We start from the raw sequence: 573,920 nt of genomic DNA, 5'->3' as shown, positions 1-573,920 counted from the left end.
CAGTAAATTTATCTAAACAATAACATTGATATTTATTAATCTGTTTCGAAATAGCGATTGAATAGTTATGAAAATGTTCTTATTTTAAAAGGGTTTTAATTTTTTACAGTTCTAAATGCAAGTTTTATTGAAATCATTTATTATTTTTTATTTAAATGTAATATTGTATTCATTTAAAAAAATCCTGTCGTATTTCTAAAGTAAATCTATAAATGGAAATTGATAATAATTAATAAATTTAGGTGAATTAGATATTGCTAAACTAGATTAATGTTTTTGTTTGAATAAATCTTTGAAATTGCAAATATTTCAAATACTTTATTTTCTGTATTTAACTTCTTAATATTATGAAATGTAATCCATGATTACTTAATTACAAATATTATTATTTTCTGAACTAATCAGACATTAATAATGCCATAATGCCATGTACCTAAGTAATGTTTTTATTATTATAGATTGTGTTTAATAAAATAATAAATGTATTTTCAAGGATTTATCAAACAGTCGCCTGCTGGTTACAGGTTGATAGCCGCTTAGAATGCACAAAAATTAATAAGTAAAATATCGCCCAAAATTGTGAGAGCGTTGTATAGTTAATGTTATGTCTATGTTATGTATATTTACAAGATTTCTTGTATAACTTAATATTGTGGTAGAATATAAGGTATATGTGAAGTTAATCCTAACGTAATACTGTAGATAGATTTGTACTCAGTAACTGCACTTAATATAAAGGAATAAATAGAAAATTTTTGAAAAAAAAAAGAAATTCAAAATAGAGCGATATTTTTCTACTGAGAATGATACAGAATGGTTACAAAGAAGGCATTTAAGTATTTTTTTCTTTTTATTTATCAAAATTGGTTTCTATCTAAAAATTTCGTGCTCTTATTGCAATGGGAAAAACACTTTGTTCGTAGTGTTCAAATTAACTTTCATTGTTGTCTATGTAATGCCATGCTCCACCGACAACGAGTAACCAGTGAAGCGAAAAAATTCGCTAAGCGATATTTTATTACAATGATAAACAAATGTATTTCCAAACATTTATAAGTTGGATAACGCAAATTATCCTAGTCCCTTAACAGTACATACAGGATACGAACGATATAATTAAATTTTATTAGTTCACTAGATTTCATATATAATTTGATTATAAATTATATTCCGTGAAAATACAAATAATGTTAGCATTTACTGAGCTGTCACCGAGTAAACATTCTATACAAGAACCCATAATAATAAAAATGAATGTAAGCATTATTATATTACGAACTATTTGTATGCGAAGTATGCCGTAGCTCAAACTTTATGATATTCCATACAAAACGTCTCCTCAGCTTTGTATTCGGTCTTTTAGTCTTGATTCTGCCTAAAGTATATCTTAATATTTGGCTAGCGTGGGCCAGATTTAATTATTTTCATTCTGCAGTACCTATTGAAAGGTATACAGTAATAGATTGATGATGTTTTCTATGCTGCTGTAGTTTGTATAGGATGATAACTGTAATTGGCCCGTCGCTTACTAGTTGACGGTGGAGCAAGTCAGTAAATTATCAAAGACATAGTCGAAGCTTGCAAGACTGATGCTCATAGATGCACGAAAAGTCCTTCAAAAGGAAACATTTTTGTGATAGAGTGAAATTGAATTTGAAATCGGCTATTTTTGTAAGCTTAAAGCTAACGTAATATGAGCATTTGAACAATTTACCTGCAAGTGCACTGATCAAAAGTTTAGACAGTTCTCTTTCTAAATTATCTAAAGATCTAGATCTAAATTCAGTAGGCATAAGCAGTTTCAGTATCATAACGTATTATTGACTATTGATTATGAGGCCGGTTTCGTTGTGTTCATTGTTATCTTTGGGCTAAGTTAGAACGTCTCGTAGAGCAAAAGCACAACAAGGGAATCTACAAGCCTTAACCTAAAACCACTCATTTAATTAGTCAGTTAGTCTCAAATCAACATATACTCTTGGATAAGTTAATATTACATTAGACAATCGAAAAGTTACTTTCAACTTGAACCCTTCAATATTTACGCGTGTTTTAATACCAGATTTTGTATAACTATATTCGATTCAATTTGTAACGCTGTAGAGCTGCGAAAATATCAAATCTCCTTAAAAACCTCAAGTAATCTTTGGCAATAAGAAAATGTAAACTTGCAATTGCATTGCAATTGCAATTTGTAAAGGTAAAATTAGTCTGTTGTTAGAAAGAGATAAAGTATTTCATATATAAAACTAAATATATTCCGTATTTTGTACTTACACCGAATATTTTATTGTCTCTTCCAAAAATATGCACTAGTTGGCGAAAATGGGAATCGTTCCCGGTTACTAAATATTCATGGACCACCGTCAGCACGTTGCACTGTCTGTGTGTTTATTGTTTACCTTATAAATATTAAATGAGGTACCTCGGTTTTTTAGATAAAACAATTTGTCTAAAATTTTACTTTATATTTAAGTACTTTTATTGTGTTTATTTTATACACACTTTATATTTAAGTAATTTGACGTTTGTATTCTACTTTCTTCTATTTCATTTAAATCCTTTAGTTCAGATTGCAAGGGAAAGGATACTTGATTGGAAAAAGATATACAAGTGTATAAGTATATGGAATATATTTGTATACTGATTGTTTCAAAAATGTTAAATATGCAGGCGTCGTTTTGTATTGAAAAACAAATTCTATATTTATACAGTATATTGGTAATTTATACTTCTAAATTTCAACATGTAAATAATCAAATATTAAATGTAGATAAATATTTAACGTAGTACAAGAATGTGGTGTTTTACATTAATTTATTTTTATTTTCGTAGAGGCATTCTGTATAATATAGCTGTTTTTATTTGCAGTGTTTGGTGTTGTGGTTTAGATGTTGAAAGAAATTATATTTAGGAACAAAAATGTTTAATATACATTTCAGATTTGTGTGGAAAGACATAAAGATATAATAATAAATATTATTAAAAATAAATTTAATAACCATGGCGGATTTTTAATCAAAAATATTATTGTATAATTGTACCCTGTTTGTATATTTTTGTAAGGCTTGGTTCACAGAATAAGAGTTTCTCGAATGATACAGGCTAGAAAACCAGGTGCGAATGTATGCAATAAAATCTATAACTATACTCGTTTAAATTATAGTTGATAATGTTCTTTGTATATAAGTGTAATGTTTATATTCGAGAAACTTTTTTTCTGTAGCCTCAGACCAGAACAGTGAGACAGGCTCTCGAATAAAATACCAAAGCATAAAATACTCTTATGTGATAGGCTTCACGTAGAACTCGTTTTATGTACAGTTGGTCACAGATGCAGCATCAGATTGACTTCAAGTACGTTTTCTACTACAATCATGCCGCTCTCAAATCTAATACATAGAAGAAATTCAGATGTGTTGTTGCATTATATTAAACTATTTGAAGTTGAAAGTGTAGTCAGTTATACTCCAATAAAATGCGAGACGTTGTCTTCCTCTTTTGGTCTGAATCTATAAGCCTGAGATTTGGTAATACGCCGTCTCGGACTAGAGAAATAGGAAAATAAGGCACTGTGGGATTTTACTCATTTAAGTAATTAATCGTCCAAGAACACAAATGTTACTATTAGGTATTTACTAAGTAAAATTATATTATGAATATGACCGTTTAATTGTGGTACGGTATTAATATACCAGACATAATTAATAATTATACATAATTGTCGAAATTGTATAACTACGTGATGTATAGTTTGACAGCTTTGTAGTACTTAGGTGATTCTTAGTATATCTTACAATGTATAGATGTACATTTATGTGTATAAAGTAGTTCGACTTTAAGACATGTTGAAGATTAATAGGGATTTGAATAAATTTTAGTGAGCTTTTTAGTGGTGCGTTTGACACAATTGTAGTAAAAATACACTATGATTACACATGCGTAGTTTGCTTTGAAATATTTAATATTTAGGCAATAAAATAAATAATATCTAATAAATATTAATTTTAATATATTCAGTATATACATACAGTATATCAATACTTTCTAAATGTTTTAGAACTTCTTACGTTTGACTGCAGTGGTACCATCGTTACACTATTGCCTTGAGTGAAAATAAGATATTGCCTAAGATATTGTAAGGCAAAAGTATGAACAAGACAGTCCACCTTAACCTTTTCAAGATTTCAATTAGAACAATATGAAATTATACTATCCTGTATGATATCCTAATATCCTATGAAATTAATTGTGGATAGTTGAAGGTTTCCACTTGTAGTCTTAACATTAAATATTTTTTTACTGGATAAAATCAGATTTTTTACATTTACATGAAGACAATTGAGTCAAACGCAAGATTGTTTATATTGTTGCAAATATTCTGAATCTTATCTACGAGAAAATAATAAACTATTATTATAATTATATTGATAACAAAAGCAATCGCAACATATTCAAAATGCTATCGCCATACAATATCCGACATATCAATATACTAACGAATCTTTTTGAAAAAATTTTCATACTACGAATACGAATTTTGTTTAAAATTCATTTTTGAAAATTTGTTCGAAAATTGAAAATGACACTGCCTTTTGTTGATGTTCGAATACAAATACACTATTTTATAATTATGTGGTGCGAATATGATTGTACAATGTACATAATTTATATAGATGCTTTGAATTACTTGAAAAGTGTTACATATGTTGCACTGTAGAATTTTAACACTTTGATGATTGTATTTAATTATTAACGAAGTAAAATTACGTTAATGAAATTTTGAATTTGTATGAATTTTTATATTAATTGATTATTATTAAGTCTTATTGGATAATGTATTTGATGAAATACATTATTAAATCATAACATTATTCGCGTCGTTCGAATATATTTTTTCATTTCACAAATATAATAAATTAATCTACGAGTTTCTTTTAAAGTTAAAAATATTATATTCTACTATCATAATATAATATAAAGTAATACGAGATTCACCAAAATTCCATAAACTTAACAAAAAATATAAGCGTAACTTACTATAAAAGTTGAAAATTACTATACAAGTTTTGAGTAGAGGATGGTATATTTGTAATCTAATCAGACCATCATGATTACAATATAATATACGGAAATAGATATTTTGTCCAAAATTTTGCATTGTCATTGAGAATTGTTGACTTATTCCATTTCTTTCAAGAAGTTGCTATCTGTCATTAAAATCAAATGTTATTTATTTTATTAGAATACAAATATATTTTTACGCACATGTCAAAATTAATTTTAGAATAATGTATTTTAGTACAAATGCGTTAATTTAAAAGTACTCAAGATAATGTTTCTAAGTAGACTCAATAAACCTTTAGGTAGACCTTATAAGACATGGGTATTTGTCACTTTTGAATGAGAATAGAATGATTGTTTTTTAAATATGATGGTTGCAATATTAACTTCATATAGAAATTCAAAAGTTGTTTTTAAGATATTAATGAATAAAATTGAAATACAAAATGTAATTTACATTATTTTATCGTAACAGCAATTTTAACGTCAACAAGAATTCAAGAAAGTTAAAAATTGGGGAAAATATATGTTTTTCATCCACCCATTCTAACAGAGTCGATGTGATCAGGCCAATTATAAAATATCTTGTAATTGAAATAAAATATAAAATCCTACACTGTTATAGAAACTATATTTATAACTAATGACAGTGACAAGCGGAGCGGAAAATGCAAAGAATTCTTTAATTATTTCAGTAATTCTATTAATTTTACAAGTTTTTGTACACGGAAAAATAATAATATTATACAGTGCAAAGGAACAGAGATGAGGTTCAAAGGATTATTCAAACTGAAATCTCTCCCAGCAGCCTTGAGATACGAAAGCAAATTCTAATTTATATTATGAGGCTTACATTATTTATTAGATTTAATAATGTACGCCTCATAACATAAACATGACTATTTCTGTAATCCATCTAAAATGAAAACTGATAATCATGTCACATAGAAATCTGTATACAGCTTGAAGAAAATAAACCGCTCATCGCTCCGCCTGCCGCTGTAGCTTATCACTAAATACAACGCCATAAGGGCTATTGTACCTACAACTATTTTAATAATTTGTGTGAACTAGATGACTCATAACAACAAACAGTTATTTCGTACAGCTTAGATATTGTAACACGATGCAAACACTGTACTGTATTTTAATAAACTAATTGGATGTAAATATGCTTGGCGTTTTATTTATACCCTCATTTACTTAGAATAAGTCCCTTAAGATATTTAAGAAAAATATATTAATAATAAGACACTAATTAATTAGAATTATCTACTAATCGTTTTTGTTCGACTCTATACTGGACTCGCAAGTAATCTACTCTAGACCTATTAATTCCTAGAGTCCTTAGATAAAATCAGCGATACCAAGTCGGCTTTGGGTAGAGCAAAAGGACCAATCACTCTTGGCGTCAAATGACAATGGGCGCCGAAACGTGCCGAAACTCAAACGCGAAAAATACCTCACTCTGAGATAGGACGCCAAATTAAAATTAAATTGAAATACAAATTACACGAAATAAAAATTAATAAAGAGCGTTTAAAGACAATTCATTTTTCCCTGAAGATTGGGCCCGCGCCTCAGTAATGCATTGGCAAATTTAACAACCCTTTGAAGGGGGTAGAATCTAACAATGGGTAAACTAAAACCTTTTGAAAGTGGTAGGGTCCCTTGTTGTTCGACTCCGGCTGCACCACCGCTACACTTATTTCTGCCTAATAATAACAGTGCCAAGCGCTGCTGCGTTCTGACTTGAAGGATGTGGTAAAGGCTGATCGAAGGCTTTCCAACTTAGTTCTCAGGGCAACACATCTGTTGACAACAAGTAGCAGTCTAATCTTATCGAAGGTTTATAGCAGACGTCCATGGGCGGCAATATCCACTTACCATTATATGGTGGTAGAACCCTTTGTGGTTCGACTCCGGCGGCACCACCGCCACACCTTTTTCTGCCTAATAACACCAGTGTTAGGCGCTGCTGTGTTCCGTTTTGAAGGGTATGGTAAGGGAGACATACCTTTCCGAGGCGTTCCAGCTTAGTCCTCAGAGGTAGCGGCGCATCTGTGGCCGACTTCAGGTACGAATATCTAATCCTATCTGGGGTTGATTACACATGTCCATGGGCGGCAGTAGCCACTTACCATCAGGTGGACTGCATGTTCGTTTGCTGCTTCAATATTATAAAAAATACCGCTTGTATCTACTTCTATCACGTGGCCTTCCTTATCACTAAGCATTCAGCTACGAATAAATAATAGACTCATAATGTAATTTGAACATCGGAATATTTAATTTTGTTCTTTAAAAATCTCACCACTAATCCGAAGCGATCTGGTTCGCTGGTCGTCGACCTCTCCCCGATAATTGCGTTTGAGTAGTGATTGGCACTCAATGCTTTATCGGAACTGTAAAATTAAACTGATAATTGGGAATGGAGATGAGAATTCGAATGGATTTCAGTTAGATTTGTGGTAATAACGACCGAGTTCAGGAAGTGATCGTTAATTGTTTAAATTGGAAGGTTCGGAAAAATGTGGGAAGTTTAAATTATTTGTTATGTTTTGAAAAATATTAAAACCATGACTTGCGTGGTGAAGCGGGACCATCTTAATGTTGAATTTAGACATCTGTTCTGGACCTAGTCGTTTGTGTATTCGTCTTTGTGTGCGTCCATGCCACCTATGACACAGGAATTTCTCTAGTGTGGGGCTGTGAGTGTAGAAAGCGACTTTCTAAGAAAAACCTGAAACGGGATATAATATCATTGTTATCACAAGGATGTATATTGACGTTATAGAGACATGGCACGTGTAGTCGTCTAATGCATTTTTTAAAATATGTATACCTATCGATAAGGTACGTGCTGGAAAGCTGCAGCACTCACCGTCGCCTAAGAATCTTTGCAATACCACATGAATCGTCAATGTTTATATTTATTGCTACCTACCTACAACATACTCCACCAAGCTGGTGCAATGCAGATTGATCCTAAGAGTACGTGTTAGTAATCGGCCGTGATGAATTTCCAACCACAGACCCTTTATTACCCTGTGAGTTAAGTTGGAGTTGGAACACCTCGGACTTACCACACTATGAAAACCAGAACGCAGCATTTAACATCACTTCTGTTAAACAGAAATAAGGCGATGGTGCTTCCAAAGCTCCGAGCCACGAAGAGATCCACCTTTCATTTGAATACTCATTTGCGTTTCCAAAATAAAAACTACATTTTCTATTTGAATTTGAAAAACTATCAAGCGCATAAACTGCATATCTATTTCCCTAATGAGTTGGACCGGGACCGTATCGGGCCGTGAACTTCCGATTTAGGTAAATGGGTCAATGGCGCGCCGCAGACTGCTGGGCTTGTTTATAGTATTTGTTTTGCAACTTGTTTTATTGTTTTTATAGCTTTTTTTAAAAGTCCCGCAAAGCGCATGCGCACTAAGGGTCCCGGGGTCGATCCCCGGCCAGACAAATATCTAAATGATGTATTTAGATTTCTGTTTATGGGTCTGGGTGTTTGTGTATTTGTCTATATGTGTGCCCATGGCACCCACGGCACAGGGACTCTTAGTATGGGGCTGTGAATGTAGAAAGAGTTTGTTTAAATGTTACTGTGTTTCTTATTTGTTTACGAGATACACCTAGCTTTTGCGTTCAGGAGAGACTTCCAACGCAAGGAAAATTATTTTACAAATAACGCTTTCTTTCGCTTTGTACACTCACAGCCCCACACTAGGATTCCCTGTATCGTAGGTGCTATGGACACACACAGAGACAAATACACAAACACCCAGACCCAGAATCAGAAATCTAAATTCATCATTTAGATATCTGTCTGGCCGGGGATCGAACCCGGGACCCTCTGCGCGTCAGACCGGCATGGTAACCGTTCCGCCACGCGGGTCGTCAAATATGTATTTCTAATATTTTTAACACATACCTATATCTTCTTTTAGTAAATTTCATATTAAACATGTATCTGTATCTGTATCTTAATGTTTACGCACATTTTAAAAAATTATCTGTAGATAAGTACAGCAAATTTTTAAAATGTAATTAAGATCACATGTAAAAAATATTTTAAGGTTTAGTATTTAATCAAAGTCAAACATGTAATATTATTGATAAGTATAAATAAATTAGAGGTATTATGTAATAAAAGTAGTAAATGGGCATACAGCTCAACCAATGTGTAATGGTTATAAACATTTGTGGACATAAGTAACCATAGGAATTGAACGAATCTCATAAGTAAAGCCGATAGATGCGTTGTCTCATAAAACCGAGTTGGAAAGCTTTGTATTCGTCTCTTCAAACCACAAACTTAAAACTAGAACGCAGGTTCATAACATAAGAAGACTATAAGGCAAACATAGATGTTACTGTACTGTCAGTTACTGTACGTTTAACCATTTACCACCTTCGTAAAACTTCACAAATATATCTGAAAATTTGGACGAAACGTCTTATATTCCAATTATAATTAAGTACTACTCAGTAATAAGTAACTAATTAAGTACGTAAGTTATTAGTTTAATACTTATAAACGTATTGATTACACCTCTTCCCATTTTTCTTACAATAGTAAGTTAAAGAGGCACAGCAGCAAGACTTCATGAACTCCATTAAGCGCCTGCACCGCCACAAATTCCAGCACCTACCCAGTTTAAAGCAACATGTTTCGATCTACGGAACAATCGCTAACATAACTCGAACGTGGTTAATGATTAGGAAACCCGGGATCGCCCGGTGTCCCTGAACTCCATATCTGGGTCACCGCACGGTACAAGGTCCGTGCGCTTGTCTTGTGCGAGTTTCTCTGAAAATTAATGCAACCTCACATGGAGTTGTCACTGCTGGACATATTATGTAATTGACGGTTAGTAGGATGGGAATAGATAAGTACTACGTGATGCCGATGACAGCTATAAAAAATATTGTCACAGAGAACTACTTATGATAAATAGAAACTTAAGAGAATGATGACCCTTTTTTAATTTAAACCTAATGATAAGGTAGACAGGTAAAAGAATGAATTATTGCAACATTAGAGAATATTTCAGTTCATCATCAACCTTAAAGAATTCTTAATTTTTCCGATTTTTCGAAGTCGAAGCGTTCCGGTCATAACTCGGCAACTTCATTTTTCAAAACAAAGAAAAACGTAGATAATATTTTCTTCCTGGTTCTGTTACGCCTAGTGATTTATAATTAAGAAGGTCATCCAGTAAAGAGTTCATCGACTAATACATTAAAAGGTTCTACTATTTTCAATGAGTTCCTGCCTTCAACTTTGAGTACACCATCACAATCTCTATTATATCATCCTAGAATAATGGGATACGCCCTAACTTATTCTTATACTACCCCAGGTGGGGACTTCAATCCTATTTGGGATTACAAATGACCATGAACGTCAGCGATTACTTAACTGCAGTTAAACTGCATTTCCTGTAAAAAAGTTCGCATCAACAAAAACTATAGTGAGGTAGACGGCCTTGAACCAAGCCGGGGCATAGCTCAGGCGGCCGGGCGTCCCGGCGCGCTCCCGGATACGGGGGCGCAGTACAATCAATATTACATTGTTACTGTTATATTGTTGTTGATTTTCGAGCAATATGACATAATGTTGTTAGGTAATAGAGAATATGATCGTCAAGGTTATAAAGATTTTTGGGTATCAAGTACATATTTTTAATAAGATAAAATTATAGTTAGTTATTAATTATGCTGTTAGTTAGTAAAATCTTGTAAGAATAAAAATATAGGTATTAAACTTTTAGATTTTAGATCTTTTCCGTTTTTTGTACACTAACTAATAAAACAATAATTGTCGTTTTTCTAGGCTTCACTTAAATCAGTTTATTCAATACAAGAAGTTACTAAAGAATGTCTCATATGTTAAAGCTATTTAGTTAGTATATAGCCTAATATTTCTGCTGTCGAATGACTCTTACACCATGTAAAGTTTAGGACATAGTTTGGCTCAACCTACCGGCTTGACCTAGCGTGGGCCGGACGTGTACCTATGTCAAAGCATTTTCTTACAAAAAACACATATTACAATGCTCAATTTAAAGATTAGTGTGGTTACACTTCACGCATGCGCTGTAAATAAACATTTACATTCCCTAAACACTTCACTGTTCAACTTTACACAATATATTCTTGCTCAAACGACGCGAATTTTCTTTTAAAAGTACAATAAAATACCCTAATAAAGCTTTATTAGGCTTCCGAGTACAGTAATCGGTTTAAAATTCATTTTATTGAAACGGCACACATTCCTGTGTGACCGTGTAGTGATGGGCTGAACACGGAAATGTTGCGAATACGAATAAAACCAAATAAAATCGGTAAAAAACATAATTGTAATAGATATTAATTACAAGGGCGTTCAATTGTCACCATAAGCTTTTTGTCGTAAATACATTTGTAATTAACTAATCCTTTACACCCGAAGATTTTTTTTCGCAATTTCCGATTCAAAACGTTTATTACGGCTATTTATATAGCTTAAGGGATCCAGAAAAAATACGAAAAAAAATCCAGAGTTTATACGTAATCCAGAAATGGACCCGCACGATCGTGAGTCTCCGGTGGGAACTGTCACACTCACGATCGTGAAAATTGCAAAAAAAATAGTTTTTTATCAAAAAATATTAGAAAATTAAAACAATTTGGAGATATTTAACATCACTGTCTTTATTTTCATTAGTCTTTATAAAAAATCTGTCTTGGCAATGAAACCTAAACTACGTAATTCTATGAAAGTCAACATTCTTCTTTCTTCCGTTATTGCCTCCGTCTTAAATCCAGGTCTCCAAGGCGTAGGTATTCTTGGCTAGGGAATACATCCAATGATAATGCAGACGGAGAAAACTTTAGCCATATCTATTGCAATTAAATTAAGTTTTCGACCGGTTCTTCTTAGATAATATAAATTTGTGCATCTGGTTACATATCAAGATCCCTCATAATTAAATCTGTTCCAAGATGTCAAATTATGGTATTGTCATTAAAATTACATACATGTACGAAGTTTTACTTCGAAATACAGTTCAAAGTAGGTAAAAATTGACTTAATAAATTGTAATACTTTTTTTGCTAGTTAATTACTAAATTGTTTTTTTACAAATGAAGAATGATATTTTTAAGTGTGTAACTAGGTAATAATGTGATTTAGTACTGCCTGACACGTTGTGAGTCGGTAGAAACCGTAATTTAAATAAAAACTCGATCATTACGTTTGAGTTGGTTTCAGTCCCTTTCATGCAAAAACGGCCTTAACTTTTTTTTTTCAACTTTAAATAGTAAGTGTGGTACCTTTTTAAAATCTCTATTAACTGGACATATTTTTTGGCGTAACGTACACTTATAGTCCAGTTTTCACCGCGACGAGTCAAAGTTGAGGGAAAAATAGTAAAAAAATTAAAATCTAAATATATCCCTATTTTTTTCATGGTTCCTTTAGATCTTTTAACCAATTTACTTTTCAATATTATAGACCAACTATCTGATAGTATTTAACAGAAAAAATAAACACTGCATCACCAAATTTGTACACGCAGTTAACGAAAGAACATGAAGAGGGCTGAATTTCTCAAAAAATCTAAAACAATTGATAGTGCAAAAACGGTGACACTTTTAGTAAGGTATTTTTTTTTTCCCAGAGAGGTCAGACCCTCACCTATGTTCTCTTCAAGTTTGTCGTGGTACTTACGGGACACCCTGTATAAAAATTTCTTAGTCAGCATTTATAATTGTTTATGGATTTTCCATATTAATGAACTCTCAGGTCTATAAATAATCCTCATTTCTTAGCGAAAAATTATTGAAATACCTTTAAATTCCTTGTCCACGGATACGTAACGGCACATCCCTACGACCCAGTTTCGTGCCAGTTCAAGGGCGCTGCACCGTGCCCGGACAAATCGATAACAGATATAAATTTAAATTTGATGGCTTTCAAATCGTTTTAAATTTATTTTTCAATCATTTTTCTGTGTCGGAAATGAGTTAAAAGTTTCCTGTAAATTTTCTTTACTTCTTAAATACTTTTATTATTCTTAAATATTATTTATTTTATATACTCATTTTATTCTTTTTAAATATGATTTACTTCAAATACCTACTCATTTCTTTTACTTTTATCTTCGGGTATTTTTTACATTTTCAAATGTCAATTAGAGATCATCACATCATCACTATCACTATGAAAGAAGCCGAGAGTTTAAGTAAGGGTCTGTAATGTAGAAACTTACAAATAAGTTTTAAATATTGTTGATATACCTTATAATACAAATGATTTCATACAAAATATTGCTTACATATCCTTAGTCGACTTGAAATAAATTGTTATTACGTAAATTATATTACAAAGGCCTATTGTATCATTTCAACTGAAAACTCTCCTTGAGTCACTCTGCGGAAAAAAATAATACGACACAGGTATAAGATAAAAGAGGTTTGTGTACACCCAAGGATCAAATAACGTATCTGTAACATTTGTTAGACCATTTGTCTAGAAGGTCTAAATATAGTTATTAGGGAAAAAGTGTACAGTCAATAAAACGATTGTTATTTTACTCATATTTGAATTTCAAAATACGAAATAAATGTTTCTTACAAATAAATAACTTCTTACAATAATGGTGATAATAATGCTAAAGAATTTTTACTTATTTACTGATATTATGTTATGCTATGAGGATACTACAATACCACATCAGAAAATGTGTACCAGTGATTTTAAATAAAATAAAAATTGTGAAATTGTTGAATGACAGTCAAACATTTTTTCACGTACTACTCGTATAAAATCAGGGATGTCATTCTTCAATCCTATTTCTTATGTCATATTTTTTACTGCCGAAGAAGCCGTGCAGAACGATACATAAATATAACTATGTATTTAACAATTTAAAAATATTTTTTCCTTAAATTACTATTATCTGTTACCTCCAAATATGGTCGTATGTACACTAAATGTATTAGCGAGCGCTACCGATGCAAATATTGGGGGTCAGTTGAACTTGACCCACTTCTGTGACCGATTTATGTGCAGCTCCAACTGAACCGATTTGAATTGATAGCATTTATTAAGGTGATATAATTCTTTGGCTCTTGTTCGTGTCATTCATTAGTTAGGGTATTTTGCTGAAGAGCTGCAGTAGATAAGGATTGCCGACTAAGGTAAAACTTCTCATCACAATAAAATTATTATAAGATTTTCAAGATTATATCTACATTGTGTTAAAAGTAGCTTTAAAATTTATAGGACCAAAATATATTTTGATACTCATACGTAAAAGTATGAAAATGTATGAATAATTATAGACGCATAGTATAAATTAATTAATTTTAGAAGAATACTGTCCAGGTAATTAGATTTTTTTGATCAGTTTCATATTTTTTCATCTTAAAATATGTTGAATAAATACCAAAATTGCTTTGCGCTTCAACTGCGGAAGTACTAACACAAAATTGTTGCATTATTGGATTAAAGAGCCCAACTCGCACCTGAGCGATTATTTTAATAATGTGACCTGTTGTTGATATTAAACTGTTTTAAGTGTTTTCATTACAATGGTTTTATAACGTCTACTTAGATTGTCTATTTAACCTACAGTACAAACAATTTATGGGAAATTTCATACAGGTGAAAACACACTTAGACCAGTAATTTTATATAACCTTTAGAATAAAAAGTAAGGTAGGCACTACCTATAAGTTAATATAGCATTGTTGTATTCATATCTATTGTTTTGTATGTGACCGAATTAAGGAGAGTTTCTTCTTACAACAGTCATGGAAGGAGAGTTGTATTTGTATTTATATAAGTATTTTTTAGAATAACACATATCTCACCTTTTTAATCCCATTAATTATCACAAAATCAACTTTTCATCAAGACTAATGGAACCAAATAATCTATAGATAAATTATTTTGAATAGTACGAATTTTCATCGAAGGATATGAAACACAAGAATCGTCAGTGTAGAGTGCAGCTGCAACAGGAAGTGCGCGGCAGGAGCTGCCCTCGCCCCGTATCTGGGTCAGCGGGTCGCGATCACCTTTTTTTATAACATAGGAGTAGCAGACGAGCATGCAGTCCACCTGATGGTAAGTGGCTACTGCCGCCCATGGACATCTGTAATGAACCCCCGATAGGATTAGATATTCCTACCTGAGGTCGGCCACTGGAACGCCTAGAAAAAGTATGTCTCTCTTACCACACCTTTCAAAACTGAACACAGCAGCGCCTAACACTGCTGTTATTAGGCAGAAATAGATGTGGCGGTGATGCCGCCGGAGTCGCACCACAAAGGCTTCTACCACCTTCAAAACTTGTTTTATCACACTGACACACTGCATCCTGTGTATTATGTTTACATAAAATAATATCATCCACGAAAGTCATCATCGAAGGATAAAGAACACAAGAATCGTCAGTGTACAGTGCAACTGCAACAGGAAGTGCGCGGCAGGAGCTGCCCTCGACCCCGTATCTGGGTCAGCGGGCCGCGACCACCTGCCACTTGTCGAGCTTAGCACATTGACACACTATGCATCCTGTGCATTAAATACAGAAAAAAAGGTATGTGTTTTTCTAAATTATTTTATACATATGTTTTTAAAGATGAAAGTAGTAAATATCGTGGCAAATTTATATATAATAAGAACGTAATTTAGATTAACATTAATGACTTATGTTTTTCAGTACATAACAATAATACTATTCTACCTCGGCAAGGGATTTAAAACAATATTAATAAATATAAATAAAGAATTCCTAGAAATGTTAGACTCAGGGTTCATATTAATATTTTAAATACTATTCTAATGTCTTATAACAAAAAGTTTAAATATAATGTTAATTAAATTAAAATGGCTTTAGAATAATAAATTTAAAACCAAAATCAAACTTAGTCGTGAAGCTTATTATAAAATTTCTGATTATATTGATGATAAAATAGCTTGGGACTGATCAATAACAAAATTATTAGTTAATTAAGAAAATGTCAAAGTGTAGCGTATCTTGCTGAACAACTTCTTTTTTAGATAAATGTAAAGCAAGATACTGGAACCTTATTAATAATATGTAAAAATTCATGGAATTTAAAAAAAGAGAATAATTATTATTAAAAAATGACAAACCCACTGAGTTTCTTACCGGACCTTCTCATTAGAGGCCGCGTTCCGATTCGGTAGTAGTTTAAGAAAAATATTGTATCTGACAATTTGTAAGTGCCGCCGTTGGCTTATAGAAAATAATTATATTTCATTTCATTTTATTTCATTTTATTTAAAAAAAATATATCCAGGAAGAAATGGCATAATTTAGTTCTTGAATGAGACACAAATACAAAAATAATATTTTTCCCCCCTAAATGTGCAAGCACCCTAACTACTACGCGATATATCGTATAGAAGTCAATAGTAATAAATCTAGATAACGGAGATGTTTTCTGCATTCTGTGCGATTTATTTCTAGTTTATTGACAATGCAAGAATATAGTAATGATCACCAATATACTACGGTTGGACATTGTGCCTTTAACTGGGATATTAAGGGAGGAACCACGAGTATGTCAAGAAATCTCGGCTATTTTCTTTCACTGTTGAAATAAGGTTATAAGTTAAATAAATTGATTAGAATGTACAAACAACTTCGAAAAATAAGTATATCGGTATCACTTTCTGCAATAATAGAAAGTGGTAACATTACGATTAATGGTAGCATACCGTGTGGAAATCACCGTCAACAAATGTAAAAAGTACATACAATATCCACATCCTAAACGAAAACTTAAATTTATAATTCAATATTCGCCTATCGGAGAAGAAAACCCGGAATTTTCTGCGTTTCAAACGTCACTACACTTCGAGAGTAGTTCGACAAGTGCAGCGGAAGTTTGAAGTCCATTCAATCTTGCAATTTTACTCTATTTGAAGTTGTTACAAATTTCGTATGTGCTAACTATGTATGTCGCAGCAGTCGTTAGTCACGCACAAGGCCACGAGATGGCGCGCAAAAACTGCCGTCACAGACAAGTATTCCGTTGCTACTACTATTGGTGTCTTTGGAAATGTGAGATCTTGTGACTTTTTTGTTAAACTGAAGCTCCAGTTTGAAGTGTGGTAAGGGAGATACACTTATCCGAGGCGTTCTAATTCAGTTCTTAGTCGTAGCAACGTATGAGTGACCAACCTCAGGTAAGACTCTAAACTTATAATTATAGGTTTGATTACAGATGTCAATGGGCAGCAATAGCTACTTAACACCAGGACTATATGTTCGTTTGAATAAAATTTATTTTACTAAAGAGTTCCTAAAAGTTTATTTCAATTATCTTTGTGTTTTTTACCCAATACTACAACTCAGACTCTAGCGAAAAGTTTTTCTAAAAGAAAATTCTTTACAAAAAGTATTCCACATTTTGTGGATAACCCAACTGAAAGTTGAAACGTATGATATAATTCTAATCACTAGAATGCCGTATGGTTTTAAGACGTTCATACCAATGGTAGTGTCTCTATCATTGTCGTCATTCGTCTAATTAATAGTGCTTTCAATGACACAGCTCGGCTCTAAGTGACTGCGACCTTCATATATTTGTGATGTGTCGATCTATGTCCTTGTTCCGTCATAAATGTCCTCCTTATGTGATGATATACAAAGAAATTTAAGACATTGAAGCCAAGACGTGTTGTAGATGATATAATTTTAACGCACATTTGATTCGGATCACCAGATTCTAGAAGTATATTATTTAGAAGTAGAAGTGCCCCAAGTACATATACATATAGGGTTCCTCAAAAGGGAGTTTAGGTATATTGATCGCCCTTGACTATATCTATGATTTACCGCACTTGAACGTGACAAAGACGCTGGTATTTTTTTGGATTTAATCTAATACTAAATTGCCTCTTATGACATCCATGGGAAGAAAGGAAGTGAAGCTATGCTGAGTAAATAGTATACAGCGTTCAGTTTATTAAACGCATTGAATGTCTAATATTTCGAGGAGGTTGAATATGGTTCCCACCATATATTCCAACCTCTACGAGTTAAATCGTAGCTGGAACACAACAGAAAATAAAATATAAACACCCGAGTACGAGTTATCTAGTTTACGATATAATTCGTAAATGGGAAACTTAACAAAAATTAAATAGGTGGGATACTTTGATAACCTTAAGACAGTTTACCAAGAATACAAAGTTAAAATCAATAAAAACTTGTAAACTGAAGCTCAATTTAAAATTATTTGAAGGACAGTCAAAGTAACCTTGAACACTTAATTATCTTGTTTGTTGAAAATCTAGATTAATAGGAGGTCTGTTTTGCTTAGAACAGGGCTTAGGGAAATTAGGCCAAGGGTTTGTTAAAAAAGTATTTAGGTTAAGTGAGTACCTACAGTAGCCTCGTGTATGCTGTAATTAACTTTCCTTTCATCTGTAATTAGATGACTGTTGTTTGGTTATAAACAAGATAGTACACGTGGCGATGAAATAATAGGTTTATCATGAAAATGTTTCGCCGGTAAAATTACGTGGTAGAGCTCTTTGTGGTTCGACTTCTGCAGCACCACCGCCACACCTATTTCTGCCAAACAAAAGCAGTGTTTAGCGCTGCTGTGTTTTGGTTTGAAGGGTGTGTTAACTGCCAACCATAAATATCTGTAAGCAAACTCTGATAAGTTTAGATTCCTACCTATGGTATACCACAGATGTTTTATTCTTAGTACTAAATTGGAACACCTTGGATAACTATGACTTCTTTTTTATATTTGAGCCTCACGATAAAGTAGACGCGCTAACTGATGGAAAGTTGTGAAAGTCAAAGAACATTTGCAACACCAGAGGAGGCGCCAATGCTTAGCCGGATTTGAAGGAGAGCTCCTTTTGCACCTTTTTTGAAAAGCCCCATGTCATAGCGCCCCGGGAATACCTCGAGAGGAAGTTCATTCCACATCTTGCACGTTTGGGACAAGAACATCCGGGCAAACCGAACCGTGGAAGACCGCCACGAGTCCAGTTGGTGTGGATGAAACTTCGGCAAGTAGCGCGATGGAGGAATGGTGACATAGGTATCAGGTCAAACAGTTTTCCTTTAATGCAGAATACAACAGCGCTTTAAACTGTTACTAGGCAGATATAGGCATGGCGGAAGTGTTACTGCAGTCGAACCACAAAGTTCTACCACCTTCGAATCCTTTGTGATTCGACTCCGAAACTACTCGTACAGTTTCCCTGTGCTATTACTACAAATTTCAAGCCCTACATAACAAGCCTATATGTAATTCCGCCTGACGCCATGTCACGGCGCACTGTTTGCAATTCCGACAGATAAGCTAAGAATCTAGGTTGCACGGCGGCCTAGACCCCAAGTTCCTTCCGAGTCACCGATGGAACTGTGACTGCCCCAAATACATGCCGAATAAACCTGCAATTAAATTCTCCAGATCATAACGCCCTGGTACATTGTTCTCTAAAACGGAGCTTAGAGTTGAGAATTAGTTGTAAATGTTAGATATAAGTAGGTTTTGTAAATTGTTTTTACGGCGGTACTGTCTCAATGTCTATTTCTGTTTTCATCTAGTAATAGTAGATTAACGGTTTTCTATACTGGTTTGAATGATTTGAAGGCATATTCACTTTTTCGAGGCTGTACCACACCCTTTAAAGCAGTATACCGAAGAGCTTTATACTGCTATTATTAGACATAAATAGGTATAGCAGTAGTGCCAGCGGAGACAAACCACAAAGGGTTGGTTTAAAATATATGTTCAAACATGTTTTATATCAATAAGGAATATAAACTGGCAACCTTCGAATATACTAGAACAGTCTAATTCAATCTCAAACACTCTCACAGTCGATAAAGTTGTCTAAACTTAGCTGGTTTGTTAATGTGAGGACGCGAGAAATCCCGAGGCGGCAGACTTGTTGCCCCGTGAGGCTGTACACAATTTTGTAATGAAAAACACGTGCTTTTATTTTAGGCATTTATGTAACGTTCGAAAATTAATAAAGATATTATACACCTGTTAATTTTATATATTTTCTAACATTACTTATGAATGGTAAATAAGGTGAAGGTGTTTTCCACATTTATTCCTACAGGTTACCCAGATAGAGATAATAGTTAGAACGTAAAGTAAGCCAGCCGTACAACGAAAACAATAATATATACCTGTCACCAAATAAAGTACATTAACTCAACTGATTACGATTTTTCACCGTCACCTGACTTCTTCTTCACAACAGCAGTTTTCTAGTTTGAACGATGTGCATTTCCCTTGCTTTAAATGTCTCTACGCCTAAGTACAAGAGTTATTTTTTTTATTTGTTATCTTATTTCCCATAGGCGGCAAAGATATCTCACCATCAATGAATCGTACGGTCGATTGCCACTACAACTACGTTTTAAAACGCAGTATACTTACGTATGTTTCCAATATTGCTGTCAACATCAACCCATTTCGGAGTATCCTTGAAATTAGTTCACAGGTGTTCAAGTTTAGGGAAATCGATAGATTGAGCCCCCTAACTTTATGTTTAAACTTTTAAACAGGGAATTATAATAGCATTACAGTGATACATGACCCAATTTCATGTTTGACCTACATTGCTGTTGGGGTATGTGTCTTCGACGCTTATTTGCAAGTCTGAGCCCTTGAAGGGCCTGTTTCGTAATAATGGCGCAAAAACTGTCAAAGTGTGTAAATAACATTATTATAAGTATGATAGATGTAACAAAAAAACTTTAAATTACAAATACAGTTGTTTTTTTGAAATTGCGGTATTAGGAGCATTTACTTATTTTTTAAAGCAATCGTACTCTGAATTTATTCCTTAGAAATCTAAGGAATTAAGTAAAAGAAACAATAAGTAAAGAAACTATCCTATCAATGATTGAAAATCACCAAAGTAATATCTATGTAGATCGTAATTAATTAGTGCCATAGTACTTTTAGTAGAGCTTTACGTCGTAGTACACCGCATGGTAAAGAGTGAATTGGTACACTTGACGCATCTTTAAGATTTTTTTTAAATAACTGTATGGTTCCTCACGATATTTTCCTTCATCATCATCAAATGAAAGATTTTTGATGTCTTATACCCACATAACTTTGTGAAATTAGAGGTGCATGGTATTTGAACCTTGACCCCTCCTGACCGAGATTCGGAGTTTCAACAACGAAATCACCGCTATATCAGCCTCAGACTATAATATCCGTAAACCAATAATTTAGCAATAGGTTCATTGTTTCGCCCAGTTTCAGTATTAGACCTTTCATCAATCTGACCTAACCTTAGGGATCATTGAACGGAAAAACTCAATTGATCACAGATTTAATTTTATAGATACGCCTACGTTATAATGAAATTAATTAATTCGGGTATTGACTAGCCTGTTGGTATATATTGCGATAGGTTCCAAGTTTCGAATCCCCGGTATGTATAAGGTACTGGTCAGTCGAAGTTATGTGTCAAAATCAACAAGGATACTTACGCGACCGAGAGTTACATACATTCTCAAAGATATGTGAAGTCCTATCAACATTCATAATTTAGCAAGACAGAACATCACTTCTGTTTTCAGACCTATTTCTGCCTAAAACAGCAGTGTTGAACGCTGCTGTATTCTGGTTTGAAGGATGTGGTAAGGGAGATATACTTATTCGAGGCATTCCAGCTTAGTCCTTAGACCTCAGGTAGTAATCTAATCTTATTTGGGGTTGATTACAAATGTCCATGGGCGGCAGTACCCACTTACAATCAGGTGGACAGCGTGCTCGTCTGATACTCCTATATTATAAAAAACTCTTACCATCTGCTGGACTGCATGCTCGTCTGCTATATTGCTAATTATTGCTGCTATATTGTAAGAAAAGCTCGGATACAAATGGTATATCAAGAAGCAGTAGTACTAGTCTCATTGAAAGGACATTTTAGCTCCGTAACGGGAAAAATCTGTAATGTTAATTGCACAATTCAAAATAATGATATGTTGTTTTAGACACATCTAGATTGAATCTATGCAATAAAAGATGTTTTCAAATACTATCGGAGACATCTTTGTCTGAAACTACAAAGTTTTAGAGCAATAAAAGAAACAACAGAGTAAATGGGTACAGATCCTGTAAATAGACTGGGAGGCAATTGTTTTGTTTCAACTTATGTCGATTCTTTCTTTGTACTTAAGATGGGTTCTTGTAAAACTTTCTATGGTCTGGTGGACCTTTTAGTTATTCTTGATTGTTTAAAATTGTTAAGTCTTTTCTTTTCTAAAAAAAGGAAGTTGTACAGCTCAAAACTTATCTTGGTCTGGAGGACTTTTGTGTCTCATATTTCTGATTTTTGAAATTATCGTACGTTTATTTATTTGAAAAAAACGAAACATTTATACGTACAGCTTCGCGTAAGTAATTAACCGAATCGGTCGTTGCAATACTGCGATATCGCCACCACTTCTTTTAATTTTCAGAATGGTTTTAGCTAATTTGTTTGGGCTTGACGGACAAAGGGATAGACGGTCCAATATCGGCCTCCAAGGTAGCAACACATCTGCCGATCAACCCCAGGAACGGTACCGAGTTTTTATAATTTCCATGATTTGTAGTCGATTACAAATTACAAATAATATACTCGGACGTTTGAAATTAAAAAAAAAACTGGTTTAATTCAAAAAAATAAAATAAAATAATAAATGAAAAGGAATTCAATCGACAAACTTACACCGTCTCCTAGACTAATCGGCTATGCTCTTTACATAGTTATCAGCACATTTGAACTACTAATGAGCGAATAAACTTATCAGGAAAGTTTCAACAGCAATTTGATCACAACTCCAGTTCTCATTCCATTAACAAGTTTATGGTCGTTTCAACTTCTGTTAACTTCGTAGTTGTGAAGATATAGGGAAATGATGACGTCGAACTATTTTACTAAATTAATGTTTTTCAGTATATTTTGTTCAGGATTGAAGGCTATCTTTATCTTTATATGTGTTATAGAGTTTTACCACATCGGTGGTAGATAGTGGAGATTCTATTTACTTTCAAAATTAACTATGTTCAAATTACATTCAATCAAAAATATTTTGATTTTTTATATTTTCATTTCAAGACATGAAGAATACCTCAAAGTGGTGTAGAAGGAGAGAGATAAACCTATTTTCATCCCAATTAGCTTTGCATTAAATTATTACCTGTCCATGTACCTAACAATCATATTTATATACTACGTGCATAAAGGAGTTTTTTATTGCCAACCTGCTATTTTGGATTAAGTCTAAAATTATCCGTATTTGTTTGCCCCTTGTATTTATTATTAGACGTCGGCTCCTATTAACGTATAACGTTCAGTCATGTGAGTTCAGTAGATGTATATGAGAGTAAATTTAACTCGTATCAAAATAGGGTATATTTACTTGGTGGTGAGTGGTCATTACCACCCATAATCATTTAATATTATAAATAAGTGTGAAAGTGATGTCAGTAAGTCGACTTCCGAAGGCCTGTACCATGTTAAAACCTGAAATTTAACAAAATTTTAAAGCATTTTTTAAAAATACAGACATGTAGGTTTCAACAACACACAAGTATTTTAGAGAGTTTTTTTGGGCGGGGGTTCGAACCTTGGAACCCCTGATGCTTATTACGCCAAGTTTAACCACTACGCTATCATTGATTTATACCTACTGTTACACAAGATAGACATTATATTATCAGTTTATCGAATCTGCTAACTACTCTACGAGCTGAACTTTACATCAAAGTTCGAACTATTGATCTCTATTTCCGATCTATTAGTTACTTCATAGTAAGTTTAACATCAATGGATAATTAAATTGCGAGGTATAATAACTAATTAATGATTTTATTTATTTATGAAGTTCAAGTAGATAAGAGTGTAGTTCGTGGAATAAGCACACACACACAAACACACACACACACAAACACACACACCCAAACACACATTTACACGCACAACACATAAAACACATATAGGCATACCGGACACATATAACAATTATAATTACTTTTAAGTTTCTCATTCTAAGTGATGTAAAAGTCTTATGAGAAATAAAGATTTTTAAACCTTGCCTAAACTTATATCATGCCTGGAGTTATACAACAACTTGTATCAATTCTATATAGCATTGGAGTCTACGGCCACAGACGCAATGTTAACCCTATACTTGACATTGTGCACTTAAATGCACATTAGAATCAGATTTTTTTTTTCGGATAATGCGACATCGAATCTTACTAATAATAACTGAAAGCGAATTAGCAAACGTTTCTTTATGTCAGAAAATGAAATCAATATCTGTCTCGTTCACACATTGTAAATGGTAAACAAAATAGCGAGCCGTCATTCAGCGCCTGCGCAACGCTCTCTAAGAATCTTATTTTATCGGAATGAAATTAAGTTATATGTACGAAATTTATATAATCTTACTTTCTGCAAGCTTTATGCAATGTTTTGGTGATATTTTTTTGAGATATAATGTTTTGAATATATAGTAATTCATGACTTTTGTTATGTGTGCATTAAAATGCACACTGCCAACGACATACAATATTACTGTTTGTCAATATTGTGTCTTTAAATGCACACTGCCAACTTTGCTACTATATACTAAGGTTCTGCACACAAGGTAGGGGGTTGGGTGAACAAAGTTCAGACAGAGTTTTTTTTTGTATAATTCATGACTGAAATTAATATTTCCCCGTTTCCACTAAATTCCCAGTCCTTAGCTTGCAATATTTTTTTCAGATGACTGGAGGCCGAAAAATTCTAGCTTTGGTGTCTAAATTGCGTAATTAAATCGGATGTAGAATCCAGCAAATCCCTAGAAAGATGAATTCCAGATGTCTAGGTCTCATAAAGACGTCCCTGAACTCAAGTCCTGTCCAATCAATAGCGTCTTCTGTCAAAAATGTAAACATCTCCAATAATGATGATTCCAGAACATCTGCAATATCAATCCCAGATAAGACCAAATTCCCACTTGAGGTCGGCTATAGATGCGCCACTAGCCCTGAAGACTAAGCTGGAATGCCTCAGAAAAGTATATCTTCTTACCACATCCTTCAAAAAAGTGGAATAAAGTCCAATCATATGCTCAAATTTAATACAACATTCTAACAGAAACATGGATGCAGGTCTAAACAGACAAGTCGCTTTATAGCGTACAAATGTGATAGGCCATTGTTAGTATTGTCCTCGCAGATCCTGGACATCTTCTTTTGTAATTCCTGGTTGCTGTTTCGTCATGGGAACAGCGGTAAACAAAAATTATTGCCACTCAAAAAGTTTCGAGTCGCTTTATGTGGGAACTGTGTTTTTTTGGGAGGAGGTCTTCTAATCTCTCAACTCAACTAAAATATCTCAAAACTTGTTGACATGTCATAACTTCCGAGACTTTTATCTTTAGTATTTTCAAAATGTATGATATTTTTTATATTTTTTTATTATTTCTTAGTTTAGTGAGTACTTGGCGGTGTGCATTTTAAGACACATATTTTTTTCTTGTGAACCTGGCAGTGTGCACTTAAAGACACATACTATATTCTGAAAACTGAAATACAGAGATTTTTTATTTTATTTTTCCTAATATCCTTATAGCCCAATTAACGCAGGGAAGTAGCAAAAGTATAATTTTTTTAGGATAAAATTCTCTGCCAAGTATAGGGTTAATACGTAGGACTAAGTTACTTCGCATTTAAGTGTCTTTCTTTTCTTTTCTTCAATCCAAAATGGAAAGAAGCTAGTTTTTAAGTTTAACATTGTTTTTATGCGGCAAAAATAAAGAATAAAGCTGCGCTTGACAATTATAAGATTAAGATAAGATAAATTTGGTTTGGTATTGGTGCCCCCTTTGAACTTCCAAGTTTTCTACTTTAAAGTGACTTTACTTATAATTGATACAAGTTTCACATAAATAGTTTTTGAATAAATATAATATGCAATTTTCTCTCAATACCTAATAAATAATTAACTTCTAATTTTATTAATGTCTTGGTTGTTAAGTATCATTGTTTCAAAGCCCATAAATCCTATTAGCTTCAGTTATTGGCAATTTCTATTTACGTTCCTTAATTAATTTACGGTTTATGTTTTAATAACCTAATAGCATCACGGAATAAGACGGTCATTGTCCTTATTATGGGGCGAATAATTAATTGATCTTTTAACAAATTCGTTATTTTGTTAGCGATTTGCGATTTAATGTTTTTTTGTTTCTTTTATTTGTTAAATTACTTTGAAACTGTCTAATTTGTTATTGATTGTTACTTATAAGCTAATTCAAAGTTTATTTGAAGTTCCTCTATTCGTCATATTTTTTTATTTCTTTTATGGGTAAAATAGGGGGTCAGACTTCACTTGTATTCATAAACAATTAACTTCACATAAAATTCCTATTATAACAATTATTGAAAATTAATTTGCGTTTCTCATGTTTAGATATTCAATATCAAAAAAAAAAAATGTTTCACATCTGAAATCTGTTGTACTTTAATATTGTTGTTACTTAATGAAAATATATGAATGCTTTATATACATAAGTTTTGCCCAACATTGGGATATAAATGTTTCACAACCAATCCCAAAATCGATTTTACTCATCACAACCAATCTCAAACAGTAAGTAATATAAACAAAACATAAACAATTTTCAAAATTAAAACATGATTACTCATATCAGTTACCCATCTTAAAGTTTTCCACTCAATATTTATTGCAGCTGATATTGTAGACATTGAATGCGTGTAGAGCAACGAACCACACACCAGTGAGACGTAATCTCATCATAAAATGCATAGCAATGTCACATGTTAATTGTTTATCTTCACTTAAGGCGCGTTTCACATGTGACGGGAAATCTACATACGACTAAATGTTACATTATAGATTGTGATTGGTGATTATTTCACTGTTTTTATTAACTAGTAAAAATTTACTACAATAATACAAAATCGGCCCCATATTTTTAAGTGTTAGGTTGATTTTCAGGCTATCGATATGAAAAAAGACTATTACATTTAATGAAAAAATATTTATAAACAAATATATTACTCATGAACAGAAACGTTTTATTAAAAAAAAATGCCTATCATGTAAAACAAATGTACGAATATAAATTGATTTATGTATACTTAAAAGCTTTTATTCGTATTATTATTAAAAGTAAAAAAAACATTATTTAACCTTTAACCTAGATAATAAATATCCAAGAAAACAACTACCAAATTATTTTTTGCACAAGCTAAAAAGTTTACAAAGTAGGGCGTAACTATCAAATTACTAACAAAATGTAGGTATTCTTCATAAACCTCACCTGAAAAACCGTACTTTCTAAGCAAAACTATCCTCTATTACAACTTGCGAGTTAAGCGTGCAAACCGCGACGTCCAAACCGCCTATCAGGAAAGGCCTTCCCAAAAGTCCATTGACCCAGAGCTTTCAGACGACAGATTCCGTCGTAGACCCACGTCAATATTTATGTTTTGTTTACGGACCGCACTCAGATTGACGGGTGCATTTTACTAAGAAAACACCAGTGGCCGTCCTCTTTACTGGTTATTGTGGGCGAAAGTTAATTTAATACAACCCGGCGACATTTAACCGCTTCATCTGAAAAGTAATGAAAAAGTTAAAGTTCAAGAAACTGAACAAAATATCTAATACACTAATGAAATATTTTGTAAAAAAAAGAATAACAATAATCAAAATTTATTTATTAGAAATATAAGTTATGGAACAATAAAATTATTAGCTTCCATTTTAATCTTCGGTTGTTTACGCACTAAATTTGCATATTTGAAATATGTACTTCGTAACTGTATTTAACTACCGGATACAACCATAACTTCACAAGTATTGATTCAAGTAAAACTTCACTACTACGAAGCAGAAATAGGTGTAGAAATAGTAGTCAAATTGCCATGGTAAACACACACCTTCCTATATGAACTTTTTGAATTTAATATTATTTCATAATTTAATAATTATAAATTAATTTTAATTTTATTAAATTTAGTGGTTTTGTAGAATTATTGTTGTGTACTTGCATTTGTGTATTCGTCTATGTATGTGTATACGTATGCGCATAAAGAAATCGCAGTTCAAGCAACCTGGAAAACTTTTTCAAAACACCAAACATGTAGACAAACGTAGACAGTACAGATTAAATCCGAACTCCGTAAACTCATATGAGATCCTATTAGCAGTGTTTGCAGGAAGTTCGCACAAGTCGTTCACTCGCGGCAGTGGGCTGACAGACGCTTATAATTACAGAGGTCATTGATACAGTGACCTAGGAACATCGGTTTAGAACTCCATGATTGTTATTCACAAATCGGAAAGTTCATTCTGTTGAAAGCGGCGGGAAACAAGGAAGGGACGGTTTAATTTTAAGACGAAAGTCTATGAACATTTTTGCGCGTGGGTTTTTGTTTAAAATTAAAAGAAATTTAGGATATTTACAGTTATTCATCATCAACCCTTTACTGTTCCACTGCTGGGCACGGGTCTCCTCTCAGAATGAGAAGGATTAGGCCTTAGTCCACCGCGCTGGCCAAGTGCGAATTGGTAGACTTTACATATCTTTGTAAACTTTTTTTTTATATTTACAGTAATTACAAAAATGTAACAAAAAATGAGAGAGCCTTAAGCTACAATTTTGTATAATAAAGTAGCAAAGAGACATCCATTTGATGGCTGTTTTTATAATAACATTTAAATAGCAATGTAACATGCAGCCTACGTAATGGTGAGTGGTTACTTCCGCCCTTAGATATCTGCAATCAACCCCAAATGGTATAAGATTCCTCTCTGATGCTGGCCACAGTAATTAGCACTTGTGCCATAAGGAAGAAATAGGTATGACTCTGGTGTCTTCAGAGTAAAACCACAAAGGCTTTAAAACTACTCTATATAATATATTTCTACATATATAGAATTCCTACTCTTTCCTGTGTACGGGCACTTAAAAATAATTATGGTGTTAGACATACTACGGTCTATATATCAATTTCAACCTTAACTGTTCAACAACTAGCTAATTGCCTCTCAAATTAGCAAAATGCAGATCTATCACAGAGGTCAACGACCGCAACGGCCTAGTATAACCCCAAAGTTTGATTAAGCACGAGTGTAGCTTTGATCTTCAAGTGTTCAACTTGATGGTGTTCTGAAATGGCGGAGTGAGATAAACTGTTTGGAGATTGAATACAATTGAGAATATTCGTAAAATAAAGTTATTAGTTTTGAAATAAAAAACCGCCTTATTTGTCCTAGCAACATCATCATACCTATTTGTATCAGTGCCACGTCTGCATTGATAAGTGCGACTACATGGGTAAGTGCCGCGACTACATGGGTAAGTGCCGCGAGTGCATCAATAAGTGACGGGTCTGCATCGGTTAATGTAGCGAAGGCATTAACTATTGTTAATTGATTGTAGTAAGGTATTGAAACTTAAATACATAAATTTGCTTTCTACACTCACAACCCCACACTACGATTTCCCTTATCATAAGTGCCATAGACACAGAGACGAATACACAAATACCCAGATCCTGCACAGAAATCTAAACTCATTTTTATAATATAGGAGTAGCAGATGAGCATGCAGTCCACCCGATGGTAAGTGGCTTCTGCAGCCCATGGACATCTGTAATCAACCCCAGATTGGTTTAGATTCCTACCTGAGGTCGGCCACAGATGCGCCGCTACACCTAAGGACTAAGTTGGACCGTCTCGGAAAAGTATGCGTCCAAAATGGCACCCTTTAAACCAGAACACAGCAGCGATTATTACTGCTGTTATGAGGCAGGAATAGGTGTGGTGCCGCCGGTGTCAAACCACAAAGGGTTCTAATACCATCAGAATTATCAGGACACGACTTATATTACTTATAGTACATGCCAACGTAAATGAAGTTCCCAAAACAAATTGCCAAAACAAAGAACCTAAGGAACTTTCCAGTTCCTTCAATCCTGCCAGTTATTGTCAACACATTACGTTCGACACATTAATATCTAACGAGACGACCAATAAATTTCGTCTTCTTTTATTATTCACGTCACTCAAGCGCCACAGAGTAAATCTGATTCTTAAAACTGAAAGATATACTTTACAGTATGCCGTACAATCTGTCTGAAATTTATTTACTTTACTTCACATCGGAAAGCCCATTTCCTATCTTTATGACTATGGTCCTTGTAAATTTTCCTCGGCAGTGTTTGAGAAAAATTGTATGTTATTTACATTATTTACTTTGAGTACAGAACTTAAATAAAATGGTTGATTATAGGTATTTATAGTTATAAATTAGAAACTTAAGACCTGAACAGGGATTAGCAGTGGTATATAATCTACACTCTAGGCTATGTTTTCTAACTATCCTTATCAGGAAATTATTTATCATGAATATTTTTATATTATAAAGTGATAGAACCCTTAGTGGTTCCACTCCGACACCAGCGCCACACCTATTTCTGCCTAATAACTAGCGCGTGTTTCAATTTGAATCACGTGATACCGGTATACCAACTTATTCAAGCATAAAGCGCATTTTTGCTGATCTCAGGTAGGAATGTAATCTTATCCGGTGTTGATTACATAATTTATATGCCTATTTACAATTTAATCCTCGGTTGAGATTTAATAACCTATTTGGGTATAAAATTATAAATATCCTAAGATACTAAAAACTAGCAATTTTTCGACCTGTTTTAAAGGATCAAGTTTTCCATTCAGCCTTTTATCCTTCAGGAATTTGAGCTTACTAAAACTGAAAGTCACTGTAACTTTTGAAACTTTGTATCAAAAGTTCATCGACTTATATTAGGGTTCCACTGACAAACAAAGATAATTTAAAAATATTCCGTCTTTACGTATTTTTTATATCATGTGATGGGTCATAGTAAAATTGGCTTATTAAAAAAATAACTTTTTTTAACAAGTTGATATATATCTGATAGAATAAATTATTAAGAAAGGACTGTCTTCAGAATCCATTGGCGATAGTATCCAATTACCATCAGGTGGACTGCATCCTCGTTTGCTACATCGACCTTATACAAGATATATGATACCCAGGCAACTGTATTCCATGCAACTACTTCCTATCCTAAATAAAGAAATCTTAAAACTAATGTTAAAACGTTCATAATGGATTTCAAAAACAATATATTCTTTCACAATCGCATCTTTATCCACTCGTTTATCACAATTCCCTTACAATACATGTAAAAATCAGAGGACACTTCATAACGCAAAGGAAGACTGAATATTTCAAAAATATTCCTAAAAGTGTTTAAATAAGTGGCATCGATTATTTATAACCATCATTTATGTGTTATATACATAAATCACTGTGGTGTGACTGTAACACAAGTTAGTATCCGTATAAAGAGAGAACAGTCTGTTTGAAAATGTACCTAGCTACTGAACCAAAGGCATTGGCTCACCCGACACTCAGATGACCAGTTTTTAAAGCCAACTCATCATATTCCAATAAAGTATAGAAATGGCGTTCAACTTTCATCTGAAAGCTTTTAACCCTTCTAATTACGAGGTTACTTCCCGAATTTGATTCATATTTTTATCTCAGTATGTTAACTTATTACTGATTGATTGATGTTATATGTTGATTGATCCTGATTGAAATGCTAATATAGTTAGGCAGTTTATTTTAATTCGAAAGAATAGCATAGTATCTATCACTTAGTTTTATATAAAAAAAATTCGAGAGTAACAGTATTGAATTAATGTGTTCTGATTTGAGGGGTGTAGTCAATTGATTTTTGGACGCATTCCATCACAGTTTTCAAACTAGCAGCTACGCATGTTATAACGTAATGAATATTAGGTAGGAGGTACTTCCTTCACTGACCACTTCGTATCAACACATCACATCAACAACCCATTACTGTCCCAATGCTGGGCACGGGTCTCATAATGAGAAGGATTAGGCGATAGTCCACCGCGCTGGCCAAGTGTGTAGGTATTGGTAGACTTCACGTACCTTTGAATTTTTTTTAAATATCTCAGGTATGCATGTTTCTTCCCGATGTTTTCCTTCACCGTTTAGCAAGTGATCATTAATTTCTAATACGCACATAACTTTGAAAATTCAGAGGTGCCTGGGATTTGAACCTCGGTTAACACTGCTCACTTTGTCCACACATACATCTATATGAATGTGGATGATTCATATGAAATACATAACTTAAAATCGTCTTCATATTACTAAATAGTTGTAAGGGTTACGTACTCTATAAAACCTAGATAACCTCAGTTCATTGCATTAGTACAAAATAGTGATATCCAAATACAAAACATTAACGGATCATAAACGAAACTGATGGAAACCACAATTAAATACTAAAATACAATAGCCTACAACATCCACTAACATTTACAATAGAAATCGTTATCAAAAAACCTGGGCTAATACAAAAAAGAATTAGAATCAGTTGTTAAATATCTTTTGGTGGTGGGAACCGCCCCAGGTGCAAGTGTCAATGACCTGGCCTATATTCCTTCGATAGGAAATAAGTATCTTCGATTACCGCGAAGGGTGCGTGACGTATCTATTTTTGGTTGATAGAAACGAATATAAATAACATTTTATTTAAGAGTTCTCTAACCTCATTTCTCAATATTTTTCTAATGCGTTTTTCATGATATCCAAAAAAACGATACGAACTATTGTTAGAAAGTACTTTTTGGTTTAGATAAGACTTTATCACAAAAATTGGGCCTTTTGGGAGTTATCATTAGCTACTTACCCCTATAATGCTTGGTATTTTTGCGTAAAATGTTATTACAGTGTGTGGGAAGCGCGTAGGATAATAAGTCGATGACCTGACGATACAGCCTCAAATTAAAGAATACAGTAAAGAAACTCATGTAAACAAGTAATTAATTTAAAAAATCAAAAACCCGACTGCACCAAAAAGGCTGAAGTAGAATTTCCAAAAGCAGTGAAATAGGCATTTCATTATTTTTATCCAGAAAGCCAAATACAAAGTTTCATAGTAGGTGTCAGCTTCAAAAACAAGAAATGTTCAAACAATATTATCCTATTTTATTTTATCCTCGTAGTGTTCATTTACGCTATATAAAGAACCTATGTGTAAAATTCCAGCACGCTTAAGTTCAGCGGTTTCCCTTTGCGTTGATCTCTGGCACATCAACTCTCTCATTTAGTCAGACAGTCATCTCGATGTGTATATACGAGTATATATGTACTAGCTGACCCAGCAAACGTTGTGTTGCCATATAAATAAAAAAAATGTGTCACCTTACTGTTTTATATATATACAAATATGTTTTTATAATCTCCGTTTAATTTCCTTTCATTTGATACCCTACTCGATAGGTTCGGTTAACTTTTTTTTTTAAATGTGTTACTATTTCGCGCCAAAAATCCGCCATTTTGATTTTTTTTTACTAACACCTATCTAAGGACACTCGGGTCATTGAGACAAACATAATGACACTTTAACTGTTGAAATTCATCCAGCCGTTTGTTAGATCGGAGCAAATAAAGAAAGACAAACATACAAGATACGCGCGAAAAACATAACCCTTCCTTGGCAGTCGGGTAAAAACTAAAAGGTCGGCCATAGGGAGAAAAGGTGTTATCCTCATTATATCTAATTAGTAATATATAATTTGTTCTGAAAAATGTGTGAAACATCAGTCAATCCGAGATTTTGTCAGTTGTCAGTGTGAAGTGGAGGCTTTTGTATTAAAATCTTTACAATTTCCGCTCAATTTGATCTTAGTATTTAATATCTAGAATAGGTAACTCCAATACACTAAAGAGGTAGATGCGCTTTACGCTTGTAGAAACAGTTATACTCCAGCTTCCCATAATGCTATCAGAATTAATACAGTGTCTATAAGTAAATTGCAAGAGGCATAAAAAGTGTCATATACGACCCAAGTTTATTCGTAACCGTTGACCCCGAAGGTAATACTAATGTCATAATAGTTGTCCATTACAATAAGTATGGCGAACTTATGACGTTATAAGAAAGTAGTATGTCGATAGTGCCTCCACAGTGAAATTAGGGAGATCATGGTAATGTTACTTACGACGATCAAATATGTATTAAAACGACGGTGAAGTAAGTTTGAAGACTTAATAATCCCAGATCTTGTGTCTCCATCATAGTGACTCCAAAAATGTACCCTTTTTATTTATAAATTCTTTACTATGTCACAGGTACATGTACTATACGAGCATGGATATATAAGATATATTTTCCGAATAAGAAGAGTTTAAGCCACAATCCTGACGCTAACCAAGTGCGTAGTACTACTTCAACCCTAAGGATATTAAAATAATGCACTGCCTTTAGACAGCTTACAATATTTCCATGAACAATTAATATCACAATTTTAACGCGAAACAATATCCCAGCCGTTCCCAACCGTTCTGATTAAAAACTGTTTACATTTCCTTCCAGAAGTTTGTGAATACTTCCAAATCGGTTTGCAACTTAGCCAATAGCGGGGTCGTTGGACGCGCCACAAACAAAACTCTCGATTGGAGACATCTTGTTACTTCCATTGTTTTTTAGATAAGTATAAAGGAACTTGTGCACTGACTTTCAGTACTTATAAAACTTAAAAAGACTGTTAGTCAAGTAGCATTTAACAATAAAACAGTTAATCAACGAAAAATTCATCACGGCCTTTATCTGTAATTAATATTAGACACGGTTTTGTTTATAAGAACTACATTGGAACGCCTCTTGCGCCTGTAAGTTAGAACTTATGTAACACGTTAAATACTCCTACAAAATGACAAAAGGGTAATTAAAAAAAAATAAACAACAAATATTTTTTTATAGACTTTTTATTATTTTTTGTAGCAATTTGACATTAAAGTAAAAAATCGCCAACATTAAACGTGTACCATTTCGTTGCACATTGAACACTGCATTACGGAAAACAGGAACGGATAGTGTATGCATGTCTTAAGATAGATGTAGCTGTATTATCAGTTTTCAATTTCAGTTTGTGCGGTTGCAACTAAAAGGGGGATTGGACACAAGGTATTTACAGTTTGTTTTGATAGTCGATGTTGAGTTTTAAAGATTGTTCACATTTTCTTGGAGATAGTGATATTTCGATTGTATCTTGTGCTGTCTGAAAACTACTCTGTACAATCAATGATTCGTAGGTATTCAGGGGAACTTTGATGTAAATAGATAAACAAATTTGTTTCCCCGATACGTTTGATATTTTGCTCTTTGACTGTTTGAGTTTAATATTAAAGTAATAATAATACTTAAGTTTAAAAAATCTTCAAAAGTTAAGGTATTACCAAATTTTTAAGTACTTACATAATAAATGATGAAATAAATTTAATATAAATTTGAATTTTTGTCACATATTTTTGTAAATAAATTGATAGAGTTTCTGAGGTGAAAAGTATAATATTCGTGATTTTAGAGATCAACAGTCTATGGTAAACCACATTATGGTACTTTGGCATCCATAAAGATAAAATATAACGCAATCCATACTATCATTTGGGGCTATAAACAAGATAATCGCAGATATATTCCGGAAAGCTCACGAATACTTACGAAAGCTCCTGAGATATGTTTTGTGATAACTTTATGTATCACGAAATATATCATACCATATTTGTTCTAACTTTGCATCACCGTAGTTGCCTAGACGATGAATTTCACCACTCACCTGAAGTTTCTTTAACTATAGTCCAGGTTCAGAATACGATTAAGTATTAGAAATTATCTCTATTACAAATTAATGATAACTTGAAATAATGCAGTGATAGCTTAGTCGTTGAATAGCGGCTTATCCGTCGAGCGGTCCAATATTCAAATCTTAGACACGAACCTCTGATTAAAAAGTAACGATCGTATCAGCTTTAACGTTGAAGGAAAATATCATAAAGAAACCTATATACTTGAGACAGAAAAAAATTACAAAGTTATGTTCCGCCCAGCAACGGAAATGGGCACGAGCCAGCAATGGTAAGTAATTAATTTAGGATTAAAAGTACTTCACACGAATCCGCTACCAATATGTATGATGGTATATATTTTAAATCATACAATATGCACCACCCACCCTCACAAAGGAGATTCAAGGAATAAAAATAAACACCACCATACTTAACACCACCAACGCGTGTTTCGCTCCAAAACGGAGCATCATCAGGGTAAATCAGGTTAATATCTTGGATTTCCTCAAAGTAACGCTTGACACAATTAACAAGGTAAGGAATTGATGATGATGATGATGATGAATAATATTTTAATTATATAAATGTAACAAATTTATTGTCACCAACCCGATTCAACATATTTTTGGTACTCGAATATTTCCGTAAATACCATAAAATCGCAGTAAACCTAAAAAAATGAGGCACAAATTAACGAGGGGGCGGTCTCATAACATTATCGTCCATTAATTTTTAACGTCCCTAAACTGTTTATGATCGGAGTTAATGGCGCGGCAACACCACTTTACTTTTCTAAAAGGGAACAAGCACTTGGTTATCTTTTTCTGGAGTTTGGGTTCCGGGAATAAGAAAATGTATAAATAGAAAAATATTGAAGGTTAGAGTATAAATTTTATTTCGTCCATTATTCAGTATTCCCCTCTTGGGTTCGAGCCTGGAATCTAGTATGATTTTCACTATGTCGTAAGGACCATCTATTGTCAATAAAATAAAACGAGTCGTTCGCCCAGTGGTCCAAATCCATACATTTTATAATTTTTTTATTGAACATTCTAACATGCAAAAGTGAAAAAGCTACTGTAGGTATTTACTGCCTTTGCCTGTTTATGTATACATTTGTATACATATATACATTTGTATATGTATATACATTTGTATATGTATATACATTTGTATATGTATATACATTTGTATACATATAACTACTACAACTATACTATACGCGTAATAACCACGATACGAAAAATTACGATATGCATTTTTCTTCCAACTGCTGAATCCTGGAAGGCTTAACTTCCAGGATTCCTCTTCTACTGCTAATTCATTGCAGTCTATATTCACGGATAGCAGTAACCACATATCATCACATGTATTGCATGCCCGTTTGTTAACTATTCATAAACAAACCTCTATTTTTTTGATATTTGAGCCTAACGATAAAGCAGACGTGCTACCTGATGGAAAGTAAGTAGTTTAACTTCGTCTATAAACATTTGTAACACCAGGAGAGTTGCTAATGCCGCCATCGCCGCTTGAAGGAGAGCTGTTTTAGCACCTTTTTTGAAAAAAAACCCTATGTAGCATAGCGCTCCGGGAATATCTCAGGAGAAAGTTCATTCCACATCTTGCACGTTCGTGGCAAGAAAATACGTGCAAACCGAATTATTAAAAATACAACGCTGCCGAATTATTAAAAATACTTAATTAAATAAGTCCAAAGTCTTGTTACGGAAACGAGGGTAAATATTACTTACCAAAACTGCCCACATTCAACAATTCGGCCACCATAAACCTTTTTATGCCTCCCATAACCATCACACTTCAAAGGACCTAGTTTTCGCATCTCATGGATTATGACTTATCCATATAACGGCAGTAAACTATTTCATGTCCAGTAAAAGTGATAGGATAAGTAGGAAAGTACTCTACTAACCCCAGTTAAGTTTTGTCAAAATCTAAGCGTATTTCAAAATAATGCGAGCTACATTTTTTTGAGATCTGGATATTGGAATACTTCTTTAGGCGCGTTATGAAAAAATGATGAGAGTGAAATTTTAAGATTCGTCATACGAAAGTTACAATATGAAGTTGCAGCGGTTGCAGTCTCAAAACAAAAGCTACCAACAAAATAGAAATAGAACCTCTATTAGTCGCCTCTGTTCACTGTTTTCATATTCATTGTATTTATCCACATGTTTCTAGTTTTTTATTATTATAATTAACGTCGTGGCTTTCGAGGGATGCAATCAATTATTACCTTTATGAATTTAATTTATACAATTCCTTTCCGCTTCTAATCAATAATTGGTGAAACAGTGACTTCTAAAGATGTTAACCTATACTATATTTTTTAAAGTAAGGGTAAAAAAATGAATAAAATAGAAAATATATCAATAAACATACTAAGTTATAGATAATATACAATACGCAACACGATCTGAATCAAATAGCAATTACTTTAAAAACAAACACTTGACTGCTTAAAATAAGCTTTTAGTCTTCTCCCACAATTTAGCCAAAAGGACACCTTACATATAAATCCATCAAGCCGTTTTGCTTCTAGAGCGATTCAAAGACCCTAACATACATACAAACATACGCTCGAAAAACATTACCCTCTGCATTCAAGTATTAACGATACTGCCTTGAACAATGTGTAAGTAAAACTCTATCCGCGGCCCCTCCGCCTTAATTTGAACCAAAACTTTAAGTATCTTAAATCCATTATCATATTCGAAAGTGTTATGGTGCTGATAACAGTTTTCTTTATTTAACAACGGTGCATTAGTTCAAGATTGCCTAGGACACTCTTTTAGTACACTTCCGGTGTTATTTTTACTTCACTTCCTTCTAGAGAGTAATGTTGGAAAATCATTTCGGTTACTCTTATCTTAACAGCAAAACTGGTTTGTATGACGCGATAACCACGAGTATAATTTTATTAGAAATTGTCTTTAGATTCATGATATATATGATATTATGCCAATATTTAAAAGCCTCGATATCAAATTAATATCTGATATTTAGACGTGTGTGTATTTGTCTCTATATATATCATTAGCACAGTCTTCGTGCAATTCTCTAAAAGAACATATAACTTTTTGTATATGTCGCGCTAAGAGCCCCGGATTCGATTTCTAAGGAACTCAATAAGACTCTGAAACTCGAATTATATTATATATTTGGTTATGATTTGTATTGTGTGAGCGTATCCCAACAAGCAACGTTGTAGTACAAGTCCATAAATCTAGAAAGGGTTCCGGTTCTACTCGTTTTATACTTGCCGCACTGTATGTAAATTCTATTGTATTTTTATACGAAACATGAGTATCCAATAAAAATTGTCACTTACTGAAAAATGAGGCAAGAAACTGAACACTTGTACATCATATGAAATAGGAGTGTCAAAACAAAGGTAGTAGCGATCCAGCGGGCGACGACCCTCGAGACTTGTGAATGAGCTGGGGACTCCATAACGGATGCTTTCCTAGGATAATATATTCTCTAGGATTGATAAATATACTATTTTTTAAAACAAGGTTGCATTTAGCAATATACTTACTGTGAGTAATAAAATAAATATGTGTTAAAACCAAAAATAGTGATTTTATTTGCTATTACTAAATTTGTAAACGAGCTTTATTTGTGTCAATCAATTATGATTTATCAGAACAATAGCTATTTTCTATATCATATTTCATCTAATTTTGGAGTTTCAACCTAACGTTTCCTGATTCAACATTCTTATCACAGCTGTATTGAGCATTAATATTCTGGTTCGACGTATTACAAGTCTTAGGCTACACGCCTTGTAGTACAAGATTTGCACTACAAGGTTTTCTAACTTAGTCTTCAGATCTTGCAAAGATCTGGGATTAATAATGTCTTGCGTATATTCCCATCCTATTAAGAGAGGATCTCGAGATCCCGATGGGCGTAAGTAACCAGTTAACAACCCTCTCTTTCTGATATAAATCACAAAGAAACACTGACATTTCAACTACCAAACAGTTTTTTTTAAATATATTAGTTACAACTTTAACGACATGGTTAACTCACAACCAATTTATGCGGGCGAGGAATTTGTAATTATTCCACGCGGCAATGATAGAAGATTTTCTTGTTCAAATACTCTAAATCTATTTCAGTAATTGCAAATAACATTACATTTTTGGCCGATAACAATAAAGAGCCCATCAAGTTTTTTTCTTTATAATATTAAAGTAATAATACCTAAATGAGCTAGCAGTCCACTTGGTGTTTAGTGGCAGCTGCTGCTCCTGGACATGTGTAATCAACCTAGATATTGTTAGGGTCGCCCACAGATGTGTCGATTCCCCTAAGGATTAAGTTGGAATGCCTCTGTGAGTATGTTACTCTTATCCCTCCCTTTAAACTGTAATACGGCACGCTTAATACTGCTATTATTATGCAGAAATAAGTGTGGGGGTGGTGCTTACGGAATGAATCCACTAAAGATCTTCTACCGTTAAAGTTCCTTACCTCTTCTGTTGAAAAAATAGTCAAACATTTAAAACAATACCTTTATCTGCTAATATAAAATACTTCCCAAATCGCAAGGTAAAAGCAAGACGAATAAATAACAAGATCTATCAAATTGCTAGAATTGCATAGTTAAATTGGCTGGATATTGAAGCTTCTATTCATTAAAGGAATAATTGAATGATATTCTATACGAGTCAATTTACTTAAGTTTCAAAACTTTACGTAGATAAATTTATTGCGATTGCATTGCAGCCCTGCTTTAAATGAAGATTTATTTCCGAAGTCAAATAACATTTAATATATTAAACGAGCATGTACCGGATGGTAAGTGGCTACTGCCGCCCAGATGCGCCGCTACCCCTAAGGACTAAGCTGGAACGCGTCGAAAAAGTCTGTCTCCCTTACCACACCCTTCAAACCGGAACACAGCAGCGCCTAACACTGCTGTTATTAGGTAGAAATAGGTGTCGAACCACAGAGCCAAGGAGTACTTCACTGGGGGGCAACTCCTTCTGCTTTATAAAGCACAAGTGAGGCCTCACATGGAGTACTGCTCGCATCTCTGGGCAGGGGCACCACAATACCAGCTTTACCCACTTGACTCCGTACAGAAACGCGCGGTGCGAATCGTCGATGACCCAGCGATCTCTGATCGGTTAGAACCCTTAAGCTTGCGGAGGGACATAGGTTCCCTCTGCGCGTTCTACCGGCTTTACAATGGTGAGTGTTCGGAGGAACTGTTTGATCTGGTGCCTACGTCGCCTTTCCTTCATCGCACCACTCGCCGAAGGATGAAGTTCCATCCACATCAACTGGACCCGTGGCGGTCCTCCACGGTTCGGTTTGAACATTCATTTTTGCCGCGTACGTGCAAAATGTGGAATGAACTTCCACCTGAGGTATTCCCACAGGACTATGACATGGGGCTCTTCAAGAGGGGTGTAACAAGAGCTCTCCTTCAAAGCCGGCGATACATTGGCGACTCCTCTGGTGTTGCAAATGTCCATAGGCGACGGTGACTGCTTTCCATCAGGTAGCCCGTCTGCCTTATCGTTAGGTTACATATAAAAAGAAAAAAAAGAAAAAAACGCAGATTTTGGTAAAAGCAAAAGGGTTCTACCACCTTCTATAACGAGCTCCATACAGAACAGTGGTATAAAACACAAACAATCAGGCAATCAAAACATTTTTAGTATTAATCTCTAGGAGAATTTCAATTCATATGTTTGCAGGATTTTTGACCCATTCTTATCAAAGAAAACGTCTTAGTGATCCCTATTTTTGTCTACATTTGTAATAAAAAATTACAAAATTTATGGTTACATGGTACTAAAAAAACAAGAATACTTACAGACTGGCCAAATTCGCGTGACGTTGTTCTTTATTTATACCCCGTTATAACTCAGTTCCTTCAATTTTTCATTACTTACAGAAGTATTCTTACAATTTTGTTTGTGATCGCCATCGGGCGAGGCGTAAATACAAATAACAATGACCGGACTTCGGATTTATTTTATTGTTTTGTTTTTTGTATAAAATAATCTTGACTTTAATTAAATATTTTAGATATTTTGTGACACTTGTTTGTGCATATAGCGTGAAGTATATTTTTATATTAAGCTCTCTAATAAAAATATATTAAAATATTTGCTCTATCTATCATATTATGTCTAACTTAGGTTTTTAGTACAATATTATGACTTATATTTTATTTCAATATTTAAATACTTTTACTTAGTTAACAAAATTAAGCGTTTATTGGGTGTTACCTAGTCTCAAAAGGTTCAATGCCTTGTTTCAATTAACTGGATATAAATATTTAACGACAACTCAACGGCTGTGATGATTCTTCGAAAATTTCTCATTTAGAAACAAAATTCTCAAAATATATCAGAAAAATAAACACCCGTTTGTCACATTCATTATATTCACAACAATTTTATATTAACATGTTCATTCGAATTACATTATGAGTATTTACAAAGGTACAAGTGTTAAAACTAGAAATAAATTTACATTATACATTATCGTACTTAAAGCCGTAAGAGCTAAGATATACAAATTAAGAAATCTCATTGTTATTATATGTCACCTAAGCTAATAATGTTATACAAAATATTGTTGCTTTGAAAATTGTGTAGGTCAAGCTTTATAATATTATATTATTTTATTTTTATTCATTTTACTTTTATTTTTGCAATCTTGCAAATGGCACGCTTAATGCAAAGTAGGTGATAACTTAAAGTTTAAATAAATAGATAGGAAAATATTTTACCGCCATGAAATTAAATACCTATAGAAGGACTGTCCCAAATGATTTCCATATTTAATGAGCATCCTACATTTAATATTAATTTTAAATGATATTTTTTTCTGCCTATCTTTACCTACATATATGTATATACAATATACATTGTACCTATCTATCCAATTTTAAAAATGTCTATAATATATAATTATTTACAAGTTTACAAATATACAATTTACATTACATTATACACTTAATACTACAAATTATTTTCAATTAATTTTATCACACAAAGGTTTAAAATATTGATTATACAGTACTAAAATAACTACAAAATTTAAGTATTAACTAAAGTACATATTTACAAAATGAACAAGATAACACTAATCATCGGTAGGATAACATTGATTTACAAAAAATGTAATTGAATTATGTATAAAGAAAATAGTCATATGCAAAGTTACTAATTTTGGATTCCAAAGTTTGTTAATCTTTTTTTTAGTCTTCTTAACTGCGACTCCTTAGTACTTTTCCTAGATTAATTCCCTTGGTATCTTCAGTGAATTTATTAAGAACAATCAAATTTTCTGAGTTTCAAACTCTTTCACACCCAACTGTTATCAGTCCATCACTTTTACTGCATGGGTCTTGCAAACATGAGCCGCTCACTGCCCTGCCGCCTCATGATCTCTGCAGCAGCGGGCGTCGCCACGAACACTGCAGCTTGACCCCCTATCTCCATAAAACTTCCCCTTTTTCTATTGTTCCCACTCGATCTCCTATTTAGTTTCACGTCAAACAAGTCTTCTGCTTCGCTATGATCGTAATCAATCATTGGCTCGTTTACAACTTCTTTTCTTCTATAATTCTTCTTTGAATTCAGGAAGTATGAAGGTGGTAGATTCACGTTTGGAGTGGATAGCTGTTTAGTTATTTTTCCACCAGACCCAATTCTTTCAAAGGGTGGGAAGTGACGTTGAAGGTTTTCTGAAAATGACTGTCTCCGGTGATTGTACCGTCGAGCGTCTAAGGGCTGGTGGGCGAACGAAGCTCTTCTAAGAAACCGTTGGTCAGAGTTTTGACAAGGTTTAGGTCTTTCTTGGTTGTGGTTTGATTTCAATGAGTCTTCATAGCTGCAACTGGAATAATGAAATAAAAACGGTCAAAGGGTATAAAAACTATATATAAGGAATCGTTAAAAACTATATTCAATACTTTCGTGTTTGTGAGTCCAAATTCCTTAGTATTGCCATACCGTATTTGTACATAGTATTGTCCCTTATCATACTTTGGATCATTATCACCGTGTGGATGTTTATTAAATTTACTATTATGACTCACATTCATGATTTATAATATCAATCAGAATTTTAGATTCAGTACACTATGCACAAAATGTAATAAACACCTGCGTGGGATGAGTAGATAAACGTATTCCATCTGTAAAGAAAGTTTTAAGATGACGTCGTAGGTAAAGATTAACCTTTACGCTATATCCGTCCATCATCCGTTAAGTTTGTTACAAAAGGTCATGTTGTTATTTTACTCTATAAATAAGCTTAAGGTCTCCAGACAGTCATGAGCGAATTGGATAATGTACTTATTTCTAATTTATTTACTTTAGGTAGTGATTTCTATCGTTTTTGAATTTAGTGATTCGTCCAGTAATTGCTTATTCAACATCAACTTCTATACTATCATGTATTATTTATGCATCGCTTGTTTCATATTTCTTTCTTGAAAATGTGATCATTAGTTTATCTTCGGTACAGGAATTGTATGAATGATGCCATGCTGGTCTACGATTTAGGGAATGATTAGTTTAATTCTCAGCCAAATAGAAATCTAAATGACGGATATTTTTTTTAAGTATTTTTCTTATCTTGAAATTATTACTTCTTGTGACAAATAATTTATCGCGCTATTATTTATGCATGTCTATACGTTTTAGGTGTCTATAGGTTTTTTTTATAAATTTAAATATCACTTTCTATACCAAGCAATGACCAATGACCACTTCAATCACATATCTAAAATTATATCAAAACAAGTAAAACATGGCCAATGTCCATGGGCGGCATTAGCCATTTACTACTATAGAAGAAAAACAAAACGCTGAAACAAATAAAGTACACACCCGCTGCTCTCCTCCGAGGTGTGCGCGCTGGAGTGTCCGCAGGCGCAGCGCGCCTCCGCGATGCCGGAGTCCTGCCCGCTGGAATGCACGGACGTTAGCGACGTGTGCTGCCCCTTTCTGTGTGTGTGCCGTGTGCGGATGGAACAGATTGCCGAATGTAGGGTATGTGGTAGGTGTACGATATTGATATTAGGTAACTTAGGTTTTGTATGTGTTAGTTGTAAATTGTGTGATATAATATATTAGTTGTATGCGAGCACGTATATTGAAACTTTATTGGAGAATATGACAATAGAGACACTTTAATGAAGTTGAGAATAATTGAAATATTTGAAATTTCACAATGGAATTTAATGTTATGTAGATACACGATTCCAAAGTTTTAAGCAAAGTCACGCAATGGTCGAATAAGTGTGGGATTTTCTTTTCATGCTTCATAAGAAAAAATATTGCAGTGGTTAACAATCTTAAAAGAATTTAACGTGCTTACATATTTTATATCTAATTTTGCTTAAATATTTTATATTTAATTTTAGAATTTCAATATAATTATGTTTAATGTTAATTTTATTTCTTTTTTATTGTCTGGCTATTGCATGAAGTAAATCAAATTTTAAAATTTAATATAATGATTCTGACAGTTTTGTCTTATGATACATAAACCTATTTATAAAATAAATGAATTACTTAAAATAAGTATGAGAAAGATATATCGATTATGTATGAATAGATAAAATAATAACAATTACCAATAATAATGTATTAGTGTTCTGTATAACATGCCTTGTATTAGTAACTATTGTCAGTAGTGAGTGGGAGTATTTTGTTTGTTAAAAGTTATTTGATTAAAGAACACAAAAGGAGCGACACTTCATCCCTGTAAGAATCCTGTAATCTTTCAATTTTGTGGTCTTACAGGCTTAGCTCGAGATAGGAACGTAGGCTATTTGATTGCAGCTTTTATTTATGCTGATGTTAAAAAGAAAAATCAACATAAAATTTTATTCACACTATCATGATACAAAATTCTTCAACGATTATTAAAATGAGTAACTTTAAAATCTTCTATTTAACAAAGTTAAGACTTGATAAAATTAGACTGTCAATCTTTTAACCAATTTACTCAATTAAAGATAGATTTTTTTGTAAAATTAATTCAACCACCATTATTATATTTTTTAGTATCATCAATCATCATGCCTTAAACTAAGGTATACCTTACCTCTTCTGAAGGGGTCTTTGATTAAACTTTATGCACATTCGCTCGTGTTTCTGATTGAACGCCTCAGACCCGTTAGCATCAAACTGATTCTTCACGCATTTCTGATGTGCCTTTCCAAATTCTTCCACGGTATTCCCATGAGGGCATGTTTTTTTCAAAGTACTTTGGTTGATTACGTCAATGTACGAGTCAGCTTCACTGTAAGATTGGTTGAGTTCCTGGCACTGATTGCCGCCCGATGGAAAGAGACCTCCGAACTTAGTTAAGTGCTCAGTTGAAAAAGCGTTAAGGCGTTGCTGGGAATATGGTTTGTGGCGTTTTCTGTTAAGGTAAAGATAGAAGAGAAGTCAGTCAACGGAAATATAGAGTTAATGTTCTTAAGTTAGAATAGACTTGAAAATAGTGACTGTTTGAAACTTGCGAAATGTTATCTTGTAGTATAATTTAGGTACGAGATTTCAATTGTGAATCCTGATAAAAGGCAAGGATTCGTTTCAAATATTGCTTTAATATGGAAAAATTATGCTTATTTATATTATTAAATGATGCTAAAATACCATTAAACCAAAATTTAAAACTTTAGTTTTAGTTTTATAATTTTTAGAGTTGGTCGTATACAGCCACCATTTTCACCAGTCATAAATCAAGATATTCTTAATAGTTAAGTAACAGTAAATGTACAGAAGTTCGAAGTGTACTATACAATATTATTGTGCATAAGAATTTAATAGACAAGGATAGAGAAATAATAAAACCAGTCAACATTACAAAATAATTTATTTATAGTAACAAAACTGTTGATAATAAATATATTGAAACTAATAAATTATTAAATAATCCTACAGAGCTATCACAAATGCAGGCATGCATGATAATAATGCAACTTGAAGCCTTTACATAAAATAATGAGGGACATGCTTTCTTTTGTGGTGATGATGGTGTCTGAAATTCAACGGTAGAAAATAAAACGTCGCTTACCTTTGAAGAAGTGAAGTAAACAGATTAAAAACTACTGATTAGTTCAATAAGAGACAATGTATTAAAACGATTTGGCTACAAAGTTTGTTTGAGAAGTAATAAAACCGTGCAAAGATTTTATAAGAAACTCTCTTGCGAACTTCGTTGATCAAGGAAATTCATTTATAAAGACATTTCTTTGTCTGCTTTTTAATTTTGTTTACTACTATTGTACTCGTACGCTATGACTCTCATGTATTAACGGTCAAAGGTTTAATTAAGGTAATTATAAACGTAATTGTAATTGGAAATTTATTATTAGAGAAAACCATAAATCGTGAACATTTTAATTTAACTTTATTTGATATACTTAAGTTTAACTGACTTCAAATTAGGTGTATTTTATTGTTGTCTGCGAATTTCAATAAATTAATCTCAATTTCTCGATTATTACTATTTCAAAAATCATTAAAAATATTTATTCTTACCTCCTGGTTCTCCTCACACATAGTATGCAAATCGCAGTGGTACAAGCTCCGATGAACACCAGACATCCCAATGCTACCACGCTTATTTCCATAGTGCTCAATAATTTAATAGTTCTTGCTTGAACCATCGCGGTATCTCCTACTTCGAGGACTTTAAATCCAACCAAATCGTGACGTAAGTCAACTTCTCTTTTAAGTAACGACCTGAAAATAATACTGTTTTTAAGTATAGAAAATGCACACATCTTTAAAGTAAAGATTTTAAATACTTTAAAATCAATCTAAGCAAATGACTGTGACAAAGTACAATAAATTCAATTTTCATCGTAAAGCAAAAAACCTCATGATTAAATAAATTAAACTAAAGAAACAACCCAATGCAATATACATACTTTTGCAAAATATCCGTGTCTATAATTGCATTTGACATTGGATCCACGGCGTAAATATACATATCAGTCCTGGAACAAATATAAACGAAGTATAGATCGATGTCTTATTTTGATCAAAGTTTTAATCCATATGACCAACAAGCATTGCCTTAAGCCTAATTTTAGTTGACGCAATATTTAACTCACGCATATCCATCCATCGTAGTTTTAGCGCTAGTTTCCAATCTCCTGACTCTTATATCGAATCCAGTCATGTTAGAAAGGTAACGAGTGATATTTTCCACTTCCTTTTCAACTTCCATTGGCTTAGCAGCTACAACAAGCACCAATTGTTTGCTTACGTCTAATACGTAAACCTGTAAATAATTTACATGATGAAGATTATCTTAGTCAGTTACTACGTACTCTCATTTAACTACTCAATAAGTGTTGCCTGAGTGTTCATAATCAATATCATCATAATGACCGCAACCTTAATTAAGATTGTCTAATTTTTAAGCATTACTTAGCCCAAAATAAAAATTTTGATGTTATGTTAATCTTTTAAAAAGCTAAAAGTTTTAAAAGGGTATGATTGGAAATATCAGGAATCATCGGGAATTGAATTGTCGTTATTGAGTACCCTGAAACCATATAAAATGTAAGTTCTATTAAGAAGTGTAGCAGTACTCGATCTCGGTCAAAAAATACAACCAGCTTTATGAATCCATACTAGAACTTCACAGGAAAAGATTTCTATTGATACGCTCTTTGAAGAAAATTGCAGTTTTGATTGTTATAAAATTAGTTCTTACGTTTGAACTAAATGTATAAATATTAAATTATTTATAAATATACTTATATAACAAAAACGAAAACTTTTGCCAGATAAATATAATTTCAATATTACGACAGCTATTTCAGATAACGGATAAACAAGATGATAAAGAAAATATTACTGAACCTATTATAATATATTTACTAAGATAGAAAAATCTAATTAAACCAACTCTATACATGCTATTATTTATGATAGAACGCAGTAGTTTTCTGTTCATGTGGTCTGGTGTAAAGTATTATTGTATAAAAGGTGTTCTAGTTTTATCCTCAGGAGCAACAACGTATTAGTATTCGCCCCTTTATTGTAATACATGTGTATTTTTATTTGATTTGTTTGATGAATCGCCATCTTCACTTCCGGTTTATTGAATTCCTTTTAGAAAATAATTAACAGAGTTCATACATTTGATTTGAAGATACTCTGAAATTCTTATACTTTAAAGTACCTGACAAATTGAGCCCTTTTTTGAAGTCGATTAAATAACAAAGCATCCTTTTAACCTGTTTCAGAAGACAAAAAGTTTTTTCTACGTCATTTAACTTGAAGGCTCTTCATTCTTTGTCAAAACTTTACGTAACAATGGAACTTGCACCCAAACTTGGGTCTTGTCCCATTAATGAGGTGGGATTACAAACGACTTGTGAAGTTTTAGGTTGATAAATTTGACCCAGTACATCAGTTGCGTACTTTTGTTCTTGTGTTTTTACAGCGGCTTTTCATGTTATATGCTACTTTATAACTTTTGAATAAAATAAAATTGAAATCAAAACAACAAAAAATCGAAAACATTAAAATATCGGATATATTGTGTGATATAACATACAAATTATTTGGTGAAGTGTGCGCGGATGGAAAAATTCGAAAGTATAAGAAATAGCAAAAATCCTAAAAGTGCGTACTTAATTACATTTTCCTAAATCTATTTCCCTAACCGGGAATCAAATGAGTTCATTTTAAACCAATAACACTAATACTTACGAAGACATTCGCTATCGCCGACCTTTCATCATTAGCACCTCGTCTATATGAAGTCTTCTCATCAAAGCCAGTAACATTAATACTCACAAAGACATTAGCAATCGCCGAGCGTCCATCATCAGCACCCCGTCTATCGGTAGCCTTGACGTCGAAGCCGATAACTCGTCCGGCGTCACGCGCGAAGCCGCCCGCAGCGCGAACCCGCCCAGACACTGCGTCCACCGCGAACCGCGCGCCCGCTGAGTTAATCACCTGGTAGCGGACGTCCGCGTTGATTCCTGTGTCTGCGTCAGTTGCCTGAGAAAATATAGAAATAATGGCATAAAAGAAAATTCCTTTTGAAGGTGGTATAATCACCGCAAGGTTGCTACATATTTTGTTTCTAACAGAAATAATTATTAGTTAGCTGCTGATACAATTGAAAATATACTAAATTGTGGTAAAATAAATATTTATACAAAGAATTTCAACTTAGTCCTCAAGGGCCATTATCAGATTTATGTCTTACACATGAAAAGGTGAATTACATGTTCATTTGCTACTTCTGTATTATAAAAAAAATGCTTTTAATTACGAAACAGCTGAACGGAGATGTCATTTTGTTATAAGACATAGTATTTATTCCATGAAAACATTATTTTCAAAGAAAATTTAATCCTAGAATACACGGAATATGTTCAAGTTTAATTTAGGATTGCACCTTTAAGCTGTACTTATATCCCACTGCTGGGCATGGGTCTCCTCTCAGAATGAGAAGGATTAGGCCATAGTCCACCGCGCTGGCCAAGTGCGTATTGGTAGACTTCACATACCTTTGAGATTTCTTTTTTTTTTTTATAAATCTCTCAGGTATGTAGGTTTCCTCACGATGTTTTCCTTCACCGTTTAAGCAAGTGATAATTAATTTCTAATACGCACATAATTTTGAAAAATCAGAGGTGCGTGCCTGGGATTTGAACCTCGGACCCCACGATCGAGAGACCGAGTTCTTAACCACTAGGCTATCACTAGGCTATAACCACTAGGCTAGACTATACTGTTATTCATTTAATTAATTAGTAAATTATTATTTACTTAAAATGTACTTGTACGTCATGCGCAAAAGCACTAACCTGCAATTGAATTACTTCATAACCAAATGCTGCTGTAGTTGGTATAGCAGTAACCATTGGTCGACCGCCGTTGACAAACCTCGGTGCATTATCATTTACATCTTTTATCCTTACGACTACTTTTACGTCAAACTTTGTCATTCCTTCTAAAACGTCATCAGACACTGGATATATCATGTGGGGTAGTTCTCTACTAATTTTCTGCCTTTCAGCCCTTATTATGATTTCATAAACGTCTCTAGTTTCTCGGTCTGGACTTCTAACTAAATATAGTGTACCATTGCGTGGGTCTATTACGAAAGTCTTCTTGATATCAGTATCATTTTCATTCAAAATAAAATATTTCATTTTGAAATTCTCGTAATACTCTGTAACATTTAAGGTTACTAATTCTACAGGAGTATGAACATTTTCTTCTATTTCCAACTCATAGTACCTAGAAATAAACACTGGTTTGTCGGAAACTTCTATGTCATCAGGTATATCTTTGACTGTTAGCATTACTATCGCAGTAGAACTCAAACTAGGAGATCCCAAATCAGAAGCTATGACAGTAATATTGTGAACAGCTAGACTTTCATAATCCAATCTACCAGTGGTCGTAATGATTCCTTCTTTCGAATCTATTGCAAAAATATTTAGAAGATTTTTTCGCTGTGGTAAGCTATATAAAATCAAACCATTTCCGTTGCCAATAAAATCAGAATCATTCGCATATACTCTCGTAACTATAGTACCAATTGGAGTATTTTCTTCCAATGATACCTTATAAACTGGTAACATCATAACGGATTCAAAGTTATGATTAGATAACTCGTCAGCTTCAGGATGTTTCCATTCTAATAATTCATCATATGCGAAAAATTTCGGTGCATTGTCATTCACATCCAATACTTGCACCTCAACACTGACAGAAGATGATAATTTCTTTTCATGACCATTATCCTGAGCCACAACTGTAATTATATATTTATCTTCTCTTTCTCTATCTAATTCGCCATTCACACTAAAGACTCCGCTTAGCGGTGAAATTTCAAAAGGAATATCTTTTCCTAATGGTTGAATATAATAAGTCAAATTTGCATTTTGACCAAAATCAGCATCAGTCGCATCCACTTTTCCTAACACTCTTCGACTATACTGTGCTTCTTCTACGTTAAAATTATACCAAGATTTTTTGAACATTGGAAAGTGGTCATTGATATCTTTAACAAATAATCTGACTGTGATATGATCGCTAAGTTCCCCTCCATCTAATGCTGAAACATTCAATCGAAATTCAGACTCCGGTGGTAAAGCTCTAGCGACAACAATATGTCCATGTCTCTCATTAATAACGAAGAACCTTTTGAGTTGAGCCGCATTAGATGGAATAGCATAAGGAGGCATAAAAACTTCTGAAATAAATTCATATCTTATCTGACCATTTGGACCGCTATCCATGTCTATTGCACTCAATTTTAATATAGTGGAACCAATAGCATTATTTTCTGGAATTATGAACATCGGACCTGAAGAATCAGACGCAGCTGCAAATTTATTCTTTGGTTTAGCTTCTATTTTTATAATCGTTCCATTGGAATCGTTTCTTTTTTCACGGTAAATCTTAACAGTAGTATTTTCGTCAACTTCTAGTAATTCTACATTTTCACCTAACGGGATTATTATTTGATCATACTTTGGTTGATTATCGTTTTCATCTAAAACTGTTATTGTTAACTTCGTTTCAGAATTTAGACCTCCTTTGTCTCTTGCAACAATTTTTAACAGGTAAATGCTTTTTTCTTCGCGGTCTAACTTATCTCCCACATATGAAACAATACCAGTTTCTTCATTTACGCTAAATATGTCACGGCCATCTCCAAAAAGAGTATAGGTAAATACTGCATTTTGGCCTATATCTGCGTCTTTAGCATGTATTTTGTGTGTCATTTTTACTTCTGTACCTTTTTTGGAATTCTCATTAATAAAACCTTCGTAGGCCAAGTACTCAAATATAGGTGGATTATCATTTTCATCGTCCACATATATTGTTACTTGATATAGACCTGCCCCAGATATAACGCCTTTGTTAAATTCTGCTATCACAGTCATTCTATATGTGTCTCTTTTTTCTCGATCTAATGGTTTTTGAGCAAAAATAGTTCCATCTTGTCCTGAAACCAAAGAATATAATGTTAACAAACACATCAAGCATGCATAGATATAATATTATTAAAGAAATTAAATCTTACCTATAGCAATATCGTCCGTAATATCCTGCTGATTGGCAATTAAAAATTGAATATTTCCAGTTGTATTCAAAGGTAAAGTACTTATGTTCACGTGGAAAATTTGTCCAATCGTTGCGCCTGCAACATTTTCCTTAACTCGAAACACCAGAGGTGATTGCGTTCCCCTACAATAAAAGAATACCGTTATTGAGAATCAACACATTAAAAGGAATATTATTAGGGGTAAATAATTACTTCAAAAAGACACCTCTCTCGTCATTCACATCGACAACGTGTACCGTAGCATTGGTTGATATTGATAAATTTCGCCTTTCCTGTATTGCCATTGCTTCAAAATCGTACAAAGGTCGATCAAATTTTGATAGTTCGTCGATAACAGTTATAACTCCTGAACGTTCTTCGACGGCAAAAGGTACTGGAAGAATAATTATTCAATAATTTTCACGTCGCAACAATGTATGTAGATAATAAGTAAAATATATAAAACTGAGTTAAACATACCACCCTCTTCATATCCATGTAATAAATCGTACGATACGTCAGATTTTTCCATTGCATCATTAACACGTATTTGGCCAACACTGGTTCCAATACCAACATTAGATCCAACCCAAAATTCATAAGGTGCACCTATAAAATCCGGTCGGTCTGGTTTAGGACCTGAAATAGAATTTACTTGATAAATAAGTACTATGCCATATTGTAGATGTTCTCTAAAATAATATTTTGTAACATAATTCAAATCGCAACTTCGAAATTATGGACATACAAATAAAAAATACCTTTTTGAGCTCTTGTAACATCAATTGTAACAACGGCTAAAGAATATCTTCTTTCACTAGGATTTGCTGGTTGATCCGACGCTTCTATAAATAGAGCATGTCTTCCTTCCAAAACCGGTGATTCTGCTAAGCTTATTACTCCTGCCTTAGGATCTACTTGAAAAGGCGATGTGATAGTTAGGTTACTGGTTCTTTGCAAATCATATAAAACCATACCATTTCTTCCTAAGTCCGGATCCACTGCTTTGACCTTTCCTATATAAGTGCCAATTTTTGCATTAGATTTTACTGTAAATTCATAGAGATTGCTAGGTACGAATACGGGATTGTTATCATTGGCATCAAGTAGTGTAACTTCTACAGTAACAAATGACATAAGTTGATTCATGTCTTCGAAGTACTCAACATTTTCGGTCTTTGTTCCAATTTTGTCCGGGAAAACGTACATGGTTTTATTTTTGGTGTTTGTTCTAGGTGTGGTTGGATTTCTACGCCACTTTGATAGTCTTTGCTTGTCAAGAAACGTGCCCACGATGCTTGGATTTTTTTCTTTGGCGTACACTTTCATTCGTAATGATGCATGTTGTTCTCTATCCAATACCGTCTGGAAAAGATCACATGACTCTAAACACAATATAAAAATCACGTTACATTAAACATTAATCATGTAATTTGTGACTACCATTGTCTTAAATTTGCGACCAAAGTTTTTTTCAAAAAATCTATTATGATTAACATGCGAACAAATTAGTTGGATTTTTGCAACATTAAAATGAATAGATTCCATTGTTACCTGGTTCCTGACAGTGAGCCAGCCGCTCCTGGGGTCGATAGCGAAGGCTCCCTCGGGATCATTTAGCTGGTACGTGAACTCCCCATTATCGCCCTGGTCCTTGTCCGTAGCCATTACTTGAAGCACACTGAAACCTGAAACGATAATGTTGAGTATACTAATTTCTCAAGTAGTGTTTTAGTCTTCTCACGAAGACGTCTCAATAGTTTTAACATTCAGTTTTAAATTTTGGGCTTTCAATTTTTTATTAAACAAATTATTGCATAAAGAATAAAAAGACAAAAACCGCTACGTAATTTAAAATATTTTTATTAAACACTAATAATATAATCAGATCATAGAGACGTCTTTGGTTGTAAATGCATAAGTAAATACTGTCCAGTATAATTCAAAACAAGTTTTGTCGTACGGATTCACTCTATAGATTTAATTAAATATATTCGAAATAAGTAAGATTTTTTCAATGAAAAATATAAAAAAATAAACGCGTTTTTAGCCTTGGCCTAGAATCAAAGTAATTTGTAAGAAGCTGCGACCAAAATATATGGAAATATAGTTTTAAACATCCAATATACACTGTCTACCCTCCCACGCAATGCAACTAAAAATACATTGTTCGGTAGGTATGGAATAATTAAGTTAATTTTGGAATCCGTCTTGTACAGATTTCGTGTAATTTTTTGTATGAATTTTAAATAATTGAATTTGCATCTTTGTCTTCATAACGGTAGCCTACAGAAAAAATATGAACTCCAGAGAAAATTTGCTTAATATAATAAATTATTTTTGAAGCAAAAACCGTCTTAATGTAACCTCGGAAAGAGCGTTGAACCTGAATAATTTCCAACAATGTACTTTGAGTACTCGAATAAAATAACATTTTTCACATCGAAGATACAATGATGATGAATCTTTGAACTATGGTCTAATTATATTACCGTTTCGTGATGAATCCTTTTAGCAACTCTGACATTCAAACTATAAAGATGAACCTAAAAACAACAAATAAAACAATTTCCGTTCCGTTGGTTCGTAAGTCGTCACTTAAAGTTATAAAGGTTTTCTAAAAATAGTATTTTATTCACTTTAATAAACTACAGAAGAAAATGAATAAGATTTACCTTTAACTGAAGATAATTTACTTCGTTTTGTAAAAAGGAATAACTTTATGAATAGATTCAATTTATTTTGGTTTAAGAATAATGTAGGTTTAAATAAACTTCATTGTTTAAAATAAGACTCAAGAAATATTTTCATTATTAAGGTTGATGTAAATTGGTACTGCACGAAATTTTACCCTTTAAGGAATATTATAGGACACCTAAAAAGGAGAGTAATATTTAATAGGTATTCTTTATTTCCGCCTGTTAACTAAGTAGTGTTACCAATTTTGAAATTTGAGACGTCATTAAATTTTCTGATTAAATAGTCACAGAGCCAATTTTACAGATTAGATTCACAAGAATTTTACTTTTAGATCTCTTAAGTTTCCAAATCCTAAATGCGACGTTTTCGTATTCAGTTATTTTGATGTGGATATTTTCCTTATTTTATTGGAAAGTATCAAAGAAACAAATTTATATGCTAAGTCTGTATACCATTCGGCAAGTTTTCCACGATGCTTATATTGTAGAAATCAACTTCGAAGTCGGGTAAGTTGTCGTTGAGGTCCAGTATCTCCACCTCAACCCTGGCGTGTGCCGTCTTCAGCGGGTTATCCACCTGCGACGCTTGCACTTGAAGGACATAGGTGTTGCCTGAAAGCAAAAAAGTATATGAGTAGAATTTTATTGCTTGCCAATTTCAAATTTTTTTAAATCCTGTTAGAAATTTCTTAATTTCTGTTTACTCTACATCTGTCTTTAATCTTTTGTTATTTATGTATTTCTTGCGTACCAATCCATTGTTCGTTTATTAAGAATTAAAACTGGATGAGGTAGGTGATTTTCTGTTAGATTACCGATTCTGTTCGACCTCTATTGCATATCTTTGTCTCTTAGTATGGTGTAACAAGTGTAAGTGTTCACCCCCTTCCACTCACTTACCCGGTAACGACGGCTCGTCATCCAGGTCGACCTCACGCTCCAGGAACAGGCTCCCATTGAGCGGACTGAGTGACAACAGCGTCCTCTCGCCTGCCACCAGCTCGTAGCGCACAGGCGCTGCGACGCCGGCGTCCTGGTCGAACGCGCGGATGGGGGGCGAAAATAGCAGCTCCTTGTGGATACGTTTGCCCTGGGACACCGACAAAGTAGTAATAAGTTAAATGAATATTATAAATGAATATTTCAAAGTCTAAAAATAAAGCATTTGTGAAAAAAAAAACAAGAAGTAAATAATTCAAAGTAAGCAACAAATATTAACAATCGGAAAAGAGAATGTAAGCATCACGTTTATCATACGCGTACAAAGGTCGATACTCAAATATATTACTTCAAAGACTAGAGTTACTTAATAACATACTACATAAAGTTTATGATACAAAATTGTTAGATTATTAACTATGTATTATTATTATGTCAAAGGAGAAAAGGTCTCTTACATCATTTCATACTTATGTAGAGATGTTAGTTTTGAATAATAATGTTGTAATTTTGTAAGTTTGAATAATGATGTCAGTGAACTGTTTATAAATATTGATTTCATCTACTTAAACAAAGGAAATCCTTAAAATGATTTCAAAGTAATTATATTTAATTATACAAATAAATGCTATTCAAATTCCCTATGATTTCATAAATTTGAAATATTAGAAGCTCATTTTAATTGTGCCATCCGAAATTTTCCTAATTAAGGCTTAATTTTTGACGTCTGCATAGATGTCTATAAAAACAAAATGTGATCAATCTTCTTATATGCTTATCATCTTATATGCTTTTAAGACTTGGAATCAAAGTCTTCGTGTATTGCTTTTATGGTTATGTTAAGACATTACGATCAAAGGATTCATAACGTTGAAAGAAAAAAGAAATTTCTTTACTCACGAGTAATGGGTAGAATTCAGGTATTTGTGTCCTGTAGACTTCCTGGGTGAACTTTGGCGGAAGATCGTCATTGTCCTGTACAATGACGTGGACAGTGGCGTTTGCGCTGCGCGGTGGAGAGCCACGATCCTGAAATATATTAAACAAATTGTTTTATAAGACGTTCCCTTGAAAGTGACTATCGATGTGAAATATTGAATGGACTAATACATGATGATAAAACACAAAAGCGCTTATTAAAGTTTAAGAAATGTCGAAAAGATATCAGCTACTAGTTGGTGAAATTTCCTTAATTGTTAATAATAATAAAATTATACATTTCATAATTAGACATTTAAATTTTTAAAGAAACTAACGCTGGACCATAGTAAGAAATTTATGTTTCGACAATTAAATTAAGGCTATTAACTCCTAATTCTAATAGAAATAGTTACTCTACAAAGTTATGAAAGTAACTTATGAAAGTAATAGTTCCTAATTCTTTATTATGTTTTAACGTATAAACAATAAAACGAATTTTTATGAAGGATATTAAGTATTAACAACAAAATTACTCACAGATGCAGTAATAGTGAGCATGAACTCCTTATCGCCAGTATCGAAGTCAAGCGGCTTATTCAAGATGAGAGCTGGTTTGTGGGAGCTCTCTAAAGCAAAGCGACCGTCTGCGTCTCCTGCCGTGATGCTGTACTGGACATCGGAGTTAGGAGTGTTCGGCTTGTCACGGTCGAAAGCACGAATCCCCTTGAAGATTGTTAGACCTGTAAAATATGTAATGTTTTTAATATTGACTCATTTAATAGCATCATATTTGTATAACGTAGTATTTATTCAATTAATTTTTTTTTTAACTTTTTAATAATTTTTAAGAACTTTGTTAATAAACGCTATTTCATCATTTAGCTCATTAAGATTCCCTGTATGATGGTTCAATTTTATAAGGATGTTAACATCAAGGCCTATATTACAAAATTAAGGACATTTGAATACTACTGGAAATTTAGTTTTCTGTTGTTATTATTTTAATACATTCCATACTGTAAATAAACAAAATAAACTATTAGGAAAGTAAAAGTTAGGCTGGCAAAGAAAATTAACATTACCAGTAGGTGTTAGTTCATCCACGGTGACCTGGTATGGTGTGTCTAAGAACTTCGGAGCGTTGTCGTTGATGTCCTCGATGTACACCGTGACTGAGAGGTATGCAGATATCTGAAATTTTAAAAACAATCACGTTTAAAAAAGATAAAAAGTGTTTGTCTATTCATAATCGTAATCAGCACCCAGCTTCTCTATCGACATTTACGATATCTGCCTTAATGCCTGCAGGTTTTTAATTTTTACTTAAGAACGCAGGTTTTTTTTTTGGAAAATATATTTTGGTAATATTTGTTATGATTTTTATATTTGTCGGGAAACTCTTTACAATTGCTTCATCCCTTTACTACTTAATGTTACAAACAGACAAAAATTAAAAAACTAATTTTCATGTTTCATTTCTATCGTACAAAATCCATACGACCTTAGAAAACAGTCATTTTATAACAGAAATATTCCTCAGACGTATTTTTAAACAGTTGTTTAAATACAGACACTGAAATAGTAAATTGTAAGAACTGACCTTTGATAGAAGCAGACGGTAAATAAAATACCATTCCTCTACTCGGGCACGTAGCTAAAATTAGTTTTCAAACTATGACAGATTTTTTTCTTGAAAATAACAGTCTTTATTATAAATGCGAAACAGAATCGAGAGTTGAGAATAATTCAAGTATATTTATAGATTCTATTTTTAGACGTGAAAAAAGTAAGGTTTTCAATATATCGATAAAGTGCTTCCGTTTACATGTCGGAAGTTCGTAGAATATAAGGCTATATTAAGCGAGGGGTAAATGTATCCTGGATAGGCTTGGGTGTAAGAGAAAGAGGAATGAAGATATTGTTATAGATTGTGTAGGAGTCGGTTATAATACTATATTTTTTTGGCCCAAAATAGTAAAACAGCTATACAAAAGTTACACAAAAGGTTTTTAACAGACAATTTGATAGTGGTAAAATTCTTTATGATTCTACTTCGGAGGCATAACCTTCACACCTCCACCTACTTTTGTCAAATAACAATAGTGGTGATTATTGTGTTCTGGAAGATTGTGGGTAGAGAGACACTCTTTACTAAAGGCGTGCCAACTAAGTCCTCATAGTATCTGTGACCGACCTCAGATAGGCCTCAATAGTAGTAGGGATTCACCGGTTCTGGGGCACCGATTTTCCCCCTCCCCTCTCTATTCACCGGTTGTGGGGCACCGACTTTCCCCCCTCGCTTCCCCGTCCCCCCGCTGCCCTGTTTGCCACGATCGAGGGGCGAGCCCGGCTAAAAAAAAAAAAAAAAAAAAAAAAAAAAAGTTTGGTGTCAAAATGGGGGTTTCCGACCACGCCCGATCGATTGCACGCATTTATTTTACGCTATCTCCTTTGCTTACGAAGTTAGCTTTTATGAATAACGACCTCTAATTCATTATCTAATCACCTCCTTATCTCATTAAGCTCGCTATGTCCATATAACAATACGGACCTTACTTATCTAATCACCACTCGCTGTCCTCACAACATAATAGGGTCATTATCACTGTGTCGTTAATGATGGGGGTATGCGCATGGTAATGCAATAAAAAAAACTTCGTATTGACATTGTTTATTATTTCCAAAACAACCTTTTGAACAATTGCGATACTACAATATCGTTTATCAATTTATCCTCACAAAACAGGCTTAAAAAATCTCTGAGTGTATTTCCATAATACATGTAATGCAAGTATGTAAGACTATATTCTCCACAAACTGAAGACCAATCAAGTTGTATTCTATATCTATTAAAATCCCAATGCTTTGCGTTCCTTCTGAAAAAGGCTTTGTGATGGCCTGTTGGTGGTCGGCCATATGAATCAAAATACCCACCGATGCCATTTCTGTCTATGTACATGCCTACCCAGTGAGAGCCTGGTTCACTGTCAGGGTCCAAATTACTTATCAAGTACATTGGAGTCTTAACGTATAGCGGTAATCGGTTTGCCGCATAGACATTGTTTTTCAAGCTACAATGAATTTTATTTAAATGCTTCTGAATCTCGATTGTATCCATTGTGCATGCCTACTTATCGATACCTCTGATAGGTACAATACACTATTTACAAATGCAGAGCAAAATTATCCAAACCTTATATTTAAAGGGATGCAATATGGTTTAACTCGAATGAAAGACTTCAAATAGGTATAATATATTACATTTATTAGGCTTTTACTTACATCTAAGTATATAAATTTATCTTAACTACTGTAGTCGACGGTTACATTTCGGTTCTTATCAATTTCAATAACGTTATCAAACTCTGCATACACTATACAATTAATAGTTTCGGTTAGAGTTGATTCAAACCGAACTTCTACCCTTACACTGCCATGCTTTATAAGATTCCAATGAGTCATGGAATTTGATGACAAATCAGGAGTTAGGTCAAACGCTAATAGGCAGTAACCTTTTGCATATTGCTCCCTAGATATTCCATTACCTTCATTTAGAAAATGTATACCAGTCCCCGAAAATAAAGTGTGATAGGCTGCAGTAAAAATATCATTCTCGAATGATGGTTGCAATGCTTTTGAAGGTATTTGTTGGCCATCAATATATAAACAAAATGTGTTCATAGCATAGTTTTCAAAATTGAATGGATTTTTAGTAAGACTTCCATTGAATGCTGTGTTGTTTACAAATCCAACTATACATCTTTTAGGTACTTGCCCCAGAAATTTTGCCATATTTTGCCTAATGGTATTGACACATTAGCTTGGGGTCATTACAAACTTAGATAACAACGGTGAAATATTGGTTTACTTGCAAATATGTTTAATGTAATTCTTTGAACTATATATTATCTTAATTGTGTTTATAAATGTGTATGTCTAGTTTATAATTGTTAGTTTGGTAATGTATTTCAATGTTTGTTCCTGTAAACCATTTCATGTATGTGTTCTAGTTTTAAGACAAATTATACTTGATTATTATAAATGTGTATTGTTCATTAAATTATGTTCATTGTTAAATAATACGTTGTGCAGTCAACTTGTTTTAAAAATGTTTCATTTCATTCATCCCTTTACTGCAATAGTTGCTGGTCCAAGTGGATGTGGAAAGTCACAATTCGTTACAAACTTCTTGAAATATGTAAAAGATATTTGTAGTACAAGTTTCGATCAAGTTACATGGTGTTTTGATGAAATGCAACCTTTATACAACTTGAAACTTGTTAATTACCATCAAGGTATGCCAGATCTTAGTATGTTTGATGGGAAAGGTCCCCAGCTTGTTATCATCGATGATCTTATGAGAGAATCGGATGGCCGCATCGTTGACATTTTTACAAAAGGAAGTCATCATAGAAATTTGAGTGTGTTTTATATAACTCAAAATTTGTTTCATCAAGGTAGAGGTCAGAGGGACATTTCCTTAAACTCGAGTTATATAATATATTTTAAAAATCCACGTGATAAAACACAGATTCGACACTTAGCGAGACAAGTATCACCTGAAAATACTAAATTCATGGAAGATTCTTATAAAGATGCAACGAAAGAACCTCATGGATATTTAATGATAGATTTAAAACAAAATACTAGTGATATATGTAGATTAAAAACAAAAATATTCCCTTCTGACTGTTACTGTACTGTATACTTACCTACAAAGGGGTTTAAATATGCAAAGCAACAAGAAATTTCCGTCATTTATTAATAATGTCTCGAACCTTGAAGACACATAAAAAGTTTTTAGAAGCTCTTCATATTCTTAAACCAAAATACCAAAAAGCACTCTTAAAATCCTGCAACGAACAAGAGATAAATTGTATTTGTGAATGTATCTATAACGTTTTACAAGGTAAAGTACAACTCCCAGAAAATGAGAAGAATAAATTAAAGAAATACAAACACTTACTTCGACAACTGGTGCGTAAAACTACAAACAAAGTCCGTAAAAATATTATAATTCAAAAAGGAGGATCATTTTTACCAATAATATTAGGTTCAGTTCTGAGTGCACTAGTAAATACCCTAACATGAACATGGAACACGCTAAGAAAATGTTACTTATAGATCCAGGTATAATAGAAAAAATTAATCAACAAACAATGTTAGACAGTCCCATGTCTAGACTGGATGCCGAAATGCAAAATATATTAAAAAGTAATATTGAAGATAGAGAAAAGTGTATTCTCTATTTACAAATTTTACAAAGGTACCTACACCATACTCAAGAAGACCGAAAACCTTATGAGTTACCTATTGTTACTTATTTTTCTGATGTTAATACTGGTGATACAGATAATATCAAAATGAAAATTGATAATAATAAACTGGAATTAGATACGAATAATAAATTTAATTTAAAGAAAGATTTTAGTGATATAAAACTACAGGAAGAAGCTAAGACTAATATAGTTGCTGAACAGACTCCAAAGCGAACAACAGTTGATATAAATGAACACGAAAAGGTTAACTCACCAACGTATACACCGAAACAAATATTGAGAGTGATACCTAAAACATATTTAAAGAAAGGTGAGCTGTTGCTAGGTCTCTTGTCTGATCACAAGGATAAAATTAATTGGGATGGCGAGGGTACTGTATTCATAGACAAAGTTAAAATTCCTGGAAGTAACATCATAGACTTGGTGAGTGATTTTATTAGACCAAGTAGAAAAATTGATCCAGTAGGATGGCAACAATTTGCAACTTTATTGAAAGATATCAATACACCAGTTACCTACCTTGGTAATACTAAAAGAACTGGCTTTATAACTCAGCTAATATTAGATGAGCATAAGAACTTTACACCTCGAAAAGATCCGAATTCAACACCAACTAGTACTGAAAGAGAAAAAGTAAAACCCAAGAAAAAATTAGTCTGGGAGAAATGGAGCCCTTATTAGAAATAAATAGTATTTATTATAACCCTTCTCATCCTGCTGCATTCGGTAGTATTAATAAATTAGCCAAAGCTATGAAAGGTAAAATGAAAAGAGAAGATGTAAAAGATTGGCTACGCTCACAAGAAACATACACATTACATAAACCTGTAACAAGAAGGTTTTCCCGTAACAAATACATACTGTCAAATTTCAATATTCTTTGGCAAGCGGATTTAAGTGATTTGAGAACATATTCTAAGTACAATGATGGATTTAACTTTATTCTTTGTGTAATTGATGTATTTAGCAAATATGCATTTGTAAGAGCTATGAAAAATAAAAATTCATTTAATATTAAAGAATGTTTTGAAAGTATTTTCATTGAAGCTAATGCAACACCCATACATATTCAGTCTGATAAGGGTACAGAATTTATTTCCAAAGATGTGCAAAGTTATTTAAAAAGTAAAAATATAAATTACTATACTACTAATAATCCCGATATTAAAGCAAGTATTGTTGAAAGATTTCAAAGAACCCTCAAAATGAAGATGTGGCGTTATTTTACACACAATAATACTTATAAATATATTGATGTTTTACAAGACTTGGTATATGCATATAATCATAGTTATCATTCAAGTATTAAAATGTGCCCCTGTGATGTTAACTCACATAATATTATGACTGTATGGAATAATTTATATGATAGAGATAAGAAACAAACAGAAGCAACAACACAATTACCTAACTTCCACATCGGTGACTATGTAAGAATAACCAAGTATAAGCATATATTTCAAAAAGGATATGAATCTAATTGGAGTGATGAAATATTTATTATATCCTCAATTATAGATCGGTCTCCATGGGTTGTATACACTTTGAAAGACTTACAAAATGAAACAATAAGTGGGACTTTCTATGAAAAGGAGTTACAAAAGGTATCTTATAATCCTACCTCAAGTTATAAAATAGATAAAATAATCAGTACGCGATATTCTGGTGTCAGAAAGCAAGTGTTGGTGAAGTGGAAAGGTTATCCAGATAAATTTAATAGCTGGGTGTTGGCCTCTGAATTAGAAAAAATATGATGAAAGAAAGTTTCTATTTAACATTGTTAAGTAACAGTTCTATGGAGTACTTTCCTGATAACAAAACAACGAAGTTTTCAACAAAATTACCAAAATCCTTAACGCTAGATGGGGAATGGTCAGTTGGAGTTGCCGAATTTCAATATCCATGTACCATGTTTACTGTACAAGAACATGAAAATATTATATATATTACAAAATCCATGACCATGCCAGGCGATCAAATACCATCCTTAGTATATTACAAGACTCATATTCCAGCGACGAATTATGACAACATAGATCATATTTTGGTAGCTTTAAATAATACAAAGGAAAATATAAAATTTCGCTATGATGAAGTATCAAAATTAGTTTGTGTTTCTGTTACCGATAAATCAATAAGATCAGTGAAGCTATCTCCTAAGCTGTCGTTTCAACTTGGGTTTGAACCTGACAGGAATCTCATTGAAAGAAACACAGGAAAGTGTCCTGCAAATTTACATTTAGGTCTACCATCACAATTATTTGTATATTGCGATATAGTTGAACCACAGATAGTAGGTGACGTCATGACTCCTTTACTAAGAATTATACCATTAGATCCAATGAAATATATTTATGGGGCGAATAAAATGCATGTTTTTTCACCTCCTCACTATTTACCAATCATGCGACGAGAATTTGACACTATTGAAATAGATATAAGGTCAACCACTGGTCAAAAGATACCATTTCAATTTGGAACTGTGTGTATCAAACTTCACTTTAAAAAACACAACAATGTTTTCTCATAATAATAATAATAATAATATGACTTGCCCCTACGAACATTATTATTCCCATCAAGCTGGTTCTGGTATTGGAGTAATATATAAAGGAGCCGCGTTTCAACGTGGTCATGGCATTGGCAGTTTTTTAGGAGGCTTGTTTAGATCAGTTTTACCTTTGCTTTCAAGGGGTGCTAGAGTTATAGGAAAAGAAGCACTAGGCGCTGGAGTTGGTATTTTGTCGGACTTAGTGAATGCACGACCCATGGAGGATTCAATAAAATCTCGTCTCAAGGACGCTAGTTCCAATTTAAAACGAAAAGTTGATGAAAAAATTGATAGAATAAACATGTCTGGATCGGGGTATATAACGAAGAGAAAGCGTCTTTCCTCACTCAGTGCACGCTCAGCTGCTAAAGTGAAAGCCATTAAAAAATTGGCAGTTTCTCGTGCCAACATAAAAGATATTTTTTCATAACTAATAAATTTAAGGAATTATGTCTTTCTTACATAGTCATTCTTGTGAATGTATAAAGTCTGAACTAGATTTATTTGCATTGCCATCAACACAAACAAGTATTGAAAATGGTATTTGGATTCATTACAAACCAATTTCGTCTCTTGCTGATGATGGACCAATAGAATTTCAAGTACCAGGATCTGGTGACGATTACCTAGATTTATCGCATACGTTAATACATATTAAAGCAAAGATAGTTAACCTAGATTCATCAAAAGTGAGCACACCCACAGTAATAGCACCAATAAATAACTGGTTACACTCACTATTCAGCCAGTTAGATGTATATTTAAATCAAAAACTTGTGTCACCACCTAATAATACATATGCTTACCGTGCTTATTTGGAAACTCTGCTGAACTACTCTCCTGCCGCAAAGAAATCTCATTTGACTTGTGGTCTTTGGTATGAAGATGCAGCTGGACAAATGAACTCAACAGACAACACAAATCCTGGATTTCTGAAACGACAAAAACTAGCATCTGAAAGTAAAGAAATAGAAATGATTGGACATCTACATGGTGATATATTTAACCAAGAAAAGTTTTTAATTAATGGGGTTCAAATGAGTGTCAAATTAATTCGCTCAAGAGAATCGTTTAATCTGATGGGTTCTTCTACTGATATAAAATGTAAAGTATGCATTACGGATGCAACTCTTATTGTTCGTAGAGCACGAATAAATCCAACTGTACTCCTCGCACATCAAAAAGTCTTAGCCTCTACTACAGCAAAATATCCTATTACTCGAGCTGAAGTCAAAGTTTTAACTATACCATCAGGGGTTCAGGGAAAGACTCTTGACAACATTTTTCTGGGGCAAGTACCTAAAAGATGTATAGTTGGATTTGTAAACAACACAGCATTCAATGGAAGTCTTACTAAAAATCCATTCAATTTTGAAAACTATGCTATGAACACATTTTGTTTATATATTGATGGCCAACAAATACCTTCAAAAGCATTGCAACCATCATTCGAGAATGATATTTTTACTGCAGCCTATCACACTTTATTTTCGGGGACTGGTATACATTTTCTAAATGAAGGTAATGGAATATCTAGGGAGCAATATGCAAAAGGTTACTGCCTATTAGCGTTTGACCTAACTCCTGATTTGTCATCAAATTCCATGACTCATTGGAATCTTATAAAGCATGGCAGTGTAAGGGTAGAAGTTCGGTTTGAATCAACTCTAACCGAAACTATTAATTGTATAGTGTATGCAGAGTTTGATAACGTTATTGAAATTGATAAGAACCGAAATGTAACCGTCGACTACAGTAGTTAAGATAAATTTATATACTTAGATGTAAGTAAAAGCCTAATAAATGTAATATATTATACCTATTTGAAGTCTTTCATTCGAGTTAAACCATATTGCATCCCTTTAAATATAAGGTTTGGATAATTTTGCTCTGCATTTGTAAATAGTGTATTGTACCTATCAGAGGTATCGATAAGTAGGCATGCACAATGGATACAATCGAGATTCAGAAGCATTTAAATAAAATTCATTGTAGCTTGAAAAACAATGTCTATGCGGCAAACCGATTACCGCTATACGTTAAGACTCCAATGTACTTGATAAGTAATTTGGACCCTGACAGTGAACCAGGCTCTCACTGGGTAGGCATGTACATAGACAGAAATGGCATCGGTGGGTATTTTGATTCATATGGCCGACCACCAACAGGCCATCACAAAGCCTTTTTCAGAAGGAACGCAAAGCATTGGGATTTTAATAGATATAGAATACAACTTGATTGGTCTTCAGTTTGTGGAGAATATAGTCTTACATACTTGCATTACATGTATTATGGAAATACACTCAGAGATTTTTTAAGCCTGTTTTGTGAGGATAAATTGATAAACGATATTGTAGTATCGCAATTGTTCAAAAGGTTGTTTTGGAAATAATAAACAATGTCAATATGAAGTTTTTTTTATTGCATTACCATGCGCATACCCCCATCATTAACGACACAGTGATAATGACCCTATTATGTTGTGAGGACAGCGAGTGGTGATTAGATAAGTAAGGTCCGTATTGTTATATGGACATAGCGAGCTTAATGAGATAAGGAGGTGATTAGATAATGAATTAGAGGTCGTTATTCATAAAAGCTAACTTCGTAAGCAAAGGAGATAGCGTAAAATAAATGCGTGCAATCGATCGGGCGTGGTCGGAAACCCCCATTTTGACACCAAACTTTTTTTTTTTTTTTTTTTTTTTTTTTTTTTTTTTTTTTTTTTTTAGCCGGGCTCGCCCCTCGATCGTGGCAAACAGGGCAGCGGGGGGACGGGGAAGCGAGGGGGGAAAGTCGGTGCCCCACAACCGGTGAATAGAGAGGGGAGGGGGAAAATCGGTGCCCCAGAACCGGTGAATCCCTACTACTCTCAATCTCACAATATACGACGTCGCGTCGTGTCATGTCATTCGTAAGTACGATAATTTGTCGTTTTGTAGGAAACCATATTGATCATTAGCAACTTATAACAAAAAAAACTTGTTAACTTCATAAATATAAAATTAAATACAACTGCTGTAAACGAAGACAACAATAACAAGATTAACCGATAGCAAAGATGCTTTTCATGCAAAATGCTAACGTTAAGTATATTTCAACTACGTGAATGTTTTGGTTGTTTCAAGCAATTATGCAAATAACCGGTAAACACTCAACTCCGCTGACATGAATGGAATCGGGAAGCTTAAGCCATTAAAATAATACGCTGAAAGCGTAAATTAAAATTGGACTGTTTCGTTTTTTCACAAATTTACCCATATTAATCTACCCGTTACTGCAATTCGCATGATTTTTTTAATTTGCCCGGACACCCCTTTATGATATCAAAAGTGTTATCAATTTGGTTTTACCATGTGTAGTATTGTTTTAAATAGCGATAGGTGGATATTTAACTGAAATTACATACAGATAGGTACTTCGATTTAATTTAATTTAATGATGTTTTAATTATTACTTTGTTCTTTGAGTCCATGTCTAAGTATAAACACAATAATATTTATATATTGGATCTTTAGATACTCAGCATTTTTTAAATTAAATACGAACGAAGAGAACTCCAGTATTCGAAGTAATGAACCAAAAAATGAGGGAACGAAATACTCACAATTTCGTACAACCTTTGTAATATTAATATTCCTGGTAATGTTCAAATGATGCCAATACAGGGTTTCCAATTAATTGTTCCCGAAACAGTATCCTTAGTATGAGTGTTTTCGTTTTTACAAAAATTACTGTTTTGGTATTCGTTTACGTATTTGCCCATAGATTTCCAATAGCGGCTTGTATCAGAACTGATTGGAATAGTATGGGAAATACGTAAACAAAAACAAAAAATACATTTTTGTAAAAACGTAAAAACTCATACTAAGGGTACAGTTCATTGACGTCTAAGACACATAATTTACACTTTATGACTGGGCCGTACAATTCTCGTAAAATCTTTCCGTATTGAGTTTACAGGAGCCAGGATTTTAGTGGAAATATGTAGGTTTGAGTGAAAGTTATACAGCTCATAAAAAAGGTAAGTATGAAAAAACTGTGTCAAAGTTGAGAACATATTTTTTACAAGAAAAATACTGAAAGCTTGCTTTGTTGCTGCTTTGTTTTTCAGTGTTCTATTAACATGTATATAATGTGTATATTATATCTATAAGGTTTGTTCCTTTTAGACTTTATTTTTTCAGTACGCTAATTATTAATTAAAACTATCACTTTCTTAATTTAATCTGCCGTTTTACAATAAAATATAAAAAATACAAACAAACATAATTACATAACAGATATAGGTATTATACAAGCCAATAAATATACCAAGAATTGCATATTGTTGGTGACAGTTTGACGAATGTTTTGCAATTACGCGAGGATTTATTGTCGTATTATTGCAAACTTGGCGATGTGGCTTTAGCTTCAACATTATCATATCTGCTAGACGCTAATTAACACTATAAAGGGAACGTCTTGAAGTCGTTCACCACGTTGCTTCATTAACTTACGGCTGTGGAAAGCATTTCCGGATCGGAATATCGCCGGTCAAATACACTGCTACCACAGTGCTCAATCTCAAATAGGTCTCAAATCCTGCAAGACGTCTGATTCGTAACACGTGCCTTGCTATTTTGAAGGTTAATTTAGGACGCCTTGTGTGTCTTCTCATCTATTACTTACCAGTCATCTCTAGTATCTTTTTTTTTACGAGGGGGAAACCTTCAAAAGGTACCCCATGCCATGGGAGCGACACAAGGGTATGTGGGATTCTTACTGCACTAAAACTCCCCGGTGGCCGTCCTTGGCGCTGCGTAAAGAACTCCGGGATCTCCAGAAGAACGCAACCGGAGTCCTCTAAGCGCGTTGCCCCGTACCTACACGACGGTATGCGACCACACATATCGCCGTCCTTCCAGGGGTTGCTGGCCGGGCGGTTTGAGTTTGTTTCTCTCTCTTGCCGCCCGCAACCCCGGAAGCCCCGTTTAGTCGCCTCATACGACAGACAGGGGATACCGAAGCCCTATTCTGGTCCCGGAACTACAGGGACAATTTATTACTTATCAAGTCATCTCTTATTACCATAGTTACCAGTATTATTACTGACTACGTCATCTCCAACAGCTCTTTATTAACTTACCAAGTCATCCCCAGTATCGAAGTCGCAGCCCAGGCGGAACTTGACGACGTTCTGCGGGGAGTCGCTGTCGACCAGCGCGTCCACGGACTGCGCCAGCACCACCGACACGTGCGTGCGGTTCACGTCGCGGTACGTGAACAGGTGCGCATCCTCCTCGCGGTCCACTGGCTGGAGGACCAGGTTCTTCCTGGAAAATATCGGGTTAGGTTATTAGTTATTACTATATACTTTCTTGGTAAAACAATCATCATTATCATTATCAACTGCTGCACTGAGTAACTGCTAGGCATAAGTCTCTACTCAGATGAGAAGGATTAGGTGATAGTTTATCGCCATGACTAATTGCGAATTTGTAGATGTTATATACAATAACTGAGAACTTTTTAAAAGTCAGACAGGAATCTAATCTTATCTGGGATTGATTACAGATGTAGAGGTCGCGTTCCGATCCGGTAGTAGTTTAAGAAAATATTATAACTGACAATTTGTAAGTGCCACCGTTGGCCTATACAAAATAAATATATTTCATTTCATGTCTATGGGCGGCAGTAGCCACTTACCATCCGAGTGGACTGGATGCTCGTCTGCTTCTCTTATATTATAAAAATCTCATGGAGATGTAGCTATTTAGGTTAAAATAAAAAAGAGTATTTCAAATTATCTTAAGTTATCATAATTTCATAATACGCACATAACTTTTAACATTCCTGAGATTCGAACTCCGGACCTTCAGAGTTAACGCCGAATTTTGTACTATCTACTAAACTAGGCTAACACTTTAGCCGTAAGCAGTAAGCAATTAAATTAGTTAAATTAAATTAGCAATTAATTATTTAATTAATTCAAACACACCGTTAAGTAGATAATACTATTTGTGGTGGGCTTAATAGGTATGTTATTATTATTTTTTCATGACTACTGTTATTATTATTTTTATATATTTCCATTAACATTAGTGTTATTGATACAGTGACATCTATTTAAGAATTCTATAACCTATTTGGCTTAAATTTACTCGTTAGTGGTAATAGAATCCAGTGCCATCTAGTGGCAATTGTTTATACTACAACGCTTCACAACACTGTAGCGTAGAACTCGTTGTTCTATACCTTCACTAGATGGCTCTCATAGTCAGTTTTATTCTACATGATAATAGTCGTAAACACTACAATTTTCATCGAGTGATCTTTACATAAAATTATACTTTAAATATGTATGCATTGTGCTAATTAACAATGAAAAACAAGTCAACGCATAATTAAATTGCACTGAAACCTATTATTAAACCTCTAGTTGTAAGGTTTAACTTGTAAATGTTTACCAACGTAATTTAAATATTGTATACAACTACTACATACTACATATTTACATATAATTATAAATTTCATTAGTACGAGTATAAAAAAATAAGTAGTTGTAAACGGTCTTTCTTACTCACGTAATTCCTATAAACCCACATACCTAATAATCTCACGTCGCTATAATTAACACGAATTACATTTATTATCACGATAAACATTGTAGCAGATTAAAAAGTATCACAATTACCGCAATTATATTAGAGAACATTTTCCCACGGAGTAAAACCGGAAGGAAGAGACGTGTGGGAGTCATTACATTTGTACGTGTCGCTCGATCTACTTTTAGACTGAATGTATGAATGTAACGAGATCTTTATTGTATCACCGTCTTAATTATCTTATCAAAGTTGTCATCGTTAATATAATACGTTCCCAATGTTGGGCACAGATCTCCCAGAGTCAAAGAGGTTTAAGTTATAGTTCACCGTGCAAGCTAGGTGCGCATTTGAAGACTACACATATTTTGGTACTTATGTGTTCTAATTTTTTTAAGGAACTCAGGAGTATAGGTTTGCTCGCAAAGTTCTCCTTCGCAGTAAGTGATAATTAACTTATAATAAGCACATAGTCTTGAAAAAAAAATGATCCGTGCTTGGGATTCGAACCTCCCACCTTCCGATTGAGAGACCGGATTAAACGACTACTTACCTGACTGCGGCCATCGTACTCTAAGACGGTAAGTACGTATTTCGACTGCCTGACTTTGTCGTCAAAATTCTTTCTGTCCTGTAATAAATATTATCGCTGCCTTGTGCTGATGGGTTAAGGCAGCGGGGTAACTGTTACGAGGTGTTCTATCTTTAGTTAGAGATATAGGTATTTAGGGTAAGATACACATATTTAACTGTAACAGTGACCTTTTCAAGTCAAGTGTTTGTTTGCTTATTCCATTACGTAAGTTCATCAATAGAAAATAAATTTTATCGTTTTACAATATCGTAGATATAAATATGTCGTCATATTGAAGATCATACACGCGTGCAAGTTTGGTAGAGCTCACAAAATCCCCGCGTTATCTAATTACATAAGATAACTTTTTTATTTATCATTACATAGCATTTGGTAGCGTTGCATAATTAATTTGTTTCAGTTATAACAATGAAGTGATAGTATCTTAATTGAATGCGTTCAAAATAAATTGCATAGTCACTCACGCCATTACTGAAAATGGGAAAGAGTAGATGAAAGCAGTATGTACCGAAATTTCAAATAACACAGTAGACAACTTTGTGGTCACCGATCTACCGTGCAATGAAATTAAATCTTATATATAAAATTCTCGTGTCACAATGTTAGTTACTGTACTCCTCCGAAACGGCTTTACCGATTTTCACCATATTTTATATGCATATTCAGTAGGTCTGGGAATCGGCTAGTATCTATTTTTCATATCCCTAAGTGATAAGGGTTATTCACCCTAAACTTTTTTTTATTTATATAGCAACACAACGTTTGCCGGGTCAGCTAGTGAATTATATTTATTTTGCATGGGCAATTATATTTATTATACGGTGGCACTTACAAATTGACAGTCATAATATTTTTTCTTAACCTACTACAGGATCGGAATGTGACCTCAAGGAAGCTCCAGGTTAAATCTCTGGGTGAAATTTAATTACGAATTAAAAAACACGGTTCTTGGTCAGTGATCGTGTATTTGCGTTGCTTTACTACCATCGTTAAAGTTAACACGGTCATAGTGATAAGATGTTTGTTAGCAACACGTCAAATGCTGACCTTATATTTAGAAATTATTTTATTTTTGTGAGAGGAATAAACTATTTTTATTTCATTTAAAAAAAAATCCAATCATATCTTGTGTACTTTATTTATAGTATAGTCGAATATTCTACAACTCTCTATAACTCTATATGGACTTCCCTAAATAAATAACTTCATGGATCATCGCACTTGGATTTTTCCTGTGTTATGGGGGCATGGATAGCTACAAAAACGCATATATAAACACCCAAAATAACCATTTAAATTCTATTTATATTATATTCTTAACGTTAACCGTCGTAGAGTCAACTTACCCTGATGATGCTCCGTTTTGGAGCGAAACACGTGTTGGTGGTGGTATGTATGGTGGTGTATATTTTTAATATTTTCCATCTGCACGCATCTTTTGAGGGAGGGAGGGTGGTACATACTGCATGGCTTGAAATATATACCATCATACATATTTGTAGCGGATTGTTGCGAAGTAGTTTTAATCGTTACTTAATTTAAATTCATTCATTCATTCATTCTGATGGATATTTGTCAACAACAAAAACATTATTTTATTTCTACCTCTTAACAGCAGTGTTAAGCGCTGCTGTGTTTTGGTTTGAAGGGTGTGCTACACCTATTTCTGCCTGATAATAGCAGTGTTCGTTGCTGTGTTCCGTTTTGAAGGGTGTGGTAAGGGAGACATACTTTTATAAGGTGTTCCAGCTTAGTCCTCAGGGGTAGCGGTGCATCAGCGGCCGAACTTAGGTAGGAATATCTGATCATATCTGGGGTTGATTACAGATGTCAATGGGCGGCAGTAGCCACTTACCATCCGGTGGACTGCATTCTCGTCTGCTACTCCTATATTATATTAAAAAAAAATTAAACGATCAAATTCACATGCAGACTTGGTCTTTGTTTCGTTATAACCCCCTAGTTGGCTACGGCATCCAACTAAAATGGCACTTTAAAACGATTTATATGTATAAGTAGTTTCTTTTACAACCCCTTTCAAATACCAACATATTCAGGATTGCCTGCAACAAGCGATTGAGATGAAATACCAGTAATAGCCAACTCGGTCATTGTAGTGTAATACAGCAATAATGAGATGTGAGACGTCAAGTTTTTATGTTATGTTTAAACTAGTGAGCGATAGACGGGCGGTTAAAACGCTGCAGTTAAAATATTGAATTATTGGGAAATTTCAAACTTAGACAAAATAATTAATAAAGGTGTGAATACATTGATTTATATTGCAATAAATTTTCTTATAGTTTTATTTTCATAATAGGCCAGCATGCAGCCCACCAGATGGTAAGTGGGCATCTGTAATCAACTCCTGTAATCAACTAAGGTGAAATTCCTCGGAAAAGTACGTCTCCCTTACCACGCCCTTGAAATCAGAACACAACAGCGCTTACCACTGTTGTTTTAATATTATATTAAAAGTGAAGTTCGCACATTTCGCACTTTGGCCCTAGCCCCTCGCTCTAATCAGTTCAGTTGAGGTTATTAAAACCAACCGTATCTACCAATAGTACACTACCAAGTGGCTTACGAGAAATCAATTATGAAATGAAATTTTGTATTTATTTACAGTCTGTTTAGCAATTAAATCCTCAATTTCAAACCGTCCGTGTATGCGTACAGTTCAAGTGCGTTGCATATACGAATACACTCACCAACACTTTTCCTCTCACATTGTGTAATCGCATTATGACCGCGCCGCTAATGCTTACTTTAAACTAAAATGAACTATTATGTAGGTATGTTACTAGTCTTTTACCTGCGGCTATGTCTGTTATTTATGTTATGACAGAACGAACAAGGCTGTCCGTGGTCTATAAGCTATCCTAAATAGGATGTTGTTGTCTGAAATATTATCTCCGTTTCTGTAAATCGGAGTCCAGTATAATCACTTCTATCACCTTCATAATTTGACAACAGGATCTAACTGCATATTCTATAAGCTACTTATGTATTAAATTATATTTGCATCTTATACAAATCTTATACACTAAGTTCTATTACTGTTTGCGAACTAACAAACTACAGTAAAACCCATTTAAGACGATTTCATAGGGACCCAACCAAAAATGCGTCTTAAGCGAGAAAGCGTATTAACCGGGATAAGGAAAATAAAACTTACTAGTAATAAATTATGCATTTATAAATTACCTTATGATTAATAAAATTAATTAATTATGATTCCCCCATTCAATCGGGTGTTATTTGCTTGTGGCATTTGGAGGTAAGTAAATAAGCTTGATATTCTTTAGTTCAATACCTTTCGGATGAGCGGGACAATTATCAATGAATAGAATTATGCGTCTACTTCTAATCTACAAGTGTTTATCTAAAGATTTTAACAAGTCGCTGAAACAAATGCTGGTCATCCAAGCTCGAGATTGTGCATCATATGTTACAGGGAGCGATCTTAGTAGTTATATCTTTCGACCAGTTACGAAATAGGCGTATTAAACGGGATGTCGAAGCGTATTAAGCGTTAAGAAATGTATGAAAACATGTCTCACATGTCTCAAAATGCAGGGACTGGCGTAAAATGGTGTATTATGCGAGAAATCGTATTAAACGTGATCGTATTAAGCGGGTTCTACTGTATTTACAACTTTGCTTGTCCATTTTAGTGATTTCTTTATAATAATGAATTAGCAATCGAGTATGCAATCCACCTGATGGTAAGTGGCTCCTGATTATCATCGGCATCTAATATGTTTATTTTTAACGCTTTATTAGCTTGGGTTGTATCTATGTATGTATGTATGTAACGGAATCTTTGAACTCTATTATCACCAATTTTCACAACTCTGATTAATTTGAAACTTTGCACACGTATCAAAGACCGATGACAATGCAATAATTTATTTGCAATTGCAACAATGTCTCATTATCCTTATTAACCTCCTGGGATCTTTCGTCATATATATATATATAACATAGAAAAGAAAAAAATTAACAGCTCCATCTGTCGATATTTGCGAGATCTTTTACGTTTATTCAATAGATAAAATGTTGGACCGCCATATTAAACTGTGATTGGCTGACAGGATGATACTATTTTATTGTATTGTGTATTTTAAGCGAACGATAACGTCACGGTCGGAAACACGTAGTAAGTAATTTTGAGATTTTTGTTCAAATATCGATGTTTTTATAAAAAATATGTATGTTTATTGTTTATAATAAATCATTTTTACTAAATATTATTCTACAATGCTTGTAGTTAACATTAAAAATTATGAAATATCGGGTGAAAGTTTTATGTCATACTGGTACCACATGAGTTCCCAATTACTACTGTGAATGGAAGAGTCCCGGTGTAATACTTATATGACATAAACAGTTTTTCTATCTCGGACTTCATATTTTAATGTTATTCTTGTTTGTTATTACGAGTTTACGCAATAACGAAATATCCGGTATGCTAGACAACTCGAAGCTAGACCTAACTGATGAATATGACGTAGAAAACATACCATTACAATGTCATGACGGCAACGATCACTCGTATTTTGGTCCTTCGAATTTTTCGGATATTGAAGTAGAAAGTTGTCCAGGTTTTGATATTTTTATCGGGTCCTCAATTATAATTACTGAAAGGGGCCATCCTAGAGCCTTAAGGATTTACTTTGGGTGAATCAGCAGTCCGCAAAATTTGCTAAATACTTACATCAGATCAACATTTTTATTGTGTTCATTATTTCACTAAAACAAAATTGGAAGACTTTTTTGAAAGGAGGTTTTCATATAACGATAACTACTCAACTAAAACAGAATTGCTAAGACCTGCTAATTTTGTAATGAAAAAAGCGTCTGAATCATTAGCTAGGAAAAATAGTTCTCACATCGTGGTTGGACAACAAACACACTGGACTCTGCCGTTACACTGAATCTGGCAGTAATTCGAGTTCAATTGGCAGTTCCAAGACCAAGACATTTTAATAGAAGGCTAAAATAAAACCCATGTCAACCGAAAGTTTCCGTTATCATAAAGAACATAATTTGGTCCATTACTCCAACGTTCCAAATAAATGCAGAAAACCAAAATACACAGCAACTACAGCAGCATATTGTATTCAATGCAATATATATTTCAAGGAAACATTTGTTTCTCATACAATTCAACAAACAATATTTTTCTTTAATCACCTACCTATTTATACTTTTTGTAACCATATTTTGTGTTCAGTTATCATTTGTGTCATAACAAGAAAGTACATAAAATTTATTAAATATTATTATTTGTACTTTAAAAAATATGTATAATCTCTGTACTCTGACTATATAACAGAACATATTTTAATTTTATTTGATGCCTGTGATATATGTTAGCAAAAATATATAAGACAACAGACAGTTAAGTTTACTGCCGAATGTGATTGTGAAAATCAATGTTTTTAAATTGAGTGTGACTGTTTAAAATTATAGATTAAGATACCATTGTGCACAACATATACGGTATTTTTTTTACAATATATGTCTTATATTACCGATTATTCACATAAAAATATAAGATTAATGGTCTATGTCATATATATATGACACAAATAGCAGTTGGAATTGGGAACTCACGTGTTATACATATGACATTGAGAAAAACTATATTTTCCGACTTACGTTTTTTATTATATTTTTTCTGTAATTCTATTACCTATTGTATTGGTCAGGGTAAAATTTAATTTAAATTCCTTACAACTTTTCTTCCTGGGTCCCAGGAGGTTAAATTAATTAATTTCTCCATCTTTGAGTTTTACACAGACTAAAAAATTAAAAATAATATATTTAGAGGCGATTCATTATGATTGACTGTTCAATCTTCTACTACTGTAATAGCACTCTTTGTCATTACAAAATATTTTCTAGTTTTTAGCTCGATTAGCAATAAAGGCTTGGTTTTAAAATTATTATTTATTTTTTTACACATGAACTCGTGAATCTAAGCCGCACTCGTCTACATGAAATATTCTCCTCTGCGATTGTTACCGTTGTGCAAAACGAATTAATTGTATCAGTTGCCCAACATGATTGATTTGTAGATATATTAATTAGTAACAACACTAATTATAAGTATCCGTTGTGGATGGAAAAACTGTGCGAAACAGGGCAAGGCGATTAAGAACAAGTTGAACCCGATTGGATTCATTATACAACTTTACAACGTTATAACGCTACAGTAAAACATTGGATAAATCTATTACTAGTTGCTATCAGCGACTTTGTAGATGAGACATTATCGTAATTCATATTCAGTGGTAATCATATATTATAAGTGGCAAGAACTTTGAAAATAATACAGAAAACAGTCCTTTACTTTAATATTACAGTAAAACCCATAAAATGTCTATGGTCTTAAAAGAAAACGCAAAAGTTATATTTTCAGTTCATAATCATACGTTACGTATTTGAAAACAGGTTTTTTTTTATTTACAGTGTAAAATTTGGAACCCTCTCTATGCGAGGTAACTCGTTTTGTTGGCCAGTTTTTTATCTATAATTACAAAAATACTTGTCCTGACTAACTAATTCATCATCGTAGTCTAAACTAGCGAAGACAGAAGCGTGAAATGTGTACAGAGTTCTGTTTATGATAAAAAAAAGATTTTCTTTTATATCCCACACCTAAAAGGACTATGAGGAGTTCAAAATTAGTTTAAAAATAGTCCAATTTTGAGCAAGCTCTATAAAACCTACTGTTGAACTTTTTAGTTAGAAATAATGAAACACTTTTTTCAGCGGTTTCAAAAAAGTCGTCGCTATTGTTTAGATATTGTATTAGGAAAACCAAAAAGTAATCAAAACTTCGCTGGCTGCGTTGCTGGCGAGAATACTTATTTATTAAAGAAAAAAACCTCAAGGCTAATAAACAGAAAATTATTGATATCATTAATTAGTGATTTTTTTAGTGATTTAAAACTAAAATAAAGTTGAATATAAAAGGGGGGTCTCCATACAACAAACCGGTATTTTTGGGCATTTTTCAATCTAACTGTTAGACCATACTAGGAAGGCGTCACACAATACAGTCTAAAAAATATTTGTCAAGTTTGCCCCTTGCAACCAGACTCAAAAATATCTACGTGATACGTCTATGTTAAGGCCAAAATGAATGAAATATAAATACGTAATTTTTTTTTCGGGAAAAACGTAAAAATAATCCTAAGGGTACAACAGATGCACGAGTGTCTTAACGAGGGTTCCGTCTTTTTGTTTTGACGTACGGTACCATAAAAAGATAAGAAACATCAGGTAAAAGCAAGGATGCAATTTCAAAGGAATCTTATTTAAACATTTGGTGTTTTTGCAAATATTTTCATTAACACAGTTTAATTACCCATAATTTAACCATTCTTATACAAGTAACAGCGACGGTTAAATAAGTACATTTCGAGGCAGTGGTTACCACAAGGCATTCATTATTACGTCCAAATTAGTCGATTAACTTTAAAAATATTTACATTAAAATATTCTAATTAGCGATCGTTATGATAATAAGATTTAGTATATACTTTTAATAAGTATCAGTGGCGACTAAATAATGTTATGATACAGTTGGTACCACGAGGCTTTCTTACATTTTACGGCTAAATAAGTTAATATATTTTTAAAATATTATATCTACAATGGATAAATATAAATACGAAGAAACTGTTCTACCGTTTTTGCCAGAGGATTTTAAAAAAGACGATGTCAAAGGTACCCGGAGGTATTTTTTACCGACAGGTAATTTTTGAATATTTAACCTTACTTGATAAAGTAATATAGCCCAGATAAGATTAGATTCCTACCGGTGGATAACCAAATGCGTTGCTACCCTTGAGTTGAATCTCTCGCCTCCGAAGTCGAACCACAATTAATTAATCAACAACCCATTACTGTCCCACTGCTGGGCACGGGTCTCCTCTCATAATGAGAAGGATTAGGCCATAGTCCATCGCGCTGGCCAAGTGCGTATTGGTAGACTTCACAAACCTTTGAGGTTTTTTTTATAAATCTCTCAGGTATGCAGGTTTCTTCGCGATGTTTTCCTTCACTGTTAAGCAAGTGATAATTAATTTCTAATACGCACATAAATTTGCAAAAAATTTTTTAGCGATTAGCGAAATTTTAATATTTTTTTCTGTTTCAGTTAATTGTAATCAGTGGAACCTGGGCGGTTTTCTTTACGTGTGGGTTGTGTACTGGATCACCCACAGTTTTTATACCTCAAATCAGACGGGAAGCTAATTCGTCTGAGGCCATCAATAAAGAAATGGCTTCGTGGTTGTGTAAGTTTTTATTAATATTAAATATTTACCATCAGTCAATTTCATGATGTCAAACTATTAATAAGTAAAAAATTATTATAAAAATAAACAACCCCTCTCTTTATTTTTTTTTTTATATTTGAGCCTAACGATAAAGCAGTTGTGCTACCTGATGGAAAGTAGTCAACGTCGACTATGAACATTTGCAACACCAGAGGAGTCGCCAATGCATCGCCGACTTTGAAGGAGAACTCTTTTTGCACCTTTTTTGAAGAGCCCCATGTCATAGCGCTCTGGGAATACCTCAGGAGGAAGTTTATTCCACATCTTGCACGTTCGTGGCAAGAACGTCCGTGCAAACCGAACCGTGGTGAATTAAAATAACTCATATCACTCAAACAATTAGGGCGAGTCAAACAAAATATTTTATACAAATCCTACAAGCCTTTGGGGTTGTTGGACGTACCAAAGATAACTTAAAATTAAATATCATGAATAACAGTTTTAAAACTAAGGGTTGTCCCAGATACAATGACTGATACCACACATGCTTTTTAAAGGATTGTATTTTGTCGCCCTTATATACTTACTTATTATAATATTACATAAGAGACAATATTAAACGAATCTTTCATTTCTATTTCAGCTTCCGCGCATGCATACAGTGGAGTATGCTTCGTACCTATGTTAGTGATATTGACGGATTCCATCGGTCGTAAACACACCAATTTATTTACAGGCACCATTTCTTTAATGGGCTTTATTGTATTTAGTTGTAGTACTAATGTCACACATTTGTTACTCAGTGAAATCATACAAGGATCAATATTAGCTGCCTGCTTCACTTTAAGCATTTTAATCGTCACGGAATACACGTCTCCTTGCTATAGAGGATTATTTTTAACCATAAAATCTGCTTCATTCTTATGGGGAATTTGGCTTGCGAACACAATTGGGACTTTTACACATTGGAAATATGTAGGAGTCCTGGGTGGAGTATGTGCTACATACGCGACGCTTGTGGCTCTGTATATGCCCGAATCGCCATATTGGTTAGCAAGTAAAAACCGATTCAAGGACTGCACGTCTTCACTTTTTTGGATTAGAGGATCAAATGATGAATCCAAAAAAGAACTTCTTAATCTTATTCAAGCTAAAAGCAATACAGAAACGAATTCCAAAAGTTTTCTATCAAAAACTGTAGAATTTAAAGATGTAATATTATCTAAGACGTTCTACAAGCCTCTTTTGTTGTCAATGTTAATTATAACACTCAGTAACATTTCAGGGAAGTATGGGTTTACTGTTTTTGCAATTGATATCATCAAGCAGATCACAAATAGCGAATCAGCAGCTTATTCTGGAATGCTCATTCTTGACGGCTTTACGGTCTTTAGTACGTACGTTGGTAGTGGTTTATCGAAAATTTTTAGACGTCGTCCTCAATTCATTGTTACAACTTTAGTAGCTGTTTTATTTCTGTTCACAATTTCTTCTTATTTATATCTAAATTCTATAGGAATTATTACAGAAAATATGTATGTATCAATCATATTGCTAATAGGATATTCAGTGGCTCTAGCTATTGGACCTTCCATCTTAGCGACGTCAATCACAGGCGAACTCATTCCTGTCACACATCGGATGTCTTTTACTCTTATAATGGGTTTATTCACAAATTTCATTTTTGCTACCCTTATAAAAGTTGCTCCATTATTATTTGGTTTCTTGGGAGCTCATGGGGCATTTTTGTTCTATGGAGTTTCAGTTATAATATGTCTTATTCCTATTTATGTATGTCTACCAGAAACAAAAGATAAAACGCTGCTGGAAATAGAAGAGTGTTTGAAAGGTACAAAAGCAGTAAAATGAAACGATATTTATAAATAAAATATGAAAATAAACATATACCTATATATAATACGAGTATATATATCCTTATAAATAAATCAATTAAAAATATGTTTTCTTTTAATTTAAAATATATCCGTGGTATAACTGTGTTTAAAATAACTCTGACTCTTTTTACTTTTTAAAATTTTGCACCCGTTCCATTAAATATAGTAGGTACCTTTGATAGTTTGCCTTATCGGTTTTACATGGATACAAGAGTATACTTTTGTATGTAATAATTTTAAGTTTAATAATAAATTTATTTCAAAGGTAGAGAAGATACCATTTGGGATATATGTCGATCTTTAGTGGAATGAATTAGTGTTTCTTTTATATGGCGCCATTTAGTCTCTGACCAGAGCATGTGATTCCCATAATTCGTGTTGCATCAATGATATCGAATGATATTTTTAACGTGCTATGCCCCGCGGTTTTACCGGCGTTCAAAAGTGTAAATACTCTGGAGATTTTAAGATTTTTAATGTTTTCAAAAAATGTAGCCTAATTTACTCCCTATAACATCAATTTCCTTTTTAACACGCTTTTATTAGCTAAAACACCCCACACTTTTTGAAAAAAGGAAAAAGTGTGGGGTGTACTCGTAATTCTGTTATTTCGTTAACAACAGGTCCGTTCATTTGATGTGCTATACTAGTTTAAAAAAATATTGCCTACTTTGCCTCTTATAAGTAGATTTTAAAGACAGATAGACAGGCGTACGAGTAATTTAACGAGGGTTTCATTTTTACGTATGGAAAAGATAAGAAATATCAGCAAAGCATAAGCGAGGACATGCAATGACAAAGAAATGATATTTAAACAGTTGGTGTTCTGTTACATTTGAATTAACACTCGATTTTAATTAATGATAATTTAACATGTTTGCTAAAAATGACATTGCGAGTTAAATAAATACATCCTGAGACAGACAGATATCTAGTGGTTCTCCATACGTATTACGGCTAAATTAGTTCATTTATTTAAATTATATTGCATTATTATCCACAATGGATAAATGTAAAAACACAGAAAGTGTTGTACCATTTTTGTCTGAGGATGTTAAAAATGACGATGACAAAGATTCCTGGAAGCATTTTTTACGACAGGTGATTTTTTACTTTTTTACCTCCCCTTCTTTGATGGTAAGTGCTCGCAGCCGCTCATGGAAATCTGCAACCAACTACATATAGAATAGATTCTATCTGAGGCCAATCGTATAAAACTATACACATTGTCTTGAGGCATATAGATATATAAGTCAGCCGTCATCCACACCATTTCGCCGAAATGCAGAAGTATAACTTCAATCGACATGTAAATGGCAGTATGACTTTTTGTAATATTGAAGTAACTAACGAGCATGCAGTACGTCCTCATGGTAAGTGACTCGAGAATATATTAGAGTTTATTTTTTTGGTATTAGGGGGAAATCTTCAAAAGATACGCAACCTTCTGACCATCTGAGTATGGTAGCGCTTAACACTGCTGATATAAGACAGAAATAGGAGTGGTGGTTTGTCCATCTGCAATGTATACGTCATTATGAATCATTTCTCAAGCAATTGTAAGAAGTGACTACGTTCCATAATATTCATTTACATTGGCAATTTTTTTTATAAGAATTATTTTCGTTTCAGTTAATAATAAGCAGTGGGATCTGGACGATGTTCTTTATGTGTGGACTGTGTACTGGATCACCCACAGTTTTTATACCTCAAATTAGGCGGGAGGCTAATTCGTCTGATGTTATCAGCAAGGAGATGATTTCCTGGTTATGTAAGTTTTTTTTATAATATAGAAGTAAAATACACTCATGCAGTTCATCTGCTCATATTTGGCTACTGCTGTCCATCGACATCAATCTTATCAATAAGCATATCTTACCACACTCTTCACACCGGAATACAGCAGCGACGAACGCTGCTGTTATTGGGCAGAAAAATGTATAACACTGGTGCCTCCCGAATCAAATCATAAAGGGTTCTACCATCTTTGTTGTTGTTGTTGTTGCTAATACAATTTAAATTAAATATTTTGAAAAACATCTTAAATCTAACTTTATGACGCAAAAACTACTCACAATCAGAATTTTAAATTTTAAATTTCTATTTCAGCTTGTGCACATACGTACAGTGGAGCATGCTTCGTGCCTATATTAGCAACATTGACGGGTTTAATCGGTCGTAAATACTCCAATTTGTTTATAGGCATCATTTCGTTGATTGGTTTCATTGTATTTAGCTGTAGTACAAATGCCACTCATTTGTTAATCAGTGAAATCATACAAGGATCAATAGTAGCCGCCTTGGTCACTTCAGCTATTTTAATCGTCACTGAGTATACTTCTCCTAGCTATAGAGGATTATTTTTAACCATAAAGTCTGCTTCTTTCTTTTGGGGGCTATGGGTTGCGAACACGATTGGGACTTTTACGCATTGGAAATATATTGGAATCCTCGGTGGATCCTGTGCAATATATACGACCCTTGTGTCTCTGTATATGCCTGAATCGCCATATTGGTTAGCAAATAAAGAGCGGTTCAACGACTGCACGTCTTCACTTTATTGGATTAGAGGATCAAATGATGAATCCAAAAGAGAACTTCTTAATCTACTTAAAGCGAGAAGCAATGCAGAGACTGATACCAGAAGTTTTCTATCAAAAATTGTAGAATTTAAACATGCAATATTATCTAAAACATTCTACAAGCCACTTTTGCTGTCAATGTTGATTATAACTCTTAATAACTTTTCCGGGAAATATGGATTTAGTGTTTTTGCAATTGATATCATCAAAAATATTACAAATAGCGAATCAGCAGCTTATTCCGGAATGCTTATTCTGGACGGCTTTACGGTGTTTAGTACGTACGTTGGTAGCGGTTTATCGAAAGTTATTAAACGGCGTACTTTATTCGTTGCTTCAACTTTGGTAGCTGTTTTATTTCTGTTTATAATTTCTATTTATTTGTACTTGAAATCTATAACAGTTATTGTAGAAAATAAGTATGTATCAATAATATTGTTAATAGGATATTCAGTGGCTTTAGCTGTGGGACCATTAATTTTATCGACGTCACTCACAGCCGAACTTATTCCAGTCACACATAGAACGTCTTTTACTTTATTAATGGGTATTTTCACAAATTTAGTTTTTGGTACCCTCATAAAAGTAGCTCCACTTTTATTTGGTTTATTGGGAGATCATGGGGCATTTTTGTTTTATGGAGTTTCAATGACAGTCTGCCTTATTCCTATTTACGCATATCTACCAGAAACAAAAGATAAAACACTCATGGAAATAGAAGAGTGTTTGAAAGGTACACTAGCATTAAATGAAACTAAATCTATGAATAAAATATAAAATAATTGCAAAGTAATTTAATTTAAAATAACTCATTTACGTGGGTATACTTATACTTAGATGATTCATACTTATGATTTGTAGCAATTTTCTCGTGTATCTCCCTTGCATCAGCAGGCCATCTCGTTTGGTGTATGTTTTTTATTTAACGCAATTGCTACTTGTAATCCTTTAAGAATGACTACATCTTATCAAGGAAAAATATTAGAAAGGAACGCAAAGAGCGTTTTTTTTAAACAATTATCGTTACACGGAACATAAAAATAATCTCCTTTATTGTAATTAAATTGTCAGCGTAAAACCTGAAATTCGATGAACATTATTAGTATATTCATGGTATTTCAATTTATTTAGGTAACAAAGATGTATCTTTATCTAATTTAATAGCAATGTGGTCCCGTAAGGTTATTATTTTGTAAGTAATTTTATTTTTTATCTACCTATACATTATTACGTTTATTGATACAAATTGCCCACCGTTACTGTGAAACAGCCTATCAATATTATGTTGTCTATATCCAGTTTATCACGAGTAGTCTCAGTCAATGACGGCGCTACGTATTCCATATTAGGGGCCTTTTCCTGTCACACAGATTTTACCCTGCGTGCAAACCTGCTCCTTATTCGGTACACTTGTATACATACCGCTCTATCATACGTCTTCTGGCATACATGCCATATGCATGCTGCTCGCAAAGAGATTTGAGCGATTTTTTAAACATATATGAGTGTAGGTTACATGGAGGTAATACACGAGTGACAGACCCCGACGAAGAGTGTCGGTAGTCGGCGCCGGTCGCCGACAGCGCGATACAACAATCTGCGGTCGTTGGCGATAGTCAACGGCTGTCCCCACCTGTGTCCAACAACTGTGGTCAGTTGTCAGTCGCTGACGCGGGCTTTTGCTCGTATATTAGCGCCCTTGGTCTCAGATTTAACAATTTTATTAAAAACAATGTACCTATTTATGAAAACAAATTAATAATACCTGAATAATATGAATTTAATTTCCGATCACGGAATCCAATAAAGATAATTTTCACGGCATATTGTCTTGATGTCGGCCTTGTTTGTTTAATACATGTTAATTTATTCAGTACCGATATTTCATGGTTAGACTGCAAAATAATTGTAAATGTTATAAAAATATATGTTAATAATAAAATAGTGTTAAGAATGTGAAAATGGAAAACTATCAATATACGACTGTTGCTATCAATACACCTGAAGAACAAATTGCTGATAATGGAGTATCGCGGAAGTTTCTTTTACGACAGGTAAGCATTTTAGTTTCCGTGACTAGCAATAAAGCATTGATAATCTAGTAAATGAAACTCGAGGGGTCCAAGGTTCGAATCCCAAGCCTCTATTATTTTTCAAAGTTATGTGAGTGTCATAAATTTAGAAATTAATTATCGCTTACAATTTAATACTTTGAAGGAAAACATCGTGAGGACATCTACACGCCGTAAATTTGTATTAAAAAGTTTTCAAAATTGTGTTAAGTCTACGGATTCTTAATTGGCCAGCTCTATGAACTATTGCCTTAAATCCGTCTTCTACTGGGAAGAGATACATTTTATTTAGTCAGTCAATCCTAAATTTAAACTTTCTAGTAATATGACAGTTTTATATATACAACGTATGATTACTTTCAGGTGTTTGTTTGTTCTGGAATCTGGGCAAGTTACTTCTCATTTGGCTTAAGCTATGGATCTCCCACAGTACTTATTGCCCAAATACGACGAGAAGCGAATTCGACAGACGCGGTCAGTCTTGAAATGGCATCTTGGTTATGTAAGTTTAACTTGGTTTCTCAAATTTCGATAAATCAGTCTCAAGACCAACTATATCTTAAAAGTCGGGCTCGGAAAGTAATTAATTACCTACTAAACTTTAACTTCTTCAATCATTCACCTTTCTACTTTGTAAGTTTTATTATCCATGATACACACCTAAGATTAATAATCGATTAATTATTTACAGCATCCACATACAACTACAGTGGATTAATAAGCACCATTGTCTTGGCCATACTTGCAAGACTCATCGGTCGAAAAAGGTCTTTCTTATTCATTTGCTTCACGTCTTTCATCGGTTACTTAGTTTTCTACTTCAGTACAACTACCACCCATATTCTAATTAGCGAAGTCATACATGGACCTCTCACAGCTTGTCATATAACAATATCTATTATGGTGCTTACGGAGTTCACTTCTCCCAGATATCGAGGTGTATTTCTGACCCTAAAATCAGCCTCATTCTTGTGGGGGATTTGGATAGCGAACACAATTGGAACCTTCTGTCACTGGAAAAATATTGGTATCCTCGGATTTGCATGTTCTATATATTCTTCACTAACTGCTCTGTTCTGGCCTGAATCTCCATACTGGCTGGCTTTTAAAACGAGATTCGAAGATTGTGCAAACGCACATCGGTGGTTGAAAGGATTGAGCATGGAATCAAACAGAGAATTAGAAGATTTGATTAAATCAAGAAAAGATTTCAAAACTTCATCAAATGCGCCAGGAAATCCTCTCAGGAAGATTTTAGAAGCATTGATGTCCAAAACATTTTACAAACCAATTGCCCTGTCGTTTTTAGTCATATCATTGTATAATTTATCTGGAAAAATTGCATGTGCAATGTATGCTTTAGATATTATCAAGCGAATCAGCAAGACAGAGTCAACTGCTTATACGGGAATGCTGATCATGGATGGAATTACTGTTCTCGGGATGTACGTTGGTTGCGGATTGTCAAAAATGCTGAAAAGAAGAACATTATTACTGATCTCGGCTACAATTGGCGTTGCATTTTTATATAGCATATCGATTTATGTGTATCTTATTAACCACGGTATTATTTCAGAAGATGCTATTATAACAATTTCGCTGTTAATGGGATATTCGTTAACAATTAGCGTGGGTTTGATGATAATGGCAACAACAATTCTAGGAGAACTAATTCCTCTAAAGTATAGAAGTACGTCTCTAATACTTTTAGGTTGTTATAGTAATCTACTAATGGGAACGTTAATAAAAATATATCCAGTTTTGTTAAAATCTTACGGGGTTCATGGTCTATTTTTATTTTTTGCGTTAAGCGCGTCAATATGTACTATATTAACTTACATATTGTTACCAGAGACCAAAGACAAAACGCTTCTAGAAATACAGGAGAGTCTCTTAAAAACGAATTAAAATATAAATATGTCAAAAATGTATTTGTACGTGAATAAATAAATCATGCACCAACTTTGGTATAGTTTTGTTTTAGTTTATTTGAAACCATGATGAGTCTTCTGTTTTAGATGAGACTTCGTGGTTTAATTGCGCTCACGTCACCGCTACACCTATTTATGATATAATTTAACAAATAAGATAGTTCTAACTTAGTTCCCAGTTAACGCATTTATAGCAAGTGACATGAATAAGTATTTCGTAAATAAATCAATGAGTAAACATCTAATGTATATTAATTAAAGTGACATCATCATTTATCACATGGACACGTATTTCCTCTGACTGGAAAGGATTTATTGCACCAGACGACTAGCCCAGTTTGGTTAGAAGACTTCTTACACTTCTGAGAACATTTTGAAATCTTAGACATGTAAGTTTTCTTGCCATTTTCTCTTTCACTGTGCGTTAGTTAAGTAATTTTAACGTAAGTACAACTGAAGGTTGATGATGATGGCACCATGATGAATCGTAGTTTCAAACTATCATCGGCATTTTCTTTAAAAGTATACAAGCTAATCTTAGAAACATTTTAACTGATTTGGATGGGATTTTCACAGAAAGGGAATTGTCAAGAAATGAAATAAGATAATATATTTTTATCTAAAATACATTTTATTAAGGTAAGCAGTAAAGTGAACATGATTTCGAAAAATAATGAAAATCTTCAACCGGTAAAACTTCTACAGGTAAAACCATTTTCTTTACGTGTGTAAACATGAGCTTACGATGTAGGCCAGTGTTGTAATTTATTGTTATTTCGTGACAGAGATGCGTCGTGTGTAAGGCAATACTCGTATATCTTGTCTTAGATCGGAGATATCATCTTGGTTACAGAGATGCGTGGTTAAGGTTAGAAGCAAACTTTCGAATTTCATTCTGAATTTACCCCTGTTAGACACCGTTTCTTAATTTATTTTTAACTTTTTTCGCAATTTTTCACTGCGATTAAATTTGTACAAAAAATAATCTTCATATAATTTCTTAATTAAACCAAGTCTTAACATGGTCACGTCGGCCCTTGTACTCCTATAACTAATACCATATGGAACAGAGATTATACTCGTGTAGCTAACCATAAAAATCCGTGGGAGTTTTATTGCATATGTGATAAGCAGTACTACTACTGTATTTGAAATTACATTTACATTAGTATAATATTCACAGTGCAAATTGGGTGCAAAATATAAGAGATAAAAATATTACGCGAATGATTAAAACATTCATTCATAGATGGAGTGCTTAGTGCCTTATAATTAGGGTTCCGTATCCAAAGGGTAAATACGGAACCCTATTACTAAGACTTCGCTGTCTGTCCGTCTGTCACAGAGCTATATCTCCGGAACCGTAAGAGAATAGTAGAGACACATGAAATTTTTACAGAGGATACATAATGGTAGCCGCTATAACGACAAATACTAAAAATAAAATAAAATTGAATAATAAAGGGGGGTCTCCATACAACAAACCGGTATATTTCACCTTTTTCCGATGTAATTGTTAAACCGTACTAGGAAGACGGTTGAAATTTTTACAGTCCGTTTACTACTAACTGGTATAATATAAGAATAATAAATAAGAAGATAACAAATAAGTACCATACAACATATTGTACTCGTAATACATGTGTTTACGTATCATTCATCATCACCCCAACGCCATCTATTGTTGTTTCATATAACTAAATATTGTTGAAAATAATAAAATGAATAAAAATAATGAACATTTGGTGGTACGGAAGCCTCCATGTGCGAGTTCGACACGTACTTGGCGATTTTTTTTTATAAAATTAATATTATTTAATTACATATTTCCTTCGCTGCTTTTGCATCAACTCATTTTATGTATACTCATACTATGTGTTTCCGTGCACGTGACCGAATAACTTATTAATAACATGGATTATTACTATTATTGGGGATAAAGTACACGTCAAGGGAAAATATACGTACCTGGGGTGTACTTCGACTTGCAGAACCTCATCTCCCACATTCAGATCTTCTGGTATCCTGACGAACTTGAGGTAGTCTCCGACGGGATAGAAGTTACAACCTGGAATAAATGATGACATATCAGCAAAGAACGTTTTAATATATTATGACACGCAATTGTTCATTAATTATCATATTTTCCATTTTTTAATTTCGTTGTTTGGCAAGATGTCGCCACTTATAATTGTACTGCCATATTATTCATATACTGCATATTATTCAATAATGTAACAAATGTATGTAAAAGTGAACAGTAAACTAGTGACTGTTATCAAATAAATCTATATATATAAAAGAAAGTCGTGTTAGTTACTCCACTTATAACTCAAGAACGGCTGAACCGATTTGGCTGAAAATTGGTGGAGAGGTAGCTTAGAACCAGGAGACGGACATAGGATACTTTTTATCCCGTTCGACCGCGTTTCCTTGAAGTCATTTTATAACTCAAGAACGGTTGAACCGATTTAGCTGAAAATTGGTAAAGAGGTAGATTAGAACCAGGAAACGGACATAGGATACTTTTTATCCCGTTCGACCGCGTTTCCTTGAAGTCATTTTATAACTCAAGAACGGCTGAACCAATTTGACTGAAAATTAATCGAGAGGTAGCTTAGAAGCAGGAAAAGGACATAGGATACTTTTTATCCCGTTCGACCGCGTTTTCGTGAAGCATTTTATAACTCAACAACGGCTGAACCAATTTGACTGAAAATTGGTGGAGAGGTAGCTTAGAACCAGGAGACGGACATAGGATACTTTTTATCCTGTTCGACCGCGTTTCCGTGAATAAATAAGAGTTGAAAGTTTGTATTAAAGTCCCCCAGTTTTGATGCAAATCTATATGAAAATTGGTATTTGATAGGATTACGATAGAAAGTAATTAAATATCTATTTTACGATATTTGCAAAATCAACCCTTAAGTTGGTTAAGTAGGGGTTGGAATTTTATATTAAAATCCGTTAATTTGGAAGCAAAAACTGTAAAAATTTGCATTTGGCTTTAGAAGACACTTCGTTTAGAAATCGGCAGATTTTGAAGCAAAGTCTATGAAAATTGGAATTTAGCTTTTTGATTCAAAATAATAGAACACATTTTTCACCGTTTTTGGAAAATCAACCTTTAGGGTCGTTTAATCGGGTATGGAACTTTAATTTAATATCCGTTAATTTGGAGCACTAAGAAAATTATCATAAGACATAATGAAGCATCTGAGTCACTGTTTGTTTTTTTAGATCAACCCTTAAGACTGTTATAAATCGCCTTTCTATTTACACACCTGTTTCAGCATTTTTAGCTATTCAACAACCCGATTAGAGTACTATAAGTAAATAAAATTTCTTTAAAAAAAACCGTTATTGAAGTTATAGGTACTTCTTTTCGCGTGTTTGTAAAAAAAATAACAAAAAATACAACCGACTTCTATGTCACTACAAAGTAAAAAATAATTCGAACGAAATATATTGAGCGCCGACTTCAGAAATATGTACTAAACCAACATTTATTTGAATTATTTTTTACTATGTAGTGACATAGAAGTCGGTTGTATTTTTTGTTAAAATTTTTTTTACCCTTTTTAGTGATGACATAATAACATTTATATTAATACAATATAAAATTGTATAAACGTGATCATGAATTAAGGTACGGTCTGAATTTACATTGATTGGAACCGCCCGCTCGCAGGGCGCTACCGCGCCCTGCCCGCTTAGTTTTATATTGTCTTATGTGTTCCAACCTAACCTAACTAAATAGTCAATGATTTGCAATTTCATTAGAACCTCCTACACCAAATATCTTCAAACACGACTCAATTATTCCCATCGGTTGAGGAGTTACATATTTTGTCTCCGAGCCACATTATCAGACCCTTAAATAGTCAATGACGAACTGACTTTGCAATTTCGTTAGAACTTACACCAAATATCTTCAAACACAACTCAAATATCCCCATCGGTTGAGGAGTTACATATTTTGTCTCCGAGCCACATTATCAGACCCTTAAATAGTCAATGATGAACTGACTTTGTAATTTCATTAGAACCTACAATAAAAAATATAACACAATAAAAAAATAATTATTAAAATCGGTTCACTAACGGCGGAGTAATTCGTGTACATACATAAAAAAAAGATACCGGCCGAATTGATAACCACCTCCTTTTTGAAGTCGGTAAAAATATAACAGAGTGCAGAGAGGTAGAGTGAATTTTATTTAATTGTATTTTTTATTTTCCTGTTCTCCTGTGGCCATTTCCTAATATTTACCAGTAGTTTATGGACATAATACATAAATTACACGAGTGAAACCACGAGGTACAGATAGTCACTCATAATTAGGTGGTACGAAGTTCACCGGGTCATCTAGTAAATGAATAAATAAAAGGTTTAAAAATAAGAGGTTGCATTCTGGTACTGCGAGTACCGTACAAGGTAAAAATGGAGATGTTGCAGATTACATCATGGAATCTACATTTCGAAAGACTAGTATAGTTATGGATATAGAAAGTAATATTTATTTAAATAAAATAAATCTCCTATTTAAAGATGTGCAAGTAATCTGAGCTCATATTTAATAATCGCTCAATGATGTGAATTTCAAGCTCCTATTTTGGAAGTTTGGTTTTCTATCTAAAGATAAACTCCTACATACATGCGCTTGCATATTAAAAATTATCATGGATAGAAAACGCCTATAAAATATTCACAATTTTCTCAATTATGTGTGACGTCGGCATTTACCAGCATAGGCGTATATTTCAAGAGGAAATCAACAAGTACACAGTACCAATGACACTAGCATAAACATTTGTTACAATACGATGCCAGCGCTCTACCAATAGAGGGCGTTATAAACATTTACATGGATCTTGAAGCTGTGATGACATGACTGAAAAATTGTGTGAAAATGACTGATTTATGGAATTGGAATTGTCTTACATATTCCTTACTGATCAAAGTGTGCCACACAACATAAATGGATCCGACATAAACGATCCAACAATACTTATAGACATTGCATCACTAACAAGAACGCTAGAAAACAATCGCTTGAATTCCCATCCAATACCACACTGTCCTGAGGCCGGTATTGCAATAACAATTGTTTCAGACCACATTCATATGCTATTCTCTTGTCAGATTGACGAGAAAAAATTGTCAGCATACTTACTAGCTATTGGTATGTGAGAAAATTATCTTAATAGCAAAGTTGTACCAAATAGTTTATTATGTTAGTCTATTGTTTAGTTACTTAATTACAATGATACTGTTTAGATTCTGATATGTATGTGACTTTAAGATAGAGGTTGAAGAAATTTAACATTTTACCTATTCATCAATCCATTATTGTCCCACTGTTGGGCACGGGTCTCCTCTTTCAGATTAAGAAGGATTAAGTCATAGTCCACTGGGCTGGCCAAGTGCGAATTTGTAGACTTCACATATGTTTGAAAACTTTTTTTTGTTTTTAAGATTTCTCACTTATGCAGGTTTCCTCACAAAGTATTCCTTCATCGTTTAATCAAGTGTTAAATAATTTATATTATAATACTCACATAACTTTGAAAAATCAGAGGTGTGTGCCTGGCATCTGAACTTTGGACCCTCGATCGGGAGGCCATGTTTCATAACCACTAGGCTATCATTGATCTTTACCTATCTAGATCTTTTATATGCTGTAAATGTGAGACCAATGAGCAATTAACACCCGCGTTTAACACTGCTGTTCTCAACAGAGTAAGTGTTGAACTGTGCTTCCGGACTCCTCCTTCGAGATGCTTATCTTTACTGTTGATTAGATACGATCTATATAAATTGCAGGGCAATGCACGCTTCATCATAATAATAGGCTAAGTTTAGGTCGAACTTATATATGGAAGGTTCTGTACCTGTATTAAATATTCAATAGTGTATATTTTTAAATAATTGTATTATAATAGGTATTTGTTATCATAACAATTATAGAAGTACATGTAATAATGTAAATGTGCCTTGAGAGAATACTTATTGAGGGCCAGTGGATAAACCGTTGTTAATTTAAATATTTTTTATTGTTGCTAGCGGATATCGGATACATTCTACAAAAAAATATTGTATTTTTATAAGAGTTCAAAAAATAGAGTGTAATAGACCTGTGACAGATGGGCAGACATCAGAGTTTTAATAAGACCATTTTTTATTAGATTCTTACGGAATCCTAAAATGTTTAATAAAAATAAAACAAAAACTTAAAGCGTAATCTCGTTATGAATAATTCATTAAATTTGAAGATAAAAAAGAGAAAAAAACAATTTTACTTAACGATGTTATTCAAGCGAAGTAAATAATGCCCATCGAAGCCTAAATTTCCTTATTGATTCTTTCCGCCGAGTATTCGTTTTACGGGGTCTAACCGCGGTGAATCTTTCGCAAGATACTTCGACGGCAAATTTTCCCATCAACTGACATCTTGATTTCACAATGGTTGAGTGCAAAATGATGGCTTCATGACGTATTTTGTCATCCACAAATTATTAGGTATTTTGCATTGTGCGTATTGAATAAAGACGACCGGTTGTGCAAAGATTGACATGACATGTGTTTTGTTGTAAAATGATTTGTATATGTAATCAATTTGAAATTAATATGGTAGCTGGTGTGCTATCTTCATGTTGCTCTAAGTTTGTGTGTGTATATTCGAAAGTGCCTAACGTTTACATACCCACGTACACAGTTACATTGTTTTATGGTTATTACTAAATATTAATTCTATGACAATAAGACTCCCTTTACCGGGATTATTGTAGTTTGTTTATTAAAATCTTATATCGATTTACCAACTAATAGCATTAAACGACACTACAGAAGAATTCGTAGTCGAATCCGTTGATTAGTTATTCTATCAGTTACATTAGAAAAATATCGATATAAAGTTTGAGTTTACGAAGACGATTGACGAACTTCAACTTAGAACCACCATGCCTCAAATAAATAACTTAATTAGAAGGAGTTAAGCGCAATAACTTGAAAGTTACATAAAAAATATATGAGCGGAACGCAATAGTTATAAATTTAATAATAGATTTCAAGCAGCGGCGATACGAAAGGAAAGAAATGATATATGTACATGAACCCGTCTAAGCTACTGCAATTAAAAACGATGATGATAAAAATGAAGTAATACGCGATTTATTAGCGCCCATGCAATATATTGTAGTAGATCCAACTACTCAAGATAAAGAAGGCAGACAAAAAATTACATTGCGAAGTAATGGAAGGGTACTGCGCGATGTGGCATGCGATAACTGATGTGCTTATAAAATGTCTATCTAATGTGAACTCATAGCAACCTGTTGAAAAATCCCAATAAAAAAGAAATAAGATTTGAATCTTATGACAGGTGTGTTGCTACCCTTGAATTATAAAAAGCCTTTGGAACATCTCAATTTTAAATTAAAATGCAATGTCATCTTTTTCATATAGAGCTACAAAGCTGCTATTAACTAATCTACTTTCAAATCCTTATCGAAGTAATACCTTCGATCTTTCTTAAGCAAGATAAGCAAGACCTTAGATCTTACTTAAGTTACATGTTAGATCTTCCAAATAACCCAGTATTTTCCCATTCCTAGCAATATTCATAGCGACGTGGTGCATGACTCAAATAGTCGCAAGCTGTATCGCTTGAACGATCATGAACGTACGATTAAAGTCCGTGTGATCGAGTGGCGATAATCCACAAGTTCTCAAGCATAATGGCTGGATGTTAGTGAATAGATAACATACCGTAACAGTGAAAAGCGATGAAAAGGCTTGTTAGTATACTAGCTGGCAATTGATATTGATGACAGAGAATTGTAGGTTTCTAACCATCTCTTGAAAACTCAACTAGTTCCCATTAACTTTAGTGATTTTCTAAGCTAGAAAATAAGTACATATTTTTTCAACGACAGACCGATGCCACTAATAAATGGCCATGTAGTTGTTCTGCTATTCTCGACAAATGGAGATGAACACTATAATACCTAACCCATCGAGGGAAGATAGAGAAAAGTGTGTCATATCGAATAGCGCAGTGCATAAAAGTAAAGTGATGTGATCATCATTGCAGAATTTTACATTTCACAACTATAGAATGATGTTTATAAATAAAAACATGGTAACATGTTCCGATTCAGTTAAAAAGCTAATGATCTAAACGCAAAAAAGAATCATGACCTATCCGTTCAGAGCGTTTTGCACGCGATTAAATTAATACATACATAATTAGTATTTCATTTTTTACAAAGAATGCCGGTGAACTGGTTCTAAGCCTGAAATATAATGCAAACTAGAATTAAATATATGTTTTTATTACATGCACGACCTAAACCGTTATTTTTATTTCGTTACAGTTATTTTCGTCATAAATATTCATTATTCAATTTTATTTATAGTAAGTGATATTCTTTGATGGTCTGTTATTGAAGATATATTTCTAAGAGTCTTAAATTTAATGCTATTTATAATCATTAACTTAAATATTGACGTATGCACAATTCCTTGAGCCAAATGGTAGACAAATTACTGATAAGATATTCAAAACGAGTTTAAGTAGGCTAGTCACCTTTAGCCTTTGTAAAAATAATAAGTTGACTACAATAGCAATCATAGTAATAAACGTTGCAATTGGCACTAACATCAGAAATAAACAACTTATCAGATTGAAGAGTTCTATTGAACAGATCACACTAACAATGCCCAGAAGGCTCCATGATCATAATAAAGATGTTCCTACCAGTCCATTCATAGCAATGCTTTTTCTCACAGCTCTCCGTTCAACTAGCAATATCGGCATCATCTGTTATCGTTACATCAACAAATTACATGGTTAGGTGCTCTTTAAATTGTTTATACGGATTTAAATTGCCGTTATTACACGTGTCCTCAAAACGAATCAATTTGTGTAACATAGTTCGATAGATTTCAAATATCACAACTTTAATTAACGCAATGTCATTTGTCTTATCTTATGCATATTGAATATTGATCTTCACCTATATTTTTGAAAAATAAAGTAACATAAAAGTAACTGCGCTAATCAGAACTATCGATGTCGTAGTTAGTCAAAATGTTCATTTAAGTAAAATGTATTGTGACTTATTAATTGTTCTCATGAAATAATGCCCATAAACATGTTTAGATGGTAAAACATAAAATTCAAAAGTGGATGCGAAAAATTTAATACAAAACAGCACTGGACCTTGCTTTGAACAATGGGGATACTTTGAAAACCAGGAGTGACTTGCAAGATAAAAACAATGGCAAGGAATAAATTCTTTGCTTATTGCAAACACTAGTAGTATCTAAGTGTCCATCCATACAAAATATTTTCTCACCGGTTGTACGATAACAGACATATTAGCTCCATCTAATATTAGTTTATCGGTTCCATCTAAAATTACATGTTTTAGTTCTTTAAATTTTATCTTTTATTGTATCTTATAATTGTAATGTAATTTGGCCGATAACGCTTTATGTATGTAATGTATAATAAAGAGGGTTACTTACTACAAGGTCAATCATTATACTTCACATAATTTTAGCATCATTTTGTTTGTTTGACAATTGTTTAAGAACAAAAAATATGAAATTAATCTGTTTCTATAATCATCATTGTAAGTTCATACATAATCTATATGTTGAACTTACAATTATTATATTTTTAAGATGATCTAAATTTGAAGAAATATATTTTCGTATCTAGTAAATTTATGGTATTGCACAAATCTGTTTGATGTGTACATATAGTTAACCAACAAGATTGCTGGTAACTTAACCTTCACATCCGTTGCATTACCGTAACTGTTATCATTGAATACAATGAGAATTCCTTCGCCTGTGGCGAGGAAACCGACTCCGCTTATCTACAATAAGCTACATCGAAACTTCACAGCTCAATAGCAAAGGTTCTATCGGGAAATTATAATGCCAAACCTTACTGTGCAATCTGAAACGATTACCTGCACTTTATTACATGCCTAGATCCAGGTCATAACTGTATCGCATTCTCAAGGGCTGGATGATGAATTATGTATTGATCTAGCTTATCATTAATAACTTGGTGCTTAATGAGCTGGGCAGGGTTTTTGTAAAGGATCATTAAGTTGAAGAATGTGTTCAATGAACCGTTTGTTTCGATGTTGTTGAACTTGAGCTTTTTATGTAATTTTGTATGTATCTGGAAGCTTAGAAGAAAGTATCTGCTGATTTTGACTTCATAAAATTTCGTGTCCGTCATTCATAAGTGAAGTTTTTCTGTCAGAAATTCTATGAGACGTCTTTTGTTTTATTTTTATAAAAAAGATGGAAGCTAGATTAACTGTAATTTAATTGTTGGTGCCGAAATGAAAACTTAGGTAATTGCTTTTTTCTTTGAATATAAAATGTTACATGTAAATCTTAATTACAAATGATTCATAGAGTACCGTAAATACTGGTGGTAATCATATTTATGATAACGAAACGTTTGCCGCGAACTAGAAAGAAAAAGGAGAAAATAAAATCACACGCAAGAAGTAATACGCGTAATTGTTAAATTCAATTAGCGCAAAAATATTTAACATTTTCTAAATTATTAAAACCACAATAAAACATAGTAGAATGAAAACTTTTTGTGATATCTGTAATAATAAATCTGCGTACGTATATAGCAATTTGCATAAACTATATGAAAATAATGACCATCGTCATAAATCATCAATTTCTTAATGACTTTTGTATAAAAACAACAGCCCTGTAGTCTAATGAATCGAAAGTGGGAAAGTTGAAAGTCTGCGCCAGCGCATCGAAATGAGCGAGTTGAAGTTGAAGGTTTCGCGGGGTCGGATTTGATTGGCATCGAGCAAAGATATTATCATAAAACGATTACTTTTTGTGTACAAGTAAATGAAAACGAAACGAAATCTCGTGTAGTCTTTGCAGCCCATTATTGTCTGTAAGAAACGAATTACATCGAAACAAATGCGATAGATCCTAGTCATGAATAGGATTTTACAATGTACATTGAATGTACCAAATGTATGTGTGCGTTTATGCGGTATGTGAAGTTTTCACAGAAAATAAATAACATAGTGATACTAAGAAATTTAAATTCCTTTTCGAATCCATAGTTTGCAAATTGTAGGCAGGCATATTAATGGGCGTTCAAACTTGTCTTCATCCGTGATGATGCTCAGGGTCCTCCCTGCCGTGTCGTGTTAGGAGTCCGTAACTAGTCTATGGATGACAGTCATCACTTAATATTAGGGAGACTGCACGGTAGTTTGTTTCAAATAAATAAAAATATATATTTTCTTGTCAGAAATATCAGAATGTTAGGAGAACATGATTTAAATCAATATTAGACGGAACGCGTCAAACGTTGTTCACAGCTCCTTCGCCTTATTTATCATATTTTTTTAGAAAGGCAATTAAATTGTCATACATCATTTGCGTTCTACCAGTTGCAAACGGTACAATAATAATAAACATTTACTTACGCACGACATAAACGTTATAACGTTTATAACGGCGACGGCGATCTACCATCAAGTATCATTTCGATTTCGATTTCTACCGAGAGTAATGACATCTGGTGGTGCAAGACTTTCCTGATTTTGTCCATCTGTATGTTGGGTGTAATTTATGTAATGCATATTGTTAGTATGAATGATATTGATACGGAGTTTTTTACACTCCTTAATAACGAAATACTGCGCAAAGAGGTAATACCTTTTTGACGTTCGAAAATGGTTCTGCGGGAGCTCATTTTCAATAAATGCCATTTAAGTATACCGGACTTAATATATTCCTTGTTATTATTAGTTTATGGGCCTTAAATCATTACTACAAATTTAAAATGAAAATGAGTCCAGAAAACATAGAGTATGGAGTGTGGAACAAGAGTTATATCACCTTTAATAGTAATCTTAATTGTATTACAAATGCCTGCTTCCATTACTATTAAAGGTACATATAACGTGTTTGTATAATATGTTAATTTACAGGCTGATCATAAATTTTAAAGTCTAAGAGGAGAAAATATCTATTTCATAATTTTACACAATATGCAATTTTTTGTACGCCAAATGATTATTTTTTCTTTAACATCCGCTTATTTTTCGAAATTCAAATAAATACCAAGATTTTTTGTTGCCCAAACTTAACATGCGCTCTGCGTATAGCCTCAAGCGGAAAGAATTTTTACAAGATGCCTATGATACATATATTAACGAAAGTAAAATTAAATATTATGTAAATTTTCAAAATATATTATTACAAATTACGAAGGACAAACTCTTGTTCATATCTCTTTTTTTTTCGTGCTACTAATCAAAGAGAAATATATTAGGCACATCATCATTCTATCAAATTAATTACGCAATTGATGTATTAGGACATAATGTTCAACCGCAAATTAACATTTATGTTACAAAATGAAACTAGCATTAAAGATTTTGTTAGTAAGAGGAAAGCAGTTCATAACATTTATCACCTTCCTTTCTTGCCATACAAAATTTACAATCTATATTTTTGTCTATAATATAAAATCTAATCGAATATTAAAATAAAACAGTTTTATTATTTGTTCCTCTGCTATCAGTAAAGATCAGATAAAAGTTAAGGAATTTAAGTTAAAAAATAACAAATAAATATATAAAAACACATAAATAGCATAACCACACCAACCGATCAATCGATCAAGACGGAAGCAACCGAGCAACATTCTTTTTGAAATTCCCCGCAAATTCTTTTCCACGGCGCAGTATTCACATGCTCCTGTTTCCCTGGTTTTTTCCGATGTCGTTCACCTTATGCTATTCACCGCTACGGGAACTGCGGTTGCCAGCTAGTCGGGCGATAGTGATTTGTAGTGATGGGCTCTTAAGGCACTGGCATGCGGTGTATCATAATTGCAAGGTATTTTAGTAATTAACTGGCTTGGAAACGCTTAGCAACTTAACATTTTTGACGTGACAACGTCTTAAATTAGGTTGCGGCTGGGAGTCACTTATGAAAAAGTGTAACGCCTGGTAACGTTACGATGAGTCACCGAACGAGAGAGAGGCCCGCCGAATGCCTTGCGTCTCTCTCCCACTCAACTATGATCGGTCTGCCGCGCGCGCAGCACTAGAGAATTAGGCGCATTGAATCGGCGCATGCTTGTGTCTCTGTCTTTGTCTTTCTCGAACGTTCTTGGCGTTGGAAAAACAAGAAAGCGTCACAATACAAGTTCACACGTGTGGTTAAAGTATCGTCAGCTGTGTCTGTAGTGAAAATATGGAGTGCTTAGATTCGTCATTTATCATTTACAACAACTACAACAATAAAGGTAAATAATTGTACACTGATATTTCATTATCGTAAACTATGATTGATTGATTAATTGTTAGATTGACACAAAAGTTGAGAAACTGAGTTTATAGGTTATGTCATACTATTGATAAATGTTGATAGTGTTAAGTAAATTATTAGTTTAAAATTAATTAATTAATTAATTATTTTCTTTTGAAAAATGCAACCGTGTCATCAGTATTTTCTTATGACGTTGTCACGTTCAACTATCGTTAGTAAACCGACTTTACAGACAACCGATTTTTTTTTTTCTTTTAAAATTAGCAATCGATGCAGTTTTAAAGGTAGGACCATCGTATTCGAGCAGGGTGACAGAATTTTTATACCCATTTTCAGAAACAATTTTTGCGTTTGAGTAAGTAGTAAGTTAAGGATGTTGTGTAATATACATAAGAGTCATCTTAATTTGAGCGGCTTCAGTTAAAACACATTTTCTATATAGAGATAATGTTTTAAACTTAATAGTCTTTAGAAGGCTGTAATTAAGTAGTAATAAGTATCTACTGTTGTACGCTAATAGCTGCGGATGCACATATTTCGTTTAATAGCTCGCTCACATGCAGTCTTCCCCTTAAGATGATAGTAACGACAGCTATATATTTAACTGCCAGTACTTGGAACTAAGTAAGTGTGTGTAACCGTCAAATTGCGCAAGAATGGCTATATCGCGAAACAGGATTGATTTTAATTTTTTTCTTTACAATTATGGATTTCCATTTTTCGTTACGAATGTTTGGATGTTCAGCAGTAGGTTTTTCAAGTCTGTAACGTATAGGTAGGAAAGACCTGTGTTCATGTTCATGTGAGTCATGTGAGCAATGAGACAATAATAGTAAAAGTCGTTATTTTTTATAATATAGTGGAAGAGGTAGTAAACGAGCATGCAGACAACTTCATGAGAAGTGGCTACTACCACCCATTAACATATGTAACCAACCCGAGAAATAGATTCCTACCTGTGGTCGGCCACAGATGCGCCGCTATCCTTGAGAACTTAACTGAAACGCCTCAGAAAAATATGTCTCCCTTGCTACACCCTACTACCCATAATACAGCAGCGCTTCCTGATTTTATTAGGTAGGTATATAAAGTGGTATTTCTACTCGTTTACAAACGCACTTATTTCTAACTTAGTGCTAACTTATTTTATGAGCACATGAGTTACCTAAGGTAGTAACTTTTGCTGAAATGAGCAGTGTAATTAAATTGAAACAACTTTAGTAAATGAGATGCGCTTTGGTAACCAAAAACTATAAGTTTTAAATGTCGAAGCAATAAGATAAACTGGTTATGGTTTTTGGTTAATGAATTGAGTTTTATTCCAATATCATGATTACTGTGTCATGTCATAGATTCTCATAACACCATACAAACACTCAATCTAAAATCAGAAATTCCACTTACAGACTTTTCCCATCACTGGGACAATCCATGATAATAATAGTTTTATACAAACATCATATTTATTTGCCTGCTACGAATTGCGTATTGAAATTATTACTTTCTCAAGCTTCTATCCACTGATTAGAAAGTGAGTTGAAGAACTTATTTTTCCAGCGGCCACAGTAAGAGTCAATTTTCTATTTTTCCATATAATAATCACAATACCATAGGGAAGTTTGAAGATCACATACAAATAATGAGAAATAAATCTCGATGATGCGTCCCACGGCACAGATTTCTACAAAAGTATTTAGCGTTTAAACTACTGTTATTGTAAGGGATTAAAGTTTACATTAACACATCTTAATTACAGTGCAAAGTGGTTTTATAGATAGGCTGTAACGTTACGCGATACAAAGAATTTTCGATTTTAATTTCGCGGTCATAGAGATTGTATGAACTTTTAGCGAGATGCAACAGTTATAGTAAAGGTTTATGGTAGAAAAGGTTACTGCGTTTACATTAAACGTTATAACAAGGTGCTAAAGTTTACTTTAGTATAATTTAAGTACAAAACAATTTTGTCTGTCAAGCTCTACTTTGAACGATGACAATAATCTTCTTGAGCTAATTAATTCTCCGGGGAAAACTATGGGAGTTGTTTGTTCTCGAGACTATGGCACTAAGGTCACGCTATTCGGTTATAAATGTCTCAGTTTTATCACTCATAGTTCACTATCACTTATTGTGTTGTCAATAGCTTGCTGATAAATGCGTGAAAAAATCTTTTGTTCTTTTTGGTTCAATTTCGATCGATTTTTTTTTCATTCAGTTATTATTTATGTGTACAACTAACACTACTTAATAGTTATAAATATTAATTTTTAATTTATCGTTAACATTTTATGTAAAGAATTAATTTATGGAATATACATAGATTTTATTTTGATGTTCCTATAAAAATAAGGAAAAATTAAAGACATTTTTTTGGTTTATTTACAGAAGTCAACTTATCTGTACCATATAATAATTTTGCAATATCAACATCAAGTAATACCTCCTACTTGGGACAGATTCCAAAAGCGTACGTTTAGAATAGATTAGCTTATTTCAAACTAAATAAAGTGTATTTAGTTTCAAAAAGCAAATATAATTTGGGACAGTTAAAATAAACAGTATAAGTAAAACTATGGGTTTACCATGTATTCATACATTAGGCATTTTAAATTATTCAAAACTTGATCTTAACCTATAGGCGTGCGGCGATATGACATTTTACAATAGCATTTAGGCGGAAAGAAAGTAGTAGGTTACTTTTTTGCTAGAAACCTATACAGTGTTCTATGGTAATGAAGATACTCTTATGTCACGATTTGTGTTTTCAAATGAGGCAAGAGTCTTGTTGATTGAGTGCATTACAAAGTGCTTCAAAGCCACGACTATCACTATAAAATTATAACCAACACGACAACACGGTTATAAACTTTATAAGCTTCAGGCAGGCCTCAATTTCTCGCGTAGGTACTAAAAGTATGAATAGTGAAAATAATAACAGTCGATTTCGTGTTAATAAATCCAACTTAATTGTAAAAAATATTTTTATGATGAATTCATGAAGAATTACAATATTTGTGTTTTATTTTCATTAATTGTACGGAGCGAACAAGAGCAATTTTTTAACATAACTGCTGAAGGTATGTTTTTGAGCGTATTCTTTGCTTCGCCCTACAGCCCAAAATTCTCGACGGATTTAAAAATATTAGGTAACAATGGTTTCTTCTAAATTCTGCGCATAGATTAGTAAAGAAGTAAAGATTACTCACCCCTAAAAAAAAAATGTACCCAGTTTTGAGAATTGAAATAGTTGCGTAAAAAAGTTTTGCCACGTCTCCGTGCTAAAATGTCCCTAAAATATTTGAAATAATTATTTATTTATTATGTAAATTACGCAGTATTAGTTATTTATTCGTAAATTTTCTCTAAAAATATATTTATTTGTCAAGAATTCAAAAAAGAACTTACTAATAAGCCGTTTGTGACTTCATTCAATTTCAAGGCGGCGAAGTATCTTTACTAATCTATGATTCTGCGAATAATGTAGGTATATTTTTGAGCAGTCGGGTTATTATTTTTTGGAATAATTCGTCTTGTTATAGCATTTTTATCAAAAAAAATTACACATTTCGTATTTTCCAAATAGATTATGAATATTGAATAAGACATACCAAAGATATGTAAAGCATTACAAATTTGTTATGATCAAAGCTGCAACCAAATGGTTTATCAAAACACGGTGTAGCTGTACTTTTGAAGTTAATGGTCGAGATGCACGCACTTTATTACGGTTTTTGGTTAACTTCACCGAAACAATAACAAGTTAACTGTGTACAATATTACTGACCCACTTTAGGATTTATGTTGTAGATGAGTCGGGGATTCCGTGCTTTGAAGGGCACGTTGAGTGGTCGGTTCTGGTTGTTATCATTGGATATCAACATTAAACGTTGTCGAGGCATTGAAAACATGACAATGTTGGCCACTAGAGCGTACATTCCTCCACAAATCGGCATCGGCACTGTAGAGGGGTGAGATCTGTACCCTTAGTATGAGTTTTTATAAAAATGACTGTTTTTGTTTACGTATTCCAAGCAGTTCTGATACAATCCGCTAGGGGCGCTGATTAGAAATGTATGGGCAAATACGTAAACAAATACCAAAAGTCATTTTGTCAAAACGTAAAAACTCATACTAAGGATAGGACTGTGCTCATCAATAGAACATTATTCATATTTAAAAGTTAAAAAAACAAGCTTTACAGTAACGTCGTTTTGTTTTTCGTATTCATCTCATATCAGAAAATCCTTACATTACGTCTTAACTTACACCTATGATATACGATCGAGGACATAGTAAATGTCCAACATATTGGACTTAGAATGAAGTCACGAATCTAATCATGCCTTGTCATCCAAACTCAATCGGTTGGGATTAAGAGGTTTAACATTCTGTTAAATGATCTACCTTCACATCTCAAATAGGGAAACATTTACAAATAATTGGCCGAGTGCGAGTTGAAGTCGCACACGAAGCCGTTCCGAAGTTCCGTGCCTAATCAAATTTTCATTATTTTTTTTATTTTTTGGATTCGTTGTCAGCAATCAAGGATCGACATATTACGGTTCAATAGATGAAGTGAAAATGTCGAAAAATAGCATAGCAGAGTGGTCATTTCTAATAATGTGACTTTAGTGATTTCACAGTCAAAGTTTATCCAAATTTTATACAGAGCTCCCTTTAATTTTTAATAATATCCCAAGCAAACAGTTACATGTAAGTAAGTGCACAATTCATGTCTCGTATTATGATTGATAAGATCTGTCGCGCTCTACATCGTACGGAACTGTGTCGTGATATGAGATAATTTGACTTACAACCAAGGTTTCATGGTGTGTCATGGGTAATTCAATTATTTTGTAAATATGCTTTGTTTTTAATTTGATTATTTTTTATGTAATTTATCTATTTTTTTTACCGCAGGTAGAGAATTAGCTACGTAAGGAGACAATGTCCCCAGCACTTTGGAGTCTTTCCCAGGGGAGTATTCGTTAATCGATTTTTATTAAATAGATTAACTTGTACAAATATGTTGTGTGGAATCCGTTGAATTGTTATTTGAATGCGTGCTACAAACTGGTATTATAAGACAAACATACAAATATATAAATATAAATACATCATTGATGTCAATTTATGAAGCTAGCTTCCAAAATTCTTTATTACCTAAATATAACAATAATGATAATTCCTTTCCATAAACTTGTAAATTAAAAAAATGTATTAATTGCTTTAATAAAAAGTGAGAAATGAGACGTCCAGCTTCAAATTAAAACTTTAAAATAATTTATTACTTATACGTATTATGAAGTGAATTTTAATATTTTCTCTTTTCACAATTGCGTAATTTTTTTGGACATTTTGTTATGCTGCTCATAATATCATTGTAAAAGACAAAACATTTTAATTAACGTAACATAATCTATCAAATTTAAGAACTATGTAAGTAAGTGGAATAGACTGGTATCTTTTATTTTACCCGACTGCGGATGATTTTCAAGTTTTTGTACCCATATGTCTCATTCTTTGACAGGCCTTGCAACCCAAGACTTAATGGATTTTAACATATATAATGAGATGTCATTGAACTTGTCTAAATTATAGAAGTGACACGGTCTATATTTTTAGATGTCACTTTTTATATACAATCATAACTATATTACATTTTGCATAATTCATTTCTATTATTTTCTTAAATAGTAATTAAAAATAAAATAATCACTCATAAACACATGCAAACACACGTTTCATAAGACCGTATTTATCGGTAAGTAATAATATATGGATACTTCACTTGTAAGGAGACAGGTATCAATTTGTGTAAACGTAGAGTCGTATCTCCCCATGATAGAGTGCTGTTTATGCTTGTTAAGAGTAGGAAATGTAGAGTTAGAAGTAATTGGTTTTCTGGATTGAAATATTTCGTTTTCTAGTATTATTAGAACAGGCAAGGAAGCAGATTGGCAGATATGTATTATCGCGCGTTATCAGTATTTAATCTATCCAATGTTTTGCCTACTAGAGGTTGAGTTTTGACAATTTCTTCATGGTTTCTTCATTTTGAATCTTTGGTACATTAATTATTAATAGAAGACCTAAACATTAACTTGTCTATCTGTATTTGAAAATACCATTGTCTATGTGACATGGAATTAACTTTATGAGACTAAAATTTGAAACCCATTTTTTAGCGTTTTTTTTTTAATAATTTATCAGACACATATATTTTAATATTTTTATTATCCTAAAGCAATCTTAATATCCATGATTATAATGTATAGATTTTTATAGTAATATTTGCTTTAACGTCGAAAAACACTTGCATCTAAGCTCTTGCGGTAAAATTATCTTATTTGTAGACGTCTAAAGGTTGCAGCTATCTCTTACTTTTAGGTTGACTGCAAGCTCGCTTACTGCTTGAAAAGATGACTATGGAATATATTTATTACTTAAAAATTATATAAGTTATTGTATTTCATAAATATATACGTTACGGAATCTAAGTTCTCCTTGTATAAGATAACGTGTTTACGATAATCCTAAAACATTATTTCTCAGAAAAATTGCAAAAAGTCGCGATTAAAATAAATAAATTAAATAATACTTTCGCTTAGCCACCAACCATGGACCGTGTTGTCGGACAGGCTCTATCTAATTTGCATCCGTACTCTATGCTCTACGGTAATTATAGAGCAATGTATACCATAATGTAGAGTTTTAACTCAACTTTCTTCAACTTCTCGAGTAATATCGCTCGTGTCATCGACCTTTCGCAGGTGTAAAAGCAATAAAGTTTTGTTTTTGCTTATCTATGGTTTAATTAAATATTTTATTATAAAATGTCTTGCTTAATATATGCCGTATGTTATAAAGATAAAGAAATATACATCTAACTTTCATTTTTTTATTATAATATTTCATCATATTATAATATTTCAGCTAAATTTTTTTTTATAATTTATTCGTAACTTTAAGCATTTTACTAAAAGATCTTTTATATGTTTCTTACACATATGTTTATATTATCTGTGAGATTGGTAACATATTTCAACCGTAAGCGAAATTTTGTTATGAAAACATTTCCGATTGCTACTAAAATAATATACCTTATGTGCAACAGCTTAACTTTCTTAAATAAGGAAATGAGTATGACTTCAGTATAAACGGAAAGAAATTAACTATTCTCGTACTTATAATCCCTGTTAACATATAAATTTAAAAAAATCAATTTGCCGGCTAATTGTGACTCTTTATGCAAATAATTACGTAATACTTGAGTGTATTATATGTTAGAAATTTGTATCAATAATAAATGAATTAGTACCTTAATATTCAAAGCGCCTATACTAGGAAGACCATAACAGCCCTCTCAAGAAAAAACCGACGAAAAAGATACTGCGACTAGCATACCATGTGAAAAGCAACAAAATACATAATACTATCTGTTTCCATAAATTAACTTTACAGTTATTGTTATACTTATTAAGTTCCGAAACAAACCGATAGTTCAAAGTACCGGTTACGAACTATTACCTCACGGTAAGCTGAGACAAAGGACGGTCACGTGACAAATTATTTTTCCCCGGATTAGTTCAGCGGGAGAAAGCCGAGAAAGTTACTGATCTCTGACTTCGCTCATTTTATCATAAACTCATTTTTAATTATATAAACAAGCCACCGCGTGCAGGTATGCGTCTGCGCAAATACCGTGTTTTGTTTTTTTTTTTTTTTGTAAACATGTTAGGCATAGGTTCTATAGGAATATGTGTCTTTAGTGCCTGTCAACTGTTTATATCTCCTCTTTACCTTCAAAGTCAGACATCTTCGATATTAGCCTATTAAAAAGACAAAAAATAATTGAATAAAGACTGAATTCTGCAAATAAGCGCATGAACATATTATATTATTATGTAACTGGCAATTCTTTGTATACCCCACCTTTCTTCCCATAAGTGGGATTGTGCTAAACCAGACACCTCCATGATACTGCAAATTGGTGGATTAATATGTGTATAAAGTTATTTAAATGTATACACAGACACTTTAATAAATTATATATTCATATAGATATATTACGGCGTGCAGATTACAAAACTGTGACCGAACGCTTTGGTCATTAAAATAAGTAAGTAATCCCAATTATGGTGAAGAATTTTAATGAACGTTTTTAAATTATAAATATTTCCTCAAGTTGCTCGGTAATAACGTTTAAAGTAGTGTTCAGCTAATATATTTAATGGTCCGCTCCAGATAATATATTTAATGGTTGTAATAAATTTATTTTACTGTGCCAAAATGGTAAAGATTAATTGTAATTGCAATATGAATATTTATTTATGTAATTAATCTTTAACGAGATTTACTGGTTCATTCACTGTACATACATTGTCTAGAACCGTGACGGTTCTAGTGAAACTAATTGTCCATTTATTTATTTACTTATTAGGTAATCCAACAGCGATACATAAAATTTTTCAACAATATAAACGGTTGTTGTTTGAGGAAAACGACAGTTTCAGTTTATTATTTTATAGTTAAACAAGGCAGACGGGCTATATCATGAAAAACAGTTACCGTCACGGGGTGTATAGATATTTGCGACACCAGGGAATTCGCCAATGCATCGCCGGCCTAAAAGAAGAGCTTTTTTGTACCATTATTAAAGTACCCCATATCTTATTCTTACGAGTATAATGATCTTTGTATATACATCTTAACCACAACAGTGTTTTATACTAAATAAAAAAGATAAAATAAATCAAAATATTAATCTGAATTATCTATATCTTTATGTAGCGTAGAATCCGACTGCGTGCAAATAACACGCGTGTCAAGAAAAGTTTATACTCGTATGAGACGAAAGTACGCATGTGGCACACGTATGATGGGAGAGAATATGCATGTAAGTCGCAGATATGCGTGACGAGAAAAATGTCATAACGTCTTAAGTTTGTACAGTCAGCTCTGGAAGTAAACAATGCCTATACACTCAAGCGTTTTGAAATAGCTGAACATCGTAAAGCGCCAAAATTAGATGAACACTAACGCATCAAAAGTACCTGAACAATTATATGTGCAAAAATAGCAACGTCACTAATATGATAGGTCACTGTTCAACTACTTTTGACACTGTAGTGTTCATCTAATTTTGAAACGTTCATGTAATTATGGCGCTAGTTGTGTTCAGCTACTTATAAAAGCTTGGGTGTATACGTACTTTGTTCATCTACTTTCGGAGCTGACTATACATAAGCTAAGCTATACCTGTTTCCTCTATGATATAATTATATTCAATCTTAATGAGGATATTTAGTTATTATTATAGCGTTGTTACGAACGAACGCACAATTCCGCGTGTAGTACACGCACATTTGGAATAATGATCTGCGCAACTAAGTCATGCATAATCATAAATATAATGGCCCCAGATATAACGGTTGTGTAATAATACTCGTTATGATGTTAACATTTCCGAGGCAATACGTGACTTATCTTTGATAAGGCAGTATTCTTTTTAATTTAATTGTAAAATGTATATTACAGATTAAAGATATTTCAGTATATTTAAAAGCATATTTATGTAACGTTAATAACAGCTAATATTTGAGTTAAGTGCTATATGATGTGTGTAGCCCGATTTGGTAAAGTATTATTTCTAGTGTGTTTCTAAAATATTATAGTTACATGTAATAATAAATATTCATTTATTTTAATCTGTTTGTGTGACTAAAATAACTTATTAAAATTGTGTTATGAAATAATTCAATTTCGTTAGAATTCATGACGATCATACTAAATATTTATTAAAAATTTGACCCTTCCCGACCCGCGAACTCGACCGAAATGTCAAATTTGCAACCGTTTTAAATTAGATTTCTATGAAATCTCACTCTGATTTGGAAAGAGTCGGTTTGCACAAGAATAATTTGTAGAACAAAGAAAAAACGCAAGCTATTAATTAAATAAGAGAATATTTCGTAGTTATGTAAATTCATATTTTAAAGAAAAATATAGCGAGGAAACGAAAGTTCTGCATAATGGTCTCAAATTAAAGTTTACGAATGCTAAGAATCTGCAGTTGGTCAGTGTAACAAAAAAAGGCAAATCATTCTGAGATGACATTCTGTTTCACTGTTTGTGTACGTTGATCTTGAAATTATTGAATCAATTTGAAGGTGAAGCTTTGTTCTAAGATGTACATGAAGTATATAACTGACGGTAGACAAATCCCTAAAATTGTTGTATAGCGACAAATTGTAAAAGTTTCACTAACCACAATAATGACTAGGTATGGGTCGCTCGTAATATGCATTGATGTCTAACAATAAGTACATAACAATAAGTACTATTATTTTCTATAGCAAAAACCAAGGAAGGGTTAACATGAAGGTTATAAAATACTTTAAGTTTTATATAGTGTGGTAAGAGAGACATACTTATAACATATGTAACAACGCAACTTCGGCTGACCTCAGGTATATAGGTTCTATCTATAAAATATATATAAAAAATAGAAAATACAAAGAGTTCAAATATGGTTGAAATGTCAAATTTAAAAGCTATTTATAGTATTTTCTTATGAATAAGGCTCCGTTTCGTTTTTTTCGTCCCCAAAATTCCCGAACTTAAGAAAATAGTCCTAGAAAATATTAAACTGAATATACATACTCGTCACATTCCGCACCAGACAGCACAGCACCAGCCACCACAGCATACACATTGTCACAACTGAGCTCAGTTCAGCTACTCAAACACATTCTCACTGGCACTCACTATGTTGTCCTGCGCGGGATCCGCGGCATGTTTGTGCGATGTTTATCTGGAAAAGAAAAGAAAATATTAGTAAAATAGCCGCTTAAAGATTAAAATATACTTATTAGATTATATCACTTCACTCACCACTAGGCTATCACGTGAGCAGTGATAGCCTAATGGTTGTAATTCGGCCGCTAAATCGAGAGATCCAATGGGAATTATTATCCCAGGCTTCTCTAATATTTCAATGATGTGCATATTGAACTTGTTTTATCGTGAGGAACTGTATATTTAAGAGAAAAAAAGATCGCAATCTTATATGAAGTTTATCAATTCGCATTTGGCCAGCGCGGTGGACTATGATCAAATCCTTTATATTCTGAGAGGAGACTCGTGAGTGCGCTATTACTTTAATAGGTTGATGAATGATGATGATGATACAAATTGACCAATGGAATCGAGTAGGCCTTATTGAAAGTCGAGTTCCTTTTGACCGATTTCTAGAATATTTTTTTAAATGTAACACCATAAACGAGACTATATCTATAATTTACTAACAGTTATAACTAAACTTGCAACTAAATGTTACTAACTGTGGCAGCGGTACGCGGATCGTAATTAAGCCCCAATGAACCGTGGCCGATAAACGCCGAACGCTAACGGTCCCCGTTACGGGAACGGGATCCCGCGGGCGAGATGTGCATTGTACATCCACTGCATCATGTATGTTTTATAACATAGTGATAAGATAACATTGTCGTATATGATGTGTTTTATGTTCTTATAACGTACTGACAAGATAAAATTGTCATCTATGTTATGCATTTTAAGTTCTTTTTATATATTGAAGGAGTAGCATACGAGCATGCAGTGCACCTGATGGTAAGTGGCTTTTGCCGCTCATAGACATCTGTAATCAACCTCAAACAGGATTACATATTACATATCCTACCTGAGGTCGGCCACAAATGCGCCACTACTCCTGAGGACTAAGCTGGAACGCCTCGGAAAAGTATGTCTCCCTTACCACACCCTTCAGATCAGAACACAGCAGCGCTTAACGCTGCTGTTATGAGTAAGAAATAGGTTTGGCGGTGGTGCCGCCGAAGTCAAACCAGAAATTCTACCACCTTCACATGACATAACATAACATTCATTCACCATAGTGATAAGATAAAATTGTCATCTATGTTGTGGGTTTTGTGTTTAGTCAACAGCGGAGGATAATGTTGTTCCAACATATGTATGTATTTATATATCATACCTTCGCAACATTTTACAAATGAACCATAGTTGGATTCGTCTAAATTGTATGTCCGACATGGACTTATTTATAATTTTAATTTTATTATAATTTAAAGTCGGTTTTTGCTTTTACAATAAATCTCTAGTCTCTCTTTTTTTCATTCATGTTATTGTAATCACGGCAAATATATAGTTTTGATAGGCAAGAACACTAAACAGTAATAACTGTTTATTTATGCTACAGTAGAGAGTATAGAGCTTGGGCAGTACAATAAGTATAAACTACACTACGCTGTGTACTGTCAATTAGGCCGTTGAAAAGACTTCAACGCAATCTAGACTTCGCTTTTATGTGGAGGCGATTTAATTTATACCCTGTGAGTATTTTTAACCGACTTCCCAAAGGAAGAGAGGTTATCTATTCTTTAGTATTCTAAATAAAAAATAATTCAAATAAAAGTTGGTTTAGTATATATTTCTGAAGTCGGCGCTCATATTGGACACGCTGTTAACGCCGTTATCCAATGAAATATTTTGAGCGCCGCCATCAGAACTATGTACTAAACCAAGTTTTATTTGATTTTTTTTTTACTTTGTAGTGATTTTTAATAATATTTTTGAAAATTCATTTCTCCCAGGAATTACGTAGAGAAATACATACACTTTTAGTAGCCATATAATACACTTATATGTTAATATAAAATATTAGTTACACCATTAATATAAACAATCTTTGTAAGACTAAAATTATTTATAAAATTGAAATATGTATATTACTTTTTTAACTATAATATAATTACTATAGAAATCATTTTTTCCAAGTACGTAATAAAATCTAAAACACTTTTTATTGTTCACCCAATGTATATAATAAATGTATTGTATCTAAATAAGTAAATATATTTAAAACAATTTTCACTTAAAAATTCTGCAATTAGGTATAAATATAAATACGACAACGGCTTTATTGTCTTCCTCTAATTTTTACACAACTTCAAAGCCTCATCAGTAACAGATCTTATACAATTAATATGTAAAATCAAAGAGCATTGTCCTTACAGCGCTGCAACCAGCAATCTTTTCCGCTCAGCGAATTACTCAAGAGCGTTAATTGTAAAGTATAATTGCGTTTTGCAAAACGAAGTTCCTACGGCGTGCGTGTTGTATCACTTATACGGTTTTTGTTTTATTACAGTTTATATAGAGTATTATGGTTTTTAGAATTTTCTGTAAGCACTAAATTAATGTTATGGAAAAGAGCTTATAATTGCAGTAAAGTTATTCACGAAACGTTTTTGTAAGTGTTATGTGAATAAGATTGATTATAAACAGTATATTTAATTTTATGAGTAGCTTAATTAAACTTAATTAAGTAATTATACTTTTTATAAGTGCGACATAATTGAAATCAAGAATTTACATTGCAAGACAGAATAAAAAGCATTATTGTAAGCAATTAATTATTTTTTTGGTTAAACGCTTAACATTTTTTGTTACACTTATTTGCCTTATAATACATAGTAGTATTAAGTTAGACTCATGAAAACGAAATTAATCATCATCAAGTGTACCTACTATATAATTATAATAATAATAATTATATAGTAACTATATACTACTCGTATGATATAGTAGGTACATTATGTAATAGGTATATTATATTATATTATATAGTACGTTTACAACATTCATTAAAAATTAAACAAAATTTTATACCGCTTTATTGCAATAAGGAAATAATCTTATTATAGTAACGTAAATAAATATTATGTAACTTACACCGCTAATAGTAAAAGTACATAAGTTATCTGATCTAACAAGGTTTACGCCCTTCGGAGAAAGTTTAATTAATATTTATAGCGCACAACTGATGTAAATCGAATAATTTGCATAGAAGGGAAATTACTGAAGGTTGCTATTTGCAACCAAATCATTGCCATTAGGTAACGGAGGCAGTGTTTGTGAGTCTGTCTGTAAGTTTAAAAATGGAGAAGCCGATTAAGCCAAAAATCTTTTGAAACAGTCGTCTACCAATTCATTAAAATTCAGACTAAATCAAAGGTTGTTTTTATTAATTTAAATGATTATTTTCCAATTCATTCCAAATCATTTTAAATTTATAAATTATTTTTTTTCATAGAAATAATATGATCGCAAACATACTTTCTTTTTAGTGAATGCCAGTTCTAAAAAAAATATTTTAACGACATTAAAATTTACAATTGATAAGTTATAAATTACGAAAGACTAACTTACAAATATCGCATTTTAATGTATTGAAGATAGCCAACGTTTTCGTGGTTTAACGGTACCAGCATTGTACCTATTCCTTAAAACAATAGTAAACGCTGATGAATTCTAAAGGCTGTGGTAAAGTTTGAAAAAAATAATAATCCTCCTTAAAATAGTAACAGTTAATTACACGGCAGCTTAGGTAACCGTTGTGAAATAACGCCATTGTTTTACGGTAAAATAATTGATTTGTAAATTTATGTAATGAGTACTGAGTTTTCGCATAACTTTTATAAAAATATACCTACTTAAAGCTTGCTCGATGTTTCATATATATTTGTTTACCAAATTACGTAAAATAACACGCATTATATTTTACAATCTTTCATCCGTTCATTCCGAGGGGTACGTAATTTCTCAGCAAAATCTAATTTATTTTGCGCATATTTAAATGTTTTGGTATGTAAAATAATACAACTCGTAGGTTTTTTATAAGAATAGAATAGCAATCCACCTTCCAGTTTCTCTGATGATAAATTCATGTCACAGACCCGCATGTATATCCGTGACCAACTCCATATACGACAGGGGTTCTATCTAAAGCTGATCACAGATGCGTTTGCGATATTCACCCCATATGTAAATGAGGTGCTAGAAATAGGTTTGGCGGTGATATGTCCACGGAACCGTGTTGATTCTAGCACCTTTCAAATGTATATTTAATTTTAGTTTTCAACATAAAATAAGCAATAAAGTCGCATCTCACAGATATATGTACTTAATCATCATTAATTGTTCATAAGAGCTACATCGATGTAGAGAATGCAGGTGGAAAACCTATTGTTTGGAACGACTCTACCTTTTTACACCATAAACCGGAAAACAACGTGAATATCGTCGCTGGCGGAAATAGGTATTATGTATGTATTGTATACAACTACTATAAAGCTATGAAAAATAAGAAAACACATAAATAGACATATATACATTGTAAACTATATAGAATGTTCATTATGATGAAATGTATATAAATAAGTACAATACATAATATTTTATATTTATGTCATAATATATAGAAGAAGAACTTGAGGAAGTTAATTGCTTAGAAGTCCCATATAAGTAATTACTGAGTAAATTCTAATGAAGTCGCTAGCATTTTATAGTGCAGTTCAATTAAAAGGTGTGACGGTGGTGCCAAATTGAACAAAGAAGAGGTCTTTCACCTTTGTAGATTCAAATAATATGCATTTAAAAAGCTGATACACTACTGATACTAATTTAAAATTCAATAAAATAGAAATGCAGACATTTAAATACTTTCAAGTTTGAGAACAGATATAAAATTATGTTAATTGTCGTAGCAACCATTTATGGATACATCATAACTTGATTTGAAATAGTTTTGTGCGATTTAAAATTACTGTATGATGTGAAATACATTTAATATAACCATTTCATGTTTTATTATTTTTCTGTTGGAGTTATTTTAATTTTATAAACCTCTGTTTGTGGTTTTTGTAACATTTATATTTTTCTTTGATATTTTGTAATGTATACGTCATTTAAAATTTAAAACAAAGCATAATTACCAATGCAACATTTATACGACATAAAATAAATTCTCATTTAGAAACCACACAAAATACAAAAAAAACATAATTTCTGAGTGCTACGTAACTTAATGGAAAACGATAAAATGATCACAAATAAGTTCGATGGTACGAGCAGTCGAGCTTTCTCGGCGTCATACGTGAATTAAGCTATAAAATCCATCTAAACATGTAATGATTCCGCCTACAACCGTATTAAAATTCATGGCAGCCATCGATACACTTCCCATGTTATATAATATTAACTAATCTTGAAAGAAAGTCGCACCGGAAAACCGGAAAAGTCGGAATCATTATTATGTATCGACGTATACGATTAAAAGCTGTTAACTACTGCTACTACTAAATATAGATACTAATTTCTGCTATGTTTACTTTTTAAAAAATCACGCAAATACAACACTACCAACCATTCCGTAATAATTTAGGTATTATTTCATAATAATTATTATCTACCTACTACATTTAGAAATAGAATCGTAATAACCAGGGTTTTTTATTCTATATGATATACTATTTGATATAAAATAATAATAATTATAAAAAACAGCAACCAACTACCAATCAACCGATATTCTTTAGTATTTTCATATTTTAAGTTTAAGTATAAATAAAACTTAAGATATATTTTATTTAATATATTTTTTGCAGACTTACCATAAAAATGCAAAATGGCATCCAATAAAAAACCACCACTTATCAACGCTCCACTAAATTTGACATGAGTTTCCGTGGCGGAAAGCGTCAAATCAAAGTTCAGACGGTTGAACGTAGCGACGTGAAGCTCGCACACCGCGCGAAATGTGACTGCTGTGCACTCCACGGTAGAGCTTGCACTTCGGTGGTAGAGACGGGGTTTGCTGTAGAGCTGTAATAGTTGATGAGTAGAGCTATTCGCAAAGCTTAAGTTTTGATTGTTATTGATTTTGAGTTTTATCGTCATCCTCCGACCCGTGTGCCACGATCTTTATCAACAACACATAGGTTTAGTAATTTTTCTTATTTGTCTTGTTATGAACAGTATTATGACAGAAGTAGCCAAAAGAACATAGATGCAAAAACCGCATCTACAATAATGGCATTTTGATAAGGAGGCAATCAGCAATGGGTAAAATAAAAGAGAAGACTAAGGCAATACAATTCGAGATAATTTATACTTTTCATAATACGTTATCCGAGACGTACTCGTAACAACGTCCTCAGGGATAGTCAAACATCTGTTTCAGACCTCATGCAGGAATCTACTTCATGGGCGGCAGCAGCCACTTACCATCAGGTGGACTGGACATTCCTTTGTTTTTTATATATTAAAAAAATACATATAAAATTTATCAGCTATTTTAATTTAATTAGTACAAACTTACTTCTCGCAGAAAAACTATAAATATGTGTCTTGTAATATTACACGATATGTAAATGACTTTAAAATTCAAATTCTTAAGGATTTATTACGAAGCACTAGAAATTTGCATGTTTAAAAATCTTGCGCATCCACATCATTAATTATTCTTAAAAAACTGTTATTCTCAAAAAAGTTGTTTGTTGCACCGTATAGGTATAAATATAAATATTTTAATGCAAGTTAAATGAGAAAGAAATATTCAGGATTCATTTTCTAAATTTAGTGTTTTTACTGTAGGTACTGTTGTTTGTTCATTTCTACATGGGAAGCTATATTTAGGGAAAGTGTTTCATCACCAGAAACCCATCACTGTCCCACTACTGGGCACGAATCTTCCCTCAGAACAACATAATCCACCACGCTGGTAATGTTGCTAATTACTAGATTCCAAAACTTTAAGGTTATTTGATCATGTGAGATTTTAATCCATTTCCATCGTTAATAAAGCACGTTATTTTTATTTAGTATATCCTCTCTTGATGGGAAGCGGCTATCGTCACCTGTAGACTTTTTTTCTTTTTCACGTGATAATTATTTTCAAAAACGAATGACATTTAAAATCACAGGTGGTTGAGATTGTCACGGCGATATAATTAAAACATTATGAATAATACGAGTATTCGGTAGTTTCCTCGTCTAAACTGTTAAAGAAATGTACACTTATACAATAGAAACGAAAGAAAGTATAAACATCATTTCCTGCAACGTGCAAATGACATCAAATTATAATCTGCGGTTGTAAGCGATGACAAACAATACAATGACACGGAAAACAAAACGAAAGGACTAAAGTATATACACCTAATCGTTAACGCAAAGTAATTGTTTAAAAAATAGTTTTTATGAAAAAAAAATTAACTTACAAAATCGCTTATCGGTAAATATGCATACAAAATTAGTGAAACTAAAAATCCCTTACTAAATAATAATGATACTATAACATAAAATACTTCTTAATATTCCGCACACCGATGTATCACATAATTTGTTTTTTATTTGTATATAGGTTGAAAATTCATTGATTATGATGATTATGAGCCGTGATAATTATGTTTTGAATCGTTTCATTTAAGTCCTCTCAAAAATCAACATACTAGTGATCAATTTCAAATTTTCTATTGAATTTACCATATGTCAGAGAAGTACACACAGCACAATGCTTAGCAGCAGCTGAGCAGCGTGACAATTTTCCACTTCTTTTTGATAAAAAAATCAATGAAAAGAAAAGGTTAGAAAGTAATACTTATCTTGGGCACCAAACTGCCCGTAATCGACAATGAAGACACCACGCTCTGTTTGCCGTTCAAACTTGGCGCTGGGATTACGTACCAACTAGTCGGACCTGAATGTCTTGATACTGTCAAACTTTGCACGAAAAACTCCCTCACAAATCACATGTGTTATAAAAAGTTATCTACCATAATGAAGTAAGTGTCAGTAAAATTAATTCGATTAATTATCAGTCGTATACCTTGCGTTACGTGTACTGTTATGAAATATCTTTAAATAAATTTCAGGTTTTGTTTTGGATTATAAATATATTATTTTTGTTTTTATTTCATCTACTTATTCCTCCTTATAATAATACGGTTCAATCTGACGATAAAATAGATTTGCATCCTTTTCATTCCATTAATCATGTCATTTTATGTAAAAATACTTTTAAGATCGGCTCATCTTATATATAAAATTCTCGTGTCACAATGTTAGTTACCGTACTCCTCCGAAACGGCTTTGCCGATTTACACCAAATTTTATATTCAGTAGGTCTGAGAATCGGCTACTATTTATTTTTCATACCCCTAAGTCATAAGGGTTGTTTACCCTTACTATTTTTTTATTTATATGGCAACACAACGTTTGCCCGGTCAGCTAGTAATCAAGCAAATTTATAAATAGCAAATTTATTTGAGTAATCCACCCGAACTATTAATATAATTGCGGTATTTTGGTAAGAAAACTTGGCAAATACATTTTTATCACATTCTTAGAAATTTCTTTCAATCCTGTTAAAATAATTAAGATCAGATCAACATGTATTATCCACACTATAACATCTAAAACAATTTTCATTTAATTAAAACAAGTGAATTCGCTAAATGACATAAATGATAATATAATAAATTGATTAAGTAAGTGGTATAATATGCAAGTTATTTTTTCTATGATAATTATTTTAAATTACACATTCGACATTGACAAGATCATAATCAATCAAGACGTGTTATTACACAATTAAAGTTTGAACATCCTTACTTTTCAAATCAAATGAAGCAATCAAAATAAAGTAGATGCGTTCCTTTGGTTTTATTGCCTACGAAATGGTGTTAAATAAATATCAAATGTTTTCTTAAATATCTTACAACATGTAAGTAGGTGATTTTTGGAATGAGTAGCTAGTAATGCAGTAATACTTTGAATTTATTTGTTATTTTCGGGACATACACTCAGCATTTCAGATGTTTTCTGTTTAATGAAAAAAAGAAAAATAAACGGTTTTGTATGTGCCAAAGTAATCCCGAACAAAGTTGAAGTGATAGTCTAATGGTCAGGGAATGCAAGGTTCGAATTCCAGGCACTTCTTAATTATCAAAGTTATGTGCGTATTTGAAATTAGCTGTGCCCCGCGGTTGAACCCACGTTATTAAAAAATAAATCTAATGCAGGTGAAACCGCAGGGCACAGCTAGTTATAAAATATAAGTAGCCTAAGTTACTCCTTATTACATCAGCTTATAAAGCAAAAATTAAAAAAATATATATTTTGGTGTATGTACCGTATGTATATTCATGTAGTAAAAATGTACATGCATGTAGTAAAAAGCGGTTATTTCAATATTAAAAACAGACACTCCAATTTTATTTATATGGATAGATTAAATATAACTTGCTATAAAGAAAAACATCGTAAGGAAATCTACATGCCTTCTTCTTGCCTTAAAAGTGTGTGTAGCCTACTATTTGCACTTAGCTAGCGGGATGGAATACCCTTACCCTCTCATTCTGAGAGAAATGCCGTGCCCAGCAGTGGGACAGTAATGGGTTGATGACGAACAACACACGACATTTCAGACATCAGTCAATCGATTAAAAAAAGGAAAAGGCAGACCGTTTCGTATGCGCCAAAGTAACTTCAAATACAGATATCCTTCTCTACATTCCTATGTTCAGTTTAAAAGTTAATCAGATTATGATCTTAGTCTTCAACCTTCAACGACCTATAGTAAAGCCCCACTCTAATCCCAAAGATTATTTTTATTTGCATTTCAATGCCGAGACGCTATCCAAATGACATTTCTATGGTTCCGGTTTTAACTCGTTACTCTTACTTTCGTCTCACATTTTACTGGTCAGAGGTTATGTCATGGGACGTTCCACTTAACGACCGACACGACCGCGGCATAGGAGTCTTATTATAAAACACTAATTATTAAGAAAGTATATGTTGTCCTCAGTGACAATACTTGTATCTATGAAAAGTATTTTTTGCAAAGTCATGCGTATTACACCGCAATTATATATTTAAATATTAAAGAAAACTTAATGTTATTATATGTGCATATCATGTGTAAAATATGTTAAAACAGTCTTTAAGTCTGTCTGTTAAAAGATGTGCCACTAAACAAAAAAAACTCGTTCCGTGACCTGCAGTCTCCTAAAAATAAAAATCCTAACGTCATTATTTGGATATATGTCTAGTCGGGAATCGAATCCGGAACCTTACATAACAGACAGTCATGGTGACAGCCCCGCCACGCAAATTGTGACATCTAAAGTGTTAATCAATTAACAGGAACAAATTAAAAGTGAGCAACAATATGACACCGTTTTCGAAAACTTTTCGTAATTTGGTCCGTTTTCAGATATTTATGCCTCGATCTGACCGGACCTGACCCTTGCAAAATCATTAAGAGTTCATGATTGTGTAACTTTTTTGCTAAGTTATCAACATAATTCGCAAAGGAATTGGTTTTGTTTCATAAACATTATGCACATACAGAAACTTATGGACAGAATTTAATTATTAATGTCATCACTTTATGTAAAATATACCCGTTTAGTAATAAAATCAGTATGCCTTATGGTTGTAATTCGGGCCCGCAAACGAGTTCGAAGTTCGAATCCCAGGCCAAAGCCTAAAGTTTAAAGTTAAATTAATAATCACTCATATAACGGTGAAGAAACATAACGAGGAAACCTATATTATATGGTCTATTTATAAAAAGGCTGAATAAAAAAATATATATTTATAAATTTTAGATCATTATTTGTTATCTTGATTTAATTAGTTAATCGAATAACATAACATTTAAAATTCGTTTGATAAACTAAAACAATATTTTCAAAGTAATATCCTCAAAATATTATATAACGCCTAGTTTAATACGATATTAAAAGTTTAAAAACTAACATAATCTTAAATTGAAACACATTTTCGAACTAGTAATACCATTAAATTTAACTCAACATACATGAATTTCACATAAAATTATCAGGTTAAGGTTACTCTACATTTGATGGGTCTCTGGCCTTGGGTATAGTTTTAATCTCTTCACACATTCAGGTAATTAATTAAAGGTTATTGCTTGTCGTTCTAGATTCAATTGGAATTTGCTTCATCAAACACCATAGAGTGAAAAGCAATCAGAAATGGTAAGAATATAATAAAAATAAACGAGTACTTTTACATAGATATATTTTTACTAGCTGACCCGGCAAACGTTGTGTTGCCATATAAAGAAAAAAAGGTTAAGGTTGAACAACCCTTATCACTTAGGGGTATGAAAAATACATAGTAGCCATTTCTCAGACCTACTGAATATGCATATAAAATTTGGTGAACATAGGTAAAGCTGTTTCGGAGGAGTGCGGTAACTAACACTGTGACACGAAAATTTTATATACATATAAGATGTCAAAATTTAATCACAAGAATGTTCAACGAAATTTAAGAAAAAAATGAAAAATGCAGGTCGTTTACTTTATATACGTTAAAATAATCTTACGTACTTAAAGTTAAATTAGTACTTACAAATTGTCAATTCAAATAGTTTTTATTGACGTAATGAATCGAAACATTTACTACGAAAATCCGGTTAGTATTTTTGCACCTATATAATAGTTTCAAAATAATTTGTACACCTGTGCTCATACAAGGTTATTTAAATAATATCAAAATAGACTAATATTTATTATGAATTTAGTCTTAGAACCGGCTGTATACATAGATTTTCTCGTGGCTGTACTACTTTTCAACTAAATATATAGCCTACAGGTTAAATAATATGTTACAATTTTTTGCATAAAAGTACGTGAATATAAAAAACCTGCGGTAAAGTGCGTTAATAAATAATGTCATTTCTATTTATGTTTGGTTCTTTATCTTTGATAGATCTTGAGGTTGGGTAACTGTAGAGCTAATTTGAAAGAATCATGCTCCATTTTGTTATTTTGCAATTTAATATGCAATCGATCGGAGATGAAAAAGAAATGACAGTATTATGCTATGTAAATAATATATTTTAGAACTTTTATGGTTTAAACTGATATGTAATATTATTAGCCGCTGTTATGCGAGCGCTTGAATTTGTTATAAAATTTTGAGATATATTTATTTTTCAAGTTTGGTACAAATTTTCTTGGCAAATACTTAAAAAAGCGCTTACTCTTTATTCTGTATACCACTAGCCACAGTACCGTTAAACCTAACCACTTGAACACCACAATCTACAGTTGGTCAATGTTTCGTAGCTGTATCTTGGTAGTCTGTGGCCTCTATTTATAAATATTAACTCGACGGGTTTTTCACAGGTCCACTTTCGATTTTGCTCGGCTACTATAACGAGTTTGTCTTAAATTGCCTAACTTGTTGACACCTGTTACAGATGTTACGATGGATGATTTTTGTGATCTTCACACATAATATTATGAAATAACGATAAAAATATAAGGTAACTACCACATCCAGAACTAGAACATCAATTTTAATATGATATTATATATTCACTTTTACAAACGAAAATTTATATTTTTTCCGTAATACAAAATAAATGCCATTCAAAAGATTTATTTGCACAGGATAAGTATACAATTGGAAGTTGCTGGATGATTTTGATGAAAATATTAAGATATAGGAATTTATATAAAAATACTCATTTTGTAAATCTTTTCCTTGTCGGGGATTGAACCCGAAACCATCTGCATGGACCAATGAACACTGCGTTTCGCCGTAAATAAAAATCTAGAAAAATAAAAATATTGCCATTCTTTAATTTCGCACTTTTCCAAAAACATCTCGCACAACAGCGAAATCTCGACGTATCATAAATTGATCAACAACACCGCTTGGTATTTTCGCAATAATTAGAATAATTAAATTATGGACTTGTGCAGAAATGGAAATTGAAACTTTCACGAACGTTATGTGATTTCTCAAGTATCTGCTGTGGTCATGAATAAAATCACGAAATAAATAAATAATGTTGTTTTTTTTGTTATTTAGAAGTATTTGTGCATTATAACAGGAGTGTAGTACCTACAGTGTTGAGCAGGGTATTGTTGAGGCGTTCTATCTTAGTCTTCGTGGGCAGCTACAGATTAGAATGGTTCTTTCTTATAAATCACATGAGTATGTCTGTATTTTTTATTCGTTTGAAGAAGCAACCGAGCATGCAGTCAACCTAATGGTAAGTGACCATAGCCGCCCATGGACATCTATAAGTTACTCCGTACAGAACAGGGCTCTACCAGAAGTCGATCTGAGGTCCGTTACTATTCCTGAGATTACTAGATGCAGCGGTAGTACCTCCGCGGTACGTGAATACTGGATTAAGTTGATCTACATAAATACTAATCTGTATAAATTAAGGCGAATAAACTACTACACATAAAATATTTACTAGATGCCCTCAAAATAAACAAACATCGAACATTAGTATAAAATATTCAACATTTATCACTGTCAAACTTAATGTCAACTGCTTATTTTAATTTATGACTATTTACGCGATGACCAGTTTTACGCAAGAAGAAACATAAATATATTATCGATATGTAACACGGAATAAATCTAACCAAACATTAATAACTGTAATATTTCCACAACTATAAGAATCTAATTAAAATGCTTCTCGCAAACTATTTCGCAATAATATATTTTGCATAAGAAAAGCTTACCGTAAGCTTATTCGATCCATTTAACGGTACTGAACAAAAAGTGATATTATCTTATACAAAAAGTAAGACCTTCACTGGACTGACTCATTAGGTTAAACCTTCGAGGAAGCGGCGCTAATGGTTACATCAGCAGGGTTGATAGATACATCACGTTCAGTTAGTGGAATATTTTTAAGACCAAATTAAATATCCAAATACTAAGTTTTACAACTTGTTTCTTAATTGGCAGATTTTCGGGCAAGTTTTTAACAAACTTTAAAAAAATCATTTCTTAGTGGGAACCCTCCATATAAAAGTTTTTCGAGTTAGTAAAGCAAATTTGTAATCGCCTTCGGGTAGTGGTTAATTTTGCAGCTCGTTGAAATTGTCCAATTTACAGCGGATACTACTTAATCAGGTGGATTTATACAGTTTTTTATTACTTCTTTATTTTTAAACTTATATACCTATATTTTGATTCCAAGTCAACGTGATACGGCCTATGTTTACAGCCGATAACCGCTGGACGTAGAGATTGTAGTACCTATGACTTGCCTAAGTGACGCCATTCAGACGGAAACCTACATCCAACAGTGGATCCTCAATAGCTAATAAATTTGTAGGTGCAATTGACAATACATTTTTTGTTCCATTTCCCTATATACCACGAGTATTTCGAAAAGTTTTCAAACAGTGAAACCAGCCCTGGAATAGGCAAATGCATCAGTGATTGCAATCATCCCATCAGATAAGTGGACGCACCTGCTCCTACTGTTCGCAGTCGTTTGATGGAACCGGCCATTTGATTTGTTTACTGCAATGCTATCTATGGATACTATCTGGAGTAGTTATTACCGCCTGCACTATATTTCATTCACGTAGTATAAAGTATGTATAATTGGATGTAATAAGTTTGATTTCTTTATATTATTGAAGTCGAAGTCGAAACGAGCTTGCATTCTACCTAATAGCATACAACCTTCGTCGCCTATGGTTTGATATAGGTTTGGTATAGGATTGAAGTTATAAAATAGATCACACATGGGTTATCTACTCTCGTGGATTAAGTTGAAATATCTCATGTAAGTGTGTGTCTCTTAACATTTCTTTTAATACTGTTCTGAAAAGCATAACTATCAGCGTCGCCTTTCTATAAAGCAAAAATAAGTGTGGCAGCGGTTCCAGCAGTACCGAACCACGAAGGTTTTACTACGACAAATGCCTAATTAACGCTTACCAATCAAAGTACGACTGACTTAATCCCTTACTTCTATATTTATGTAAACATAATACAAATGAATTGGACATAGTTATTTACTGTTATATTAATTGAATTTAATAAAATATACACCAGAATATAGTATCACACTCAAACAACTCTATAAGTTCCATTCCAGATAGGACAGAATAAAGATAGCAATGAATATGTTGTAACATGACATTACGTACAATGGACGGTGGTCCGTGAAATCACCTGCCATCTGCCACGTTTCCTATTGTCCAAGTTTCTTATGTATAGAGCGGTCTATTTGATTTATACTTTATGTATTGAGGTACTGATTCGAAGAAGTCCTTGAAATAGTAAATTATGTCGCCGAAAACAAATTTACTCGTACTACAAAATTACGTGAATAATGTAGTCTGTAAAAAAAAACTATAAGGAGCAGTAGCTCACATTAAGTGGACTATACAGTCCACTTAATGTGAGCTACTGCTCGTTTGCTATTTGATTATAATAATAAAAAAATACAGAGTTAAATACCTGTGTTCATGAGTAGCAGTGCCTTACCATGAGGTTATCTACACGCTATTTACCACTCCAATTTCATAGAAACGCGGAGATACTTTCATCCAGTCGATAATATAAGATAATGGTTAATTTTCCCACAAACGTCACGCCACATCAAAGACAATACGCTTACATCAGATCAAATAAGGCCTACTACGGAGATTGGTCAAACTTTCTACTCTAATACATTGAGGAGACTGAAGTGAGGCGAATCTGTGAAATGATAAGGAAGTATGTACTGGGAGACAATTTCAGTTTATGCAATGTGTAGCGACTGAATAGGAACGGGAGTCCTATTCTGCAAATGCGACTCGAATTCGAATCTCGATACATTATGAATCTAGATTAGATTAAATAATAGTTAGTTTCTCTCTATACTTAAGTCTTGCTTTTTACGTAAAATTTGAGTAGCAAAGGATGGCTCGTCCAACTTAGAACAAATAGAACAGAAATTTTTCCTCAAGTCGATCATAGATGTGTTGACATTCCTGAAGACTGTAAGTTGATTGCCTCTTATGTTATGTTGTAAACTTTAAAAAATAGCTAAGACAGCGGTACTTTCATGCTTGAACCGTACTAGGACTATCACCTTTCAATACCTTATTGGTTGGACAGAGAGTAATATCTGTACTAGGACTCTATTATTATAGTATTGTTGTTGCTATGGACACACACAAAGACAAATTCAGAAACAATCAGAACCAGAACAGACATCTTAATTCATCGTTTTGTCGTTTTTTCAAAACAAAACGCACAAAATGTAAAATACATACACGTAATATCAGACATTTTCACATAATTTGTTATCTTGAAAGCTGAATCCCCGACGAAATGTCAAACTGGTATATTTTAAATGTCAACAATGCCGGTGGCACCGCACTTTCGAATGTTTAGATGATAATATGTATGTAGCATTCTGTATAAGGATAAGTGACCCAAACTTCGAGTGTTATTGTTTCCGAAACACGAATTCTCATATATATTTTTTATAATATGGAAGTAGCTAACGAGCATGTAGTCCACCTGATTTTATGTGGCTATAATCAAATACCGGTCGATAGTCTTGCCGAATAGTACTGTAATCAACCCCAGATACTATTAGTCCTTACCTTATATCAACCATAGATGCGTTGCTTCCCGTAACGACCAACACAGGTTATTAATATTCAATCTGCTCAATGTCTTGCCAATTAAGAGTCAGGATTTGATTTTTTTTTCATACTAGACATTATTAAATTCCGATCTTTGGTAGGTAAATAAAGATTAATTGTGTTTTAATAACGGACGCAAGGTGGAACGCCTCAGGAAAGTACGTGTCCCTTAACACACAAACTCCTTTTAGAGCAATCGAGATTACGTTGTATCGATATTCGAGTTCAAGTTACTATTTTACAGAATAGCACTACTCAGATGTCACATAGTGATGTATTGGTTTACTTTGTTTTATTGTTGCCACTTTCACTCACTGTTTTGTAAAAGTAGAAGTAGTAGGTAGGTAAATAAATGACCACCAATTGTCATAAACTATATACTCTTCCTGACATTGCGAAAATTATTCGTCTTGCACACAATAAGTGTAGGGGGACGCGAGTTAGCATATTTATACCTGATTCAATACTTATCTCGTATGTTTATTGAGAGTAATCGGCATAATTAATGATTATGTATTACCTAATCCATACACCATACAATTTAAACCCGAAAACCAGATAGGCTTAAATTATTTGAAGTGGAAAATAAAAAACAGGTATCCTCAAAATCAGCAGCAATTATACCTGATACCCTATTTCTTGATCAGTAAATTACAACATTGTTTCATTTATCCCGCGATCTCGTATCAGCCCCAGGATATTACTAATATCTCCAACTGCCTATCGTTTCCTGCGCTATTACACCAATTCGAATCTTCCAATGCCTCGCCCGCTATCACACTTCCCGGAAACGGCCATTACGCGTACTATTTCAACATGGCCGCCCGATCGACGTCACTTCCGTTTTCCATGATACGGTTAATCTGGAAATTATGATCATAATAGTATTAAAAGCAATAATAGCCTGGTGGTTAAAACTTGGCCTCTCGATCGAGAAGTCTGAGGTTCAAATCCCAGACACCTGTGATTTTTCAGTTATGTGAGAATTAGAATTTAATTAACGCTTGCTCTAAAGGTGAAGAAAAACATCGTGAGAAAACCTGCATATATAAGATATTTGAATGAAAAGATCTCAATGTTATGTGAAGTCACCAATTCGCACTTGGCCACCCCTGTGTTGGCCTAGTCCTTCTCATTCTGAGAGGACAACCATGCCCAGCAATGGGACTGATTTAAAAATAAATTTATTCTATATTTATGTCATAAATTAAAATAACTTGTACTTCGTGATATTGTTAAACTTTTCATTGAAAGGTACATATTTTACAGATTAAAATTTAAGTAATTTATCGAACGACCACGGCGACTTTGGTTGTGTTATTTTTACAAATCTCTAGTCTTAATAGATTAAGGCCGGTCATTGTTTAGTAATAAAGCAAAACCTCTTATGATAATGAACGACAGACCATTACTCATAGTGTTAATACTTAAGATCTTACGCACATATAAAACCATCGTGTGTGTACGTTCGAAGTGACTATATCTATATAATATTTAAGATTATACGATTTTATAGTTATTTAAGTAGAGTAACAGAAAATATACCTAAGTATAATGCACCTTTTAATTTTAAATGACAGAATTTCTATTTTTAGTATAGTAAGACTCTATCATAAATCCAAATTATACGCTTTCAACACTCACAGCTCCACACTAGGGAACCCTCGTATCATGGGTGCTATGGACATATACAGAGACAAATACACAAACACCCAGACCCAGAAACAGAAACCTAAATTCATCATTTAGATGTCTGTCTGGCCGGGGATTGAATCCGGGACCACGTCACGGGGGCACATCAGACCGCACCGCCACGCGGATCGTCAAACATAAACATAAAAAGTAATTTGTAGTAGGTAACACGCATATCAAATACATATAGTAAGTTAAAAAAACTAATTAACGCAGACAACGCCGTGAGTAACTCACTAGTTTATAACATGGAAGCTTTTTTGAAAAGGCCTCAACATAATAGGTCGTCAGTACATTTTCGGCACAAATGACAAAGCAGTCGGATTCACCGCAATAAATAACTCGGCAAGTAGCGGTAAGTCACTTGCAATGCTAGCTCTACATGATCGTCCAATGTTACGACTGGTCACTGTTCCTATTCGCGGAAGGTAATGTTTTTGTGGGTATATGTATCATATTTACTTGTATCGTATGTATGTATTTAAGTCTTATTGGCATGCCCGACAGCTTAAATGGCTCTACGGGCTGTAACATACTATGTGTCGTTATGACAGTGAAGTAATTTGTATAATTTGTGGGAGCGACAAAGGGAACGTTACTTCCCTATTCATCTAATTATTTTAAAGAAACCGGATTTTTATAAGTGCCAGTCCATGTGATGATAAATGGTCACTACAAATAAAGCCGGGATTCCACCAGAAGCCTATCACAGGTGCGTTACTACTCCTAAGAATTACAATAGTCGCCTCATATGTAAGTCAACTGTCGTTCACAAATTGCCACATAAGCGCTGAACTGCATCTTTCTTGAAATAGACATTGCGGTGGCACCTCCCTGGTAGAAAAATACTTGTTCTAAGACCTCATCCAATGACGAATTGCAAGAGAACTGCAAGAAAAGAAGATGTTCTTTTTTTATAATACAACATTTTAAACAAAGAAAATATGATAAATTAAGTGAATTATCGGTTCGGGTAAGTGAATTATCGGTAAAGTGCACAGGCACAACGATAGTATAGAACCAGCATAAGTTATTTTGGCGAAGCGGTAACAGTTCAACCGGTTATTAAGTCACTCGTTCCACACGTGTCGAGACCTTCTTTTTACTTTCACTGCACTGTGGAGGAGCTACGAATGAAGTAGTACTAACTTCGGTTTTAGTAGAGAAATAATTTTTAAAACGACTTACCAAGATGAGATGGGCCAAGCGCAATGTACAATTCCTTGATCGAGTAACGCAAATTGTAGAGTAATACATCTTCTTAAAGATCTGCTAAATGAATAAATATTTCTGTATTAAAAGATGAATGAGTTGTAGGTCGTTGGTTCTAATCCGAATTATAATTTTGATCTTTGTGCGCTAGTGAAAATATGTGTAGATGAATAAAATATAGAAATACCGATGAGTGGTGCTCTGCTCCCTTTGGCGACCGGTCGTCCTTGATGCACAAATACTCACTCCCGATTCCCGAATAGATATCCAGGACCTCCATAATAAACTATATAGTTATATACGTCCCGTGACGAATTCCGAAATTTTGGGAGGATTCCTTATCTTAGAGCAATATGATTGCTACGTAAGAAGGATAGATGAGTCCTTTTTTACCATTAAGTGCTCGTTTGGGTAGTTTACTTTAAAACACTCTGTAATTAACAGACTACAGTAAAATAAAACTCTTGGTGCTAAAATACCGCATCCAATATATGAACTTTTGGACCGGCATAACAGTCGTACCGAAGCCCATTAAACTTTTAATCCATATCCACTTTACGTTATCACTTTCACCAGTACATTATTGACATAGCCTAGAAGGGATTACGAAATAATAAAAATTACGTCTTTTTTTGTAATTGGCTTAATATAAATGATAAAACCCTTTTTAATTCGATTATGGCGGCACTATAGTTCCTATATCAGATTTATAATTTTGTTGTTGTTTTAAAGTATACTATTCTAGTTTAAAGAATGTGTTAAGAGAGACATATTCTCTAGTCTAACTAAATACTAGTGGTGCCATAATATCTGTGGCCGGCGTCTGGTAAAATTTCAATCCCAATTGGAATTAGTTACAACTTCATTTATTTCTCCTTTTCATGTCGTGCCATCTACTGTCGATGTTATGAACTAACTCACGCAGTGCTTTGGTACTACACTACGTGACTTGATAGTTACAAGATGTATACATAGATGTCGCTGATGTATAATTTAGATGTATCATTTTAAATAAACTTATACTTGCTTTTTAAAGTATTAAATTAATATTATGTATAAGAAATACGTAACGCCTCATAATATCTCGCTGTAATGCTGCATGCATTTTGTTGGCATACATATAAAATATTTTACGCAGTAATCATTCAGGTGGACATGGAATTATAGTAGATGGGGGTATGTCAATAGATGTCGCTAGTCCAGATTGAGGTAAATAACTGAAACGCGCTAACGAGTGATATCTCTAGGAAATATAAGTAGACACATAATTACTACTGACTCATAGAAAGTGTAACAATAGTCATACGAATAAAATAAGCAATAGGCCTTGATCGCTAATAATTTTTGATTTTAACGTGTAAATCGTCATAATCGGACAGTCATGAGTCATCCTTCAAACAACAAGACTATGAAAGAGACGGGAAAGCTTATTGATGATAGTTGTAGGAGGTAAACGCTTAATTCATAAACTTTAAAAAGTTATTGAAATGGTCCTTAATCATTTACTTATTTTTTTTATAATTGCAACTTTTTTTTAGAATTCGTTCACATGAGAATCCACGATCAAAGGAAGGTAACTCTACTACACAAGATGTAAAAAATGTATACGAGAGGCAGGAAAATATTAATAATACAACGAATAAACTGACTTTTAAAAGTTTGGAGACATGGAAAAAGAAACAAAGTGACGAAGTGATTGATTTGTGTGAAAATTCTGACTGAGGTTTTCTTTTAATTAATTAATCTATTGACTACAATAAAAGCTTAGCAATTTCTTTATTTCATTTTAACTATAGACAAACGAAACTAAGGACAACTAGTAATTATTACAAAAAAAAACCGATTGCCTAAAATGTTGGACCTACACATAAATCTAAAAATAGAATTCTAGGCTTAAAAATAATAATAAGTTCTTCCATTGGTAAAGGCTAATTACAAAGCACTGGTTAGAAACTCGTCATCTCAATCAGTCTCAGGTTCAATTCCCAGACACACCTCATTTGTCAAAATTACGTGCCTATTACAAATTAATTATCACTTGCGCAAATGATAAATCAAATCATGCCGATTACAAAGAAAAAATGCGTGGTTGTGTCGTCGTACTTTTCGATCAAGGTTCTAATTTTCAAGAAAATCCAATTTCTTTTGCTAGAAATGTCATCCAAAGTACTATTTTAATACCCACAAAAATTTCACTAATTCCACAGTAGATATAAGGTTATTTTTGTACAAGGATGTGCCTAAAAGACAATATTTAATTTTGAGAGTGCTCCAAAACATCCCGCATTGGAGGCCGCGCTCAATTTGCCTAATTAATGGCCGTTACATTCGCTCCAATTAGGCATTTAGTGATGTAGATTTGTGTATTTACATTTTTAACTGACTAAAAATAACATCTGTTTCGGAGTACTGATTTGAAGGTAGGTAGGTAAAGGTTTTTAATTACAGATTTTATGTTTTGCTATGCGTTAAAATAAATATGTCAGTGCAAGATCGTTTTAATAATCGTTTGCTATCTTGTAAATAAAAATACTTAAAAAAACTTATAAACGCACTAGTTGCCCCTATGGTTTTTGAAAGTTCCCCTCGATTTCTCTGGTCTGCCATGATCAGACTCTTATTTCCTTATAATGGGACCACCTTTGAAATATCCAACAAAAAAACATCAAAATCCGTTCATAAACGATGAAGTTATCCGCAAACAAACATAAAAAAGAAAAAAACATATTTGCATTCAAATTGGGAAACCTCCTTCTTTTTTGAAGCCGGTTATAAAAGTCAGTGGTGGTGGAAATGAAAATCATGCCCAAAAGTGGAGTCTAAAAAATGTGGCATAAAAAGACGTTAATTTTAAAATATAAACGTGTATCTTGATTGTGGAAAACCCTTTGTCTTTCAACTCAGCAGGCACCACCACCACACCCATTTCTTGAAAACAACAGAAAAATCGCAGCTGGTTTTAAGGGTTTGGTAAGGGAGCCATATTTACCTGAGGCGTTCCAATTTAGTTCACACACATATTGTTTTAATATTAAATTTATTTTTAACCAATATTTTGTTGTTTACAACATAATATTTAACTCTAGTGAAATATATAAGGCTCATCCTTAATTGTCGATACATGAAGATAAACATTATTTTCTTCAAAAATGTGTGAAAAATGTTTGAACCTCTTAACCCAACAACAGAGTAATGCAATAAAGTCAATGTGTTGAAAGCAATACCTTGTCACAGCATACAATGGGAGAAAACGCAATTAAGACGACAAGTGCTCGCTATTTAGCTTTAGACTTTGGACACACTGTTTGAAAAAATCTGTTATTTTACTCAAAACTCACGGGTCTCCTCTTAGTGAGTAATATAAGTCTATAGTAGTATAGTGATGAGTATATAGTATAGTAAGTTAGAAGGTGGTAGAACCCTTTGTGGTTCGACTTCGGCGGCGGATCATCAAGTGGACTGCATGCTCGTCTGCTACTCCTATATTATAAAAAAAGTCCACCGCGCTGACCAAGTGCGAATTTGTAGAAGAAAGAAATCAGAGGCATGCAAGTTTCCTCGCAATGTTTTCCGTCACCGTTAAGTGGTAATTTGCAAAACTGCTTATTGTATCAGGAAACTAATAAATAATTTGTATCACATACTATAATTTATTTTACGTCCATTGATTCTGACTTTTTCATCCTAATAACTTTACGATATTTATGTCCTCAGGACAGTTGAAACTTTATTTTGGGGGTGAGAGGTTTTCTCAAGTATTTTTCTGAATAAATCAAAACAAAACTTAATAAACGTTCGTGGCATTTTTTCGGCACATCTGGACAGCCGGCACGCGAATTAGCATTTTTTCCTCTTCTGTTGTTCTCTCCACATTATTGGATTGGTGCGCCATAACTTTGTCCGATTTCGGAATTCCTGTTTTGTGTTCCTTTATTACATTTTCGATTGAACTAAACTCGTTTAAATAAGTGCCGCAAGTTAAGATAATTGCTTTATTTTGAAATTGTTGCTACGCTTTTGAAATTTCTAGTGATGCAGTTTATTAACTGTGTGAAATATTTACGTCTGAGTACCTTTTTTGTGAACCAATCAAATAATTAGATTCGGTTAAATTTCTTCTTAGATACCTATCTAGCTATACCATGTATCGTGATATTTATTTACCGCTAAATGTTATTATAATTTTCTGAGATTTTCTGATTCTATTAATTTCTAAAACTCGTGATTCGCAATTAGTATATTACGTATCTGTTCAACATCGCCTTTTCAAAATCATCAGTACAAGTGTATTTTATTATGTTTCACTAAGTTACGTGTGTACCCATTGATTTTTGAAAACCAAAAAATACCTACAGTTTAGCATCCTGAACCAAGCTTTACTAACAAACCCATGTGCATTGACCCATGTTATTGGCACACACGAGCTCACTCTGGACAATAGTTCAGCATCGGTCACTCAGCAACGTAAAGTGCTTTGAGGCAACTATGTTCACTGTCTCCGGATTTATTATTGTAAGTATTTTATATTCTCTTCCCAGATCATTTGAATAGTAATATCGATGTTAAATATCTGTTCTCTTTTATTAAAATAAAACTGATATTGCCCTTAATTCAATGAAGAGATATTTAAATTAAATTAAGGTTCAAGCCCAATATCTCTTTTGTAATCATTATCCTCGAATAATCTGTTGTATTTAAAATTGTCGCTATTCGCTAGAACTCCTATTATTATACTCATTAAATTATTTGTAGTAAGTAAACAATAAAATTTAGTGTCTAGTGTAAATATTGTAGTAACACTATTCCATATTTTAAATTTGTCATAAAAAATATAAAAATGCATATAACGAACAGAAATAAAGATATATTTTTCCGTACTAGGTATTTATTGTCGAAGCAAACTTATTGTGCGTAAGTCACGGAGAAGAAAATACAGACTACAATAATGGTTGGAGACCCATATCAAATGAGAGAGTCCTCGGCAACCTACGAAGAAATTTCATTAAAACACCAGAAATAGTACATTTTTCTGCCTCATGGCGTCCTATTGTACATTCCACAGAAAACGTTGGACATGAACAAATTACTAACGTAAAGCCTCAAGATATAAATATCGAGCTGATGGATGAAGGCAATTACTATGATGGCACTGAAATGGATGGAAATCAAAATCTACAGGACGTGAGAGGTAATTTCTAAAAATATTTTGATTATTTTCTTATTATCGTAATTATTGTTGTTCTTTGCAGCATATAAACAATACGTTTTATTATTTGTAAAAAGTTTTATAATAATAGTATTATATATATTCTTTTTGCAAGGGAAGAACTTTGAAATGTATAACTATATTCTCATTCGTTCTGAAGTAGCATCAAAAATAGGAGTAATGTTTTATCTTTACAGAAGTACTTTTAGTAGTTATTAAGTAAGAAGTGCCTTTATCATTACAGATCAATGGCTGAATCTTGGGAATAGTCAAGAATTCTTGACTAGTTCCGAAACGAGTAAAATATATAAACCTACATCTACACAGACACGAAAGGCTAAGAAAATTTTAGATAAAGGTTTAGACAACAATATACCTCATAAAAATGAAAATCAAAATGATGCTATCCGGGAAGTGAGGCTGATAAAAACTAATATCACAAACGATGAATCCAATACATACGAAGTGACTGAAGCCTCGGACGCATCTGAAGTTATAAACTTATTGGAGAATAATCTAAATAAAGATCAAAGATACTTTGAACCAACCCTCAGATCAACAACGGAAGCAAATCTTTCGAAAAAACTGTTTAGTATTCTCGGCAACTATAATATAAGGACGAATGATGATTTGCCAAATTATGCTGCATCTAGACACAAATACAATACAATGTCTCAAAAACAAAGTTACGCGTACCCTCCATCAAGGTACAACAGTCAAAATCATCTTCCCATAGATCCTTTGCTTGCAGTTTTTCTTTCAAACTACGGCCACTATTTACCGGGATTGTACGGTTTTCCCGGAAATTATTACAATATTTACGGTTACTTAGCTTCAAATAACATCCACAACAATAAACCCTTTGGTGCGTACAAAATCTACTCTGATACTGATTCATCTCATTAATATTTAGTGTTCAAAATTCTAATTTCATTTAGAGTGACAAATAATTTAATAATTATCAAAGTTTAAGATTAATATGAACATAATTAAAGTTAAGTTGTGTTTTGTTGCTGTTTAATTTAGATTATTTTTATAAACTGTTATATTTCATATAGGTAAAAAATACGATAAAATATTTTTTCTTCCTTACGTATTTCTTTTTTTAAAATAAATCTAAATTATTTAACGTTATCGACAAAATACTATAAATTCTACAATTGGTATAATTCTAAGATCCCAAAGAAGTGTAATATTAAATAATTATGTTCTTTACATTTTACTTTCTCGAATCTTATATCTACCACATAGCAAAATGTAATCTGCTGTAAAATGTATTTAACCAGTGCAATGCAACTTTTTACTGAAGTGAAGCTAAGCTGATTAGGAATAAGCCTTTCGAGCTAACTTAGTATCAAGATCGTATTACAATGGATTTCCTCTGAGAACATTTAGTGTAAGTATATATATATATATAAGTATATATTAAACTGGACTAAAGTAGGTCACCATTGGTATAAAGTAGAATTTCTTTTTAAAATGTAAGATGAAGGTGAGTAATATTTAAAACTAAAAAAATAAAACTGTTTAAGATTGATGATTTTCAACTGCTGTAAGTGTAAAATATAGTTAATTTAGTCTTTTTAACACATTTAACAGAATAAAGAAGTATTCGGTGGTGTGGTACCTCGAATCAGGTTTTCATAGGACTGTATTTTGTTTTAGATAAGTCGTAAGCTTTTAGTTTGGCACGTGTATCAAACCTGCGTTCCAATTCCGGGTGCCAAACGCACTACGCCGCGGGAACACTGGAACGGATAGGGCTTTATCATACTTGCGAATTATCTGAGTATACAAAAAGAGACTATTAAAATAGTAGAAAATAGCTTGTCGAACCATTAACGGTTCGACTTTCATGGTATTGTCAATTATACAATATTTGTAATAGAAGTTTTGCGAAAATGGTACAGCACAAAAACTGATATAACTTTGTCCTCAAGAGTAACAACGCACCTGTATCTGCCCTTAGTTTGACACTTATTCTATTAGATTTTGATTACAGATCACTGTGGTCAGAAGTAACCACGCTAACGTACGTAACGCACGCTCGGTTGTAGTATTAATTTATTAAAAATAAATAATAGTAACATCGGTAAATGCTCACACACCCTCTATGAAAGCATGAACTAGCACACTGTGTATAAGGACGTTTACAAGAATTCCTACAAAGTCTACATGCAGCAGATGGTAATGCGTTGATAAAAGAGTGAATGCTTATTTCCTACTGTAGAGCACGGATCTTTTTCCACGACTCGATCGATAGTAGACGGATCTCTTTGCTGAAAACACGCTTGTAAATCGCACCAGTGTAAACACCCTAACGCAGTTTGCTATGTGCACTTTTTGCGTCCACTTGCCACCGGCCAGTTGGAGGGTTGCCACGCAACGCGAATTGCCACTTTTATTGCACTCGAGTGTTCTAACCGATCTTTGTGATTGTGTACGATCTTGTTTTGTTTGTTTTTAAACGTAATTTGGAGAATACCCTGTGAAAATTTGGAGTTTATAATTTATTTGGGGATATTTTTTATTTTGTAAAATGTAAAGATGAGGTTTTTAAAATAAAGACTAATTTTAAAGTAACATCAAATTGCTTAAAAATTCCTGACAATTTAAGTATGATGCCGAAAAAAATAGACGGTAAAAATATCCACAAAATAAGAACCATAGATTATAATGGTTTAAATGTTAAAGATTTAGCTTTAACCTGACCATATAGAAATACAAACACAAATCCTTAGTTTTAGGAGTGCCATTACGTTATTTTGCTTAAATTTATACAAATAATTAATAGTACAAATTAATTTGGCAAAGATGTAGGTTTCGTTAAGCTACACTTCGCGAAACGAGACCAAGCGTTATGAAACTCATAAATAATTTCACGTTATAAATATTCAGAGGGCTTACTGTAAGTCGAAATTCGTATTTTTCCTGTCATTAGCCGACTTTATTATTTAGAGCCGGAAGTTTCGGAGCTCAAGCGGACTTGGGCGGGCGGCGGATGAATTTTCTTGTAAAATTCAAAATTTGCGGTAATTTCTTATTTAATTTCGCTACGTTATGCAATACGTATATAATGATTAAGTTTTTATATTTTTATTTATTTCTTTTTATTTTCTGTAAGTTTAATTATAATTGTAAATATTTTTCAGTTAGTAAAGAAATATAAAATTAAAAAAAAATGATTTAAGTATATCATTGAACTGACGAGGAGAAAAATGAAATAGGACGATAAAAATAATAAGAAACCAATTTATATACTGCCTCGAAGCGTTTCAACTTAGTCCTTAAGGATAGCAAATATGGATGGAAATCATACATATTACATAGTAGCGGATGCTTGCGAAGTAGTTTTGATCTTAACTTAATAGCATGAATTTCCGTAAATTATCGTCTGATAAAATTAACTATGGAAAATACGGAGTTGATAAGTGGCTGTCAATTTTCCATGAAGTAGCCTAGAAGTTCATTTGCTACAAAAAAAAAAATAAGGAAATGCATAAATATCCTCATATAGATGTCCTGCATAAAATACCGCCCGATTAAAAACAAAAGTCTCGAAATTCAATCAGGACACTGTAATGGCGGAGTAACAAATATCTAGGAGCAGAGCTCAACCGGGTAATCCGGTAAAAAAACGAGCATCCGGCTTAATCGGCATTACCCGGTCTGGTGGGCCCGTCGTGTCGCGTCTGCGTTTGGTGCGCGTTTTTGCGATTACTACGAATTTTCATTGTACCAAGCGTCAAGTGGGTGAACAATGAAGATTGTTTTTATGCGATTAAAGAACGAACGGGCATATACAGTGTCTCATGTTACGAGTAAATGATTACTAAAACTCGTAAATGTATCCATTTTTATGCATTTCTCTGCTAGACTATGTGAGCTTCCCTCAGGAAGGAGACGTTTTAGAGCAATCACCGTTCCTGGCTGTGTGAGGTGGTTTTTTATGATTTAGAATTAGCAAAGAAGCATGTAGTTTACTGGATGGTATGTGATCCTTGTCGAAGAGTTCCACCACCTTTAACACTGCAATAGACAACTAGTCAGTACTGTACATCTCCTGAATGGCTATACAAATAACACACCATATTTTTTTTATAATATAGGAATAGCAGACGCAGACGCAGTCCACCTAATGGTAATTGACTCCTGCCGCCCATGGATATCTGTAATCAACCCCAGATAGGATTAGATATTCCTCCCTAAGGTCGGCCACAGATACGCCGCTAACCTTGAGGACTAAGCTGGAACGCCTCGTAAAAGTATGTCTCACTTACCACACCCTTCAAAACAGAACACAGCAGCGCTTAACTTTGCTGTTATGTATAGTTCATGCAGTGATTCAAAAATGATTCATTATGATCCGCAATCACCGACCACAAACACGAGCAAATCAGTGTTTCGCGAATGAAATAACATTTAATATCAATTCACCGCTAATGGGGCGTGAAATCCGACGCCTATTGTTAATCTAGTGCAATTGTGATTAATTGCCATATTATGTTGTAGTGTTTCTAGGTTACCTATCAGTAAATACTATTTGTTTCGCACATGAGTAATGTATTCGTATGAATATGTATTGGAATAATTCCTTGATTTTATCTGGTAAGTCTTTCTCGTGTTAGGGAAAATTATGAGCTACCAGACAGCTTAATGTTTTCTTTACATACTTGGTTCGTATGGATTATTTGCAAAAGAAATTGTTATTGAAGTCAATGAACTTATAAATTGTTTTACATGATTGATATTTAAATTACAGAAATGTACCTTCGTCCATAAGAAAAACATACCTTTAATATTAGTAATATTACATTGTTATATAAGTTAAAACATATTAAACCCTAACTAACTTAACCTACTCAAATATTCTTAAGTAAATAATTATTTTTTTTAATTATTTCATTAAACATTTAGCTAAGTCTAAAACGCTAAAATTTATAAGCCAATTAATGATAAGAGACAATCAAAGGACGTTAAGGACTGAAGAAGGTGGCAACCGAAGAGGAATGAATTGAACATAATGGCATGTTCGAGCATGACGCTTTTATCGCAGCTCGATCGACTAATTACCGAGTAATTGCTTGGGCGACGGAAATTAGTCGTATAGTCGCTCCCGAAGCTTCAATTTGCTTGAGTGCTCGGATTACATTATCTGCTGATACAATTATTATATTCGCAACGAAATATTATTGGTACTGATCTTGTATCATAATTTAAAGTTGAGATATCCAATCAGTTTCGTTTATAAGATTTTCTTTAAAAAATGCGCCTGTTTAAAACGCATTTCTTTGTTTTGATTGTTTAAGCCTGTATGGGGATATCTTTTAATTAACATTAACTAGTTTTCTGATATGTAAAATATAAAATTAAATTGAGTGATATACAATGGTGATTAAATCATAATCTTACTTGAAAAAAAAATATTTTTAAATTAATAATTTACTATAAATAAATGATGATATGCCGCAAAACATATGAAATAAAAATATCTAGCAAAGATGTGGAAAAAAATGAATAAGGAATTAACGTGAAATTTGAATTTTATGAGAAAATTCATCCGCCGCTCGCCCAAGTCCGCTTGAGCTCCGAAACTTCCGGCTCTAAATAATAAAGTCGGCTAATGACAGGAAAAATACGAATTTCGACTTATAGTAAGCCCTCTGAATATTTATGGTGAGAATATTTTTATAATCTTCATAGCGAATATTTAATATTAAGATCTCTTTTGTATTGCGAAGACAGCTCATCGTTTTTATTAACTTAAGTTTGATCTTATGTCTAAGATAAATATGTTATTATACATTTAAAACCTTGCGAACCGTTTTGCTACTAAAATATACTATTTTAACTGAAATGTAATTAATATTTTTTAATAGTCAGAAGTATCAGTCAGAGTTAGAAGTAAAAGTAGCTGGCAGACATAATAGCAGAACAGGTATTTAAAATACCTAATGCAAAGGAGTCATCATCGGACAAGTCGTACCGCTAAATGATCACAGATGCAATTTTGATTCCAAAGTTTAAATTACATTGCCTAATATTTCTATAATATCGTCCTCTAAAATCTTGACCTTTTACCACCTAGAGATACTCGTATATTAAAGGCAATCTAGAGATATATTTTGGCAATAAGGATAAAATAACCCAGAATTCTAACTCATAAAAGGATATTCCAAAAATAAAAGTTACTTCACTATTACAGAGCTGGGTTAAAGTAGATAGAAGGGCAATAAAAGTGGCGCTATCGAGTGGCGTGGCACCACTCCAACAGGCCGGTGGTGAGTGCACAAAAAGTGCACGAAACTGCATTATCCGACCCGGTGCATCCGCGAGGTGCGTTTGGCACTCGCGCTGATTTGCATAGTGGGTTTGATTGTACGGGTGTAAGTGCTTATAGAGATCCTTATTCTTTTGTTAATCTAGTCGTAAAACCGTGCGATTTGTTTCATATAAAAACACATTATAACCTAAGTATTCAAAGATATAAAAATATTAAAAAAAAAATTGGTGCCTGTTTCATTTGTCCTTATAAATTTCTTACTAAGTAAGAAATACCAATTTCATAGAAATGCAAAAAATATAAACATTAAAATTACGTCGGTACAACATAATATAAGGTTTACAGTCAAAAGGAATGTACTTTTTAAAGCACGTAAAAGCTATAATAATGATAACATCCCGAGAAACAAAGTCAAACAAGCAGCTTTATACTTGAGACGTGACGTCATTGTATATTCAGACCCACAGCTATGGGTAATCATGGATGGATGGCTATGGATATCACCCTTATTGGTATGAAATAATGCTGAAAATAATATTTTATTAGAGAAAAATTGTGTACTTTATGAAAGACGTGATTGATGTCTTAATGTGTTCAATATATTTTTATTATAATTACAACTAGTTTATAATTATAACTTATAGATCTACATATTTATGATATTTTTTATTAGGTTTAAAGGTGGTAATCTTTCGTGGTTTGACTGTACGGAGGATATACAGCAACGACCGCCTTTTTTATTTCTGTCCTATATCAGCAGAGGTATTTACGAGTAAATACCCATTTATACTCTTTGTTTTTTTTAGTGTATACGTATTTTATTATAAAGTAAAGATTTTTTTCTTTTTAATACGATTAGATTGCGTTTGATTGTGTTTGTTGCTGACGCGAACCTATACATTTTTTTGTTTACCAAAAATAGTCTAACGGGCCTATAGAAGTTTTTACTTCAATAAATAACCATTAGCGAGCTTAATTAACAAGCGTGTCAAGGATTGTACTCTACTAAAATAATGCTTAAACTTTTCTTCTCTAAAGCATTTAAATTCCAAATTCCTTGAACAAACTGAGAAACAGACGCAAGCAAATAAAACACTAATAACATTCCCGCTTGTCCGACAAATCGGGCAGAATTACAATCCCAACCCCTACTCGTCTGTAACGAGGGTGAATTAAAATTCCATCCGTGTTTTATACTTATAAACGTAGGGTCACCCTTGTCAACGTACCTAAATACCTTTTCTATTTATTGCTACACTAACTTTGAAATGTTATTTGCAATACATCGCTGGCTTGCAAGCAGTAACGAATATGAAAATTGTTAAAGCAAGCAATGTAAGCTATAAAATTGATTTCGTTGTCACAGTATCGGATTCGTACTGTCACCATATAAGGTGTGTTCGTATTTTATCGGTTACCTGGGATGCCAAACAAGATTCTATTACACATTGTTTAGTTTTCAAACTGGATGGTTCGTTACAATTAAGCTCGGGTTAGTAAAGGATCTGCTTAACTAACCGCGGAAATAGTTTTAATTGTATCCTTGTAATTTAACTCATGTAAATATGCGATAAAATTGGTTTGTTTTTAGTAATTATTCTACATTAAATATTTTAAAAATATTGTTCATTTCGTTTTATTGCAACGTTTTTACAATTGCATGATAATATACAATTCTAACTGAAATTGTCGATAGCGAGCGTGGGGCAGTACCTTATATATTAAGTAAAATATTTTAGCTATAAAATATTCTAACTTCAAAAATATTTTTTTAAGTTATGATAAGTAGCCATTGAAACCTACAGAAGTTAGTGACTGCCTTGTCATACCCTAAATTAGAACAACACAACACATAAAATTGCTGTAATAACGTAGAATGGGTGTGCCATGTAAAGCAACTCATTACTATCAGTCCTTGTTTGAAAATAGAAAAATATATAATTTACAAAGTATAAACTAATTATAGGTACCATACAACAAACACATTTGCCTTTACCCAGTAAATAGTACCCTTGTAGTGCACCTGTCGATTTGTTCGCTGCGGTGTCGTGGCAGTTCCATTACAATCCGCTCTGACACAACACATGTCAGGGCACAGCACACACAACACAGCAGACGTGCTTCTTTTAGTATCAGTAATTTATGATTTAGCATAATGTACTCGTAGAAACTGACGCTTTACGACAATAATATAGTGGCTTAAACTGTGCTTTTGATTCTTCGGCCGAACGCAGATAGTCGCCGAAACGAGTTACAGTATCGATGCAATCGCCTAAACTCGAATCACCGATCCCTGCAGAAGCTAATCTGCTAGTGCCGTCAATACGCTACGACGCACGTCGCCGTAAAACGTGTTAAAGCATCAATACAATCGCTAAAACGCAAATCGCCAATCCTTAAAGTGGTTAATCTGCTGAGGACTTCAGTGCGCCACGACGCTCGTTTGCCGTAAAATCTGTTACAGTATCGATGCAATCGCCAAAACTTGAATCGCCGATCCTTAAAGTAGCTAGTCTGCTGTAGCCGTCAGTGCGCTCGACGCACGTTGCACTAAAACATGTTGCAGTGTCGATGCAATCGTCAAAACTCGACTCACTGAGTCTGCTAGTCAGTGCGCCATGACTTACGTTCCAATTAAATGTGTTGCAGCATTGATGCAATTGCTAAAACACAAATCGCCAATCCTTAAAGTAGCTAATCTACTGGGGACGTCAGTGCGCCACAACTTACGTGGCGATAAAATCTGTTTCAGCATCGATGAAATCGGCAAAAGGGAGTTGGTCTGCTAGGACTACCAGTGCAATACTCGGTAAAAATAGCTAGTTTGCTGGGGCCCTCATTGGCCCACCACACAGATCACGGTAAAATGTGTCGCATCATTATTACAATCGCCGATACTGATAGTAGCTAGTCTGCTGTAGCCGTCAGTGCGACGCACGTCGCGGTTCCGATGCGGAAATGAAATGTATTTCCGCCTGAAAACAATGACTTTTCTGGGAGTTTTTGATGTGTACGAGTATCTGTGATTCCACTAAAATATTTATCAGTGTCGTCTAAGTAACGTTAAAACTAACGTTTTGAAACTACTGGGTGGATAGGACTAAGTTATAATGTCAATGAAGGAATTAATTTGTGACATACTCAATAGGTACACAATAATCTGACACATTTAAATAACTGGAAAAATACAAACACTAAATATTTTAGTGTTTGATGTATTTCAAAAAGATTTTTATGGAACTCTTTTTTACGTAAATAAATTGCCACCATTTTATGTCTTGATGAAGGGGAAATTTTCAAAAGGCCATGGGAGCGACAGCGGTATGTGTTGCATTTTTACTCACTGTGAAGCCTTTAGTACCACATGATCTCCGGGATCTGCAATGACACGAGTCCTCTGAGTGCCATACCCCTATCGAATTCTTCCATAATACATTTACGCTCACTACACATTCGGGCGTGTACAACGATATGCAGAACCACATAAGGTACTCCTTCTTAACCCGCAGACTGGACGATTTAAACTCTAGTCACCCGCAACGCCAATAGCCTTTTTAACCGTCTTTTGCTATAGGCAGAGGATACCGTAGCTTTGGCTTTAAATCGCAGAAGTTATATTTGCATCTTATGAAGAAACAAGAGTTGTTTCAAAATAACTTCTAACATAACTGTTTATAAACCCTCCAATCAACCTTACTAACTAGTTAAAATTAAACATATAAATTGGAACATATCAAATACACACGTACGAGTATCATGAACGTATCAAGTTGTGACAGTTCCATTACAGTATACCTTTGGTATTGTTCGTTAAATATGTTGTCAGAGAGGCAATGGTGTGACGCAGGAAATAAGTTCCATTTCCGCGTCCGAATGTCACATTATGTCGAAACGTAGTACAGTTGGTACAGTTGGTTGCTACTTAGATATAATTTGAGTAGTTGATCAATCAGCCTAACATGTAAAAATATCTGGAAACGACTCCCCGCTACAAAGATATCAAAATTTGGAACTTAGATTTCTCTTCTGGGTATTTTTATCAGGCAAATATGTTTAAGATTTTAGAATATGGCAAATGTTTTAACCCCAGAAAAACATTTTAATTACATTACGACAAGTTTTGTACCTATTGTTCAGTACTTCGGACCGATTGAAATACTGATAATAAATAAAGAGTATTCAAAATTTGAAATGTTGATGTTTCTGTCATTACTCACAAAAAATACATACAGTCATAATTCGGAGTACGCCACGGGACGTTTTTATTATTATTACGTAGGTACCTGAAGGGTCCTATCGGAAGTCGCGAGTATATGTTGCATCAAGAACGACCGGTCGCCCAAGGGAGCAGCGCACCACTCTTCGGTATTTATACATTTTTTTCCCCTACACTTATTGTCACTAGCGCACAAGGATCACAATTATACTCGTATTTCGGATAAAACCAGCGACTTGAAATTCATACAACTATATTGGTGTAAATAAAGTGCATGGCCAAAATCCATCCTACTAATCAACGTTAGCATCTCAGAGGTATTCAATACCGAAAAATATCCACGGAGCGATTTATCAACGTCCCGGACACTTGGCGTAATCGCGCCAACAGAAATCCTAAGGACGTCGTCTAGATCGCAAAAAAGATTTATTTGTCTACGTAGGGGAAGATGAGAAATGCCGTGTCCCTGCAAAGGTGGGCTCGGAATGTGCGCTCAGTAGTGTGAGGGCCAAGCCAAGAAAATCTTACAACGAAGATAATGTACGACTTCAGTCAAATCAAACGTATCAGAGCAGCGGTAACTCGACTACTTTTTAAGTCCAAATACTGCAAGCAGGTCTCTCCTAACATTTGTGAGTGGATTTATTTGTGGTTGGCTACAGATTCGGAGTGAAGACTTCTGAGGACTAAGCTGTTATGTCTCGAAAAAGTATATGTGTCTGTGTTCTAGTTTGAAGGGTGTGGTAAGGGAGACATACTTTTCTGAGGCGTTCCGCGGCGCATCTGTGGCCGATTTTAGGTAGGAATATATAATCCTGTCTGGTTGATTACAGATGTCCATGGGCGGCAGTAGCCACTTACCACCAGGTGTACTGCATGCTCGTCTGCTTCTCCCGTTATATAAAAAATACACGCTTCAGCGCTTAATACAACAGTTATTAGGCGCGGTGATACCGACGGTGTCAAACCAGAGAGAATCCTACCTTTAACATTTAACTTTCTTTTATAACATTGAACTACCATGCAGTCCATGATGGTAAGAACAGGTTCTGTCTGAAGCCGATTACAGATGCGGTGTCACTCCTAAGGACTGAAATGTTCGCCTCATACCACCACTTCTTACCACTACCACTACTAATAATGTACTACGTAAGATTCTTTCGTAGATTTAGGTAAAGGTATATTTAGGTAAAGGTACCTAAAAGACAATGGTTACAGAACTTGGCTGTACTTTACAGAAGATTCTTGTCGGCATTTGCATTTTTATCTCAACCCTCCGACATTAGTAGAACAAGGGTCCTAAACACCAGTAACTGCTCATTCAGCGATCGGCGACGCATCAGTGTGCAATTTATATGCAAATATTTCTGAACTGCATTATCATGATAATGTCTGAGGGTGTTTTAATATATATTTGCTTTTGCTCCAGGCGTTTCTCGTATTTAGAAATACTTGTCGTTTTAATCTCGTCCACTTATTTATTAAAGGCTGAATATTTATTTTTGGTTTATGATTTTGTATTCAAATGGAAATAATTGTAACACATAGCATAATTTCTTCGTGTCTGCTTGCTTATCCGTCAGTTATTATTATGTACTAGAAAAATAAATGTCATAATAAAAAGTTGCTCTACATCCCTGTAACTCTCGGATGAATCATTCTGAAAATATTAAGTTTTTAATTTTCACTGTGGATGGTCTGAAACACACTTGCCGCTCTTTAGCAGGCATAGGTGCATTACCTGTAAAATTGTGCAGCCTGGGTTGTCTCTAAAATCTAAATATCTACATTTGAATAGATTATTTTAAATTAATATTCTTAAATGTTATTTGGAGTAATTAATTAGACTAGTCAATAAAATTCATATATTAAATGTTTTTGTTAACAAAAATCAGACTTGTAAATTAATCGAAAGGAAGGAATTCATTGGTATGAATACAATCTCTAACATCAAATTGACTGAACAATTGATCGATTCAAATGCTATAAAAAACTTGATAGAAGCAGTGATCGCAACAACCCGTCCATCAAAGTTCGGAAGGGTACTAATCGACGCAACTAGAAGGGCATTAGCGGTGGACAACCAGCTTCCTTTCCCGAGGGAGCGCTCGCTCCCAGTAACACTCCACGCACTGGCCTAATCAGACATCTCCAAAAATTGAGCCAATTCACACTATGGATCGCACTCGGATCGAATGAAGTGACAATGGCCAATGCTAAGGGAAATGCGTGTACGAATCTAAACAGTGTAGTGCAATGGTGCTGTTTTGTGTCCGTTTTGATAGCATGCGGGTACAGCCTCGTGAGGCAGAGGGCGCTGGAGACGAGGCTGGAGGTGCTGGAGAAGAAGCATTCGGAGTTAGAGACAATGGTGCTGCAGATGAAAGAGTCACCCCCAGTTGCAGAAGTGGAGGAGAAAGTACTGAAACGGGATACGAGAGATGCTGACTGCTTATGTCCTGCAGGTAAGTGGAGCATGATGAATTGTAGCTTATGATAAGTTTTGATTTTGAGCAATTTTCAGATTCCATGTGGTTTTTGTGTTATTTAATATTTACTTTTTTCTTTTGGAAAAAATCATACACAAATATTTTTGTTTTATATTACACGTATGTTATAGTTTTATTAGGCACTTATTTTTTTAATATTTTGCTTATGTTATAGTTTTTTTATATATTTTATTTTGAAAATGATTGTATTTTGATACTAATAATGAAACTTAAAAAAAAATCTGCAGGTGATTACATGTTTATACATTTTTTTTAAATTTAACAGTAAACATATTTAAAAGTAAAAGGTGCAAAAATAACATGATATTAAAATTTTTATCGTTAAACTTCAAATATGCCTAAGTACTTGTGAGTTATGTCATCAAATAAGTATCTAGGAGTAATATGGTAACAATATCTTATAACAGACCTACAAAATTGGCAAGCATCCTATCCATTATCATTATGCTGATGAGCTTAATACAGGTATTCCGTGTACCGGCTATCAGCTGTGTTGCTCGCTTCATCGTAGTCAATGTAGCAATTAATTAAATTAATTTCGGGTGTTTCCCAAACACAATATGCCGCCAGCCCGCCGCAGAGCCGCATCAATACCTACCGACACATTGTGTCGTAACTGCTACCACTTTACAATATCCGGTGATAAACTCAATTGGGACACCACCACAGACACTGGAACCAGTTTAAACTCTCACACCGCAAGAATAAGAGCCACATTGTCTTCCGCCACCGAAGATTCTTGTAAGCCATTCTCCTCCTATGATGTTCCAGACGAGACAAATTGTAATGCTCTATTGTCACAGCCATTAGACCTAATGGTTCAATAAGGAGTATTGAAAACGTTCTTTCAGATCGTGACCAGGCCTACAAATCAGCCTTTATTCAATTTAACACGGAGACTTAGCCTATAGGGCCGTGCGAAGGGAAGGATGTTGACCTCTGGCGGATATTAAAAATGGCCCCTAAATTGGTTCACAGATTTGTTATCGACGCCATATTGCGTGTTTCCGTCGAACTTCCAATTGGAAGCCGGCTCAATAAGTCTTCAAACGTCCCGTTCTGATGTTAATAGGTTTTTTGGAGGGTCATCCTCTGAATCGGGATTGATGAAAATTTCATCAGTGACAAAGGGATGGGAATGAAGTTTTCTTTTTCGAATTTAGATGGCAGGCTGCTAATTACTTCTTATTGTTCTGGTGCCAAATAAAGACGTAATTGTTTAAGTTCGGGCCAAGTTACTTCGGTTGCGCCGCTGTGAGCTCTATCAAGTTAAATTAAAGAAGCCGTTCCTATGTATCTAGTGATGTACATCAAAGAGTGGGTACTGAAATAAAATTTTGAAACATTTGTGTTTCGAATTTTTAGAAGCTTTTGTTTTAATTTCTGAGTAATCGTAAACGGGTGTGTGGAACATTCGATATTTACTTTAATTCCTTGTTATCCGTATAATCCAATAATAATCTTTAACGAAGCAAAATATCTTTAAAGATTAAGGTGGACAGCTCGCATAAGATTACCAGTTATTTTTTATTGCAAAGATATTTTAATAAACTTCTACAGATATTTTTAAAATTATTCCGTTTTTAGCAGGCACCACGTATAATATTCTGCTCGTGTCAAATGCACTCCAAGCACTTAGCCTACAATTGAGAGCGTATTTCCACTATCTATTACATCCCACTGTGCAATAAATAATATTTTATCATGTTGAATTATTTTGTATATTATACGAACATACATGTATATTTTTATCTTTTACATTTTAATTCTGAATTATCAGTGGAAGTAAATTATTTCAAACTAGAAAGTAATATGTGGGCTTTGAGGGGCTTATCTTCACAAAGCTTTGTTAATTTAAATATAGTAACCGAACGGTACCAAAAATCTTTTTGCAGCAAACAGTACCTAAAGTTAGTAAGTATGCTTTTTCGCGATATATGTACATATAAAGATATAATATAAATTAATATAATATTACATTAAAACAGAATGCAATCTTAAACATCGATGTCAATGTCATTTTACTATATAATGTATGATGATATACAATATATAAGGATATCATTATATAATATATAACGATATATAATTATCTTGAAAGTACTAACATTTACTGGATCTTAGCATTTTTGTATAATATACCTACTACCTGTACATAATTCTTACAACAAAGAAAAAAGTAATGGAAAATTTGCCTTGCAAACAGGAAATTTCCTATCTAATTCCGTTTGAATTTTTAATGAATATTATCTTTTAACCACGTTTGAAAACATAATTAGGTGCGAGGCGAGGAAGATTAAAAATGCAAATGAGTTAAATGAAACAAAGAAATATACCGTTAGTGTAAAAAATTCCATCGTAAATCTTCCTCGGTGGAGAATAACTGCTTTCATATTTTACAAGCCTCTTCGTGTGGTTTTGTTTAGGGATATTTATAATCTTCGCGATTTTCAAGCCAATTTTGTATATGCAAATAGGCTGCAAGTACGGAATTTTAAATATAGTTTTTTAATCGCTCGCGTAACTAGTACTACATTATAACAAATCATAATTAATTAATCTTATATATAAAATTCTCGTGTCACAGTGTTAGTTACCGTACTCCTCCGAAACGGCTTTACCGATTTTCACCAAATTTTAAATGCATGTTCAGTAAGTCTGAGAATCGGCTACTATCTATTTTTCGTACCCCTAAGTGATAAGGGTTGTTCACCCTTAACATTTTTTTATTTATATGGCAACACAACGTATGCCGGGTCAGCTAGAGTAAATATAATATTTGTGAATAGATAAATGATAGATACTCTAGTGGTTCGAAACGCAGCGTCTCAATCGGGGGCTCCGAGGTCAAATACCAGGCACACAGTTCTTAGTTATGTGCGAATAAGAGATTAAAAAACTTAGTGAAGAAACCTGCACGCCTGAGTGTTCACAAAAAATGGGTGGTGTGCAGTCTACCAATCCACACTGTACCAGCGCGGAGTACTATTTTTAATTTGAGAGGACATCTGTGTTTTGATCACAGATCTCCTCGGGACAGTTATGTATTGACTATCATGATGATGACGGGGCAGTAATGGATTCACTATCATAATGATTATTAAACGGTTTAATAAAATCAACGCATTGGATTTTCCCCATGAGGTAATTTTTGATTACTTCCCGCATTATTATAAATCTAGTAAACATCGGTTCGAGTTTAAAACAGTTCATATCAAAATGAAGAACAATCTTGGCGTTGATTCAATGCGATTTGAATATTCTGATAGATTTACGAGAGTAGGTAACGCGTGACAAATGGGAACGCCAGATACAGGAGCCAGATGTAAAACAGTTTCTTCTCTACCGGCGAATAACGATGAAATATGAATCAACGGAAAACAGTGAATGAAATGTTTCTCATCATTGTATCTTCGAAGGAGTAAGATTGTTCAATCCTTGACAAATTGCAGGAGGATAAATGTTAAAAAAATACCAAATTTGCCTGTTAATGTCACTTTTTGCGCCCAGTTATCGTTTTGCGATGAGATCATAAAGACGTCCTGTATATTTCCTCTCGTTCCTGATGGCCACGTGGACTAATAGTACCTACTACCGCGTGTGCCTTGCTAAGTGTATAGAAACGAATCTTTGGGACTACGCCGTATATACTTCTCTGAGCCCTGTGACAGCGGCGTGCACATCATCCTGTCGCAATTTGAGTCTGCCGATTGGTTAGGAAGGCAAGGTTGGTGGTTTTATCTACTCATCTGCTGCGACCACGATTGTGTCGTATCACCTACAGTCCATTATATTATTAGGGAGGCTTGCGAAGCCTGGGTGTACGACACAGAGATCGTCCACTATTTTATAGACGGAAAATAATTAAGAAGATAAATTTTAGAGTTGAATATTCTTAGAGTTATCGTATTATATTACAACCATAAATTGGTATTGGTATATTTGAAGGTGGTAGAATCCTTCGTGGTTCGACTCCGGCGGTACCACCGCCTCACCTATTTCTGCCTGATAATAGCAGTTTTCGCTGCTGTGTTCCGTTTTGAAGGGTGTGGTAAGGGAGACATACTTTTATGAGGCGTTCCAGCTTAGTCCTCAGGGGTAGCGGCGCATCTGTGGCTAATCTCAGGTAGGAATATCTAATCCTATCCGGGGTTGATTACTGATGTTCATGGGCGGCAGTAGCCACTTACCATCAGGTGGACTGTATGCTCGCTCCTATCTTTATATATATATATATATTATATATATTTCTTGTGTGTGTGTGTATGTCACTGAACTCCTCCTAAACGACTAGACTGATTTTGATGAAATTTGTTGTGTGTGTTCAAAGGGACTTAAGAATGGTTTAGATTCTCAATTTAGTCCGTGGGAAAAGGTTTTTTTAATTAATTTTAAATTCGTAAGTGGTTATAGAATCGGAAACTATGCATTTGATCAAGTGATGATCTTTAGCAAAGTTGTTGTCCTAGAGCCCACGAGGGTTTGGGAGTTGGTAAGACCAATTTTCGACAGATGGCACCACTGTCATTCCAATGCAGGTACAAATTTTCCGTTTTATGTATGTCATATTATTTCTTTAAAATGCGGGCGAAGCTGCGGGCACCACTAGTATAATATAAAAATAAATCTATAATTTATAATAAACATAATTAATGATCATAAATAATCTTCAGGTACTATACAGGTACTTAAAACAACTTGTACAACAACTTAATTGTGAGAAAGTTGATCGCTTCTCTCTTTTTCGTTTATGATATGACTTACAAGATCTCTTATAAATTCATCTGTCGGCTAAGAAATAATGAGACATTGCAGTGATTAGTCGTCGACGTCGTACATATCATGGATTCTTTCAAGAATGATCTCATTTGTGAATTTTGTAAACTGTCTCATATATTTGTGAAGGGCTCGTGCCACCTCATTGACTACAAAAATACCATATAACTGAAACTGTTTATATTTTTTTAGTTATAGCTGTTTGATTTAACAGAATGTGAAAGTTGATTGCGTCTACAAGAAGGAGATTATTGTTACTAACATACATTGCTTGTATTCGTTTAATCGTCTTTTCTTATCGTTATGAAGGTATAATAAAAAGATAATCTTAAGTATAGGTAATACGAGTATAGGTATGCATTTGTGAACAAAGACACCCGTTCAGCAGTGGGACATCAAGAAAGCCCCAGCCAATATACCTTTTTGCCATCACAAACATATTTATAGCACAAAAAATCCCGGCGACATATTTAGACAGAGACAAATACTTTCTGTTGAATCCATGATAAATACTGTTGAATCCGTGCCTCGGTGTTAGGTCTCGCTGTAAAATGAGGAAGGCGATGATAAACCGCCGCGTTACTCCGTCGGAGATTTATCTCTAGATCTAAGACGATAATAAGCTTCCTACAATGTTATTTACGCTGTTGCTCGCTGAGTTTTTATACGGATTTTTATGTACAGCAAAGGGTCGATCATAAAAAAACATAAGGACTACGTTGGAACGTCTCATATATTATTATCATGCGTGCCATAAGAGGTATATTAATCATAATTGCAATAAATCAGGATAAACCAGGCAATAATTTGATCATTGTATATCCCATTACTAGACAATTGTATAGAAGCGGTAAAGAAACATATAGAAACCATACATCCTTCAGATCTGAAGCCTGATTCACCTCACTGCTCCGAAACAGACCAGTGCACAGTAGAATCGTAACAAGTTACAGTTTTAAAACCATCCATAATGCGTATAAGGTTTAACGATAACCTTGAAATACCCACCAGCGGTCACCCATCACTTAAAAGCCCGCAAAATCCACAAAAAATCCGGTTCTACACCATCCTGAAACATCTTAAACGCGTATCACCCATTAAAACCGAGGACTAGAACGCTGTAAGATTTTTCTTTCCGCTTATCAGATTTCCTTCCACTTTTTCCTTGTCCGAGAGCCATTTCCGTGAAGTGGTACATAACTCCAAACCTCTTTGTCCTTATGCAAATGTTAAACTTGTAGAAAAGCAATCCAATTTGACTCAAAATCCCCAGAGATATAAGTGCACACCACAATTTTAAATTAAATCCATTAGAACACACGAAAATCCTCCTTCGCACCATGTGCTACAGTTCATTTTATCTCCAGTGTATTATCAAGTTCAGTTTAACGCTACTACGGGTTCCGTAAAGCTGGTGATACATGGACGTAATATAAATATGGTTTTAAGGTTTAAGTATGTCTTTTCGTTATTTCATGCTTAGAGATTTCTTCTTAAAAGACATGTCGGGGAAGAACACCGCATTAAGAAGAAATTTTAAGATTCCCTTGAAATTCGGTTTAGTTTTTAAAATAATTTTAGTTACAGATTTTATTTCATTTTATTTAAGTGTTAGTTAACTTTAACACTTCTACTAGCAACAAAACTTAGAACTGTAATGTCTTTAATCGCATAATAAAAATTTATTTCATGAAGAGTGTTTTAATTTTCAATTTAAAAACCACTTCGCCAAAAATGATCATTATACCTAATTTCTAATGTAAGGTATTTCCATTTGTTTTTTTAAATGACTTTCAAGTATGTTTTATTTGCCTTTGCAAAATGTCACTATTATAAATGTCTGTAACCACTTTAAATTAATAATGACCTCCCCGAAATTGGTTATCTATTTGTTAGCGATGAAGCCACAGATAGACAAACAACTTTAACCAAAATGTAGGATTTATAAGCAAAAATATTTCCGCCGGTGTATATTACTACCTTTATTGTTAAGTCATACAAGGAATTCGGGAATCGAATAACCAAAGCAACGCAAATGCACTTCTAGAGTAAGGCGATAGCACACATACATACATATCTACGTATATAAAGACACACACATGAGCTCCGCATGCTAATCGAGCTGCATAACTTGCTACCACGATTTGAATTTTGGTACCGGAAAATTAGCTTAGAATTTCCTTAGGTAAGATTTCTAGACGGGTCATATATGGTAGCTGAAATACTGAGGACGAGGATATTTTTAGGGAATTACAAGTAGCTGGGGAATTGTGTTTATTTATAATATACTCGTAGAGGTCATGTATTTCTGATGGTCACTGCTCTTACACATCTGTAACCCCAGATAATGTAAACTTGTCTTTAGATTTTAGTCGGAATGCCTCACTCCAGAATACAGCGGTGTTCCAGCTTAGTCCTCAGGGGTAGTGGCGCATCTATGGCGGACCTCTGGGAGGAATATCTAACCTATCTGGGGTTGATTACAGATGCTCATCTGCTACTCCTATTTTACAAAAAAAAAAACGACTTCCAGTGGTGCCTCCGGAACGACAAGCAACAACCAATCTTAGGTAGGCCTTTAATTGTATGTTTCACTGGTTACAGATGATAATAGTCATTTACAACTAACCATTACTTGTATTAGGTTAGGTTAGGTTAGGTTACGAATGCGTGTAAAAACACCACAAAAAGCATAGATTAAGGTGCAAAGTAACAAATCTGTAAATTCCAACATTTAAGCTTCGCACACACGAAGCCGGCTTAACCTAACAGAGATATTGTAACGGTCTCGTAAAATGTTAGCAGTAAGGGTGTATTCACATAGGTTGCCTGTATCTTGTGTAATATTATAAAAACAAAAGTTACTGAGCACAAAGTACTGTGTGCGAATAGCTTTATTTTTACCATGTTTGGCTAATCCCAATTAGCTAAAATTAAATAGATTACATAAACTCCTTCTAATTTAAAATTAACTGACAATTTGTAAGCTCATAAGCATACAATTACTTGAGCTATAGGTACTTGAAAATAAATTAAAAACAGATTTTAGAGAACATTGTAAAAGTTTGTTTATTTTTACTCCCTTCAAATGAGAACATACGAGTAGTTTCAAGCTGTTTTATTAAGCAGAAACTCATTCGTTTCTTGAGTATAACTACATTAGTGGTGATACAACTATCAAATGATATCGTAGTCAAATGATAAGAACCTCTATCCTTTTTTTACTCTACTGCGGTGGGTAATGTTTTTTATACATATGTATGTAAACGTCTCATTCTTTGGAATGCCCTACAGTCTAAATAGTTTGACATATTTTATTAGATATGAGCATATGAGATGTCGTTGCATTCGTCTAAATTGTGGTAATGACATACGCCACGTTACTGCCCTTTTCAGTTAAGTTTTTGATTTTATAATAATTCATTATCATCATCATCATCAACAACCCATTACTGTCCCATTGCTGGGCAGTCTGGGCACGGGTCTCCTCGCAGAATGAGAAGAATTACGCCATAAACCACCGCGCTGGCCAAGTGCGTATTGGTATATAAATTTCTCAGGTATGCAGGTTTCCTCACGATGTTTTCAATCACCGTTTAAGCAAGTGATAATTAATTTTTAATACGCACATAACCTTGAAAATCGGAGGTACGTGCCTGGGATTTGAACCTCGCGAGAGGCCAAGTTACTTAACAATTAGGCTGTTACTGCTCACAATAATTAGTCGTTGTTAATATATCATTATTCCTTCTGAGTAGTCTTCATCACCATTGTGAAGTAGTCCTAAACATGCGTCACTAACGACTATTGCGGTTCACGCCCGTTTGAACGCCTCTCAATGCCGCTACACATGGTACAAATGTTTATACCTTTCATGCATGAAATTATATTAGTGTTGAATTTTTATTGCCTTAACGCCACGAACATTTAGAGCACTATGTATAATATTTATACATTTTAAAGGTGATTGAAATTTTTATGTCTTAATAGGAGTAACACGATCAACACATTTCCTATTTTAGAAACGATTTTAATGTTGCTTTATTCTGATTTGAAAATTGAAAATTATGGTATGGTGTATGACTTGCTTCAATGACGCGTTCCTACTTAGTCCTGAAAGGCTCTATGAAGTAACTTCCAGTAAAAGACATCTGTCATCCATTTCAAATTGGATTTCCTAAGGTGTTATCTCTAAGAACTTAAAATAAATGTAAAAAAATGGTACGGCGTTTGCCACCTGAGTTAAGCTACGGAGGTTCTTCCTATCTTTGAAATAGGGATATCCTGTATTGTCCTACAAGAACACATTTAGATACGTTGGTCAGATAAAAATCCTGGAAACCTCTATGTATCAGACCGCGGTGACCGCTACGCCACGCGAGTTGCGAGTCCAACATAAATCACTTTGACTGCTTCCTTTTTTGCCACGTGGCAATAATCGCACTGACACGTACGTACCCCCTACAATACATCAGTGTAACACCAATATCGCATGTTTTTTATAGATGGGGTTAAGATGGGGAGGATATATTGTCCAATAAAGCAGGTTCCGCCCATAACCGTCCCCGGTTACCGACTTGACGCTAAATTACGGGAGAATTCCCGGTTTTTCCAACATTTTCCTCAATTTTCGTTGGAAACGATAAATTATGTATTGTTTAAGGGGACATCTGATTACTTCGAAGTTATTTATGAGTATATGACTTTTTGTACTGTGGAACAATAATTGCAATTGGAGATCTTCAATAACTCTTGTTTCAGACAAGAAATAAGATTGTAGTGAAATAAAAAAAATATAAATAAAAGATAAAATAAAATATCTTCATTGACATTTTATTAAAGTTTTTAATGCATTGTTTTTCTTAAAATATTACGTAATTAGTTTTGGGTTAAGTCTCCCCTTGGTGGTGCTTTCCCCAATACTATGTCTATATTTCTTGCTACTTGCGTCCAATTTGCTTCCTGTCTATCTGATAACATAATTTTCTACTGCCTTTCATTTCATTTTTATGAATTTGTATAATTATATTATTATTTATAAACAAGGATACACTTTACTACCTTGCCATAGAATAGGATAGTGTGGATAAAAATGAAGAAAATATTGTATCTTAACAGACTAAATGGTGCAGAAACGAACCGCGGTATATAGCACTCGCGGCACTCGGACCTTTGCGGTGTTTACGATGTTTCATTGTAACGTTATTTGTTAATAAATAAATAATGAATATACATAATAACTACCTTAAAAATTATTATCATCTTGTATGAAAGCGTTAACTTGCATATTTCTTTACATAGTTTTCCAATAAGTTCACCGAATCAGGAAACAGGATTCTATAAACATTCCATTTTTATTTCGTCTTCTTTTTCTTCCTTTCCCTTTACACCTTTTTTCGTTTCGTGCTAAATGATTTTCATAGTCCATTCATTTATATATCAATCTTGGCAAGTCTTTGGCACGACTCATAATTCTTTGACTTCTCAATCGTAAAGTTTCGCGGAGTATCTTCTGGTCATTGTAATATTTGTATTTTGTACTGATTTGTATCTATTCTTAATTAAGATACCCTCCAAACAACAAAGTTTATTTATATAGCGCGTAACTCGATATCTTTACCCCCTTTTTGTTATGTTGAAGATCATTAGTTCCAACAACTTTGGTTTCCAAACCACTAACAGTTCAAAAACTTGGCAAGAGAATAAAATGTATCATAGTTTAACTTGATATTTATTCTCTGGCACGAAAATAATGTTAGTCTAGGCCAAAAGCCAATGGGTAGTAAGTGAAACTCCAAAACTTAATACTTAACTTTGAAGTCTGGATAGGTACTTACTGCTTTTTCAAGAAGCAATTGTTGAAAAGAATAAACTTTTATTCTTAGTTCGTGTTTTGTTTTACTGGAGCCTTAATAAAAGTTTATAACTAAATTGCTTTCCATTCCGTTTTAAATACCGTACAAGTTAAGATAACGCTTAACCCTGCGAAAAACAAAGGCTACTAGATAAATTCTATTGTAGGATCAATTAAATTAATTATCACTTACTTAAAACCGTAAAGGGCAAAATCGTGAGGAAACCCTCATACATGAGATTTATAGAAAAAAATCTGAAAGGTATGTAAAGTCTACTTAGCACTTGGCCAGCGTGGTGGACTACAGCCTAAGCCTTCTCATTCTGAAAGGAGACCCGTGCCCAGCAGTGGGTCAATAATGGATTGTAGTTGATGATGATGATGATGATGATGATGATGATGATGATGATGATGATGATGGACGATCAATTCTTGATCAAACAAACGTGGCATATTTTGACATCTAATTATATTTGATTAGGTACTATACAACTCCTTTTGAGAGGAAATGCTACGTCTCGCGTTGGCGTTGGTAAGGCATGTACAGATAGATCATAACTGACCTAAAAACTTTTATAAATGGCGTTAGTTAATGCATCGTAGTATCGCGAATGGAAACGGTTACTGCAACTCAAATATTTCACTTGTGATTTTGCATACCAAAGTATAAGCAAAGATTTAATATTTCTGCTCTATCCATAAGCGGCCGTAAATTTGATGGGTAACCAGTAATGGCTAAATTGTATGGAGCTGTATGTTGGAATATGTTTTAAAGCTTTTACTATCATAAGGTGCCTCGTACCTGGACCTTACTAAACTGTATATATCTACTATAAGCAGAATAGAACAAACATTTATATGAAAAGTACACTTTCCATCTAATGCCTAATCTCTCGTGCAGAAGCTGAAGATCGTTTAGTTGAAATATTGTCGGAACAGCATCCGAAGCGGGAGTGCGATATAAGTAACTCCTACGATACTATTTACTAGCACTTCCTTTAAGGGTTTTATTAGGACTATTATATTTAAGAGGCGTCTTACATCCGGGGCGTCCAACTAACTCGTCACCAACGCATCTGTGACCGACCTCAGATAGGACTCGAATCCTAACAGAGATCAGATTTGAAGGTAGTAGAACAGTTTGTGGTTCGACTCCGGCGGCACCTCCGCCACACCTATTTCTACCTAATAACAGCAGTGTTAGGCGCTGCTGTGTTCCGTTTTGAAGGGTGTGGTAAGGGAGACATACTTTTCCGAGGCGTTCCAGCTTAGTCCTCAGGTCCTCAGGTCAAGATTCGGGTGGAATCTTACTTGATCCCTACAGAAGTCCATGGGCGGCAGTAGCCACATACCTTCAGTTCGACTGCATGCTCGTTTGCTGCTTCATATTTATACAAAAACACTTTAACGAGAACTATAAATTATACTCCAGCCGTTATCGGTGCGATAAATCAGCATATCTATAAACGCACCCGCTATTGTTCTACACTCCATATTTCAACTAAATGATCGCGAGATTGGATGGGCGCTGTTGCGTTGAATATATTCCTGAAATTCGCTTACGTTTCAGTTTTTAGTTGGGAATAGATTTTATTCCGCGGTGAGCGAGCGGTTTCTATTAAATGCGGTTCGTTACTGTCGATTGGAGGCTCTTTGTGTTGGGAATTTTAATAATTGGTATCGATCATACAGATATTCGTTATCATATTTTAAACAATATTTTTATTAATTCAGAGTACGTTTTTATTCGTGGGCTTGTTTTTAAATCATATTAAATAATTCATATTTACTCAATTACGATTATATTCATATGGTGAAGTAGATTTTAATTTATTTCTTTGTCATTTAAGGGTAATAATAATCAAATACTAATATTTATAAAACATTAACATACAACTTACTTGATGTTAAGTAGTCACTAATGAAATGGACATCAACTTAAAAAATAGCAAAGTTCAATTTAAAATCGATATTGTAAGTTGTTCTTCTCTTGACTTACCAGAATACCAGAAAAAGGGAACTACTTTAAATTTATAAAAAATCTTCAGACACAGTGATGCTACATTTCTCCTATAAGATAGATATACAAATGACCGACTATTTTATTTCACTTAGTTATAATTCTGTTTTATTTTTTAACCGACTTCGAAAAAGGAGGAGGTTACTCAATTCGACCGTATATATATATATTTTTTTTTTTTTTTTATGTTTGTTCGGCGATTTTTTCGCGATGCCGCGACCGATCGACATGATTCATACACCATTGTATGCGGCTAGTTTCACAGGGGGTCCCATTTTGAGGAAATTTGAAAATTTCCGCCAGTTTTCCCGGAAAATTGGAAAAACCCGATTTCATATAAACTTGTATAAGTCGAGTATATCTTAACCAATTTTAATTTTCTTTTTGGAGTTTACTCCTTAAGAAACGATTTGAGTTATAAGGCCCGGTACGGAAATTTTATGAGGAGTAAAATCAAGTGTAACACGAAAAGTTGAGGCGTAACGGTAACCAAAATATGAATCAAGAGTGATTTTATTAATTTAAAATACAGTAAGTTCAAATCCCATATGAAAGTAATTATTACAATAAAAATAATTAGCAATATATAAAACATTAAAACGTCATTAACTAATTTGTTTACATTTTTGCATAAATTAAGTTATAGGTTTGATCATTTATAAACACTATGAAAAATATGAACATTGGCGCCATAATATGATTAACAATCTTTTATGAACGTTTTTAAAGAAGAGTAACATATAAAATCAGTAAGTAATTGAATAAGATATAATATTAACAAAATAAGTTTTTAACATAAAGTGGCTTTTGTAAGTTACTGATATATTAATTTAACTTATAAAAATGGATGCATTATTGATCAGCACCATCTATCAACGATAAACGGGCAAAATCAAAACAGTATTATTTAATATTTATTACAGAATTATTGCTAATGAATTATGTTCAAAATAAGTTATATAAAATTAGCAATACGTTTTAAATGAATTTTAGAATTATAAAACATTCAGAAACAATCCATATTATATATAATAACATGTTTATTGAGTCTCATATAAATTGCATCCGTAAATTGCAACAAGGATATTTTATAGATGGCAAAGAAATTATAATTATTAAGTTTTAATTTATAAAACGTTTAACATTGTTTTAAATATAAATAATTATATTATATTAAAATTTACTTTAATATGAACAATTATATTAAGTTACCATTATAATATTTGGAACCAAAATACATAGATTGATAAACTTGCAAACTTACAATTTATAAAACTTGCCACTAGATGGCGCTATTATACCCATGCGCCCATATATACATCTATATACAACGTACATAAACAGCAACCTAACCATCAAGTTTTAATGTTTTGATTTTAAAGTTTTCTTGTACTTCTATGCATTGATACGTGTATTTTTATGTACTATTAAACAAATCATCAAGTGATTAAAGTTGAAAAAATATTTGAAAATATGCAAGAAATTTAGATTTAGATGATAATGAAGAAGAATCCAAAAAACACATGGATGCGGTTAATTGGTAAGCTTATCGTTTACATTTATGAATAATATACATTTTAAATACGAACAGCTAGATCTTTTATTTAGTGTTTTTATTATTATTATTTTTAATCAATTGATTAAATATATTTTATATTTATATAACATTTTGTAATACTTATATTAAATTATTACGACCCATTTCTATTTTTGTTTTCTATTCGATATATATCATAATTATCGTTCGTAAGGAGTAAACTCCAATCGTGAGTCGTAGCTGACACACACACACTTTTTTTTCATATGAAAGGGAGTTTCGTTGCGGTACATTCTTACCTTAACATTAGTATGCTCTGATGATTAAAATTTAAGTTATGGGGTGGAACTCATCATCACTACCCCTGCTTTTTACATATTTTATGACAACTTACCTTCTGCCCACTCAATTCTCATAAAACTTAAAATGAACATTGAGTATCTGGGTTAACATGATATGATGGAAAATTTGACCTTCAACTCTTCAACCCTGGTAATGCAGAAGTGCCTCCTGCCTCAACCATACAAGTTAGGCATTTGGAACTTATGGATATTTAATAAAATCGATAAGTTGAGACATATGATGGAAAATTTGACCTTCTACTCTTCAACTCTGATAATGCAGAGGTGCCTCCTGCCTCAACCATACAAGTTAGCCATTTGATGCTTATGAATATTCAATAAGGTTGATAGGTAGAGATATATGATGGAAAATTTGACCTTCTACTCTTCAACTCTAATAATGCAGAAGTGCCTCCTGCCTCAATCATACAAGTTAGGCATTTGGAGCTTACGAATATATGATGAGGTCTTTGAGTAGAGACATATGATGGAAGATATGACCTTCAATTCTTCAATCCTGATGATGCAGATGTGCCTCCCATGTAAAGTATATAGAATATACATTTGTTGTAATGAAGTTGCTAGACAGAGACATATGATGAAAAATTTGACCTTCAACTCCTATTTCTTTTCTTAACTATTGAATTAAGGTAAATTGGACCGGTTCACTCGCAGAGTTTTACCACCTAGTTTGATTTATTTACTTATCTGTTCCTACCTAACCTAGCCAATAATTAGTATCTCATAAAGCCTCGCCTATAGTGTTTCGTATTGAATTGGTTAGGTTAGGTTGGAACATATAAGACAATATAAAACTAAGCGAGAAGGGCGCGGCAGCGCCCTGCGAGCGGGTGGGTCCAATCCGTATGAATTCAGACCTTACCTTTATTCATGATCACCTTTATACAATTTTACATAATATTAATACAAACGTTAGCATATCATCACTAAAAAGGGTGAAAAAAAAATTTTAACAAAAAAATAAAACCGACTTCTATGTCACTATAAAGTAAAAAATAATTGAAATAAATGTTGGTTTAGTACATATTTCTGAAGTCGGCGCTCATATTGGACACGCTGTTTACGCTGTTATCAAACGAAATATATTGAGCGCCGACTTCAGAAATATGTACTAAACCAACATTTATTTCAATTATTTTTTACTTTATAGTGACATAGAAGTCGGTTTTATTTTTTTGTTAAAATTTTTTTTAAACAAAAAACCCGCGACTGTAAATAAACAAAACACAGCGCGAACTAACTAAACTAACCACGTGTCACAAAGTACCGCCCAAACCGTGTAGGCTTGAACCCGGGACCCCGGACGGGCCGCTTATTACGAAAAACACGATTCACATAGAGTAGGTTAATATAAATTCTATTCCAGAGTACGATAGTTAGAATGATTTTTTTTATCAATTTTTTGTTTTAATTTAGTTTTTTTGTTCAATTTTTTTCAATTTGAACTTGGTTTCAATTTTATACTAAGTAGGTTATCGTAGCTTTTCATCAATTTACCTTTTATTGTTAGATAGGTTGCTGATGAACTAAAGATACATTTTGAACTCTGATTGATTATTAATGTCGTGCCAAATTTACGAATTATGGTTTCGCAGCTTGTATAGATCTTAAGCGATCTCGAAATTAAAGCAACGTCAATCGCGGTCTGAGCTCGATGGGTGACCGTTAATGGTTAAATTCCATGCTGTGCTTCGGAGCCGGACACGTAGCCAACAGTCCGCGTTGGAACAGCCAGAAGAAGTATCCAGGCTTCTCCAAATCTGGGAAGAGATAGGTTGCAGCTCATATTACACTAACTTTTGGTAATACTTTTATATTATTACATTTGCACTTCTCCATAATCGAACCCAGCACCCTTAGCTCAATACCAGAACTGTTTTTGTACCTACCCTATTGTGCTTATAAAAACTTATAATGAAAACGATGTCACCTAACAAAAAGTTAACTGTAAAGAATGAATCAAGTTCCAGAATAATGAATTAGACCCCACATGATATAAGGACGGTACGCCCAATCCGTGTCGGCTTGAACCCGAGACCCCGCGGTGGAGGCCCGCAATCAAAAATCCAAAGTGTCATGTACAGAACACGATGTGCGGATGGCAATGTTCATTTAGAATGGTTTTGACGGTTGGAATCTAAATACAGATTGGGATACATTTTATATCATAATTCTGAAAAAACATGCTTTGGGAAGATGATTTTACAAAACGTATGAAAGAAAAATTATAAAACTGCAAAAATAAATTAAATTGAAGAGTCGTGGTATTACATTATAAAAGATTGAAAATAAGTAAAAATAAGGTAATGAGATTAATTGTCACTTATTTTTAGTAATAGAGAGCAATTAAAAAAATAGTTTTGATTTTCAGAATGATTTCAAATTGAATTCCTCTGTCTATCTCAGGAACTTGGAGTATTTCTTACACCAAAGGAAAATATGTACAACGCAATAATAACCAGATATTAAAATACGATTTTACTAAGCTAATAAACACTATCAAATCCACAACCAACCAACGAAAATAGAACTTTTACACAATAACACTTGTTTAGAACTTGCTCTGTTAACGCGGAAAAACTCCCCCAGGCACAGAACTTGGCGCTAACTCGTCCCAGGTGTTCTTTATGGTCACGACGCGACGTCATTTTTTCCCCGCCATACCCCTCATGCATATTGCAGAAGTTGCATCCTCGAAGTTCGGATGTGCCGGTTATAAAGATTTATTTGCGCTCCGCAAAAACTTCGCAAGTTGCCGTTGCTGCCACATATGGGAATTATTCGGGTGCAGAATATTAAATTTATTTAAGTCTGCTTTTCGATATTGTGTGTGGAATTTTCAACATTTTATAGCAGAATTGTAAATTTTGGCATATATAACTAACTAATGCTTCTTAGCTTATTGCAACAACAATTGACGATTGGAAGAAATTTCAATCTGAATATAATGATACGTTTACAAACGTTTAATGAATTTATATGAAAATCCACCAATTTAAACTTGACTACAATCTTCCACACTCTAAGACCCGTGCCCAGAAGTGGGGCAGCAATAAGTCGACGAGGAACTAAGTCAAGAAGGCTTATGACTTATGGGTAATAAGTTAAGATTAAAACTACTGCGCAACAATCCGCTACAAATATGAATGCTGGTATACATTTTAAACCATGCAGTATGTACCACCCTCCCTCCCTCAAAGGATGCGTGCAGATGCAAAAATTAAAATTAAAAATATACACCACCATACATACCACCACCAACACGTGTTTCGCTCCAAAACGGAGCATCATCAGGGTAAGTTGACTCTACGACGGGTAATTAACCGCATGGATTGCCGCAAAGTAACGCTTGATACAATTAACTATTGAAGGGTAATGCCATATAATAAAATTAAACGCAGAAAAGTTATCAAACTTACAGTATTAACTGTAAGTTGAGTGGATAAATTATTGTAATGAAATCTAGAAAACTTACCAAAAACCACTTACCTACTTAATGAGAATTATGATTTTACCGTAATAATATAAGGACTTTAAAAAGTTTTTCTCCACGCAAAACCTAATAATGAAACCTTCCAGTTTCGGAAAATACGCCGTTAATAATAAGTTTTTTTCATACTTACGGTTCTAATCGATTTATGGCTCCATTTGTTAAACCAACACAAAGTTCATATAAAGTAATACCAACTTTACCAATTTGTTCCACTACCAAACAGTAAGCTACTACGCGATAATATATAAATACTCGTACATATTTGTACCAATTAAAAATAAACCAAAGGAGTAACCTCAATATGAACTTAAATAGTAAGGAAAATAAAATATATCCAAATATAAAAATACTAAATTTACAAATTTTTACAATACTAATACTACTAATATACTACAGTACCTAATTCGACCATTTTACAGTAGTGCTGTACAAATAATATTAGGACTTAAGACTAGATTCCTATCTTTTGAATGAAAATCAATAAACATTGTATTATATAAAGTCTCCAAAATTATAGCGACGAAGGATAGGTACTCCAATCATTCATCATCATGGTCAGTAGTGAAACGTAAAGACTTATTTGTTCTTGCAGTATTCATTACAAACCGTTCGACATTTCGATTGACAGAATATTTGACTCCCATTTCTATGTTGTAAGGCGGCGGTAGAACACATTCCTTAAAGAGACCTATTAAAGTTTTTTCCGAACTTGTACACGTGTTAGTAAACTCCTTGATGGCACTTTGATGGATTTTTGAACCGAGAGCCTCCATGGAATAATAAATGAGTTGGAAATTTGGAGGTCTCTTTGTCTTTCGGGTTTATGGGTCGAGGTCCATTGGTGATGCTTAAACGGTTTTTCTTGGATATTTATTTTCTTGGAAAGTTTTCCCACCGAAATACGTGGAGGAAAAGTTGTTGCCTCACTATTTCCACTTCCCAGATTCGACACGTGTTTGCGATCGTTCACATACGACAGCGTATGTGAATTGTTGTTTTAAACGGTAATAAGTGGTAACATAACATTTCCGGTCATTATTTTCTGTACAATCAGTAATGTAATTTATTAAATATGTTTAACGCATCTGTTATCGATTTTAGGTAAAATTCCTGGGGTTTATTTTAAAGGCCTTGCATAAATATCTCTTCCTTACTGCACCCTTCAAGCACACAGCCCTTAATGCTGCTGTTAATGTGCAGAAATAGTTGTAACGGTGGTTTCCCGGGAGTCGAAACCCAGATGGTTCTACACAGAGGTTCTACCATCTTCCACCTATATATAAAATGCTAAGTTGGTAAAATGGGTGGCATTTTAACAGCTGAACTGCTTATCACTTTAATATATCTTTACATAAAACTGTAATAGGGATATAATTAGACGGTAATATTGCGCCTATCTCAACATCAGAGCGGGGGAGTATGTTTATGATCGTTTCAAATTCTCACGTATTCCGTTACAAATTCCTACCCACGTGCTACAATAATCTTAATGGGAGCGGGTTATTTTATTCGTTTCGATATTTATTACTTGTGATATAAGCGAGGTGCATTATAATTCTTGTTTCGTACATTGAGTGTTAAGAGTTCCGCGACTTGCGTGGATCCTAAATCGTTAAGAAATCCTTTTTTATTTCTTTATTTATTTTATTGTGTAAAGCATTTAGTATATTAGTTCAAATAGCGACACATAAAGTCAAATTAAATGCTATCTTTACAGGTGTTACACATGTCAAAGTTTAATTAAAATGTAAGAATTAACAATAAGAGTATTATAAGATTGTTATAGTAAACAAGCATGCAGTCCACCTGATGGTAAGTAGATAGTGCAGCCCATGGATATCTGTTACTCAATATATATATAGTACAGGGGCTCTACCTGAAGACAATTTCAGATGGGTTGCCACTTCTGCTGACTAAAGTGTAAGTGAGCCTCACATGTTGTACGAGAGCCGATAACCACAAATTCACCAAAACGCAAAAAAAATGCTTCAATACAAAAATAAATGTGACAGGTGTACCTTATCGATCGAACTATATTACCACCTTTCTAAGTAGTAAGGCAAAAATACAAAAGGGTTCTAAGTCTTCTACGGCAGCGTCACATTTCAGTAAGAAAGATTGTATGCAATCCTATGTATTCCTATGTATTTGACTACAAGTGCCTATATGCCGTTACAACTCTCCCCAACAGATGAATTAATTAATTCCTACATCGAAATTACAAAAAATCATTTTCCATTACTGAACGTAAGTGTTAACTATTTATGGCAACCTTAACCAAGATATCTCGAGGCCCACAATACCCTTATATCACGTTTCTATGAGAAATAAGATATGGGGCCCTTTGTGATGGTTCTATTAAAGTATATTGTGACGAAATATTCCGGTGGGCTTATTTCCCCTTTTATGGTAAGGTCCATGTTTTATATTTATAGAGATTATGCGCTTTATAAAGCCTTTTTGGTATATCGTGTTGTTATTTTATGAGAAAAAATAAAAAAGGAAATAATATAGGCATTTTTTTTTTAATTTAACCTAATATATAGCAAAAATTATACTAATACTGCAATAATACAGGATTTTTTTTGAAGATAAATTCTTTCTTTACCCGGCTATTAATTTCCCTCTGAGCTTTCTTTGCCTTTTCCTTTATAATTTTGAAATTTACAAAGAAAGGTATTTCTTGAATAATTCCCTCTCTGTACCTACTAGTACAGAAGTCGATAAATCTTTAGATGCTATAAATATGTATATCTATATTTTATAGAATTTAAATTCTTACATGTCGGAGCTCATATTACATTTTATAACATAATAGAAAAGTTATAACGTAACATAAAAGTAAACAGAAGCGTACTAAATATTATTTCCTAGTACTACGTAGTAAAGTCGTAATATATTTTGTATCAGAATTTACGATCTTTCTTCGTAGATCTATGTACGAGATATTTGTCTAACAATTTGTATCTTAGTGGGTGTCGGACACAATGCTGTCGCTTGGACACCAATCGTTTCTTTACCATGAACACCAAAATCCAAACATAACTTCCTGCTATTTTATATACATTGCTCGTTTAGTTCTTACACAATTTATATCACCCTAAATACAGCCAGCAATGTATAGTTATGATATGTTAACAACGTTATGAAAGCAGAGAGGAAACTGCCTCAATACAGGGGTCGTAAACATTTATTGACGCCAGTAATAGCGCTTCAACAATTAATGATGTGACATTCAGATTGACTAGGTTGTTTGCTCCTGATAATTGACCGACACGTGCCAGGGTGAGATTGGGCGTATACCCATTGTGGGGTCGTCTCGCTTCGAATATTTGATGGCCCATTTCCTTGTAAACTCCGGACAGAGCGTAAGTGGCTATCAGATGAGATACTTGTGTAGACTAGATCTTGAGATAATAACCTCAACTGCATACAAGAATTCCCAAATGAATTTTCTTGTTACATTGAAGTCCACTCAAAAGCTCTTGTTTTCTGACCATTGATGTCTAAGATAATCTAAGAATGGAAACACTATCTGAAGTTTGAAGGGTGATATAACAAATATGGTTCGACTGAGGAGTTAAGAGAGAACCCGTGACCAGTAGGACAGTAATGAGTTGACATTACACCCCAAGTCCGCAATGTAAGAATCCAAAATGCGTACTACAGACTACTGCTATTCCTGCTGCACTAGCTAACCTATTTACATATTAATTGCGACCAACTGAAGACCAAGACCCTTTTCAATTAACTCGAAACCGCAAGTTTCACGTAGGTGTTGTTATATTAAGATCTCTGAATTTACGGCATTATTATTGTAATCAAGATGGCGGTCCAGATCTCGGGTAATTCTGTTACAATGCCACACCATTTGCATTTTTAATTGGATGGCGCCTTACCACGCACTGTGTGGGCGAGCACGCGTTCTGATCGAAAAGTTAAAAGTCGTAGGGACAATCTGAATCTGCGTTGGCAATGTTATTTTTACTATCGAAGTTCAGTTTTTGGTTTTAGAGAAGATTTTTGAAGGTGGTAAAACACTTCGTGGTTCGACTTCGGCGGCACCACCGCCACACCTTTTTCTGCCTCATAATAGCAGTGTTGATCGCTGCTGTGTTCTGGTTTGAAGGGCGTAGTTAGGGAGATATACTTTTCCGAGGCTACTAGTCCTCAGGAATAGTGGACTACATACTCGTCTGCTACTCCCATATTATAAAAAAAATAGAAGTGAAATGGGGTGTTTAATTCTATGCGCACCTGTCTATCCGCAACTACTTTGTCTTTTTCTAGATTAGGTATGTTATCTTAGTGATCACACTTAACTATATAATTATGAATACATGAACAACTTGGCACGAAGATGCTGCTAACCATTTCATCGATATTTTTCATTATCAACGATTTTGATTGCTTCTTTGCATACTGCTGCTTGCTGATATTTGTAGTGTACATTTGCACCAGCTTCACGAATGACTTATCATCGATATTGTTACCCACAAATGTTATATGTCAAAACAAAGTACAGACGTTTCATCGTAAGTAGAAAGCAAATGGAAATGCCTTCGCTTTTAAAATATCTATCAATTGGCGTACGGAGCAACATCTCCCGAGAAATTTCACTTAACGCAGCGAGCAGAATAACTTTTCCGCCACATTAAGTTAACTGGCACTATTTGACGAGAGATCCTCGAGTGGAGCGATAACCCGCCCCACTTTACGGGCCGCACTAAAACGACCGAAATCCGGAAAGATCCGGATACGTCTAGTGCGATCCGTTCGGAACTGGTATTTCCTGCCTTTGGTACCTAGCGCCGGAATTGCAGCTTTGTAGTCTCTAGTAATATAATATGATGAAAATGTACATACAATGAAATATTTATATGATAATTTTTTAATCAAAATTGTAGGTATCGTATGTTATATAGCTCATAGCTTATACTCTTTCTGCGAACTCAATAAAAAACCCTGGGTCGTAAAAACATAGACGTCTTTCTAAATCCATGTTTTTGATTGGATTCATTTAATTGAACTATTTTAATACAGACCCTTAAGGGTAGTAATTTCGTAGCGGGTCGCACTAAAACGTGAACCTATGTAGACACCAAAGAAGTATATTTCAAAAACTTATTATACCAGTAATAAAAAAAAATGACAATTGTGATTTATGGTCGTGTTTTACTATGTTAAAATGTTTTTTACAAACAATCATTAAGGCTTTTAACAGTGGGAATAACAATGTACTCTTCGAAGCACAGCACACATAAAATAAAGCTCTTAGCGGTCACCCATGAGTAACATCGGTTAACTTAAGAAATGTACATATGTACAAGTCGCGGGGCTAAGAGAGCGTGAAAAGGTTCCTACAATAAAATGAAATCCTGAACGGGATTGCAAGTCGTTTGTGCTACAATAGTACTTTGGCTGTAATAGTAGAATCCTAATGACAATCTGAAAGGTCACCAGTTGGAAACTTGCAAGCGTTTATTTACAGAAACGACTGTAAGCGCTGATGTGGCAACAATTCCATCCCTTTCCTACAGACTGCTTTCACGTACGTGTGACAAGGATAGTAAGCGATTACCTCATGATAGATTTCGATATGTGTTGAAGGAAAAATGTACGTTGCGGCTATCCCATCAACACTTGAGTCTGATTAAATGACGGTCGAGGTCGTTAGGCCCACGCGGAAATTTGTTTTCGGACCGCCTTTTCCCGATTCCCGAGTAAGTAGAATCGGTGATTGTGGACAGTCCGACGTTATTTCCCCGGTTTTAGGCACGTGTTCTACTTTAAAAGACTAGGAGACTCAACTGGGGGAGGCTTGCAGATTTTTCATAGTCGTTAAAATGAAAAGTAACGGACTCTCCTTCGGCCAAGGCAACGATATTGATAATAATCAGCTCAATTGAATGACAACCGAATGCACAAAATTATGAAAACCATAAGAATATAACTCGTAAAGTTAACCGAATCACCATAAACAATTAGAAAACAATCCCGATTTCTCGTATTTAGAAATCTCGAATAAAGTTCAATAGACAACATTTTGCGTATCTTTGACTACAGCTCTTTATTCTGTCGCACAGTCGTATTGCTGGGAACATGCCTTTTTCCACATTTTAAAGCGGTTTAATGGCCTGGTAAATCATCAATAGTTCTTAACAGATCCAGACTAATTCAGACAAGCCTAGATAATTATTTATAGCGCTGAACCAATGCGATAGTGCTGGATTGTAATATATCGTATATCGTTTATAGTCCAGGCTGGAACAAGTTGTGTTTCCGTGCACGCAGCGTGTTTCAATGAGATGAGCCTCTTTATCGAATGCTTGATCTTTGCGATGCGGGTTTGAGGATCACTGGCTGTTTTAAGTTAATGTGAAAACTAAAGCAGAATGTTTACTTACGAAGCACGATTGCATATTAGCTTTTTGTTTTTTTTTGTAGCTTTTTAGCTGCGAATAGAATTAATAATTAATGTATGTTATATTTACGTAGGATGAGAGAAATAAATTTATTTCATTTTTGGATTTTGTAAAATGAAACGACTTATAATCATTGCAGTCTGATTTCTGTCCTTAAAATAAATTCTCATTAATATCATACTTTTACAGTCGGTACCTGAATTCATAATAATGACATAATTCTGTTAATATTACCCATTGGTATATACCCTACGTCAGCAGAATATTATATCTATGATATTACCGTTAAAATATTGATGCCAAAATAATTTCTGTATTTTATTATGAAGCTATTTTAAGGGGGAAATTAAAACGGTAAGATTAAACAAATTAACTCACTACCAATAGTACAGCATTATAATTAGTACACCCCGCTGCACTCAAAATTATAGAAAATATAGAAAAGGTACATTGTGAGTAACAAATAACTTAGTTGAAGGAAAATATACTTAAACGCATAATATGTGTAACTCATCCAATATTACAAGCGCAGTAATAGCCTTCTGGTTGACACCATTACACATATTCTATGAAAATTTCTAGTTTCTATCTCTTAGATATCTCTTAGATAGACAATAGAAATTTTCATAGAATTTCCTAGACCGTAAGCGGTCCCAGAGATAGTGATAGATATAAGAGATACAAGAAGTCCAATGTTCGAATCACATGCAAACTTTTTAATTAAGGAACCTAAAAAACAAAAAGAACTAGACGCAGGGTAAATAGATTAATCTACCACTAGTACTTGTCAACGGTTTCTTCCCGCCACCGCATTTTCGCCGTGACCCCGATTCATGCGGGTCGAAATATCGGCAAAAGAAATTAAAAACCGCGTATCGTGAGTTCCCGTTACATATTAAAATGACTGAATTCCGTAATGATGTCCTAATTGTCCTGTCGATGACCTTATTGTGTTTCATATAAATGATTTTGTAAACGCCTTCTATATTTTATGTCTTCCAAGTTGGAACATTAAAAGTTTTATTGCGTTGAGATAATCCGACTTAAGTGTTTATCAGTTGAATAAAGTTTACGACGCCAATAATCATAAAATGAGTTACTGAGGTCTCTAGACAAATGGTGTTTTAACGTTTATAGAACGCAATCAGTGGTTCCATTGCAATTAACGGTATTGGAGAGTAGGGAAGGATAAAAAAGGCTTTGAAATCAAATCATTAGAGATCCCTGTATTTTGGGTGCAAAGGACACTTATAAAAACCAGTACGGCACGTTAAGGTTTATCCCAGCGAAGCTGTGCGGGCCGCTAGGGCCATCAGTACTAAACAATTCGAAAAACAATTAATGGTTTACGTATATTTCAACTCTGCATCACTGACCCTCCAATGTCTGTCTAATGTTCTGATTTAAAGATTGTGGTAATGGAGATACGCTTGTCCACGGCATTTCAGCTTGGTCCTCACGGGTAGCAATAGGTTCTTGAAGAACTAGCTCATTGAATCCTTCAATGTGTAATTCTTCTAGCAGTTCTAGTCCAACATAGGCCGTTACTTAGTTTCAGAATAAAATCAAAGTCAGCAAAATTAAAACGTAATTAATTAATACCAAAAACAGCAAAAGTCAGTCATTAAAACAATTAAAATCCCCACAAGTCCCGAGGGTGGGCGGGGTTGAACACACTAGTTTAATCCACTCACTGGCGACGCAATTAAATATTTAAATGAGTGCGGTGAATGAGTTTTAATTAGACGGCCGTCGGGCCAGATGCACGTACGGATGTTACTGTATTATGTTGACTTTTTCTTTACTGTTGAAGAATAACTGGAAAAACTGAGTAAAATTTAATATGAGTGATGTGGAAAGTTGTTTAATATTTTTTCATAGTAATAAGTAGTTGATTATATTAAATACGATTTATTATATTAAATAATAAATCGTATTTTACGATTGATTGAGTATTTTAGGATTTTGGAGCTCTATAAAATGGAAATATTTTTGATCACATTCGTGTCTTTATACATATCTACCTGTTTGTCACAGCTTACTTGCTCCAAGCCTACCGATAATGTAAATAAACTCGGGATTTATACAAAGTATCGCAGTTTTTCATAATAATATACAGCATTAATAAACGTGAATTTTTCCGAAATTTAATGATAATTTTCCGAAAAATATAATTAAAAAATAAACTACATTATGTGACACTCAGAAAAATGCTAAAATATATTTGTAATGCATGGTTATAATAAATATATTAATGATGAGCAAAAAAGAGATTTTTGTTTCTATGACAGTAAACTTCTAAATCTATCATTCCAAACGAAAGCCTAATACGACTAGCTTCTGTTACGTAAAACAACGAAATAACATAAAACATTATTTACGGACGTACATAATTAACCTTATTTTCAACGAAAACACAAACATAATATTTTGAGATAATTTTATTGTTTTCACAAAACGGTCGGTTGGGTTATGCCAAATTAGTGCCCAAGAGGAAGGGACCCGTACATTTTCATGGGCAATTACTTTCTACTGTACGTTCTGTATTTACGAGGGGACCCGCGGTGTTTCAAATTTGAATACATATAAAGCTTGACCCGTAATTCTGTAATTTTAAATAAACTTGATGAGACCCTACTTAAAATATTTTAAATCAACAATATTATTATGACATATGAAATCCCCAAAGAAATAAAACAATTCTGAGGCATCTATGTAGATAGATATTTAAAAATATCCTTTAATATTAAAACAAGTTATAAATACGAGTATTTTCTACTAGGCTTCAAAACGTCAAAAATTCGAAGCACACAGAATGGATTATGTAACAGAATATGAAACAAACTTTCTTCATAAAGTTTGAGTAGCAGACGAATCCACTCAGTGAGAAAATAATACCGTCTATAGACATTATCTTGTCATGGACAAATTCATATATATTAGAACAGGGGTTGTAAATGAAGCTGATCACAGATGTCTCACTCCTGAGGACTAAGATTCTTCCATCGAAACGTCCTAGTAGGTACTTCCCCGATCGAATTATACAGACTCTACCAGCTTTTTATGACGTTTTTTGGTTACCAAACGGTCTTCCTTAATCTCCCTAATGGCAACATCCATAAAAATATTCTTACCTCAACAATTTAATAAAACTTGCCTCCATCCTTCCACCCCATAAATCCTTAGCAGCAACAGGACGCCCAATTTGCGACATCAAATTAACCGAGAGGTCGTCCCTCGGGACGCGTATCCCGAGTCCGCTTGATTTTCATGTGTAAGGGACATCCAAGACATCCCGAGGGATCCCAGCCGCTTTGCCACGCTGATAATATTCTGACAATATCTTCACTTTATATGGCGTGGTGTGGAATATTTGTTAGCGCTTGAATAATGTGTGTTTTTTACGGCTGGCTCGAAAATTTGAAGTGAAAATTTTTGCGGCATTTTGCACTTTTTGTGATTGGTAAAAAATGTTAAACGCGCGTCAGGACACGTGGCCTGATCGAAAGTTTGTAAGACGGCAAAGCAAACTGCAAAAGTCAATATGTCATCCGGTGTTAGCTTAGAAAAAATGTGTCAATGGGTGTCAATTTCATTTTTTTTTCAGGTTAGGCTTTAAGTTTTCACTTCTGCCGGTAATCCCGTGGTGCAACCCGTTGATATTTTTTTAATATTTAAATGTGTGAGCATGTATGTGTATGTGTATGTAATGTGATTTACTTTGGCACGCTCTGTAGCCTAAATGATTTGAACATGCTATAATGTAGTTAGATTTTCCTTTACTTCTCCATAGATGACGAATGACCATTAATTACGGTAACCCGTTATTAAATTACTTCCAACACAATCACTAAGAAAACTACTAACTGTATATTATTTAGTTTGGGTAATACAGATATACCCTTTTTAAAAAGTCTCCTACTTAAAGTTTGAAATAAATTCCAAAGTAAAGTATCTACCCAAAAATGTTATATATTTTTGCCAAAAAACGAAAATCAGCACCCAACTACATATCTAGAATTATGTAAGGCTCATGCACTTATGCGACGACTTAGCCGCCGAATTTACCACAAAGAGACCCTTGGGAGCTCTCAGACAGACCCTTGTAAAAGTAATTGCTGGCACTTCAAATTGCAAGTGAAGTTAATACTATGCGAGGTATATTCTTCTTATTGTATAAAAGATAGGCGACGTTATAACTATGATAAATAAGTTCACAAGAACAATAAATAATTATGATAAGTTATTACACAATACAACTTTTTAAGAGTATTACGTGCAATTTTACTGTATACGGAAGGTGGTAGAACCCTTAGTGTTTCGGAAGACTGCTGTTGTCTGCCTGATAACTGTACTGTTTTCCGGTTTGAAGGATATTATTAAGAGAAACATACTTAGCCGAGGTGCTCTACATTAGTCTTCAGGCGACTTTAAATAGGCCTTAAGCATAAAAAATCACGTGTTAATACTAACATAATAATAACCTATAAGAACTTCGTTTAGAAGTTGCGAAGCTACGAAACGCTACTTCTATATACTTTTGGAAATTTTAATATCTTATTCAATTGAGTGACCCGAATATAAAATGTTATTGGGAATACCCACGGATTCATAAAAGAAGAATCGAATAGCATTTGAAAAAGGAATGACAACGACAAGCCGTAATTTAAAAATACCTCACCAAACATTCCGTCCGTAACGAGCAAGCGATTTTCGAACTGTCGGTCAAGCGTGGACGTCTATCGAACGGAGAACGACTTTTAAATGCGAACGATTGTCGAACGCGCGAGCGGCTATCGAAATTGTGGTTTTTTTCCATTGATCGACGCACGATTGTCTCAGAGATTTTAAAAATGATAAGTGATAAGTACGAAAACGGAAGAAAGATATTTTCCGAATAAGTTTAAATATAATTTATATAGGCTTTGTTCTTAGTTCTTGTTGTCAATTCTTTGTTATTTATTTTTTATTCTTAGTATAATTTTGAGTCATTACACGCATGTGTATATATTATTGATAGACATTTTAGGGCTGCACATATAATATTATACTTTTCCAGCAAACGTTTAAACAACAAACAAATTAAAGCGATATCATTTAGATATACGATAAATGTATTACCTTGAATACATGTAACCGACATTATTATTATTGTAAAGTCGCAAATCTTAATCACTCTTTTATTTTGTTTGTTTTCACATTCTCTACGTTTATTGGATTACAACAGCTTTCTGTGTAAATAGCTAATTTACTATTTATTGGCGTTATACTCGTAATGTAATTTAATATCATATCAATCATATCTATGACAAACTTCTAGTAGAGCTGGTTCTAGTTGAAATTCTTTTCATGACAAAATCAAATCTAGTAATGCCAGTGATATAAAAAAAAACATTTTTTTAATTTATTTGTAATTCGAATTCGACACACGCTTAACCTTTCAGCCGTAGCATTGTCAATTGCGGCGCGTTCCGGTCAGATCCGCAGAATTACGTTTTTAACCGCCGCGAGGGTACCTATAACTGCCTCCAAACCACACCTCGCTGTTGTCAAACAGAACTGTGTAAATGGCATTAAATTGTGCAATAGCATTTGCAATGAGAATTGTAATAAAATGCATATATATATTATTGGATTCTCTGCTATCTCTGTTTCAATAGGTTTTCTTAAAACTGGTTGAAATTAAAACAAAATTCGCGTGTTATTTAACAAATTTTAAATTGTTTTTAACCACTTCTCCCAATTAAAGAATGATTTTAAAAGCCATAAATAATTTACATTGAAATTTCAATTCTAAATAAAATTTACTAAAAACCGTTGTATTTCGTTTTTATTTCCTACTCGTATCTCTAGCTATATGCCAAAAAACCTCTCGATTTATGTAAATAATTAATTCTTGTAGAAACAGGAACCTTTCAATCTGAAAGTTAGCTACGCGGTTTCACCCGCTAGCAGAGGTCCCACAAAGCCTCGTCCACACAAACATATAAATCAGGCCGAGCTGTGTGCACACGTGCGCCGTATTTATTGCGACAAACATCGTTTAATCGTTATTAAATACATTAAAAACGACCATAAATACTTGATACATTGGTGAATTAAAATATGTTTTAATTGGCTATAAGCCATTTTATCTACGGCCAGGTAGACATCCAATGAGTCAATTTGGAGTTATGGGTCTGAACGCTCTGGGTGTTTTATAGTACTCTTTGTGTGTGACACACACTCTTACTATAGGGAACCGTCATGCACGGCTGTGTGTGATTTTCATACAAAGTTTGAAGTTTACAATGCAAAATTAACATACTCAATAATTTATTATTAACAATAATTAATTCAGCTCGCCACCGTGCACCGCCACATTTTTTCTGCCAAATAACAGCAGTGTTCAGGATTGAAAAGTGTGTTAAGGAAAACTTACTTATCAGAGGCGTTTAGTGACAACGTAGATACATTTTTATTACGATTATATTAGTACTACCTTCCGCAATTTGTTTGTCCCAATAATCCCATTAAATTAAACCTATTTCGCAATGGTTGCATTCATAATTACTTATCATAAACAACTAATTAAGCGGAAATAGTGTTGCCTGGACACCTGTTAGATTTGTTATCATCTACTTGCCTAGAATTATGGTCTAGAGATGCCGCGGGGCTTAAGCAGTGTTGCTTGATTCGGTTTATTTAAATCTTCAATATTTTTTGTAACTACAACTTAAAAGAACAAAAAAGAACATAATTGCTTATTATGGTTCGAAATCCAATTGCCCATAAATATATTATCTGTTAAAATAAACGCCTAGTTTTATTTTGTTTCTTTTAGAAAAAAAACTAAGTAAATATTCTTTGATTGAGGACTTGGGTATTTAGACCAGTGCCGAAGCCTTTAAAAATGGTAAAAAATTAAAAAAAATTACAATAGAATGAAACTCATTGGAAAAGGAGGGGAATATGATCAAAATGAAAGGAAAAATAAATTACGGTCGATCCGAGTTCGGGAAGTGGGAGGGGGTGAGTTTTTAAGGGTAAAAAATGGTTTATCTTGATTTCCGGCTAATCTACACGTCCTATGCGAAAAAGGTAAATGGCAAAGTTGTAGGTAATAAAAAGATCTACAACTTTTGTATTTGCAATTTTTTCACATAACCTCAAAATTTGGGTGAAAAATTCAAAAAACCAAGTTTTTGGTTTTTTATTTATATCTTTTTCAAAAAAAATTTTTTTTTATACGAAATTTGGTGAAAACTTACCTTATTATGTCCCAAATACACTGTAATTTATTTGATTAAAAATATTTATTTTTTCGCCTTATTTTCACTTAATATCAAAAAAGCATCCTAATTTTCAATCGAAAATTCTGACGTCAAAATATCAGCTTTTTTCAAAAAGTTTGGGGGCTTTTTGTTCGTTGAAATATCTACTTTCTGATGGTGTAAAAAAAATATACATTACCATAGGAAATTTTCTCAGAAAATGTAAAAAATTGAAAAAAACCCAAATTCGAAAAAAATTTTTATATCATTATGTACAATTTTGAGGTATTTATTAAAATTTACAATTTAATTACTCAAAAAACGTAAGATTTCATGTTTTATTGATAAATGAAAAAGTTGCAAATTAAAATATACTTCAATAATTAACAAACAAATAAGTTAATAAAGTTAATATTTAATAAGACATCTACAATATTTTGAAAAAGTTGTAGAATCTTATTTAAATAATATTTGTAGATGTCTATTTACTGCTGTTTTAAGATAATTTATATACCTGAGTGACCTTCGGTAAATTTTAGCCCATTGTAAGTTATTTCATAGAGAAGTGGGGACGGACCTAGGAGGGTCTGGGCCTTACTACATACCTGCTATTTCGTAGCAGCTGTAAAAACCGTTAGCCAGTATTCGAGATACAGAGCAGTGTACAACATAGTTTTTAAAAATACACGTGCAGGCTCAGTTACTCTAAGTAAATTGTGAGAAATTTACTTTATTCAAAAAATCGTTTGGAATCTACATAGCAAGGTAAATACAATCTGTATTTTAATCTATATTAATCAACTTTAAAATAAAAATAGTAATATTTTCTTTCATAAATAGTATGTTTAACATAACATAACCTAAAAAATTAAAATTGAATGATATGTTAGTACAAGAATAAAAAATAGTAATTTCGTTTATTTTATACAAACAAATTTAGTTATACTCATCATGATAAAACTTTGAAGGCATTATTAATTTAATTTTGTCTTTTCAGATTATCAGTATGGATGGATCTGTTTGTATAATCTGCAATAAGTCAGATGACAAGCAAGTGTATGAAATAAAAAAATCAGCTTTGAATCGTTTAGTGGAGTCTAGCAAGAAGAGAATCGACAATAAATACAATTGGGTTTTTTTCAATTTTTTGCATTTTCTGAGAACATTTCCTATAGTAATGTATATTTTTTTTTACACCATCAGAAAGTAGATATTTCAACGAACAAAAAGCCCCCAAACTTTTTGAAAAAAGCTGATATTTTGACGTCAGAATTTTCGATTGAAAATTAGGGTGCTTTTTTGATATTAAGTGAAAATAAGGCGAAAAAATAAATATTTTTAATCAAATAAATTACAGTGTATTTGGGATATAATAAGGTAAGTTTTCACCAATATTCGTAAAAAAAAAATTTTTTTTGAATAATATATAAATAAAAAACCAAAAACTTGGTTTTTTGAATTTTTCACCCAAATTTTGAGGTTATGTGAAAAAATTGCAAATACAAAAGTTGTAGATCTTTTTATTACCTACAACTTTGCCATTGAACTTTTTCGCATAGGACGTGTAGTTTAGCCGGAAATCAAGATAAACCATTTTTTACCCTTAAAAACTCACCCCCTCCCACTTCCCGAACTCGGATCGACCGTAATTTATTTTTCCTTTCATTTTGATCATATTTCCCTCCTTTTCCAATGGGTTTCATTCTATTGTAATTTATTTTGGTTTCAAAAATTATCGACCCTGGTCTAATTCTGTGACTGTACATCATGTATATTAATGTACATCAGATTTTAAATTTATTTAACTAAATTTAAAATCGTAACAAATCGTAATAATTATTCGTAACAGAATAATATATTAACAAAGATCATTAAAACTAAAACTAAATTTTAAAACTCCCTGAATTTAGGGAGATTTCCCTACAACTAGCAACACAAATTTCTTCCTTATCTGCAAATTAAAATGACAGACCACAAGCAATAAATCCACAAGACAGCTAAATTACTCGAAACGCAATAGAATTGTCCCTAACCAATTATCAGTAAAGTGAACATTACTGAGACTATTTGTCCCATGTTTGCAGTTAACTGGTGAAATCTGGCGACACGGTTCAAGTTATTGAAACGGTTAATAAATCACATCATATCACTCCCCAGGTGTACGAAATCATGACATTTGATTTATTTTCAGTAAAGTGAATGTATCAAATTCGATATTGCATAAGGATTTGTGTGATATAAGGTGTTTAAGTCACTAGTAACAAAAGCTAGCGAATGAGGAATCTAGAATGCGTCTACGGTTACAAAAAAGAACAGTAGTTTAATATGATTTTATAGAAAGGAGTATGAAAATTAAACTCACAGTCGTCTAAAATTTTGTGTACTTACTAAAAGAATAGACCATAGGAATATATTTGAATCATTTTTTAAAATTGCAAAGCGTATTAGTTACAAATACTGTTTACTGTTTAGATAGCTTAGTGGTTTAAACCTCCGTCTCTCAATTGAGAAGTCCAAGGTTCGCATACCAGGCACCTATGATTTTCACAGTTATGTGAGAAATAAATTAATTTCTACATAACGCTTAAAAGAAATTCTTATAAATGTGTGAAGTATATCTACCCGCAGTTGATCAGCGTGTTATATTGTGGCCTTTTTTTTGTTATCGAGGGGGAAACCTTCAAAAGGTACCAACAACAACAAACAACAATTTCAAAAGGTTCAACAAGGTAGGTAGTACGTGGGATTTTCACCGCACTAAGTCCCCCAGGGTGGCCGTCCTCGGTGTTTCTAAGAGAACTCCGGGATCTCCAACGGAACGCAACCGGAGCCCTCTAAACGCGTTGCCCCTTCGAGCTCCGCTCAGGTGAGTTCAGGGCTCACAACACCGTCTGGTGTTCAAGACGGTGCGACCACACATACCGCCGTCCTTCTCAGGGTCGCCTGCTAGACGGTTCGATCTCCCACTCTCGCCGCCCGCAACCCCTGATTATGGCCTGATCTCTTTTTACTCTGTAAGTAGTAGGACGGTAATGGGTTAATTAAAAATATGACCTATATGGGCAACAATTTTAGAATGTAAACACCAATATTCTACTTGTCTTAAAAACATTACGTCCTGATTCTGGGTACTTAAATAAAAACAATTCTAGCGCCCTCTACAGAGGGTATTCCGCTTTTCCATTAAAAAACAAACATAGATTGCCTCCATCAATCTCGCAATAATCCCCATTAGTGCTTGTTTCGCTAAAGACAATAAAGGGAATCGATTTATATTTATAAACGGTGGGAGTCCATCTAATCTGTTAGCTATGGGGCTGCCGCTTAATCGACTCATGTGTTATTCATGGCGTGGCGCGTGCCATGTGAAGTATTGTAAAATGTGTGTGTTCTATGTGTTTTTACATTAGACTCTCAATGATTGGAGTAGTTAACGAGCGGTTCGTTTGGTAAGTGATCACCGAATTCAACTTCTGTCATGAATCCCAGATAGATTTGATGCCTGTCCGATTTCGCGAAAAATTGCGTAACTACAGCTGGGACTATGTATGTTTAATACGAATATGAGGTCGTCCACAGGGGCGTTACTACCCCTGAGGACCAAGTAAAAATGCCAGAATAAAGCAGTGCTTGGAATTGTTCTTATAAAGCTTCACTAAAGAGATTTATCTCTCATTTAAAAAAAAAGATTCTACCACTTTTGAGAAATTAATGGTTATTTACTTACATACAAATTTGTAAGTGATATAATATCGATACGGTCTACTGATTCCATAGATTTCGTGAAAAATAAAATAAATTTATATTTATTTAAAAAAGTATTCATAAACCTTTATAGTTGCAAACTCAATTTAATTAAAAATAAATAAATCATTTATAGTTTTAAATTGCATTTACAATCACAATTCAAGTTATCTAGTTCGATACTAAGTTATTCCGCGACTATTTATCACATTTCCAACGATTCTACAGAATAACTCGGCGCTTCGTATAATTTCGGTTTATCTGCAAGAATCCATTTATCAGTCTGTGGCTTTGTTCGGAACACACGGACAGATCTACGCTTGTATCTGATGGAAATTATATACGTACCTACTTGTCTCGTTTTAGTTTACTTTTTATTAATTGCCTTAAACAAAATGAGGATAAAAAAATCCTTACACTTTCTTTCTGGAAAAACGCATGATTCAATATGTATATGTAAAGGAGCATTTGAGGCAGATTTTCCTTTTATACATATTAGAAAAAACACTTTTAATTGCAGAATAGACGGAGGCGAGATTTTCTCGACATAACATTAAATTGAAACAATAAATAACCACAAACCACCATTCAAACCACCACTCCACCACAAATTAAATTTGTGATGTAATTTTAATTTTTTTTGCGTAAGTATTTGGGAGTTCAAATTTATTATTTTAAATGTTATTTGGTATATAAAACAATATAAACTATACATAATAGTTGATCAAATTCCGTTAAAACAGGTTTTAAAATTAAATGTTATGAATTACGTTGCCTCTAACATCACACATCCATTGCTATCGAATTATTTTCTACTCCATCATATTTTTTCTGGTACCCAAATCTGCAAAATGAATGAGTTCCGTATAACTTGTTTATCTCGAGATCCCATTTATCAGTCTGTGGCTTTGTTTGCTACACTGACAGTGCTTTGGCCTGTCGCGAAATTACAATTTCGTATTATTTTTCGGATGCAAATATTTAAATATCTAATATTTTTCTTATATCGTGTATATCCGTCAAGCCGTTTGGGCTGCGTGGCGTGCCAAAGAATGAGATACACATACATTCAAACATACCCTTGAAAAATATTGCCATCCGCAATCGGGTAAAAAAATCATTTATTTTTCATAATACAGCCGTAAAAATACCAGCTTCATTATCAAAACTAGGCACGTTCAAAATTCAAAATCGCTGTAATTTTTGATACCAAACACTTCCCCTTGCGCCCCTCGGCGAAACAATTAAAATGATATGTGGTTGTAATTACAGCTATCAAAAAGCAATCTTCTCGGGAAAGCAAATAAATTTGAATATAAATAACGTCGCGATACGCGTCGTTATTACGTATTCAGTGGAGCCTCCGAGGTTAGATGTATGGGATCATACATTTATACTACATCATCGTATATTTAGGGATGTTTGAAGGAATATCAATGAAGTGGAAATAAAAGTAGGCTCTACTCTGACGTGCTGGTATTTCCAAAATATATGTATAGGCCCTAAAGTTACAGCTGGTACAACTCTGTGGTTCCAATGCTGGTATATCTTTCAATCTTTAGAGGTGAACATAGGCTTCTTATACACTTGACTCAAAGAAGTAAAATAGTTTTACTAGTGGTAAAACTCGTCCTCTATATAAGTCTGTCCGGGGTTCAAAACCCAGTCACGAAAAATCTAAGAAAAATATCGTGACAAAACGCATACATTGTATCGAGTTCGGAGAAAACTATTACCCAATAGACATCATTAAAATTGTCCATGGGCATAAGTAGCCTCTTAACATAAACTATTGTTTTTACGTCTGCAATTGTATAAACTATTGCAATAAAGGAACAATGTAAATAAATATATTTTTAATTTATTGCACTTTTACAGTTTAAAAAGAGAAATATTTAAGCACATTAAAATGAAGCATTAAAGCCATCACTTATTCTCCTCATTACCGTAAACCTGAATTTAAATAAGCGTTAATACTTGCGCGGCAGTTATTTTTTGCGCCCTTGGAACAGTGCCATATCTGCCGGGGATTAGCGCACAACACCTGCAACAGATAAACGTCTTTAATTACCTTTGTTACCTCTTCCCCCTACTTACCCTCCCGCGGGGGACAGTGGCCATGAATTTTGTAAATGGCTCGGGATTAAAATATTTTAAAATATGTTTTATAACTTTTTAAATAATTATATTTTAAAGTATACATGTATTGTTTCTGGATCATGTTTTCATAAATAAAATGTGAATCAAAAAAATTAAAATAATTTTGTAATGAATTTACTTACTTGAAATTGCGTAACATAAACGTAAATTTGCAAAAAATGTCAAGTAAATACCTACTACTGATTACAATATGGCCATTCGTTACAAGCTTTGTTTAATAATATACAATGCTTTGAAAAACCATGTATGAGACACATTTTGACATATTATTGTTTTTTTTCTCTGAGACAACAAATACTTAAACAATTTTTCAACCTACATAAAAATATCACATTTTAGATCATAAAAATCTGTGGATTAAATAAAAAACTAACAAAGAATCTCTCTACATAACTTTTCTATGGTGATCCTACTCCCACCTCCATTGTACCACTTGCTGAGAGGCGGCCAAAGTTGCTAAACTTTTTACAAGGATTCCCTGAGATATCCGATGTGCTGAACCTTAACTTGATGGTTGTAAATCTAAAATTAAATTAACTTTGTAAAATTATTGCTTTCATAAATTGTTAGTACGAGGGGTCTGTTAAATTTTGGTTTTCATGGCTAAATTACAGCTTGATAAAAAAATGGATTTCACAAAAAGAATATGACGAAATCGTAGGTCTCTCTGTAATATTGAAGAGTTATTTTCTTTACTCCATAATATAGTAGAGTGGAACAATATGTAAAATTATTTTTATTATACGCAAATGGTCATACGAGTATATTAAAAATATCTCAATATTAAAGGCATTTAAAAGAATAAAAATAAATCTCCTCAATTAGTGAATTAATTAAATTTGTAACTAGGACAATGTGATTTAAAATTGTCGCATTAAAAAGTAATAAGAAAAAATAATAAAACGTTAAGTACGTTAAAGTGGCTTAAAGACTTTAATAAATTAAGGATTCTATGCATGAAGAGAGAATATGTATATACGAACAGAAATTTCTGTGAATTTTGGCGCAAATTTAAATTCTCTCTTTTGTCATCTTAATTGCACTGCAAAGCGGAGCAATTTTCTAACAAAATCCACGAGATAAAATTGGGATTAGATAACATCCCTACATTTTCATATCTACCCAAAATAGCGGGACTGATAACACCTTTAATTACAGCTTTGTTGTAGGGGAAGCCTTCGTTAGCCGGTATCAACACTTGCATTGCATACGAATTTTATAAACAATCTCTATAAGGACTGATCTGAAATCTGTTTGTCATAAGCTAAGAAACTCGCAGATTCTGATAGAGATATTATTCTTAATTATTTATCTTTGTGCCTGGGGAAACTATAAATCCCTGCAAGGAACGGTGACGGTGGTGCATTCCCGGTTAAGCTATATTAGTTCTACTATGAACATTCTTGGGCAGACTTCTAAATTGTGAATTAGGATTTCTGATATCAAATGAGGTATGCGACCTTATTATTCAAAAATGTACTTTAGGGCTACGAGACTCGAGAGTATAATGTGTAAATTTATTTATTTATTTATTTGCACGACAACAGCGGTACACACAATTATTTCTATAAGTATTACACTATTGGTATTAGACACGTGTGCATGCCAATTATAAGCGTGCGCAACATTTACAGTTTTTGCAACAGAATTAAAATATAAATTTAATAGCAAACAAAGTACAATTAATTGTAAAGCTTAACATTACCGTCGTCTATTGTATGAGATTAATTCTCCCAACACTATCCATAATGAGCAATTGCAAACTACATCAAAAGTTTCTTACAACTCTACACCACAAAATGAAACCCACTTTTCCCTTTCGCAATGTTTGTTTTCAAAGTTGCATATCGATGCAAATTAGCGCCACCTGGTGACAATAAACGCGTTTAATTGCCCTCCTCCCGCGGGAACAGAGAACTTCGTTACCGGGATAACAAAGATTACGCGAGAAACGTAGAGTATGAAAGGTGTTGTAGAGAAAATGTTGTGTTTTTTATCTTTTTAATGAATGCGGTATATTAAAACCTAACTGACTAACACGTGAGTCTACCATCTTATTCGTGGGGGCACAGATTCATTTCAGGCACTGAATTTAGTATATTTTAGTATTTAACAAACATTTCATAACAGTTCTGAAAATGCTGTCAATTAATTATGATTATCATTTTTATTATGGTTAAGGATTTTTAATATTATTACATATTTAATATGAATGCGTAGTGCCTACCTCTTCATCATGCCTACTATCCGCCACCCATAGCAGTTCCGCTGCTGAGAAAAATCATCTCTCATAGTAAAAAGGATTTAGGACATCACGTAACTTTAACTTACTAAACAGTGTAAATCACACTTTACTATTATTATTATATGTCTATCTCTTACTCACTATACTAAGTTTATATGAATCTCTAGACCTCAGGGTCATCCCACTGTTTCCAACCAATAATTAGCAAGAATGCAACACAACCAGATAAGCCTTGCTTTTAACACAAACACATTGATTTGAACTCTATCTTATTACAGAATAGCTCAAATTACCACATCAACTACAAGAGTAGAACAGTGTTATTCAAAGTGTAGATCGCAATCCTCTAGGAGTTGGCAAGGCCTACACAAGGGGATCAATTACTAATACACTATCCAAACGTAATATTTTTTGAGTCAGAATATAATGAGAAGCTTTTCGGCGACGTCATCAATGTAAAACTATGCCCGTTTTAGGTACATCGTAATGAATGTAACTAGTATACATAATTATGAGAATAATAAGAAATATTGTACAGTTTTCATGTTTGTGACATAATTAAATAAAAGTTACAACGGCCTGTAGGGGCTCGCGAAATATTTTTACCTACTTAAGGGGTCTTCATCAACCCATTACTGCCCTACTGCTGGGCACGAGTCTCCTCCAAGAATGAGAAGTAAGGAAGGATAATAGTCCACCGCGCTGGCCAAATGCAAATTGGTAATAATACTAAAGGGGCCATAAAAAAGGTTGAAAACCACTGAATTCAAATTCTAGGAACCTATACGCGATATAGGTCCCTATGTTGTTTGAGTTTAGCGTTATGGAGTCTGTTTTGTTGAATCCCGCTTGAATCCACAAAGGTACTCCGGTCACGTTGAGGCTGGGGATTTGCGATTGCTTTGTAAGTGCAGGGTGGAGGGTGTTTTGTTTTGGAACTGTGCTTAATGCAACTGATTTGCACATGTGTGAAGTACAGTTTTGCTAATATACCTAATTTCAATGATAATCCTAATAAAGTAGAGTGAAAAATAATGCTAAATAAAAAAAATGTAAATTAAAACCAGTAATATTGCGATAAAACAAAACTCGCACTGCTTTAAAATGAATAAACATCATAAATAAGAATTATTAAATGAGGACTAAGCTGGAACGTCTTGGATAATTATGTTTTCCTTACCACAACTTTTAAACTAGAACACAGCAGCGCTTAACATTGCTGTTATTAGGCAAAAGTAAGCGTAGCTCTGATGCCTCCAGAGTCGAACCATATAGGTTTCTACCACCTTCAAAAATATGAGACGCTCAAGTTGCAGTCATTCCTAAGGTTGCTATTTCTTTAGACTACATTTAAAAAATCTCTTACATTAGTATTAAGAGAATAAACAAGAGTCTACTTTTTTATATTTAAGCTAACTATAAGGCAGACGGGCTACCTGATGGAAAGCAGTCACCGTCGCCTATGGACATTTGCTTTGAAGGAGAGCTCTTTTTACACCCCTCTTGAAGAGCCCCATGTCATAGTCCTGGGGTGATGTAGGCACCAGATCAAACTGTTAAAACAGTTAAAACTGTTCGATCTGTTGCTTATAAACTTCCCTTTAATAAAATACCGCCATTATCCTCTCCATACTAGGTCATTAGGCGTGACCTTAACCTGCAGGCAACACCGATACACAGATACCTGATTAGCATCTAACCTTTGTAGTTCACACGTCGCAGCTGATCGCATCTTCAACTCGCGTTAATTAACTGTACAGCTTATTAACGGTAAAAGCTTCAAATCCGATAGTTAACGTATAAAGGTTGGTACTACATTTGTAGATGTAGCTTGTTTTACGAGTATCGTTATGTGATGTGTCTAGATTTTCAATTTTAATTTTAAATTATGTAGTTTTATGGGTTCACAAAAATGTGTTAATGACAAGGCTTCAGTCTACTATATAACCTTAGTGAAAAATGGTTACTTAAATTAAATTTGTGCCTAACTTTTGAGTTTAGACGAGAAGAAACCAAAAATGAGCCCAGATTTTTAAAGTTTGGGTATCGTTTATTACACAAACATTACAATAGGTACCTAGTTAAACATAAATTTTAGACACAAACGTCATCATCCGGGCGTAATAATAATTATATCGATGTAACATAAAATTTTGGGTTCGATTCTCATTAAGGGAGAGATCAAAATGAATTTGATATTATCCACGCCCATCCCACCCAAAACATGAGAGTGAGTACTCACTCTACTCTAGGGCACTCTAGTGTCACATCATCATGTGTGTGTTAAGATAATAATCTACCTACATTATACAGTTCGAGGAATTTAAGCACAATCTGCATCTCACTACTCGTATTACCGCCGTCAACATTCTATGACAGGCTATTTCATATAAATGATATGGTGACGCAGTGTGCGCTCAACTTTAATTGCTAACGTACATTGCGCGCAATTGCAGTTTCTGAGAAGCACTTGACGTGTTATATTCGAGTGGTGGGACTATGAAATTCAGTTGAATGCCAGTATTCTCTCAGTAGATGACATATTATTATGCGTGCCAATATTTGCAGAAAGCTCTTATATCGCGTATAATGTAGGAAATATATCTATAGACCAATAGATAGTTAGACCAATAATTGGATAGACGGATAGATAAATTAATAGATAGGTGGATATACCGATAGACCGACAGATAGATGGACGGATAGATGAATAGACAGATAAAAAACTAAGTTATGAAGATATGTTTTGCATATTTTATTTCTCTAAATTGTATTTGTATTTTATTGTGATTTTATTTCTATAGCATAAAATCATTTAATAGTATAAGTGTTTGAAACTAATTTAATTTTTACCTAACAAACTTAGATTTTTTAGGCAATAATATAATTATCAACTTTCGGACTTGGATAAGCAAAAGTTAGTTAAGATTGATTATTGCTAACGGACGTGGGTCAACGACTGGAAACTACATATATTGACTAAAACAATAGACTCTAACAAGAACAACCATTGCCCCAAACATCCGACTCAGAACCTCATCGCTATCATAACCACCCATTCAGAAAGATTAGCGAGTTCAATTCAAAACATTTGTATAGAGGACCTTGCGTTTTTCGAAATCGACCTTTCGTTAACCCCACGTCACGCCTGTATCTCGCTTACAGCTCATTACTTTTGTCACTCAAGGGTATCGAATGCCCCTAAAAAATAACCTTCACAACATTGGTCGTTCTGAACAGTATATGTCTTTGAGGCTTTATTCGCTAGGACGTGTCGTGAAGATGAAACGATAATATTTGTTTATTGATAGAAAAGTCTGATTAATTTTCCTGGTAAAAAAGAATTAAAACAGCTATTACTGCAAGAAAACTGAGCAAATTATTCGGTGGTTTCCTTGATTAAATACATAAGCATTTTCTTGGTTTTTGCATTTTTCGTAGACAGATCGAATTGCAAGTAGTCACCGTCGCTTATGGACATTTATAGCATTAGCAGTGAAGTTCTAAAAGGAACCTACGGCAGAGGTCTTTTTGCACCAATTTTTTAAATAAGATTTAATGGTTATTTATTTCTACAACTATTAAATATTAAACCTATATAATAAAATACATAAATTCACTTTACCAAGATTTTATTCCAAATCCCGTTTACACGTCTAAGATATTTCAGAGACGCTGATCTCATAAAGGGGTCATTGTCTCTTGTTTTTAACCGGCTTTGATGGGCGAAAATATTTCAATACTTCAACGAGGGATCAGAGGTCGACGCCAACTGCCCTACGACGGCTTGATGTCGCGAAAATTTAATAAAAATCCTAGGGACGCAGTCAAGTACGAAAATTTTCGCTGACGCGCAGCCCTTTGAGGGTGTATCGCCATTTATCAGAAACAAAACGTGTTAAGGAATCAATCATAGACCATCCCAGTGATATGAATAATAAAGACAATCAAAAAAGGGGCCATACCAAAATCTTGCTCGAGCTTGTCAAATAATCATCGATATAGATCAGAAAATAGAGAAATGAATTTGGAGATAAGTAAGTTCAAATAACTTGAATTTTATAGCACGGTCATCTTTATGACAGAGCAATATTTTTGATAAGAAAAATCAACCTGTCACTATATAAAGTAACTTAAGTAAAGTTGAAGGGCTATCCTATCTATCTGATTGCAGATGAATTTCTATAACTTACAGGTAGGTAATATTTAAGCAACATGGCACACAACGGTAACCACACGTTATAGAGGGCCATATTTGAAAGTTGTCCCTGAATTTTTTACTTACAGAATTACCGAAAAAAGTCGTCAATTAAAAAGGCATAAAGTCTTTCAAATTAGATGGCAAAAAAGGCCTACTGGGAAGTTCCGCTGAAGGGTCGCAATGAGAGGTTCTAAGAATATTCGCGGGCCGCAAGAACAGGACCGCTGACTGTGATCATAAAACATTTCTAAATAATAAATAATAACCAAAAATATTATCACATGCCCACTAAAAAGACAAACATTACTTTGATTCTGTATAATCCAGCGCGACGCTCCACAACCCATGGGCCCGTATATTGTTTAACGAATGACAGCAGACCCTAAGATGTCAGCAAGGTATTCGAATCGGGGCTTAGCAGCGGAGCGATGTTCGTCGTGAAACGAATTCAATTTGGATCATTCTTCTATAGCATTATCCCGATGGGGCCCGCTGCCCCGCCCACCCGAAATTGGATCGTCTTTTGCATAAAATGAAAATCGAATCGGAACTAACGAAATAACCCCGAAAAGGTTTCCCTGATAAATGTCGCAGCGGTCCGAAACTGTCGCCTTGATAGGGAAAGTAGGGCCGATGTGTGCTTATGAATGAAAAAATAAAGTAATTTTCAAAATTACTCATTTTGGCTTTCTGGGAAAATCAATTTTTCTATAACTACTTTGGAACATATCTAGTGTAATTGTCACCGATGTCAGAATGAAAAGATTTTAAACCGAATAAGCAACCTTAACAAGAAATTCAACGAAGCTACTTTTTTGGACTGAAATTATATTTGAAAATTCCCCGTTCGTGTTTGATGACGACCGAAAAATGTTTGATGGTACCTCCGGAGTCAAATCACAAGGGATGCCCCTGATACAAACGATTACCAAAAGCAAGGAAGCGCGAATGACATTTAACTACGAGTACTAACGGCCACCCATCTAACCCCCGACTGCGCCCGACGTTACTTTACTGTAGATCAGTTACAATTCTTACAATTTAAGTAAACCGCAGCGCTATGCTTCTTTAACCAAATCTTACTGAACAAAATTTTGTAATAAAGCAGTATTATATTTTTACTACAAACATTATAAAGTAAATATGAACGAGCCGTGTACAAGAATGGCATAATACAAAAGTGATCGAATGTCTTCTAACCGATGAAGCAATAACTTGTAAACATCCAATGGCCCGAAAGGACTGATACGGAGCCCTTCCACACACGAACCGCGAAATTTATGCCAAAACAGAGTCTTGAATTCTAATAACGTTGTTCATGTTTCATATACTCCGGACGTCTTACATTGTAACTTTGTAAAACTAAAATATAAGGAGTAGGTATAACATACTATAGACAGTAGTGTGCAGATTTGTTTGTTTTAAGAAATGTAAAAGTATGTAAGTTCGTCAATTGTACAATTTAAGACAAAAAAGTAAAATTAAATACAAGTTAGAAAATGTCACACGGCAATTTCATCACATTATTCAAATCATGAAGAAATGGTTAGCTAAGGGTCAACGTGAATTATATAAAAATATATTTACTAAATTATTTTCTTTCAGATAGAATAGCTTACCAAAATTCAATGCCTATAAGCAACACTATCTGATGGCATAATAATATAGTTTGTTTTTTTCCTTTTGACTTTACCTCTTGTAGTTTCGGACGGGGCAAAAAAATAGATGGCGTAAACACATATTATAAAGTTTTGGTTTCATACATTACATACATTTTGAAGGTGGTAGAACCCTTTGTGATTCGACTCCGGCGGCACCACAGCCACACCTATTTCTACCTTCTACCTGCTGTGTTCCGGTTTGAAGGGTGTGGTAAAGGAGACAGACTTTTCCGAGGCGTTCCAGCTTAGTCCTCAGCGGTAGTCCAGTCCCCAGTCAGTCCAGGGGTAGCGGTGCAACTGTGGCCGACTTCAGGTAGGAATATCTAATCCTATCTGGGGTTGATTACAGATGTGCATGGGCGGCAGTAGCCACTTACCATCAGGTGGACTACATGTTCGTCTTGCTACTCTTATATTATTAAAAAAAAAAAAAATCTGATATAGAAATAAAATACACAGCATACTCGTATAATGTATTGCTAGCTATCCGTATATAACGACTTTAAGTAGGTACCCTACTTTTATCCAAAGTATAAGGATACAAATGAAATCACGTATGAGGGACGCGTTCAAACTATTTGTACATTTGGCACCGCGTGGCGACAGGTTGTGCCACTTTCGGACATCTTTTGTAATATAATACCAAGTTCCCCTCTCTTTGAGATATTGTCCGCAGATGAAATACATGAAAATGATTTATTTTGTAGTTAATTTAATTTCGTTTTGTAACCTTTTTGGTACGTAACCTACATAGGTACATACTTGTTGTATTTGTCCAAATGTTTTGAACAAACATAAAAATGCGTTTTATGTACCACTAAAATGTCAATTATCTCTAAAGATTAATTTTGTGACATACTTCAGGTAAGGCTTTAAATTAGTTTCAGTATCAAATCGTGTGTGACATTATATATTCGGATGTTAATCTACGATAGCTTAACTTATAATCCACGATAAACAAGACATCTTCCCAACGCTGTACTATTGTACTGTGCTATTTGGAGTTGATTACAGATGTCCAACTTACCGGCAGATGGACTGCACGCTCGTTTGATACATAAATTATATAAAAAAAGAAATAGTCAAGTATTAGATCACGTATTTACTCACCAGGGCGTCAGGTTTCGGCAACAGTTGGCGTGTTTGTAATATCATCGGATCGCACCCCCGAATGTCTGTCGATTATTACATGGAAAAGGTTGTGTCCGAAATTCTCAGATATCGTATCAGGGCTAAGGATCGAGCTGGGATCAACTTGAATATCTTAAATTGATCGGTGTCTTGTTATTTTTTAAATTAAACGTGAAGTTAACAGGAATAAGTAATTAGTTACAGTACATTTAATAGGTTTCCAATAATAGTGTTAATTTTTATGTATTAGGTACCATTTTTTTTAAATATATGTGTATTGGAGCCATGAGACCACTGCCATATTTATATCCGGCATGTTATAACATTAAGTGATAAGTATGTGTGTATAAGTGAAAAGTATGTAATGCAGAGATACAGAGTAGTCCTCAGACGTATCATTGCCTGACTTCAGGTAGAGTTAAATCATATTTGGAATTAATTACAAAATATGTTCATGGATGACTGTTGCCACTAAACATCAGAAGGGCTATATTCTTTAAAGCAGCTTACTACATAGAAAAAGTCATGCTTTATACAAATTTTTCATCTTTAACATAGATAAGTATAGATATCTCACCGCCTTGTCATTGAAGGAAGCCACAAATGGCTAACACATACGTAAGACGGCTGACTGTCTTCCATTACGTCTCCGACTGTCATGATGTAATTTACGCGGAACAATGCCGACATATACAGTTACGTGGTGCAAAAACAACACGAAATCGATGAAAAAGTGCGGAGAAATATCGTTTCATTCGTAAATGCTCTAAAAGCTATTTTTTTGTAATATTTTTCAAACACGATAATAGATGACAGTGACAAGTTCGATTGTCAAAACTGGTTACATTTTCTTGTTAGGCACTCCTAACAAGAAAATGTAATCTTTACTAAATCATGATCTTAAAATAAAAAATATATACCTAGATAAAGTTAAATACCCGTGTATATTAAGGTTTAACCGGATATTTATTCCCAATATACTAAACGTTCCACAAGAAACAGCCCCCGGCCAACAAAAACCACGTTCTCTGAATTATGTGCGCCCGGACCGGAAATTGAAGGCCTTTTATCCCCGGATTTCCACGATGCCCTTAATAGGACAATGGACATCTATATTAGCATCGTGAGGGACAATTTTGAAGAAGAATGTTTAATATTAAGTAGGCGAAATTTCATTTACTTATGAAGTTAGAGTTTTAAAGAACTTCTTACCGCCTAGTACAATAATTCAGCTAGAATTAAGTCTAAAACATAGTTTGTAAAGCAAATTGAATTGAATGAAGTTTTTTAATACTGATAATATTAGATAATTATCGTTTCAAATCATCTCAATCCAATACAATATCCTACCATAGGTACCTACTGGAGTAAAGGCCGAACTGAAAACTTTCAGGTTGAGCTTAAACAATTTAACAAACGTATTTTTCGTATGATGAATTTTCGTATGAAGCGAGAATGCTTTTAAATTCATCCCATATTGTTTCTTTGTAAAACTGATACAGTTCCGCTATAAACTTTGTCTAAGCTTTCTAATAGTCGCATAAAAAAAATAGATGTAACAGCTCGACACACTCTAAAGAAGCAGCGAAATTTAGAACATAAACATTAAACATCAATTAATAATTTTTGTAAGATTTGTTAATGTGGTAGAACAATAGCATTACTGTGTTCTGTTGTGTGTTAAGGGAGACATACTTTTCCGAGCCTTCCAGCTTGGTCCTCAGGGGTTTCGCCACATCTGTGGCTGACCTCAGATTGGAATATGTAATCCTATCTGGGGTTGATTATAGGAGTCCATGGGCGGTAGCAGCCACTTACCATCAGGTGTACTGCATGCTCTGATACTTCTATATAATTATCTGCTACTTGTATATAAAAAAAACTGTTCTTAATTTATATATTTTGATCGATGCATTCGTTGTCAAGTAGTGACCACATACATTAGTCCATAATGACTGGCCATCCATCTTATATATTTACCTTAAATATTTCTTTTCGTACTCTCGTCCATTTTGGGAATATTTGTTTGGGGATTATCTGTTTACTTTGAAAATATTTGATTAGTATAGTCCATAAATCAAAGTGAGAAGACTTTTTGAAATAATATTGAAGAATCCACTACATTATAACTTTTAACGAAACTTAGTTATTTAAGTTCATAAAGATTTTGTAAAAAAATAATTTGGTTTTTAAACTTTCGCTATCTCCAATATTGGGTATATGATATTGTATATTTTACTTGTAGTACATTTAAGTTAAATGATACTATAGTCTACGATAAACCTAATACAACAACATAAATGTTGCATAACAAAGTATCGATATTAATGAATCAAAATTCAATTTTGTTTATTTTCCTTTTTTTAAATCACAGTCGTAATAATACTTATTAATAACAATACTAATTATAATTTTAAAAAGATGATATCGTTTGAAAGTTTCAAGCAATAAAAGTAATATCTATAACTCGACCCTGCGCCTGAGTTAGATATGCAAGAAGTCTGAAACATCTCACGTCAGATTATAATCGTATAGCATCTTGCTGCAAATTGGCATTAAGCGGCTTAAAATGCGAAATGGACCGGCCCAATTACTGCTAATGGGATTATAAGTTTAATGTCACTCCATGATGGTCCTTGACAACTGAATATTTCATTATGACGATGCCTAAACGAGATTATATTGACACGTGCTTACAACTTCTGCTTAATAAAAAAATATGTTACGCTTACACAAAATAATATATAAAGAAACGCGGTAGCGCGTCATCCAAGTACTAAAAAAACTGGTGCCACATCGCCGTATGTTATATTACACGAATCATTTAGAGCTACTTTTGACCCCATAATAACTCAAAATTTATTTAACTGATAATTCTTTTCTTTTTCTTTTTCAGGTATGTGACCGCGACTGCTTTTGCGAATAATTTAAAGTAAGTTAGGTTAGTAATAGTAGTAATAGTTTTGCTTTTTTTAAATATGCATTGTAAATTGAACCATGTTTTACATTCGGTATAATATAATTTCCCAACCGAAACAATCATTTACAATTCGACCGGCGACGTACCACCACCACACCTATTTCTACTAGTGTGATCGGTGTGGATACCTGACTTACAAATGAGGCGATCGTCTTAATTCTTGTGAGTAGGAACCCATCTGCAATCGGCTTGAAAATGGTCACATGGCGGCGATGACCACGTATGGCATACGAGTACCACGGTACTCGTTTACTACTTCAATCTTTGTATTGATTTTGTTGACATAATTATGTACTTCAAATGAAATTAAGTAAACATACCAAAAACCGCCAACAATGGCAAGCGTAAGCACTAATACGAGTCGTAATCAAGCATAATGTAAACAATATTTTGATACCATTAATCATTAAATGATCTAAGTACTCATGATCATACAAACGTATTTAGAACAAATACTTAGCAATACTTTGGCGCCTCCGGATTCGATGCATTATTCATACGCCGTGTTCAGGATCACACGCAAACTATATTCGTGCATGTTTATTAATGCCGTGCTCTATGTTGTGCAATATTCAGTATTTATCATGATATGAGAGGGAAATTAATAGCATATGAATATTAATTGATTATTTCAATTGAATTAGCTTGGAGTCTATATTACCGCATAGACATACGCTTAAACGTAAATATATTGCCTCTGAAGAGTGTTTTTTCGTTATAAGACTTTTACTCCAAGGGCACCACCGTCACACCTATTTCTGCCTTATAAACGCAGTGTTATGGACTAGTATGTTCTGGTTTGAAGGGTGTGTTATTATATACATGTTTATTTAAGACGTTCGAGGTCGGTCACAAATGTATTACGACCCCTGACGTAAAGGCGCCAGTAGCCACTTACCAACATCAGATGGACTGGATGCTCGTTTCCTATTTATATTATTATACTAAAGTTATAGGCAAAAACAAATTAATAAAACAGTAGAAGAAAATCAATTAATTCAGTCGAACTACAAACCATACCATTCGGCAAAGATCATTGTAAATGCTACATAATATTATTATTCACACGTTCTACGAAAAGGTGCCAAAAATATAAATGATTTTTATTGTAATAAATAACTATTCCAATAACAAATTGTATTCCCAATGTAGAGATATTTCTGTAATAATTTTCTTTCATCTCGGTACCAGTGAAACATCTAACAGGGGAGTAATGAAACAAAAACCGCCATCTTCTGAAGTTAAATCGATCGTGTTTTATTTATTTAAATGTCTTCAAAGAGCACTGTTGGAGACAATTTATTGGTGGTTATACAGGGTGTTGTATAACACTCAAAACATATTAACATATTTTTAATTAATATTAACCTAATGGTATCGTGGTAGATAATTATTAAACGTGTTTTAATTATTGGATCTATCATAACAAATATTTAATGGAGTATATTTAAACTAGTAAAGTATGATCCTTTGCTACGAAGTATTTAGTATATTCATTTAATATTTGTTTAATTTTAGTCACATAAGTTAGTGATTTCTCTATGTATTTTGTACTTACCATTCTGTAAACTTTTTGAAAACTCGTTTAAAAAATACTCTACATAAAATATGGTATTTTCAAATCTTGTAAATTATATACCACCGGGTACTACCAGAAACTGTACATACAAAAATATACTGTTAAGAATATCGTCAGGAAATTATTTAAAAACCAACTTTTTATAAGCCGAGAACCTTAACTTTCCTAAATAAATTAACAGAAAAACAATTAAAGGCAAATTAGCAACGAAACTGGCAGAGAAACGTTCTTTATAAAGATCGGTAAATAACTACTCAGTAGACGATCTACAGTGCCCTACTACACGCCCACTTTTAGTTTTGACAATTGAATTTCTTAACTCTTACCACCATTCCTAACAATACCTACACTTTGATTTTCATACTACAATTTCATATTTCAAATCTTCAACATACTTTTATATATTTTCTCTTCGTTAGGTACATAAAATATTTGAACAATATATTCTTCACACCCCGACTGTCTCCGCAACACCCTGTATCGTTAACGCATCATTGAGTCGTTTCATTGGACGAAAAAAATATTATTTCAGTGGCAGTGCGGGCACATTCACGAACAATTTCACCCGCTTTGATGTGATGTGGTGACGGAGGACTGATGGAGCGGGAAATAGGGTTCAGGGTTCCCTAGTACCAAAACAAATTATAGGTGCGCCTAATGTTTTGGGTTAGATCGGACCAATGGTGTGTGACGTAGGGACAGAGGACAAATGTTTTGAATGGTAATGGAATTGAGGTAGGAATCGGTTAAGCCGATCTGATATTAGCTAAGTACTGCCATGGAGTTGTAATCAACTACAATTAGAATGGAAGTTAAGTCTGAAACCAATCATAAATGCGTTGCGCCTCTTAAAGACTGGTGAAATGTGAATCAGAATTTGGTTTTTGCCCTTATCGCGTATATCCTGCGATATGCGAGATGACAAGTGAAATTGGACATAGACTTATCGAGAAGATCTTAGATGCAGTGATCCTATCAATACGGAGTAGTATGGCATTACCTCAAACTACCACAATATTCAACTCGTTGTTTAAGTAGAACTATTATAAAAAGAAAAATCAGACTGCTTTAAAAATAATATGTCATTCCCACAATTTAGAAAAATCAGACGACACGTCATAATGTCATATTAATAAAATCCCTTAAGCCATTTGGGCTACAGGGATTCCCATAAAATGAGACATGCATTAGTATGTTCTCGTGAACATACGCGCCGCAGTCAGGAAAAAAGATGGTATTTCAAAGTACTGGAATACAGAACCCAAAATATAAAGCAATTTCCCGCTTCCCATCCCACTCGCTGTGTTATCGTCAGCTCTGCAGACAACTACAATTGAATTCGTACGCACTTCCCAGACTTGCGAGTATCTTTGAACGATTCGCAGAATAGGGATTGTTACCAAAATAAAACTGTTTTATGGGCATTTGATTATACAAAGTATTTTTCCTTGCCTATATAATGCATAACCGGTTTTGTGCTAGCTTGGTAAACGTATGGATTAGGGGCTAACTTGAGTTTAAATTTAAGAACCGCCTATAAGTCTCGATAATATAAGTTTTTCTAAGTTCATTTTAATTTAAGTTAATTTATAGACGACAGAGCTCCTCCTCCTCCTCTTTGGCGAAATCCTAATTTATTATGAGTATTGTCTAATAATGTGGTATAATAGAAGTGATGTTGTTTTGTTTTACACCAGTAAGAACAGTATTTCGTTAAAGTTGTCAGATTTTGTTATAAAGAGTTGAGTCAGTTATAAATCTAGTTCACGTAATGAGCAACTGACCACATAATATAAATAAAAGCGTATTAAAAACATAACATTGTGTGTTATGGAGATTCTTTCGCCGCTTCTTCTTCATAACGAAACACCTTGTGAAGTGGTGGTAGTTGTATTGACATTCAAAAAGTGTTCTGTAAAGAACCTATTCTAAATAAAAAAAAAGATTTGATTTGACATACATATGCCCCAGTTTGTTTAAATAATTTTATTATAGGTACTAAAACGTAATATGAAGTAATTGTTTAGTTCCTAGAATTTTACTATAAACAAACATTTTCTGGTAGTAGTGTGTATTATAAACACTAGAGCCCAAGCTATGTTTGCCAAATATTAACAAGTATCTTGAAATATTATTGTAATTTCGCAACAAAGACGTTTTCGACATAGTTCATAAAACAATAGATAATAAATATTATGATTTAGTTTCACTTTCACGTGTACGGTCAGCCAAAAAAAGTTTTCTTTATTTGTTTTTCTAATTACGGGCCACTAAAGTACCTTGAAAATTAATTAGGAATTAAGCTATCACAGTGATCTAGAATTCAAATTCCAGAATTTTGACGTCCATAGCTTTGATTTTTTTTTCAACCTTTTTTTACTCGTAACAATCAATATTACGAAATTGTTAGTAGTTTACATATCTGATTTAAAATGGACGTTTTGTAAGCTTGACTTTACATAAGACCTTTTTGACTAAAAAGGCAACGTTCATAACTATATCGTCACAGATAATGTGACAACAAAGACTTTGTATAAAGTCTATGTATAAAGCATGACAATACCTGTGTCTTGGCAAAATCTCCACTCAGTTTATAAACTTTTTTTTCTGTCGCTAACTTCGTAATATCCGGCGCATTGAAACCAACCGGTCGGCCGAATAAATATTGCCTGTTATATCCTCGGTTCTCAGCTGTCGACATAAGTCACATACAACCATTATTATGGAACTTGATATCGAACATAAATATGTTTGGTGCTTGTGTGCTTAGGTGCCAATTGACGCTGGAAATGTATCACAGAATATTCTATGTGTTCAGTAAAAACATATCGTTAAGTCTGTGTCAGGGTTAGCGGAAAAATAAGTGAAACTTAATGAAATCAGTAACTGACTTCAAATGGAATGAAGCTGTAGGTGGTAGAAACTTTGATAGTTCGATTCCAAAGGCAACACCATACCTATTTCCGCCTAATGACAACAGTGTTGAGCGCTGCGGTGTTGAGATTAGAAGGGTGTGGTATGGGAGACATATTTATCCTACGAGTTCTAATTTAGTCCTCAGGGGTAGCAAGGCATTTGTTTCTAACCACAGGTAGGAATCTTATCTGATCTGGGTTCATTACAAATGTCCATGGACGGCAGTAGCCACTTGCGATCGGATAGACTATAGCTATTTGAATATAATAAAAAATGTATTTAAATTCTTATAAATTCGTATCTAAACTTGGGGTAGAGGGAGAAAGAGTCACGTTCTGTTATGGTTACAGATAATATTAAACTGAAGCACATCTCCAAATAATGAGCCCAATTAACAATGCCGGCGCTTGGGAGCAAATAAATAAATTTGTCCGAATTATTTACCGACCTCTAAGAGGCACGTACGGATTAATTTTATCTTTTACCTCTGCGAAGCCAGAATTTTAATACGAAGACCTTAGGGTAAGTGTATGTTAAGTGATTTAGTCATTTATACGAAGACATCGTCAAAGTCATAGGTATGAATTATGGACGTTGGCCGCCGGGTAGGGATTGTAGAAGAGAAAAAATAAAAACAGCGCACCAGGATTTCCCGTGTCGTGGGTGGCATGCACACATACATAGAGGATTACATAAACATCCAGACCCTGAACAGATAAGAAATTTAAATTTACATATCATTCTGAATGGGGATCGAACCCGGAACCCTCTGTGTTTCAGACGGTATGGAGACCGCTCCGCCACACGGGTACTTTTATCCAATAAACGAATTATTGAATTTTAGAAACAGTTAAGGATACCTTAACTTAACTATAATCTTATCTTGCTGGTCTCAACTACTACGCGACTGAGTAGGAGCATAAAACACAGTGAAGAGCGACCGGTTAGTTCGAATGCAAGTTCAACTGAGCAGGCGCTGCCATGGGTGGCCTGGTCACTGTGGTCTTCCCCGAACCGTTGCTGCCCAGGTGGTTATGCAACTCTGCCCGCTCCGTGGGAGAGGTATGCAACATACGCGAAAAAAGTGCTCACATTCTTACAGTAAGCAACAAAATTTATTCTTTGTTTCTTAAAAAACAATGCAAGCATTTATTAATTTCATTTTCATTATCTTTTTAAAGAGTCATGTAGATATTGTATTATATGTGCTGTACGTTGAACATTAATAGATAATAATCAGCAAAGGGGCTAAATACGAATATTTTATAATAATTATCATTATTCTCCTTTTCGCGTCCAAAAATAAAAATCCTAGTTTGAAATAACAGTGGGAAACCCAAATTGGTACAATTTCATTTTGGACGTATCGTTTAATATAATAGTAAGAAACCATATATATATATATATATTTTTAATTTATTCAGGTTTATCTACAGTTGTACATTAATAACATCTTCCTTACGAACTATACATCTAAAGTTATAAAGTCTAAAATGAATGAAATTTTAAAATATACCTACCATTGTTTTGTCAAACAACCAATGTGCACGCGCCCTTCGAACATCCCTTTTATCCTACAATAGATAAAACAAATTAGCATAATTAGAACACCGTAAATTATCTCAGTCGTATTAAGATAACGTATTATATTATCCGTTTTAAATTTTACTTGGGATTTAATAACATATTCAAATTTATGATGGGACCGCTTAAAACATACAAGTGTCATCATAAGTAACAATAGTTTATTTTAAGCCAAATATTAAATTTAAAAGATAGTCATTGGAATTAAACTCTAAATTATTGTAATTATTTGAAATTTCACTGATTTTTACCCGACTGTCGAGGGACTGTGGAGACTAGAACGTATGTTGACATTTGGGTACGAGTGTATATGTCTTATTCCTTGGCGGGCCCTGCAACCCATACAGTTTGACAGATTTTAAAATATACCTCATATTCATCAATGATCAATATGTATTTATGTATTGTTAATAAGAAAGATGTATGAGTCACTAAAATATGGGTGTGCGTATTATAGTGTGGGTATTATTTGTGGGTGACATTGGATTCGTCAAAATTGTGTGTGTATCGTATATTTCGTCGCATTTTTGTAGTCATAATAGTTCTCTAAAATTGTGAAAGGGAATCTTTTGTTCAACACCAGGTTTACGTACATAATTTTTGTAACAGCGACAAGCCTTATCAGTATTGGCATTTTATTGAATCCCTAGGCTGTACTAAATTATTTTAATATTTTCGCTGCCGATAACAATATTTTCACATCGACGTTTATTGGTATCTTGTAAAATATTGTATTGAATTCGCATAAATAAAATGAATGAGATAACTTAATGTATAGAACACTGCTTTTGTGTGTAATTTTCCCAGCAGAGATAAGGTGATAAAATTGATTGATTAGGGCGGCAACACACCACATAATATTTTATTTAATAGCAGCAGTATAAAACGCTGTGATCAGGTTTGAAAGGGTAGTTAGACACTTTTTCGAGGTTCCAATTCAGTCCTCAGGAGAAGCCGTATCTATGGCCGACATTATTACTGGTGTTGTATGAGCTTTATAAACCTTTTCTATTTAGGAATTTCAATTAAAAATAGTTTGTAAAGTAACAATATATCAATTATACATTCACTCAGTGCCACGAAGGAGTAGACATAGATGCACATATTTTTGGACTTATATCACTCCATCCTGATAATACGACGAAGATGATTATTACACATAATAAATTTTATGTCAAATACATTCCTAGCAAACAACTTTTCAGAATCTATTGTAACAGAACGGAAAAGACCATTAAAACTTTGGTAAATAAATCAAAAACAATCCAATGTTGATTATAAAAAATCGTAAAGTTCGCACTTCACACCAGCCATTCACAGTCTCGTATGAATCAGTAAATCACCCTTGTACATTCATTGCATTGTGAACACACCGCTACAATGGACTTCCTAGGGTCATCACTGCTGAGAAACAATGTACTCCGTGGTTTAGAAATAACTAAAGTAAGAGTTTTCAGACTAAAGTTATCGCAGAATTGATATATTTTCTATGTAACGGGTACCTACTCACGATATGCGGTTTTTTAATTTGTTTATTGCCGATATTACGGCCCAGTTGTATGGATTATGGTCGTTGTTGATGCAAGATACAAATAGTGCAAAGTACCGTATATTAAATAAATTAATTTTAAAATTGACAATAAACCTGTTATCTGGTTCATTAATGTCATTATTGTCTTGGTGATTCGAGAATGCTGTCCAAAGCTACGTACTTACATTTCTACAACACTTTCTTCTAATGACCACATAGCCAAATCTATAAGAGTTTTAACCAAGCCAAAGAACTTTTTTTTTTTATAATATAGGAGTAGCAGACGAGCATGCAGTCCACCTGATGGTATGTGGTTACTGCCGCCCATGGACATCTGTAATCAACCCCAGATGGGATTAAATATTCCTACCTGAGGTCGGCCACAGATGCGCCGCTACCGCTGAGGACTAAGCTGGAACGCCTCGGAAAAGTCTGTCTCCCTTACCACACCTTTCAAACCGGAACCCAGCAGCGCCTGACACTGCTGTTATTAGGTAGAAACAAGTATGGCGGTGGTGCTGCCGGAGTTGAACCTCAAAGGGTACTACCACTTTCAAAAATTCTTGTTATATTGAAGATAAAAAATCTCTAAAATCGAAGTGGATATTTCATAGACTATTAGTCCTTGCTTCTTTCAATATTCTTTAAAGTAACTTACGAAAGCTTCAACCCTAATAAACAACAACGTCGACGTTTAATGATTTATGTGACTCCCTTGCCCATTCTATTCTAAACCACAATCGTATAAATGATCTTCATCTTTATAAAGCGAATAATGATTTAGTTGGCTTTACCTACACTCGTAGCCCACTACTGGGCTACGAGAATACGACGATTACTTTATGATTAGAACGGCATATTCAAGATTTTCGTTTTGAAGGGGTTTACTCAAGAGAAGGTTTATTTAAGCGACAAAAAAGGTCTTTATATGATGAGAACTATGAGAAAAAGTATCCGAAATAGTCGAGAGTCGAAGTCGGTAAGCTCTTCTGGATCGGCCACTGTTAGTTAGTTTGGAATGTCAGTTTATCCCATATGTGCCCATACCAATATTTCGAGTGAAGTGAAACCATTTCATTCGAACGATCTGACAACTGTTAATCTTCTATAGGTTTGTATAGATGCATATTGCCAAATAGTCGCCAAGCAAGTTATGACAATCGTGATATTCACTAGGTACCAAGCTGTCTTATCTAAAGCTACCAGCTGTCTTATTATATGCATGTTCGTGCGGAGACAATCATACAGAAAATAATATGTGTTAAATTCTGCGGATACTTGTTTGAAGGCAGCCCTATTCGACTACAATACCTTTAGATATTCAATGATTTACGTCCGGTACTGCTTCTTGCCTTGACCACACAATACTATCCGATTCAATTCAAATGAAGTAAAGTGGCGAGAGAACAGGTCAATTCAACCATCGCTTGCTGATGCCATCGGCCTCTAAACAAACGTAATGACAGCTAAATGTCCATTATTTTGAAATGGGCTTCATTTGTTATTCACTATTTATTTATCGGTACCGCTTTGTCATATTGTGGGGAACTGCATAATGACTGCAGCCGTATCGGTACTAGATAAAGGTTTAGTGATACTTAACGGTGTGGAAACTAATATTGTACGGCAGTAGGTTCTTTAAAGAGTTATGTGAGAAGTTGAGGCCATAGTCCAGCGCGCTATACTTTCAAATTCAACTGCACGCACCTTTTTGAACTATCGGGAGTGTAGGTTATTCATCATGTTTTCTTTCACCGTAATAGAAAGTGATAATTTCTAATAAGTACGCATATATATTTGTAAAATCAGTGATGGGATTCGGACATCGGACCTCCGATTGAGAGGCCGAGTTACACCACTACCTGACTTAGGTAGATAGGTATCTCTGCATTTTATACTGCATATGTCCATCGCACCCATGAAAACGTATCTTAATATAAGGCTATAAATGTAGAAAGCGTTGCAAAGCGCTATTGTTTTACGTCCAAATAGTTTCTGTAAAATTGTACGAAATGTGTAGCGCCAGCGGACCGCATCTCCGCATCGGGTGATTCCACGAGATGCGGTCACACATCTCGCGTTACTGCTATTGGGTGCAGCGTAACTACGTCTCATACAATACTTATGTAGCTTAACTACTTCCTTAGTGCGGATCTGTTTGATACTTTTATATGTTAAATGGAATTTCGATTTTAATTACGTTAAGTAAATAAATAAAAGGAGTAGTCGGAAGACAATGAAAATACCATTGACACATTTACTTCATTAAAATAACTACAATCATTGTTACCTCAAGTTAGAGCTATAAATAAATCTTTATGACTACTTTTCACACTAAAACAATAGGTAATATGTGTGACGGTGGTGCTAGCGTATTATAGCCATAAGGAGTTCAACGACCATAAAATTCATTAGACACTATTATCCTAAATAAAGTTGTTTAAACGTATTGTATATAAAAACACAAACAATACATTTCTTGATAAAAGTCTAAAAACCTTATTATAATCGTAGAATAGATATGGAATTCACTCACGGACAAATCAATTTTATTTATTCGTATGTGTAACGTTGCATTATCGTAAGCTTCTATTTCGCTTCAGTAAAATGGCTTCCAGTAAAGAGATACCTACGCTTATGCTCATGTTCTCACTGCGATAAACTCGCTAGATATGACAGCAAATATAAGTTATTTCTTTGATAAACAAAAACAATATACACTTTTGCTTAAGTTGACATTTATAGTGATTTAAACTTAGGTATTCTTTTATATATTTTGTTCGTCTTTTGTTTTATGACAGAACCAACAAACGAGTAACCATTAATTATCAATCTATCATTGATACGCAAAAGTTTAATTGTAAATAACGGACACAAATCGACTTCATGATGACTGATCTTCAATATAAAGAAGTTGTAGAAAATATAATAAATATTTACTACTGTTCCTAAATATACCTATTACATTCTTTATGGAATCATCTAAAAGCTAATATGATTATGGGTTCATCGTACACATGGGTAATTGCTAAATATAGTCCTCTTCTACAGTGGGAGTCGTTTGCCGTTCTCACTACTTAATTGCGCATATTGGTGAATATAGCTTCGACTTCGACTTAGACTTCGCAAAAGAACAATGCTGCCTGTAAACTACTCCTACATAACACCTGCCTGCCTATACCTTCTAGATATTATCTCAGTCCTTTTTAAACAAAAACAAGCCTACTAACCAAACCATAAAATACCAAAGAAGAACAAAAATTATTTCTCTTTACATCAATAAATAATAACAACGGTTAGGCAATTTCTTATCAATTTCTCCATGAACGCAAGCTAGGGAAATCCCTAATGTAACTACATTATCGGGCCCTTAAGGTCCCTAGGGAACGAATTTGCTGGGTATTAAAAAAGATGCTCATTCAAAAAAGCGGTGCGATTTTCCTTCGGGAATTGGATAGATATTTCAGTTGTACCAAGATTTTGATTTCATGTGCCTACTTTCATTAAGAACATACATTATTTATTATTTTATACTTGTAACTCTATTATTGTACACTATTTATTTTATAATTACTGGTCCTTTTGTCTGAGGGAGAACTATTCCCAGTAGTGTCGTGTACGTACAGTTTCATGCAATTTACAATTTTACATACGAGTCCTAAATAGATTGGCGAGAAATTACGAATGTACACAACTCTATGCACGTAAAATCACGCAGTAATCACCTATCTTTCGATAGACTGCATACTACATTCTTGCTTTTTCATGCTACTTCATCCTTTTTAAAAAATAACGCCTTTAAAAAAGCGCAGTCACCCATTATTAGCAAAATAACAGACGACGATCACGTTTATATTCAGAAAGAAAAGAAATATACACAGATTCTTTTCTTCAAAAGCACAGCGCTTATTTGTCCAAATTAAGTATTAATGTACTGTAAGGTTGCGCGTTCTTCGGTGTACCGGAAGTCGGGGGCAATCAAATATGTATGCAGTTCGTAAGTGCATTAGTGAGGCGGGATACTTGTTTGTACCGGGGTTGTAGCTTGTAGGGTAGTTTGCGTTGTAGTAAAAAATCAGTGTTATATATACTACTAAAATAATATATAAAAAGCTATAAATGACAAACTGAGAACAACAAACGGTGACAACGGCAAACCTCTTTCGTTAGAAGAGGACTATTTTCAGCCAACTACTGAAAAAGATCCAACGTAAGTAATTATTTATCTTTTTCTAAATACTTTTAGTAACAAAATTAATTTATTAAATTGAGTACAATTATTTCTTACATACACAATATAAATATTTCGTGATTTTACAGACTACTGAACCCGTAGTATGCAAGCCTGTCTCCCACTTGACATTTTTTCTACTGTTGAGTAACAATGTAACTGTTTTCTGTTTTTATCATCTGAAACAAAAACAATTTAGTCAAACATTAAAAAATCAAACAGGATTAAGCAAGTTGTTTTGTTTAAAAATATTTTACTGCTTTCTTAATATACTAGAATCTTGCCACAAGGACTGAGCGTGCACGCGGGCGTCACCGCGCGCGTTTTCCCCTTAAATACCTATAACTGAAGGGTATCTTAGCACAGTAGCATCACGTCTACATTAATTTACAATAAATGAGCAATCCTTTATCCCAATTAACTTATCGGTGTCAAACCCTAACCAAGGGTCGAAAGTTACAAACGCAGACGGTGTAATAAATTTAGGGAATGTACTTTAATAAATAATTAGCGTTGAACAACACAAGTGTCCTTTATTATTTTCGTGTTGCGCCTAATTGCCTGTTGGCTTGCTATTAATCAGTGGACACGATGGGTGGTCCAAGTTATAAGAGGAAGGACTATTAGAAAATGCAACAGCCGAAGAGCTTAACACCCGTTGTTAAAATTCAATCTATCCTATTTTTACCTTACAAAGTTCGAAATTTGATATCTAGAATAAAGAATTTTCAAATGCCGATTTGGTACGTAAAATATCTATCCAGTATATTAATTATTAAAAATGGGCGTAGGCTAATATCAAACGACAAAAATGTCTACGCTAGTCATATTATATTTAAACTTAATTTACATGTCATACGTAAGACAAGTACAAGTTAAGATTAAATTACTTGCCTTATCGTTAAGATTAAAAAATAACATTTCTTTTTACATTGTCTATTTTAAGATTAATGATCAATTGATAAATAAAATTCCAAAAACGCCGGTCGCTTATGCTTCGTAACAAACCTTTTTTGGGGTAACATTTGAGTATAAATTACATTTAATTGCTTATATGTTAGTGTTACTATTCGGAATACTAAAAGGTTAAAATAACGGTCCTCTTTGTTACGAAAATAAATCGGCAGTAAATGGATTAGTTTCGGGATAAAACAATAAAACTAATTTATAACAAAAATTGCAATAATAATTGAGAATCAATCGAAATGCATTATTCCTTATAACAGTTATAACCCCTTCTCTTATGGAAAATAGATCTATACCGAGCAGCACGAAAATAGACAGTAAAAGTATAAAATTAAGGTCAACTGCATATCTATATTAAAACACACACGTATAGTAACACTAAACTTACGGATTTTAACGGTAGTAAAATCCATTGTAATTTGTAAGAGTACCGATGTTACACCTATTCCTGCTTTATAACAACAGTCTAAGCGCTGTTGTAGTCTGGTTTAAAGGGTGTCTATGACTGACCTTAAGTTGATTATACAATGTGCCATCAGGTAGACCCACTTAACAATAACTATACATAGATTATGTAAGGTAAGGTGGCTAGATCTGTCATAGGTAGGTAACTGTATTCGCTACTACATTAAAATACCCGACAATACTTTGAATCTCACAGAAAAATATATCGTTAAACAAACGCTATGTAAAAAAGTGTACTATAAACTAAGTGATTATTTGACTGACAAAACGGTGTGGTCTGAAGTAGTTCCAGCTCCACATGTACCATTAGGTTAAATTTGACATTGTAAAGATGTGTTTTTTAAAATAATTTCTTTCGCCGCTTCTTCTCCATAACGAAACACCTTGTGAAGTGATGGTAGTTGTATAAACATTAAAAAAGTGCTCTGTAAAGAACATATTTGAAAAAATGATTTTAATTTTTGATTTTGAATAGGTTTAACTCAAGCCTCGTTTCCTACTTCAATTAACAAAGTAAAACAATAAATAAAAAGCATTGTAAAGCAAAAAGAAAATCAATTACTTCGTAGCAACCTCTGGTTAAGTGATTTCAAGTTAACTGTATTTCTAATGCAATATTAACGAACCCGGTAAACCGTACACCATTTGACAATTAATTATGTATCAAAGTAATCGAATGTATGGGGAGCTTGATTAAATAGAGGGTTTCGGTAAATGCAGCTCTACAACTGTGATAACTGAAGTTATAAATGTTCGTAAATTAGAGGTATACCTGGGATTCGAACCTGTATTATTTGCGATGTTTACTTCCTAGATAAACATAGAATTATGTCACTGGGATATGATGTCATAGTGTCAGTACTTTTATGTAGTCAAAATATCAAGTGAGCATGTAGATCTGACGGTAAGTCTATAATAATGTGTGTCCATGGATATATGTTCTGATCGCCGATTAAGATCGATCTTAACCGTCAACATTTAGTAAGACTTCGAAGTCCTACTAAATGTTGAACAAATATACGATTCTATTAAAAGGATTAGAACAGGTACCTACGTTGGTATATCTTCTTTAGCGCACTTAAAAACAAAACAAAATCACTTATACCATCATAACAAGCAAATGCAGGATAGAGGTCATCGCAGTGAAACCACGAGAAGTTTATAGTATCAATAAATACCATAACATAAACAGGATTGTCCAAATTGCACGCCGGAAGGCCATCATTATCCGAAACTACCTCATGATGATCGATACTCCACGTACGAAACACAGCTTATTCTCAGTAGTCAATACACTAGACACTTCAAATATTGGCTCGCCAGGAGACAGCCCTGTTTATTTTTGGAGCCATTAAATCCGCGTCATCAATCCGCGAATGCATTTGAGTTTCTATACTTGATATATGGGGTTATTAGTTGTAGATTATATCCATTTTTTATGTATTATAGAAATAGAAGACGAGCATGCAATCCACTTGTTCGAAGTGGCTGTTGCCGTCCATGGGCATCTGTCGTCAACCTCACAAAGGATTTTATCACTTTCGTTCAAATTGTATCATTGTTTGGGTATTACGATTTATTGCAGGTTTTATCGTGATTTAATCGCACTCCAAATTAGGTCGTGCAATTTGTGTGCAATTTAATTTAAAATTTTCTTTCTTAGTTTCTTATAAAATTTTAATCAATAAAAAATTATAAGTTGAAGAATATTAGGACCATATTATTATATTTACTAATATATAAAATGTAAACAATAGCATAAAATGTAACTTTAGGCGAATACTATCAATCGCAGATTTCGGAGCCACAAGCAAGAGTGTTCAAGTTTATTCGCTACTGGCCGTCTAAGTAGCAGACAACTAACAATGTCCATACTCCGCAAACCTTTAATAACATTTATATAAATATTGCATTGACAATCTTATTATTGCCCAAAATGTATGAATACTTAAAATATTTAGAATCAAATTGATAGCTAAGTTGCTCCTTAAGCTTGAATGAAATTTCATGGCGTCAACACCAAATACTTTCACTACACAAATATTTGAGGAGACGAAAGTATCCTTCTCTCATTCTTGGTGTTCCGTTAAAATCGGGTAAATCATTTCCAATAAATGCCCTAACTATTTTGAAAATAAAAAATCCATTATAGGCTTCAAATTTAAACGAGATCTCATATCCAATATTCATGTAAGCTGTCAGACATATTTTTACATTATGTAAGACACTTAGATTCATTCAGACACAATTAAAGTTTCATATATTTATGATCGCCATATATATTTTTACATTGCATCACAATCGACTTAAAATCTACATCCACGACACAACTAAGCTAACAGACAAGTAGTTGGTAGAACCCTTTGTGGTTCGACTCCGGCGGCATCACCGCCACACCTATTTCTGCCTAATAACAGCAGTGTTAGGCGCTGATTTGTTCCGTTTTGAAGGGTGTGGTAAGGGAGACATAGTTTTCTGAGGCGTTCCAGCTTAGTCCTCAGGGGTAGCGGCGCATCTGTAGCCGAGCTCAGGTAGGAATATGTAATCCTACGTGGGGTTGATTACCGATGTCCATGGGCGGTAGTAACCACTTACCATCAGGTGGACTGCATGCTCGTGTGCTACTTCCATATTATAAAAAAAGACAAGCAGCAAACTAACCCCAATTCATAAATAAGCCACGATAATGCACGCTAGACATAACAGCGACAGCTAGACAATGGGAGTTAAGGGGGGCTTCCTGTGAAATTTCACGGCGCGTCCCAGGTCAATCAGCTGCTAACGAAATAAACTGCCACTTCCACATTCATACTCTGACTCGCGGCGAGTAGGGCTGCCGCGGTTTCATCAGATTATTGCGCGTTATTAATAATCAATCTGCCCAATATTACCCACCAAACATTGAAATTTCACGATGTCTAGTATGAAGATGTGGTCATTCGTAGGAAAAATATATATAGATTGTTGTTTTTTTTTAAATACGAGCTTATTAATCAGTGAAAATGGTAATGAGCGAAATAGTAGGCGCAGAGAATATCTCACATAATATATTACAGATAAATGAACTTTATTAAAATCTTGACACACATTTTTTATGCTACAGTATGTAATATTCACATGTTTGAACCATCTTACAAATATTTAACAAATGTATGTGTATAGAGCGATTATATTTCGGTTTTGAAACAGTAACTTAATTAAAGTAAGTTTATCTAAAACATTTATATAATTGCTTATGAAAGTCCTGAGCCCACGAGTAACAATTTCATTTAAAAAATATTTTTATAACATTTAAAATTAATCAGACACAGTTCACTACTTTTAAAAATTACTTTGCATATAGAAAAGAACATCAGTATTAGTATGATTGGTGTTGGCAAGAAAATACGAGACAGGCGTGGAAGGCCCGATAGCATCGTGGAGATGCCTGAAACGAATTAATACTGTTGTAACGGCGTCGCCGCTCATAAATTATTCTTATCTGAGTTTTTTAAAGTGTTCTTCCGAGGGGAAACAAGAGATTTCGGTTTGTAAGCTCTCTTGTGGCTGTGTTTTGCATTTATTAGTGACTGTATCTTTTCGTTTTGAAAATTTAGTGGCGGGAAAGAATTATGTTTTAGTGTTTTCCTGGTTTTAAAAATAGATAAAGAACTTTTTTATTCAGAAAATATTTTAACTAAAATATTGTATAGTTTGATTTTTGATTTTTATCAAATGTTTTCGAATTTTAATATGTAGTAAAGTTTGCCCATTATAAAGCAATTAATAAAATAAGTTCTATTTTTTGAAGTAATCTATAAAAACGTTTTAATTATACTGTTAACTTTATTAAAATAAAACATTTTTTGTTAATAATTAAAAAAATATTTTATGTCGTTGCATACAGGCTATATTGGCAGCATTTTTGATTGCCTAAATCAACACACGACACAATAATTGTAAATTAATTAAATTCCTAAAACAGCCAACCCTACCAGCCAACCACTTCCGTGTCGAAGCGCGTATCGCTCGCATCACTCGATCCAATAACGAATTGACACTTGCTCCTTATTACCTTGGCCATAAGTGTGAAAATTAACCATTAACCTCTATACTGACTGAACTAAGCAGGTGCGGGTTCAGTAGCACATATCCTGAAACGCGACCAGTGTAACTTGACCTTTGGTGTTAATAAATTAGCCCATTGATGTGGGTGTGCTAGAGGTCCTGTCTGTTGGTTTTATTTACGCGTTCGATGATGTATTTTCAAGTGAATTGCAGTTAGATATTTGATAGGATTTTTCTTTGAATGTATTGAGAACGTCTGATAAATTTATACTTTTTAATAGAAGCCACTAATAAGCATAGTAGAGCTTTTGGATCAAGGTGATAGTAGCACGTACACTTGAGTATGCAGTCTTCCTTGTAGAGTTCATATTCCGTCCGTTTACATCTATGAATCGTCCAATAAACTTAAGAAATGTGTCTGGTGGTCATTACAGATGCGTTGCTACTCCTGGTGACTAATTTGGAACGCCTTACCACGCGTTTAAAGCATAACTTTTGATACTCACCCCGTTTTACGTTTCTTACCATCTGTTGGCCACATAAGCATAAAGTAATCAAAAATCTTACTTTATATGTGACCACTAAATAAAGCAAAATTAGTTAATAGTATTTTTGTCAATGTCTACCCCCTCATGACTCAACGACGGCTTTCGGTAGATAAATCTCTTCATGAATTCATTTAAATGTCTGATATTGAGTCTAGACAAAACTTTTCTTGAGATAACACGAAAAAATGTTTTTGGTCGAATTCATTTATTCAGTAGATATTCGTAGTGGTGGTTGTTATGGCTAGTTACTTAAATTCAAGCGTAACATTTATATTAATAAAAACTGAAAATTATAACAAACGACATTTCATTAAGTAAGTCAATGGATCTAAAATTATAAATTTGAACAAAACTTCCTTATGATAGCAAAATATATATTTTTTTAAAAATAACTATTCCAAATTCATCGGAATGAAGTATAAATTTTAAATTAAGAAAATTTAAAAAAGGTTTTATTTCCCTAAAAATGTTATATACAAATACGTACATATAAATTTTTTGTACTTAGTAGAACGAACTTATACGAGTAGGTATAGATATAGGTTAATTAATCGCACTTTCAAGTTTACAGGTCTTTAGACGTATGCCTTTATGGGTCCTAAGATGCTATCACAGTTTCCTCGACTTTCCCCGTGAATTATGTTGGACCTAAACAATAAACAACAACGTTTAGGTCCAACTTTAGGGTCTAAATGTCTACACATTCTCGTTTATTATGTTAAGTCGCTTATTAGGAATTACACGTCATAAAGAAACTAATAATATATTTAGAAATTTTCTAATTCTAATGTTGATTATAGATACAATATGAAACTGGGCAGTAGTTAGGACTTATTATTTACGAAATGTACGAGATATGACAAAAGAATTATAAAAAATACAATAACTAACATAACATAGAGAATAATTATAAAAACAAAACCCGACGGTTTAAAATATAGCCACTCTTATAATTTAGACAAATTATGCACGAAAAATATTACCTTCTGCAATCGAGTAAAACCATATCCCATAAGGTTTCAAAGAGAGATTAAAACTAATATAAAATAGGTAGTACCGATAGACACTCCTACTCGTATAAATATAGACAACCTCTGCACGGAGATGCACGCGGATACTACCGCGTGATAAACCCCCTCAAGAGTTACAACAGTACCTCTATTTATGGTATTAAGAGAAAGCCGAGATGTGACAGATTACAGGAACATGGGCCGTTAACAAATCCGTTAGAATTCAAAATTCAAATTCTAATACCCACACTTTATTGTAATCTATTCAACAAATACTGAATATAAACTAAAGGCTTTCGTTTAGGAGTATTAAAGGTGATCTGTCACTTTGAGTGGTGGTTTAAAGAGGGGTTCACGGTTCTACTACAGACGGATACCAACGTTTTACCTGTGCCTACTATTATAGTAATATTAAGTACTGTTGTGTCTATCACTATACTAGTATACTACTATATCTTATTTGGGATCTATTACAGATTTGATGTAAAGGGGCGGCGGTAACCAATTAACTGCATGCGTATGCAGGTATCAACCTTAATTTAATCTTCTATTCGTAAAAAATCTATGATTTTCTAAATTCTAGATTTTGATGTTTTCGTCTTTGTCTGGAAGAATGACAAGGTGGGAAAATAATCTTAAGTGGGGCTATGAATTCGAAAAGCGTATTTTTTATAATGTCTTGTTTTATTGTTTCAAATAATATAGACCATAATTAACAAATAAATGTAACATTTCCTTTTTACAAACTATTTTTGTTATGAACGATATTCCCACCTACTCTCAATTTCTAGTTATGTGAGGGTTAATAGAGGAAATCCTATTAGAGACGTATCCATCCGTTTGGTCCAAGACCTAGTATCCAAATAGACTCCCAATACAAGATAAATATTCCCTAGTATTATATCAGTCATTTAAATCTTAAGTACATAATTATAAAAAACACGTATAAATAATGTATAAGCGTATAAGTAATTGTAATAAATTGTAGTGGGACTATTCAATCAAAATTTTTAAAGCAGGTTGTTCAGATGTATCTTCGATATAGTCGAAAAAAAATCTTATTATATTTGTATACTAGCTGGACCCGGCAAACGTTGTGTTGCCATATAAATAAAAAAAATTAAGGGTAAACAACCCTTATCTTTTATCACAACTTTTTTTAATTAGGGATGACTGAAAGTGTCATAAACGTAGTAGTAGACAAATATAATCAGAAAGCTTCGAACTGCTAAGCTATCGGGAGTTACACGTGTTATTGTGAGTCAACCATAAAAGATAGACATATGCTGTCGTGGGATATTTTTTATATAATTTTAAGGAGAACATTTCCGTCATACATCATTTCTGTGTAGCTTTAACCATTAAGGTTTCACACGCGACGAAAGCTTAAAAAATGGAACGTAACTTCTCCCGTTGTCCCAACATTTCCCATCACTGCTCTGCTCCTATTTGTAGCGTGATGAAAAGTATACTATAACCAGCTCAGGAGTATGAAAAATAATTGTACCAAGTTTCGTTAAAATCCGTCGAGTATTTTTTTGTTTCTATAACGGTTATACGGACAGACAGACAGACAGACCGACAGACAGACAGACAAAAAATTTACTGATTGCATTTTTGGCATCAGTATCGATCCCTAATCACCCCCAGATAGTCATTTTGGAAATAAATTTCATGTACAAAATTGACCTCTCTACAGATTTTTTATAAGTATAGATTGTAAGCGTGTATTGGCTTCCTTGAAAATATACTATTTTTCTGCATTAGTACGAAAATATACTATTTTCATATTTTTCTTCATTTAACGATTTCGATCATTACAAACTCAATTAGGAGTCTATTTCAATCTTTCGTCTATGATTCGAGCGTTACTTTGAAACTAATCGGGCGATACCGGGAACAGCCGTAAAATTAGCTGGAGAGGTGGTGAAAGAGGCGAGAAGAAGGGTTTATGGGTAAAGAACAGGGTGGTCGAAATTTGGCTTTTTTTGGTCAAATTAAGGTTAGCATTGGATATAAATTAGGCTTACATAATATGTGATTGTGGGTGATTTAAATAGTAGACAAATTATTTTGCGACGACAAGTTTGTATGATAATAATATTGGGCGACGTTATTTTTTCAACAAATTAATAGTGGTCCCATAATGGAATAAATGAACTATGTATAATGGTTTTCCATGACACGTTTTTATATTACACTATTTTAGTTCCACTTGAAAGACGAATTATCAAAAATCTTATCTTAGTACGCACTTAAACAACGTATGACAGTAAAGAAATCCTAAGTAAAAGGTTATTCTTCTATCATTTACGTACCCTTTGCATTTAAGGTCCATTTTAACTGTTCGGTATGACTCAATGAGTATGAAAAGTTTATTAAGTAGTTTTCTCCGTATTTTTTTTTTTTTTTTATAATATAAGAGTAGCAGACGAGCATGCAGTCCACCTGATGGTAAGTGGCTACTGCCGCCCATGGACATCTGTAATCAACCCCAGATAGGATTAGATATTGCTACCTGAGGTCGGCCACAGATGCGCCGCTACCCCTGAGGACTAAGCTGGAACGCCTCGGAAAAGTCTGTCTCCCTTACCACACCCTTCAAACCGGAACACAGCAGCGCTTAACACTGCTGTTATTAGGTAGAAATAGGTGTGTCCGTATCTTAACCCTAAACAACCCTATCCGTTTTAATAGTTTATATCCCTTCCCTTCGTGTATTACACCCTTCAAAAATAGTTAAAAGCTTATCCATATATACAAGAATTACACATAACTTGAGAAGAAACTGAAAACCTGAACCTTAATAGCTAAACGATCAATCCGACATGAAAAGATTGATTACAAGACGATCGACAAATTTATTTAGCCATAAAATCACAGAGTCTGTATTAAGGTTGAAAACAAATAAAATAGTTGAAAGGAAGCTGTCAATCAGAGCAAATCCCTCGAAAAAGATACTAAATCTTCGCTAGAAATAACAAAGCGATGTTTTAAGGAAAAATCTCAAAAGGAACATTAATTACCCACGACAGCGATGTGGGTTGATAATGAATTATGTACTTGGGCGGATCACGTGATGTTATGTTACTTGTAATCCTTAAGTTAAAGTTCTTTGGTGGATTTGCTTTGTAGTCAAATTTTATCAGGACTATTATAATAATATTTTTATTTTCTTATGTGTTTACATGGGGTTATGTTATTAAGCCATAAATAAGCAAGTTATTTTTAAACATATGAAAAATCGTAGAAAATAGTGTATTATTTTCATTTCATCACCGCATTTTCATTTATTTTCCTAGCCTCAAATATATTTTAATAAAACTACTGTATAATTATCAAAAAAAACGGCGGTCATAACATTTTCGTCGGGGGGTCATGACGTCACGATTTGTCGGTCAGGTCGTGACGTATAAAAGACGTTCCAACGTAACAGTACTTTATCTGGCCGTCCATTTGTTAATCCGCTTGTGTAACTAATGACAAATTTTAAGGATTAACGACGAGGGCGGCCAAAAAATGAACATCGAAGTAAAGTGATAGAGAATTCTACTTTTCCTTCGGAAGAGTTCTCAAAACACTGGCGACATTACCCTGCTACATAGCTAAGCTAATTCCCTGCCCGAGGTAAGTGCCCTTTGGTCATTGGTGTACTCGATAAGATAAATAATAACAATATGAACATAAATGTTTCACATTTATTAAGGTATGTTTATATATATACTTAAATAAATGTGAAACATTTTTATTATATATATTTTATATGAACATAAATGTTCATTTATGTCCATTGTTTACAAAATTCTAGTACCATAACTTTACTACAAAAGGTTATATTTTAAGTGAAACTAAGGAAACATTAGAAAAAGAAATACCCGACTGCTCCACCCGAATCCATCGATAACTTAAATGTTAAAATCAAGACGTTTGGATTGTAAAGCATACCAAAGTATTAGACATACACTCGAAAAAAATAAAGATCGAAGACAGTAAAACAAAAATAAAGACAAACTTAAAATTAACTTCACCAGTTCTACCAAGGAATAACGCACATAATAATATAACTTTAGTATCCAGTCATAAACTCTAACACTACATCTAACACGAACAAAGAGCTCCGAGTTATATTAGATACTTGTCCAACCAACAAATATGATATCCACGAAAATGTGATCCCAAGACAATTAGTTCCCAACTTAGTTATGCTTTCATATGATTTAGGCGGATATACCGTCTTCTGGGATACGAGCTATCTTTAATAATCACTATCTTTGGAAGTGTGAGTCTTAGTATACATATAAACTATACTTATACTTTTATAATAGTATGCTTGTTTGTTACTTCTAACGTATAAAAATAGTTTGAAACGTAAGATTCTTATGCTTTGAGACTTTATTCCTTTGAATCGAAAAGTTTCACAGGAAAATGGAAGTCTTTCTATCAAATCCAAATAAAGTTTATTTAAATAATAATGTATTAAACATGGAAAGATTTAAAAAATAAGGAAATATTATGTTATCGTCAACCGACTGTCCCACTGCTAGGCTGGCTAAATGCGAATTCATCATCATCATCAACCCATTATTGTCCCACTGCTGGGCACGGGTCTCCTCTCAGAATGAGAAGGATTAGGCCATAGTCCACCGCGCTGGCCAAGTGCGTAGTGGTAGACTGCACATACCTTTGAGATTTTTTTTTATATAAATCTCCCAAGTATGCAGGTATCCTCACGATGTTTTCCTTCACCGTTTTTAGCAAGTGATAATTAATTTTCAAATAATTTCAAAAAATCATAGGTGCGTGCCTGTGATATGAACTTCGAAGCATTGCACATTGTTTAAATATTATAAAATTAAAATAAATTATTCAAAATAAAGGTTTGAATCCCCGATACAGATCATTATGGAAAGTCCGGAAATATAGATCACAATTACAGCGCTTGAGCAATCACGCACTTTGTTATTACAATAAATTATAATAAAACAATAATTCTCAATCGAACGTTCCAGTTCGTTTGCAAAGAGATTTATTGCTATCGCTGGCAATATTTGCATGTTGTGTTTCCTGAATTATGGCAGTATTTTATTTGTGTTAATAATTTTATTACTAACTTTCGGAAGCGGAGGGTTATTAATTGGTAACTATTTTCTCTTGTTCTCATATGCCCGTTAATGATATTAAAACTATTGAAATGTTGCCTACTCAAAATGTTAATTCGTCATTTCTATAAACTATTATACAAAAATTGAAATGCATGTCTGGTACTCGAACCTTGGACCCCCTGACTAAGAAGTTCAGAGAGTCTTAACCACTAAGCTATCACTATAAAAAAAATGTCCCGACTGTAAAACTATCTGTATTTACAAAAGTTATTCCACGCTACCACGAAGACTGCCCTACCACGCTACCAAATAAGTCTGTATTTACTTGAGCTATTCCATGTGACCACCAAGGTGAATGAAATTATCTTTAAGAAACTTGTACAGCCTACAATATAATGTTAATGGAAGGAACGCATCACGTAATAGTGTGACTGGGAGTTCCGCGAGCCGGGAAAGACGAAGACTATTGCGCGTTGAAGGATACTCGCGTAAAGTCGACTTGTCTAAGTTTATTGAACTAGGTAATGTTAGAATTAGAATAAAAACCAAGATTCAAGTTAGAAGAAAGTACCTTATATTATTAAAGTAGCAACCAAACATGCAGTCCACCTGATGGTAAGTGGCAACTGCCGCGCATAAACGACTAAAGAACCGCAGATAAAACGAAAACTCTATACAAGGTCGACCACAGCTCATGTGTTATTACGAGTATGTTATAAAATATAAAATACCTCCTTTATACAAATAAATACACTTTCTTTGATTTGAACATAACTGTAGACACATGTATAGGAAGCTTATTGCTTATCTTCGTTTGTCTAAGACTAATTATTAGCTATTGTATAAAATAAACAGGGTGCTTGCTTAAAACCTAATAATCGTATATGAAGAAACAAATACAGATGGATCTAAAAGCCAATAATAAACTAAACTTCTGGTTACACTATTAGCAGTTAAAACCTTACATAACTTCTGTACGCATTGTGTTCGGCTTCCTTTTCCCGGTATCTTCCGGACGATCGCGTTTCTCCGCTATTTTTGTAATGGATTCCCTCCATTAGCAGTAATGTTGCGGCCAGTGCGTGAATGTCTGTCATTGGGACTTTGGACAATTTATTGCTAGACTCTTTGGATGTATACAGAAAAATCTCTATACAATCCTGTGTATTTAAAGAAATTCTGAGAATGTATCTGAGTATCAAGTAAAAACACGATATAGGCATATGAAATCACAGACATGTATCTTAAGTCTGAATGACTAATTCATAATAATCATAATTCCGCATTTTTATAAAGGGTAAGATTCGTGACGAATCACAGATCCTCAGACAATTCCGAATATTAAGTCTCTTTTACTACGCCCTTTAAACCAGAACACAAGAGCGCCTAACTTTATCAACCATATAGGTCTCCACTCAGAGAGAGAGGGATGGCCGCTGACCAAGTACGAATTAGTACAAATACGATTTCACGCATCTTTTAAAACATTTTTTAAAGAACTCTCAGGAATTTTCCGCCTCTCTTCTCAGGAATATACGCCCCGATTGAGAAGCCGAGTTTTAACCACCAAGCTATAATTCTTACAACAGCGCCTCTGTGTTAAATGTGTACTCGAACCTAATCCAGCGCCATCTATCGACCGCAAACTGTACCAGTTTGTTTACCTTTTATCTTAATTGCTCCCCACGTCCACAATCTTGTAGATTTTAATTAGCAAGATGCGAGATCGTCGGCGCAATTTTAAATGCCATGCAAACGAAGGTCGCTTGTAAGCTCACGTAACACTGAAACACTTTTATACGGTTTCGTATCACTGGAATTTCCATTTCATTGACTTAAAGCAGAATATGGGTAATTTAAAACAAGTAGGGCAATGAAATAAAACGTCTTTATTTGCCCCGGTAAAAAGTGCTTAGACGGACAATTTTGCCGCGCAGGCAATATGTCAGCGAAGAAACAAGGTCTTTCTGTATTCAAGAAACTTATAAAATTTGTCGCCCTCATAAATGCGCCGCATGTCAGCAGTTGTGTTATCAAAGCAACCTAAAAAGACAGTAAAATTATTATAGTAACAGCACGTTAACTTACTTTGAAAAAAGTGAAGATTTTAATCTTGTAACCCAAGTTATCGTCCTAGCAACCACGAAGCATGATGCAACGTCCTTAGGGAACCTGTTAAATATTAAGCGCTGCCACGAGCTGCCGGCAAATTGCAACATTGCAGCAAAGTGTTGGAGATAGCTACTGAGACCCCGGGGACCTAATACTCGGTCATAATAATATTCCACTACACTGTATTCTTTAATTAAATGGACTTGCGCCATCATTATACACTTAAGATAGTTAACCGGCTTCAGAGTTCAGAACGAATTTTCATTTGTAATAGTGTGGGAATTAAATAAAGTAGGTATTGTTCACGAATTTCTATAAATATTTATTGATGTATTAATTTATAATCAAACAAGTGGTAATTTCATAAAAACAAGCAATAATTATGAAAATAAACTGCTTCTCATCTAGAAAGGGAAGTACTGGTACTGTAGTACAGGTACTGTAGTTATACTCATGTGATGAGCTTTAGAGCTTCTCTAATGCGTTTAGTCGGCGCGCAGCGGACAGCGGGGCGCATAATGATACCGTCTGCATTGTCTGCTTCTCTCGCTATTTATACAGTATTTTTGATAAAATGACAAAGATAACTTAACAGTATTTTTTGATTTAACGAAGTTAAAAGTTTGAATTTTTGCAGTCCATTTGATTGTAAGTGATAATTAATCATGGTAAAAAGTGGTAAATACGAGTTTAAACTATGATAAACGTTCTACCTGACAGCCACAGAGGCTTCCCCCCATACTACCCCTGAAAACTAAATTGGAACGCCTCGGGTAAGTTTCCTTACCACACCTTTTCAATCTGAACGTAGCAACTCTTAATACTGTTGTTAGTATATTAAAAAGGCAAGTCGATTTCGAATGAATTTATTCACTTTGAAAAATATCGTAAGCAGAAATACATGTTTACTACACCAGTACATAACCTACAATATACAACGCAAACATCCACAGGTGTGCAAATTGCCGTCCGACCCCTCAAAAGTGTCAGATTCCTCGCACAGAGCGGTCTGTCCATTACACCAACAAGTAGGCCGCATTCATTGCGCGCTGTTGGGCCACCCTGCAACGGTAATTGGGGCTATCATATTCTTTTGTTACTAAAGTGCCCATTAAAATTATTCCGTCCACATCTTGCCATATTACATCCTCCAAAATATCGACTTGATATATCAAGGTATCTTTGTTTTTTAAAAGTTATTAGTCAATTAGGACTTGAATATTATTTGCTTAAATGGTGAAGGAAAAGATTGTGAGGAAATCGCCAATGATTTCTATAAAAAAAAATCTCAAAGGTCTGTGTAATTTCCCAATCTATACTTTGCCAGCGTGCCAAGCATGCACCCTTTTAATTTTAAAAATAGACCTATGCCCAATCGTTTGACAATAAGAGTTAATTTTGGTGATGTTTTAATTTGTCAATCTTGCTTTAGTCAAGTCATAAAGAGAAATTCAATCACATTTAACCAAGTTTTGGTAAATTTTATCTTAAAAGCCGTGTTAGCGTTAACTTTTACTGCTATTTATAAGGCTGACCGGCTATTATCAACTGTAATAAGTAACATAATTAAGATAGTAACACTATTAGTGCTACTTAACTGTTTACACAATGTTTTGCGATAGTGACTTGAAATATGATGAATTTTAGGTGCGCACATAATTTATACTATTAATACGAACATTATTTTGGAAAATCTCATTCTTCATTCAGTCATTTTTATAAAACTGTTTTTATTGAAAAGAAAAGCATTAAGAATATAAAATCTTTAGCAATTTAGCTTTGACGACCCGCGTGGCGGAGCGGTCACCATACCGGTCTGACGCGCAGAGGGTCCCGGGTTCGACAGACAGAAATATAAATGATGAATTTAGGTTTCTGTTTCTGGGTCTGGGTGTTTGTATATTTGTCTCTGTGTGTGACCATGGCACCCACGATACAGGGAATCCTAGTGTGGGGTTGTGAGTGAAGAAAGCGTATTTATTGTGTTATTGTGAGCAATATTCATTTGGATTCTAAATATAACAAAAATAATATTTTAATGAGATTGACATTCCACATTGGTTCAAACATCAGATAAACATTTTTTAAATGTTTTTTATTGCAAAAATTACCATATTTCTCAAGAAACGCCACTTATATCAGTGACAGATGCCAAAACAATTTGAAACATAGATTGCGTGTATAAATCGTGTAAATTCAATATCTAGTGACCAGAACATTACTATTTATGTGTACAGTAATGGCGGCAACGATACAGCTGTTGACCCTTTATTGCGTTTAGAATTACCTGTTGCAGCTGTATATTTGTATTAGGGACACTTGATATTCATAGTTTAGCAAGTCTAAGATATTAAGTTTGAAATGGAAGTGGTTCTCTGTGGTTCCAATCTGGAGGCACCGCCGCCACACTTATTTCTGCCTAATAACAGCAGGGTTAAGCGCTATTGTGTCCACTTTGAGGGGTGTGGTAAGGGAGACCTACTTATCCGTGGTGTTCCAACTTAGTTCTCAATCTACTCTTATCGAAGGTTAATTACTGATATCCATGGGCAACAGTAACCATCAGCCTTTATGCCTATAATATCCGTAAAGATCTGCTGCGTTTTGATTTCAAGAGTGTAGTAAGGCAAATTTGCTCATATAAAATATTCCGAAATAGTTCTCAAGTGCAGTAACAACTTTAAAATACTAATTTAAGTAAGGTCTTTTTGCTTAATTAGCAGTTTACTCATGCCCTTTTAATACAGCAAATAGCACATTTTAAGGATGAATCTTCAATCGAAAAATATTTGATTTGTACTAAACATAGAACAGGTACAATTATTTAGTTCTCCGACCTATTATCACCTAGAACACTTACCAATATTTGTTACTACAATATAAATCATTTCCTAACTCCATATCTACCTGTAACCGCATTAGCAATTACCACTTAATATATTCAATATTCATATCCGTTTCAAATTTGACCCAAATCATTTGTACAAATCGATATAACTCTCACCTCATTCCAACACATTTGTGGGTATTAACATGTATCGGGAATCGTAATGGTTATAGCAGTTGCAGTAAGATGGCAGTTTGTATTCAGAGTAACGGCACAAGGCGTAGGAGAACGGAGATTAAGTCAATCATTTTATTTAACAACTTTATCATATTTACAGTATTCTACTTAACATCAATCTTGCTAAAGCTCAGTAAAATGCGGCATATTATGTTGATTCATACGATTTTGTTTGACCAACTAAAATAAAAACTACATACAGATGTCATGATCCGTTTATTATTTATAGCTGCTTTCATCTTGAGGTAGGCGGGCTCAGTAGTGGAACAATTAAAGCGAATGTGATGATGATGAGTTTCGTCCGCCAATGTATTATGGAGCAGCATGATAGACTATACCCCATATGCAACTCAAAGAGATCCGTGCTCTACATAGGGCGGTTAAAATATAGATATTGGTTTTGATAACAGAAAATCAAAAGAAAAAGCTAAGTTAATTCAAAACCTCAACTGACATTTTCTTCTAACCTAACAATATATTAAGAAAATACATATATACGCGATGAATACATAACCTCTCTTCCTATGAGAAGTCGGTTAACAATATATAACAAATGAATTTGTAAGTATAGTCATAGCAGTCGTGCGTTATTTCTTCATGTACGTACATAAATAAGTTACATCCATTAGAATATACTTATCATGTACATGATATTTACTTACTTAATTTTCAAAAAGAAAACCTAAAGAAAGTAGCCAGCGTAATGATACTTGACATATTTTACGAAAACTTAAACACTTACACATATTACGTCCAAAATTCTCATCTTAAAAATTTCAACAGCAAACCCAAGCTGATCTACTTTAAACATTCCCAAAGCGAGCCACTTAAACATGTCGACTTAGAAGTATAAACTTGAGTATTTACTTTCCACTAACCTCTCTTTGGCTTGCGATAACTAAACTATCGTATTTTGGAATTGGAATGTCTTGTGTGATCGTCTATACTACCTTATTACTTCTAGTTCGAGCCGGTAATATGAGTATGAATTTAGGATCATTGCTGATTTATGGCAATAATAAATAAAATGAAAAATGCGAAACATTGCAGAGAGGTTCTACCAAATAAAAATGGCAAGTGGGTAGACTCTAAGTGGTAGCCTCGGGAGGAAATTATTCAGGCAAAACAGATTTTAATCTACACATATAGATATACTTTGTGTAAATATGCTTGCCCGTAACCGAGGAAATTGGTCAGCTCATTTACCTTTGCCTGTGGATAAAATAGATGAATACTGATTAAATCATGCAGTTAAACACTTCTTAACTAAACCCGTACAACTTTAATAACAATACTACAGATAATGGCTAATAGATGCAAATATAATCGATATAGGTTGAACAGATTAGTAAATTTAATGGAAGATCTTTTTAGAAATTCCATTTTAAATTAATTTAATTTTCGAAAAGGATGACAAGGTCACAGACCAAGGTTGAATAAGTAAGAGAATATCAATATTCTGTGCAATATCAATGTCCAATATTTACGGAGACATTTCAATACGCCGACTTAGAAGTTAAACTCATCTTAATAATTCAAACGGTTACTTAACCTCTCCCGCCCGTAACTTGCAGTGACCAACCTATCGGATATCACAGCTTACCGTTTAGTAACTAGTATTTATGGCGGTGTTCGATATAACTTTATTGCTGTATTGTTGTCCAAACGCCTGTCGACAGCAGTTTAATGGTGATATCAGCTGAAATGTCTTTGGAAAACGGCCAGTTTGTGTTTAGCAAGACTTTGTACGGATGATAAGCGCGTATCAGAGAGTTTGTAGTGCATGTGAAAAATTTGCATTGATTACAAAACGGACATGCAGGCCACCTGATTTCAAATCACTGTCGAGTATTTCGTAAGATTTGATACAAACGAACTGACACGTTCTTATGAAAATGATAGAGTATTCGCTAAAATATTTCGACTGCGGCGACAGAACTGCATAAAGCTATTAAAAGTAGTGAAATCGCAGTTGTGTTTTTATTCACAAATTGTGGTAAGATTTATTTGTGTCTACGCTTTTTATTTCAGACTTCGCTAGTGATTAATTTCATAAAAGATTATTTTCTTATTTGCAGAAGACTACTTTATATTTGATGAATTGTTCTTTGCCGATTTTCTCAAAAAATAAAACTTATAAAATATGTTTCTTCATTTTTCTTCCTCCCGTCATCCTTCGTTATTTATTCACATTCGTTAACATTCGGATTAAAATTCTATCAAAACGAAAAATAAAGGTTCAAATAAACGTATCGCAATGCACACCTTTTATGGTCCCACCTCCATAGAAGCGAAATGTAATTCCGAGTAAAAAACGCACAAATCAAAGCTGTTCAGACGCATTAACATATGAGCACTTAATAAATATCGCTCACCTTTTGAACGAGCCCACGCGTTCATCCTGCATCCGATTTACGCCTCATCCCCGTGTTATTTTAAACAACTTACAGTTTATAATCCTTTGACGATCAAACGCAAACTCGCAGGAGTGGGACTCACAAACCATCTTCTATGTGCTCTTATACCTCAAATTACTTGTCAGTTCTCGTCTTTATGTCTCTATTGTTAAAGGCTAGATGTGTTTTGATTTGAATTTTGTTGCCAGCATCAAAATTTTGTATGCTTGTATGAGTGAAATAGTCAGTGTTGCCAGTGAAGTGCAGTGTAAATTTGCCGAGCTCCTTGTGTGGTGCGCTCATTTATGCCGTGCTCCAAATACGTGGCTTTGTGATTTGTTTTATTGATATTGTGTCCTCTTTGTATGACTGGGCGCTTATACGCTATCTCACCGTAGTTATGTCCATAGTAACTCCTTTATCATTTGCAGACGAGATTAATGCTTCTGATTTTGCAGCGCTAATAAACCTTTGTTTAATAATACACTTAATATACAAAATACTGTCTACATTGTCACGACAGATACTGATTAAATTGTTTTAATGAATGCGACTAGAGATGTTACTATCTCTACAGTGTTTGTGAAAATAAATAGTAAATATGAAAGTATTTACTAACTTCTAAATCATTAGTATCTTCTTGAATGGCTGTTGCCGATAAATTTTCAAAAATAAAAAAAAAATATTACTTACACTTAAATAAAATAAATCCTAACATCGGTCAATAAAATATCAATTTCGTTATTTCCAATAAAAGGGAAAGCACGTTGTTATTAGAAACGAGAAATTTATCACCGAAACACCGTCGCAGAAAAACAAACAAAGAACGAAGTAATGCGATCTCGGGCTCCTAATTCTTAAAGTGTTCGCTTTCTCGCAAAATCCTTGAAACTAATTTCATATTGCTGTACAAGTTTCGAATGAAATTTCGCGAGCGAGCGGTGGAAAATGAAAATTTCACAAGTAAACTGCTAACGGTGACAGGACGTAAACGGCGGATGTTGTAACATGTATCGCTATGTACGTAGTTTTCTTTAAATTTTTCTAAAAGTTCACTCTTATACTTGCTTTGCTTTTGGATGCTTTAGTGTTTGTGTTTTGACAAGTATTACTATAAACGTAGAATTTGATTGATCCTTATTTAATCCCTAAGGATATTGTATCATTTTCTTAAATTCTGGTTATCTTTTATCACATACACTATGTATCTAAGGTAGATCCGTAGAGGTACTTGAGCTATGTGGCATATATTATATTACCTAATCAAATAAAGAGACTTTTTATTTTAAGCCATTTGTAGAGAACTAGGGATACCATCTTTCGTCGTGTTTCTTACGTGATTCAAGCAAATAAATCAACGATCTAGTAATAATATTATTCTTCGGATTTGACCAAAATCATTTGTGAAAATTATCTTAAATACTAAAAACTAATGTTGTCGGTGATGACATTATTATTTTAGTATCTGATGCATTGACACTTTATCAACATGAATGTCCTGTAAATTAAATAGTTTATTATCCGTATAAGCAATACAATAATTATATTCCACAAGATTAATCACAGCACAAGCTCGAACAAGTTCTGCGTCCGCCCACGAGCCTTGGACAATGCCGACTCACATATCACTGTTCCTTTGTTGTAGAGCTTTGAAGGATATATATTTTACCCCTTTTTTAATTTAGTCACACTATCAAGTGTAGACTTTTATGTTTTAGTTTTCTACTGAGGCGTTTGGGGTAGAATTAAAAGAGAAGGCGTCAAAATTTATGAAACAATGCCTTGCAATATAAATTTTGATAATATTTATTTATCGTAAAGTTACTTTCAAGGTGGTAGAGCCCTTTGTGGTTTGACTCCTAAGGTATCACCGCGACACCTTTTTCTGTCTAATAACAGCAGTGTTCTTCTTAGCGCTTCTGTGTCCTGGTTTGGATGTGGTAAGGGAAGGGAGACATACGAAGAGATCCCACTTAGTCCTCAGGGTAGTAGCGCATTGGTGGCCTACACTCACAATTAGCCTAATGATGTACTATTTAGGGAGAAATATGTATAGTCATTGTATGGTGAAGCATGTGTATTGTGTATGTATTGCGTGTATAATTGTATATGAGTAATGTTTGCATGCACACGTGCTCTATGTGGGAGGAAGAGCGGTGCACACCGTATGTTATGTTGGTCGCATTTATTACAATGTATTTTGTCTTGATTCTATATTATGAACCGTATGATCCGCAAAGTAATGACGGATACTGCTAATTATCGCGTATTTATTAAAATAATTAAATTACTAATTTGCTTAAATTAAACATCTTAAACAAATCGTAATAATAAAGCGAAATTTACTTTTAAACATTGTCTTAGTAATTTCTGCAATGTTATGGATACTACTATACTATTAACACGTTCATGCTATTTAAAAAAAACTTAAGTATAAATTTTTACAAAGGTAAGTACCTAAAATACCTATTTATTATATTTTATCTCTTTGCTGAGCTTCCAATTAAGTTGATATTTACTCTTGGTTTCTTGGTTAAATGCAGTGAAAGGCTTACTTGTCTAAAATCCACTTGTTACCAATGTTAAAGACAAATTAAGTCAATATGCCTGCGGAACCAGTAAAGTCGCTGGAAATGGCGCTCGGGAAACAGTGTACGTAACCCAAATTGTTCAGGAAATCTAATAAACTTGCTCGTTAGGCTCTGGTGTACGCGAAATTGGCATATTATTATAGTTATTCATGCTAAATAATGACTGTTTACAAAGACCATGGTATTGGCTTGCTACTTAATTTCCATATAGATAGATTCGGAAATCGCCGTTGCTACACTTCTCATAGATATTGTTGGAATACTATTTGAGGTTTAAAACTACTGGTGCCAATAGTAGCTAAACAGTACAATAATACTGTGTTATTTTCATATTTAATTAACATTCAACTTCTCCTCGTATTTGCACAAGTTTAAATATTTTTCCTATTTTAATTGCATTTTGGCCTTTACAAGAAATTGGGAAAGTGTGTGTAAAGTTAACCACCACTTTTAAATTACGTTATAGTGTATAATATTCACTAATAATGACGCTATATATTAATTACTACTATTATTTAAAACTTCAAATACATATCGCATTTATCCTAAAAAATAATCATGCAGATTTTATATAGTTAACGACACCACCAATCGAAACGTAACACTGCAAGGTTGCTGATAGCAGATATAAATAAAATTGTGGTAATGGCCACCCGAGCAGGCAATAGACAGAAAGTGTTAGCACGCGCAGAATATCAACTTACGATACCGCGAATAATAGCGGGGCTAGCGTGCTACACTATCGAATTCATTTGTGCTAAATATACAACTTTTTCGTTTGATTATTTACATGGTCTCCATTACTATTTATTAAATTAAGAAGCTTTTTTAATAAAACACAAACGCTAATATTTACTTAACGTACAACAAAGACATTTGCTAGCTTGCTTGCTAAGGACATTATGAAATGCTAGCCGATGCCAATAATAAACGAATAATTCTACTGCAATGCTATAATAAGCATGAAATGCTTGCAAATTAATGACTTACAAGTGTGAGTGTGTGAAGCATTATTGTGAAGTGTGCAAAAGCATGATTGTCAAATTTACAATAATAATATGAAGGCGATAATCGTGATTCTGAATCGATTGATTGGAGTATTATTAGTTAATTACAGACATAGTTATTATATCTTATCTTATACACTAGCGACTCTAGACAAAACGACAACATTTCGACAACGATACACTTTTTCGACACCGCTATCGTTCATGTTTCTAACGTGCTTGTCGAACATAAGGTCCATTTCAAATTCGATGCATTACTCGATAGTAACCGGAGTCGCGCATGTGGTGTTACCGTAAATCCATTCCGGAATATTCCGGTTACAACAAGGTGAGAACAGAACGATTTGAATTGATAATGGCTCTCATATATTTGCGTATGCGAGATTTTATCTACTCCTGTTATGTATGACCTGAACTTACCTTTCAAATGGGATTTGGAATTGAACTTCTTGGAATGATATGATTTATTGACACGAGATATACGACTATTTTGAATCTTATGAAAATGTTTAACGTTGAATATTTATATTTCAAACATTTTATCTAATAGGCCAATATTTATTAATGTTGGGACTTACGTACAGTCTTTAATAATTTTCTGCAGACGTTAAATATAACGAAACTATTTTTTATATATGGTAGCAAATGAATTTCCCGTCCACCTGATGGTGAATGGTTATTGCAGCCGATGGACATTTGTAATCAATCCCAGATAAGAACAGATTCCTACCTAAGGTTAGCCAGCGATGCGTTGCTACTCTTAACATCTAGTTGGAGTTGTTGGTTGTTGTTGGGTTATTAGTTAATAACCCAAGTAATAAATAGTTTAACCCAGGTAATAAGTAGTGGGAATAAGTTTATTCTTGCCACAACATGTGAAAAAAGCACAAAAGTTTTAAGCACGTATAAAGTAGAAGCAATGCGATGGTGCGCATACCATCGAACAGTTGTACCTATTTCCTATTGCTTTCACCTACCTACTTTACGGTTCCAAAACATAACGTTCCCGTTTCACCAGTAAATAGTTTCACCAAAAATGACTATCCCTAATCTTTGCATCCATCAAGTTAGAAATTTGCTACTGGAAGTTTATTTTCAGTTTAAACTTGGCTCAGCGGGCGAAGGTTAAAGGCTGTAAGCTTGTTTGAAGATGATCCGGGAAGTTCCCAACAGCTTAAGCGAGCTTTAAAGCGTCCGTAGACGTGAGATAAGCGCCTGATAAGTAGGTACGCTGATTTTTTACTCGGAATTATTTATGACCATATACGTGTAAGATTTTAACAAGAGTATGTCCGCATTTTTATGGTTTAGAAATCGCTAACGAGAATGTAGCCTTCTCGTATGAAACGGTCACGAAGCCTATGGTCTTTGTGATGGCTTTTAATGTCTATGCATTTGTAACCGAACATAAATAATACCGAATACGTGCGTGAGAACACTAATAGTTACACTGCTGCTCCTAAATACTAAACTGGAATGGCTCTTATTAGAACATCTATTTCAGTATTTCTCAAATTTGGCGATAAAACCCTTTTATGAGTATAGGAGGACTACAGGGGGTAGTAAAGCGTTCAGAGGAAATTGATGGGCGTTAAAACTGCTTAAAGGATCGCCCTTTAAGTTTATTTATTTTTTTGTAATATTTTTAAAAGTATGCGAGGGGTTTTTCATCTCCCAGGTAGAAATAAAATGAACTCTTTATTGTCGCAACTGTGGCTGCCGGTTAGGTGTTACTTTTGGACAACTTTGGGTGGCTCTAGAAAATATTTGATTCTAAAAATACACTTAATAAGTTTGAGAACCACTGATCTAGATTGCTAAGGTTACCTTTTAACCCAAGGTACGCTTGCTTCATGCCTTATAAAGTAAAATAAGTAAAATAAGTATAGCGGTGATACCAAGCAGTCTAACTACAAAGTTTATACCACTTCCATAATAAAGCCATTATGAACGTTAAGTTAACAGCTAAGAACTTTTCATCCGACGGTTTATTAAGTTTTAAGTTATCGGATTGAACCCTCGCAAAAGGTTAAACACTGTACTAGTCCGCGAGCTTATAAAGATGATCCCTGGAAGCTTAACTAAGCTCTGAAGCTCTGGCGTATTGTGATAAATGTTCGATAAGAAGTGATCTTTGCATACATTAATTTTCAAATTTGCATTTAATTGTTGTATGCTTACTACTAACGGGAATTATAATTCTGTTCAAGACTATTCGTAAACTTAGATCTTTAGACTTTAGGCTAGGTGCCTTATGAGAACTGTTTTGAAAATGCACATATTTATTTTGTTGTACATAATTATTTTATTTCATGCTATGAAAACTAAGTTTTATGTTGTTAGTAAATTGTAATGTTTTAGTATGTGCATCTTATTTATTACTATATTAATATATTCGCTTCGAAATTGTAGATAACTGATTTTTATTATGGTTTTATTAAAAATAATATAGAAGTAAAGACACAATAACATAAATACCGTACATAATGATATCATAATTAAACTGACATCTCACTTCAAGGACATCTCCTTAAACTTGAAGTAGAATACTCTCTTAGTAAAAATACCCTCTCATCACGTGACGTTTTAGCGTTACGTCACATTATGCAGTAACAACAGTAAGAGTTAACAAACAAAAAAAATCACTTAGTTAAGAGACTTAAAATAGAAAAGTAAAATAAATAGACAACCCAGTCACAAAGAACACGCCAGTCGTGGAGACTGAAGACATTGGGCTCTTCATTGCGACGACTCGATGCGGCACGGCACCGGCGCCGACTGCACGATACTAGTAGCTAATATTTCATTTTTGATTGACAACAACACGACACGGCAGAGTTTTAACTTTCAATTATTTATCTTATTTATTAAATGAAGTACAATTAATTAATTGATTAACACCCTCTATTAATAATCAATCTATCCAATGTTTTCCCTGCCAAAGATTTACCAAATACTTTAAAGTATGAATTGAATTTGGTAGGCAACATTTGGATAGATTAAGTATTAATAACGTATCGTAAAGATAAAGTATATTATGTCAGTGAGTATGCCTACACATACCGAAGTTTACGTGTGTACACAATACACATATTCCATAGATGCCAGTACGACCACCGTCGACGGCAAAACGGCATGTCGGTGTCGTACAATTTCATATATGATACGCCAACTAGTATCTTTGCCGTTACCGTGCCGTGCCGTTGTCGTCGCATCGAAGAAGAATCCATTCCTGAAAGAGACCTTAAGGAAACAAATGACACAATTTGCGAGGCAAATGGTTAGTAAGCACCGAACACAATCGGCGAGCGATTCTTCACGAAACTATTGGAGAAACAAAAACAGGACGATTTGCCGAGGCATTAACGAGAGGCGTGGAATTTGCATAAATTTGCGTTAAGTAAATGGGGTTCCCTGACAAGTTTAATCTTGTCTTTGGAATTTATTGCCCCTTCGTCTGCAGCCTCCTGGCCTTTGCATTGGCTAAATAAATATTTGGCTTTGTGCTCAACGGAGGATCTAAGGAGTTTCTCGCAAGATATTGTTCGAAGCGTTAATTGAATTAATGGTCATTAGGTGCTGTTTTATTTGCTATAATTTCGGTGATTATAATTTAAGATCATTATTTATCATTTTAATTGGGTATATTTGTGACACAAACATTTATGTTATTATCCCAGAGTGCTTTCCTTTTTTGAAGATTGCAATATCTACTTATGTTTAGCGTTTATGTATTGCCCTTTTTACGATACAGCAAAAATCGTTGAAATAATCACTAATTACTGCTGCTGTATCAATTGTTAGGATCAGTATCAGTGTTAAGAGCTGCTATGTTCTGGTTTGAAGGGTGTGGTAAGGGAGACATACTTTTTTGAAGCGTTCCAGCTAGGTCCTCATGGGTCGCTACCCATGAGGACCTAGCTACCCATGAGAACCCATGAGGCGCTACCCATGAGGACCTAGCTACCGATGAGGACCCATGAGGCGCATATGTGGCCGACCGCAGGTAATTATATATAATCCTATCTAGGATTGATTACAGATGACCATGGGCAGAAGTAGTCACTTACCATCAGGTGGATCGCATGCTCGTCTGCTACTCCTATATTATAAAAAAAGCTTATTTTTAACGGATTATTACACAAAACCCAAAAAAACACTAGTTTTTCTAGTAAAATAATTTATTACTAGCTGTATCTTGGTTTTAACGGCGGTAGCTCACAGCTCACCGTTTCCACCCTCTTGATAAATTTATCCTCTTCAAAGATTAAAATCGTTGCAGTCACTCGGTTTATCGTAAAGCTACGGATTCTGAGCTTAAACAAACAACTTCAGCTCTCACAGAAAAATAGAAAGAACAACTTCTTTGTTCACTGGTTTGAGTAAATAGAAGTTTTAAAATTTTGTTTTTCGCTGAAAATTTTGCGGGCAATACTTTATTTTGAGCAAATTTTTTGCTGTCACGATAATCTATAACGACGATAACTTGTACTTAAACAGTCATAGTCGAGGGCATATACTACTACAGTTACTATATTACTTGAAAAATAAGCAGATTAGACAAAGATAGTGTGACTACAGTCAAAGACAAACAAACAGGATTTTTAATAGAACAATTAGAACTAAGTATCTATACATTTGTATATTCTACCGATTTGATTTAGTGAGACACCTTAAATCATTTTTAACTCACCACTAACAATTCTTTTGGTAACTTTTAATTAATAGCCTTTATTCTGATCACATTAGATGAAGTAATACAGGTGCAATTAAGTCCAACACCGCTCACATCCACCTGAAGTGGAGCCCTCATTAGAACCTTTTTATCTTTTGTCCGTACCAGCATCATAATCTTCTAATACATCAATGTACCGATTAGACACTTAGCCGTGTACCAAGCGATCTGATTCATTAATCACGTCATTGTGAAAACTACATGCATCGTCTTAACCCGTAGTAGTTTAAACCTTAGCGCTGGAAGCCCAAAGTTCTCTTTGGTTAATGCTTGTTTAGTTCAGATTAGAATGCGGTATTTAGCAGGATCCAGTTGATTGATTGGCGTCCCCGAGGTCAGAGATCAGTAAGCCTTGAGTAATTCATTTGTTAGTACATTATGGAGTATAATACTCATTTGAATAGGAGCGGCAAGTGTTTGATAAATCCACGTTGTTTTAAAGAGAAACTATACCGAGATTATGTACTTATAGCTTGTTTCGTTCCATTAAGTATAATGCAAGTTGAAGTCTACTACGAAACTGTATCTACGCTATGCTATATGTACGCAAACAATATTTTAACTTAAATGTGTATAAATGTATATATTTAAGATAGTTTGTCTAAATTTGAAGCTATTAAAGTTTCTCCTTAAAGGAACCCTGCTGGGCATAATAAGTTTAAAACTAGTTAGGATATCTGCGAAATTATTTGAGTAAGTTTAGTCATTAATAATACTGTTGAATTAAGAGAACATCCAAAATAATAACAAATTAAACTTCTCACGAATTTTGCGATCACGTATGATGGAAAACAAAATACGTAATACGGTGAATTAACATGAAAGTAGGCAATTCCGAAGCGAGATTTAAAGCAAATTGAAAGTTAATCAACATAAGGTACGAATTTAAGACAATTTCGTCCGTTACTTTACAAAATTAAGCGCGAAACCTATATAACTGCATTAGCATCGTTTGTCCGTGGGCAAACGTTTTCCACTTCTCCGTCTTCTGTTACTGAATCTTAGGGTGAAAGGATAAGGGTTGTTTTAGGTTGAATGCTTTATATTTGAAGGAACTGCTGAATGTCTAATTTGCAAATGGAGTCGTGTCGTAGGCCGTGCAATTTGGCTTAAGCGAAAACTCTTAGCGCGCTCTTTGCGCCAGTAATCGAGTCTAGGAAAAAACATCTTGGAGTTTGAATTATGTGTTGACTTTCGGCTTCTATGTATATTTTTTCTATTAGAACCAAGATATAACAAAAAAATATGATTTTATGAATAGATTCATATCATTCTGTTAGGATCTACGTTCTTGAGTTATTCCAACAAACTATTCCCAAAAACTCAGTGACCAACAGTGACACAATAGTGATTTTGATGATTAGATTAAGATAAATTTTTATTAATTACTATATTAAGGTAAAGCAGCATTAAATATAAAACAATTTTTTTTTTTTATGGAATTGTGTAGATGCCGGGTGACTTAATATAAGCCAATCGTCTTAGTACTCTAATGTTCCCCTTCTCATCGGTAATAGGCTTCAACAAAAACTAGTTTTATAAGGATTGTATCTATTGGTTGGGTGTTTTAGACGTCTGTAATCGTGTAATCTCTTATCGTCGCCGTGATCTCTCACCAAGAGGTAAACTTTACGCTGGTTAGCTACTTCAATGTTACAATACTACATACATAGTGTGTTCAGAAATTGAAGAAAGTCCAAGCTGGAAACCCCAAGCTTCATAGTATTCACCTGTTCAGGACTCGAATGAAGCGAGTTAAGCACATAAATAACAGCTTATTACAGAAGTTGAGACACGGTTCAGTTGGAGTCTGAAAAGTAAAATTTGAACTCAGAAACTTGTAGAATCTGAAAGTTGTTTCGAATTTTTGAAATCTCTTCTGTTTGGCTGAACGCAAGATTATTTCCGTATGGTTGAGTGGTAAATTTTATTCTTATACATCTTATCAAAACAATTTAATTCCAATGACAATTCACATTAATACGTAATAGTAATGTACTTACCGAATTTGGTCTGTATATTTTTATATGAGATAAAAATAAGGATTTGATCAGAAAGTTTAATAAATCCGGATCTCGATAACAATGCCTTCTAGTGCCTATAACTATACTATGAACTAACCAAGTTACCTCATAAGTAAGAAGAAAAATTCGGCAAAATCGTTTAGAAATAGAAATGTTACGAACACACGACAACGTAGTAAGATGTTCACAAAATAAACAATTGTAACGCTCATAATTATAATACTAAAAAAAAGATCAAAATACTCAATGAAGAGATTGAGGATCGAATGAAAGGCAATCTCCGAGTCTTAGTTTAAGTCAATATTCATTACTTCATGTGTTTAGTGTTACTTAACTTCATTAATACTTTCCTATCGATGGACCAGAAACTGAAAAGTAAACAAAATTATCTTAGGAACTTGTTAGGGAGCACGATAAACCCAACAGGAACAATGGACTCTAATGAAATAACTCCTCTTGTTTAGCTCCGAACTTGTTCCCGGTTTCGCGTGTGTTGTCTTCACTTCGCTCATTAAACTTTCCACGTATAGAAGCTTAGAAGCTCATCTTCTTTCTGCACGATTTCTTATTTGTTTAGTTCTTTGAGTTTTGTACAAAAATTGTAAAAATGTAATAGCTACATATGGATTTAATACAGTGGTACATTATTTGTACTTGCACAGTGGTGATAGCCTGAAGTTTCAATCGTCCTGTCAATTGGGAGATCTAACGTTCGAGAACCGGATAAGATCCCATTATTTTTAAAAGTTTTATAAGACATTCACGTCTGAGTTCCTTAAATATATCAAAGATATGTAAGGTCTACCTATTTGCACTTGGCCGGCGCGTTGGACAAAATTTGTATATTAACCACGACAAAATTTTAGACCACGATATGGTATAAAACAGTAGTTGATTGACAATAAACGAAAAATTATGAAGTACCTAACTTTTTCAACAGAAAAAAATAAGCAAATTTTTTAAATGCCATTGCTTAGCAAAGTTGCATCGTACACTTCAAAGACATCAGAAAATCGTGATGTGACGTGTAGTGAAAGTTATGATTAAATTATTTAGTGATAACCGCGGTGTTCCCGAGGGTATATTTCGTAGAAAATGTCGTAAAATCCCATTTTCTATATCATACATCAGGCTGGATGAGCTGAGTCGATAGGCGAGCCCTCGGGACCGGGAATACATCGTCCGACTCCGCCTACTCGGGAGTTAGGGTGATTGGAAATTTCGAGAACACTTTTTTGTGAACGAGAGTAAGCATAGACCGTAATAACATACATGAGGAATATTAGAAGTATCAAGTGAGCTGACTTCTTATTTTAAGAGGTCACATACTATAAACCAATAGGAAACAGGTCGAGGAAGGCAGAACGCTTCGTAATGTACATAAGGCACCATCGTTATACATATTTTTGTTTCATATCAGCAAAATTAAGAGCGGTTGTTGATCGTCTATTTATAGTGTTGGTATCACATGGCTTAAATAATTCAAAAAGAAATTAAAAACAACTTAACATTAGCCTTGGTTTTAAGATATGTGACAATGACAATGTCTATGTATATTTGATTGATGGTGCAGTCCCCGGTCTAGTAGACATTTTAATGATGAGGATAAGAATTCGGAGTCTGGGTCCTTAAATAATTAAAATTCATACAAAAACTTTCTTCCCACTTTACACAAACACTCTCGGGTTGATTGACGTTTGAAATATATTTCAACAAAACTTATTGCGGATTGGTAATAACTATTGGATGACGTCTTTATTCACCATATCCGATCTATCACTACTATATAATCGAACGTATTTGGTCCTTTCGTACCTTTCCATAAGTTGCTCCTAGTTCGGGAGGACGAATTTAGAAAGCTAAGTGTAAAGGAATGCCAGTAATGAGCTGAAAGTTTTTGCGACAGGTTCACGCAATTAGCGCTAAACGTTCCCAGCTATTTACTAGGCATTCAAATGGCTATAGTACTTGAGTGCTAGGCATTTGCCTAGTTAAGAATTTGCGCTGTATAATTGCGTCACTCGGAATTCCTGGTAAATTACGTTTACCACTTCAGCGTTTATCACTTAGGCCTAGTCTAGATGGTTGATTGTTTTGCGTATGTTAATTCTAAGGATTTCTTTATTTTAAGTAGCTGATTTGATTTTCGGCTATCTTACGTATAAAATGAGCCCTTCAGTTCAAAAGTAGTAAAACATCTGTGATTGGCACAAGGAAGAAGATTCCTTGTTCTAAATGCCGTTGATTCATTACTATAGATATCCATAAGTGGTAGTGACCACTTGTCATCAGGTGGACTACATGCTCGTTGGCAGTAATTATATGAAATACGTTTTATATATCGGTGGGGGATATTCAGAAAGAAGAACTCCACGCGATTACGTCCGAAATTCATACCTACGGTTTGTAAAAAAGTATTCGCGAGTTCCTTTATCTAAAACTTCACACGCAGTCTCCCTCGCGGTCGGTAAATCAAACCACTCCCCGGAGATATCAGCCGCCGGACACTCCATCGTTCCGGACGCTCTGCAATAACGCTTCGTCTGATTAATACGATATTGTGCGGAAAACTCCTTGAGATTTCCACGTACAATGTGAAAAATGTTATTAATATTTTTTTAACATTCATTTATTACTTATATATTATCTGAAATCATCAATCAATCATAATATCTGAAAGGCACTTATTGATTCAAGTCCGGACACCACCGCCATACCTGTTTCCGCCTTAAAGCACCGGTGTCGAGCGCTGCTGTGTTTCGGTTTGAAGGGTGTCGTAAGAGAGACGTACGTCGAAACGACGATAAGGCCGACGGATAAGTATTTATCCAAGACATCAAAGTTATTCCTCTGGGCGAGCATGGAATTTGTGGCCGACCTCAGCTAGGAATCTAATGTTATCTGGGGTTGATCGGAGATGTCCATGGAGATTCGCAGATGGCCGTTACCACAAAGTAGACTACTCCTATATTATAAAAAAAACAATCGCTATTACCAGTATTAATATTTACCCAATAGCTTCAATTATGTAGCAGAATGTATGTACCGGACATATACTTTTTATTTAACTTTAAGTCGAACAAATTCCTCTCATATCTACAAATCCAAGTTATTTTCCGGATCGTTCACCGTAAGGCAGTGCTAACATGAATCATAAGAGGCGTGAGTTTATTGCAGGCCGCGGCCGCGTGAAGCCTGAAGGCATTGCTGATTTAGCGACCACTAGGAAACGCTTAGACAAATATTTGCGGCAGTTTTTGGACATTGTAGATTTTATGAATGTACCAACGCGCATGTCATCAATCGAATGGAAGGCTTCTCATAAACTATGATGATAAACTTAATAAAAGTTGCGTTAGTACCAGTAGTAATTGAAGTATTCTTAAGTATTACAAATGAATTATCACTTTGATTTAACGGTGCAGGAAAGTATCGCGAGTATCGCGAGTATCTGCAATCCTCTGATATCTTTCTAAAAAGTTCTCTCTTAGCGCGATTGATTATGGCCCAATCCTTATAATTCTTAGAGGAGACCCGTGTCCAGCAGTGGGAGAGTAACGTGTCGATGACGACAACGACCACATGTAAATTGAAAATTAGCAAACTTAAAACGTCTATTTAAAAGACTGACTAAATCCGTTTTGAAATATTTTTTGTTCGCTCATTTTTCGAAGTTATATCTATTTTATATGTAGATAAACCATCATCACATTAACTATTCCAAAATAAAACCATAAGAACATCGGGTTCATGTCATATATTACAGAAACTACTTAGAAATTTAATGTATAATGTATGAGATATTATAAATATGACCAAGTTAAAGTTTATGCCATTAACTGCCGCTTTACATTGTAATTAATTAGTTATGGCTCCATTTCCTAAAATAATTTTATCCTAATAGTTTTAAAAGCGGTCTGCCATGACGGTCCGGGATTTACTTCGACGCGCACATTTGACTTTTCAAACTAAATGTGTAGAAATGATTATCACAATGCACATAGTGCAATGGACTATCTTGTGGAACTTGAAATCACCAAACCCATTTTGATAAAAAAAATTACAAGGCTTGGAAAAATTTTTTGTTCTCAAACTTAAGGTTATTTTGAAAAAAATAATAATTTAATGGCGCATCAGGGAAAATATAAATTATGTCATAAAAATATCTAAGTAATAAATAGTAATCATAATAGTAATATTGCTCAGAACATCTGTAACTAAATCTACATACCGGAGTCCTACGTACATTCGATAATTATGTCGTACCATCGTATCAACTTTGGACGACACAGAAATCCTCTGTTTCAACATTACTCTTCCTTAAAACCGTTATAACATGCATTTGTATTCATAGTTCTTGTATATTAAAACAGTATTTTACAGTTAGGATCAAGATGATAAAGTCGCTGATGTAATGAAGTGTAGTAATAGTCACTAGTATGTTAATTTACTCTCATATCTTTAACTTAGGCCTTATGATTATGCTAATATATTATTATATCTTTATCTAAGGCCCCCTGCCGAGGTCTACCAATATAACCTGCTTATAGTTTCGTAATCGGAAACCCTTTTGTTTTACAAGATCAGATTGTCATCTGAAGTCAGTTCTTCGTAATAAATATTCTGTTTTATAAGAAACGGACGGTATATAAAATGTAAAACTAATTTACGTCTTCACAATATTTCTTATTAAAGATTGGTCAAAGTAATACTAAGGTTTCCATAGTAAGTTTCTTTCCAAATATAAAGAAAAACATCCAAAAAAGTAAAATGAATAAAATGTTGTTTAAGTTGAAGTTACTTATTACAGTGTAACTTTCTATACAAAAAAGTTTAAAAAACGCCGTTTCGAACGTTCCATGCCTCCAGAGAGATTCGAACTCCCGACCACTGGCTTGCAAGACCATTGCTCTATCCCCTGAGCTATGGAGGCTGATGCCAGATACAACTGTAATTTTAATTCGGTTCTGATAAATACAAAGAGCGCATGCGCGAGATGACGGGAGAGAGGGGAACCAAACTGAAATGTTTCATGGCATATCGTAAAGTACAGTCTTTCCTTTTTTTCGTATCGAGGGGGAAACTTTCAAAAGGTACCCAACGACGTGGGAGCGACGCCGGGTTATGTGGGATTTTTACCACACTAAAACCCTCCCGGTAGCTGTCCTCGACGCTTGTTGGGGAACTCCGGGATCTCCGACGGAACGCAACCAGAGCCCTCCAAGGGCGATGCCCCGATCGGGCTCTGCTCTGGGGGAGCACTTTTCGCTCCTCCCACACCATCTGGTGTTCACGAAGGTATGCGACCACACATGCCGCCGTCCTTCCCGGAGTCGCTTACTGAACGGTTCGAGCTCCCACTCTTAGTCGCCTCTTACGACAGGTAGGGGATACCGTAGCCCTATTCTAGTCCCGGAACTACAGGGACCAAAGAAGAACAGTCTTACCTAGTCTTCAGAACGATGGTTAACTAGTCTAGAACAGTGTTAAACATATTACTGTTACTGTGTTCAAATTTGAAGGGTGTGTAAGGGAGACATATGATTTGTTTTTAATCTTAGGAGTAACAACAAATAGGTCAATACCAAGTCGCACTGTTTTTATGATGTCGGCTTTTAATTTTTTTATAATATTGTCAAAGAGCAAACTAGCCAGAATTTTTCAGATGGTAAGTGACTACTGCTGCTTATGGTCATTTGTAATCAACCCCAGATAAGATTAGAGTCTTGACTGAGGTGGGTCACACTCACAGTTTCGTTGCTATCCCTGTACAACTGTTGTTAATAATCAATCTATTCAATGCTTTTTCAATCAAATATCTGAACTTGACGATTTTTATAGATTGAATGAACACCTCGGGTAAGTTCATTCTCTTACAACACTTTTAATTCGACAACGCTGGAATCAACTTTACATCACTGTCAAAATATATGTATGAGGAAATTCTTAATCAAAATCTCTCTCTATACCCAATATAGAGTAAATAGACGACACTACTTTCACAATCTAAATATTATTACATCCAAATCGGTAATGAGACAATAATATTAGCATGTTTTGGTAATTTACGACATCTGACGCATGACAGTGCGGCAGCCAAGTTAATATAGTGAGAAAGCATACGCTATATCTTTATTACTATTTTTATATACTTAATTAAAAGTTAAAAACTTAAATAATTGTTATAATATTTATAATATTCGTTTAAAATGACAATCATAAGTTTTAGTTTAATATAAATTTATTTTAACCACTTAAATTGCAAATTTACATTTTTTGATTTTGAAATGATGTTTAGTTAATATGTATTCATACAAAGCTTCTTCACCTGACCCTCTTTACTTGTGTCTTAATAAAATTAGATATTCAATTTTATCGCTTGTAATTTAGTTACAAGTTTGAAGATATTATTGGCTTTTTTCATGTTTATGTTTATATTTATTACTCACACTCAACAGGTAACACACATAAGGTAAATGTATGCGGTATAACTCTTCACCTTTTCATGTCACAATAGTAATAAAATTCATAATGACTAAAAATTTATAGTATGCAAGGCAGTAGTGAGTTTAACTTACAATTTACATAATCAGGAATAAGACGTAGTAAACTTATAAGACCTTTTGAAGAAATAAATGAAGTGGTCTGTGGATTTTTATGTTCCTTGTCATAATTGATAGGATTTTGTAATTGTAGTAACTAAGGAGTATGCCTCCGTTGCTATTGCTACATTAGGTTTGCATTAAAAAATCTAGCCACAACTGACATTTACAAATCTGTAATCTTTATATATTACACGTCTACATTTCTAAGCCGTCATGAGCAACATTAACTCTCTTCAAATACGTTGTTTCTGTACAATTCTTTGTGTACGTCCCAAACGTCTCAAGTTATTAAGAATCTCGAGAGTCAATAAAAAGCAGCCATTAGTACATATGTCACAACTCTCAATAGATGTTGAGTATGACGTAAAAGAACATATAAAATCCCACACACGTCATGCAATCAACCACATTGATTCGCGAGAGAAAAGAAAATAAAAACATAAGTGCGTCGTTTTCCTCAATAGCGTAACAAACAGAAGACAGCTTTGAAAAAAACCGATATATTCATATTTCGTGTAAAACGCCTTTACACGTCGCGAAAAGTCGTAAACAAGTTTTATAATCTTGTGGAAGGTACAAATGCCGGCAAGCGTGAAACGGTGTAGCTTAAGAGTTCCGTAGAGTATATGCATTAAAGAAATAATCTGGCTTGCAATACACTTGATGTTATGTGAACTCATAAACATTTGCAAGTAGTTCAAGTAGTACAATTTCCAAGTAGTACAGAAGTTCTCCGTTCGAGGACTCAAGAAGTTACAATACTTCATACAGATGCTTCAGTGCATCCTTTAAATCAGCGTACGGAAGTTACGGAAGTGGAAGATAGTAAAGACTCGTCGTGCCACAACAAGCGAACTTTGTTGACTTTATCTCAGTTTTCAAGAATAGCAACACAGATTATCGATATTAGGGCAAATACATGTTCTGTATGAAAGTGATCGTAGAATTCTACGGAAATAATTATTTAAGCTCATCAGGTCGGCTGCCTACTTGACTGCATGTAAAACTGTATGTTCGTGTAAAAAGAAAAAATCGTATTTAGGCTCATTACAAAAAGGAATTCAATGTTTGATATCAAGTCGCCGGAATCGCCCGTTTCTGAAAGTGGATTTAATGTTACCCTTGATTTTTCAGGGACTTGCTTAGCCCCGTGAGCTTCTATTCTACGCCTCTTAACTATTATTTCTGTAAGTCAGAAACAAGTCTGATAGGAATTCTTCGCAAATCCGCGGATCCCTGAAACATTTGCTTTTTATCGGCCGCCTTTCTTTTATAAGATCTCATTCCCGTCTCGGGGGCGAGTGATTTGTTCGTGCGAATTCCACTTAAAATTTTGCCATTTCCAATGAAAGGAATAAAATGTTGCTTCTGGTCACGTAATGAATTATTATGTTGCGGAGGTGTTGCGGAAAATCTCATCTTTTTTCTCATGTCAAAGGTCTTTGGAATTAATTCGGGATTTTTGTTGCGAAAATTATCATTTTCAATTTGGGTTCCATTCAATCTTGAATTTGAAAAGGTGTGATGAATTACAGGTACATAAAAGACGAATTTCTCGTATTTTTGTGAACTTGACGAAAAACATGAATATTTAGGTGAGCTGCTTCTGAAACGAATTTATTTATTAAGACACCCTTTTGAAGTTTTGAAATGTAAATGAAAAGAGATTTAAATAAATGTACCTATCTCGACTAAAATACTTATGCCCTGTAAGTACATAATTTGGATTTCCAAAAAATAAAAACATTTGTAAATTAATGCCCATTGTTTCAAGTCCAGAAGAACTGCCTCAAAGGTATTTCTATAATGCTAGTCCCAAAAATAGTTTTTCACAAAGTCTTAACTCGCAGAATCTCAGTGTAATTCTCAAACCATTTAGCTTCGGAGACGCAGGGGACGGCTGGTACCTCTCAAGCTATTGTAGACCTAAAGGTTTTCAAGGTACGGCTTATTATGGGCCAGGCCTGGACAGACCTGTGGGCCCATCTAGGAAATAAGTTGTTGAAGAACGCAGACGAAGTTGATAAGAGCGCGCGCTCACTCTAATGAGCTTAATTTGCAAAAGTCACAGCAAAAAGATGAAGTCCTACGCTAATAGAACTTTGTCAAAGGACAGGACAAAGCAACGGGACTGGATTGTACTGAGTTTTGTTGTAACCGTTAATTTAATTATGGAGTTATAGTTTTGGGAAAACTTCCCCGTAATCAGTTTGTAGTCGAAATACCCGACGTAGTTTATGAAGCGAGGTAACTGTATTTATTAAGTGGCGAATGATAACCCAACTTCGGAATCCAGTTATAAATTAAAATACTTGAAGTAAATGCAGAGAATAACAAAAATAAAGACGATACCTACGAGTACAATTGGTCCTAAAACTCAAGATAAAATGTACATTTATATTTTTAAATTGCCTTTCCCACTCTGTTGTCTGGAATATAAAATTGTGCCAAGTACAGTCTAAATAGAAACCTAATGTCTTTGAATTTGAATTGATGGTGCTTTTAGCAGTTTAGTACCCAATACAAACAACCATCGCAATTAACGTGAGCTTACTAAGCTTCGAAGCTTGTCTCGGCAACGTTAATAGGCCCTAAAAGCCATGTCTTTCAATTGTGTAGTGATAGCCCAATTCTCTCCGAAATGGACACATAAGTCCAGCAATACACCGCTGCATACCGCACAGTCCTAACGAAGCTTTGGCACGCCGCATCTCATGCGCACAAATTACATACAATTACAGCTTAACTATGGAGGACCAGCTTTCAATGGCCTACCCACCCCTTCTCATGTCCAACTATATCAGACCACGCAGAGGCAACGAGGAGAACGTGTTCAGGTCTCGTTGAACCGGTCGCTTTCAATCCCCATCTCCTGCTTTATTGTGACTTTAGACCGCTAGCAGGAGTTTTACGACCGAAATTTCGCTCTAAGCGGAGCACTTAAGGCCGTAATTTGTTTGATTGCGAGCTGTTTGGGGGTTTAGAGGAAGGCAATACAAATTGATCTCATCACCAGAGGATCCCAGGACTACGGTGTTTAAGAACCGTCTACGATCCGGGCTGATAGTGTCTTGAATTACATTATTTGTACAAACACTAGGTAAGCCGGATTCTATCGGGTGGAAATCCGTCTAATCGCCCGGTTGATTCCGTTGCCAGGAAGCCACTACAATTTTCTGAAAGATTTATCTCGAATGTGGATTGGCTTCGGAATTGATGATAGTATCAAAGGAGATACGGAAAGGAAACATAAACAAAGCTTTCTGATTTAGCTTTCTGATGATAAAAATAAAATTGAAATATTTTTAATGCATTCTGCCTTTGGAATACATTGCTTATTTTAATGTCAAAGACCTAATTATAGATTAATTATCTCATCATCATGTAAACTTAAAACAACTTTTAAGTCGTAGGCGTTTAAAAATGAGGCTAATAAAAAGGCAAGAGACAAATTAACAATGTAACAGTTGTTGACGATCACAGGAAAGTTAATCGTTTAGTCGCTACTGAATATAATTAGTTGGATTTGCTTTCTAGCTTCATACGAGGTATTGTTACTTTAGTTCATTTCGTAAAATAGATGCAATACAGACACTAATTTAGAGATGGAAAAATAAATTGTTCGGAAAGATGATTCAGGAATAATGAGATTGTAAATGTCATAATTTTAAAGAGACATAAATATTAGATCAAAAGATTGTATCGATATAATTTTAAACACTTTGAGGGCGTTTTCATTTTTTTTTTTGAAAAAACGGTACATCAAATACCGGCAATATGCCAGTTGTTTCCGGTTATTGCATAAATAAAGCGCGAGCATCGCACCGCCCCCGGCGTTGCGTGCCAACTGCGCCTGTCACATAAATACAGGACGGCATAGGTGCTGCCGAGAGTATCCCGAATGCCAATACCTACTAGTGTTCTGATGGAAACCAGGGTCATACAAGCCCGTTTGGTCACATTGTTATATACGGTAATAAAAAATAGAACAAAAATATAGCTGACTTTTATATCGCACAAAAGTATTTTTTGTTAGTGCAGAAATTAAAACTCTTACAGTTTTAGTTATGAATTCTAGTTCCAGTTACATATTTCTCTCAATCAGTGGTTGCGGCGGTTGCGGCGCATCTTCTGTTTTTCAAAGTAATATGCTTGCTAGATATCAATTATTAATTTAACGGAGAAGGAACTACACACCTGAGAGAGCTACAAAGCTTTCGAAAGTGTGTAAAGTCTATCAATCCGCAAATAGCCACCACGTTAGCCTATGATCCAATGTCCAAACCCCTTTAACTCTAAGAGGAAACCAGTGTCCAACAGTAGGACAGTAATAGGCTGAAAACGAAATCAACTTATTGATTATAATTATTTTTCAAATATAAACTAGGTAAATATTTACGCATAAATATGTTAACAACCCTATAATTTTATGTACCGCTGACTCTAACCCTGTTTGATTTGGCGCACTCTCAGATAATATCGGCTCCTCCACAGTACCTCTGATAACCATATCAACGACTGGTGCTTACCGTTCCACCTTACTCGTATCTGCTTAACGACAAAAATATTATGAAAATGATTATTTAAGACAAAAGTAGAATAATATAAATTTGGAAAATCCAAAAGTGCACGACTCATAATGCTCATTTAATTATGAAATATAAAAAAAAAAAAAAACTTAAGGCGTTCAAAATTAATTGCCGAAAAAACAGCTGTAGTAGGAAGAAGGTACTGCACAAGCGCCCCTGGTGGAATAAATGTACATAATATCTATAGATAGTCTTGTAGTTTTCGTTTTTTATTAATTGCAATTCAACGACACTGAATTAATTAATCATTCGCATTCAGTGACCTACAATCGTCGATTAGAATTTAAAAAAAAAAAAATTAACTCAAATGATGGATTTTTTCACAAGTTACAGTGTTTTCAGGTTTCACACATGACGGACAGGAAATTTTTTTGACCTATTTTGGTGTTTTTTCCAATTCTATTGCAGTAAATCAATTTTTAAAAAATATGGAATTAATCTCCATTAAATTATCTCGACAATAGTATGCAAAATATCTTGATTCCGTGAACTATCAAGGCTATAATAATAAAAATAGCCGCCAAAATGAAGCGAAAAAAATTTTTCGATCGTAAAGCACTCTCTGATGCTTCGCATCATGAGTCGTGCAAAACGCTGTGTTTTGTTATAAAATGAGCTAGTTCGATTCTCGGCTAGGGATTATTACAAATTTAACGATGCAGATTTAATTTTCATTCCTAACTATTTTCGCTAATCTTTATAAGATTAGCTAGTTTTGGATTTGTCCATCCACGCACACATGAATAATAATTAGTAATAGTAATACATAATAACAGTAAGGTGTTTGTTTACTTTTCGGTATTCTCGAGAGAATCTGTTATATGCTTAAAATTTTATGAGTCGAGCTATTAACTTAAAATTAATTATAATAAAATCGTTGTAAAGTGATACTGAACTTGATACATGAACATAATTTTTAAAATATTTGTTAACAAGCCTATTCTTGTTCTTCTATCTCTGAACGATACATACTTTCGTGTGTACCGATTCTGATTTATTATTAGACATTATTATTCTCAACATTCTTATGTAATTGTATTGAATATATTAACGAAGGGACATTCCTACTCCTTTGATATTTCGTAGTAATTTATTTATTACGAATATTTTATAATATAATTTATGAAATTATGTATTCAGTCGTTTAAAATAGGAGAATATATCTTTTAATAATTTATAAACTTTTTTTCGTAAGCATTATTAGAGACTATTTATATTACTTAAATTTGTAGCTAATAACTAAAATACGTAAGTATACGTATTCTGCAGATTAAATAAGACATAACAGTATCTTATTGGTATTCATGCCAAATCAATTCCAGTCACTCCTCAATCCTCATTAAAACTCAAACAATCGTCGCCACCCACGTTGATAAATTCAAACGGCATTATCCCAATGTTTTCATTACAATACCAAGGAACCCATATCCCGTACGCCCAATCAGACTCATAGGGAAACACCATTACGCATTCCACGAAGCGACTCAGTTTGATTTAACACAACACAACTTAATTCTATTGTATTCTCTGTATCTATTCAGCATGCGATACCAGTTGGCATCAAACAATCAAGTGATAACAATCGATTCGGGAATCTCATTACTTAGCTCAATCCGATTGATGGAACTGGCGATGAAGTTCACTGCGGTTGATCCATTGAACTTTTCATCGATGCAACAATAGATTTTAATGATAACGAGGAAGCAATGGATGGTGCAAATGTCGGTGATGTTAACCCTGGTGGTGATATTGGTAGTCGATCACAAGTTTGGCTGGATGCGGGTATCGTATGCGAGTTATCTTCGAGAACATAAATTTATATACAATTGGTCGATCGTATCTAGATAAGACCCGTCTCGTTAGTGGTAGACAATTTGTCGCACAGGACTGTTGTCGCCTGTTGTTTGTAAATTGCTTTCTTATGTTTCTATCGCTATGGGTTTGTACCATAATATTGTCCGTAAGGTCATTATTAATCATTTCAATAAAGACATGCGGGTCTTTCAGATTTTTGGATTATTTAATATACGTTTTTATAGTTATACTAAAATCGATATTATTTCCAATATCAGTACCGTTATTGGAATATTTTGGGTTTTAATTTAGCATTTACCTGTTTAAAAAAAATTGAAAACGGATTTATATTTTAAGAGTTATTGTGTAAAAGCTAATTTAAAAAAATAACATAATTTCTTATAAGCATCTTATAAATATCTAAGCTTCGGTGACTTGTAAAAATTAATTAAAAATATTGATAGGTACATCAAATTTATTTATTCGTATAGACTTTCAAACTCTATACAAGATCAAACAGCCCTAAAGCCTCTTAAAATCGCCGAAGCAAATGATCATCGATTCCCAGGACAGATTGTTCAAATATCTTTATCTATCAGCGATCGTCGCCACGAGTACAAGGCGTGCGCTATCGACGCAGGCCATCGACTGACTGATCGGGCTTTCGACTTTTTATTTCCACTTAATTTGTCTCTTTGCCCATTCTTTGTCTCTCAGTCTAGGTAACATATATCTATATTTAACATATAGCAAGTATAAATTGACCGTCAACGTTGCAAAAGATCGCAAGGAAATATCCATACGTAAGAATTTTATAATGTTCTCGAAAATGTTTATTAGCTGCTAATGAACATTCGACGTTCTATATTCGTCCACAAACAAAACAGTTATAGTACTTGGTGTTAAATGGTCAGTACCACCCATTAATTTCTGTAAGTTATCCGAAATAAGACAGAAATCTTATCTTATTACATGAGGACTAAGTGGCATTTCTTATATAATAACCGCCTCACCACATAAGACCGAAATAGGAGTGGCAGTAGTGCTGCTATAATTATATACGAAGGAGATCATAAAACAAGTAAAACACCTCTCCTAGTTGAATTACAAAAAGACTTTTCAAAATTAACTGTCCAATAACATTTAGAAATGAAAAACTTCTAACTGGACTTCTTCCAATTTCATTTAAACGTATTTGTACAATCGTGGCAACATACTCGTATCTGAAGAGCTTTATTAATGAAGACAGATATTTGCGGAGGGAATCCACACTTCTGGAGAGGTCTCGAAATTTTTCAGTACCTCCGAGCAAATATTTGTCCATCCCGCCTTGGGGGAGCAGTGAGAGCATAGTGACGTCGTCGGTCGGTATGTCAAAGGCTTTACACTTGACGACGAGTACACTGTTATAAATACATCTTCGGGAAAACGTTCTGTCAAAACAAGTTGGTGTGACGACTTTTCTAAATAACCCTTGTTATATAAATATGATACAGAATTTATTTCAGGAGCTTTATCAGGATCAAAATCTTTATCCCAACTAAATATTTTACAGAATTATTTTATAATATCATTAATGTATTATCGTTTTACAAAGTGACTCATATATCAAGGTATATATCCTATTGTAAATTTTGTATCCCCTTCAAGTATAACTTCTTCAGAGCTATTATTATTCTTAAGTTCTGTCCTTCAGCCCTTAACAGGCTTCTACTAAATAACAAGGTAGAATGTCCAACCCGAAACATTAATTTTCTTTAAATAAAACATCTTCATAATCACACCGACGTTAACTTCATATATTTTCCGTTTGAACAATTTGTTTAAGTCATAAGTTGGAATTTTCAGACTGAAGCCTCACAGTTATTATTTTGGAGTATCAAAGGGCGAGTTTCTTTTGTGTATTTGTTGCTTAAGCCACGGTCGTCTATTGTGCTATCGTTTCATTTTCCCATTTGCCTCATAGGTTATTTATAAAAGCGTTCATTTTATGTAATCCCTAGTTTGTAACAAAAGCTGTAGGCGTTATTTCAAAAACAATTTTTCAATGTTATTCATAGCGTGTTTTTTACCTTATTTTTTCCCGTTAGCCTTTGTTTAATATTCGGTCACAGATCCTATATAAACACATTTTTATGGACAATAATTGGCAATGTTCGCGTTCTGCTATTTTTATACTGACGTAACAATTATACTTATTTATTTTAATTTTTATTTTAGTTGACTTATATGTTATGTAACGTAATTTTGTATAGTTGCTTTGTATCATAGCATGCTGCCTTGCTGATGCTCATTACCAAATCTATGATTTAAGCCCGTCCAAAAAACAATCAATCTCCCTTACCACACCCTTCAAACCAAGACACAGCAGCGCCTAACACTGCTGTTATTAGGTAGAAATAGGTGTGGCGGTGGTGCCACCGGAGTCGAACCACAAAGGTTTCTACCACCTAATAAAACAACAAACGAATACAAATACAACAACATAAGGAAAATATAAAAACAAAAAACAAACTTTATATACAAATAACTAACTAATTAGGTTGAGTTTCCTTTCCAATTTCGTAAAAGCATATAAATGGAAAACATGTCTTGTATCAACACGGTCCTCACAATATCAACATTCTCTTTGTTTATTGTCATACGATATTTAAAGACAAACGTCTCAATTTCCCTTTACAAACGAGGGTTGTTTTGACTGTTTGGCGAGGAATCAGATACATTATTACAGGGGTTGCTCTATATCTTAGTCCGCGTCGTGTATCGGTAAAATTTTAATGTCTTGCTGGATGTTTATTGGTCCGTCGTCATCCCGTTACTGTCGCCCTGCTTTATCTCCCGTCAGTGTGAGAGAAGTTTAGGAAATAGTCCATCGCGCTGGTCAAGTGTGAATTGGTAGACTTCACATACCTTCGACTGCCGTTGTCTTAAAGAACTCTCGATTGTGTAGGTTTTCTCATGACGTTTTCCTTTCTCATTATAGCAATAGCAGTGGCCCTTTTAATAATGAAAGTGTAGTTTAATCAATATACGAGTATGTAGTTATATCTGTACTCGTATTAAGTGATAAAGACATCTTATGTTACATTGTATACAAGTAACTAATTTAAATTTTATTGTTGTTTCAGGTACGAATCTGTTTTGTTATTATCTTCTCTATTTCTTTACTTGAATGGCAGTAATGTAGTAAAAGAAAAACAACTGAACGTGTGTGTTCGGCGTCCGACGTGTGTGTGAATCGTAAGTTACAGCTATTAACAATGATATATTTATTTGAATGCCTAATGATATAATTATTAATTTTATGTAGTTCAGTGACCAGCTATGTAATTAGTATCTAAATATTTACTGGAATAAAATAGCGTTTCTCTCATCGCTGAAGTAAGTGGTCAGTAAAGTAGACCGCGAAAAATATGAAAGGTCCAGGAACTTAATTCGAAATATTAAATGCAGGAAGCTGAAACTAATACCAAAAATAATGTTATCTACTGTGTTCAACGCATTGCTATGCGCAAATGTCTTTGGAGTTTTAAGAGCTAATTATTTAGAACCCGAATAAATCTTGCATATTAAATGGCGGATTAATGCACGAATGTCCCTAATAACTATCAATTATTATTAAATAGCCTATTAATAAATGTCTTTAAAATGAAATGTAACAATTTATTCACACACATTAGCGTAACTAACTAGCCCTACAAACATTCGTAGGTTTATAAATCGTAGCAACGGCCCTATTAAACCAATTATCCCGCAGTTATATATTATTTGATTTGTATATCTGGACGTTTAAACGTTCTGATAAACCGAAGATACGGGCGTCGGCAAATGTCAGCGTCGCCGCGAAATAAATTATCTGCGAAACGGTTTTAGTTATTTGTACCACGAGCGGACTGATGTTCGTTATTCAAATTCAATTTCAAATGGCGTTTATTTGAAATTGATTCTTGAACTGTTTTGGAGCTTTCTTTTATTGCAGTCGCGAGCGTTCATTCTAATTGATAAATGAACACTTCCATGGACCTGGGTATGTGTAATTAACGTCAATAGGAAATATAATTAAAATCTTACGTAATGTTGGAACGACTCATGTAAGTGTTTCAGACTTACTAGACCTTTCAAGCAGAAATTCTGCCAAATATCAACAGTCTAAAGTGCACATAACTGTTGATATTTGGCAGAATTTCTGGCATTGCAGTTAAATCACATAGTCTTCAATTTTGGATAATCGACTCGCATTAAGTAGTTATTGAACTATTTGCTACTCATACATATTATTAGAAAAGAATCACTGTTCTACAGAACTTCGTAAATTGTGAAAAAAAATATAGACAGTTGTTCTTAGAGAATCAGTGATTGGTGATAGTCTCGTATTAATTGCGGTCTCTCATTAAAGGTACAAGGTTCAAATTCCAGCTTTTAAATTAGTTCACATTCTTAGCGGAGACTTATTTCCAGCAGTGTGACAATAATGAAGAAGACGATGGGGTTAAAATAGAAGCTGATAACAACAAACATTAACTTTATGTGCACTTTATATGAATTCATTCAAAAAGCAAACATTAACCCGTCTTCCCTTCAATTTAACATAGCTCCGAAATGAAGACATCAATAATGAGGAGAGTGGGGATAAACAAACCATTCCATACTCCTTACGTCCCCATACGGGTAGCTTGGGGTAGTGCATCTACGCAAATGTTTGCCCGAACATTACCGTTTTACTAAACAGCGAGGGTTCCCACTTTGGATTTTGGAAACCATTAGGATTGAGTTATGAAAGCGGCATATTTGACAGTGCTAATGATACAACTACTATTACTTATTCCCTATTACATTATTAACTATTTTAAGGGAATACTTTATAAATTGACATAATTGTTAAATAATATTATGATTTTATCAATGTCACATACTAGGCGAGTCTTATGACATACAATTCACTATGTCGATCTTGGTCACTAAGGATTCCATATTTGATTCTCGGTTACGGAAGCATGTAAACAACTTTCCGTTTCTATTCTAAGATTTCGGAGTATTTAACTATGTCCATGTGATCTACTAGATGTTGTTGTGTGAAGCTATAAGTATAGAGAGCCTCAATTTTTATTTAATTGTTTATATTGCATTAAAATTCCCCGACATCCCCTTACATACCCATACCCTCATCACACACAATATGGGAATATTATATTCGAAGCGATCAGATAACTTCACCCTCGAGTGAAATATTAAGACACATCCTGTTCCACCAGATGCTGTGAACTACATTACTACAAGTGATTTGTCATAGCGTTGATAGGCTTAATTTAGTGCGGGATGCCCTAGCCCATAGCCCTATGTGGAAAGATTTATGGGGCATTAGACAAATGAGATGGCGACGTTATTACATCGCCCATCCATGTGTCGTTGGTCTGAATAAACACAAGCTAGCAAGAGATTGGTTTAATCACGTCTTTGGTATGGAGTATTCATAATAGTAGATTTTATGCTTACTATGGAATATTAAAACCGGTGTTATTAAATAGTGAATGTCATGAATTCTATTTGCAACCAAATCCCAAGATGAGATAAGAGATTATAAGGAAACGTATTATAAGACGAAGAAACAATTTTCTGAAAATGAAATTTAATAATACTCACAAAATATATAACTCACGTTATGTACCGTGGAAGACGCTCGAGGAAAAATCCATAATCACAGACATCATAATGTAGGATAAATCCCCAGAAAGATTTTTCATCTTATTCAACACAGACAAAGATACATAGACACACGTTATCACAAAAACTCACCTCATAAATCAATCCGGCAAAATTGCAAAATGCGAGTGGAAGTTCTCAAATAATAAAACAGAGAGAGCAGACAATTGTATCGAAAAGTTATCTGGCGAGCGGCTGACAATGATAGATAAAGCTGCTAAGGTAGCAAATAACAAATGTCATAGTAAGATGGCAAATCCGGAGGATAGTGGGAGATCCGATTTAGCGAACGATTCTTTCCCTGCTTGGAAGGATGTGGCTACAGTCACAACGAGTAAAGAATTTTAAGTGGTCGTAATGCTAGAAATTTCTTTGACTTTCTATTATGAAGGTAGTATTAGTTCGCTTTTTACAACTTATAATAAGAGTGTAGCAATTTGTCTTCAAATTTGAAGGGTGTGGTAAGGCAAATTAATTTTATTCAGACAGTCTATCTCAGTACTCTAAAGTAGCAATGCAATCAATATTAAACAAGACTTCTGTTATATATAAAGTTACCAATAAAAGTAACCAAGTAACGATCCAGGTTCATCATGCTATCATTAGTCATTACTAGAAAAAAAACTGAATTTGATTAGCAACAAGATATCAGTTCAATAAATAGTTATTAATTTTTTTTTTTTTTTTTTATAATATAAGAGTAGCAGACGAGCATGCAGTCCACCTGATGGTAAGTGGCTACTGCCGCCCATGGACATCTGTAATCAACCCCAGATAGGATTAGATATTCCTACCTGAGGTCAGCCACAGATGCGCCGCTACCCCTGAGGACTAAGCAGGAACGCCTCGGAAAAGTCTGTCTCCCTTACCACACCCTTCAAACCGGAACACAGCAGCGCTTAACACTGCCGTTATTAGGTAGAAATAGGTGTGGCGGTGGTGCCGCCGGAGTCGAACCACAAAGGGTTCTACCACCTTCAAAAAATTTCTTGTGAAAATTTCATCTATCCATTTGATTTTCTTCAAAGAGAAGTTTGGTCAACGCTTATAGTGCACCCATCTGCAGTGAGACTTGTCGGGCAGGGTGGAGTTGTGAACCATTTATTTTCCTCCGTTTGATCTCTAGAGGAATTTCTTTTATCAGGTTCCCTCATTCATGTGAGACAGAACCTTCTTTGCTATTATTTAAACCGACCGCTCGCGATTTATTATGAAGTTTCCACGGATGCCCGGAAGGAGGAAAACGATGATGTGAACAGTTATATTAATGGGTGAGATGTGCTGTGTTCGCTGTTACTGCTTTTGATTGTAGCAATCGATTCATGCGGTCTGTTTTTTCGAAGCTCTGTTAATGTTACACAATTTTTCACTGCGATTTAGATTGATTGAAAATCTAAAATAAAATTCTACATACTTAATCATGATCTTGAATGCCTTTTCTGGGATACTTTTTACAATTACTAACAAATAGCTATCGTCAAATCAATCGTTTTAGTTATGTATTATTTTCATTAAATATTTGTTTTCTGTTATAGTCCATATTTTCGTTTGGCTATTTAATTCGTTCAGAGACGTCAATATTATACCGTGTGCCGTGCATGTTTCGTGAAATATTCCTACCCAAAAAATACCCTTACCAAATTTGTGTAATCCAGTTGCTTCTGATCCAGCGACTCCAACATTAATCAGGGGAGATATCTCGCAACATAAACAAAGGACTATCTCCGCAGCCCAGCGCGCGGACACCGCAGGGTCATTAACTTCTTTTGGAGTATTGCTATCTTTAATCTATCCACTTCTATGTGCACCCACACATAAATACAAATCGTCGGCTTTTACGACATACACGTATACTAGTACACATATGACAAATAGTCGCAGTAGGAAGCAATTATCCTAATAGCAACGAGTGTCGCTTGTCTAATGACATATTATTGAAATTCTATTTAAAAGTGGTAGAACCTCAGAAGGTCTAAAGGTGGTTGGACTCAGAATGCACCACCGCCACTGCTACATCCATTTCTTCTTAGTCAAATCAGTTTCAAGCACACTGTCTTCTAGTTGAATGAATGTAGTAAGGGTGATGTACTTATTGAAAGTGTCCCCAATTTGTCCTGAGAGGTAGAATCCCATTTGCGGCCAACTTCAAGTAACTTTGATCTTATCTGGGGTTAATTATAGATGCTCATGTGTAACAATGCATATACCTACCATCAGATGGACTGCATTTTCATATACTACTTTTATAGAAAAAAAATACACTTGTGGTTGGTTTCTGATATGTTGCTCCCGCTAAGTGTAGCGCCTTGTAAAATTTCATTTCCTTGCCGTATCAAAATAGATCAACCTAAATACATACTTTGTATACAGAGCCTGTTATATTTTTATACTGTTACTTATTTTAAAATGAGTTCGTATAGATAGAAACTGTGGATAAACCGTTGTTTATTTATTTTATCGCCACTCTTATACTAACGAGCTGTGGTAAGCGATAATGCTCTAACATGACGTGGTGATGAGCGACTGAAGTTTTTTGTTGATATAAGAAAATGTGTATTCTCGTTAAAGTTTTGATATGAGAGAACTAGTTTCATGGACAGACTAGCCCGCGTCTCCGACTGTACTTGTATGATAATTCTTGTTCTGCTTCGATGGTAATCATATACAAACATACGTTATAATTGACTATTAGGGAATGGTAAAACTAAATCATTTCATAATCATAACGTATGAATTATTTATCATTTATAGTATCGTGCGGATAAAAATAATAATTGTAAATGTAAATACCTTTTATTTCGTATAATTACCGCCACTACCCCCCTATAAGTCCTCAAAGGAGAGAAAGCAAATAAGCATTGATATGTCACTATTAAAACAGTGGTGTATCAATGCCAATAAGACATTACTACAAATAGGCTAAAATTTTAGAAACGAAAGGACGAATTCAATAATGCGTGTTTTTTTTATTATTTGTTTAATATGCTTAAAACATAAGGACATGCAAAGCCACAAGTTTATTATAGATGTAAAAGATATAGAAGCTAGTATCGGTACAAGAAATCACGCTGGACATGTTTTTATGTCTAAAGCAATAATAACTAGCCGAGAGCTCGTTAACATACGATAAACGTAATACAAAAATAACAATAAAAACAAATAAACAACAATATGCAATTTCTATCATGAAACTAGAATGTCCGTACAAACGATCTCCTAAATAGCCTATAATAAAGCGTGTACAATATTAAAACGATCTCTAGCGTAGGTAGTATCGAAATATGAGATTTCATTCGTACATCTGAGCAGTGTATGCCCGTGTCTCTGCTTGTATTTAAATCAGAAACAAAAGTGAATAATAAAAAAAGAAGAGAGAAAAAGGGTTCAAAATGTAACATTGTACATATTTATTCGTTTTTACCACATATTATACTCAACGAAAAACATCTAGATAAATATGGAAATACAGACATTAGAAGATGAAATAATTAATATAATTCAATATTAAAGGAAAAAAAATACGATAATCGTAAAATAAATTTACATTCGTTACGCAATAAATAGGAAACCTCCACGAGTTTTTGATGTCGAAAACAATATATGCGTAAATATATATACAAACAGTCGTTAAGTTCCCTTGAAGATTACTTCAGAAACGATCTGCACAACAAACAAGCAAGACGTTACAAAAGGTTTCCTTTCAATAATAGAGGCGATATTTTTTCTTGACTTATGTTTTTCAATATGCTCCTAAAGTGTTCAATAAAGAGATCCCAAGCCAAAAATAAATTTAAACATACATATAAACATACATATTACATACAAACATACATATATTAAAATACATTTAAACATACATACATAAGGATGAAAGTTATTGAATACAAGTAAATCAATCAAAAATTGATCAGATTCAAAAATAAATCAATTAAACAGACAGACAAACGTAATTTATACAAAATAAAGATATGGATTAATGGAATTGGAGGGCGTAAGAACAATCCATAACTGTCTTGTTATACAGAGACCGCGCAATAAAGTGTTTAAATTGGGTCCGTGTAATTGTTGAGAATAGAGATATTCCGTTGCTTGCAGAGATTATGTTTTTGATAAACTGAATTGTCTCACTTCAGACAGTGAAACGAGGGACGATGAACGGTTTGGACAAAGTAGTAAAGGAAAGATAAATAATAGTTTAGATTTAATGACGAAAGCAGTATGTATCTTATTTTGTAATTCTATGTGTCTAATTGAACTTATAAGTAACCAGGCTATTAGCGATACAAAAGAAATTAAAAAAATTAAAGTAAACTACGTATGTAATATTGAGTGACTATTGCATCCGTAATTAAAATAATTAAATTTAGGTAGTCATGTAGGTATCTTTGTTATTTATAAAGTCGTATTGGTTTAGTCAGTTTATTAAGTATGTTCCATATAGGAAATAGAATCTTTTTTTTGTATTTTACATGAAAAATCTGGAGAATTTACTTCACTTGTTCCATAATTATCAATTTTCTTCACTTTACACTCTCACTGATGGCTTGTCGATTAATTTATTTTTTAGCATTGAATGGGAAAAGACCATAATCCAATAGAAATAATGCTGTTCCATATCGACGTACCGTCGTGTTTTCGTGATTTGTAGTACTATAAATTATTACTCGGAATTAATATGCAAGCTAAATAGACCAGTAGAAGTCCTGGGGCACTTGTCACACCACTAACGAGTAATAAATAATATTTTGACAGACAAAATCAAATTGAAATTTTAAATTATTTATGTATTCAAAATTTGAGTATAAATAATAATCCGAGATAGTAAAATGATGAAGTAAAGTACAAACGAATTATTACGTGGTTTGGAAAACAATTTTGGCAAACATGGGGATAAGTCCAAACATTTAGATCTTCGGTTTTTGTATTAGTTCTGGCGACATAAGTGGTAGCTTTGAATAACATTTCTTATACAGTTTCAGTAGTATAATAATGTTCTTCAGTCGTAAAAACACAAAACATCTACATGTTTGAATGCATTAAAAGATAAGGTCATTCTAACACAGTACACTTAGTAACAATATACGCCTAAATTGCTACCAGTAGTTGTTCAGTCACAGATTTATGTATCAAATTCATTTTTATTAAACTTCATGCATATTCATTCGAGCTTGATCCTTCATATTTCCCATTTCTATCTGTAAGTATAATTTTATTTATTCCTTAAACGAGAAAATTGTTTGTCGTTTTACCCGTTGGCAGTCGAAATACTCAGACGATGCAGTTGGCGCGTCCGACTCATAAATTGCAGGACTAATACGATTGTCATTTTCAACTTTCTGCTCTTCTATTCCTTTTGCTCCTTGATCTGATTGCTTTCGTTGTGAGTAAACGTTGAGATACTTTTGAGGAAGAGAGTTCTAAGTAGCTTTTAAAGCAACTTAAATTATAATTGCGTGATGGTCCATTATTGTTATTTTGTTTAGGACCTAATTCAGCTTTAAACATATTGTACAACAACATAAGAACATAATAACTAACCAATATATATTGGTCACGGATGCCTTATTACCCATAAGGAAGAAATTGTATCCAGGGTGTCAGTTCCTACTCATTTCAAAACTACACTACAGAATTCTTTCCGAAAAATACAGAATTGCTTGTAACTTCTCCAGTTACTATGTATTCCATTTAATCACACAACTGTGGATTACGTCCTTTATACAGTTAACATCATTTTAGGCCATACCGCAATACTGAGGGCCACCGTTTTCTTAAGGCCGAGACCTAAGGCCTACCGCAAGCTCGTCCCTAACCGTCCTAAACACACTGCCTTGTCACGCTCCGATAACTTTCTCCTCAAGTTTTGTAGTTCCAAATTCCATTTTAACTTAGCCTATTAAGTGGACTAAGTTCAGCAAAATAACGTAACGATTTCCTTACTTAGTTACTTCTCGAAGTGAATTAGTTTTGTTATGTATACAAATAAGTCTATTTAAATTTTGTAATCTTATTCTAAGGTCGTAATTATATACTCCGACAAATACAATATGTCTGTGATCATAAATATGCTATTTAAATTCATTTTCTCCTAGTTTGAAAGGATGTTGATTTTGTAAAGGATATGGAATAGGTAATGTAGTAACCAAAATTAAGCTATTATACGAAACAAAAGCAGGCAGCTTAACTGTAAGTTCAATCTCACGACCTATAGGGTAGACTGCAGAATAATAAGAGGAATTATTATAGCGAAGTAATAAACACCTCTATTCGTATCTCGGATTTCAGTGCACGTCACGATTTTGCTTCAGAGGGAAAGAGTGTTTTTCCATTGTTTAATGTTGACACGGCATCCGTGAAGAATAAAAGACGACACGATAAATGGGTAATTTTGTGTAAGTTGTCACAATGTTGGGAAAGACATGAAATGACATGAATATGATGACCTCCCTAATTTGTGCACGGTGATGAAGATGCGGACAGCTGGAGCGATGAATGTTTATCTGACCGTTTTGTGATTCGAAGCCATTGTGTACCCAAAATACAATGTGGGTACTCAAATAACATGAGTTATCGCAACGCACATTTGAAGTTACTGACTTACTGTTGCATTATTGCAAGCTGGCCCGTGCCCGTTCGTTATATCAGGGACCGCCGAAAGCCAGTTCTAGGGACTATTGTATACCCCGAATGGCGTGTAAAATACAATCCATTAGAATCTTTGCTTCGCTCATATCATCGATATCCTCTTAGTCGAAGATAACGAATTTTTCCTGCTATTAAAGAACTAGCCCCAGTTTCTAAATTTATCATGCCGTAAGATTCAGTGGACAAATGTTCTGAGTCGTGATCCTTAAAAGGTTAATTTTCACATAAATATTATCTGAAACCTTTTTAAAGTGACTGGTTTATTCTACAACTAGATAGGACGAAAAAATAATGAACAATCATAAACTTTAAACTTCACCTTTATCTTCCACCGAATCGCAAGAACAGCATCACGCATGAAAAAAGTATGGCCAATGTACCTTCCGAAACAAATAACACTGATTTCACCATGGAACACTTGTTTTTTTCTGTTCCATGGATTTCACCTTTAAATATAAAGATGGACTTCATAGTGCCATGTAGGAACCTTCCAAATAGGTAGACCGTATGAAACTTCTTTATAAGAGACCTTTCTGTTCAAATGGCATTTAATCTAATAAACTTCAAAATTTCAAATACTATGTAACTCTTATCAAATAAATCAAGTCGTATATTTTAGTTTCAATTAGAAGTTTGGTGAGTGGTAATGGGCATTATTTCAATTATATCCACCTAAAGTCAGCCAAGTCCGATATATTTAGGTACATAATTACCCCTGTGTGTATACATAATTATATCCTAAAGGTACTACATAGATTTGGGAACTCGAACTAAGTGGCAACTTGGGACTAACCAACATTTCGGCGTTTCTGATTTATTATGAGTACTTGTATTATGTACGAATGTTTCATTGAATTTGTTATACGTTCTCGATGATCGCGACTTGCGATTGTATCCAGTGTTTTAATTTATTTTGCTGATGAATCGACTCGACAGTCATTAAGAGGACGATCTATGAGTTGTCAACTTTGTTACAGAAAAAAAATCTATAAAACTCAAAATTAAATTCTAAATTCTCGTGTCAATTACATACTACGACAATATGGACTGAATAATGGTAATTTCATAATAGAAGTGATAATATAAATAATATTGGTGGTTGAAAGGTGGGTTTGACAAATCGTATATTACCTCCATGCGTATTTTTGCCCATTTTACCCATATTTTAGAACTTCAGCTATAAGGATGATTGCAACAACAGGTCACAGTTACTGCAAATTTTACTACTTAATACACACTGCGTATTTACGAAAGTAAATACAATTCGATGGGCATATAAGCTTATTTGTCCATTAGAAGACCTCTGTGGTATTTGACAATTACCTTGCAGTTCCCGTCGCAAAACGCTATGCTGGAAAGTCCCGCTTAAATGGGCTTATCCTGTTGATATCTGGCATACACTTACGAGTACCTCTGCGTTCCATAATATCTGGTTTCTGGATTAATCATTTAGTTCCGAAGTCGTACGTCATTCGATATCTATGTAAATTAATGTTAGTAGTAATTTATGTTCTTCGGGCTAATGTATCTGATTTCTGAAGCAAAATAATGTTAATCCGCTTAAAGGATTCTGTTTGCTGAGTAACAAAGTTAAAGGTTATAGCAGATAAGATTTATTAGTAAATGTCTTTGGTTGTGTCATCACATACTTTGTAGTTATGGTACCGCCGTACTGCCACTTGGTTTGGAGTTCAATCTTATTTGGACTTAATTATAGATATCTTTCCGCAGCGACTTTACTTAAATTTCATTTGTGCTTCATATCAAAATTAAACCATTATAAAGATCACGGCCACATTTACCTATATTTTTCTTTTTAAGTCCATTCGTCTTGTGAGACCGCCAGTCCATCCATGCATTTATTTATTTAGTAATTATATCATTTATCTATAAAGTATATCAAAAAGATAACTTCATTAAATTAAATTATTAAATTATAATTAATTAAATTTCATTTACAATGTGTGATAATAATGTACCCAAAATATGTGCCTGGTACGTGACAATGACGCACATTTCGCAACTTTTCCGCAAATATGCGAATCGCGTCAAAGTTCGAACCCCGCGAAACTCGGTCACAATCGTGACCGGCGGAACTCGAAGTGTTCTATTTCCGGCCGCGGCTTCCGTAACCAACCGTAAACAACGGCCGATAACGACACCGATTCCTATTGAGGGGAGAGTGTGAGGGGTGTGGAAATTTTAACGCTATTCTTGTAAGGGAACTAATTCGCGGACAACAGTTTATGTAGACGACCGTTGCCCATTGTCAAAAAGATATACCTAGTTACCTACTTATTATATGAATTTAGCCTTTAGGAAACTATTCAGATGTGTTATCGACAGCAAGTAAGACTCTTGTCTTATTTATAACCATAGCTTTGCAATCACTTTGCTTGCATATTCGTTACGTCTCACTTAAATGGAAAGTAAATAAGCATTCGGCTCCCCATATTGAGACGTTGAGGGAACCATGGACAGTGGACACTTACCCAGAAACTACCCAAAAAAGCGACCTAAGGTTATAATTTAGATGTCTACCTAACCGACAATCAAACACAGAACCCTTAATATGTCAGGCCAAATATGGTCAACGCAGGTCGTCCTTTTAAAACAAGGGGTTGGTAAACCATATCAAAATATTTGCATCTATATACTTTATACTTTATCATAGTTAATTTAAACTTAAGTTTTATGCTAACAGTCTTGTGGAGTTGTTAAATTCGCGATGATATAGAGGTCTTAAATTTTGTTTCGGTAATTAAAGGGCTGTGTCGTCCCAGGACCACTTTTTTACTAAGTTAATAAAGTTCTTAATACCATTACTTCAAGAATGAGCTCGTTTAACTTGAAAAGATTTTTCTTTAATATTAGGAATAATATTTTAGTAGAATAGAATATATTTTTATTTAATGCAAGAATAAAAGTGATCTAATTATAAGCTCATACGAAGTGCCTTTCTCCACGCTAACTCAATGTATATACTCGTAGTTAAAAGAACGTAAGGATTCGGGGCCATACTGTTTCAGATATATTACGCTCTGAAGACCACCATTATGACTAAACAATTCCTATCCCATTACAGTACACACTTAGCCTACCCTCCAAAACACGGAAGCGCGGATAAAATTTACCACTAGCGGTCACCCATTTAAATACCGACCGAACCCGGCGTTGCTTAACTCTGTATGTCTGTAGATATACTTAAGCCACAGTTAATCGCGCTTCGTTTTTATTTCTCACCAAACAAAATTTAAATTGTAATAAAAACGCATTTATATTTAACGGACTGAAGCGAAATAAATCACTACAAATGGACGAGCTTCGCAGTCGCAGATCATTTATCACTTTGCATACGAAGTGCTTAAGATATTTCTATTGAATGGAAAAATTATGCAAAACAGGATGCAGCACCCTGCCGCCTGCAACCCCCTCGTTAACATGCTAAGCTCCGCCAAATAGTTGACAAGCGGTGTTCTTTAAAGCTTTTATCGTAAGCTCTCTGGCTCTGTCTGCGTGAAGATTAACTTTAACAGCATAGGTTCTAAATTTATTTCTGCTACATTAATAATGTTTCATAGTTGGTCACGTTAACTCATCTGCGACAAGCCGTGTTAGTGCGTATTGCTAGATTTCATACATCTTGGAAAACCCTTTTTCGGACCAAAACAGACCGAATTTAAGCCACTAGGGTACCATTGGTTCTCTTCGGAAAATTGTAAACCATTAGTAACTATTTACATTGCATTACCTATTACTTTATGAAGTTATCTATACGAACATTATATAGAGGAAAACTTTGTTTGTTTGTTTGATTGTAATGAATGGGCTCAAAAACTACTGGACCGTTTTTAAAAAATCTTTCACCATTCGAAAGCTACATTACTCACGAGTAACATAGGTCATATTTTTTATGAAATATATTTCATAAGTAGATTTTGAGGCGGTACAAAGTTTGCCGGGTCAGCTAGTACCAAATATAAGCATTGTCCTGCACTAAAATAAAATATCAGATAACCTTCGTTAATATTTCAGTAGTCAAAAACTCGGGCTCAAATCAACCAACTCTCAAGACGATCAAAAAGCCAGTGAAATCGGGCATCGCCTCCCGGGAGCGGGAATTCTGAATTTATATCTACTATTACAGTTTTTATTCCCGAATAAAAAGGTAGGAACTTTTACGATTGTTTGAGTTGGAGTTGAACAATCGAGTAGTAAAGATTTCCCTTGACACTCCGCTGTAATCATTAACAAAGTTCTTGTTATGGGAACACGCGATGAAAAGTTGGGAGCTTTAAATGGTTAGGGACTTGTCAACGTGAAAGCGATTAACGAATGTTTTTTTTAAAGATTGTTCGCGTTCTAAATGTTGTGTGTTCTAATAGGAACTCGTACTTATATACTTAGAGTTGACGTAGATACTCACACAAAATTTTGAACATACCAAATATATTTAAAATTATCACATTGATAGTTGCCTGCCCTGTAGTGTGTGGTAAGGCAATTAACACAAGTCATACCAAATAAGTCCTCAAAGGTAGTACAACCGACCTTAAAGGGGACTTCAATTCTGTTTGGACTCAACGAGTGATTTTCATGGGCGGCCCGTACCAGTTATAGTTTGAACTACCATGTTATAATCGAAATATCGTAAGTAAAGAAATTAAAATACATTCCGTAAGTAACCGTTATGTACTTAAATCATGCACTAAGAGGTTTGCTAGCAAAAATATTAATATTTTATCGCTTAGTCGCTTGTTGAGGGACAAGTGGGTTAACCTGCAGTGAATTAAATTAGCGCAAAAGTTGGTGCCGCGAGGGGGTGTAAAAGAATACGTATTTGATGAGATATACACCCGTAATTTGCACAAGCGTCCGTAAAAGTATGAATAGGACCATAAGCATTATGAAAAATGTAAAAGTTTTTTTGTATAAAAGTAAATTGTGTAGCATTTAAGGGTTATTAATTTACTAAGGATGTTATGGAATATTTTATATAAATGATCGAATGGGCAACCTGTCTCCTTGAGAGGCAGTTAATATAACATGTATTTTTCAAGGTACAAACATCTTACTTAATTACCATATTACTAACCATTCGTTGAAAACGGCAATCAATATGAATTCCTGTAGACTGCTATACATACATTTTATACGGATACATACCGATAATTTATTTTTATATAATATAAGAGTAGCAGACGAGCAAGCAGTCCACCTAATGGTAACCTCAGATAGGATTAGATTTCTACCTGAAATCGACCACAGATGTGCCGCTACGCAGAACCTCTACGGACTAATGTCCAACTAATCCAACCGGAGCGGTCATTAGGCGAATATACATAGGTACCTATAGCGGTGGTGCCGTCAGAGTTTAACCACTACCTCCTTAAAAATCATATTGTTTCCTTATCTGATTTTACGATGTTGCTCAATACAGCATACTTCCTGATACGCAAGTGCCACTCCAACAAAACATAATCGGGCGTGATCCCTCACGGGCGCCCAACGCGTGCTCTGACTATGTGCGAAACTTTGGATTAAATTTAGCGCGAGAGATGGATCGTCAGTCTATAAAGTTTTGCTTCACGGCTGCTAAATGACTGTAATCAGCACGTAATATAAAGGAAACTTTGAGAAATCTACCTTAATTGGAAGAACACGAAACAAATGTACATGTTATATAGAACTTTTCTCGATTATGCTTTAGTTGCACTAAAGAAATGAAAACAATTTATTGTTAGTACTTGTTATGGAAGGAATGTATAAATTCTACGATAATGTTTGTCTACAATTATATACTTACGTGTAAAAACTTTAAAACAGTAAGTAATTTAAAAGTTATATCCCATAAAAGTTTTCCTTTAGCTAAATCTCAACTTAAGAATGAAAGATAGCTCCTATTGCTATAATAAGAAACGAAATTTTGAAAAACTAATTTTTATTTTCTAATTTTTAAATATAGTTTTCTAAAGTCTTGTAAATAAAGGAGCCTTGAGTTGGCTTATTTTAGTCTTCTTAAAAATACTGTTGAACTCGAGTTATCAAAAAGGTCAAGTGTACGCACTCTAAACTTCATTCAACTGTCCAGATTATATCATTTATCGAGCTTAGAACTAATCAAAACTGTAGTGACCGTATCATAAACTGGATTGCTAGTTAAGTATCAAATTTATTAACCAATAAAATATCTTCATCAAAATATTTCTTCCACATGACACGAGTCATAACATTCGTATTAAATTCTATATAATTAAAGAAAGTGGTTGATAATTCTAAGTGTATCTTTGGCACCGTGTCGTCCCTTCTTATTAACGTTTGTGGAATGTTTTCGAATGTATTATCATTTTTCCTGCCTTTTTGATTTTTAGGGTTCACTAGGAACTTTTAAAAAACCTTCAGTATGTCATAAACTTTGCTCCTTATTAGGCAAATTGCTATATGAAAATATAAGTGTCCTAAATGTAATTTATAGGGCTACATACACAACGATTTATTAAAGACTATTTTACTGAGGTCCAAACATAAAAGTGCATGGTACTATCATACGTTGATAAAATGTACATATGTTATATCTATAGTAGGTCATATTTTTATTTCACTGACATCGTTACCGAAAAATATTTTCTCTACCTTTTTGTTTACCGTTATTACATACTCGGGATAAAACTTGTTTCGCAATTTTGGCAAAATGTAATGCTATGTGACTTATGGTTATATCAGCGTTGCATGTAAATTTCGGAACCCACACTAACGTCATTCGAGTCACACTTGGCAATTTTTATGCCCCCTCGTTAACTTTTATTTATTAGAGTTCGTTAAATTCTTCTAATTGCTTTCTCTCCACGTCGCTATGAATTTTATTTTTTCTCTCCACATTGTAGTGGTTGAGGAATCTTATTTTAAGTGATTGTTGTTACATAAGAATTGTGACCAATTTCATTTTTAACTTGTAACACACATTGACATCATTTATATCATCTGGTAGAGTTCTGCAACTGAGGAATAATTCAAATTAAAAGAAAGATTTAAAAAATTGCTATGGCCATATAGCAAGATTGGCAACTTTATTGTGCCCGAGATCTACTATTTATGAATTATCTCGACGATACCCTCTTAGCCCGGGCAGATTCTCAGGTCAGAAATCCGGGGGTATTTACCACCTGAGAATCTGCCCGGGCAAAGAGGGTATCCTCGAGACCCGAAAATCCATGCCCACAGCCCTTATGTTAACATCGCCTTAGCATATGAGAGTCCCGGAGGGTATGACGTCCCACTTGACTTAATGAATTAGACTCCGTGCTATCTCCCATCCATCCATCCAGCCTTTACTAGTCCACTGCTGGACATAGGCCTCCCCTAGTCTGCGCTACTCCGACCGGTCTTGGGCCGTCTGCATCCGTGCTATCTACCAATTACAAATTTATTTCGCTGCCGCTTATAAATTATAGTCGGCAATTTGCCTTGCGACGATCGTCTGAACTTATGCCCAGGGGGTGGCCACCCTTACCGTATAGCATTCTACTAGTTAGTTTAAAAGGCAGACGAAGCAACATAAAGCAGAAGTACTTAAACTACGCAACTTACCCATATAGGTGGCAATACTAGGTCTTCATGCACAAACCGGGCTACTACAACTGGGTGAACTGCTACAGACAATTTCCTATAACACAGAAACTGGTGTAATTTGTAATTAATAAGTTAATAACGAGGATGCTCAACTCATGTAGTATAATTGAAAATGGCCTCTGAAAAGCGAATCCCTCGGAGTTGTGGAACTTTAATAGAACAAGTGACAAGGGATCCGCTGAAAACTTTAAACCACTGACTCCGCTTGTTATTAATTGCCATAAAATATATCTACAGCTTCGTATACCCATTTCAATTACTCGATAAACATAGTTGCTTACATTTTCCTGCTCAGAGTTATAGAGAACTCAGCATTTTTTTGCCAACGATCTTTTTATTGGGGGGTAAATTTCCGTTTTTGTAGCCTCCTCTATCTCACGGAGCAAATGTCAATATCAGATCAATGGTTAGCATAATTACCCGATATTAGTAAAATACGGTAAATAAGCTGACACGTGGGCTATGGATTCGAACCTTGATCAAGCAAAATAAAAAATAATCAATACTCTTTACTTATAATCATGACTCCTACGACACACGGAATCCTAATGTTGGACTATGAAAGTAATAAACGTTATTTATTTATCCATGTTTAAAATCACTCAAATCACTTAAAATCACTTGAATCTAAATACCAAAAGTTAATTATTTGATAAACCCAAGGCAAGTGCTGGCGCAAAACGCTTGGTCAGCTAACACAATTAAACCTTTAAAACCCTTTTAAAATTCATCCACACACTAAATTTGTACCTTCCTAGCATGACTACCTCTAGGTCAAATTTCATAGTAACACATCAAAGTACTACTGTTTTATTTATACACACGTTCGATAAGATACTACGGTATGAGTATTTATGGTTAGAAACTTTTATGAAACCAATTAAAATGTAGTAACATTAAACCTCGCCCGAAACGAATAAAAATTCGAGCCATTTAGATATTGATAAAGTCATGTCTTTGATGCGTACTTCTGTATCTAATAGGAAGTCGTTGGGCTGTGTGTGCGTTCAGTTTTTTTTGAAAATGCTTTAGTTTCTACAAGGGTTTTAATATAGCGCTTTTGATTATTCGTTTTTTTATGATATGTATTATGGAATTAACTATAATGTTAATAAGTAGGTACTTATTCCTAATATTACATAAGATATGCTAGTATGTAGTTGTAGACTAAATTATAATTCAGTTATTTTATGCATTAATCGGAAAACGAAATTATCGAAAACATAAAAAGTATATATTTTATTTATATTATAGCATTCCGTAATATTATATGGAACTCCTTAATCGTATACCTATTATAGCAAAGTTATTGCTTTTCTGTTCATTCAACTATTACAACAAATGTATCACCAGAGAAAATATTAACCACAAAGTCAGGGGGCAGAGTAGTATACAATCATAACACTTGTAGTTATCTCAAAGTTTTATGATCGGTGCATGTGTGCGTGTTTTAACGTTTCAAATTCCTCATACATTCTTAAAAAGGAATGCCAGGAGAAATGTAATTAAGGATTTTTTAAAGTTACATACGAACGGTTTATATCCTTATTTATATTTAATTTTTCATTTACAAGTGCTTATGATAAATAAATAAAACATGATTTTGTAACTTAGGCAAATTAATGAGAAAATGAAAAATTGTATTTTTATTGTACTCTAGAGTAGGTATATTGTTAAACTTTACGATATATTTTTGTTTTCATATAAAGGAACTTTTTATAAGCATAGTACTATATACTAAGAAAATATTTCTATACTAAAAAATATTCCTATTATAATTAGGAATATTCAAAGTCAAGTCAATTTCACAACGTATTATTACACAAAATAACTCCAGCGGAACCAGAGGAAAAAGCGTGTTAAAAAACAGAGTAATGTAGAGTCGGTAGAGTGGCGGAGTCGTATAGTTTTTGTGAGAGACGGCGCTAGCGGCTCCACTCGATTTTTAATGACTCTATTAAAAAGATTAATAGCTCTATCGCTTAAAAAGTATCTCCTCTTTTTTCATTCTCTACAAATTTAATTAATACAGATACAGATCTCGGGCCAAAAGTTAGAGTTTGTTATTATGTACCTACAATTTGTTTAGAAACATGATATTTTCATCCGTAGGTTGGAATTTTTGTGGTGTAATAATCGTTTATAATAATCAAATTGGTTCGGGGAAATTTTGGGAATTATTCTGTTGGGAACCTGTTGTAAATTGTAGGTTGTGTTTATAAGATTATTTCGTGTTAGACTACCGTAATTGAATTGCTTTTTTTCTTATTATGAAGATATAATTTAGTGCCTAACGTAGCCCACGCGTGTTTAAATAATTCCAGGCATATTTGATTAGATTGTTTTTATAATGTAATGTTTTGAGATTTTAGTATGATCTCTCGGCTATACAAGATTCCTAACGATGTTTTTACTTCTTCTTTTAAACAAATAATTAATTTCCAAAAAGCACATTATGTTAAAAAATCAAAAGTGCCTTTCTGAGTTCGAATCTCAAATCTCTCGATAAACAGTCTTCGTTCTAACCTTGCTGTCGCTGTTTTTATGGTGATGGTGGCACAACACTCGAATTACGTAGAGTTTATATTCACCAAAATTGTGTATACGGAACCAATCGCTCAAACTAACACTTTGAGGAAAACTATTTATTTATCTCGTGCACCGCTAAAAGGAACTTCCCTCTTTTCCACACGATTTCACATACAATCTATTGCCCTATTTACAAGCCTCTGTTGTCCTGTTGGGATTAAACGTGGCGGTTTAGACCTTATTCGTTCTTGTCACACCCTACTTATTTAATCCTAGATATTTTTTTGAAACTGCAACCCTTCTTATAGCCCATTGCTGGGCACTGATCGTTACTTACAACTGGGGAAGGTTTGAAGCTTTTTAACCATGCCTTCAATACAGATTGCGCAAAGATATTAGTTACGACCTCTTTCCTATCACCCGTTCTTACGTTCACACGCATATCTTACTCACACATGCGAATAATTCCTTACAACTCTTATGCCTGCATGTTGAAAGTTTTGCCAGGAGAGTCCATGGAACGGTAGAATGTAAGTGGCACGCGGCTGGGACACGCGTGCGGGTGTAAGCACGCATGGCAGGAAACAGGTTTTAATAGTCTAGTAGCGTCGAATGTCCGAACTACGCTTTGACTTCCAACAAGGTATAACTCAATTTATCTAATGCTTTGCAACGAAATGCACCTGAACTTGACCACCAACGATTACCCATCCAACTCGCGACCACGTCCGATGCTAACTAACTTTGAAAATCTAATAAGATCAACATAAGCCGCGGAGCTATCCGCACTAAATTTAGTTACAATACGTTCAATTGGTTATTATTAAGGCAATTAAACGGCTCTATGTAACAAGCACAACGGGCATCACGCCAAACTTATCTCACGGTCAATTTACAAAAAATATTAGTCGTCGTACGTAGCGACGTCTACTATATTTTATAGAAATATGAATTTAAAACAAATATAACTCAATAACAGGCAACCTAATATCAGCAGTGTTAAGCGCCGATGTGTTCTGCTTTAAAGATGTTTAAATTTAGTCCTCAGGGGTAGCAATGCAATCTCCAATCTCAGTTAGGAATCAAATCTTATCTTATCTGAGATTAATTACAGATGTCCATGGGCGGCAGTCACTTACCATTAGGTGGACTGCTCGTTTCCTCCTTCTATATTATACAACATATTTTGTCTGGCACGGTACGTGTCTGACACGTTCAATGTCTGTAGATAAACCATCTATCTCCGAATAACAAAAGAGCAGTGCGTGGTTAAAACTCCACCAATATGTAACAGTGGGCTCCCCTTTTCCGCCCGAGTGGCCGCACAATCTACCGCGCGGTGCAACGCCCCTATCCTATTGGAATTGGGTAATAAGAAATGCTGGATGTTTATCTCTTTTATACCGATATAATGAAATTGTTTCTATATAAATATGCTATATATGAATTGCTTGTTTTCTTATTATGAAGATGTAATTTAGTGTCTACCGTAGTGCCATATGTTTGAAAATAATTCCACGCATTTTTGATTAGACCGTTTTTGGAATGTAATGTTTTTAATTTTTTTAATGATCTCTCGGGTAAGAAATGCTGGATGTTTATCTCTTTTATACCGATATAGTGATTTAGATACAAATATCCTATATAAAAATAGTATAAGGCAAACAGTTGTATGAGATGAGACCACACCTACGAGTACATAGGTATGTATAGTAATACGCATTCAAACTGACAACAGCTATAGCTTCTTACATAAATATGAAAAGAACAAAGTATACTGAAAAATATTTATATCAAAACATTCGTTCTACAATTGTAATTGAATGTAAAACCAGATTTATCTGCCTAAACTACTGTTGATAAAACTATAAAATCTAGCTATATGTATAAAAAAATTTAGCTATATGTAATCAATATTATACTAATATATATTTTTCGGAAACAATTTAACCTATTTTTATAGATTGCGTACTTTTCGTCGGGAACATTATGAATATTTACATCAAAAACTAGTACGGGATCGTAACAGGCGAAACCACGTGTCCATCCTCGTTTAAACTAAAATATTGTTATTGAAAACAGTCCAGTTAAAACTACTCTGTATCCCTAAACATCCCTCCTTTCGCGCCAGTAAGCAAGTAATCTACCGCGCCCATAACGCAATGCTTCCCTATCTAGTCGGAATTGGCCGAGATCCTATACTGGGGCTATAGACAAACCAGTTAAACAAATGAGCTTTTGTTGATCGATAAATTTATTATTGGAACATTGTGGCCCGAAGGCCTATCTATACGATTAACGCATATTAGTAAAATTTAAAAAATCTGTCTTATTATCGGTATTTTTCTAAATTACTAATTGTAATAATTTCTACTTGCTAGCTTCCCACCTAGCCACCTAGGTATTTAATTTATTCATGAGAAGCGTACCCACCTAAATCTACTTAGTTAAAATTTAAATTATGTTAGACGTAAAATAACTAAAATCCAATTATTTTCTTCGCATATAAATGGCAGTAATATACAGATACCAGAGCAAAAACTTTGTACAAATGTACTTCTATTAATGTTCTAAATTCAATTAATGATATTTTATTATGTAGATTTTCGGCTTTTTGCCAAAAAAGGACTCAAAGGAGTACGCAAACGTAATGTTTACGCGTGTTGTGTACCGCAGCGCACGCCGCCTTGTCTGTGCCGCTTGGCCACCCCAGTCCGCTGGATTCTATTCTATCCAACTCAGTCTCAGTGGCGTACCGCCTTCTGAACGAGGAGGATGTGTATTCGTTTCGTCCGCACGCGAACATCGAAATAAATTACGATCGTGTACAACCAATACGTAAACTTGTTTAACGCGAACATAAAATTTTTGAATTAAAAGTCGTTCCTTTTACGTTCTAAAAGTGTTGTTAAACATGTTCCGGTATTAGTTTTCCGTACATAATAGAGATTGTTACCGGAAAGTTCCGGTTCGGACGTCCATTCATTCGTCCATTGTGCGCGATGTATACCCGGTTAGGTCGGCGATGGTTGTGATTTTCAAAAACGTTATGTTATGAGAGTAACGATGATTTTAAAAATGGGGGTGAAGGCGCCTCCGGGCAAGAGTCCGGCGCGGCAGGAGAAGGAGAAGAAGGAAGATAAGAAAGAGACGAAAAAAGTTGATAAATGCGATGACAGATGTCCCGGGGACCCGTGGATGTACTGTGCGGTTTTGTGGTGTGCCTGTGCCATGAGTCTGATCTCCAGTGGGTATAGTCTGTATAGACAGCAAGGTCTGCAGGACAGGTTGTCGTTGTTGGAGGAGCAGCACTTGGCGTTGAGGAGTGCGGTCTTGGAGCCTCAGCAGCCGTTGGTGGAGAGGCTCAGGAGGGAGGTGGCGCGGTCACCCAGCTACTGGAGGCAGCGGCGGAGCATCCGGGATTATGGGGACTGCGTTTGTCCGCCAGGTCAGTAAATTTATAATCAAATTCGGTTTAAATGTACGCCTCTTAACTCAACGGTTTTTGTTGGCAATTTGTAAAGTTCGCAAAGACAGTGTAGTTAATTAACTTTTTCAACTTGTAAGATAGTTCCTAGCACTTTGATACCAAAATTTGTACTGAAATTCGCTGTCTTACTAGCTTCTTATTTTTGGCTGTGCCTATTGGGAATCGTTAATTTTAATCAGGATTGAATAGTTTTAATAGTTTTTAGGCCATTAGGAGAAGTCATCTTACTAAGTACTATTTGTACCTACTTTTCAATTCATCTGTAATATTACTAAACTTGATAATCTCAATAACTTCACTAAAATACTTATTCTAAAATTATCAATATGATGACTCCATCTATAAAATTAAATCATGTTTTATTTTAAATATAGGCAATATTTAAATAATCTTACGAACTAAAGCTATAAAAATTAATCGATTAGAAACTCGTTTTAGTAATATCAAAACACGGTTCGAGATTTTCTTTATGTAAATATTATTAAAATGTATTTCTTATTTAGATCGCGTGTAATTTATATTAAGTAGTTGTCTTACATTACATTTGTGTGTTGTATATTGAATACTAGTAAACATTAATTATTTTTTTTTAAATATGGAAATTAATGACTACCTACAACGGTTTTTAAAACCTGCGGTTCAATTCCAGACATGTGATCGCGGTCAATGTTGATAATAGATTCATGATGTTCAGATATAAGTTCTCAACCATGTCGATATCTAAAGTTATCCATTTTTGACAATGATACACTAATAAAAGATATTCGTTATTCTATGTATCTACATTACATCAAAAATATATTATCAAACGAGAAAAAATACAACTCAATCTGTTTCATTTATCTACAAGAATGTATAAATGTTATAATATTATCATTGTTATTACTATGACGTAACCTAATTTTGAAAAAAATACAGCCTTCATTCGACGCCCATAAACAAGGTAATCCTATTTTAATTACCTAACTGCCACTTACTACAATTTTCATTACACAAACTGTACTTTCACTTTTAGATAAAAACTACAGAACGAAATCAATTGGTTTAAAAAACCCGCCATTCTGTCGAATGCATAAACTCTATAAATATGGAGGGTCGGTCCGCGGCCGACAACAAATTGAATCGTCAAGCAAACACACTCGAGTGTTTGCTCCATACCGATAGTTATTAAACCCGATCAACTTTATCAATATTTACACAGCGAGCGGGTGCTTTCAGATGACGCGTTGCTATTGTTTTCTCGGATTCATTAGACTGTTTTAAATTGTTTTCAAATGAAACTTGGAAAAGATTCGGAAATATCGGCAGGCACAAATAGCACAAGGTTATATTTATTGTGAATAATCTGTAACTAATCTACATACGTTATCAGTTGCCAATATAAAGTTATTTAAGTAATATTATAGCTAATTATAATGAAGAACGCTTTAATCGTCCAAAAGTTTTAAAAGTAACAGTAAGAATATAAACGCCTAAAAATGGTTGTAGCCAAATTTTACATAAAACGTAAAAGTTGAGTTATCTGAAGGTGTATTAACTTCTAAGGTTTACAGATAATTACTCCTTCGAAAGAAAACATTAACTTATCACTTCTATTCAGGGACCAATACCTCCTATTTGCTGCTATGAAATAGAGATAGCGATAGGAAAATTATTTCCGTACTCAAAGACTGATGTATGTCACGATTATAAAATCGAAAAGTAAAATGCAATTAATAATAATAGGTATTACCTACTTTCTTATCATACCTTATAGGTATGGTTATAAAAGCAAGCAACCAGGATAAAAACATTAAAACAACAAAACAATGGACATTTATTTCAAATTTTAAATTCCCTTTATAACCTTTAAAGGTCTAATAATAGGTTCCCAACATATTTTTAGTACAACCTTTTCACCATAAACCTTTAATTTCAATGCGTATAATCACATTTGCATGCCATAATCCTTTCACCTTTATTCGCGATGTCGCATTCATTCGGATTGCGACCGATGGCGTTGTTTATGGCATTATTAACGATGCCCCCAAATTGCCTTGTTTCGACGCAACGGCCAAATAATTGCCGGTAAATGTAAAATGACGTAAGTCGCAAATACGACCTTTTCGAAATCGAAATATTGAGTTCCACTAGGCTAGGCTCTGATTTTAAACATAATTGAAAGGTTCGTTTTTATATAAATGAGGTTAATTATAATTAATTATCATTAGAATAGGGATTTATAAAAACAGAAAACCCGACCGTTTAAAAATACAGCTTATATTACTCCTACAATTTAGACGAATCTGACTAAAACGTTAAAATTCGTCAAGACGTTTGGGCTGTAAGGTGTGTGAAAAAATGAGCCATACATAAATATTCAATACATACATCCATACAAACGCTCGAAAATCCTTAACCTCCGGAGTCGGGTTCAATAATTGCCTACATCGACTGAAAACCGTACTTAAAAATACTTAATTAGTTACTCCTAAATTAGGTAATGTCTAATTATATATTTTCATGTATTACCTACTGACAAGTTTTAAATGAAGCTAAACACTTCAGCTTAATTTAAATTAAGCTAAACACATTCATACATGTGTTTAGCTTCATTTAAATTAAGCTGAACACATATACACATACAACCGAGTCACCGTACCAACTACCAGAACAAAATGCTTTTAAACTGACAGAGTCAGATTGCAACTGAGTGTGCTGCGGTGACATTACTGTCATACGCACTTTTGCTTCATTGTTTGTACAGGTGTATTCTGGTTTGAAGGGTGTGGGAAGGAAAACGTATTAGTGCTAAAATCAGTCGTACTAACTTATTTATGTATCTGTTTCTGTGATCGACTTCAAGTAACTAGTAGTTCCCGGCTGTGAAAATGCCGACTAGTTAAATATTAAGAAAAAATGCAGCCAGATTCTTTAAAGGATGTCCGTTGGTATTCATTACAATTTTATACGTTTAGTTTTTTTTTTTTATATAATATAGGAGTAGAAGACGAGCATGTAGTTCACCTGATGGTAAGTGGCTACTGCCGCCCATGGACATCTGTAATCAACCTCAGATAGGATTAGATATTCCTACCTGAGGTCGGTCACAGATGCGTCGCTACCCCTGAGGACTAAGTCTGTCTCCCTTACCACACCCTTCAAACCGGAACACAGCAGCGCCTAACACTGCTGTTATTAGGTAGAAATAGGTGTGGCGGTGGTGCCGCCGGAGTCGAACCACAAAGGGTTATACCACCTTCTGAGTATGCTCCTTTTTACCCGTTACAAAAAAAGTAAAATTCGACAAAGACATCGATCTCGTTTTAGTACGTACATTACGCTAAACACGTCGTGTTATTTCCATAAAACTGACACTTACGCCGTTTCGCCCGTTGTCTCCGCCGATAAATTATTCTATGCGCGGCACAACGACACATGAATATTCGATCCGATATAAATATTCGATACTCGTTTGATTCCGAATGAACTGTGGTAGAGCTGTAATAATGGCTAATGGCCTGTTATTACCGCCATGTCTAATGCCTAATAACTATTCATTGACTATTGATTTGTGCTTTCGAGTGAAGTTTAAGGGAATTTATAATTACAGTCATATTTGGAAGTTGGCAAAATATATTGTCTAGTAGTATAGGTACTTGCTTATACGAAACAAGTTAAACAGAATTACAGAGCATATTACCTATGATAGTCCGTATTGTGGTCACTGCAACTAACCCCTTAATATATAGGTAAGTCACATGTTTTCAAAAAACAGAAATACGATTGCTTAAAAGGGCATTAGCCGCGCCCAAACTTACGAAATTTAAGACGCAATCTTTAATTATTAAGAATTTGATGTATCAAGTGATTCTAGTGCTATCAAGGCGAATCTAACAACATATGAGGATATATACATTTATCAAGTCGTTTGGACTTAATAGTTAGCAAAAAAATTGTATATACTTTTTTTTTACCTATATACAAACATACGTACAAATATATGCTTAAAAACGGTAAAGGGGCCTTACCTGAAGTCAATGATGGATGCATTGTTATCCCTAAGTACTAAGCTGGAGCGCTTTGTATAAGTAAGTTAATAAGTAAGACAGAAATAGAAGGGTGGCGCCGGAACCGAACCGCAAAAAGTTATGCTACTTTTCCATTAAGAATAATTAAATGACAATAGCGCGGGTGGCTCCGCGGCTTGTGTACACTGTAACTGATCTAAGAAGTTAGGCAACGTCAGGCGCAGTCGGGAATTTGATAGGTGACTCATAGTATTTTTTATAAGACGAACTGTTCCCCGCGGTTTCACCTGCCTCTAAAATTGTCTAGAAGTCTCTACAAATTTCATGCTGTTTGTATTTGATGCGTTTTGATTTAAAAAAATAGCTTATGTTGCTCCTTATAATAGGAGCCGATTACTAGAATAAGTCAAGCAAAATCAGTCAAGCCGTTTCGGAGATTAGCCAGAAAAAACAGATAGATAGATAAAAATATATGTAGATACGTTTATTGATCATAGTATGCGATTCATTGATTCTTCAGTTCATTGATTCGCCTTCATTACATCTTACTGAAGAACTTAAAATGTCCAATTTGGGTAATTTGCAAAATCGTATGGGTCCAGCTTGTTAGAATATAGCTCTTAGGCCTCTCCCATTGCAGCGAAGCACCCACGTCCAAAAGTGAGACCTGAAAAAACAACGACTTGTTACCAATTGAATCCGACAGCTAACTTTTCTGTTATTAAACTGAATCATACGTTTCTAAGAAATGGAAACATTCCCCATGACGCATGTGTGATTGTAAGTGTGATGGAAGCCACTACAGGGGGTGAGTGAATAGTTTTTATCGCTCTACGGGGTGCAACAGTGACGGGTCGTATGTTCGTGATTTTTTGTGTGGCAAGGTGGAAGGTTCCTCTGTGGTAGGTCTCACTTCAAAATTAAATGCTTGAAGATTAAGAGCTAATGTAAAGTTGATGTTTTTGGCCGGGAATCGAACCTGAACCGTATGCTTACTTCTGCCAATATGGTGTCCACTGTGCCGTGTGCGTATAAACGTGGATACATGCACAATTATAAAGTCTCGTTGAATTCCTCAAAATTGTGTGAGTGACATTGACTTTATTTTTAAAGCATTTGGATTTTTATTATTATAATATTCATCTCATTGTATACTTAAATCTCGGAGCAAATCAATACTGACCTGACGCGCAAAGCGTCCCGGGTTCGATCCCCGGCCAGACAGATATCTAAATGATGAATTTAGATTTCTGTTTCTAAGTCTGGGTGTTTGAGTATTTGTCTGTGTGTGTCCATGGCACCCACGACACAGGGAATCCTAGTTTGGCCTAGTTTGATGTGGGGCTGTGTGTTTATTTATTTTAAATATTTTGTAATATTGTTAAAATCCATAAATAATTTGCATAATCCGTTGGGCAATCTCCATCTTATCACAACTCTAATCCCCATATATAAGCTGCAGAACTAATTTAGCATTTGGAGTTATTAACGTATTGAATTTCAACGTCATTGAAAGACACGGCTTATCAAAGTGATGAGCTCAAACTGAAGAGCGAAGGTTATTTATTTTTTAACCGCGGTTCAGAGTTAATCCTGCGTTAACGGCTGTCAACAACCCTTCGTTATCAAGAGAATAGGGAAACCATATAATATGCACTGATCTGCACAAATTAAATATACGTATATAAAAATATGTTATGTGTAATAATTAAAATTGGCATTTGTGACCCCTCATAGTAACTTTACTTAAATTTATTTTTATAAAATATTCAGTTTACGTCAATACAGAATGGATTAGAAGAAATTTTGTCGAAGAAATTATTGAAGCATATATAATTCGCGTATTATACGAAATATGTATGAGTCACGGTTTCTTTCAAAATGAAGTAGATCGCGGATGAATCATTATAGTATTAACAACATTAAACACTTCAAAAATAATACATAACGTGGTACAATTACATGTTATTCGAAATCACCGAAAAACATTTACAATATCTACCATAGTGCTCAAAGTGCAAGTTATAAATTGAGCTCCACTACAATATTCCACTAGGCTTTGTCTATTTTTACCTGAGATCTTTTTTTCCGAACTTATTACAAAACAGACTATACACGGTAGCTCCTTAATGTATCTTTCAAAAAAATCACGCACCCAAAGGAAACTCATAAACACGATATTAAACGGAGGTGTAATAAAAGAGCTATTTCAACATTAAGCGCGTCTTATCCCAACCCTTAAATAAAAGTGTCACCCCCTACCCCATCCGGAACGTTTATCATTTTTTCGATCGGCGAGGGTTAATACTGAGGGATGGTGACGGCTTTCGACTGAGGATTATCTGGTGTACGAAAAAAATTAATAGCTTTTTGCTTTTTAGAACCACTGGGCGAGGTGTTTTAAAAAGGCTGTGTTTAATAGTCAGTAGGATCTACTGGAGCGATGAATAGCGCGGCGATCCCGGCGGATAAATTTTATGTAGGGTGAGCAATATTTAGCAGGTCTCACAAGGATTTCCTGCGTTGTAAGTGTCACTAAAACAGTGCACATACCTAAAATGGAGTCTGAGACCATTGCGGGAGCGTCAGAGACGCGAAGTAAACATTGCTATTATTGGGCAGAAATAGGTGACCATGACCAGCCAGGGCACTATATAATCTGTTGGACCCGGTTGTTCTTATTAAGTACAGTGCAATCTTATCAGTTAGTAAGTTATTTTGTTTGAAATATTTACTCGTAAAATTATACAAAAAGTTTTTAATTTCTCAAAATATAAACATCACTTTCACTACCTACAAGATATCAAACACGACCCAAGAAATCCAATCACACGATCGAAACCAATAACATTAAAAGAGACCAGATAAATAATAAGCACTCATTTACTCCCAACAGGATTTAAATTCGTAACCATAACAATAATTGCACCACTAGGGGAAAGTTAACAATATCGTAATCTACGTTTACAGTTACAAAATCATCCATTACCAGCAAGTACCCACATAAATTTCGTCCATAAAATATCAACCTAAACACTCGTTAAACATCCATAACATTAACAATATTTTGCTAAACAAACGTTCATACGGGGTTCATTTGGCACGCGTCCGATTTTGGTAGCGTGGGAATGATTGGAAATTGAAAAAAACTAGGGTCGAGGACTGTGGAGGCGATAAAAGTGACGCGTGTGTCTGACGGCCACTAGCCTACCCTAGTAAGTAAGGGTTGGACATATTGTGGAGGGAATAGTTGCGATCTTACGACTAAATTTTAACGTAACTTTCTATTGCAATTCTTATCTATCTAGTATCATTACAATACGCGCAAATATTGAAAATTCTTATCATAAAAGAAAATACACTTTAGGTCAAAATTTACCTTAACTTATTAGAGAGTACACGTATTATTATTTTAGTAACAAGTAGGTAGTTTAAAAAATTAACGCCGAATATTGTTATTCAATCTATTAAGAAAGTTTATTTTTTTAAGGATAGCAAAACAGTTATTTTTGCTCTATATGATCTATTGTTATATATGATCATTACAACACAATTTAATTGAAGGGAATTAAAATTTATAAAATCTATCGAAAACTATGCTTTATCGTTTAAATTTAAATAATCGCAAAGTCGCAATATTATAATTAGATATATGACGCTCACAAGCGGCTTGTACCCTACTGCAAGTACTAAGCAGTAGCACTGAGTGGACAGGGATGTGATCGGTTTTCATTTTCAACGGACGGCCACCATTGTCATAACCCTCTCTTAAGCTCTTTATGTCTAAGCTGGATTAAAAAGTACTAAATAATAATGCAAATGACAGTAATGACAAAATCAAATTTTGGTTTAAAAAAAGTCGGGTCAATTTTTGTTGTTTACATTAATTGTAATAAGACAAACGGACAAAGTAATATATACATTATGTACAATATTGTTAATTGAATTGAATTATTTGAAGGTGGTAGTATCCTTTGTAGTTCGACACCAGCGGCACCACCACCACACCTATTTCTGCCTATTAACATTGGTGTTAAGCACTGCTTGTTTTGGTTTGAAGGGTTACTAAGGGAGACATACTTATTCGAGGCATTCCAGCTTAGTCCTCTGGTGTATCGGCGTATCTGTGGCCGACCTCAGGTCTAATCGTATATGACGCTGATTACAGATGTCCATGGTCGGCTATAGCCACTCACCATCAGATGCACTGCAGGCTCGTCTGCTACGTCTTTATTATAAAAAAGCGGGTCGTACGAATATGAAATACATATAGACAACTCTATTGAAAACTATATTTAACAACCTAAACCAATACATATAATCGAATAGTTTATTGCAAAGCGAACTTCTTTAAGCTTAGCAATCATTCATTAAATACTAAGCAGAAAGCGAGGCGACCACGTACCGAGGACAGCGATACACTTCCAACGATCATTCATTACCCACTTAATACCCAACATAAAGGGTCCCGATGATGAATGGGATTCCAAATTGTAAAATGTGGAACATGTTCAATACATTCGGTTGTTTGCTCTACATATGTGGATTAATTTGTATCAGGGACGAAAGGATTAGGTTTTTGTTAGTAACCAATACAAAATTGTTGGTGCAAACAGAGCCGGATTTTGGGGGGCAGACGGAGTGACTGCCCCGGGGCCTCCACAAGTGAGGGGCCCCCAATATAAAAAGTCCAAATTTCGGCGGGTCAGCTACGAGTACTTTTAGGTTTACTCAAACATTTTTTACCTAAACCGTTTTGTCCTTATTCTTTTCGGAAAATAGTTCCCGCTTCTACATCTCTAAATCCGGCCCTGGGTACAAACCTGAACGCATTAATGGAGAACGTTGAACTGATGTAGTCCTCTGCAAATGCCAAGCCTATCAACCTAAATACATTGTACACAGTTATTTGCGATTCATCAAAATCATTGTGCGTTTTATCAGTAAATGATGGATTTTAGATTAATGACGAATAGAGAAGAATACCTGGAATACCTCGTGTATGCGATAATATTCATAAGTTTGAACCAAATCCTTTATACAAAGCAGGTGTAAATCTGCTACAATCATTCATAAACCGTATTCATTGTGTAAATTATTACAGTAGGGGACTAAATCCTTAAAAATTGAAGACATTACTGACAATACCTGTGTCAATGGATAACTGTAGAGGACGCTGAATATTTCCTCAACAACAAGCTAAGCATCTCTCCAAACAAACTAAAGAGGGCTGTTGAACATGACACTCCATACTAAACACGCATTAGCAAAACTAAATATTGTCAATACCGACAATTGTATTGTACTATCGGTCACTAGGAAACGGGTAACGGTTAAAGTTACACTTATCCGGCTTTTAGGAAAACATAAAGGCGAGTTTCCTCGAGACTCCTTAGAGAATTGAGATTGAAGATTTTAATGCATCTTTTGTTGCCGTCAGTATTCATCAAACCGTGAAATTGGGTGATAAATTTGATACAAATTTAAATAAGAATATAAAGTGAAATTTCTAACTTGCTTCCAAATATTAATTTGCTGATTTTGCAATTCTAAAAATTAGGATTTATAATTCCGAAGAAAATGACATTTTCAATGAAAAAGTACGTGATCTTTCAGAAAACATTCAAGTCACTCCTTTTCTTTAATCAATGAAATCTTTTAATTTCGATACTCTAACGTTCTGGGCAACCAAGCACTCCTCTACGCCTCTACGCACTGGGCCAGCGCGGTGGACTATGGTCTAATCCATCTCATTCTGAGAGGAGACCCGTGCCCAGCAGTGGGACAGTAACGGGTTGATGATGATGACTCTAACGTTCAAAATTCAAAGATTGTAAATACATTAAGCCTAAATGCATTTTCGCCTAACTACATTATGGAGCATTTTCAAGAAGTTAACTAACTCACAAACTCGCCGCGCTGGCGCTAACTGCAAATCTATTCCCGCTTGAGTCAAGCTTTGAGCTCTCTTTAATACGCTTGCCAAGTAAGCGTTTCCATCAAACAGGCATTCGCCTTTGATCAACTACTTTTTCTATTTTTTGGTAAGATCTAGCCTAGATTTTAAAACACACTTGCAAGAATTGTGTCATGATACGCTAAATGATAAGAAAATTCTAGATGATATAGTAGAAAAGATTGTGATGAAATTTGCATTTGCCATTGCAAGGAGAATAAACTGCAAAGTTTTCAAAAATATTCGAAATCTAATTATTAGCTAATTTAGTTCTACATGGCGTTAAATTAGACGCATGTCAAGCGGTAGGACTGAAGTGAGACAAAAATCTATGTGAAGAAGTAGTAGAAGAAGATGTGACTTCTTTTGTAATAAGAAGTAGCGATTTAGACTAAATCAACATAACAAAGCAGCCTTTTGAATAAAGCTCATCAAATGAAAGCGATTAGCAGAAACCCGAAACAATAAAGGACCTTAATCCTACTTAGGCTTTACTTGACAATAAACGAACGTATGCGCGAATATCTCGAGAAACTGTCGTAATACGTTCCTAAGTACATGGAAATAAATTACTCGTGGGCGACAGAGTAGCCACTTGTCTGATTGTCTATGAGAAAGCGGCTAATGATCAAAGATATTGTCAAAAGTAGGGAAGAGTATCAAACTTGTCCTATCATGAAAGTGACAAGCGTATCGCGCGTAATAAATAAAAATTTGTTGAACTAAACTTTCAATCCATGGACGTAAAAAGTAAACAAATCACCCCCATTTCTCAAATACATTCATTGAAAAAGAATTCTTATGATATTTATATGCCATTAATAGACATAGTTTTGTCGAGTTCAAGACATTTAAGCCATAAAATTTACAAATACAAATTTACGCTAAATAGTTCTTGTTAATATAATAACTGGACACTATAACAGGACTGATGTTAATATTTTTGCTCTCTACTCGTTCATAGTGGACCACTTTCCACGTGCCTAAGAGACGAATAAGGCCACACTAGAGTTAAACGAAAGGTCCCTGGATACATTGTTTCGTACTTACTCCACGCTCCTAATTATTAACGGGTTTCCTTCGCAACTTTCAACAAAACATACGTGGCCTTATTCGAGGCGTGACCGATTGATATCGTTAACCCTTTTGAGTTGTATTGCGTCAGTGTAATTGACAAAGGGAACAAGGTCTTGGTTAATGTAGTGACGTTCATGAGTTGTTTTGTAAAGGAACTGGTTACCTTTGAATTCCACCGACTGTGTGGTTTACTCGCATAGTATATTTCACAAAGTGGGCATGGTAGCAGTTATTTAGGGTTCGATTTTCAGTAATAGTCAAAATGTTGCTACACGACGTTATTGAGATAAAAATGATAAAAAATCTATAATAATTCAACTGAAAGCAAGTATTCTGCTACTGTTAGTGCCACCACAGCATTCGTACCAAAGAGACACCATAGACCGAGTCAGATTTTCGCGACGTATATTTTCATTGAGGCTGCGAATTAGTCCCATAACTAATCCTTTTAACTCCTGGTCCATTGTTGAAACTTCCCAGCCTTGTGAAGTTGCCGATCCGGTAATTGCGATGTCTATTATACGTAATGGCGTTCGGCTGAAAGATAACAACCACGTTCGCAATGTCACCGCGTAATTTAATAATGGATTAGTGGAATTAATAGTAGATGTGTATGGAGATAGAAATGATCGAATAGGATAGTAGACTAAATTAGTGGAAAGAGAAAAATATATTGGGAATATTATTGTGATATTTTACGGTATAAAACATCGTTCGTTCAAGAGAGTAATACTAAATTGTTTCGTTGTCTAAAGTTATAATCGTGCATGTAATATACTAAATATACTTTGAGAAGACTAAAGATAGCGTTTTACAAAAAGTAAGAAATAAATTTATAAATAAAACACCGTGATTTTATTAGTAAATTTGGACGAAGATAGAGGAAAATGTTACAATTTTCTTTTGGGTATACAACAGCATATTTAGGTCATCCTAAGCAAGTATTTGCGGTGTAAAATTGCGTACGGTTTGTTTCTGTTCCCATTACATAACGAAGGGCCAAAACTAATAAGGGTCCGAACAATCCGGATGTTAATCAAAACTATGTGAACCAACGGCGCGGAAGTGCGAAGCCTTTGAAAATTTTCGCCGAACAACAAAGTTAACGGATGTGTTCGAAAGGAAGCTAAGGAAGGAACAACGTGTGACCTGCTTACCATAACAACTGCCTACTTCTCGCTAATTGAACTAGATGAAGCATGATCTCAACTTCTAGTGTTAGTCTTTTTATTGTCTCTAAATTGATTCAATTTACCTGTTCATAAATGTTAAGTATGTAGTATGACACATCACTCAATGTATGAATAATATTTTTCGATTTTGCGGTTGAACACTGAGAATTACTTTCATTGAAATCAAACTTAATTTCTACAGGTTTCTTTATTTTTTATTGTAAATTATTTCGAATCATTGAATCAATGTGCGGTTAAGTTATCAGGTAACTATTTTTAGTGCGTCAGCTAATGTTATTGTATATCACCACCTTGTTTGCCATATCTAATCTATACTGGTGCACCTGGGAAGAAGTCTTCGTTTGTTACCTCACGTCACTAAATTCTCGTATACTGGATTTCGTTGAGTCAAGTAGCTCTCATGTGGGCGGCGACATTATGACACTATACTTCATTATCTCCGTATGATACTTCAACTAAAATTGCATCGAGGTGTGTAGGAGGTTTTCGGTAACCTAATAATAATAATTGAATGCAATTCTTGACAGATATTTGAAAGCCGTGTTAAAACCTTAATACCTATTGCCACTTGCGGTAATGGGCTCAGATAGGCCCACACTGTCATTAAATTATGTTTCATTGAATAGAATTATTTTGGATCTGTGAATATTTCAACAGGTTCTCCCATTTGAATAACACTTAAATTATAGTTATTTTCATTTGATTTGATGGCAATATCAACTATTATATCTTGGTAAACTTAATTCAAACTTTGTCTATTATACAATAGAAATAAAATTTCTGCTACTACTCCAGTTGGTCTAATCCTATCAAAACAAAATTTCTGCTACTACTCCAGTTGGTGTAATCCTATCAAAACTTATAATATCTATAACATACAATTTTGTATTGGTTAATCGGAACATAAATAAATCGACGAACAAAACAATCGGCGTTGTGAAGCAAAAGGCGGAAATATATAAAACATAGTAGTTAAAAGCCCTTCCAAATTTAGTTACCAAAACTGTTCTTATTTGATCGGGATCAATTGGGATAAACCAAATGTCTACAGATATTTCCATAATAGAACATGAGCACTTAATCCTCGGAGTGAAGATGTATTCCAGATATTACGAAACCGAATGAAGCTATCAATCGAAAAAGCATTTGTTATAGAATTGTGAGAAGTGGAAGGGGAAAACAAAAGACAACACAATAATAATATGAGGTAAAAATATGATTTTAAACTAGCTATAAATTTATTTTCGAAAGCCAAATTTGCTTCAATAAATTATTTTAAGTAAACGTCTTGAAATATTATCCTTATTTGGAAACCTTGCATTCGGTTCAATTAACTCCTGTTAATGTAAAATAAACCAAGCCCCGCGCGAGTCGCTGAACTGTAGCGACAAACAAAGCAAGTCACCCATGTTCACTGTTTATTTTTCCGCTATCGATTTCAGTATGTCTCTGACGATCTTCATTAAACGAACCTTATTAGTACTGTTTGCTTACTGAAGAGCGGTGCGTGAACGCTATATAGAATCTACTAGCTATTACGTCCCGCCCTCCAATCCACACCATGTGTCTATAGGTATAAAGGTTAAGTTGATTTATTTGGTACAACGTCAACTAAAAGCTTTCAAAGGTGGCAGGTCACCTCTAATTGAATGTTTGCTCACCGATGGAGTCCTCACAAACTCTATGATTTTACGACATGCAAATCCAAGTATAATACAAGAAAAAATAATCCCTGTTGCCATACAAATAAAGCGGTTATTCGCCGGAATGAGGAGCAAAAAAATCATTAAGGGGGAACAAATTGAGTTGGAACATTTGGAGACGAGCTTTTTGGACATTTACTGGGATTCGTATGTGCACAGGTGGAACCGTTTTTTAATGCTGAATTTGCTTAATCGATCTCAATTTCAAAGATTAAATGGAAATAAAGGTATCTTTGTGAATCTGGAAATGATTATTGATGCAAATTTAATTGGATTCAGATTCAATTTTAATGAAACTTAAAGGGTGGCAAACAAGAAAACTTAGGCAGGAAAACTTACAGAAATAATTTTACAAATAAAGTTCTTTCAGAAAATATAAGAACAAATACCTTCGGAGCCCTCGGTAAATGAATCAGGAGAGCTAAATTAAAAGCCATTGAAAGAACAAATGGAGGCAATACATTTGGTGCGGTCTCGAAGAATGCAAACAGAGTCGTTCCCGGGACGACTCCCAGCGGACATGTACACCATTTGTGCGGAGATACGTCGAACTCTGAGAATTTTATGGGCTAGTGAATAGAATTTGTAGTTACATTGACATAAATCGTTGTATTAAATCAAATAAGAAGGCATTTTTTATATTCCAAACTGAACTGCAGATACAACAAAATTTCATATCATTGCTGTAAATATTGACTCAATGTTATTATTTCTTAAATACCTCTGGGACAAATATTTTCGACCATTTCTGATCACGAATTCACAAATATAAAATTGGACTTCACTCTACTTTAGAAATTCTTACTTTAAGAGATCTAGAATAATCTTTAAGAGCTCTTCCCAAAAAGCAATTAGAATGTTATTCCGAGATCGAATTCAAGAGACCTTTTTATAAATGAAGTAAATTACTAGGTTTTTTCACCGTTGTCACGTTGTCTACAATATAGCAGTAACTCTTTATCTTTGTTTGTGTAGATTCCACAGAACGGAAATAGTTCATGTTTGCTTAACGTGAAGGGTGCTTCTGCTATTTGCTTTGAATATGCCCTAACGTTTAAAGGGGTTTTCATATTGTCAACGAGAGTAGCGACTTAGTTGATGCTTCATCATGCAGATGAGTTATCAATTTCAGACAAAGACAGAAAGGAACATAAAGAGATATAGGAAATAAAGGAATAGGTATAGGAGACTCGTTAAGCAATTGATCTTTATTATTACTTACTTAACAGTAATCATTAGCGATTTAGAAACTTCCCCAATTTGATTTGCAACTCGCTCAAATCAGACCAGAAGCAACGCAGTGAATTACGTTCCAAACTTACTGAATTTCGAATCCCGCAGTTGCTGAATTACATAAATCTAAGCCTTAAGTGGTTCTTAAAGCGACAAAATAGTTCTTAGTTTATCGTGTACGGTTGAACTGTGTTAAAACAACGCAGATGAGCTAGGTCAAGACTCATGACTCTTAGAAAGTCGTGTTAGCTATGCTAATTGCTAGTCATTGTCAAAGTGTTTGAAATGCAAAGCTTTTGTCCTAACGTGTCAATTGTTTAAGAATGTTAGTTTGGCTGTCTGTTACTTCGTGAAGGGCTTGAACTTTACTTGTAATGTCAAACAAATAATTATATCGTGACATAAATCAAGTTGTTGGTCGTGATATCATTTGAATTCATGGACCTATCTCGGTGTACCTTCACTTAAGTTTTCGTTTTGATTTACCTTCGTCGGTGATGATAGCTTCAGACAAATACCTAACCTTCCTAAATTTATACAGTTGTAATTACGGGAAATGATATTCTTTTATAAGAAGTTGTGAAAAAAAATAGAACATAAGTTTATAGCTTCGATATGTTTGTAATACATTGCAAAACCAGCATCTTCGTCTGGCCGTTACTGTGGCGTGGAGACCTAATTGATTCCTTCCTCGGAGATACGATCGATAACAAGCACTTCTACAGCATACATATCGTTTATAGCAGCGTTTCTCATATAGATCATATTATTATCAAAAAGATTTTTCAGTTTGAAAGTCACGCAACAACCATTTTGAAATAAAGTAATATAAAAAAATCTATAGTTCTATAAATAAATTTGGAATAATGATGAAGAAATTTCGGTAAATGAAAAAGACGGCTAGTATTATATATACATTTTATTCAGTGGTAAAAATGAGAATATTCATTACAATGGAACGTAAAAAAAAAAATTTTAACAAAAAAATAAAACCGACTTCTATGTCACTACAAAGTAAAAAATAATTGAAATAAGTGTTGGTTTAATACATATTTCTGAAGTTGGCGCTCAATATATTTCGTTTGATAATGGCGTAAACAGCGTGTCTAATATGAGCGCCGACTTCAGAAATATGTATTAAACCAACACTTATTTCAATTATTTTTTACTTTGTAGTGACATAGAAGTCGGTTTTATTTTTTTGTTAAAATTTTTTTTTTCACCCTTTTTAGTGATGATATGTTAATGTTTGTATTAATATTATGTAAAATTGTATAAAGGTGATCATGACTAAAGGTTAGGTCTGAATTCATACGAATTGGACCCACCCGCTCTAAGGGCGCTTCCGCGCTCTGCTCGCTTTGTTTTATATTGCCTTATATGTTTCAACCTAACCTAACCAATTCAATACGAAACACTATAGGCGAGGCTACATGCAATTCTATATTGTTTGCTAGGTTAGGTTGGAACAGAAAAGTAAATAAATCAAACTAGGTGGTAAAACTCTGCGAGTGAGTCGGTCCAATTTACCTTAATTCAATAGTTAAGGAAAACTACAGCGTATTCATTAATCATATTTTATATTTGTAAAAAGTGATTGTCAAGTTACTGTTGTTTAGGCCAGCAGTGTCCCTGCATCACTAGGATTGAAGACTTTACGGTCAAAGTTATCAGGGTTAAGACCTTGAATTTTCATCATATGTGTCTGCTTAGTCACGTTAATACATATATGAAAGCACAAAATGGCTTACTCCTGTGGTTTAACTTGGAAGCACACCAGCATTATCAGAGTGAAAGAGTTGAAGGTCATGTTTTTCATTACATGTACCTGCTTAGGACCTGTAAAATATGTGTGAAAGCACTAAATGGCTTATTCATGTGGTTTAGGCTGGAGGTACCTCTGCATCATCAGATCTAAGGAGTTGAAGGTCAAAATTTTCATCATATATCTCTGTCTACCAACTTCATTACAACAAATGTCTAATCTATATACTTTACATTGGGGGCACCTCTGCATCATAAGGATTGAAGAATTGAAGTTCAATTCTTCCATCATATGTCTCTACTCAAAGACCTTATCATATATTCGTAAGCTCCAAATGCCTAACTTGTATGGTTTAGGCAGGAGGCACCTCTGCATTATCAGAGTTGAAGAGTTGAAGGCCAAATTTTCCATCATATATCTCTACCTATCAACCTTGTTAAATATCCATAAGTTCCAAATGCCTTACTTGTATGGTTGAGGCAGGAGGCACTTCTGCATTACCAGGGTTGAAGAGTTGAAGGTCGAATTTTCCATCATATCATGTTAATCTAGATACTCAATGTTCATTTAAAGTTTCATGAGAATTGAGTGGGCAGAAGGAAAGTTGTCATAAAATATGTAAAAAGCAGGGGTAGTGATGATGAGTTCCACCCCATTACTTAAATTATAATCATCAGAGCATACTTATGTTATAGTAGGAAAGTACCGCAACAAAACACCCTTTCATATGAAAAAAATAAAATTGAAATTGGTTAAGAAATACTCGAGTTATTGAAGTTTATATCGGGAAAGAAAAGAAAGAAATCGGGTTTTTCCAATTTCCCGGGAAAACTGGCGAAAATTTTCAAATTTCCTCGAAATGGGACCCCCTGTGAAACTAGCCGCATACAATGGTGTATGAATCATGTCGATCGGTCGCGGCATCGTGAAAAAATCGCCGAACAAACATAAAAAAAAAAATATATACGGTCGAATTGAGTAACCTCCTCCTTTTTGGAAGTCGGTTAAAAAGTAGAAGAGGTTCTTATTGAAAATGTCAAGTTGATAGTGAACGTCTACTCCATTGCATTTTTGACAATTTTAGTGTTTGACCGTACTTTGTCGCGGAGACTAAATTGATTTTCTACGTAAACACTTAAATTTTATCTTTATAGTTATTCTCGTAAAACAGCTCCACAAGAACTTGAGGATAAAGGAGAAACAAAAGAAGCATCCAATTAAAAAAAAATTGAGAGCAATACAACGTTCCAATAACCCTAAAAATAAAGTGGCTTTAAATGGAGAAGCTTAAAAATAAACGAGTGAGGGATAATTTAGACGTTACGCCCAATATGGAGGGCACCATTGTTTGTCCCGTGAGCGCTGTTGACTCAATGCACGGGGTTTGAAGGCGCTAGATTCGGGATCGTGCTGTTACGTCATGGTGTAGTTTCGTAGCAACAATTTAAAATATTTTTATCGAAACTTGACATTTGTTCCATTCGTCACAAATTTAAATGGAATGAAAATAAGCTTCTGCTTCTTCACAAAGATTATGTTTATTGTGAAGAACATAGCAATTGAATTTAATTAACCATTTCCATTAAAAATGTCAAATATAGTTTTCAGCTTAGAGGCCGAGGAGTTAACGTTTAGCTTTATTCAAGATCCATTTGTATTTTTTATTACAATTTGTAGTGAGAAACTAAATCTTTGTCATTTTTTACAATTACTTGTTGTTTGCCAACTTTAAATTTGTTAAGGTAGAAATTTTGATTAAAACTTAGAGACTTAAATATTTATTGCTTAATATTTGCAAATTTGGCAATAGTTCTTGGCACGCAATCCGAATTCGCATATTCTCATGGATCGATGAGCTACAATGTAGTTGCACAGCGGGAAAACTGTTCAACCAACTTTTATGATAGAGATAGGTCAATAAATCATAAATTTGTGAACACGGCTAAGCTTAAGAATATATCGTACACTGTAATTCAGTATCGTATTTCATTGTCATTATAAATAAAGATTACTACATATTTTTTGCGTTGTAATCTGAACAATCTTAAGACTGGATTTATATTTAAAAAATCTTATATATAGTCCCCATACCGAATGAAACTTTAATGTAACATGTTTTCAGAATAACACTTAATAAAAAGAGCTTGTTGTGACTTTTTGTATCTAATTCTAATTTCTTGTTCCGAAACCCCACATAGACAAAAGCACACCAACCCTAATTTTCGGGTGCGTGGGTGTAACATAATTGAGTGCTCATTCCACGCGGAGAAATTGTTTAATTAAGCATTCTTCGTGCGGTTTGATTACTAACGTTGATGGCATTATGATAGTGGTAATGGGCACCCATGTGTTGTAATGTAGCTTACAAAAGCAAGGTCTACAGGAACAGATTGGTGGATATTTCTAAATGTTACGAACACTTAATTTGAACTAAATTTCTATGTTACGGGTTCTGCCTAGTATAGAAGTCAGTGCCTAGTTGAGCCTAAGTTGTAAAAGTGTAGTGTTCACATTCGAGTATTTAATAAAAATATTTTATACAGAGGACATTCTTACTTTATTTGCAAACTGTGGTGTATTTTTAACTCTATACACGTAAATTTAAGGTTCCTGTTATTTTTTGAAAATAAAAATATTAAATTTGTATCGGGAAATAATGAAATAATTTTTGGGAATATAGTCCGGCTCATACATTTTCTCGTAGTGTTTTCATTTACTGTTAAAACAGGCCATAATATTTTATAAATCAAAGCATGGCAACGCAAAATGAGAGTGGTTTGGATTCCTACACTACAGAATGAAAGCCCCTAAACTATAGCGCCCTTACGTAATAGATAAACTATATCAATTTATTTATGATTGTTGTATAAACATTCACGTTATTTGAATTAACCTTAGACTACAACAAACACAAACTAACAGTAGTGTAAACCCGTCACGACCGGCTTTGTTAAATCGCACACAACTTGCACAATATCACGAATAATCACGATTACTTCAGACACGCCTCGGAAAAGCTAAGTCTTGCGTCTATAGGCGTACGGGTCGAAATGTTGCCGATAATGACGTTAACTAAGGGTGTTTACAAACGTGTCAACGCCCAGGCGTGATTAATATTTCGTGTTTATGATCCGTTTTAGTTTAGTGTCGTTTCAACATTGATTCGTGTTGGTACTGTTACACTTACATAAGATCTGTCACTAGGAATACGCGGACTATTGCTTAGTATTAAGACATTCATATTGCTTATCGCAAATTTAATGTTTTTGGTAATCAAAATACATTGAAGTAGTTAGGTTTTTAATAATTTATCTCATTTAACGCTTATTAATAATGAAGATTGTATCAAAGTTAAGTCCTATTCATTTGTCCACGCTTTTTAATTCCACACGCCTCATTTAAAAAATATATAGCCTATGTCACTTTCACAATTTACCTGAATCTTAACGACACCTCATAAGATAAAATCCGTCTAGCCGTTTGGATTATGGGTTGATTCGGGTAGCATTGGGCTGGTTTGGGTAGACAAACATTACCCTCCACAGTGGGGTACCTAATAGTGTGTAGGTCACCCATAAGCTTATACAAAAAATGACACTCTGTTAAATACGCTATAAATGTACCATATAGCCAATAATGTCCCAACACAGATATCTTAATATCCGGAAATCCCAAAGAAGTAAAAACAGAAGCGATATGCAGTAAAGTATGATAGCCATAAAATGATATTGCGACCAATCATTCACCAGTTGCAATGTAACTTTTTGCCACCCTTGAAAGGTATAGACTGCATTGCAGAACTAATTTGTCGCTTATTGAGGAGAAACTAAGCTGCTTCTTAGGAGCTTAGCTAGGGTGACCACGTGCCTTACGAGAACTGGGACATTAAATGTTATACATAACAATTATACCCCCTGCCATTTTCTGTTCAATAGACACTATTAGATTTCCCATTTTGTAGTATCTATACCATCATTTTCATTTTGTTTAGTAGCGTAAGATACCAATGTGTTAGAGTTCTAATTATTTTCGCAACTATTTTCTGTTTTAAAAGGCTTCATGGCCAAAATTTAATAAATTATGTTTCATTTTACCATATATTTTCTAGACTTTCCACTATTCTACCAAATATTTTCGTTAAAGCACATTCTCATAATCAATGTTATGCTTGTCCTCAAAATCTATGTTTTATGCTTGGAGAACCTATGTCTAGCCCACTTATGCATTCGTCTGACGCTGTAATCATAATAGTGTCTCAGGGAACAGGTTATTCAAACGTCCGTATGCAATCGCCTTAAAGAAATCCATGTTCAATTGAAATAGCGTCGTGGGGCGGAGTCGGGGCATAAGTGGATAGAGTCATTAGCGATGTATGTGGGTATTTCCAATTCAGTACCCAGTGTTATAACTCGGTCCGTATTGACAAGACTTATTCTAAGCCTGTTAGATGGATACAGCTAAATAAGAACGATGTTTCTTGTTTGTAGATTAGTGAGATTAGTACTTTTGGGAGATGAGGCGTTGGTAAAGTTGTGTGTATCTAGTTTGTTTCGCAAGATAGCGTAAGTTGTTTAATTGCTTCATTAAATGGAAAAGCTTTTATCGTCACTTTAGTTTTGAAATTCGTGCTTAATCTTATAGATGTGCTGCCTTTTATGAATTGTAAAAGTCCTACATTATTTATTTATAAAAGAAATTACTTTGAGTTAAGTTTTTTTTTTATCAGAAGACAACTGTAAACATATAATAACTTCAAACTGAATTTATGACCCATTATTATTACTTTAAAATTTGATCTAAGACCTCAGTAATAAAATTCGTTATGGTATTAGCTAGACAAAACAAAATTAGATAAAACAAAACAAGGTAGACAAAACAAAGTTATAAAGAACAGAAAAAGAGTTGATGAAATAAAGATCCTAGACTCTTTTTAGACACATGTAAAAAAAATACAGGACTCTTAACCAAACACATGACATGGTCATAACAGTCTACCACAGTTTAGTTAACCAAACATTGACAAACGGAACAATACTCAAAAATCTGTCCACATACACTGTTAGCGACACGAAACGTTAACGAACCGAGCGAGTTGAGCGAAATGGACGTCAGCTGCGAACGATCTGACGTATCAACCAGCGACCAGCAGTCAGTGGAGTTGATTCATGCATACGCGGGACAAAGCGAAATGACACACGAGGTAAAGTGAAGAGATCTATGATAACGAGGCTAATAAAGCAGGTAATGGCTTGAGCCAATAAAGATTTGAATCCAAAATGGTCATCTATTTTTCTCTAGCTTGATCCTTATAAAGTGTGAGTTTGTAAGTGATATAGAAATTGCTATTTTGAATTACAATCTGTATTGGATCAAATTCACGTATCATGGACATTAGTGACTTCTTAAGCGTAACAAAATAATGTTCAGAGCACCCGCCTATGCAAAGTATTCAAATAGACATGTGACTTGTATTTACTTCTTCGTCAAACCATTATTATTTGACTCTTCACATAAAAGGGCTGAATCCATAGTCAACAATATGATTGCGTTTCATACTTAATAGGGAAAAAATTCGCGTCGCTCTTTCTTTTGGGAAGTCATTAAAAGAGAAAAGAAGTGTTTATATGAAACAATATGTTTTAGTTTCGCGGACTGTCAGATTGACTAATATTTATCTATTTACAATTTTAGTAAAACAAGTATTATGTATTTTACCTTTCGGCGACTAATCCGTTGCTCCGTATAGCCTTATTCCCGTGACGTCACAGCTATTACCCCGTCACCCTCTGTAATGGCCGAGAGCTTTTATTTTTATGACTACTTTACGACCCGGCGCTGTCCACGTGGTAATTGAAATGTTTTTTTAATCTAATAATTAGAATTGACGTGGCAAGTGGGCGGAATCAATTATAAAGGATGCTTTAGATTCCTTTTAGATGAGAGGATGAGTTCGAGGACTTTTTCATTCCTTTTATTTTGTGATATTGAAACTAGGAAGCTATGGTGCGTATTGTATATAAATGTTTGTGCGGCGAAGTATTATATGATACTACATAGAATAATAATTATTTTTCCGATCCATGTATTCACAAATTTGAAATTTGTAAGATATTAATGTGGTTCTTCTATTTATAGATCGAACCGCACTAAAAGTCGTAATATAAAAAAAATATTTTTACTATACCTAAAATACAGAATCGAACAAACTAGCGAAGGTTGTTCACATAAATTATTCACATATATACCAAAATATTTTCTACAATTACAATAAATTGAACAATTAATTCTAGTTTCGGCCATTAGCTGAAAAGCAAAGCACAAAAAGTTTTTTGGCAAAATTTCGAGTTTGACCGCGTTTTAAAACTACAATTCTGTAGTGTGGTTAGGTGGCTATTTGGAACGTTAAACCTATTTAAACAAAATAAATTAAAGTTTATGTTTGAAATTATAAAATAACTACAAATAATTATAGTAATATTATTTGTCACTTAGGGTTTCCTAATGGAAACGCATGTTATGCGTTAGCGGCACTCACAGAAGGGTTTATGGCCAAAAAATTTAGGGCTTGGTAATCATTTGTTCTCATATCTTCTACACAATGCCGACGGTCACCATCATGTTTACGTACTACACCTTTGAGAATAGGACCCTTAGTACGAGCTCGGACCCCAGAACAATGACCCCGTTAAAAAACACCCTTCAAAGGGGTAACTTAGTGTTACCCTTTGTGTGCGCCCTGTTTTGATCCGTAATTCGTTTTTAAAAATCCTTGTGACGAACTTTTTGATTGCAAATTAAGGAATTAAGATGATCGTTTCTTTTTATCGAGACTTTGGTAATGGGGTTACTTCTTTTATTTAACGATCAATGTTTATTGTATGCTGGAATTTAAAAATAAAGATTTTGTTTGATGAAAATATTATGATTCAGTTACCTACTTTTAATCAAAGAAATATATTATTAAACTTTTAGTGTGTGCGTAGGAACATGCTTAGTTAGTTTTATTGACGCTCAATTAACTAGTGATGTAAGATAAAATACAAAACACCAAATTGTTCTGAAATATACCCTAGATTATGCCTACAATTTTGAAGAATCGAATGTCACTTAATATGTTTATCCGTTATGCGATTTAGATAGTAGGGCGTGCCATATAATGAGACATATATACTATGTAGCATTGTAACTAAAATACTACTTTACATGTTTAAGAGAAAATCATAATGAAAACGTTTAAAAAGGAATTGTTGTATAAATTTTAAATCGTCAGTAATATTGTGGCGAAAGTTCATAAATGTTTATGAAACATGCCGTGAAAGGTTATTTCGTTTCAGGAGTGCTATTCTGTTCGGTTAATAATCTTGAAAACTGTATCCGCGGCGAAGTATCAAATTCAGAAGTAGACAGTACAGTGATGCCGTACTTTTAAATTTTGAGATGAGATGAAGTATTAGGTACAAATCATTATGAAATTACTTTTGTTTGGTTTGAAATCAAGAACTCACGAATAGAAGCCCTGATTTTGAGGTCAGATCCCAAGTATGCACATAATAATTTTCGCGATTATTTGCCTATTTAAAATGAATTCTTAAATGTTCAAATGATATAGAAAAAGCCTGTGAAATCTACAAATCCACAATTGATCAGCATAGTGAATTATTTATTTAACACATTTCATTGTGAAAAGAGACCCGTAGTCAGACAATATCGGATTATTGACGACGTCGATCAACGTCATTTTGTTTTAAACTAATCGATATTATATTGTCGATTCGAGTTCGTGTTCATATTTTACAGAATAGCTCAACAGTTCTCTTTCATTTATTATTGACGCGTGAACGCACCGATTGCTTCCTATTTGCGGGGCTTAAGTTTGAAATTTGTTTCACGAAGGAACACAACGCAAATGAATTATAAATGAATCGTTCCTGTTCAAACCTCAACAGCCAAATTACTAAAAATATTTCCTGTTTTAGATGTTCCTCGAAAATATTATGCTTCGAAGTTGGTTTATGAAGATCTCCCCGCGGTGTTTTACGGGTCACAGCGGTAGAATTATACATTTTTTATTCATAGTGTATTTTTATCGACTTTGAAAAATTAAGAGGTAATTTTCGGCTGTATCTTGTTAATACTCTACATAATTTAGAGCAGGTTATTTTATTAAAAATTAAAATAACCGGGACGAATTCTACAACTTGGTACATGATTTTCCAATTCAAAATTGAATAATGATAAATGCTGGAAAATCTTGACTATTAATCGAACAAATGCAGTTATCGCCAACATTATCAGATGACGTAATATAAATTAAAGATTATCTACCTAGATAGTTAGGAACCACAAAAGATAAAGTAATGAAAAACAGTAATTAATAATAAAATGCCTCTATACTCGTACAGTAACAATCTATTTGCTTACTTCGTCGATGTTCCACGGACATTACACTAAAATATTCGCCCGACTACAATGGTTAGTACACCGACACGGTGTAACGCTCGCTTCATACACCGCAGCTGCATTACAAAACAGCAAACAAATGAAACAAACAAACAGGACAACAGACCGCCCTTCCACTTGCATCACAATGCGAAGGGACGTGGGCTATGCGTAAGGTCAATAGTAATGCTAATTTAATATAAACATAAATAGTTAATGCTTGAATGTTTTGGATACAAGTGACCTTCCAATAAGTTTACTTTAGTTCAGCGCTCATAAACGTCCCAACCAAAAGAGCTACTAAACACAAAACGACCGTTGTCATTTCCCTGATAATATATCATACGCCGTGTAAATGTCTTATGAGGCGAATAAGAAATAATCCCGAAGATGTACTCCATCTCTTCCGGTTATCAACGGAATAACAAGAAGACTCGGTTAACATTATAATTCAGTCCTGCCTAGAAAACATGTATGCTAGGATTTTAATTCTTCTAAAGACTGTTGGATTGATCGTAATGATCGTCTGCATATTGGTAACATAGTGTACCCCGATTGATCATGTTCTTATTGTTTTGGACTCCATTCTTCATTTGTTTTATACCTTAAAAAATCCGAACCACATTCGTTAAAAATATGGGAAAATGTTAATATTACCTTTGTCGCTGTCCGCTAAAATCGCCTAAAGTTAAAAGTCTGACTTTTAACTTTAGGCGATTTTAGAGTTCCGTACCCAAAATGATAAAAAGGTAACCATTATACTTGCGGACTATAGCTTCTAGAATACACACAGAGCAGATGTGTTCCAGGAACTCTTATTGCTGATAAGATAAATGGGCATTTCATTTATGGAAGCTTTTAAAATAGATTTTGACCACATTAATTATTTTGTGTCTACATCAAAAAGTGTAACAGATTTTGTAGAACATATGTATGAACATTACACACATGCTAGTTTTAAATTTCGAACATCAATACCCTCCAAATGGTCGTTTTACAAATAATAGAGTGACTAATTGGCTTGCAATATGAACAGGCGGGTGTGACAGAGATTGAGTTTGAATCAAATGCACTTCTCATTTTTCAAACCACCCCTTTAGTGTTGAAATCGCATTTAAATACCCCGAGGGACAGACGGACAATTAAACTGTGTAGTTAGCAGAATCCACTATCTAAGCTTTGAATGTATGATGTGAAGGTTGAAATTCGTAGAGAGTTGTGATAAATTATACATATCAATTTGTATATATTTAATGGTGAGTTTACATATAAAACGTTTGTATCTTTTTTATGTAAAATCAGCATTGAATACTGTTCGAATACACCTGGATTTTTCACTCCAAAATTTGATTAACATTTGCCATGCAGTAACCAAATACTGTAGGGATTTCATGATGATATCATAAAAAATGTTAGTGAAATAGCAACTAAAAAGTGGTAAAAACTAAGTGTTATTTGACAATAGCTTACGCTGCCACCGCAACTCACTTCTGATTTGAAGGGCACGGTAAGAAGGGTTCACTTTTTCGAAGGATTTCATCTTAATTTTAGGTAAGTGTCATATTCTGTATAATATCGATCATAGTGACCAGTGGGCCGATTTTAGATTTCGTGACATCAAAATAGATTTAACCGTTCTTTAAATTAGTTACACATCAACATATTTTTATACATTAATTTAACTTTTTTATAACATAATAGTAATAGATTGATAAACGTATCTCCGTAAATTCACTTAGCTTTATCCACGGTTTACTCAATACCGTTATTACCTCCAATATTACTAGCCTCCGGCGACCCAGGTAACCGTACGACATTATATCGTCTGATATCGGAATAACCACAGTAATTGGCTTAATGCGCAAACAACCAGAATATTATTAAATAATCGGAGGTAAACATTTGACTTATATCATCGTTATTATTTTGTGATCAGAAGGAAACTTGATTAAACACATTCTGTTTTTTGATCCATTTGAGATTTCAGATCATTGAAACTAATAACACTTTGTGATTTAATAGAATTTCCTAAAAATGGTAAAAGTGCAATTTAAGCGTGAAACGAACACACACATGTGAAGAAGTCACTGTCGCCCACAGACATTTATAACGCATCTCAAATATCTCATCCTGAGCGAGATTGAGATACCTACATAGGTATTATTTTTTAAAGCGTATGGAAAGGGAGATATCTCCCTTCTCATACACTTTAAAGCAGAATAAGAATAAGGCAGACGTACTGCGCTGTCATAAAAAGAGCTTCATAGCCCACGCTCTTTTTAGACGTCACAACTTTTTCATCAAGTTCTATTTTATCACTGTGTATATTTACTTTGAAATATTCAAATTTATTTCTCCTTTTATCAAGAGACACTCATAAATGATGATAAAATAACCTTTAAGATATAAAGTCCCAGTCTAAGCAAAAGTGAGTCTAAAAATATAATTTCAAAGGACCTACCTCGTAAAATTTCAATATCCGTTTGGGCAGCATCCCTTTTAATCTTGGATAAATTTGTCTCCTAACGTTCTTATAGAATGAGGAGTCTCTATACTTGTCACATTACTTACGGTTTACTATCCAACAATCAATCCATCGGCCTTTTGAGATCTACGTCTGTATACCTCCCATAGTTTGTGACATTTCGAGTGGTCTTGTGTCATTTGCCTCCAAGTAGTATATAATTCATGTATAGAAATTCAATTCATTCATTCATCCAAGTTGACAAAATTTATGAGAAAAAAGAAAGACATAAAATTTTCAATAATGCCCTTAAAATTTTACATAAAAACGAATTCAATGACATAATTGTCATATATGCACGCATGCACTCCTATTTACATTTCATTTAATAATTCTTAATCCTTATAAATTTAATCCAATTCAACACGAATGTATAAAGAGACTCCCTCATTGAGTTGCCCCCAGATGACGCGGCGTAATGATAATGATCAACAATAGATTTCCCGTAATGGTCGTGACGGGATGGGATCATTTTCCTAGACCCCATTGTCTTTTTTCCTTCCGACTTTGTTTACTTTTCATTCCTTTTTAAAAGATTAAGAAGTTTGGGGCGCTTTGTTTTGTTGAATGGCGATGGAGTGGTTTACAAGACTCTGTTTTAATGGCTGATATAAATACTGATTTTGATGGCGTTAAAATTGTAGAAAATAATCTTGACAATTACGAAAACGTGTTGTATAAAATTACTATTGAATATACATTGTTAGTTCACTGTACATAAAAATTAGTAGATTTCAAAAACGTTCACGACATTTTGATTTAGTCAAGTCGGGTGTAGCACGCATGTCAAAATATTGTACCGCTAAAAATCGTTCAATATTCAAATGAAATACTTGAAAATCCATTTCAAAAACCGATAAACATAACTGACATGTCCGGACAGATGTCGAGCGTTTAATTTTTACGGCCCGTGTTATTGCAGGGGGTGGCTCAACAATGAGGACATTAAAATTATCGAACCCCTCCGAACATGACAGGTAACTTGAAACGGAAATTAACGAGGCCTTATCGCCGAAACCAAATTAACCATTTCCACCGGAAATAGAATTGCACCTCCAACGGTTCGTAATTAATTGCTTATTGCTCTCCTAATTCCGATCATCGTCTTAATTTAACTGCTTATTACAAGTATTATTTGCTTATTAAGCACGCGATACTAACGCTCTTTAAATATATTTTAACATGGACAGTTTATTTTCACTTGGTTTAATAAAGTTTATTTATATCTGGTGCGATAACGGACACTATCATCATTATCTCGAATTGTATTTTTTCCATTTATTGTTGACTCAATTAATGTTCAAGTTGATATAAAAATATTTCTTGAAGTTTTCTTGCTGTTTAGTGTATTTCTGATCCATTCTCCGAGCAGTTCTTTATCTGATCTCAATAAAATAGTTAAAAAAGAAATCCATACCTTATGGATATATTATACATGATAATGCCACGATAATTTGTTATTTATAGGCCATACATTATTGGTAGCCACTGCAGTCTCAACTTGTATCCCAAAACGCGGACAAAGTCTTAGCAAAAGCTAGTGTCTAATAAAAGACTAAAGACAAATTGAAGACAAGGTATCAAATCATGTAAAGTTCCGTCGATACAGAGCATGTAACGTAGCTCCTGCAAATACAATTACGTCGGTATCTTGCGAGCGTCTGCGGCGCGTGTCATCCTGGAACCATGAATAATATGGAGTTTGTATTCAGTCGCCATCTCCGTGAACCGAGTGAGGTTATAGAATTGATCTCATGTTTGTAGGGATGTAGCTCCTCTTGATGAAGTTGGTGCATATTCTAGAATATTGATTTTCGAAGCATCTATTAAATTTTATTTTTTTTGTTAAAACTGAACACTTTCTAATGACAATTAGATGGCAACATTCATATCAACTTATGCTTTGTATACAAAATGTAGCCAACCAGTCATTTCCACCAGACGTTCCAATTAAGTCCTTATGACTAGCAACGTGCCTCTATAACACACTCCAGATAAAACTCTAATCGACTTTGAAGGCAATATTACCATCCGATGAACTTAATAAACATGGTTTTAGTAAAACGTAGTAGGAATTTTGGTGAATATGAAAACAAAGACAATATTTTTGCTTTATCGTGTTGTACACAAGACATCGCCTTTGTGTATGTAAATATAAGTGCTAGTATTCTTGCATGATTTAGATGCAAAGCGCGCTAACAATGTAGGAAGTAATATTTGGATCAATAATTGCGCATTGCAGGGCAAAAAGGAAATATGAAACGAAGAAAACAAACACTCCAAACCCATTTGGGTCTTACAAAAGCCAGCGGAATTGTAGAAAGAATATTTTTGTTTTGGAAAAAAACCTAAAATAGCGAGTGCTTAAGGATAAAAGTACATAAGTACTGACATTAATATGTAGATTTAAGTCATATTTTAGAATTAGAAATGATATTCTAGGAAGGAATTTATTCTTGAAGCTGATAGAAGGCTTTACTGTCATTCAAGCGTTTCGCTATTTTCTTGTTCAAAATTCTATCATTACGAATATGCACTCTTATATCTAACTATATCTTGTTTTTATCGTTCGTTTTTAGAACTATTTTACACGCGAATGCTTTGATCAACGCTCACCGTGTTAAGAATTCAGTTTACGGTAGAAATTTTTGGCGATATTCTACGAAATTCCTGTGAAAAGCATTTAGCTGAACACATAATCGCGGCATCTGGCCGGCGCGGCTCGTTGCGCGCCAAACTTTTCTCAGTGACTGAATTTCTGCTGTTGTACATTGTTACCTAAATTCGTTCATAGCCAACCTTGTCTCACTTCGCTGCTCCGTTGCCATGGTTATCTTTTCAAAGTTTTAAGGACATTTAACAAAGCACATGCAAAATTTATTAAATGTAAAATGTCGACGTGTGTTATATTGAAATGTGTGGCGCAATTAGTTCTTTCTTTCCTGTGGTTGATTTCGATACCATTCAGTATTAGTATATTTAAATAGGCAGAAATTAATGTGGCCTTTGAATATATTCGCAATAGTAAAAAAAAACCAAAAGATATATGTAAAGCCAATACTAAAAAATACATCACGCCTATTGCTACCCTTGAAAATTAAGTTTGGATTCTTTTAGAACCAAGACAATAACACAATCTAATAACACTACTAGTATTAGGTACAAGTAGTGTTACAATAGTTTGGTGCAACCGTGATCGAACATACACGTATTTACTAAACTACTAGAATTTGCCACGCGTAATTGATGTGTACTTTTTTCATCAGACGGAAACTGTAGAATTTTCGAGGTCTGCGAAATTCTGGTAGCGAGAGCATTTAACTAAATATATAATCGTGGAAATAGCGAGGCATCTGGCCGGGTCGTTGCGCGCCAAACTTTCCTCCTGCCCGACTGAATTTCGCTGTTTTACACTTTTACATCCACTCTCTCCCGGCTAACCTTGTTTTACTGTGCTTACCTTAGTCTTATTTAGAGGAATTGTTATAGGTAAAAACGTACTGTAAATTAAGCGTTTAATTTTAAATATTACGTCAGCTGTAATCCAAATCAATTAAATTATTTATTTTAGTAAAACTTTAGGCTTTGACCATATTGTCCGTTATTTCCGCATATATTTTTAGGTGAATGACAACCATATCTTCACTTATAGTAATATAGGAAAAAGTAGTAGATTAAAAACATTCTAGTGGTTCTTATAATAGTGAAGTTATTCAAATAAAATCTTAATGCTTTGACATCATTGTACAGAGTCACATTCGTTTTTAACATGGTGAAAGCCAATATCCACTTGTAACTAGTGTGACTTTATAAATTAGCAAAAACTTATGAATAGTGCACCAGACGTATTTTATATGATTACTTAGACATACATGTACTGGAAACGCGCATGACATCTGGCCGGTGCGCATCGATGCTTCCAAAAGTTTCTTCGGCCGAATAAATAGCTGCTTTTCCACTTTACGTCCTTGCTCCGAGCCAGTTTTCCCTTTACTCTGTTGCTTGTTATTCTTATCGGAGTTTGAAAGGAAGCTTCTCGAAGTCAACTTCTGTCTTTGTTTATTTCCCCAACATTATAAGCTCTCAGTCGATTCCATTCAGCGAATGTTTGTAACATAATCTCTTTTCATTTCATAATTAGGGCGATGTTTGTTCAATGAAACTCGAAAAGCCGTTCTCCGTATAAACAAAAGTTTCCATTACTGCAAAGAACAGCAGTGCAAGAACGCGTTTATTTTAATTTTGTCAGAAAGCAAGGGGAATGTTGAGTTTAAAAAAATACTGGAATAGCGCGAAAATATGGAAATTTGAATGTTCTCAACTTAGTCAAAATCCACAATTGCTAACTACTGCGGTGCGGTTCATAAAAATATCCGAACTCTCTTTTACACGAGTAAATTTGGGCTCCCGTTTACGCCGATTTAGGAACTCAAATTGGAGGGGTAACGTTGCTGCAAGTAGATTTGAGCTACCTCTGCTGAATTTTTCAAATAAAGCTCCGTTCATGCGAAGTTTTTTTCGTCTGAATCAATATCCGCGAGCGTACCCACTGCACGCGTTTGCACTGCATCGCTAACTGCATTCGTCTACGCTCAATTATCTCATCCCTTCTGTTTATGCAGGGAAATCTTACTACGTTGTAATTCTGCCATCAATAGATTGTTTCATTCTATCCAAAAACCCGACAATCAGAAAATAAACCCTGTCATGGATATTACTTTCGAAGATTTGTAAATGTGTTGAATATTTTTTATGAAAAGTAACAAATATGAAAACTAACTTTTTAAATAATTAATTAATTAGGCTCAGCTACCTGTCCTTCCATTGTTTGGTACAAAGTATAATCGGAGTAATTGTGTTTACAACAAAGTTTTTGTTCGACGTTAGCAGCGGAATGCAGCGTCCGTCTGCGCCCACTTATCCAATTCGCAGCGCAAGTTAGCGTCACCTCAGCAAATTGCTTCGTGGGCTCGAATTGTTACGCGTAATCTGATTTTTGTTTGTAATTTTTCAAATGCCCAATGTTTTCTTTAAGTTCTTTGTTTATAAGTTTATTTTTTACCAAGAAGTCTGGATAATCTACCATGGTATGGCTAAAGCTTCAATTAATATTTAATTTGTAATTTTAAGTAGGTAATACTCGACTTAAAAGTGGATAATTTTGATTTCCAATAATTGTATGAAATATTAAATTTACATGATATGTAACATGCCTTAAACCGATTAAGTAGTGACGCATTTGCTTTCACATTTATATGAATTTAGATCACATTCTGATCTCATAGACATAATGACTTAAATCAAGTTGTGGTTGCAATACCCTTGCAACTCAACTCTGATTGGTACTTAACCAACATTAAGATAAATTGCGAAATCAATTAAAGAACATAGTTATAAATTAAGAGCGTACAGCACTAACATGTACATTTTAACCTTAATAAATTGACAAAACTACGTAAGTAATATCCGCGCAAAATAGATTTACTGGCGAGTAATGTTGCTTTGATGTATGGCTTACTAAGGCTTCCGCATGTCTGACGTGAAATATTAAATGTGTACTTTCTCTTGATTCTCCGTGATCCCGTTCCGTGTAATTTTTCGCACCTCACATTCAATTTCAATCTCCAGACGTTAAGGACTTAACACCGTGAACGACTTGTATTCTCGGCTATGAAATATTACCAAACGCCCGCTAGCAGCTCAGATTTTTGTGTAATGATATGTTTGTAAGATCAACTTTTTTGCTACATTGCAGAGATCATGTTAACAGTTTATAGTGCAGTAGCTGCTGTAACTGTTTAGCTGCATTCGAGGACAGTAAAATTAAGGGACTTATTTTAACCTTGGATGTAATTCGAGCAGCGTATCATCGTAGTTTCACTTTTCTTTATGCAAATTTCGTTAACTTTTATCGTTCATCCATCGTCTTTAGTCGCATGCAGGAAGGTACATACGTCGGTGCCTTTGTATACAAGTCGACAGCGCTTCAAGCGCTTTAATAGATTTAAATTTAACACCTAGCGCTTTGAGATACACTTAACCAGCGCCGCGGGGGAAACGGCTTTTAAAATGCGCTCCGAAGATTCGCCGTGCAATATGTAGGCGAAGAATTAGTTATGCTTTAATGAGAGCAGAACTCGTAAAGAGGATACGTCTTTCAATTTGAGAATGTTATTTGCGAGCTTTATAGCATTTATCATTGCATTAATATTTATTGGTTTCTTGATTCCGCCCGCGGCGCTGTCGGTCTCTTTGCTACGATCTTTTGCATAATTATGCTTAATGCTGTGCGCTACTTCGGATTGAAATTGCTTCTCGGTACTTTCGCGGATAAACTTACTTCTTGAAATAAACCAGTAGTTTCCTGAAGCTGCATAAATCTTATTATTCTAGGTTCAATTAATAAGTACACTTTCAGCGGTAGATGTATAGATAAATAACTTTAACTGTAGTAACTAAAGTAATCAACACCCCAAAATAGGATAAAAGGTTATCTTACAATATACTCAGGAATCTAGACATCGTTAATTCTAAATAAATCCTAGCGTATTGTGACAGCGAACACGGATCGGTATTCAAATTAGAATAATCTCGCAATGAAACCGAGGCAAAGACTAATAAAGCCAAATTAACAATCGCTGGCTACGCTTAACCGTCTCATAGTAAGTCAATGAGGCAGTAACTCCTCAGCGGGTGGGCAGTCATTTAAAACGGAGTAAATAGCTCATTGCTTACTCCGCGGGGTCCCTTTCATCAGTGTTATCCGATTTCTGCAATTATCAATTCGATATCAGGTATTATGAGTTGATTATATTTTCTTTCAGTTTTGTTGTGGTCAGTCTCGTAGCGTGCGTTATTACTCTCATACTCTTTTTGAATAATCCTATGGAATAAGTTATTAAACGGTCCGCAACACTGATTTCAAAATCGCTAATATCATAGTTGTGACCGAAAAATAACTGCTAACTGTGTGTGGGTTTTAGAAGATCATTTTAAATACATGTTGCAACAAAATCGTAGCTAAGGTTAAGAAAAAAACAATATTTAAAAATGGCTGTATGCATTTTTATAGGTATGATGATAATATTAACGTTTACTTAACTGAATCTCAATCGATTTTATTTATTTGACAAAATCTTGCACATGTACTTGATAAACTTTGAAACATTTGAGGCTTCTGAGATACTCTTAACTGTTACATACTAGGTACTGTAGGTCTGAGATACTCTGTAACTGTACATTTCAAAAATATTCAAGACATTTCCAAACAAATTGAAAGGCGCTATTTGCCGTATTAGACTTTGTATTATAACTAATTTGATAATACAAGTAAATGTGGGCGTAATCTTGGCGTTTGAAGGAAGTAGAGGGAACAAAATTTATAATGGACGTTTGTGGGACGTTGGGGTGATTTTGTGACAATAGTCCCTTTAAAGGTATCGCTTACGTTTATAGACAATGCAAATTGTAATACAAGAACAAGTTGTAAATTTGATACCAAGTCATTTGTGAAAGCGACCACCAAGTTGGTGCTGCTAAAGTTATAGGCGCATTGTCCTTTGACCTTTTTGTACTGATCCTATCTTTTGTGTTTCGCCATAATAGTAAATTCTAAACAATAACGCCAGTCATATCGCGTTTCACTTTGAGTTTTGTCTCATTGTATTTACTTGGTACGTTTCAAAATGTTACTACATTTTCCTTAAAGTGAAATAATCTCCGTGGAAATTAATTGCACAGGAACAGGAAAATGAAGAAATTTCTTTCCGTGCTTCCTTATTATCATTTTCATAAACGCCGGTAGGCATTTTATTGGGTCTCCCAAAAATTGAGGTAAAAGTCCCGAGCATTCTTTCCCTGTTCATGTTACTAGAACTTTTTTATAAATCTCCTGCGTTGGCTACTACCGTTATAGCTTATAGTCATGTTTTCATTCTGCTTTAAAGGAACTTTATGGAAGAAAACGAATCCTATTATATTGTTAGTAGTCCAGCTTGAGATCTTTCATAGATGCGCTATAATTTTTAACGACTAAGTCTTCCCGCACAAGCAAAACCCAACTTACAACCTTTGAAATGCTATCGTAGGGCAGAAAAGGTTTCGCTGTGTATGCAAAAATTGCTACATAGGTACAACTACTATTATTGAAAATTTAACTCGACAGCATTCACTCTTCAACAATGACCACTCTCGGTGAAGCATTATTCTAAAAGTACATCAGTATGGTGTTTGTAATCTGAAATTGGCGTGCGTCCACTTTCTCTAACGACTCTAACGACGACTTTTGGCATCCCTCCAGCGCTGGATGCTTAGACACTAGTACCTGGCTTAGGATACGTTATGACGCGCCACTGCTATGTTCTGGTATGAAGGGTGTAGTAAGGTACACATACTCTTCCGATGCGTTCCAGCTTAGTCTTCACAAGTAGTAACGCACCTGTGACCGACTTTAGGTAATACCTAATCCTATCTGGGGTTGACTACAAAAATCCATGGGCGGCAGTAGCCACTTACCATCAGGTGGACTGCATGCTGGTGTGCTAAAGATATATTTAAAAATTGAGGATTTTTCTTGAGTCAGTATTAGACGTGGGTTTATAAGAACCAATAGTGACGCATTTCGATATTTCGATACATCTTCATCATCATAATCTCGATACATTCACATTAACATCTTCAATTATAAACCAAATCAAACAATTACCTACAGGCGAACATCGAGTATCGATTTGCAAAGGATTGATACTTAATCGCTACTTTAAATGTGAATATCAATGCAATTTAAATCTCAGTATCGAATATCATCCAAAGTATCGATAACTCACCGTGCATTTAATCTGAATACTCAGTATTCCATATCGGGTTTAAAACCTACTTATTATGAAATTACAGACATCTCGTTTTTTTATCGGCAACAAATAACTCATAGTTACAAGACCCGCTATACTTAGTTCCTTATCGGTCTGAAACATAGTGTCTGAGATTCAATCCCCGGCCAGGCAGACCTTCGAATTATGAAATAAGTTTTTAGTTCACAATTATAATACTCGTAAGTATTTGTCTTTGTGCGTTCATGACATTCACGACTATCATGGGGCAGAAAGTGTTACATATGCAAGTGCACTTTTTACCATAAGCTAGAAACCGCACTTGACCCAAGGTCCACCCACACTGGGTTACCTTGAATAACTCCATGAATATATGAGCGAGTAGGCAGACGATAAATACCGTCACATAACACTTACGGCTTATGGAATGCTTTATAGCGTGGTGTTTGGCGATATTTATGGGTTCCGCTGTGGTGATTGCTAGTGTTGCTATGTTATGGTTTTATAACTAGTTGTTATGTCTTTCATCATTGGTCGAAGTCCGTCCTCGGTGACCACCACGTTGGCTAAGTGTGGGTTGGTTTGGTTTTAGACAATATAAATAACGCTCAGACATGAACATTTCACTGTTTTATTAGTAACTGATATTTTATTAGGGATCTGACCAAATCTTTAGCAGTTATTCTTCTTCGATTATCTTTAGGTCGTTTTACTAGACGTCACATATAATGTAGGTATATAGGTGGCAGCAGTTTTCGATAAGATTGGCTTTCTACTTCTCTTCGATATTGATTGTTCACCGAAGCTACTTCTATTTCATAAAATACACAATACTAGCTTTTCAAAATTAAAGTATTGGAGACTCATAGCAACACTACTATTGTAGCTAGTTTTACGGACACCAAAAGACATTAGTTGTTCATCATTAAAATTTTCATTAAAAACCGACCTCCCAGAGATAGTGCCCTCACAATATAACTCAACATGTAATGAATACAACGAATCATCCATCTTGGTGCGACAAAGCCTATCATCTCCTCTAAATTAACCACCATTAAGGAATTAGTAATTTATTATCCGTAGTAAATAACATTGTCCTGTCTGTCTGTTCATTCGTAACTTAACGAATACATACTATAGGTGTGTTATTTAATTTTTTTTTCTCTTGTTTATAGTACGAACAGATGTTAGGTTTTTAGTCTTAATCTAAAATAACCGTTTGGTTCCAATCATTTTCATTGAGTTATTATCATAAATATACAATTAAATCACAAAACAGTTAAAAAACTTAATACAACAAATTGTTTAAAGCTAATAAAATAATACAATTAAACACTAAAAACGTTTAACAACTAAATAATTATGTTGTAGGTACAATCGTACAATTAAAAGTTAACTTCTTAGGGCCTGTATTCTAAGGAAATGTAATGTGGGCGAGCGGAGCCGCGGGCGACACCTACCTTCGCCTCTATTAACCACGATTATGGTAATAGAATATAATTCTATACTCGCCTTTAATATTCAATTACGGACATCAATAAAAACGCTGGCTCAATAATTACTGGTAACGTGGTTAAGTATTAAATTATTCATGAGGTTGGCTCATGAGTCGTCTCGGTGGCTCAAAGCTTAACTATTAACATTTTAATTATCTGCCGTTATACAGTGGCGTGAAGAATGGAGGTATCAGGGTTAAGAGGAAGGGAGGTTTTGTGGTATAAATATTACTCACCTATTTCTACGCGGTGTTTTATGGGATAACATGGAATTGAAGAAGCGTTTGAATTGAAGAATGTAGCGCTTCATCGTTCCTTAGCTTTAGACGTATCACTAGAGTATTATTATAAGACAATAACCTTACTTAAATTATAGCCTTTCTCGGTTCCATAATTTGCACGAATCCAACGACACCTCAAATCTTAAAATTCATCAAGCCGATTTCGCTGCAGGACATGTCGAAGAATGAGACCTGGGTACTCCTACACTCGAAAAACACTTCGCAAGTCAATTAAAAGAAGTGAATCTACTTATTTGATTAAAAGTAATCGGTTTCACTGATTCCGTTAATAAAGGCTGTAAATAGAACAGAAGATCTACCGTAAATTGTCTATAGCGTTTCTTCCCTTGAGGAATTGGAATCCCTCGTGGCCTAGTACACCAGACAAGCTAAATTATAGCATCGCTACACAGCTTTAAGAGAGAATTAGGTAGCAGGTGCCCAATGTGTTATTTTAGACTTATAATCTAAAAATAAACGGATAACCTTTATTTCATTTAGGTATACCACATATCTATATGTGTGAATCAAAGCAAAAAAGCAAGAAACAGGTTTACCTTTCTCGGCTACCCAAAAATAAAAAGGTAAAACTAATTTTAGAAATGCTGGTCAATTGAACAGGGGTGGGACACAAAAGACACAAAAAGACGAAACTTTTAGTATTTTTAGCAAGCGAAAAAGGTATAGATCATTCAAGACATTTAATAATTATACATTTTTTATTTGTAAGAGAATGTCGTTAATCCATTGCTATCCGTCTGTTGGGCACGGGTGGAAAGCCTCACACTCCGAGAGGGTCTTAGAGCGTGAGTGACTTAGGCTATAGTTCTACAGCTGGGCAAGTGCGTAATGGCAACTGATATACTACACACACTATTTTAAAGAAGAGAGAACTTTTTTAAAGAACTCGCAGTGGGATAAGTTTCCTCACAATGTTTTCCTTCGCCTTTATTGCAAGTGTTAATAATTTTTAAAACGCACATAACTTTGAAAAAAATCAGATGCGCGTGGCCTGGGTTTCGTACCTCGAATCTCTTGATTGAAAGGCCGAGTTTACACCACTGCGTTTTCAAAAAGTAAAGAGTGTAAAAGAAAATTAATAACATTCAAATTCTAAAAACATAATAAAACAAAAATATAATTTATTACTTCTTTATTGTTTGCACAAAATGTAATTTAATCAAATACAGAAACTCCACAGTTATTGGCAAATAGAACTAACTCAGCAACCCTAGTGAAGGCAGGTCGGCGCTCTCTTGATTAAAGACGCAGTCTGGTAATGAATTCCAGTTACGGTTTTCAATTTAGACGCTTAAGAATATTAGTCTTATACTCAATGAATTGGTGTCTTAAGCAATCATCTTTTCTGAATGGAAATATTTAATCCGTGAAAATCTTATGAATTCATTTGAAGTGTTTTAAAAGTACTGTCGTCATCAACCCATTATTGTCCCACTGCTGGGTACGGGTCTCCTCTCATAATGAGAAGGATAAGGCCAAAGCCCACCGCGCTGGCCAAGTGCGTATTGGAGGACTTCACATACCTGTGAGATTTTTTTTATATAAATCTCTCAAGTATGCAGGTGCATCTTCACGATGTTTTCCTTCACCGTTTTAAGCAAGTGATAATTAATTTCTAATACGCACATAACTTTAAAAAGTAGAGGTGTGTGCCTGGGATTTGAACCTCGGACCCCTCATTCGAGAGGCCGAGTTCCTTAACCATTAGGCTATCACTGATTTATGCTTTAAAAGTACTGTATTATGTCTGTTTGTTTAAAATTTATGTAACCAACGAGCGCTCAGTCCCGTGGTCCCCAAGTGATCGGTGCCGCCCTTGCTCATCTGTAACCAACTGCACATACAACGTAGTTCTATCTATCTGTTTCTACCCTGATGACTAAGATGGTCGCCACATATCAATGTCAACCGGCATACACAATACACATCCTTCCACCGAAAACTACTTCACGATAGAAATAGGAGTGTCGGTGTTACTTCCACGCTCAAACTATTTAAAACAAACAGTACATGTACATGACAGAGTCTTCAATTATAAACTTTTTATTTACATAGAATAATTTAACGTTAAGTGATACTAACTAATGATACTAATTGATAACAGTGACTTGCAATGCAATAGAATTAAATAAGTCACGATTGTATTAGTTACGGCAAACTGACTTACAATTACAAGTCTGCATTCTTTATTTGTATTTTATAACATGGATTTTAATTATTTTTTGCATGCAGTCTGTGAGTACATTGCATTTGTAATTACAAAATGTGTATTATTAAGTCGATTTTATAATGTTATTCAAATAGGATATCGTTGATGTTAACTTTTAATTTAGTTGAATAAAAATATGACAAGCGAAATTTAAGTAGAGAATTATTATAAAACAAAAAAACCCCGATTTCGAAAAATATAGCTTTCAAAGTTACTTCCACCATTTAGATTAGACGAATCCAACAAAATCTCATATGTGAAAGCCGTCAAGCCGTTTGGGCTATGGGGCGTACCAAGCAATCCATACACATGATCGAAAAACATTATCTTCCACATTGGAGTAAAGAATATGGCAATCGCAGATTTAAAAGGTATTATTAAACATTCGTACAGTGCTATACTTTTCATTAATCGTTGTGGTAAGCAAAAACCTACTTAATTAGTTAATTATGCAAAACTGCTGAACATTAACAAAAACAATACGGGCGCCCCGCTGGTAATACACAAAAAGGTTATCGATATGCCATCTATTCTCTATCAAATGAACAGATCAATTCCCATAAAATGTGTAAAAAATGAAACCTGCGGACCACACGCCTTACAGTCATTATACAGGATGTTTTTTGTCAATGTAACATAAATATTCTTATTACTACAATAATGCTAGTATTTACTGCAATAAGGGGCTTTTCAACTTAGATTTCAAACAAATACCTTGAGTATCGATGAGTATCAGTTCATCGATGAGATTCAATTCACACGTGAAACCCCATAATCTGTCTCAATAAAGATTGATATCAATAAATAGATGCATTTCTATTTGCTTGCTTTTTCATTCTACCTAATGTTTGAGCGAGAAACATGCATAAAACTGTCACATTGCATTATTCATTAAAACAAATTATACATAATCTTATGAGCATAATAAACATTCCATTACTTATACAGATTAATTACTCAACTAACTGGATATTAAAGCTCCATTACGTAGAGAGTCGATCGGTCAAAGGTCCGTAGATAAGTTGAAGAGGTTTAAGTAAGTTCCCCTGCTGTTGTATCGAGCATTTAACGCCTTAGAGCTGTGAAATTGCTATTTCGTAGCAGAAACGTTGGTGTCAATGGTCCGAAGCAAAAACACGGGCAAGTTTGTAACAAGATGGCTGAGTTTCTACACCGATGAAAAATTCAACGCGTCCACAACTTTTTTAAGTTAACATTGTGAAACTTGGGGCAAGTTATATGGAATTTTCTTACAAAAGAAATAAATCAAAGTTTCAGACACTGAAGACGACTACATAGTTAGCTCAATTTAGTTATTGTATTTTAATAAAATTGTTACGATAGATAAGATTATATCAAAGCGGCGATACTGTATTATTTGTCAAATAAATTTTTGACTTATGCTTAGGATTAATAAATTAACGTTTTTAGAAAACTCCACACCTCTACAAAAGTTTAGTTTGATCAATCTAAGCTATAAGCGCTCGCAATTCTTCTTCTTCTTGCAGACTTCAGTTCTTAAGTATTCTTCTTATTTGTTCTTATTTTATTTAAACACTTAAGTTTATATATTTTTTTTTTATTATATGCATCAGCATGTATATTTTAGATTTTTTTGCTTCATTAACTTCGAGAGTAAAAATTAATTCGCAAAGGCTTTGATCGTTTCTAATGGACCGTCCATAATTCATTTCATCCGGTCATTATCACAGTCGTGATTTTGATTGAAATTATCTAAAGTAACCATGATTGGTACATGACATACAATTGAATTTATAATGCTTTAATGTAATTTTGTGGTTGCATTGGGCAGGCAGTCTCTCTGTCCCTGTAGTTCTGGGACCAGAATAGAGCTACGGTATCCCCTGCGTGTCGTAAGAGGCGACTAAAAGGGGGCTTCCGGAGATGCTGGCGGCAAGAGTGGGAGCTCGAACCGACGGGCCAGCGGCCCCGGGAAGGACGGCGGTATGTGTGGTCGCAAACCGTCGTACGCACCAGACCGTGTGGCGAGCGTCAAGCTCACCTGGGCGGAGCCCTACGGGGCAACGCGCTAAGAGGACTCCGGTTGCGTTGCTTTGGAGATCTCGGAGTCCTCTACGCAGCGCAGAGGACGGCCACCGGGGATTTTTAGTGCGGTAAGAATCCCACATAACTCTGTGTCGCTCCCACGGCATCGGGTACCTTTTGAAGGTTTCCCCCTCGATAACAAAAGAAAAAGGCAGGCAGTCTCTAAAATTTTCTTTAACTATTTATCGAAATATATCCGCTATTGAGCACTTATAAAAAGTAGCAAAAACTACTCTCCTTGGAAGCTACCAATGCATTAGCGACTTTTTGTTTATTTATTGTTTTTTATTTGTATTCTGCTCTTAATTGTTGGTTAGTTGTTTATATAGAGCAAGAGGCTCGTATGTAGAGTATAAATGGCTTTTCCCTGTACACTGGCCGCGTCTCTACAACGAACAAGAGGCTCTCGGTGTTAAAGACTCTCCTTTTGTTTTTTGTCTTCTGTTTTAACATTCTTAATTGTTTTTAAGCTGCTTAAGCTCATGTAACTTCAGTTAATACCAGTGGGTTCTGTTAATTTAGTCAGTATTTTAAATATATTTTTTACTAACAACGTTAAAAGTAAACATCTCTTTGTCACCGCAAACTTGTATTTAATTATTTTTTAATAAGAAGAGGATAAGGAAGGCTTAATTTTTATTTTTTAATTGAAGTACTATCATATAGTTAACATGAATAATAATGGACCCTGGAGCACTACCTCCACAAATAGGTCATCTGAAGTGTGACCTTATTCAAATGTCCCTTTTAATTTTCAAATCCTTTTCAAAACCAATTTAATATAAATTACATGTAAAACGCACTGTAGTTATAAATTGTAATGTTCATGATTGATAATAATTATACCCTTAATTTATGATCTGAGATAAATCTGCGTGCCTTCGCGGCTTATACATATGACGTTATATTTCACAGTCTTGCTCTTTATGTAAAAGACTAGTAGTGCCCGCGGCTTCGACCGCATTTAAAAAATAACATGACATACATATAATTGAAAATTGATACTTTCATTGGAATGACATTGGCGCCATCTGTTGAAAAATTGGTGGTACACAACAACTTTGCTAAAGATCATCACATAATCAAATGCATAGTTTACCGATTCTATAAAGGACATACAGACAAACATAATTTTTTTATATATAGATTCAAACGTGTTCTTGATCTATCATTTAATAGCTGATTCATAAGCAAGATCTCATCAAATTGGTTGATATAATATTATAGCATACGAGTAGATACTTAATATCGAAGCGTATAATTCTAAGATATTTTAATGCACTCCGTATCCCTTATCGCTCCAAACGTGATCCGATCTCTTAATAATAATACAGTAGCAAAGATTATGATAATGGAGGCAGTAGATCAATGTCATACAATAAGAACGGAGTCACATATTATACTTGTTGTAACTTTAAATATTTATCAAGTAACAGAATAATTCATTGGTGACATGCGACTATAATAACTATTAATAGCCGATTGGTATATGTTTATGTATGTTTATTTCATATCGTTAAATGAATTTTAATTTCCTTAGTTTGAAGTAAAACAAGCACATATTAAAAGACGTTACATATTGGTTGTGATAAGGGTCTCCATACTTTACAGATCATGATATTATGTTATTCGGCTTGTTACTGTTTATATCTTGTAACTTCTTTCTATTCCCTGTATTAAAACAGCTGTAAGTATACAATATTACTTTGATTTCCACTTGACTTGTAGCCTTTTCTATAATATGTCGACCATAAAAGGGCTCTTTAAACGTAGATACTATTCCACAAATGATATTTATTACCTAGCGATCTAAGCTTTCTAGCATCAAAAGTATCTCGTATGTTGCCTCGTAATTGATTATTTATTCAAGTAGGATAACAACCGACAACAGATTCTCTTTTATAATCTTTAAGATCCTTATAATATAAGGACGGTAAAAGGAACAGGTTTGTATAAAATTAAACTATTGTTTTGTCAATAGCTTTCCATAGCGGCCCTTATACCGATGTTATCGCGGCTATGAAATTGTATTAGGCTTAATTAGTGGGATCCCGGGCGGTGCTGTCGATTAATCTTAATTTGCTGCTACCGCTGCCGACTGGGTTAGGGTTACGATACGTATCCACTTGTTTGTAACTTGATACAATGTGGTGCTGGCTTTGCGGTGTACGGTCATGTTATGTAAATGCTGATTCTCGGCGCCGATATATCGGTATGCAAATTAAAATATACATATTATTTTAATGGGATGTTTTTAATTATTTTAATTTAATGTGTAATACAATAAAAATAATTATGTAGGAGGATATTTTAAATTAGATACATTTTTTACAAAAAAGTTTTTCGCTCTCCAAAATACGTTAATTATAGAAAAGATTGCCAAAACTCATATCAGATTTCAAATGTAGCAATATTGTCACGTGACGTTTCTCGGAGCACGTGGAACGCCTCATGCTATCGTGCGTTTTCGTTCATTAAATGGGAAAAAAACATCATCTAACAAGGTCAGCGCCTCTTTAACCTTGTCACAATGCATCATAATTATAATTATGTTCGTTATAATCCTTTAAACAGACGCTTAGAACTATTTAATTACATTGTAGTATACCGACATATTATACGTGTACCTACACATACACATACACATACACATACTCGTATGTAGAAACGTACTAAATAGAGATACTCCTAGTAAAGGCGGTAGATAAATTTAAAAAATAGTTAGATTAGAAAGATATTTATACGGATATCGCTGTCAAATAATTAGATCATCGCGGATCATCGATGAGAATTGTATTTATCGATCCTTTTAACTATACTGATTTATCTTACTGCCGATGCCATTTCTTTCAATTACCTCTATCTGAACTTTTATATCTCAAATTCGGTCAATGTACGTCCTTCGAGATAAAACTCCAGCTCGACCACACACGACATCAAAACAGATATCATATAACAACACAAAAAATCTAACAACTTCACTTCGAAACAAAACTATGAAAAAATAACAAACAACTTTCAATTTGTGGTCAAAAACGGTCAGCGATGAAGTTCTTGTAACAAAAAATGTACAAGAAATACCCGAACGATTCTGAATGTAAATAAAAACAAACAGAGGCCTTCATCGGACTAACAAATCACTTGGTTTTTGTATCACAGGCCTGCACTGAGTTATAGGACCGCGTATACATAAAGCGATGCTATTTGACTACGCGTGTGCTGTGAGCAAGGGAAGAGATCTTCAAGCGAATTATTACTGTAACATTGTTTTATTTATTTTTAGCTGCTACATATGTAGCTATATATTTATTTATATGTAGCTATATAGTTCTTGTATTCCAAAGCTACAACATAGTTACAGATTCGCTTTCAATACGTGACAGCCGTTATCAAAGGACGAACGAACACAAGTTTGCTCTCGCGATATGTATCGGTCGTTCTTAATAAAACTATTCCTGAATAAAACTATGGAAATTGCCTGCGATGGGATAGAGTATCTCTAGGTTATTGTAAAAGGTTTTTTCTTCTTGTTTTTTTTCTTAAATGTATATATCCACATAGATTTTGCATAAACAAATTTGTATACCTATATTCAAAAGGTTGTCCAAATTCCAAATCACGTATTTATATTAATATATCTTCATAGATGAGAAACTTTTACACAAAACTTTTACAACACATTGATATCTATTCAGTTTTAATATTTCCACAGTAATGCATAATTATGACAGAAAAAAGTTACTTAGTCGTAGTCCTAAATTCCTTAAAATAAATAAAATAAAAATAAAAATATTTTATTGATCTTAACACAGTCACATTTACAAGTCGCAAGAGCCCTGTACTTGGTTCTAGACCTGTGTTACAGGTACTCCGCTCATCCACCGGAACTTCATACAGTGTGTTATTCAACAAACATGACATTATTTTTTTTTTGTTTTTTTTTTTAATTACAAATTTCAAGCCTTAACTAAATATGAGGGAATGAATGTATTTGGGTTTATGTGTGTGTGTGTGTGTGTGTGTGTGTGTGTGTGTGTGTGTATAAAAATACCAGTTAACCTTAGCCCTAACTTTGTGTAGCTGTTTCGATGATTAGGCTGTATCACTTGAAATAATAAAAAAAAATCGGTTAAGCAGGTAGCCATATACGATAGTAGCGTATACGATACTTAATTTTTGTATCTGATTTGTTTTTAACTCGAAATGTAAATGAATGTACACAGTTGCTAGTATCATAGATTGCATCATAACATTCAATTACTCGTGATTGTCGCAAATGATTGCCAATCAAAGTGCTGGGATGTGCGAATTAATTGAAATCATATTCCTGATTCATATTGAACTTATTGTTATAAATTTAATCAAAATAACATGTAATTATTTAAGCTTATATTATTTCTATATTTTGTAATGTTTTTCGAGCGTATGTATGTATGTCTCATTTCCTAGTTTTCATTTTAGTTGAATTTTTGAAACTGTTATGTAAATCTGTTATCTATCTAATATTTTTTAAATGTTATTCACAAATTTGGTCTCTCCGCCATACTCAAATTAAAATGCGAAAGTCTCAAAATATTTTTTCATGCAATAAGCTCATTCAGCGGAAAAGTTAGCAAGAAATCACGCCTGCCTAGAAGTGCCTAATTTTCATGAATAATGTATAGAGGATTTGAATTTTTATACACTTACAAGAAACTCCTGAATTAATTATATTTAAAAAGTGGGAAAGGTGTTCCTTTGTTTAAATATATTTAGTAACATTCAGTTAAGAAACAAATGTTTCAATAAAGAGAGAGTATCAAAATTTATATATTTTTTTTGTGTACTTACATAAATCACATTTTTTAAATTTTGACATCCATCCATTTAGATGTTCTATTCTGTCAGCACAAGAGATGTTTATGCGATATTTTAACGTCCGCGTCAAAACACCGTCGACTAATAAAAACACCATTGACTCCCGGAACTTCGTTACAAAGAGGATTATAAATCACACTCGATAGAATAGGATGCAACCATCGTTCTCGGAAGGAGGTTATTTTTTATGCATGTGCGTGGCGCCCCGCGGCGGTATACAGAGAACGGTATCGAATTGTTCGATCACCAGACAATGTGTGCGATATTATCGAATAACGTGTGAGTTCTAAATAGGGATCATTATGGATATGGTATATTTTGCATACAGTTACTGTTCCTCAAACTGTTTGTATTGCTTCTGGATTAATATATTACAAACATTAGTCGTACACAGACACAGAAGTATGATAGAACAATAATTGGATTTGTACCTCTTAATGTGGAAGAAATGTATTGAATTCACGACGAAGAACAAACTTTCTGAGAACTCAGCCCTTAATACAACAGTTTCAACAATTTTCCATCATTAACCTGTTTTTAATGGCCATAAATTGGATAATAAAAATATTTATGTTATTTGCCATATCCAAAACTTAATCTATTCTGGTACCTGTAAGTAAGTACGCAGTAAGAAATGCGCGGGTCCCATGGCCGAGCCTCGCGGGTGGTCTCACAAGGGGTCGCTCATATATTACGTTATTACGACATTTTTGATAAAGTCTATATTTTCTTGAGAGCAGTAATGGCCTATGCCTTTAATCCGATTCAATTCAGGACCCACAAACAAATACATTTGTATTCAAAATTCATAGCTACTCCCTTAAGTAAATATTTAGAAACCTTGTGTGAAATCTTTTGTAAACAAACACTATAGGTTGTTTATTACCCTCTCTTCCAATCACACGTAAGGGTCGATTTTTTGTAAACCAATAAAGTTATATCGTATCGAACTTTATAGCCTAATTTTGGGCCCGATCATAATGGATTTAAAAATAATAGTAAAAACAAAATAACTGTATGTCACCCAATTTTATTACTGACACTTCAATTTTGTTAAAACGTATAATAGGTACAGCTTTATAAGATGTAAAATACTTTATTCAAATGTAATTTCTTATTTGAAATCTACATTTAAATGTATTTTCTACGCTGCCTCTATTAGCATTTAGAATTAAAACTCCACTTAACATATCGAGCGTAAATGATGAGTCCATTAAAGAAGAAAGTGTTAATACTTCTCAACACTATTTATCAGGATTCTCCCCAATTATTTACAACTTTAATGTAAACAGAACATTCGAAAGCGTCGCCTTGACGGATCTATCTCTATTACTTAGGATTCATCAATGATAAACTATATCGAGCGTTCATTACAAATGTCTATATTAACTCTTATGGCATCATTAGGAAAGAATTCCTTCTCATCTTGTATGTTATATTGTTTACTATTTTATTAGTCACAGCGTCATTACCAGTATTATCTTTAACCTCTTCTACATTAAGTTCGTTATCGTATAAACAAGTATTAAGAACAATTTACGTTTGTATAGCTAGAAATGTATCAACATAGCTCTTTGGAGTTCAGAGTATGTCAAGTGCAATTAGAGGACCCCTACCATGAACCCATTAAGGAAAGTATATTACAGATCTTGTGATAGATGATGTTTTGTTATATTGTATTTTTCTGCATGGGGGACCAATTGTAGGCAGCTCTATTATATCTGTGAAATTGGCTTGTAAGATATGGTACGATTAAGAAAGATTTACGTACACTAAGACTATACTTAAATTTAATTCATAGTGCCCATATTTTATGGGACATAGTATTTCAAGAGCTCATTTAGTTTTATGGCTTCCATGAGCGTATTAAATATGTTATACGATACTCATATTTCTACTGTTTATTCTTATTATACTTTGTAAAGGACGATCAAATAACATGTGTTACTATAATAATTACCTGAATATTTTTAAACATAAAAATAAATTACTTTATTTGAAAATCTGTGTGTTCATTGGTTGCGATCGGTAAAAGGTGTTTTATTTTTGTCTCCGAGGACGACAGCAGAAGCTACTTATATGTAAGCGATGGAACACGTCCTTCGTATTGAACATGTCAAATGCAATTACAGTGACACGTAGTTGCCGGTCACAAATAGTGACAATTAGTTAATTGGTCTCTTCGGTGCGTGCCTTCGCTTCGTTAGCTGGCCGGTTGGTTGTTTATCCTTTGTTTGTTTTGTGCCTACCATTGGGTAAACATTTGTTCGTGTATTGACTCCGATTCGATTTTCTACTACCTTCGTCATGGGCTTGTCAGCTCCACGTAAATGGTCGTTAGATTTTGATGTATGCGGGTAAGGTCGTTGGGTCTCAATTATTTTGACGTTTATAGTAACTTATTGTATTTCAATTGAACTGTCGGATACTGTCAATTTGTTGGCTATTGTTTTGTTGAATGCTTCGTTACTTTTCGACAGAATCAGGCTGTTTCTTTTACATTTAAAATATTGCCTTTATTGATTGATTTTAAAAAGCTTATTGAAATCGATTGTATGTGGTTTAAACTTTCAGTTATTTTATTAAACACAATTATTAAGCTATAACAATTTGAGCATACGTTACATGTTACGCGTATTTTTATAGATTCTTTCGGGCCATCTTCGAAATTACTTACAATAAGGAACGTAAGCGCAGATGAACCAGCAGACATTAATAAAAAGAAAAGCAGTATATCAAGTTGGATTTATAATCTGGCCTGGGTCCCAGAGCCGGAGGAAAATGAAGGATAATCCGAGTCCAATTTTAGCCATGAAGCAAATATCAGCGGCCATAACTCAAGCGGGCCGCTCGTCTTGAGTCTCCGTCTCACAATGCATCAATCAAGGAGGATCATCCGGTCTCAGAACTGTATTTATTTATTTTATTCACTCTGAGGATATTTTTGCAGCGCTTCTATAAATTGATGATGATGTACTCGTAAATAAAAGAAAGAAAAAATAGTTAGTATACAATATTTTTAATTATGATTGAGTATCTGTTATGTAGGATAAAACAGATGTTTTAATTATGATGGATCATAATCGTGTGTGTTACTTAGCTATTAGAAGTTATGCAGTAAAAATCATAAGTATTTAAAGGTGGTTAGACAAAGATGGTTCTGCAGTGGAGGTTCCACTCGCCCCTTTTTTTCAATCTTACAAGAAAGATTAGACTTAGCATATAAAAATCCCCTAAAAGTGTTGTTAGAATTTATCTACCCATCAAGCTCAGCTCTGCAGTAAGAAAAATCGTCCATGTCACTGCGTATATTGGCTCAGTAAAGTGAGATCAACTACTGGTGTAAGCGTGAATAATTCGGGCCTAACGCTAGATGGCGCGGCAATCAATCTTGTCTCGCCCCACTTTAAAATAGTTATCTTTTATTATTAGGATCTCGTACCCTTTTAACGTAACCTTCGTCTATTGTAATGAAAATTGTAAGTCACGTTATTCATCTTTCATTACATTTGGCAATTATAGTGCTTTTAGAAGTTACATTCATATGAAAACGTCATCTCCTTATGACTAAGCAATTTGTTATTCATTAGCGAAGTCATTGTTTTTGGAGAATCAATACGTACTTTGCGTATATTTACTACATTCACTTTTTATTGACCTCCTTACAAATTTTCTCAATTCCGGCCTTAACGTATACGTAATGGTATAGGATATTTTTATGTTATACGATATATTGACATTTAAAGACCTTTTTGGCAAATTCTCTTTGCATCTGTAAACTGAAACCGAATAACGATAGTAAAAACACTCGCACATATTATTTTGTGTTCAATTCTTGTCAACTTGTAGGTGGGTAGATGTAAATTCTACCAGAATTATCTATCAAAGTCGCTTCTTGCGACCAGTCGTCGTCTTACGCTCAGCGAGATCATACTAACGTTGTGTATGTGCCGTTTCGCTCCTGTTGTCCACGTAAACTAACCATGCTACCGCGTGTGCCTTGTGAAGTGCATATAGACTACTCCTTAGGACGACCGCTACTTCTTTGAGTTCTATGACAGCGCCGTGCACGTAACCCCTGACACGATTGGAGTCTGCAGTTTGGCTTGGTTAGCAAGGTTGGTGGTTTAATAAACTCATCTGCTGGGACTAGGATTGTGTAATACCTATCCAATTATATACATAATACAGTCCACTATATTGTCAGACAGTCGTGCGAATCCCGTGTGCACCGAACATTTGTTTTATTTTCGTAGAATTTGATCGATTACTAGTTTTTTTAACTGCTAAGTAGGTCTAATCGAATCAAGGCGCGTTCTACTAAGCTTCTCATATTACTATCCTCTTATTGCTTTTACATAAGTATTACAAGCGTGAATAATTCGAGCCAGCGATGATCAATCTCGTGTCACTTGCGCCCACTCTCAAGTTATCTTCTGTGATTAGCAACGCTACCGGGTTGAGAGGCTGTGACGTTTGAGGACATGACGTATAAGGGATCATTCACATCTACAGACATATATCGTATCAGACGCTTATAGATGAAAAATATTCTCATATACAATGTATATTGACGCATGTACCTAGCATATTAATTAGAATTAGAATGGGATATTATTTGATCCTTAAAAGTAACTGAAACTATCGAATGTGCAAAAAAAATATATCGAAAAAAGTACAACATTGGAACATTATTATGAAAAGATTTTGTCCGACCATGCTGGCGCTGCTCAGTTATTTAACAAACGAAATTGTTTTTATTTTCTTACTTTTACAATTCCTTAAAATCTAATCCATAACCGAAAGAAATTGAAATTATCGGATAATCCGAGATAATTCCAATTCGTAACTATGTCCGAAATTATCATTACATCCCCAGTATCAAATGCAATCATAGTAGGTATACATTTTGTAAGTAATCATAGTAGGTATAATCTTTCCTAGTCCACACTAGCACAGATTTCACAATTTGTTCCACTATTACGGCAAATTGGATCCCACCGCAATTTGTCACGGATCGTGTCATCAACGCACTTTGAATCACTTCACGATACTTTCATGTCATTTTAAAGTTCACGTCATGTATGCTAATGTGCTGAGTTTTACTTACCGTAATGTCTGGGAATTATGAAAGGGAATGTTGGTGTAATGATCAGTCATACGACAGTTACGAGAGCGTTGTATTTTTATTTAAGAAAGATATAATGAAAGTAGGTGGGTGTTTTTTAAATAATTATGTAGTCGTGGATTTATCGCAGATTGTAATTTTTTTCCTTGCGTGGACGGCATCAGCACACCAGTTTAGCTTGCCTCGTAGCAGCAGTATTCGAGTATCTGTATTTAGTTTCTAAACGGGATCCTGGAATTTCTTTACATGCTGGATGTCTGTCGAGGTTGTCTTAGTAAGTAAATATTCTTCATAAACTGGTTTCACCTTCATGTGATTCGGACCTTTCGAAGACTTCCTAATGTGAACATACTTTCTTCTATTTCTAACTAATTGGAATTGTTCATGGGCTGAAGCGTTCATGTCTGCTGCGTAATCGTTCGCTACTACCAATGTTGTAGTTTAGAAAGTTTACGACGTATCAGGTAACTAACAATTACATTAACCTGTTTCAACATGCTACCAGCTCTTAGCCAAGCTATCAGCTCATACAGTTCAACACTTAACCTGCCGCTAAAATCTCCAATAAATCAGAGATAAACACTGCGGCTCCATCTGTTACTTTCACCGCGTTCAATCTACGCTCGTTTGTCGCGATGTCGCGATGTCGCACGTTTATAAATGACGCGTTGTTTGTATGCTGATACAATAAAGAGACGATTTGTAAATGGTTGCGAGTATTAATCGTTCCATTGGCAATGAACTCAAAGGATTCCCAGTGATGTGAGTAATATACTATACTACTGTATAAATGTTTAGGAAAAATATGTAATTATATGAGGGATCCGTGTTGATGGTTGTAACTTGTAACACATAAGTGCATATAGGTTAACACGTGCGCCTTTCCGCAATGGAAGAATCTTCTTTCCGATTTAACTCTTTCTGTGTAGCAAAATGTTGTCATTTTAAGTAGCAATAATAATAACACAAGAATAAGAAGTTGAATAATTTTACCAAGTTGCTTTTCTCTGTTCTGAATAAAAAATACAATGGATTTACAATTATAAAGCTAGCGGACTTATGCATATTTTTCTAGGATATACCTACGCTGGTAAGTTACGACGTGAACATGATTTCATGAATTCTCTCCTTATTGGTGCGGGTTTGACTAATGTCGCACGTGACGCCGCGCGGTGCTATATTGTTGTTCGAGAGAGGTTTGTGCAATATGCGGGGGAGAAAAATGTGATGTAATGTAATATGTAGCGACATATGATTGTATGTTAAGGAAATGAACGTAATATGTAGGCAATAGATTACAGGATAGTGCGGTATTACGCAGATTATTGCGCAATCGTGTGAATGTATGAATTGGCGAAAATATATCAGTGCTTAATGTCGTCGTGCGCTGATATTGTATATTGTAATTTTGACTTTCTTTAAGATGTGTGTTATGGAGATTTTTCTTCATTTCTTCCTTGCGATGTGGTGGTAGATTTATTGACGTTCAAAAAATATTCTGATTCTAAACTTCAATTCAAGACTTCCCAACAAGTCTAATATAATTTAACTTGCTATTTTGTGTGTCAGTCATTCAAGAATAAAAGCAAAACTCTGATATTCTTACCCTATCCACTTGTGTCCAATGAAGAACAAATCCTGTGTAACATCTCACATACTAAGTAGTAGTCGATATTATATCCTATTTGTTTTGATTTATGGAGATCAATGGAAATTTCTTCGTACTTAAAAAAAAACTGAAGCGTTGTTTTATCCAACGCAATACAGTCATATATAACATGGTATTAATCCTAAGCGTAGTGATGCACGGCTAATCCGTGCCAGTGCACGACAGATAGCCGTTCGCACGTGAATTATTCACGCCGCACGCGACAACGGTTCGAATCCACGTAACACCTTAGTATTACCGAAATCGAACGCACTACTATAGTAGGTGACAATGGTTATATACAATATTTTTTAAGCTATTTGACTAACCACGTGATTGTCGTGAACATGATAAAGTAATAAATACACCTGTAAAACATTAAAAGCGTATAAATAATTTCTCTGTTTTAATATTTACCTTCAATTTAATATACCCTTTAGCTTACTAGTTATTTGTTGTATAATTGGTATTTTTGATTAATTATTATTTAAAAAAATAAAGAAATTTTGAAATGTATTTATCTAAAAATTGATGTAAAGTCCATTCAACATAGTACAGTCATATACAAAGTTGTATTAATCCTAAGCGTAGTGATGCACGGCTAATCCGTGCCAGTGCACGACAGATAGCCGTTCGCACGTGAATTATTCACGCCGCACGCGACAACGGTTCGATTGCACGTAACACCGCACGTACTACCAATCGCACTACGACAGGTAATATCTAATATTACTTAGACTTTTTATACTTATTATTTTTAGGCTGACGGTGCGCGATGATGGTTATAGGTATCTATTCGGAATAAAGATATCTTAGGAGCTTGAAATACGCATACGTACAAGTCTCATGTCAACCCTATCGTCGTATGTAAACGTCACTTAATTAATTTTGAATTGCTACACAAAATTAATTAAGTGACTTTCAATTCTTCATCGTCAACGTTTTACTGCCCCATCGCTGGGCACGTGGCTCTTAACACAGTAATATGGATTTAAGTCATCGCGCTGTGCAAATGCTATGGTGGACTTCACAAACTCTTCAACGCATTTTTTTTTAACTCTCAGTTGTAAAGGTTTCCTCACAATATTTTCCATCAGCGTTATAACAATTAGTGATAGTTCACTTCAAATATGCACTGATTAGTTGCTGAGATTCGAACTTCAGGCTTTCTGATTGATATCACAGCTTACTATTTTAGCTAAAGTAGCAGTATTTGCGTTGTTATGTTCTGTTGTGAGTGATGTATGGGTACTAATCCCGGACTAAAGCTTCACACGTGAATAATTCAAGATCAGAGTAAACGCACGCAGCCTTAATCCCGACTAGTATTGACCTTATGTAGGCTGTAACACTTATGGCAATGCCGCCCTAGTTATGACACTTAAAAATGTGAGGGTGCAAGGTTCAGATCCCAGCCTCTGATTTGTCAAAATGTGTGTATTATAAATTCATTATCACTTGTTATAATGGTAAATGAATGATTATAAGGACACCTCAGAATTCTTAAAACAAAAGGTGTCCAAGGCTTATGAAGTTTCCCAATTTGCTCTCACTTAATCCTCACTCTCAGAGAAGACACATGACCAACAGTGTGGCAGCATGTCTCTCACCTTTCTAACCAAAACACGTCAGCCCTTAACATTGATGTTATTAAGCAGAAAAATTATAAAGAGTCCTACCACCTTCTCCGTCTGGTTTTATTTATTACATAAACTATAACTTATATAGTAGTATAGTAGAATGTATGTACTAATCCCGGACAAGCCCGTACGTGAATTATTCAAGATCAAGCGAAACGCCGTCAATCCGTCCGAGTGGTGTCGCACCTTAATGTATCGCTGCGATCTGTCAGTGCCCTGTTATTTATTAGTGACGTTACATGTGTTATGTTATATTGATTCACATTCAGTTTTATTTTCTTTAAGCTAACTGTTAAGCGTCCTTAGAGGATAAATTTTCCAAAATCCTCAATTAAGGAACAACTTTGAAAAAACTTGCTTTAAAGGTTAAAGCTATTGTCAATTAAATAATGAGGGTGAAAGATTAAGAAGATTGAACTCTAATAGGTAGACAGTTAAAATTTTCACAAAGCATTTACTTCTAAGCATTCTAAACCACGCTAAAATCGCACAAGGAAATTCGTTAATGCTGATTCCTGGCGATCCTGATGAGGAGAATGGGATAAAATTATTTAAATCGTGTATTGCCATCGGTTAAAATTTTTAAATTAATCGGACCGTTCAAAGTTGGTAAAAATCGAGTTCAAAGATTCCGTTACATACATACATACAACCCAAGCTAATAAAAGCGTGTTAAAAAATAAATAATAATTTGGTGGTACGAAATCCTCCGTGCGCGACTCGCACTTGACCAATTTACTTAATCGCATTTCAATGGATTCGCTTAACCCAACAACACAACCGAAAACAATACCGAATGAACTCAAGCAAAGTTTGTCGCTTACATAAATCCACCGTCTATATTGTAGACCGTCTTTTGTGATATGAAATATGCTAAAACCTTATATGAGTCGTGACGCACATGAAATTAAAGGGCATGACAGAGAGTTTTACCGCAAACGAGGTTACACGTATTACAGACTTTACGACGTGCTCAAACTGATATTAATGCGCGAATTTCTAATAATTTGAGAATGAGTCTGGAAAATAATGAAGATGATTCATGATCATCTTTACCTACAATGTAAAATCGTACGGCTGACATATTTTGGGAAAAGTGTCGATCTATCTGCAATTAGTACGATACGTTCTAAGATAATTAGCTACTTTATCTGCAATCATTTTTATCTCGTTTTCAAATGATATGCATAGGAATATAACTTACTATTTTGGAATCTTCATCATAATCTGTTCGCAAGATAACTGAATTAATGCGATTATAAGCGATTTTAGAAAATATATAAATAAATATTTTAAAAGCCTTTTTCTATGATATTACATTAGTATTAATGAATTTATTTGACATTATCAGCACTATGTTATATAATTATTAAGGACATGTTATTATTTTATTGATTAAGTAGATACAATTTAATTATATTAATTAACAATACTTACTTACATTAGACATAATCAATATTACTTAGATATAACTTGCCATAACAATTTGCATGCCATGACATGGCTGATTGTGAGATTCCTTCCAACTATAGTGAACAAATATTTCATTTCAAATAAATATTTCATTTCATTTCATTTACAATTAATGTTTATTGATTAAATGTTCATATAAACCTATTATTTTGTGAGTATGCTTATAATCTATCGTATAATAATATCTTAATATTTCATTTTCAGGTAAGCCCTAAATTTTAAAAAGTGTCGTGTACGAGTATAGAGTTTCGATTTAAGTAAGTGATTATTTTTATTTTTTTGTTATTTATTTTAATACGACTTCCCTAGTTATATCACACGATCATATTTATTAGAATTATTTATGGCTGTCAATTAGCAAATTATTTCTTTATTGAATTTAATTATTCCTTCCACGAGAATATTAATTCGATGTAAAGGTTAGTGAACGTAAAGCGTTAATATAAGACGTGTACAGTATCTATGTAGTATTTACAAAACATCTGTAAATCTTAAGTTTTACGCACTTGTCTAAAAGCCTCCCACAATGCAACATCAAAGTACACTACGTTGTAAATAAGGATGTGCCGCATCGCTAAAATAATAAACCCATGGATACGAATTTCAACTTTCGTACAATTTTACTTTATTGATGTAATTGCGCTTGTGAAATTGAAATGACAGTTGCTTTTTATAATACATATTAATTTTCAATAAGTATATTAGATAATTTTATAATTGATGTGATTATTATGACCTTTATGTGCCAACTTTATACAGTATCGTTCATATAAAAAATGTTTAGATATTTTATTTTTGCAATAGAATAAAGCCAAATGTGTGATTTTAATATTATTTCATTATTACCTAATCGCTTTAACATTATAATTTTGAATTTACAATTATTTTATAAATAATGTAGATTTTCTATCTCCTACATCGTATCTGCGAATACGGATATTCTGCACATCACTAGTTGTAAACCTTTGAGTACCGTCCACAAATGTCATGTTAACCAGCGATACTGCAAATTGAATCCTACGTCCAAGCATTAAAGTTTTATATCTCGAATTCATGATGCCTGGACACTGCTGACCACGAATTTTATTCTTATGTGTTCGTACTAAAGTTAGAATTTAATTACCTCTCTGTAGCTAGAGAGGACGGAATAGAGAAACTTCAGGTTTATTATCTGCGTAATAAAGTTGAAAATTAATAGTTTGGAATGGACAGTTCTCTTGCACATATATAGACAATAGCGGAATTAGAACCTTAAATATACAGAATAGAGTCGAAATTTAGTTGTATTTTCACCACCGTAAAACTGCAATGTCAAGGTCTACGAGTGCAAAGGTTTTTATATCTTATGCTTATAAAATAAGATCTAAAATCATGTAACTTAGGTCTCGGGTGCATTTTATTTAGTCTTCTGAAGAGCTGGCTCCTGAAGGGTTGCTTTGTCAAAGTAATGGCTGACAGGCAAAAGTATACAAGTGATGAAGTGTTAGCTATTTCTGTTGGATTGTCATTGTGCTTTACTTTATTCTGGGAAATTGTTTGTATAGTCTACTATTAATAGAAGAATCAAGTGCTTGCAAGATGTGACAATCAGGAGAATACTCAATGTAAATCCTTTAGTGCTAGTCTTGTTTCCTTATCCCCTTAAACTGCCTTGCAAATACTTTTTTAGCAAACTAAAATTAAAAATGGATACTGAAAACTATCATAAATACAATACTGTCTTATTACTAGAATGTCTCGTATAATACGTGAAGTCGAAAAATGATTAATTAGCTAATTCTGACCTACAAATGATGAGAGTTCGGCTAATTCTACGTACAATCGTATACGTGGTGGCTAAATGATATCAAATTGTACATAATAATCCAGACATTATCTTTACCAAGAAAGATATTAATGACGACAGTGGTCTCAGTTCTCTTAAGTACCTAACATAAAGAGATTCATTGAGGAACCTGGCGATTCTTACTTGAGTTATTTTAGTGTAAAAATATATGAGTACCCTATATAGTTTTGCAATCTACAATTTAATGGAATGAAATTATGATGTTATAATTAGATTATTCTTTGTATGACACCTATGATATATGATGTATATACCACAATCACTTTACCAAGATAGTTACGAACTATTAATTGAACGACACTAAAACGTATTATAATGCTTTATTACAATTGTTGCTTGTTTTCTATCTGTTTATTCTGGATTGAATATTTTATTTGCAAAAATGAGTGTTGAATGTAGATTTTGGTTATCTATGGGGTGCAAACTTTATAGTTAAGTTATAGCCAAATAATTCGTCCTCTCCATCAACTACTTTTAAAGCAAGCAAGGAAAACATGTAAGTACAGAACTATAGGATACGTCTTTTAAAATAATTAGGGTTTTGTCTATATAAAAACGCGTCGTGTGTATCTTTCCTTAGATCACTCATCATATCCCATTCCCATTCATTCACACATGAACTTTGACATACAAATTCCGTATACCATAAAAGGTTTCCGTAATTGTTCTCTAAACGCTAGTTGTGGCTCAAATTGAGTGATTGTACTCCCACGTGGCGTGGGTGGTAATGGGTTCGATGGGTTGCTTTATCTTAGCTGATAAACGTTTAGCTGAACAAAGGAAATTACTAGGCTGGGATGAGTCAATAGTTCACGGTACTATGAATTGAAATACTATGATATGCCTCTTGCTTACCTAAAAGCATAGGTTGGTTGTATGTTTTAAATTGGCTGTCACTTGATGGAAAGGTGGAAGAAAGTATTCTATCCACCAAGATAAAAGTCTTCACGGTTCGTTAGTGTGGTGCAGAAGACATACTTACCCAAGGTGTAACAACTTCAGTACATCTGTGATTAATCTCGGATAAAAATGTTATGATATCACGGGTCGATTACAGATGACCATGGACGGCAGTAGCCACATATCATCAGGTGGAATGCATTCTCGCGTGCTAGTTGAAAAATTTAGGTAGCAACCCATCTGTAGTCGAACTAAATTTAACTTCTGTTTAAGGCGATCCGTTTGCAGTTATTTCGTTATGTTCAAATGTATATTCTGCCATCAATTCATACAATAGCTTGCAACGGATTGTAGATTAATTTTTGCATCATAAATACGAAGTTGTAGTCATAGTTTATAATAAGGCGTATTGTCTTATTGCTACAGAATGCAATATTCGCAATAAGTCAGGAGGTTAATTGAGTGGCAAGCAGTACGTGTGATGCAACGCGAGCAGCGGACACCCACGTGCTTCTCTGGGGAATGTGACATGTCGTGGGATGCTGACAAAACATTGATCGATTGTTTTTTTAATTAAATCGATATATGTATAAGAAGATATCTACACTAGTTATCAGTATGCGCTCCGTTACATGTCAAACCGCGCGCTTGCCCCACCGTTACAAATTTAAGTGTGGATAGAGCGTTTGACTTTGTTTGTGTAAATTTGCAAACGCTTGCAGCTTTCAATAAAACCAAACGACAAGCGTGCGGGCGCGGCATTAAATTGGACAGATTTTTTCAGTCTTAATAACTTAATAAATGTCTTTTTTGAGTTGCCAGTCTATATGTCTCTATGTCTATATGAGTCTAGATTTTGGGAAAAGAGATAGCTTTTAAAGGTTATGAAATCTGGCACAATTCGATTATATCACCGTTACAACTATTTCTATCTTATGGCAGCAGTGTTCTATATTTTCTGTTCTTATTTCTCAAGGACAAACAACACATCTTTAGCGAATAATACACTTCAATATTATTTGGGGGTCATTAAAATAATCTGTATTATAAAGTACATATAGCGACTTTATAACGACTCTATAAACCCCAATAATAAACTTTTGAAAAATGAGAAACGACACAATAAAACTGGAATAAATGTTCCTCATTACCGGCAGAACCGTTAAATAAATACAAGATATAAATTAAAATAATATCCGATACCGCCGCTATTCAATTATGCGGTGTTAATGAGTGGACTGCATTGAGCTTTGGTCTTACTGCCTGCGATAAACGCTTAGCGAGGACTGTATACTTATTCAATTTACCGAACTTTTATTGGTGTCGGAGCGGTAATATATCTGTAAACGGCTTTAGGTGGGATTCTGATCCTATTTCAATGTTGATTACAAATCCTTTTAAGTGACAGCGACAACTTACCATTTTGTGGATTGCTTCTCATAAAATACTTAGGAGACTTCAAAATATACTATAGTAAATCATATTATATATTATATATCACTTCAATAATTTACCGAGAGAAGAGAGAATCGAGAATGCAAAATGTAGATTCCATTTTACATAACAGACAAAGTTATTGGTAAAAATATCAGCGAGAGCAACACATAAGTCGGGTTGCAAATTAAACTAGTATTATAATATTTGAAAATATCGCTCACAGCTGACACAGTTGCAGTAAGACGAGGGCGTAAATCAAGCAAAGAGGTGGAATAATATGAAAAATGCATACAGGAAACGATATTAATGTATTTCGGACATTTCATAAATCAAGATTTATTTACTGATTAATGCTATTGTAGAATCTCTGAAATCGATTAAGTCTGGAGTATTGTTTATGAAAATTAAAGTAGTAAACCTATAATGGTTTAGTATGGTTATTGTATGATAACCTAAGATAGTCTCCACATATGTAAGCATAATATGTAACATGTAAAAGTCTTCTTTCTGAGGTACGGATTTAGGTCACAGTCCACCACTTTAACCAAATCTGGAACAGATTGGTGGACTTCAACATGAGATTTGAGATTGAGATTTTTTGTAAGGTTTTTTTTTTTATTTCGACGTTAATGTTTTACTTACGACCACCGTTTACGCAATTATAATTTATTTCTAATACAAAATCGGATAGAAATACACTTTAGCTAGTGTTTCTTTAAATCATATCGCACAAAAATATACCTACATGTACTTACATTTTTTACCTAAAATATGAATGCGAAAAGATTGAAATACATTTGCGTTAAGCATTTCCACACTTACTCATGCACCTTATTGCACGGACGGGAACTACGATCCGCATAGTTTAGTTGCCGATCCCACCCCTCGTTACCCCGCGCGGTATTACATACCGACTGTATTTCAAATATGGTTATTTTACGATTTACCGAATATTTTATGACCAACAAGCCGCTGATGGGGCATAGGAGTAAGCCTTAGATTTCCTTGATTATATATCCATGTGCTGGAAATAGCAATGAAGTAATTAAAACCGCGTATCGAGAGAGCCCACTACATATTAAACTGCTTCAATTTCACAAGAATACTAGTGTAAAATCGTTAATTGCATAATATTTAGATATCAGAGGTAGCGATTAACACGGTTATTATAAGGCAGAAATAGGCTTGGCGGTAGCGTTTTCGGAGTCGAACTACAAAAGGTTCTACTACCGCCAAAAATATATCTAGTTTTCTAATATAGATTATTATTATAATAATACAAGTTGAAAGCATTCCCACATACGCTGCATGCATAGTAATGGATCGTGAAATCCGCGCCTCGCCTACTTACCCCAAGCTCCCCGTATCACGTTCTCACTCTTTTTAAATCCGTATATTTTACGATCCGCCGCCATCGCAGGTTTATCCATGGTTTTATGCTAGTTTCATGCCATTTCAAATTCGCACGTGTTCGCTTCCCGAATACGGATTGGTTTTAACGCACAATAAAAGATTTGATTTTGTATACGCTGGGTTTTTGAGGAGCTTGAGTTTGGAATTGAGTTTTTTGTATTTAAAAGTACACAGCGACGTGTTCGAAAAAAATATTTTTATCCACATATTCGCTTTACATTTATGTCCTATCAAAAAATATAAATTTTTAAGAAGTCTTATCAAGTCATATCGAATTTTAATCATGGTTTTATTTTGGTCCTGAAACATTCTTGAATTCGAGTGAACTCACAACTATTTCACCGCTTGCTTTGGTCTTTTTCGCCTCGAGTCTTACCGCATGAGCTCATTCTGAAAAGCATTTAGGACAAACATTTTTTACATCAAAATTCAAATCGCTATTTAAAATGATATATTGCTGCCATAGTTAAAGCTTGCAGTACAATCAAACTGGTCACAAACAATAACTCAGATCCCCTGTTACTATAAATTAATATGCGCCATCGAGTTCAAATTAAACGTTTGTTCGCGACGTATGGATTTAACTATGTTGACAGAGGTGCCTATGGGTACAGTGGGCTTCCGTTTGTCCATATACTTGTTAAGCAAATAGTAATAATAATTGTAGTTGATGACGTGTGGCGCGGTAATCACTACTTATACTGGCTTTATTAATAATATTTCAAAACTCCATCTAGGCAAAGGATTGAACTATTAAAAAGAAATATGCATATATATTTTAATTGAAACATTATGTCAAATAGAATTATTAATTAAAAGAACTATTGTGAACGTACTGAAGCTTAATAATAGCTTAGTATTTTTATAGTGGGCATCTTACGCACAGTGTCTGTTGCTTGAAATTCAGGTACATATCTAGAAATTTTCAATTTTGTGTACGTTAAAAATCGAAGAAAATCATCTTCAAAATCGAACTACTCGTTATAAAAGGACCTTAATTTTAATTACAACGCAAATATAAAAAAAAACTTAAACGAAAAAGGCAATTAATTGTTTACAAAGCCACCGCAGAATAACATAAAGCGAGAAGTAATATCTACTTAAACTAAAGAATTTCTGTTTCGTTCAGTAAAAATGTGAGCAATAAGGAGTTTCGAAAGATAAATGCGATCGCGTGTTCGCACCTCGCTATCTGTAATTAGCTGCTAACTAATAAAATTTACCACTCCGCTATTAAATTTAAACGGAGGAATAGCGCATTAACCATAGCGGTTGTAAAACCGAGAGGCTGAGAGAAATAATCAAGAAATGTGCAGTTTATTTGATCCCATCTGCGCGGGATAATGTTTTTTGAATGTATTAATTATTACTAATTTATTATGTTTTATCTTCTTCTTCTTCGTTACCCAATTAATATCGCGCTTCTTGGCACGGATCTCTTCCCAGAGAGAGAGAATTTAAGCGATAGTCCACTGCGCCGGCCAAGTGCTACGTAGACATTGCATGCCTTTGAGAACCCTCTTTTAAATAAGTACGTAACTCGAACCTTGTAGGTTTCTTCACGTTCGTTTCTTTCTCCGTTGTCACAAACGATAATTAATTTGTTTTCTGAATTTATAATAAACTATTATGAATATTACTTCTCCGGTCTTCACTCGCATACAAAAAACCCGCTTAATCGGTTTTTATATGTTTTATTATGTTGGAGGTTTATGTCCGAAACTTTATCAGATATCAGAATTTAATATGTCAGAAGCGGAATATATCAGAAGCTAAGTGCAAAAAGTATGGTTAATAACTTAGTAAATTTTCATAAAATTTAACTAAATGTTGATATCATGGTAGTTTCGGCGCTATCTTGATTAATACCGAAATATTCTCATCAAGTATATACTGCAAACGTGAACTGCTTCATAAATCTCCGTGGATCCAGAAGTTGTGTAACTGCTTTTTCCTCGCGCATAAAGCAAGTTTATTAAGTTCGCTCGCTCATTACCAGCGGATTCGCCGATACTCTGCTTAGCGCTTCTGTCAGGGCCGGATTCAGGGGAGGGCAGGCGGGGTCCCAGTCCCGGGACGTCCACAGAAGAGCGCCCCCTACAATAGAGAAAATATATTTCAGCAACTTATACGTTTTATTTTTTCAAGCAGTATTAAGTGTGTGTATATCCAAACAGTGTTAAAATAATTTTATTTGTTGACACTAAAGTTTTAAAAGACTTGACTGTCAAAAACTCTTAAAATTAGAAAAATAATTAGGGGCCTCCACGCTCTCCTTCCTTGTCCCCCGGCCTCTACACCTTGAAATCCGGCCCTGGCAACTGTTGAGATGAGTTACGTGCTCACATGGGGAAAGTTTAATTAAATAAAGCAAACGGCAAAAACTTTGCTATCATGTGTGGTTAAGACTAGAAACAACGTAACAGATTGCTAGATACCGACCATTGAGAGTTGCGTGGTACAATGGATGCGGTAGGTGATGAAGTGTATCTGCAAGCCATTGTTCTACTATTGAACACGGAGTATCATTCATCGTTCCATCCATTTATCTTTAGAACGGCAGAACAGACGAGATATCAAAACCCCTAGAACAAGATTTGATCCTTCAATCATAACTTTTAGTTATGCATCTTCACATGTAAATATTAGTCACTTCACAAATAAATATGTATAATATCGGGAAAATAAACTGCCATAAATCTTTTGAATTTTAAATAAATAACTTTCATAATTCAATTTTTTCACTTTATTCGATTAGATCTTTGTATAATACCAAATACATTTAAGACAAAACTTTAAGTAGGTTACACGTAATAATATAAATCATGGATGCAATATTTGTGAACTTAGTCAATGTTTTATTAAACCATAAAACGAAATATGTCCCAACACATTTGCTTATCACTTTCCGAAAAGCCATAACCCCTCCGTTAATCCCTGTCCTGCACACCATAGCCAGTTTACAGCTAATAAAGTTTTATTCGAGTGCAACGAAGGTCGGCGTTGATGAGATTGTTTATTATTACCACACCCCTTATATTATTAGTGCTTCGGAATGGAATAAACCATAGAAAAAAAAGCAATTTAATAATTTGCATATCTGTCTGCCCGGGAAGCAAACTCGGAACATCCTCTGTGTTAAACCGGCACTTTGAGTCTTCTACCACGCGGATCTCCATTTTCTAAGTTTTCAAAATAAACAAACTTAAGTAAGGTTAATGCGGGCCGTGAACATCACAGATAGGGTAAGAGTACGATCTGAGCTAGTCCACAGCCACCCCTTTAAAACGAGATTACAACGCCTAATGCTGCTGTTATAAGTATCTTAGGTGTCTAACCACAGAGGAATCTAAAAGTAAAATATACTATAGCAAACGAGAGTGCAGATGATTTTATATGGAAAATATAACATTTAAACTGTGAGTTACTTAAGAATAAAAATAATTTATTTATTAAAAATATACAAAATTTGTATTAAAACAACCATCAGAAACTTATTTGAATATTTTAAAGCATAATCTATTCTATATTGCTTAGAATAATATTATTTTACGAAATTCTCAGGTGAGGTTGGATTTTCCGAAGGCTCTATAGGAGCGCCCTGAATGGGCCTCGACCTTTGACCTACAACGCGATGAAAGGAGTCCTCGAATTTCCAATACAAACTCCTCGAACTCGAGAGTATTAAGATGTTCATACATACTCCGTATGGAAACTTGAATGTTTTGCGTTTAATAACTTTGTTTTTACGTTTTCCATTATGTTTTCAAGATATCTCTTCACGTTTAAAGTTCGTGGTTTCATATTTGTAAGTTGGTTTATTTTTACTTGTGATCTTAGTTTGGAATAGCATTGGTAATTATGATTTAATTATTATTATCGTTACTAATATTATTTATCATTATTATACAAATAGGCTACTACATTTGTAATAATTAAAAACGCATTATAGGTATACTGTCGACCCAATGTGCAACTTCTGAAATGTTTAAAGAAAAAGTCAAAATTTATAATATTTTCTATATTTATAATATTACACACATTTATAATATTTTCGGATTTCAAATTGCGTATCGCGGAAATTTGTGTATAGGTGCCTAATACTCGTACAATTGAAGGCTATTTTCAGACCTTCCTAACAGTTGAACATGTACCAGTAAGCCACAATCTCGTTACTTAAGCAACGTATCGCCACTTGCGATACTACAGATAAAAACCAGCGGCGTTCCGTGTAATTTATCGGCGATAAAACGCTCCGGCAACGCCCGCGCCGAGAACGGACCTTCGGTGAGGCGGGATATTGGTAACGAAACAATGCAATATGACAATATTAACGTAGTAAACGCCAAATAACTTCTTTTTTACAATATGGGAGTAGCAGCATGAAATCCACCTGATGGTAAGTAAGCACTTAACGATGCTGTTATGAGCCTGAAATACTTATGACGGTGGTGCCGCCGGAGTCGAACTACACAGGGTTCTACAACCTGAACTGAAATTATTTGAACTGAAACTATCCATGGTAATAATGACACGAGATATTTTAAGGCGCCACATTATGTTATTTAGTAACATTTCTAATTCGGTATTTAACGTTAAAAGTTACTCGTATTAAAGTTTACTCGTAAATGATATCTCGGTAGCATTAACACGGAGTGATAAAGCTTGGTGGATTATGCTCCAAGATACCTCCAATACTGAGGAGATCCTTAATAATGGTAACATAACTAATAATAATAAGTAAATAAACAGTAAACATAATCTGATGTACATAATATGGTCGTTAGTAATATAATGATAAATGTATCCATATCATTTCATAATACAAATGAGTTGAGATTAATATGCAAAATCCCTTAAGGGCATAATTTCTGATATACCTAAATCAACAAAGCACGAAACGATTGTTAGTAGATATAAACTTGAATGCAAATTAACAATTTTGAAATTTACTCCGATACCGATACTGAAACGTAGCGCCACATAAAACCGACAGTTTATCGGTAACATATTTACGATTAGTCTAAATATTATAATACAAATGTTTGATAAAACTGAAGCAGGTAATAAATAAAACAGAACTAGATGAACCACTTACAAACTGTATTGTGTTCGATAATTTGAAAGCTGTTCAAGACAAATAGCCCTGATTTCAAGTCATACAACCAGTTTTAGGAAAGTTTATTGAAACCTTTCAAATACAGAAAATTGTTTGGTCGAATAAATATTGCTAAAGAGATAAGTTAACAGAAATTATATTGTATAAATTCTAATGGTTCGTCCTTCATTGATCATAATATTACGAGGATACAAATCCCTTAAGAAATTAGATTAAAAACTGATGTCCCGGTAGTTCAATGCTCTGTTAAATAACCTTTTTCAATTCACAATTTCTGTTATATTAATTAAAATGTTCAGGTTGATTAAATAACAATAGATATAATTGTTTAAGCCAATTGTTTTATGCACAAATTATTTATTTAGTGAATAAAACATAAATGATTGCTTCTGATTCATTCTGAAGGTAGTTTATTTTGCAAGATGCAACTTAAGGAAGGGGCTGCGAAGATTCCGATCGAGGTTCCTTCAATAAATAAAAAAACTTTTGCAAAACTTTTCCTTGTAAGTAGGGCCCAAGCAGTTGTTTCCGTGAGCTCGCAACAGTTACCATACATGTTTGTGTTGGGGGAGACAGCCCCTATAAATCGATCGGTTTCCTGCGATCGCCACCCCATTGCAAACTCGAGGAAACGTATCACGTTCGTCCTTTTATATAGGGGTGACTTAATTAGCACTGATTTGACGGTCCATCAATGTAATGGGTTCAAGTAATAGCGTATTACCGAGCACATAAATCTCCTCATTGATTTTTACGAAGAGGTCAGGGGTCAGAATATTGTTATGAAGTGACCGGATTTATTGAGCTGATAATGTTGCTAAAGTTTTCCGAGTATTTTGCCAATTTTTCGTATTATTTGATATGTAGCGAAAGTTTCCTAAATTCAGATTTTTCCAAGCAGCTTAAAAATAGTCCGTATTTTAACTGGTTATTTTAGATGGAACAGAAGCGTTGTGTGAAACATGAACCGAGAATCATCACACTAAACTCCTAAAACCGACGAACAATTGTACAAAACTTACACCTTTTGAAGTGGAGCAATAAAAGGGAGTAAAAGTAGCACTCAGTAGTGTTTTAACAAACAGCGATGTAACGCATAAAACTCGACTTTATGTCGCGATAAATGTCAATGCTGTAGCTATTCCAAATTAGGAAGATGCGTTAAGTGATCTTTACGAACAGGGGTCTAAGATAGAAAATCAATTGAGTGGTGAGTCATTGTGAGATGTAAGAAGTAAAGTTGTGATTGGAAATGCCATTGGTAGCACTGAAACAGACAGACGGACAGTAAAATCGCTGTTACCCTTCGCCGCTATCAATTTTCTAATGCAGTTAACGTCAAAACTGCACTCAGACAGCTGTTGTGTTGCTTACACACTGGGAGCTTAAATTACGTATACTGATGTATTGTTGATTTTGCTAATAAATCATATAAAGAGATTTCCTTTCACAGGACTGTCCCTTTGACAATTCTATCTCAAATCTTCCTTTTTTACTACTCTATTTCTAAGTGATCTTTGTCGCTGGTCTTTAAAAATACTTTATTGCTACGCAGACAGTGCCCATTCTACTTTCTTTCCATAGCATTTGTATGTAATACTGTTCGTTTGAATTTTGCAATAAAATTGGGTATTTTTGTGGAGAATTGAAAAATCTGTCGTCGTTCTAAGTACCCTGCGAAGTTAGTTAACTTTTAAAAGAAATCTCGTAAATTATCTTTAGTCCAATTAACCAGACAGAAGAATTCCTTGCTAGACCTTCAACTTATTTCTATAAATATCGAACAGTACGTGTATTCACGGCAGCGCTGACGCCCAACAATCACACGTCACTAGCACATGTAACTGCGCCGGAAGGATTCTCAAATATAAATAGAGGAAACGGCTCATTTATAAAATGTTACGACCGACCCGAGGGGCGTAGCTCACTATAATAACGCACATATTAGAAAATTTTCCCATAATCAGCAAATCGTCGAGATATGTGCAGTCCGAATGGGCTCTTGAACGTGTATTATTGTCCATTACACATAAAATAGTATCGGAAAACGATTTGGAGCCCAGACGGAATCTCTAACAAAAGGAGGCCCGAAGAGAATAAAACAAAGAAAGTTTTTATAACTCTCTGAATCGCCGCTATCCGAGAGTCGAGGAACTCCATGTGGAATATTTTTATCGAATCACCCGTCGTCTTTTACTGTCACGTTTAAAATAATATTCTGTATCGAAAACTATTGTTTTAAGAATAGATTTTGTATTTTTATTCATATAATTTTCTTACAATTCTTCTTGTAGGGTGGGTTTTTCATTTTCTCAGCAGACGTTACTACGATATCCTTAAGTTATGATATAGCTCACAAATGCATTATTTGTGAAAAATATATTTTGTTCATTACACGATAAATTACTTAAGGAATCGAATCATTCGGGGCGTAGAATTAGTACAATTTTATTAGCGTCAACTTGATTGTGAATTTCTCACCGTTTACGTTTCCATCATTTGCATACAATTGTGCACCCAAAGCAGCAACATTGTTATTAAATCAATTCATATCTTTGCTAAACTTAAAACTTAGCGAGCATGACTCAGTATGTACGACCTTTCAAGATACATTATATCTGACACAATTTCTATAAAACTAACTTACTTTACGTCAACCAAATTTGTTCAGTTAAGGTGAACAGGCTGTTAAATTTTCGAATGCTCAACAGAATCCTCGAAGGGGCGTTAAAATATTATTACCCAAAGCAATAAAGTTTGTGCGCTGAGGTTTGGTGACAAACGGCTGTTAAAGTGGACAGCGACAAGACTGCGCCGGCTATTACACCACAAATCACTTCGCCTGCAATCAAAAACCGGCCAATAAATATTTGCATATTGTCTACTCTAATAACTTTACAAATACAAAAGTTAATTATTATAATTTCAATCTACTATTTGAGTTATACAAAAATATAAAAACATTATATCTGGAAGAAGCTAGTCTGATTTTAAGTCGATCCTATCCTAAACATATCTAATATTCGAGTATAACGTAGACATATAATTATTTTTTCGTTACGCCAAAAAAGACAAATATCCACCTGCAAATTTAAAGGACCACAGAAAAAGTGCAAATAAATTGATTGTCAACAAACCTAACATTGAATTCCCAAAAATAACAGAAAACAAAAACACAAAGCTTATTTGATTCCCAAATTTATTCAACTTGTAAAAAACACAGGTTCAGTGTATGCGATTTGAATTCGATTACTACTTAATCCGCTTACATTAAAATATTTTGAAAACTTGTTCCGTTAACTCTACGCGTAAAACTGAATATTTTAACACGATTTTTATTCTTTTCTCGTTGTTTTTTCACTACTTTGAATGTCATAACAATTATCTAATCAATTATCTGTATGTGTATTGTAATAATTATGTTATTTTATTAATCTGAAATAATATAAAATCGGTTCTAATTTAAAATATTAAGTATAGACATCCCAGGATTAAAATCTGCTATCAAGTTGACAAGTATAGTAGGTTCAAACGTAATAAAAATCTAGTCTAGTCTAAAATATAAGTAGAATTTTGGTCACGCTCCCGTCGGGAGCGTCCCGAGGGAAGTGTCGCGACGGGATTTGCGGATCGAGTCGAACGCCGGTCTTGATTGTCTCCTGGCTTTTGACTCCAATTGTAGACTTGCACAGTACGAATGAGCTTTGTCCTGTTGTCCTGGTACTGGCATAAAACTTGTGAGGCTATAATAAGTACCTAAGGTACTGAGTGACATTTGTGAGGACTAGATCGTAAGAACTTGGAGTACAATACTTTTTTCTCATAGGAGTCTTTCAGAGTAATGTTTTTCTACCACCACTATTACTTTGCCAAACTGTTTTTTGCACTTATGATAAATTTTGATCAATTTATAAATAAGTTTATTGATAGTGAACACTATAAATATAAGACAAAATAAAATAAAATATTTTATTGTTGCTTATATAAATCCTAAGTTGAGCTAAAAGAAAGCTTTTAAAAAGTTTCTAAGCAACGTCTGAGTGAGACCGCTGGTAGAACACTAAACTTCTCTTTTAGTATTTTCTTTTTATTCGCAGCTCAAACATGAAGTGGTTCTGCCGGCGTCGGCTATTATAAGTTATGGTGCTCTCTTCACATTATTATTCACATGAAAAATTCAACAGTGTCGCGCGAGTTATAACGTTTTAAAAACGAAACAAACCTTCTTTTGGGAAACAAACGTTTGAATTTTCGAATTGTCGACGTGTGTACCGAAGAACGGCTATTTTTTAAAGAGCAATGGTTATTTATTAAAAAAAGACATTAGAATAAAAATTAAATTCGTCGATAGCTTAATTCATATTATATTAGCTAAATGCGATATTTATTAAATATAGATATCGAGGCGATTATCTTTTAAATATTATCTTCTTCATATTCTCCGTTAAAACCACTTCTCGCGAATAATTCTTGTTATAATTCTTCTATTAAATGGTTTGTTGCTCTCCGCTCCTCCTCACACTCATAGCGTTTAGTGGCCCCTTTGTAGTAGGACAAGGCCCTTAATGTTTGCGTCAAATTCTGTGATGCGGATATCTTGAGAATCGTGTCTAATGAATTTTACATTGAATCCGTGTCGGCTCTTGAACGCATTTTTTGTGTGACCGTTATGCGATTATGAGATTCATAAAATTTGTTCCGGAAACAGCAACCATCGAAATTCTATTCACATAAAGTGTGTATTAACGTGAATAGTAATTTGCTGTCATGTTGATTGTTGTTTACGATTACGCGCTCATTATTGCACTAATAAAATTCGGTAATGTATCGCATTATATGCAACTAGATTGTTCCATTACAATTAAACATTACAAATTATTATTATAGTTATGCAAATAAACGACCATTGAAAATTAGATGTAAATTCATGGTTCTACGACCTAATATAGACTAAGAATTATGTTGAATGTAAAAAAAGAAGCACAAGACAACTCAGACAAAAAGTAACGCATAGTAACTGTTACTTTTAGACGTCTATTAACCCTTCTAATTGAATAGAACAGTTAGCCTTCCCAGCGAGAGTGTTCGCCTGCCCAACTAAAGGATTTAAGCGAGCTTAAAAGCTCAAAGTAATAGAAGGTGATTTTATATCAGGTAGCGGTTCACAGTAGCAAGCTTACACTAAATTACAGGCGGTGAGGCTAAGCAGGCTGAATTAAAAGCTCGGACCGGCCATTTCAGCCCCGACTATCTTCCTTGAAAATTGGTGCGATGCACTTCACCGTTAGATAAAGTTGGAGCTTTAACCGATTTTAAAGCTTATTTACTTGCTAGTAAAATTTTAAAACTGAACCAATTTCCTAAAACTTTCTGTTTATTTAAGTTCGTCCGTTGTAATATTGAAGAATATGTTGAAATAATGTTTTATGAATACCATACTCAGGAAATATGATAATTCACGTACTGTTACCCGTGTTTAAGCACTTGGACAAGAACGCAACAGGGCGTAGCGTGCAAAGTATCTGTTTCCTGTTCCGATTCAGAAGTGTGCAACAAAAACTGAAAACACATAACCTATAGCCGTCACATCGACGCCCGGAGCGCGGCCATAAAACATCGGAGCCGGGGAGGGAGTAACAAATAGGCGTCAATCAATCCGCGACGGGAACACCGCAAACTCACGTGCGTTGTTTAAAATTACACGTCCTATCGAAACTGATGATATAGGACAAAATGTAAGGTCTACAAAATGATTTTCTTTTGACGTCGATTAGGATGTTGTTGGTAATATAGAGAAAGGTAGGTAGAGGTTTAAATATACTCTTTAAATGTAACTAAAAAAAGATTCATGTTGACCTTGAGTCTGAGAAAAAATTTTCTTATTAAATAGGCAAAAAATATCAGCAAAAATGTAAAGACACAAAGAGAAACATGTAATAAGACAAAGTAAACGGAAATAGACATCCAATAAACGTCAGTTATTGAAACGGAGACATCGATATTATATCAACCATAATAAAAGATGTTCGTAGTGTATGCATGAGATAAGTTCATAAGAGTGATAGTAAAAAGTTTCATGTCCTGTGAATGTGTCATGGAGACGCGGTCGCAAAACATCGTAGGGGAAAACATCTAATAAACACGCGTTAATCAGTTCAGAGAAGCTGTAATCACTTCGCAAGTTTTTGCCGCAGAGCAAGCTACAGACTATAGTATAGGGACGTGACAAATAACTCAAAGGACTACTATAGCTATGTGCCATATTTTTATTACCCCCATTAACACTCAACTTATGTTATGAACACTGCCATCAATGCATTAATGTCCTACATCTTACCTCAAAAAAAAAGGTTATAGTCTAAAGCATATTAAGAAGAACTCCAAAACATAGGTCCTCTCACAATATGCTTCACCTTTGAAATGAGAAAATTAAAATTATTTGACAGGTGAAGATGACAAAATAAAAGAAATTCAAAATTACTGCTGCATGATTGCGCAGAAAAACAGTACCTATATTTGATTTTGGCTTACAAGTTCAACAATGTAACATCGCCCAGAGCGAGGTCATAAAACATCGTGGCGAGGGAGACGTAACAAATACCCGTCAATCAGTTGGGCAACCGCAATCACACCGATACGTGAAGCCTTTGTTGTTTGTCACAAGGCTATGTTGGTATTCAGCGAATTATCACCGACAGGAAGGAACAAAATGCAAATATAGATAAGTAGCTATTATTTTACAATAAATTAAAAAAGTAAATCCATTCTATTCCCACGATAAAATTTGGAAACTTAACTCGAGTAATATTTTTCTTACCTCGATTGTGTAATCGGGAGCAATAAAACAAAATAACAGTTATAAAGTACCCTATATGGGTTTATATTAAATTCGATACTGCTTTGGAAAAAAAGATTGACGCAAAAGCCAACATGGCCTTGTGAGGTGGATTTCGCGGCGAACCTCGAACCCTTTCTAACCGAGTGACATACGTGTGAGGACTTATTTGGAGCCTGTGAAACTGGTCGATCGGCCTGACGTGGGACCAAATTGGAATCGCTATTCAACTGTTTTTCTCAATTTGAAAATTCTTCTTTTTCTATGCCATGGAATGCCGCCACTATGTACGAACTGATTGATCTAAAGGACGCGTTTGACCGCGCCCGTTATGAAGATGTTGATAGTAAATCCTTACTAATATTATAAATCCGAAAGTAACTCTGTCTGTCTGTCTGTCTAGTTGTCTCTTCTTCACGCCCAAACCACTGAACCGATTTTAATGAAATTTTGTACAAAGATAGTCTGAGATCCGAGAAAGGACATAGGATAGTTTTTATCCCGGAAATCCCACGGAAACTAGGGATGGCGATCTAAGATCCATTAATCCGAGAATCGAACTTTTGGACCCAAAACATCGATTATTTTAATCGATATTAGTAAGGATTAAATCGTAAGCTATGCATTTGATCAAGTGATGATCTTTAGCTAGTTGAAGGTACGAATTTACAGTTTTATGTACGTTAGTATGTTATATTATTTTCTTTTAAACGCGGGCGAAGCCGCGGGCAAAAACTAGTAAAATATATAGTAATTCTTGCATGCGGTTTGTCTATTTTCCTCATCAATAATTGTCAAATTTCGAACGTAGGTAAACAATAGGTTAGGATTGATAATTTATTACTAACGGACATTAAAGAATCATTACTTAAATGCGTATTGAAATCTGTTGCACCTTATCATATCTATCGCATACTCGGATAACCAACCACAAGTATAACCGCTAACAACTAAGACTAGAATTCAAAAACATATTAAATGTGTTTAAAAACTAAAGAACCCTGTCAAATTGTACTTCCTCGTTCCTTTATTCGATGTCAGACTAGTCGTTAGAAGTCTTTATTTTTTTTTTGCAGAAAATCGTTTTGAGCCCTAGCACCTATCAATGTATCATGCCATAGTTGGACGAGATTATTGACATTTGATTCCAAGCTTGTTTCCAACTAAATATCAGAGTCACCATTTGCCGATTACGTGTTGCTGATCATTGTAACCCACATTCTGGTGAATTACGTCAACGTTGCCGTTTATTCATTCGTTCGGTCAGATTAGGTCTGGTTTACAGTTGCTTGAGTAATGACTCATTGAGTGTGTATTTATTGAGTTGAACTCTAAAATTTTTTGTTGAATCTGGAAGTAGTAAACATTATACCTCCGATCATAAAGTAGTCCCAGAAACATTTCTCTTATATTTCGTTAATAGGAAGTGTAACACGGTGGTAATTTGCGCCAAAAATAAGGCCGACTCTATAATGATATTTTGATTATTTTTTATCGCTGCTTATTTTATAAAAGTTTTGTGAACAAATTTTCAAATTATGAATGTGAACAAATTGTGATTCAACCGAAAGAGCACTGATTGTTTCAAACTTAAAACGACATGTATATAAATATAATAATGGTGTGCAACATCGGGTTCGCTCAAATTCGATGTTGCGCACCATTCAATACCAATAATCCTTTGTCAATAAACATTTAAATACAGCACCGACATATCGAGAATAATGAACCGTTTGATCACAAAGACGTATTAACAATAACGTATTGCGATTTTATAAGTATTTGATGTTATCGTTTCTAAATGGGGTTTTTTCAACCCCTGTATCGCAGCATCCGCCGTCATTGTACTTAAACACCTTTCCTTTATGAAGCTTTTGAATGAGCTTTCAAAGCGTGGCTTTTATTAGCACTACGATGGTATCTCCCCCCGACTGTTTGACAGCGGACCCAAACATTAAAAAAATTCGAGTATTGTATCCGGCTTGCAATAATAGCGTTGCATTTAAAAGGTATCAAATTACTTTGGGGCTATAGCTCTGGTGTGAAAATGAAATTTCTACAAAAATTTTTTTTTTTATTGTACGAAGAAGCGTATTAGCGTTTAAGCATTCATGTTAAACATATTTTGTCTTAAGTTTTGCTTTCTTAATGCTCTATGAATTTTGAAATTCATATAAAACTCAAAATTGAAACCATATTAGTTCACGTAACTTTGTTTTAAGTAAATCAAAGTTGCTGGTTCAACTAATAATTTTCAACTTTAATAGTCAAAATAATAAAGATTTATTACTGATTTATTACGTTTACTTTTTTTTTAATATATAACTCAAATTCTAAGGGCAGTAAAAACGTTGGCGATAGACAACCTTTTTATAAGTATTTTCTGAAAGAATCGACGAAGCTTTTCTGTTTTAAGCCTTAATTTGTTGAAGATCCCTTGAGCTAATTAATTCTGAGAAAACAATTTCCCTTCACCAGAAATGAGTGCTTCAAAGAGACTTAGTTAAATTTATTCCTTTTCAATTACCCAAAAAATAAGCTGTATACTTTATAAAATCGAAGTAGGTAATGCTTGAAGTTTATTTTGGCAGAAGATTTATGTTTCGGGAAAAAATAAACAAAAAACGTGGAAGTTTAAATCAGCCACCCTGGTAATTTTAAAACGCCACTCGCTAAATTGCTTCCCCGTCGACTATAAACGAATTTCTCGTTACTATTCGTCTGTTTCTCCGGAATATATGATCTCTACGACACCTGCAATACCTATATACCTAATTATGGAAAATATGTAGTTTTTAATTCCTTATATTTGGTATATAGCTAAATGGTATTTAAAAGTATTTGGCCAAAAATAATTGTCGTTTAAATATTTTATTCTTTGGAAATCTAAATAGTAACACCTAATAAAAATACTTCTTTTAAGTATATCAAAACACCTTTACAAACTTTACTTCGCAAATTAGTATTTAGCTTTTTTTACAGCTGTTTTGATGTATTTAAAAGATGACATTCTCATTATGGCCGACATTCTATATTTCGAATACTCTTTTGTTAAACTTCAAAGTTTAATTTTTCCAAAAAAAATATTTAAGAAATTTGAAACTACATTTCTTCGTCGTTGCTGCACCAAGTACCTCATTGCGTTGAAAACCGTTCGTAGAACGAAATTCATCAGCGGCTCCCCACACCAACTTTTTGTATAGAATCTGAAATTACATACGTCAACACGTTCAATGGGGCGTTTGAAAGAATTCCGCCCCACGCGTTAGACTTCGCTATTTTTAGCAACCTTGACACATGCACCTATAGCGTAATGCCACAAAAAATATTAATCTCGCGAAATCGTTATCCAGTTGTCGGATTTCTTGCCCGTTGGTGGTTCACCGCAAAACACGTTGTTATTATGTTACAACCAGTCCAATAAATCGTTAAGCGTTTTGTTTGAATGTCACTTATTATTAATGGTTCAGCATAATATTTATTATCTATTGTCTTTTAATTAGCTCCAGTTTCTTAAGCATCTCTTTATTTTTGGTATCAGTACCTACCTATCAAAGACAAAATCTTAATTCTCTTAAAAACTAATTTTAAACTTTTACGCCAAAATCAAGGGCTCGTAACACAAAGAGAGACACCATGAATACCTATTAGAATATGAGCATTAAAAAATCTTCCGATCCCTATAAAGATCTTATAACAGCTTACTTTCCAGATTAAACGGTAGAAGAAAATAAAATACACAGAAGTGATTTTAAAATTGTTATAAGTATTTGATACGATCTGGTTTATTTTCAGCAATACCCTAGACAGATGCAGCGGATAGCGCGAATGCAACAAAAAATATTAATCTCTCGCAAACCCATTTTCCAGTTGTCGGATTTCTCGCTCGTAGGCAGCTGACCGCAAAAAACGTTAGGTGTCACGTTACACCGTGTTAATAGTTGAGAGCTTAGTAGTTCATTATGTCGTATTACTGTAGGTATTTATGATTTGTAAGTATGTAAACTGGACCGCAAAGCTCTGGAGAGTGAACTTCAATTTCGTCAAAGATTGGTAATTTAAGATGTAGAGTAATTCAATAGTCAGAAGATGTATCGAGGTTACTATTAAATAATATTTTCAAAATATTCGAATATCTGTCACTCCACAGGTAACCAGAACTAAATATAACATTTCCTTATCAAAGTGAGGGAACATACCTACATGTCCACTAACGGTAATAAACAGTGTAGATATAATATTTCTATTCACTTTTCGATCCAAATCATGAAATAATTAACATTTATCACAATATTTTTAAGAGATTTAATAAATACAATACTAGGAATTTAGTATGTGTAAGTCAAAATGAGAAATACTGGTCATAAACCCTAGTAAGGCAATAAATGTTTTTACAACTTGCGAGTTACAAATAAGGCGACGTTAGAGCTCTAGTTGTTGTAATGTCTGATGTAAGTTATTACTTTTTATCTTTATGTATCTTGCCCATTTTCTTGTAGTAGCTACTCACATAATACGGGAAAAGAAAAATATACCAGAATCTAGTTAGAAATAACTAAGTTTAGTATTCCAATCAATTTCTATCAATTTCAATGGTATTTATGAATACGACGTGGGGGCTAAGAAACTTTTGATCTTTATTTAAGTCTATAACTTGTAACCCTACTGTGCTATGTTACTATTCTAAAGTACAGATAGAATTAAAAGTTTTACCAACATCAAATAGATAATATTGAAGTAATTTTAAAGATATAATTATGTCTTATAGTAGTATTGAAAAGACAATCTCATAAATCGAATCACTTTACCGTCATTAATTCTAATATAGTAACTTAAAATGTTAAATGATACATTATAAACATGCACAAGTTATTTACAGAGAGTGTCTCGTGAATGATGTCAAGGCACCGTGACACCAGCGCGACACGGCGACAGACGCGTGTCGGTGTCACGTCGTCGAGACACTATCGAACTAATTTACTAGAATATACTTGAAACTTGGTAAAGGGTATAGAGGATGGACATCCATACTCATATTTTTTTTAATACATCTGTCAACCGTCCGGTTGTATGTATGTATTTAAAAAATATGAGTATGGTAACCGATATACAAGAAATATATAATTAAAAAAGTAGAAACATTATTTCGTAGATATTATTCAACCCATATTTTATCATATTCTTGCTTTGTAGTATCATGTTATATAGTAAAAAATTAAAAACCTTAAGTATACAAATTTAGGGTCGTGCTGGAAAAAAAGACTTATTTTAATATGTGTATAAATAAAATTCTTCTTACAAATGACGTCACGGTGTCTTGACACCAGACGACAGACGTGTCGGTGTCGCGTCGTCGTGTAAATCCATCCAACTAATTTACGAGAGCGCGGTCGACACTGAAAATGTATTTTTGGATCGTTCTCAATCAGCAACCAGTTACTTTTACCGAAGGAATTTCACAGGAATCGCTGGAATGGATCGAAGCAGCTTTGAGACGCATTTAAATTGGTTTTGAAGTGCGGAATAGATTCACGTGCGGTTTACGGTACTTATTTAAGAACAATCTGAGCACTGTGGTTTAAAAGTGTAAATACTTAGCAGATTTCATCGTTTTAAATTGTTGCGCGGCATCCTACATTTTTTTTATAAAAAAAAGTAGTTTAGTCTTTAAAACCATCTCGTCAAAATCAGTTCAGCGTTATGAAGGTTAACTGGAACAAACAGATAGACAAAAATAGAGAGACAGACATAAATTTTAGTATTTTTTATACTGCTTCTATTTTGACATTACAAACAAAAACTTCGATTTTTATTTATTTGTGTAGATTTCACTTTGAGTTAAGGGTGTGAATTTTGAATTTATTACGCAAGGAATAGCTGCAGGTGTTGCGTTTTAGCGTGACACATCTGCTTTTGAAAGCTTAAGTGACAAGACGTTCCGAAAATAGACAGCGTGCAAGGGTGGTAAAATGTGGTGTTAAAATGCGACTTACTGTGTTGGAAAAATATTCGCTTCTCTGACGTAAGGTAAAGTATACTGACACACAAATAAACAGACTAATGTATGATATTAATAAAATACTAAGCGGATTGTAAAAGTTAATTATAGGTGTTCACAATAATTACTTATACTTTTTGTGCATTCTACTTTTTGTAAGCGTTAACAATGTAGTTGTCATGTTTGCTATTAAGCTGTTGATTGCCGATAAAGATCAACGGTTATAAAACAAAAGCGACCTTGAAAATGAATAAGCACTAAATCAATGGTGTTTAAAGGAAACATAAATCATCAGGAGTTGAAATAAGTAAAAATATATATTAAGACGTCCCATACAGATTTGCTGGGCGCACACCCGCCGTTAACAACTTGGTATAATCAGGCGCTGACGTGATCTGTAATATTATAAAATTATACTGTCTGTATGTATTTATTATTGATACTACAACTACTACCGTTGCTACTTCTAGTACTGTAAACATTGTGGTCTTACAAATTTCCAGAGGTGATCAGGCACTCAGTATTTATTTAAAAAAAATATTTTATTCGTGACAAGCAAAATGAGTACATTTATTCGAATCTGCCTTTTGTAATAGCTTGTTGTTATGTCGAGTAGATTCTACGCGACATAACTCTCTATTTTTTTACATTTTTTCGTCTCTCTATAACTGCATGACAATCACATGTGTACAAAGTCAGCTGCAAATCTACGTACATTCGAAGCTCCCGGCAGCCGGCAAGCGGATATTATATGGCTTTTGATCAGATTTGCGAATACACACCTGCGTCGTAGCACTTTATAAACGTATGCATTCTTAAAATACATCGGCCGTCGTTGCAAGCACGGTTTTCGCGCCACACGGATTTGCGGACGGAATAAAATGCTATTTTTACGGTTGTAATGTACTCACGTTGAATTTTATGGTATGTACGTTGGTGTGCCTTTTCCTTGTTTAGTTATGCATGCTGACTTAGAGTTTGACTGTAATATTGTAGTGTTCTAACAACTTACAAAATATTTCGCTTTTCAACCATGCAAATTTCAATAACTCATACGCTATGTATTAATTATATCCCATGAGTCTGGTAGATTACTTCACTAAACTAAACTTGCTAATGCTTTATACCTGACATCAACATTTAATTTATCTCTTTGTTTAGTACAAGCTCTATTCTATTTATTCTGTTTAAAACCGGAAATATCCTTACTAATATTATAAATCCGAAAGTAACTGTGTCTGTCTGTCTGTCTGGTTGTCTTTTCTTCACGCCTAAACCACTGAACCGATTTCAATGAAATGTTGTACAAAGATAGTCTAAAACCCGAGAAAGGACATAGTATAGTTTTTATCCCGGAAATCCCACGGGAACTAGGGATGGCAATCTAAGATCGATTAATCGGGGAATCGATCTTTTGGACCACAAAAGTCGATTATTAAATTCGATATTAGTAAGGATTGAATCGTAAATTATGCATTTGATCAAGTAATGATCTTTAGCAAAGTTGAATGTACGAATTTTCAGTTTTATGTATGTTAGTATGTTATATTATTTTCTTTTAAACGCAGGCGAAGCCGCGGGCACCACTAGTACATTATAAATTCGAATAAGCGTAGTCTATCATTTAAAAAACCTTTCTTTATCCAGGCAGTGAACCTAATGGGTTTTCCTTTACGTCTAACCGATTTAAACCCAGCTTCCACTTACCCGTCTGCTATTTAAATTTCCGCGTGATTTGAAACATTACCTCCATTGCACCGTTTCCGCCCACTGATGCGCGATGGAGTTATATCTCGTAAAGTTTTATCAGTAACTCTTTTGCCTTAGCTTTCAATTACTCCGATCTGTTGCCACATCTACGTGTACCTGTCTTCTGTCTTTATCTCGTAAATAGATTAAATATGTTAAGGTGTCTGAGATGTGTGTCTTGGATTAATTCACATAATCTGGATGGAAAGATGTATACCTGCGAACTTATTACCTTTATTGAGCGGGAGGTATAAAACAGCAGTACACCGTACTGCTGTTTTCCTAAATGTGTGTAGAAAAAAAAACGTTTTCACTATCTGGCACAAAACTATTTTTGTTTGGTAGCAGAAAATAATCCACACCATTCAAATATTCCCAAACATTTGATCAGCAAACACGTTCAGAACAACAGGTACTGTCGCAATCATCAGCGAGACGAGACAGCGCTCTGTCAATACTATTACAATACGAACAAACGTTCCAACTGACAGGAATGCCGGCACTTGACACCTGTGTATCTCGTATTACTCCAGCTGCTTTTGTACTCCCAACCCTTTCATCTATAACATACGCTTCACGTTCACTTGAGTCTTCGAACACAAAAAAGTCAGTGTCAATGCTAGAATAACAATAAAGGTTTAGTGAATAAACGGTTTTCGTATATTTGTTGTCACGGTCTGTATTAGCTACGATCACTTTGTGTGTACATGCGTCGTGTTATGACATTTTGACATGCCGGCTGGTATTGTTAGATTTGAAAGCATTGGAAATGTCCTATTGTGAAACGGAATGAGGAATTTATGGTAATTCACTAAATGTTAGGTATTTAAAAACATCTGCGTTTGAAGATTCCAAGAATGAGAAACATGAATTTGTACGTCGTAAAATGGTAAACGTTTTTATGGCGAAGGTAACTTAAATTGATAGTAAAAAAATGTTCGTCAAATGTAAGATATAAACAACACAATGAAAAGTTACTTTGTGACTAATGATTTAGTTTGTCAAAAATTTCCTGCCAAGTAATTCTGGAAACATTTCGTCTGTAAAATATCTGAGAATTTTCCCTACCATGGCCATTTCCTTTTAGGCGGTCGTCACCGGAAGGGCGATAACATGAAGCCTCGTCGACATCGGATTCCTTCGATGACAGATTTCACGGACGAGTTCTCCCACTCAGAAACCAGTTTAAAATTTGAAGAGATTACTTTACGTTAAATCAATATAAAGTTCTTAACCGCTCACCCGGTTGATTTGGTTACGAAACTGTTGGGCTCACTGATTAACATATCGTTTTTAAACAAACTTTCCTATTGAATAATATCGAACGTCTCATCGACTTCGCTTGTTGTATCAAATTAAGAGAAAATATTATGCTTGAAATCGTTTCAGGTTTATTTAGCGATTACTACAAGCACGTTAAAATCGTAGTATGTTATTGGTCCAGATGTATTAATTGATCGACTATTGTATCCAATTGACTACTGTAGCCAATTGTCGTATTATAAATTTATGTCTACTAATAGTTCATAAATTTTGGCAATAAATACATACACTTTGTATACATGTACATCCTCACATTCTGATCTCAATTTATGTGAAGTGGCAAAAGAAGGCAAATATAAATAAGACTTTGAAAACTATATACACAATACACATATATTTATGGTCTAAATGTATTTACTGAAGTAATTTGCAATATTTGACGGATGTAGATTTTTTAATTTCACCTAAAAGTCCCTCTTGAAGCTCATCTTCCTTAAGCCTTCTGGCCCTCAAAGTTTCCATTTTCATTAATAATTCAATTTGATAACCATTACGTTGTTCAAATTTTCGCCCGCTAAGTGCTAACCCTTCACGATCCCGCATCATAAGTCAAATTCAACATTAATTCCATCACGCACTTTGATCTAGTCGAAAATCTGTTTAGCTACAAACAACGATTCATTTACGAAGAGCCAGGGGATGATATTTTAATGGTCCCAAGACATATTAATCCTCGTTATTCCGATAAATTATTCACGTTACTTTTGAGATGCTTTAGGTCAGGCGTTCTACAGGGAATACACTTTGACTAACATTTTAAAATATTCATTTTTATGCACCGTTGAACTGCCAAGTGCTACTATATATTATTTACAAACTTGCATTAAGACTTTAGACTTTTAGACTATTGTATGGTGAAAAAGTTATTTTAGTGGTATTTTCCTACTTTTAAAACATAATAGTAATGACAAAAGTGAATTAAAATAAGTAAACATATTTAGTTCATGATCCACTTTAAACACTGACAATAATTTATATGTTCCAAATTTTAAATTAAAGCAGAAATAATGCAAAAATCTCTGAAAACATAATCTCGTTATTTATAACACTTCTAACAAAAATCGTATATTTTTAAAACATTTCGTAGATTCTTATCACTACTAGCTACTTAACTTAATAGTTTCTGACTATTCTATTTCATAAAGGTTCAGAGCTGTACTATACCAGAATTTGTTTCAACCTTTTAAAATCGAATAACAGAAGCTGCGAGCAGAAGATTTGAAAAGTAAACGTCGTTATCCTTCCAAATTAGTTTTTTCAAGTCGAGGCTTAACTTAATCGGTATTTTGCTCCGTAAAAGCCTAGGTTTCTCCTATGTCAGCGTAATCTTTAGGTCGTTTTCGTGGAGCAATTTACATATAAAAAGCCCGAGAATTTCTTGTTTTAGCTTTTATCCTGTCTACAACCTACCTACCGTTCTGAGACAATTTCTTTTTATCATTTTATATGATGTCTTGTGTTCTTATTATAATTTTGTATTTTATGAGCACGTTCAAAAATTACAAGTGAAGTTAAATTACATTTTGGTTTTACTTTGTGAAGTTAAATTACATTTTGGTTTTACTTTAGATTAAGCTCTATTAACTGGTATATTTTATTTTGTTCCAGTTTCAAATATATTTAAATTCGCTAAACTTTTAAAGCATTAATTGGCATAAGAACTTATATAAAAAAAATAAGACAGTTATGACAATTTTCTTCCCACGAATCGAAACTACATCAATGGGCGCCATTAACGTAGTCAGGAGAGGAGTAACGTATAAAACTCAGTTAAATGGTTCGCTATAAAAGCATACAGCAATAATTGGAGCAACACGCTCGATAGTGAAAGTAACTGTGGTGGTTGACGCACGGGGGCCGCGGTTTCGGGTTACATCGACTGAATGATTTTATTGTCCGGCCCGTTCCATTAGCGTGATTGGCCCGCTCTACTGATGGCTCATTTCATTTTCATTTTCCACTCTATCGGTTAGCCCAATTTTATATCTTCTTTAACAGTGTTGGGTCTAATTGGGTCTTTATAATTAATGGTTGAATTTTAAATTGGAAGCTTTTGTTCCGTTACGGTTCAGTGGGCAAAAGTAGCAAAAAGTGGAAAATTTTTGGCGTGATTATAAAAACTTCTACTCTTATTATTATGTCATATTTTAGCTAAAGGAAATAAGAGCTCACCGAATATTGATTATACTTGTCTTGAAGTCGAAATTTTAGTGCAAGATCAGATCTAGAAAGTTACTTATTCATTGTTGTTCAATTACCGAAATTTTGTGTCTCAAAACGTTGCAAATTCTTATCACTTATCCTCCGCGATGTCAAATATTTTCCGATCTGTCTTCTAAAGGGCCTCATTTAAAAGGTTCTCCGAGACTAAATTTAAAACCTTAAAGCAGTTTAAGTTATGGCTAGGACGCATGTAAGGTTCAAAGGCTCTGTAAATCTGCAAACAAAGCTTAACCAAACCGCAACTGATGAAATAAAGCTGGATCTTTATCAGTGGGTAGTTACTCAATTAGAGCCAGCTGTGGCTTTGTTATCATACTTATCACTCGGCAAGTTCCAACTTGGAGCTAGCGAACTGGTCTGAGCAATAATGCTAATGGCGGCTCCCTTGGTCATAACGCTGTTAGCGTCTCGCTTGTGATGAATATCTTGGTTATTCAGTTAGTGTTTCAGCGGATAAAGTTCATTGATAGAGTTAATGTTTGGAGTACCACAAGATTTGGATGCGGTCTGTGTTGTTCTGTGTTCTGTCGTTCTTACATTCTCTAAGTTTACGTGGTGGTCAGATTCATCTAATTATGTGCATGGGTGTAATAAATATCGGGAGACATATAGTTATACCATACATACATCATGCAGTTCCTCTTTATTAACTATTTACATAAAATATCTTTATTTTTTTGTTTTGTAACAAATGGTCTACAATTGCATCTGTCACCTCATTCCCTTGAAGCTTTAGGATTGTTTTAAAACTTTACAATATGGCAGCACTGAAAATCTCAGCCAGGTTTCTCAATTACATTATTCTTAGAAACACTATCTGGTTGTTTAATCAAGCCCCAGCTGCGTCTTTGGTAATACTAAATAAACAATCTTGTTTTAGCAAGTTAGTTCAGAACTTGTATTGGACTAACAATAATGCTAATGGTTGTTCCGTTGTATGCAATTACACGTTGCAGCTTGTAGGTATTGTTCTGCTAATCAGCTTATTCACTTAATCTTTCAGCATTTGCATCTCTTTGATTATCGTCTTGCAGTCCGAGGTTTGTTGCTCCTAGCAGTGAGTTTAGATTACAATTCCCTGATAAAACTTCTTTAATATTTTAGCTTCATTTTACATAGAATATGTTGGAAAGTGAAAACGTGATGTTTAAGATATTAATAAGAGATATTTCATATAATTCCAGATAGGATAGAGTTTACCTGTGGTCTTCACATGCGTTACTGCTTGAGGATTAAGTTGAAAGATTATTTTAATTACATGTTTGAAACCTTTATTCATTGAAGAAGCCTGATAGATTACGTGACATGTACCATGCTTTTGGGAACAACTTAGCTTTTGCTATTTGATTTGAATATTATGCCAGCACCATCGACATTTTGAATTTTCCAGGCCAATAAGCATAATAATTTCGTTCCTGTTGGAATTAATCTTGCCAAGCCTTCATAAGTCGGTGACTGCTGCCGCCATATTTCAAGGGCTCGTTTTAATCCCTCGATCCCCCTGGCAAGGACATGGCATAATTGCACCATAAAACATGGAATATAGTGCTGATAGAAGCAATTTGTCTTTTATTGATGCTAATGATTCTGAGGGGTTTATGTGGTACTGTTAATTTTGTGTAGTTGAAATTATTGTTAAAGGTTATTTATTTGACTTTGCTTGTATATCAACTATATTTTTTTATTGTATTTTATAGTCATTCCTTTGATTGTTTCCTTTCTTTACAACTATATTTAACATATAGGTATACACACTTTTATTTAATAATACATTATAAATTTGTAAATTACTGATTCATCTAAATGTGGCAATAATATTCATTATCTGTAGTGGGACCATCGGAAAATTCTACCTTGTAACAGAACTGTTAAGCTTTTCCTAGTTCTGATTAAAACACTATGACAAATATACTTAAACAAGGCAGATAGTTTACCCGTAACTGACCCGTGTAGACTAACGTGTTACTTAGGATGCATTTCAGCATTGCATGTCCACGACTGGCAGTGACCACTAGCATAAGAGGAATTGCAAGCTCGTTTGCTACTCTATTTGTTAAAAATACAGCAGAAACGTTGGACTACGATTGTTGTAAGACCTGCTAAGAAACCATATGTTATTTATGCTTTTGCTTATCCCCAAAGACATTTGCAGGGGTGAAGTTCCCACCACTCTCATATTAAACAGAACACTCGTCAGGGTAAACATGCCTAAACTGGTCCTGAATCCATTAAACCCCATTGAAAACACTAAATATCTTCTAAACTAACCCATTATAAATTCAATTACGCTAAGACGCAGACAATTTGAGCGGGTGGCGCGGGGTGTATCTAAACATATTGCGGGCCACTTGGGCGCTCGGGTGAGTCGGGGTAATGCGACCCGGCCAGCCCTTTATGGTAAGACAACGGGACAAGGAGAACTACGGACTTAGGCGCAATTTACGACTACTAAGTCTGGTGACGTTTTGGAATTCCAGTTGTTTATGAGCAGGTGGGGAAGTTTAATATGTATGTAAGTAATAGACTTAAACAAATAAATTGTCAAAAGATTATTTTCTGTCTGCGATCTAGAAATATAAAATGTGGTCTTCATCAGCCAAACAATTCACTCTGCGTTTGAACGCCAGACCGAGCAGCCCCGCCTGCTCGCGCTCTAGTGTTTCCTAACCCAGAATTTTCTCTGGCCTTTCGGCCGGTTCTCGCCTATTCGATATTATCGATAGCGGTCCGTGCTTTGTTTATTGCCAATTTATTGGGAATAAACAAAACTCACGTCCCGACGCGTTTGAGTTGGTGGATACCTAACGGTGCCAACGAAACCAGCTAGCGTTGACCCGGTGCGCTTCTCAGACCTCTCGGTCTGAGAGAAACCGGCAGACCCGATCCCACTGCACTTGGGCTATCCCAAGGGTGACGGTAGCAGTTACTTTCCCTTAGGGGTAATTGCATTTCCCTCCCCCTCCCCGTTAGCTCCCTGCCTCGGCAGGGAGGCATCCCTGGTTACCATGGCCTACATGGTAACAGATAGGTTTTTCGAGGCTCTGTCCTCCCTCTTGAGCAAGGAGCTCAACCGCCCCATTGACGCTGTCAAACTCCGCTCCCTTTGCGAGCCCTTAAAGTCCGTAACGGATCCCCTGTCCGTTACCGACTCACCCGCATCCCCTGATGCCACCCCGAGACACGAGATGGACTTTGACGCCATCTCGCTAAAACGCCCCGCCTCCTCCGACGAATCGTCGGAGCACACCCTCATCACCGCCCCCTCCTCCGACGACGACCAGGGTTTCACCCCTGTCAAGTCGAGGAAGACCAAGAAACGACCGGTCAAACGCGTCGCTAAGGCGACAAGTGAGACTTCTTCCGAGGCCTCTATCGAAGCCACCCCAGCCCCAGCGGCCCCCGCCCTGGCCCCCGTGCCAAAAGCCTCCACTCTGGCCCCCGTGCCAAAAGCCTCCACCGAGCCCCAGAGCTCAACCCCCGCGGCTAAGCCCGCCAAGCCAGCCACACGCTGCGAACCGGCACTTGCCAAGTGCAAACCGCCCCCACACATTTTCTTCAGAGATAAGTCGAAATGGTCCGACTTCTCTAAAACCCTAGTGGAAAAACAGATCCACTACACCAAGGCACGTAACCTTCGCGACTCTATTCGCGTTTCATGCCCCACCACCGAGGACTTCAGGAGCCTCATTAGGCTCCTAACTCACCTTCAACTCCCGTACCACACGTACGCTTTAGAAGAGGACCGCAAAATCAAAGCGGTCCTTAGGGGTCTCCCCTACGAGCTTCCCACCGACGAAATCCTAACGGATCTAGTCAACCAAGGGTTCCCCGTGGAAGGTGTACACAAGTTGTACAACCGCAACGGGGTCAAATACCCTCTAGCCCTGGCCATTCTAGCCAAGACCCCGTCCTCCAAGGACATTTTCAAGGAGAAGGAGCTCACAATCTGTGGCCTTTCTGAGATCGAGGTGGAACCACCTAACAAGCGTGGCTACCCTGCCCAGTGCCACCGCTGCCAGCTCTACGGCCATGCAGCGGCGAACTGCACTGCCCCCCCAAGGTGCGTCAAGTGCCTAGAACCCCACGCCACACGTGAGTGCAAGAGAACTCGTGAAGACGAGTCCCCTCCTGCCTGCGTGCTATGCACCACTTCAGGGCACCCGGCTAACTACCGTGGCTGCCCTAAAGCCCCCCGTCCCGCTCAAAAGAAGGTTGCTAAAAAGCAGCCCTCGAAAGCAGGCCCACCTCCGGTCAATTCGACCAATTTCCCGCGGCTAGGGGCCTCCAAAACCCCAACCGCTCCCATGAGTTGGAGGAAAGTCGCACCCGCGACCGCCCCACCAACCCCGGCCCCTAAGGCCACTCCCACTCCCCGTCCCACCCAAGACGCATCGGTAAGGGAACATATCATGTTCCTTAAGGACTGCGTTAAGGGCGTGAACCTCGACGAGATCATACTCGTCTCGCAAAAGATGCGTAACGCCAGCCAGGCGGAGCGCATCGCAATCTACTCTGAACACCTAGCGTTGTTCAAGTCCATTCAATGAGTAACGTTCATACTCAACCCCTTCATCCCGGTCGTCAAAAACCTAAAGGCGTCTCGCTTATCTCCTTCAATGCACGAGGTCTTAAGCCTTGCATTCCCGAACTCAAAGAGTTCGTCCGCAACAGGGATATCGACCTGTTGCTTGTTCAGGAAACTTTCCTCAAGCCCTCCCTTAAAGGCGTAAGTCTCCCCTCTTACGCGCTTGTACGTAATGACAGAGCCGACGACCGTCGTGGCGGAGGCACTGCCATCTACTACAAGAGATCCTTCCATTGCACCCCTCTGGAAACACCCAAGCTCACCAATATGGAAGCCACCATATGCAAATTAGGCATGACAGGACACCCGTCCCTGATCATAGCCTCAATTTACCTCCCCGCCAATAAAGCCCCTCTCCAAAGCGACTTGGAGGCCCTCCTCTCGCTCGGAGACTCTGTCGTACTATTTGGAGATTTCAATTGCAAACATACCGTTTGGAACAGTCGTCTGACTAACACCAACGGTAAGAAACTCTTAACCATTTCCCGCGCACTGGACTTTGATATCTTCTCTCCAACAGCGCCTACCCACTACCCCGATCGGGAAGACCAAGAACCCGACGTGCTGGATTTCGCCCTCCTTAAAGGCGTCGCGCTCAATACAAGAGCGATCGAAACACTGGACGATCTGGGCTCAGACCATCGTCCAGTCTCTCTACAGTTAGGTCCCTATGATCCAACTCCCCATACCTCCTCGAAAACCTTCACTAATTGGGAAGGGTACGAGAAATCTCTCATCTCGGCCATAGAGGCCCCCGATTCACCGTATACTATTCCCCCAGACTACCTTGTTAGCTCGGAGAAAATAGACAGTACGGTGAACTCACTCACCCAGCTAGTTCAGACTTCGCTTCATGACAACGCGAAGGTGGTAGAGGTCCCGAACCGCAAACTACCTCGCGAGGTCAGGAAGCTAATCCAAACTAAAAACGCAGCCCTCAGATGGGCCGCCAAGTATCCCACCCCTGTCCTTAGGAGGCGCGCGAACGCCCTCCAAAGGAAAGTCAGATCCCGGCTAGCCGAAATGAGGGACTCCAACTGGAACTCTCTCATGGAGGATATCCAACCTTCTCATAAGGCATTCTACAAAATCGCTAGACGATTTCGTACCGAAGCCTTCTCAAGCACTCCCCCTCTCACGCGTCCCGACGGCAGCATAGCCTTCGAAGACGCTGAGAAGGCCGAATGCTTCGCAGATAGCATCGCTGCGCAGTGCTCCCCCAGCACTCAACCGTGCGACCCTATCCACATTCACAAGGTGGAGGAGGAGGTCCTTAAAAAGATCTCTCTCCCTGTCACCTCTGCTCCCATTAAAATCACTACAGACGAGGTCCGGACCGTCATCCGCGGTTTGAAACCTCGTAAAGCCCCAGGTCCGGATGGTATCTCCAACCTGGCGCTCAAACACTTCCCCGAGCAGGCACTGACCCTTCTGGTCATTATCTTCAATGCCTGCCTCGATCTCAGCTTCTTTCCAACAGCCTGGAAGACAGCAACAGTTATCGGTATTCCCAAGCCTGGGAAACCGAAACATATTCCCTCCAACCACCGCCCCATTAGCCTCCTCAATGCAATGGGCAAGGTTTTCGAACGGGTGATCCTCGTTCACATAAGAGGGCACCTCTTCCCAATAGATGCTCCCCCACTCATCATTCCTCACCAATTTGGCTTTCGCCTCCAGCACTCGTGCCCCCAACAAGTCCACCGCATTGTCGAGTACATCACAAGCGGGTTTTATCCAAGACGTAACAAGACACTAGCAGTCTTCTTCGACGTCGCCAAGGCTTTTGACAAAGTCTGGCATGGAGGACTGGTATACAAGCTATACCATTCTGGCCTTCCTGATCGCCTAGTCCGCATCGTGGCTTCCTACCTTCAGGACAGAACCTTCCGCTACAGGCACGAAGGTATCCTCTCTCCCCCACGCCCCGTAACAGCCGGAGTCCCTCAAGGCTCAGTGCTCGCTCCTACATTATTCATATCGTACTCCAACGATATTCCTATCCCCAAAAATGGGGTGCAGCTCTCACTCTTCGCCGATGACACCGCCCTTTACATCCAAGGGCAAAAGGAGTCATCTGTCCTCGCCAAACTCCAACGCTCGGTCAACGAGTTAGGAGATTGGTTTAGGAAATGGCGCATCGAAGTCAATGCGGAGAAAAGCTCCGCAATGCGCTTCGACCACAAACGCAGGCGTTTAAACAACCTGCCCTCCGTCAAATTACTTGGGGCCCCCATTCCATGGAGGCCCACAGTAAAATACCTAGGAGTTACCCTTGACCCGGGCCTCACCTTTAGACCCCACGTCTCTAAGGTCACCCATACCGCCCGCTCTTACATGAGCCGCCTCAACGCCATGATTGGCAGACACAGCAAGTTGTCAGCCAGGAATAAGCGAACGCTGTATAAGGTTTGCATTCGACCGGTGTTAACATACGCCTCTCCAGTCTTCGCTCACGCGAATCCCACCATCCTAGACAAACTCCAGGTCATACAAAATCTCTTTTGTCGTCGGGCACTTAATGCCCCCTGGTATGTCAGAAACGCTGACCTCCACCGCGACCTGGAGCTCGCTCCAATACAACAAGTCCTCAGACAATTCTCTGAAGCGTTCTTTGACCGCTCAGAAAACCATCCCAACCCCTTAATCAAGGGTGCAGCGGACTATGCTGCCCCTCTTCCTACCCGGTACAATTGCCGTCGGCCAAGAAATATCTTGACCGACGCTCCTAACAAACTCTCCACCGATGTGGAGAATCTTCTGGCCGCCCACAGGGGCGTACAACTCTCCATAGAGAATCGTCTTCCCGACGATTCTAATCTTATTCATGATACGTTGACACCTTCAGTGTCATCTATCCAGCGGTAGCTCTCTAGGGAGCGCCGCTAGCGCCTCTCGCTCCGCAAACGAGAGGTCGCTATCCGATGTCGGCTGTACGGTCCCCTTGGACGAATGCCTTAAAGGAGTTTTTAGTGGGATGGTCCTCCCTTCAGGAGGACCTTTCAGTCAGCCCCACACGACGCAGGCACCGGCCGTCGCGGCCTGTAAGTGCTTGGACGCATTTTTTGCTCCTCCCTCTCCGTAGAGGGTCAGCCCTTTTTCCACCTACATCTGGGCGACAAAAAAAAAAAAAAAAAAAAAAAAGCCAAACAATTCATGTTTGAATCAAATTGGAATAAAATTCTATAAATAATAAACTTGATAAAAATATGTATTTCATCTGTCGTTTTCTAAGCATATGTATGATTTTTAAAATTAAACCCGTTAATAATATTTATTGAACGTTTTTTTTTACGAGGGGGAAACCTTCAAAAGGTACCCAATACCGTGGGAGCGACACGACGTTATGTGGGATTCTTACCACACTAAAACCCTCCCGGTGGCCGTCCTCGACGCTTCATAGAGGACTCCGGGATCTCCAAAGGAACGCAATCGCAGTCCTCTTAGCGCGTTGCCCCGTCGGACTCCGCCCAGGTGAGCTTGACGCTCGCCACACCGTCTGGTGTGTACGACGGTATGCGACCACACATACAGCCGTCCTTCCCGGGGTCGCTGATGGGCCTCTTACGACAGGCAGGAGATACCGTAGTCCTATTCTACCCCCGGAACTAAAGGGACGAATATTTATTGATCTACATATCCATCCATCTATTTGGTAATCGTAGATCGTAAGAAATCGACAAGACCCGCTTACATGCTCACACATATTACAAACATCGCGTAACACTTAACCTACAGTTAAAGTTGTTCAGCACCGAGCCAAGTACATGGAATAACTTCCATTAATACTAAAGAAAGTATTGCTGGAACAACATCGTGTAACTCTCAACTTGCTCCGTTCGGTTATTGGATATCTAATTTTCTTTATGACAGTTGGCGTGTTCCGCAGGTCGGCGCCAACTCGATAATGGTTGTTGTTCCTTTAATTTCTTTCGAGAAACTTCGGGACTGTGCGTTGGTTCACGCTTGGCCAATTCTGTATCTGCATCATTAGTGTTATTGTGTTTGTACACTTATAAGTTATAACACTCTTTACTTAAAGGAGTTATACTTCTAGATTAGTTTTGTGGTACGTGAAGTAGACCGTTGACTTGGGAAGAAGGCAGTGGGAAAATTTGGATTCAAAAGGTTAAGAACCAATTAAAGCGCTAATTAGGGTAACCTATGTCCAGCAGTGGACCTTAAGGAGCTGATAGATGAACATAATATATTTAGGTAACAGTAAAATTGTTAGTGACTCCTCTATGGTTTGACCACTCTATGTTATGCCTTCTTCTGATTATCTTTTACATCAAATTTGTCATTCATCAGCATGTAGTCTACCTAAATTTCATAAATCTCATGTAATCTGAAACCAATTCAAAGCCGAAAGCTGTCACATTATGCTATGATGTCTAGGCATATCTAGAATCGCATAAAATCGCATCATTGTACATATTAAGTAAATGTAGTAATATGCAGTATGCATTCATAAAAAATCATAGGCGTTTAAATAGTTTCCATAAAGGAAACTTAACTAAAGCACCGATGTTCAGAGTTCTGCCGGTCTCGCGCCTTTGTCTAAACCACGGTCCTAACTCCGCGCCGCTACGCTATTGTAACTATACGCTCACGATCACTTCCGCTACCTCTCAACGCTGCTATCCTGGTATCGAGTGACGGTGGCCACTCCACTCCTATTAGCGGAAGAGGCTATAAGGGTGCCGTGAGTGGTAGATATTTAACACCTATTGTCCAAAGGGCGATTATTATTAACATGAAATATAATAAGTAGTAATAAGGGTACAGCAATAAGTATGCATCGCTTAAAGTATATTAAAAGTATACACTGTTTTTATATGCGACAAAAGTAATGTTAAATTGTACAGGTATTTAATAAAATTTACAATATCTGATTAGCATATAACATAACACAATTCGCCGAATCTATAAAAATGAAATTTGTACAGAAATTTCGGTATTGGAGAACACAATAGTAATCGAAATATTGTTTGTTTACAGAAACAATTATTTATTAAAGAAATTTTAAAGGCTTATCAACGAAATATATTTCAATTATTTTCTAACAGCACCAAAAAAATCTTAAGTATTTCTTTAATAAATAACTTTTTTCGCCAGTTGATTACTTTTGATTGGTTAAACTTATAAGTTTTCCTAATATAATTTAATGGGGCATCAAGAAAGGATTTTTAGACTGATACCTTGTAGGGTTGTAGAAATTGTAAGGAAATGAAAATGATGATAAACTGCTTCGCATGAAGACTATGCCCGTACGCGTATTCTAAGTATTTTAAAAACTAAGTACCAACTAAGTATGGCTTAAAATCAAAGTGAAGCATAAGAACTGGGTCACCGGCGCACCATTCTGATGACTTCGGCCAAACTCTTGCTTGTAATTAAGCAGGCATTTCCATTGAAACCAAGCCAAAGAAATGCACTGCCATTTCGCCGAATTACGAAGTTTTTCTTGGTATGTGAAACAGGATTTTTATTTGTTTTTTTTAGCTTGAAATCGTTTGTATGGTGAAACTAGGTTAATGATATAATATTTAAGAAGTTGGCATATGTAATATCATTTTTTTAACTTCCTTTATTATTTCTTTCTTATTTTGTTTCTTTTACTTATTGTTTTATCTAACTGCAAAAATGTTTCACAATTAAGTTTCACGACCTCAATCAATCCTATAACTATATGCAATATTATATACGCCTTACATTTATTTGGACAAAAAGTACTCAGGAAAAATTTGCTTAACCGAACCTCTTAGCCAGTAGGGAATAATTTTTGCAGTTATTTTTATAGGTTAGCTTTTCCATTGTTTTATCGTGGTTCATCAATATTCCCGGCAGCGTAATACGAAACTTCATAAAATGTTAATTTCTGCTAAAACAAGCACAACTTTCAACATCTATTAGTTCCAAGTTTGCTCCCTGCGCGGTTTGCGAAGCATAACTAGAGATAAGACAAGAAATTAGGGAATGGAAATTTCAAATAAAAATTCAAGACATGAACACTAAAATTTCTAAAGATATTTTAAAGGTGATTGTAATTCAATAATAGTAGACTCTGCTAGGTAAAATAGGGTAAGTTTGATTAAGTTTTACATTATCATTTTTATAAGTTTTATTGATGAAGTTTAAATGAGTTATGGGTGTGGAAGTTTTAATACTTGTATTTATGTATGTCTATATGTAGAATATATAATCCAGTGGATTGGGTGTAGAAACCGCTAAACATTTAAGGATCACACTGTAACACCGGCTTTGCAGCGGTGAATTCATATAAATAGTTAAATGTGAGTTATATTTATACAACTGAGCTTAACAAATAATGTTGTAAATCCTCACAATAAAACTAACTCCGTAGTATAAGATATTTGGATCGGAACACTAAGCTATAGTAGTATATCGGACGCTAGAATTGGAAATATCTTGTTATTTCAGCTGCGGCAACGTTGGGATTTGACGCCACCCAAACGCCACCGAACACATAAAACAATGAAGTTACGATTTTAACCTGTCCCACCACAAGAGGTTAACGATAGAATATGTCAGGTGAAGCTGATATAAGTGTAAATACATTTTTATGATATAATGTTTTGCTAAATTTATCGTTTGTTGGCTTATCTATTTAGACCAATAGAAAAAGTGAGTTGAATTCGTATAACAATTAAACTTTCAAAATATACCTTTAATTTATTTAGATAAGTTTAAACATTTTTTTTAAACAATTTCGAAACATAATTATTATTTTCCAAATAAGCAATTATACAAAAAATGTATTTATTATTAGTATTTAAAATTTGTCATGTATTTAAAATAATAATAATAATAATATATACTTTATTGTACCCATAATATGAGATAATAAAGAAAACATACAAATATTAAACAATACAATAGGCGGCCTTATCGCTAATCAGCGATCTCTTCCAGGCAACCTTAAGGTGAGGAGTAAAAGTAAGGATGAGTAAAAATAGGTAGGGTGCAAACAACAGTAAAGTAGTGTAGTTAAGGAGTAAATTGATGATAGCATAGAACATATAATAAAGGAGAAGAAAGGTAAAAGTGAAAAAAGAAGTAATAACAGTTTTAGGAAAAAAGGAAAAATTAGAGATGGCGTGAAAGAATAGGATAGGGATGAAGACAAGGTTAAAGCTGCAAGTAATGCGATTTCACAAGAATATTATTGTGAGTTTTATCGCTTGAATTTCTCCTCTGCGGTGGTCAGACAAGGCTCAATACTTCGAGGTCTATCGGATGAAAGGAACGCTACCCGATAGATAGAAGACACCTTTGTCGATAACCAAACTATTGGTAAACCTACTGATAATGTCCAGTCATGTTGAAAGCGCTTGTGGTCTGCTATAGACACTTCCATCATCTCTTAGGACAAGTAACATCTCCTCCCTCCATCCCTCCTAAATCTTCGAGAGCTTTAAGTTAATTATTCTAAAATCTTAACCTATTTACGTACAAGCATTTTAATATAAAACAAAAAGTATTCCCACAAATAAACTCGATGCATACAACCAACTCAACCTAAATAGGATAAAAATCTAAAAAAAATGCTTTAATAAATTGATTAATAAACAACAAAAACCTTAATACAGAAGCCCAAATTGAAAAGAAAATAATTTAAATATTTTCTCACGCCTATCATTATATTTTCCAAGTTTAAACTTTATTTCTCAAGAAAGGACGTTGTCGAAAATTTTCAAACCTTGTCCCTAATTAGCGGGCCCTCGAATGCCTAGAAGGTTGTCCACGCCTAAAAATGTAATTTTCTTTTGAAGAAAATAATTATCTTTGAGATACTCGTTCTAATATAAAAGAGCTTGTAATTATTTTGTATTCAAGATTTTCTAAGTAAGAAAAGTATCAGGAAATTCGGGAAGCGTTTATTTTGTCCGCTAAACGTAAAATAAATTAATTGAAAGTAAAATATATTTACCAAGTTTATCAATAAGAATGCTACTAAATATTAATTAACATTATTTAGTGTCATCAAATTTTGTTAATAGTTATATAAAATTACTACATAGAAATAAACATTTTTTCTTTTAGGTATTTGTATTATAGTGTCGTATAAAATAACAGATTTTTTTAATTTCAGTGCTACACATTCAACACGTTACAAAAAAATCAGTATTCGTAAACATCTGTAATAGTAAGACACTGTGACGCAGGTCTTTACGCCCATCCCGGTTAACACAGTAATGATACGTTCAATACACATTATATTCTTATTTTATATGTACGTACATTTATTATTTATTTATTATGTTCATTATATCCATACCATCGCCTCTACGTAGATCTACAAAATTGCTTTATAGAGATATATTCATAAGCCTGTGAGCTATTTACATATACATTAAAGCCATGAAGATATGTAAATGGTATCTGACGAGGTGTAGATAAAGTTATACTGATAGAGTTATTGGCTGATAAACAAGTAACGCGGCCGCTTGTAATCTTCAACTTACCCGTAATTATTACAAGCATTTCCTGTTTTAGTAAGTGTGATAAGAGTAATCAGAAGACCAGAATAGTATTTTTAAATTTTATTTTTAATACGAGTTTTCTGTGTCATTAATTAAAAATTTATATGCCAGTTGTCTACGTATTAAAATACTTATAAAACCTAATTTAAATGTATACAATAAGACACATTTGAGTATAAGTAACATTTAATTTTTATTAACAGCTCAAGAGTTTTCAAAATATAAAATTATTAAATAAGCATGTTATTTGTGGAATAAGTAATATAATTTTAAAAAATATAGTTACTTCAGTCGCATTTTTACCATAACAATAATTTCGCGAAAATATTTTCCAAATTAAAATTTCCTCATTACCATTTAGATTGGAGACTTAAAACAAATAACCAATTACAATGTCTATCAAAGCAATTAATTTACAGCTCTAACCCAGTGTTTGTACAAAACTGAACGAGATACAAGTTTAATGGCCGGAGACAAGCCGATGATACGGATTTATTGAACAAGTTGTTACTTGTTCGCAGATCGCTATCCTTAATTCAATTAGATAAATTTGCACTTTAATTAAGTTTCCAATCTGAACTACTTGTATATCTCTGACTTTATTGAGTTTTCTAGTGCAGTGATAACGGTGGAGCTGGTTTTAGTGGATTAAGTAAAAGGATTTCATACTGGCGTATTGGACTAAAAAATTAAGGGTGAAGGAACTTTCATTGTGCTCGCTAGAAAGTTATCCGAATATATACTATAAGAATATACCGATACTGTGTTCTGGTTTAAAAGGGATTGATAAGATAAATGTTTGGTGTGACTTTTCTTCGTAATTGTAAATGGTAGCGACCTTATCATACCGTATTCCTAGGAATTCCTTCCTATCGTATTCTTTTAATTTTTTTTTTCTTATAATAAACTCACTTTACTAAAATATTCTCCGTAGTATGAAAGCTTAGTGATCTGCCGTATTGTATGTAAATCGTATTTGAAATTTTCGTTTACTAGACTTTAAATAGAAATATAAAAGTTTGCTTTAATATTGACTTGTATCAAACGCACATCCATTCAAAATATGGATTCGATTTTCCATAATTATAATTGTCTTTCTATCATCATTTGCAGGAACTTTAATAGAATTTAAGATTCTATTAGGTCCACCATATTTATAAACTCGCTTAATAAAATAACTATGTAATGTATGTATGTAATATATGTTATAATATTAGTTAATTTGGATTAATATGGAGCATATAGGAGAGTTTCTGCGATGTCAGAAGTTATCTGAAGTTATCTATTTATATTATTAAAAATCCAAATCCGATAAAATCAATCATAACAAATATAGCACAACCAATACATGATCTTTACGAAACTGAAGAACTACGACGTTTTATCAGATTGTAAGTAATATATAGAAAAGCACTTTTATGTATTTTTCATTAAGCGAGTTATAATTACGGAGCGCGGTTATTAGCTCGCGGCAGTTATTAATTGTAGCTCTCCGGGTCGTAATGATGTTGTCGTTATGATGTCTTCATACCCTTCTGCCTCCCTTAGCGCAAGTTACAAGCAACTGAAATATTTTTGTTGTAGTCACAGTACTGAAAACTAGGTAAAACCTATAGCAATGTTTTAAAGGGTTAGTCGATAAGTATACGTTATTTAGTGATGTTACATGAGCGATATATTTTGAGCAATTCTGCTTAATAGCATTGCAGTGCTAGTTTGTCGTGATTTAGTGGAGTGTGTGGTCAGATACCATAAAGGTAAAGGTACGTCTCCATATAGTCAGACATCAGATGGAATGTCTCAATAAAAATACTCTTCTTATTATATTTAATAATAATTAACTTTTTCTGTCTTTCAGGTACGTTGGTCTTTGGTGTAATGAGAACGTAGAAGTAAGTGGTTACATATATAGATGCACTGTAGATTGTATTCCATAGTGACAACGTACAGAAAACTACCATTTTGGATTTCAACAATAAAATTGAACCAAGTTATAAGGTATTACGAGTATTCATATTCTTTCTAGTAGTCACACGTATTATCCGTTATCGCACCCATACGGCTATCAGTGAAATCACTCGGAGGTACAGCTTCATACCGTTCCCTTGCCCTTAAATGTAAAGTTTATTGTCTGTTTGTTGGATTGTTTTGCCTTTTTTGAACAATTTCTATTTCTGGTATATCACGATCTTGTTTTAGTGTACGAGGATATGTTATCTTAAGAAGTGGGAACTGAACTACAGTATTTTTGGAAAGGAATTGTTATAAAGTACGAGTAGAACTGTTCAATGCTACGAGTAGTTTGTAATATACATACAAGTCTTTAACATGTTCCTTGCAGAATCAATTTTTATATTTCTGTACCTATATAGTAAGTATTATAAGGGGACGATTAAATATAAATTCTCCTAATATAAATTGTTACAATATTTTCTTTATTCATCTTCAACCTATTTCTCTACTAGTGTTAGCCATGTGGCATCACTAACGAAAATGGTTCAGACAATAGTTTATCTTACTGAATTTAGATATTTTCTTTTTCAAACCGCCTCCATTTATGCCTTGGTACAGTGTAGCGAGAGCGCTGCAGTGTCGCTCATGGAGCGCTCGCCAGTTTATCAATTTTTATCATTTACGGGAACAACTACATTAATACGCGCCGCCCGACGCTGACAGGAAAATTGTTGCAAACGTATCAATTAGCTGCTGACAACGTATTGTTAGGGTCTGTGGCTATAGGATTCATTATGAAGGAAGGTAAGTAAGTAAGGTAAGTATTTTGAATGCACACTTTTGACACGGCAGAAGAATTTAATTGGAGAGTATTTTCAATAAATTCATTGTGTAAGCCCAATTACGTAAACTGCAAAACTAGTACTGAAGTAAGATAATAAACAATATCTATTTTTTTCAAACGTGTAAAAATAGTATTTCCTGTGTAGTGTGTAGTATATAAAGTTCTACGGAAACATTCTAAAATGCTCGTTATTTTATTTCCTTATTTTCGTGGTGCAGCGCAACATCTGTATCTGCGAGGCAACGGGTTCCGGGTTCTATCCGCGACTCAGTAGAAATCCAAATAATTAATTTAGATTTTTCTTTTCATCCCACGTGTAACTATATTAAAAGTAAATTAATAAATAGACGTTTATTAGTTATAGGTAAGATGTATTGATGTATGTGTTGTAGGTAAGATGACTTTTGTCCCTGTAGTACCGGGACCAGAATAGGGCTACGGTAACCCTTGCCTGTCGTAAGAGGCGACTAAAAGGGGCTTCCGGGGTTGCGGGCGGCAAGAGTGGGAGCTCAAACCGTCCAGCAAGCGACCCCGGGAAGGACAGCGGTTTGTGTGGTCGCATATCGCTGTAATCACCAGGGGATATGAGAGGAGCGTAAATTGCTCCCCCCAGGGCAGAGCCCGATAAAAGGGCATCGCGTTAGGAGGACTCCGGTCGTGTTCCGTTGGAGATCCCGGAGTTCTCCACCAAACGCTGAGGACGGCCACCGGGGGGGGTTTTAGTGTGGTAAAAATCCCACATAACCCGGCGTCACTTCCATCGCGTCGGGTACCTTTTGAAGGTTTCCCCCTCGTCAACAAAAAAAAAAAAAGGTAGGATGACTTTAAAAAATCTACCGACAAGTTGAAGCTACATGTGTTACGTTGTGTTGGGTGTATGAAGTTGTAGTATGAAGTCAGTAATCACAGTGTAGCGAATATGCGCCCCTAGTACTCTGTCTCATAAATCATATCACACGAGCTAGGGTTGCTACGAATAGTTTTAAATAATCCTGACATTACATTTATGTTGAATTTTGAAAATCCAAGGTTAAACCATTTCGACCATTTTATGATTCGACCATGGTGGTATTACCACAACATTTACTTCTGCCATATAAAAGCGGTATAATATTCTGGCAATATGCAAATTTCTAATTTAGTATTCAGAAACAGTAACGTGTTTGTGATCGATCTAATGTACTCTACGTTAGGTCGACCATAATCTTAGCTCATGGTTAAGTGATGGTCATGTGACAGCGACCACCTAACCAGGAGGGCTGATATGTTAATTGCTGTTTCAAGACAGGATTAAATCCTAGTCGAGAAGTTAAGAGATTCATAAACTAGAATAACATTCGCTTTTAAACTGCTAATTAAGTTCTTTCGTCTAGTTCTTTCGACTTTAAATTGTGTAAGCCCTATACTAAGCCCTTGTAGTACAATGTAATTGAGCGGTGCGGGTTGCATGTCAATAATTATAATTACCTACCATACAGAGTTCTGGCGCGCTTCGCTTCTTTCTCTTTCTTTTTGTTAAATGCTTAACTTGCAAGATATGACTTACTCTGCTAAGGTTTAGACAGTGGTAAATCTTAAACTTCGTGGTTCTAGTTTGGTACCACTGCTATATCAGTTAGTGTCTTATACCTAACATAAATATTAAAAAAATAAACGCTGTTATAGTTCGACGTGTGCTATAATATTAGGAGAGACATTTAAAAAATTGGTTTCTACCTAGTTTCTATATTAGCAACACATTTGTTTAAGGACGTAGACAGATTTGTCTTGCCTTGGAAACAATTAAAATAATTTTTACCTTTTACCCAGAACATTAAAGTAAATATGGGTCTTAAAAAACCCCGTTAAGGGGTGTTCACATAAACTCTAGTCATACACACGAACTATTCCACACACTGTGGTGGCGTATAAACCCCAATAATTATTTCATAACGCGAGAGCATGTTTATGTTTCGCGAAAATATTTCCCAGAAATGGAAAAACTGTGTTCGTGAGCTTACCTTGTTAAGTGGCCAGTTTATCACGTAAATTGAAACGTCTACTAAGTTTGCTGGTCTAATTACTGTGAGAAATATATGAGTTAAGTAAAGCATACAGCATCAGTTATCTTTTTGCTAGTGAAATTTTAACGGTTTTAAGTTAACGGTTTAAAGATTTAATATGCTTGGGTATACCACGATATTTTCTGGAAACAAATAACTCTATCTCTTACAATCATGATGGTGCTATGATATTAGATGTCATAAAATAAAATTATGTCCCATTAGATTACCTTATGTCATAACGTTATGTCACTGTTAATATGGTTGCAACCAGTTAATTCTGCCTGTTTTTTTTTTCAAAAGTTCTTTGTTCTTCTTCTAATTCTACCATCGTTTTTATTGTCAGTCATTATACAATTTTGAAATCCACAACAAATTGGAAATTCCATAACAGTTCCGTTGTAACTGTTCCTCCGAAAATGTATTAAAGCACCCTAAGGGAAGAATTCCATTACATTTAACCAGCTAAACAGAGTCGATACGCAAATGCAATCCGATCAAATGTTTGTCAGACAATCCAATTACTTGTGCACATAGCATTATGTAGCAAAAGGAACCACTTCGTCGATTGTTTGCCCGACGCAGATGTAATGTTGTACGTACATAAATTACGGACTAGCTTTTTGACCGCGGCTGTGTGCTTGGGAAAGTGGAGTCTCATTCTCTGTTTTAGGTACTATAGAACGATTTGTTGTAATTATAGTCTTTCTTAATAAGCGGTAAGCACATAATCACTTGTATTTGATTTATGGTGATTTCAATTTGTAATCAAGTTAAAACAATGAAATGTACGATAGTTTTGCGATGCGGCCATTTCACATATGAATAAGGTATGTTAGTTTTTTTCTTTATTCTAATAATGATAATATTCAATGGGATTCAATCGGCCGGAAACTCGTTGCCAGCAAACTCTTAACGCATAGTCGAAATTTGTACTAGATTATTATAACTAAATATAGGTACGTATTATATAATCCACCTTAATGCAATAAATTATAAGGAATATAATACGTACTTACCAACAAAATCTTTCTCTTCTCCAATATTAAGTATGTTCTTTCCATCAATCATTTTCAGTTACGACGCATTAGTTCGTGTTACGATGTCACGTTAGTGATAATGACGTCAATTATCCGCACATCCCTATTCCCCCTCATTGAAAGAATTTTCTATAACATAATATTGCCGGTATCTTTGCTTAACTATATTATTGTCAGTTGATTACCGGTTGACTTACCATCTTAGTCCTTAGGTCTGAGAACGGATCTGTAATTGCGGGTAGAACGCATGTCCTATATAACAAATGCAGTTTAATAACAGCAATGTTTATAGCTGCTGTGTTCTGTGTTTATTATATGTGTGTATGCCACCCACGACACAGGGAATCTTTATATATGTTATTAATGTAGCTAACAATTAGGTATGTAATATAAATTATACTAACATTAACCTCCGATTGAATAGAATGATATCCAAAGATACGAGATTACATCGTTGTATTCATAGAACAGAACGTACAGCATGACTACAAGTCTCCATTGCAGTACATACAACGTAAATGATGTAAATATATTTACTAATACGATTGGAAATAAATTACTTAAGTACACATACATATATTGTTACTTTCATCCATATGTCTTCTTCACAATAAAAAGTAAACCGTAAAATTTCTATCGAATGATATGCATATCAAAGATCATAATCATCCTTACAAAATTTCTTCATAATAGTCATTGTCAAATTTCGAACTTTGGCAGCTACAGATTGAATAGATAAATTATTAATAACAGGCGTTAATGATTTCGAAAGATGAATAAATAGATACTATTGTGGCATCTAGCAGACCACACGAGCTATACTCGAATACCAGTGGTAGCAAACATTTCTGTGGCGACCAAATATTTGTTGCGGTGTACATAATATTATGTGTTTACATATTTGTCTGTCATCTACGTATGAATATCGTTGTTTGGATGCTATGCTTATAACCACGCTTAAAATTAAGAGTTTGTCTGTGCGATATTAAGTATTACAATATACGACTAAAGTAATAGTATCTAATAGATAAGGTTTATCCGATCTGAGCTTCAAATAAAGATTTTAGTATAAGTACCTAACTAGAAAGATAATTTAATATTATAGTTAGATTAATGCCTGATAATAATTAAACCCAGGATCTTACGTGAACTGCTAGGGTTGTGAATATAAGTTAACTTTAAATTCCACTATCCAATGATAAAATTATCCAAATATAATATTTATGAGACAAATTAGAATGTAGAGCGCCTGAAGATAGGTGGTATCTTTAGTGCTCTACTGTCCCACTGCTGGGCATGGGCCTCCTCCCAGAGTGAGAGGAATTAGGACTAGGACTAGACTAGGACTTAGGAATTATTGCATAAAACTTAAGAGGCCTGGGATTCGAACTTGGGAACCCCCAATTGAGAGGTAAAGTTTCGAACCTCTAGGCTATCACCGCCTTATTTACCCGACTACGGAAGGTAATGCTTTTCGAATAATTAATAATTCTCTCTTACTGAATTCTTGTAATATAATCACACACCCTAAATACCTATAAAGAATACGTTTAGATCAATATTTCTCAAATAAGGTTAATCCCATATTTATGGAATAATATTTATGCTATAATTCTTAACTCACACGACGTTAATAAAACATGATCGCAATATAAATATAATTAAATCCGGGCGTCTCGCTCGCCGGATTACCCTTTCAGCCAAAGTGATTTATTTTCCGCCGCGTTTGCTTTCGATAAAAAATGAGATAACGTTAGACTATATAGGGTATTAAAACATAGTATTCTATACAAAAACACTCACACTGTGGTTACTAAAATATCAGTCAAAAGTAATATAGAATTAGATTAATTACATAGCGATATCAAACTATACAGTTTGTGACGGATTAGTGTTTAAAGTTTTACGCCCATTGTTAGTAATCAATCTATCCATTTTTTGCTCATTAAAGTTAGAAATTTGACGATTTTTAGTAGACACATTAACATTTGACAAAATATTATATCAGTGTTAGAGTTTCCCCTGCGATGTATATTATGGCCCCGGCGGTGACATGGAGGACCAGCTATTATTATAGACACTAACTATTTTTATACACATCAGCAGAAACATTATAGAAGAATATTTTACAAAAAAATATATTATGTTTCGTCATTGTACACAATGTAGACGTTTATTGAATACTGAAAGGACGCAACGCGACCAGATTTTGGCTTAGTTTTGTTATTATTTGTGTGACCAAGAACTAAAATAATCGTAGTAATAGAAACACACAATAACTAATTTATTTTTGTTTGTTTACAACCTACGAAATTGCCTACTTCTGTTGACCTTTCTCATTTCCGTCCTAATATTATTTTCTTCTATATCAAATTAAAAGTTATGTTATTCGAATGAAAGAATTATTGCAATATTTCATATATCTTATCTATGCTACGAATATTATCTATAAGTCAAAACCAGATTAACTGACCTACTTCACAAAATGTAACATTACTTTCTACTCAAATACGTAAAATACTTCGACAGGATGAGGTTCAAATAAATGTAATCATTAATGGAGTTGGTACCTTTTTCCAGTATATACATTTCATTAAATTAATGACGTGTTATCTTTGAAATCACTTAGTTAATTTCCCCATCCGCTCGCATATCACCTCACGAGCTTAAATAAAATAAATATATTTTACGAAGGGCCGGCGCGTAAAATTTTATTGACATTAAATCTTGATTCCCCGTGACGTCGACAAGGACCCGCGCTGAAACGGAGGGTGTTTATGTCAAGCCAATGTCTGTCACAGATATACTTTGTATTCGTACCTTTGCACCTATGGAAGTAGCTAACGAGCGTGCATTGAAAAAGTAGTTTCGTTTAGAATTTTGTCTTTCACGCGCGGGATCCAAGATTCGCATCTAAGATTAGATCTTCGTTTTATCATTTGCTGTGCTGAAACGATGAATATAGCTCGATAGCTCAGAGTCGATACTCCAATATTGTAAAAAGTGCGTGCTGTGCACCAATTGGTAATAGGTTAGTGTCACCCATGGCTCTTCAAGAAACCAACATCCGGAAGGTAATCTGAAAAGAACAGTGAAATAACAATTTCTTACTGATCAAATATACAATAAAGATTATCAGCTGATGTTAAACGTAAAAGAAGAATTGAATCTTAAGACTTATCATGAAATATCAGGTAATAATTTTCAGGAAACAGGAACAGGGATATCAGACAAGGTATTCCTTTGTTTTAAGACAGGACCCGTCGTTTTAGAATCGTTTCGCACAAACCAAAAACTTGGACATTTTTGACACTTTTTTCACACTTTTGAACTAGAGACGAATGGTACTTATGTGGTAGTCAAGATATTTACGGAACTGACAGTTGGAATCTAAAAATTGAATTCCATTTCATCCACACTCGCCCTTAGGCGTCATCAGACTAACTGCCCTTAAAATTCCGATGGAATATTCGAGAATTAAATTAATCGTTGGCCGGGGGTGTCGTGTTATCTGGCCGCGGTATTTCACGATTATGAACGACGTGGCATCGGATCTCGGGTCACGTAGCACGATTAATGCGATCTCCTTCCTACCCTCAATCATTGTCCTTTGGAGAACCTCTCACTATCTTAAAATATGATTTTTGAACACTGCTCGCGCTAACGATTTTCTTTTGAAGTGCCGAAGTTTTATTGCGTTTGATAAAACAGGTTGTGGTGCTAAGAATAAGATTAGATTACGTTTCATCTCTAAGCTTATGCCACAAACAGTAAGCCTATCTTTAATATCATGTACGTAATTACGATAAATTGTTTGCCTTTACTACCGTAGTGCGTATTGTAGTATTACGTATTTAGTTGATTATTTCAATAATATCCTAATTAAATTTGAAAAATAAATGCCCCAATATTCCCGTCTTACAATACACTACTCTCATACGCAGTTAAAGTTTTTTTTATGTAAATCCATCATGTAAGGATTCCCATATAATGTTAAACTACATATATTAAGTACATTTCCATTCTTGTTACAAGAGAAAAGAAGCCCACAAATCGTACAGAGTTCAGTGAACTGGCTGAGCTGGTAAATAAATGGAGTTTCAATGGTAATGGCAACAAAGCGAGGGCACAATGGAGGACGCGAGATGAAGTGTTTTGATTCGCGACCCACTGCTAGTCTGGATTCGTTTCATTCAACGTCATTCACGTGGGCATTACCATACAATCCATACTATCTATAATATTTAATAAAACAACTGATGGCAACCGGTTCTGTACCACTGTAGAACCGGAGCATATGTGCGTTATATTGACTGTGCAAAAAATTTGCAATAAAGAGTTTACTCTATAATCTAAAAGTTAGACGTTTATATGTTTTGCTGTTTATTGCGATAAGTTGAAAATGGCACGTAACATAGACTCTCACCATATTCTGTACAATGAGATTTAACACGATGTTGTTTCTCAAATTACAATTTTTAAAAAATAATTAAATATTTCATAAAATAACGTCATGTCAATAGTTTGAATATGTGTGTAAGACACCGAGTAATATAAGCTAGGTAAATCTTAGTACTATGACACTAAGTAAAACTGCAATTGGATAAGACACCTTTTAATACTACACCAACCTGCATATACTACATTACTTTATTACTTTGCCCTATTCATTTGATTATATTAGGTGTACTTATCACCTCATTTCAGCCGTCCTTTCATTAATCTGGGAACTGGATGACAACCCCGCACTTTGTCAAAGGCATGGAGAAGCTTTTATCTAAGAAGTCCAAACGGCACCTGCCCGACATCTCCATTCTTCATACCAACGTCGCCCAAATGACCACTCATTCATTACCACCTCAGGATTAACGTACCTTTCATATCCTCCCTATGAATGAAAACCTTGCGCCACTGCGAGCGAATGAACTATTAACTATCTTTTCGCGTTATTTAAAAACAGTTATCTTTTACAATTAATCTTATTGGTATTATTGCTACTTTGTAACTATAGATATAATAGTATGTTTTAAGGTAATATTTTTAGGTGGTAAAAGCGAGGAACTTGTCTAACATTCGCCCGCGCAGTAGCTCTTTCTACCTTATAACATCTTACAATCACGGTTGATTGATTCCTGACTGAAACTTTGTGATAATTCAGATCCATTTTTAGAATTCCTGATCTACACTGAATTGATTATGCTGTTGTTTAAGCAATTGTCACCATTTATCGAATAGCTTGCATATTTGTTTCCTAATGTTTATTTCTTAGCTTATGATATGGTATGGTATGGGAAAGACACAATTTCAAAAAATTGTTAGCTTAATTTTACCATTACCATTCAATCGCTCAAACTCATCTCATGGCATGTGTGCTCTACCTTTCCTCTTTACTAATCAGCGGTGGAACAAATCCCTTAGGGCCACGTAAGCCGCTCATTATGTGGGACAAAAGGTGCCTTATTGGATAAGCAAAGAGAAAAGAAGGGGGCAAAAAAGTGCGTTCACCCGCGGGACGCTAATGACCGCGTTTGAAAGAGTAGGCGCTTTCCGTATAATTATGTTAAGAAAAATCTTTGTCTTTGTATTATTCTTTCTAAGTAAAGTAAGTATTTGTTTGTGATTTTAAATAAGTGTTTTTTCTAAATTGGTAGTTACTGATAAGTGCTTGTGTTCTGTATTGAAAGATTTGGTAAGGGAAATACACTGCCACAAGTTGATCTAACGTAGTCCTCGGTTGTAGCAACGCATCGTTGGCCAACCACTTACCACCGAGGGGACTTCTTGGATTCATGAGAACATTTGAATGGCATGAACAGATTGCGAGAATTCCACATAAAATTATTATCCCAAGAAGATTGCAAATCTAATCTTAAAACAGTATACCGTCATGGAATAGAAATATTAATTTTTCGATCACATATAATGCCTGACTAGCGATTAAACCTGAACCGCAAATAGCCTGCGGATTCAGTAACCATTTTAATTGAAAAATATTTTCTAAAGAACAGTCAAGTTAAGAAAATCAGTATCAGTTTTAAAATCATAGTCTTCTAATGGAACATGATCTTATATTTATATAGTGCACAAAAGATACAGATTTCTAAGGGACTTGTCCACCGTATACGACGTGGTCCACTCCGCAGATAGTGCCGTGTCACCGAGGTGTATTGTGAGCGAGCCCTATTTCATGCCTGCGCCCATCCGTGAAACTAAGACATTATCTACTTTCTAACAGTGACATTCTGTTATTTTTCTTTAGAAATTCAATATTGAAACGATGAATTTAATATTTTGTTGTGGGTCTGTTTTTATGTATAGTGTAGTGTTTTCTTACGTGTACTAAAATGTTGTCAATACAAATGGATTAATAGCATATTAAGTTAAGATTAAAACTACTTCGCAACAATCCGCTACAAATATGTATGATGGTATATATTTTAAACCATGCAGTATGTACCACCCTCCCTCCCTCAAAGGATGCATGCAGATGCAAAAATTAAAAATATACAGCACCATACCACCACCGTACCATACGACGGTTAATCGCTAAGCTACGACGGTTAAGGCTTAGCGATTAACCGTCGTAGAGTCAACTTACCCTGATGATGCTCCGTTTTGGAGCAAAACACGTGTTGGTGGTGGTATGTATGGTGGTGTATATTTTTAATTTTTGCATCTGCACGCATCCTTTGAGGGAGGGAGGGTGGTACATACTGCATGGTTTAAAATATATACCATCATACATATTTGTAGCGGATTGTTGCGAAGTAGTTTTAATCTTAACTTAATAGCATGGATTTCCGCAAAGTAACGCCTGATACAATTAACTATCTAATAGCATATGTCGAAATTCACTATTTATTGAACCTGGAAGAATCTGCTTATCTGACGAAAATGTCCTACTAAGTATATCGACATAGAGTAATTTTTAAAGAGGATAGAATCAGTATTGCCTTGGATGGGTACCTCCGCACACCTATTTCTAGGGTGAGGCAGTTCTTTCGATAGAATGGAAGGGTTTGGTAGGCTGACTTACATTTATGAGGAACATCTCAGGAATGACGATTCATCTGTGATCAACTCCGTATAGAACAGAGTTTATACTTAGAACCTCAAAAAGAACCCAATTATACGAAGTTTAGTTACAAATGTCCTTAGGCGGCTAGGATCATCACTAGATGTGTGCTCGAACCGCTCGGCCAGCGACCCCGGGAAGGACGACTGTATGTGCACGGTAACGCATGGTAACGTATACCGTCGTACCCACCAGACAATGTCGCGAACGTGATACGCACCTGGTTGGAGCCCGATGGGGCAATGCGTTAATAGGACTCCTTTTGCGATCCTTTGGAGATCCCGGAGTTCTCTACGCAGCGCCGAGGACGTCCACCGGAGGGGTTTTAGTGCGGTAAGAATCCCACATAACCCCGTGTCGCTTCCACGACATTGAATCCCTTTTGAATAGATAAATAAATAAACGCTTTCTACACTCACAGCCCCACACTAGGATTCCCTGTGTCGTGGGTGCCATGGACACACACATAGACAAATACACAAACACCCAGACCCAGAAACAGAAATCTAAATTCATCATTTAGATATCTGTCTGGCTGGGGATCGAACCCGGGACCCTCTGCGCGTCAGACCGGTATGGTCGCCGCTCCGCCACGCGGGTCGTCAAGATTTCCCCCACGTAACCAAAAAAAAGGATCATCACTAGATGACATCTTACCATGAAACGGACTGCATGCTCGACTGTCATTGCTATCTAAATCTTACAAGCATATGAAAAGACAATATATCTGTGTATACCTGAGCTTATGAAATGACGGTTTGAATTGTGTGTCGCTACAAATAATCTCACTATGTCATACCGTCATGCGTACACGTGGTAGAAATTTGTCTTCACCGAACAAGAGGCGCGTATCTCCGTAAGTCCCGAGGTGCGAAGCTTATCGGTAGTCCATTGTGTGCCGATTTATGCACCAGATGCAATCTATTGAATTTGTTACTTATGATACCTCACGGGTATCTCTGTGAGTAATAATGCTGTTCGGAGATTGGGAAGGCAACTTTTACATTAACAACTTAATCTTTGCTTGGGGACGTGCAACTTTAACTGTAGTCTTTTGTCGTCTATTGTGACACTTCATAGAATCGTCAACTCTACTCGGATTACCTCTCAAAATGAAAAAGTTGCAAGAATTGAGAATTTTGTGGCGTTTTAAACATGTAAGGCTTTTGTTATGATATGATTTTTTTGTTTGTTAAATTATTACAACAAAATTGTAATTCATGAATCATGATTACTCCTCTGAAAAAATATTTTTATATACTTACAACATAGATAAGTAAAGATATCTCACCGCCTTGTAATTGATGAAGTCAAAAAAAAATCAAACAGCTTACGGGTTTCATGCATGTACACGAAATTACGCACACACTCACGTAAAACAGTTTACGGTTTTTCCCATAACGTTTCCGACCGTCGTGGTGTAATTTACGCGGAAAAATGCCGACATGTGCAGTTAAATGGTGCAAACACAGCACGGAATCTAAGAAAAAGCGCGGAGAAGTATCATTTCATTCGTAAGTGGTCTAAAAACTACATATTTTTAATATTTCACAAACACGAAAATAGATAACATTGACAGTACTAAGTGTTGCCAGTACCTTATTGTGAATTACTTTATATGTGGGAAATAACTTGCAAGTAAAATTAGATATTGATTATGTGTTTTATTTAAATTTAACAGAAATAATAGCTACGTACGAGTAACATTAAATTGAAATATTATAATATTATTAAATTATAATTAAATTTTGGAAATATTTTTTTCAGTCGAATCATAAGGGGTAAATAATAATAATAATCACCTTCAAAATATTCATACGTAAATATCGACGTAACTTTTGCGTCACTTTACTTTTGGAAGGAATACATTGTCTCTTTCTTGTCAGTAACTTAATCATGGCGGACCAAACACGAAAAATAATGAAACAATAATATCTCCTCATTTACTTGTGATTTGTGATTCCAAGCTTCAGCTTGTTTATTTATTTTTTTTTTGTTTAATTTGTACATTTACGGATTTAGTCAATCGTTGTTATAGCAATTGTATATTTTATGTTTGTTGTTGTCACTGTCATATATTTTCTTCTGTATATTTTTTGTTAATTTTTAATATATTTTACTTTTTATTGCTTATTAGTTCTGTATATTTTTAGTTAATTTTTAATATATTTTACTTTTTATTGCTTATTAGTTATGGGGTGCGTTGAGTATATTTCATAAATAAACATTACTTTCGTAATACACATTTAATTTAATCCCTTTTCCCTTGCTACTGTAAGCGACTACTAAATTATACTACTAAGAAAACTAATTCGTAATGTGGTGTAGATACAGACGACGGTATTGGTCATTTTATTGTTTGAATTCTTGACAAATAGAACCTTTTTAGAGAAAGTTTACGTATAAATAACGAATACTACGTAATTAACATAATAAATAAATACGTATTTCAAACATTTTAGGGTGACTAGAACGGAGACGTGGCAACACTTTATTATTACGCACACAATTCCAACTGTCAAAACTGGCTTCATTTACTTGTATGGAGTGAGTTATCTTTACTAATCTATGACTTACAAAGCCAATAGGTAGATGTACAAATTTAACATTTTATTATTTTAATTTCGTTTAAAAATGGTTTAAAGGAAAAAGTATGTAAACGGATACTTTTTATTGAGAGAAATTGAAATGAATGGAATTACGTCCGGCATTAGTGCAGCTCATCTCCATACTTCGTGCGTGAATATCGCTCGAATGCTATAAAGTAAATAAAATGTTTTTGTTTAAAAAATCATTCCATGTAGCGTTTCTGGTGCATATTTCAGATTTCAATTTTCGACTTTTCGCAGCATACTGTTGCAATAAAATTCCCCAAAAATACTTCGAATTCGTGCGATATTTCAGCACCAATTCCAGGAGACCTTTAAAATACAGTCGCAGCAAGAGATACCGCCTATCAGTATTTTTTATTTCATCTAACTGCTATGAAAACGGACATGCAGTCATCTTGTTATTAAGTGACCACTTCAGCATACACACCTGTTACAAAATCTAATTACTAGGTATATTACTCGAGCGTTAGCTAAATTTCCCGCAACTGCATAATTATAGTACATTACAATACGAGGACGAAAATTTTTTTTCTGACAAGTGTGAGTTTGCAGGCCGAGCCGCAGGCGAGGACTGCAATCACACGAGTCAGAAAAACATTTTTCGTCCGCGTGTTGTATAAAATTTTATATTACGGGGTCGGAAATGGGGGTTTTGCGCACGCGAAGCGTGCGTAAAACGTCCATTTACGCACGCCGTGATATAATAGTACATTACAATACGAGGACGAAAAATTTTTTTCTGACAAGTGTGAGTTTGCAGGCCGAGCCGCAGGCGAGGACTGCAATCACACGAGTCAGAAAAACATTTTTCGTCCGCGTGTTGTATAAAATTTTATATTACGGGGTCGGAAATGGGGGTTTTGCGCACGCGAAGCGTGCGTAAAACGTCAATTTACGCACGCCGTGATATAAAATATATTACAGTTATAGTCCACGCTCACAAAACTTCAGACATTCTGACAGAACAGACAAGACGACAGACTGTTACAACTTTTAAAAGTATTGCTTATATGTTGTTGTTTAAACAACAAGTTAAGGTAACAACAGTTACTTTTTTTAAACATTTATATAAAGAGAAGAGTTCCTCCAATTTACTCCAAATACAGCTGACATCCTATTTGATATTGGTACCCTTTAAGTACTCCTTAGTGGAAAGACTTAGTGTCATTTACACTATGTCTTAGGGCAGAGGGCCCAGGTCCTTTGAACCAGGAGCACTTTACTCCGATAACCACGTCTGTCTCCACCACACTTTATAATCATAGTTATTTGAATTGAAGCCTTCATAAAACCTATAAAATAAAAACTCCGAATTCGCGGTCGGGACCACGTTGACAAATTACAGCGATCGACTTTACAACTTCCCGAATATTGCGGATATTATTCCGATTCAGTCGGAGTGCGCCGATAAATCGCGCTGTCTCCCAAATCGTCGCACACCTCGCTCGTTCATTATAAGCCAGATTTTACTGAATAATAAGCTTGAAACAGATAAGGAATGGAAATGATCGGTCGGTAGACTCCTTACGATAGAGTTATTTAATATCGTTCTTGGTTTTGTTATGTTTCGATATAACAAAATGATTTCTAATGCAGCATCAGAGAATTTTTTAGCAATTTTGTTAGAAAATGGACATCTAGAAGGTAAATAATTTATGATATTTTGCTATAAATCGCGTCGAATTTCGGTAAAAATATCCGTAAGAAAGTCAACAAAAACTTACTTTGTGTACCCGTTTTAGTATTAAAGGTTTTTGCAAGTAAAAACTAAATCATTTATTCACCTAAAACTTACGTTTACGTAAGTTTACGTAAACGTAAAAATGTGTACTATATGTGTTATATTAATTTGGTCCTTAAAGCCAGACCGAGCTAGTCGTACTTAAAAATAAAATTGTAAAGTTTATCGTTTTCATTATGTGAGCGAAAGAAGCTCGCTAGACGAAGATTGCAAGTTGCTAGTTCTCTACAGAATTTATCCAAGTCTTTGTCAACACATAACAGTATATCTTTTTATCTCCTTCATTCCTATTTCGAGACGAACTCCTCAGCCGGCTTTGCTTGCGCTCTTTACAAAATATTAATTTATATTTAGCAGCAGCAGTTATTAAGTACTTACGCTTTAATGTTTGTGTTCTCGTCTTTAAGTTTGGCCAAGGCACCCATGTCACAGAGAATCCTAATATGAAGATATGAGTAAACAAATACAGTTCATTTATACATCATCCGTTATTTTTTGATACGTTTATTACTAAGAGAATGCGCTTCGGTTGTCATCAACGACACTAATCGGCTTTGAGAGCGCAGTACGTAAAGCTATTAATAACGGTATTGATAACTGCTACTGATAGTATTATGACAACGAATAATCAGTTTTGTGGACAAAATTTTTCTGCGTGTTAATATCCAAAATGAAATTAAATTTATTTACTTGGACGGATGTGTAATTTTTGCATGTTTATTAATTTTAAAGCCAAGTCAATGCTTTTCGGTTGTCATCAACAATACTAATCGGCTTTGATCGTTGAGTGCGGCGTGATGGATATAAATAACGCTACTGATAACTGCTACTGATAGTATTAACGCACGACCAATGTTTTTTGTGGACTAATATTTTTGGTTGTTTGTTTAAATTAAAATGAAATTAGTTTAAAATCCCGCTTTAAATTAGCTTATGTAAACACATCTGTCGTTTTACATGTTCAATACTCTTAAGGCTATGTGAATGCACTTCGGTTTTCATCGACGACCCTAATCGGCTTTGATCGCTGAGTGCGGCGTGACGGCTATTAATAACGGTACCGATAACTGCTACTGATACTATTATGACAACTGAATAATTTGTGTTTCATGGACTACATATTCAGTGTGTTACTTACCAAAATTCCAAACCAAAATTAAAATTAAATCACCAAAATTAAACTATTCCAACTTAAATACTAAAACTAAGTCATTGTCTGGACATCTGACATTTTTATAGGTTGAATACATTTTAAGCCCAAATGATGCTTCAGTTTTCATCAACAACACCAATCGGCTTTGAGTGCTGAATTCGAAGTGACGGGTATTAATAACCAGGGAAGGTATAGAGCCCAAATAAAAATATATCCGAAACCGTAACCAAATCAACCAATATAAATCAAAATTTAATAACTATTGGATAATTTCATTAAGAGGCATTTTCAAGACCCTCTTTTAAGAAAAGATTTCGCCGGCAACAAGCCGCCGCCGTTTAGTTTCGAAAAAAAGCCCAGGTTGGGTTTTTTTATATCTTTTTAACATTTAGAATTCCTTAATATTCTAATATATGTAACTGAAACTATCGGATAATTCAAAATAGTTCCATATCCATAACCGTATTCGAAACCGATATCTAGATCCGAAACATCAAATCATAACATCCCTATTTATAACTGCTACTGATATTTTTAACGCAAAATGTTAATTCAGTTTTATGAATATTGCGACTCGATTTACTCTGAGCCCGTTTTATTTCGTTCTGGTTTGTGTTGCACAATTAACAAGTTTCATTGTCAGTAGATATTGACTGGCAATGGTTACCAATCCGTTTGTTTTGCGTTTAACTTTTGTGTACTGTGATCAAAAAACATATCTACCAATATGTATAACTTTATTATAAAGTTGATCTCTTTTATTTCGATCCATTGTATGTTGAATGTATTTCAATGTTATAAACAGACTTACTTTATTATTGACTTTTTCGATACAATTTTATTTCCTTTTGAACCAATACTACGTGTAGAGTGTACAGCAGAATATATAGATAAAAAAGTCTAAACAAGGTATTAAAAACGGTCTCAGAATCCACTTTCACTAATTATTACCACTACATCATTAGATGAAATATTATAATACCAATGTTACTAACAAATTTATCTACCTACCTACCTGTTAGTAAAACGATATAAAATTGGATCAGTTGTTTCAAGGACTCAAACCAAGTGATAGACAGAAATTCATAAATTATTATTTAAATTTTCGCCTTTTCATCCTTAATCGCAGAATGACTTAAATAATATTTATACGTATAGATTACACTCGAAAATTCAGTTACAACACAAATCTCTGGCTTTCAAGCTTCGTCGCTTCCTCCCATAATTCATTCATTCGGCTCTCAACAATAATTCCTTTCACACCCACTCCACACAATGGGGTACTTAAGATATAATTAAACTGGTCTCAATCATTTTAACGTGCCACCCTATAACTCAGGCGTCTTTCATCTTGCTGCCTTTATCTCAGCGTCATCTGAGGTATTTGGTTTACTGCCAGCGAGTATCGTCACGCTAGACAACAAAGTATACTAAGATAGTATGATATACTATCTTAACTTGATAAGTTCACCATAAATCGCCGTTTGGTGTCTAGAATAGCACTACTCCAGGTGGGATAATTCTAGTTCTGACATTTAACAAGACTGTAGCATTCTAGCGTTGTTATATTCTTGTTTAAAGGTAGTAGTGAGACAGATACTTTTTCCAGCTATTTAATGTCAGTTGTCAAAACTAACAATGCGTCTGTAATAAGTTTCAAGTAGAGCATACTGTGTTTAGAGATATTTGCTATTTATTTCGTGGTGATCTGGTGAAGTTCAACGTCATACTGCTTTCGCAAACTATCGCTTTCGCTGTTTTTGTGTGATAGAACAAGCGCGTTTTCGCGGATCATTGTGAGCGGCTGCTGTGTAGTACAGTAAATAATTTCATAATTAAATCCTTGCGCCGCCACGCCACAATGGGTCGTAAGCCAATTGGGGTTTCGTCTTAAGAAATACGCTGATAGCGGGTATTATAATACACAATACACATCTCTACATATACAATTCCAGACAGATCTATTCACAAGAGAACGCTAAGTAGTAGTGATTTCTACAATATAGATTACTTAATATATTTTTAACAATACATCAATATGATGTTATAACTGTCAGAATAGATCAGGAATCACGTGCGATTGATCAAGAGTATCTTGCTGTTCTTGAGGACTAACCTTGAAGACGACGTTAGGAAACCTTATTTTCTTTTCTTTGTCTTACTACACTACAATGTAAAACGCATAAGATTTAAATTATTATAATACCATTTAAATTTAAATTTACATCAAGTGTCTAGAATGCTTCAGCTCATGCCTTAAGATCCGAAGCTGTAATAGAGTGGAGAAGGCGCTTCTTTTGTCCATCGGTGTTTATCACCAGCGCTGCGGCAATTAACTACAGGACTTCATGAAGTAGGACTTTTAGGCTCTGTTATTCATATTATCTGTCGTATCTTTGAGTATAATATACTAAGGACCACATAAAATCCACGCGGAAGCTTTTAATATCCAATTAGTATATAACACATATGACATATACACATATATAAAGTTGATAAGAGTACAATTACAATTGTCATGCATGCATAGGGGACATCTAAGACAATGAGACGATATGCTAATTTAGAAATTTGAAATTCACACAATCAACTTAAAGAAGGCGGTGCTTCCGGCGGGCATCGAGTAGAGCTCGTAGTTATAAAGCAAATAATGATTGAATATGATGACAAACTCTGTCAAGAGACATAGAAAAATAATGTTAAGCACGTTGTGTTCTAGATAGAGGGCTGTTGTTAGGGAGATTATACGAGCCAGTCCTAACGGGTAGCAATCTATGACCGACTTGACGTAAGGCTCCAAGCCTCTGGGGCATATAATGAACCGCAGTTGTCAATTATCTTCAAATTGACTTTATGCTCGTATGTCCCTCGTAAAATTAATAATGTGTTTTCACACAAAATACATTCACAGATCAGTTACAGTTACTGGTCATGTAAATTTTATCATTAATTAAATAAATAAATCGATCAAATTCTTGCACTTAATTATTTTATTTAAACGTGGAAAATTTGATATGATCTTAGCGATGTCATATATCCTACCGCCCCTTACACCCTTACGGGTTATCCATGCCAACGGTAAATCATATCTGATGCGGTCCTAAAGCGCTTTCAAACGTCACGGTGCATATTTCTTAATAAAGGATATTTTAGGCCTTCCTCTGGTTCGCCGTAATTCGCAATATAGATGTAGTCCCGGCTTACCCGAGCCGTGGTTTTGTCATAACTCGAGAGTAATGGTCAATTTGTTGGATTCTGAGCGATGAGACTTTAGGCTGCGTGCGAACGGGCGGTTATTAAACGCGCGTTTATGTTTATATGTTAAAATCAAGATATTTCTAACATGTGACGACTCGTGGGGGTGTAGTGGATGGACCATCGTTTACATTAACCCATGACTGTCCCACTGCTGGACACGGGTCTCCTCTCAGAATGAGAAGAACTAGGCCATAGTCTACCGCGCTAGCCAAGTGCGTATTAGTCACATATCTTCCACTTTTTTTTATAAAACTCTCAGATATGTAGGTTTCCGTGGACGATACTGATCTAGTATGCAATGGGTTCCAGGTTTGACCGAACAGAGGGATATCTAAATGATGAATTGAGATTTCTGTTCTGGCCATGGGTGTTTCTATATGTATATTCGTCTTTGTGTGTGTCCATAACACCCACTACGCAGGACAAATCCCATCCAATCAGAATTACAAAATTTTACAATTCTTACTTATGTATCTGTATCTTAATAATGACAAACAATAATAATGTCGTTAACTAGGATGATTACAAACGGCGCGTTTATAAAACTGCTTGTTTATGTGACAGACGAACAGCACATTGTAATAAAATAATTCGTAATGTGAGGCTGAGGGTCGTTAGCCGTCAGTGGGGCTTGCGGGATACATTTATTATATTTATTTTTTCATACATATGTAATAGGAAGACATTGTGTGCGCGTAAATATAGGTATTTTTGGCCGCAAGGATATTTATTTAATTAGATAGACATTTTAAGCAATAAAAACGATTATACTTTCTTTTTAATATAGGAATAGCAGACGAGCATGCTGTTCATCTGATGGTAAGTGTCTACTGAATGCGTCGGAAAAGCATGTTTCCATTATCACACCCTTCAAACTACAACATGACAGCGCTTAATACTGCTGTTATTGGGCAGACATTGGTGTAACCGTGGTTACGCCTGAGTCGAACCACAGAGCTTTCTACCACCCTCAAAAAGCTACTTAAAAGTATGTACACTGACACGTACTGTCCTCTGTAACTATTAGATTTAATAAACATTCTATCTTCTTTTATATTGTGTGACCACTCTGGAACAGTAGGCGCATTTCTGGCGACTGCCGGGTTCGGAACTGTGTCTCGTTACGTCACATTCAACAGACACTCCTCTTCATTACAGCGAGGAATGAATACCCCTTTGAGGCACAGCGACGCCCTCCAGCGTCATTTAGAGTGTAATTGCGACAACTGAACAAACACGCTAACTAGCTGTGAATGGCCGTAAATAAGGTAATCTTAGGATTGCAGCGACGCCGCGTGATTAAGTTGTTAGCGGTACAAAGCTGCTACTCTCTGTTGTAAACCAGAGATATTAATATGAGGAATTACAAGTTCTTAAAGATAAAAATGCATCTGTGATTTCAGTAACGTATGTTACACAGGCTTGTTTACGAGTGAATCGAGCAGGAATATTAGAATTTTGCTTTTAATCTTATACATATGTCCTGTGATATGCAATATCGCTTACGAAATTAGATCGACTGCAAGATGCTCAAATCTTGCGATGTAATATCGCCTATCCAATGTATGCCTACGATACACTAGAGTCTAGTGATTAGACAACTCGATACTTATTTATTTATTTAATAAGGTTTGCCAACAATTGTTACACGAAATGTATTATAAATAATTACAAAACAATGGTCTTATGCTACGTGCACAACCTATTACAGGCAAAGACAACATGCACAAAAATTTTAGCTACATAAGTGCATTGGGTAATCTAGTAGTGAATGTAGATTAGATTAGATTATTTGAATTTAACAATAGCAATAGTAGCGTATACTATGCTCATAAAGAAACACACACTAATGAAAAAAAACGACGAATAAAAATAGAAATTATGATATGAGCGTATTTGTTTTAAAAGTATTAAATTTATTTCGAAAATAAAGTTGTAATAATTGGACACTTGTTATAGCTTAATCACCTACTAACTCCATGTCCCCTGGTAGCCATAACCGTGGTTTATGGTGCCCATCACGCCGTTATGTTACCGTCAAATTATCACACCCTCTTATCATATTCTGGCAGTAACAGTATCATAATACTTTAAAATATGTAATTTGCTAATTGGTTAATTGTTATTAAGAATATTTTATTATATATAATTTATTATATGTTATAATTATTAATAATACGTGCTTTAGTAATTTGGAAGTTAGAAACTTATTTATTTTAGGAGTAACCAATTAATAAAATATTGATAACAATATTGAGTCATAGTAAAAGAGGATAATTTCTTGAAAATTATCCTTAATCCTTATTATTATTTTTTTATTATCTCATAATAAAAAATAATAAAAAAATAATAATAAATTATTTACGTAACTATATTTTCCTTTAATTTTATGAATTAAAATGAATAATAACATGTGATGCAATAAGGAAAAGTGCATAAATCTCGCGATTAATAATTCGTAACTGAGTGAATAAAATTCAAATAATATCAACCGCATATTTAACAATGAATATTAAAAAATGTTATTTTGTGGTTAAATGAACTACCTATTAATATTATCACTTATTACTCATTTTAGTTACGCATTAATTAGTAAATTATATTATACACATTCATATTATATTCGCAATAAGTAAATCATTTTCAAAATGCAGGTTTTGCTGCTGAGGTTATGATTCATGACGATTTAAGGAAAATGCAGTCTGATTCGAGTTCAATTATGAATATTTAAAACAACTAAATAAATGTAATTAAATACATGTTACATGATATATGAGGTTTTCGTTCAATTACACTACTATTACAATTTATTATTATATTATTATTATTATTTTTTATAGCGAAAATTATCGTATTATCAAAATAAAAGTTCTTACTTGTGTTAGAATCACATAAACAAATAATTTAAGGCAACAAAGTGCCACCTCGCGGAATATATTTCAGACTCCATTAAATTTTACGGCGTCAAACTTTTCAGCCTCCGACAATAAAATCATTTCCCGTTATTTATTACTACAATCATGATTTCCGATTCGTTTTTTATTTGTTTCTGACCCGATTGCGTCTGAAGATAAATGTTATGTTTTTAGAATGTAACTATGTACATATGTATGTTTATTTCTTTGAAGCTTCGACAGCTTGACAGTACAAGACTGGGTAAATAAACTAATTAAGGGACATATATGTTTTTTTTTTCAGCACAGTTTGTGACCTAGGCAGAATTTACATTACCGCAAAGATGTGACCTGTTTTAGGATAATTTTGGTTGCTCTGTTTGCTACAGGATTGTAAATGGACAACCGTGATTAATCGAGTACGTGATCACAGTTCTAGAAGTCGTTCATGACCATTGCTAGAAAGACTTATTACATTTTACAGCCATTGCAATGAACGTGGATACTGTATTTTTGTTTGTCTAAAGTAATAGAAATTATAAATTATAATAAATTCAATTAGAAAAGCATTATTTTTATAGAAACAGAAAGAGAAATAAAATAATTTGAGTTTGTTTACTAATTTACGGCACTAACATAGTTTCATTTAAGAGATTTTCATAATCGTGTTCATTGAAATATTAATTTCCAACAAAAAATTCTTAGTCCACAATCTTAATGGCATTCAACTTCCTGCATTATCACTAAAACGAAACTTGACCACAAGCAGCGTCCCGCGGGAAGCAGTAAAACGCATTCTGCAACTAATTTCACCAACTTTTAATACCGGCTCACTGCGACCTCTTCACGTTTAATTGCTTTTAAAACATCGTTTACTCAGAAAGAGTCATCTTGCCACAACTGAAACGAAATTGTGCTTTCCTTTACAAACATTAAAGTTCACTTTTCAAGCTTCAATGCACTTCTTGAACCCTCGTTTTCTAGGAAACTATCTACACATGCTTCTTAGAAAATGTGTGTTATAAACTAGGCGATAAAGTATATTTTTGAGTGATGTATGTTTTGAATTTCGATGCACATTTTATTCTAATGGTATGTACTTTTGTCGTTAATTAGTAACCTCGCGACAAAAAGAGCTGTTTTAAAAGATTAAATCATTATTGCCCCACCGCTGGGCACTCTCAGAATAAACAGTTTCTTGGTAGAGTTTATACGCCTTCAGGAACATAGTGAAAAATCCTCGAGTGCGTAGGTTTCCTTACGACATTTTCTTTTCCTGATTTGATATAATTGTTGAAAGTTAGACTTTACTATATTTTTAATATATATTGATAAATAAGAAATAAAAATTAAACACACAATTTGTAGCTGTAAGTTTTTAATAAATAAGATTTACTTAATTATACATTTTTTTTACAGGTATGTCTTCCATAAAACAGATACTCCCCGTGTCTTAATCCACACTACACTCATGTTACTCGTAAGTGATATAGAAATAAGTTATTTAATACTTACCGTATATTTTTATTTATTTAAATCAGAATGCCAAGCTTCTTACTGGACCACAGAGGTTCCCGTTAAAATCCATGTATAAAATCGTCTTACGTAAATACTTACACGTTATTACTATGCAACGGCGTCGGTTTATTTGTTATACATGTTATAGCAGAAACTGACTTGAACTGTTATAACATTAGCCGGTGATCGATCAGTCAGAAGTCGAGGCTGACCCGTCCGGTGCAGCTCAACTACTTCATTATATTCATAACGTATTTATTGTTCATAATATTAAGTAATGTTGCTGTACATTTTATAAAGAATTTCATGAAACGTGAACGTACCAAGATTTTGTATTATAAACATTTAAATGTTAAATAACATATTCAATAGACATAGCAATACCTTCACTAAATTCGTATTTAGTGTATCATTTATTAGTGTTTACTGTATCATTACAGTAAAGAATTAACGACATATAAACTATATTTCCTGTTAAACTTATAAACTTAGTCATGAAAGCAATACATTTATGACCGACCTCAAAACGCACACCGATCACAAATCACAATGGACATCACAAACGTTTATTAACTCACCCTGAAATGCACCTATACATACACGTCCATTCTATACGTTCTTACTCCATAAGTTCAGCCTTAAATATGTTATCGTCAAAATTTCATAATTGCATAACCATATTCAGTATTCGAAACATCGTTTTGTCGTTCGCGATTCAGCATTACCAGAATCCCCTATTACTGAAACAGAATTCGATTTCCCCAACACCGGGATCAAATATCAAATAGGTTGCAGTAATACGAGTCATCAATAACTGGTCTTCCCGCGGGATCGCCGGGGGACAACTTCTAATTTGTAATTTATTTTACCGCTGCTTTCCACAAAAAATTGTAAGTATCAATTTGACGGGCGCGGATTGAACGTGATTATGACTTTCTCCTACCTAGTGGAAGCACTCGACCTGTTATCTTCACCAGTCACTATCATCCGCGTATGTCTATTATGAAATACAATTTGACTCCCTTAGCAAGGTGGTTATAATAACGGTTTGCTACGTAAATTTAAATTTCTGTATAAAAGAGAATTATAACCTGTTATATAACTTAATAAACTATGTATTTATCACAAATCACGCGTTTAACAAATATGTTACAACGTTTGTACAACGTTTGTACAAAAAAACCTGATGAAAGGTCGTTGTTACAACGTTTCATCAGGTTTTTTTTTCTTTTAAAAAGCATAATAATACAGTGAAAAAAATGCACAAGAAGATTTTGAACACACGTATATCTCAAGTATCGAGAGGTAATATCGTTGAAATAAATTTTGAAATTAGTTCCCAAGAGGGAAAGTTAGTTATTCCAAAATGTGTTAACTAATATATTTTTCACTAAAGCTGTATTTCCTTTATCGCCAAGAAGCGACTATCGAGTAATAATAGTAAGTAAAAGTCATCAATAATCGACCCCATCCCTAGGGACTGTTAGGGGACTTGTACTAATTCGTAATTTACTTCCTGTTATTTGTACTACCTATTCGCACACATGTGTTTTGTACTAAGAAAACAAAGATACGTTCAATTCTTATATCTTTTTTGCAATTTCAACTGCACGTACAGGACGACAGTACTTTTATCCTCAAAAAAAGAATGTTTAGGTACAGTAGAGTAAAGTAAAGAGTTGCCGCTATTGATTTTAGTGAAATATTTGTAAGATAACTATTTGTTTTTATATATATTACATAAACACGGGAAACATTTATCAAAGTATTTCTTTTATCATTTATTAATCAGGGTGCATCTATATTAGCTCAAAACTTGATTATTCTAAACCTCTCTGCTTAAAATGCCCCTTATATGCCATTCAGTTTCTAAGTTTTATTAAGTAACGTTTTAAAATGTGTAATTACATCTAACAAATACAACACGAATTGATTGAAATCGAGAACAAAGTGACAAATTAGATCGCAAGTCCGCACCCATTCCTCAGCAGATCGTGCGAACTGCGGCCACTAATGGACAGGTGACCCTTGGAGTAACTCACCTGATCTCCAATAACTCACCGTGACTTACGCGATAATGGAAATCGTAACACGATACATCCTTGCCTTTCAGTTTGCTAAAGGTGCTTGTACGAGTATACTGGCCAATCTATCACGGGTAAGGCTCACCGTCCATTGGCTGTGGTTTGAGCGATACTTGTACAGGCTACTATTCCAACGCTTAAGCTATTGAGCAATCGCTTAATCCGCTGCCGTTTCGGCGTCCAATTTATTGTTTAAGCGAGCAGCACGTGTTTGATTATTGTTACATAAGATCGAATCGATAGAATCTACTGCTAAATAAGTAGTTTAAATAGGTTACAATATTCTTGGATCATATACAAACAGATACTAAAGAGACGATGTAGTATTAATCATTAACAAACCACGGAATCCCTGAACATAGGTTAATAAATGATAACGCCGCAGTATCAACGAATGACAATCTCATCGCAGAAACAGAGGAATTAAAAGACAATAAAAAGCCGGTAGCATCTCCCACCTGCACAAGGTGACGCCACTCAATTGGTTTAAACGGCTTACTCGGGGGGCTCTTTGTTCGACACGTATCTTTTTTGCCACTTAGTCCGCGTTCGTGCTAGATTTTCATGACTTTGCTTTTTAATAAAGCACTTTTCTAGCAGATAATAGCTGACAGAACGAATGAAAGTGTTAATAGCGTTTTACTGCTCGGCAAGTTTTTGCTTAAATCGACTCTTTACTAGGTAGGTGACAGAATTCATTAAGTTATCTTAGAACACGGGATTACCTCATAATAAGTATGGTGCATTTGCAATTGTCGTCGGCATGATTGTCCTGAGTGGGATTTAGACCATAGTTCGCCGCGCTGCCCAAAGCAAGAGATAATACGGACATAATTTCGAAGATTCAGAGGTTCTTGGAGTTTGAATCTCGGAGCCTCCCGTTGAAAGGCTTAATATAATATATCTGCACTGCTTTTCTGCAATTATGAAGAAAAAACAACAACATGAAACAAAAAGTTGCAAAAGTTCTTACCAATGCCCGCTGTAAGTTAACATTTATATTTGTAAAAAATATTATTGTTCAGATATTAACAAAGTATCGGGTCGATGTCGTACCCTGTTACGATTGGCTCAGCGCCAGATGTTGTAAAGGAAATAAAATGTTCACACGTCGATAGTCGATACCGTCGTGTAGTGTGAACGGCCCTCAATTCTCACTCTGTTATCGCCTACTTTGACGGATGCCGTCGAGGTGGCAACTTGGCGATATTGAGCATTGCATTGGAGTAGGCTAGTCGCTAGCCCGGGAGTTTTCCAACTTAGTCGATTTTATTATGGTATATGATTTTATTATGTGAAAAATTTATTGTTTGACAAGTTATTGAACTGGCGAATTACCTATGTTTGTATCGTTCATGTAAATTAAAGTGTCAAAAATTTATACTAATATTTATATTTTTATGAAGAAATTGGTACCTTAAAATTTTATGTTTTTTTTTTAATATTTCTCCGCGATTCTATTTACAAGAATTAGTCATTTAAAATTATATCATCAACAAACTAAATTTATACATAAGCAAAGTACAATACAGAGGTTTGAGTACAGGTACTAAACAGCGAGTTTAAATAAATTAAAGCACGTAGCCCAGTTAGCCGCTCGGTTAACTAAACTGCTACACAAACTTGTAAGCAAGTTTACCTGACTGCCTGAGCAAGTCAATCTCTGTTTAAAACATCCAGGCAGGTGTAGAGCGTGAAACACCACGTAATTGACTCTACATAGAGCTCTAACGAGGTTGTCGCTCAGAGCTAGGGGACTTAACTCAGCCGGGCTTAGATTGCCTACTAAGGTGGCTTTAGTTTCATAGCTAAAAGCTTATTTAGGGTTATACAAAATAGACTCTTCCTAGAATTATTTAGGAACGTCTATAGCCTAAAGACGCGAGGTTTTAGGTTAATGGAAAAAGCGGCTAAAGAAACATTTTTTTTTCGTAAAAATACATATTTAACCTTATGTAGCGAATAAGAGTTATTTCAGATCATATATCCATACATTTTTAGCGCTTACAGTCCTTTCTTTATCAATAGTCTCATTAATACAGTCTTCATTTACTGGCTTCTTTCTATTACTGGCAGATTCATGATATGATTTAGTATATCAAAAGTAAGTAGTTTCATTTCGATTTTTTTAGTTATTATTTTATACGTTTTTCATTATATTCTCTAGCCTACTTTTCCTACGCTTCTAATTCACAAACATCACAAAGTTTTTTACTTTTTGCGGAAAGTAGTATTTTTACCGCGTGTAGCTGTTTTTTGAAAGTTTTATTCTCAAAAAACATATTTCGGCGTAACGCGTTGCCAACCATGTTACTTTATCTAGTTATTTTTTTACTGAACATAGGATAAAATTATTCCACTTTTTTCGGAGAATTGTTACAGAAAAGATAAAATTAGTAATTTTTAGAAAACAAAAAACCGTCTGCTTGACAATATAGCTTATGGTTACTCCCACAATTTTGACGAATCCAACAACACCTCGTAATTTGAAATGCAGCAAGTCGTATGTGAAAATGAAACATACACAAGCTCAAACAACTATTTATACTTAACGATAAGGCAGACGAGCTACCTGGTGGAAAGCAGTCGTCGCCTATGGACATTTGCAACATCAGAGGAGTCACCAATGCATCGCCGGCTTTGGAGGAAAACTCTTTTTACACCCCTTGTGAAAAGCCCCATGTCATAGCGCTCAGGGAATATTTCAGGAAGTTCATTTCACATTTTGCACGTACGCGGCAAAAATGACCATTCAAGCCGAACCGTAGAGGACCGCCACGAATTGATGTGAGTGAAACTTCATCCTTCGGCGAGTGGTGTGATGAAGTAAGGGTGACGTAGGCCCCAGATCAAATTGAAAATAGAAATTTTAATTGAGAAAAATACAAACTGTACGAAGCCTTTGTCTAGAAGTTATTGCCGTAAAGGAGAGCACGTAGGTAATTGTCTGTAACGAAGTTGTTTCGCCGCGGTATCTCAGAGCTTAGTCGCTTACGGCGCGGGGCTTAAGCCGCGTCGCTTATTACCTGCAGCGGCGGCTTATTATATACTAAAGTTTACCTGTATTTCTATCTCAAAAACTATATTTTTAATACCTTAATTTAAATTTTAAAATGTTCCTTTGTTATTCTTAGCAATTTAATCTAGTTAATTTTAATTTTCAGTCGCGGCTTAGTTATAATGATTGCGATTAATAACTAGTAATTATTATTAAAACAAAAAAAATACGTGTGGCACTCGGAGACTGCCGCGGTAAAGCTATTGCATAGCATTTTTTATGCTATGAAAACGCTCAGAAGGAATTCCAGAAATACAATATATTCTTCCATAATCATCAACATCAACATCAACATTAATACATCTTTATTCACTATTTTATCATATCTCCACTATATAAGACATTGCAAATATCAGCTGACATTTCATAACTCCAAGCAAGACTGAACATTCTAAAATATAAAATAAAAAAGTATTTAATAAGTGACATAAAGTATTAACACCCAGCAATATAAATGGATCAATGCGATGTGCCTGTGACATTTGGCCGAATGTTACAGGTACATCGCATTTTTCATTAATAAATGCACTTTGTTTATTCATATTTAAAACACTTTGTACACAAATTATTTGTACCATAAATCATAATGGCGTTTTGATTTTGTGCTGTCAAGTCTGTCAGTTGTAATTGTACGTTTAAAAATAACAAACACTCTTTTACGTTATTTTATCAATCCAGAATTCAACATAGCTTATGTTGATAAAACATATTATTTGGATAATATGGTAATATAATTTTGAATTTTATAATGAGAATATAAAATATACTTCACGCAATTTTAAGATTTCTGCACGGATTATAAAAAAATGTGTATTACTGCCATCTGTGTTCAAGTTGACGAATTAAGGTTATCAAATAAAATAATAAGGAATGTAAAATAATACTTTATTCAATTATATCCATATTTTTCTATTGACAGTCAACAACTCGGTTGCCTGGAGACTTGATATCCAACAGTCCTCCACCGCTATTTTCACTTACACCACCAGGGGCGCCGGCAGCATTTGGTCAAGGTGATGGCGCACCAGTATGCCATTTTCAGTTCTGACTTCATAATGGAGTCTACCTAATCTTCGGATGACGACTCCGAACTCCCATTTAACTCTTGGGTTGGTGTAACTGCGGACTTGTACCTTATCACCTTGTCCGAACTCCTGCGTTGGCGGTGCATTGTAATGTAATCTGGATAGTGGGGCGGATTTCTTAAATAAGGCATGCATATAGGTTCTTACCTCTCTGCCGAACATTAACTGATAAGGTGATAACTCTTTTGTATTAGGTGTACGTCTCAAACGTGCCTTGACAGTTAACAGTTTATCAAATAAACTTCCGCTCTTGCTGATATAAAAGAACATTCAGGTATTAGCCGATTATTTTCTTTTTGTACATTCAAAAATTTAAATTTTAGCTTTGTATATATTTCTTCAAATTCGTACCTGTATTTTATTTCCTCTTCTAAATTTTCTTCTTCTGTAAGCCATTCAATTTTTTCTTGAATCGCGTAGAATTTGTTCAAATTTTCTTGTAAAGAATTCAGTCGTATATTTATTTCTTCAATGTCAATTTTTTCTATTCCCAAAATGTAATTTTCGGTTCGTTTCATTAACCCACGTAATGTGGCTCGTATTTCCTTATTGTTTTTTAGTTCATTCGACATCTCGTCGCCAATATCAAATAAAATAATAAGGAATGTAAAATAATACTTTATTCAATTATATCCATATTTTTCTATTGACAGTCAACAACTCGGTTGCCTGGAGACTTGATAGTTGGATATCAAGTCTCCAGGCAACCGAGTTGTTGAAAGGTGTTACTTATTTTCGTTACGGAATTTCTCGATTCGGTCGCCGCGCTCAAAGCCCGCGATAAAAGCTATGCAATAGCTTAAAAATCTGACTGCTTAAAAATTATAGACTTTGTCACTGTCCAATTTAGACGAATCCAACGGCACCACATATAATTATGTTAAAGATTAAAATTCTTTACGCCGTTGGGCTCGAAAACGTACCAAAAAATTACATATATACCGAAAATTACCCTCCACAGTTGGGTAAAATCGTTTGTAATTGTGCCTAATTGTCCCTTAATAATATGCGTAATTTTAAGCTTCTAATTAAACTTATTATGATAGTTTAAATAATAATATTTCTTCCTCGTTAAATTCACACATGCGATCTCAATTTAAATACAAAGATGTCTTAGGGTGTTTGTATTTTTTGTAACTAAGCCAATAGCGGAGCCCCGGGGCGCGTGTAATTGCTCGGGGAGAGTCACAGACGAGGTGGCTGGACGATTGAGCCATTTACACGTTTTAGGCAGCATAAAGATGTTTTTAATTTATTCCGAGTCATGCATGCAGTTTGTGCAATGTATGGTAAAGGTCATAGACTTAGAATTGTTTATCTTGACATCCTATATCTACGGTAAAGGTACATCTACTATTGACTCCAGTGATCATCTAATCGTATATCAGCAGTGTGAGGTCTACTGATTTAGTCCTTCTTAGCCTTATTGAGATCAGTCTTCAACCCTCTGCATCCCAGAGTTTCTCGTAATGTTCATCAGATCTTCCCTGCTTTCGGCTATAGTCCTATTGCTTAGACGTGATGGCTTCTAGAAAACTTTTGCTATCAGTTATCTATGACCTTACAAAAAAATATATCTGATAAATAGATCTTTACAATTTTTTCAATTTAAAAACATACATGCATAGTTTTTAAATTCTTATAGCCAGCGCAAACAAGCATGAATGTACGTTACAAAAGTTATAAAGCACCATAAGCGTTCACTTATTCCTGAGCCAGCAAAAAGTCTGTCGGAGTGTAAATGAAGCGCTGAGTCTCCAAAACGTCGCGGACATCTCTAGCAATTAGACATGCCCGGGGCCGCCATTAGCTTAGTTTACAAAAAATGCGTCACCGCTCTAATTACTTTTTTTAACGAATGAGGAAAGTTGGTTTTGTTGTGAAGACGCCCACCTTGTATTGTGATTTCTAAACAGAGATATGTAGGTTCGATCCCGTGGAATGTCGTAAAATATATTTATTTTGATTAGTGGTACTGCGGAGGCCCTTACAAATTGTCAAATTGTGAATGGTTCAATGATATCTAAATTGTGGGTTTCAGATCTGGGTTTATGCACTGTCATTGGGTTGATAACAATCACGTAAAGAAATCTTAGTATAATTATTTCGATATTTTGTTTTATTTTGAGTCTGATATTGAATTTAAAACCGACAGAAATCACCGTAGTTCGGACGTGGTCCTAGGGGATTAAAATTAAAGGGGTTAAAACTCCTATAGGATTGATTATAAGTGTTCATGTGCAGCGGTAGCATCTTACCATCCAGTGAACAGCAATTCAATTATTACTTTTACTTCATAATAAAAATGAATAAATGAATAGTCAATAATGTAGCGGTGCTGATAGTACTTATTCATAGTAATGATGTACACATACATGGGCTGCTCGCGCGGTAAGCAGGATACCATCAATTGCGGTGACACATCCGTACCGTGCGATCACTGTGCTATATTATCATTACTATTGCTGATGTACATAATTTTTCATATATTTTGGTTTCTCTTAAAAATAAGTTTATAAGAACAAAACGTGATTTAAGCAGTCTTGCATAGCAGATATTTTTGTTCCCGGGCTTTAATTATTTGAAAGATTCTTGTATTATTTTAATAATTTAAACCAAAACTTAGATATAATATATCAGATTTCGTTGTAAATTTTCTATGAAAAAAAGTTCAAAACTGAATAAGATCGCATAAATCTTTTCACTATTTTCATTTTTATAACTGTATGTAACGAGTAAATGTTTCATCCAGATCTAACAAAAAGATAATTTATCTATTTTTTCGATGTGGCCACAAAACGAGAACTTATTAAAAATATGAACCTCATCTGTCCGTTCTGGACGCGCAATAAACTCGATGTGAGGTACAAAGGCTGCAAATGCGTGTCATTAGAATTAATAAGGGTATATTCGAGACGGGTTTAATATCTCAGTGGGCGGTGATTTTAGCTATGATTACACGGTTAGGGAAAATATCTGCTCACAAATCAGTTATTTTTTGTTGGGAAGAAGCAAATATCGCTACTAATGACATGGGTAATAAAAAGAAGTCCAAAAATAGAACAGATATATCCGAGAATAAGCTCGATTATGTTCAGGGAATGTATTTTGCCTCAAAAGTAGCAAGAAATAAATATCGACAAATATAATTAACTTTCTCAAGATGGTAGGTAAGTTATCATGGTCGTAGTAAGGTAATATTTTAGGAGTCAGTATAATAATGAATTTATTTGCTGTTAGTATTGTGGTGCCCTCTACTCTACTTTAAATAAGTGGCTGTAATTTAAATCCTATTTGAAATTAGGTAAAGTCCTTTGTAAGTTAGCACAAAGTTCATGCCTAGATGAATATGGTGATAGACAACTCGGAACTTCAGGCGTGAGCTATTTGAAAATGAGTTTTATGTTCACGTTTTGTGAATACGTTCCCCAGGACAACCAGGAGAACCTACAGCATACAACTATTACACGATATATAAATGATCAAAACTATTTGATTGGATTTGGATGTGGAAGACTATGGACTCCAGATATATGGCGCATTGCAGCAGAATTTCCTTGTTGTTACAGTATAGATTACCGAAAGGTTTGAATGAGTTCTAAAACATAAGAATCCTATCCATGTTTATTTATTTATGTATTTATTCAAGATCACCAACACAATGTACACCGAATAAAGCAACAATTAGAAATACAGAGAAAAGAGGTAAGTGTCATTACAATTATAGGTGAACACAGCCTGCAAATACAGAAAGCGAGTAACAGTATTATCATAATTACACTATTAAAAATCTAATATCACGAATTAAAATTTAAGTAATTATTAATATCAACACAATGTACCAACAGAACAATATGAAAAGAGAAGAAAAAAATATCGTTAATAAAAATAAATTAAAACATAAATTATTAAATATTCGTTAAGACATAAAACAAATGGGTTATTAAAATTTAATTGGTTTAAATTCGAAATTTAATGCTAGACTGAGTTGTCTAGCACAATAACAAATTATATTGAATTATTATTATTAAACAGAATAATAAATAAATTAAAAAAATATGTTATTAGGTCATACTCTTATTGGAAAAGTAAGATTACTTACAACTGTAAGTAGATGAAATTCTGTAGTCGAGAGTGGCACAAGTTGCAAGAAATTTCGTTTTATTCTGAAATTATTACTGATTTTTTCGTCGATATCTGTGTCCATGGAACAAATAACTAGTTTTTTCTGCTCCACGTTTTTGTCAATTTCCATGGTGAAATGGAGATACACAAAATAAATAAAAGTGGTTCAAATTAATTTTGTGACATACGCAATTTATTTGAAAAACTTTTAATTTGGATAATATTCGAACGTATGTACGAGTATCTATATTGTATGTCGCATTCTTTGGTACGCACTGCAACCCAAACGACTTCACAGATTTTAACATATCAGGTGTCGTTGTATTTATCTTAATTGTGAGAGTAACATAGAGTATATTTTTAAGACATCGTGTCTTTGTTTTTATGATAATTGCTAGTCTTTTGGACTTTATTAGTTGGTAGCCAATCGTGTTAATTAATAGCAGACAATGTCCTATTCCCGCTATTATCCTCGTGCCCCGCAGACAGTAAACAACGACAACAAACACCCTGTTGTCGTGGCAGTAAACACGTTTAATAGGCTAAGTGGAGAACAAAGCTGACTGATTGCCGACATCTGTCTTGTTCTATCTCCGATGGGCAGAGTGGCTCAATCGTGAGAATTTCGGATTCCTACGGTGGAGATCCGGGTTCGGTATCACGCAGCTCGGATTTTTTTAAAGAAATGTTTTGGAAGTAAGAATGATGATGGTATTCGTAGACTCTAAAGGTGAACTCAGTTTAGGGTTTAAACACTCTCTTAATATGTCACCTCCTCACTAAGATTCTATGCTGTGGGTACCATAGAAACAGAATAAATTGAACCCAGACCAAAAGATGATATTTAAATGACTTGACCTGAGACCGGTCTGGAGATTGAAGCCCTAAATAGTGGATTATGATTCAGGCCATACAGTTTATTAGGTGCTGAACGTCCAGTTCAAAAAGATAAACCCAATACGCTAAGATCTTTGACTCAGCATCTAATACCAATTAGGTAACCAGGTTCGTAGCTGAGCCGACCTACATGAGGGTGGGCGGCGGACGTCCTCAGGAAACAATTGACGGTAATTGATGCAATTGACGGGCAAGTGTCATCGCTTCGGGATCTCGGCGATTGATTAACTGGACGGGAAGTCGAGCTTATTAGACGCTATGAGAACTGGATTTGAAATCGTAAACAAGATTGTTTGTTTGGGATTTATTCTCCATGATGTACAGTGGATATTGCCTGTCAAGCGGGGTACTAGGTTCGATTCCTAAACTGGATGATGGTTAAATATCTTTGGTCTGAGTTAAAGTCCATTGTATATGGACTATCCGCCATATGTCTACAGTATTTGTGAGCATTTAATGGACCTATAGCAAAGTAAATGGCACGGTCCTATAAGTGGAATTGTCGTTGATTATTTTAAATCACAAGATTACTTGCCATAAAATTTCTACATCACAATAAATAATATTCAATGTTGATAAATCTTTACGTTCTTGAGAGGAATATTAACTTTAATTAAATAGGTTATCATCTATAATTAAATTGTTCGTTAAGACTGTGCTAACAATTGTAGGTAATTATGCGTATCTTGGTAAGCTTATAACTTGTACCACACAATAGTTGGCTAGAGCCCCGCGACGTCACCGCACGTCTTAATAAGCCTCACTGAATACCGCTTTTTGTGGCTTGCGGCTCGTATCAGCTCATCTCGGATGAGTAATTACACCCTCAGATGCTATTTAGAAACGCCTTCCAATTAATAATCTGACAAATCTCATCTTAGTATAAGTTATATTACGTTCTTATCCTAAACGTGATGCCGTCGGCTCTACATTCTTTTGTTATCCTCGTCTTATATTAATATCCAAAATAAGTATTATTCCTCTTAGTTGAGGTTTTATTGTAATTATGAAATAGTAAACGAGCAAGCAGTCCACCTGATGACAATGGCTACTGCCATGGACATCTAATATAAAATCCTAATAATATTCGATTCCTATCTGAGGTCGGCCACAGATACGTAGCTGCCCCTAAGAACTAACGTAACCTAATACTTTCGATTCTTACACTCGCAGGTTTTTGTATGATGGCCCTTTGCAATTAAGTAATTAGAAATTATTTTTATTGCGAATATGGCTCCGAATAATCATCATGGTTCTGGTTAAATAAAATCTGACCAAGGTGATAAGTTAACAAGCAATAATCTTAAGTTATCATTATAAGCAAAGTACTGCTTTCATTATCGCTACAGCCGTTCAAAGCGCGATCTCCGGTACTTAGGGGTAATAACTTTTGATGGCTATTTACGAATTAATATTACAAGCCGTTCGGAAGCTTACCGGCGAAGCAATATTGCGGAATGGACCATTTCGCGAGATAAGAGTACTGGAGTCATTTCAATTTGCAAAAATTATGACACACTTCGGGACGGAAAGAGGATGTTAAAGATGTCCGGGCTTTTAAGCGAGCAGTTATAAATGTCGTGCTTCGTCTAATTAACTATTAATGTTATCTACCTTTCTGCTTTCTCTATATTTAATGTAAAATTTAAAATCTTTCTGAATGTGAAATTCTCCTTAATGTTTTCAAATGTGCCTGAATCCCTGTATCTGATATTATGACATTACCTTCTCATTCTGAAAAGAGAACAGTTCCCAATGTTTAGTAGCATGTTATAATGAATACTTATGAATTCTATGCACTTATTGTAACGCCTTAATATTTCTTATAATCATATCTACACTATTCGACTCGTTTATTCCTTAAACCAAGTAGATAATATTTTATTTTATTGTGACTATATCTCATGACTGCTTTTTATCTCTTATTGTTTTCACTCTCGTGTCATATTCTTTAAACAGCACAATAACTTTTGTTTTCGTGTCCCAAAATTATTGAAAGTTCCATTATACTCTGGTACCAGTTAACAAGTGCTAACTACTTTATTACACCGTCACCTGTACCGGACCGTGTCGGGTGTCTGGCCGGCGCGGCGTCGGCCGGTAATGCGTTTACCGACACGACGTAATTGCTACGTCTATCGCAAATAGGTGCGCCCTTGGCAATGGAACGTTCCCTCTGTTACTGTACTATTGCATATAGTACGGTAGGAACTAGGAATAGCAATAGTCTGCGAGATTTAATGAAAAGAAGAATTAAAATGTAAGAAATATCTCGGCTTGTTTCTTACTTTGGGACTTATTTTTAATCGCAATAATATCGCATACCTACTCGTACCATTATTAAAAAGCAAGAGGTAATAACGTTATTTTTTTATTGTTTTGCAATTGAAATATTTCGTAATTAGCATTTAGGAGAATATCTATAAAACCATTACACTGTAAATAAGAGTACGATTTTCAAAAATTTTATTCTCTTCGTACCCAGAGAGTAACAGAATTCTATATCATTAAAAAAAGTAAGTAAGTTAAGTAATAAACTCTATCTATCGTAATAGTAATCAATGTCGTTAAATTATTGTTTTATCGTATAACATCGACACTGGCACTAAGTACCGAGCGTTGCACGATCCACAATATTCACCTCCTTTATTGCATTTCCCATATTGCATTAGCCAAGCAGACGACCATATCGAGTCACGTGCTCATGTGATTAGGAAGAGCCATTGTTTTATGCTATGCTAGAACCTCTCCGCCATGTCTCCTATTGACAAAATATTGAGTTATTATTAATACCTAATGAAGTACATATAAAAGTAGGAATTATGGAGGTAGAAAATTCCAAGAAATCCTTATTTATATACGGAATTTTTCATAAGATTTAAGCAGCAAACGAGTATGAAGTTCAATGAATGTGAATAAAGCATGACGATTGAGTATGAAGTTCTGTTGGCAAACGGTCACCGCCGCACTTTAACATTTCCATTTATGGGTACTACCTGAAGCCGATCACACACACGTTGCACGTATGGCATCCATGGAATACAGTCAGGTAGATATTTTAACAGGGATCTTTAACAGGATAGCCGACAAGCAAGACGGTGAATGACGTGTCTATCATTCCCGTATCACGCTGTTTGACTTGCCTGCCGCTCCATATTATTAGGCGATCACCAATAGATCAGGCTAAAATAAGTAGTACCTAAGTGTGAAACTACATAATGAGCCGTGTGCGTGACGTGTGGAATACTGCTAATCTGTTAACGAGTATAGTATTATGAAACGTTTTACTAAACTCTAATGCGTATAGTAATATGGAAAGCCCTTGGGTTTCAAAGTTGTAAATAAAGTCAGTATGTACCTACTCGAAACGATCGCTTTCGTCTATCATAACATTTTCGATCGTGCACTCATAAATTACAAATCATTAAGAAAACATTTATTAAAAAAAACAAGATACAATTTCGCTGAAATAAATATATTATGTTAGTAAGTTTATAGGGTATACTTTAATTAAATTTGCTGTGTAACCCTACACACAAGCCGTTATATTATGAAGAGATGGAGGCTAACAAACACATGAAGCGAGTGGATCCTTGTAATAACAGCGGAAGACATTGATTTCTGCTCACCAAGTACTTGCAAGTTTTTAGTACTTGTTTTTTATTTAACATAGAAGTAACAGGGCATACAGTCCATCTGATGTTAAGTGGCTACCGCTGATTAACCGCAGATATAATTGGAGTTCTACCGGAGTTCTGCCACAGCTAACGCAGCTTCCTCTTAGAACTAAATTGTTATGCTCTCCCTTGCTACATCAGATCGTTCTTTTGGGTTTACTACGTTTACAATTGTCAAAGTGTAATATTGTGAATGCCTTTCATTAGAAATAATTCAAATAACGTTTAAGTGTTACAAAATGTAAAATTAACAAAGGCGATCGGCGCCCCTGTCTAGGGCATATTTGCAGGTCCTATTTCACAAGAGTGGTAAGTAGATACTATCCTTTATTAAGGCTACGTTTTTATTTAGATGTTCCCAATTTTCACTAAATGTGTTATGGTCTTAATAAATGACTAATATTAAGAAGTCGGTAGAGAAACAAACTTGGATGTCTTTTTATACAAGTTTTTCTAAATGCAAATAATTTATGTTATTAATTATTATGAATTCATTAATTTCATGTTATCTATTTTAACTAACTTTCAACATGTGTTTATTTTATTTTTAATCCCTTATATTAAAAAAATCCTACCTGACGCCTTGGAAGTAGGTATAGTAAAATTTAAATTACATATATAATAGGAACTTTTTCAAATCAGCTATACTTGTATTAATGTAACCTTTACTTTTGTCAAAAACATTAATGTATTTGAACTTTAATGAAGATTAGTCCCAAAATAACCTAATATATTGCGAAGTTAAAAGGGCAGTCTCACAATTCAATCGTCAGGCGCTTAAGCTCGTCGAAAGGCAGTAAAACACAATTAGCATAACTGACCGTTTCGTTATTCGCAGTCACGAGCGATCATTACGGCGGAATGCTCACGAAACGCCACTATAAAGTTGCGAACAACAGGCAAAATATTAATGCGTCGACATTACTATTGTACTTTAATAGGGTGTCTGACGCCTGACGCTTTTACCGAGTCGGATAGTTATGTATATGCTACTTTTATACAAGCTGTTTGTTTTGTAATCACTGTATTTTAATAGAAAGTATTAGAAATAGCAAATGAGCATACAGTCCACATGATGCTAAGTGGCAGACATGGATTAAAATAGCACTATAGAATAGCGCAGTACGGGCAAAATAATCGTATTAATGCGTCAACATTACTACTGAACTTTAATGGTAGTTACGTATATCATGTTTTACAGGTTGTTTGTTCTGTAATTACGGTGCTATATTATAAGAGTATTAGAAGTAGGAAACGAGCTTGCAGTCGACATGATGTTAAGAGGCAACCATAGATAGAATTAGCACTATAAAATGGTGAAGAACAGACAAAATATTAATGCGTCGACATTACTACTGTACTTTAATGGGTTGTCTTTAACGCCTGAGGCTTTTACCGCGGATGATAGTTACGTAGGTATATGCGAATGTTTTACAGGTTGTTTGTTCTGTAATCACTATTATATTATGGAAATAGCAAAGGAGCATGCAGTCGTTATGATGCTAAGTGGCAGCCATTAGCACTATTAAGTTGCGAAAAATTGACAAAATATTGTTGCGTCCACATTACTACTGCGTTAAATTACTTTAGCTACTCATTATAGTATTGCATCGCCTACGGTATATTAGAATAGATTTGCTAGTTCAAACTTCGCGTTGTCTGCAAATCAGTCAGTCAATTTTATTAAGTAGAAAACTTAATATTTAGATATTTAACCATAAGCATATTAAGTGAATAAAACGCGCAAATTATTTAAAAATAAAAATGATACATTAACATGTCAGAAGCGTCGGCAATTAGTAATCGGATTTGATTGCGAAATAAATCCGCGGACCGCGTCAACACCAATGTGACAGGATTAACACGACGCGGCTGCAAATGCAATTTAACGGCCTCATTTGTTCCAACAGTATTTACGAGATAGTCACGTTGTAAAATTTTATGTGCGGATAATATACATAAAAACTGAATCTGTTAACGCTTTACCATCATATCTGTATAGTTGTTGAAATCGTAAGTCACGGACATCAGTCATAAATAATAGTATTCAGAAAAGTTAATTTATGGGCAATGTTGTTCTAAAGTTTATTAAAGCTAATAGTATCAAAAATATTTAAAATATAATAAAATAATTGATTCAGCATTACGCTTGAAGTACCTTAATTTATTTTCCTAAATATACACATATCGCTTACGCTTATAACTTTTTCCATACTATAAATATAAATCCAAAGTATACTGAAACACTATATCATTATAAATTACAATACGATGGTTATATAATACAACGTCATATAAATACGTTCACGTTGCCTTTAAGTATGAGTGAAAGTTTTATCTATAAAGTACTATCAATTTATTATATTGATTTTCATAATCTGTTTTTTTTTTAATATATAGGGGCATTTCTTTTAAACTACTGATTCGATTTTAATTTGGATTTCATTCGAAAGTAGATGACACAGAGCGTAACACACCACTCCTTTATACCACAAATATAGAGTTCCCGAAATAAATAGAAAAGTCAATGGGTGTACTGTGAAGCGGGAAAGTGTGTGTAATAAACCCCGATCCGCCAATCTGCAACATAAATCCACGAAACGCCGTGTTGATTCAAACTTTGTTAACCGACTGTACAGAATATCGCTAGGTGTGCTCAAAGGATTTCTGACGCCCATATTTGAGGAAAAATACATAAAATAATTATATATTAAGGTTATTTTTATCACAAATAGGAATAAGCATCGAACACAATAAAAAAGACTGACAAAAACGTAGATACACAAATTTAATTCAATTGATATGTTGAAAAATATACACAAAAGCGACGTTTAACGATAAACATGATATCCATTGATGCCTTTGTGGTTGGTAATAAGGCACGCCGCGACAATCCGATTTGATTGGGACATAAATCCGCGAATCCGTGAATACAAACATTGGTAACGGATTTAACACGCCGCTATTGCAAATACAAATGATTAAAGTTGTACGATCGCGATATCGTCAAAAATCGAAAACATATTGAACTCATACGTTCACGCAAATAAACGCAAAACAATTTACTTATAAAACCTCTTTTAATGTTTGGCTTGGCAATCTATGCTATAAGGCTTGCATACAACACATACTAAGTTAAACACTTTATCCATACATTTAAATTATATAATAATTGTGTTCTATAGCTTCATTCTTTCCATATCGAAAACTTTTAAGAATATGTTATTTACATTTTTTATTTGTTTTTATTCCATCTCATAAAGCGATAGAATCGTGTAATATTTATGTATGATCAAGTTTTGATATTGCTAAAAACATCTTCGTATTTACATGAGAATATTCATAAGTAATGCGATTTCTTGCGTTCAAATCGTCAATCCTAAATTCAATATCCGTTTCGGTCACATCGTGCGCATTAAACATTCTCCTTAGACCGAATCCCGTTTCAGAATCAGTAAAATAGTTGCGTTTGGGGTTGTTTAAAATTCAAGCATCAGACGGCACAATCCTGGCAGGGACGTTTCTTTTTATGGGGTCACTCGAGTAAATAACGCGTCTTCTTTTGAACTCCTAGTATTCGACCCACGTACACCACGCCCCCTGCTGGACACTTTTGAATATTTTCCCTTTGATGTTTGGTCAGACTAGGGCCTAAGAATTGTGCGTATTATTAGATTTGCGGATGCTTTCTTCAAATGAAAAGTAAAAGATTCAAATATGTTTCGTTTCTTGAAAAATTGCTTTCGTATTAATGATCGACGAGTATTTCGAATTGAATTTTGCAAAGTAAAATTGTCTTTTTACTTAAAGTTATCCAGTTAGTCTTAAAGAAGCTAACGAAACAGACCCCTATAAGGCGGTGTTTAAACAGGCGGCGTGCGGGCGTGTGTGCCAAGATTGCCCTGTCACAATCTACACTGCTCAGGGCTGCTGCAGCTTAACTTAATAATTAAATTCATCTCACATTGTAATCAGACATCGTGCGTGAATTTGAATTTAATTATAAAGATGATAATTTTCACAAGTTTTATATTAAGACTTGTTTAAAAATACCTAACATTAAATTTGGTACTTACGTACTATTAATACGAATTAATGTAAAACCGATTAGGTTTACCAATTGTGCTGTTAAAGACGACGATAATCAATTTTGCTGAAGTAATGTAATTATTGATATTTCGTGATAATTGCATTTTCTTGAAATAGCAACCCTATTGCACGTATGCGAGTCCGATCGTTCGTTCAAACCGCATACTATCCGATCTTCCCAAATTGCATTCTGGAGTAACGTCTTGAGTATTTATGTTGATGTTTGCTTCATTTACTGCAGCATTAGTTAGAGTGGACTCTACTGTACTTGTCTGCTCCATTTTGGTTGTTTCCAATTCCAATGTATTGGTGGAAAGCTTTGTTGTTTAAATTGGAACGCAGAGCTGCAGTTAAAATAAATATTTTTTAAGGGGTGAACCAAATCAAGTTGTGAGAAAAGTGGTTCGACATAAACTCTCAATGCCTGCCTACTGTTGTTGAATTTCATAAAAGCATCTAAACTTATGAAGTTTGCCATCTTATTGAAGATAAAAAATCCTGAGTTAGGTAGTTTTCTTAATTATAACTCACTATTTTGTTAGAATATTGCGTATTCCAAACAAACAAAACTAATACAATAGTTAACATATAGCGCATTGAGATAGCGAAACAGATGTCCGAGAGAATACGATTGAACCATCAGCCAATATCAAAAATGCATTACTGAGAATCCACAAGAAATACAAAAGTTAAAACATCGGTCGGCGAGCGAACATGAAATACAAATTGTTCGTCGGAGCGCAGCATCGCCTCATCTTCGACCATTCCGATTCTCTCCCCGTATTGGTGTCCCTATATTTTAAAGAGTTCTTTCACCCTTGAAATTGCTAGGTATTTCAGATGAGTCGCGTACCCCAAATAATATTTAAAGGGAATCCTCTACGAACTTAATGAAATGATTTAGTCTCATTTCTTGGTTCAATTACCATTTGGGACCTTCGGGATTTTAAATTTCTTATTTAATACTTTAATGGTAGAACAGTTTTAAATTGCTGTAACTGTGAAATATTGAGTGACAACGGAATATAATGGAATACCAAGTAATTTAAAAAATGCTATGAAAATGTTTTACATTTTCACACAATTTATGCAAATATATTCGTAATATCGATTAGAAAATCAGTGCTTTCAGCGTAGAGCTGGCTTTTGAAACGGATCCAACGGGAGCGCTGCAACGTCTTTGATTTCCAAATTCATGATGCGAAGGAAACGGAAATGTGCAATCGCCGATATTGCTCGCTCCGACCCAAGCACTAACAACTTCCATTCCGAACTGTATATCTTTAAATTAGTATTCATAAAATCTGGATACGAAAGCACTAAATCTGGAATATAACCGGGCGTCTTCATTCACAAAATCGTCGGCCATTAAATAATAGCCTTTTGTGCAGCGTCTGCAATTTCCGCAAAAATCTCATTAATGCAATTGCGAAACGTTAATTGTTTCCTCTTTTGAATGGGGAATTTTAGTTTTAAATTTCAAATTACGGCAAATAAAAAATATTACAAGTATAAAGCGGTATTGTTTTCCTCCGCTACATAATTCGAGGATAACTATGTAAATATGTAAACTAAATATAAATACAAATATGTAAACATTATTATACAATGGTATTAAATATTTCATGTTTTATTTTATTTACATTTGCTATAATGACAAACGTTTTTACTTTATTTTTATTTATAGTTTTATGAGCCACGTTAGATCCTGTGTTCCCATGAATTGATTCGTTCCCGTAGCAGCTTAGACTTTATTTCGAGTAAGTATTTTCGTTACAAATAATTTGGGTCGACAATCCCGACAAGAAGACTAATGGATCGCATTCGAACCGATTATATATCACCGCGTGTCGCTAACGAATTCATCGCTCACTGTTCTGCTTTTTTTCGCACCCGTTATTTTTGGCTTTTTGCTCTCGTCTTGGGCTTTAAGAACTGTCTCCAATAAATCACGAGTATCGTTGAATTGAATATGAATTGTGTCCGTTACAATTGAAGCCGACACGCAATTGGATTCGTGATCAGCTTTAACTGCTTTAACATCACGAGAGTAGTGAACTTGATCTGTTCCTTTTTTATTCGCAGTTCTGTTGTGTGTATCATTTGTTTTCATTTTAATACGGAGTTGTTGTACATACATACACTATTGGTAACCTTAGTAGAAACTAACCTTAACTTCTACTAAGGTTTCCGAGGTTTGCTAATGTTTGTTTTAGGTAAGATAAGAGATAGATGGATGATCAATTCTTATATATGCCATGTTACAAAATTATTAATTACTTGTTCATAAGTTCTTAATTAAGTTGTCTTGACAAAAAACACGAATGAGTAAGCTTTTGTTTTGTCAGTGAAGTATCATTTGTCATCAATGTCTCCCTTCTATTTTTTATCTGACATATTTATAACGCAAAACAAAGAGTTAACTCGCTGCAGTGAAGTTGAGAAATCGAAATAAAAAACAGTGTCTTCACAGTCGACTTCCCAAGAAAGTTGCTAATAAAATCTCTTGTCTAAAGCGATGTCTGGAGACTAAATGGATGGCGAGTGTCCTTCTTGTTTTTCTGTCACTACTTATTTTAATAATCATTTTAATAAATGAAAATAAAATCATTGTAAGCTTATTTTCAGATTTGGGTCTTGTGTTAAATTAGTGCCTTATTTAATTAAACTTTCTTTTGTTCCTCGTACACCTAAAGTAAAGTTTAAAGATTTATTTTATAAATTTCAGCGTCATGAAGTAACAACGCGCGTCATTTCCGCCCCTATTAATATACTGAACTATTTTCCCTAATGCGTCAAAAGTGTAATTTAAGAAATAAACGATTCATAACCAAAACCAAATAAAAATGGATTATTTACCAGGATGCAAGTATGGATTCTAGTGAAGTGAAAAATCCGAATTACATTCTACGTTTAATGTATGCCGAGTATACAACTATACCTACAAATAGCCCACCCCAGGACCATTACCTACTACAGCAAGCCCTTACGGGCACGCACTGGCAAGATAACACACTGATCCCTTTTCTCTTATTAGCCGAGGACATAAATCAGGAGTCGGTTGTAAAGTTGCGAGTAACGCTCCGCCGGCCGCAAATAAAAACGCGCCAAACGAGGCTCGCCATGTTGGATGCGCGCCAAAACTGCGTTCGGTCACTGCCGAGGACTTTTATGCTCTTAAAAAGTTATGACTACCCTCTATTGTGTTTCTCTCTGTCATGAGCTCGTGAGTTTCTTTCAAATTGTAATAACTTTAATGGAATGTCGTATTCAGATATTATTGCGTGAGACCGTTTATTTTGAGATGTAGACAGCGGTGAAGGCGACTTTCTCGTTTTTTCACGGATTACCTTATTACATGTCTTTGAATAGTACAATATTTTATGATTTACCTACTCGGGGAGCTCCCTTCTCTTTCCCTCTTAGAACAAGGATTTTTCCCATTTGATAGGGATATTGGGGAATGTCTGGATGTTGAGCAGTCGCAATGCGACACATGGAATTATTCTGCGACTATCCGTGGCCCGCTGCTACTGTGCTCTCGTGAATTTATATTTAATGGCCTTTATTATGGACCATTATTTTAAAATGTATCTTTCATATTTTGTTATTTTTCTATGAATTTAATTTCACATTACGATTGCTAAGATGTATAGACACTTATCTCCGTATCCATATGGTGATCTACTTGAAGTTGATTAAAGATGCTGTGATATCTTTGAAGACTAATTTAAATCTCGGAAAATCAGTGAACCGTTGCTAGACTACAAAAACACTGCTGCTGGCGTATTTGCAAGTACAACAAAACCTACAATTTTTAAATATTCAAATACTTAATTATGTAATCGAAAATCTTACCTATTGATATTTGTAAATATCCAAAAATTAAGTTTGTCATTAATTCTGCAATTTGTTTCGATTATGTGAACTTATCTTGTAAATCAGTTCCGTAATTTGTTTTGCTATCAATTTATTGTGATAGTTTCATGTAAACAAACACTCCCTTGAAACATAAATCTCAATCGGTGGAGAGAACGCACCATTCACATTTCACAAACAATATTGACATTTCAAAATTACTTCCATATATCTATTTTAAAGGCATTACACCAACATGAATATCTTACAATGAAATAAGTCCCACGAAATAGCAGATAGATCTTTGTAACGTGACAAATACTAAGTAAGCCGAGTCAATTTCCCTTTCTCTGCTATAGTAAATACATACGATTTGTAATTCTCGGCTTCTGCAAAGGCTAATGATAGGTTAACTGGTGGTTTCCGCAATAAATTCTGATTAGTAGCGAGTGGAACGCTTCGGGACATTTCCATACGTCATGGGACGCGGCAGGTCGATGGATATCTTGTACGATGGAGGAGATGCGATGGGGACTGCAGTCACCTAATTACTGGCTCTTGACTACTAATAATAGTTAGTACGTGTTACACTACTACTAACTAGAAATCCAGGGAGTACACACTGGGTTACTGCGGTATGTACTTTGAGAACTGCCAATGTTATGTACACAAAAATAAAATTAAAAATCCATCAACTATAGTCCTTAGACTACATTATTTATAATTGTTTGATTTCTGTTGTCATGAATTAATTTTGGAAGTTACAGAATCGATTCCAACGGAACCTTTGATTAAACCTATTAATAATTTCATTGCAGTTACAGATCAACCATAACTACATCAATATTTTTAAATTTGATACTAACGCCGCTATGCTTCCACGACTTGTGAATGGAAAACACATTAATATATGAAACTTCACCTTCTTTAATTTTATATTCGTCGCGAGAGCCATCTCGTAAACGTCACATTACAATTTTATTGTGCCGTTATGTGTCGTAATATGTTTTAACTGGTTTCACAAAATAGAGACGTTATTAACATATGGTTCTCCTATCTCAATCTAATTTATTGTTAACAAGTGTTTGTCGAAATACGAAAACGACAATTATAAAGTAGGATATTATAATAAAGCTCTGAACAAAGTACAAATGTCGACATTTGTGGACTAGTTTTGTCAAGTTTCGCCAAAACAGATAAGCCAGAGAAACAAACCAAAAGAAAGACAAACGTACTGGTAAGAGTCCTATTAGTCTGTTCCTATTAAAGACCTAAGCCCTCAGTTATTCGGATGAGGATCCCGCTTACAAATGCGTCCCACGTCGGCGACCGATCTTTGCAAATAGTGCTCAACAAATTGTCCATTTAAATAGTGCTTCGCTGGATTTGGGGTTTTGCTTAAGGCCCAAGATTCGCGGACATTTACATTCTGATGCGGTGCTCGCCCGACGTTAGAAAAATATTGAGGAAATGGATATGGCATATGGGTAATGGATATCATATAACTTTTTTGATATTATTATTCATATCAAAAGTTGGTATAAAACATATTTTGAAACAAAAATGGTCACTGCGGCTCGTAAATCCCGAAAGCCAGATTCATATAAGACGCAAGCGCTGTTTAAAAAAATGTGTCTTCATTTAAATGTTAAAGACAACATTTAATTTAAACAAAAGCTCAGATTACGAACGCAACGTTCACGATTTTCAGTATCTCCCTTTTCGCGCCTCGCAGCAGAATGAAATATTATTTGCCATTTTGTTTTTGCTCAAGTATTTATAGGGCTTATCATTGGAACAGTGTTCTTATCATTCCATTTGCATCCCTCTGAGCCCCCGGAAATTTCCGAAACAAGTCATGTTTCCCCAATTTAGCATAAAGCCTCACGTTTTCACGACATAAGCTGTCGTTATCTGTGGCCGCGGGCGCCATTTTTCTGTGCGTGAGGAAATATTGTCGGCCGCTTAGCGCAACGCACCCTCCACATTTGCATACATTTACATTATAATCCTTGTTGTTTGGAGCCCGCATCTTTTTGTACTGGCGATTTGCAAACATTAAAAGTATATTGCGGGCGGTTTCGAAGTGCTAACGCTGTACACTTTCTGCTGAAATCAAGTAACTCGGTAAATAGGTCTACGGGTAGGTACAACAATCTTTATTAGCATAGCCCCTTATATTCAGCTCATGGTCATGCAAACATAATGGTATAGTACTTATAACATCATTTTATTTTACGTTTATTTCAATCTAAGTATTGAGTATACAGAAATTTTCTCTACATACAGAATTTGTAAAATTATGACTTCCAAAAGCTCAATGCAATGCATATTGGAAATAAAAAAAAAAACCTGATTACATATTGTAGTCATTATGATGATCGAATTAATGCATCATGTAAAATTAACTATTCAATTATAACATACAAGTACCACAAGTATGAAAGCGCAGTGTCTCAATGGATATTGTGAAGATTACGGGGTGGCGGTGCAGCTCGGCTAGTTGGTTAGTTTTATTGACTCTGGCTTCGGCTTGATTAATGCGGGCCACTGTTTGCTTCACACCCATTACATAGATTTATGTACGATCCATGTTTAAGGTAGTTTCTGTAAATGTTAAGCTACAGCATCACTGCAACTTTATCTGCGTTACAGTTATATATCTTTTTAGACATTAGATACGATTGTCTACATTCCATTATATATACCAGCATGAGTGTATCCCCAACAAGCAGGAAACCCTAGCAATGGCAATATGCAAGTGTGAATATAAAATCCCTTATATTACGTTAAAGTAAGTATTAGAGATATAAATTATATCCTTTTTTATTTATCTACAAATTATGGGAGTGAGGAAGAGTTTAAAATTAAACGATATATGATGAGCCCTTCTAATAACTGACACCTTTAAAAGACCTTCGAGGGCTATTACTTAAAATTGCTTTATTATAAACTATACCCATAATTGTTGAAATAGTTTAATAACCTCTAATTTAGTGGACGTCGAGGGGCGGAACTCACCCCCTAATAACACCCCGCAGTAAGGTCTTAATCCTTCACTAATGTTGTTCCGTATAAATTCTAAATGGTCTAGTGATGAGGTATCATTAGAACATTTTAAACTAATAAATTCACACGAAGTCCTGACACATTTTGACAAAATTTGTATTTCGCTGCAATATTTAAGTGTTATTATTGCATGAACAGATCTAAAAGGTTCTATTGTTACTAATTTTGAGAGGATGCACAGACATCCCAGGAAAGTAGAGTAATTACTAGATTATTGTTAAGTTATTGAATTGTAATTAAAACAAACTGCCGCCTTAAATTGTAGATCACAAGTAGAGATAGCCACTTAATATTACTGATGGATTTAACGTCCTTTTTGTTGCATGTCTTAAAATATTTTATAATCATCTCCGTAAAAGAGCGGTAGTCTAAATCAATCATTTCTAAGAAGCACTTATCAAGTGCATATTCATCCAAGCGCATATTGAACCTGCGACACCAGCGCCGGCAGCTCGCCGCCTCATCCATCACCTGGTGCTCTGTGTAATGGCACGTTTAATTCCCACGTGTCACTCCCGACCGGAGAACGATTTAACTATCACAGATTGAAAACTACTAGGAGAACAGACTTTTGCTTGTAAAATAGTTGAAGCTTACGAGTATGCAGTCAACCATATGTTAAGTAGTCACTGCTGTCCATAGACATCTATAATCAACCCCAGATAGGATTAGTATTACCTAAATTAGGATTCGTAATTCATAATTACGGAGGTCTAAGCTTCACCAACCATTACCATTAGGGTGACTGCTCGCCTTTAACTTAAATTATATAAAAGTGTAAGGGATGGGTTAGGTAACAAAATTAAGTCCAATTTTCATCGAGAATTCGACTTTTGTAATATAAATGCTATTTTTTGTATGTGACTATTAAGTAATAAGAACCAAGTGAGTAATAAGCTACTTTATATACATTACAATTTAGTCGAATTTAATTAGTAATTGTACGCTAACTTAAACTGCTAAATAATCATATAGTGAAGGCGGCGTCCGCTGAAACAGCTCTTCTTTATTTTAACTCATAAGGGAGTAGACACATTGTTCTTGTGTGTAATGTATTTAATGCCAAATTTTATAATCATCAAAAACCGGTAATTAACTAAAAATAATTTCCTGTAAAACTTGAAGTACAAATGCAAAATCTAATTATCCATATGCGCAAAGCGCAGTACTCCTCAGTCTATTTCGGTAATTCCGTGCAATCTGGCGAGTGTCCCGTGGTTGCGCGTGACAGCGGCGTGACACTGCGCCGCACTCATCCATCATCGAGTAATGGCCCATGTGGAACCGAGTTCTCTTTAATACAAATTTTCTTTGGGAATCTTTGATATCTTAGATGCTGGGTATTAAGTGCCGGTATCACAAAAAATAGTTTAGTTGGTTTAAAAGTTGTAGATGTGTAAGAATTTCTTGCAAAGAATTTAGTGTAATATAAAATTATACCAAATTAATCTGCTTACGTTCGTCTGTTATTCATCAAAATAATTTTATAACGAATATAAATACATAGTTTCAAAATCACTAATCAAATAGGTAACTAAACTGCGAAATGTATATACATGTCTCACGTGACAAACTGCTCTCCGGTTAATCCATCATTGAGTGACGTCATGTCAACTGTCGTTATTAGACATGGTGTCCTGCAGATTCACCTGCGTTGGTATATAATATGTAACATATGCCTTATATTCACCAGAGAAAATGTATGAGAGAATAAAAAAAAGTATTAATGTGGTATACTGTTTCTATGGTAAATTTCGATATTTCCTGAGATATCTGCGTAGACTAAAAACATTTACCTATTTTTCTTTCGTCAGCGCAGCAAACCATGCCGTAATCTTTCTTAATGTGGAGACCTATGTCCGGCGGTGGCACAGTAACAAGTTGATTATGAGGAAATGAACATTTTGATCGCTGACGCATTCTACACTTATTGCTTCCATGCTAGGATTACTGACTTCATTCTAGAGGACGGAGATTAATTTAACTGAACTATCACGTAGTATCGTTAAAGGTAATTAATTTACAATGTACATCTTCATACCGCGCTTCCTTATCTTTAGTTTGCGCTAATCGAATGACGGGTTTGGCTGGTGAAGGTACAGTCGGTACACGTGAAAGTTATGCGTTTAATTAATACATCGACTTGCAATGTTCAGTTGATTGTAGTTCGAGATAATCTTTAACCTTTGCAAATAATAACTATAATCAATATTTAACATTTATAACTACTAATCATAATTGTGAAAATGTATTTAACGAACAGATTCTTAACCCTAGAGTGCTCGCGCTATGAGCATTTTGCCGTCCGCGGTCAAAAAATCCTATTATAATAAATACGGTGTATTTGTCGAGATCAAGCTTCCTAGTAGCTGCCCCCTCGTGTCTAACCTACTTATTTTAGAAATTAGAAGAAATTTAAGGCGCAGGCGACCGCAGGAGGATGCGTTATTGTTGGTGTGTCGCGTTTGGCGGCAAATTGCTAACTGCGCGACTACTCACGTAAGTAAAATTAATGTGCCTGATCTTTTAGTATTGTTGAAATATTGTTATTTTTAGTTGTATATAATGTTATTTTGATGTAAACATCGTAACACCATTGATATTTTTTGTGTTTTTGTGAATTATGGGCGATTTTCTATATTTTATTTTTTCTACTAACTAATATTTTTTAGGTAAGTGACACCGGAAAACTACAAGAAAATGAAGAAGTAACACGCACAAATATATATCCTCGGGTAAAGAAGGTATATGCGCAGTATGTCTATCAAAAACAAAAAAAGAAGAACCAAAAAAGGGTCCAATAGATGCGGACAGATACTGTGCAACAAACATTGTATGTGTATCTTTCCGGACTGTTTTGCTGAAGTACATATGGAAGATACAGGAAAACGTTTAATTTTGATATTTAGTTTCATTTTTTATGTGTTAAGGTAAAGATATTGCAAAAAGTTAAAAAAAGTACCCAAGATATACTAAAGCTTATTTTATAAAATAATTACTAATTACAAAACTTTAGTAAATGATAATTTATGAAAGTCTATGTTTTATTCTATTCCTTTAAAATTATTAATGTTTTATTTAACTAAAATTAGCAAAAATAAACATGTGCGGCAAAATGCTCACCACGCGAGCACTCACGTTTCATGGAAAGGCGCGACTACTCTAGGGTTAAATGCATAGCGACATCTTTGAAAGTGTAATATAAGTATATTAGAAATGTAATATATTAATATATTAAGATAAAAGTAACAGAAACAATAAGATTAATATTTTAATATTATTAAGAATAGTGTACTTAAATACAAATTATCTAAGATAACCTAGTTTTTTTATAAGGAAGTATATTCGGTATAAACAAAATGTCAGAACATACTTATCTCAAATCTCAGGAAATAAGTTCACACAGGTCATTAAAAATGCTGTGTGTAAAAGTATTTATTAATTGATTAAATGTAAAAAATATTTAGCTTGAAATAGTTCCAGGTTAATTTGCTTTATTAGTTTGGTCTTTTATGTATATAGTTTATTAACAATTTATTTATGTGTTGTACTATATTAACAATTTTATTATGAGCTTCATTCATCGCTTCCTCTCTATAAACGAAACATCTTTGTACAGTACATTGTAAATTTTATAATTTAATTTGAATTTTTGAGCTAAATTTGTTTTTTGCCATGGTATGTGAGGTCAGAGTGCAAAGTAAATTGCTCAGACTGGCATACTGATGAATTCCCGCGGCGCCGTGATTGGTTAAGACAAGCGTGCCACATAATGACACCAATAATTCTCATATGCATAGTTTTATTTAGATTTTGTTTGACTGATGTTATATCAGATTTATTCTATATATGAAATATTTTGAATTTTGAATAGTATTAAGTAGTATTAATTCTTCTGTATCCCATCGATACTTAGACAGTTATATTTTTCGTAAATATTTTTTTTTAATTTATTGATTTCTATGACATGTTTTTCATTATATAGTAAAGTTAATAAGTGTTTCTTTTTTTTACAGGTACGTTTCACATGACAAGAAAAAGTATTATTTATATTCGTAAGTAAATGAAATATTTTCTAATAACACACTTTATTGAACAACAAACAGAAACTTCTCGTTACACTGCTCCTCGATAAAAAGAAACAAAAAATCACAATATTTGACAAATACTTTTTGAAAATTGTGTGTAAGATGTAGAATTTGATATTTTTCGCAATTTGAATGTGAATCTAAGACTGTAAACAAGTCTTAAATTTAGATAGATGCCAGCTAAATCACACTCCATGGAACATGAGCTTAAATTCTTAACTGTCACAGTTACACCTAAGTTTTGCAAGTACAAAAATTCCAAAAGGAATCCAGGTAAAAAGCAAGCTTTGTTAGTAAATACTTTGGCAAGGAGCAACATTCCTGTTCGTCCCGTCCGCGCTGCGGCGCTAAGTGGCGAGCTGAGAGGCTCCACACTGACACGTGAGCCCGGAGACGGAACTGTACACGTTTTCTTGTATTGCCTGTTTCACGTCTTTCAAGAGGTGTTTAAGAAAACAGTCTTTAGATTTGAGATAGATTATAATAAACTTTGTATCTGCAGCATAAATTTAGGGAAATAAATTCTCTGTACTTTATTATTAAAGACGCCTTTGATGCTGAAACTCATTTTTATCGAACTAGCTGACTTTATAACTGTTATTTTTTAATGGGCCAACGGCCCATTCAAATAGAACAGCTATTAGAGTTCAACTTATTTTGAGGAAACTTTCACGCAAAGACATTTTGCAGGAGCGATAGAGGCGTACTTTTAAAGTATAACAAACTAGAATTTAAAATGTAACATTTTACAACTGAGAATATAACGAACCTTAAAAAATAGATAATGTTCACTGACAATATTACTAAGTATAAGGCATACGTAAGTTATATAAACATAACGCTATACAAAAGCAACGCTAAAATTGATTCGTAATAATAACAAAGCAACGCACGCGTACAATTAAGAAACAAATCTACCATAATCAATCTCTCCATTAGCGCTTCAGAGAAACCGCAATGTTTACTAAACACGGTATTAAGTTTACGTCCGTTCCGATTTCCATGTAAACGAGCGAGATCCGGCATCCGCCTGCGAGTTATTCGGTAATGGAAGAGTTTTATGTACCGACTGCACATTTGTAAGTGAATATAAATTATTTAAGATATTTTCTTTTATATGTTAAAGCTCTTGAAATATGTTAAACTAAAATTTATTCGTTGTAGTTATCGAAGTTTAGAAACAACAGAAGTTACAAGTTATTTTATCGCCGACTGCGAAGGATAACGTTGTTCGAGTCAGTTATTCTTTAGGCCTACCTTACAGCCCAAGCGGTTTGTCGCATTTTAACATATGAGAGTCGTTAAATTAGCCTTAACTGTGGGAGTGACATAGGCTACATTACTTCCCTTTTCAATTAAGTATTTATAAGCGGCGGCTTTTTTTTTTTTTGTTTTTGTGATAATTACTAATTTTCTAGCGCATAACTTAAAAAAAAATAATTACCTTTAAATTCGTCATGATCCTTTCACTTTTTTTCAGTAATCTATGTCCGTCCCACCGTTCTCACTTGAAGTCAGCTGTGTCCAGGCAGCTATCAGTTTAACAAACAAACACGATCGTATATCGGGCAATCGCACCAGTTTCTCAAAACACGATGTTTATCAAACATACTGGGAGTTTTCGTAGCCGTTCACACCGTCCAGTGTTTCGGTTTGTTTTGTATTAACTGACTACACAGTGATCTATACAAATAAATACAATTGAGCATGTATTTGTCATGTCAAAATGACAGGTTTTTAAAAGCTTATTGCATATGAACGTATACACATACGATACTTTTTTAGTCTGCGTTTTAAAACTTAATTATCAACGTTATACATATTTTTGAAGAATATATTATGTGGAAATATTAGTAAAGACCCGAGTTTTTTCATAATTGTATATAGTGTGCAAGCAAACATGCGTTCCATACGATGGCAAGTAGTAATTGTCACCATCGACATATGTAAACAGCTTCGAACAGGATTGCAGTGCTGTCAACTATTTAGTTGTTGAATTGTTTACATATGTAGATGTGTTGGAGGAAGTAATTAACGTGTGTGGCATGTCAGTCATGTGAAGAATGTGAAGCGCGCGAGAAATGTTATCGCCGTGCGGTCAATGTGGATGTACCTTTATTTGTAGAAACTAACTATGCTGTTTACTAACCAAAGCCGGTGAAAGATATTTTTGAAAATGGCAGGAATTTTTTTGTTCTACTGTCCACTGGAGTCAGTACCGCCACATAGTTATGTTTCCTGAAACGACGTCATTTGTTTTTATTCTTCTTTTGCATTCTATATATGATACAGACGTATCATATATAGTAGGTACAGACAGAAATAAGCAGTTAACCCATACAAATCCAACCTCGTTCTCACTCCTCACTGCCCCGAAAAACATTATTTACATAGCCTATGTAAATTAATATAGAATCGCAATTTGTACGATAACATACCCCAATATACATATTGGGAAATCAACGAGAGTTATTTAGTGATCACAGTTAATATTCATAGATTGGCAAACGTCAACATAACGATGTACCTACTCACGGCGGAGTGGAGTTAAGGGAGTTATGAGCCCGCAGCCGATCCGCGGTAATTACGTCATATTACCGCGCGGCTCACGCACGGCCGCGGTGCGTTTGTGGCTTGAGGGTGTTATTACTTCAAAATAAGTGTATATATCTTATTGTTGCTACATTCAGTGCTATTTATATATGTACTGACTTATCTTAAGGGGCCTAAACCTAAGGGGTAGCGACCCCTGAGGATTGAATTGGAACGCGTCGGAAAAGTATGTCTTCCTTACTACACCCTTCAAACCAGAACACAGTAGCGCTTAGGCGCACCATGCAGCACCATGTTATGTAATTAACTAACTACTAAAAAATAATGGCTACCTATTGAAATAATTTATATTTCAAACCAATGATTAGACTATTTAAATAATTACGGCTTAAATCTGATATTTTGATATAGTAATTTTAATTAAGTAGTTAGTTATTATATTTAAATTAATACATTAATCATTGAAAATTAACATACGTGTTACATCATTAATTGAGTTGTTTTTATCTCAGCGTGAGCGGAAATGTATTGCTATGTGAATCAATTAGCCATTAAAATATCACTCGACAATTTTAATGAGTAGGTAATGAAATAAAATACCAATTACAACAGACTTTCCTGATATTATGTCTGATGTTTATTAACGGACTATTATATTGGTATAAAGCGTACATTTATCGTTAACGTAACATTTAATTGATCAATTTTTTTATATCAATTCAATTGACTTTTTTGTTATGAAAGCATTACTCGAAATACGTTAATTCATTTTCAACTTTAGGGAAATGAAACATTTTGTGCGTCACATTTACTTAACAATGTTCATTAAGAAATGTTTAATGATACATTTTCCAACGTACGATGTATTTAAGTACATGCATATTTTCTTTGGTTGCGGTTGGCAGTCAGGATAAAAGCGAATCCGGATAACCGGGGTTGTTTAATCGAGTTTCTATTATAGTTAGCCTTAAGCGAAAGTCTATAGACATATTCATATATCGCAGTATAATATGGAGATATAGATACGAATGGATTTGTAACATGTAACCGGCTTATAAAGGGTACGAGATGTTCCTTCGGAGGCTCCGATCGGGACCCACAAGCGACTTGGGAATATATGACGAATTATATTAATTTACACAGGGAATAATTAACATCTTGAGGCTTATTAGATTACAATGAGGGGAACTTATTAAGGAGTGTAGCTATAATATTACAGATTGCAAAATATATAAAGAGTAGATATCTGGTACGCTACACATCGTTGCCTACATTTTAAGAGCAGTATGACGCGCTGCTAGGTACATATAGCACCTTAAACACAGACGCTGTCAACCTTGGACATCTGTTATCATTCCCAAACGGATACAATGGTGGAGAAAGTCATTAGGTATTAGATTCGCCCTTTTTAACCTGTAACTTTACATTAAATAATATATAAACACGTTTGGAACCTGAAATAGGTCATGGTATACTACCCTTGATTATTAAGTTACAAAGCTTCGCGTAAGATTCACAAGAACCTTCTATACCCTCAAACGAGAACAGCCGCGCTACATTGCTATTACATGGCTGAAATAGCTGCCGCAGGCAAACGTCAAAGCTTTACTACCTTTATTTGAAGAAATCAATTCATACTAGCCTAAGTATAAATCACAAGAAAATTGTAGTACCGAAACCACGCCCGGGGCATAAGTAAAATTAATCTTACATCATTGATTCATAGACCGCATTATAGGAGTTGAGTAGGAACAACAGTCCCTTGTAGTGAGCTGAATATTAACTATCTGCTTACACAGAATATCAACCGTATTGCGTTACTGGAGCTGGGCTGGGGACGGTGCGGATAACGGGAGACATATTTCATGGACGCTCAACCTTTGTACGAAATCATTTCGGAGTAGGACTACCATTTGTTGAACCACAAAACCGGGACAGCTGGTTTAACTGCAACTTCAGAAAACTCGTCTTATGATACCTTAATAATAGTAGGTACAATATTTTTGATGTAATTTATATGTCAGTAAAAAATTACAAACCATCAGAGTCACCCTTCGACGCCCAAAGACATGTAAATCATCACCAAGTATGATTGTTTTACAACCGTCTTAGCCGCAACAGCAACGTATCTGCGATCAGATAGAAGCCCTACTCTATATGGAATGAGTTACATATGCTATAAACTGCGGGTTTGTTTGCTACTTCATTATTGTTAAAATAAGTATTTCGTGTAAGATGTTATACAAGTTTGAAGGTGGTAGAACCCTTTGTGGTTCGATTACAGCGGCACCACCGCCACACCTATTTCTGCCTAATAACAGCAGTGTCAGGTGCTGCTGTGTTCCGTTTTGAATACGATCAGGTGGATTGCATGCTCGTCTCCTATATTGTAAAAAAATACAGAGAAGTTGCAGGATATGCAGGAAGCAGCTAGTCACGCGGACAGCCACTGCGGCTGACAGTTTCAAAATGCATTGTGCTCGAAAGGGCAAAAGTATGAAAGGGACGAGAACGTACTCGTAACTCATATTTGTTGTAAACACGATTCAACCTTTGCCCGAATCGTAGGGCTCATTCGTAGGGTTTCCATTAAAGCCTATGTTTAAACAGGACACCATTTAAAGACAGTTAAAAAATGTTGTGTGTTACCTAACTGTCGTGTTTTGTGTTTTAGAAATTAGCTTCAATTTGCTAATTGAGCCTTTAGTTTCGATATATCTTGTCACTAAACATATAGTAGCAAGGTACTATAGATAGCCAGAAGCTCTGATTCAGAGAATACCTACACTAAGAATTGAAGTATAATAATATTTTAAAAATCCATGAGCGCTGTTATATAATAAATCAGGCCCGAATAAAACCGAAGCATGGTGACTCTTGGCCGCCATATGTGGTATGTGGTTAATAGAGAACTTACTTGTAAAGTATGCGCACTCGGAAATTAGAATGGGTGGCGGCTGTCAGCGAGCATGATTTGTGTTGTTCTTGTCTCCGTGTCTCCGTTGCTATGCTATCATTTTTTAATGTTATGGGTATAGTGTAGGTAACTGTCTTACTGTGTGGCAAAACCCCCGACTTATGTTTTTAGTTGATAATTTCTTTTTGATAAAAAATGCATGTAACTTTAAAATCACTACAAAGTAAAAATAAATTGAATGTACAGTTGATAGTTACGAATATATTGGCCTTGCACCTTATTATTTGCATTTTGCATTTACTATTGAATATAATTTCCTTCGTTAGGTAGGAGTTTGAAGGGCTATGACCTGACAACACCTCTCTTACTCGGAGAGGAGATCCGAGAACTCGTAATTTTTAAAGGATAAATAAGTAAAGGAAAATTTTAAAAACTTATCACAATTTGTTATGAATCTTATGTTACAAGAAGTGATGGTCTAAATCGATCTGGAATAAAACCGCGAGACCATCCATCAGGTTGACTTCCCGCTAGTGTTTAGTCTAGACCCGATTGTTTACCCGCAGACCGATATAGTCCTATCCCGTCCAATGCGATGCTAAAATTCATTACTGGGGCATTCACCCTTCTACGCTAAATTTGGATTAGTTCGCTCTAACATCATCTTCCTTAATCCTTATGGTCTAAGTCTAAGATATGACTGCGTCAACTTTACTTCCGTCGGCTTTGCAACGACGATAAGTTTTTGATAATAAATAATGCAAATGTTAATATCGGAAAAATGATCAGGATCAGTTGTCTATCGATATATGGTCGCAACACTAGGATTATCTATGTCTTTAATGTTATTGACGAATATATCGAGAACGGAAAATAATATCGAAAATGTCTGCCTGACCGGGGATTGAAGCCGGTACCCTCAGCGCCTTAGCTCGACATTACAACCGATTCACCACATGACTCACTTTATTACAATTACACTCATCAATATTCAGTAGTAAGTATCCTACTTTAAGCCCGGTACTAACAGCGTAGCAAGCAGAAATTAATACAACTGTACTTACAACTAAACCTTCCTTACTCGTCATCAATATATTGCAAGCAGTGATAGCCCCGGTATGACAGGACGCCTGGTTACATAAAACTATCATTCATCACATGCGCTAATGCGTTATTACGCGATATCAATCTTGAAGCACGTATCAAAACACTGCACTTAACCACACATTAGGCAAAGGGCTTAATCTATAGCATTACTTGTGACTCGCAGCTGACAACATCCCGACTAGTGAAGCGGACCACTCAAGTATAGGTTTAGTTAGGTTAGCCCTTAAATCATCAGATTTACATACAGCACATCTATACTAGGTAGCTCCATCCCAAACCGAGACGAACCCGGACGCGGGGAAACGCCGTCGGGATCGCGGACGAGTGCTATTAGCGTACCCGTGGTCCCGACGAAGAGCGTTCAGAGGAACACCGTGGGGCTTTAGCCGGTAAGAGTCCGGCATATCCTCTCCACTGCCCCCGCAGCCGAGAGGAACCCATGAAGGGTTTCCCCACGAGAGAAAAAAAAAAGTATACAATATACCTTAGAAGAATATCTACAAATAAGAAGAATTCAGAGACAAAAGACCAGACGTTTGTATATTAAAATAATACCGCTTAATTGTTTAAGTCCACATGTTGCACTGTGTATTAAAGGATTTTTAAAATTTCTATAAAAGCTCAAAAATTTGTATATGTTTCGAAGATATGTTACAAAAATTAGACTATTATGACAGATATGAGAGATAAGAGAGAATAAAATTATTTATATAGACTAAACTTTCAATTAATGGTCAATTCCCAATTAATAAGGATTTATTAGGTAAAGAAGAGCCCATTTCAAATACGACTCCATTCTGAAATTTATTTGTATCTGCCCCACACTACCTAATGACTATTGGCAGCGGTCCACTGTTCCGTTAGAAGACATTTGTCTGTGTGTCGGTTTCATTTCATAAGTGACAACGGTGCTTAATTACTTGAATTACATTATACACTTGTTGTACGATTTGTTTGGAACTCACATTTGGTTACCTGTTGATTTTATAATGCCTATAAACGATAATAACACCTATCTTGTACCAACTTAATAATATTTTGCGATATCAAATTGAAATAACTAAATATTTTCATAAATGTAGAATACCGAAGAATATCGTTCTTCTTGATCAGGTTTCGATTACTACTGTTTTTCGAGCGGATTTTGATATTTTTTATGAAAACTCTATGGTATAATTATAGGAAACCTGAATAAGATTAAAAGTAATCGTATTGGTCAATCCTAAGCAACATATATAGGTATTATACTTATAAACGCAAACATATACACTTCTAAGTGGAAAATCGTAGACATCCAAATTTTTTTACATTTTCAATATGCCTATTTAAATTAAATACGTTTTAATTAAATTAATTAAACTGAGTATTACAGTACAAACAAATATGTTTCCAAAATTCCACAAACAGTGAACCAAAAGAAACACCTTGCAACCGCACGGTGGTCGGTATTTAATTCGGTGCGGCGGTGGGCGGCGCGGCCACACTTGACGGTTTAATGCGACCACTCATAACGCGCGGTAATGAATAATCATTCATCATTGGGCACACCAACCGATACGGATTTTGTGGGACATCCTTTGCCACCTAACTAATATTCTTATAAGAGCAATTCATTTATTGAATTGAGCTTAAGTATATTTTTAATGACAAAGAATTATAGACCGGCTCAAAACGCTAAGAATAATTTAGGTAAGTACTCGATGAACCGCGTTTACCCCTATTGGTTTAATTTTACATAGATATATATAGATAGTGTAATTGTTTTATTTTATTTTTCATACAAATAAAATGAAATTTATTTTCGCGTGTCTAGCAACATGAAAAACATGAAATTTATTACAGTAATTATTTTATAGCCAAGAATAAAACTTTATAATTTGTAACCGTCATTCTCGTCATCGTCAGCTTCTAACCTAATATTGTAAGCAACATTATAATTTCAGCAAGCAATGTGAACTTGGCCAGCACGTGATATGGCCTAAATCCCTTACATTGATAGGAGACCCGTGCCGAGCAGTGGAAACGTAAGATTTGACAACGACGTTTTATATGCATACATGCAAAAGATTACCCTAACTTACTGCAAGATTGGAAGTCACAGACATACATTCATACCTACTTCGGCTTATAACAGCAGTGTTAATTAAACGCTCCTGTGTTCTGGTTTAAAGGGTTTGGTAAGGGAGACATACTTTTCCGAGGCGTTCCAGCTTAGTCCTCAGGGGTAGCGGCGCATCTGTTATCGACCTCAGGTAGATCTCATATCTACACCTATCCAGGGTTGGTTATAGATGTCCATGGGCGGCAGTGGCCACTTACCATCAGGTGGACTGCATACTCCTGTATTATAAAAAAAAATGTTTATTTACATAGAGTCCTATGGTCCGTGTAACGTGTGGACAGCGTGGCGGTCTCGAACCGGTCGGCGGTGGTTCCCGCATAACTCGCGGTTTGCGCTCTAATTGCTGAGATCACTGTATCTACCACAGTCACTCAAATTACTGGCCGCAGATGATAGATGCTGGAAGCCCTTTGTGGAGCGAAGCTTGATTTGCGATACGGAACGTTTCAAATACTTAATGCTAAGGAATGTTCCTAGTATATTTAGCCTTTATTCATTATTGATCAATAGCAGTGTCCCTTTCTAAGACGATATTTCGGATGTTACGAGAAAAGAAGACAAAACAATTTAACTTTTAATTTTTGTGTATTTATTTGTAGGTATATATTTATGTCTATGATATCTATCTTACCAAATCTATTTTGTGCACACTATGTTTCCCTACAATAAATTTTCCTACAATTCATTCCTGCTGGAAAAATGGTTGGAATAAGTTGTCCTCTGTACTATATTTCTATAAAATGCTCTTTTTTATTATGTTTCTGTGTACACAAATAAATAAATAACTTATAAATAAAACACAAGTATTCCTTATGTTTTATGTACCCCAGAGTATAAAAATACAACAGGCCTAGTAGAACTTTGAACATCTTTCAGTCACCGTTGCCTCGCAGTAATTTTTTTATCCAATTAATTTGTCAACAAAACCAAATGGAATTGTTTATGAATAAAAGTTATTTAGCTTGGACCACTTATCTTATCATTATGACAGCACTCCAATTATTAATTTCATCTGATACATAATATTTATTTATTTATTTATTTATTAATTTATGCACACAAAAATACAACATAAAAGAGAGCTATATCTAAAATTTAGTGCAAAGGCACTGCTTATTTCTAAAGAAATTTCTTCCAGCAGACCTGAGATTGGAAATTTGTTAACACCTGGTAAGCGTGCACTTTTAACATAATATATAACGTGAATAATATTATAATATATGAACATAAATATATATATCTATATAAAGTAATAAAATACACATAAAATATACATATACATTTAATACTTAGATACATAATATTTTCATACTCATACGGTTAAGGAAAGGTAGTGATGTTTTACTCTTTTCTTGAAGATATGGATGTTTTTAGAGTCGCGTATATTTGGAGGGAGCGAATTCCACAACCTGACTGCATGAACAGTGAAGGAGTTGGAATAGGAACTGGTTCTATGTGATGGGAAGTTAAGGAGAGTCTTTAAATGGGTTCTACAGGGAGCAATAGAAGGACGTGCGGGAGAGAAACGCTCTCGCAGATAGGATGGAGAGGTTGGATTGTGACGGATATTATATAGCAAGCATAAAATCCGAGTGTTTCTGCGAAGGCGGATTGGGAGCCACTTGAGATCCTTGCGAAAGTGTGAGACATGGTCAAACTTACGAATTCCGAAGATGAAACGAATACATAGGTTTTGCAAGCGCTCAAGTTTGTTAAGTAGCTCCTCTGTAGCATCCAGGTAACAGGTGTCAGCATAGTCAATAATGGGTTGAATTATTGATTGAGCGAGAGAAATTTTAGTTTTCAAGGGCAAGACATCTTGTAGGCATTTTAGCGAATGAAATGAATGGTGGAGTTGATGATAAGCCCAAGATCTTTGACTGTATCACTATATGGTATAAGCGTACCGTCTAAATTTACTGAGCCCAATGATGAAAAGTTTATTAGGCTCCGTGCATGTCTACTACCGATTATGATCGCCTGCGTTTTATGTGGATTAATCTTGAGACCAAAGGACTTAGACCATTCAGTAATCCGACTTATATTTTCGTTGATTGCAGTGATGGCTAAGTCACATTGCTCCGCAGAAAAGTGGTGGTAAACTTGCAAATCGTCGGCGTAAAGATGATATTTGGAAGAAATTACATTTGTGACAGAATTGATGAATATGATATATGATGATAATATTGAAAAAAGTAAAGGAGAGAGAACGCCACCCTGAGGCACACCCGCGTGCAGCTCACAAGAGTCTGAAAAGAAATTGTCCACACGAACACGCTGCGAGCGGCCCCGAAGATATGAATCGAACCATAAAATGGCGGTTGAAGAAATGTTGATGGATCGGAGAATTCCTAGAAGTATGTCGAAGTCAACGGAAGAGAAAGCGTTACTAAAATCTAACAATACTAATAGTGTTAGCTGCTTATTCTCTATAGCCCAGCGTATGTCTTCTGTCACCTTTAAAAGAGCTGTGGTAGTGCTGTGGCTTTGGCGAAATCCAGACTGAAATGTGTTGAGGACACCGTTAACAGATAGAAAAGAGGACAATTGAGCATGAACAATGTGCTCAAGGACTTTAGAAAGAAAAGGTAAGATGGAGATGGGTCGATAGTGAGATAGCATGGAAGGAGAAGTGACTTTGGGTAACGGAATAATGTGCGCCTGTTTCCACACTGCTGGAAAAGTACTAGACGATAAAGAATGGTTAAATATATGAGTGAGTATAGGAAGGACAAAAGGTAGAATCAGTACTATCATCCTTGAGCACAGATTGTCATTCCCAACTGAAGTAGAAGAAATGGCAAGTACCGATTTCTTCACTATTTCCTCTGAGACAAGAGAAAAGCAAAAACTAGGATGTGATGGTTTTGACAAACCTGCCAATGAATCTAAAGTCCGAGATTTGATATAAGGATCCATAACTGTCGATGAGTGAGAGAAATAATTATTTAAATCGCTTAGATCAATATCTTGACAAACTGCATTGGGAGATTTGCCAATACCAACAGATTTTAGAAATCTCCATACATCAGCTGTACTTTTATTGGTGAGAGAATCATGGAAATAACGTCTTTTTGCATCTTTACACAGACGATTGCAGCGGTTGCGTAATACCTTATAAGACGTAAGATTACGATCTGTGGGACACCTCTTATACCTCCTTTTGGCTTTGTCTCGACGTGCCATAAGTTCTTTGATTTCAGCAGTGATCCAAGGCGCAGGTTTAGTCTTGACACGTCGCAGTGGAGCATGCTTGTCATACAGTGTAAGGATAGCCGCTGAAAAACTATTTACTTTTCCGTCAATACTGCAATCATTGTACACCGGGGACCAGTCCAAGATACGAACATCATGCCGCAATGCCTCCAGATCGATGCCCTTGTAACTACGAAGAAGAAGATAATGAGGATTACGTTTAGGAGAACGAATGCGGTAAGAAAGATAGACCAAATCATGGTAGGAAAACGAGGCAGAAAGTTGCCCGTGCCTGACAAAATTATCCGGGGATGAGACGATCATCAGATCGAGAAGCGAGGGAGTACAATTAGGGAATGTATGAGTAGCGGAAAGAGACAGGAGTTCAAGATTGAAAGAATTTAAAAGTGATGTGAGTCTAGAAGAGTGGGAATCATTTTTTAGTAAACATGTATTGAAATCACCCATTAGTATTACATGCTCATATATAGGACACAGCTCGCTAAGAATTAAATCAAGTTGTTCAAAGTAATCAACAGTAAGATTAGGGCTATAAAAAAACAGATAGTAAAACTTTAACCTTATTAACAGATTTTTCAATAAACAAATATTCTGCAGATTGAGTGTACTCGGAAGGAGATGCGCTGACTACTTTGTGGGAAATACCGGAGCGTAGGTATATGGCAACACCGCCACACCCTCTACCGATACGATCATTTCGAATGAGATCAAAGCCTGGTAACGCGAACTGGGCAGAAGGAAGAGAAGGTTTGAGAAAGGACTCAGAAATAAGAAGAGCATCAAGGTGGTCGCTGCTGAAGGATGTTAGAAGATCAGAGTAGTGCCGAGGAACACTTTGAACGTTTATGTGTGCTATGTTAAGGTGATTGGGATGACACAATGCGGAAATCTGATCATGCAGTGTTATTGTGCCTAAAGAATCGCCATCTGCGCTAAGAAAACTATTGTCTGTGGAAGAACAAGAGTAAAAATTATCGTTAAGCTGAATATCAACCAAATCATTCATAATATGTAATGTATGAGTATAATCAAAATATAAATAATTGTATATCAAATTGTAATAATATAAAATAATATTATATTATATGTAAAACAAAAATAAAATAAAATAAACAAAAACTGCCAAACCCCCTACTCACTGGTACTGTGGAAGAAAGTTTTATTCTACGAAGTGATACAATACATATTTAAAATAAGTTTACATTCAAAATTTTATATTACGACATTTATGAACTAATGCACTAATAAAAATTAGAAATAATGACGGAAAAAAATATATTAAAAAACAGAAAAACAAAAATAAAAGATAAAACAATATTGCCTTCATAAACACTAAAACTTTAAAAGTGAAATACAATTTCTGGACGTAGCGACATTAGTCTAAAGTCATTATCGAGATCGCTGTCACTACTGTCATATGTCACTAATGAGTGCTGACTTTTCGTTGATGTATCGGCTAATAAAATGAGTGCAACTAATTATCAGCTAAAAATAAATGCTACTAGAGCATACAATTAGTTACATTGCAATGCAACATAAAGTGAAGTGATAACAGTTTACTTTATGAATAACGCAGTACCGACGAATAATACATACCAACAACAGACTATTGTACGCCCAATTGAGAAGGTACCTTCAGAGAATTCCATACATAAACAATAAGAAATTGGTGCTTCAGTTACGCCTGCGAGTCTTCCTGGGTGCATTGACTTGTGACTTTTGGACGGTTGTTCTCGGCGACGACGAGTCCTGGTCACCCACAGCCGGACCAGACGGAAATTGAGATGTGAGTCGTTGAAGCTCACCTGAAGACTCAATTTTCCGTCTTGACTTGTCTGGAAGTATGATCAATATCTTCCCCTCAGACGTCCAACACTGCTTAGTACCAAAATGATCGCGGGCAGCCAGGAATACTTGATGCCGTGACTTTGTCAGGAACTCTGAGATTGTGATGCCGGTGCCCTTTAGTGCCGTTTTGGTATCCCAGACAAGATGTCTATGCTCCACATTACGGAATCTAATTAGCACTGGACGAGTCTTAGCTTGAGAGGAGCCCAGACGATGACAAACTTGTAAGTTGTCAAGCGAAACTTCTGTCAACTTCATTTGGTCGGTTAATACTTTAAGCACAGCGTCATGCAAGTTTTCATTTGGTTTTTCAGGTAAACCATGGAGTAATAGCACCTTCCTCCTCATGGCTGTCTCATGTCTATCAAGCCCAAGTGTCAGTAATTCAACTTGTGACTTTAAAGTTGACAGAGTTTGCCACACAAAAGTTTTAAAGTCAAGAAACTCACGGGACAGCGATGAAACGTCAGGGTGTGCAGATCCAGATCCAGTTGTGACTTTTTGTAATTTATCTTCGTAGTCCCTCATGCGAGTGCTAAATAGTTTCTCAAGCTTGTCCATATTGTTGGCCAGTTGGATGTCCATTATTGTGGTGACACAATTATGTATAATTATGTATTAGTGACCGTAGAATGAGATAGGTAAATTTACAGTGGAAGCAGGTGGGTTTTGTAAGTGTCTACAACATATATTTTGTAAACAAAAGTGCAATTATAAATTAAAATACACAAAAACTAAGAGAGCAAAAAATTTCGCGTGTTTATGTTCTCCTACCCACAGAGGAAAAAAAAGTAATAATATAATTTGTGTTCGGGAAAACATGTTTACCTGTTGTGACCTAGAATATTTAATACCATTTGACATCTTCACTTTCAACTGCCATTGTAAGTTTCCAATCTCTCGTCAGTCGTCATTTCTATTCAATAACGATTCGTAAACATTTTCAATATCAGGGAATCAATTTATAAGGAAGGCACAATAACATTACGGTGTCAGTAGGCGGTGTGTAGGCGGCCTTATCTATTAAGCGGCGAACACACGCGCGCATACAAATTGACGCATTAGACCGCGTCGATTATAATCTTAATGGGATTCTCGAATGAAGCTGTATTGAAAATTTATGTGTGGAAGTGAATGCTAAGTTGGTGGAGAGCCCGATCTGGGAACGGAAACTGTGAATTTTGTAATCGCGATCTTGTTGTATGTCAAGGACGTTTTTAAGCTTTCGTTCCGTTGTGAACGAAATACTTAATACATTTCCACAGAAATAATTTTTCACGCATTTGTAAATGGAGGAACGTATATATTTGATATCACTTTATGATGAACTTAAATAATTGTTATAGAATCTATGCTTTCCTAACCGTAAACCTAAATCTAGAACTGTATCAGTAGAGTTAAACGTCCCGGAAGATATTCGTTTATGTTCAGTTTGTCATTATCCAATATCAAACAAAGGACATTTGTATGTTTTCTCAGTAGACTATAATTGTTCATGCCGGTGATTATTTTATTTTTAGCAGTCTCGACAACTGCGGATAGATAGAATAACATGTTAAAGTAGATCTAAGAAGCGTATTAAATTAAGTAGTATTTTTCCGTAAATGTGTGTTTCAGTAGTGACAGAATTTTAAAGAGTTACCACGAAATGAGACAAAGTGAAACAAAGTACTTTGTGCACACGACAACCCCTAAATACACTTGAGTGATCTTTACTGCACTTGCGCAGTAAACTTCAAACAATGTAGCTGCAATTAAAATAAGATAATTCTGAACAACAAAGTTGTTTAACGATGCCGCTGTACTTAATAAGTTTAATATTTTCAAAGAAACGAAACAGTGAGTTCGATCTAGATATGCTAGCGTAATAAATGTGAGTTTTATTACTTCTAAGAGCGTAATGGGCTTGTAAAACTAATTAAAATAGCTGTACCCCACAACTTTGTCCAATTTTAACTTTCCTACCGATGAATAATTATTAATGTTTGCTTAATTTTATAGAAATTGCGTAGTCTGTTTCACAAATTTCTTCGTAATACACTGCGAAGCCTCTATTAGAAATAAAACTTTCTTTAAACTCAACTATATCGTACTTACTCATCTCATTACAAATTAAAAAAATCTGCGAGTATAATACGACTCAGAAAGTTAATATCGTATTAATTTGTCTTTAATTCGCTCACATTGAAGTGTTTACAGATTGAGGTAGTACATAACGAAACTAATTTAATTTGGAGTGTAAAAGTGGATTGGACGTATCAGTGATCGCGGCGCGGCGTGATTTGGTCAACTAATTGAAAAAGTTTTTGTCGTGGCGGAGGGCGCTGTGCGAGTGTACACCCGCCTTTATTGCCACAATCGGCGCGGGACACACTGAATAGTTGCTACCGTTCTGTCACATAATTGAATTTGGCTTTTTATAGGAAATCGTGCATTTGGAAATTGGGTTTAGTATTAAAAAGTGACTATCAGAAAACACTTGTAACTGTATCAGTGAATGTATTCACTATTATAATAATTCTACGGAATCTGATCGTTGCATTTATTGTTATAAAGTAATAAGCCTTTGCTTAGTTTGTGTAGAAATGTCAATATATTATGTGCACTATCTAAAATCTTAAAGACTAAAACAAAATAATCATATCTTCTGGCATAAGTACTATTACAAATATAGTTATATGTAGGCTTCGCCAACTATAATTGAATTGCCGTGGGACATAAAAAGGATTGCAAGCAAGCAACGTATCCGCAATACTAGCATATCTTCTAAAATACACATATAGCGATAAAATAACAAAAGTGGGTACTAACAATATATTTTAATCAGTAGCCGTTTCAATTCGCTGGGTTTACCTAATTCATCGCTCGCAATCTGAATCAATTACATCCAAAAACATGGGAACGTTTTTTTTTCACAAAGGAGAGCCGGCTTCGAACCCGTGACTCAGCGAACCATTAAGGTGTTATCAACTAATTTGATTTAACCCCTACATTCGCATGGAATTAAAACGATCGTGTTTTAGTGGTTCTCAAACGAAGCGTACGTTCAGAAAAATATTCCCGAATTTCCATTGAATCAAATGTGTACTAAATTTTGGTGTTACAGGGTAAAGCAAATGCATATAATAATATACCGTTGTATTACTTTGTAAAGTAAACTCTTGTTCATGGACATCTTAAATCATCTTATCGTCGGCTACAACTTTGCTAATCTTAAGGTCTATTGCTTCGTTTAAATGTCTCTGGCTTATTACACTTAAAACCTAAACACCTCATCGTTTAAACACAGCTATTAATAAATAATTCAGAGAGAGATTCGATGTGGGTTTTATATAATGGTAAATTAAAAGTAAACTACCAATTCTTAAAAAAAAATTAAACAAATTTCGACGAATCCAACAACACCTGATATGCTAAAATCCGTCAAGCCCTGCAGGACGTGCAAAAGAATGAGACATACGAGTACATACACTCGCAAAAAAATACCCTCCACAATCGGGTAAAAACAAAGTTTAAATGTCATGTCAATGTTTAAACACGTCAAGGCTCACGTAAACAGGTGTAAAGATTGAGCGTCACAGGCAGCAAATCGCGTTTTATTTCACGGCACGTTTGTTAATTGGGCGCGTATTCCCCTCCGCGGCGGGGTGCCGCTGGTGTTTGTCCACAGGTTGGTCAATTTATATGTATATAGGTGTTTTGTAACTGAATGAAACCGTTTTATTTGTTTTCATTCACGTATGGAATAAATAAACGCTTTCTACACTCACAGCTCCACACTAGGAGTCCATGTGTCGTGGTGCCATGGACACACACAAAGATAAATACACAAACACCCAGACCCAGACTACTTTATTTTCCATATCGTAACAATTTATAAATGTATAAAAATCATTTTACATAAAAAGCAAATCTGATAATGAAATGTAGCTAATAGAATATTGCCGGAATTTGTTCCCATTTATTCCCGGCCGCTGTTAATTGGGCGCGTATCGTGCTCCATACGCCGTGAATTACGCGTATTGCCCGTTTATACGCTAAAATTGGTGGACGTTTATTTTTGTGTTATTGTTATAATATTTTCAACCGTTAACGTGAAAATATTCGATTTAATTAATAAATGCGATGTTTTGTGGCTCAACCTGATATGAAATATTACAATTAAAAAATTATATAGAACATGCACTCTTGTATAGAAATTCAACATATTGTATATTTTCCTAAGAAATCCCTTAATTACTTAGAGTTTTGTGGATACTAACTTAACTTGAACTTTAAATGTCAAATTTAAGTGGAATGTAAAATGATGAAACATTTTAGAATGCATCCAAAATGTGTTTTAAGTGCATATCTAAATATCTATACATAATAAAAGTTATTATGAGTACCCACAAAATAAACCTAGAAGATCTTACTACTGTATGATATATCGTCGTATGGGCGGAGAGGCGCTGATGTTGCTAATGAAATCAATTGTGAAAAAGGGCACGTATCCAATCAACTGCGAGAGCGGAGGCCTGTCGCCCCGCTAGGGTGACCTTTGGACACACAGTGGCATATTCTTTGTACTTTTTTAACGTGAAACATATGTCACCTGCCTTTATTTCATCTTTACTTCAACGATCAATTGTTAAAAAATCTTGTTAAAAACATTATAATCATTTTAATAATCAGTCTTTACTTAATGTTACCGTTACATATTCTTAATAATCCGAAATACGGCCCGAGTTGCCTGTTGGTGTCTCCTGACATTTGTACATTAGTGTGTTTGACAAAAAAAACACTACATCATCACTATGATCATCGTCTTAAGTTTAATTACATATTAGATGACATAGTAAATATTAAACCGTTTTTTATTATTGATTTCTAAAGTCCTCAAAATGTCTTGTAGCTAAAGTCGCACACACACGTACGCAAGGGCTATCCTTGTGTACAGTGTTTTCCACGAATCCACACGCTCAAGTCTATTTGTCTAAGTGGCCCGGAGACATTTTGTCAAGGCATCGCCGAACGCGTTTGCGTCTACTGAATTGAGTATCGTCCGTTTTCAGACTTCTATTAGCTATCGTCGAGTTATTTTCATGTCCATTTGTCAGTATTCTGAGAATATCAAATTGTTTTGCTTTACTTTAATCATATTTAGTATTCGAGCCTGAACTTTGAATGATTATTTAGTATTATTAAATTTGTTATTTATTGTAATGGAATTCTAAGCAAACATTGTGTTGTTGTTGATAAAGTAATTATTCTTAACAAACGCTGTGTGATCATAGTGAAAAACTCTTTATATGGTAGTTACAAATGTTGAGATAATAATTTCAAAGACTCTCTTGCTTATGTAAACTTCGCACTACGTGAAAAGACAGAAGTTCGTTGGTATATTGCCACATATATGTATTTTTCGACGTTGGATTTTTGCTCGAAATATTAATTTTCATTACAGCTCATTAATTTTTGCTTTAGACTTTATCGAATTTTCCCCTCTACTGTTATATGATGTCCGAGGTTACGTCGTATATAGACTTAGAGTGACCTTATTGTTGTCTATTTTATTTTGTAAAGTAAGAGCAACCGCACATAAATCGTGTGTAACATTTCTAATTTTCTAGCTATTCAATATCCCGTGCCAAGTTCCGACTGATCAAATACTGGATAGGAAGTTTGGGGCCTGCGAGTTAGTTCAGTGGCAACTTTATTTTTACCCTGAGAACTTTCTATTCCCCTAAAGATCTTGAAAATGCTAGTAGAAATAATTTTCGAATAGCGAAACTCACGGAAGTTGATAGAAAGTTGTGTTTCCCCATAGCCCTCGGTTGCGAAAGCAGTTTATCTATAGTTTAGGTTTCTCTCGCACGTCAACTTGATAAAACCTGGACCTCAGTATATAATTTTGTTAGTATTTGGTATCCAAAATGTAAATAAGACGTTACGATACTTGTACTAGTACCCATAATCCTAGCTACAAAAAACATTCCGATAATTGTACATTTTAAAATTAAAAGAACACCTTAAAGAAATTTTATGTTTATAAAATTCTCTACATTACATTAGAACTCTCGATGATTGGATAATTAACTGTTTAATAATTAAAAATACAACAATTTAACTACTCTTATCTTTATGTCAGCTGTATCTATGTAATAAAATCAAATATATTTTAGGGTAATTAACTTTTCTAATCTAAAATTTAATTTAGAATCTAACATACAGTTGCGTAATGAAAGTATAGCCTTATTTAACGGTTTCACTAAAGACGTAGGCATTCTAAGTAAACCAAATATTAGAATTCTATAGAAAACATTTATTATAATCGATTAAGTTGTATTTACGTACTTTTTTGAAGCAATTAAACCTAACCCAGTAGAATATTTAAGCGGAAGTACAACTACTTAATGGAATTGAGAACTTATTCAGAGCTGTCGTCATAAGGTCTTACTTAATCCAGATTGGAAGTTGGAAAGTTGTGCCTAATCCGGCGTCGATTGTCTCGAACTGTCTCCTCGCTATCACTAGCAGGGGACAGTGTATCTGCGGGAGCGGGACTGTCGCTGACTGCAGCGATAGCAGCGGGACTGTCGCCGCTGACTGCAGCGATAGCGCACCGGTACATGCGTTCGATATTGTAATTGTCCCACTAATGTCCGTGTACTTTGATTGGATTAGAATTTGCATAACGTAGGTATATACCGAGTAGATTGAATTTTACTTGTAGTGAAAACCTTCTCCTGTTTAAGGACAAAATTGTTACTGTCAAGTTATAATTAAGAGTACGTAATCTTCATCTGAGTTTAGTTGAATTTTGCTGACTAGTATTTAATTACTCAGTAAACATAGGTCTTAGAAACATTCGACATCAATTAAATTTGTTTTAAATATGTATAATTTTTTCTTAAAGTAATGAACTTATGAAATCTTATAAATATTATATACTTGTAGTAAAAGTCCTTGTAACGGAAAAGGCCCTTAAATTGTGCGTATTAAATGGCGAAGTAAAAGACTTGATACTTTTTAAATTGGTTGTTTTAATTATTTTGTTATTGACTAGCAAAGTAATTGATAAGGTTACATATATTTATTGAAAGCTTTTTGTCCTTTTTCGTATATTCACACTGATATTTTTTGTTACAGGTAAGCACACAGAATAGAATGGCAAGCGCTTCTTCAAAGTAGTAAGTTACAAACCGTATAAAGCGTCGTCTAACCGACATTAACTCATGTCGCCCGGGCCAGTGGATAAAAAGCTCGCCCGGGCGCTGTCCGTTCCTGCGAGACAAATGTAGCCACTCGCCACTTCCTCCCCTAATGAGCGAATTGTTGTCCGCCAGGAATTTAATATACCGTCTGGGGGCGCTCCACCGAATATACTGTTTTTGCAATACCAGAAGCTTAAATATTTTCTTAGCGGACTTAATAACTTCGGCTTCGAAGTCGGTATGTGAAAAGTTTCTAATTTGTGTAAGATTAATACCAACATCTTGCATGTTTAAACATTAAGTACATATTTTTGGACGTTACACGTAATAACTTATTGTTACATTTTACACTGTAACTTGTCTTTGGTTTCAAGGGCTCATTAAATGAACTTATGCGGTAAGACGAAAATAGTTACATATTGTGTTCCAACTTAATCTCTTTCAACTTGCTTGCTTGCAGTGAGTGTTGGTACTATAGTTGGTAAATAACTTAGAAGGATGATTTTGATACCCATCTTCTTGATTAAAACCCTTAGCCACTTGACACTTCCTAAGATATACAGAATAGATATGCCATTAGACGGTGACACCATACTCGTACGTCTATTTTGAAAGGTATAACTTAAACAAAATATAACTCATCGTCCTTACTGATACATTTCTAATGCTTTCTAGTTTACTGACAGATATATCGGCTGGCTCGGATCAGTTCGTAATAAACCCGTCACAGATAGCGGGCGGAGTGCGATGGTATCGTGCCGCTCATATCGCCCGAGCTATCGTCAGAACTGACGCCGCGTATCGCTTGCCTAATGGTTCCTCATTGATTATTATGTTCTGTTAGAGAGATATATGGCTGCAATTGATAGTTTAAGTTTGTGTTGACATACAACAAAATAACTTTATTTAAATTACGACCATATTCAAAATATGATATTTTTTAACGTTTCGGGGCAAAAAATAATTTATCTTGATCGCAATTTATTATTTTTGACTTACTAAGATTATGTACCATACCTACTCCTTATACTCATTATAAATGTAAAAATAATTTTTAACTTTCCAACACTATAACAAAAGTTCGCATTGGCAGATCCAGGAAAATCAATTCTCTTTCTAAAATTTCTAAATTTTTGTGTTTAATTGTTTACATGCTATACAATAATAAAAGTTCTGTAAAAGAATTACTGAACCTATATAGAGAAGTAACACGTATTGTGGACCGCAGTCGCGGACGTGGGGGCACTCCACTGCTTGCGGTCACGACACCTCGCCCGCCGCTCCATCACGTGTCCCACACTACTGGCTAAATTTCTTACGTTGAAAGTTCAACTTATCTGCGAGTAACTCTAAATTTATTTAAGGACGATATTAATAATCAATCTTACGAGTTCTTTGCCTATCAGAGATTGAATTGACCACTCCCAGTAAGCAGCAATTGTCAGATTTCATTTGATAGGCAAAGCATAGTGTAGATTGAGTATTATTTCTGATTGTAAAAATATTTTTTTACTTTATTTCTATCACTATAATCTTAAAATGAATAGACTTCGCAATTGCTTAGTAACACAGTATGTACACCGCAGACCTACATGCCACGGCACGAGTGTGAAGCCGCACTCAACTGCATGCGGCTACATCTCGCCCGCTCGATCCCATATCTCACACTACAGTGAAATTGTATTCCTTATGTGTATTCCGTATATTACAGACTAAAGTACGCTACATAACATAGTTATGAGACCCTTCTTTCTTAAAATTGTTAAATTGACAAAATCTAATCCTACAGATAATAAAAGTCGCTGCCGTATCTTTAATCAACTTAAAAAAAGAAGAAATTGGAGTCATGGCTACAGCCCCGTACAAATGGTTTTTCCTTACCACGTCTTTCAAAGTAGAACAGAGCAGCGCTTAACACTTAATAAGGGGCAAAGGCAGACGTGCGTTGTTGCTACTGCAAGCGCGCCACAGAGGTTCGGCCATCCAAAAACATTTTAAGAGTAGTTTTAAATGAGCATTTCATCATTCTTTTACTGCTGTATATCAACTTAAGAAATATGCTAGTTAAGAAACATTGAAATTGATTTTCATACTTACGCAAAACTTCCGTTTAATTAAACATTTCTGTCACCTGTTCTTTAAAATACAAACAGTAAAAGTGTGCCCCCGGTACGCGCCAGAATTACAAACCATAAAACGTAATAACAACATTACGCCATTACAAACTAGCTGTTCAAGCCGACAGATAATAAATTACTCGCTGAGAATACCTATTTCTGAAGTTCTAGGAAAAACAATTACTACGAACGTAAATAACGCAACGTGTGCTACGTCGCTACCGGCTGCCCGCTGCGGCTGGGATGTGGTTGTTATAGGACCTGTCAATACGGCCATATAATATTGATAATAACGACACAGCAATTACTCGCTGTGTAGAAATGTATTTTAATTGCTTTACATATTCTACTAAGTACTAATAAAATATCAATCGTATCACTTGTATCAGTTGATACAGTATTCTGGTGTGCATTTTATGACAAAGAAATTAATTGAAAATAATTTTATGAAACGACAGAACAATGTTTTACTGCGCGCGAACAGCGCGTATTTTTTTACGTTTTTTTTGTCAAATACGTACCAGAAAATATTTTGGGAAGTTCCGAAAACATCAGCATGGGCAGCCGACAAGCACGTGACCGTATGTTTTTTATTATTTTTATTTATAATCATTTTACGCTACTAAAGAAAACAATAAGCAGTCCCTAATATTGATCGATCATTAACGCCCACAGATCAGTAACCAACCACAAGTAGAACAGAAGTCCTACCTGAAGTTGATCAAAGCCACCATCCGTGGGGATTAATCTGGAACATCTCATATGTAATCCTGCCTGACCGAGAAACGAGCACAACATTAATAAAAGAACACTTGATACATTATTTTTACATTCTAGATCGCATGGATTACGATCCGTGGGTGGCGTACTAATAGCCGGGATATAAACCAGGTGCATGTCCCGGGCTGAACGATTTCACGGAGATCACGGCTACGCAAAGGAATCTCTGTAATTAATCGCCGGAAATAACTAAAGATAATTAAATACCGCTTACAGCGGAATGTCAATACATTTGTACATAAGACGAAAATGTTGCAATAGACTAGATATTGGACAGAAAGTACTTGATATTTTTTCAGATTATACCTAAGTTATTGTGTTTTCACAATAATGAATTTCACACTTATGAAAACTGATTTACTTGTGCTTTACGGTTTACCGGTTTTTGTGCAAGAATAAATTGTGATCTGAATAAATATTTTCCGATTGTAATGTTTTGTGAGCAAATGACATTCATTTTTAAATTCAAGTCTGAACATTTGATTTTATTTCCCAGGATTTTCTTGTTAATCATATTAAAATTTATAATCTACGTATCATTTCTGCAAATACACCTTCTATGGTGTAGTTGTGATCTTGTGACCATAATGACGCGCTATACCGATTACTGATAATTATCGTTTTTTTATTAAAAGGAATGATCCTACTATGCCTTATGCATGTGCGTATTACTGGTGCCGATATTGGCAATTCGATCGAAACTTCTTATTTCTGTTTAAACGGAAAATTAGGAAATAATAAAACTATTAAACAAAAAATACTTCATGATCTTCTTACATCATGTTTCATCATAAGCAGTACAACATATTGATGATAATGAACATTGCAACATTAGAGAACTAGTGGGAAAAAAGTTAAGCATTTAGAAACACAGCTTAAAATTTCCTTACGTACTTTATATTTATGTAAATTAAAGCGTATTAAAAATAATGTAACTTAATGCTCCCAGCGTTAAGTTAAAGTCCTACAGACATGCTACCTTCCCCTTCAAGCTTAAACGAAGGTCCTTATTACGGGAGCGTGCTCGGGAACAATTCACTTAGGGCCAGCCTTTTGTAGTAACCCGTCAACTAGCCATCTACGGGAACGGCTCCATTTGAACACACCGGCGACGGATCACTTACTGTTGCTAGTGAACTACATGTAGCAGCCGTACTAAATATGGCTTGGTTGTAGTATTTGTTGCTACAGAATGTATTAGCTCACAGTTACAAAAGCTATATGAGGCGTTGCCGGTTTGAAGCGTATATGCTTACAGACTAGTAGTAGTAGTCCAAACGACCTATTTAGATTTAGAATCGTGGTAGGAAAAGGCGATGTATAGCGCTGTGTGCCGCTTTGAAGGGTGTTGCTATTTTTCCGAGGCGGTTCAAGTTAGTCCTGAAAGCAATGAATCTGTGGCCAACCGCAGGTACAGATATCCACGGATGGCAGTCGTAGTGGTAATTAATGTCAGGTGGACTGTATACCTGGTTTTCTACATTATTTGTATTAAAAAGAAACGCCCAGATAGTGACGATTTAACTTTGGCCAGATTATGCTCATTTACTTACTTCAAATTCTTAAAAAGAACTACTGTATCAACTAGAATGTTCCTGTGTAAAAAGTAGTTAGTTCTCAGGACAGAGCTACGCAGAAGCACTTAACCTCAGTTCACGGTGTATTTAATCAGAAACCATTCGCCCCCACGCTGCGCCGCCACCTAGTGTGTAATGTAACCTGTAACGTACCTTACATGTAGTTTCTTATCATGTTTTATTCGCAGTTTTTGTTTCACGTCTTTTTATGAAGCATCAAATAAGCTTGCAGCCCAAGTAATGTTGAATGGACATTACAATAAAATTAAAACAAGAATCTTTTCTGTTGTTGGTATCTATTTATAAATCAGTTCTTATCTCTCCGTCTGTATATGTCAATCTGTATAAATTATTTGAATATAGGTATCAGTAGTCCATCCATCCCATCCATCCATCAGCCTTTTGAGGTCCACTGCTGGACATAGGCCTCCCCTAATTGGCGCCACTCCAACCGGTCCCATGCCCTTTGAAGCCAGCGGTTTCCCGCCGTCTTCTTCAGGTCGTCGGTCCACCTGGTCGGGGGGCGGCCTGAACTCCTTTTGCCTACGCGTGGTCGCCACTCGAGGACCTTCCTTCCCCACCGGTTATCGGTCCTCCGAGCGATGTGGCCGGCCCATTGCCATTTCAGCCTGCTAATTTTGAGAGCTATGTCGGTAAGCTTAGTTCGTCTACGGATTTCATCGTTGCGAATCAAGTCTCGTAGCGTCGGTATCAGTAGTGCGAAATAACATATCTACATTGAAAATCTGTGCATTTTACTATGCAGGTAATATTTACGATGTTGGAGTCACCTAATCAGGCTGGCACGAATAGGAATACTCTGTAATTCCGCCTCATCCATCAAACTAATCTAAACTGTGGCTATTAAAATGGTAATTTGTTGCATGTGATTAATTTGCCCACTAATAAGAGTGTCGGGGACGTGTAGACCGTACATCGAGTGTCGCGGGCAGCCGCGGGCCGCTCGTACATCTCGCGGGACACTGCGACACCTCGTTATAATCTTGATTAGTTTGGATTTTAACGCTGCGGTGAGTCAATTCTTCGCTATAATTTCGTTACACTGTACTTCAACTTTCAACATGATTTCCAGTCTGTAACAAATATTAACATAATTTATTAACGTGATTTTTTATTAATGATTTTTTCCAAATTTATTATTAATGCAGTAAAAACGTAAAAGGTTGTTTCGGTGTGAGGAATATCTGAATCCACACACGCCAAATTTTAACGCAACACATAGTCCAAAGCGGGGACCTTCTATGCCACGTATTAAAATATGCAAAGACATTTTATAGTATATCATATCGTATCGTAGCAATTAAATTTTATTCTGAACGAAAATTAAAATCGATCATATACAAACGAAGCTGGAGCCTACTTACTATTTCTACATTCATGCAGGTCGTCATAAAATGCGGTTGCAGAATAGGAACAGCCCCTAACATTCCGTCCGGTCCTATGTGCATTACTACCCTCTACCCCTCCAAACACTTCAAACATGCACACAGAATCACTCTCCTGACTTGATACCTTAGTTAAAACCTATAATACTCGTATCACCGATTTGTCTTTTTCTTGTAAGCTTTAATTACAACATTCTGTCGTCATTTGACGGCGACTCAAGACCGCGTCGCTGCGGGCGCTAATTAGTCGGCCGTTAGTCAGGACTCAGGACCGCCCGCCCAACAATTTATGGACAACAAAACTGTGGAAATGCCGGAAGTACACACTTGCGGTGATTGGTTCAAATATATGTTAATCTTGTATTTTAATTATGTGCCAAGACTTTTAGCCCGTAGCAAAGTCAAGTGTTTTATTTTTCTGTCCTCAAATTTTAATTGTAAATTAATTCGTCATAAAGTAACTTCCCTAAGAATCCTCCAGACTTCTCCATTATACTCCCAAAGACGAACCTTAAACCAGATTTTACTTTAATGTTTAAAAAGTAAAAATTGACTTTTTTATTAGGTCAAGGTTTTCACGTCAGGTCAGGACTTTCACGATTTTTTGTTTATATTTTAAGTGTCTGCCTATAATATCATATATCAATATAGGTAACACTTGTAGTAGTGTGTAGCCTTTTTCTACAATTTTCAATCCACTGTGAAAGTGAAGAAGTATCGCAAACTCTACTGATATTCGATCCTAAACTGCAAAGAGAAATGAATGTTTGCCGAAGAATCGCGACTCATTGGCGCAATATCGAGGCCGCAATAAACCGAGATATTAAACTGACCTCCTCCGAAACAATAAACATTTCTCTCCTCTTGGACTATTTCGATTACCTCCAGTTCCAACTTCATCATTTTTATTTTTCTGCGCTCACCGCTTTTGATTCTCAGAATCGTTTGATTTCCAATTCTCAACTTCTCATTTGAAATGACACGTTGTTTGCTTAGTTTCTAGTCTTGAAGACGTGTTGCTCACGTGCAAAAGATTTCAACTTTTCATCATCACTACTTTTATTTTCGCAACTGAAAACATTTCGCAAAGGCCATCATTTCAATTTTTCCTGTGGAATCTATACTATTCCATTCCATCTATGCTATTTAACTTGCCAAGCTTAGTTATAGGGGTTAGTTTAATAAGGTCAGTTATAGACGTTAATTTAATAATCGGTTATTTAAAGTAAAAGAAATTCCTGTCGTAACCATTCGTTATGGTCACATTAAACTTACTTAGTTAATAATACCATTTCAAATATTTTAAAACTTTCTTCTAAATTAAACATAACACACTTTATTAGCAATTATAATTTAAGAAGGCATACTGGTAATATTAGAAAGGAAGCTATAAAAGCACCCGAAATAAAATAATTAATAAGGGTGAGAAGCAAATAATTAATACCTTAATTAGATTATTAAATATTACTTCCGCGGAGCTATAATTAGTTCCACTTTGATGTTTCTCGTATGGGATAAATTTGGTAAATTTATAGGCGTGTAGAAATATTAAAGTAGGCCGTTTGACCCTTCCCTGTATTTGGATAAACATCAAAAGGAACTTCAAAACATTAGGCTTGGTTTTCGGTTAAATGCAACGAATCGATTTTACGAAATAAATTGAATGTAAGATGTTTGATCTTGTTAGTAGACTGTTTAATATTTGGTTAAGCAGTAAGGAATGTATATTTTCGGAAACTTTCACATTTTAATATTTCACACAGATTATATATATAAGTCTTAAAATCTTTTGAATTTTAATACAAATTGTTCGGCAAATTAGGCTTCATTTGTTTCATTTAAACTTAAAATCTTTCCGCCTCAATGATTAAGAAACAAGGCCTTTTTGGGAACGATTATTACAATTAGGTACTGCCGTAGATATATTAATATTTATTAGAACAGTTTTAACAATCTCAAACAGTTACTCGTATTGTTTCTGTAATATGTAACTAAATCGATTGCACTATTGAAGAGGTTTACGTTATGTGTAAACCGACAAGTCGCAAGTACTAAACAAAAAGTATCATGTGTGCCGTTCAGCTAAGACGCTGTCTTGGCGCGGCGCCAGGCGGCTCCGGGACTCGGGGCTCGGGGCTCGGGGCTCGGGACTCGGGCGACACAGAATAAGCGGTTCATTTTCACGCCGCTTCAAATTTTCAACCTAAAATTGCCATATTAGAGCTCATTTCCTTTTGCCGTTTAGAAATTGTCGCTGTAAAGAAGCAATTTGTATCGCTGTACAAACCAATGTCAATCCTCTGTTTGTTATCATACAGCTCACTTTCGAGTGTTGTAAATTAATCTTTCGTGTGATTCTTATATCGCAATATTAATTGGCGTGCTGCTTGCAACCTGCTGAAAAAAGTTTCAGTTTTAACTACACTACTTTAAAGTTCCTTTTTTATCGTCATTGGATTTGTAACGCAATGAAGTTATTTTACCAAGAACCAAAATGTACCTTGACTTTCGCAGTTAAAGTTTAGTATTCGCTGAAGAATTAACTCAACGACACTTGTACCGGGACATTAATTTGTCCGCTGGGCGTCCACTTGATCCAATATTAATGATTTGTGCTGCTTGACTTTTGTAAAATAAAACGTGAAGTGATTTTAAAGTAGAATCACACATGTTCAACTATAAGATGAGAAACTGAAAAAATAAGTAAATTAATTTGAATACGCTAGACTACTAAGACAAGTTAGGTACCGAATTCTTCACAAGCGTTCATACATTTGTTACTGTTCCTTAAATTGGAACGCTTTATATACTCATACATTTTATTGCTTTTATAAACGATAAAAACCAAATCTCTGCTAAACTACTTCTTCATTACACAAATCCAATTAACATAGATATGTACCTATACTTAATTATGATTTTACCATGGCCAACTAAACAAAGTACCCTATAGGTACCACCGCATTATCCCTGTAGTCTCGGGACTAGAATAGGGCTACGGTATCCCCTGGCTGTCGTAAGAGGCGACTAAAAGGGGGCTTCTGGGGTTGCGGGCGGCAAGAGTGGGAGCTCGAACCGTCCAGCAAGTAACCCCGGGAAGGACCAAGCGCCGAGGACGGCCACCGGGGGGGTTTTAGTGCGGTAAAAATCCCACATAACCCGGCGTCGCTCCTACGTCGTCGGGTACCTTTTGAAGGTTTCCCCCTCGCAAACAAAAAAAAAAAAAAGGTACCACCGCATACTTATCTTCTACACCACATAGCCTTCCTGTCGAATAGAAGTTTATTTATATTTACTTTTTTAGCAAGCGTCAAAGCTTTGCGTGGTGCAGGTTACATAAAGTAAATAATTTCGCAAGAAGGTACGACAGTAAGACAGCCCTTATCCTGGATTTAATCCTTTAGTCGTCTTCCATAACATCTATATAAATAATTATGTTGGTGTTATTCTAACATTAAGTATAATTCATGTAATTTTCTTATTATAGAATTATACTCGCTCAGGGGAGTTAAGTAGTAAAATTAAAACACATGTGCTGTGTGTATCCACCATAACGATATTAGTTAGTACTGAGTAAAATATGACGGCAGTTACTCATCTCCTAATGTGACTATTCCAAATGACTGTTTCGAATTAATTAATTAGATAAATCTCCGACCAGACTAAAACGAAGTAAACTAGTACAACTCGATATAGTAATGAATGCATAACGAAAATAGCCCGCCTTTTGAATTTTCGTTATCCCATAGGTTATAAGGTTAGCACTGAACAAAACTGATATTGTCTGTTTTGGCCAGTTTAGGCTGTGGCTAATATGCTGATTCAGAGGCCTTAAACACTTTGTGTTTTAGATACATCTCAATAATTATAAATTTGCTCCAAAAACAGATGATAATTAACTTCTAAAGCGAACATAACTATAAAATGCCTGGGATTTAAACCCGAGACTCTTAACATGAGGGCACATATTCACGTTACCTACTAAGCTTAGAACTTACCACTATAGAACATCAAGTACCTACAAATTTAGTTTTATTTTCTTGCCTATTCTACAGCATAAATCGCTAGAGGTTCGGCTTCTATATAAATGCACCTGTGCGAACGGTGCCACCGACCGATGTCTCAGGCCAATTAAGCGTGCCTCCGCTCGCAGATTCATCCCACGTGAAGCTGATAAAGTGATAACATCGTGACTCTTACTTCAGTCTATTAATCCTGTGTTTACGCAGGGAATACCGTTATTTGACTGGCTTAGTTCGTAAAATGTCTTATGACCTTATTCTACCAATAAATCAATCTTTATATCCATACTAGAAGCAACATTATGTAAATAATAAACAACTTCGAAAAATCATTACACGAATGATAGGCATAGAATACCGTTTTTCGAAATGTGTATTATTCATAAACAAATTCATCTGCGTAATAATTGAGTTGCATTTATTGCGTTCATTTTTCATACTTCATGGATTCATAGTAGGTACAGTAGTTTCATACCTATGTTAGAGTAGAAATATTTCTTATAACATAATCATATAGACCGTTGAAAATATCCTAAAATGCAAAACTTCGCCAAAAGCGATTATCCACTTACTTTTATAATCAAAAGTTACCCTGGTATAGATATAATTTATGCATCGAAGTCATTTATTTAATCTAAATGTCAGTAGGTGTCGTCCCGGGCGAATGTCAGGTGACTTGCTGTTAACCCGCTACGATTATTCTATTCCAGACGCGTCTAGGGGTGTTCAGGCACACACACCTGAAGGTGATAGAAGCCACTATGATTAGTTCAATGACGTTGTGTTTTTGTTTGGAAGATTTAATCATTAATGAAAGTAAAAAAATGACATTAATAAGTTGTTTTATCAAATTGAAGCTAGCATTCCACTTGATGTGGAGTAATCATCGTCGTGATGATGTTGTTGAGGTGGAATGCCTCGTATAAGGGAGCTTTTCCTGTCGCGCGTGTTTACGCCTGCACGCGCGTTCCACTCACACGCGTGACACTTGCATCCTGGTATTTGTATTGTTTCATATTCACATCCACACGATTCGCGAAGAGGCTGCGGTGAGTTGGTTCAAACACACGTGACAGGAAAGGAGTCTTGACAGCAACCAAAACCACAATAGGCGTTACCTTTTAATTACTACAATGTCTTCTTTGCTTCCCTTACTAAAGAAAACTTAAAATTAATACTTAAAAAATAAAACAACCTTATCCCTAAATTTTTGAGTTGTCTAACCCGCGTGTTATATTTAGCTCTTCAGATTAAACTGATTAGTTGTAAAGGCCCTATCACGCACATCGCCAAACTTCGTAAGCGCAGATTTTCGGTTCAGTGAACTTAAGTTATCAGCAAAGAAAGCTGAACTTATTCGTAACACCCACGCAAGGGGCACCTAACATTTGGACGCAACTTTGGACAGACTTTTAAGAGCTTACCGACTGCTTGCGAGAAGTGAGGCACGTGCCTATTGTTTACACCTGAACGCACGGGAATTTAGACACTTGTGGTACACAATGTTGTTTATAATACGATTTGATAAAATATTATGCGCCAACTAACGCCATCTTAACATGAAAACATTTAAATATTTTCAGTAGTTTATAAGCTTATCTTTGTTTCAACTGAGTTGTAAATAGCCCATACCTACACGTAAAACAGATTTCAAAGACTTTTCCTGCTTCTTCTAGTTAGACTTGAAATCCGCGGTACCTATTGGTTTTAACATAATTCTAAAACAAAAGAACAAGAGTTACTTAGTAGGTACCTGCTAAACTTCATGCTGTCGGTACGCGTGCTTAATACACATCTAATTTCGAAAATGTGTGCTTTAGATCGAATATATAATTATATTTAGGATTTTTTAAAACGATCAAGGGTTGCGATTACGAAGTTTGTTTAAGTCAAAACATAAGCGTAAAAGTTTACGCTGACGTTTCTACCAATAAACTACAGCGGCATCATAGGCCTAAAGGGCCGATTTATGCAAAGGCTGTCTTCAACCAAACATTCAGTAGGGTTGTCTATTATTAAGAAATTCAAAATATCCGACTTAGTTCACAATTATACGTTTACTGCCTTGGGTAAATGATTAAAAAATGTATGTAGTATTATGGTCCATTATCACCGTAACAACTTTTGTTTTACTTTGAAAGATCTCGCCGAATGGTAAGTAATGATGAAAACCTAGTATATAACACACTTGCCTAGTGGTAGTTTATTTACAATTTCAAAACTCCAACGTTAGATACGTACGTGTAATAGTACAGTATTTGTTTTATTGTATGTAATATGAATGCCTCAATTTTGTTTAGAATTTAGTTAAGTTTACATTTTGTGGTAGTTTCTCCTCAAATACAAAAGTAATAATCCAAAATCGAACAGGCACCTCGCCTGATATCAACCGCTAATCCGTTGCCTCTTGTTTTGCTGCAACTTTCAAATGAAATCAGAGCTGCGTCACATTTGAAACACAACTTCTCACTTTTAAATTTCCAAAACATAAGCAGAGACCTTGTCCGTGGCAACCCTGGCCCTCACACTCAATATATCTCCGAAGGTTTCTTGCAAACGCGGCGTGTCTCAAGGCGTGTCGCGACCCATTACCATTCATTTGCATTTGGTTGCCGCCGGTCGCGCCGCGGATAATCGACGCGGAACTCGCTGACATCTCGCCTCAACTCTGGATTACAAACAAGCTGGGAGAATTTTAATAAGGCAACGTTTTGTTAGACTACGTGTGTTCAATGCCTCTGTTGTATTAAGGGAACTGAAGGGGACTGCCTTATATCTTTGTCACTTTGTCTTTCTTAGATTAACCGATTCATACATACGATTTGGCAGTTCCGCTTGCGTCTCTGTTATTTAACAAGGTGTGTCCTGTACTTTCTATGAAAGACCAGTCAAAATATGTCTAGACAATCTCAAGAACACAAGTATACGGAACTCGATGAAGAAGACAATTACAACATAAAACATTCGTTGACAACGATAAAGTTATTTCAGTAATTTCGAAATCGGTTTTAATTTTTGACGACACCTAATTTTGCCACAAAAACGACGATCTAAATAGACTTATCTAAAGGCATTATTACATGCCCATATAAGTGGTACAAACGTATCTCTAGGGTCCTCTCGAGCGTGCGGGACCCAGCGTCTCAAGTCGGGCCGCTGTATTTCCATCCATTTGCATTTCCTACCGAGTGGAGAGCAGCCGAGGGAACCACTAAAACGAACGAGCATTGTCGTGGTGAGCGCGTCTTGTGTTACTTCATATTATATGGAAAGTTTACTGTCGTTCACACTATTATGTCAAGGAATGCATTTTAACAGTAATTTTTTTTAGTTTATATATTGCTTATAATATTGATACCTTACAAGTTCAAAGTCAACATTTATATTATGTATAAGTCTATATCCTTTCCTGGTTAACGATAAAATAAATTATTGACCTTGGGATTTAAATACTAAGCTAATTCGTTTTATCTGTGTGCACCTACTTCTTTCTTAATTTAATTGCTTCTGATATCATCGTAACTTTTGATAAAAAATGCAAAATAATAAACTACTGCTCATAAAAATAAATAAAAGACGACATTAATTTTAGTTTATAGAATAAAGAATTATTAAAAAACTTGTAAATTAAGTTTCCGGGTCATAAAGCCATTCCCTGACTGTTGCGCTCCGTAACATGAACACAACATAACCCCATGCCTGCACCACCCCCATATAACTTTACGAGCGGCGCGGAGAATCACAAACAAGCGCGAATATTAAGCAACAGCCCCCTGGCGGCATCATGGTGTCCCTAAAAATTTATGGCCACCAACTTGTGTAATTGCAAGTCGGATGAGAACAACTTCTAGGAGATCGTAAAACGCGTGACATAGTGATCACGTGACATGGTGGTGGACACAGAAATGCACACATACAGTGCTAGATGTTGATTTCTATTCGTGGCAGAAACCTTTGTAAGGAAAAACTTTTTGTTTTCATAGGAGTCACGACAAAGGGAATCGTAGTGTGCCCAACACTATCGACCCCAGTGTTCCATGAATTCTAAAAGTGATTTTTATACAAAGGATGTTGAAATGTAATTCATAAAGTCCTATCTACACAATGACAACGGCTCAGACAATAGCAAATCTTCTGAGCTCTGACGGATGAATTTTTAGAAAAAATATCCAAATTTAGATTTATCTAAATTAAATCAACGTACACACAACCTTGCATTAAAATGGATGCAAATTAGCTCAAATTAAAATGTAACTAGATTCTGCTCCCACCTGCAATAACATGCTCGGCTTAAGCTAGATAAAGCCTCGGCTAGATAAGCGCTAGATAAATAGTTATTTGGGAACCCCGGTCCCCGCTTTGTTCAACATACGAGTATTATTAACCTTACTTAACCCCTGAGCTTAGAAACTCCTCTACTTTTAGATTGAAAGTCATATAATTTAAATTTAAATTCAGAACGAGTTCCAAAGAGAACTGTTTTGAGATAAGATAGCATTATTTATTTACACCTCTTCTGTTTTAGATAAGCGATGGAATTCGTATTTAAATTTTTAAATTTGGATCAATGTTTTAAGCTATCGTGTATTAGCTACCTACGCTGGTCGATAGGGCGCGAACATTTCGTAACACCTTTCCGTCGAATTCGATATATCAAAGGGACGTGACACGGTCTCGATGTAAACAAATTTCCGATCCAGTAACAATAGAAGCAGTGTACCGAAAACCGCGTCGACACGACTCCAGTTGATTGCTTACACCTAATACGTCCGAGCCATTAGCGCGCGCTCGTCAGCCGCGGACGCGACGCGCGACACGAGCTACGGCGTGCGAGTGACGCGAGTGAACAGCCTAAGTCGCCCGGGTTTACCTGTTAGTAAAGAGGTCAAATATTAAAATAAAATAGATAAACAAGAATAGTCAATTAGTGTGTTACAGCGTTATTTTATTCGCACGTCGAGGTTTCGGACATATTAATTAAGTAAGATGTTAATTACCAAGCGTGGTCCAGAAAATCTACAAAATTGTCACAAATGGTAACTGAAAGCAATTGCTTAAGTTGTGTATAAATAGATTAACAATTGTTTACCTTGCATTGCTTGTAACTAAATATTAAATATTACGCCTAAGAATGTATAAGAGCTTAAATAATTCGTTTGTTTGCGAAACGATTTCTTTTCAATTGGTTAATGGAACAATTAATTACAATTATGCTGCATGTGTATTACTTAACGTGGAACAAGAACAAAGTTATTGTCAAAATTGCGCATAATCGCCCGCTTTCTGAAGCCGACTTACACACGCGGATCGCGGCTGGGGTGAATAACCAAGATGATATTAAGATTCCTCACCCTCCCGCATCCCTCGGAACGCAATTTTTGGGAATACTTTATGCTAATGTTTACCGATACCGTATTAAGCCCCTTTCATTAAATGCGCTCCTGAGATAGATTCCAATTGAATTTTCGCTGAAAACAATCTGTTTGGACAAATTGAGAAGTTCGAGGGAGCCGTGATTTGCATAGAATAATATGCTCGGCGCTCACACGCGGAGGTCGCGGGGCGGGGCGGACGCGCGTGTGTACACAGCCTTACCGACTGTCTCAGTCATCGAGATCGGGTAAACGGCTTCCTTAAACATTTTATTCTGTCAATCATTTGGAAGTAAGAAATCATAATGCTACGTAGGTACATAAGTTTGAATAGAGAAAGACTGTAAACCTTTTAAGTCTTAGGTACTGCTCTATAAAAGTATGTCGATAAACCAGCGCTCATAGGACAAAGAGAGGATTCCGTGACCAGTCCCTGTAGGATTTTTACAAACGGCCCAAAACGCCAGCAAACCGTTGTCCAATAATGATAACGGAGAACTTTATTTACAAACCTCACATAATTCGCTTATCTTCTCTCGCCCGAAGTGATGCAATGTATGGGAACACGAGAGCAGTTTGAATCGCTTGAATAATATTTTGTTTAAAAACAACCGCTTCCTGAATGTAATGAGGCTTCCCGCGACCGGCCTGTGGTCTGATATTTTTACTACACTAAAAAAATACATTATATTACATTTTGACAGAATTAATAGGTCTTCCTATAATTAGGTAAAAATAAACTTAGTAACTTTTTTGACATAATTAAGCTAATAAAAATATTTTTTGTGATATTTAATAAAATTGATATTAATAAACAGTTATGTAAAGACCATCTATAACCAAAGTCTAAAGTAAAATATAATCCTACTCAATGAAGGCTATAGCTTATTTTTGAAAATTCCTTAGTCAAATTGCCATTTACAAAGAGCACAATTACAACGTAGATATCATAAAAAAATAGATATTGACAGGATCGGCGTAGTCGAATTATAATTCAGCTGCTTTAAATTAGTTTTAGTTTGAAATTATGTTTACTGGGAAAAACCCTACGATTTCCTTCATCGCATTATCACCACATTATTTATTTCTGCATTTATATTAATAGACGCCAGCCACGCAATTATTTCACTTATTTTGTCATTCCCGGGTTTCCCCTCATACTTTAAATTTCTACAAAAACAATTCTTATCGTTAAACGTGTATCTACAAAACGTTATTACCGTTACGTTTTCCTTATCTGCAATATTAAGTCATAATAGATAAGAGAAATGCTGTTGAATTAAAAACATTTTTTTTCATATCTCATTATTGTTATGAAGTAGTGGTCAGTTATCATGCTTGTGGTAGTGTTATCGTACCTAGGTTTAAATAAATATCTGAAGGTGACATTTACATTAGGCAGGTCCCAAACTAAAAACGAACATGTAGTAGCATTAACATAATAAATTTTGTTTTTAATACCTCTATTCACAAATAAAGAGATTTGATTTGATTTGAAAATAAAATCTGTACTAAGAGTGCATTATATTTTTTACATGCAAGTACAATAATATTTTACCTTTATGATGGCTGTTCGAATACCTACATAATTATATTTCTTGGAACTTTTAACAGTATGCAATTGCCGGTTTCATAAAAAGTTTAACATAAAATATATTTTATAGCTCCTAAAAAGAATTGTCATATTTTGCAGATATCCAATCTTGCAATGAACTACAACTTAATTTCCAAGGGATTGTAAACCTTTTGTTAAGTATAAAAGTCATAAGAGTATTACTGTTCTTTGCTTCATAAAGGAATTATATAAGTTTTTACGACCTTCTGGAGAATCCCGTCGTTAAATGAAACAAGAAGTACGAACTATAACAATGCGAAGTTCAATGGAGAGCCATAACACGAGTCCTGTGCAATATCTAAACCATTCTGAGGTGTCTGGAGTTACTTATTTAAGATGTTTCAATGAAATTTAAACAATATTATGTTCAATTCAAAACTTAAATTCAAAAACCTGAAAGGACGCTTGATGGGAGATGACATAATAAAAATTGGCGATACAATATTGAACCTTGTTGAAGAAGCAATAACGTTGACAGTGAAACCAAATTTATGAGCACTCGTTACTGTGGGTAGATATAATGCCTCCAAATGATTGTAAAGACTTTCGACTTTCGTCTTCCGAAAATAAGGTTGATATTCAATATAATTTCGTGGGTTTTACTGAAACAGAAGGCAAAGCGTCGGTCGTTAATAGACAAGGCACTTTATTCGAAAAGTTGGAAGCGGCCCTAATTCGATAACTTCACGCGAACGCGAAATGAACTCGAACGAAACTCGCGCTAACTGCCCAATTCTGCTCATTAAGAGCTCATGTTTGTATATTTCAAACAGTTTAGAGATCGAGTAACTTGTACTTTTGAGAAACACTACTCGAATATCGTACCACAATCCCACTTATCGGTAAGTTGTTGCTTGAAATTTACTTGTTTTTCAGTTTTTATTTAGGCAGTTAAGCAGTTCTCATTTCAGCCTTTCTGCCTACATATGCCGTATTACTATGCATGTTAAGTTCCATTATGCTATGGCCTAAAAAGTGTGTGGCAGAGACACCACGTGCGGTTCAACTCAGTCCTCAAGGATAGCAACGCCAATTCTAAGTAAGTCCAGGTCCAATCCTATTTGAACTTGATCAGAGATGTTCAAATTTCAGCAGCACAATTGATCGCTCCAGCCTCCAAGTCCCCCAGTTGTACGGAGCTAATTATGAGTTGCAGACATTTCACCCTATACGTGCGACGTAAGAAGATTGTACCCTTGGGTGTTAGTGACAGCCAATTTTTGTTGACAGAAGTTACATGTGGTTATTACACCGTTGATGCTTCATAATAACATTCTATGAGCTTCAGGGACCATTCGTCAAGTCCTGAGCTACTTACTCCGGTTTGTTATTCCATAAAAAACCCCGTAATACATTCCATTTTCATAAAATATGGACAAAAGTACATCATCGTTATGTTGTTACAAACGAATTTCCAAAAATTCTCAGGGGATGCGAATTATCTCAATATTGTTTTTATAGCATCTTTGTACCGCATTTCATGTTTTACGTCAAACGGCAAATTTGATTGTCTTGAAGGAAGGGACTCCCTCGACTGCTTTATGTCTGGTTGTCATCCGAGGAGTAACAATAATAGCGTGAGGGTCTTGTAAATCATAATCAGTTTTAAGACAGGTAGGCAATTGTTGATATTAATGTTACGTTTTTACCCCCTTGTCAAAAGAAGACAAGAATTTATCTACAATGTTTATATCAGCTCGGAATTACGAACGATCGGGAAAATGAAATCAGAATGAGAATGATAGCTCGTAAAAGACATTCGTTTTATTTTTTCGATGAAACTAAACTAAATTGTTTCATAATAATCTTCGCGAGACTATCTTGAGTACTGGAGAAACTTTCAAGACATTAAACTCTCAAAGTTAAGCAATAAACCACAAACTTCTCATATTTTATTTTCTTTAAAAATGATAACACACTCATAAAAATAGTTAATATTAGTAAGTTATACTTTCCTTGGTAAATTAAACTGTTTACTGTCTGGACATAAGACAACAGTATTTATTTTTATATATTCATGTTCATATGTGTAAAATATTTCCTACAACGTAATACGAGTATCGGCAAATCACAGCCTCATAATTTACGGAGAAGAATGCGCGTTTATTTATGGTCTCTTTTGTGATCATAAATGTTTTATTGTTGTAATCCCGCAAATGCGCCCATAAATATACAGGAACAGTTCTAAATAATGGCATTAAAGAATAAACGAGTGCTCACTCACTATTTTGATGGCCACTAAAATAATGAAACGTTTTTCAAATGTATAAACGAAACTTGGCCCGTAGCGGACTCAAATATATTATGTTTTATTGGCACTTACGCGTTATTGGAAACACTCTCGGAGCTTTATGCTCGTTTATCGGCGCTAACTCATAACGTAGTGGGGGGTGAAGGATCTCACTATTGATATAAGAACAAAACAAAAATAATGCCTCAGATATTTCGTTAAAACGAGAAAAAACTAGGTCATCGTTTCTGAAGTGAAGGTGAAAATATAGGTGTATCACCATAAAAAGAAATAGTGAAGTGATAATCCAGAGGTAAAATCACTCTTTCCGCTCTGATCGGCCTGTGTTGAATTCGAGGCAAATACGTGTCACTCTTGAAGACGATGGTAGCGATAGTAGTAGAGGTGTATAGGTGGCGGTGATACCTCCCTAGTATTCCATATCCATCCTCAAAACATGTGTTAATGTTGATCTCCATTGAGCAACTAGCAAACACCTGTCTGGCGCTAATCGCATCAGGGCGCGGCACGTCCGCCGCCGACCTTCGAGCCTCGAAGAATAATTCAATTCCCACTCGGCTAATTGCTATTTACTCTCTAGTTTTATTCGCTGACATGTTGTGTCTAGCTTACGATTGGTAGAAATTATTCTAAGGATCGTAACACTATATTTCTAAGGCAATTTGGTTTTCTGATTGAGATCCATCGATCAAACGACCCATATGAGTGTTGTGTGTCAATGAATGTTGAAACTTTTTTAATTAATATACTTAAAATGTGGACACGTCATTTTGAAATTTTCAGCTAAACTGAAACATCATGCATATTTACATTTTTATATGAATAAGTGTAGTGCTTCAAAATCATTCTTCTGCCGACTAATTATTGACGTAATGTCTATCAAGATTGTAGATGGTGAGATAACAACATAGAAAGTTTCCCTCGTAGCGGTAACAACAGCGTCATCATAACTCAATCCCGGATTTGGCGGCAACTTGCATAGAACAATGGCACGGAAGTCGCAGGGGTAGGGTTGCCAAACGCCCTGGAAAATCTAGGGTATTGCGTTTCAAGGCCTTAAAGCAAACGTTCCTTCATGGTAAATTGCCTGCAACCTTTTTTATTTCCGATTGCTGGGTCTCTCCTGACAACTAAGTGAAACCTGGAGCAGACTCCACTGTCGCCATGTAATGCTCCAGTGAATATTAATAATAAGAGGTACATGATAATGGTAAATTCAAATGAAAAGTGTAGAAATATCTTTTATGGTGTAGCTATTACGTATTACTTATATTTTAGGAAAAAGCTACAGCTTATTACTAAACATCCACGTACGATAGCCGCGTAGGAAATAAATTTAGGAAATAATTTAGAAAGCTTTATTTTACTGTGCAATTTAATTTTATCTAACAATAAAATGTGTTGATTTTTTTTAACATCGTCTTTGCGTGCCTTCTTATACCTCAACTAGTGGATACGTTTTTTATAACATTGTTCCATATTTAGGTTGATATTTTCTCGCAAACTGTTTGTTGGTTGGCAGCCCTACGGCGTGCAGAAGGCACGGAAGGACGGAAGCGCGGAAGGCACGCACTCCAGCTCGCAACTTAATGACGCCGTTTAATGAAGAAGTTGGAACAAGTTAGGGCGTTCGCACAATGTACTGAAACGTGACTAACTTTTACGATGGTTTCGGGTGGAATATTAGCATCTTAGTCACCCCATTTGTGACCTCTAAAATTACCTAATATATTTCCGTTGATCATTTTCATTACTATCATTAGCAAGTGATACTAGAAAATGATTTAAGTATGTACCAATACAATTACATCAGGTGTATTTAATTTTGAAATAATTGGTTTATGTACACGACTCACATGACAACGTATCATCAAGTGGAGTGCATTATTGTTCACTACTTCATTCTTTTTTAAAAAACGTGCGATGCAAGATAAAATATTTCAAGGTGTAAACTCATTGGAACAGAAGTTCGAAGCTATTCAGCGTAGTGAGTCGATCCCTTAAAAGCGATCGTAACGCAGTCTGAATACTGAGTGGCGACTCCCCACAGGAGAGCGAGAGGACTTTTAATTGTTCCCCACCGCGCATACATTACCGCGAGTGGTCGCCAACAATGCGTAGGCGATGTGACAAGTGCCGGGGAACTTTGGGGAATCGCTTAATCGCTAAGTTCGAAACTGTTCTCGGCTGCGACTGCTTCGATTTTGGATAAATGTTATTACGTCACAATTATTTTAGAATTGTACTAAGCAGGTATATTTTACTTATCAAAATTATTCAAACAAACATTTAGTCAAATTTGTCGCTCTGGCTGCGTCAGGAACATTTTAAAAGCTTTAGATATTAATATTAAATTCAAGATTAAAGTGACAAAACATGCCCTTTTAGAATGTACTAATAAAATGACAAATTACACATTATAATTATTTTAAAGCATTATGACAAATATTATCCTTTATAATTTTGTTTGTAGTACATAAATCTTAATACTAAAATACCATGACTGGACCATAATCACGCGCGATCTTTGCTCATTCTGCATTGACGAAAAATCATTACATCATCATTACGTGCCTAAATCAGCTTTGATGGTCGTTACAGTCAAAGACTCTCACATGAAAGCAAAAACAAGAGATAAAATCAAGTTAATATACTTACAAATAAATGTTAACGTTCTAATGCACATAAAATAGGAAGGAAGAATGCTAAACAATACTTTCAGTCTTCATTCATAAGAAAAGTAAGTTGGCGAGCTCTCGGCTCTCCCCCGAGTTAGCATTCTTCAAGTTGGGGATAAAGTTTGCCCGCTGGCGTTTGGAAATGAATATTTGAAATTACACTGCACTTTGAATTTACTTACTCTTTAATGATGTTGAGGTTTAAACTTGATTATCTTCATTAACTATCCGTTTTTATTTTATCCGTTTTTTATAGGTGGTAGAACCCTTTGTGTTTCGACTCATCACCAGCGGCACCACCGCCACACCTATTTCTGTCTAATAACAGGAGGGTTGGGCGCTGCTGCGTTCCGTTTTGAAGAGTGTGGTAAGGGAGACATACTTTTCCGAGGCGTTCCAGCTTAGTCCTCAGGGGTAGCGGCGCATCTATGGCCGACCTCAGGTAGGATTATGTAATCCTATGTGGGGTTAATTACAGATGTCCATGGGCGGCAGTAGCCACTTACCATCAGGTGGACTGCATGCTCGTCTGCTACTCCTATATTATAAAATTACATAGAATGGAATAAACGAACTGAAAAAGCTGAAACTTGTTTCCTGTACCTCACTATTGTATACGGAAATTGATGTGGCGGTGGTGCCTTCGTAGTTCCCACTACAAATCGTTCTACTACTCGGAGTTAGGAAGTTCCACTAGTCATCATTACATTCCCGTAACCACTGTTTCTACGAAAAGTAGTTGTGAACATTCTCAATCATGCTCTTACAGCAAGCTAGTATCGAAATAGAGATCAAAAGTTAATCGAACTTGTTGCAGTTAGACTGCAGTTTTATTTCTCAAACACTTATTTTTCTTAGGTAATCACGGTGGATATATGTAATATAATTTTAAAGTATCCACCTACGAAGAGTTAACTAAAATATGCGTATCTTCATTACATACAAGTGCATGCTTAGGTTTAACATCCACATCTCTAACCTATCAACTGCCAATTAAAATAATGTCTTATAAATACAAAGTTTTAAATTCATATGTATATTTAACTCATTTCACTAGCTAGCTATTCGGGATCGAAACCAGGAAGTGCTTGTTAAATTTATGTCGCAATAAAAATGTGTAACAAATCAGTGGGAAGGGTGTGGTGACAAGTTTACGAGAAGGCGATATCTCGCCGGGAAGGGTTTGTCCTTTGTATTTGATAAGTTTTAAAGGTACAATGCAATGGTCTCAGTTTAATATGCAGGCTTCAGCTACTGAAGTTTGCTGTAGTTTTCTGATGATGACGGCTGTCAACAAACATATTGGAAGAGACACATCTACAGTTTAAGACAATCTGTCTCTGGTTCGGAAGAGGCGAGTCACCCGACGCAGGAAGCGACCGTAAAATTTATTTCGCAATAAAACTGTGTCATGAATCAGTGTCGCGAGCGATGTCGCGTGTCGACAGTTTTACGAGACACGAGGAAACCATAACTTGTCCTACAAATAGAACACCTAATAGTCTATCGGTAGCTTTTCAAAGAACACTTCGAATTCTCTCAGATAGTATTCGGAACTGCTCAATAAAGTATATTGACTACTATGTGGATTTAAGACGGCAATTCACTTTGAATGTAAATGAGGCGTGGCGGGAAATAGTGATGGTGATGTTGTACCAGAATGTTGTGGTATACGTTGTACAGAAACTATTAAAGTTTCAAGCTAAAAGGCAATTAACAATTTCAGTTCTAATAAAGGAGTCATCAGAAGCTTCTTTAACATTTTTTCTTTTCAATATATTGACAATTGAAGACAATTTTCAGAGACGAAAATGTATGTAAGAAAATCGAGAAAATAATACCCCGTATATTCTTATATACAAATCATACATATTAATATAATGTTCGTGACTATATTAATATTCCACTTTAATATACGTTTCGGGTCTAGTTACTCGTACGTCCCAAAGTTGAATATATTCTTGTTCCACTTACGACTATATTTCATAAGAATAGCCTGTCGCTTCGCACAACACTGGAGAGTTATTCGAAATTATTTCCGCACCCGAGGCTTAACCCTCCCGCACACACTCGCTAAACGAAATTATATATTATGAAATTGCAAAAAGCAGTTATCGCCCCCCGCGCGCCCCGCGCCCGCCGCCCGCAGCCCCGCAGCCCCCCGCGGCGCCCGCAGTTGATTGCAAGTAAATACCATTCACGCCCCGCCGGGAGATAATTCCCTTTAGCGGCTGTTTTCCGCGTTTTTTCCTCCGGCGGTGAAGTCGGGGAGGCTTCTTGAAAACATCATGCTTGAGCGACACGAGTGAGGAAACTTTGAAAAATGAAATGTGCCGATGCGTATGTTGCGGCAGTGGAGATGTAGGGTTGTCTAGCGCGCACTTGCTCAGTGATGCGCATTCGTTGCCGCTGAATGATATCACTCGCTAAGCGTATTTTGAAATGTAGATTTTAAAATATTTTCATATTATAAGTTTACGAGGCATGCTATTAAATTTATTTTTAGATATTTCCAATGTTAATATACTGTTGTTTTGTTATTTTAAGACGAAAGTCCAAAACGAGAAAGAAAGAATCGAGAAACTATTTATTTTAAAAATAATGTAATGACACATTAATGATTAAACATTCCTATAATAAATCGACAGATCAAATTCCCTGGAAATATTTTATTCATTTTTATTTTGATTTTATTTTCACTTCAACACGAAATATAATGGTCGGAAATAAGAAAGTAATACAATTAACACACGCTTGAAATAGATTTGCCCGCGGGCTCCGAGAGTGTGGAGGAGCCGCAACTGTTTGTGTATGCTGCGGGTATCTTCCAGCGAGTCTAGACGCCACTTGGTCAGCGGTTTTCTTTTATTTTCAAACACATTTTATACTTTATCCGCAGAGGCACTCGTGTTTTTGTGATAGTTAAGATGATATAAAAATAAGTACCTACAAGGATTTCCTCACATAAAAAGGATATTGAAGGACACGCACTTATAAAGTGTACCTTATTTTTGATAAGTGTATATAATTTCTTGATCTAATGTGATCTTACAATTTTTTATTTATTTCGTTATTCATTATAATACATCTAACATTACAGGTTTATAGCCTAATTCGTTAGTGTAGTTACATTTATACATTTTGCATAATAACAATAATGACTCAATAAATTACCTATATATGCATCGAGGGACATAGGTACAACAGTAAAATCAAAATTCCGAAAGAATATACTGGACCTACTTATGAAGAACACAAGCCCTTTGTGGCTCGACTCCGGCGGCACCATCACCACACCAATTTGTACCTAATAACAGCAGTGAAAGGCGCTGCTGTGTTCCGGTTTGAAGGGTGTGGTAAGGGAGACAGATTTTTCCGAGGCATTCCAGCTTAGTCCTCAGGGGTAGCGGCGCATCTGTGACCGACCTGTGGTAGGAATATCTAATCCTATATGGTGTTGATTACAGATGTCCATGGGCGGCAGTAGCCACTTACCTTCAGGTGGACTGCATGCTCGTCTGCCACTCCTATATTATAAAAAAATCTCACGCGGGGGGTCCTTACATGAATTCGGTACATAGGTACAAGATTCGAGTATTTTATACCTTAAAGAATTTACCAGCCTTTAATAACACGGAGAGAAAAGGGTAGGGCTCTGACGAGGACCCAAATGTCCGGATAACTTTATCAGAAATGCAATAAGTAAAGTTACTCTCAATTGCTTGGGTGATAAAATTAACCGTTCGTACGCGGAGTTATTATAACTTAATTTATGAGTGTTGTTTAGCAAACCGACAATCATCTGTAGCGGCGCCCTCCGCGCCCTCCGCACGCCGCCCTACGCAACCGCCCAAACCCGGTGCTGCAGTAAATCTTCTAAATTAAGTTGCGTCGCGGTATCGCCGTGCAAATGTATGTAGACAAGCGACAAGCACGCCGCCACTCGCACGGAACGACCTACTCCACTCTAGCTCTTAGCGTCTTCCAATAACGACACACATTTGCGCGAGCCACACTCGTCTTAAGATATTCTAAGCATTGCAAGCAAATGTAACTCGTATTTTTAAGTCACATGGTCGATAATGGGATATGCAAATGTTTACATATTTTGCTATTGACAGGTGGATTCGATTCCCGGCGGCGCTGAAGCGCTTTCAATGAACGGATTGTATATCACAGTATTTGAGAAGCTGCGCCTCAAGACACGTACAAGTTTTCGCTTTTAAAATCATATTTAAAAAAAAAAAAAAGAAGATGGATGTGGACCAGCTCAAATTACTCTTGAACTCCTAAATTGAAAAAAATCTTTGGAATCTTTCTTAGAAGTTCAGTATTATCATTAATTTTGTTCCCTATATTTTGATTTATGTATTTATGAAGAAATTATTCAAAAATCATAAATTTCTGCAAAATTTTTCAATCTTAATTTATAAGTTTTACGGGTTCTTAAGCTTAATCAATTACGTATCATATCAAACGATAAGGCAAATATTTAGAAGTGCCCACAGAAATTTGCCTAAAACCGGAACAATATAGTACAGGGTGCGAACTACACATGTTTTATTCAACCGCGAGTGAGTGTAAATCACTTTGTGGAGTTGGATATAAAAGGCCCGCTTCCAATCAGCGGCCAAAGCGGCCAGTTCGGAAACAAAGTTAGTGGATCCTCTAATTCCGCAGATGGACCTCACTCTTCGAACCTCCAAACGAGTACGTATAATCAAAAAGTTCCATCGGATCATGGATTTCTCCATAAACGTCTGTATTTAAATAAAATGAGTATTTATGTAATGAATCCATAGATAATTTAAATTACGCTGAACATAAATTTCTTATATTTATAAATGCAATGCCCTAAACGATGATACAAAGGCTACTAAATGTAAAATTCTAAATATTATTTATGGCATTGTAAAGATAAAGTAATAAATGGAACAGATTATTTGGTCGGCATAGTTCTTATATATATGAACCAATTTAATAAACGTTTGTGATTTCTATTCAACAGAAGATTCGACAACATGTTACACACAATTCTTATCAGCAATCGTATTAAATGTTTGTATAGGAAAATAAAAACATTCAGTAACATACTGCCTTGACCGCTTTTAACACTAGCCTTTAGATAGGTATTTGTTTCTTACATAACATTAAATGAAGCTGGAGATTCCAGGTTCACACCCCGAGTCCAATCCGGTAAGTGCAACGTAATCAGACTGTTTGAAAGTTCATTGATCCGAACAATGTTTTCCATCTGGTACACGGTGCGGTGGAACAAGGATTCATTTTAAGATAATGAAACTTATTCCGATTCTTTCCTCGGGAAATCATTTTAGTGTTTGTATTTTCTAAGCTTACACAGGGTAAAAACTGTTCATGTTTCCCTGCAAGTATCTACTTATTTTTTCGTGATTTTGTACTTATTTATTTGAAACCTATATATTTATATGAACATAATTTAAAAATCGTATTTAAAACTACGAAAAATGTCGGTAGAATCTTTCCCAAACATGTCGTGAAAAATAATGCGTATGTGAAATTGATTCCAATTCCCAAGCCCAAATCTTGTTTCTGTACATACATGTCTAGATCTTTTCTTACTGCGCACTTCCTCTTGCATGCCCTGAGCGGCTGTATCGCAAAAACCTAAATGAACTTCCCTCTATAGACACCGGGGTTTTTGTAACCGTCGGTGCGTTTCAACTTTTCAGCAAAAGCGTGTAAGTAACGGTTATGGACATTTTATTGCAAAATGCATATTATATTTGTAGTAACGTATTGTCTATCTGTTCTGCACTTATAATAGTTTCTAATTACTCTTGTATATAACAAATACGACAAGTATAAAACTAGTTCAAGTTAAATTAATTACAAAAGATTGCCATTGTTAAAATAGAAATTTTAATCTTTTGATATTAAGTGATGATTTCACTAGTAATTAGATTAGTACAATTAGATATGAGAACGTTAACTTTATAAAATACAGTGTTCATCTGTATGCAGTAAGTAATGCCTTTAATATCTCAAGTTGTAATAAAAAGTGGTCTGGATCTGGCTCGTCTCCTGAACTCGTTTTTTGTTCGCTCTCTGGACGTCCGTCGTGGCCTGCGGGAGACGCCGTCCAGAGAGCGACGATATATGGCAAATGTGGTCATTCGTTACACTGGACGCCACGACGCACTTGTTGACAGTTTTTTACTACACTCTAACCCTCTGTTGTTTCTGTGATAAAAATTAATGAATTCCAACTTTTAACCTACGTGATACTTTTTTGTTTCATTTCTGTCTACATTTTATTTTTAAATTATCAATATTTTTAAATTTTCACCATGAAATGAAAAGATTCGGATGACTGAAAGAGAAAACTGGGCGAAAATGTAAATTCAAAATTTCAAAGAAATTTTCGATACATAGATGGATGATAACCTTTTAAAATTTACACACATCGTTTTCTGAAGATGAATAACGGACAAACGGCATATTCGATCCGTAACATAATATTTCGTCGATTGCAAGACTTAAGGGAAAACGGTTCCATCGTAATTCAGCCCACGCGATAAATCCAAGAAGTTGAGCACCTTTCATCAAACCAAACGTGGGATCGTAAAGCGGGCTTAGTTTAAATAGAGCAACGGCGTAATGCCTCCGCGGATAATTGGATCTGGGCCCGGTTTGTGAAGCGGCGAGACGTTCCGCCGGTTACGAGTCACCGACTATTACCGTCAGCGAAGGAACATGCTGTTGCAAACGCTAACTAACGAATTTTGATCCGATTTGGAAATTGACGGGCGAGTAAAGGAGCGTAGTAGAACATTATTAACCTAAACGTTATTATGACTCGAATTTTAAAATAAAGTGTAATTGTAATGATGAAAATTGTATCAAAGTTTAACTTATACGTTAAATGGATATCACACGTTTGACTGGGCATTAAACTGACACAGCAAATGTTGAAATTTACGAAAATGTGATCTAAACGCCTTCTTTGTTTGCATCAAATTGCTATTTGAAGAGTATTTTTATGGTTTTGGAAAGTTTAATTGAAAGTAGCGCGTGTGCTACAGTTCTAACGCTAAAATGTTTCGAGAGCGACTACCGGCCGACAGTTAAACTTCGCAACGTTTCGACGAGCCGGGATCCCGCCAAATCCCGTGTAAATAACGGTTTAACTGCGATGCTATTGAGATGTGTGCTTTATTTCCGCAATTGCTGAGTATCAGCCCGGCAGGGATCGCTCTGAAGTTGATTCATCTAACAAAATGGTAATGCTATTTTCAAATGATTTGCATTTAAATATCATGCGATCGCGTTGTGAAATGCCACTGTATATCCACAGTGAACCATATTAATGTGGGCATATGCGAATTTATGCATCAATATTTTACCCGATTCCCGAGTGTAATAAAAATTATCCTGAAATATAAAATCAAATGTTCATACATACGGTATGTACCTATTGTATGTATGTCTCATTCTTTGCCGCGCTCTACAGCCCAAACCGCTTAACAGATTATGTTTAAATCTGAGGTATCGTTGAATTCTTCTAAGTTTTAGAGTAAAATTTGACCCTTCCGAATTCATTATTATTAAGCAGTCTCGTTTTTGGTTTCTATAATAATTACTAGTCTTCCTTAAATAAGGGTAGGTAGTCCACAACGTGATTGCATTGCAGGTTTGCTTTCCAAAGTCTTTGATCCGGGTTGTAAAGCTCCGTAAAAAGTGTGCAGTTAATGGCTTCGTCGAAAGTAGGTCGAGGTCGCGTGAGGTGAAGTTCGCGAGGTGGGGTCAAGAGCCGCGCCGGCGAGTGCCGGGAGTCGGTGCATTTTGGGTGACCTAATTTTAACCCTAGGTTCTGGTGCGCGCTACAAAAAGGACATTCGCTTGACGAACGTAAACATTTCAAAAACTGCTTTTGGAAATGGAATGAAAAAGCATTATTTTGATCGTACAATTCATTTACTTTGTACAAACGTATTTTTGTTATTTTGTTTGGGATTTAGAATTACTTTAGGCTTTTAAATTATTTTTGATAATTTTGACGAGATTTGTACACAAAGATAAAACTCTATAGGCAGAGGTATAGAACCTAGGGAAAATGGTGGGTATTTTACAAAGGCCCATCATATTAGCTCTTTGCAAATATTATAATCATTTCATAATAATTTCGAGGTAGTCCGGAATTACACAAATTAGATACAAACGTCCTGTTTTACACGACATCTTCCTTCGTCTCGCTTTGTAGTCGTGTTCAGCGGCCGCCCGGAGCTACGGCCCTAATGAGGCGCGTTGTATGCAAGCTGCGGCCCGGCCCTAAACATGCGCCCTTCATTGTCTCCAGGATCGCGGCCCTCTCCCCGGAACCAGCCCCTTCATCTTTATATTTGATATTATTACCGCACAGCTGAAGGAAATACAAAGGAAATGAGGATGCTTCTTGTATTTACTGTTTTTATTTTGTATTTTAATTGCATTACGTTAAGGAGAGCTTAAGATACGATACACAAGCTTTGTATTACTTCTGAATTTTATTTTACAACTACTGTCAACGTCAAATCGTACCTATTAGCGTAATGGGAGAACAATTTCGAGAAAAATACAGTAATAATTTGCGGAAAATTAGTAGCTTTTTGTTCAAATTATTGATACGCAATGCCTTAAATTTCAGCCCGATGTCCGCCAGCGACAATATTTGCGCTCTGTCTGCGCGTGCACGGCGGCATAACACATTCATTTCTATTTGTGTCCGTTTCCATAAAATAGTATTGCGGGAAATTGCTAAAATTGATGTTGGATGTAGGCAAATAATTTAAATACCGTGATTGTTATAACAAATGGTGTGTAACTGTCATTGCATAATAACGTTTACTTTAATCTAACTACAACACATTTCCAGATATGTAATAATAACTTCGTTTTAAAGTTTTGCGAAGTTCTTGGACCAAGACTTTTGTCTGTTTCCAATGACAATCGAAGCGTACTTCTTCCACTTCAATGAACAATATCACGGTGGTAGAAATAATACCACGTAGAAGTTTCAAAGTATTCTTACGAAACCTTTGGAATGTTTTCAATGTTGTGAGAAGTTTACCAAGCAATAGGTGTTTTTGCGTTATGTCAGCATGGCCTGTTGGACTTTTATCTCTAAGACTATATCTTTAAATAAAAGTGTGCATTATAAAATGCGTAGCAAAATATACGACAAGGTCATGTAAGAAATAATATTTCTTGATCAAGACCATTAATATTAATTAAATATAAGAATTCTATCAGATCTCGCCAAATATTTTTAGTTCGAAAGATGTATGATAGTGGAATAATGATAATTTATGAGCCCGAGCTTTAATATTCCCTTCTAGGAACGGTATCGAGGCTTATGATCGGAATGCGAACAAGTAGTAGCTTGTGACAAAACAAGAGTGGAGATCGCTCGTGTCATCCGTCATAGGAGTCATTTGTGTTCGGAAACAAGTTCTTATAAAAACTTGCTACCGTTCAGACGTCACACTAAGCAAATCGTCAAAAAAAATCAATTAGCGCCCACTATTAAGAATCAATGAAATTTGACAATTCTAATTCGATCTTTGGTAGACAAACATTGGAAAGCTTGTAAAAAATCTAAATATAGAGATCTTATCTTATATGACGGTTTAGCCGAGGATGGACCAAAAACTGATATAATTACAATATTATATCTATTGAGTGTGTTCGATACCACTGCCGCCGCTTTCGATTTCCATTCCAGCGAAATGGTCCCATCACAAAAAGCGGCCCAAATTCGCAATTCCGATTCATGGCGACGTATCTTCCCTCTTAAACCAGCAGTTATCTTTGATGTCAGGATTGAAGGGGCAGACTCTCCCTGGCACACCCTCAGCGATTAGTATGCAGCGCACAGCAACACCCAGAGACCCGCGCCATACACAGATCTGTTATTGATGTCGAACATAAAAAATCCCGTAGTTTTCTCATTCCCATATTTTATATTATTTACGTACGCGAGGACGCATACGAGCAGTGTGAGGTTCCGAAATTGACTTTAACAAAAAAACTAACACCAATCATCATCGACCCATTATTCCACTAGTGTGGAAAGAAAAACTTGTCAGAAATGAAGATGGCCCATTAACAAAGACTATTTAATTACTATCTGGTAGACCCTATAATTTTGTTTAAGGTGTATTTCCTGAAGGTTAATTTCGTAAATGCTAAAGTCTTCACTTGTCAGATAGTTAATTGTATCATGTGTTACTTTGCGGAAATCCATGATATTAAGTAAGGATTAAAACTACTTCGCAACAATCCGCTACGAATATGACTTCACTTGTCATTATTCTAAACCAAAGTAAAGATCAAACCTAAATTTTGTCGTAGCCTCATGTAATTCCAAATCGGATATTCGAAGCGGTCTGGATATTAAATAAATGTTATTTAACCCTTGAGCCCTCTGGGAGAGGTCGGCAAACTCCGCGTATAATAAACACGCGGTCACTGCGATTTGCTCGAACCAAGACTAGAGACGTGCGGTCAAACATTAACCGGATCCGCAGATACCCAGCGAACCGGATCCGGATATACTATTATTAAATTTTATTTATTATTGGACACTATTTAAATTGAACCTGTAGTTGTTCTCAACAATTATAAGAATGATCTTAATAGCATTTTTTTTTAATATTTGAACCTGACGATAAAGCAGACGTGCTACCTGATGGAAAGTAGTCAACGTCGCCACATATGGACATTTGCAACACCAGAGGAGTCGCCAATGCATCGCCGGCTTTGAAGGAGAGCTCTTTTTGCACCTTTTTTGAAGAGCCCCATGTCATAGCGCTCCGGTCATGTCATATGTCATGTCATATCTTAATAGCATGGTGATAAATCGTTTAAGCAATTTTGTTTTTTTTTTATAAATGGAATAAAAATAAAGATTTATTTTACACATACAGCAATTTTGTTTAAATTCATTCAAATTAGATCCTGTAAAGTACACAAGTTTGGAAACAGGCTTAGTGGAGGGGCCGCCGCGTCCCGCGTGGCCCGGCCCGCCGCATGAAGTGATATCGTCTATCGTCCTTCACGGTAAACGTCTATCTATATGTAAATTTGGCGAGATCGAAATCTGTTTTAACCGTTTCATTTATTCGGTTGGGGTTAAAGACAAAAAGTGGAAAATTTTCATATAAAAGGCATTAGCGACGAAACGCACGGCAGATTGGCGACGCGGGCCCATAATTTTCCGCTAACTGTTTATGGTTTCATTTCTTCACAAACGTTATTCAGCGCTATCTGATGAGTCCCAATACTGCGTGACGTCGCGACGCATCGCTCGGACGAGGATCGGCAACTTATGACGGCGCGACGCATGAGGGAAACTTGGAAACCCTTTATGAATCTTTGTCACGCTCAGTGATATCGTACACATTAGAAGGAATCTGTTCGCTAGTACGACAGAGTAGTAGGTATAGAGTTGATTATATGTTTCTTGTGGATGCGTATGACATTCCTGAATAGATAATAATTATAAGTGCATAGGGCATATATTAGTGGACAGTTGACGCCTGTCGTTGTAAATAATATAAATCGTTTCTTTGATCTCGTCATAATTCTTCGATCAATTAATTACGTCAAATTAAATCACGCGTGACTTACGCAATCAGATATCATACATAAAATTTACGGTGTACTTAAGAATGCTTTGGGCGATAATAAATCTAATAATATGGATATAAATTTTTGTGACAAATCTCGCTGTATGTTGTCTCGACAAGGAAATTATTGTCCGGAGTGGCTAATTTATTGAACGAGCAATAACAAAGAAAGCTCCATGCATATTTCGCCGGCAGCATTCTAAATCACGCTCAATGAGCGGGGTTAATAAATATTATCATAATAAACTGTTTATATTGATTTACGCTCGTACGCGGTTGTTATTTTACGCGTAGCTCGGTTACGCTCGCTTTCTCTAGAGCCGTGTTTATTTTGACATTCTAATGAGGTTAGGAGGAGTACCGTTTATGATTATATTGAATAAATAAATATGTAAATGATAGAAAAATACGCGCGGAACGTCGGCCACCCGCGAGGCTGTGATAACGCTACCGAGCGGCGGCGGGGAATGGGCGATAGGGTATCGACGGACAAAACGATAGTTTGTCGATAGCATCGGCCGCGGGGCCCGAGGCCCGTGGGCAGAACAACACGCGATGTGACGGTCCCATCGATTGGCGTGGGCATCAAACTGGCCTTTATTTTGGTCATGGTTTCAAATTGACATAAAATCAAGACTTGACCCGTAAACACTACAAAATAACGAAGCTGCACTTAAAGTCATATAGCAAATTTAACTCTCGACTACTATTCATACATTATCTCGTTTATACTAACTTTCTGTGTTTATTTGTTACAGGTAAGCTTGGATATCCAGTGACATTAATTTAAACAGAATACTTCTGCTAGCTTCTGATTTCAAGGTATTACAATTTTACAATCCGATTTTTATAATAGATATTTCTCTATCTCACCTGGCCACTGGCGTACAGTGGCCTTAGTTGGCCACTGTAACTCTGGACATAAATAGAATACGATACTGCAAATAGAATACGAACCTGGATGTGAGGTCGATAACAAATGCCTAGAACCTAACCTTGACTACGGAATTAGCATGACTCGTCTAAATATGTCACATTTGCCACGCTCCTTTGCTTGCTAGAGAAAGGGAGAATTCGACTCTATTACTTTTATGTAACTCTATACCTCGAAAACATTAGTTATGGCGTAATATATTTCAGTTCTAGTGTAGTACCTACAGGAATGGATGTAGATTTAATATTCCACTCATTATAGGCGAACTCCATGAAACTGTCGTTTAACTGAGCTGCGAGGAGTTCGGTCTACATACATACTTCATTTCTTACCTCGAGTATAGTGGACATTAATGATTGCTATCCTCACGCTAATTTGACATCAGTACCAATTGCATAGAAATGCTTTTGCCGTGCAATTGCCCTACATGTGTCGTAGTTTACCGGGTTGCGACTCTAGAAAACATACGATCGGATATTTGTGGCGATTTCATTGCGCTTGAAAATTAAATTTAATAAGGGAATATTATCGAGCTAAATTTTCAACTTCAAAAGTCATTAAGCATTAAAATCACATTTAACAAAGGGATATCTCTGGTTTGAGCAAGATTATAACTCTTTGAGTATTCACGTTCCGTTTATTTTAACTCCGGTGCATGTAAAGTGTTAAAAATAGCGAAATCGTTGTCAACTTTGGAAGATCATCACTCATCAGCATCACAAAGAGTCAATCACGCAATATTAAATGTAGCGCCGGTACCTCCCCATATTACCTCTCGAGTGTATTGATTGTTTGCGACGGAGCAACTTGTGCGCCTGCAGAGCCCCGAACTCGATAAGCGAACGTACGACCGCTCTGCTAGTCCCAACTCTCGACTCCAACTCATTATTTTAAGCTATTCTTAACAACAGCAGGTGGATATTTATGACTGTGGAAGTCTCACCCAGTCGCAATCTTTGGAACACAATCCTGCAAAACGAAATAGAGTTAATAGCTTTGTCTATAAACACTTTTCTAATCACCGATAAATAAATTTGAAAGCGCCTCTTACTTGGAGAAACTCTATGTTAATGCAATGTATCTTCTATTAGTATCAGTGTCACTAGACCGATTTGCCATAAGAATATATTTCTTTCTTATATATGTATATATGACAAACATTAAAACCTGTACGTTTACGTGATTTTTCAGCTATCTGATATAAATGCGTCTATTCTTCAATATTGTATGTACTCAACATGAACGAATGCGATGCGTCCAGGCCTATTGTCTCGCGCAATCGTTCTCGGATTAGCTCGGGAACGCGGAACCATCGTAACGATCTCTCGTGATTTATCTACTACATCATTTCGATAATCGCTCTCAACTACAGGAAATTAATTGTGACAAGCTTTTTGTGGTCCCTAATAAGAAACATTCAAGAGAGTTTTAATTAATTCCTAAGCACGACAACACTAAATGACATTTTACTAGTCGATGACCATAATTTATAGGAAGAAATTAATTACCCGGCTGATCCGAGAGACAAGTTTATCGATAAGCGAAGCGGTTTAGTATCGATAAAAAGCAATCAACGAATCAGACGATACTGCCATTGACAAATGGCCGATAAACCAGTTCCGAGAAAGACTTTCATAACAAACTCCTCAACCCACGCACACGTTCTTTCATAAAACAGACAGTATTTCCGACCGACGTGGATTGTTTGCATTTCATTAACATTATACATATGTAGCTTTAATTCATATCCATTTTTTACATTTATGATATGAATACATACGTAATTTTCATGAAATGCGTTGAATGGGTTTTTATTCCTTCATTTTCTCTTGTTTTTGTTCAAAGAATAATATGGAAGAAAAATTGCGTTTTGACTATTATTTTATTTTTATTTAAAAGTTACAAACCCTGATTGTTATCATTATTACTTTCAACGTTTTGTTGAGTAGTAAATGAATCTTCAGCTTTTTATCTCCCCGAGACACTTATTCCCGCGAATACTTCTAACTAAGTGGCCCTTTCTTTGCTAAGCTTTGTCTGAAGATCTTTATTTTCTCCTATTGTGTTTCAACTTTTGTATAAGAATTTAGCTTATTACCCATTGCAATAATTGTGCTACGTTAATCAACTGTAAAAGGTCTGCTACTTTGTACTTATTTTCATCCTTGAAATAAATCCTGCCTTTGTTCTGTTTTCCAACTCTACGTTTTTTACTTAAGTGAAGTTAGTTTTGTAGATGAAGAAATGATTTGGTAGTTGATGTTAACATTTCAGCATAATACTGACGCAATTAATCAATTGTATTCGCTGTCTGCGCATAGTTATCTTTACTTTTACTCTAATTATAGTTAATCCAGCAACTCGTTTTTCATTTGCGTCGATGACGTAATACGTTACATCAATGACGAATACGACTTATACGTCATTATACGTCACTAAAAAGTATTCAAAATAGGCACACTACTAAAAGGCAGCCCAAGGCGGATTCCGATGACTTTTTGATTGATGTGCCTTTGAAATGTGCTCGATGAAATGAGCACCAAATCTCTCCGCAATGAATACCCTTCACCTCCGTGTACCGCGAACTGCCCCAAAATATCCATAAAGAGAGCGAACGTCGGCGGCTTTAAGAAGCAACATTAATATTGCGAATGGAAATAATAAATCTTTGTACGAATAACATCAATACAGGTCTACTGCGGCCTGACGGCTCGACCTGGCCTCTTTAAAAACCTTTATTTAGTTCGCTTTCTGGGATACAATCTTAATGATGTTGCTGCCTTTTTGAAAAAAAAAACTCAATGTCTCTTAGTTACGTTCTCTTTCAGACAGTAATAGATGGTTTATAATCAAATTCAGAAATATGAATACGAAGTAAAGATAAAACAATATTTAAAAGGTTAAACTTGGGGACTTTCAGTGACTTTATTTTGCGGCAACGTGCAATAAACTTTGAACAGAAACATTATGACCATGTTAATATTAACGTAGCTGAAAAGTTTATTCGGTTTGGGAGTTTTAAATTTTCAGTTAATACAGTTTTTTTTTTATACTTGCTATGATATTTATAAAGCACATGGAGAAAGTATTGGTAATTAGTGAAGAATAGTGACGAACTACAAATCTTACGTATGACAAAGCTCACAACTGATTACAAGATTACAAGATGACGTCACCAATGGTTGTGCATGCGTGACACAATCAGCTGTGTGGTGCGGCCCCATTATTCATACAGATTAGTAACGGTCAGATAGAAGTTTGAAAATTACGTTTGGAAGACATGTACTTCATTGGTATATTTTGATAAATGTCACTTGTAATTATTGATTGAAAATGTAGACTACGTTCCTTCCACAGTTTAGACGAATCCAACTACAACCCAGATGTTAAAATCAAGCCCAAACGGCTATAGAGCTTGTCAAAGAATAATACACACGTACATACAAACGCTCTAAAAACATTACCCTCTACAGTCGGGTAATAAATATATTCGTATGTGTTGAAACAATACTCACAGTCGGTTAAACGAAATATTCGCAGTCATATATTATGAAGTACCTAAATAGTACCAACTGCTTCAGGTGTTTATATACACATATCATCTCAGTTCCCAGGAGTGGCAACTCGTCTATGACCGCTCGTCTATTTGTGTCGCGCGGCAATAGAGCGCTGTCAGTCTGGTCACCGGTGTAACGACACTTCGAACACGCTGGACAGGTGTTTATCTAGTGCCTCGGACACTGTATTGATATATTTTTGACACTTTAAGTGTTTTATGAATAAGTGTCACTAACTTCACAGACAGTACTATTGACATGAAGAACTAAATACTAGCAAGGATAAATTACTACTTATATTTTCTTCGAGAAACCTCAAGCAATAACTAACGCTACATAATCTAAAAATAAAATTTATCATTTATTTAATTGCTAAATGTACATTGTCTCAACGTATTGTTGACCAAAGGTCACGAACAAATAAATAGTAGGTACTATTTTTAATCCCTCACTGCAGCAAACATAATTACCGTAAAATAGCGTATTAATTACCTTTCGGTAATTTAATTATTGGGAGTCTAAGTCGATTGATGACCTCAGATTAGCACCTCTATCAGCGCGAGGGGGTCGCAAGGGTCGCGGGCGGGGAGGGGGAGCGCCAAGGGTGCCATCGCCCCATCAGTTATGAGCTCCGCTGCCATTTGTCACTGCTACCAACGATTAGTGACGCTCCATATCTACCTTCTTTGATTCTTCCGGCACGTCATTGCCGAGGCTTAAGGCTATATCTATGGATAGAATATGAATGAACTAGATGGGAATTGGAACTTTTTACTATTAAATTTGTATTCGTAGTTACTAAATTTCTAAATCACACGATTTAATTATGGATTAACTAAATGCTATTGGAATACGCCTGATATCGGCGGTTAAAATCAAAATGGAACCCGCGGTTGTAATCTTAATGGGTCGGTGTAGAAAACGAAAACGTTATTATAGCCTGATGCAATCTCACGTCTGTATTAAAATAACCCAGATTGGAGCTATCTGGAATAAGACATTTATGAGTCACTGGGGCCGCTGCCCGTTAATGAAAATGTCAGTCGCGCTGTATCCCATTATTAAAGTAAATTTATATCGCTACGTAAACAACTCGCGCCAAAATGTTATCGGCGGGCGATTCATCTTGCCCGCGCGCGGATACATCGCTATTCCCCACATCGCCGCGACCTCGTTCAAGGCTTTCAGCTGCCTGCACGATATTTTAAAAGCCTATTTTTGCGTGATGTCTACTTTTGAGTACCTTACCACATTCTTTAGAATTTTAAAACAACGGTCTTTTTATTTCAATTTGCAAATAAGCGTTAAGTTCACTTGAAGGCAAGTGGTCACCGCGGCCCGTGTATCTGTAACCTACTTGTTTGTACTGTACTGTACTGTTGCGTACTGTACCTTTTATTAAACATAGGGTTTCAAAGCATAGTCAAGAATAATAAATACCGTACATCTTGAGGTGGTATAATTCATACTTAGATAACTCTGCCCATTCATATCCGCCTTTTGTATAGATCTATAGATACATATCTTCGAAGTTATTAATTTATAAACAGTACAATCACAGTCGATTCTATAGATAAACGATAATAAATGGCTCCTAAATTCACTTTTGAGTCTACGTCGTGAGTTTGAAATAAGCATGACAGCCGACTGACCATTGATTGTAGTTCACATTTAGTTAAGTTACTTGTCTTAATTGGAGTAGCTATTTGTGATGGAATTATCTTGAAAATCTAACAATATTCTTAGCATTAGCCATACACAAAATATAATGTTTATAATGAATGTCTTAATAAACTGGTACAAATGAATGACAGATCAAACGGAGCGCTTGCCTTTGTATAACTTAATTCAGTAAGGTTTCGCCCTTTGTCCCTCATTCTGGTGATTGTCGCTGTCCAGAGCGTGATTGAAGTAAGCGGCTGCATTCCGTCCCGAGCACCTCTGGCGAACAATGGCGTTATCTCCCAGCATCTGATTTACTCTGACACGAACTGGGCCCGCCGCCGCCGCCGCCGCCGCTTGACTCGTGACGCCCGCGCTACCGGGCTCACCGGAACCTTTCCTAACCATGAACTGACGTGCGAGCAGTAGGTGGTGTCTGTGTGTAGTCTCGCGAGGACACTGTCCTTGATGTGAATTTGGATCATTGTGGTTTTCTGAGGATGTTTATTCTGTAAATATGATTAATACCTTTGAATGCTTCCACGGCGGTTTCAAAAGAAAAATAATTGAAAGTAATGAAAATTTAAACAACATTGATTGAGTAGTATTATGAGTATGCACGGTGTACGTATTATGGGTATATTTATTGACTGTCCCTTGTCCCATGGTAAAAAAAAATAAAAAAACCTGTATGGTATTACTTGTAAATCATTCATTTGCAACACGATGTAATAATATAACTCCCATACATACTTGTCCCATATCAATCTACCATGAAGTTCCGAGTGTAGTTCCGGAATAATGTGAGTTAATAGTTATAGAATAATAAGCAGTGATAGCCTAGTGGTTAAGAAACGCGGCTTCTCGATCGAGGGGTCCGAGGTTCAAATCCCAGGCACGCACCTCTGATTTTTCAAAATTATGTGCGTATTAGAAATTAATTATCACTTGCTTAAACGGTGAAGGAAAACATCGTGAGGAAACCTGCATACCTGAGAGATTTATAAAAAATCTCAAAGGTATGCGAAGTCTATCAATACGCATTTGGCCAGCGCGGTGGACTATGGCCTCATCCTTCTCATTATGAGAGGAGACCCTTGCCCAGCAGTGGGACGTTAATGGGTTGATGATGATGATGAGTTATAGAAGGCCTTAAAGGGGTTATTTGTTGACTTAAAATGAGTAAATCAGGACAAATCCGAAGATTCCGCTATGGATGGGAATGTTGCGAGTACAATACGTTCGTGTCAGGACATTGGAAACCGTGTCTACATTAATGGGTCCATTGAAACCGAGCGCCGAGCAGATAGCGCGCTAGGCAGCTGCGACATTTGTGACTCAGGAAGCTAGCGCTATATTTCGTGAACGGAATAATCATCTGAATATATCTCCTCACGAAAATACTTCATATTATAGTGTTTTGTATACTTAAATACGAGTACTGTTTAAGGGAATAACGAGCAGTTCGGTTTGGAATTGTCTGTTTTTCTCACTTTTTTCATATAAAACATATAGAAAAATGTTATTTATTCCGAGTATCTAATGTACCCTTAAATGTTTACTGAGGGACATAGATTTCTCTATCGAATCTGACGTTGCTGCCATTTCCTATAATTAATCATTGGTCTCTACGGAACAAGAGAAATGACACTATTCTAGGTTCAGCACTTGGCAATTTTCTTGTAACCACGACGAATACTAAACAACATAATACATATAATATAATAAGTTCCTACATGATATTATGTTAATTTCATCGTAAAAGCTACACTCAAGTGCACCGACATCTTGAAAACTTAAAGTAAAATATAAGCTTAGTCAACCAAATCTCATTAAACAACAGAAAATTATGTATTAAGATATTGCTACACTGAAGCTAGCACAATATTTAGCAAAGCAAGTGTGCTTCCACGACGCCTTATCCGTCGCTCCAGACGAGTGCAGGTGCATTCCCCGACACTCGTGTAATTGTCCCAATCCGACGACATACGTGCGCTCCGTGTGTCATCCGACGACATTCAATGTTCCCAATCTGGAGATTATGTATGAAGTATCGTGTACGTTGCTATGTCAATCGTGCTGTATTTTCTCTTTTAACTCAAATGTTCTTCTGTATTGACATTGTAAGAGTGGTAGAAATCTGATAAGATTAGACCTGAGTCTGGCCACAGATACGTTGCTACCTCTGCGTTAAGTATTAAGATAGAACGCCTCGGATAAGTATGTCACTCTTATCTTACCCTTCACACCGGAATACAGTAACAGTTAACATTGATGTTATTAGGCTGAAATAGATGTGGCGGTGGTGCCTCCAGATTCGTTCCACAAAGTGTTACCTTCAAACGGCTTCTACCGCCGAAAATATGTATCTTTGCAGGATATTGCGTGGCTAGTAATACAAATAATGTTTCGTGCTCAAGAGGCATTTTTCTTTAGAATTTATTGTCAGAGGTTTTCTCCGACTCCAAGCGTGGGAGTATCTTTTCGCCGCAGAATTTTTGGTGTCCTCGAGCCCGACATTATTTATTGTTACGAAGAATGCTTTAATCAAATTTGCTTGGCTTTTTAAGACTAGCTATTTTTTCTCTAGAAAGGTATTTCTTAAAGGTTCGGACGTTTCGTCTTCGAAATTGTAACCGCTAAAATATTTCACAATAATTGTAACGCCTACGGAATTTCCATTGTAATATAAAAATAATGCTTTACAGAGGCATTATATGATATATTTTACGTATATCTTACAAGTCCTAAAAACCTGTAAAAATATTTCTAAATTTCTTATTTTTACAGGGCACCATAATATCTTTGCATGTTTTTCATCATCAATCATAATCATAATAAAGTAATCTAAACATGGCAGAATTATCTTTTTAATACAGTCAGCATCGATACCGCTGCTACTTAACCCTCATAAATCTTGTCACAAACCTAAATGGACCTACGAGGGATTATCCTCACTCATGAGCGCGGAATCAGGTTATTTAATTAGTAGTACAAGTAGTTAAATAATTATCGTTAGTAGCAATGAAAAGTATAATACTACTATTGTCTTTTCGATCATTGATAGAGAAAACATTCGATAAATTGATCATTACTAATTTTATCAATAACGGCAGTTCTTCGGGTGTTTGAAAAGAAATAATTGGAATTTGTGAAAAGTCTATCAACATTCTTAACATCTATTTTTTATAATATAGATGATGGTAACTGGCTACTGCCGCCCATGGACATCTGAAATCAACCCCAGATGGGATTAGATATTCCTACCTGAGTTCGGTCACAGACGCGCCGCTACCCCTGAGGACTAAGCTGGAACGCCTCGAAAAAGCATGTCTCCCTTACCACACCCTTCAAACCAGAACATAGCAGCGCTTAACACTGCTGTTATGGGGCAGAAATAGGTGTGGAAGTGGTGCCGCCGGAGTCGAACCACAAAGGATCTACCACCTTCAACACATCTTTAAATAATGGTGGATCAGCGTGTACGAGTGAAGTAAGACCCCCTTGACGCAAATATTCATGAAGCCGTAGTATTCGGTCCGCTTCGCCATGTCTCCGCCGCGACAATAGCCGTCACATAAATTGTGCGTAACGAAATTATTTGTAGAACGCAAGCACCGCACAATTTTAATATACGAAAATTTGCTGGTTTATAATCCACGTTCTTTATGATACATAATAAATACGCGTAGACCATGCCTCTCTTGATCGTATCAAATATGTTGTTTTATTTTATTCTTTTGTCTTAATTTTGTAAATACATTGAACATTAACAAACAGATTAAAAGTTAATGCGACATTGCATTTAGAGATAAAGCCTTAAGTAACTTCAATTATATTAAAAAGGTTAGTGCATATTAGTAGTGATAGTGGATATTATATGTATGAAAATATGGAAGTCCACTTGTTGTAAATTTACAATAACAACCATCAGGAGGATTGCGTTCTTTACAACACCCACGCCATCAGCGCACAGCCGAGCTGTTGAAATCCGTATATCATCCCGATATAATACACAAACACTAATACATCGCTCGTGACAATTGCTGGCACATAAATTGTAATAAGATATCTATTCAGTACATACTTCAGAAAATTGATAGTAATGGATCGCCTGATTAAACGGAATATTCACTAAAGCGAGGTGTTTAACCGCATTTATCTTCACATCAACGCTTAGTTCGGGAAAGTATTTCCGAAGTCGTAATCTATCAGCCGCGACAATCGCTGTCACATAAATTGTGTGTAACGAAATTATTTATTGTATTCCTATACCAGGCTCGCTACAAACTCATAGAGGAAAATATCAGCTCAATGGGCCGGGCCGCTTAACTACAGTTATCTTCACATATCATGTCCAAATTGACAGACTATCTACCATAATTGTGTAAAGCAATTATTTATTGTGTTTTGGCACTAAACTCAGTAAATATTAATTTATCAGAATAAATTAGCTACAGTGTAGTGTAAGTAGAGGTTGTTAGGAACTTGGTGTAGGTAGACACAGATAAGATCAGAAGCATTGTTCTCACGCCTTAGTGGCACAATTCAGTAATAAAACTTGCACTGAAAATAAAAAGACTTATTCTAATGTACTTAGGTCGTGTAATCCATTCACATGGTCACTAAAAGTTAGAAACACGTATTATGCTAGGAGCGTATTATGCTGTTTTTTCCACTAGATTCTGACTTTATAGTCTCCTGTGGGCTTTATAATCCCCAAATATACCTACTCGTAATTCGCATCTCATTTGAGGACAGATACATTGTCTGCCCTTAGAAATAAATGGATTTCATGCGTTAACGATAACAACGATATAGTACTCTTGCAGTTAAACCTCGTACAGTGTAAAACATGAATGAAGCTTAGCTTAGCGCTAGATAATTTGCTTATGGTGGGCTCACTAACTGCGTGCGGTTATGGGGCATACACACGGAGTTTTGTTATGGTCAACAACTTTAACCGATGGCTGTGGTCACAGTAACGAGACTCGTCTCTAAATAATTTTTACGACTAAACCCTGTTACGACACTTCCGCGTAGAACTTACAAAGCTTGTTACATCGAATCAAATGTAACAAAAATTTAGTTATAACGAATATAAAATAAATATTATGTGGGAACATTTTATTATATAATGATATTTTGTAATTTTAGCCAGTGGTTATATTAAGCCAAATACAACGGTAATGGAAAAAATGACGTAATATAAATAAGATTTTTGAAGTAGGTAATTATGGTATAAGAAGGAAAAATCTTTTAAAGTCACGGAATCTCAGGGTTCAAGGAACCCGGGTAAGCTTGAGCGGGTGAGGTTGAATTAGGATAGGGGTAAGGTAGTAGAGATATTCAATTATCCCAAAATTTGAATGGAAAACATGTGGTCCCATAATTAACGCGCACTAATAGGAACCGCGTAAAGGCGTAATGACGCGTCCGCCTTGCCCCAACGTCCCTATCCGGCTACCTGCCTACTAATGCTCCCGGAAGATACATTCATACCGTACGACACGACTAAAGCGTACCACGAGTCGTAAAACTTAGATTATGAGACGCTGTGTAATAAGACAAAAATATTTATAATCATACTTAACGAAAAATTATATCTACTTCACAGTCAGTATTTGAATGATTAAACATTGCTTACTTTATAAAAGGGTCAGTACGGAATTACTATAATTTTATTTATAAATTCATTAAAAATACTCTTGTTCTTATAAGCCTTTGATCAAATATACCTTTATACGCAAAATAAAAATGCATTTAAATGCACATTCGCTATCTGCCATTTTTTCGTTCATGAACGGTGATCAAAAACGTCTACAATCAATTTACAACATTGATATAATTCATCTACGTATATTTTTTACGTATGTAGGTCAGACACTAGGTCGTCACATATAAAACCGGCCTAAACCTAATCGCTAACTTATTGCCGGACGCGGCTGATTTAATGTCATAATCGTCGCTTCCGACAACCGCCTGTTTGTCATCTCTACCCCGCCGCCCCCGCGCCCCTCCCCCTGCACCCCAACCCTGCCATGTGCGTGCGTTTCCACCAATAAATATTGAAAGCCCCAATTATAAATTTAAAAGATGGTGAGCCAGCTTTTTTAAGGCGACTGAAATGTTAAGGTGCACAGATCGTTATATGCATTTACAAAGAAAAAAGTTTATACCTAAGTACTTTGAATAATTTTAACTTACAAAGATAAAAACTTTTATTATTAGATCAATAGCAGACTTTCAAAAACAAAGGAATTAATGAAGAAGGAAAAAGTGCTAGTGGTACTGAAACAATACCTTTTATATCAATAATAAAGCAAATTAGCCTTTATTCCAAAATTACTGACAGTTCTAGATGTCTGTCTGTGTTTCCACTGTGTTTATTCTATGTTCAGTATCACGACACACTTACTAGATCACATCGGAGATAGAGCGGAGTTAATAAATGCGTGACAAAAATAAAGCTGTAAAATAAATTTATGATACCATCTCGTTTCATACCCAATCTCTTTTCCCATCAAGACGAACCCTTCGTCGCAAGGGAAGCAGTAAATTATTCAGGAGATGTACCAGGAGAGCATATTGTAGCGGGAGTTGATTTACACGCACGCACCAGATGCGGCCCGTAATGCGTGTGACGTCACGGGCATGACGGGTTACCCAGAGCTGCAACTTTATTATGCACAATTTTGGAGGCGAAAATGTCACTACCTAATAATTAGCCAATTGTGAAAGCATACATTTGTCAATGTGGAAAATAAACAGGAAATGTTTAACCTTGTTGAGTTTAACCCTACGAAGACACAAGTCTGCGCGTTTACCGCTAAAAAAACCCCATTCGTCATAGCGCCACGGTTCCAAGGTATCCCGCTCACCATTGGTAAAAGTGTGGGGATCCTGGGAGTTGACATATCATGTGACGTGCAGTACCGGGGTCATTTGGATGTTAAGGCGAAGTTGGCATCAAGAAAACTGGGCGTCTTGAACAAAGCGAAGCGGTACTTCAGCGCGGGGCAACTCCTTCTGCTTTATAAGGCGCAAGTGACCCCACATGGAGTACTGCCCACATCTCTGGGCAGGGGCGCCCCAATACCAACTTAACCCACTTGACTCCGTGCAGAAACGCGCGGTCCGAATCGTCAACGACCCGGTGATCTCCGATCGGTTAGAACCTTTGAGTTTGCGGAGGGACATAGGTTCCCCCTGTGTGTTCTACCGGCTTTCCAATGGTGGGTGTTCCGAGGAACTATTTGACCTGGTGCCTACGTCACCATTCCTCCATCGCACCACTCGCCGAAGGATGAAGTTCCATCCACACCAACTGGACTCGTGGCGGTCCTCCACGGTTCGGTTTGCACGGACGTTCTTGCCGCGGACGTGTAAGATGTGGAATGAACTTCCTCCTGAGGTATTCCCGGAGCGCTATGACATGGGGCTCTTCAAAAAAGGTGCAAAAAGAGCTCTCACACAAAGCCGGCGATGCATTGGCGACTTCTCTGGTGTTGCAAATGTCCATAGGCGGCGTTGACTACTTTCCATCAGGTAGCACGTCTGCCTAATAGTTAGGTTAAACGATAAAAAAAAATGTAGAGTCTGAAGCATACGCATAAGCATATATTGGCGAAGTGTTGCAGCGTAGTTTTGTCTGCAACAATCACATTTTTATCAAATTTACATCTTTTAACTCTCATTAATTGCTACTCCTAAATACCTTCATCCATTACAGTTCCTAATTTTGAATTGGGTAGTTAAAGATCTTCCTTAACTTTGTGTATACTGAAATATTTTAACATTGTGAAGAGAAATTCATCGCAGCGTATTAAGCAAAACTACCAGGGGAGCATAACGTCATAGTAAATTTGCAGGCACGCACGGACGCGGCGCGCGATGCGTGTGACGTCACCGCCACTGCCGGAGATTAGCTGCACCGTATGGCGCGATGCACTACCAGTGAAATAGGCTCCGAAGTGTTTATGGAGCGGAAAATTTGACGAATAGTGTTGGAAATTATTTGGATCTACTCGTACACGCCGTATTTCATAAAATATTGTTTTGAAATTTCCTATATTAGGACGATTGGCTCCAATATATTTCCTTCACATTTTCATAAATATATAAATAATAATGACATTCATTGTATACCCTGAAATGTTTTACATGAGGTCGACTCAGTGTTAAGAATTACATAAAAGTGGTATCGTTAGTACAAAATTTTGTGAGTCTCCATGTGGTAACGAATATTATACCTACTTAATACGGGATGTTTGCGGCGGCCGCTCTGGAAATAAGAATAATTTAATTAAAATTGTTGAACCGCGCAACGATACTACGCGGCCCATCCATCATGCGCCCAACAATGGTAAAACACATTTAAACGGTTTGATACAACGTCTGTCGGTACATAAATCTCTGGAACACATCTGCTGCTAATTACCGCGCTCACTCACCAAGATGATGCGGACCAGCGCAGGCATTCGCGAACAAACGCGAGGATTGTTATGAATACTATTCCGTGTAAATCATTAAGCGTTTGATGAATGTTGTTTAATTGTCCTCTAAATTCAGTACCATTTAATTCTAATTTTATTTGGTGAAGATGAAGGATAAATTCTATAACTCCACTCTAAGACAATTAATTGTGGTTCCACTGCAACAAGAAAGAACGCTTACAAATGTCCGTTACCGGCGGCACAATACATTTATACCAACGGCAATGTTTTTGCGTTTCAGTTGATGGATATACAACGAAATTATTTTAAAGTGGTCTAAAAGTTAATAACGCATCTTCACGGATGCGTAACAGCTACATTATCGCTGTGATAGTGTCGCTGTGAAAACTATTATCAGACTAACACACATAAAGTTTAGAAAAAAAATACGTGTGGCACTCGGAGACTGCCGCGGTAAAGCTATTGCATAGCATTTTTTATCAACTTATGCAAATTGCAAGCGTGATATTTCAAAAAGTCATTAACCCGTCAACTGGCGTGTGCGCTCCGGGGCGCACAGATCGCTACTAAAAAGTATCACCGCTGTGCCGGTCGGAGTAGGGGGTGTTAGGATTTTTTCGTTACGGAATTTCTGGATTCGCTCCACGCTCAATGCCCGCAATAGAAGCTATGCAATAGCTTAAAAACATCAACATTTAAATTCCTTAAACGTTAGTTAAGCAACGGTAGGTGCGGACGAAAATTGGATGGGTGACCGCAAGTGGCAAAAACATATTTAACTATCAGTCGTAATGTACATTAAAATTATTAAAACGTACGTTAAGCAATGGTGGGCTCGGTCTAAAGTCGGATGGGTGACCGCTAGTGACAAAAATATATTAAAATAACAGTTGTAATCAACATTCAAATTACTAAAACGTAAGTTAAGCAACGTTGGTCGAGGTCGGATGTTGGATGGGTGACCGCTAGTGACAAACCATTAAAATAACAGTTGTAATCAACATTCAAATTACTAAAACGTAAATTAAGCAATGGAGGGCACGGCCGACAGTAGGATGGGTGACCGCTAGTGACAAAAACATATTAAAATAGCAATTGTAATCAACATTTAAATTACTAAGACGTAACTTAAGCAACGTTTGTCGAGGTCGGATGTTAGATGGGTGACCGCTAGTGGCATAAACATATTAAACATCAGTCTTAATCAACATTGTTGTTAAAAAATAAAATTAAAAAAATGTGTATTACTGCCATCTGTTTTCAAGTTGACGAATTAAGGTGTTAGGAATTTTCGTTACGGAATTTCTCGATTCGGTCGCCGCGCTCAAATCCCGCGATAAAAGTTATGCAATAGCTTAAAATAGATATGTTAAAAACAAGAAGTGTCACGGATAGCATACGCTTCGCTCTATTAAACAATTTACGTAGACAGTTTTATAGAGCAATCGTCAGGTGTACAACGACAGTGTCACGCGGAGTGACACCCGCGACACCGCCTTGCGCCAGGACACGCTCGTCCGTCATGCTAACGAGACACTGCCGCTTCCTCCGCTAAAGTTGCGTGCACACTGCATTGCTCTTGACAGCTTCGGTATAAGCGTTTTGCTTTATGCAATTCTGCGAAATTTAACTTGTGAGAAGTCACGAAATGTATGAAATTTGCGGACTACAATAATAATACAGCCTTTCTACAGTATCAAAGTGTTTTAACGTGAATATTCCATTGTAAAGATACATCAAATAAAACACTTTCTATTATAAAATATTATCTACAATTTAGAACCTGTACTCGTATACGATTTTGACGATTTATCGTGAGCTACATATTTTGGTTTATGCGATTGTAATAATGGCATTACTATTCAAAACGTGTGATGGCCAAATCATAATACTTGTAAAGTATAATGTTCGCTTCCCAGCAAAATCACTTTCAGTTGTACTTAATCGTGAACGAAACAGCGATCAATCACAAAACAATTATGATTAATCTTTACCCGTCACAGTATTTGCGACCATTCTCCAGTTGAGTCATACAAACTACCGATGAATGGGAATAAACTATATTGAAGCAACACAATCGATGTCGGTGGGTTGGTGAATCATCGATACAACAACAAGGGCTTTACCAAATATACTTATCGTTTGAAATCCGATTAAATATGTAATGAATATTTTTAAGGTTGTTCACTAGGTTGACATTTGCTTCCACCGACCGACCTTCCTGGTTGACATTACCATCACACTTTGTTCTGTCTTAAGAGAGCAGTGTAATGTTACAGTGTTTTGATTTAAAATAATTAGTAAGTTGCTTATCTAGAGAACCAACGTACCATTTGCAGACGATATGCCTGCTCTGTGTTGAATTGATTATAGATCCGTTGGAGGTAAAAACGGAGTGGCATACTTAGTTATAGCATGAATAACAATGTCAATAGCATATTTGAGTAATCGCCAGTATACTCGTATCTGTAACTATTACCCAATATTTCATCTGAACATGAAAGGAGTGATTTATAGCGTCTTACGAATGGAATAATGAATGATTGAATCGTATATACTACATTCATTCAATACTGTGTTAATCGTTCGATTGTGTACGCAGGCTTACGTACGTGTCGCGATACGCTCGTTATCGGCGTGTATCGAGATCGCGCGATACGTATCGGTGAAGGAGCAGCCCCCCCCCCTACCTCCCCCTGCCCCCTCCCCGCGGCCGGTGATATATACTGGAGAATTACGATGCCACGCTTCATCTTATTGTCCTGCCCTCTCTTATCTGTTATCTGTATCTCACAGATGTGACGTAAAATTGTTTTATAGGATGCCATCTATCACCACTGACACAACGAATGCGACTATTAGTTTTTTTTAACGTGGTTTTGTTTTGACTATATAAATAATTGGTCTTTGGAAGTACCTTAATATATTAGTTCCTTTATTCCGGAAGGCTTAAGACTAAAATAGGACACCAAATATAATTTCTAGATTGACCTTTCTGAACCACCGAGTCTCATATATCATAATGGGTGGACTTAGATAAGGTAAAAACTATAAATACACAAGTAAAAACGATTCGTATAAATCGGATTAAAGTCGGTCTGTGGCAGTGCGTCCACTTATCTCAGATGGGGTTGGTCTCCGGGTGGTCTGCGCTCTGAACCACTCAGACCACTTCCAGCTCGCATTGATCTCGCTCCCATCATTACTGCGTCCATCTGCTTGATTTAAAATTACACTGATGTATGACTTAAGAATGGGATGCTCCCATACGTTTAAAAGGATGTTAAAATTAGTTTTTGTCAGGATTTTTCTCATCTACTTAGTTTATTTCTTCTTTAATATATATCTTTAATGTTCGTTGTAAAGAAACCACTAATTAAACTTCCAATGAAATTAACATTACTATTGAGAATTATATTATGCCAGACTAGGTCTAAAAAATATTTTCAATTTTTTTTTAACCTATGTAACAGCCTTCTTGATATCGTGGAAAATGATTTCAATCATCATGATTTTAAGTATATCAATATTCCTTAAATGATTTCCATGTTGGTGTTATTAACAAAAATGTATCTTATACATTTTCGTAATGTACTATTAAATTAAACATTTTTTATGTTAAATATTTAAAACTTACTATGTAGTTTTGTTCATTTATATAATGTTCACATAGTCTTGAATGATTTGGATAGATCTGAAAGGTTGATCAAAAACTTAAAAATATTTGATTCAATCAGTCACACCCACATATCAAAACTGAATCCTTTAATCTTGTCTTTAATCTATTAATCATATTAATGTGTTCTGAACAAGTGTCCACACAGAGGAGCTGGTTTATCTTCGAGGGTGGTCTGCGGAGATCGTGGAACACATTTAACTGTGTACAGTGTCCAGATTACTGGTTAATCTGTCATGTCGAACATGCCCGCGGCTCTCGCCGATTTCCTCTTATTCAAACATTCTAGGCCTTATTTTACGATCTGAACTAATTATTATCCTCATTATACGAGTTACAAGATCGAATACAAAGATAACAGCTTTAATTACCAAAAAAACATTATCATTATTTTACTCTTTGGACATATTTCGTATTATGTTTCTTCATATTTACCAGCCGATGTTAACGTAACAACTAAAGGAAACATTTTCATGGATCGGATGTAATTAGGCAATGCTACAAAAGAAATCCAAATTCAGAATAAACTTCGATTATGTACTATGAAGTACTGACTCGTACAATACCTTCGCCCACGATGCGCTTATAGAGAGATATATGTAATAACACACAAAAGAAATTCCTGATGAAGCTAACGGAGGATTTCAATCATAAACCTTAACAAGAACCCGTCCTCCCCGCAAGCCGATGCACAATCGAAATAACAGATCGAATGATATGGAGTATCTCCGGTCTCGAGCCACGGGACCCCTTATCAGACGCATCGAATGCTTTGCCCCGAGCAGCCACGTCGATACGAGACCTGCTGGGCTTTATATTTGGAAGCTCATTCAGAATTTAATCGATCGATCCGAGGCATTTGGTAGTGGACAATTGACTACATTTTATAGGGAAAATTATTTAATCTTCTTTGTAGTAACGAATTCGTGCTAGACGCTTGGTAGTTCAATCTTAATTCAATGTAGAAAGACTTGACAACTTCAAGCTTTTGTAATTTTGCGAATCGACAATAACAATATCGTAGCTCTTTCTTTACTATGATTGTAGCGACGTTTTTTGCCTCGTTCATACTCAATAGATAGGAATACAACTTAAAGCTGGGAGGACTTTTATGACGAGATTATATAAGAGACCTACTAAATTAAAGCTGATTACAGATTATGCATACTACAAGAACTAAATATCGACAGTGAGATTGTTTCCAACTTCTATTATAAAAAAATCGCAGAATACCTACGTATCGTGTATAAATCCATGGAAAGTTGAATAAGCTCCACCTATCTAAAGGCAAATACTATCAGATCTAAGGTCAGATACCCGTGAATTTTAAGTATGTATCGTGTCTGATTTCTGGCATCTACATCAGGAAATCGCACAATGAATCGCGTGAGCGCCGCACCAGCAGACTGATTAGAGCGTGACGCAGGCGACGCTGATTAGATCACCCGCCATCAACACATACACGCCGACAGGGCCGGATTTAAGTGAGGGCAACCGGGGCGGCAGCACCGGTGCCTCCACAAAAGAGGGGCCTCCACAATAGAGACGTCAGATTTTTTTTAAATTCCGACTAGTAAACACTAGTAAAAAAAAAAAATCTTTTCCTTTGATATTTTTTTCGCTGTTTTACCTTTATCTACAATACTTTGTACAAACATGAATACTAGAAGAATCTTACCTGCGTTTCACAATAAAATATTTATTGAAAAACTCAACTGAAAAAATTGTTTATTTTATTCGGAAAATAGTTTGGGCCCAGGGGGCCTCCACTCCTTTGTTGCCCCAAGGCCTCTAGACCTCTAAATCCGGCCCTGCACGCCGATAACGATTTCAAATTTAATGGCTATTTTGAAACTTAGGCTTAAGCAAATATATTTTAAGAGTTACGTAATATTTGTCATTATTAAATATCAGCGATTCAATATATCTAAGTAGTCTAAAGATTAGCGGCAGTTAAAAAAATACAATTTGGGGGTGATTTCTCCTCCAGATGCATCAAGTTAGGCTTGAAATTGATACAATAACGATTTTTTATAATAAAAACAGATTTTTGATAATCATAATATAGTTAGTAGAATATGCGAAATTATTTTGAAATTATATAACTATTTCAATTTAATTTATTTGTATGCTAAGATTGTGTTGAAATTGAAAGCAAGTTTATAGCTACACCAAACGGTTCATGAAGGAAGTGTCGACTTAAACAGCTCGTATAGGAAACATATAAAGTGATAAAATCTCAGATGTAGAGTCTGATTACATGGCTGCCGGTAACACACAAATCAATTTTAAGAGCGAGCCGGTCGGTCACTCGTGAATGTTCGATGTGTATCTACTCGTATGTCCATTTGGTGAATACGCATGTACTGCCTGCGAGTAGTAAGGGTTGTAAATATAATGGATGTTGGAAGAGAAACTTACAAAAACTCGGTGATATATAAATTCTAACCTTTTTGTTATGGAATCGAAAGTGCTTATGAATACGCTGAGGATTAATTTATAGTAACCTATGACCGACATTGCCCTTATTAATGCGTGAAAAATGCGTCATAGTTATTAATTGAAAAACTATTCACAAACATAAAACTTTACTAGCTTTTCTGTTAAAGTAAATGAAGTTATTTATTTTTTTCCAATTATTACGAGAGTTGTGGTTCATATTCCAACCCAGAATTTAAGGGCGGAGGATCACAGGGGTGTACCTTTCTTCCTCTGTACTTCCATAACGTATATCTTTACAGACCGACAAATATTTGAAGCGTTACTCTCGTTTCAATTTGTTATTATTGGTAAGTGGGCAATGTGTAGCAAGCCAGCGATCTCGGCGCGGTGTCAATCTGATTAGTGCGTAATCTGCGCCGGCGGCGGCGCGTCTGGTGATTGTATCAGCTGGCTATCAGCGGTACGCGCCAGAGTTACGTTCACGTTTCCACTGCTGTACTTTATGTTACTGATAGACCATGCTTATGAATAATCGGGATACAGTTTATTGTTTTGTAGAGCTTGTTATGCGTAGTCATTATTTATACATAGAACGTCACCTTTAAAAATAAACATAAGAATACTTTCCAAAAAGCTTTGGCACCTTGTTGTCATGGTTAGTAACACAACTCGCATTCAAGATAGATCGCATTTGGATTTGGTATTGTTACATTAAATAGTATAGGTCAGCAGTACTTTCAGCAGCACATGGCTCAGGTTTTTTTTTTATAACTAGGCGTTAACTTTCATTATAAGAAAGTAGACTCAATTTAAGCAACAGAACTTCTTAATTCATCATGAGAACAATCTACTTTCAAGTCGGAAGTATCCACTACCTTTCTCGTATTCAAGCAAAGTTGAAATGAAGAAGCAGTTTGTTTGAATCAATTCCGCTGAATCCGCGGTTTCCCGAGCGCGCTTGTTTGTTTCGGAGCAAAGCAGCCGCGCATTGTCAGCTTACCTCAGATTGAATTAAACATTGCGAATCAACTATCAACGGTTTGCAGCGATTTAAATGCAATTTGCAATTATACACCTCTCGGATTTGCGTTAAACCGAGTAATATCTTCTTTGCAAGTATTTTGGTAAATACCCCCGTAATAAACTGTTTTACTGTAAAGCGTTCCACTGAAAATGTAGATTTGAAAAGAAAGCAAGCCTCATATAATCTTGAAATCGTGTACGTTTTCGAAATTAATTTCTTAAGGAAATTGAGAATTACCTTTATATAAAATGTATATTACTTTACACTTAACCTATTGACACTTAACCTATGTAGCAGATAGTTGATAATATGGAGACGTGGCAGAAGTATTCATACGACGAAACTATACAAATAATTCTATTTCCATTAGATGTTACAGATATACAAGACCAGAAGGTCTGAGCCCCCCTAGCTTCCAAATATCTTTAAATCGGAAATGTAACTGTAAGTTTATAGTCAATTAACTGCTTTTGAATGGAGCTCAACAGAATCAATACCCAACTGGGATATACGAAAGTAAATACCCAAACCACGCAATTGAGACCTCAACGACTAAAATAGTTTTGCTTCTAAACAGTGAAGTTGGTATTTCGCAAATTCGATATAGATACAGTTTTGGTAAGCTTACTACTTTATAATAAATGTTTAATCTTATTTATTGTATTTACAATATTTTTCGCGTGTATTTTATTGCTTATTTGTAGTAAATATTATATTGCTAATGTTGCTAATATTGTAATGTTATTTATCTAAATTTATCAACAAAGTAGTAAAACAAGACAAATTATATTATTATAATGGTATTCTGTTGATTCAACGATTTAAATCGTAAATGCGATGTTCACGCACTTGAAAACTCTCAAGTGAGAGTCGCTTTGAGTTAAGATGCTGACTGATAGTCATACAAATCTTAAATATCAATAAGATTTGTGAGACAGTATATTTACTTTTCCATCAAGAATTGATGCCCATGCCTAGAAATAGTATATAAAAAACTATCCCAATGAAATAACGTACACATGCACATAAGTCACACGGCACAGATTTTTATTCACAATAAAACTTTCCTCTCAGCTATTTCTTCTTTATCTGGAATTGCGCAGCATCACGTGCAGGCGAGCACAACATTCATCGCTATTCGATATGCATTCGCTGCAGCCTGCATCTTTTATAGCAAACATCCTCCACAACCAAGAATAACCAAATCAGTACAATTCGCGATTCATTTTTCTCCACGGCAACGCATCATCATTTGGACTGTGCCTGGAAATCTGATTGGTTCGCTTGTCGTTTCTCTATACAGGGGTGAAATTCTAGTTAATACACTTTATTAACATGCGCAAAAGGCTCATTTCATGAAGTCCAGATACAAATATCGGTGACAGGAGACAGGTGCGGATGACGCGCCATCTTGCGACCATTGTGATGCTAATGGCGGCGGGCGACGGAGAAAAATCGACGATTTGATTAAAAAACTTAGTTGTTTACGATTAGACGCAGCAGCTCGGGGAGGATTTTCTTCGCTAAGATTATGTGAGGCATTTAAGTGTTCTCGGCCTTCGTCCAGAATCAAAGAGATTAATGTTGAAGTCGATACTTAAATCTCTTTGCCAGAACAACTCTGATAAGAAACAGTTTTATTGGTAACAGATTTATTTATCTTAATAATTTCAATTGATATTTCGTTTTTACAATATATTTCAGTTAATTAGTACTTGACATGGTGATGACGATAATTATATTAGATTCTTCCTTATTTACTCAAAATTTTCCTTACACATTTCCTGTTGCTTAAATATTATGACTTTGTATTAAAAAACCTTTGATGGAGAAGAAAGCGATTAATCTCTACATTGGTATATCTCTATATTTATAACTTTACGTACATAAAAAATGATGTGTACCTACATAACACTTATTGAATATAGTAGTAAATGGTGGATGTCGCGAAGACATCTCATTTGCGTGTGTATGGCGAGGACGGGGGCGCGATCACGCGGCACCGCGGATTGTCATGCTAATAGCGCCCTCTGCCGGCCGCCGCGCGCGACACGACACCGACACGGCTGGGTACAGATTGACGCATCGGTTTATTATCATAATAATTGTAAGCAGTCATCATTTAAGGAAATTCGTACAAGGTTTACGTATTACATTTGTGCTACTAGATTTAAACCTACAGTTTTACAGCAAGTATTGGATATTAAATGCCGTTTTCAAAATGTTCCGTCTTAGTCCTCAAGAACAGCATTGCGTCTGTATCAATATTATACAGATATTCTATTTATTAGGGGTTGCACGATACGCGCGTACGTGAATGCTTATTTGATTTATTCAATAAGCTACTTGTATTAGTCAAGTCAAATCGTCGAAGCGTTTCCACATCAATTAAAAACATAAAATGTCCAGTGCCATCTTGAGAGGAGTCTGTAGCTAAGTATCTACTGAGGCACATTATGCGCTAAATATGTGAAAGGTTCAGTTCGTTCCCTCCACTTAACGAGATATAAGCCTAAGCAGGTCCCCTCAGCGACCTATATCCAGCGCCGCGTCGCCGCGTGCGCTCACGTATATCGGGGAAGTCATTACCGGTCCAAAGCATCTAGGAATTCTAGCTTTAACACCGTATTTAATATATTCTTCTATTCCTCGTAGGAACTCGTGGAATTTTACTAGCGAAAAATGCACACAATCGATAGTTAACGAGCATCACATAAAAAGTGGAACAGGAAAAAAGAACATTTCGTACATCGTAGCTATATTGCTAATATTTTTGTCTCTGAAATATAATAACTGATGATTTGACTAACTAGGGAAATGATTTCATAATCAATTCTACACAAAACCTACTTTCTGTGATCAAGATAACATTTACATTGAAGCCTATGGACACAAGAAAATCGGATCATAAAGGCGTGTCAAATGGCATTGTCTTTCAAAGGACTATTTATCATACTTTAGTTACTCATGTACAGATAGAATGAACTTTCTCTAACGATTGCTTGTTTCATATTGTACACTTCTGACATGCAATCAATCACACATGTAAACATATGTTTGGGTAATTATTGTAGCCACAAATAGATCGTACCGCGCGTCTTGTTCCTGTCAGTATTTTATCGGGATAGAAATGTTCTGTCCACTCTAATCTACCTACTCCACTTTCTCTTCGCCTGGTATGATGAAAGACCGATATGAAACATAGCTGTTACGTCACTTCGATAAATCCTATCTCGAAAGTTTCTTTGATCAACACCTAAGCTACTACGTGCTTGACACTACATGTGATAATGCCTTTTTAAGTAAAAGGGTTGTGAGTTCTGACGAATGCATTACATCACTAATTACTATACTAAATTGGCATTTGCTATTTTTTTGTTTCTTAATTTAATGCATCTATCATTTTAATCACGAATATTTTAAATCTACCCTTTTCCTGAAATCCAGAAACTCCACGTTGTATTAAGACAATATTAGCAAAAACAGTCATTTTACTCAATACCCCGAGGCACTCAAACACTAGCATGAAGTTAAACAAGTTTGCTTGAACAAAAAGAACATTGCAGCGATAATCTCGCTGTAACGGCCCCGCCGCGACTCCAACTTCTCAGATAAATTTTAATATTTAGTGGAAAGAAGTACTTCAAGTAGCCGCCTTTACAATGCAGTTGTTGCAAGATGCTCTACTGCAGACTATAAATTACATTGCTCGTAACTTATAAATGTACCGTACACGGGAACTTCTGCGACTTTCAAAATTAGCTTGTATTGTTGTTTGGTTACAAGAATGAGCAGTAAATTTTCTTATTATTTACATGGATTAATGATTCTAGTGAACCGCCGTAGATGGCCACGTGTAGTACCTAACCAAGTTACACTTTATCACAAGTAGGTTGTGCGGACCATAATGCCACGCATAAGTTCGATCGTTATAATTTAACGCTATTAAATCAACGCTGATTGAAACTGAAATAGTCATAATGCTGGTTACATTACATAGGCCAACACAAAGCAATTCTAGTAATGCCAACTTTTCATCGCGGCTGACAATACTCGTATGATGCCATAATAATAAAGTCGGTGTTACCAACGTGTTATGATTTTATTTCCTTACTTAATTGAACAATTTCCCATTCTTATTCTATTTTTAACATTATAGCCATGTTATTAATATGGATATTTTACTACATCCAGAGACTTGAATAATTCTAACCGGTAATTAAGCTCGTACCGCACCGATAATTCAAATCGTTACCGCTATTTGCTATATGTTACCCCTACATTTGTATCGTATGCAAACCGAGATGCATTTCGTGCAATGCAGGTCGTATGTCCTGATTAGCAACATCGGCTGAAAGCCCCGTCGGGGTCCGACTTCCCCGCTGTCCCCGCTCTTCCCATCCCGCGCCGCATTGTCCCGCTGTCCCGCGGACACTCAATCATTTAGCGAGTGCGTGCATCATTTAGCACGCGGTCCGCCGCCTTGCACTCAATCGAGTATGGTACAGAACGGGTATATCAGTAGGGTTAATAAGTGTGTGTAATAGTGCCAGCAGGTTGTTTGCTTTGTCTTTTACATGACAAATATACTGGTTTCAAGGAAAACCCTTTTCCGTAATCAAATACCCGACTAGATCTTTGCAGGAATTTATTTCGTTACTATATTGTCGTAAGCCTCATCCAGAAGCCTAATGTATTAAAAGTGTACATCAAAATTTATTTAATAATATATTTCCTTCCATAAGCCGTAACCTCTCCTTATCTTCATCCCAAAAATTTTGCCGGACTTAATGTAATTAGGAAATTATTTTGGTCTGTTTGTAGGTACATACGCAGTAACTGGAAAAGTTGTCGGATTTTAATTAAACGTTCTGTTTTTCGCTTACGCGTCGCCTACCTAATCTCCGAAGTTATAATTGTGCCACCGGGCTATGAGTTAAGGACGCTAAATAGGAAACTAAATTCCGCAAAGGAAATGATTTAGAGCTAAAACAGACTTAATTGTCGTTTGCCGAAAATTGGTGAAAATATTCACATTGTGAAAATTACAAAGTTCGCATTTTGTACATAACTATTTCGGAAAAACAGAAACAGTGACCACCGATCTCGAAGTAATAGATGAGAGAAAATTCAATTATATCTGTCGATCAAACAGATTAAAATTCATAATAATAATATATCTGAATATTTTTGTTCTCGATGGAATATGTCCAGATGTTCGATTAAACATTGAATTCGCAGAAAAGTAGTGACGTCATGATCTGGATATATTGACGAGGCGCAGAGGATGCGGGCGCCCGCCTCGTTACCCACTGTCAACACCGCCTTCTCAATGTCAGCTATTTGAGTTACAGTTTAGGAACTTCGCTTCGTGCATTTTATATTTCTAATTGCAACGTCCTCTGCGAAATACCAATAGGATCACTTTTCTTATGTGAATTCACTACCTCCAAAATATACCTAAGCAACTTAATAAATTTAAGCAATCAATTCTACAATCAATTCTTCAATCTGAAATATTCATGCATTTCGACAATAGATCGCACTTCAAGTGTAGATAAATTATAACCCGTTAATTATCGCTAAAAAGATGACGACAAAAAATAGGTTGCAGATCAGTTTGTGTCGAAAATACTGTAACTTACTAATATGACAATATTATTATAGCAAAGAAACAAATGAAGGATAGGGCGAAGGTTAAATAAAAAGCGGTTTGTCACGCGGTGGCCGACGTGACGTCACGGCGTGACGAATGGCGGCAGGTGTCCGCTCGCGTCGCGGCTCTGGATTAGAACAATACACGCTTGTCAAAGCTCCCACAAGCGTCACGTGGACCGCGCGAGCCGGTCGCGCCCGCGGCTATGATAAATGACACGGCCTTATCTCGAGTTTAGAAGAATAGGGTGCATTAACCCCGCCGCCCGGACGTGTCGCGGTAATCCACTCGAGCCTATTTACATGGCCGTATTTCCTCAATTTGTAACACGAGACGCATTAGACCGGACCTTTACCTAAACTTTCCTCCTTCTTTGATATATTTGATAGTAAAACTTGCTGGTGAGATAGTCGAATGCAGGACAACCATGGGCCATCCCTATTTTACCATACAACAGCAATATGACACGCTATTAAGAGAACATTTTGTTTTTTCAGGTAAGACTGATTTCAAACGACGTGAGTAACAGCGGTAAAGGCAAGGCACATAATACCGTACCGGATAATACCGTATCACTTAATTACAATCCTGCTTATGTAATAAGTGAAAGTATTTAAGGACAATATAGGTCACGAGGAGGCAGAGGCTGTGTATCATGAGCTGATTAATGAGTGAGTGATGGCAAGTGCGTCGCGGGCGGCGCCGGCGGTGCCAGCTGCCCGTAGATGTGCGGAGGACGAGACACTCCGCGGATACGAACCCTATGTCCTTTGTGTTTATGTTTTATTTATACTGGTCATACTCTTCCGAGTGTTTTCTTCATGATTGGACGAATATTCCGAACTAATGTCACAGGCACGTGAATGAATCATGCCGTAATAATGAGCCTCGGTTTGCGTCCTATCAACGTGTTGAAAAATCATCAAAATCATGATAAGAATTAAATCTTATTCTTATGTTAAACCCATACATGACGATATATTCAGATATTACTATTCTGATTGTACACACATAACGAATTTTCATTTTTATTTAAATATCAGTTAGTTTCTGATGATGTTAGAGTTAATGAGTTATCGCAGAAATTATACGACCAATATGGATAACTCCCAATATGAATTCCAATTGAAATTTTCAATTAATTATAGATTAACATAATTCCTAAAATAGTTATCATTATCCGCGTAAACGCATTGTACCCTTAACAAAGTGAAATACGCAAATGAGATATTGATTACCTTCGTGTGTTTAGATGACTTGTCAGATCTTTTTGTGTGTATATGCGGACTAAACGATAAAAACCTATCCTAGTGTAGCGCTGGGCTTGATAAATGTAGTGGTCACGGGCGAGTGTTCCGCGCCGCGACCACGTGACCTCTCCTTTGTGCGCCCGACACCGCGTTATTAATACATTCCTTTAATCATGCTTACATACGACCCTTGCTCTATTTACTCTCAATCCCGAAACTATAACAGCTGAACCTGCCTTAGTTTATAAACTTAAAACTTCTTGGAAGGTAGCAAAACCCTTTATATTTTGACCCCGGAGACACCATCGCTACACCTATTTCTGTCTTATAACATTAATTGTTCAGCGCTGCTGTGTTCTGATTTGGAGGGTAAGGGTGACATACTATCCGAAGCATTCCAACTTAATTCTCAGGGGTAGCAATGCATCTATGGTCAAACTCATGTAGAAATCTAATCTTATCAGAGGAAGGTTTCAGATGTCTATGGGCAGCAACAGCTACTTACCATTATGAATAATGCATATGATATTGGTAGTAATAATTAGGTACTTCTCATTGCTCTCAATATAAATATTACTTAATTGAAAGTGACAAATATAATTGGATCAACACATTAATCCGCGTTGTACTCATGTTTCTGTTTTGTCGAAAAACATGTGACCAGAACACGCTCGTTAATAACCTTCATGCGGGCAGCTGACAGCAGCATCTTATTCGGCGAGATGTTCTTGCTGGCAGCCGCCCAACGCCGCCCTCCGCCGCCCTCGGCCGCCCTCCGCCGCCCGCCTGACGATAAAGCACAGATAAAAAGGAAAGATGACCGCTTCTCGGTAATTTGATTTGATCTGCAATAAATTGTGTGCTGAAACGGGAACACATTGCCACCTGGTTGTAATGGACTTCTAATTTAAGCCGCTTGACGTTGCGTATTCATTTTCATTATTCCTAGTATTAATAATTTCTATCGTATATTGTAATATGAATTACAGCTCCTAAAACGTACGTACCTACGTTTAGTTTAGTAATACCAACAAACTTATAGTGATATTAATATTACAGCGAGATCGACTGTAACGTCCCTTACCTGTTATCATTTATTAACAAATGTAAACATAAAACAATAACGTTCATCACTGTTAAGCTACGAGTGTCAAATATTAGCACCGACTTCAGAAATATGTACTAAACCAACATTTATTTTAATTATTTTTTACTTTGTAGTGACATAGAAGTCGGTTGTATTTTTTTGTTAAAAATTTATTTTCACCCTTTTTAGTGGTGACATACTAACGTTTATATTAATATTATATAAGTTGTATAAACGTGATCATGAATAAACGTAAGGGTTGAATTCATACGGATTTGAACCACCCGCTCGCAGGGCGCTTCCGAGCCCTGCTCGCTTAGTTTTATATTGTCTTATATGTTCCAACCTAACCTAACCAATTCAATACAAAACATTATAGGCGAGGCTATATGAAATACTTTATTATTGGCTAGGTTGGGTTGGGATAGAAAAGTAAATAAATCAAACTAAGTGGTAAACTCTGCGAGTGACTCGGTTCAATTCACGAAGAAAAAATACAAAGTAAACGTTAACTATATTTGATATTTGTCACAATTATACCCATCGATTGAGGAATTACATATTTTGTCTCCAGAACCCACTCTGATCCTCATCCTATTTAAATGGGACCTACTTGTAGCAATTGTCCACACACGAAATTAAAGGCATTAAAAAGGTTCATAAACGGCAAAGTTATGGCTGTTATATTTACATGGGTTGAGGTGTTCCCTTCATTTTCTCCAGAACCCATCGATGGATCCTAACCATATTTATGTGGTACCAACTTCAAGTTCGTCTCTACACAATAAAAAAAGAATAATTAAAATCGGTCCACTAATGGCGGAGTAATTCGTGTACATACATAAAAATATATATATATATATACCGGCCGAATTGAGAACCACCTCCTTTTTGAAGTCGGTTAAAAATGATTTGATAGCCTAGTAGTTCAGAAACTCTACCTCATGATCGAGGGGTCCGAGGTTCAAATGCCAGGTATTACAAATTAATTATCACTTGCTTAAAGGGTGAAGGAAAACATCGTGAGGAAACCTAAGAAATCTTAGAAAAAATGTTTTCAAAGGTATGCGAAGTCTACCAATACACACTTGGACAGCGCGGTGGACTACGGCCTAATCCTTCTCATTCCGAGAGGGGATCCGTACCCAGCAGTGCGACAGTAATGGATTGTTGATGATGATAATGATACACGTAAAAACGTGAAAATTTCTAAATACCTTTGGTTAAGTTATTTACCCTGCACTCCTCCAAAGCATTTTCCGATTGTCCAACGATAACGGGTTAATATATAAGATGCATTACTACATGGCGTGTTCCTTGGGTATCTTATTGCAAAGCATCAGCAGGCACAAATCGCGCAACAGTTGTGTGGCGAGGCTTCGATCACGGCGTCACGTGGCGCCCGTCACGAGAGATCTCACGATACCAATAATGAGCTGCCGCACGCCGCCTCTACAGTTTCCACGCCGACGTGCAATCCCTTACTTTAAATTCAATAATCGTCGTATTTCCCCAAATTATAGTATGAACCAATAATACCTGTCGTAAAACGGTTACATCAGTTGTCAGAAGTTATCTGCTATTAGCACATGCCTACTATAGAAAGGGATTTTCTCTCTCTGGTGGTACCTCTACCACGCTTGGCTGTGGTGTGTGTCCTGCTCATGTTGATAATGGCAGTGGAAGCATAACTTTAAAGGAAGATGCAGCCACTCATCTCCTTGACACCAATGAATACAATCATGACTTAAGCTGCCGCAAGAAAACCTATACAACCAATTTGATGTTATTTCTTCAACTTTACGTGGTTTACGTGGACGAAACTAAAGAACCTTAAAGTCCATCGTCAATCCTTTAAACGACGTTGTCAGCCCTCTGCAACTTCAGCCTGTTATTTTGAAAGCTATTTCTGTAACTTTTGTTCGTCTACGAATCTCCTCGTTACAAATTTAGTCACGTAGCGAGTTATCAAGCATTGCTCTCTCCATAACTCGCCGGGATATTTCGAGCTTCCGGATAAGGCCTACAGTAAGGGGTATGTGTATATTGTACAAAGTGTAAATAAGCAAGGTCGCGTGTGACGGGGCGGGGGCGGGCGGCAGTGTCACGTCCGCGCTCGTACGTCTTGTCGCTCCTAATCCTCGCCGACGGACACTTTTTGGTGATAATGTGTGCTGTCCACCCCAACCTCACGTTAAGCTACGAATTTTGTGTAGATAAGATCAAAAATCCCCGGTTTTGAGTGAACGCTTATATAGTTTTGCAAGAAAGTTACGCTAAATTATGAGGCAGCTACCTAATTAAAATTTCAAGTCACTATTGCATTATATAATATATCAGTAACTTCACTACTATCGTCTCTTAATAGAAAAAAATATTCTTTGGACTTTTTTATAACGTATCTCCCCTACGTGATAGGACACCAACCCTTCGGATCATCCTCCTGTAATTCCTCGGAGAAAAATTGCAAGGTCCGAGCCTCCGCCGCCCTGCGTGCCCGGCGCCCTGACATCTGTCGAGACGCAATTCATCATAGCATTACCATAAATCATCTGTCAAATTGGATAAAAAATTTCATCACGTGTTTTGGGGCTTACGCGAGGTCTCATAGGATAAGATGAGTGAAGAATAGGCGTAGTAAAGATACTGAAAAAAGATTTGTAAAATACGGCTTAAAAATTTAGAATTTACGATAAAATAGACAGATTATTACTTTTTATACATGGACATAAGTCAGGATTTTAATACTTAAATAAGACAAATAAATGAAAATAATGAAATGAAATTTTTACATACATATTTTAATATTTTCATAAGGTACTGAAATATTAAATTTAACACTGTTAAACTGAAATTAATTTTCTATTTAACCAGTCATTTTATTTGCCAGGACAATAAACTCTGAAGCATTGCGATATGTTCTCTATTGAGTGCCGCGAGACATTCCATCTCTGTTATCTGCTAGGGATGCTGCTATCTCCTCAGGGAGCAATAAACACTAGCCGGGGCGGCACCCGCGACACCCTTCCATAACCACTCACTTAGAAATGTCTCTATAACTTCGGATTCTAAATATTAATAAAACCTTTGTGTAATGTTTGCCTTTGTCTATATTTGTAGGCAAGCAATGACCAAACTCGCGTGCGTTCGCATATAAAACATTGAATCAAAAATTATACAATAAACTTCGGTTTTGTAGCTCGCTTAATGACTTAGCGATCAAAAGAAGCTACCAGTTTCTGTGTTTCTCAATCTGATACGAAACAAACGGTTTAGTTTATCTGATTGTAATTCCCATAGCTTCCACGGTCTGTCGATGGTTGTGATATCTCGAGCTCCATCGCGGCCGGTCGCCCGGGCGGCAGTGCGGTAACGAGCGCGTCGCCGGCCATGCTCGCCTGGTAACGCGTTTATAAATATGGGAAGTGCTTTTTTAAACTATCTGCTTCATAACCACAAAATATCCATCATTATTCGTTCGTTCGTGTTTTAGTAAAATATAAATATAAACTTATCCCTAAATTTAATGCTTTACTAAAACCAACTGCGAGATAGAGCATTCTTATATTATGAGTAACTATAAAAATTAAATATCCAATTTTTTCACATTAAATATTAGTTTCACGTACTTAGGTAAATTATAATAAAAAGTCGGTAGCCCCACGGTTCAAAAGTTATAAGGAAAGACTTTGGCAGGCCAATATCTCATTAACTACCTACGTATATAAAAAACTTTTAAAACTAGTTCGCGCTGGCAGCAATCGCCATAAACAGTGAATTTTCGATAACCACCGCTTTACGAGCGCACTAAACCGCTCTCGTTCCGCCGCGCCTTTACGAGACCGCGGCTTTCATTAGCTTTATTAACTGTTCTCCGGAACAAGCTTTATGAGTCTAAACGTGACAAAATTTTATATGTTGCACATTTTGCAGACAAGATGATCTTTCAGCCGCTGGCGCAGCAGCGGTGGCCGAGTGAGCTAGTACTACGAGGTGTGTGTTCACAATTACTTAAACATCGTGCTTAAGATTGTGAACAAATGTATGCATGAGCAAATGTATGTAAATGAGATGACTTAAAATCTCTCATAAAATGTAACTTCAGTTGTAGTGACTATTTTATTTTTCATTCATACCAGCAGTCACATTTTCTCTGAATTATTTTCCATACAAAATTATGGTTCAATTACATGAGTATTCTAAATTCAAATAGCACTTTCGGAGTATTGATGTTTCTTGACAAAGTAACAGCTATTAGATACGACAACAACAGCGGACACAAACACCACATTCACGCGTCTTGCTAAACTTGTAACTGTTGCGTGCGCAAACTATAGTGCCGGAACACAGCGGGTGTCTCAAGACTCGTGTCGGTGGCCCCGAACTTGTGCCAGCTCCGAACTTGCCCCGAGCCCCAAACTTGCGCCCCCGAGCTGTTGTCCCGTCTTTTCCTGGATAACTTTAGCGCCAACTGCGCCGAACAAAGTACGCACGTGCGTTATCTGAGAAATTGGATTTCGACTTAGAAGTTGTTACGAAGCTACCAAAATGTTTATTAAGTTTGGGCAAACGTTCAATGGATTAAAACTTCAAAAGAGCCTCACACATTATTGCTCCCTATCGAATATATTTAACAACCGCGTTGGTGGTCTGCTTCATCTTAGTCTTCGATATCATTTTAGTCCTAGAAGAAACAGCTCAACTTTGATTTCATGTTTATTTAATATTAAAATACTATTAAGTAGAACTTTTTGCGTAAAAAGGTCATTTTTTTTTAAATTAATGAAAACAAAGTATGTACAAACAACTTTGAAGATTCATACCATGTGTTCACAAATTTCTGTACTTACTCCAACGTCGAAGCTGCAAAACAGTAAACATTTGAAATAAATTTCAGTCCTAAACAATTAGCACTTAGAAGTTTACAGAAGCGACGGCACTTATTCAACTAAAAGTATAAAGATTTCGTAAAACGTGACGAAGTTGCCGCAGTAGAGCCGCGTGTGACAGCGCGTCGCGGGGAACACGTGATATTCGTGAAAATATCGTTATCATCAAGAAGTTTCACGGAAGAGATGAAGATCGCTTAACTGTCGGCACGGTTACGTTTGCACAATTACGGCAAATGGATTCAATTAGAAATTGCCTCATACCGAGCGCGGTTGACGCTGCGCTCTCCGGAAGTCTCGTCAAAAGTAATGGACAATTACAATTGTTTATATTATTATTTTATTTGTACTGTTCTGATGATAGCAAGTCTTAGGTCTTTTCTTAAATATGCTTCTCACAAATCAATAGTATTACCTGCCCATAACTGAGAGAGGCGTGGAATATACTCTACCACGCTACGCCACATTGCATATTGCTAGACGACGGGATAAGGGTTAGTGGCTAAACTTTTTGGGGTGTTTTCCAACCGCCTAAATCCACGAGGCACTAATTTGTACTACTATACAGTGATGCCGACCAGAACGAATTTTGCCAATAACAATGTTCAATCTGCCTGTCAATCACGCCGAACGTAGCTTAACTCTAAATGTCGTTTGAGATTTCATAAAAAAAACTCAAGGTCTTGAAAATTGCAAAATATATTTCGAAAAACGTTCTGTAAAAGTTCTTTGAAAACGAAGCCTTAAAACAATTAATTAAGAGATAACCGCGCCGGATGGCCGCGGGAGGATGTGACTCAACCCCTCTCCCCTCCCTCCCCCGCATATAAACAACCCCCCAGAAACAAAGCGGTCGCATTTCACTCATAATTAACTGAAACAACATCGTACGAACCGTCTTATAAACTTTCTTCGTTTGTTCAAAGGAGCCGGAATAATTCGCGGTACAGAGAGCGCGCAATGGATCCGCGGCGGCGCGCGGCCCGCGCAGTGCGTCGGCAAATAGTTTACGTTACGCTCCCGTTAGGGGTCCAATGGACGAGACCTATTTCTCTAGTTGTCGATAATATCAAGGTTCCGTGGTTTTCCAAAGTGAATGTCAGTACTGTAGCGAATAAAGTTACCCACTAATGTTCAAATTATGAAAAATAAACATCATTTTTGAAAACTTCGAATGAGTTCCAAAATAAGGAAAGTGAATTACAAAAGAAAACTATTTGATATTTCGTCAGTTTTCTATAGAACATTTAAAATTTAAACACTATTTATAGATCTAACACTTTCTACAGGTATGTCTTTGCAGGGCCAAAGGCTTCCAGATGTAAACTGGGAAAATCCCATTTTGTGTTAACCTCGACGCTAGAATGTTGTCATTCTGAGCTATATTTTATTTAATAACAGGCCCTACTGCAGTAACATGTGATTAAATGGTAGAATAATTATTGTCCCGTTGAAAAGGAATATTCCAGACGGTCGTTCACATCGATGGACGAATTTATTTTTAGAATCCTTTTGTGTACTGTAATAATTGGTAACAAATACTGTGGTTGTTAAATTATAGCGCCCGCTTCGGTTTATGACTGAACAATTCATTTTAATATAATCAATAATTGTTATTTGTGTAACTCTGAATCTACGTACAAAAGTAAAATTTAGAATTTTTCTCGAGAATACATTTTGTGTAATAATCTGCTTGACATTGTAATAAAATGTATCACGATCTATCTGTTAACTATTTCATTTAATCAATCTTTACGTGAAGACAACTAAAATATGTTAGGCTGTTACTTGACGTTATTTTGTTAATTTACTTCATTAAGGCAGAATTTTTACAACTGTAAGATCAATCACTTTCTCCCGTTTCCTACATCCCATTGTTATACACCACAACCATACGCTACATGTTGGCTATCAATGTTCTCATGAGAATATGTTCCTGCGAGGAATGGTGTTTCTCTCACGGGGCGACGTGTAAACTTTCTTTTCGTTTCGACAGAGGTCAGAGGTGAACGTTTCATAAAAAAACAAACAAGTGTGTAACAAATATCCCGATTGTTTATTGGTCCTTTTGATAGCACACAAGGTGATATAGTGGCTCGCCTCAATATAAACTGGATATAACTATCCATACAGTTACATGCATGTCGTTATCAGCCCTTGGTAGCCTCGTTACTGACCTCGAATATTCTTTCTAAGTGAAACGTATTAGAATTAGGGCATAGGATAATGAACACTAACGGAGTACGGGCTATGTACAATAATATTATAGGGAAAAAAACCTTTTTATATCGAAAAGCGAAATGTTACAAACATTATATTTTCCTTTATCGTTAAACGAACTAACGAAGATAATTGCTTACATGTAAGCCTGGTCGCATTGATATTTTATAAAAAGTTATATATACGAAAATGATGTCTAAATGTATATTATTAACTTAGATTGAAGAAATTTGTATGAAGTTGCAGTTCTGCGTACACAATATAGTGGGAGAGTGTGGAGACGCGTGGCAACCGCCGTCGAGGCCTGTAACCTGTGCCTGTAACTCCTATTGTACTGCACGTAGCAACGTCGCCGCCGCTGAGTTAGCGCTGGTTTGAGGGCCTGGTGCATCCGGCTGCATTCCTTTTGTGTTCCACTTATAAAAATGATTTATATTATTCTTACAGAAAAAAACAATCGCATATTCATTCCGTTTCATACTTGATTTCGGCCCCAAGATCAAGAAAGAAGCTTATAATAGAGATATAATATTATTTAAAGTCTATTTTAAAATATATTCAGAAGTTATATTTCAATGAACGACGCAAATATGTAAATTGTACATGTGCGCAATTATTTTATTATTTATATGTATTCTTTGTAAAACATGAAAAGGACTCATGATTCTGCTCAAATAACAAGCTCTGACCCGTCATCAACAGAGAAGTGGCCGACACTCACGACAGCTGCCAACTACGATATACTTGTGTGTAGCCAGAGAAAACTTCTTCCCACTCTACGATCATGCATCTGGACCACATGACAGCAGCAGTCATCAGTGCTATGGACATGTTTTAAGATAAAACAGATTATAAATGAGTTATTTCGTACTACGTACGTATTAAATTGGTAATTTCTTTTGTATTCATTTTTTTCGTAAACGCTCGAATCATCATACTACAACTGCTTGGACGCACTTAAAAATATATTCATGAAGCCTGACTTACCGTTTTCTATTGGTATTTCAGTTTGAAGCAAGTAAAACCACACCTGCGGGGAGCTAACGAGGTTGTTCGCTGCGTCGTAGTCGTGTCACATAAAAATTCACAACATATACCCACAACTTTAACAGGCCCTGTGAAGCGACCCAAAAAGTGAACGTCAAAAACCTTAATTAACCTTAATTATACATAATCTTATCCGGGAAAATTACAAAGAAATTTGGGGGCCTTCAACGTAATTGTGTTTGAGTTGATAGCGGTGTTAAAGAGCGGCTAATATGTTTTTGATAGAGTGCTAGAGGTGGCTCCGGCATTTAACAACATTTAGGATAACATTATTGTAAGCTATTAGGAAGCAATACACAATTTAGGTGCTTTGAAAGTTGATGGTACTTAATCTTCATTCTCCGTTAAAATCGTATCTACATTAGACTAAATGGGTTCTCGGTTCATATTCGATATGACATGATAATCGTCGACACACGTCACAGATAGCGAGTAGACGTTAACTTAACAACAAAGTAGTATATTATTAGATACTATAAGTCGTATAAGTACCTATTTAAATATTTACAAGTATTTAAAATTTTTAGGCTACATGCCATAATTTTCTAATGAAAAACTAACTATCTGCATGGCCGCAAAATGTTTTATAGCGTCTCCATTTTATTTATCTTATCATTTATCCACAAATATTAATGAATAACCGTCACTGTTGCTATATTTTACCTCTTTTACCTCTACCGATAACTTTATTATATAGTCTCGACAGGTATTTATAAATTTCACAACTGTTCCAATAACACCTACTAATCAGATTGAAGATAGATCGGTAGAAAAAGTAGAAGATGAGGTATGTAGAGCGCGCGCGGCTCGCGACGCGGCGCCGGCGCGAGATTGATGGCCGCTGCGGTGGCGACACTTCACAGGAGATCATTTAACCGCACCGCCACTGCTGATCATCACTAATGGACAAATCCTTGGCGTTGTTCGAACGTCGTACTCGTAGTACTCGTGGTCGGTATGTGTGAGCTTCCGCGCGCTATTTTACCCGCGCGCTCTGATGTGCACGAGTTTCAAATTCTTACGCAAGTATGTACTTAGATATTTTCGCAATACGTGCTGTATTGCGTCTACTAACTCATTTTCTTTCAAGAAAATTAATCTTAATCACGATTCCAAACTTAGCCCCTCATTTCGATAAAATTTGCATAAATATAAGACGGATCTAAAAAAACGATTAAAAAGGAATTCAGTAAATTTTATTACAGATAATATTACAGAACTTGTATAACGCTATCAAATTATAGTATTACAATTAATGAATGAAGATTATTAGAGCACGCTCCATCACCAGTCTGGATACTAAAGTACTGACTCTGACGGGATTTCTGAAAATGCGAGTTGAAATTCATACTAAACCTAGTTTTAAGGTTTTCTAAAACCGTAATGACTACATGTACTAAACACAAGCAATCCGAAGATCGTCGGCATAGACGGCGCGCTGTCTGAGTGTACCTTATCTGCTCATTTCATATTCCGCACAACTTTTAATGCTAAATAACTTTTAACTTCGGGCCCTCATTAGGTATTCCTTCTGTATCTCCGAAACGGTTTAAATTTGCGTTACTCCCGTAATAAGCTGTAATAAACCCGCCTTACATCATTACTGTACATAATTTTATTAGATAGCAATCTCGTCGGAGATTCATACGCTCGAGTAATATCTTATTCATTAAAATGACTGGAGTCTTTTACGAGTGAAGTTATTACACAGACGTAAAGCAATATACTCGTATATTGATTAATATATTAAAATATGTTCATACTATGTTCAACATTTAGGCAAGTTTTCACATTTCAGCGACATTGGTTAGCAAAAACGAAGTATGCAAATAAAATAAAAAAATATCTGTAGTGGTTATACTTCACACTCTGGAATTAAGTAAGCTTGAAATACTCGGGCGCAATGACAACTATAACGTGGATAATTTATGTGTAGCCGTCACTAACATTTAACGTACATCGTTATCTGATTGGAATTAGTTATTTTACAAGCAATAACTTATAGGATATTTTCCTCTAGGAGATATGTAGACAACGGCGATATATCGAGTGTGTGAGAAGTGAAGTGTGTCGCCACTCGTGTCACAATGGCGGCCACAAAGCGCTGGGTGGCGGTGACGTCATCCTCGCCGCCGACAAAGCCCGCGTCGTTTGCACTCCGCTTTACCAGATACCCCATAGGACATTCCATACAAACACTGCAACTTATAAAATAAACTTGTGATTTTTGACACCAAATTCATAGTAAATCTCTAATCGTATTGGTAAGTAACACAGTCAGTAGTTTTTCATTCATTTTGAAATAGTATAGAATGATGGACTATATAAATGATTAACTGGAACTATTCCACGTTACTTTCTCTACTCCCATTTTAAGTTTAACTTATGCCATGTTTCGGTCCTATCATACTTATCATATACGTTATCAAAATGAAAAATTTCGACAAATGCGTGACACCATTAAAATTATTTAGAAATGTGAAATTTCAAAAGTACTCCTTTTCCAACTACATATACAAATTGAACACTGTACATATCTATTATAGTTTTTGGTAAGTGGCGTACCTACACATTCCATAGTGCAGTGGGCTAACGCGAATTATGTAGACGAGCCAGCCTGCAACTCCGCCGCTACCCGCGAGCAGTCGCGACCCTCCACTTCTCCAAACACAATATTTTCATTACGCACTCCGCGACCACCCCGGAAAAAATAAGATTACTTTCTGAAGTTTGGAGCAAAACGACGCTTAAGCGACGCTAACTCAATTTGCACGCAATTCCTCTCGCTGGGGCCGCATGGAGGGCATATTTTTTGCCGTACACTGTGGATTAAGTCGATTATCAAAATTTAGCGAAGGGCGGTAATGGCGGCATAATACTGTGTTGATTTGTGGCGCGGCGCACCTGCCGGCAGCGCCCGCCGCAGACACAGCGCCGCGACGCCACAACACATCGCCAACAACTTACAGCGATTCATCTTAAAGCTGCCACTTAATAGGATGCCTCGTAAAGCCATTTAACAGAAATAAGTGATTTCGTAGCAGAATAATCTTAGAAGATACGTGGAAAATAAAGAAATTTAAATTTATACCAATATGTACTATGTACCTACTCGTATATAAGATAATGTTTACAAAAATAATTACTTGACTGTTGCTTGTTAATAATGTTATTAAAATACATTCCAGATATTATGCATTCTAATCACTGCATAATTATTTTTTTAATCTTCTAAGCTTAGTATAACCAATGTAGCTAATCGATATCCTATAAGGCCGGCCAGAAGCCCAGAGGCGACGGAGAGCGGATGGTTAACTAATGTCGACAATTAACAACTTGCTAAATCAAGCCTGAATGTATTCCGGTCCCTGCATTCCCAATCGAGGCCAATATCAATTAATGGTCTGAAGATTTCCGTACCAAAGGAAGAAAGCAATTATAATAATCTGGCTTACAATAAAAACTCTGTTAATAAAATGGCTATGATGGGGAATTTTGCTTGGAATTATTACACAAAGCATATATAAAATTGTTTTCGGCGCATATCCATTATATTATAATATAAATTTAATATCGACGTATATCTCAGTACATTTTATAGCAGAAAGTTCATGTTTTTACAGACAATTAACTAGTCAATACAGTATTAGGAGGGGCTGACGTCTCGAGCCGAATTACGTCGGAATGTTCGATATTTAATTAAAGTGCCGCTTGCCCGTCCTCTGGACACGCAATTTGATTTCACTGGAGGCAAACACAAGTGGGTCGGCGGAGACGAGGACGCGCTAGGGACGGTCCAGACGCGAGCTACAGCAACGCTGCCACCGTCGCCGCCCGCGCCCGTACCATAGTAACTCATTGTTCACTATGCCCATACTATGCTTACTGACAACGATAGTGACCGCGCGTGCACGACATTTAATTGAAATAAAATACAAAGATGTAGTTCACCTGATGATAAGTGTATCACTGTTAAGTTGCTCACAGACATCTGTGTTATATCCTAAAGAGAAAACTAGATTCTTATTTTGAATCCGGCGTACTATTCCAATAGACGCTTGAAACCTTCAGTACCATACTTACCACACTCTTGAAACCATAAAATTAAGAAGTGGACACACTGCTTGGCTCCGGCGTTGTCACGACAACCGGCTTCTCATATAAATGACGAACCTAAAATAATGTATCGAGTAACTCTTGAGTTACTTCTGAATACTTTATTTTATATATTTTTAATTTAATACTATAAATTTCACAGTTACATGTGGTTTAATTTTTTTTGAAGTTTTATAATTTTAAAGAAAATATCTCATTCAACTCTAAAGCTAAATATCATCCATAAATTTAGCTTGACTTGGATAATAATTTATCCATTAATTTAACCCTAACGCCCTACTATATTTTAACCCCTAACGCCTGCTACTATATTTTAATAATCTACCACATCTACGTCTGCGTCCTTTAAAACGTGGTAGGTTATTCCAATGTAGCCTGTAAAGTGTTCTATACCCTGTAATTGTATATATAACAATTCTAGCTGCAATTACGAATTAAGTGATAAAAAAGGACAACACCACGGAACAAGAACTAGATTCTCTTGTTACGTGGACAACACCATTATACTACGGCCAATTTAATACGATCCAATTGTAATACCGAACAAAACAATATACGGTGAAATTCCTGTAAACTTTAGTAATAAATACATTTTTGTTTAAAAATAACATCGGCGGGATTTATTATGCCCGCGGGCGCAGCGCGAAATTACTGAGGAAAAATCTGATACGGGGATCATGTATAAGGGTCCCTTGTCTTATTATGATTGTAAGCGCGTGGCGCGCCCACCAGTGCGCCACACTCTCGAGCCACCTTGTTTATTTGCTATCAATCTACAGTTGGGTGTCGCCAGTATTTGTCTTTTCTGAGCCCTGTCAAGCTACTAATCACATATTTTGTACAATTTAATAGATTTTTTTATTTTAATCATTTACATTTGTGATAAGTGCATGTATAATGTATACATAATATGAAAAGAAATACTACATATAGTCGACAAATTATTTAAGAACACATGCAAATAAAAATATAACATAAGAATACAAAAAAACTTTGTAATTTAACATTTATGAACTTATGCGTTAGGAGCGTAGCCGTGTTGCCGCCCGCCCTGAGCCTGGGCGTTTATAAAAAAAACTGTTTCCTTGTATCTTTTACATCAAATTTGTCAAGATATTTAAATATTCATATAGATGCAATAAATGTATATTGATTTGGAACTACATACCTTTTAGTGTTCGTTATATTATTTGAAATATGATTATTTCATATCATAGTATAAATATTTAAGTGATTATTTGCAAACAATACATACATATTTCATTTAGATTTTTTTTTGTATCTATCTAACACCCGTCAAGAAAAACATTACTTTCTACATGATTTTACGTCATTTACAATTAATAACATAGAAATCTTAATCTTATAAAGTCTTCATATTTTATTTCCTGTTTTAGTGCGCTTTTAATAACGCCCGGGTGTCTTTATTACCAATGGGAAACAAAAGAAAACAAATACAATTTTCTTTTTCTTATTTTCCTATGACCCAATAAAACTCCTGTCTTATAAAAATAAATAGGATTCCGATCGTTTTCAACTCCTAATTAATTTTATTAGATTACAATCCGGGGAGACGATAAACTTCGTCGGATACTTGTAATTAAATAAATATTGGCGAAGTATTCAGACTACTTCCGACAGCTAACGACACCTCTTAAATTACTTTTGTTGTCATTCCTTTTTACACGCTTTTATTTTCCCTCGGTCTTAAGTTAAAAATACTTTTTTTATTTTTATTATATTACCAAGAAAAGAAAAAATCAAAACCAAAATTTTAGAATAAAAAAAAGTCTGATTAATATTTGTCATGATTTACGCATCATGTCATGTTTGTTATGGTTCGTAGCTGCGTAGCGCTCGTGGCATGCTACGTAGTAAGTCAAAATTATAACACTTTGACGCTTAAAAGTAGCATCATCAGAACGCCACTATGCAATAGATTATCATTAGTCTCAAAAAATCCATAAAGATACTGGTTAAATTAAAAACCTCTTTTGAAGGGAAAATGTGACTATATGTTTATACCTACATATCTTATCAAATCTTGATAGGCTCTGTGTAAATGCTCATACAGTGGCGGCGCGTAGCGCGCGGGCTCAGTGAATCTCGCGCCGCGCAAACAGGCCTTCACAAATGATAAAAACTGTTTACAAACGTAATTGAATGTGAAACGAACCCAATGAGGGCGGGATCAAAGCCGCGCCGCGGGCTCTCGCCCCGCTTTGTATCACGTTTTAATTCATTTTAAAGATGTTCAGCCCGCGGCCCGCGCCAACGATTTCATTCCAATGTGTTATTTTAAATACATACGAGAAAAAATTGTTACAAAGTCCTAACTAAAAATATATCTTGCTCGTGTAGTCATTCTTTACCTATTTTCTATAAGGAAATTATATTATCATTAAAGTTTTGTTTCCTATTTGCTTACTAGATATTTATGAGAAATCTTATTTGAAGAAGTTTAATTAATTCGCGTCGACCAGTCGTTTTACACTTTTGCTACGCATTTTACGTGTCGATCTGACATTTCTAATATTTTCTAAGATTATTTAGCGTCATTCCTTACATACACATTAACATTAAAATAGGTCCGATTATATGCGACCACACAAACCGCTGTCCTTCCCGGGGTCGCTTGCTGGACGGTTTGAGCTCCCACTCTTGCTGCCCGCAACCCCGGAAGCCCCTTTTAGTCGCCTCTTACGACAGGCAGAGGATACCGTAGCCCTATTCTGGTCCCGGTACTACAGGGATAAACCCATGGACACCTGAAATCAACCCTAGATAGGATTAGATATTCCGTATACCTGAGGTCAGCCACAGAGGCGCCGCTACCCCTGAGGACTAAGCTGGAACGCCTCAGAAAAGTATACTTACCACACCCTCCAAACCAGAACACAGCAGCACTTAGCACTGCTGTTATTAGACAGAAAAAAGTATGGCGGTGGTGTCGCCTGATTCGAAACACAAGGGTTCTACCACCTTCGTGAACAACTCGTAGGTATCTTGTATCGTAACAGTATCTCGTTCAACTTTAAAATAGTACTTATTTGTCTACCCATGTGTTTTGCAGTCATCAAAATAAATGTAAGCTAGAAACAAACAGGATAAAATTTTGGGATTAATAGTGCGTTATCTTTCGTTCTTCACTATAAGTGATAACTCCTGCTACTCGGTATATACACAGCCTCTGTCCGCGACACGCAATTTGTCCGGCAAATCAAATCAGACGCGCAGACACCTCCCTGCTCTGGCGGCGTTGCTCAGTCTAAGTGGGATTCTCGGCATTTAAGGCAAACTGAGTCTCTCTGAAACCAACTGACGTGGAAACAAGCTTCCAAATCTCGAAATTGTTAGAAAAGTCGCTTAAGTTTCAAACACTAATCTCCGATTTTTCAAATAGTTTGCACAAGTAATATTATAAAGTAATCTAAAAGATTTTTTTTATAACATTCTCAGTTATCTAAAACTTACAAACGCCAGACCCCTCTACTCTTGAAATAGTGTAGGCCGCGTTACAGTTCACGAGTGTTGTCGTCTGTGTTGCGATTTGTTCTTGAATGAATTTATATTTACTCGTATTATACAAAAAAAATCGCGCATTTCGTAGGCCATTCAGGATAATTTCTCTTTCAAATGTGATATTGCAAGTTTGTCGATTTACTGTCCCTTTAAAGGAGACTGGAAGGGAGGGTGAGCAGGTAATCGAGTTACCGTCCCGCCGCCGCGCCGCCCTCTGCCCTTTAATGCCGATCACGTTTAATGCGACGCGTCGGATAACGCCATTAATGTCCTAATTAAACCTTGATTTGAGTGTCTTGCCAGTTCATCTTGTAGTTCAGCTACCTCCAATAGAGTAGAACAAGTCCTTGTAAAAAAATACTCTTTTTATTCAATTATTGCGAATCCTGAATTACTGACCTTCCTGAAAATTGCGATAATCAATTTTGCATACAGTTTTTTTACTATACCCAGCACTTTTTTGTTTACTTTTTAAATCCTAAATGTCGACACATGTGATTGTCGATTGTATGTAACGCAATTACCGATGACTTTGCATTTGTCGTGCAAATGGGCTCCCATTATAGAGTAGTGTCGGCGGTACCGGGCGGGCGACTGCGGCCGCTCGGGCGCAGCAGCCGCGGACAGCTGTCGCGTACCGCGCTCCATTAAATTATGATGAGGAGGCGACTCACGGACAATGACAAGACTTAGGTCGCCGTCGTCTCAAAAGCGAGAAATCTAATTATCACTCAGATTTGTGAAAGGACGTTCATATTGTATGTATACGAATATTTTTCTTTCAATTTAAATAACTAACTCTTCAAATTCATAATTTTCTGTAAAAAATTCAAATGTTTATCTTTAGGTACATCAATCCTACCCAGGCACAAATGATGCGAAAAAAATTAAAGTTCACGATTCTTCCCCTCGGAACAAGAGAGTATTTGTGTGGTATTTATTAGTAATGTCACGATTTGACAGCGTGTCAAACCCAAATCGTTAAACTTAAAAGGTTGTAGGTATGTATGTATATTTAATACATAGAACCTAAACATATGATCGAGAATGCAGCCCGGGCGTGTCGTTACACCACCGACCATCATAAAACTGGACGCGTCCGTTGTTGGCTAATTACCTCGTAAAATTTGAGGGCAGTCGTTGCGCGCCGCCAGAGGGTGCCGCAGCACCACTATCACTCCGAGTGCACTCACTCATTTATACGGCGTACATCTACTCTAATTACGTATTAATTTATAAAAACTACCGAGAAATATTATGGACTATACATGTATATGTACATCAATATATGTATTAAATGCGACTGACTGTTACAATTATTTAAATATCGAATACAACTGCAATTACTATACCTACCTCATGTAATTTATTATGTAAATATGCTGTTTCCGATTATTAATTTACAGAATTTCATTTTATAAGTGATTTGAAATGAGTAATGTTTTTATTTTCGAAAATGAATAGATTTTTTAAATTCAAATTATACAGTTTCAGTTTTTATTAAAATCGGTCCCGTAATTCTTCTCAGCAATTTTAGCCATTCTAAACTTTCGGATTTAGCCATTCACGCCACGTTGAATAGTCCAAAGAATTGGTTATACTATAAATTAATATATTTAATTGTCATTTTCAGGACCTCCGGGCCCGCCGGGCAAGAGAGGAAAAAAAGGCAAGAAGGGAGACCCGGGCGAGTCGGGACCGCCGGTGAGTGCAATTTTACATTGTTCTGTATATACATTTACCCTGTATAATTTAAATAATACAATTATTAGAATAAATTTATTAACGTACTTAAATCGATAATTTGCTTTATATAGCTTTGCTTTCATTCCATTATTATCGACATTATCCCAATTTATCAACTACAATAGTGATGGTCAAAATAACATCAAGTGGGTTCACCCACTAATAATGTGTTATGTCGATACTAATGTGTCATGCGGCTGTGGATATCGTAGTAGCGAGCGCGGCCTCTGCACGCACATCGTATGGAAGTGCTTTGTTTGATTTTTGTTCATTTATTCCGCAGGGCCTAATGGGCGCGCCGGGCAAGAATGGATTCCCGGTACTTCATTTTTATTTTTTTATTATTTTACCAATATATTTTATTTTCTTTTCTTATTGTAAATATACACAAACGATATATAAACTTCACTGTACTCTTTACTGCACGTGTCTCACTGTTGGCATTGAATGAGCTATCTATCCTCGTCCACATCTTAAATATAAGTCGAATGAGTGTGATTCGGTGAGAACGGCCGAAGTGGTGCCATCAGTTAGCGCGTCTATCCTGTGGCTGTCCGTTGCTCAGTGTCGGTGACGTTTCAGGGGAGCAAGGGCGCGAAGGGCGAGCGCGGCTTCATGGTAAGCGCCGGCGCGGCCGGTCCGCCCCCGCCTCCCCGCCTCCACGCCTCGCCACCGCTTAACACAAGGACCTCGACAACTATCACTTATAAAGCTTTCAAATTCGTATTGGACGCACGTGTCATATTATAAAGAATAGAATCTTAAGAAGCAACTATATTAATATGTCTTAAAATTTCATATTACTATTCAAAATATTGAATAATCGAAGTTTCTGAAGGATTATTGAACCTGACGTTAATATTAACAATATGGACTGTAGCTGTAGCATTGAGCGGAAAAGCGGGGTTAGTTGCCGAGGTCTGGATATTAATCAGCTCATTCTGTGCATTAAAGTCTTCTAGTCTAAACTTGTAGTTGTCTTCCCTTGGCCTCTCGGGGTGAGGGTTGGTCGACTCCTTAAATATGCATTTAATTAGTGGAGTTTTGATTTTTTTTTATATTTCTACAATTCAAGTATTATAGTTAATGCAAATTTATGGAGTCGACAAAAGGTGTGAAGTTAAAATAATTATATTTTTGCATCCGGCCCACTTGCATCTACAGTTACAATTAGGTATGATATATATATTTATACCTCTTATTAAAATAAATTGTAATACAACTTTCGGGGCAAAAAAAAAGTTACCTATTAAATTAAAACTGATTTTCATTAGGTATGATTATTTTGGTTAACTGAAATATAAATATATATAGTTAACAAAATTGAACGCCTAGATGCGAGTGCGGGACTAATTTTTCAAACGTGACCACGTGACCACGTGACCGGTGTGACCGGAGCATGGGAATTAACCTTCCTTAAGTTTCCTTAATGTTTATAAAGACTTAATGCCTTAAATATTCCTGGTATCTCTGGTGTTGCATCTGTAGTTTGTAAAATAGAAACTGACATCTGTAGACGTCCTAACTGTCCTTAACATTGAAACCCAAATTGGTCCATCCGGTCCGTCTATCTCTTGCATAGTGAAGTTGAGTGAAGCAGTAGTTGACTAACAAGTTGATATGGTTTCACATTCAAACACTGAGTTGTTTGCGCTGATCAGGTTGAAACATGTACCTATTTCATAATATATCAATATTTACCATAATCTTTGTATTTACAGGGTCCGATAGGGTTGGATGGCCCCAAGGGTGACCCGGTATGTAAACATTATTATAACTACTAAGAAACTAACATACTAAGTTTTATTATATTTTTAATATTTATTCTACAGTAATTAGTTCACTTTGAAAGATGTTAAACAAGATACCTACTCGTGATATTCCAGGGCCGACCCGGCGACAAGGGCCAGAAGGGCGAGCACGGCAGCCCCGGCTTCGACGTGTTCGCCGCCGTTAAGGTGAGGCACCCACCCTAAGGCCCTTGCGTATCAGTTACTATGTTATATAATGTTACTGTTAAAACCAAACCAAACATAACTTGGTGAATGTAGGAATTTACTACAAAAGCGACGATTTTTCGGGCTTTGACCAATAGAAATTTTCATATATTAGGTTTTACCAATGATGATTAAGTCTCAGCTTCTGTGTGGTCTCTCAGATGATTTCGGAGTTTCATCGTTAGGAATCCGTAAGTTTTACTGGTAAATTCTAAGATTAGTTCGAACTGTTACAGTAACATATTATGTCATACATATGCGATATTATCCTTCGCGATTTAAGCAGGTGATTAATGTACATGAATGTATTTCAAATCTTGGACCCCAAAGTGAGAGGTTGAGTTTGTCACCTATCAATGTTTTTGGTTATGACAAAAATAATTAAGGCTCATAATTGTTTTAAGTTTTGTCTATTATCTATTATAAAAGCATAATTTAAATTAAGCATCCACAAAGCGTCATCATCATCAGCGTCATAGATTTCTTGCTACTGAAAAACGGAGTTACTCACTGACAAAAAACATACAAGTGAAGCAATAAAGCGTGTAAATATAATTCGGATTCCTATAGTTACTTTAACTATAATAATTAATATTTATTATAAATATTATTAATTATCATTAAATCTTCAAGCTTATAGAGATAAAAATAGTCAATATTATTTCAGTGTCTACTGTCTACTCGTGATTACCACTCGATTGATGACTATGTTTTGATAATAAACTAAAAATGTATGTTGCGGCGGTTGCAGGGTGTGAAAAGATCAGTGGACAACATTAGGATGAGTCCGTACACCACCGCGGAGATCATTGCCGTGAAGGTACCGCGCCGCAGCGCCCTCTATGTAGTGTTGTTGTTTGATGCTTACGAGCTCGTGCAGCGACCGCGCGCCCGCGCCGCCGCGCCGCCGCGCCGCCGCCGGGCCGGGCCGCGGTCGCCGCTTGTCTTATACGAGTCAGATTGATCGTTACCTATATGTATTATGTTCAAGCTTATGGATCGATAATTTTATTTGCGCTTTGTATATCAATAGAGATATTATACCTGTAACGGTTATACGTGAAAAGATTGTAGCTTTTTGGTAGAACGTTAAGCGATAGTTTAGTGTGATGTTTATTTTGCAAGTTTTCACTGTAATTTGTATGTGTAAGCATGTGTCAGTACATGGGTGTGACTCCGTAGGGCCTGCAGACGGCCGGCCACAACATCTCCGCACACTCCGTCATCCAGCTGAAGGTGAGTCTTGATATATTATAGTATCATTAACACATTTCTACCCAATTACTAACAACTTATTGAATCTTCATGCGAATGGTTTGTCACAGCCAGCTTATCACGGGATAGAGGATTTACGTGCTTGCTTTGAAGCCACGTGACCACGATGGCAAAATTTCGTAGATCAGTATTTGATGTGGCCTTAATATTAACTACGGGCTATGGTATTGACATTTGCGAGCGGAACAAGTGTGAGTCTATCTTAAACTCGCCGGAGCATACAACACTTTGCAGGATTAACATTTTTAATCGTTTAGTAGGTATAGTGTAAAGGTAGTGAATAAAATTACCTATTTCTTTCTTTTGCATGTGAGTTGAGTAAACATTGATGTTAATCATAAAAGTAAAACCTAAAAAGCAAATTTATATTGCATGCCTGTAGTGTCTTATTTTATATAAATAATATACATCCATGAATTTATTTAATTTCCTACTTCATATTACCCATTTCTAGAAGTTGCATCGACTAAATAAAAGAACAAAGTAATTTCAGGTAATGCAGATAAATATAATTCATTTTAAATTAAAATCTCAGATACACAATACAGATATTATTTAGTTTAGTACCTAAATATTTTGTTTCTGTGTGTAGGGGGAGCCGGGAGAGCCGGGGCCGCCCGGGCCGCCCGGGCCCGCGGGGGCGGAGGGCTCGCCGGGCAGCGAGGGCCGCTCGGGCCCGCCGGGCGCCACCGGGCCGGCGGGCGCCGCGGGGCCCGCCGGCCCGCCCGGCCCGCTTGGACCACTCGGACCGCCCGGACCTGCCGGCCACAAGGTACTATATTTTAAGTATTTTTACAATAACATTTTCGATCATTTAGTTCATTTTCCATCCAATCCAACTGTATACCACATACAGTAGAATCCGTATACTATGACTCCGTTTCACTTGGTCAATTATATATTGACCAACCGCTTATTATGACGTAATTACACAGCGAAGTTTGGTTTTCATATAAGATTCTTTGTAAAAATTCGGATATAATGACTTCCCTTACAGTGGCATGTCGCTTATTACGACCCATTGTCGATAAGTTATGTCCGGTTTTAATGACCGACATGACGACATGACTTTTACATCTTCGGTAATGTTCGTTGATCTTTATGGTCACGAAACCTAGACTCAGATTCTTTAGCAGCACCGGAAATGTGGAAAGGTTATGTTGACATTGATAGCGCTCTCCTCACATCCGAAGCACCAACCGATGAAGATCTCGTACAGAACATGAATGTTAAGGAATAACTCAAAAGTGATGAGGAAGAGGAAGTCGAGGAAGAACCATTACCTACCGCAGAAGAGGCATTAAAGGCTGCAGAATTATTATCACGATTTTAATAGCAATATTGAAAATGATTAACGTGCAATTTTTGTTATGATTTATTATGCTATGTTTCTCTATTAAAATACATAAGTACCTACATATTTATATAAAAAAAGTTTTTTTCACGAAACGCTTTGTATGACGTCCGCTTATTATGACGTGTTTGTCAATTCCCTTCCATGTCATTATAAACGGATTCCACTGTAATTACATTTACAAATACAAGTATTTTTTGTCACGTTGGTAATAAAGGAATTATGCTTCTTTTCAGGGCGATAAGGGTGACAAGGGTGAACGTGGCTTCACTACAACGTTGAAAGGCGACGCGTTCCCCACCGGCATCATCGAAGGCCCTCCCGGGCCGCCCGGTCCGCCCGGTAACAACTCATTCTCTTCTTGTACCGTGACCGCCGGCCGAACTCGTCGTTCAGTACCGGACGGAGTCAAATTGCAGTTAATTGACGCTAATTACACGGTTGGGCCTGCAGCAGACACCTGTTTTGAGTGACAAATAAATATAACGCTAACATATCAGCTTCGGCGCTAAAGTAGGCGAATAACGTGCAACTGGGACTGGGGGACACATAACTTACAATGTTTATACTTAATACATTAAAATACGTAGCGTACCAAACCATGAATATATCCTTCCGTCCCGGGTGCGTCTGAATAATGTGGTTTAGGTAGTTATAATTATTTTTATTTGCTAAACAAATCTTTTAAAGTACGCACCTACAATTTTTGAACATCATATTGTTTATATCAATGGAACATGCCTCATTAGACACGCCTAGCGCCACCGAAATCGGAGAGCTTATTAACAGACTAGCGATATCTAGTGGGCGGAGGCAAGGAGAGAGTATCGGTGTTTGTGTGTGTGCTGACGCGGCGTGTGTTGAAGGCGCGGAGGGGGGGCGCGGCGAGCGCGGCGCGGCGGGCGCGCCGGGGCCGCCCGGCGAGCGCGGCGCGCGCGGCAAGCGCGGCAAGCGGGTACCGCCGCCTCGGCGCTGCACTGTGTTCCGTCCCCGCCGTCCCCGGGCCGCCGCAGACCGAATACCGCTAAACATGAGCTCCTTTTAACCTCGCCTCGCCGTTGGAAGCGTATCCTCATCCGAAACGCAACCTAAGCGAGCCTGAAATAATTACAGTTCGGTCCGCGCGCGGTCCACTCGTGACTTGCAACTTTCGTCAGAGCTCCTCAGATTCTTAATCAATTCTCTCTCAAATCTTGGACGTGCACGAGCCTCTTTTTCTTTGATGTTTGGATCGGGGTTCTCATCGGGAATTAATAAATTACTAGGAGTATTCGCTTATGTAAATCCTTGTGTCCAAACGTAAAAAAAATCTCTTCACATACATACATGCTTGATGAAAATTACCTAAAAAAATCTTAAGGCATTTCACTTTAGCCTACTCTCTCCTACACGTTACATTTATCTGCTTTGTTGCACGGGAATGTAGCACGGTTGCATGAGCCTCGACTTAAACAGTTTCGTTGACGCATAGATGTTGTGGTTATGGTACAAGTGACGACTAACGGTTAGCTTCGCGGCGCGCACGTGCCGCCCCGCCCTCGACGCGCGGACACAGCTCGACCAACAGGTAGCGTATTTTTTTTTCTGGTAGCGCTTTCTTCCTTTTACTTTTTTTTTCTAACTTATTAGATCTGATTTAAAAATCCATGATAAAAGACTTTATTAGTTCGTTCGTAATAATTTAAACCAGCGCGAGTGTTAATTACTTTTCGTCTGTTTATATATTGATAATTTCTTTCTCATTTCTCGGTTTCATAAGTAAATAAGTTTTATTAACTAATGCGTAATGTGCATACGCAGGCGCAGAGGGAGCGGCGGGCCCGCGCGGGCCGCCCGGCGCCGACGGGCGCGGCGGCGAGCCCGGCGTGCCCGGCCCGCCCGGCAAGCCCGTACGTACCGCATACTGCGGGATCACATTATTAATATTTTTTTATTTTGCATTTATATGAATCAAAAATCTTGTGGCTTAAAGTGATGAAATCCGCTTTCCGTAGCCCCAAGTATAATCGCTAGATTGTTATGTATAATCTTCTACCTGACTTTTGTTATTCACTATTAGTTGATACCCGAAATTTGAATTAATATCTATGATAGTGGCGCCTTCAAAGTCGAACTATGCAGGGTTGTTCCACCTTTAAACTTTGTTTGTTGCCCTCAGTATTTATAATATTTATTCCATAATAATTTGATTACAAAGAAGCTATTCTATCAATTCACTTTTATGTTCTTGTCAAAGTTACATACAGCGCTCGTTGTCGCTATAGCCAGATATAAATGTTTATCCCTAAAATAAAAGTTTGTTCTCGTCAGGGTGAGCTTGGGCCGAAAGGTGAGAAAGGCGATTACGGCGACATGGGCTCGCCCGGCATGCTGGGCGCGCCCGGCCTGCCTGGCCCGCCCGGCTACCCCGGCCTAAAGGGCGAAAAGGGCGACAAGGGGGACTCGGTAACGAATTTATTTATTTAAACTGTGTTAAATATTATCCTGGCCTTTTAAAAAAATTATCACTTAAAGTTTTGCTATTGCGGTAAATGTAAGCCAAGAAATCAATTATCGTATTAATACTTTATATATTACTAGCTGACCCGGCAAACTTTGTACCGCCTCAAAATCTATTTATCAAATAAATTTCATATAAAATATAGCCTATGTTACTCGTGGATAATGTAGCTTTCGAATGGTGAAAGAATTTTTAAAATCAGTCCAGTAGTTTTTGAGCCTATTCATTACAATCAAACAAACAAAGTTTTCCTCTTTATAATATTAGTATAGATATAGTATTTTTGTTCCTAGTCAGTAGTACTAATACACGTAATTAAATTGAAAAATGTACAAATGTTTTAAAGTAACGTATCGCTTGTCTTTATGTTCTCGGTGTGGTGCGTGACGTTGTCCGGTGTGCGGCTGTGACACGTGATGGTGCGGTGTGGTGTGACGCGGGGTGACGCGTGCGGGTGACGCGGGGTGACGCGGGCGGTGACGCGGCGCGGCGCGTGTGGCGCGACGTGGCGCGGTGTGGTGCGGCTGTACCAGAAGTACAGGAAGCTGAGGCGGAGACAGGTAACTATTAAATCTCACGTGACTTGCATATTACTTGTTACAGATTTTGTAAAAAAAATAATTGAAGACTTATATTATTTTAAAGAGTCACTGATCTTTCATGCGACCGATATCCAAATAGACTTTAATATTATTTGAACTGGTAATCTTTATGCCCACTGTTGAACTTACAGGGAGATGGAACCGGGTACGAGTTGTACGGGCATGAGATGGTAAGTCTATTTTTTTTTTCTTATTTACGTCATTCATGATAAAATTGTAATAGTCCATCCGGTATCTATGTAATTAATGTAATCAATACGCATTCATAATTAGAATGGCAGTAATACCTTTTAAATATTTGATTTATCTATGTAAGTACAGTGAAACTTGGTTAAGTGGGCCCTGGATAAGTGAGAAACCTCCATAACTGGAACTCATGCTGAGGTCCCAACACTTTGGCACTGAATTACCTCTGTTAGTGGGACGAGGTAAACCTCTATATCTGGGATTTGTTCTTTCGATTTATCATCATAGTTACCTCTATAACTGAGACAGCGAGTAAATTTTATATGCATAAACCTCTGTAACTGAGATAACATTGTTTGTTTACTCATTCTTATTCTACCCACAAATTCCACACGTAATTCTATAACTGAAATAACCTGTATTCTCACCTCTATTAATGGAACCCTCTGTAAATGAGACAGATATTTATTTATACCTGTATATCTGAGACACTGGGTAAGTGGAATACCTCTATAAGTGAAACAACATTGCAGGTCCCTTGATGTCTCACTTAACCAGGTTTCACTGTATAAGGATTGTGATTTTATTTTACATACACTCGGTTGTAACGTAAAAAATGCGAAAACAAGTGAAGGCGACACGCGGTCGAGACCTCGCGTGAGTCGATAAATTAAAGGAGTCGACCGTCCTCGATGATGAGTAAGGGAACTCGCGTCGCGAGTCAGTATAGCGTCTAACTCTACAAATATTCGCATTTGCGAATTTGAACAATTCGGTACACGAGTAGTAAGCGGCGACTCGGTGTGGTTGCAGATGATGGGCCCGCCCGGCGCGCCCGGCGCCGCGGGGCCGCCCGGCGTGGCGGGCCCGCCCGGCATCAAGGGCGACAAGGGCGAGCCCGGCGCGCGCGGCAAGACGGCGAGTACCGCTCCCTCCGCACACCACTCCTTCTCCTTCCTCCTGCACCGATTGAAACTAATTTCATTTTTGCCTTTGCCTGAAACGTTGCACGCTGATATATCGTTCCAAACAAATTAAACGTATTAATCCGGTATACGAAAGATTTTGTAACTTCTAGTTTGAACCATCTGTTTGACTAATCGAGATAATATTTAATGAAAAGGAAAAGTAACTCACCATTATTTAACAAAGGAGCGATACCGTATGTTATGTACGAACATTGTACATTTCAGCGATATATGTACACAAAGTTATATTGAATCGATTCAATGGTAGATTACTACTTTTAAATTCATGATACTCGAATGTGCTCAGCTAGACAAATGACTCGTTTACATTTACGGTTTAATTGTGTTATTTCTCTGATACAGGGAGACAGAGGCGAGAAGGGGGATGCCGGGCCAATGGGGTTACCCGTAAGTATTTTATTCAATTTTACCACTAGTACTAGATTTTTCAGCAAGCTTATACCGCAAATATTGAAGATTATACAAAATTAACCAAAAGTTACTAAATTGATCTAAGACGTTCCCTATTTTTCGCTCTATGTATCATCAACGTATCAAAGATTTAATTTTTACTTCGATGTAAAACGAAGCAAGCTGCTTAAATATTAAAATTCTAATGCATCGCGATGGTTTCCGTGCAGGGTCCGGTGGGCCTGCCGGGCGAGCCGGGCGAGCCGGGCCTGCGGGTGAGTGCTCGCACACACCCCCACCGACACGCACACACACAAACACGATGACCCCCGCCGACTCACCCCACGTTTACCTACTAACCTACCTCGTAGCGGAACTTACACAATCACTAACAGACACTCGCATGCAATAGTCAATTAACAAGGGCCGCCACTAACGCTCCCGTGTCGCAGGAGGGCCGCGCGCCGCCCGCCGCGCGCGCCGCGTGAGCCGCGTGTGTGTGTGCGCCGCGCGTGTGTGTGCGCCGCGCGTGTGTGTGTGCGCCGGCGTGTGTGTGCGCCGCGCGTGTGTGTGTGCGCCGGCGTGTGTGTTGCGCCGCGCGGGCGACCGAGACTGATCCTCCCGAGTGCTCCGAGACGTTCCCGGTGTAGAGTTAAGTGCGGACTTGTACAGAGTGATATCGCCCGTGGTGGGTGACGGTCGCGAGGGTGTCGACCGAGTCGCTCGCTCGCCTCGCAGTCGCGGTCCGTGACGTTCTTGCGGTGTAAATATTGTTTACGCGGTATTGTAAAATCGCCGAGGTGTCGGCCATTGATGGTTTTTTTAATCTGCGATCCACCGCCCGATATAAAAAAAAAAACAATTTATAAATATAAATTACCATAATTATTGTTATACTTATCATTTATTTTTTCCGAAAATCGTATCCTTATTTGCATTTGTTAAATTAATGTCAGAAGTGACGCTAAACGCGTTAGAGATTGATTTAGTTATATTTTTATTATAAACCCTTGGCCGAAACCTAAGCGAGTACCTCTATGTATTTAAATCACGATGTCTATGTAACATACCTAAATATTTCCTTTTTTAATATATCCATCCCTACTATACTCGTATGTTTGTAAGTATTGAATATCGTTCTGTACCTACCAAATCGAATTTGTCATCCTTTCATCTTAAACTTATACTTCTAATTATAGTAATAATTTAAGACTTATAGCTTATAAGCGATGAATAAATCATCGATCAGAACGACTACTTTTAAGACGTAGGTAAAACTTGTACCTATTTGTATATTAGGCGAAAGAGCCTCATAAAAACTGACAAATCGATCGGTGCCAACTACGTAACGCTACCTCAGTAGGTGGTCGCAGTAAGATAAAACTCATCGCACCTCATCAATCTAGTCTAGTTAATGTTTAGGTTAAGCTCCTACATTCAAGTGTTATATTGTTCTAAATTATGGTGTGTAAACTTAGTGAGTAAGTCAGCGCGGCCCGCGCTCTAGTACGTATTTTTGAAGTTCGCAACATTCAATGGCGCGCAGTGTTCGCTGCGGACACGGTCGGTGGCGCGCAGTGCTCGCTGCGGACACGGTCGGTGGCGCGCAGTGCTCGCTGCGGACACGGTCGGTGGCGCGCAGTGCTCGCTGCGGACACGGTCGGTGGCGCGCAGTGCTCGCTGCGGACACGGTCGGTGGCGCGCAGTGCTCGCTGCGGACACGGTCGGTGGCGCGCAGTGCTCGCTGCGGACACGGTCGGTGGCGCGCAGTGCTCGCTGCGGACACGGTCGGTGGCGCGCAGTGCTCGCTGCGGACACGGTCGGTGGCGCGCAGTGCTCGCTGCGGACACGGTCGGTGGCGCGAGTGCTCGCTGCGGACACGGTCGGTGGCGCGCAGTGCTCGCTGCGGACACGGTCGGTGGCGCGCAGTGCTCGCTGCGGACACGGTCGGTGGCGCGCAGTGCTCGCTGCGGACACGGTCGGTGGCGCGCAGTGCTCGCTGCGGACACGGTCGGTGGCGCGAGTGCTCGCTGCGGACACGGTCGGTGGCGCGCAGTGCTCGCTGCGGACACGGTCGGTGGCGCGCAGTGCTCGCTGCGGACACGGTCGGTGGCGCGCAGTGCTCGCTGCGGACACGGTCGGTGGCGCGCAGTGCTCGCTGCGGACACGGTCGGTGGCGCGAGTGCTCGCTGCGGACACGGTCGGTGGCGCGCAGTGCTCGCTGCGGACACGGTCGGTGGCGCGCAGTGCTCGCTGCGGACACGGTCGGTGGCGCGCAGTGCTCGCTGCGGACACGGTCGGTGGCGCGCAGTGCTCGCTGCGGACACGGTCGGTGGCGCGAGTGCTCGCTGCGGACACAGCGCAGTGCGCGGGCCGCGCATCGCACACGACGAGTACCGCGCTCCGTCCCGGGGATCGTCCCCTACCCACTTACTTACGTTTAATGTTAACTTGTTCGTACTCGTTTCTCATCTTGACTTTGCGTATAGAGCACTTTATGTTACGTTCTCTGACGTATGCTACGAGGTATGCGAATTATGTAAGATCTTATGACCGATGCACGGTGAATGTGTAAACGGTGTAGCTCCTAAATTTTAACTAAATTTAGTATACGGCAAATTACATAATATAAAGTGACGACAATTCTCTCTCTTATCTTCGTGTTTCTGTGTATTTATCGCTTTGAAGCAAGTAATCATAAGACGAATGTACAAAATTGTAACGTTTTAAGCTAAGTATTCGTTGTTATAATATTACTGTGTTAGTTATCTACATAGATAACTTGCACTTCGAGCGTCTCGCAAGGGAGCCGGTCGACGACCGCCACTCTTCCGAGACGAATCGTTCCTTCCTGTCTCCTCTATTGTATTCTTATTCTAATTGTATTCAAATAATGTCTAGGATTTAGTTTTTTTATGAAAATCGAAAGTTGTCATTTGTACCATATATCACGAGAGCATAAAATATTGTTGTTCACAGATTATTTTCAAGGAAAATAAAAAAAAAATGCATGTTGTGCATATGCGTCTTTCTCTTCATTTTTCTTACAACTCCCCGCCCTCCCCGCGGCCGCATGTCGCCGTGTTCGGCTCTGCGCTCGTGGTTCTCTCGCTTGCATACCTCTGGCTTATCGACAATCTACTCCATTGCATGCAGAAAATGTTCTGCACACTTCGATACAAAATTGTTTGTGTAAGATGAAATATCAGTATGTTATACGCACGCGTGTCGAAGTGTGCGGAGAGCTGAGTGATGACGAGCGCGTTGTTGCAGGGCCCTCCCGGACTCGACGGCATGAAGGTGAGTGTAAGACCATCAAGTTAATTATTTTCAATCTATGTTGATCTTTAGATGTAGGTAAATACGTTCTCAAATGTCAAGATTTTATCTCTTTTTTATAGTCGGAACTGTTCTCAACATATACCTATTGCATTATTTACATTACACTTGATAATTGAAATATGGGCATGTAATGGACGATGTCACATTCTCGTACGCCACTCGAGCTATAAAAATCTATGCTTTTTGTTCTGATACATTGTTTTATTTTGTAGACACATTGTTTTATTTTATTTTGTAGAAATACGAAATACTTTTCGTAAAAAAATATATAGGAAAGTCGTTAAATATACATGTAAACACCTAGTGTACTTGCACGCGTACGTGGTGATTTCGGTCGGAGTGATGTAGCCCGGTGTTGTCGCAGGGCGCGCAGGGCGAGCCGGGCGGCAAGGGCGAGCGCGGCGACCCCGGCCTGCCCGTACGTGCGACACCTCCTGCAACTCTTATTTGCTTTACTTATCTAACTGATCTTTTACTGGTTCTTACGAGTATTACGAGTACCATAAGTATAAATAATTAATGATATTTGCTTTTCTCCGCTTTGGTTATGTGTGGTACGGTTGTTGTATTAATTATAAAATAATATTGCAGGGGACAGATGGGATTCCCGGACAGGAGGTTAGTAATTGGTGCGAGATTTATAATATTAGCATTTGATCGATAATACTAACGTGTTTTTTCGTTCCGTAGGGCCCCAAGGGTGAGAAGGGCTATAAGGGAGAACCCGTGAGTGACACCATGCTAATCATCCGATATTATAACCGATCCAGTTTCCTCGCACCCGACGCTCCACTAACTTTCCAGCCGCAAGCCATCTCGCATGCATCACTAACCCACCGTTGGCTATCACACTTATATCTCCTACACGAGAAACATAATATTTATTATTTACCCACGTACTATAGAAAAACACGCTTAATTTTCTTCAAATTAAGATTAAATACTTCACGTTTCTAAAATTAACTACATCACGTACTAAAATGTTAAGAAAGTAAAGGAGTTACAACATTTCGATTAAATCTTAATGTTGGACCCCGAGCTCCCTTAGAATCTTCCGCGACGTGTTTCTTTACATCGAATGATACTACAGATGGTAATCAATCAAATAACACATGCACGTAAATAAATATATGACACACACAACGAGCAAGAAACACTGCGCGGAAGAAGAGAGAGCCGGAGTGCTGGAGAGTGACGCGCGCGCTGTCCGCAGGGCCCGGGCGGCAAGCGCGGCCGCAAGGGCGACAAGGGCGAGCGCGGCGAGCAGGGCGTGCCCGGCCTGGACGCGCCCTGCCCGCTCGGGCCCGACGGGCTGCCGCTGCCCGGCTGCGGCTGGCGACCCTCCAAGGTACGCCTTCGATACGTGTACGATATGTACTGATGCACATGTTTTGATTAATCTTAGAATTTATATTAGGGATGGCGATTCTTTCCGAAAATGATTCTTGAATCGATTCGAATCGAAGTGCAGTGAATCGAATCACAAAAAAAAACGAAACCCAAAAAATCGATTCTTTACCAGTTGATCTTCGATCTTTTCAGTTATAGAAGGGCAAGGTGATGAAAAAAGGTCATCAGGACCAAGCTAGTACTGAAATACGTATCCGTCAGGAAAAAATGTCAGCAAAGGCATTCAACCAACTTCGAAAAGATAAACTTTCGATTTTCTAGGACGAAAGGTCGATTTATTGAATCGATCCATTACTGGAGAGCGATTCGAATAATCGATCTTTTTGGCCCAAAAATCGATTCTTCGATTAATCGATCTCAGATCGCCGTCCCTAATTTATAGATTTATATAACCCTGAGATTAACACAAGCAGTCCCTAACTGTTGATATGCGCTTAGCTTGTAATTTTCCGAGTTACAATTATTAACATTTTTTTACTACGAACAATTTAAGTAAACTCTTAATTATTAAGTATTGAAATTATGAAATGATTTATTCGTGTATTCTATTTGACATATACATTAATTAAAGGACAATGCCCATGAAAGTATGGACCGCCATCCAGAGTTGCATCAAATTGAAACTTGTTGTGGACGATGTATAATTAACCAAATACTACCACCAATAATTATTTTTTAGATCAGCACCTGGGTACTGAAGTTATTTACCAAAATGTTACATAACCTCAAAATCGAAAATATCCGACGATAGACTGATGGTCGGTTTTAACTGATAGTAGGTACCTATAATGTAGTTCGATTAACATATTCCATTTACTTTTAAAGGTAGTGGGTAAAAAAAAAAACCTAAAATAATCCTGAAAACCTAAAATAATGAATTCCGAGTATAAAATACCGCCATTTTAATTTTTAAGAATCAACATTTCGTCTTATTTTATCTTAAATGGAATCCTCTGTTCCAAGAAACTATTCTGATCGGCAAACTATGTAAAAAGATCAAAAAAATAATTTCAATATTACTTTCATATTTGACGCATGAGAAAAATCATTAGTCAAAACACTAATAGATCTTATTGAATTCCGAGTATAAAATGCCATTTTAATTTTTAAGAACAACAATCAACATTTCGTCTTATTTTATCTTAAATGCAATCCCCTATTCAAAGAAACTATTCTGATCGACAAACTATGTAAAAAATCAAAAAAATATTTTAATATTACTTTCATATTTGACGCATGAGAAAAATCATTAGTCAAAACACTAATAGATCTTATTGAATTCCGAGTATAAAATACCGCCATTTTAATTTTTAAGAACAACAATCAACATTTCGTCTTATTTTATCTTAAATGGAATCCCCTGTTCAAAGAAACTATTCTGATCGACAAATTATGTAAGAAAATCAAAAAATAATTTTAATATTACTTTCATTTTGACGCATGAGAAAAATCAGTACCAAGAATGGGCATTCTCCTTTGCTAACAAGTTAATTCAGCCGGTTACACTCAACCTCGGTTTTACAACTCTACAATTCTGGCTGATCCGAAGCTTTCGAATTTATAAATTAAACTTTTTGGACATTATTTTAGAAGTGTACCTATATTTTACATTCATATAATTCATCGTACGATGTCAATTTTCAAAAGAAACTTACTGAGGAAATTAGACGGAGGTGTTTCGAAATTGACTCGATTGAATAAAACAATCGAACGTTTCGGATCCGAGGGCCAACGCATGCATGAGTGTGGGTGTGGGTGTGGTGTGGTGTGGTGCGGTGGTGAGCGTTGCGGGGCAGCCCGCCGTGTGGCAGGAGGCGGCGCGCGAGGAGCGGCGGCCGGCGTCCGAGGAGGAGCCCGAGGAGGGCGCCGAGCCCGACGGCGAGCCCGACGCCGGCGACGAGTACGACGCGCGCGACGACCTCGAGCCGCCGCGCGACTACGACGACTACACCGACAACGCGCACCTCGACGCGCACCGCGACTGACCGCCAGGTGCGCCTCCGCCCTCCGCCCTCCGCCTTCGTGCAGGTTCTCATTTAAATGTCCACGGCGAGCGGAGGATGCCTCCCGGTGAGTCGGAATACATGATGTTGCTCCCGTCGACATTTGCGACACACGCACGAACAGTATTGCTTCGTCGTCGTAACCCGCAGCCGAGAATCCACGAGGTGGGTCCGATCCTGTAAATGATTATATTATCGTTTACATGTTGATCGCGAATTTAGTTTCTTTGTTAAACTTAACATTTAAGGTTTTGGAATCTGTAAGCCATGCGAGTTAACTAAAGGTGGTAGTGGTGCATGCTATTAATCCCCGTTAACCTAGTAATAAATGAATAAAATACAAAAGGGGAGTAACCGGGGTACGGGGCATGCGGTCGAGTACCGCCGGAGACAGTAACGTGGGCGCTGTGTGGCAGGAGGCGATGCTGGCGTGGCTGCGGCGGCGGCTGGCGCCCGACGCGCTCGACAACGCGCTGCCGCGCGCGCGCTGACGCCGCTCGCGACGCCCGACCGGCACCGAAGCTTCTGGCCCTGGACCTCCTGAAGTGCGTCGATGGAAATACACAGAATATAAACATTATTTATGATCACATCGACGCTACTTCCAGATTACTATTATCTTCTGTATGCAAACTAGTGATTTCAAGGAGTACGACCGCAAAGTGATTACTTTACTTAGCACTATTCCATTGAGTGAGCATAATAGTCACATCTTCCGAAGCTACAATTTTAGTGTATGTTGTACCATACGACTTGGTTGGTTTGTAGTTAGATATGTAAGAGAATAAATTTAATGTTACTTTCGTTCGTTCTGGCCTGAAAACCGAGTAGATATTAGTAGTAAGTAAAACTCAAATCATCTATGACCGATTTCATGTAATACTAATGTTATTCTATTTTTCATGAAATCGATTACAGATGTTCATAAGTGGCAGTAACCACTTAGGACCCACTTGTCAGTCATCTTGTATATCACAAACTAAGTACCTATAATATAATATATTTAAGTAAACATATTTTTATATAATATTAGAATCTATAAATTACTTTTTATACTAAATGAAAAAAAATATTTTCGTCATTTTCTAACGGTGCCAAAAAGTGTTAGGAAATGACGGACATTATTTTGTTGATTTAATTTTATTAACAAATAATGGTAATTCGCCTGCGAACAAAATTTTGATTTCTCAATTTGGTTTACGTAATAAATTAATAATTAATTAACAAATATTAGGAATTATTGTTTTTATTAATCATTCATTCATAATTTTGAACAAGTCATAAAATGATATCGTCGTAATGACGTTACATAATTATATCAGCCATTCATTATGAGTATAGTATAAAATGTAGGTACCTAACATAAGTAAGGTTGGAATAGTAGTTCGATCACAATGCGTCCATTGTATAATCAGTGATGAATGTCAGCTTTAGTAAATAAACTAAGTTTTACTGGCGGTTTTCCTCGCATTCGGAGATTTTTATCTGCCCCTCAAAAAAGGGTTTTTTTCGGGATGAATTATTCTCTGAACTTCCTTCTGAACCTCTAATAACGTGTGTTCAAAATTTCATGACATTCGGATATTATGTAGTTAAGTCGTGAAAGTGTAGAAAACAAATAAAACTCACGTTGGCATTTATATTATAAGCCAAGATGCCATAAACGTGTGATTTTTGTTATGAAATCTGCAACAGAAGAACCCGCGCTGGAGTGCTAATATGGGTCGCTGTAAATATTGCGTTGTTAAAATATATTTATAGCTTATCAGACGCTCCCGCAACATGAGTGGGTACATGTGTCATCATACCTATTTGTTATGAAATACTTCCCACATCAAATACATTATTTACACAGCAGAACAACGTGCGCCAGGTTTCATTACTTTATTATTTAGTATTTACATAAAACCCTAAATTTTATCAACTAAGAGTAATATCCAGTAAGTCAAAAAATCGTAAACGGCCATGCAGTCATATGTTTAGGTGCCTGTTGTCTAGTTCTGTAGAACAAAGTTCCTGTTCTAGGCTACAGTAAAATTTTTAAAGTATATTTTTGCTTTTTATTTCAAATATTATGTCACAATATTTTTTAGACAATAATAAAAATACAGAAAGAGACACGCCACAGTAGTTCCTACAAAAGTAGGTACTTAAAGCCTAGACTTTATAGCATTTAGGCAAATGTTACAGCTTGTGCGTATAATCGAACAATCGATAATAATTGTAATTGTCACAAAGAAAAGTAATGTTTTTAAATTAATAGGGCAAAATGGAAAATACAAATCTGGCAGTTCTGGCACCTATTTTATAATATTGAATTAATTTACCATTGTCACTAATATGATGAGTTTATGATACAGACTTGTAAATATACCGTATATAATATCTATTACTTTAGGTAGTTTATCTATGGTAATACCTTAATGTAATTATATTCCAAAGTAAGTAGACAGGGGTACGATAACTTAATTTTTACTTATATTCTTTTACTATTTGAATTACATAGGTATGTTCAAGTGTAATATACTCGTTAAGATATTTGCTTGTATATGTTGTTCATATAGCCTAGAGATAGGTGTATTAAATAGAATAAACTGATAACATTAGTAGGCTATTAGAAGTAACATTAGGTTATTCCACAATAGTGGTGCGCGATTGTTAATAAAAACAATCGAATGATTACTTGTTATTGTGTTCGATTGTATTCGAATAACTATCGGAATTCTTCGATTATTAGTCGATTGTTGGATTGTGGGTCGATTGTTCGATTGTTTAGTATACGCAAAGCTAGTAGCAGCGCAGTGGATCCTAATTTCTTTGCTTAAAAATCTTGAATTGGTTAAGTCAGACTGGTCATTTATTGCAGTGTATTTGATTATAAATAATATACCTTTAATATACTTTCCATATTATTAGGAAAGAAGTGAACTTTTAATTAATAACAACAAAATTTAATAATAACAACAAAAACTATTGTTGACACGTATTTTTTTCAATGAAATAACAATAAACCAGATTTTTGAAGGCCAAGGAACATTTTCTACTGGCCTTAGTTGCAACTCTAATTCGTTTAATTGTAAGGGATGCTTTAGTTTAATTTATCAAAAAAGCCCACACATTTTAATCTTTAGACATTTTGAATAAGTCGTATTATCGTATATTATCGTAATAACATGCAGTGTACAATATACTCATGTAAAGAAATATAATTGCGATATTTCATATTGACGAATGCAGCGCGTCCTTGAACCACAATTGTCCGTTATCTACTAAAAAATAGACATCCGCCCGCACCGCACCCGCAAACTGCGCGTGCGGCGCGCTCGCTCCTTGCGCTTCCCGCTGCATTGCGTTACTTTAAATTTATATTCGGTTGTCGATTATTATTCGAAGGTCGGTTGTCATTCGAACGTCGATTGTCATTCGAACGTCGATTGTTATTCGAACGTCGATTGTTAGTCGTACGTCGATTGTTATTCGTACGTCAATTATTACTCGAACGTCGATTGTTATTCGTACGTCGATTGTTATTCGTACGTCGATTGTTATTCGTACGTCGATTGTTACTCGAACGTCGATTGTTATTCGATTGTTTTTTTTAACTACGAATAAATCGACAATCGATTGTTGATGCCGTTGATTGTCGATTTATTCGATTGTTTTTTTTACAACAATCGCCCATCGCTATTCCACAACTGTAGTGCTGTAGGATTAGTGATAATATAGGTACAACAACAAACTATAGTGTAAAAACATTATTATCAACATCAACGTTTTATCGCCACTATTAGATTTTCAGTGAATCGTATCGAATTATTAAAGAGTCTTAGCCGGATAAACGTCGATTCCCCCCGGGAAGTCAGGACAATATCTATCTACCTATACAACATTTAAGAGCGATACAATATAACAAGTAGTAAACAATGCAAGGAGTTTAAAATAGTAAACTTTATGGTAAAAATAAAGAAGATATTGATTTAATAAAGAAAGTTCACAAAATGCTTATGGCTGTCTAATTATTTTCCACGTGAAGTACCGAATATAAAGATATTATACCAAAAGTAGGTAGGTACATAAGATAAAATAAGAATTCCGGTGAGGAAATAATGCCCATGCTTATCCGGCTAAGCCCACACTATAATATGCTAAGCAATTTTTAATTTCTTTTGGACATATAACTTATATCACATGTAATCGTACCGTTCCACTACAATATTACGCCTTACCGTTTGTCATGCGATGTTTGTAGTTTTTATTTCCTTTCGAATCGTATTGCAGTTTCATAAAAATCATCTCCTCATCTATTTCTTTTTATTATTTTTTGATCTCTTTTTATTTCTTCGGCACCTTAATATAAGTATATTTAATTAATTAAAATTCGTACGATCAAACAGATAAAAAATATCTTCTGATATGATTTTTATTTACATGCAGATCATAAGCTTCGGAAATTGCGATTATTTTGAAATCACAAACACAACTTTATTTATTCATAAATTAATATTTTTTTGTGTACGGGTATTTTAATGTTTAGTATTCATGATGAGCTGAGCCGAGATACATGTTCTAAAAGTACCTACTGTTAATAAATGATCTTGTTAACATTGTATACCTACCTACTTATTTTTTTCTATTGTCAAATTTATTAATCGCAAAGATTTTAATTATTAAATCAAGCGATAACATAAATAAAAATCTCATAGATTAAACATTAATGTAAGTAAAATATTGTAAGTTACATTTTGTAAATATATAAATAAATTTATTATTAGTAATTTTAAAAACAAACTTTGTACCTACTACCTATGATTTTTCAACAAAATACTTACATAGTAAATTTTTAATGAATAAATGAAATTACGTAAAATAATGTGTTTCGTTTAAATATATAATAATTTAATTAGGTTTAAACTACTACTACTACTATTACTACTCGACCAAACCAAGTAGACGAAAGTCAAACGTGACGTCACGCGCAATCTCTGTGCATACCGATGGCAAAAAAAATAATAACTTGTTGTGAAATGTTGATTCATACCTATGAAATGTAAATTTTAATAAATATCAGTCTATTAATTTATACTTTAACGACTGTTACGAACAGGAATGAGTACAAAAAATAATGTAAAACGTAAAACTTGCAATATCATTTTTCGCTCTTCGCTATAAGTAGTGTTATCTTTCCCCATTTTGTTGTTATTTTAACACACGGCACAGTCAAAACTTAACAAATAACGTAGTAAATAACAGTGAAACAATAAGTATGTACATTCATAACAATAACAAACATTAAACAAATAATAATCCAGAAATTATTTGTGAAAGTGACAATTTAGCTGCGAAGAGTACTAGGATATGAGCGGGGCATGGGGCGGTACTCGAAGAGGGAGGCCGCATTCCACCGGTTGGTCTAGTTGGCTTGGTCAGGTAGTAGGCAAAGTCCGCAGCAAATTGCTAGTCCGCTCTGAAGTTGTTGCGCACAACTACAACCATATATGCCGTAGCAACGTAAGGGCATAACGCAGCTATGTACCCGCAGGCGAGAGCGGGCAGCGGACGGGTGCCGGGAGGGGACCCGCGCTGTGTTCGTCCCGCCAATAACTAATGTAAAAAAATCATATTCTGGACTTAATTTTTTTAGTCAACCCATTTGCAATATACTTTTTGACATAATTATTTTGATATAAAAAACGTTTCATCCATTAACCAGCTCGGTGAAGATCGTCCTATACTGGGACTACTACTCACATAGGTACTATATAGTAGTAGAGGCTACTACTACAATTTGCAATTCGACGCGACTCGTTTCTATATTCAGAGCGAACATTATAGCAGTTTGGCGCGGACTATACATACTTTTATAATTTTATTACCCTTTAATTTAAAGGTACGTATACTTAAGTATTAATTACTTAAGGAGCTGCAATTATGTGACTGTACTACAAAATCTCTGTTGCACTCATTGGCATGATGACAGCATTAGGTACAGAATCAAGTAACGAAAAAAATAATTTGAAATACTTAGACCTCTTTATAAAAGAAACTTTCAACATTATTATTCCATTTTCAATAAAAAAGAGTTTAATAGAAAATCGTGAAAAAACATTAATATTATATAAAACCTACAATATGTGCTTAAAAAAATTTTTAACAAAAAAATAAAACCGACTTCTATGTCACTACAAAGTAAAAAATAATTGAAATAAATGTTGGTTTAGTACATATTTCTGAAGTTGGCGCTCAATATATTCCGTTTGATTACGGCGTAAACAGCGTATCCAATATGAGCGCTAACCTAACCTAACCTAACCAATTCCATACGAAACACTTTAGGCGAGGCTATATGAGATACTATATCATTGGCTAGGTTAGGTAGGAACAGAAAAGTAAATAAATCAAACTAGGTGGTAAAACTCTGCGAGTCGGTCAGTAAAGTTTGAATCGATTCCAAAGTATTATTCGTTAATTTTGAACCCCAGTCTTCAGGGTTTAGTTTTTTGCCTTGCCATGTCTGACCTGATACAAGTGTTGAATAGCAGATGCCGATGTTGTAGAAGCAAAAGATATTATACTTGCTGTTTGTTTTATTTCACAAATGTTAAGTGTCTGTACTTATCCACGCATAGATATATCTATGTATCTACGCAATAATTTTTTGGAGCTCCATAAATAGCAAGAAGAAGCCGAATTCCCTTCGTAATTTGATTGTTGCTTGAGGTGAAGAAACAATTCTTCAGTTCTTCGGCGTGTACCAATTACCAAGGTCTATCTTGCTCAAATGGTCCATTAAATACAAGAAAGGAAGATTCATGTGATTTTGATGATAGAGATAACTGATTCATCTTCGTATGAACATTTTCTTGACATTCAGCAAGAGGAGGAAGAAGAAGACGAAGAATAAATAGAAGAAAACATGATTATTTAAGTGGAGTATGAATCAGATTTTTTGAATGTGATAGAACCCTTGGTGGTTCGACTCCGGCGGCACCACCGCCTCACCTATTTCTGCCTCATAACAGCAGTGTTAAGCGCTGCTGTGCTCTGGTTTGAAGGGTGTGGTAAGGGAGACATACCGACTTTAAGTAGGAATATCTAATCCTATCTGGGGTTAATTATACATATCCATGGGCGGCAGTAGCCACTTACCATAAGGTGGACTGCATGCTTGTCTGCTACCCCGATATTATAAAAAAATATAATAAAGTAACAAAAAAATTAGGACGACAGTTGAACTCAATAACCAATATCAATATTCTTCATACTATTAAATAAGTATTGTTGCTGGAAATAACATCATATAGGTTCGTGAAATAGTCCTCCCAAGGAAACCACGTTAAAAAAACGCATTGAGTATCCTATTTCACAGGTGGTGTGGAAATATGTGCATATCGTATAAAACGTATTCGTAATTCTTACAAGCGCAATATCTGAATAATGATAGGTTATAGCATGGTTATAGAGAAAAAAAAATAAATAATATAAAGACTATTTTGTAGATAATCTTAAGAGCTACAACTTGGTCTTAGGTACTTTTTCAATAAAACTTACCGTTTTCGGGAAAAATTCAAAGAACCAAAAATTTTGACATTTGACCTCGAATAACTGCCGACGCACACTTCTGATCGATGGGGACTTTTGACACTTTATTTGTAATGGTAAACCCAAGGTCTCTACAAAAAATTGGCTTTCCCGGAATTTTAGCTATTTGCCCACTATTTTTAGTCTAACTTGACCGGGCTATAAGGAATCTACGCAATAGGTATACGGTATACCATAGACCTATTTAAACAAAAGGTATCAACTGGTATCAACTATTAATAATAAACTAATAGGTATAAAATGAACTTTAAATAAAGCCTAAAAATTTACTCTGAGACGTAGACAATAGACATTGAACACCCATTATTTATCTGTTGTGAGCACAAGTTACTTCACTTTACTCTATTTTATGAATCATCTGTGGCTTGCGCTGGGTGCGCAAACGCAACGCAAGCAATAATAGCCAATGACCAATCGAAGATCGAACGCGGAACGATGAATATTGTACAGTGATATAGTCTGAACAAGTACTTGAATACTTTTAAAACAGTTTCGTGTTTTCATTGTGTTATTTAATACCTTCTTGTGAAGTGATTATTAGAAATTACTGGAAAAAGTGTCTCGTGTAAAGTGAATACTGGATCCTCTTTCTAAGACATCGATTTAATGCGCACAAAAATACGTAATTTATTATTGAGGGCAAGCTTTTCGATGTGGGAACAAACGATATTCGAAGAAGGAAAACGGCTCGTGTCGTTCCAAGGACAAGACGGTCAGAGGTTCGGCGACTCGTAAGAAGATAACTAAAAATAGACGTGGTAGCTGTGCGCGGCGGTCGTCAGCCATGCAGGCGCGCGCGCTGCTGTTGCTGCCGCTGCTGCTGCCCGCCGCCGCCGCTGCCGCCGCCGCCGCCGCCGCCGCCGCGGGCCCGCGCTGCCCGCCGCGCGCCGCCTGCACCGCGCGGTACAACGTCACCGACGACTACTTCTACTATGTGGAGGGTAAGGGGCAACATTCTTGCATACTGACCGAGTTCATCTCGCACTTAATGTTGAGCTCTCGTCAGTTCTAATAAAATTACTTATTTTGTATGTTAAGGAAATATGAAGCTTTTAAACTAAGCCGATATGTTGAGCTATTTACAAAATATACCTGATATGACCTTACAGGCACCTAATAAGTTAAGTAATTTACTAATATTCTGATTCAAATAGAAAATTTATTTATTAATGAATTTTCAACAAAATATAACAAACAAATGTTTTACAGTAGGTAGTAAAATTAAGGAAAAACTTAGCCATAAACATTATCAAACGTAAATATTTTGACACAATGTTAAATAGGATTTATCAAAACATGCTCTTCCACTTGGCAGTATTATTAGTACAACATCGTGTAGATATATCTAAACATATGGATTGGTATTGTTTAAGTAAGTTACATGATAATTATGATTCACTTGAATCAACCAATACCTGAATAGGATTAATGGCTTTGAACCATTGCTAAGGTTACAGAAAATCTAGTCTGGTGCTGCAAGTGCTCTATCGTGTGTCTTAAGATGTCTTATAGCGGATACCACTATTCATTCTCTGTAAAAAATTCAAGTGTCTATCTATTACGGTTCGAGAGATAGAGCCCTGTGATAGACGGGCAGACATCAGCGTTTTACTATAGTCCGCACTAAACTGCTAGTCCGCTCTGAAGTTGTTGCAGGCAGGTGTTGTCATTCATATAATTTGCTATGGCGATGCGATTCATTTATATATTCAGAGGAAACTAGCAGTTTTACGCGGACTATAATAGGGTTCTGTTTTTACTATTTGGGTATGGATCCCAATCGGATCGGAGTAATCTGAAGTGCTGCCTTAAAATGCTCGATACCCACCATGTTCTCCACACTTGGTGATTTTCATTTGCTTCTAAAATTAAAGGAGCACATCTATGGAATAAAATTTCATGATGATGACCCTATCATAGCTGCTGTAGTGGGCTTTTTTGAGACTTAAGAGAAATTATTTTTTATGGAATAAGAAAAACTTCCATGAAATAATTTTGTTTAAGTTATCCATTATTTTTTTAATAATTATAGATGTAATTATAATTAGTACAAGTTCAGGTTGCCTTATGTACAAATCATTCTATTTTTAAAATGAAATATAAAAAATAAAAGCTTGTAAATGTCTACTAAAAGTGTAAAACCCTTGTATTTTGTAATATAATTGCAGACTTACAGTAGGTGTCTTGTCTTAACTAAGCCTTTATTATAACTGTCAAATATGGAGCTTAACCTAACTTTTATTACTTGGGGTTCTACATATACAAAAATTACATGAAACCCTCATGAAATTAATAATTATAATGATTGTTTTAGGAATTAAGTGAGGGAACATAGATGTGCATGTTCCCTCACAGACTGAAAAAAAATGAAAAGGTGCAGTTCTGCTCCATGCCGGACATTTATAGAGGCTTCACCCCTCTCACTTTAAGGGGAGACTCATACGTAGCAGTGAGACAATCATGAGTTTACATGGATGACATCGAATGTTGAAACAATTTTTTCAGCAGGAGTAAAGATTTCAGTGATTATTTCTTTATTACAGGTAAAGAATTAGTAGTGAGTTACATGGTACTAGATTTCTTCAAACTCACTTGTCCCGAGAACGTTACGCTCGATAGCGAGGCGTTGCCGCGCTTCGAAACGCCAGTGACGGTCAGTCGCGTCCTGCTCAAGGACTGCGCCCTGCCCGCCGCCGGGCTGGCGGCCGCGCTCGCCGCGCTCGGCGTCGCGCCGCGCGACGAGCTGCGCGCGCTCGGCCTGCCGCCGCGCCCCGCGCCCGCCGCCGCCCACCTGCGCGGCCTGCCCGTGCGCGTGCTGGAGCTGGCCGCCGCGCCCGCCGCCGCGCTCGCCGCGCCGCCCGACCTGCTGGTGCCGCTGCCCGCGCTGCTCGACCTGCGGCTCGCCGGCGTGGCGCTGCCGCCCGCCGCGCTGCTCGCGCTGCCCGTCGGCCTCAAGGCGCTCTCGCTGGAGGGCGCCGAGCTCGCGGAGCTGCCGCGCGCCGCGCTCGAGCGGCTGCCCGCCCTGCGCCGCCTCGTGCTGATCGACGCGCGGCTGACGGCGGCGCCCGACCTGACCGCGGCGGTGGCGCTCGAGGAGCTGACGCTGGACGCACCCGTGGACGGGCTGGTGCCGGGGCCGGCGCTGACGGACGCGACGCTGCGCAACGTGCGCGACGCGGAGCCGCGCGGGGCGGTCTGCGCGCTGGAGCGGCTGATGGTGGTGAACGCGACGCGGCTGCCGGCGGCGGGCTGGGCGGCGCGCTGTCCGCGGCTGCGCGAGCTGCGGCTGTTCGCGGTGGCGCGCGGCTCGCTGGCGGCGGGCGCGCTGCGCGGCGCGGCGGCGCTGCGGCGGCTGGAGGTGCGCCGCAGCCTGGCGCTGGAGCTGCCGCCCGATTTGCTCGCCGACGCGCCCGCACTTCGCGTCTTAGATCTGTCCACCAATGGCCTAGGAACGTTATCCAGGTAAAATTTATTTACCGATCCGTTTCTATGCTTTTTTACCGACGTTATCTAAACTGAATCGGCCAGCCTGAGTCACTCATGGATTCCATCTCTTTGTCCATAGCAATCTGTTCTCTGCTACGCTGCAACTCGAGGAGCTGTACTTGTCGGCCAATAATCTCAACGCGGACGCGCTCGTAGCGTTGGCACCGTTCAAGTCGCTGCAGCGTTTATCTCTTGCGAAAAATCCTCTTGGTGATATGTGCAATTCCACCAGTAGATATGTTTCTAACGGTACGTAGTTTTTAGGTTTGTGTATTAAATGTACCTTACACCGATACATACTTAACTTTATTTTAATTATTGTTCCAATCACTGACTAGTTGGCTCAATTTTTGAAGATCTATCACCACTGCGAGAGATGCGTGCACTTCGTTGGCTGGAACTATCAACAGCGCAAATACCACGAGTGTGCCGCGACTGGCGTGTGATGTTGCGGTCGCTCCAGTCACTCGACTTGCGCGACAACAATATTAAGAAACTGGGGGTGAGAAGAGCTTTCTTTTCTTTAGTCTTAAGTTTCCGACGCGAGTTCTCCTGAGGTTTACGCTTCTATTTACGTTCCCAGTACGAGGATCTGCAATGGGAGCGCGCGGAGCCGGCCGATGTGGACCTGCGGAATAACCCCATCACGACCGTGCACTACTCCCGAGATGATTACGAGCGTTCCCTCTCCGCCACCGCCTCGCCGGTGAGTGCCGCACGCCAAACGAACGTGATCGACGCGGATATCGTAGTCGTATTTTTTTTCATTCTCTGGAGGAGGCCTTTACCCTCAACAAATGAGGGGTTCTTGCTTATTGCTGCAAACTTAAATAAAACGACAAACATAAAATAAATAAATGCAAAAAAAAAAGTTAAGTAAAAACATAAAAAAATGCAAATATAAAATAACAAAAATAAAAATATACTATATTATGTTAATAATTAATATCATACTTTAACCAAAATAATCAACTAATGTTTAAATCTAATTAATTTACTTTTGTTAATAAAATAATCCATATGTAAATAACTCAATCAATATAAATATGCAATTTTATAATGGCTAGAAAATAAAAATGTTAACAAATGAAATACAATATACTAAATTATCAGTCGCATGAAGTCTTAGTATAAGTTATTAATTATGTATAGCAGGAAATAAAAGGCTTTTTTTTTTATAATATAGGAGTAGCAGACAAGCATGCAATCCACCTGATGGTAAGGGGGCGTTCAAGTATTACGTAACGCAATTTGGGGGGGAGGGGGGGTCTTGTAAAACGTTACGATGCGTTACAGGGGCGGGAGTGGGGTCTTTCTTAATACACGTTACGTAACATTTTTTAATAAAAAAATAGAGAATTAAAACTACTAAATTGGCACCCTTTTCATTTACGTTTTACGGGGAATCCCTTGAATGAGTGGGTTCAGCCGAACTAAGTCCTGAGTATTCTGAGTTAGACTAAGTATAGTACAGTATAGTAGTATATATGCTTTGACTATACTTAAACTAACTTAGAATACTCAGGAGACCTAGTTCGGCTGAACACGCCCAAGGATAAAAACTATAACATAACTTTTTAGCGAGTTTAGGGTAAAAATTGACACTTGAGTGTTACGTAACGTTTAGAGGGGGAGGGGGGGGGTATAGAAAAACGTTACGGTGCGCTACAAGGGGGGGAGGGGGGGTCAAAAGTCTTCAAAAATTGCGTTACGTAATACTTGAACGGCCCCTAAGTGGCTACTGCCGCCCATGGACATCTGAAATCAACCCCAGATAGGATTAGATATTCCTACCAAAGGTCGGCCACAGATGCGCCGCTGCTCCTGAGGATTAAGCTGGAACGGAAAGTATGTCTCCTCTACCACACAGCAGCGCTTAACACTGCTGTTATAAGGCAGAAATAGGTGTGGCAGTGGTGCCGCCGGAGTCGAACCACAAAAGGGTTCTACCACCTTCAAAAATGTAATTTCATTCCTTCGTCGCAGGGCCTGACGCTGAAGATAAACGCGAAGCTGACGTGCGACTGCGCGCTGTACGAGTTCGCGCGGGCGCTGCGCTCGCGGCCGCAGCACGCGGCGCCCGCGCTGGCGGCGCTGCGCTGCGCCGCGCCCGACGAGCGGCTGCGCGCCGTGCCGCTGGCCGCGCTGCGCTGCGCCGTGCCGCCGCCCGCGTGCCCGCCGCGCTGCGCCTGCGAGCTGCGCGGCGCCGCGCTCGTGCTGCGCTGCGCCGCCGCCGGCCTCGCCGCGCTGCCGCGCGCGCCGCTGCTGCCGCCGCCCGCGGAGATCCACGCCGCCGACAATAACATCACCACGCTCAGCCCCGCGGACCTGCCTCCGGAACTTATGGTGAGTTACTCTAATTTGGGAAGTCTATGTAAAATGAGTCTTTCTCTCTAGTTTGTCATTTATCGTTTCTTCCTAGAATTTGATTCCTTTGAAGACACATTCCTTTAAAAACACTATCCTATAGTGGAATAATAAAAGGTGCGATTTTTCTCTCTCCTCTCTTCACATATTCAAGAATTATACCTAAGAATAAGATATATTTAATAAATAATAAAAGATTTTATTTATATATAACCTTTTCTTATTATGATATTAATATTTAAGTAATAACCTATGCTTTTCTCAAGCTAAATAATTTCAATATTAGATAGTTCAACTTAGACTATGTTATCACTTCTGTCGGGTGAACCGAGACGCACGCGTTTTGTTTTTTAAAATGAATTCATTCGATTTCCGGCTAGGGAAATGCTATTTAAAAAAAACTAATGATGAATTTTTAGTTTTTATCAAAATTGGCCTCGTAACTTTCATATTTCGCCTCGGCCTTTCACATCTTTCCCTACTCCTTATAGATTCAGATTTGGCCCTGAAGGCCCAGTCAAAAAATGAAATATTGATAAATAATCTTAATATGTTAACTTATAAATTTTGTTGGATAAATGGTATAAAAATACTTAAGTATTTTTTATCATTAAATATCATAATATTGCGTTAAATTTCTGATATAAATTGTTATCGAGATTTTCGAGCCTACAAATTTACATAAAAATTACCGAAAATACGAGCAATCCACCCGTTCACCTCCCAGCTGTTGGACCTGAGCGACAACCTCATCTCGGAGCTCGACGTGGACACGGCGAGCGCGCTGTTCGAGGGCGGCGCGCGGCGCGTGCGGCTCGCCGGCAACCCGCTGCGCTGCGGCTGCGCGCAGAGCGCCGCGCTCGCCGTGCTGCGGGCGCACGCCGCGCAGCTGGACCGCGCCGCCTGCGCCGACGGCCGCGCGCTGCGGGCGCTGGCGCCCGCCGCGCTGTGCGGCGCCGCGCTGCCCGCGCTGCCCGCCGCCGCCGCCGCGCTCGGCGCGCTGGCGCTGGCGCTGGCCGCGCTCGCGCTCGCCTGCCTCGCGCGCCCCGCCGGCCGCCGCAGGATCAAGGTACGACCGCTTCCGCCCGATCGATCTCGCCATCACGCGGGCTCCCCGAAGTCGAAGCGCGTCGCGCCCTCGCTCATCTCGACGATCTTTTTTTTTAATTATTATTATTATAATATAGGAGTAACAGACGAACATGCATTCCACCTGATAGTAAGTGGCTCCTGCCGCCCATGGACATCTGTAATCGACCCCAGATAAGATTAGATATTCCTACCTGAGGTCGGTGAGAGATGCGCCGCTGCCCCTGAGGACTAAGGTGGTACGTCTCGGCAAAATATATGTTAATACACATCAGCGCCTAAAATTGCTGTTATCGGGCAGAAATAGGTGTGGCGGTGGTGCCGCCGGAGTCGAACCACGAAGAGTTCTACCACCTTCAAAGTCTTTCGTTTCGCATTCCAGAGGTTCCTGTTCGAGAGAAACCTGTGCCTGCGCTGGCTGCTGCGGTCGAACGAGGAGGACGACGAGATCGACGAGGAGCGCATCTACGACGTGTTCGTTTCGTACTCGCATCACGACGAGGAGTTCGTGAACAAGCTCGTCGAGCGGCTCGAGAGCGGGCCGCGGCCGCGCCGCCTCTGCCTGCACTACCGCGACTGGATGCCGGGCGAGTGGATCCCGACGCAGATCTGCGAGTCGGTGCGGCGCTCGCGGCGCACGCTGGTGGTGCTGTCGGCGCACTTCCTGCGCTCCACGTGGGCGCGCGCGGAGTTCCGCGAGGCGCACGCGGCCGCGCTGCGCGACGCGCGCCCGCGCCTCGTCGTGCTGCTGCTGGAGCCGCCGCCGCCCGCGCTGCTCGACCACGAGCTGCGCTCCTTCCTCAACCACAACACCTACCTGCGCTGGGGCGACCCCTGGTTCTGGGACAAGCTGCTGCACGCGCTGCCGCCCGCCCCCGCGCCGCCCGCCCCGGCCGCCGCCCCGCCCGCCCCGGCCGCCGCCGCCGCGCCCGCCGCCGCGTGACCGCGCACCCCTGAATCTTTGAATCTGAACCTCTGAATCTCGCTAATTAATTATGTAGAAGGCCATGAATCTCGATGGCGACGCTCGTAATACGTTGCGAACGTTCGCTCACTCGACGGGCCGATAAACGACTACGTATTGATTAAGTTAACGTCGTCTAACGATTGATTGATTGCGCTGAATGTGATCTCGTTCCGCTAAGTTCGACGACAACGAGATGGCGATGCCAAAAATTTTATTATTGTATATATTTTTTATTTGATTTATGATTTAGATTATATCGATTTACAGTAAGTGCCATACTTTTGTGAATATTTATATAATATTTACTTATAGTCTGATTCATAATTAAACAACAAGGTGTCCAAAATGTAAACAAAAAAAAATCGCCGAACAAACATATATATATATATACGGTCGAATTGAGAAACCTCCTCCTTTTTTGAAGTCGGTTAAAAATGTCATTGTCAAAATACGGTACAGGTATTGTAAACCTTAACAAACCAACTTCAACAAACTCAACAAAAAACATAACAACTATACACAATTTAACAAACGCGCTATGAAAACGGCTACAAAACTTAAAAATGGCGGCACAAAAATTGTTCTGTACCCCGATGACCTTCCGCATAAGTATTAATCACTTTTTTAACAAGTTCTATTTGAAGGTCCCGATGTAGATCTTGATTATCAGAGGTGACCTTTGCCCATCAGTGGGACAGTAATGGGTTGTTGATGATGACTTAAATATCGTCAAAAATATGAAACTACCATTTAAAACGTATTTTCTTAATAGGTTACTTACCTTTGTTTATATTTTGGACACATAATTATGAATCCGACTATAATTTCAACTTATCCTATCAGACTTACTCTATCTGCCAATTTCAATCTTTAATTTTCTGTATGTATCAAAAATTGGTTATATTTCCAGATTATGAATTTTTTTTCCACGCTGAAAGTCTATCTGTGATATATTATGATGCTATAATTCCTTTTGAAAACAAAAAAAAAATGGCAAATCTTACTTTTATATAATATAGATATTCCTGTTCTGCATTATATGCATTTAGTTATTACTTATACTACGAATATTGTCTCTATTGAGATAGAAATTGTTATTTCAAATAAATAATGTTAAAATTTTTGACCTATTTTTTTTAAGCGATACAAATATGTTTCACCGTCACCCATCCTAACCTAATCAGATATAAATATATCAATATTTTTATCTAGCAAATATCGAAATTAAAAAAAAATTACAACCGACTTCTATCACTACAAAATTAAAAAATAATTCAATTAAATGTTGGTTAAGTTCATTGTTCTGAAGTCGGCGCTCATATTTAACGTAAATCTCTAATCTAGCTCATATTGAACATAAGCGCTATTGAAACATATATATTAGCATAAATAGCACTAGCATCTCAAAATCAAAGTCAGTCCCTACTTAAATACTAACATGTCCATGGTTGAGGTGCGCTGTACCTCTGCACCAGGGCCCAGAAGTTTAAGGTCATAATTTGACGGAATACATTTCCGTCAAATCATGACCACTTATCCACTATCCACTTTTACACATATCAAATTGACAACTTCTTCTTTATTAATTTGACATGTCACTTACATCTATAAAACCAGATACTATTTAAAAGGTGGTTTTGATATAATTATTATAAATAATTATTTAAATTCAGAAATAATGACGGGATACCCAAAACAAAAGCCAGGTTATAAAGTACTAAGGTAACAATAACTTTACGACAAAAAGAGCGAAATACAGAATTACCGACATCCAAAGAGTATAGTAACCTATGTGTGGGGTACACATAGGTTCCCTGACCGACATCGACAAATTTAAAAAGTTGACATTGCCAGTATTCCGCCATATTTAATATTTCAATGAGGAATGCTTACTTTAAATATTTTTAAACAGGAATACTTTAGGTTATCAACATATATGTGTATTTTTCTTCAATTATACAAATTATACGTGTTTTTTAGATATAGTGTACATGAGATGGCCGAAAATGAAACATCTCCTTTATCTATTCGCCCACAGACACATATACTTAAATAAAATATCAGTACATATTTTCCCACATTTCATTTTTAAAACTTTTATTTCATTCATAAATTGAGGATACTATCTACTTGTTATTATAATTCACTTATGTAGGATATTATTGTACAATACTAAGAGACTATATATATATAACGGCGCGGGCTATTATTTTCAATTAATTTTAGTTAATTTTGAGTTGAAGCTATTTAATATTTTTTTATGATTCCCATTCAAATTACTTCATTAACAATTATTTTAGTAGACTATATTTTTGGAGCGGGTAACTCCGGATGGGGTTGCAAGTGTCGCCTTTTTGTTATAAGAACTATGATTATTGTTTCGTTTTTGAGAGTGAGTTGTCAATTGACGTTGATGGCGTGTGGACTTGTAAATCCATCGGCTCCGAATTTATTATTTTCTTGTGTGCTTCTTTGTTGGAACCGAAAGCAGTTGGTGCACTATGAAGGAACGCCATCTGGCATTTCTATATCGGTCAGACGCGAGGCTCGGCGATCTGACATATATATATATATATATATATATATATATATATATATATATATATATATATATATATATATATATATATATATATGTCATATATATATATATATATATATATGACATATATATATATATATATATATATATATATATATATATATATATATATATATATATATATATATATATATATATGTCATATATATATATATATATATATTTAATATTTTTTTAAATATATCAAATCAAATATTTGACTCGAGGTAACTTATTATTTGAGAAAGTTGCTTCTAATCAAATAATAAGTTACCTCGAGTCAAATAATATTCTACCGTTATATCAGTCTGGGTTTAGAAGGAAGCGAGGCACCACTACTGCGTTAATTCAGGTAGTGGATGATATTTTAACATCGCAGGACAAAGGAGAGGGAACAATTTTGACTCTATTAGATTTTTCGCGTGCCTTTGAATCGCTCAATATCTCACTTTTGTTATCAAAACTGTCGTTCTATGGCCTTAATGTTCAAACAGTAAATTGGTTTAACAGTTATTTTTTTAACCGAACTCAGAAGGTCGAACTTCAAAATAGCAATAACGGTATAAAAAGTCAATCAACATCTCAAAAT

General features: G+C 35.3%; 7 protein-coding genes, 2 long non-coding RNA genes and 1 other non-coding gene across 14 annotated transcripts; 7 read left to right on the top strand and 3 right to left on the bottom strand.

Moving 5' to 3' along the window:
* Positions 1–41,518: 41,518 nt before the first annotated feature.
* Cad89D (cadherin 89D) lies at positions 41,519–119,316 on the bottom strand. Of its 4 annotated transcripts, none has more exons than XM_073093761.1 (22): positions 119,154–119,316; positions 113,323–113,473; positions 91,266–91,365; positions 70,470–70,656; positions 58,594–58,702; positions 58,049–58,251; positions 57,491–57,619; positions 56,552–56,741; positions 56,105–56,263; positions 54,507–54,640; positions 53,714–54,317; positions 53,433–53,591; positions 53,166–53,346; positions 52,932–53,095; positions 50,698–52,853; positions 49,673–49,882; positions 47,974–48,143; positions 47,788–47,856; positions 47,396–47,599; positions 45,951–46,271; positions 44,729–44,845; positions 41,519–43,730 (listed from the first exon to the last, which is right to left on the bottom strand). In XM_073093761.1, the coding sequence occupies exons 2-22, from the start codon at positions 113,372–113,374 to the stop codon at positions 43,226–43,228; spliced, it is 6,123 nt and encodes a 2,040-aa protein (XP_072949862.1). In that variant the 5' UTR covers positions 113,375–113,473; positions 119,154–119,316; the 3' UTR covers positions 41,519–43,225. The 4 variants fall into 4 exon arrangements, with proteins under 4 accessions (XP_072949862.1, XP_072949863.1, XP_072949864.1 ...); XM_073093762.1 differs by having other exon boundaries at positions 44,729–44,806; XM_073093763.1 differs by lacking the exon at positions 41,519–43,730 and having other exon boundaries at positions 44,828–45,524.
* Positions 83,613–86,701, top strand: LOC140757893 (facilitated trehalose transporter Tret1-like). 2 transcript variants are annotated; one of them, XM_073093765.1, is made up of 3 exons: positions 83,613–83,813; positions 84,345–84,483; positions 84,822–86,696. In XM_073093765.1, exons 1-3 carry the CDS (start codon positions 83,715–83,717, stop codon positions 86,069–86,071), a joined length of 1,488 nt encoding a protein of 495 aa, XP_072949866.1. In that variant the 5' UTR covers positions 83,613–83,714; the 3' UTR covers positions 86,072–86,696. The 2 variants fall into 2 exon arrangements, with proteins under 2 accessions (XP_072949866.1, XP_072949867.1); XM_073093766.1 differs by lacking the exon at positions 83,613–83,813 and adding an exon at positions 83,988–84,085 and having other exon boundaries at positions 84,822–86,701.
* On the top strand, positions 86,968–89,297 carry LOC140757894 (facilitated trehalose transporter Tret1-like). The gene is made up of 3 exons (XM_073093767.1): positions 86,968–87,348; positions 87,730–87,868; positions 88,058–89,297. The coding sequence occupies exons 1-3, from the start codon at positions 87,256–87,258 to the stop codon at positions 89,272–89,274; spliced, it is 1,449 nt and encodes a 482-aa protein (XP_072949868.1). The 5' UTR covers positions 86,968–87,255; the 3' UTR covers positions 89,275–89,297.
* Positions 119,317–137,308: 17,992 nt separating the features above from the next.
* On the top strand, positions 137,309–139,146 carry LOC140757875 (uncharacterized). The gene is made up of 3 exons (XM_073093743.1): positions 137,309–137,408; positions 137,778–138,084; positions 138,347–139,146. Exons 1-3 carry the CDS (start codon positions 137,382–137,384, stop codon positions 139,006–139,008), a joined length of 996 nt encoding a protein of 331 aa, XP_072949844.1. The 5' UTR covers positions 137,309–137,381; the 3' UTR covers positions 139,009–139,146.
* A 44,004-nt stretch (positions 139,147–183,150) lies between these two features.
* Positions 183,151–183,974, top strand: LOC140757737 (uncharacterized). Its single transcript, XR_012104017.1, has 2 exons — positions 183,151–183,596; positions 183,829–183,974. It is a non-coding gene; the product is annotated as an uncharacterized LOC140757737 (long non-coding RNA).
* A 63,747-nt stretch (positions 183,975–247,721) lies between these two features.
* TRNAA-UGC (transfer RNA alanine (anticodon UGC)) lies at positions 247,722–247,794 on the bottom strand. The gene has a single exon. It is a non-coding gene; the product is annotated as a tRNA-Ala (tRNA).
* A 33,318-nt stretch (positions 247,795–281,112) lies between these two features.
* Positions 281,113–557,290, top strand: LOC140757872 (uncharacterized). Its single transcript, XM_073093742.1, has 24 exons — positions 281,113–281,800; positions 539,082–539,152; positions 539,478–539,513; positions 539,777–539,812; positions 540,916–540,951; positions 541,081–541,152; positions 541,943–542,011; positions 542,374–542,427; positions 543,059–543,238; positions 544,057–544,162; positions 545,621–545,709; positions 546,131–546,265; positions 546,854–546,880; positions 547,045–547,092; positions 547,922–548,026; positions 548,440–548,484; positions 548,718–548,762; positions 551,761–551,787; positions 552,194–552,247; positions 552,421–552,447; positions 552,520–552,555; positions 553,043–553,177; positions 555,036–555,231; positions 555,659–557,290. Exons 1-23 carry the CDS (start codon positions 281,407–281,409, stop codon positions 555,222–555,224), a joined length of 2,016 nt encoding a protein of 671 aa, XP_072949843.1. The 5' UTR covers positions 281,113–281,406; the 3' UTR covers positions 555,225–555,231; positions 555,659–557,290.
* Positions 555,195–562,981, bottom strand: LOC140757874 (uncharacterized). Its single transcript, XR_012104033.1, has 3 exons — positions 562,791–562,981; positions 555,598–555,782; positions 555,195–555,419 (listed from the first exon to the last, which is right to left on the bottom strand). It is a non-coding gene; the product is annotated as an uncharacterized LOC140757874 (long non-coding RNA).
* Positions 562,982–563,174: 193 nt separating this feature from the next.
* LOC140757822 (uncharacterized) lies at positions 563,175–568,529 on the top strand (the record flags this gene model as incomplete). The annotated part of the gene is made up of 6 exons (XM_073093693.1): positions 563,175–563,782; positions 565,385–566,303; positions 566,407–566,576; positions 566,684–566,829; positions 566,911–567,033; positions 568,314–568,529. Coding segments are annotated over exons 1-6 (1,731 nt in total), but the record flags the coding sequence as incomplete, so codon positions are not given.
* Positions 568,530–569,595: 1,066 nt separating this feature from the next.
* On the top strand, positions 569,596–570,726 carry LOC140757821 (protein toll-like; the record flags this gene model as incomplete). The annotated part of the gene is made up of 2 exons (XM_073093692.1): positions 569,596–569,763; positions 570,166–570,726. Coding segments are annotated over 2 exons (729 nt in total), but the record flags the coding sequence as incomplete, so codon positions are not given.
* Positions 570,727–573,920: the final 3,194 nt, after the last annotated feature.

The sequence above is a fragment of the Epargyreus clarus genome, unplaced genomic scaffold (genome assembly GCF_041222505.1).
Source record: "Epargyreus clarus isolate Ecla_fem2 unplaced genomic scaffold, WU_Ecla_fem_2.2 ptg000005l, whole genome shotgun sequence".
Classification (NCBI taxonomy): domain Eukaryota; kingdom Metazoa; phylum Arthropoda; class Insecta; order Lepidoptera; family Hesperiidae; genus Epargyreus; species Epargyreus clarus.
Note: the sequence above shows the minus strand (reverse complement) of the source record. Positions and strands in the feature narration are given on the sequence as shown.

What these genes read in the sequence shown, in the direction of transcription:
- LOC140757893 (XM_073093765.1), top strand. Translation starts at nt 83,715, where the DNA reads ATGGATAAATGTAAAAACACAGAAAGTGTTGTACCATTTTTGTCTGAG. An exon ending in GGAAGCATTTTTTACGACAG is followed by an intron (nt 83,814 to 84,344) that starts GTGATTTTTTAC and finishes TTTTCGTTTCAG; the next exon opens with TTAATAATAAGCAGTGGGAT. An exon ending in GGAGATGATTTCCTGGTTAT is followed by an intron (nt 84,484 to 84,821) that starts GTAAGTTTTTTT and finishes TTTCTATTTCAG; the next exon opens with CTTGTGCACATACGTACAGT.
- LOC140757894 (XM_073093767.1), top strand. Translation starts at nt 87,256, where the DNA reads ATGGAAAACTATCAATATACGACTGTTGCTATCAATACACCTGAAGAA. An exon ending in GGAAGTTTCTTTTACGACAG is followed by an intron (nt 87,349 to 87,729) that starts GTAAGCATTTTA and finishes GATTACTTTCAG; the next exon opens with GTGTTTGTTTGTTCTGGAAT. An exon ending in TGAAATGGCATCTTGGTTAT is followed by an intron (nt 87,869 to 88,057) that starts GTAAGTTTAACT and finishes AATTATTTACAG; the next exon opens with CATCCACATACAACTACAGT.
- Cad89D (XM_073093761.1), bottom strand. Translation starts at nt 113,374, where the DNA reads ATGTGTATGCTGTGGTGGCTGGTGCTGTGCTGTCTGGTGCGGAATGTG. An exon ending in CTGAATTCTACCCATTACTC is followed by an intron (nt 56,742 to 57,490) that starts GTGAGTAAAGAA and finishes TCGGTGTCCCAG; the next exon opens with GGCAAACGTATCCACAAGGA. An exon ending in TGACGAGCCGTCGTTACCGG is followed by an intron (nt 56,264 to 56,551) that starts GTAAGTGAGTGG and finishes TTTTGCTTTCAG; the next exon opens with GCAACACCTATGTCCTTCAA.
- LOC140757875 (XM_073093743.1), top strand. Translation starts at nt 137,382, where the DNA reads ATGTTCACTGTCTCCGGATTTATTATT. An exon ending in CTGTCTCCGGATTTATTATT is followed by an intron (nt 137,409 to 137,777) that starts GTAAGTATTTTA and finishes TTTCCGTACTAG; the next exon opens with GTATTTATTGTCGAAGCAAA. An exon ending in AAATCTACAGGACGTGAGAG is followed by an intron (nt 138,085 to 138,346) that starts GTAATTTCTAAA and finishes TTATCATTACAG; the next exon opens with ATCAATGGCTGAATCTTGGG.
- LOC140757872 (XM_073093742.1), top strand. Translation starts at nt 281,407, where the DNA reads ATGAGAGTAACGATGATTTTAAAAATGGGGGTGAAGGCGCCTCCGGGC. An exon ending in CCGGACTCGACGGCATGAAG is followed by an intron (nt 551,788 to 552,193) that starts GTGAGTGTAAGA and finishes GTGTTGTCGCAG; the next exon opens with GGCGCGCAGGGCGAGCCGGG. An exon ending in ATGGGATTCCCGGACAGGAG is followed by an intron (nt 552,448 to 552,519) that starts GTTAGTAATTGG and finishes TTCGTTCCGTAG; the next exon opens with GGCCCCAAGGGTGAGAAGGG.